Raw genomic sequence first — 576716 nt, 5'->3', positions numbered from 1 at the left:
AGATTTCCTGGCAACTGCCCAGCTGATCAGTTCAAACTGGACCTGCATTGGACCCTGTTGCTGGCCTCTGCTGGAGTGAGTCCTAATCCCCCAAGTTTTGTCCCCAGGTTCTGTACCCTTGGCTGGTGTTTGAGCTTACTCCTCCTGTCCAAAAACGACAAGAGCTGGGAGTTCAAAACCGTTTTAAAACGTTCTGACTGGAGAACCAACGGAGACTTGGATCTTTGTTGAAGTCACAGCTGTCAGCGTTGAATCGGCAGTTGGCTTCAGCTTGCTGGTTTGCTCCACCGAAGGAGATCTAACTTCCAAAAACATTTCTAAGCCCAAATATAGAGGGCTTCATGTCAGGACCAGCAATGAGCAGCATGCTATTCATCGAGCCCTGGCTTTGCATCCAGCTAGCAGCCTGCCCCACCGAATACTCGTAGAGGACCACATCTGACTCCCTCAAGTAATACTCCATTTTCTTACAACCAGGCTACCATCACTAATTTTTCCACCTGTGTCATGGTGGATACAGACAAAGAAGATGTAGAGTGCACACCACACTCAAGGAGAAATCTCCCACACACCATAGAAATTCCTGACAGGGATGTGGGGATCTCTAAATAGGGCAGATGGTCCTCTGCCTGAGTGGCAGATGTCATGGCCTTGTCTCTTTTTGCAGAGCTGCGGACTACCCAATAGGTTCTAAATGCCCAACAAAGCATGGTCTACAAGATTATAGTAGGAATGGCACTAAGCATGCCAGGCAACTCTCATGGTGTTTGTGTATCATCAGTATCTATGCATGATCTTGATTTTCTTTTTAGCTATCCTCTATGATGTTATAGTGCTAAAAAATAGACAAAGCTTGTGACTGCAGGAAAATGGATAGAATAGATAGGTCCTGTCAATTTACACACATAACCAATCCCTCCCCAACCGCAATGGTGTGCCTCCTCAATATCGAGTAGGAACAGAATATTGAGGGATAAAATATCAAAAGGTAAGTATGTATGGATGTTCTATATCTAACTCCACATACATATACCTTGACAATATATATATCTTCAAGGTACCTACATATGGAATTAAGAATAATACATCTATATTTCCTTTATGTGCACTTACTTTTCAATATTCAGTCTCTCAATATTTTGTTGACGATATTCCTATGCTCATTATTCCAAGGAACAACCCATCACACCTCTGTTTTTGATATATAATTGTATTGTCGCGGCAAATACAGAAGTGGAGATGTACTACAGGCTGTGAGGTTGCAGAAGGTAGAAAACTGGACAAACTTGGCCGGCTTGGTGACCCAAAAATGAGACGAATATATTGTAAGCTATGTAACTGTATGAATTTTATCATTAGAGAAACACAAAGACAGATTTGTTTACCAAGGCCATGGGTCCAAGTTATGAAGTATTTGGGTTATAATTAGTACACACCGTAATTACCACTACCATTTTTCTAGGTGTTCAATGGGTAACATAATTAACTTCTCCTTAGGTCCCCACCTCATAAAGAAGCCTAACATGTGGAATCAGTGTTTACCACACCAATTACTGCATATTTTGTTATAATGTCTCAGGATTTATCCTGATAGAGTTCTTCAGGGTTGTTCTGGTGACTTCTTTCAAGAGAAAAGTTCAGAGTGCAGTAATTGATGTACAACTCAGAATTCCGTCTATTTGCGCATGGATCGGAATTTAAAACACAACCTTTAATCAGGATCTAAGAAAGTCTATGTGTTTATAGAAGGGAGGGACAGGTTCTGTCAATAGAGAGTGGCCTAGCTCTGTTTTACCATTCTTATGGCCTTGCAGTGCCATAAGTTTTGAGCATGTTGGATTGTATTAATGTTGTATTTTACAGTGCTTCATTCTCCTATAAAGGCACCAAAGCTAATTTGCAGAGCGCTAGCAAGCTACTCCATGGAGTGTAAGATTTGGAATATTGCTTGTTTGTCATGGAGCCTGTATAGGGAGTTTTTTTATGTCCTGTGTCAGACCCAGAGTTAAGCTTTTAATGCATTTTGTTGCTATACTTTTGCATGAATTTAAAGAGAAAATTACTGAGAAATAGGTTGTTTAAGCATTTAGTTCTAAACAATGGACAGAAGGGTATGAGTGCATGATGAACAGAACATGAGTACAGTTTGGCCGATGTCTGAATTGTTTTAGTGAGAGAATAGGGCTGAAACTGTGCCATAAACAAGTGGGGTCCTAAGATATGGTGCTGTTTTCTCTCTCCGTGCTCTGGCACAAATTTGGCTCCCTTGCACCACGGGCAAATCCTTGCACTATAGTGCAAGGTTGTGTGCATGATGTCGATCGTAGGTTTTGTCCTGAAATGGGTGCCTTCCAGTACAAACGCTATGCTTGAATCCTTTTCCCACTTTGTACATTTACTGTACAGAGCAGCACACATGTAAAGTTGTCAAAATGTGAGAACCAGTTTAAGCTGCTCAACTGTTTCTTTTTTTTTTTTCTTTTTTTTTAATTATTTTATGTTCCACAAAAAATCGTACATTGACAATTAACAAACAATCATGAAAAGCGAAAAGATATAGTTACAGATGATTATTATATATAACAGAGCCAAACTCCGTTATTTACAAATCAAAATAATCTTTTAGCGGGCGCCAAATAATAAGACCAAATCGTCTCTTACGTGGTTTTTTCAGCATATACAGACTAGTTTCCAGGTTATACAGATTAAGTAATTTAGAGCGCCATATATTAAAGCTCGGTGGTTGTGGTTGCAACCATGCTGTTGCTATTGATAAACGTATCATAGCTGCATAATAAAAAGAAAAAAACGAAACTCATACAGGGGATGTCCTTGGGTAGCTTCCTCCCCAATGCCCAATAAAATTAAATTCGATGACAGTGTTACCGATTTACCAAGCACATAACCCAAAAATCTGGAAATTTGATTAAAAAAAGGTGTTAAAGAAGGACAAGTATAAAACACATGTACTATGTCAGCATTACTAGCTTTACAGCGAAAACATTCACCTGAATTCGAATATAGAGAAGAGCTACCCCATTTCATCATCACCGCAGGAGTGCGGTATAAGTTAAAAATAGTTTTATATAACTGAGCCTTTAATGACGCGGAGTACAACACCATATGGGCCATTTTTATAGATTCTTCTATACTAATAGATGTAGATAGAAGCCGCGATGACCATTTCGCGTTAGTTCTGTCGATGTCATCTTTACGATGTGCTATAAGCTCCTTGTAAATAATTCCGATAGGTGCTTGCAATCTAATAACATCTATGATGCGAATTGGAAACAGGGACGTGGTGTGTTTATAAAGAAAATCGCGGATCTGTAAATATTAAAAAAATTGGGTATTGGATAAATCAAATTGCTGTCTTAATGTATCAAAAGAAAGAAGAGCACCCTCGTCAGAGACAAAATCATCCAGACATGTAATCACTTTAGAGCACCAGCCTCGTGCAACTAAATCACCACCAAAAATAGACGGGGTTTTGGATTCTTATTCAAAACCTTGGAAGCTACCTTCAGCGGCATTCCTGCAATAGCCTGAGGGGGCCCACCGACTGCCAAAGCCAGAGCAATGATCGAGCGCCAGAACCCCCGGTACGGAGGACAGAAGCGCCAAACTCCTCCACGCGCCCAATTCACTGCGGACGCCGCTGTAAGTATGCTCATCACCGGAGGGAAACGCAGCTACAAACGGGCACTTCCTCTCTCTTCTGTCACAGGCTGCAGGTCGCCGGTTGCGGTATCATATCTTGCAATCAAGCCTTCTGTGCTAAAGCCATCTTCGTGGCCCTGTCAGTGGGGGGGATCACCGCGGGGAGTGCAGGTCCAACTCACTCGACCGAAGCACCGGCCGCCATCTTGGTGGGTGGGTGGGGGGCGCGCAGAGGGTGGGGTGGGGTGGCGGGGGGTGGTAGGGTGGAGGGAAGGAATGGATCGAGGTGGGGGAGGGGAGGTATAAAAAGAAAAAATATGTTCCACAATTGTTTAATTTTTTTTCTGTGTTATTTTTTTTTTTTGTATGATGTACTTAGGAGTGGGCTCCCAAACTGTGAATTTAATGGCTAATTTGAATCTAAAAATTGTAACTTATAACGTTTGCAGCCTCAATAATTACGAGAAACGAAGGAAGATGCAAATGGAATTAAACCTAATTAACCCCGATATCGTTTGTATTCAGGAAACACATATTTCGTGGTCGGTACGCCAGAAGTTAGATGATTTGGGATATGTTACTCTGGTAGCCTCTAAACAGCTAGATACAAAGCGGGGGGTGGCCATACTCGCCCGCCCCTCGTTAGTTAAAACTGAGCGGTTCTTGGCAGATATACATGGCCGATGGGCTATTCTTGATTGTTTAGTCAAAGATATACGGTTTACTCTTTGTACTATATACGGATCTAACTTTGATGAGGCTAATGTTTTTGATTTTTTAAATGGTGAGCTTGCTTCATGGCCCGCACCAGTTGTGTGTTGTGGAGATCTTAATATCCATCTGGATAGTGATTGGGCAAGCTCTACTCCCTGGATATACAGGGGTCATAAACCTAAGGTTTTTCAGGCTTTAAAGAACCTGATGGCTGATCATGGCTTGGTCGATGGGTGGAATTTTTTATACCCACAGACACAGACACCTGGCTATACTTTTTTTTCTTCACCTCACACTAAATTATTTCGGTTAGATTATTTTAATATTCCTGTTGCCTGGGCCTCCTGTAGCCAAATTCAAATTCATCCTAGGCTTTTATCTGACCATGCGCCTGTTGCTATCTCCTTCTCTAACGTGGCTATTTCAAGACATAGCAAGACTTTCACCTTTGATAGGAAATTACTGCATGATATCTCATTTGTGAATTATATGAAAAAGTGGATCCCAGACTTTTTCCATCTTAACCGTGGCTCAGCTGAACCCGCGGTAGTCTGGGACTCCTTTAAGGCATGTTTTAGAGGTGAGGTCCTTAGCTATGCCCTACATGCACAAAGATTACGCAAACAAAATTTGATGCAGCTATTTAATCACTTACGGAATGCTGAATTGGATCTTGCAGCTCAATTACAGGTAGCTGACGATCCTAAGGATAGCCTAGATAGACTAGCCTGCTGTAAAGCTAAGATCAATCTTGTATGGGCCCAAGAAATTTCGCTTAAATATCACCTTTATAGGAAACAGTTATATGAGTTTGGGGAATCTACAGGGAGATGTTTAGCTCAAAGGATTCGGGCAAAAAAACAAATATCGAAAATAGATTCTATCTACAATGATCAACAGGTATTAGTCTATGAACCCTTGGCCATTATGAAAGTATTTCATCAATTCTACACTGATTTGTATAGCCAATCGGATGTTGGAAACCTTCCATCTGATTTGGGGCTACATGTATTAGATTGGGATAGGCTTGATCCTGCGGCGGCAGCAAGATTGGATCTGCCTTTTACCGCTAAAGAAATTGAAGATGCATTATTTAAACTTCCTTCGGGTAAGGCAGCCGGACCGGACTCTCTTCCATCAGAGATTTATAAGACCTTTTATCTAGAGCTTTGTGAGGATCTATTGATCACTTTCCAAGCAGCTAGATTGGGATCTCCCCCCAGTCATGGGATGCTGCCCATGTAGTTATATTTCCAAAGAAGGGGAAACCTCCTGATCAACCAGGGTCATACCGCCCAATATCGCTGGTTAATTGTGACGGTAAATTGTACGCTAAATTATTGGCTAACCGTATGGCCCCGCTTGTTGCGGGTTTGGCATCGCCACAGCAACATGGTTTTGTGCCAGGGCGGGGGACGGTCGATCACATTAACCGGGTCATAGCACTTCTCGACGTCGCGCAGGTTGACTCCAGATTTCTGGGTCTCGTCCTGCTCGACGCCGAGAAAGCTTTTGACTGCGTGTCATGGAGTTTCTTATGGGAGGTTATGATACGCTTAGGGTTTAACCCAGGCTTCCTTCGGGCTCTTCAGATTTTTTATCGGTCCCCTACCGCAAGGATATGTGCTATGGGTCTTAAATTGGAGGAGGTTCAGATCCATAGAGGGACCCGGCAAGGCTGCCCCTGTTCCCCTATTCTTTTTGCTTTTTATATTAATCCCTTCATTTGAATGCTCGATCTTAATTCACAAATCCCCCCTTTTATTGCTCACGGCACGAAGTATAGTGTTTTCGCTTATGCGGATGATATAGCTGTCATCACGTCTGACTTAAATATTGCTCTACCTACTATAGAACAATTAGCGGAGTGTTTTGGCAGATATTCTGGATACAAACTTAACAAAGCCAAGACACAATGCTTATGTACGGACCAAACGCTAGCTTCTGATAGTAGGATTGTGGATGAAGTGGTTTACTTGGGCATTAAGATCAGGCCTAAATTGGAGGATCTTATTAGTGTTAATTGGATTGATATATTAGATAAAACCAAACATGCACTGGAGTCATGGCAGAGTTTCCATTTAACTCTGGTTGGTAGAGCTAATCTACTTAAAATGATTATACTTCCCAGAGTACTTTACTTTTTTCGTGCTGTTCCCCTTTTGATTCCTGGACGACAGATCCGTCAGTTACAATCGGTCTGTGAAAAATATCTCTGGGCCCCAGGAAAAACTCGCAGGGCTTCTCGCTTTATGACACTGCCTCTTGCTCGTGGTGGATGGGGTGTTCCGGATTTTGCTCTTTATCAGATCTCATGTTTACTTCTAAGGATGCGTATCCTCTTGAGCAGAGAGGAAATGTCTAATGTGGCAGAAACACCGTCAATTTATCAAATTACGCTGGGTTCAGTTGCAAAAAAATGTTTGATCTCCAATATTGATGGTAGCTACTACAAGCGTACCCGGTTTAAAACTATTATTTCGGCTTACAATGTGTGGAGATCTGTTCGCAAAATGTGTAACATACCCAAATTTCTGATATATACTCCCCTTGGGGCACCTTATCTATTACCGTCTATTTTTGGTGATTTAGTTGCACGAGGCTGGTGCTCTAAAGGGATTACATGTCTGGGTGATTTTGTCTCTGACGAGGGTGCTCTTCTTTCTTTTGATACATTAAGACAGCAATTTGATTTATCCAATACCCAATTTTTTAAATATTTACAGATCCGCGATTTTCTTTATAAACACACCACGTCCCTGTTTCCAATTCGTATCATAGATGTTATTAGATTGCAAGCACCTATCGGAATTATTTACAAGGAGCTTATAGCACATCGTAAAGATGACATCGACATAACTAACGCGAAATGGTCATCGCGGCTTCTATCTACATCCATTAGTATACAAGAATCTATAAAAATGGCCCATATGGTGTTGTACTCCGCGTCATTAAAGGCTCAGTTATATAAAACTATTTTTAACTTATACCGCACTCCTGCGGTGATGATGAAATGGGGTAGCTCTTCTCTATATTCTAATTCAGGTGAATGTTTTCGCTGTAAAGCTAGTAATGCTGACATAGTACATGTGTTTTATACTTGTCCTTCTTTAACACCTTTTTTTAATCAAATTTCCAGATTTTTGGGTTATGTGCTTGGTAAATCGGTAACACTGTCATCGAATTTAATTTTATTGGGTATTGGGGAGGAAGCTACCCAAGTAGATGATCGATTTTCTCCACAATAAAAAATGTTTCTGCATGGCGGTAGATATAAAAAATAATACAAAAGCACGATTTTGAAATTCAAAACAGTTGGAGAGCTGCATCCATGAATATTCAGAAACCTACAAGTGCAGATTTCTAACTGCTTTAAAGAATTGAGTCGGTATGGCTGAGTCTAAAAGCGTTTTTTCTCGTCTAAGTATAACTGTGGTGTGTTAAGATTCCGGACGGTCGGAGTGAGTTAGGCGGGGGAAAAGACTACCAGGCTCAAGGGGCCTGTCAGGATGGCGGTTGCATTCCTAATCCCTACAGTAGGGTAGGGTAGATTAGGATATCCCTTTATGGCTGCCTGTTCTTGGGGCCCATAACAGAGCCCCTGTGGGCCTCAGCTATGGTTCCAGGGCGGCACATGTGTTGCCCCCCCAACATCCACGCACTGTGTGCCAGGCATCATATGGTGCCTGGCACACGGTGCATGAAAGTTTAAAAACACATCCTTTTCCCTTTATAGTTTTGCTGGGCTCCAGGACAAGCCACAATAGAAAAGGACATGTTTCGGCCACCTAAAGGGCGGTTGCATCGAAATCTGGTGGGTGAAACTGCTGACTACTAGTGGAGTGGTTACCGTCCCACAACGACCGACCGCCATCGTAATAAGGTCCTAAATTTGGAATAGGGAAGAACTACAACTCTATTCCCATACAAAACCCATGGAGAGAGAATGTGGCCTAACGGCTAGGGCGGTCGACCTCAGAGCTGACAGTCTCGGCAGAGACACTCAACATTCCATGATTTTGGACAAATCACTTAATCTCCTCATGCCTAACAAAAATGAATGTGTTTGTCTGTAACATAACTGGTGCTCATGTAAAGCGCTCTGATACCTTTGTGTCTAGTTTGCGCTATATAAATAAAACTCCACAAAAAAAAAAAGGTGGCATTGTCAATGTTATAAACGCCAATAAAAGAGTAACTTTGTTGGTATTTATTTTGTAAATGCCATTTCTTATACACGTTGCACTCATCTTACCTTTACTTTATGTGGGGGTAAGTGGTGCAGTAAATGTGAAAAAACTTTCTGAAGCCCCCACTTTTTAGGATTTTTTTTTTAAAAAGGGCATACTTTTTGTGCCAAATCATTTCTATATGGGAAAAAGAGCAGAAATGCACTATTCCCCTTAACCTTGCATCCTGTTAATAAGAACTTCGGTCATAACGGCCTATTACACCCAGGCAGTCGGACCACCCTGAGACCACCGGCGAGGCCGCAATATCCATGGAGGGACCGCAACGGTCCCGCCAAGCATATTCTAGTTTCCTCCCTGCCAGGGTTTTACCACCACGAAAACACTGGCGTAGAGGAATCAAAGGGGGCCCTGCAGCACCTCCCTTTGCACCAAACATATGTGGATGCAGATAGGGGGGCATAACATGTGCACATGGGTTCCTGCATTGCATGAACGTTTGAGTCCATGCTGTGCAGTAAACTTGTAGTGCGGTCCCATTGAGGTGCCCTTTTCAATTAGATTAACAAGTAGTCTAGCAGGCGGGTGGCATGGCGGTCCCATGGCGGTGCCTCTTTTAAAGGCAGCTGTGCCTTTTGCGAAGGCATCGCCGCCTTTAAAAAAGGCACCGCCATGGGACCTCCATGCCGCCCGCCTGCAAGACTATTTGTCAGTCATAATCTGGTGGGCGGGTTTACGACCTTTGGTGCAGCGCTTCTGCTGAAAGGTCATAATAGGCCCCTCAGTGTAGTTGAACCTATAATGAACCAAAGCCCTAAACATAAGCATATATGGTCTAGTTCTTAAAAAAAGAGGTAAATCTGCAGACAGAGCTCTATGGTCTTCTATGGGTGCTGATTTGCGGCTTTCAGTAATTCAGGTAGGTTTACAGAAGTGCAAATGAATTTTCACACAAAGTAGCACTGTGAATCATTCGTTGTGTATTTAAACATGCTAATTCGAATTATGTGCTAGGTCAGATCACAGATAACAGTTTCATTTTTCCCAGCTTTAGTTCTGAATTCTTTCACAATTGAATGGCTTCCTAATTCCTTTCCATCAGTTAATTACTACCTCCATCAAGAGTTGACTATGACAGTATGTCCTCATCAGTCCTGGATGTAGGATTCAAGACTGGTTGTCATATTAACATAATTTCATTCATATGCATGTTGCTCAGTTTCTGGACACTCGTTAATAGACGTAATATATAAGTGTGAGTTGAGAGCAGTGTCAGCATTTAAAGACTTCAACTGAATATTTTAAAAGTTGTTAACTTGCAGGCTAAGCTACTTTTTAGGTTTTTTATTTACTTTGAGGGATGGGGAGAGGAGGGGCACACTATCGGTTATGGGCTAAATTTATCTTCGTTTGTCTTTAATTATTTATTTTTTGAAGGGTTCCGACCTAGTTAACTAAATAAGTCCACTGACTAATCCTCTTCCTGTCTGACCCGCCACATTATCTGACTATATAACATTATTTTATTTTTTGCTCTTCTTTCCACAATTCCATTACGACATACTACTTACTACTTGTTCTCATTATTTGAAAGCTTTGATGGATATGGTCGACAATCACAAAAAAGTATTTCTTTCACTTTTATACCTCAACCTTTTTTTAAAATGTTTTTGGAGGTTAGCACTATCTTCTGGTATTCAGCACAAAGGCACGCAATAGCTGTATTCGTTATGTCTTTAATGCAATGAAAACCGATCTATTGACAAGCATCTAGAATTAGTAAAAGATCTAGTGGCAATTATGTTCATGACCTATGATGTGTTTAGTCTTAATGTTTGTGTTAATTAGCTTAATATGATTGTAAACACTTTAGTACCCTATAATAGTTATTCATAAGATAAGTGGCAGCGTGTTTTAGAGGGTGTTAGAAATGGGATCTCTGGTTGGCCAAGGCTTGTGCCAAAGCCAGGCAGAGACCACCACTCTAGTCAGGGCAAGGGAGTTACACGCCGAAGATAACCCCTGCTCACCCCCTTGGCAGCTTGGCATGAGCAATCAGGCTTATCCCGAAGGCAATGTGTAAAGCATTTGCACAACACACACACAGCTGCAACACACTAGGCACACCACAAAAGGAACTCCACACAAGGTTATATATAAAAATAGCCTTTGTATTATCTAAAACACATTAGAATAGTAATCACACAATCTACATGGTGCCAACTGGCACTAGGCAATATTTACAGGGGATTGTATACACATGACAGGTCCAATTGGGCCACTGTCAGAACCATCACAAAATGAACATAGTAAATGGAGAACATATCATAAATGTAGAACACAACCAGTAATTACTGGCAAACACTGTACCATCCTGTAACATAAACCCTATTATGCACAGTATCACATTTAGGCGTGAATTACATTCTGCGCCAACCTCACCAGCATAAACACATTATGCAATCATCTCATAAGTCTAAACGCATTAGACCATAACTTCCTAAGCATAACTCACATAAGGGGTATAACTCACGGTAGAGAATAATCTCACTAGCATAAACCACAATATGCAAATAACCCCATACATAAACCACAGTTAGAGGCATCAAACAGGGTGCGTAAATCATAGTACATGAATCACATTTCCCAGCACCACATGAATCACATTAGGGCCTGGCGCCCTATTACCCCACCAGTCCCCCTGGCCAACTGGCCTTCTCAAAGGGGCTCAACTGCCCTATGTCCCAAAGTCAGGGCGGCTGCCAATGCAGCAGAACCCAAAGGGCGCCATTGCGCTAGGGTAGAGGAGTGCATCTCACCCCTATCTCCTTTAAAATACCCCCAAAGAACTTACAGCCTAAACATTGCAGCTGACGCTACTTGCAGTGCAGCTGGGATGCAAAGAAGGCCTGGACACTCACTGTGCCCTCTGGACAATTGCGTGAAACGTTGCAGCTGCCCGCGCTGGTGTGGCGGAGCTGTGAATAGGCAAATAGGCCCTGGCACTCACTGGGGCTCTCCAAATACATGTTCCCATCGTTGCAGTTGACCACTGCCACATGGGGCAACTGTGAAATAGGCCACATGGGGGGGAACGCACGGGCCTTCTGGGCCCTTTAACAATAATTATGCCCCTCATTGGAGCCACACGGGCTCTTATACCAAACATGCCCAATGTTGGCGCGGCACTCAACGGTGGGTCTGCTCAGGAAAACAGGCACGGTGCCTTCACTAGCACCACACCACACATCACGAGCCCTCACTCACCGGGACTCACTGGGCGGCTTCACTCAGACTCCTCTGGTCTCCTCATCTGGCGCGGGGCTTCCCTCGCTCACGGGCACCCCTCCGATCAGCTGCCGCACCTCTCCTCACTTCACCCGGGCCCCCTCAATCAATCAATCAATCAAAACATTTGTAAAGCGCACAACATACCTGTGAGGGTCTCAAGGCGCTGGGGGGGGGGGGACTGCTACTGATCGAAAAGCCAGGTCTTGAGTGTTCTCCTGAAGGTCAGCAGGTCTTGGGTCTGTCGTAGGCTCAGTGGTAGGGTGTTCCATGTTTTGACGGTGAGGTGGGAGAAGGATCTTGCGGCGGTGGTAGTTCTTCGGATGCGCGGAACAGTGACAAGTGCGAGATCGGCGGATCGTAGCTGGCGGTTGGGAATGTAGAAGGAGAGTCGACTGTTGAGGTAGGCAGGGCCGGTCTTGTGGAATACCTTGTGTGCATGGATGAGGAGCTTGAAGGATATCCTCTTGTTGACGGGGAGCCAGTGCAGGTTTCTCAGGTGGGGGGGTGATGTGGCTGTGGCGTGGTATGTCGAGGATCAGTCGTGCCGAGGCGTTTTGGATGCATTGTAGTCGTTTGATGAGCTTGGTCAGGGCTCCCGCGTAGAGGGCGTTTCCGTAGTCGAATCTGCTGCTGACGAGGGCCTGGGTGACTGTCTTTCTTGTGTCTGTTGGGATCCATTTGTAGATTTTGCAGAGCATGCGGAGGGTGTTAAAGGAGGAGGCGGCGTTGACTTGCTTGGTCATTGAGAGCGTTGAGTCTAGGATGATTCGCAGGTTACGTGCGTGGTCTGTGGGTGTCGGGGCTGTCCCCAGTGCCGCCAGCCACCAGGAGTCGTCCCAGGCTGAGGGGTTGGAGCCGAGGATGAGGACCTCTGTCTTGGAAACCGGGACTTGGATGTGGAGCCCGCAAGGCTCCAGACCTCCTCCTGAGCAAGTCCCAGTGCGGGGTGGGCTCCCGCCTGGGTCTTTGAACGCGGTGCTTCACTTCCGGCCTCACTGCTCTTCCGCTTCCCTCTGCCAGGCCCCGCCCACAACCAGACAGGCCACAGATCGCAGGTTTTTTTCTCTTCATGGCGGCAATGAGGGGTAGGCTCCCTCTTAAGCAGACACATGCAGGGTGGGCACCCGCCATTAAAATACACGCATAAACGTGGTGGGCACCCGCAATTAAGATTGAATAAGTGGGGTGGGCACCTGCCGTTTCCAGCATCACAGGGGAATCCCTCACATCTGGATTCTCTCTCAAAGGGCAGCAGCTCAGCGCTGCGCAGCCCACATGTTCTCCTTCTCTTGCGAAAAAAAAGAACTAAAGCATATTGCTCACGAGGCGCTAGATGCAGCGAAGATCCTGCAGTAAAAAGTAAGTCCAGCAAAACTTCCTTTAGGGATCAAGGGGGCAATGCTGGGCCCAGGAAGGCAAGCCATCATGGCGATTCCTCCTGGGCCCCAGCAGCAGCACGCCCCAGCAAGGTCAGGAACAGCCCAGCATCATGGAAGAGAACCCATTCATGGGGTCACAGTCCCTCTACTTATACCAGCATTTCCTTTGTCAGGGCATGGGGGAACCAGATGCAACTGGTTCAGGGGGGATTTGGAGCACTTTGTTTTGCAAGCTCCTCTTCCCCTTTGTCAGGTGGGGGCTAGATGATCAGACACACCACATGGGGTGGAGCCAGCATTCACTAGGGCAGGCACCATCCTATTCAGAGTCAGGAGATGACCCTGTCCCATTCAGCATAGCGCTGACTCACCCTGCCCCTCCTGGAGCTACACACACCTCCCAGCCCCTGTCACTCACAAGCCAGACATGCAATTCACATCAGGCAGGCAGACCCATAGCACACAGAAATGCCAACTTCTAAAAGTGTTACAACAAACAAATGATGGACGGAATGCTGACAATGCAGACATTCTCCCCCAGTCAAGAGATCTGGGTTAAATCCATCGTTCTTTTGCCCACTACGCCACCCCAGTTTAGACATGGCCATATGCAAATCAGTCTTGACCCTGTGCCTCATGGGAACAGTCCAGCCCGAACTGCCAAGCCATGTCTTCCCTGGACCGGAATCAAGCATCCTAGGACCGGTTTCTGGCTATCAGCCGTCCTCAGCCAGGATAGCTTGACTCAAGTGGCGTAGTGAGCACGGGTCCCACGTCTGGGAATACCCATCCCACTTAGGGCGAAAAGCGTTACAACAAACAAATGATGGACGGAATGCTGACAATGCAGACATTCTCCCCCAGTCAAGAGATCTGGGTTAAATCCATCGTTCTTTTGCCCACTACGCCACCCCAGTTTAGACATGGGCATGTGCAAATCAGTCTTGACCCTGTGCCTCATGGGAACAGTCCAGCCCGAACTGCCAAGCCATGTCTTCCCTGGACCGGAATCAAGCATCCTAGGACCGGTTTCTGGCTATCAGCCGTCATCAGCCAGGATAGCTTGACTCAAGTGGCGTAGTGAGCACGGGTCCCACGTCTGGGAATACCCATCCCACTTAGGGCGAAAAGCGTTACAACAAACAAATGATGGACGGAATGCTGACAATGCAGACATTCTCCCCCAGTCAAGAGATCTGGGTTAAATCCATCGTTCTTTTGCCCACTACGCCACCCCAGTTTAGACATGGCCATATGCAAATCAGTCTTGACCCTGTGCCTCATGGGAACAGTCCAGCCCGAACTGCCAAGCCATGTCTTCCCTGGACCGGAATCAAGCATCCTAGGACCGGTTTCTGGCTATCAGCCGTCATCAGCCAGGATAGCTTGACTCAAGTGGCGTAGTGAGCACGGGTCCCACGTCTGGGAATAGCCATCCCACTTAGGGCGAAAAGCGTTACAACAAACAAATGATGGACGGAATGCTGACAATGCAGACATTCTCCCCCAGTCAAGAGATCTGGGTTAAATCCATCGTTCTTTTGCCCACTACGCCACCCCAGTTTAGACATGGCCATATGCAAATCAGTCTTGACCCTGTGCCTCATGGGAACAGTCCAGCCCGAACTGCCAAGCCGTGTCTTCCCTGGACCGGAATCAAGCATCCTAGGACCGGTTTCTGGCAATCAGCCGTCATCAGCCAGCATAGCTTGACTCAAGTGGCGTAGTGAGCACGGGTCCCACGTCTGGGAATACCCATCCCACTTAGGGCGAAAAGCGTTACAACAAACAAATGATGGACGGAATGCTGACAATGCAGACATTCTCCCCCAGTCAAGAGATCTGGGTAAAATCCATCGTTCTTTTGCCCACTACGCCACCCCAGTTTAGACATGGCCATATGCAAATCAGTCTTGACCCTGTGCCTCATGGGAACAGTCCAGCCCGAACTGCCAAGCCATGTCTTCCCTGGACCGGAATCAAGCATCCTAGGACCGGTTTCTGGCTATCAGCCGTCATCAGCCAGGATAGCTTGACTCAAGTGGCGTAGTGAGCACGGGTCCCACGTCTAGGAATACCCATCCCACTTAGGGCGAAAAGCGTTACAACAAACAAATGATGGACGGAATGCTGACAATGCAGACATTCTCCCCCAGTCAAGAGATCTGGGTTAAATCCATCGTTCTTTTGCCCACTACGCCACCCCAGTTTAAACATGGCCATATGCAAATCAGTCTTGACCCTGTGCCTCATGGGAACAGTCCAGCCCGAACTGCCAAGCCATGTCTTCCCTGGACCGGAATCAAGCATCCTAGGACCGGTTTCTGGCTATCAGCCGTCATCAGCCAGGATAGCTTGACTCAAGTGGCGTAGTGAGCACGGGTCCCACGTCTGGGAATACCCATCCCACTTAGGGCGAAAAGCGTTACAACAAACAAATGATGGACGGAATGCTGACAATGCAGACATTCTCCCCCAGTCAAGAGATCTGGGTTAAATCCATCGTTCTTTTGCCCACTACGCCACCCCAGTTTAGACATGGCCATATGCAAATCAGTCTTGACCCTGTGCCTCATGGGAACAGTCCAGCCCGAACTGCCAAGCCATGTCTTCCCTGGACCGGAATCAAGCATCCTAGGACCGGTTTCTGGCTATCAGCCGTCATCAGCCAGGATAGCTTGACTCAAGCGGCGTAGTGAGCACGGGTCCCACGTCTGGGAATACCCATCCCACTTAGGGCGAAAAGCGTTACAACAAACAAATGATGGACGGAATGCTGACAATGCAGACATTCTTCCCCAGTCAAGAGATCTGGGTTAAATCCATCGTTCTTTTGCCCACTACGCCACCCCAGTTTAGACATGGCCATATGCAAATCAGTCTTGACCCTGTGCCTCATGGGAACAGTCCAGCCCGAACTGCCAAGCCATGTCTTCCCTGGACCGGAATCAAGCATCCTAGGACCGGTTTCTGGCTATCAGCCGTCATCAGCCAGGATAGCTTGACTCAAGTGGCGTAGTGAGCATGGGTCCCACGTCTGGGAATACCCATCCCACTTAGGGCGAAAAGCGTTACAACAAACAAATGATGGACGGAATGCTGACAATGCAGACATTCTCCCCGAGTCAAGAGATCTAGGTTAAATCCATCGTTCTTTTGCCCACTACGCCACCCCAGTTTAGACATGGCCATATGCAAATCAGTCTTGACCCTGTGCCTCATGGGAACAGTCCAGCCCGAACTGCCAAGCCATGTCTTCCCTGGACCGGAATCAAGCATCCTAGGACCGGTTTCTGGCTATCAGCCGTCATCAGCCAGGATAGCTTGACTCAAGTGGCGTGGTAAGCACGGGTCCCACGTCTGGGAATACCCATCCCACTTAGGGCGAAAAGCGTTACAACAAACAAATGATGGACGGAATGCTGACAATGCAGACATTCTCCCCCAGTCAAGAGATCTGGGTTAAATCCATCGTTCTTTTGCCCACTACGCCACCCCAGTTTAGACATGGCCATATGCAAATCAGTCTTGACCCTGTGCCTCATGGGAACAGTCCAGCCCGAACTGCCAAGCCATGTCTTCCCTGGACCGGAATCAAGCATCCTAGGACCGGTTTCTGGCTATCAGCCGTCATCAGCCAGGATAGCTTGACTCAAGTGGCGTAGTGAGCACGGGTCCCACGTCTGGGAATACCCATCCCACTTAGGGCGAAAAGCGTTACAACAAACAAATGATGGACGGAATGCTGACAATGCAGACATTCTCCCCCAGTCAAGAGATCTGGGTAAAACGATGGATTTAGGCCCAGATCTCTGTACTGGGGTGAATGTATGACATTGTTCTGCATTCTGTCCATCAATTGTTGTGTTTGCATTTGTCACCCCGAGTGGGAAGGGTATGCCTAGACGTGTGTCCCTTGCTCTCCATGCCACTGGAAATCAAGCAAGCCTGGCTGAAGACGGCTGAAATGCCAGAAACCGGTCCTAGGATGCTTGTTTCCAGTCCAGGGAGGACCTGGCTTGGCAGTTAGGGCTGGACTGTTCCCATGAGGCACAGGGTCAAGACTGATTTGCATATGGCTGGGTTCAAACTGGAACGGCATGGTGAGCAAAAAAACGATGGATTTAGGCCCAGATCTCTGTACTGGGGTGAATGTATGACATTGTTCTGCATTCTGTCCATCAATTGTTGTGTTTGCATTTGTCACCCGAGTGGGAAGGGTATGCCTAGACGTGGGTCCGTTGCTCTCCATGCCACTGGAAATCAAGCAAGCCTGGCTGAAGACGGCTGAAATGCCAGAAACCGGTCCTAGGATGCTTGTTTCCAGTCCAGGGAGGACCTGGCTTGGCAGTTCGGGCTGGACTGTTCCCATGAGGCACAGGGTCAAGACTGATTTGCATATGGCTGGGTTCAAACTGGAACGGCATGGTGAGCAAAAAAACGATGGATTTAGGCCCAGATCTCTGTACTGGGGTGAATGTATGACATTGTTCTGCATTCTGTCCATCAATTGTTGTGTTTGCATTTGTCACCCCGAGTGGGAAGGGTATGCCTAGACGTGGGTCCCTTGCTCTCCATGCCACTGGAAATCAAGCAAGCCTGGCTGAAGACGGCTGAAATGCCAGAAACCGGTCCTAGGATGCTTGTTTCCAGTCCAGGGAGGACCTGGCTTGGCAGTTCGGGCTGGACTGTTCCCATGAGGCACAGGGTCAAGACTGATTTGCATATGGCTGGGTTCAAACTGGAACGGCATGGTGAGCAAAAAAACGATGGATTTAGGCCCAGATCTCTGTACTGGGGTGAATGTATGACATTGTTCTGCATTCTGTCCATCAATTGTTGTGTTTAACTTCTAAAAGTGGCATTTCTCCCATAGTCATAATAAATCTGCGCACACCATTGCGCAGCATTTATTCTCACAATTTCATACATACCAGACTTGACCACACTGCTCCTCTCATAACAGGAATTACCACTGACACACACTGATCAGGGAATCCCCTATCCATTCCTATGGGAGGGCAGGCCAATCTCACCACACGTACACAGAGAGCGCACGCACTTTACACTGGACCACAGTGCTAAAGTGCCCAGAGGCCTGAAACCACCAACACCAGGTTACAGACAAGGCAAAAGGTTTAGGGGTGAACCTGCCAAAAAGGGCCAAGTCCCACAGAGGGCCACATCACATATCATGCAGAACACTGCATCAAGTATGAATCCCCTTCCACAGGCATTGGGTTTTCACTGACTCCTACTTCTGCCACAGCAAGGGCACTTAACTCAAAGACCTCATCTTCTCAACCAACCAGCGTGTCAAATTGAGGAATTATCTTTCTTCCTCACTCAACACGACCACTACCAAGAAAATCCCTCATGGCCATAAACGTACTATTGCATCCTCCATGCTATACCATGACAACGCCACAATTTCCATCTACTCATTCCGTCCTCAGATCATAACCTGGAACTCTTCAGTAGTCCCTTTTCCTACCACAAACCTGACACAGCCGCTCCCCTACTGTTCCCCTCACCTACACCCTCCAACTCCCCGCCTTAGATAATCCACTCCCCCACTAGTCTACTAGTTCACCATGCCTTCCACTCCCACCACCGTCTCTGGGCAGTTGCCCACCTGTCCACAGACACCACTGTTGCCCATCACATCTCTCCACCACTGACAACTCCAACTCCCCCTTCATCTACAGCAATGCGGCATCAATACTGACAATTCCAACTCCTCTCGCATCTACACCAGTCTGACATCACTTCTCCCTTACTCCCGCAGAACCTCCTGTATCCACACGCCCATCAATAGGTTCCCCCCACCCACTTCCACCTTTCGCCCAACCACTTCCAAGGCTCCGATGGTGAACCTCACCAACGCCAGCCCTCCTAATCACTCAGAGTCTCCACCTCACTCCTACCCTTCCCACAACCTGGAACCTCTCTGTAACCAGCCCTATGACTTAATGCTCAACACTATAAATTCCGAATTGCATATGATCTGAGTAGACATTCTCAAACTACTTCTTATCACCTCCAATCTCGAACCCAAGTGGCCGTCCCACTTAACTTACCATCTATCTAAAAACACCCCTACTATCTCCAACCACTACACTGACCATATCCCTGCTCACAATGGGAGCGCTCAGCCTTCCTACAGGACCACACCTTTCCATAACCACTCCTCCCAACCCATCAGGCTAGTCAAACAACGATCTAGTCGACCTTCTATACTCCTATAACTCTTCCCCTACAGAGCTCACCAAATCGCCACCATCGAAACTATCATCTCTCACCCCTCCAGACCACCTCCCCCAATACTAGATCTATTAATAAATCGAACCTCACCCTAGTTTCCATCTCTCATTCGACCTCTAATACAACTATCTCTAACACACCCCTGAAATGGGATTTACTAAACTGCTGCTCAACGGTGAAACACGTGGCTGATATAGCGGCTCTTATTCTCGACCAGGACCTTGATATCATCATGCTCACAGAACCCTGGTTAAATGCTTCCTCTGCTCCTTCTCTGGACATTTTGGTACCCTCAGGAATGGAATCATCACCAAGATCCCTGGGGGAGGCCTAGCCTGTATTTACAGAGCCTCACTCTCTGTGAAACAATTGCACACTTCATCTCTACCCTCTTGTGAGTACCTTTTGATTGACATCTCCACCTCCAGTAACTCAAAGTGCTCCCTCCATATGTTCTACCACCCTCCCTGGGGTAATCGCAATTTCATTGGACAGGTCATGGTGATTATCTCCTCCAACATTGACGATCACACCAACCAGATCTTCCTTCGTGACTTCAACATCCCTTTGAACAATATCAATGACCCGCTTGTGAACAGTTTAAAATCCTTCCTCCAGGATTTCAACCTAATCCAAGTCTGTAACGGTTCGACCCATAAGAAAGGAGCCACCCTGGACCTAATCATTGTCAACAAGAACTCCATACAAATTGACTCTATTCTCCCTTATGATTGGACCGACCACCAATGAGGCACCTTTTCACTAAATATAAAAGCAATCACTTCCACGGGCCAAGCAAAGAAAGGTAAACACTGGATCCACATCACCCATAACATTAACTCACTTTCTATATCCAATGTTAGTTACGAAAACTTGGTGCCGCCTTCCACCATGACCGATGCCCAAGATGTCACTGATCACACTTCAATTCCATGTCAAAAATCACGGACACTATAGGCCCAAACAACTGCAAAGAATCCCGTCCAAACGATCCAACCCCTGGTTCAACAGTGATCTTAATGAAGAACGGCAGCTCCTTAGACTTGCTGAAAGAGCATGAAGACACACCTCCTCCTTAACCAACCTTAAATTCCTACGTCAAAGGCGCAGCGCCTACAATAGGCTCATTAGGAATTCCAAAACAGCTTTCTTTCACAATCAACTAGACACTGCTATTAATAGACCTAAGAAACTGTTTGAAGTTATCAGAAACCAATCTACTCGCCAAAGCAATCTTTCTTCCACAAAAAAAGCACCCCCTAACATCCAAACTGCTCTTATTCTTCTTCCACCCCAACCCCTCCTTCACCCCTCCACAATTGACCATCTAGCTCACCGGTATAACCACCTCAACTCTCCCAACAATGAATCCACCTGGTTCAGTTTCATAGCCCTCGAAGAGACTGGCTCTCTTAATCTTCTGACCGCCTTGAAATATTCTAACCACTTCATTGATCCCCTCCCCTTCAAACTCCTAAATGACTCTATTCCCTTCCTACTCCCACTGTGGACTAAGATAATCAATGCCTCTCTCCCTCAAGGCTCCCTACCTGACTGCCTCAAACTTGGTCAGGTTACCCCTATCCAGGGCACAAGTCCTAAAAAAAGAAGTGGGGGGGCTAACCATGTCAGGCAGTACGCAAGTGACATAATGGCGCATGACATTATAGAGCGACATCACAGTGCTGCATCACAGGAAGTGGCACCACAACCCATGACTTCACAAGAAGTGACATCACAAGGAGTGACATCAGACCTTAACTCCTCACAAATATGTTGTGCAGGTCTATCATGAGTACATTCCAAGATTTAACAAATGAGAGTTTGCGTCTGGGTTGTGCCAAAAACAGTGACGCATACCCCAACACAAAACGTGGGCCTCAACGTACACATTCATTTCGTAAAAACTCTACCACAAAGAAATTGACAACAAGGAAAAATGGGGTTAAGGCACCTGCTGCAGATATCTTAGTGTGGATAGTAAATCCCAAGGAACAATAATAATGGTAAGGTATATTGGAGGGTAACGCATTTGCTGGAGAGATCTGTGTTTTCTCTAGTCCCAGTTTTGAATCAACGTAGCATTGTGGGTTAATGTGTCTCCTGCAAAGCACATCATCTAATATGCAGATGCCCGATTTTTATTGTATGTAGCTAGATAAGTGGATTACTGTTTTTAACATAGAGATCATTTTGTTCCTTGCAGTTTATAAATTGTAATTCTTCTAATATAGCACAGCGAGCAATAAAGGACAAGTGACTTCTACGCCTTGTAACACGTACTGTCTTATGTAACACATCCTGTACATTGATTCACAAATTTATACGATGTATTGTCAATGTATATTGTGCATATGTGATATAAAGAGCTCTGACACCCTGCATTGGCATGATTAGGGCCTATAAAATAAAATAATGGTATTTAAAATGGTATTTGTGTAAATACTGGGACAGACCAGCACATTTGACATTCTTACAGTGCATGCATAGCTCTTATATACAGGGACTGAACAAAGTCAAAAGCATGTCTCTCTTAAGTATTTGTGAAGAGGCAAAACTGTGTGCCTTTGTTTCCCCTCCCTTGCATCTAGATGTGATGCTCAGAATGCTCCTAACTAGGATAGTGGACCAAAGGGAGGCCTGATGGCCCTTAAATTCGTCCTTTGTTATTGGCCCAGATCGAGTCTGAAATACGAGAGCCCCATCACCGCCTGCATGTTGCTGCTCTGAAAGAAAGCAGGCACGGTGCCGGCGTGCTGCTGAACATGTCCCGGTGCCTGAAAATTACACCGGGACAAGTTCAGGATATTTCAGTGAGGCCTGCTTCTTGCAGGGTGGACGGCGTCCACCCAGTGAAAATAGCGGGTGGACGCCGTGTACCCAAGTATACTCCAGACTTGTGCCCTGCCCCTATCCTAAAAAATCCTCACTTCGACCAGTCCGACCCCAACAACTACCATCCCATTTCCAACATTCCTACTGTAGCCAAACTCCTAGAAAAATTTGTGCACTTACAGCTCCCCAATCATATTGAGCACTTCCAACTCCTAGACCATTGCCAATCTGGCTTCCGATTGGGTCTGAACATGGAAACTGCCATGGTCCATATTGTCGACGATGCCCTTTGCTCGCTTGACCTTAATCAACCTTGCCTCTTGATCCTACTGAATCTGTCAGCAGGCTTTGACATCATCAACCATGCTACCATGCTTGACCTTCTAGAACACAGGATGGGCTTCTCCGGCACTGAGCTAAGTTGGTTTCCTCCTTTCTACACAACAGGTCTCAGCGCTGCCTAATTAATCACACTCTTTCTGAGCAGACTCCACTATCTATGGACATATCCCAAGGCTCTATCCTCTCCCCGACATTGTTCAATACCTACATGGAGCCCCTAACGGATATCCTCAAATGCTCCCACATCTCCTAACATATGTATGCTGATGACACCCAACTCTACATGAGAATAACCTCCATCGATGACATCCAAACCCTCAATTACACCCCACATTAAACATTAACACAATAGTTGCTGACTCGCAATCACCTCAAACTCAATGCCCTGAAAACTGAATTCTTACTGATTGCACCACCCACTACCTCCTCTAACATCAAAGACTTTCTCCCCCTTCTTTTTGCCTTGAACTGCACTCCACACATCATCGACTCTGCCAAATCCCTTGGTATTACTTTAGACAAAGGCCTCTTTATGCAAAAACACATCAGCACCATCACTAGAGGAGCTAACCATCAGCTGCATATCCTTAGGAAACTAAAACCTTTCCTCCCTGCGGCTGACCTCACAGCTGCGATTCATGCACTTATGCTATCAAAACTGGACTACGGTAGCGCTACCCTTGTAGACCTCCCAAAAACCTCACTTGCTCCCCTGAAAGCTACACTTAATGCAGCAGCTAGGCTCATCACAGGATCTAAAAAAAGTGATCACATCACCCCTGACCTTTGAGCTCTGAATTGGCTACCATTGGAGGCTAGGATGCACTTCAAAATTGCTTGCATGACTCATAAAGCACTTCACCATAACTGACCCTTTCGGGTCGAAACTAACCCTCCAAAAGTACTGGCTCCTTACTTCTCAAGCCACAAAAAATCAAGAAAAAGAAAACCTACTACAGATCCTTCTCTGGAATGGCCCCAAATATTTAGAACTCTATTCCTTCGGAGATCAGCTGCAACCTATCCACATCCCTCTTCATGAAAGAAGTAGAACAGTTTCTATCCAACAAATTCCTCTCTCACTGAGGTCTTGGCCACGCCCCCGTTTCCTGTTCAGACCCGACCTCCTTTTGTCCGATGCCACTTGCCACTCTGTAACCTGCCTGTGTCTTGGGCCTATGTTACGCTACATCCCTCACGTAAATCTATCCATCACTACCTGTGCTTCTACTCTCTGCACCCGAGGTCCACCACAACTACCTCTGAACCCTTTTGTACACTGTCTATCATATTCTACTTTGATTTATTGTCACTATGTATTTTATTTATACTTTGTGTAACTCAAGTACTTGCTGCTATTTTGTTTGCATATCCCACTGTATTTTGTTTATTTTATTTTACCATTATATATTTTTTTACCTACTCTCAATGTACGGCAGACTATTGCTGTTGTGCTTGCTATATAAAGCACTAAGTTGTTGTGAGCATAAGTGCTAATATGCCATATTTGCTCTCTACCTCGGTGAAAAACTATCCCCTCCCTCACATCTCCCTACCTCAACTACCTCAAACCCATCACGTTCACATGTCCTACTGTCTATCAGATTCTTCTTTTTATAATGTTGCTATGCATCTCTGTTTATGCATTGTGTACCTGTTGCTATTTTGTTTATTTGTTTACATATCCCACTGTACACCAATTACTCCTTTTACAGTTACTATGTGTGTATGTAGATATATATATATGTGTATATTTATAGATATATCTACCTAAGTATGTGTGTATATAAATATTTATATGTATGTATGTAGTATGTGTGTGTATATGTATGTGTATATATATATATATATCACCAAACAGTTCTATTTTACCGGGGGCCCCGACCCTGCAGGGCGAGGTCTTGACAGGAATGGAAATCCTGTGAATGTGAAGACTCACCACCAAACAAAAAAAGAGCTCAACTTCGATTAATGGCAGGAGCTGACTTTAATTTGCAGTCTGCGCTTCAGTATACATTGCACTCCAAATCCTTACGCGTTTCAGCATGACTGCCTTGATCACAGGTGAGTGCTTAATATAATCCAAGTGGTCACGTGCCCGTAGTCCGTGCTTCTGACTGCAGGCCCCAGAATGCACCTGCTGGGTGTCCTTGTGTGTGCACTGGTCAATTAGTGTTTTGCTGAATAGCGTTATTCTCCCAATGGCACAGAGTTCAGGTTCCCAAGTGATGCAGACTTGAAATTCTTAATGCAAAATGCCAAAAATACTGCAGCAGTATAGAAGGACAGTCCTTTATACGCTATACGCTAGTGCACAATAAAGTTCTTGTGCCGTTTCCTGGTGTGCTGTCCCATTACTTGTGAAATTCTTCACAGAATCTTGGATTTTCTATACACAAGGTGGCTGCTGCTGCTGCTACCGACGGCACCAACGTCGCAGGCAAGGGGACTGCTCTGGCAGCAAGCTGACAATATATATATATATATATATATATATATATATATATATATATATATATATATTCACTGAAAAAACCATAGGTTTCACACATGTTATAGTTAGCGGAAATTTTACTGATAAAAAACCAGTGAAATTCCCCCGTTATAGTTAGTGTAGGCAACTATAACTCACGCGACCGCAATCCTCTGCTGATGCTAATACTGTATTTAGACACTTATTTGCCCATGTCTTCTTCCATACATTTTTAGCTATACATATATTTCAAATATTTTTTTTTCATAAAGACACATATGTCATCAGCAGAAGATTGCGGTCGCGTGAGTTATAGTTGCCTACACTAACTATAACGGGGGAATTTCACTGGTTTTTTATCAGTAAAATTTCCGCTAACTATAACATGTGTGAAACCTATGGTTTTTTCAGTGAATTTGCAAGGTTTTTTAAATGCTAATTCCTAACTATAACGTGTGTGAAACCTATGGTTTTTTCAGTGAATTTGTACGGTTTTTTAAATGCTAAGTTACTTTATGCCATTCGTGGCGTGCGCGCCCACTTAACGCAGTTCGTTCCGCGCGCCCACTTTACGCAGTTAGTGCCGTGCACGCACGGTGGGCACACGGTGCGCTACGCGCACCGCGTGCCCACGTTACGCTAGATGGGCCATGTACGCACGATGCGCTTCGCGCACCGTGCGCACATGGAGGACATATGATGCACTTCGTTTTGAAAGGTCATATTTTAATTTTTCGTAATTTTTATAAGTGGGGTGGAGAGAGTGTTGTTAATTTTTTCTTTTATTATTTTTGTTTAAAATATTGTGGTTTTTCACACCTCTAATAAGCCCTGCCCATTTGGTGGCCTGCGGCCACCAAAAGCACAGGGGGTGGGGTGAGTGTGGATAGTGGTTTTTTTTTACATTTTTTACCGTACGCGTACGGTAAGCGTAATCGGCGAAATTAGCGAAAAAATAAAAATGGCATTTTTGGCCTTGGGGGGTCTTTGGGGACTCCCTCAACATGGCTATGTGTGTGGGAGCTGTCTAAACAGCCCCTTTACATGTTTATTGGTTTTATTTAACAACCTAGCTCTCAGTGCGAGAGAGAAAATGGCGGCCGCCGCTTCCTGGTTTCGGCTGTTTGGAATGTTTACTAAGATCTAAGAGCCAATCAGAATCGCGCTCGCGCACGCCACCGTACGCGTACGGTAAGCTTACGGTAAGCGTACCGTAAGCTGGCTCAGATATATATATTGATTTAAAGGCTATTTTCTCAGAATCTACTGAACAGATTTACACCAAACCTACAAAAGGCACTTCCTTGACCTGAGGACTACCTCTCTGCCAAATTTCTAGTAATTCTGTTCAGCCTTTCGGGCTGTAGCCCTGTCTAAAGGTCCTATGGAAAAATGCATGGGAAAAACGCGTTTTGGGACCCCCCTTTTATCTCAGCCCCCGCTTGACGAATCCCCCCGAGACTTTCAGGGTAGGAGCAGAGCGTAGCGCCCCACCTATTTTGAGAAATTCGCGAGGATTCGTCGACCGGCGCCAAAGTTATTCAAAATAGAATGTTGCGGATTTCCTATGGAAAAGGGGTCCTAACTATAACTACCTACTGGCGACCGCCAGTAGGTAATATATATATATATATATATATATATATATATATATATATCCGAAAGAAAACGCGCTTCTTCAGCAACGTAATACGGGCCACACCAACAGTGCTTGACAAGATTCTTTATTCGAAAAACAACAGGCCTAACGCATTTCGAGTCCCACGAATCTTAATCATATGCCGCTTGCTGTGATCTCAGTGGGTTCGTTTGGTTTCGAATATAACGTAACTCATGAGACATTGAGAAAGGACAAACGTCAATACTTCCAGTTTTTAAAGGGGCAAATAGTTTATCAGTTTTTTTTGTTGTTCATAATTATCACCATTTTTCAATAATGCAGCGAAAATAAGTACAAATTCTTGTCTCAGGTTACATTTTAACCCCCAAATGGTATTAATATCAATGTGTTTTTCGTTTCATGATTTCGTTAGTTCTTACTCAAAGTTTAGGGCTACAATTCCCAGAATACATTGTAACTGCCTGTTTCATTCTTACTGGTTCTCAACATAGATTTTGGCAAAACTGCACAATGTTTCACTGTGTACCGAGTGCAACACTTGCATTAGAAGGACAGTTCCAATACTCGGTCACAGTGTTTCAAAGTAAAGTCCCGCTACCACTGAGTTTCTATACAGCTGTAGTTTGCCTTTCAAATGCATTACCTCTGGCACGAAGTGCGTAGGTAAAAATTCCTCGTGCAAATCCTGGCTGCTTCCATGTTCATTCCCCAAGTTGAGGCGGGCCTCACACAGTGGCCCTTCCATCAAGAACTTCGTTCCTGTCCAATTCAACAGCCGGAGGGCACTCCATAAACATAAGCTACTCGCTTCATCCATCATCCTGACACATAGGAGTGCCACTTCCTCGCGGATAGGGGCCCGTTTTGAGGTGTGTCAGACACCTCTAGTGAAATCCCAAAGAAAACGCGCTTCTTCAGCAACACCAACAGTGCTTGACAAGATTCTTTATTCGAAGAACAACAGGCATAACGTGTTTCGAGTATATATATATATATATTTCCCTTGGTATCTATTATCCAGGTACCTCATGTTATTTTTTGCTGTGCTCAAAGTGTAAAGCACTGATGCCTTTGCGTCCTGTTTGCACTATAAAAACTCTAAAATAAATAAATAAATACATTGCAGCTGCGGCAACATCGTGAAAAAATGAATTATACACTTTTGTTTTTTATTCTCTGAGTTGATTTAGCAATCTAATTCCCTTACTCTTTTCACTTCGTCTTCCGGGACATTATTTGGTATTATTTGGTAGCCCGGTATTCCCATTAATTAAGTGGGAATTAACTGGTTTAAGGAGACAGCTTTGCAATTGAGCTTTACAAATGAGCGTTAAAATTGCTGGATAAACATGGAACTTGGGAGCTTAAACCAACCAATTAATCATCCAATGTCATTGCCTATTTTCATTCCAGTTTTGACAGATCATTTCACTTTATCAGAATAGAAATATACTACGACGTCTTTTATCTGAAGCATTCTGCTTACTGGACATGCTGGGTAGTGGCATTTAGTACCGATGTTTCGTGGTCTCCGGTTACTATTTCTCCTCAGTTGGATAGGTAAATTATTCAATTTGTACACCTGGGGTCCTTTTACAGCTAGGGTGCAATGTCCTTGTTTCCGTCTTGGTGCACCCTTAAAATGGTCTGCCAGATGCAAAGAAGGACAGTCGGCTCTATTACTGATAAATAGTTTTTCCTAGGACAGGTGTAAACTTGTGCTGCTCTGAGGGCAGCCCATTAATGAATAACAGACCAATTGATTGAAGCAGTCGGTGCCTCTCTCACAGTTCAAGCATCACCCGGTCCGCACTTTCAGGGGGTACATATATAGGGCCCGATTCACAGAACTAAGTTAAGACAAAATCCTAAACTTACTACCATATTTGATATTCACAGAAGGCACTTACTCATTGATGAGTAAGTGCCTTCTGTGAATACCAAAATTAGTAAGTGCCTTCACAGAAGGCACTTACTCATTGATGAGTAAGTGCCTTCTGTGGATACCAAAATGACTAAGTGCCTTCTGTGAATACCAAAATGGTAGTAAGTTTAGGGTTTTGTCGCAAGTTAGTTCTGTGAATCGGGCTCATAGATCCCAGGGGAGGTGGGTGCAGTGAGAGTCTACACCCACCTGCAGGTGGTTGTCTGTGGGGGTCTATGGGACCCTCTTTCCATCTTTTCGGGGGGTGCCCATCATGGGGGTGACACTAACTGTGTGCCACTTTGTTGCCCACCATCAAGTCGTCTCCTGAAGGCCCTTCAGGATAGAGCCGGTGGTACATGTGCACATGAAGTATCAGTATTATGCCAGGGGTCGCACAAGTGTCAGTGGTCTCATCATTAAATACCAAAATGCCCCAGGAGTGCAGAAAGGTGGCACACATACCTGTTGGGTCACCGGGGCACTTTAAGGAATACGGCCCTTGATATTCAAAACATAGACACTTTGGTCAGCCAAGAAGTACTCTATGAGGTGGTAGAAGGTTTGGGACTCAGAATAGCAATGCCTTGTCAGTCATACAAATAAACTCCATGGCCAATGAAAAAGGTAGAGGAAAGGTTATTTACTTGAGATGTAAAATATATAGACCAAATACAGTTCGGAACTACTTCAAAAGGTACACACTCCTAGCAAGTTTCAGGACTGACATCGAACCCCAATTTCAATAACAGCACGTTGGTGGTCAGACATGGTAATGTAGTTAACATTGTTGTCTATGGGCCAGATATCGCACGTCATCTTCTTTGGCGTCCATTGGATCTTAATTAATTCACTCTACACGTTTTTCACAGCAACCAAAAGTAATGGGTAGGAGTTTTACTGTGTCTACATTATCCTATTTAATCACAGAGCTTGGATGCAAAGGAGTCCAGCGTATTGGCCTGAGCTGCTGAGCATCTGCCAAATGTATACCAAGCACCATGTTTTAAACACTTATAAACCTACAAACCAAACATTAAGTGGGACTCCCAATCCAAAGTACAATGATGTTTTTGGATATCAAAGAGGGTCTGTTCCTAAATCAAGGTTTTAATGTGCATGTTAGAAATTGGGTTGTTGGTTGATTGGGGTTTTGTCCCTGCTCAAGCAACAACCACAATCCCTGTCAGGGTGATCCACAAAAGTCATTAAATTAACCTGTGCTCAACCTTCTGGTAGCTTGGCACAAAGCAGTCAGGCTTAACTTAGAGGCAATGTGTAAAGTATTTATGCAGCACACAAACAATAATAAAGTGAAAACATAACGCAACAAAATCTCACACCAATTTAGAAAAATACATTTAATTTGAATAAATTATTTGACACCAAAATGACAAAAACCCAATTAGTAGAACCAAAGTGATGATTTTTATAAAGGTAAAAACACGCCCTTAAAAGATCAAAGCGCCAACCATGGACATCTAGTCTTGCGAGACCGGGTCGAAGTTGAAATACATGGCCAACCGTGATGGAACATGGGTCGGATACAAAAAGTGGATTAGGTACGGTCACCGCTTACCTTTGGACTTAGAAGAAATTTCAACAAAATGCCTCTGAGAAGGCAGAAATTCAGTGGGGCAAGGCTGCAGGGGAGCCTGAGGAGGAGGCATCATCGTCGGGGTGCCACTGCATGAAGTTGCAATAAAGGTTTCTAGGTTCAGACTTGTTTGGAAGTCAAAAACATTCAGTGGGATGAGTTAAAAAAAACAACGTGCTGCACTTGAAAGACCACCCCTAGGGGGTAGGGGTGGTCTTCTAAGTGCGGCACGTTAGTTTTTTGTGCACGCCGCTTAACTATGAGTCTTTAGAACTGTCTTCTCTGTTGCTGCTCGCGACCTTAAATACGGCCGTTTGGCAAAGGCCAGTTGATTACTAACCAGCCGGAGACTGGACCTACCGCCACTCTGCTATGGTATTGATGATGGGCTAAGATACCTGGAGCCCTAACTTGGAGCTGTTCCGTTTTGAAACTCACCATCTCTGGTCTTGACATATGAAAGTATTGAGTTATAAACAAAGTAGAAAGTTACATGTGCCTTATTTTACCTTCGTTATTCAATTTGGGCTTTTGACCTGTTTATTACTTTAAAAGCCCTGATGAAGTTCAATGTCATTTGAATGAAACGCATTGGCTGGAGTGTGTGCGGTGATGCAAAAACTTTGATATTTTCTAAATAAAGGAGGAACCTAAAAGAATATTTGTCTACATATTCTGTACTATTATACTTCGGAAAAGAAGCTCAGAGGTGCACCATCCCAAATAGTCATAATTCTTCATCTGCTTTGCAGTTGCACCCAATGACAGCAGGTACAGGATTTGTCGTACTGATCCTCAAATATATTAACATACAAGGAGTGAAACAGTGAGGTGTGGCTACCATAGTCCGCCGTCGCTTTGTCCGTTTGAGGTTTCAGCTAGGAAATAAAATAAAAAATTTGAAAATCACTTTAAAAAATAAAGATTACACGTATGTTATAGTTAGCAAATAGCATTAAAAAACCTTATAAAGCCACTGATAAAGCTATAGGTCACAGGGGCACAGGGGCAGTGATGTCACTGACCATGTCATGAATGATGTAATATGTGACATCATCAGCAGTGGATTGCGGGCGCGCGAGATGTAGTTAGTACAACTAACTATATCGGAGGAATTTCAATGGTTTTGTTCGAGTGAAATGTCCAGCTAACTATAACACCCCTAAAACCTATTGATTTTTCAGTGAATTTCTAAGGTTTTTTAAATGCTATTTCCTAACTATATCAGGCCTGAAACCTATGGTTTTTTCAGTGACTTTCAAAGGTTTTTTAAATGCTAATTCCTAACTATATCAGGCCTGAAACCTATGTTTTTTTCAGTGAATTTCAAAGGTTTTGTAAATGCCAATTTTTAATGTATTAATTGTTATACTGATTTTTTTAATACTGATTTACTAAATTTTTTAAACTATGTTTAGATATTCTATTTTTTTAATTACATTATAATTACATTATACATTACAATACAAAATATACTTTCTCAGAATGATTTACTTTAGTTTAAATACTTTGCAAATAGGCAATAGACTTTTAAGTACAGTAGTTACAGTGGTTGCAATGGGCAACACAATTTCAAACACAAAGCAACATTGAGCTCAATGTGAATTTCTAGTCAAATGCAATTAGTTACTTTATGGATTACTTTTCTAACCACAGGACTGGATCCTAGATTCAGTCCTTGGACATCTCCTGTAAACAGTTGAGTAAAAGCGTTTTAGTTACAGTAGTGATTTTTAAGGATTATTATTGTATTTTAAAAGTTGACAATGTGAAACATTTTCACATCGAATCACCAATGTTATCCTATGGCAGAAAATTCACTTAGCAGGTAAGTAGTGTTATCGTTACTTTTTCTCACTCAGTGGTGGAACCTGGATCCAGCACAGGTGAATCTCCTGTAAACAGTTGAAAGAATGTGTTTAAGTCATACAGACGATTTTTTAGGAATATTTTTAGTTTGTGAAAATAGACACTTAGAAACTTTTCTACTTAAAAGCACACAATGGATTGCTATGGAAGGAAATACAAATTACTGTTAAGTACGCTTAAAATTACTTTTCAGGGTCAGTGCTGGTCTAAAAGATGCAGCACTGGGTTCTCTCCTGATAACAGGTGAGTAAATCGGAATTCGTAGTTCGGCTGATTTTAGAGGACTATTTGTACGTTTCAAAAATGGACACTTAGAAACTTTTCTGGTGAAAACCACACAATGGATTCCTATGGAAAGAAATACAACTTACTGGTAAGTACGCTTAGAATTACTTTTCAGGGTCAGTGCTGGTCTAAAAGATGCAGCATTGGGTTCTCTCCTGATAACAGGTGAGTAAATCGGAATTCGTAGTTCGGCTGATTTTAGAGGAATATTTGTACGTTTAAAAAATGGACACAACTTTTCTGGTGAAGACCACACAATGGATTCCTATGGAAAGAAATACAACTTACTGGTAAGTACGCTTAGAATTACTTTTCAGGGTCAGTGCTGGTCTAAAAGATGCAGCATTGGGTTCTCTCCTGATAACAGGTGAGTAAGTTGGAATTCGTAGTTCGGATGATTTTAGAGGAATATTTGTAAGTTTCAAAAATGGACACTTAGAAACTTTTCGGCTGAAAACCACACAATGGATTCCTATGGAAGGAAATACAAGTTACTGGTAAGTACGCTTAGAATGATTTTTCAGGGTCAGTGCTGGGCTAAAAGATGCAGCCCTAGGTTCGCTCCTGATAACAGGTGAGTAAATCAGAATTCGTAGTTCGGCTGATTTTAGAGGAATATTTATACGTTTCAAAAATGGACACTTAGAAACTTTTCTGGTGAAAACCACACAATGGATTCCTAGGGAAAGAAATACAACTTACTGGTAAGTACGCTTAGAATTACTTTTCAGGGTAAGTGCTGGACTAAAAGATGCAGCACTGGGTTCTCTCCTGATAACAGGTGAGTAAATCGGAATTCATAGTTCGGCTGATTTTAGAGGAATATTTGTACAATGGTAAAGGAAGGGGGCGGGGCCTGAGGTGACGTGTGCAAACACGCCCTGTGGCACGTTTTAAGTTGGGCAATTAATTCCTCTTCAATTCTGCGGTCCCTTGGGGGCCAACTAGCCCACCAGGTACCTGCAGTATCCGTCAGGGAGCTGCGTTGCAGAGAGGTGTTCAGAGGCCACACCCTTTTTACAACACTCTGCAATGCAGCTCCGTGGCGCTTCCTGGAGGTATCTGGTGAGCTAGTTGGCCCCTAGGGGACCTCTGGATTGAAGAGGAATTAATTCCCCAACTTAAAACGCACCACAGGGCGTGTTTGCACAGTATCACCACAGGCCCCGCCCTCTACCTTCACCACAGTGCAAAGGCGCCCCGTGGCGCGTTTTAAGTTGAGGGATTAAGTCCCCTTGAATCCTGAGGTCCCCTAGCGGCCAACTAGGCCACCAGGTACCTCCAGTAAGCGCCACGGAGCTGCGTTGCAGAGAGGTGTAAAAAGGGGCATGGCCTCATTACACCTCTCTGCAACGCAGCCCCCTGGCACATATTGGAGATTCCTGGTGGGCTAGTTGGCCCCCAGGGACCCTCAGTATTCAAGGGGAATTAGTTCCACCTCTGCAAACGCGCCAGGGAGCTCGTTTGCAGAGTGGTGTAAGGAGGGGGCATGGCCTCCGGCTGATCCTGTTTTTTTTTTCCTTCTATTTTTTAGAAGGGGGCTGGGTAGCCTCCCTTCTTTTTCAATTTTTTTGGCCCTGGGGACCGCATCCCCCAGGGCCTGGCCCCCTACTTTTATATATTAAAAAAAAATAATTGGGAAGGGGGCCGCGTGATCCCCCTCCTGAGGCCATAATTTGCCCCGGGGACCCCATCCCCCGGGGCATGGGCCTTTTTCAAAAAAAAAAATTATGGAGGGGGGCTGCGTAGCCCCCCTCCTCTGGCCACTTTAAGGCCCCGGAGACCCCATCCCCCGGGGCCGGCCATTGTTTTTTAATTTTTTTAATTTTGTTTAATTTAATTGGGGAGAGGGGCCGTGTGGCCCCCCTCCCGGGCCACTTCTGGCCCCGGGGATCCCATCTCCTGGGGCCTGGCCTCTCGTTGGAGGTACGTGGTGGGATAGTTGGCCCCTAGGGGACCTCTCGATTGAAGAGGAATGAATTCCCCAACTTAAAACGCGCCACAGGGCGTGTTTGCACAGTATCACCACAGGCCCCGCCCCCTACCTTCACCACAGTGCAAAGGCGCCCCGTGGCGCGTTTTAAGTTGAGGGATTAAGTCCCCTTGAATCCTGAGGTCCCCTAGCGGCCAACTAGGCCACCAGGTACCTCCAGTAAGCGCCACGGAGCTGCGTTGCAGAGAGGTGTAAAAAGGGGCATGGCCTCATTACACCTCTCTGCAAAGGAACCCCCATGGCACATATTGGAGATTCCTGGTGGGCTAGTTGGCCCCCAGGGACCCTCAGTATTCAAGGGGAATTAGTTCCACCTCTGCAAACGCGCCAGGGAGCTCGTTTGCAGAGTGGTGTAAGGAGGGGGCATGGCCTCCGGCTGATCCTGTTTTTTTTTTCCTTCTATTTTTTAGAAGGGGGCTGGGTAGCCTCCCTTCTTTTTCAATTTTTTTGGCCCTGGGGACCGCATCCCCCAGGGCCTTGCCCCCTACTTTTATATATTAAAAAAAAATAATTGGGAAGGGGGCCGCGCGGCCCCCCTCCTGAGGCCATAATTTGCCCCGGGGACCCCATCCCCCGGGGCATGGGCCTTTTAAAAAAAAAAAATTATGGAGGGGGGCTGCGTAGCCCCCCTCCTCTGGCCACTTTAAGGCCCCGGAGACCCCATCCCCCAGGGCCGGCCATTGTTTTTTAATTTTTTTAATTTTGTTTAATTTAATTGGGGAGAGGGGCCGTGTGGCCCCCCTCCCGGGCCACTTCTGGCCCCGGGGATCCCATCTCCTGGGGCCTGGCCTCTCGTTGGAGACCGTGTGGGGTCCCCAATCCCCCCACGGTCCCAGCCGGCTCCCTGCCTCCTGCAGGAGCCGGCATTGCTCTTCCACATGGGGAGCAGCTAACATGCTGCTCCCCATGTGGAAAAGCAATCTGCTTTGCTTTATTGAAGCGAGAGCAGGATTCCCTGCTCTCGCTTCAATTAAGCAAATCAGTTTGCAATGGCAGGGTGGGAGCCGCGAGGCTCCCGCCCTGCCATTGCAAACAGCAGTGTCCCGGGGGTGGGCACCCTGAGACACTGCAGGAGCCGGCCCTGTGTGGTGGTGGTCCCCAGGGCCAATACAAGGCTCCAGAAGGGGGGCCCCATGGCCCCCCTCCCACATGTACAAGTTGCCCCAGGGGGCGGCGGTCCCCGGGGCTGGGGGGGCCTGAGAGCCCCCCACATCAAATTGTTTTAAGCCCCGGTGGGTGGCGGTCCCCGGGGCTGCGGGGGGGCCATGAGCTCCCCATATACAATCATCGAGCCCCGGGGGTGGTGGTCCCCGGGGCAGTGTGGGGGGAATTGGGACCCCCCCACACTTTTTTTTTTATTATGCCCCCGGGATTTGGCCCCTGGGGGCAAATTAGGATATTCAGCGCGCGAGCCCGCACTGTTTTTTTTAAAATTTTCGGCCGAAATTCGCGCTGGGTGCGCGAATCTCGCCAATTTCTTTTTTTTTAAATTCTTTTTTTGGCCTTGGGGGTCATTGTGGGACCCCCTGAGCGGGCCTAGGGGGTCAGGGTGTTTCTTCCCTGCCCCCTTTTTGCGTTTTTCGCATTTGTTTTTTAGGTTTCTTGTGCCTTGGTTCTACCGAGGCACAAGATGGCTACCAACACTTCCTGATCTGGAGTGTTGACAGCCAATTAGAATACAGCTTGTGCACGGCAGGGTGCGCGCTGGGTGCGGGGAGGGTGCGCGGATCCTCCGAGGCCATAGATATATCTATGATTTTACTTTTGATTTTCTCAGGAACTACTGAATGGATTTACACCATTTAAGCAAAAGGCACGATTCTGAACTGAGGACTACCTCTTTGCCAAATTTTGTGTAATTCCGTTCAGCAGTTCGGGCTGTAGCTGCGTCAACAGGTCCTATGGGAAAATGCATTGGGAAACCGCGTTCTGGGACCCCCCTTTTTTCTCGGCCCCCGCTTGACAAATCACCGTGAAATTTTCAGGATAGGAGCGGACCGGAGCTGGCCAAAAGTTTGGAAAATTTTGCGAAGATTCGTCAATCGATGCCAACGTTATTCCAAATAGAATGTTGCGGATTTCCTATGGAAAATAGGTCCTAACTATATATATATATATATTACCTACTGGCGACCGCCAGTAGGTAATATATATAACAAGCAGGAAGAGGCAGAATAATGGTAAGAAACTAGCAGAAAGAGGCAGAAGAAAGGTCAGCAACGAGTAGAAAGTGGCAAAATAAAGGTCAGCAACGCACAGAAAGAGGCAGAATAGAGATTAGAAACGAGCAGAAAGGTGCAAGCTAAAGGTCAGATATGAGCAGAAAGAGGTACAATAAAGGTCAGAAAGGAGCGGTAAGAGCCATAATAAATGTCAGAAACTAGCAGAAAGAAGCAAAATAGAGACCAGAAGCAGAAAGAGGCTAAATTAAGTTCAGATACGAGTAGAACGAGGCGAAATAAAAGTCAGCAAAGAGCTGAAAGATGCAAGATAAAGGTCAGAAACAAGCAGAAAGAGGCAGAATAAAGGTCAGAAATGAGCAGAAAGAGAGAAAATAAAGGTCAGCAGCTTGCAGAATGATGCAACATTAAGGACAGCAACGAGCAGAAAGAAGCAAAATAGAGATCTGCAACCATCAGAAAGAGGCGAAATAAAGGTCAGAAATAAGAAGAAAGAGGCAAAATAAAGATCAGCAATGAGCAGAAAGGCAAAATTGAGGTCAGAAATAAGCAGAAAGAGGCATAATAAAGGCCATCAACAAGCAGAAAGAGTCAAAATAGTGAGCAGAAATGGGCAGAAAGAGGTAATATAGTGGTCAGAAATTAGCAGAAAGAGGCACAATAATGGTCACCAGCAAGCACAAAGAGGCAAAATAAAGGCCAGCAATGACCAGAAAGATGCAAAATCGAGATCATACACAAGCAGAAAAAGACAAAATAGAGGTCAGAAGCAGGCAGAAAGAGGCAAAATAAAGGTCAAAAACGAGGAGAAAGAGGCAAAATAGAGGTCAGCAACTAGCAGAAAGAGGCAAGATAAAGGTGAAAAGGAGCAGAAAGTGGCAAAATAAAGCTCAGAAACTAGCAGAAGCAGGCAAGATTAAAGGTCAGCAACGAACAGAAAGAGGCAAAATAAAGGTCAGAAGTGAGCAGAAACAAGGCAGAAGATGAGCTGAGAAAACAACCAGAACCCACGCAGGCACTCATGCAATCACTCATAGAACAACAAAGACACTCTCACACCCATTCACAGACCCAGTCAGACACTCATGAACCCACTTACAAAATCATTCATACTCTCTCACCCACTCACAGATCTACTCAGAGACTTATGCTCTTACTCACAGGCCCACTCAGGGGCTCACACACCCCCTCACAGACCCATTCAGACACTAATGAAGTAATTTACAGATTGACTGACACACTCATGGAGGCACTCACAAACCTACTCAGGCCCTCTCAAACCCACTCACAGATTCACTCCTCAAACACTCAGGTACCCACTCAGACACTCACACACCCATTTACAGACCCACTCAGACACTCATACACCCACTCACACTGCAAAACTCATGCAGTCACTCACACACTCACTCTCAAAGGTTACAGGTTACAGTTAGGAAAAAGCATTAAAGAAAATCCTATATATTCACTGAAAACACTAAAGTTTACAGTGATGTGTTATGCTCAGATTTTACTCATACAAAACCATTGAAATTCAGCAGTTATAGTTACCTGAGCTATAACTTATGCCCTGCAATGCACTGCTTATGACCTCACATATTAGATCACTTATGACATGGTCAGTGATATCACTGATGACATCTCAAATAACACCACGGATGACATCATCCACAGAACCACTCACTCACACATGCACTCACACATATGTATATATATATATACACACACACACACGCAAACACACACATAAATATATACGTATATGTACATAATATAAAGAGTTTATGCTTACTTGTAAAATAATTTTCGCTGTAAAGGCATTCGTGGTAGAGGCAAACCCATTGTAAAAAATTTGTTGTAAAGTCTTTGATTGTCAAGACTCAGTCATTGTTCTGTAGTCGTTGTAAAGACATTCGCTGTAAATGCCGTCGTGATTTCGTCATACAACTGTCAAAGAGACCTCAAATGAGCGAAGCCCTTACATGTGTTGGACATGTTTGGCCTTCTGTGATAGCTGAATATTGACACTGCATCTTTCTGAGATATGGGTAAATATAGCATATTATAAAGCAACGTGATAAGTAAAGGCATTCAGATCTGTTGTTGCATTTACTTTGGGTGTCAGTATGGATAGGGGGAGGCCAGGAAACAGAATGATGGCACTAGATAATATCAAGTGTATATCTTAAAGGTGACATATCAAATCTACAGTCATATTATAGTCAACTAATTGATCTTTGTCACTTGTTCAACTGCCAACTCTGAACATCAAAGCGGTCTCACAGTACTAGACAGCAGGCGTTAGGCACTGATCTGGACTAACATCTATTTAACAAGTGCTCCACACCAAATTCTATGTAATATTCTATGAGACAATCACTAGATTGCTCTGGATTGCTTTTGATGTGAACTGACATAAACTTGTTATCATGATCAAATGTTAAGATGCAGTGGAGTCTCACTTTTTAGAAACGCTTCTGTTGTGGAAATTTGTGGATGCAGCTGGGAGATATTTATATTGAGGAAATGCATCACACTTTACCGAAAGAGGATTATAAAGTATGGGAATATTTTGGGTTTAGGCAGGTGATACATATTTCTCACAATCTAGCTAGTCCTTTCCAAGTGCTTTCACACTGGCATTTCAGATTAAGCCTAGAATCCATGAGAGAGGGAGCCTGCTGTAATTCCTGTGCTATGAAGACTCATTGTTGACTGCCAGAGAAGCCTGAAGTCTGCCCTAGCATCTAAATAAAACAATGGAAATAACCATATTCAAATCTTGTCTTTGAAGAGCATTCAATTGAATTATGCGGAGGATAGGTGCCTTCTGCTGCTGGAAAGTGCCTACTGAGAACCTATAATCCTGGAAGATTAAAAAGATTCAGTGCCAGACGAGGCTTTTGCCACTTAACTTGTTTGCTGCTAGATGCACAGAGGAAGGCTTGCACCAGTTGCGGGGAAACACATATATTCAGTTTAGAGAGACGGTTCTAATCCATAAGGCCTGCCAAGAAAGAAACTGCTTCAACAATTCTGCACAGTTATTTTTACCCCAATCACATTATTATAGTTATATTTTCATTTGGGGGAAATTAAAACTTCATCCTTTTTGTGCTAGAAAGCTAGAGTGAATAGGAGCATCAATGAAGCTGAAGCATGGCCTCATCAAATAGCCGCACAACCTCAATGTGGTCCACATCTTAAATTCTTGTGATAGATTTTAACTGAGTGTTGGACATGGCCCTTTCTGCAGGGTTATCCCTCAACTTTTTACCTTCCTCCTTCCTTTTTTCTGACCTTCTTTTTGTTGGCTTTAGGACTCTGGGCATCTTACCACTGCTAACCAGTGCTACAGTGCAGGTGCTCTCTCGTCTAAACATGATATGATTGGTTTACTTTTAAGTCCTTTGTAAAGTGGTATACCATATACACAGGGCCTGTAAATTAAAAGCTACTAGTGGGCCTGCAGCACTGATTTTGCCACCCACACAAGTAGCCCTTCAATTGAAACCTGTCTCTGGCCTGCTATCGCAGGGCCTGTGTTTGTACTTTTTCTACTACTTCGACTTGGCATTTAAAACTATTTTCCAAGCTGTAAACTCCCTTTTATTACACATAGGTCACCCCTAAGGTAGGCCCTAGGTAGCCCTATGGGCAGGGTTCTGTGTAAGTAAAAGGTAGGCCATGTACCTTTATGCTTTGCATGTCTTGGTAGAGACAAACAGCCTATTTCATTTTTCACTGCTGTGAGGCCTGCTCTTCTCATAGGCTAGCATTCGGAATTCCTGTATATACTTTTAATGTGGTAATTCCTGATCAGGAAGGAATAGTGTTGCCATGTTTGGTATGTTTAGAATGGTAGTGATATATTCTAGGAACTGGTGAGGTTGGATTTCACATTATTATTTTAGAAATGCACTTTTAGAAAGTGCAAAAAGAACAATTCATGGACAGAATGCTGAACAATGTCATACATTCACCCCAGTACAGAGATCTGGGTCGTTATCCACCATTTTTTTGCTCTCCATGCCATGCAAGTCAGTCTTGACCCTGCACCCAATGGGAAAGACCAGCCCGAACTGCCAGGCCAGGTCCTCCCTGGACTGGAAACAAGCATCCAAGGACCGGTTTCGGGGTTTCACACCTCATCAGCTAGGATAGCTTGACTCCAGTGGCATGGAGAGCACAGGACCCACGTCTGGGCCTGCCTGTCCCACTCGTGGCGGCAAATGCAAAAATAACAATTGATGGACAGAATGCAGAAAAATGTCATACATTCACCCTAGTACAGAGATCTGGGCCTAAATCCATCGTTTGTATTTGCTCCCCATGCCATTCCAGTTTGAACCCAGCCATATGCAAATCAGTCTTGACCCTACACCCATTTAAAAAGTGGGCTTTTCTCTGTGCCTATATTTTTGTGTGCTTTCCAGCCTGTCTCTAATACATGTCTGGGCTGGGTGACAGCCACACTTTATGTATTCTCTCTAGATTACCACAACAAATGAAAGCTTAGGTGTGACATTGGATGCATCTGCATTAATCTGCATACTGATTGTCTTCCTGGAGAAGGGGTTAACACTTACATATGAATGGGTTGTGTCCTGCTCTCACACAAAGGGCCAATTTACCCCCTACTAATTGTCTGGAGCCAGGGCTGGGCTGAAAGGGATCTTTGTGCACTTCAGAGTCACCCTCAACATCAAAGGCACTTTTGAGTATAAGTACTGGGGCTCTGTCCCCATCCAAACAGACACTGTGTGGGACTTGTAACCAGATGCTACTGTCTCTACATCTTCACATTGCCAGGAGGACTGCTAGGCTGACAGAAGGGACCAAAACTGTGCTAATTGCTTTGCTGTGTTGGCCTACTGACTGCTGGCCTGCAGTAGAACTACCACTTTACACTGTGCCTTGATGTTCTGGCCTGCTGCCTGCTACCTTCCTCTGTGCCCCACCACAAGTGTTCTCCAAGTGCTTGTTGGCTTGCCCCCTGTTCAAGAGGTCTCAGGAACAGCAAAGACTTCCATCCCTTTGTTCTGACGTGGGACTCTGTGGCTCATGGGTCTGGCAGTTATGGTGACAAGATCCAGAACAGCATCTGATTACCAGTGCCAGTGCGAGGGGAACAGGCACTTTCACCCTGCTGCAATTTAAAGCTCTGTGTTTTGGCAAGGATCTGCGCCAATGAGTGTAGAGAGTGTAGACACTGAGTGCTGGGGTGATACCCCAAATCAGCGTTTCCCATTCTGCCATTCTGAATATTTACACTTTTAGCAAAATAATCTCTTACAAGAAATTATATATACATAATTGTATTGAAAATCATTCTCCGACAAGGTATACAGCCTTGGCATAGAGCTGCCATAGTGCCGCTCAGCTTGGAACTTTTACGATGCGTTGCCCAGCAACCAGGGGCAGTCCAGGGACATTTGGTCTGTCAGCCCAGCTCCAGCCCCAGAGTTGAGAGGTGTGTAACCAGTCAGGGAAAGCTGGAATTTAAAGATACAGGCCCCGTTTTTGAGGCTCTCCAACACACCTGCAGATGTCTTCCCCAGCATCATTCGAGGGTGTCTCCGGCCAGTGAAATTCCCCGAAGTTGAGCTCATCCCCATGTGAAGTACTGTGGGAGAGGTGGTCCCTGGGGAGCAGTGAAACTGTCCTGCATCCCTTCGCAGATGGCTCGATTGAATCAGATGAGGTCCCAGAAGGCTGCACATATGCAGCAGAATTAGGAGCCTTGATATTTAGGTCATTTAACCTGCGTGGCCCCTGCAGCTGACCTGCATGTAGCGAGCAGCTGGACTTGCCTTAAATTTGTTTCCACAGTTAGCTTGGGCCACAAGACTGGGAGGAGGGACATTCCCCCTCCAGTCTAGCATGATCTACAATTCGGAACTCCCCCAGGGTGAAAGAACACTCGGTCTATGGTGTATGAGCATCATAGGAACTGGAAGGTACTTATGAGATTCTTGTCATTATGACCTTGTGTTCTACCAAACAAAGAGTACCAGTGTGATATTTTCTCTAATCCTGCATTACTTGAAAAGTACTTATGTGATTTATGTCAATTTGGTCTTGTGTTATTCATAATATAGCAATCTATTTTTATATCCCTGTGAGGTGTCTCTTTTGGTGGTGTATTTATTGTGGTACTGTGTGAGTGCGTTGCACAAATGATTTATACATTGCCTCTGTAGATGACCCTTCCTGCTCTGCATCAAGCTATCAGAGGGTGAGCACATGTTTTCTTTGGTGTTTATCTGACTTATCCTGACTAGAGTGGTGGGCTCTGCCTGGTTTGGGTGCATACCTTAGCCAACGAGCCAAACAAAAACCCCAGTTCTAACACTGAGGTATCCCATAAAACCAACCTTTTTCAAGCCTTCTGACAGACTCTCCTCTGGACAACTGTCCAGCACGTATCTGGGATCACCTTCTCCGGACTGATTTGAAAATAGTACAAGAACATTTCTAAGTCACGCTGTCATCTCATATCACCGTTCAGAGCTGGAAATAATCTTACTTCTGTTGAAAAAGTCCAGTTTAAAATTCGAGAAAGACGCTCTTGGACCATCGCAAATCTCCAGGCCCTGTGAACCTAAACAAGGTGGTAGTCCGATCAGTTATAGGAATTTCTAGAAAAACACAACAAGTTTGGCATGCATTCCATAAAAGCAATGACAATGCAATGCTTCTTGTCATGAAAGTACTCAAAAGCATTTTAGAAGCCAGTGTACACACTTCATTCCACTAGGGGTTTTCCGATAGTAGGACAGTGGAATAAGGCTTTAAGAATGGCAAATATCCTTGTTTTTCTCTCAGGCAGGAGTCAGTGAATACAGGTCCCATAACGTTAGTGAGCTCAATGGAAAATTCAAGCTAAGCTGCAGGCACAGTCCTTCTGCAACAATATATCAGATAGTTTTTACTGCTTTTTTTAGGAGACGCCCTTAAACAGCAACATCAAACCGCTCTATTTCACCTTACAATATTTTATCATGTGCAATTGATCATTAAATACACTTTAAATTAACATTTAATAAAAAACATCCCGAAACATATACAGTTTTCAGGCTCTTCATAGAGTCCAATAGCTCAATAGTTGTGCACAAATTGTAACATCATATTAGTACTGTTGCAGGGATTCTGCACGTACACAGAACTCTGTGCAGGATTATAGGACCTTGGTGTATAGGGGCTGAGCCTTCCTACCACCTCAGTACCCACGAGCCCAGGACCAACTAACTGTAGTGTCTCAAATGCTCTCCCACACAAACATGGAGAAGCAAATGATTAGACAACCCAGAACACAACACTCCCAGATCTCTCAGGACTCGCAGTAACAAGACACACCTTTTCGCTCACACTCTCGTACCTGTCCACAATAAGATTTGACCGAGACACAAATATAGTTCAAAATGTTTAAGTAACGTGCTCTAACATACAGTATAGTTGCCACAACAAGCAGTAAAATGCTTAACAGTGATACAGTTAGCATCACAGCCAGTCCATACATTATGAAGGGAGATGTCATCTTATAAAGACAATGAAGAATGGACTATAGTGTAAGGGTGGGCGGACAACTCCCTTCCGCCCACGGAATGTGCGGAGATTTGCCCTTCCGCGATAATAGGTGGAGAAATAGTGCAAATCTCCGCACACTCGGGGCATAACGGAAGTTGTCCGCCCGCAGTATTAAATACATAAAGAAATAAATGTTTAAATAACCTTACCTGATCAGTGGCGTCCCCGGGCTTCAAACCTCTTCCAGCGTGTCTTCTTCTGAGAACTGCGCATGCGCGGTAGCCCGTGCATTGTCATTCCTGCCGAGGAAAAAGGTCATCACCTTCATTCAAAGCGAAGAGGGATGCCATCCAGTTGGGCAGATCTAAGGAGTAGACGTGCTCTTCATAATACAGTGCCTCCAGAAGCATAGCTGGGCAACTAGCATGATATTTGATTAAACTTTGTTGCCGGAGGTGCTGTGCAGCCTCACAGGTATTTCAGCTGGCCAATACTCCAAGTGCAGCCTGACGCATCGTCCCCAGAACATGCCTGATCATGGGCCAGCAAGGGACCCACTACCAGATCATAATCCAGGTCAGCACGTGATGTATAGGAGAGGCAGACATCCAGGGCCCAGTAGAACAGGCACTGTCAGCAATAGAACAAAGGTTGTATGCAAGTAAAATAGCCAAAGCGATAGGTAAGCCCATAACTCACTCCCAGCATCGCCAATGGCAAGCATCCAAAAAACTGTTGCATTTGCTCACGATACAGACACAATTGGCCGGTTATGGGCAGGACCACAGGATAGGCAGCCATTGCGTAATATGAGTAGACATACGAAGATCAACGAAAACAGTCCAAAGGGGCTGGAAAAAATAGAATGAATAAAAACCGGTATTACTCCAAAAATTGTCTGAAATGATGAAACAAGGTCAAAGCTTACAAGCTTAAAAAAATGTGCAAGGCCTTCATTTTCAGACACAGTAAATATTTGATGAATTAGTTCCCCAAAATGCAGCTGGTGATTCGTATTCAATAGGGAATGAATCTCACGGGATGTTCTAGCCACATGCAATTCGAAGGTCTCTTGAGCTGAAGTGAGAGCTACTTCTTGTTGAAACAATAGCGCTTTGAGTCTGCTTAGTTTATTGAAGTATTTTTTCAAAGTGGTAATGGAAGGCCACAGTGAACTAGCTACAGTCCCGTGTGGGGGACGAAAAAGTACATTGCTACCACAAGTAACACGATGGGAAACTGTTACTATATACGGAATGCCGGCCCGTAAACTGCAGCAGTTGTGGTTTTTTAGAATAAGATAACTTCCATTAGAAAGCAAAGGTAATGTGGGAATAATTGAAGGGACTGGTGTTCCTTTTAGAAAATAGGCCAAATTAGGGGCTGATAAGTTGCAAGCGCCGTGAAGCTGAACTTGTGTACAAACTAAAGCATGTCCTGCTGTAGAATTACAGTCCTCCCTGTCGGGAAACCTCCTTTTCATCACGTAGACAGTGAAATGTGAATGGTAACGACCTCAATTTTGTGCAGGAAAGTACTACCAAGGGGTTCAAATCTGCCGATTGGATAATGTTTCATACATGTTGTAAATGGAAAATAACCTGTGTATTAACCATACGGAGGAATCAATCTCCGCTATTGAGAATGGTAGCTGGTCTAGTATTTCAATATGTAATAGTGTGTATGTTGAATCTTTCGTGGACATAAGCTTTTGTTTATCTGTTAAATTATAGGGCAAAAGCATGGCAGTAGCATTCAAATAATCCCAAGGCACTTTCCCATTTTTCAATGTTTGCAAAGTTCAGCCGAATTACATTACAGAGCGCATTTGATTTTGACCATGATACAATTCAGACACATGCAAGGGCATCTTCGTTTTTTTGTAGACCCTATAACATAGCACAATCATTATATATGTCAAATGTTGCGGCAGCTGCTGCAACACCTAGACCATCAAGGTCTGGCACAATAATTTTAATGCCAAAGAGCATTTTGTATGGGGACTGCCCACCCAGAGATCTTCTAGGGAGATTATTTAGTGCACGTTAGACACCATACAAATGAGTCAGCCAACTCCGACCAGTACCTAAAACCCTAGCTGTTGAAGACTGCTTTAAGTCAGGGTTCAGTCGCTCCACTACGTAATTGCCCTCAGGCCTGTATGGAGACGAAAATTCCAGCAGCACCCTCAATGACCTCATTGCGTCTCTGTAAGCCTTAGAGGCAAACGCTGGACCTTGGTCAGAATGCAAGGTGCCGCAGGCAAATGTTCCAACAAAGACATGAAAGTCTGTAATTACATTTCGAGAGTCAGAACAACGTCGCAGCCAAACCCAAAGGAATCTCGTGCATGAATCCACTGCAACCAAAATATATTTATATGCAGTGTCTGACGACAAAGGACCGCTGTGATCAAGGTAAATAAAACCAAATGAATGATTTTAAATGTATAGTTGCGTATTTGGTGGACGTGCAACTGTGGACAGCTTAATCTGTTGATAAATGTCACAGGATAGAACATAATTACGAGTCGGTCTTGACAAGCCACGCCACCAATAACGCTGCTGCAAGAGGAACACTGTTGCTGAAACACCAGCATGAGCAGATGCCATGCCCTCATGAGTGGCTATGATCAAAGGAAGCCTGCAGTCCGCGTTGGGAATCAGCCGATCTCCAACAGATGGTATTGTGCAAACGGGACTGGCTCTGGCAACAAATGATAAGAATATTTGGCAGGAAAACCTCGTGGAGTGCCGTCCCATCTTTTGTTGCAGCTATAGCAGCAAGTATATCATTCTCTATTTTAGTCATGGACCTTGTTATGGATGCTACTGAACAAGTGGCTATGCAGATTTGGCTGCCTCATCAGCCATAGAATTACCAACAGCATGTGCTCCCACAAGCTGATGGCCAAGAGTTGGATAACATGTGTGAGCGGCAGACTCTCCTTAAGAGATGCCACTCGATCCCAAAGTGTTTAATGCTTTATTGCGCTGCCTTTAGAATCTCTATAATCACACAGTATAAAGAATCACACACAATAAGAATGGGCATTGCGGGATCAGCGAATTCTAGGGCCATCAACAAAGCATGCAGCTCAGCCAATTGAGCTGTACAGACTCCTAAAGTTTGCGTATGCACCATGGAAGACTTAAAATCATCATCAACCATAGAGACGGCACTATAGCGCAGGCAGCCGAATAAGCATGTTGAGACTCCGCGGCCAGTTGAGCAGACCCATCGGTATAAATGATACATTTCTACCGATCTAGAGGAAGGAGTGACGACGGAGGAGGATGAACCTGTTCGTACTATAAAAACTCCTGTGTCTGCAATTTTGTGTCAAAGGTAAAAGTGACAACCAACTTGCCCATTGAATTCAATGAGAATACAAAGCCTTAGAAATCGGAACACTCGCTTTAGTGACCGCCTCAAGAGCTGGCACAGGCGAGACCTTAAGAATGCGTTTACCTTGAGCAAGAGAGCGTTCTTTAGGAATCGCCATCTGAACTGCAGTAAGAATTTTTTCTAATGAAGATAAACAAAGCTCTGCTGAAGTGTACACGTGCAATTTGTATGCAATGGTAACTGTATCACCATCCTTAACCGTCAGATATGTGAGGCCCACTGTACCCGATACAATCCTTACGACCAAATTCATAGTATTGTTGGTCGCAAGCATATCAGATTACAAAGACTGTAGAATTGCTGTGTGTTCCGGAAGCCAGCTCGAAGACAAAAAAGAGGGTTGTATCAACGCATAAAGTGGCTTGATATGCTGGGCATATTCAGGGATATATGTTTGTCGAAATTTCAAAGAATCCCAGTAAAGATTGTAACTTCTTTAAAGTTGAAGAGGGCTGCAATTGAGCACATTCCTCCAAGAAATGAGGGGCTAAATCCCTACCTTCGTTGTTGAGTTCGTAACCCAACAAAAGCACAGCCAAATAGGCATTGAGTGACTTAGCAAAGTTAAATTTGTATCCTAGGTCAGCAAAGGACATAATGATGCGATTAACACGGACAAGATACGGTATCAACTCGTCATCTGTTGAATAGATGCCATCAACGTATGAGAAAGCATTTGGGTCTATGTTTTGTAGAAGAGAGACCACTAGCACCGCATAACCCCCTGGACTATTCTCATAGCCCATAGCAAAATGCGTAAATCTTTTTTGATTGCCGACCGCGGTAAAGGCAGTCAAGTCACGGCTGTCAGGAGCCAAATTGTGACTGTAAAACCCGTTGGAGATATCCAGAGTTGTCTTATACTTTTTAAGTACTATGTTATAGATCAACGCAGTGCTGTGTGTGTTTTGTACGGCAAATGTGCGAACATGACTATTCAAATTTCTATAATCCAAAACAATGCGATAGGAACCCTCCGGTTTACAATCGGAAAAAAAGGATTATTTATTGATGAAACACAGGGTTAAATTACACCCTGATATTCCAATTGGGTCAAGATTTCACTCACCAAAACTTTGGCGTCTCATTTGATGGAGTATTGGGCCTGTGGCTGCGGCATAGAACGTGAAGGTATCCCATGTGCCGGGAAAAGTTTGTTCCAGCCCACTTGGTTACGATACACAGCCGGCGCTAGGGCCAGAGCCCATTCCGACGCGTTTGCTTGTTCAGCCTCCTTCGAGACATAACAGGAAAAACTAGGAAGTATTACGTCTTGCCCTTGTGAAGAAGCCAAGACGAATGGGGGGGCCAACCAATCAGTCTCCGCCAACAAGATGTCGTAAGAGGAAGTAAGGTTTTCCCAGACGATTGCCTTAATTGTCCGTCTGATATCACCCTCAATTTGGAGGATTATCTCATAAAGTCTATCTGGGGCTGCAACCTGTGTATCTGCTGTCTCCACTGTTAAAAAAGTATCAGTTGCTGTCGCCTGCAGACAAGGACGGAGTGCCTCCCACACTATGGTAACTTCCGCCGCGCTGTCACAGCCCATCTCCAATTGAGGAGCAGGGTTCTCACTGTATGAGGCATATTTTGCTGTCAAATCAGCAACTTTTTTCTTCTAAAACAGGGCACGGTATGGAAGTTGACCCTCCGGTTTCGTTTTTACGTCAAACTGTCTCGGCGGATCACGTCTTTGTTGAGTGGTCTCGCCTTGTCTGCTATTCTGCCGCTCTCCTCCACCGAACTGTGGGTTTGATGATTCCTGAAAACAACGAGGAGAGCTCGGATCAGGAACCTGAAGTCTTTCTGGTGTCTTTAGTTTAGCGCGGTCACACAAATCATATCTACGTTCAGAAGTATCAGGTGTCGGCGAACCCACGCATGAACCTTGCTTCTCTTGTTGCTGCTGCTTATTTTTATTCCAGGTCTTTTTTGGAAGGACTGGATGCCCCTCTTTTTCTGGCAGGGACTTATTTTGTGTTTAGTAAAAGTTCTAATTCCCAAATTATTGCACCCCAAGGATTTATATACCTTAGCTTTAATCTTTGGCAATTCACGTTTTTTTATCAACGTCAGCCACTGCCTCAAGGCGCTGACTCACCTGCAAGCTGACTGCCTCCCCCTTAACGTTAGCCAGAATCATGTCCGAGACTATAGGGAATGGCCCCACTAGTCTCATTCCCAAATCCAGGACGGCTTCCGCCCCGTGCTCATCCTGAACTTTCTTAAGAACCGTCGGCAGCACAGTCATGGAGGGGGTGCCCAAGCAGAGGGAATAAACCACTGTAAACCCCTTAGCCCAAGTGGTGTAATCTGCCAAATTGGGAATAAGACCTTTTGGTAAGCTCATGGTATGAATCCTGTGTATATCCACAGGAGACGTGTGTGGAAATACATCTTCGAGTTGCTCAAACTTTTCTGCCAACCAAAAATAAAGTCATCCCTAATCTGAGATAGCTTTCCATCACAGAATTATTCATGATAGGACTTATAACCATGCCAACTTGCCCTGGTGGCTGAGCGGCACCCGCCGGATCCACCGGTACAATACGCAACAGATACTGTATGACACCTCTGTGTATGTGAATTAAGGACATGTGTAATAGTCGCAGCTCTGCATGTGTAACAATTTGATAATTTGGATGTTGAGTAAAGCCCACCAAAACGGGCCAGGTGGCCCCGTCGATGACAATGGGCAGAGACAAACCGCCAAAACAGGGTGAGGAAGTGTGCCATTAAACCAGATGGTGTGCTCCCAAGCGGACAATGGAACTTCAAGTAAACTATACAGATGGTAAACTAGTGACACCGCACCACATTCACAGTCATGAAAGAAATTATTGTTTCAATCAACAACAGGAAACTTAAGCAAGGAGTAGAAAACCTTGAAACGGTAAGCAGGATCCGCCTCTACGACAAATATAAAATCTGCTCACGCAGGTCAGACTCCATGTAGGGTTAAGTGCGCAGTAACCGCAGTGTGGTTAGGCACAGCAATGTTAATTGCCATAATAGATACTGTAATTGAAATGGTAGTGCAATACCGGATTAAGAGCAAACAACCTTTTATAAATCTATCTTGAAAAACCTATATAATCTCAACTACAGGAGAATAACAGACGTCTCCAAAACTGGTCCGAGGGAATCGTGGACAAGCACAAGTGCTACTCAGGGGTTTTGTGAATAAATAGTAGACCAAACATTGGTGGTGCCATGTTGCAGGGATTCTGCACATACAGAGAACTATGAGCAGGATTATGGGACCTTGGTGTGTAGGGGCTGAGCCTTCCTACCGCCTCAGTATCCACGAGCCCAGGACCGACTAGCTATAGTGTCTCACTTGCTGTCCTACACAACCACGGAGAAGCAAATGATAAGACAACCCAGAACACAACACTCCCGGGACTCTCTGGAATGGCAGTAAGAAGACACACCTTTTCACTCACACTCTCGTACCTGTCCACAATAAGATTTGACCAAGACACAAATATAGTTCAAAATGTTTATTTTAACCAACGTGCTCTAACATGCAGTATGCGTCCCACAACAAGCAGAAAAATGCTTAACAGTAATACAGTTAACATCGCAGCCAGTCCATACATTATGAAGGGAGATGTCATCTTGTAAAGACAATAGAGAAAGGACTATAATGCCTAATCTCCCTCCCCTTGGAAAGAATGAATGTTATTATATGTTAGAAGATCTCTGGGTTTTGTCAAAAGACCCCATACCTTAGAGCATAGATGGGATTTCTACATCAAAGGTGAGTGTTGCCCTTCTTCCTGGAAAGGTCCCTCTCCAAGTGTGTGCTACTCAAACATGTATATCCGTAATATCAAAGCACTTGTCCCCAGCCACAGCTGCAGTAGTTTGTTTTGTGTAGGTGCTAGGGCCATACCAGATCAGAATAACAAGGGGCATTGTTTATCGACCTTCCTCACAATGTTCAGACAAAACTCCAGGAACAGGCAAAGAACAAACACAGCAGACAGTTCTCATGTGAAAGGCATAAACAGAGTCTTGCAAAAATAAAGTTGAGTAGTAACGTGCGCAAAAGCAGCATCATGGCTGCACGAGCCATGTTAACTTAGTGATCTCGACAATGTCCCTATTGGCCACGCGACAGTACTGGCTTCTGACACTCTCTTCAGTATCTAGAAGAGGCAACCTGCAAAAGATGAATGGGGGAATATTTTACTTTTATAAACCATGGAGAATTCTAAGCATTATCCTTTATCATTTTCATTAAAGCTTTTAACTTCCAGCCTGGATTTATGTCAATCCACCATTTAGAACGGCTTTGTGCTTCTTTACACTAAGAAATGATGATAAGACAAGGAACCTTTACTTCATAAATAGACTTTATCCAATTATTTTCCAGGAATATGTTCCGAATCCTTTAATTAACTCCTTTAGTTAACTTCTCTTTGGTACTGAGCTGCCAACATGTTTTTTCCTCAAATTTGCAGAACAATCTACAGGACTTTCAACCAAGTATATGGCTTTAATATTTTCATCTGCCAGAGTCATGAGCGTTTTCTTTCCCTGTAGATCATTAAGGAAGTAAACTATTATAATTTATTAGAATTGAAGCTTTATAAGCCTACAAAACGTTAATCATACATGTTATTGCTAAAAACTCCCAACTGCCTGAACCATTAAGGACATTACAAGTTGCACGACTGCCTTCAATTTCACTGTTTCGAGATGGAAATACACTCTGTTACCTCCCTAAATCGAAACTTCACCTCTGAACAGAATCATGGACAAAATGTTGGCAACAAAAGCTTTTAACAAAGATATACAATATAACCTCATTATTGATAACTGAGTTTTTTTAAAGTCCAGACAAGATAGAAAGAATGTTGTTACTAATTCTATAGAAATGGCAATTCTATTTCAACATTTTGCAAGCCATATTAAAATAAAAACCTGGTAAAGGTTAATTTCCTTAAATTCAGCCACTAAGCAAATGATGCTTCTTTTTTTCCAAAAGGTAGAACGTTGTTTTGCAATATTGTTAATGTATTTCAATGGAGGCAGATTGGTCTTGTGCACAGCATTTCTAAAACCAGTATAGGACAAGCCAACACGATTCAGCGTTAACAAGCAAGAGCTGATGTATTAGATTTATCAATGTTTTTTGTTTTACATTCCAAAAATTGGTCATTGGCCATTTAGAAATGGAAAATAAAATGAAGCCAAGGTGGCCACTGGGGCATTGCGACTCAGACACACGAATACAAGCAATATGGCATAAACGTTGGTATTGTTTAATCCCAAGATGACCACCATCTGCACGCACACGTATGCAGTCGCGACACGAGCTGCATTGCATGCTCATGACACATGCGTCCTGATGCACCAGTGTCATTTTGCCTTTTTTACTTTACCATACTAATATGGCATAGGGTGCCAGTTACATTTTGTGGGCTGGATAAAATAATTCATAACCTGTCACATATGGCGAAATTAAACACATCCTGCTATTGACCATCATGTACTTGCTTGGAGTATTGCACGTATGTGTATTTGTGAGTTCTGTGTCAATGTCCAGTCAGTGCCTTTACTTTAAAAAGGGGAATTATTTTACCACACACAAATCTATAATCTATGCACAAATGTCTATTATATACAAACTGGGAGGTGAAATTACCAATGCGGGCACTCTCAACAGGGCTGTTCAGAATATAGATGGTGTACAACAACGAATTTAAAAAAAAAAAATCAAATAACCTCCCCAAATGTCAACTAGGTTCCTACGCAAGAAGTACCTCTAACAGTTTGGTGTCAGCAGACCTCTCAGACTCCTTTCGTGGGGTGACACCATTTAAAAATATTACCTGTCATACCCTAACTCTTATCTCAGAAAGTTTATATTAAATATTGGTCCCACCAATTTGCAGTTCTGTAACTTTAATAATATGCAGTTAACAACTCTGATTCTCACCATCAAACAAGAAGGTTACGTCTGACTTTTACTGTTGAACAAGATTGGACAGCGGCCACAAATGACCTTCAAAATCAATGGGTGTCAGTGGCGTAGCAAGCCCTTGTGCCACCCCTGGTGGTCAGTGCTTTTGCAGCCCGGCGCCGGCGTGAAAGAGCAGGGCGTGCTGCTAGCTGTTTTTGTGTTGCCGCCCGCGGCGGCCGCATGACAGAGCCAAGACGCCCTCCCCCTTGCTACGCCACTGATGGGTGTATGCAGTCCCTTTATATAACACATTACAAACCCCAGGAGTGTATGAATGCAATGAAACCCTTTCCCATGGTCACTGATATTCATCCCTGGTGACTTAGGCTGTCACACATTTTTAAAAAATCCTGAAAGTACCACAGCTCTTCAGGCACATGGTTTAAAATTCCTTTTTGGTGTTTTCTTTGATACGCATCGAAGACTGGGAGAGGGTTCATCAGCCCTCTCCTTAGGTACCCCTTCCTCTATACCATGCAGAGTTTCCTTGCTGTGTGGTCAAGGCAGTCTTCCGCTCTGAAAAAGCACAAGGGTAGATAGAGATGGGTAGGAGAGAGCACATTGAGAGGGGTGGCGGGGGAAGGAGGCCTTCTGCAATAAACAGCATATAATAAATAACAAGCATTGGCATAGCCAATAGGTCTCGCTTTTGGGACCTTATAAGTTTTTAGTTATGCAACTGTTGCATGGCTAAACACTTATAAGGTCCCAAAGGTGAGACCTATTGGCTATGCCAATGCTTGTTTTCTTTCTAATCGCGGCACCGGTGCTTTACTTTTAACATTAAAAGTAAAGCGCGGGTGCCGCGATTATAGCAAAAGTAAAGAAATAGATGTTTGTTTCTATTTCTTTACTTTTGCTATAATCGCGGCACCGGTGCTTTACTTTTAACATTAAAAGTAAAGCATGTGTGCCGCGATTATAGCAAAGGTAAAGAAATAGATGTTTGTTTGTATTTCTTTACTTTTGCTATAATCGTGGCACCGGCGCTTTACTTTTAATGTTAAAAGTCAAGAACCGGTGCCGCGATTAGCAAGCTAAAAATGCTACCGCCGGCCACAGCTTGCAGTGCATATGCGCGAGTGTTGCGCGTGCAGCAGTAATCACGCCATATGGCGCCTCTGCTGCAAGCTGTAGCCGGCGGTAGCATTTTTTAAAACCCTTACTAAAGTCTCTCCGAGCAGCGCATGCACGCTGACTCAGCGAGACCTAAAAATGAAGACATTCCATTGCATGTGGACCTGGGAGATTTAGGGAGACATGCTTTTTAAAAATTGCTGCAGGGGACACTGGTGGGGTCAGTACTCCTGGAAGAAGCCCTCAAACACAATTGGGTACTGTGGGTACTGCCCCATTTTCTTAGGGGCATCAACCAATAATATATGTATACTGTTTTACTTAGTATCTATCCAATATCTGCCTTATTTCACCCCAGGCACTTTCGTTGCAAAGGTCCGTTGATGAGGCTGTGTCTGCAGAGGTTTTCCTTTTCTTATTTTGTTCCCAGGGTGCATGGTCATGCATATCTCCATCTCTAAAATAGAGCATACAGGAATGGGTCTAGGAAATCCTATTGACAATGATCTGGTGTCGATGAAGGAAGGAGCTCTTGACACAAAAAGCTAACATTTATGTAACATTCCAAATAGTTGCTTTCATCGGTATAAAACATCTAATTATCACTAAAGAAACGGCTGGCTAAGAGCCAAAAATTACCTTAAAGGTAAATCAGCCCATACATATTTAAGAATAAACAAAATTCCAATCTCAGAACTACTATCAGATAAGGGTGCCAAACAGCTGCGGAACCCACTTCTGAGGTTCAGAACATGGAGAGAATACCTCAGGCAAGGGTAGGACACACAGAAGGCAGAGTTCAGCAACACCAGTAGAATTGCAGGAATCCTTTTGTGTCCCTGAGACCTCAGAAAACAGGAGGCAAGCAGCAATCCCCTGGAGATCACTTGGAGGAAAGGCAGAGTTCACACATAGAGCAGTAAGTGCAGAGAAATGTCCACTATCTAAAAGATAACCTTGGAACAGAGGTTCACATGGAGCTCACTCTTAGGAAGGTTTTGAGTTTCACAGAACTTTCTGTGTAAAATTAATCATTCTACACAGAAAGGTCGTGAAACTCAAAACCTTCCTAAGAATGAGTTCCATGTGAACCTCTGTTCCAAGTTTAACTTGATACCCCTGTTCACATTATACACTATCTAAATGTGGCATTTCTAAAACAGTAATGTTAAATCCAGCTTTACCAGTAAGGAGGATTTATCATTACCATTCCTAAGATATTAAACATGAAAAAGCTACTCCTCTCTGATGAGGAATTATAGCTTAAAATTGTATCAAGGAATTCCCAATGCTAGCCTAGGAGAGGAGTAGGTCTCACAGTAGGGAAAAACCAAATAGGCTGTTTGTTACTACCAGAACATGTAAAACATAAAGGTACATGCCCCACCTTTTACTTACATAGCACCCTGCCATTAGGGTTACTTAGATCATACCTTAGGGGTGACATATGTAATAAAAGGGGAGTTTGAGGCTTGACAAGTCGTTTTAAATGCCAGGTTCAAACTGCACACACAGGCCCTGCAATGGAAGGCCTGAGACAGGGTTGAAAGGCTACTTATGTGGTTGGCTCAATGTGTGCAGCAGCATTTAAAGTACAGGCCCTGAATATATGGCATACCACTTTACAAGGAACTCACCGGTATATCAAATATGCCGATCGGGTATACACCAATGTCATCATGTTTAGGGGAGAAGCACATGCACTTTAGCACTGGTTAGCAGTGGCAAAGGTCTCAGAGTCCTAAGGCGAACAAAAAGAATCAGCAAAAACAGGAGGTAAAAGGCAAGAAGTCTAGGGGAAGACCACCCTGTGGATGACAGGTCTAACAAATGTCGACACATTCTTTATATTAAGTAGGTCATAACTGCCTTTAGAGGTGCAAAGTTAGATTATTTTTTAACTCTCCTTCAACATATGGAGTATCTGCTAAAGCCCATGAGTACACTTGAAGTGCAAACAAAAGACCCAGCAGATTCTACTTATTTACTTTGGTGTAAGGGTTAATATCCTGATTTACTAAAATACCCTTAGATAGGTGAGCATCACCTAAGAGCTGTGCCTTACCCTCGAGAGACCTGTCTCACCACCAAAGCAGTTATTAAAGTTATTTCTAAGGGTGGGCGGTTAACTGCGGATGGAGTTTGCAGAATTTTGCAACTCTGTGCTCTGCTCAGAGCGTGGAGTTCAGCACTGCCAGCTGTACCGTAAGTGAGAAAAACAGCTAGGTATGCACTCAATTAAACAAAACAATGATCTGGTAATAAATGGAGTCTTCTAAATATGTCTATTTGGTGTGCACTTGGAGAGGAGGTACAGCCCACATCCTACTGAAAAAGTGAGATGAACCTCTGTCTTTGAAGACTTTGCCTCCTGGTGCACCACACTATTGCACTCAAACAAGAGTGCAAACTCTTATCAAACTACTCAGTGCTAACAGATTTAGTCATGAACATTACACCACTTGAAATCAAATACATGTTGTCAAATGATACGGAAAAACATATACAATGATTGTTTGCCCCAAAAACATTCTTCTTTTATTGAGCCTATTTGTCAGTCTATTTAAATCGATATTACTTCAAATCATGAATAGCAGAAATTGTTGATGTGAGCTTCTTGTAACAATACTCAGTTCCCACTGCATTTTGGGCGATCTACTCCGCCCTTCATCAGGGGAAATCTACAATGAAAATAAACATCAATGACTATATACATTGGTACATTCTTGATTAGTAACTAAGCATAACAATAGGCATAAAGGAAGTACACAAGGTCCCATTGAGGAAATTGAATGGAAGTTGTCAGGTCGAATGATAGAAGACGACAGATAAGTGAAAGGAAATGCTGTGCAGATTAAAAACCAAGATCCAACAGATAGCTGTCTCCAGAGGTGCATCCATTGAATGTGCAAGAAAGAATGTGAAGAGAGTCAGTGAGATCAAGTAACGGTCACCTGGATTAGAGCTGGTGCAGAACGATGGTAAAAAATGCATCCATACCTATGAAGCTCATAGGAAACAACCTGATTGCCAAGAAAAACCGTCAACACATGGCACCACAGTATCTGTCCCAAAGGATATTACCGAAATGAGCAAGGTAGTGCAGTTGCGGAACCAGAATCAACTGGCAACCATATTGCGACTGTGCAATCAGTGAATATCTAAAAAACATACACAGTAATCCCGCATGTGAAAGTCTGTCAAAACTCACTTGGCTTTAAGCAACTCAAACAACATAAAATGCTCACCCGCATGTGAAACAATTGAGGTGAAGATGTACGACCTGTCACCAAAGTCCACAGGCGAAACTCCACCTGTCAATGCTGCAAACAACTGCGTGCCAAACATCAAAAGTATTTTGAAAATATGCAAATGCCAACATTGATAATTGCGTTAAAAAAATCTAATCCTAAAGGGTATACTTACAATAACTACATAGGCATGCATTCAATAGATGGATTAAAACTGCCACGAAGTAGAATGGAAATAAAATAAAACAATTGCCTCTGCGGTGTGCTTTCTATATAGCGTGACGTTACCTCCAACCCACTCCTTAAATACTGAAAGAAGAAAACCCGCCTTCGAAGGCGTGTCAACAAAGTAGCATGCCGGTGCCTCCGACCCGATTCCACAAAACTGGAGGACAAGACCGTAAGGAACCCATGTTAACCCCCAGCACCTTACCTTGATAAAACATTCGGAAGACTGCACAACCACAGAGTTAAGCTGAAAAAGCGCACCATGACCAGTAGCGGTCCTAAATACAAAAACCGAATCGTGACATAAAAAGCGTTGTCAATGTAACAAAAACTGAAGAAATACTATGAGTGGTTAAGTAACCGGTGGTGAAATCACGAATAATAATAATAATAATAACAGCATTTATAAAAGCGCGATTAGCTACCTCAAGCAGAGGTGTCCTGGCGCTGGAGCAAGACAGAAGTGCAAGCAACAAAAAATGCTCAATCTAACCTAGTTCTTCGGTTCTAGGCTAAAAAGCCATGTTTTTAGCGCTTTCCAGAAAAATGGCTCAGATTCAATATGCCGCAAAAAGTTAGGCAAAACATTCCATTGCTTAGTAGCCGCAATCATGAATGATCTCCCCCCCAATCCGGGCCTTCTTAAACCTCGGAACGCATAATAGGTTTAAAGAATTAGATCTCAGGAGCCTGTTCTGTTTATAGCTACATAAGCGTCGTTTCAAATAGCTTGGGCATTTACCATGTAGGGAACGGAAAGCAAATGTCAGGGCCTTAAATTCAATTCTCCTAGCCACGGGCAGCCAGTGAAGTAGCTTAATATGTGGAGAGATGTGATGGCGGTAAGGTACTCGCCTAATCATTCTCGCAGCCGCATTTTGGACCATTTGCAGTCTTTTAATCAAATATGCAGGTCAACCTACATATAGACTGTTTGCGTAGTCCAATCTGGCCGTCACCGTGGCATGTATGACCACACGGCGACAGTCCTCAGGTAATAAATGGATGAATTTTTGTAAACTTTTCAATTTGCCAAAGCAAGTCGAAGACACCTGCATGATCTGTGCTGAAAGCGAGAGATCCATCTCCCATTTAACCCCCAGATTTTTAGCAGACTTTGCCGGGTTGGGTGGAGGACCCATTTCCTGCGGCCACCAAAAGTCCGCAGGCGGCGGGGGAGTATTTCCAAAGAATAGTACCTCCGTTTTCTCGGCGTTCAGCTTCAATTTATTATTATTCATCCATAAGGAGATATCTGTTAGGCAACCCTTAAAGTTCTTAAAGGCATTGTCCGCTTGATCTTTAAAAGAGAACACCAGCTGGGTGTCGTCGGCATAGGAAATAGCCTTCACACCCCAATTGGCTATGAGCGAAAACAGCGGCGCCAAATAGATATTAAAAAGGAGCGGCCTGAGTGCTGATCCCTGAGGGACTCCACAACAGATCTGCTTACGTTTGGATTTGTATGTTTGCAGGACAATCTGTTGTGTCCAGTTGGAAAGAAACGATTTCAGCCAGCACAACACTCGCCCCCCCAAGCCAATATCCTTAAGTCTATGTAGCAATATTGCATGGTCTACCGAGTCGAATGCAGCAGACAAAGCAAGGAGCACCAGCATAGCTCATGCCCCTGCGTCCACTGTCATTCTTATTGATTCTGATACCTCCAAGAGAGCCGTTTCGGTACTGAAGCCCCGTCTGAACCCAGATTGGGTATCATGCAAGATGCCAAATTCCTCAACAAACGTGGACAGCTGCCTTTGTACCCACTTCTCCAGCATTTTTGCGGGGGCTGGGAGAAGAGAGATAGGGTGATAATTGCTCAGATCTCCAGGCACTCCATTAAATTTTTTCTGTAGAGGTAGAACAATGGCGTGTTTCCACGACTCAGGGAAAATGCCAGTAGTTAAGGAAGTGTTCCAAATGTGGATCAACATCTTTACTGTAGAATGAGCCACTACCTTCCAGAGTTTCGAGGGGCAGGGTTCCTCTGGTGAACCAGATTTGCAGCTAAGAATCAGAGCCATTCCGATTTGCAGCGTAATCAGAGAAAATTCGCTGAGCGAGGCTAGTGAATGGTTACTCTCAGACATATCAGTTTTAATCGTTGCAACATAATCCGTGAAGGCATTATAGATGATTCGAATTTTATTATCAAAAAAGTCAGTGATATTCTCACATAGTAAGGAAGAGGATTGGGCTTCAGTTTGTAATTCTTGAGGCTTAAGGAAGGCATTCACAACCTTAAAAAGTTCCCTACTTGAGTTCTCTGCAGACTTAATGCACTTAGCTATGTACACTCTTCTAGCAATTTTTATACTTTTATGTAGCTCTTTGAGGGCTTTCTTGTAAGCAGCTTTAGCTATCTCGCCATAGTTAGTGCGCCACTGGTGTTCTAGGCACTTACATCAACTTTTGTCCAGTTTGAGGGCTTCAGAAAACCAAGGCGCCGAGGGCAGTTGCCTCCGTGATTTAGTGAGTCTGGATGGAGCCACCTTGTCTATTGCCGTAGAGAACCAGTTATGAAATTCCAGAGCATCAACAGTAGGATCAAACGTGCAAGGAGGTGGGCTCTCCTGAAGAGCTGGTTCTAAATTTTCTACCGTAAGCTTCTTCCAATTCCTTTTTCGGACCATGCGTGAGCCGGCCTGCTGCCTTTCCTTGCCCAGGCGTAAGCTTCTTCCAATTCCTTTTTCGGACCAGGCGTGGGCCGGCCTGCTGCCTTTCCTTGCCCGGGCAGATTGCAAAAGGAATCAAGTAGTGGTCTGACCATACCACCTGGCAAGGATCTTTCATACTCAAGAATGGCAAGCTGGTAAACACAAGGTCCAGGGTATGCCCCGCCTTGTGAGTTGGAAGTTTTACCTGCTGAACCAAATTGATTCCAGCAAGAGCAGCTTCCAGCTGAGCAGCCTGGGTACAGTTCGGGTTATCCCCATGAAGGTTGAAATCCCCCAGTACCGTAAAGTTAGCATGTGCAAAGGATTTCTGAGCTATATACTTGCGCACTTCTGAAGTGGCACTAACTGAACAATCAGGGGGTCCATAGATCAGGAGTCCTTAAAGTGAGATGGAGGGGCCAATTTTTAGGCAAAAGTTTAAGCCTTCCATCGCGCCTATTTTAGGCAACCCAAAATAATAGCTGTACCCGAAAAAAACAATTATTAACACGGACACCAAAGCTTAGAGCAGAAGAAGAAAGGATAGAGCATTCTTGTAATAAAAAAGTGAAAATTATTTCAAAAAAAGAAAAGTGAAAAATAATTCAAGAGAAAACCGGACTGATAACGCAATATGTGTTAACCTAACAATGAGAGCTGCTTGGTTGAACACAAAACTCAATAAAACTTAAGAATCAAAGTTGCAATACATACCGTAAGGGCATTTTACCTTAGAACCAATGAGATGTTCTACATTTTGTTATTACCAGAGTTATGCAGAAATTAAGGACCATGTTAAACCAGAGGGTTGATATAATGACAAACCTCTAAACCGGCCTATATATTTAAATTACTGATCTGTTTAGATTCTGCATTGTCAAAATAGCCTGCCAAAAGTCATTTCATGTCATGCTATTATTTTCTGTAAAAATACTATACATCCTTTATATTTTTTAAAACCAAAGATTTATTATTTCTTTAATCTGTAAAGTGTTGAGTCACAAATATTTTGAATAAACTAAACAAATTTTTTTCTATTTTTTGGTTCACTCGTAATTTTAGTGCAAACATATTACAAAATTCATATAATGAAGTGTCATCCTAGACATCAAAAAACAATAAAAACCACTTACTAATCATTCATACTCACATTCATACTGAGAAAAAAACACTCTAGGGAAATTTGGGACAGGAAAGCAAAGGACCCTTGAATTGGTCAGATATTTTTCAGATAAACAAGATGGAAAATGTCAATCTTCTATGTCACTGTATTGGAAACAAATTCGCGGTCAACGCGCGTTTCAGTGGGGGACCACCTTCTTCAGGACCAATAGCCATTAGTTAAAACATACAATATATACAGATTGTCAGGATGTCTGTAAAGAAGACAGAAAGAGAATGACATTGGCAAGTTTATAAGAGAATGCATTTAATTTCAAGAAGGACTATACACCAATGGGTTCTATAATAACTGCACACTGTATTGGGTCTTACTTCCTATTGCACTTTTATACAGAGTCACCCCAGATACTTTTCTGAGCACCTTTTGAGCTTTGTTAGCACACAAGGAATTTAAAAGTACATAAAGTAGTTATAAATATATTAAGGAAGTATACTCCTTCTTGAAATTAAATGCATTCTCTTATAAACTTGCCAATGTCATTCTCTTTCTGTCTTCTTTACAGACATCCTGACAATCTGTATATATTGTATGTTTTAACTAATGGCTATTGGTCCTGAAGAAGGTGGTCCCCCACTGAAACGCGCGTTGACCGCGAATTTGTTTCCAATACAGTGACATAGAAGATTGACATTTTCCATCTTGTTTATCTGAAAAATATCTGACCAATTCAAGGGTCCTTTGCTTTCCTGTCCCAAATTTCCCTAGAGTGTTTTTCTCTCAGTATGAATGTGAGTATGAATGATTAGTAAGTGGTTTTTATTGTTTTTTGATGTCTAGGATGTCACTTCATTATATGAATTTTGTAATATGTTTGCACTAAAATTACGAGTGAACCAATAACAGAAAAAAATTTGTTTTGTTTATTAAAAATATTTGTGACTCAACACTTTACAGATTAAAGAAATAATAAATCTTTGGTTTTAAAAAATATATAGGATGTATAGTATTTTTACAGAAAATAATAGCATGACATGAAATGACTTTTGGCAGGCTATTTTGACAATGCAGAATCTAAACAGATCAGTAATTTAAATATATAGGCCGGTTTAGAGGTTTGTCATTATATAATTTTTTTTGTCCTCTCCCTCCTCTAGGGCCTTCATTGATATAGGGAGACCCTTGTTCCCATTAAACCAGAGGGTTGATTCAATTCAACATTCAAATGATATTGCATATCTGGAGTCTGGACACAGTACCTGCAGGACAGCCGGCCCATGGACCAATGTATTCAAAATATAGAGCAGCAGAGTTGGGTGCCTGGCAGTGGTTGAGGCTTCAGTACTTTCAGGATATGGGTGGTGTGTTCCGTGGGTGAGCCGGAGAGCTGAATAGCGCAGGGCCTCTGCCCATGCCCCTCCCTGCACCCGGGCCAGGCCCTCACCTTGCTGAAGGCAACTCTGGCATACATTTTGTTTCTCTCACCCGGGGGCTGCCGTAACTGTGAAGTTCCAGTCGCCCTCACTGTGCGCCCTGGCCATGCACCGCCACCTATGTGCAGGGGCAGAGGGCAGGGTTATGGTACTCCCAGATGCCTCTTGCCCCGGCTCCTCCCAGCTGCAAGTCCTGTACATACCTGTCTGTATCCGTGTGCTTGGTGCTGCCACCCTAGTCCTGCAGTGGCTCAGCTTGCTATAGCTCCTCCGCTGGTAGCGACCTGCTGTCAAGAGAACCCATCCTTCACAAGGACGCTTCCTCACGTCTGTTATGTGACCAAACACTGGCATGATATCCCGACTCTGCGTGAGCTCTGCTGTGAAGAACTGCCCTAGCCAGAAAATACAAAATGGTATGCCGAAGTGGTGCGGGGCAGTTGGCCTTATGGAGGTTAGTTGTCGAGAGAAACATTGGCAGTGGAGGGGACACAAAAAGAGAAGGAGTGGGCGAGTGGAGCAACTCTGCCTTCACATGGAACTCCGCGGAATTCCATGGAGTTTTCATGCAACTCCACAATTCCGCGTAGTGCAACTCTGCGAGCACCGCCCATCCCTGGTTATCTCTTGATTATTGTTCTTTTGCTATAGTTAAATATCTTATATGGTGCTAATAAAAAACAGAAATGATATTAATGTCATTATTATTGTTATTAATTTTGTTTCAATACTTTATTTCCGCAATAAGACATAAAGGTACAAAGAAGAAATAAAATCACTTTAAAACATACAGTTGTTTCACATTAAATAATAATAATATAACAATTAAATTACCATTTGATACACAAAAGATTGTTAGTTACAAAGTCAGTACACCCAAGCCACCTCCTCCAAAAGGACAATATATTGGGTGCATACCACTAAAAGGCCTAAATTATTAAAATGCCAAAAACAACTATTTACTGGGACACCCTTTGTCTAATCCTCCACATTGCTATCAGAAAGTGGGAAACAGCAAAGACCAAACATTGTCTGACATCAGTTTTTAAAATACAAATGGCAGTTAGGTATTTCCTAACACCTAATAGCCGGAAGACAGGGATTGTCCACTTTTCCTACCCTTTAAATTTGCCAGACAGAATAAAGCATACTCCTCTGCTTCCCTGTCTGCCCCACAAGATGGGCAGACACGCCTAGCAGAATCCAGCGTGCCAACGCATTTAGCATTAAATCAGGTGCTCAGAAGTTTACTATATCTAAACTGCAAATACAGCTTTTTAGCTAGGGTGGCCTCAATCTCATCTAGAATTTGTTCCAACTTGTAATCATCCTTTATTTGGAGAAAAGAGTCTGTCAAAGTGCCATAGGAGGGAAAAGCCAACATTTAGCTCATTTTGTAAAGCCAATTCTTCCATTTTTGGCATTGTTTTGTCAACTACGTGAGCATCCTTCAGATCTCTCCACAGGTCATCACATCCCATCTTTCTTGAATTTCTGAGCTAAGGATCCCTAGGACTCCTTTGGGTCCCTCTTGATAAAAATGTAACTCAGGTGTGGCCCAGATTCGTCTTCAACAAAGGATTTGCCTAATTCCCTTCCCCTCTATGATTGCTTTAAGTCCCAAATCGGGCCTATGAGGAAGTAGTGGTGTACTGTTTGGGAGCCCTAACAATTGATGTAGGAAGCGGTTCTCAGTAACTAGCAGTTTTGACATATCCTTATGCCCCCAGAGCTCGGCCCCATAAAGAGCTGCTCCCAGTGCCTGCTGTTTGTAAATTTGGATAACTGGAGTAATCAGGTGGAAATGGGACATTTGTTGTACTCTAAGTAGCTTAAGCCTACATTTTTCAATATGACAGCACCAGTCAAAATATTCTGTTAGGGTCAACCCAAGACAGTTGAAAATATACACACTCTACTTCACCCCATGCTGGAAAAAGCATTTTCCCTCACATACCGTAAGATATTGAACAACCTCCCGAAACCCCTGGTTTCATTGAGAGAGGCCTGGGAATCAGAACTAGGGGTGCTCAAAGGTGACAACTGACAGGAAGTGATCCAATGCCACAGACTGGTGGTGATATGAGCAAGATTTAGACTAATCCAGATTAAAGTCCTACACAGGTCATACAGTCCCAGAACACTTCATTATAGAATAGGAAGATCAGACACAGGCATTGTGCCAGAGGGTGTGGGATGGTGGGTACCTTCTTCCACATCATCTGGGAGTGTTCCAAGATTCTGCGGTACTGCTCAGATGTAGCTGGGGTTATGTCAGAAGTGGTAGGCCTCCACATGCAACTTGATGCAAGAAGGCACCTTCTGGGTGTTACAGGGGAGTCAAATTGACCCGCACACACAAAAACCTGGCTCCTGTTGGTGTTGAGGGTGGCAAAACGCAACATAGTGAGACTGTGGGGGGTGCAGGAGGCACCAAGGCTTAAAAGTTTAAAACACGACAGGGACTGGTGCCAACTTGCTGAGAAGGTGGTGTACGAGAGTAGAGGATGCGCCAAGAAATGGGGAAAAATCTGGACGGCATAGGGGAAATATAGGACTTAGCTAAGAAGTAAGGACAAAAGCGAGCGGCTTACAGATGTTTCATAAGGAAAGAACCAGGGGCTATAATAGAGATGTGTGCCTCAATTGTGTCACACTGTACCTCATGTCCTGAATGTTGTTAAAAAAATGATATTTATTGATCATTGATTGTAATGATGGATCAAATACTTGTTTCAATAAAAAGATTGTTTTAAAAAAAGAAAATATTCACATGATCCAGGGGGACACCAATAAGCTTATGATTTGTTCTGGTGGAGTGACAAGGGTTTAAGACCATGTATTTGGGTTTATCTGTGTTTATTCTATATCCCTCTGATTGCAAGAACTCTCAAAACGGCATAGGATTTTCTGTAACCTCAAAGGTGATTTCAATATTAAAAGAGTGTTGTCCACAAACATTAGAGTGAGGGTCTTGATGTTAGCCAACATCACCACCACCAAAATCAAGAAAGGAGATCAAATAATTAACATTAGTTAAAATAGGGTTGGGGCAAGGACACAGCCCTGTCTTACAGCTCGATTCATAGAGAAAGTGTCAGTCATCTCGCCTGTAGGTCCACAGTGCTGTTGCACAAAGTACGAAGTCTGGTTATAATGATCAAAAGATCAGTTGGGACACCCATACCAGCCATCACCTGCCATAACTTAGATCGAAGAACTAAATCAAATGGCAAGCGTAAATCAATGAATGCAACATACAGATGACCACCACCCAGGACAACTGTTTTCTGAAAAAATTAACTGGAATCGGAAGACCTGCCCCACCATACTAATACACTTCTGGAATCCTGCTTGATGGGGGTTTAGTATTTCTTCCTCTCCCATTCAGGCATATAGCCGGTCAAGGAGTTTGATGCTGAATAACTTTTGGGAGCAATCAAATAAGCTTATCAGCCTGTAGTCACATTGATCAACTGGGGAGACTTTCTTATAAATTGGTATGCTCTCAGCCCCTGCCCAGGCGCTTCACCCATGATGGAAGTAAATATTAACACGAAATAGGGGCCCCAGCCATCTATTCTACTTAAATACAGAACCACCGAACTCTGCTTGACCCAGGAGCTTTCTAGAAGCTATCTTAGTGATTTATACTCTTACTTCTTGCAACGAGATTGAGTCAAAGTTCTTAATATTGCTGCTTCTTTTCCCCCACCAAATAATTGTCAAACAACAAGTGTTGCTGGTGGAGTTTACATCTCTTTTCCCTGAGTACAAGATGTGGGTGACCCTCTCTGCCGCTGGAACATTGGTCACTGCAGGTCAGACAACCTCCTTACTTACCGTCAAGACCAAGTGCCAGAAAGCACTCTGATCCCCATTCCAAGCTGCAACCAGCAGGTCTTCCCACTTCTCCACTTCCCAATCTCTTTTAGCAGGTTTAATAGTCTTCTTAAAGAGATCCCTATGGGCTTTAATTGCTTCCCGATCTAGTTATTTAATTGCAGGCAGAAGAGCAAACCTTGCTTCCCTACATGCTCTATTTAACCAGGCCTGCAGGCCCCTCTCCCCAAAGTTCCTGGTAGTGGCCACATAAAGATGTGCCTTCAGTTGAGTCGAGTCTAGTTATGAATGAAACTAATCTTTTACCCCACAGGCCCCCTGATCAGAATCCCTTCTCACTATGAGGAGGTCCTCAATGCTGCCTGCAACTAAAGTATGGCTTTTTCCTTACAGCCCCTGTGAGTCAGCCATAGTGGACTAGTTCTCTCTATGCATGTTGCTGGTCACTTGCAATCCGTGGTCAAATGGTTCTCCAGGGCTAGCCTTCATACAACGGATAGGGAGACCAACCTCAAAAACCAAAGCATTATGGTAACTGTTTGGTCCTGGCACAACACTCCTATCAATCAAAAGATGTCAGGTCCTTACGACCATGAGAACATAATCAATAAGTCTTATACCAGGAGCACAGTTAAAAGTATGATTCCCCTCATTATTAGTCCTTGTTCTGCCATTCCCTGCTCTAAGACCCTGTTTCATTGTAAGGGAGTTAGTTTGTAATTCCAGTGAGGCCCATTTTCTTTATTAGTGCCATTAGCAACTTCGGGATGCACCAGACGTTATCCTCTTCTAGAGTAAGTGCTATAGTACTATCGTCTAAAGGTTCAAACTGGCAGCCAAAATCTCCATCCACAAACTTCAAAACTCCCCCTTGGGCTGCTGCCATATGTGAAATCAACAACTCGATATTGGGGAAATCTTGATAGCCTCCGCCTGGCCTCAAATACGCATTATAAAAGTAAGGTGCTTGAAGTGGGATGGTCAATGAAATATAGAGAATATCTGGTAAAGACACTAGATTTTCTTTGACCTTACAGTTTAACCAAGTATGACCCAGGTTGTCAATCCCCCTGAGGGTCTGCCTTTACCATTAGATACAGCTTGTTTATTGAAATTTGCATAGCCCACACAATATAATGGCCTTGTTGGCCAGGTTTCCAGGAAAAGACAAATAGAGTGTTGATCTTTGAACTTGGCCCATTCAGAAGTGCCAAGTTTGGATGCTAGCCATGCCATATACCAAGACAGCATTCTAGCTGCAATAGTCGAACATTTTCTTGTTGTCTCCACATAGTGGCCCAGTCCTAAAGGCTCATCACTATTAGTAAAGAGAGCTGGTTGGACCAGGGGTACAGTCCAACTATTTCACAATGAGACTGTCTAATCTAAATTTGGGGTACCCAGTGATCCAACAGGGCTACCTCCAGCAGCTTGAGTCCACTTAATGTTTTACTAGTATCCTTTCCTAAGTCCCAATTCGCCACTACAATGGTCTGAGACCCAGCACTAAAGAAACTCATATTACTACTCCCTGTAACTATGGAGCTCATTGGTGTCCTCCACATCCCGTCTATGGTATCCCTACAGTCCTTGATAAACCCCCAGGCCCGTCCCCCATCCCTTATCAAAGGAGAGCAGGTCATAGAAGTGCAGATCCTACTAGATACGAGTTACTTGACCCCCTGCAGGATGTAGAAACAATTCGAAGCTGGGATTCTGAAGACATCATGTCTATTTGCGTAATCAGTGGGAGTTATCAGCAAAACTGGGGCTAAACGGTTAATGATCCTGTGTACATGATTATCAGACCCCCTAATACCGCTGGGTTTATAGAAATACCCCAATGTTTTTAACTCAATGTTGGACTCTCTCCTAGGTTGACTTAGGGAGGCAGAAAACCAAACTTTGCACTACCTGGGGAGACCTAAAATTAATAATAATATAGTCACCGTAACCTTCCTTGAACCCAAGCCTCCATGTTATCAGAATCTTATTAGCCATATCGTAAGGAAACTTCCTATGTTGGGCTAACCAATTAAAACATTTATTAGTCAGCTCTTCCAAGCCCTTCCTCTGATCCACATGCAACTGAGGTACTCCCATCAGAATTGTTGCATATGGGTAAGAAGCAGGGCGAAGGTCTATCACAGGCTGCCTCTGTATGGAGTCAAGGGAAAGATTGAGACTTCCCCACAGTTGCTCCATTGTGAATTAGTGCAACCCCACTGGTCGCTAAACTCTTTGCTGTACTTAAAGTACAGCCATTGACTGTCAGTTATTTACTTATTGATTGTAACTCCCTCTAAATGTGTTACCTTAATTTCTTTTGCCTATTTCTCTTATTTGCTATCTTTGTATTACCAAGGTGCCCTTATTCATTCCCATAGAAATACTACTATCGAAATCATCCTCATCTTCTATTTGCATTATAATAAGAGTTTAGTTAGTAACATTTTTCAACCCTATCCTTTAGTTTGTTGTTTGCACTTTCTAGAGAATACCTTTTTTTGTTTATGTTTCCTTTTTATAGTTGCCTAGAAAGAGAATGACCCAATAACATTATGTTGTCAGCTTTGACTCACTAGCATATAGTGCCTTTATCTTATGTCTAGTCTTCTGTAGCATTCTGCCCAACACAGTTGAGAGGCCATGTTTATATTAATTTCTGCAACACATGCCACATTTAAACAAGCATCCATTCCTTACCTGCTTTTACTTGAACATTGCAAGATCAGTGTATTAGTTCTTATCCCAGGGCTACCATCTTTATTTGTCTTTTTAGTAAACTTGATCCAAGTTTTTCAAGTAACAATTTCAATTGGTGTCTTATGTTGTCAAGTTACTCACAACACTATTTAACTCTTTTGGAAGGAACTCCAGTATTTTAGAATGACTAATCAAACTATTTGATATTTATGTTCCACTGTACAATATAGCTGTAACAATCAACTAGACTGGAGGTGCTTTATCTTCATTAGTAACTTTAGGGGGACAATCAAGCTAAATTGAGCTTCTGTCCCACCTATGTTCCTATGACAGGGATGTCATACTTTTTTCTGCCTCTAATAGATTTAGGTAAAGGTAATTTGCCAACAAGGGGATCATTTGAAATGTATCAATCCAGGAGTGAGTATAAGTAGATGTGTCCCAAAATGATGACACATAGGGCCATATTCTCAAGGAGCAGCTCTTTAGCGCAGCCAAACTCGCGATAACTTTATCACCCCATTCACAAGCTGGTGCTAACAGCCCATAGCACCAGTTTACCTGCGATAGCAGCCGCTAAAAACATCGCCACAGATGACCCCGGCAACTATCGCTAATGAGATGCAGAGTAGGCGTTCCCGTGAAAAAAGCCGCGACAACACCACTCCATTCTCAATGACCAGCCAGATCGGCGAAAAGACCACGAAACATGCGATAAGGCGCGTTAGCAGCAGAAAATTAACACCTACTCTGGCCTGGTGCAAGGTCAGATGACAGCCTGTACCACAAAAGGGAGTCCAGCACAGAGCCACACCTGAAGAACAACAGATGCCATGGAGCCACTGAACATGCACGCTGGACAGCCAAGAGGGCCACAACAGCCACCGCCACCACCCCAGGAACCCTCTCCCCGGCACCCACCCCCCGGCCAAAGACATGCCACATCAACTACATGAAATCATGTACCAAATAACCTGCCTGATGTCGCACAATCACATCTCGTGACATGAATGTGTTGCCACAAACATGAGCATCACACATTCACCTTCGAAGCAACAAATGAAAATTTATTAAAATAAACACAGAACAGAAATGAAGACACATGGTGGCTCCCCTTGGGACATACCGTAGGTCACAGCCTGCAAGAAAAAAATCATGATGAGAAGGTGTGTCCTGCGCACATCAAGGGGCAGAGAGAGAGCGAAGGAGAGAGAGAGAAAGAGAGGGAGATAGATGGGCAGAGAGGAGGGTAGAGAGATAGACGGACAGAGAGGGGGGTAGAGAGACAGACAGACAGAAAGGGGGAGAGAGAGATAGACAGACAGAGAGGGGGAGAGAGAGATAGACAGACAGAGAGGGGGAGGGAGAGATAGATGGACAGAGAGGGGGAGAGGGAGATATAGAAAAGAAGAAAGGGACAGGGAGAGAGAGTGCCAACACTGCGCACCCAGGCCACACTGCTCACCTGCTGCCACTGGTGTGTTTCCAACCACGTGCCGGTATGTAGTGCAGTTCACCAGGTCCCACATCTGAGAAAGACCTGTCATCTGTAACAGAATTCAGATACATGAGTGGAACAGTACATACAATTGCACACGACATCATCGCTTGTCTGCCCCAGCGCACCCAGGCAGCTGCACCTCAGCCCCTCCCGCCACCCAGTGGTGCGTGCCCGTCCCTGCGCACCCAGGCCTCACTGCTCACCTCCTGCCTTTGGCGTGTAGCAATGAGGGCCCACCACATGTCGCTGCAAGCCACAAGCCTGGGTCCCACGGACACGGCACCCTCCCCATCATGCAGCCCCGCTCTGCAGGCCACAAGGTCTCACTTTTGATGCTGGGTCTTGGTTTCGCCATGATAGAGGACATACCAGTGCACCCCGCCTCATCACAGGCTGCACACCTGCTCAGCCCTTGAGGTGCCACTAACTCTGCAACCCGCGAGCCCACTCCACTTGCCGGTAGGCCCCCGTTGTCTGCTGGCTCAGGCCTACACTGCGTTCCAGCAGATCACACAAACCCTGAGCAGTCTGGACCACCGGGACGGGGCAGCATCGCAGTCTGCACACCAGCTCAGCACTTAAGGTGCCCCTACCTCAGTGCACCGAAAGTCACCGTCCCGTGACAGTGTGCCTGTGCCAGCCGCAGTGTATCCGGTGCGACCAAGTCTGTGCCCCGCAAGTCATGGACCATCTATGATTGGGTATCGTGGTGCGGACGGCATCATGTCACCTCCGGGCCTGCGGAATGTGATGTCGCAGGCCCCTGGGCCCCCATGCCTACATGCACACCACACGGATACACCCCTTAGAGAGGTTGGAAACGGCGTCGAGCACGTGCGCCCAGCCCTTTCTATTGGCAGGCTCACATGTGATGTGACGCGTGTGCTGGATGGGTGTGGTTGTACACCAGCCGTGAGTGAGTTTCTGTGGCATGCTGACAACTAGACCTGTGACCAGCAGATCCCTACAGGGAAGTCCTGGGACATGTAGCATTGTCGTCCCCCCTGTGAGCGTAAGCGGAGTGGGCTGGCCTGGCGTATGCCAGTCCAGCTTAAGGGTTGGAACAATGACACTGGGGCTCTGGATGTTGTTCCGTACGGGGCTGGACAAGGAAGTAACAAATGCGTGTGTCGCTGTTGTTGCGTCGGCGCCACCCGGACAACATTCGCTAATGTGTCACCCTGTGACCCAAGTCCGACATGACCCACATGGACGTAAGAGGAATTCACTGACCCTACATTCATCCATACCACCACACTTAAAAGACCATAGGCACAACACATCTGTGTGATTCAGGATGTTTAATGCACATTCAGTGGAGTGTTGCATCTGGAGCAGTACAGGGCCATGCAAACCCCACATGACGATGTAGGCCCATGGCGGGCCAGCCAGAGTCCTTCAGGGAATGACAAGTCCAAAGGAAGAGGAAGAGTTCAGTCCTCAGTCTGATAGCTGTGTCATTGGTGATCATTCATAAAATGGCAGTCCATTGTGAGGTCCAATGTGAGTGTCGCCGAGTGTATCGGGGGACAGTGGAAGGTGATGATGCAGAGGGCAGAATCAAGTTGAAATTGGCCATGTGGCGGAGATGAATGCTACAGTTTTCTCCGTACCAGTGAGGCGGTTTCATCCGCATCTTCATCCTCTGCTGTGTCATGTGCCTCACGTGTGGGTGGTGCTGGCCTTTCTCCAGCACTGTGTGGCAGTGACACCTCAGGGGCCAGAGGTGGAATGTCTGCCACACTGTGTGGCACTGACACTTCAGGGGGCGGAGATGTGGATGTAGTGGTAGCATGCATCAGCGCCAGGCCTTGGGGCAGCCATGCCATGAGGATGGTTTTGAGGTCATTGTGGAACCCAGCTACCTCTCGCTGGTGTGCAGCCGTGGCAGCCACTTTTTCCGCATTGGCCCGCTCCATGTTCTCGATGAGCCTCCGCATGAGACCCAACTCCCGGACGAGCCACCTGGAGCCACTCTGACTAGACAGTCATTCTTGTCTCAGAATCAGGACTCTGGCGATGTCAGCCATGGTTTGTTGGAGTGCATGGAGCAGACTGTGGGTGTCCGTTAGGGACTGTGAGTGGTCCCTGATGGGACTTAGACACCCACGCATGGCATCTAGATTGTTTGCCATGCGGTCCAAGCCCACCCGCACCTGTTCAGTCAGCTGCTCCTGGCATCCCAACACACGGCGTTGGAAGGCCATGTGTTCTTCGTGGGGGTCCTGAGAGGCAGCCGTGGTGGTGGGTACTGCTGGCTGTGTGGTCTGTGCAGGGGGTGGGGTGTCCCCGTTGCAGCTGGGCTGCCCTGCTCTTGGAGGTGGGCTGCGGAGACTGTCAATGAACTCTTGGAGGGTGTTGGAGTCAAAGCTGTGGTGGTCTTCTTCGTCATCAGAGAAGCGAGGTTTGGGCTGCTCTGCAGGAGGTGTTGACTGTCCCTCTGCAATGTGAAGGGGAGATGCAGTTTGACAATGTGTTCACATGTGTGTTGTCGGATTGTACATGTTCACATACAGACTGCGTGACTGTGTACATCGTGGCTGTTTTGGAGGGGCTGCCTATTTGCTGCAGGACAACATCACGGATGTGTGTTTGAACTTGTGCATTGTCTACTCACATTTCCCTGCAATGACACTTGTTATTGGCCAGTGTCTACACCCAGTGGGCGCCAGTTGTGTCCAGTGTTCTGTTGTGGACGTGTTGTGGTTTGTGCCACTTTGTTGTCAGTGTTGAAGTGCTCTGCATGTTATGTGTGTGCTGCATTGGGGGGGTGGCCCCTGCTGCTCTGTTTTGCTACCCCTTATCCCTTTCATGCAGTGTGCCTTTGACTTCTGTACTTGTACAGTGCTGACATGTAGCATACTTGGGTACATTGTTCTCTTGGTGGGAGTTGGGGTCTGGGGCATGGTTTGTCCGTAGATGTGCTCAGCTCAATTGTGCATGTGTGCCATTGTGGCCATCTCCCCCTGCCCCCGAGTCCCTGGTCGTTACTCACCCTTGTCCTGTTGAGCAGTGTCCGGTCCCCCAACTCCAGCCACCGTCTTCCCACTGATGACTGTTTCCTCCATGTCATCCAGCTCCTCCTGTGGCACAAGACTACTACCTCCAGTCTGCATTGCTGCCTTCTGGTTGTTGGCGAGTTTCAGCTTTGTTTTGCGCTTGACGTCATTCCAGCGCCTCTTGACCTCTTCCATTGTCCTCTTCAGCACTCCGACTGCATTCAACTTGTCCATGATGGACTGCCATAGTCCATTTTTTGTTGCCACTGACACAGTGGAGGTGACGGACAGTAGTTGATGGTGTTCGACCACCTCCGTTATCAAGATCCTGTTTTCCTGCGGACTGAAGCGTTTCTTGCGACTCTTCTTCTCCTTGCCCTTCCCTGACCCCGAGGTCCCAGGCAGGTCCACCGGGGGGCTTGTGGGGTTCTGGTTCTCCTCCGTACTTGCTCCGGCAACATCCATTGTGCTTGGCTGTTGTTTGGCATTTGTTTGTCAGTTTTTTTTCTACTTTTATGGTGATTTTTCCCGCCTGATGCGTGTGAATTGCAGGCCTGTAGCTGGTTTTCGCTGATTTTTGTATGGCGATTGGCCTCATCGCAGCTTTTATTGCGTTCGCGTTTCGCATTTTTGCGGCGTAGCGTTAATTTTATCGCGATCAGTTGACGCGTTATCTGGGGAATATCACATGGTACCGCCGTGTTGTGAATACCTGGTTAACACGGCCTAAATTTCCTGCGATGGACTACGATGATGAGGGTTGCGTTAAGTAAATTTTGCGATGGTTATCACATGTTCTTGAGAATATACACCGTAGAATTAAAACAGAGGCAGAAATGCCAAATGAAAGACCAAGTGAATTAATCAGACAGAGAACAGGCTTACACAACATCAATGTTGACAAAACTGTGTATATTAATTGGATTTACCTAAAATAGTACAGAATACAGGGAACATAGAAGAGACAACCCTGCAAACATTAGTCTTGTACATAAAGAGTTATCTCAAGATGTTTTTACAAAACCATAGATCCATGTATAAGGAGTTCACTCTGTGTACAAAATCTGTCTGTTGAATGAATCATTTAAACAGGAGATCCAGGGATGCATATGTGAGAAGTGGAGCAAGCGTTGGTGTTTCGTTCTCAAATGTCAGTATTCTCAAATGTCAGTATTACACAAGACTCAGGAGCATCTAGTTTAGGGAGATTTCAGTTGACCCAAAAAGATAATTGAATCAGACTTTGAATTGATACATTCATTCTTTATAGTTTTGTGTTAACTGTCCACATATAAAGTATTGAATAAATCAAACAAATTCTATTTAATTTCGGTTCTCAAGTTCCTTTTTGCAATCATCATTTTAAAAAAAAGATGCCCAAACAATGAACCCTAAACAATTAGGAATTTTTGAAAAATGTGTCTGTTTACATTCCTTTTTTGGTCTGGCTTGAAAGTGCTGTGCTCTGCAAGATGTGTTGCTACCCATTCTTTAAAATCTACATAGTGCGGACGTTGTCTCTTCTCTCACTTATTGCTGTTTTGTGTCTCATTCCACCTCTTATGGTGTGCAAGCAGGGGAATACACAAGGAATTGTTTTGCATCTAAACAATGCTCTAAATCATCACCAAACACATTTTTATCTCATAGATGCATTGTTTACAGAAATAATTACTTTTCTTATAGTTCCTTTCACTGCAGCAGGCTGATTTTAATGTTTTAGTCAAGAATCAGATGCAAGACTGGCCTACTGGCAATGTCAATACTTGACAATTTGGACAATGGCATTTCATGTGCACCAGGGGCGTGTCTTGCTGGCCAACATGGCGGATGCGGATTCCTAACGCTCCGGTCAATATCCCCTATTATCCGTGCGCTATCCTCGTTGGTAGTACATGGCATCCAACGGAGGAAGAGCTGCTGCAGCCAGACGGTGCCCTTTTGAGCTACCTCCATCGCCGTAGCAGCGGCTGCAGGCAAGAGGCCTAGCGTGGCTCCCACGTGGTGAGGCCGTGTGACGGCGACCTCTGGAGGACCACGGCTGATCACGCCAAGACTTCCGCTGTGCTACCACCCCGCCAGCGAGAAGGGTGCACAGGGCTTCCCCCTTGACTTCTGACCCTGCAGGAGAGGCGGACATCGCTACGCCACTGCTGTCGGCAGTGAACCACCCGGTGGAGGCCGCCTAGGACCCGGAGGCGTGGTGCTGCGAGACCTGTGGGCCGCTGGGCGGCTGCGGACCCGCGCCTGGTGGCAGTGTATCTGGTGAGAGGCTTGTGGAGCAGGGGGCTGCCCCTGTGGTGCTGGTCAGGGCCGTGGGGCGCTGACGGACTCACCGGGAGGAAGCGGGCCTGAGTCAAGGCCGTCCTGCGCCGTGGACCCCACACAGAGTGGTGGCTTCAGCAGTGGCAGACAGGGAGTGGAGGCCCACTGGGGAGACTGCAGACGGCGCGTCAGGGCACCTGTAATGAGTGGCCCCCCTGAAGATCCTGTCCTCGACATTGGCTGGGCGCTGGCGGAAGCCGCTTCCGAGGCCATCGAGGTGAGAGACGCGCTCTGGGACCTGGGCGTCGCTGTGAGGAGCAGCCTTGTTGGCGCTGCCTCTGCACCTGGGCCGTGTTTCCAGGACGCCGGCAGAGCGCTTCTGCAGCGTGTGGGAGGGCTGCTGGGCTGCATCGGGGCCTGCTGTTGACCCTCTCTCTGATGAGATGACACTCACTGTCTGTGCAGTGCGGGCGGTCGGCCTGCAGCGGGGACGTCAACGTTGGCTGCACTGACTCCCTGGCCCTACTCTGTGCCCCAGAGGCATATCTTGGAGGTTGTTTCTCCGCTTGTGGTGGGAGGCCGCGGCGTGCATCATCATAGTAACCCGGCGACTGCCTTGAGCAAACCCCTACCCTCGGAGTTCGGCCCGCACATGGCCCTCAGACTAGAAGCATACAGACTTACAGTCCGGCCGCGGGCACGGGTCCGCAGGTGCACGATTGCGGCCCGCGTGCCGTTTCCGTGGGAGGGGCATGGCTGGCGAACTGGAGGCACCCGTGGCCTACAGCTGAAACGCGCTGCTGTGAAGGAGGTGAGCGTTCCGCCACTATCCTACCAGACAGAGGACACCTGCGGGTGTGGACCTGCTGCCGGGGGCTGCAGTGACCTGCCACGGGTGGGAGACCCGTCCACCAAACAGACGTGAACCTGGTGCGTTGGCGGCCACCCCTGTTGGGGTCGCACTCAAGGCCTCCCCGGACACATCCTCTGAGAAACACACGCCTAGCAGTCAACCCGCCTCTTTCCTGCGCTGCTGGCGCGTTTGCACCGTCTGTACACTCGTTCCCCTGGTCACTGGGTGCTAATGCCCACAACAACAACTGGTGATGGGCCGTATACGTGCCAAGATGCAGCAGGGGCCACCTTAGACCACCCAAGGACATCCCTGGAAAACCGGATTGACAAAGTCACCTCTGACTTCACGCTCCTGAATGTATATCATCGCAAAGTAGCGGACACAGTTACCACCCAAGGCCAAACGCTCAAGGAACTGCAATTGGTCACTCACAGCCATGCCGCTGCCCTGCAGGATATGTTGGATCACATACACACCCTGGAGGACAGAGCAGAGGACGCGGAAGGGTGCTCTTGCTGCAACAATATCCGCGCTGTGGGACTGCTGGATGGCGAGGAGTGGCGGTACCCAGAACAATATGTGGAGAACTGGCTGCGTGACCTCATGCCACAGGGAACACAGTCGACCCAATTTGCGGTGGAAAGAGCCCACTGGGTACCCACACAGAAGCCACGACTGGGAGCCAGACTGCGCCCAATCCTGATCAAGCTCCTCAACTATAGGGACAGGGATGTGGTGCTACGAGAGATCCAGAAGATGGACGGCCTTACCGTGGGTGGCAGCCAGGTCATGTTCTTCCCTGACTATACAGCTCTTGTACAACATCGCAGAAACAACTTCACGGCAGTGAAACACCAGCTCCGTGAACTAGCGCTGCCCTACTCACTCTTGTTCCCCGCCAGGCTGCGAGTGGTTGAGAAAGGTAAAACCTGTTTCTTCGATTCACCTTCGGAGGCGTGGGACTGGCTTGAGGAATCCGGACTGTGGACAGGAACAAGGCCGACTGGTCCTGCGGATGGCACCTCGCCGGGAAGGCAGGACAGAAGGCGTAGATGACGCAGGACCACACACGGGGCAGCGCCATAGGCAGTGGCCCCAACCCCGGAGAAAATGAGACTGGAACGCCAGCACGCACTTGCAGCAGTTACTACACTCCCACGTATCGTCTGGAATCCTACGCACAGCACACGGTGGTGGTGAGCGGCTCCTCATCACCATCAACTGAATTTTCTGATGACCTTTGCTTGCCGGGAGGTCAACCTGCAGACTGCAGATGGTATCCTGGACTGAGAACACGACCATGCTGCACTATGCGGTGCACCGCTCACGCAAGTAGCTTACTGTTTGTTACTATGGCTCTGCTCATGGCCTATGCAGTGCGGGGGAGGGTTGGCAGTGTCATTGCTTGTATGTGCCTGACGCGCGCTGTCAGGGAACCACCCAGCTTATAGCCAGATGCCCCTTGTGCCCCTTCACGAACAACTAGTCAGCGTGTGACGTCTCTAGCCCCACGCCTGCACTTCATTAACTCCACAAGACACTTTGGCGACACTCTTTGGTGGCCCACCGCGTTAATGCATGGAAATGGGGGGACAGCCACTGCAGACCGTTACCTGCACACACGCCCCTCCGAGTCACAACCTGACCTAGTTTCTACCCACGCAACATTGCGTAAGTTTGGACGGACACACACGCAAAGTTCGCCACAGCCGTTATGTTTTTCATTGTTCATACACTGTTCTTGTTACCTCAGAACGGTGCCTACACACCTCACTGAATCCCAAGCTCACTAGGACACACCCCACCCCCGGCTTCCCCAATGACCACCCACACTAGTAATGGCGAGAGTTAACATACTCACATAGAACATACGTGGCATGCATACCCCCACATGGCGATGCTCCATCTTTGCCTATCTCCATAGACACTCTGTCCGAATCGAGGGCATGTGTACGGTACAGTATATTTGGCTCATGCCAGGGGCACCCTCGTCTGGGTTAGAGCGGGTGTCCCGTTCGTTGATACGGACGTGGTCATAGACCCCGACGGCAGGTACACCCTGGTATGCGGTACACTTAATGGTCAACCCCTATTGTTGGCTTCGATCTATACTCTGAATATGGACCAGGTACAATTCCTCACACGACTGTCACTGGCGCTGACCCCTTATGCTGGGCTCCCCTGATTGATGGGAGGAGACTTCAATTCCGTGCTTGATGTGCATCTTGATAGATCCTACTCCCCCTTCGCAAAACGTCAGCCATCTCCACTGCGCAGGCACTCAAGGACTGGCTCTCACACTGGGCAATACTAGATATCTGGTGGACCCTTCACCCCACTGACCGTATTTATTCCCACTATTCAACGACGCACGATCTACTTGTGCGATTAGATAGAGTGGTAGGGTCCGAATCTTTGCTGCCGCTGGTTGTGAAATCAGAGTACCTGGGGCGGACGCATTCCGATCACAACCCCCTGTGGTTACAGCTCAGCTGGGACGCCGATCGGCCTCCCATACCCACATGGCGGCTCCAACCCACTGCGCTGGAGGACCCCGAATTCTGCTCCTCGCTAGGGACAGCTATCCTTACATATTTTGATCTCAACGGAGGCACAGCGAGTAATGCACTAGTGGAGTGGGATGCCATCAAACAACACTAGGGGTCACTGCTTGGGGACCACATGGAACATACAAAAACAGCTAGCGCAATCACTCACCCGCCTTGAATCACCAACTGCTACAACACAAACGTGAGGGGGAGGGAGGTGGCAGGCACGCAGACCATTTGGTAGACCTTCAGGCACAGCATGCGGCGCTTCTGGAGCGGTTGACGTGTCATAACTACGCGGCACACATGGCCCGCACACACGCCACGGCGGATTGAGTGGGCGGCCTGCTCGCCTGGCTCTTAAAACAAGAGAATACCCGTGCTCTGATTGCAGCTATGCGCACACCTAGTACATATACGCAAAGGGAGATCCACAGGGTTATGGCAGACCACTATACACAGCTTTATCAATCTAGAGTTTGTTGCTCGGGCCAGGACCTGGAGAGGTTCTTTGAGCAGGCCCAGCTACCCACAGCATCCGAATCCCACCAGGAGACACTCAATTGCCCCCTCACTCTGGAGGAAATAGGCGACGCGATCTCCTCCATGGCGTCTGCGAAGACACCGGGTCCATATGGACTACCCACCGAATTCTACAAGGCCCACCGGGAGTATCTCGTGCCATGCCTACACACGCTATACGTAACAGCAGTTGAGAATGGCATGTTACCTCCTTCGATGCGCGAGGCCTACCTGGTGTGGTTGCCCAAACCAGACAGAGACCCCACAGACCTGGGATCCTATAGGCCGCTAGCACTCCTCAACGTCGACTGTACAATCCTTGCCCAAAGTGCTGGCGGACCATCTGGTGCCAGTGGTCTCTGACCTGGTCCACAGGGATCAAAACGGCTTCGTACCCAAGCAAAGCACGTCACTGAACCTGAGGAGGTTTCGCAGGGTGGCCACAGACAGTCTGCAGGAGTGGCCATGAGCAGGTTGCTTAATGTTGGACCTGGAAAAGGCATTTGATTACCTGGAGTGGCGTTACCTCTCGGCATTGCTGATGCGCTACGCTCTGGGACTGGGTTTTCTGCAGATGGTGGGCCTCTTATACAAGGGCCCCACAGTTAGGGTGCGGCTGGGCCCATACATCTCGGGCGCAATACCGATCTGCAGGGGCACCAGGCAGGGGTGCCTGCTCTCGGTGCTCCTATTCGCCTTGGCGATGGAGCCCCTGGCGGCGGCCTTGCGCGCAACGCTGGGAGATGGCATACCACTAGGGGATGCAGTACACCAAGTGTCGCTATACGCCAATGACCAGTTGGTATATGAGTGAGACATAGAGGATATTCCAGCCCAGTTAGCCCAAACTTTACAAGACTTTGCCGCCATCTCGGGTCTTCGGGTGAACGCCAGTAAGTCCTGTCTGTATGCGTTCGGTGAGGGAAGGCGGGATCCGGGCTATACCCTTAACGGCACGCGGGTACAGTGGAGAGGGGAAACATTTCGATACTTGGGACTCCAAATTTACCGTCAGCTGGCAGACCTGTTCGATGGTAGCCTAGGCAGGGCCTTCACGGCCATTAAGTCACAGGTGCGCTTCTGTGGTACGTTGCTGTTAACGGTCACTGGTAGAGTAGCGCTATCCAAAATGGTGATTCTCCTGCGGTAACTGTACAATTTTGCTAACTTACCCCTATATGATCCCGCGGCCTTTTTTGCTAAACTATCGCAACTCCTCAGAGATCTCATCTGGGGGAACAGCAGGCACAGGATGTCGCTGGCGAAACTCTATCTCCCCACAGACCAAGGGGGACTGGCCGCGCCTTGCTTCGAACACTACTACTTAACTGCTCAGCTGCAGTGGATAGCCCGCTGGCTAGCGGATAAGAGTCGGGAGGACACTGCCTCCACACTGCCACCACGTTCTCTAGAGCAGCTGCTCGCGCTCTTCCACCCGGCCACACAGTCTGCAACGCCGACTCCGCTTCTCCTTGCGATGGCATATCGATGCTACCGTAGGAGCCTGTTCCTCACTAGAGCCTTGGTCCCCTATGTGCCGGCCATACCATTGAAGGACTCCCCTAGTGGGACAGGAGCGCTTACCTCACTCGCACTTACACACTGGTGGGACGTGAACATGCAGAGCTTGGGAGACCTGTACCGTGATGGTGCGCTCATCCCCTACGACTCCCTGGTCGAAGAAGGGGGATTACCACTGGGGCAATTCTTAACCCACCACTCATTAATTACGACCCTGACCGCTAAATGGGGGGACCTGTCCACAGAACCCAGCCAGCACCTAACCATACAGTATCTCCATGTTATGGGGCGAAGCAGGCGCCTTATCCGTTGGTTTGCGGTGTCACTTCGCACACACTCGGTGATCACCCTAGAGCCTCTCCGATGCAAATGGGAACTCGACTTGGGGAGACAGCTATCGGACCAGGAGTGGGAAAGGGTACTGAAAGGCCCCGTACGCATACCCAGAATCATGAGACTCCGACAGATACAGCTGTTCATTGAGCATAGGGCATACCTCCCAACTGAGGCGCTCAATAGGTACTTTCACCGTATAGATGCGCTGTGCTCTAGATGTGCAGAACCAGGGGCCGATCTGGTGCACATGCTGTGGAGTTGCCACAGACTACACACATACTGGTACACAATTAGCGAGTCATTGTGCGTCAGCCAGGTCGCGACATACACTTTGACTGGACTGTCTACCTGCTGCACCACTTCGGTAGAACTCCGGCCACCAAAGTGACATCCCGGTTTCTTGATCTGGGACTCGCAGTCGCTAAGTGACTTCTGACCAAGAGGTGGAAAGCGCAGGACCCACCACATCCACAGGCATGGAGGTGCTCTCTCTCGGCATGGGCCGAAGCTGAGGGAACCGCCCTCCGCCGGGAAGAGACACTGGGGCTGCGGAAGGTGCCAATAACCACACTGTGGGAGGGCTTACTCCAGGCACTTCAGCGAACCGGGGAGGCATGCTCAGGGGAACAGCCGGAGGAGTCCACACCCAGGGCGGGAAGTAAATGTAAATGTAAATGTACAGATATTTATATAGCGCAAATCACCAACCGGTCTCTAAGCGCTTGCTTAGGGAACCCGTCCTGGTATTCCCCTGTGAGATAACCCAGCAGGGCATCCACAAGGTGAAAGCCAGGCATCCCGCCGCGAGGGGCCATTGTGGAGATTAAGCAAGCTATTGCCCAGAGTCGCAGAGTGTGAACCCATGAATCGAGTATGCACTGGAGCGAGAATTATCGAGTCCATGGACAATTTATGGACTCAAGACCCAGCCGAGCTGGGAATTGAACCCTGGTCCTGGGCTGACCTCTGCTTCCAGGTCTGCCTACTCTAACCAGTGAGCCACACTTCTCCACAGTGAAGTGAAGTGGGGGTCATGCCAGTGTGCGGCCGTAGTGTTCCATGCATGAAGATCCCGAACAGGCACCATGGGTGAACGTAACTAGCGTCATGATTGGGGAGCACCAGCCAGACTGCTGTACAGTGGAGTGCGGAGGGGGACGGGAAGGGGGTGGGGATATCCATATCAGTACCGGTCTATGTTGAGGTTGTTGGGTTTTGACTGTTTTACTTACTTGACGCCTGATCCGCAGTCCGCACCGATTCATTTGAAAGACTTTATGCGTTGGACTAATCTTGCTATGCTCTCGCTGCACGGCGGCCTGTCATGTCCATGTAACAAGCCAACCACGGGACTCGTTAACATCCTGGTGCAAAGACTATCCTATGGACCATTGGAACGTTCTCACTTCATGTACCAGAAATGTGTTTCTATTGTTGATATGTGATCTGAGGCATAGTTAATCACAGGAGTGCATTGCCTTTCATGTACATGTAACCTAAAAAAGTCAATAAAAACAGATTTTTTTTAAAAACGCATTTCATGTGCACCAGCACAATGATCTGCACCCACGACTATGTCTGAAGTGCACTTTGGACGTGAATACTCGTCCTGCAGAGATTTGTGATCCTCTGGAGAAGCAAAAACAAATTGTGTGGTCTATCTAAAGGATTTTACTCTTGACTATCGAGTATAAGAATATTGTTGCACACTAGTATTGTGGACAAAATATAGAGGGACAAATATCAAAAAGTGCAAAGAGGGAAGTATAGATTTACTATTCTTAAGTTCACTTCTGTGTACCTTGATGATATATCTATATCATGCAGGTACACAGATATGGAGCTACATTCTTACCTTTCCGTATTGTGTCTCCCAATATTTTGTCCACAATTTTAGTGTTCTGCGATATCCTGGACTCGATATTCAGGTGCCACTCCTTCTGAGAGCATCACAGATGTGGAGTACTCTTGGAGAAAAATATACATCACATAAGTGTGAAAACACTTCAAAATCGAGATGCTACCTCAATAATACATAAACTTTCCCAACACATGGTATTCCCTGCCATGCTGGACTAAGAGGGTGCCCTATACTTTTCAAATGTCTTAGTTCACCAGATATTGACAGGGGGAGATAAGGATGCCAATTCTGGAGGAACTAAACGGATTGTACACTGAGAGGATTGCAATAGACCTTGATTCTAGTTTAAAGACCTGTTCCCTTAACTAAAATGTCGACTTTCCACTAATTGTTAGTTTCCATATAGCATGGAGAAAGAGCTGTACTCACTCTCCTATGTTGGTGGAGTGCACTTTTGTTGAGTTCGACTGGTTCAGCAGAGTTTTGTTTTCTACCTGGGAAACTAAAGAGTTGATTCGCCAGATACTTTACACTTTTAGAATCCACTCATGACAGGCTGGAAGCAAGCAAGAAAGCATATGCCACCCCAACAGGTCTGGCAAGATGGTTAATTTGTTTCTCTCTCTTTTTTTGTTGTTAAATGCACGTGCCACGCTCCTGCCTATATATGGGGCATATGCTTGGAATAAAAAAAAAGAACTAAAAAATAACCATCACAATTAATATAAATGAAACAATGCTGGTGCTTCTGATGAGGAAGATGTAATTAGAACATGTAGAGAAGCTCTTTTAAGTTTTAGTGCACATCATAAATCTATTAATTGCCATACGGTGTCGAGGTGCCTAATGTGAAACGAGGGCTCCCGGCTTTAAAGTGTAAAAAGTGCTGTCTGCCCGAAGCCTGTGTCACCTGAAGCGCTGCGTTGCCAAAAGCGCTAGATATCACACAGTGAAAGGTTCTCTGAATCAGATCAGATGTCCTGCGAGCTGTGATTATTTTCTTTCGAATATTTTCTTCTGCAAACATCCTGCTTGTAAATGGGTATTGCACTCCTACATCAACTTGATGGATTCAGCATTCCTTCCCATATTGTGGCTTAGGTGTCCCCTGGTGGCTGAGTATCTTACTTTCCCTATGTTTCCCATGTCTCTGTTATTGCCATGTCTGTTCACTGTTATGCTCTATATTTGTTTTAGGAAAGTTGGTGGTTAGGTTGTGATGTCTTAAAAGTCACTCAATAAAGAGGGTTAAATCATGGAAACACCAATCCATAAACACAATTTACATGGAGAGCATATGCACGTTAGCACTGGATAGTAGTGATAAAGTGTCCAGAGTCCTAAAACCAACCAAAACAGGGTCAAACATATAACACCAAAAAGCAAAAAGTCAGGGCATAATCCCGCTGAAAAAGCCAGGTCTAACACCCTACCTTTCCCAAGTCTCGGTTCTTGTCATGTTTGTTCATTGTTACGCTCTATATTCGTCTTAGGAACCTTGGTGGTTAGGTTGTGATGTCTTCAAAGTCACTCAATAAAGAGGGCTTCATTTGATTTGCCTCTTTGATTTTGTTTCTTCATTAGATTTTCTGTGGCGTTAAAAGCAATGGTTTCTCAAAAAGAATATTACAGTGGGAGTGTAGCTAGGATCTTTGAAAGAAAATTGGTGTTATGTCTAGAAGGTTCTGCCAGGCCATCTCACAAAGCAAACATAACTAGTGAATACAGTGAACTAGAGTAAGTGATCAGAAGAACTCCATCTCAAGAATTATCCCCAGCCTCTGGGTTACAGAGGCGCTCCCAACACTTCGGTCCCACATATGTACACAAATGTCAGCATAACATTTGACATGCTAAACATCAAAAGAGATAAAGGCCTGGTTTCGAGCATAGCTGGAGCGCCATTCAGTGTTGAGTGTGGGTGAAGGAGTAAATATTCCCCCCTCTTGATGTTGACATGAGGAGTAGTGTGGCTATTGGCTGGAATCAAAAGAAGAGGGTGCTGGAGTGAGCAGCAGTGAAGTTGTATCATTGGGTGTCGGATCACAACAGTAATAAAAAAATTAGGGGGCATATTATCAAGCCAGGCGATAAAACAGCCGCTAAAACGGCGATAATGGGCTTGATAATATGCTCTATGGAATTCCAATTGAAGCCCATGTTAGATGTCCTTCACATTTAACATGGGCTTCAATTGGAATTCCATAGAGCATATTATCAAGCCCATTATCGCCGTTTTAGCGGCAGTTTTCTGCCGCTAAAGCGGCGATAATTTTATCGCCTGTCTTGATAATATACACCATTGTCGGCTGCACAGAAGAAAGTTGCAGTAAAGGGGCATGAAGAAGAAGGTCACTCAATCACTGCAGGGAGGATGGCGACTGGCAGCATCACTAGAGAACAATGATGTTATAAAGGTGTCCAGGAGCACTCCCAAGCACACAACAACATAAAACTGTATGAAAGGGCGGGGAGGAGAGAGTTGTGAATTTACAGTGATAGCAAGTTTTTTCTCATGTTGAAATTATGTGGCAAAACGGATGTAAATTATCTAGTATATCAGTACCATAAACTGTAATGCCTACTTGCTGCTGTTAATCGTTCACTGTATTTTTGCATGTTTTCAATAAAATCAAGAAGATCTGTTTTTTTTTTTTAAAAAGCATAAAACTGTATCAAAAGGAGGATCGCAATAAAGGGATAGAGGTCAAAAACATGCAGATAATCTGAAGGAGTTGGACATTATCCAGAACGGACAGTTGAAGTTTTAAAGAGGAAACAGAGTGGCAAGGTAATAAGATAACAAATTACAAGCATGGAAGAGGAATAGGGAACATAAACACATAAAGAGTATATAAGGAAGGTGACAAAATAAGGCTGAGAAGATGTAGAAGAGCACATGACAGAGAGTGAGAAGAGATACATTGGGTGCACACTCTGCTCTCTTATCCCTTGATTCGGAGCAACATCCACCTCAACTTATCTACAATGAGAATCAACGGGATGTCAGGGTAGTAGAGGAGAGGGAGAACATGTCCAGGGGTATAGTTAAAGGTAGAGGTAAGAAGGTATAGGCAGGCTAATGGTACCAAGGTGCAGACAGGGAATGATGTCCACGGTCTAGGTAGAGGTTCAAGGGTTCAGGAAGAGCTAGTGGAAGAAGGGTGAGGTCAGGGGTTAAGGTACTGGGTACTAGGAGGAGAAGTAATTTTGGTAAAAGAGTAATGGTAGGGTTAGAGGTACTGGGATAGGAGGGCTACAGGTAGGAATTAGTAGAAAAGATTCATAGAGAATGATTCTCTAAACAATGGAGGATATTTACAAGAAAATGCCGGTGCGCGGTGTTAAGCCAAATTTGGCAACACCCAGCGCTGTCATTTTCAAAATACAGGGATGCGCCGTATTTACAAATATACGACACACCCCTGCATTTCCCCTTGTGCTGGTTCTAAAAAGTTGCCTACCGCAAGCGCAGGCACCCTTGCGCCATGTGGTAAGGGTGCCTGTGCTGTAGGGGCGATTGTTTATGTGCAGGAAGGGGCACCTTCCTGCACATAAACAACCAATAAAGGTGATTTGCTCTTTCTATGTGTGCTGCAGAATGCGGCACACATTGAAAGAGCAAAAAACAAGGAAACATTCATAGTTTTTTCTTGTATTGTTATTCTAGCACCTGGTATTCCATGGCCTTAGTTTTCGGCACCATTCCCAGCCGGTGCAGGTAAGCGCGGTGGGGCGGGGTGGGGGAATTTGACAAATGACGGAATAGGTTTTATTTATTTATTTGATTTTACCTATTCAATTGTCTTTTGAGTCCATGCACCGCCTCTGCCCTACCCAACTGCGCCTACCTGCGCCAGCCGTCACTGTTTGGCACTGCTCCAGGCTTGTAAATCTGGGACAGCAAAAAAAAGTAATGAGTGTTGTGGTGGAATACCCACAGCAACACCCATTGCCCTCCCCTTTGCCGCAGCAGTCTTCTGCGGCAAGGGGCATATTTACAAGGTGGCGTTAAGCCATGTTAAGTGACTTAGCGCCACCTTGTAAATATGGGAAATTGCGCAGCACCACCAGAGCATCAGAAAAAGTGATGCTCCGGTCGCATTATGAGTTTATCAATGTGCCCCAATGTTGCCTAAATTCTTAGTAAAATTGTCAGTGAAACAATACCAGATGTCGTGCTTTATCCCAATCATGCATATGGTGAATGGCACTATTTGAACTCATCTGGAGGTTCTGTGAGGATCTTCATAGTCAGGTGGCAAATAGAGGTCACCCTACTAGTCTATACATTTTTCCACCTAGAAAAAAGCTGCTTTAATAGAAACAGTTACAGTTACAGTGGTTCAGTATTGACATGCGTTATAGTGAGGGCACACCATCAGACATAGGAAGGGTTACAATAGGAGGGAGGGGAAAAGTACAGCATTTCCTTGCTATAATACCAACTAGCAACATGCTACATCAACATTGAGGTTGAATGTGCTTCAAAAAAATCAAGTCTTTGGTGGGTTGAGTGATAAATAGAGATCCTTTGTCTTTGCGTCTTAGCCCGACTTTTGTCCCCATAAAGGAATTATAACTTTAAATGGATCCACTATTGCAAGCATTGCAGAGGTTAGAGCTGACCCAAGCACAGTCACACTCATGAAGTGTCACAAAATAGCTATGTAGCGCCAACAGCACAGCAGGTGCAATAGTGCCAGCACCCCGGGACCTTGTAAGTCCAATAAACTCTGAGTATGTTTTTTTCCCCTATCTATCAGTAGTTACTGCAGATCATATATTACATCACAGAGGATAGACGGATTAGAAAGCCTTTAGTTACCAAATCATATCAGAAGGCATGTTGAGGCTGTTACTATCAATCAGCCAGGCAGCTCGATTTGAGAAAAAGTGCGGACTTTCTGAGGTTGCAAGAAAAGAACCCCTATGGAAGCCTTCTCACTTCACTCGTACATACTTTCGGAGAACAGAGGCGGTCTTCGTTTGTGACATACGAGCAGGCAAAAGTCAGGAAACTAAGCCTTCCCCCCGACACTGCATAAACAACAATACATCATTACTTGAAGGTAATGAGTCTCTCTGGAGGCCTATGGTCTGACGAGGTTGAGACAATGCAATTTAAGAAGAAACAGGTTGAGGCTTTGGGGTAACAGAGTAAGACAGAGAAAGAAGGAGCTAATCCTAGCTAAGGCTCAATGTTATTTTTAAACATGGCATTATCTCCACCTTAGCTCCTTGAATCAACTATGTGTCCCACTTCCTGAGAATGTTCATCAGTGGGTGGCATGCAGTCACCTTCACGTCTTAGATGCAGATGATCACCTTCACATCTTAGATGCTCATGATCACCTTCACGTTTTAGATGCTCATGATCACATAGGGTTGAGGGTCATAGTTGTGGTCACCTTCAGGAGTCCAACATAGGCTCACCAACATCAACTCTACTTGCTGTATGAGCTCTCCTTGTCCAGTTTGAATACTGCTTAATTTTTTCCTTAACCAAAATGTCTCATGCACACACTCTGGAATCCAGCTGAGAAAAAGGTTGGTTAGAAGGTTGTGAGATCCTAGTTCTTAGCCGACATGCAAACATGAGTTCTGCAGGTGACACACCTGTGATGCTGAAGGGTTGTCTCAATAATCCCTCAAGGCCTGGCAGAGCACTTTGAACATATACAAGTTAGTCGTTTTGCCACTTTCAGGGCTTTTTGAGAGTGACTGTGAATCACTCTACAGTTCCACCATTGAGTTGAGGTCAGAGGGGTGTTATCTTCCGGTGCTCAAATTCAAAATAAGTTCAGAATTCCTGGAACTCCCTTCGATTGAGTGGAGGCCCATTGGAAGATGTAACTACAGAGGGAATGCTAAAAGTGACAGAGATCTTGTTGAGCGCTGGGATGACGGTATCATCAGCTGCACTAGCAACAGCCATAATGGCTGAAAAACGAGAATGCTCGTCCATCACTCCTAACAGATGCCACCTCCTCCTACAAGTTCAAGGGCAAAGAGGACATTTGCAGTAGTTCTGAGACTGGTCTTTTCCCAGCACATTGCAAACATGATATTCTCCTACCATTTTCTCCACAAGGGAGTCAAGCCCCTGAAACCATACTTTATGTCTTAGTAGACTTTTTGTGTCAACTATATCTTGGTGGCCTTCATTGGCCAGCTCAACTATGTGTTCTTTCAAAGAGAGTGGTATCACAAAGCGAGTACCTCTGAGAATCAGTCCATTGTGTTATACGGGCAGTTGCCCATAATATTCATAAAAAAGCTGTGAATTCAGCCAGTCGAATGTTTTCAAGTTACTTGTGGGTATGTTCTAAGTCTCAACCTATCTGTGCTCTTATGACCAACCGTCGCCTGGAGAGTTGGGGTTTACTGGTATCCTTGTGGCATGAGTCTTTTATTGAAAGCACAAAAGTGAGCTTGCATCAAGACATAGCATTAGTGGACTTTGCTTTTTGAAAGCGGTGTCCCTTGTGACATGAACTGTCAGTTGAACAAGAACTCAGCTGGGTTTTTGTGAATTCCTGTTGTGTATATAATATTAAATTTCGAGTCTTGGTGCCGGAGAACCCATCTTTCAACCCGTGGGTGCATCAATGTTTGAGGTTGCCAAATAAGGAGCCCGATGCATAGGGTCAGCACCAACGTTAAGTTGCTTACCCTAAATAAGTTGAAACATTCACAGGTCTGTACAATGGCCAAACTTTCCATTTCTGTCCATGAGCAGGCTAGTTCTGGACCTGTAATGCTCCTGCTGGTATTGATCACAATATGATGTGTGACATTTGCATTAGGATCTTGCTGAGCCAATATGGCTTCCAAGCCCACTGGACTTATGTCTACTATGATTTCCATGTGCAGACAAGGGTTAAAGTATAACAAGTTCTAAATGAATGTAATTTTACTGTGAATACAGTCAAATGCATCCTGACTGTCTTTGGACCATTAGAAAGGAATCCTATTTTGTCAAGTTTCTCAGAAGGCACCGAAGGTAGCAAAGTCAAGAATATTACATTCTAATAGCACATCGTAACTGGAGAATTCTAGGAAAGATTTCAGAGCAGATACTTTTTGCGGTGACGGATGGATCTCTCTCTTGCTTGCAATGCTGCAACAATGCATGTCCAAAACAGATTCACATTTAATCCACTGCATAATGTGTGGGATTACGAACATCAGGCAACACACAGGATTTGGACCTCCGACTTGTTCAATGATGTCTTGCTCCATGAAATAATTATCTTCATTCTTAACTTTATTTTGTATATTCAAAAGGAATTTCATTAAATTGCAGAGTCACTGCATGTTCTTACTCATCAATATGTGGTAGAAACTGGAAATTATTGAACTTATCGAAGCCTTGAAACAGTTCATAAAACGTTTCTGTGACATAACAGTCCCTTCCATCTCGGAAGCTTGTGCGGCAATCTGGCACAGTACCTAGAGTAGACTCATTCTCACTGCTCATTTGAAGAGAGACTCCCTTTGCCATCCATGCCTCCACCACAGAGACAGCTCTGTCAGTAGATTGAGAGCGGGGAGAGTGTTTTGTGTGAAACAAGCCAGGGCACTTGAGAGGCTTCCAAGAGCCCTATGAGCACAGAGGCAGATGGTGGCAGGTGGCAATGATGGATCATTTGGAAACTGTAGGATGGCAGTGTCATTCATAACATTTACCATGGTCGAGTATCCACCAAAATCTCTCGACATTTAAAACAGTTCATCATCATCAGCAGTTAGTACATTGCATCCAATAGAGAAGACTTTCACCATTCTTTTCCCGTCTTTTTTGGGTAACGTAAAGATATCGTTGTCCACCATCCCTCTGACGTGGTGACTGTTCTCAACGAGCACTTGGAACTAGAATTTTAGACATTTGGTGGTGAGGAGCATTGGAGCATGTTTTGATGTTCTGTTGAACCCTTGAAGACTGGAAATGACTCACCTCCCCGCACTTCTGGCAGCTGCTGTGTACAGAGTGGGGCATTAACCAGTGCGAGGTAGGCATTAGCCACAACGGTAGCTTGAACACTTCAAGGTGTTGTCGTTGGCATGTTGGTATTTGACAATGTTGATCACCGCCTCCATTCAATTTCTGCACTTGTGCCTGCTCATTTTCTCAGTATCACACTCTGACTTGTGGGGGTGCATGAGCCTTGGGTAAGGTGTCCCCCAGTTTATGGGGCATTTGAAATAGTTTTTAGTGAAGATCACAGTCATAAATAACTTTCTAAACTGCAGCGCTGAACACACTGTATTAATCGTGTGATGAGCAAATCTAATGTGCCTACTGGGCGTTGAATGGTAGGATGAAAATGTACCTCTTGAAGTCAACATTCTGGGCCTTGTTTATGAAGGCCTTGTGCCACCGGTGCGTCACTTTTAAAATGGGAAAGGCCTTCATAAATAAGGCCCTCTGGGCCATATTCTCAAGGAGCTTTCGGCGAGTTATCAGCACCTTAACGCAGCCAAATTTGTGATAATCGTACCACCCCATTCACAAACTGGTTCTAACAGCAGATAACACCAGTTTTGCTGTGATAGCATCCTCAAAAACCATTGCCACAGATGACCCTGGCAACTACCGCTAATGAGATGCAGAGAAGGCGTTCCCGAGCAAAAATCTGCGACAACACCACTCCACAACATACACAACGACCAGCCACATTGGCGATAAGAACACAAAACATGCGATAAGGCACGTTAGCACCAGGAAACTAACACATGCTCAGACCTGGTGCAAAGTCGGACCACAACCTGCACCACAAAAGCGAGCCCAGACCAGAGCCACACCTGAAGAACAACAGATGCCATGGAGCCACTGAACATGCGTGCCGGACACCCAAGGGGCCCACAACACCCACCCCCACCACCCCCAGGAGCCCAACCCCCAAAAGGCCCCCCCATACCACCACAGAGGCAGCGCAGAGAAAGACAGTGGACCACCAGGAAACACACCAGCCTCACAGACCCAACACCTGACAATGTAATTGCCCACTTCAGGCCCAAAAGGACAACCATCCAATGCATCCTGACCATCATCGCCCAACAGGCTGATGGCACCAACACAGCGGACAACCAACATCCCACCCCACACAAAGCTGCTGGCTGTGCTGCACCTGTTGGCTCTGACATCCCCCAACCAGCACCCGCCAGAGTCAGAGGAGTCTTACAGCCAGCCACATCCAAGTCCCTCACACCTGTCCTGGACATCACCATCAGCCTGGTACCCCAGTCCCTCTACGTCCAACACAATGCGGAGGATCCGCTGGAGACCAAGCAACGACCATACGCCATAGCTGGATGCACGCATGTGTTGGGGGCAATCCACAGCACACATGTGATACCTGTGCTTACTGTTGACACAGCACACAATCACCACAACAGAAAGCACACGTCTCACATCAATGTGCAGGCAATATCCGAACACAGTGGAATCTCCACCAATGGCGTCGCCAAAAACCCAGCCAGTGTGCATGATTCCATCATTCTCCTACAGTCCAACTTCAACCTGTGCTCCCAGGATGGCACAAAGGGAAATGCACAGCCCCTTGGCAAGACCCAATTGAACACCCCACACACCTCAACTCCATAACCATGCAACTCACAACTCTGGCAATGCACACGTCACAAAATCACATACAACATGCTAAACAACATGCCCACCCACCAGACACGACAGAACAACTTACTATGGTAACCTGGGCAAGCCGTGAACATGAGCCATCAAAGGCATGGCACCTCAGCCACACAATAGTGGAATGAGAGGAGAGGTGGGAACCTGGCATGTGGTGGAGATGTGCTGGACAGACCGCAGTATGCAGAACACACCCATATCCATGGCGACATACACCACTGGTGTATGGAGTGTAGTGGACAGTGGACGCAACCATGTCACCCCAGCCAGTAGGGGAGTTTGTGGAAATGTTGCCTGTTACGTCCCTCACCTAAGCGTGAGTGGAGTTAGATGGCCCGGCGTACGCCAGGCCAGCGTAGGAGTGTGAATAAAAAGAACATAGCCCTGGGAGTGGTCCTCTTCTGGAATGCCCAACGTCTCTGCCAGGACAGCGCATCTCATCCCGCCACGAGGCCGAAGCCGTCCTCGTGAGAGGATTTGCCTGCGATCCTGTGCGCCTGCTGTACCCCGGTCCGCTGGACCCCAAACCCGTCAGGCCCTCCCCTGCGCAGCCAGGCAACACTGATCACCTGCCGACACCGGCGTGTGTCAAGGATGGCTCACCACGTGCCCAAGCTCCAAGCCCAAGGTCCGTGACCTTGGCAGCCTCCTCAGACCATCACGGCCTCCACGACATATGCCCGCTTAAGTCCTTTCTCGTTGACGTTCTCTACTGCTGCCTCTGGCCTACACTACGGACAAGTAGGTCACACATTTGGAACTGAGTCCTGATCATACTTTGTCCGTGTACGCACAACAATGAAGATTCTACTTCACTGTACTCCCTAGGATCAGTTGGCAGCAACCATGTGCATAGCATCCCAACAACAAGTGGCTGTGTGCTCTTGCTGATTGCTGCCTCTGGCCCACGCTGCGGGCGAGTAGGTCACACATTTGGGACTGAGTCTTGATCATACATTATCCGAGTACGCACATTAATGAAGAGTTCATTTCGCTGTACTTCCTTCGACATGGTGACACCAAGTATCTGCCTGGCCTCCCAACCACATGTGTCTGTGGGGCTTTGATGATTACGCAGTTGGCCTACACTGCGGTCCAGCAGGCCTCACGTCAACCCACTCCGGTACATACCAGGCAGGACACGATATCGTCGCTGACTGAACACCCGCTCGGCTCTGGTGCTTTTACCTCAGTCAACCACAAGTCACCCCAAAATGTCATCTCAACGTTGTGTATAAGAGTTCCAGGAGGGGCTCGCTGAAACGCGTCTAGCCCTTGCTTTTTGTATCACGCTTGGCCTCATCGCAGCTTTTTAGGCGTTCGTGTTTCACATTTTTGCAGCGTGGCGCTGATTTTAACGCAGTCAGTTGACGAGTTATCTGGTGACTATCGCATGGTACCTTCGTATTGTGAATAACTGGTTAACACGGCATAAAATTCCCGCGATGGACTGCGATGTTGTAGGTTGCGTTAAGTAACTTTTGCGATGGTTGTCACACGTTCTTTTGAATAGGCCCCTCTGTTTTTTAGAAGATATTTACCACCAGACTGTCTTTGAGAGTAGAAACGAATCTTTCCTGCTATTTTCAAATTGAAAGCTGACATTCCTAGTGTTGGGACCGATAAAATACATCAAGTGGCTAAGGAGTCACTTGTTGCCCATATAGATTGCAAATACTTTTATCCATCTGAAGCACCTTAAGCTGAGATCGTCTGTGTCCAAAAGGTTGAAATTCACAGGGAATGTGTCATGGGCTCTGCTGCCGCCTGGACAACCACAGACATCAATGTTTCAGGTTAAGCTTTCAGCACTTTTCTTCATCAAAGGAGGACGTGACACCTGACATTTCACTTAAGAGGGGCATGGCAGCCTCGTACGCATGCAGAGCGAAGATCAGGCTGTGTAGGTGACTCCGAAACCACCTCATCACCGGTGTGGTGACTGCAGATTATACCTCATAGCAAAGTGGGCACATGTGTTCACAAAGCCTGTATTTATGGTATCATATTATATGGGTAGACATGTCGAGGTTCCTATAATCAATCAACCAGGCAGCTTGGGCCGGAGCACAGCTCATACACTTTCTCAAGGCTCCAGCATATGAACTGCAAGCGCCTCCTGTCACTGGGTCCTTAGCGCTCACTGATTGGCCTGCCTACTCCCACTCATACGTCCTTTCTGAGCTCAGGGCACAGCTTCCTCTGCACAGGGAAGTGATGCCGGAGTCAGGCAGACGTTGTCACAATACACCAGCCTGTGTACAGGGAGGCCCATTTTTCTTGCTTGCACTAGGGACCTTGGTACTCTTTAAATTCAATGAATGGAAGAGGAGCTGCTTCTCATTCCAGAGCCCTCGACTTGTAATCACAATAGCCACGTTCATGATTTCAACCATACTATATAGCTGTAGTGTGTGCGTGTCATTAACAGAGAAATGTGTGTGGCAGAAATCGAAAAGAGGGAGCAGCATATTTACAATGAAATGGCAGTGCGCCAAAAGCAATTTTGATGCACCGAGCTAACTCATTTAAAAAACGCCTGGATGCACTGTATTTAAGTGAATATGGCACACCCCTGCGATCTCCCCTGTGCTAGTGCACAAATAGCAGCCGTGCACCAAAGCAGGCACCCTTGCACCATGGTGCAAGAGTGCCGGCTTTGCAGGGATGATTGTGTTTGTGCAGGATGGGACACCTTCCTGTTCAAAAACATTAATTAATGGTGTTTTGCTCCTTTTATATGTGCTGCAGAAAGCATCACACATAGAAAGAGCAAAAATCAAGGAAAAATAATAGTATTTCTCATTGTGCAATTTTAACTCCTCCGTTGGAAAGGTATTGGATTTTAGTGCTGCCTCAAATTCATGAATCCTTGTAAATCTGGGGCAGTGTCAAAAAGCCCTGGGTGTTGTGTGGGAACACCCACAGCCACACCCATGACACGCCACTTTGATATAGAGTACTATGTGAAAGAGGACCATATTTACAAGGCCGTGTAAAACCATGCAAAGTGACTTCGCTAGGTAAATATGGGCCAGCACACAGCACCATTGGAGCGTAAAACAAAATGACTCTCTGGTGGCGATAGGGGCTTGTAAATAGGCCCGAAGTTTCTAACTGTGAAGGTCTGGCAGAGTAAGTATGACCCATCGAACTGCCTGTGCACAGCTGAAAAATGCTCATCACTAGAATGGCATCCCTGGAGTCATGAAGAGTGAGCAGCACTATTGCAGCGCTTGAAACTTCCTGACCCGACAATCTTCTTCTAGTGTTTGAGCAAGAGGTAAATCTGCATTGGTTGTTCATCTGTACCTTCATAGTACACATTCTCCACCACACGTAATTTCAATACATTTCCATTTCTGATGTTATTTTGTAGAAGTGGACCTCAGCTAGGCCTACCAGTGCAAGGGGTTCACCCTTCTCTGCACAGAGCCCTCAGACCAATAGGAAGAAGTTGGCACAGAAACTGGAATAGAAAATACAAAGTTTAATAAACCTCATGAGGTGGAACTACATTCATACAGCAGCCTTCGGTATTGAATGAAGTAGCACACCAAACAGAAGGAGCATGGTCCTTTTATACCCACACAGGGGCTTAAAAGAGGGCGGTACAAGTACAGGAGAAGGTTTTATGTACATATAAGGTCATATAGAAATGCACAGTCGACAAGTAGGACTAGTTAACAGTTTGCCAATGCTAGTAAACACATCCTGACAGTTACATACTACTAACAGCTGCAAGGACAGCTGAAAACTCACTGGGCATGTGCAAAGGTGGAAGATGCTAAATATAGTTTGTTTCTAGGCAGATTACAAGTGCAGTCAACACTGAGGGAGGAGAAAGCATATGGTGAGCACATGGCAGCACATGGCAAACAAAATGATTGCCAGAAATACAAAATGGATTCCACCAAATGGACAAGATAGCAACTAAATACAAGATGGATTCCGCTAATGCTAAGCCAATCGCTGCCAATTTACAACAATTCACATAGGGAGGCAGGTGGTTCTCTCAATCCGTTCAGGACCGTTTTTAATTAGAGCTCAACCACAGATTTTGCAAATGTGAAATTACCAATTGGCGCCCACACCCTATTACCCATACCACCACTCCAAGTAAAGTTCATCTGTAGCTCCAGACACACTGAGTGGAACTCATTGTGCTTCCGCTTTCCTGAATGTCCAGGCACATTCTGAATCCCAGTAACACCACTGAAGTAATTGTTTGCCTGCGAGACCTTCCCCAGTTACTACCCAATAACTCATACATTGTACTCCATGCTGGATCTAAAGTGGTTCAGTATGAGTTGTACATGTTTAGAGCTCTTTCAGAGCCTGAATTCAGTGTTTGAGGAAAGTTAGGCCTTTTCCAAGTGTCAACTTAGGTTGCACTGCTGTGGGCTGTGTGCTAGTTGCAATATGTACATAATGGTTCAGCACCCAACATTGAGTGAATCAGATAATTGTACATCGAGCAAGAGTTCAGCAAAAGCACTTAAGATATTGTGACACAAATTACATGTTTCTCAATACAAAGCATCAACCAGACAAGTAGGACTAGTTAACAGTTTGCCACTGCTAGTAAACACATCCTGACAGTTACATACTACTAACAGCTGCAAGGACAGCTGAAAACTCACTGGGCATGTGCAAAGGTGGAAGATGCTAAATATAGTTTGTTTCTAGGCAGATTACAAGTGCAGTCAACACTGAGGGAGGAGAAAGCATATGGTGAGCACATGGCAGCACATGGCAAACAAAATGATTGCCAGAAATACAAAATGGATTCCACCAAATGGACAAGATAGCAACTAAATACAAGATGGATTCCGCTAATGCTAAGCCAATCGCTGCCAATTTACAACAATTCACATAGGGAGGCAGGTGGTTCTCTCAATCCGTTCAGGACCGTTTTTAATTAGAGCTCAACCACAGATTTTGCAAATGTGAAATTACCAATTGGCGCCCACACCCTATTACCCATACCACCACTCCAAGTAAAGTTCATCTGTAGCTCCAGACACGCTGAGTGGAACTCATTGTGCTTCCGCTTTCCTGAATGTCCAGGCACATTCTGAATCCCAGTAACACCACTGAAGTAATTGTTTGCCTGCGAGACCTTCCCCAGTTACTACCCAATAACTCATACATTGTACTCCATGCTGGATCTAAAGTGGTTCAGTATGAGTTGTACATGTTCAGAGCTCTTTCAGAGCCTGAATTCAGTGTTTGAGGAAAGTTAGGCCTTTTCCAAGTGTCAACTTAGGTTGCACTGCTGTGGGCTGTGTGCTAGTTGCAATATGTACATAATGGTTCAGCACCCAACATTGAGTGAATCAGATAATTGTACATCGAGCAAGAGTTCAGCAAAAGCACTTAAGATATTGTGACACAAATTACATGTTTCTCAATACAAAGCATCAACCAGACATATTTGGTTTATAATCATTTATTCTTTTATCTTCTTCTTAATCAGTTAAGACACATAGCTATCTAAAGTGCTTTTGCTGAACTCTTGCTCGATGTAAAAGTATTTGATTCACACAATGTTGGGTCCTGAACCATTGTGTATTGATTGATGAGTTAAGGGTTCCTTAACTTCAGGAGATTTAGGGCAGTTGACCTGCTGCTTCTGTGCACCAAAATTAGGTTTTGACTATCCCCACAGTAGGATAAGTGCGGTCCTTGTGGAATCGAATAGTTGCTAGTTCCAAAATGCACCTGCACCTTATTACACCTGTCCATTTTATTAGTGTTCCCCTCATCTACTGCGGCATCTTCCTTCTCTCATCATCCACTATGAGTGGCCAGCTAATCACCCCCACCATTAGTTACAATCTCTATTTAGCGCACCACCCCTCACTAATCTTGTATTGCTAGCACTCCAGGCCCATTCCCCCTCTCCTTCATGCATCCTATGTCCCAGGAGCAGTGTGGAAGATTTGTATGTGTTTATGTTTTTTGGAGCATCATTTAAAATAAGCAGAACGCAATTCCACATTCAAGTATGCACGTATACACTAAAATAATACTTTTGGTTTTGAAACTAGTTCTCTATGATGTGCAGAAGTGAGTTTTCGTAAGTGTTAACTAGGCCTCAGTTTAGACAAGATGGCCGCCGTGTAGTGAGCTCCGGCGTTCTATCGCCCGTTTTTCGTTTAATAACGACGATTCCTGTCAGTTTTATAGCGCAAATGAGGTCGCTTGACTGCTGAACATCTTACCTGTTGATTGCTGTGCTTTTCTTTGAATTTGGACGGTGTTTGAGGCGTTTTACAGTGTCCAACCTCTGCTTCCAGCTTTGCCTTCAGGTATTCCCAGCTTTGTCTGTCAGGGGGCGGAGCAAGCATTCAGGAAAGGGCCTGGCTTGGGCCTAGCCACTCCCATAGCCTGTTATAGCTGCTGCACCAGCTTTAATAAGGATTTTCTTACTGCTGCAGTATTTTTTCCTTCATTTTCTTGCGTTGTTGCTGTTATTTTTGCAATTTTGATATTTTATTTTATTTTTATCATTATTATTCTACTTTCGCTACTAAATCAACATGGATAATAAAAATATTCATCCTAAAAGGAAGCAGCAGGTTTCACCTCCGCCAATTAAATCAAAGGCGGTAGAGTCAGCAGAACCTTCATTATCCTTAATTTTGGAGGAAATTCAAGCGCTTCGTGTTAACACAGATTCTATTGCCTCAGAGATTAAAAATGTTCGAAAGGAAATGGCGAGTATGTCAATGAAAATCTCTGATAATGCAATTAAAATACACGATAATAAGGCTAAGCTTGAGACTTTCACTCCACTTGTAGCTAAAATATCTCCTTTGTCTACCCGACTCCTAGAGATGGAAAATCGTAACAGACAATACAATTTACGCATTTTTAATTTACCAGAGGATGTGGAGAGTGGCAACTGTAGACTGTATTTGGAAAATTTGATTCCTGGGCTTCTACAAATTAAATTTCCAGAAAAATTTGAGATTGACAAGGCCCATAGAATCCCTTCACATCGCAATCCTCAACATACCAAACCTCGTCAGATGATTTTCAAAGTCCTCAGGCATCATCATTTGGTTTTGATTCGAAAGGCAGCACGAGAGATTCCTTCCTTGATGGTCAATGGGAATAACATTTTTATTCATCAAGACTTTGCCAAGAAAACAGTCTCAATCCGCAAGGAATTTTCTGCTCTTCGGCCTCAACTGCGAAGTCTTGGGTTCAAATATGGTCTTTTTGACCCTTCAACAATGCGTATCTGGAAAGACAATCTGTCAAAATCTTTTCAACGTCCTGATGACTTGCGTCAGTTTTTGGATCAACGGTCACAGCACTCCATGGATACTCATGACGCTAATACTTGATTATAGCTAATTTACGTTTTTTTTTTTTCTGACAGGTTAATGGGTCATTACTACATTGGGCTCCAACGGTTCGGTCATGCTTGTTAAGCGTATGTGTGTCTCATCTTTGATATTTTTGTACCCTGTTTGTCGTTTTCTCCTTTTTTAAATTTTTTCTCCTCCTTTTACTTGTTCTGGAGCTACTATTTTCTCTCATTATTGCTCTCCTTCTTTTCTTTTTCTCCTCTTCTTGATCTTTTTTTTTTTTTATTCTTTCTCTCTTCATTATGGCTGATATTCACAATATTAAAGTTGTTTCATTAAATGTCAAAGGTTTACGTCATCCAGTTAAGCGTACAAAAATCTTAGATTATTTAGGAGGTTTAAGGCAGATATTTGTTTTCTTCAAGAGACTCATATAGATGACAAAATCTTAAATTATATAAAAAAGAAGATACTATTGTTTCATCACCTGCTATTGGTAAAAGAAATGGGGTGGCTATTTTTGTTGCGAAAAAATTGCATTGCCAAGTCTTAAGCAAAATTTCGGATGCAGATGGAAGATATATTGTAGCTAAAATTAAAATTCATGATTCAGTCATATTTTTGCTCAATGTTTATGGACCTACTGCGGATGACCCTCTTTTTTGGTCTAATATTACCACTGAGGTTCTAAAGTTGGGTAAAGTTCCTTTAATTGTTGGAGGTGACTTTAATGTTATTGCTGACCCATTATTGGATAGAATATCTAGTACTAAATTTTGCCCTCCTAAGGTTTTTCATGCTTTTAAATAATTTATTCATACCACCAAGTTAGTTGACATTTGGCGTTTGCACTTTCCCACAGAAAAATGTTTTACATTTTTCTCTAATCCACATAATTCGCATTCTAGAATTGATTATTTTTTAATTTCCACACAACTAGTCCAATCTGTTAAGACTCCTAAGATTGGTAATATTGACATCTCAGATCATGCCTTGATTTCTTTTGTTCTGAATTTAACTTCAACTTTTGCAAACCAAACTAGATGGCGTATGAATACTGGAATTGTTCTTAATGAACATAATAAGCCTAAAATCTTAAATGCTATTCAAGACTATTTTTTACTTAATCCTGAAGGTTCCACTTCTATGGTCAATAGATGGGACGCCTTTAAAGCTTACATTAGGGGTGTAACTATTTCAATTATGGCCTATGAAAATAAAACATTCAACGCACGTATCAGATGTTTGGAAAAACAAATTGCGAAATTTGAAAGGCTTTTTATTTCTTCAAATGATCCTCAATTTAAAGTCAAGCTACAAAAGCTTCAATATGAATTTAACTCAATCCTTAGTACAAGAGCTGGCATCCAAATTTCTAATTCTAAGGCTAAATTCCGTTTTATTGCCAACAGATCTGGGAATCTTTTAGCTAATTATTTATGTATAAAAAAAGATAGAACGCAAATTACCTCAATTCATGGCCCTAATGGTAAAATTGCAATATCTCATAATGATATTGATAAGGAATTTTTGGATTTTTACTCTACTTTATATAATAAGCCTGATCCTCATGATCCCTCCATACTGGACTCTTTTTTAAATACATGTGATTTGCCCAAAATTTCACACTCGGACAGGCTTGGGCTAGATTTACCCATTACTACTGAGGAAATTTTAGCTGCTATTAAATCCATTAAAAAAAAAAAAAACCCTGGCCCAGATGGTATCCCAGCAGAGTTTTATAAAGAGTTCCAGTCCCAACTTTTGCCTTATTTATTTCAACTTTTTACTTTTTTTGGTTCTTCAGGAACGATCTCAGGTTCCTTTACTGATGCTTTAATTATTGTACTTCCTAAGCCAGATAAAGACCCCACTCTTGTTTCAAATTATCGCCCTATTTCCTTAATTAATCAAGATTGTAAATTGTATGTTAAAATACTTGCTTCTAGACTGGCCCCTATATTGGATTCTATTACACATCTTGATCAATCCGGTTTTATGAAGAATAGATATTCTACAAATAACACAAGAACCTTATTACACGTTATTGAACAGAGTTCCACTTTAAGTTCCCCCGCAGGAATTTTGGCTTTGGATGCAGAGAAAGCTTTCGACAAAATCCATTGGCAATTTTTATTTCAAACCTTATTATCATTTAATTTTGGTACTTCGTTTATACGCATGATTTCTTCTCTGTATTATGCCCCTACTGCTCGTTTATTTATTAATGGCCAAGTATCTGGTCAGTTTTCTCTTTTTAGAGGCACAAGACAAGGTTGTCCCCTCTCTCCACTTTTATTTCTCATTGGAATTGAACCTTTCCTTACTCATATAAGAAATTGTGTTAATATCAAAGGTATTAAGGAGATTAATATCAAAACCTTAGCCTATGCTGATGATGTGCTGTTATTTATTAGTGAACCTATATCCTCAATGCATGCCCTATTAGAAATTATTGCAAAATATTCCATGGTTTCTGGTTATAAACTTAATATTAATAAATCTGAATTCTTCCCTTTAAACATTTTTTGTACTCCTGATATGTTACCCATGGCTGATATTGTGTGGCAAAAAGATAAATTAAAATATCTTGGGATTCTATTTGCGTCCTCCATAAAAGCAACATTAACATTAAATAATAAATAAATTTTATTCTGAATTATATCAAAGATAAAACGTCTAAATGGTCTTCACTTCACCTCTCTTGGTGGGGTAGAATGGACTCCATTAAAATGACTATTGCTCCTAAAATTTTTTATACACTTGCTATGATTCCTATTCAATTTCCATTACAATTCTACAAAAACATTGATAGACTTCCCTCCAAATTTCTCTGGAATAATAAATCAACTCGTATTGGTTATAAAAAATTAAAAGTACCTAAATGCAATGCTGGATTTTGCTTGCCTGACTTTTTTCTATATCACAAGGCATTTATACTGAAACAAAGTTCCATATGGTTTCCTCCTTCCTCTTTAAAGAACCAACCTACATGGTTTCATATAGAGCAGTCTCTTGTGGATCCTTTTCCATTGACCACCTTGCTAACAATGTCCAATAGGTCAACATATGTGCATAAATCGGTTATTATTAAATCCACTAAACTCATTTTTAATGACCTGGATTCAATTTTTTTGACCCCTATGATTCATACTGAAGATATGTCATTGTGGCATAGTAATGTGATTAAATTGAATAGAAATGTTAATTTTTGGAATGCTTGGATTAAAGCTGGTATCTTTTATCTTAAAGATATCTATTTTGACAATGTTTTTATTTCTTTTGAAGCTTTACAAATGAAATTTAGTTTACCTCAATCTGATTTTATTAAATATGAGTCTTTACGTAATTCAATTTTAGACTCCTTCCCTCATGGTATTCCGTTTAATGTTAAAGCAGATTTAGCACTATATATTCGAACTATCGCTACGTCATCACATACTGTCTCTATTTTATATAAAAAATTATCTAATTCTATAGGAAACAATTTAAATATTATTTCAATATTTTGGAATGATGAGCTTTCCCTTTCTTTGTCCAACGATACTTGGATGACTGTTTGGCTTAATAGTATTTCAGGATGGCTGCCTGTTTCACTTTACCAAACCAATTCTTATATTTTATTTAATTGTTTATGGACCCCAGTACGTTTATTTCGTGCTAAACTGATGCAAGACGACATTTGTTGGCATTGTAAATTACTTCCTGGATCACTACGACATATGCTTTTTGAGTGTCCATTAATTTTTAAATTTTGGTCTGATGTTTGGGATATTATTCAACAAATATTTCATATTCATGATGTTATTTCTTACAAAATATTGATATGTAAATCTGTTGGTCTCACGCATAACTTAACTGAATTAGAAGGTAAACTGTTTAACTTCCTAATGTCGGCTGCTTTAAAGTCCATTACATTTTGCTGGAAGGATATTTCGTCTTTATCGGTTCATGCTTGGTGGTCATGGGTCATTTTTACAAGAAGAGGTGCTCAATTATCCCTGAAAGGGATCAATCATAATTCTAATTTGTTTCACTCTTTTTGGTTACCTATGGATGTATACTTATCTTTATAATTGTATATTTATACTTGATTTACCGTTTTACAGTCATTCTACTTAAAGCCTTATATGATGAATGTAGCTCCTTTTTCTAATAAGTTGACATTGCAATTTTTCATGGCTCCCTCCCTTCCCTTCTTTTTAGTTTATCTTCCCTCCTTTAATTGATTATTTATACTTCTTTAACTATTGTATTTAGAATTGCTTTAAGAAATTTTTTATTTTATATAGGTATTTTCGCTTATGATACATTTTTTCTGTATTGTCTGTATTTGTTCATTATTATGGAAAAATGTAATAAAACATTTTGAACTCAAAAAAAAGAAACACCATCTGGTCTCAGATAGAAGGCATCCCTAGCACTAATGTCTCTTCCCCCACCCCCACCCACTTCTCTCTTTGCAAACTCTCCAGCACACAGAAAAGCTGAGGAACTTTCAGTCACAGCTATGTTACCAAGCTCCTTTCACAGGTTAACTCTGACCATTCATATAAAATGTTATTCATCCACAGTAGCAATATTCCAGCAGCAGTCGTTGAAGTCTTCCAAGATGATCTGAGGTAATGGATGGTGGCACTACTCTTCTAGTCTTCGTTTCCAGTATCTGGAACCAGTGCTGACAGTTAAAGAGCCATTGATAAGTTTAGGCATGGGGTGGCTGACAGGAAGTCTGAATATCTGTAATTGTGGATGTGTTTGTTTCTGTATCTCTCTGAATGTTTGAGCATGTGTATGGGGCAATTTTTGTCCCTATCTGTATTTGCTTCTCGGGTTGGGAAAGGTTGTGGGCAGCCAGGAGGCCTAGTTATTCGGGATATCTGTGTGTGTGTGCATGCATGCGTTTGTGTCTGTGGGTGGCCTTTGTTTGCTTGAGGGCTGTGCATATAAGCAACTCTCTGTAGGGGTTGTTATGTGCAAATGGTGTGCATAGGAAAGGGCCTGCACTTAGGGTTTGCTCTTTGTCTGATAATGTCTGGGGTGATTCATATTGGGGGCTACCTTTATTTTTTTTTGTCTTAATGTCGGCACTGCATGTGCGAGAGTGTGACATAGGTGTGGGTTTGTGTGAGGGTACATAAGAATATGTCTCTTTTTGGGTGGGTCTCATTCTATTAGAAGGGCTGTCTGGCCATTAGTGTGTCTGTGTGCCTGAGTTACTCTGTATAAAGTGTGAATGTTCTCGTGTATGTGGGTGTCTGTATGTGAGAGTGTGTAGGTGTAGGATTCAGGGGCGTAACACTGGCCCCCGCATCTCCTGCAGTGTGGGGGTGCCCCCAGCTGCAGGGGACCCCCTATGCACAGTACTCAGGTCTGAGCGATCCGGATAAAACTCGAATTGGAGGCCCCTCTGTGTACATTGCAGGGGGGCCCCTTAAACCTTTGTTACGCCACTGGTAGGTTTGGGGTACATTCTATGTGAGGAGTCTGTGTGCGTGGGTTCTGCTTGTGCGTTTTCCTGTCAGCAGGACTGCCTGTGTTCGAGGGATCCTTGAGGGCTGGTGTGTATGCGTGCAGGTCTATGTGCTGAGCCTGGATGTCTGAGTATAGGTCGGATGTCTGTCTTCTTGTAATAGTGTTTCTGTGGCATGCACTTGAGAACATTTGAGGTGTGTTCATCTTGTTATTGCCGCTAACTCTGTCTGGTGTTGTGATGAATTCACATCCTATTTGATATTCTGATTATTTTAAATTCAGTCTGGTATTGTTATTTCAGATTTTGATTAGGATGGTCACAATTTTCAATCCTGACTGACACATGTTTTCTAATCATGCCTAATTTTATTCTTTCTAATGTTTCTGCACTATGCTTGTTACCGTCAATGTTACCAATCCTGCCTATTGCTGTTTTATATGAAACCTACCACATACGGTCAATGTTTCTAAGCATTTCTGGAATGGACATTGTTTAAAATATTGTCATTTATTATTTCTGTGCTTGGCAGTCCTGATAGTGCACCCTCATTCTTTTTGTTGCTCCGAGTCCGAGAATGATATTGTGTGGAAAAGACATAATGAGGACACATTCATATTCTTGTACCCACATCCTCAGACAAAATTATGTGTGTACTTTCTAGAATGCCAGTCCAAGCTTGGTACAGCAGTGAGGCCCAATGTGCCCTATTAACAGATCGAAAAAGTCAGTTTAATATGAAGGTGGTAGTTGGTTTACTATCTGCCTGAAGAGATGGAAATGACTGTGAGGACGCATGGACAATAAATCTGAGGGACAGGGTAAAGAAGACTGCAATGTGACTTTATTTACATTCCATTGGTGCAGCAGGTGCAGTGACACTGGGGTAATCCAACAGCCCTCAATGGGGCCATTTTCCTTGCTTGCACCAGCGTCCTGCACTGGCTGTGTCTTCTTCGATGAATGCTGTTTATCTACGAATTGAAGTTTTCCCGTGCATAGTAGATTATGCCGCGATTGCTTCTGGGTAAAATAGGAAGGAAATTCGGAGGACAGATAAAGCCGTAGAGCAAAAAATAGCAACATCAGTTAATTCCAGGTAAAAGCACAACAGCGAGTGGGCCCAGGCTAATTAAGGCGTACATCCGGAAAAATGATTCAGTGCACCCCCTGGCTAAGTACCCTTCATTTCATGAAAGGATACTTAAGTAACAATGTCATATGCTGTTCAGATAAGTTGACTCCAGGCAGCCGCAGGAGAAGTGAGGTTTAGAAACCTAATTACATCTTCCAAGCGGCTGAAGAGTCCATGGCAGGAAGGCCTGCTCCTGGTTGCACTTCAAACATGTCTGAATTAGAGCGAGACACTTATAGAAGTGCATGCGTTTATACATTTTCCTTTGGTGCGCCCTGCTTCAAGGAGGTAATCTATCTGGCGTTTAAAAAGCCTGTCAGTACTGCTCGTGTAGCAAAAATGAACATCTAATAAACGAGTCTCTCGCCGTGATGCTATATGAAAAGGAAAAAAAACCACAATTCGGCCCAGTCGCAAATAAAGCAGAGCATCTACCTCTGTGACGCACTTCCGTAAAATGTCACAAACAGAAGCATTCGAGGCGAGGCAGCTCAAAGAATGTCCCCTGGCTCTGGGTAGCACTACATTTGGAAGGCATCAGTCTTTTGTGTTCCATATTATTATTAATCCAACGGGTTAATGGACCTGTGGATAAGTGGCGCTAGTAATTCTGCCCCTCTTTGTGCTGCTTGAATGATTTATTGACTGCTTTGCAAACGTGTGGTTTTGCAAGTCTATGCAGAAGCCCTGTCTATGGGAAGCCCGTGGGTGTTTATGCTTCGCAGTGGGAGGTACTACTGCTAAGTGGGAACTATCTTCTACTACCAGTGATGGGTAGAAGTGCAATTGAGACACCACCACTGATAATGCGCTTCTGCCCATTTCCACCTGCTTAATTTGTGCAGGTGGCTGCAGATGGTGGGCACTGGCACTCAGTTTTAGTAACAGGGCTATTTTTATCATGGTCAGACTTTGATCTAGAGCATGAGTACTCGCAAACATTTTCCCAAAGACCACAAAGTTTGGTCTGTGATGTGACCGAGAGTCACATCGATGCCAGCAGGGTGGCAATCAGGGGCAAGCTGGAGGAAGCATATCAAAATGTTTGATCCTTGGCAATTGTTTTATTTCACTTTCCCTCATTTTGCTTTTATCATCATCATCAGATATAAGAGGACTTCAAAATACATGACTTCTAGGTGTGCGCTGTACAAAACCTTCTCCTGTGTTTGATTTAATTAAGTATAATGTTGTTCATATTTAATAGGAACGGACCCATCCTAAGAGTGCACATAACAACTGACTTGCCTCTTAGTTCACTATTCCCGTTGTTATCAGTGTGAGGCGAAACATGAAAGTTTCTAAATTCATATTTGAACACTATCACTTATAAGACATATTTCTAAATGCGCTGATATAATCTGATATACTAAAGTGAAATGGTTCTGCCTGTTTATAAAATATACTTCTTGAAGTTTGAAGAGATCGTTATCATTTTTTTACACTTTGGCTGCTAGATTGCTTTGAAAATGATGGTGTTCATAAAGTTGAGTGGTGCAGGAAAACCTAGTTACTTTCTTTCTTTAACTTCAATTAGCCTTTAAATAAAGTCTTGCCTGTATATTTAAGCTCTTTTTTTATGTTAGTGCTAAGTCTAGTGAAGAGCATCCAGTGCTGTTGTTGATCAGGGGCTTGCATGTAAAGGTCAGGAGGGCCACATGCGGGCCCTGGGCCGTACTTTGAGTATCACTGATTTAGAGGAAGAGAGCAACAGATAGAAAAGAGAGGAAAGGGTAGGAAGCGAATGTTAGGAGAACAGCGACAAAGGGAGGAAGCAAAGATGAATAATAACCAGCTAAAGTGAGATAAAGAAAGTCATACTAGAAAAAGCAGTCTCACAAATTTACAAATCACTGGAAATAAATATACCTGAACCCCTACAGAAGTTTGAAAGATAAATGGGACTGCAAATTTGGAGGCCTACTGCATGATAAATGGACTGGGGCAAAAATGTCGGCCATAACCCTGGTAATCCCGGCCCGATTGTGCATTATCTAGTTTATGTATAACCACAGAGTATACTTCACCCCCGAGACTCATGGGTAACAGCCCTGACTATGCATGTTGATGTTGCGTCATGGCAAGGGGCACCTTTCTGCATGTAGTTTGGAATTGCAAGATGATTCAGAGATACTAGGCCAGACATTTTGGCATGTTGGAAGCGGTGGTTGCCTTCCATTTTGACAGGTGCCCAAAAATGGAATTGTTGGTGGTTTCCCAAGGCTGGGATGGCAATATTGGCTAAAAACTGCTAGTAAGAATCAGATGCATAGTGACCAAAAGAGACATAGCAAGACGTTGGTGCTCGGCCAAGACCCCCTCCACAACTCTCTGAATTGTTAATGGGCATAGACTACTGTGCATTAGTGGAAGAATAGGTATATAAAGCCAAGGGCGCCCTTGAAAATATGCAAAGATTAGGCACTCATTGTGGGAGCATTTCGACACTATTTGACCCATAATGGTCACCACTTATGTGGGACTCAGGCCTCCTTGTGCCCAGAACACTGCATCATGAATGTAATCCCTCTCACCGTGTGTACAATGCTGTGCTCCTCCCTAACCAGTGTTGTGTAGAGTTGCTATGTGAGGGGGATGGGCGGGTTGTTGGTTGACACAACAAAACCAAATAAAAAGAGTTTTAAAAAAGTGCGATTAAGCAATGGAAAGTGTAGGGTGGTGGAAGAAAGAGGCATAATGTGTTTGTATTTGGCAACCTTGACTTTGGCAGCAATGGTAGCGATCTCCTAAAGTCAAAAACATTGAGAGCTTGAATTTATTTATTGTTTTATAAATATGGCACTGGGAAGTTGAGTGGGGCCTCATTTGCACAGAGGGGTATGCATTCCAGTACTAGTGCAGAAGACTGTTTCCAATAGGTTTCCTTTATGAAACCACGATGGATATACGGCATGATCTAAACTGAGCCCATCAGTCTAATGGTCATATTGATGTGCGTGGGGGCAGCTGTGAAAGATATGCTTGATTTTTAAGGTTATGACATATCATGAACTGTAGCTTAATTAAACTGCATTGCCTTGCCACTAGATTGAGACCTGTTACTTATCCTACCCCTTTTTGGTTTTGGTGAAACTACATCACAATTTGTACATCACCAACAATGTAGTTATAAACCATGTGACCTGTCCAATATTTGGTTCTCTATGATATGTTTCTGGCGCAGTTGGTTTCCTGTGGGTACTATTTTTCAGGATACTTTCCTGACAAAAGAAGTGCAAAAATGAGGAGTTTTCTTAAAATTTCATGGAAATTTTGTGAAACTGATTGATATTACACCTTTAGCGCAAAATGTAATTTGTTGTTATCTCGTATGGCTTTCTTTTTATTTTTTTTAATTCTTTGTATTGAGAGAAAAAAAAAGAACCTAAAGAGACATCAATATGGCAGCTGAGAAAAACAACACGTCAATCACTTGCAAGATATACACATTAACGTTGGCATTACAGTTTAAGACAGTTTCGTGACATGGACTCAAGAAGACAAGTCTTCGTCATCTGTTGGTATCAAAGGTGCCTCACATATATCCCCTCTGTATGCATTCCAGTTACCCCAAATTGAGGACCACTTTTTCGGACATCCCCATGCTATGTATACAGTCTTTTCTCTAAACATGCACCAGTCAAGGTTTTGTTTCCAGTTTAACAATGTAGGTGCTGTGTCAGACCCCCATTTTTGTGCAATGTCCCTTTTTGCTGCTGTAAAACCTAATGATACCCAGGTTTTCTCAGCGGTGTTAAGGTCAGTAGGCTCCCATATGTTGAAGAGGCAGCGCTTCGCTTCAGGGTGTATATCTTTGGTCAGAACTGTCCTGAAGGTCCGATGTATCGCTTGCCAAAACCGCTGAATATGTTCACATTCCCAGGTGATGTGCATAAACGTGCCTACCTGCCCACACCCTCTATGGCATTCACCCTCACCCCCTCTCCCCATACGCACCAGTTGCGGCCCTGTAAGATAGATCCTATGGAAGATTTTGAGTTGGACAAGTTTCAGTCAGGAGGAGAACCTACTTCTCGGGGGGACGCCACCGCTTCTCGCCACTCATCATCATCTATTTCAAGGCCATCCGCAACCCAGTGTTCCCTAAGTTTCTCAAGGGGGTCAGGGGTATTATGTATCAGTTTCTTATACGTAAGAGAAATTGCTTTTTGCGGTAAGTAGACATCCAGGAGCCTATCTTCTAGCGGGGAGGAGTCAGGGAGCGAGGTGCCCTTTGGGATAACCGCACACAGGGCATGGCGGATCTGTAAGTATCGGAAGGATTCTGTGGCCGCCAATTTGTATTGCTGCTGTAGTGCCTGAAATGTTACTACTTCCCCCTTTGACCAGAAATCTCCTATGCGTGATATGCCTATTAGATCCCATCAATCAAAACCCTTGGAGGTCCTCAGCTGACCCAGTTGTTCCGATTTCTACAAAGGGGTGGCAAGAGTTAACCTACCACTCCAACCCAGATTTTTGTGGGCATCGTGCCAAATCCTTACTGTATGTTTAGTGGGGCCAGTGAGCGGTATCTTTTTGTGGGGGGAGTATAATGCTACACTATAGTTCCCGCCCGGCAGGAGCCATTTGTCCATGGCATATCCTGGATCATGTAGGCTACGGTAAGTGGCTTGGTTGATGGCGCAGTAGTATTTTTTAATGTCTGAGAGGCTTATGCCGCTGTCATACCACTTAAGGACCAGTTTTTTATGCGCTATGTGAGGTCTCCCATTTCAAATCAACTCCCTCTGAAGTCCCTCAATTTCCCTGAAATAACTAGCTGGCACTGGATTGGGCGCATTTTGTAATGCATACAGGAAACAGGGTAGCGACATAATTTTAAAGAGAGCTGCCCTTCCAAGGGGTGAGAGGGGCAGCGTCCTCCAGGTGGCAATATCTTGCCACAACCTCTGTAGAGGCGGGCGCAGGTTTCTTTTAAACTGTAGTTTGGGGTCAGTAGTGACGAATATTCCCAAATTCAATTGGCTTTCTTGACGGGAAGGTATAGTATGCGTGAAAGAGTCTTGCAAATTGGGGAGTGGCCAAAATGGCAGAGAGGTGAGATGCACCTAACCATTGCTCCTGCTGGCTAACTTAGTTTGCAGCATATTCCGTGTCCGTTTGCCATGCAACGTCACTGGATCTGACCTGGGAGGGCCGGGGTACCAGGCAAGTTGCTTTCCAGGTGCTTTCCTGGTGCCGAGCGGTGAGAAATTGCAGTGAACTGGAGCTGGGACCTGAGGCGGTGTGATGATGCTTGCCTAGCTGGGGGGCTCAGAGGTAAGGAGAGGCCCATCTGCTTTGGCAACAGTGGGCAGCGGTTGTCTCTGCCTGGTGCTGGAGCCGTCCTGTGGGTGCCCTGGTGGTTGCCATTGGGCATAAAATACAGGAGCTCTCTGAGCGGTTGGCCCACGTGAGTCTTGAGCTGGAGTGACCTCTGCAGCCTAGAAAGAAACCACCAGAGATCACTGAGACCTGGTTGCAGTCTAGGCGCGGGCTGGTGAGGTCGGTGCCTACGGGAGATCGTGGGGCCTCCAGCCTTCTTCCCCCAGGGGAAGGCCGTGAGGAGGTGAAAAGCATTAACTTTGCCCTTTTGGGCTATACGGGGCCACAGACACACCGCAACAAGAAGGTAAGTCTGCAACCATGCTCTACAGATAGTGCAAACATCAGACAGGAGCACAGGGGACAGGCAAATAATCGAGGAAACCTCCAAACAGCTGGTGGACAAACTCCACACTGTCTTGGATCCAAAGAGAGTGGATGACCTGCTAGGCATCCTACTCGAGGCCTCGCCTGGTGCTTAGCAAACAGGAGATGCTGGACTGGGACCCTTGCGTTAATCAAAAGAAGAGCGCAGGTGAGTGCAACCATAGCCGTGGTACTGCACCCAAAGAATGGACGTAATGCACAGTACACCTGACATTGAGGACAGACTAGAGGCCTAGGGTGACTTGGAGCCACTCAAAGAAAGGCTGATGGACACCCCATGACATGCCCCAGGGGATCAATTCAAAAGCAGCTCTGAGTTCACTGACCCCAAACTGAGTTGAAGGCGAGGTGAGGCATTGGGTTGCCCTGTGGGGGTATGTGAGCAGATCTACATAATTGCAGGCTCCAAGGGGACCCAGTTTACACATATGCCACAGCCAGGAGCCCGGACAGTGATGACTCCACCTAAATAATACAATTCACACACATGGAGATCATGGGGTGGGGAAGTGATGCTCATCAACCAGTTTGCAGTTGTGCTCACAGGATAGATACAGATGTAACACATATGAAGTCCTCATTGGCAGAAGTGGAGTAGGAGGGAGACCCACAGCATTCTCCTAGTGGGATGGCACCATTCAAGGGATATGAAACCCTCTCCTACCAAACTGTTCAAATGACCTGGCAATACACTGGGCCTCATGGAATGCATGATGTTTTGTTAATGGTTCATGAGTGTTTCTTGCTTTGTTTTGAAATGTTTTGGGGGGAATGGAGGCTGAAGGGGGGAAAACCTCTCCATCCACCTGGCTAGCTCGTTTTGTCATCCCCTGAGCCGACCCACAGTGACGTATTTCTCACTCAGGCACACCCATGATCAACTCATCTCCCTAAATGCAAGAGGTCTCAGCTCACCAAGTAAATGAGGGGGCGGTCTGGCAGGTGCTCCAAAAATCCAACCCCAACATAATCTGCTAACAAAAGACCCATTTCCTCTGCAGGGGCCAAGGGAAAATGAAACACAGAACATACCCAACAAGCACCACTCCTCAGCTACTACCAAGCAAAGAGTAGTGGCAATATACTTTAAGCAAATTCTCCCAGTCTTAGTCATGCCTAGCTGCACAGGCAAGGAGGGCAGAGATCTAATTCTCATAGGGACCCTCCACAGCACGAGTGGCTACAGTATATGCCCCTGATACAGCACAGGACACTGCTCATGATAAACTTCTTTCGGAAGTTAGAAGAGATGGTCAGAGGAGACATCATATTTATCAAAGTTCTGAACATGGTTTGTAACCCACACACACACAGACAAGGTGGAAATGACACCCATACCTGACCCTTTTGTTGGAGCCTGAGAATAAATTAATTGAGGATTTAGGTTAGTGCAACCACTGGTAGGAGCTCAGCCCAGTGACCAAGGCCTACACATTTTACTGTAATGTACACCGTACCAACTCCAGAATCAAATACATTTTACTAATAACTCTCTGGTAGGTTTTACCTGAACCACAAAAATTAGGCCCATATCGGTCTGAGATCAGAGTCCGTTCAGGATTCAGGGTATGGGAGGCAACCAGGCAAATGGAGGTTGCATGCTACCTTCCTGAGGCACTCAGTCACTAAGAATTAGATGGGACACAAGTCAAGGAATATTTTGAACATAATGAGGGGGGAGGTGCCGAGACCAGTGGTATGGGATGCATTCAAACAGTAGTTCAGGGACACTTTATAGCGGAGGCCACTGAACAAATGTGATTATGTAAACCTCAAAATGCAGAAACTCGACAGTTAGATGTGAGTGCATAAACAGGAGAAGCAGCAACGGCTCTTCCAGGGCATAACAAGAGCACTCACAACTGCCAGGGGTCAGTTTTGAATGCATTACATAAGTGGTCTTCAAATCTTTTAATGCCGCACCCCTCCAGTGGAAAACAAAAAACCTCGGGCCCCCGTCAGAATTTTTTACAATTATTCGAATAAACTAGCAACGTATAAATATATTTCTAGACATATTATGCTTGTCAGACAGGTCTTACTAATGTATAAAAGTATCCACAGTGTGATTATTACAAATGGGAGTGAAGGTATTGAAGAATATTTGGAGTCTCTTTCGTTTCAACACCTTCTCCCAGCTAGGATATAAGTTGTTAGTGACGGCCAATTACAGGGCGGCTTACTGCTGCTCATTTTGTTTGCTGAAAACAAAGCACTGTTATCAGCATAATGCTTATTTTGGCCAAAGCATGGCACCCCCCCCCCCCCCCCCCGGGATCACTGGAGGCACCCTTAGGGTGGCCCGCTCCCAAGTTTGAAGACCCCTGCATTACACCAACAAAGTGGACCTCTCCCAGCTCCACCTTCTAAAATGAGCCTATATAGTGGGAGAAAATGTTGGCGCCCTCCTAGCCCACCTCCTAAGAGACAAATGGGAAAAAGAGTATGTCAAGGAAATAATAACTTCCTCTTGAGACTGGATATTAAATGATGAAGGGAAAGTTGTAAATTTTGCACATTCTATGTACAGCTTTATAGAGGAGCCTTCCCATCCCTGGGGGACAGGGAGGCTTTTTTGGAGCCCATCCAACTTGCAAAGATCACAAACACCCAAAAGGCTTCATTGGAAGGCTCTACCCTCCCAGAGAAGGTGCTCTTAGCTATCGAGACCCTTATAGTTAACAAGACCCCAGGCCTTACATCCAAATTCTATTACATGTACTCTTCCCAACTGTAAGAAATTGGGTTACTGGCTGAGTTGGGGTGAAGCCCTACTGAAGGAAGTGGCCCGAATCGCATCACTCAGGTCACTAATGACCACCTCTCAGCCTTCCATACCAAATGAAGAGTTGGTCAGACAGTAAAGATTACAAACCAATAACTGTTAATTTAGAATACACTCAGAGTGGGGCCCAGTCTGCCCAGCCACTAGGAGTGCTGCAGAGGCACTGAAATCGGCAAGCATAAAGGTACATTACATACATTTTGTAACTGAGCTAGAACATGCCCATAGTGGAATTTTCCATGTAGGTGCTGCAAAGCAATGGAAAACAAGAGAAAAACCATCTCAGTGCCCATATCTTACTCAAAGTTACTAAGTCAATGGTTGTTCCAGTCAGGCCTGTCACCAGACAAGTGGGAGAAGGCCTCTTTCTAGTGAGAAGGGTATGCGCTAATAAGAACAGTCTATTCATTAGTGAAGCAAAACCCAACCTTGGAGAAATGAAACTTAGCAGAGGCCTTTTCTCAGAAGTAGCAAAGGATTCATCTCGATCATGAATCAAAATGGCGTCTAAACCGAAAATGGCGCCGCAAATGCTTACTTACATACAATAATGCGCACACAGAAACATTTCTATTCTAACACTACTCAAGCAGCAACCACAGTTCTTCTTTAGGATGAAGTCAAAAGCAGACCCCAAATTAACCTGTGCTTAACCCTCTGGTAGCTTGGCACAAAAGCAGTCAGGCTTAATTTGGAGGCAATGTTTAAAATATATATGCAGCACTTCAAACAGTAATAAAGTGAAACACATCACAATACATAACCCACACCAAATTAGAAAACTAGAGTCAAATGTAAAGGATAATTTAACAACAATTTCAAAAATCCAATCAGTAGAACTGGAAATATGCAATTTTAAAGATTTTAATTAAAATAGCACCAAAAAGCAGAACGAGACAACTGTGGTAATCTGGTTGTGCCAGACTAGAACAAAGTCACAAGTTCAGGCTGACTGCAATGGAGTTGTGCCTTCTTAGGGTGATAGCAGGGCTTTAGAGACAAGATTTCCTTAATAGAGGCCTTGATTATATCAGCTGAGCGCTAAATATAGCACAATGTATTTTTTATTAGACTGAGAATACTTTCAAATTGAAAGAAAAACAGTTTTTACATCCAATATTCTTAAAGTGTAGATGACATTCTAGAATTATTTTTTTTTATTTGCTTGTAAATTACATGATTTTGTAGTTGCCCATAGAAAAACACAGAAATGATTTATTGTGAATTCAGCCTGCACAGATAAACATATTTTTTACTGCCCTTTATCTTTCTTATGAACCCTTTTGAATTACAGTGTCCTTTCCCTTTGATCAAGATTGCACCCTTTTGCACAAATTTAAAGCACCTTTTCTAAGGGACTACCTAGGTTTATCATGGACATTGACAGGTATGGAGTTAATAATGATATTGATAGTTGAATTGAATGCACTGGTCTTCATCTACCTATTGTATTTAATGATCCCCAATATATTAATCATAAGGATTTATAATAATTTTGAATCTGTTTTCCTATGAGATTGCTTTTTAGAAACACATTCGATTTTCTATAATACACTATATTGCAGCCGAAAATGATGCCGGTCGGGAAGCCAACATCTCTGCTTTTACTTCTGACCGCCTCATAACAATGTAGGCGTACTGCAATGAAACCGCCGTGGCCCCTGTTACTCCCTGCACCGTGTGACAGTGCAGGGATTAATAGAATCTCCCATTTCTCCAAGGGAGCTTGTGCTATGGCCGGTTTACTGCCTCAGCACAAGCTCCCATGGAGAAATGGGCGTATGTGACCGCACCATGTGTGGTCGCATTGTAATTTTGGTGTCGGGAACACCGTCCGGAGGTCGGTTGGTCCTGAGCTGGGGCGATGTCCACTCAACATCGTAATTAGGCCCTTAGTGTTTCTTTGTTGAGATGCTGTGTTTCTTCTGTTACTTTATGACTTAATAGCTATGGGGTGATGCTATTCACAGTAGCCAACACCACTTTAATATTCAGAATGTATTCAAACTATTGACGTGTAATGATTTAACTATATGTAATTATCAAAACTTTTATTTGGTATTTTCTATGAGAATGTTTCTCAGAAGTTGACCAATGAAGTAATTGTAAAAATGTAAAAATAAAATATTAACTTAGTTATCCTTGTGGCAAAATATATATATTTTTTTATCCAAGGCAATTCTGTTTGTTTAAAGCCCAGTGAGGAGTAGGCTTGGGAAAACATTTAATTATGCTGGAGTAATTTTGTTAAAACGTATGCTAATCTTGTGACACAAAATGAGCAAAAATTATGTGATGATGTCCGCTCACGCAATCTAGAGTAATTTATTGTCACTGCAAGCGTACAGGAACAGAGCCCACGTGGCTGATGGCCTCTGCTGTTTTTATTCTGTTGCATTTAGCATATTTTCAGAAAAATGCATGCACTGGCCCCTTTGGAAGTGAGGTTAGATTTTGCTCAAGAAAATACGGTGAAATGCAGGGTTTCGCTTCCTACATACTTCTGCATAATCTCACTTATGGCATCATTACCATGTCAGGCAGACACCCGGTCGGCGGTCTCGACCGACTTATTAGGAGGCAACCGAACACTGTTTGGTCCCATTCCTATACTTTACAACGGGAGCGTGTATTCTGGCCGTAATGCAAGCTCCCATTGTAAAATAGGAGGTGCAGTTCATCCCTGCACCCAGTGGCAGGCACCTTGAGGTGCCTGCCATGGGGTGCAGGGATCAACATGGGGGATTCGGCTGTGCACCCAAGGGAGCCCTGCTGGGGGGCCCCAAAGTCGAGTTCCAACAGCCTATCTGTGTCGGAAAGACCGGCAAGGTAAGTCTGCCGAAACCCAACATCATAATCTCAGGGGTGGAAAGAGCCGCCTTTGAGATTACTGCCCGCAATCCGACTGGCAGACGAGTTCTCCAAGCCCATCAGAAGCCAGTCGGAATGACCGTTCTGATTCCTTTCCACTGCCTCCATTATAATGAGGTGGTCGGGAAGGAATCCGACCGGCCTATTACTATGCGGTCGGAAAGGCTCCGACCAACGGTTGGAGCCGTTTCTGACCACATCGTAATCAGGCACTAAATTTTGATTTAAGTCCACAGAAATACACTACAGCAAATTATGTGAGTCACACCCACTACTTGTGAGGAGCTACTCCCCTTCTTCTGACTTACCAGCATCTCTTGCTTTGAAGTAATGTATGAGGAGAAGTATGACAAGCAACACTTTTGCCATGAAGCTGAAAATGCTCTGTCTGATTTTTCATTTCCAAAACTAGCCATCTTTCCGAAACCTGTCAGTGGTTTGCGAAATCACACTGTAAGAAAAGTGAATCTATATCACCCTAGGGAAATAGTGTGATTTATACATTTCAGGTTTGCGATTTTTATAGTTCATTTTAGAATCTGTCCATATTTACTACTGTATTTGGACCACTCACCATCATAACAACCACAGTGTCATAATGACTAGACCAGAGAGTTCCCAGTCTGAATCTAAGGCCCAGTAGACTCGGCCTCCTGTTGTACCCTGCCTCAGTGCTGTTTTACTTGAACCCCAAATCCTTGGAGTCTGTTTCTGCCTGGTACTCAAACAATCCTAGAAATGGCTGAATAGATGCCTTGTCCTGCTTTCAGAATATTTTAGTCTGCAAAACCCTACTTATAGGAACTCCCAAGCCTATGGAACAATGTTTGTCTTCTTCACTTTGGCAAAGTTGACTGGGGCTGCTGAAGAGCAAGAGCATCTTGAAATAAAGAACTGACTCCAAGAAAGCTCATCGTGGTACAGATCTCCCCTTCAAGCAGAGGCCATGAACAGGTATTTTGTCCTGCCTGAGGTTTTGTCTTTATGTTTTTCTTTTTCATTAGGTAGTTTAAAAAGATCAACAGACACTTCTCCAAAAGATACAGTTACAAAGGGCCATGCTAACAACCATTTGTCTCAACATTTCTCGGAAAGGGGGCAGTAGTCACCATATTGTAGGTCAGGGTGCATCAAAACCAATGAGAGGTGCCACGCAATGGTTCCAAGATTCGGGATCATTGGGTTGAAAATGTAAATAATCAGAGGCACGCGCAAATTCTGAACCAAGAGTCGGAAATCACATGGACAAGTGACTATTCTTTTATACCATTGCTGCATAACAACCTAATGCAGCAGAAGAAATTCCAAAAAATCTAGTTAATACACTTCATTCCCAGTCTATTAAATAGTGGTGATGCTATTTTAAAAGCGCTCTTGGAATAGGTTTAGAAACCGAGAGAATCAGAAAATATAATAGTTCAGAATTATTTTGAAAAGTAGTTATTTTCCTTTGCTACTTTTATGGAAGATGTGTTGTAGTTCTGCTACACCAGCAATTCAGGACACATATCTAAGCAGTTGTAGATGAAGTAATACTGTTCTATTCAGATTGTTGAAACAGATCTCATATGAAAGATGAGGATTGTTCAGACAAACTAAGGGCTTCATTTAGATGGGATTTGGTGGCCCATCAAGCTGCTGATGCATTTCCATCCCCAGTGCCTAATTTGTAAATGGATGAGTGCAGTGCCCAAACCTCAGCTCGGAAGCCAGCAGCTGGTGCAATTAAATGTCTCTGCAGTCTTCAATCCATGTCATGCCTCTTTAACCAAGTTCCAGACACTGTCAGCTCTTCTATCTTACTCTTACAGGTATATGCATTCTCCCTTTGTCATGATTTTGCGTCTTTCTCTTCCTCCTTCTTCCTCTTTGAGTGTTTTTCTGTTTCATGCACCCGGATGAGGGCAAATAACAGCTAGTCCCAAAATACAAGTGCTGAAGGCTTCCATAAGTTACCACCGGCTCAAATTAAGCACCAGCAGTCCCTCATCTACTCCTCCCTGTGTGAGGATCGCATGACTGTGATCCCCAGCGGCTTGACAGTATCATGTTGGTAAAAGTGCTTTTGCGGCAGTAGCACTTTTGTCAAAAATGCAATACCTACCACCCCCATTCATGACAGCAAGTCACCTAGGCTGTTATTTCAAAAACAAACTGCCAAATATGGGGTTTGTTTCTGAAATGTAAAAAGAAATGGTCCAGACACAGAGGGCCAGAATTACTAAGGGCTTGTGCTGTCCCTTGTATCACACAAGGCAATGCAAGTTGGATTTACTAAGTCAAGCAAAGCCACCTTGTGTGGCTCCATATGGTTTAGCATTTTGTTGCCTATAACACAAGGCAATGCAAGTCCTTAAGTTGGACTTACCAAGTCATGCAAAGCCACCTTGTGTGGCTCCATGTGGTTTAGCATTTTGTTGCCTTGGTTACCTTGTGACAGGGAGATGTTCCATGGGTGGAGGGGGGGGGGCGTTCTAATTCATCCACTCATGGAGTTTGGCGCATTCCCAGATTTACAAAGAGTTGTAAACCTGGGAATGCGTCAAAATGGAACTAGGAGAAATATCTTTATTTCTCCATGTTATGTGTGATGCATTCAGCATCAGACATAGAAACAGGAAAAATGGCATTAAATAATGTTTTGTGCAGAAAGGTGTCCTTTCCTACACAAAAACAATACTGCCTTTAACACAGGCACCCTTTCACCATGGCACAAAGGTGCCTGCATTAGTGCTAGGCAGCGCACAGTGTGCTACCGCAGGGAGGCAGGAGAAATGTTCCATATCTTTGTAAATATAACTCACTACTGAACTACTGATGTCTGCCTTTCACGTAACACAGTGCAGCAAGTTGCCTTGCTGCACTGAGGTGCATGAAATGTCAGTAAATCTGCCATACAGTGAGTTTGTCTCTACAGGTGAGGTTTTTTAGTCACTCAACTTGCCTGGGTACATCATGCCTTACATGGTATTCCCTTGCAGAAAAAATATGTATAATCGAAAACTGACCCTAAACAGCGCAGGCCTTACACTGAACTTAAATGGAGAAGTAGTTGTGAGTGCCCAGCTATAGACTAGGTTTATAAAAATGAAGCAAGCCGAGGCTCCTCTGTCAGAAACCTAGTAGTTTCCCCATCCCTAAACAAGGTGAGGGAAATGTGACTTTGGTTGGATCCGAGCTCTGCTAATTTCAGACAGGAACCTTGCTACACAAAAACCTGAATGAGGCCCTTAATATTGTCACCTGTGTTTCCTGACGAGGGAAGAATGTGTGATCTCTTTGAAAAAAGACCATCTGTTGGGTGGAGTCTCAAGTCAGTGTTGAAGAAACATTTACAGTAGACCAGCAGTCGCACTAATAAGCATCAATGAACTTGTGTTGTTGGCCGTAGGACTCTGACCACTTTACCACTGCTGACCAGTGCTCAAGTGCATATACTTCTCCCCTAAAGATGGTGATATCGGTGTATACCTGATTGGAATATTTAGTCTACTTTTAAGCACATTGTAAAGTGGTGGTCAATATACCCAGGACCTGTAATCTACATCGTACTAGTGGGCTTGCAGCACTGGTTGTGCCACTCACACAAGTAGCCTTCCAAACCTGTCTCAGGCCTGCCATTGCAAGGCCTAGTTGTGCTGTTTACTGCCACTTCGACTTGGCATTTAAAACCACTTGCCGAGCCTTGAAGTCCCCTTTTATTACACATAAAGTCACCCCTAAGGCAGGCCCTATGTAGCCCTAAGGGCAGGGTTCTGTGTAAGTAAAAGGTAGGACATGTACGTTTAAGTTTTGCATGTCCTGGCAGTGACAAACAGCTAAATTTATATTTTTTATTAGAAAGGAGTAGGTGCATTCATCTACATTGTGATAGCTCTTTCTGGGCAGGAAGAGAGAGGGGGAGCTGACACTTACACCTGAACAGGCAGTAGCCTGTGTCCCACACAAGGGCTGATTAACTCCCACAGTCAGGGCTGGGATGAAAGGGGCATGTGCTCTTCAAGGACTTGCTTTGAAGTCAAAGGCTCATTTGGGTATAAGTACTGGGGCTCTGACCCTACCAAAACAGTACAGTACTCTGCAACAGCACCTGGACTATCTATGAGTCCTGACCTGCCAAGTGGCTCCAACCCAGTCCTTGGCCCTTGAAAGGTGATTTCTGCTGTCCAGAACAATCAAAGTTGACACAGTGACAACTTTGCTCGGATTGGAATTGGTGCATTGCCCTTTCGATGCCAATGCAGGAGCCGATTGATGACATTGCTTCGACGGACTGCGCGGCTAGTCGATGATGGAAAGCGTGCTGACGACGATGCAGTGCCTGCATAGTAAACGGTTATTTATCGCTGTGAGGTTTGGAACCAATGCATCAAGACTTTGACGTCGATGGTTCACTCCCTCCAAGTTACTTTTTAAATGAGGCCTGCGTGAATCCTGTAGCCGGTCTACCCTTCATCGCAGTCAGCCTGAACTCTGGATTTACCCAGGTCCAGTGTGACCTCAAGTAACCCCTAAGTGTAATTTGACTCTAAACACTAGATTTTGATTCAAACTTTAACATTCATAACTCTGGTTCTACCTATTGGATGTTTGTTGTTTTGGTCTTGTTTTACTCATAAATATTTAAATATTTTTTTTAACCCCATGTGGAGTATTTTTGTGATGTTTTCTTTGTGTTATTTTATGTGTGTGTGGTGCTTATCTAAATAGGCAATGTGTGTGTGTTGCACAAATAGTTTACACATTGCCTCTTTAGATAAGCCTGACTGCTCTGTGCCAAGCTGCCAGAGTGTGGGAACAGGTTATCTTTTAGTGTGCATCTAGCTTACTCTGACTAGAGTGGTGGTTCCTGCTTATACAGGGTGCATACTCTGACAACCAGAAACCCAATTTCTAGCAACTGGCATCTGAGGAGCCCTCATAACCGGACCATGACATCAGCCTGCCTGCAGAATGAAGCTTTCGAAAAAAATTATTAGTTATGCATAAAATGTACTACTAGGTCAAACAACTGTGACACTTTCCTTGACTTTTTCTGGCATGAAAGCTCTACAAGACGTTTTGCTTTGCAATAACTTACAGTGAAGTTGTTATTTCCATATTTGTCATGTTGCATCTTGGATTTACTTATCATCGTTGCCTCGCCACTTCAAGTAAGCCAAGCTGATCTTATCATGAATTCACACAGCTTTCAGTAAAATAATATTTTTTAATGCTTCCTCTGCACCCCTCCAACCCCTAGCTGACATTGTGATGTCTGATTTTAGGCGAACAAAAACCCCTTGTAACTTCAGTGCAAATTGATTACATTATTGAACCTGCCCCATATTTAGAAATTTTAGTTTACACCATCTACTGTTTTGTTAGCGAATATCATCTACCTACTGACTAAAATCTGTTGTTGTGCTAGTGTAGGCGTGACCTTCAGAACTGGACACAATGCTTCAGATAAAGCCTGATTACTAATTAGATAAATAGAGCACCATTCAAATGCACCACAGAGATAATGCCATCATGACAGGAAATATGATAAAACGCGGGCAATCCGCATCAAGAAACATACAAATCCCACCACAAAACCATAGTTTTCAAGAGTTAAAAACTTACTTTCTTAAAGCGTTTGTGTCAACAGTTTTTGCTTTGACTCATAAGGAATATGGGAAGCATACATACACATATCTCCTGTATATTTGCTTTAATGTATATTCATCTAAGAATTAAAATAAATTCCCCTGGACTATGCAAGAAAATTTTAACAAATCACAGATTTTCTTGCATAAGCCTAACCCAAAATATCCAAAAATTGGCAGAGTTTTCATCAATGGAATACAGGTATTTACATGTGCTTTTAAAGTTCTAATTCACTATATGCCTATATTTATTGGGTTCCTAATGACTTTCCGCTTTTTTATCCTGGGGAATATCTAAGGACCTGATTACTAGTTTAGTGGTGAGCAAACTGCAGACAAAACGGCGTCAGAAACCCCGTTGTAGAGTTGGCGATGCAACCGCCCTATTACGATGTTGGCGGTTTGCTGAACGAAGACTGCCAGAGCACCGCCGCCAGCCATTTGGAGACCCCCTCAATGTCAGTAAGGGAAAAGCAGTTGTCAAAGGGTGGTACAGAGAAGTTCACCGCTGTCCAAATTATGAGTTGGCTTTCTGACAAGCCGACCGTGGTACGAAGTCCGTCTGCTTCGAGTCTGCGAATTGAAGGAATTGGGGTGGATACTCACCCATTTCCTTTTCTTACCTTTAGCCTCCCATGTGGATCCCTTCCTCCAGGTCCTCCCTTCACAGTAGCATCTTTACCCAGAAGAAAATAACCCTGTTGGCTCCGAAATCCAGGTAAGTCAGTTTTGTACTATTTGCCAATTGACTGGACTGGGCACGTGTGGTCCAGACTCTAGCAATGGAAAAGGTACTTTTTCACATGTGTCATGCATATGTGCACATTTAATCATTGTGCCGTAAACATTTATCTACATTCATCAACCCTGCCATCAGAAACACCGCTGCTGGGCTAGCGGTGATATTGTAATACTGCGCGTGGGAGACCTCTGACTCGGCAGCTTTCTTTGGACCGGCGGTACGGCGATAAGACCGTTGAACTCATGATAAGGCCCTTACATCCTTTCTCCCTCTCTAAATTTACTACTTCAGAAAATCTCTAGTGCTGGGGATTCAAAATGGTGCTACCTTCAATTGTAGTGCCCAGAGATTATAACGCTTTGAATGGGGATATGGAATCAGCATTTTATGCAGCAATAATTGTTTAAAATGCAATCGCCCAGAGGGTATTATATAATCTGCATAGCAACAATGGATACTTCAGTTTCAAATGGCACTCATCAGGGATTTCTTTTCACTGAATTATGTTGTCATAATTATTTTATAATATATTTGGTGAATATGTATGTGTTTATTAGTTTAAATAGGTATAACTTTTAAGCAGGACACATTTATATTTTATCAGAATTTCGTGCTGTAATCATTTTTTATATTCTTCAAAGTTATACTCTTCAGAGTGGTTATTTGTTATGTACAAATGTTTTATTGTTCAGGTACAATTTATACAGAGATATGTGTTAAATCACTCTCCAATATATTCAAGGATGATTCATTTTACTCATATTTTATGCTGGAAAGGTTCCATACCAAAATTCAGTCAGCACTCTATTTTATATGCAGAAATATTTTTATCTTGGACTTGATTTTGTTCTTTCATATTGCCTGCTGGCACATGTTTTACTGACAATGCATGATGAGTAGAGACAATGAAGGAATGATTTCATTCATTTCAAGTGAGAATAAACCTTGTGTAGATTCAACAGAACAACTCTCTACATTACTTTTCTATCTTATGTTTAAGTTATGACTTAACAATAACAACGTTTCGTATCAATATGCTTTAGTGCATAAAGTGCACTGTAATCTGAAATTAACATAACTTATTTTCTATGTCACTTCTCAAATCACATTTTTGTGCTATATATTAAAAGGCGTTTTAATTACTCAAGTGGCTGTTACTCAATTCACCAAACTCAGTATGATCAAATATTGAACTGGTTTGTGGTTTTCGATTTGTGACCTGTAAATCACAGAAGAGTCAGCTTCAAATATTAACTCATTGAATCATAATGACCCTTTGCAAGAGAAAACTAAGAAATACACCGATATTGTTTTCCAGTCTTTTTGAAGCTCATAAAAAAGTGTCAGGGGCCACAGCTGAGCGCCAGTGCCTCTGCTGGCATCCTGGTACAATACCCGCACATGTGTGCGACAATGGACATTCACCGCCATTTGCGACCTGGAAGACAACCAATAAGTGGGCGGGGATGTGATTGATCTGTCATCTTACTCCTCTCCTTTTCCTATCCCTTGTTCCTAGCCTGTCTTATACTGCGAGCTATGCACGTATCAGTTAATCGTATGTCCGATTACTTTTGTATATCATTCCACGCAAGAGCTGTAACTATGCTATATGGCGCTACTGAACCTTACATGATGAGTGTGATGCTCAACATTGCCTGATGTATAACATGACTTAACTGTACCAATATCAAAATTCAATAAAACAGATTCACCCAAAAAAAAAAAAAAGTGTCAGGGGCCACTTGAAATATACATGCATTGGTATTATTTTCCAGTAAAACATGCAGATCATTTACACTTTGGGGGAGTAGGTGAATTAGCTGTTTACCAGTCCTACCAAACTGATACAGCTGCTGTCATCCACTTCAACCAACTACATAAAATGCCCTAAAGGCTGACAGGTCAAAAAGCCTAAACTACATCCACATCCTCCAACCATATTTGCTAAAATTGAGTGTAATTGTAAGTTCGACTCATGCATGCAATAACTACTAGTCAGCAGCAATATTTCCAAATAGTAACCCATTTAGCACATTGGGCCTCATCACGACATCGAGAGGAGTTTTCTCCGACCAACATCGTCTCGGTCAAGGTGGTCCCGACCGACTAATCATGATGTGAATGAACACTGTTCGGTCGCACTCCTACACATTACAATGGGAGCATGCATGCTCCCATTGTAAAAATGCGAGGTGCAATTCCTCCCTGCACCCCGTGACAGGCACCTTAAGGTGGCTAACCCAAGGTGCAGGGATCAACAGAGGGGCACCATAGGTGTGCCCTTAGCCTTAAAAGGCTGTGCATTAAAGGGGGCCCTTCTGGGGCGCCCCAAAGTCGAGTGCCTACTGTGTCAGAAAGGCTGGCACAGAAATCCTGTCTCCACCTGACATCATAATCCCAAGAGTGGAAAGTGCCACCCTTGGGATTACTGGCTGCTTTCCGAATGAAAGACGGGCTCTCTGAGCCCGTTGGAAGCCATTCGGATAGCCTGTTTGGATTCCTTTCCAAATGACTACATCATAACAGGTCGTAATTAGGCCCTTTATTGTTGTCTCATTTGTTTTAAGTTTAATATATATTATTTTTTTATTTGTTTCATCAAATGTGTCGTTTTGCTAAAATTCAGTTAACCTTCTTTTTTAAGAACAACTAAGGAACCAAATTTAAAAATAAGAAATTTTAATCACCTCAGAAAATCCATCCTCTAAAATACTAGCTACAGTCTAAAGCATTACACATATTTGTAAGCACACACTCAGGACTTTCATGAAGTCTATCGACAAGGTATGACATAGTTACTCCTATTTGACTTTTTAGCACCTGATTGACATCTCATACTTTTTATACATTAGGATACAGTACAATCAATGTGTTGCGCATCAAAATAGAATTCACCCAACATCTATTGACTCTAGTTATCTTGTACAACTTGCATTATTTGAAGGATAGTTTTTAATACCAAGGGTATCTAATTACAGGGTCCTAGCAGCACTTATGCATATTATGAGACTGGAAATGATTTTAGCATGAGAATATTGGAAAGAATTGCATTAAATGCACCAACTTTATTTGATCATCATGGGGTATGCCACTGTTACACTGTATTTTTTACATCGTGGTACTTACGTCGAGGGTTGTTTTCTGTATCTTTACAACATAGTACTTAGCATCACAGATAAGTAATTTTATAAATGTTTTAAGTGCCCAAACATTAGGTTACTATATATAGAAATATATATACATAGAGCCATGACAAGGTCTGATTTTCTGTATCAAAGACTTGTTTGTGTTCCTAATAACCTAGGTGCCATTCAACAAATGTGCAAGAAACTCTCCAAAAACATTCTTCTACTTTGGCTCCTTCATGAAAAGATTGGTGCTGATCTGTCAAGCAGGGACCAAGAAAAAGAGAGGGTCCTATAATATCAACTTTCCATTTTTATTCCCAAAAGATGGTTTGTTGTGTGTTCATGAAAGAATGGCTGAACGGAATTACACCAAATTTGGCACAACATTGAAACGTTATTCAGAAAGCACGCTGTTCATTATTTGGTGTACATGTGTTGAGTAGTTTCGAGGAAATTTGCATTTAAAGAGGTGCTCGGGTTGGCATGAAGGAGTTAGCCTCCAGAAACCACACATGGAGGGTGATAACAGGTTTTAGTCGTGATATAAAATGTTTGTTGGTGGTACCATATTATTTTAGGGACTGTGGTGTGTGGTAATGTGACTTCACCCTGCAAACAATGCTAATCCTCTGCAGGCATTTGACAACCTATGTTGGAGAGAATACAGTTTGCTTTTATGATTTTATCTTAGAGGTTATGGAAGTGCTCAAGAAGATAAAATGAGAACAAGCTTTCTATAACCTCACACATTCTTCTGCAGCCATGTGAGAAACAAACACTGATATTCTGAGTGAAATATGTACTCCCTACAGCAGTGCAGTGTGCCAGATGATTGTCCAGTGTTCTACTAAAAATAAATTATGGTTAGTGCTCCAGAAAGCTAAAATTAGGGCACATTTTCTATAAATTCTCAAAAACTTTCCTCCTCAATGCCAAGGAAATGTGTGATATACTGAGTGAAATATGTATTAACATGTATTTACAACATCAGAAGAAGCCTGTCAGTTGATTCCCCTGTGCTCTACTGCAGCTTCATTACAGTGGTCTAATAAACAACCAGAGCAACTAGAGCACTAGCATTCTGTATTTATAACAAAAGTGCTGCACGTCTGAAAGACATTGCCATCTTGGTGTAATCAAAACTGTAAAAGTTAAAGCATTTCTATGGGGGGGGGGGTCATTTTATCATAGAAATGATGGTTAGTGCTCTAGAATGCAACAATCAGGACACAATTTATATACCTTCTCAAATATCTTTCTTATCAATGTCAGCAAAACAATTCTGATACGCTGAATGAATTATGTACTTCTAACAGTCTGTCCATTGATTCCAGAGTCTTGTACTGCAGGTTTACCACAGTTGTGTAAAGAATAATTAGCATACAAACATTCTGTATTTTTGACAAAAATGTGGTACATCTAAACAGGTATCTTGATCTTGACTGGATCAAAGCTGTAAAGCTGAAAGCATTTCCCACGGAGGGTGCAGAAATAAATTAACAGAATGAGGGTTTAATTTTTTCCATAGAAATTATCGAATGTGCTATGAGTTTCTATGAGTTCTCTGCGCGTCTTGGAATGTGAGCGTCCGGAGCGCCCAGAGGGGCAGGGGGACGTATTGGCGGCCCGGGAGGCCGTGGCAGTGGGGGTTGAGAAATTACGATGTTATGATTATAAGCGGTATCTGACTAGAGCCCACACGGAGCGCGACAAATCTGGTGCATTGCTGGCGTGGCTTGCGAATCCTATGAAGCAGTCGGTCCCTGTATTAGCGCTAAATGGCCTAACGGGGGATGTGTGTTATACTCAGCAGGGCATTAATCGTCTCTTTGCTGGGTACTTCGAGAGACTGTATACCAGTAGAGTAGACTTAGATGTGGACCGTCTGGGGGATTTTTTGCCTGGAGGAGAACTACCGGCCCTTACCGCAGGGGAGGCGGATTTGTTGGGGCAGGACGTCACGCTGGGGGAAGTCCGGAGCGCAATAGAACTCATGGCGCGGAAAAAGGCTCCTGGGGTAGACGGGCTCCCGATTGAGTTCTACGCAGCTTATGTGGATGTCTTGGCTCCTAGGCTGGTGACCCTTTATAATAAGTCGTGGGAGGTGGGTAGACTGCCTGCCATGATGCGGGAGACACTGATAATACCGTTGCTGAAGCCAAGGAAGTCCCCCTCTGATGTGACTGCTTACCGTCCACTGTCTATGCTTACCACCGACTATAAGATTTTGAGTCGGATACTGGCCTCTCGGCTCCTGCCGTATATGCCCTGACTGATTCATGGAGATCAAGAAGGGTTTATACCCAAACAAAATACAGCAGGCAACGTCAGACGCCTGCTTCGTGTGTTGGAGGCTGAGATGGACAAATCGCATACTGCTGCAGTTTTCTCGGTAGATATAGAAAAGGCCTTTGACAGCCTGGAATGGCCATATTTATTTCAGGTACTATGTACCTTTGGGCTGGGGGACCGCTTCGTGGCTTGGACGGCCTTGTTGTATAATGATTCCACGGCCCGCACTAAAACGGGTGGTCTGATATCTTCTCCCTGTGCGGTGGGTAGGGGGACGCGTCAGGGGTGCCCTCTCTCGCCGCTGCTGTTCGCGTTGGCCGTGGAGCCGTTGGCGGCCCAGGCCCGAACGGGGAGGTGGTTCAGGGGACTCCGGGTACATGACGAACCACACTATATAGCCCTATATGCGGATGACCTCCTCTTGTTTTTAGAAAATACTCATGGGGAGCTGGTGGGAGCTAAGAGGCTGCTTAGTTGTATCGAGGACTTGGCAGGTCTAAAGGTGAATTGGTCCAAATCGTGTCTTTTTCCCACCTCCAAAGTAGCGGAGGGCCCCCGGTCCACGGAGGAGGTACAGTGGGAATATACTTGTATAACATATTTGGGGACTCGTATCTATCACCAGAGTTTCGAGGAGTAGGAGTCGGCATGGGGGGGTGGATCCCTGCCTGCCTACTGGCCATGATTATTCTGCAACAGCCGCTCCTTCTTGGGGATCTCTCTGCCGAAGTGCAGACCTTTCGGTTATGTTGGAATAGAAGTTAGCAAAGGGCGCGGATCTCCTGTCCATATGCGCCAGAGATCCCAATATTAATGTGCCAGCAGCTTCTGCATGGGGGCAGCTGGTCGGCGCTGGAGGGATGGTGTGATGCGGGATTGTTGGTCGTGGGGGATCTATACGAAGACAATGTTCTGTTGCCTTTCGAATCCATCTGTGAGCGTTTCGGCCTCCCTCGTGGGGACTACCTGCTCCATGCGGCCTTGGTGTCGGCTATTCAGCGGCAGTGGAAGGGAGGACTGTCTGAGCCACGGACATCCATGGCTTGCCAATATGTCGTGCTGGCGGCGGGTACCATTAAAGCGGTTGCATGTTTGTATCGCCGAATGACCTGCGAAAGGCTGGCTCCCCTGGACAGGCTGAAGCAGTGCTGGGAGGGGGATATCGAAAGGGACATCCCTGATAAAGTATGGGGGGAATTGCTTGAACACCCCTGGTAATTCTCCAGGAATGCTCGTTTCCAACAGATCCAATTTTTTATTTTGCACAGGGCTTATCTTACTCCAGTCAAAATCCAACGCTACTTTCACACGCTCACGGCGTCCTGTCCCCGGTGTCAAGTAGAGGGAGCTGACTTCTGCCATATGCTGTGGAGCTGCCCTCGGATTAGGGATTACTGGTGGGAGGTGTGGTCACTACTCTGCACTATTACGGACAGGGAGTTCGAATTTGGTGTGAGTTCTTGCTTGTTACACTGGTTCCCTCACACTTCAAAGACTAAAATAACCAGTAAATTTATAGATCTAGGGCTGGTACTGGCCAAGCGGGAAATTACTGCTAATTGGAAGGCGCAGCGTGGGCCGAGATTACAGAAGTGGAGAGCGGAATTTACTCGGTGGGCAGACTGTGAAACGGTTATTCGGTTGCAGACGGCCATCCGCGCCCATAGCGATAGGGCATTGGAATCAGCCCATGCCTGGGGGGCACTGGCAGTACTGTTGAAATCTGCAGACTCTGATAGGGTTGCGGCCTCGGAGATTGGAGAGGCGCAGGGCCTGTCCTCCCCTGAATCTGGTTAGAAGCGTGTTGGGGATGAGATACTATCTCACTTGGGTTATCAGAGGTCCTGTGGTAGGAAAGATTACGGGGTACTTTATAAGGAACTGGGTGCCTTGATATATATCCGGCCAATAAGTCCTGCCGGAGGAGTTGTGGGAAGGGGATGGAGGGAGGGGGGAGGGGATGTTCCATGGTATAGATGCTAGATTTCGGATTAGTTGCATTGATTAAGTAATGGCACTGTTGAGTGAAGTATCTTCTAGTAATATGTTTACAGTAGGACTTTACATGGAGATTTGATGGTGGAATTATTATGGACTACACTGCAAAGTTTGTTGGGGGAGCGATAATTCAGATAGTATATCATCAGGTAACAGTGGGCATGACTCTATACGGGAAGCTGTATGTTCGGATGTTTTACGTAAGTGCTGGCCCCTGACTGTAATGTTCTTGAGTGATTTATAATGTTAATAAACATATTTTACAAAAAAAAAAAAAAATGAGTTTCTTTGAGTTCCGAAATATCTTTCTCAGCCATTTCAGTAAGACATTTTGACAAGGGGCTGACATAACCTGTATAATTTGCAGAATTATGCAGAATTGCAGCAAAAGTACTTAAGATTATGCAGAATTACACAGGGTGTGTAACCATGCATTTAGCACTATTTTCTTACCGCAAAATGCCTCCAAAATAAACCTGAAAATGCATTTTGCGCTAAGAAAATAGCTCTAAATGCAACATAACACAAACAGTAGCAACCAGCAGCAGTTAAAAGCAGCTTACACTTGCGCAATTTGTTCTTCCTAATTACTATCAATTACAAAGCCACTCATTATCACATACTTTTCAGTAATTCCACCTCAAAAGAGTAACACATAATTACCAAATTTACTCCAATTATTTTGACATAATTAGAATTACTCCACACCTAATTCTGATATGCGGAATGCAGCATTTAGTTCCAACACAAACTGCAGTCTGTCAGTTAACTCACTAGTAATCAACTGCTACTTTGCCACAGAGTTCTAGTGAACAATTGGAGTGTTAACATTTTGGGGCAGATCTACATGAAAGGGCACAGCGCGGCACCGCATGCCCTTTGGCTGCACCACGCTGCGGCACTTTCAGAGCACAGGAATGCAACATATTTACAATAATATGTTGCATTCCTGTGCTTTCCCCTGCACTGGCGCACAAACAGCTGCCATGCACCCGCACAGACACCCTTTCCCTTTCACCATGGTTCAAGGATGCCTGCGCCATGGGGAGATGGCACCTTCCTGCACAAAAACAATCACTACAGGCATTTTCCGCTTTCAATGCATGCTGTAGAATGCAGCACACATTGAAAGAGGAAAAACAAGGAGAAATTAAAACATTTCTCCTCGTGCGCCTGGCTACGCCACCCCCAATGGTTGGCATAGCAAACTGACGCATTTCCATGTTTACGATTTCTCGTAAATCTGGAGATGTGTCTGGTTCCATGGGTGTAGCGTGAGAACACCCACAGCAACATCCATTGAACGCCCCTGTCAAGCAAAGTGCTGCGTATAAAGGGGCCATATTTACAAGGACAGGAAAAGCCACACAGGGTGGCTTTTTCTGTCCTTGTAAATATCGGGCAGAGAAATGCGCTGCCAGTCCGACGCAAAAAGTGACGTACTGGCAGCGCAAGGGGCTTGTAAATCTGCCCCTTGGTATTCAAGGCAAAAGTGAGGCACTCCTGAACGACTTGTTGGAAAAGGAGCTCTTGAATTTAAAGCCTTTTCTTATGAGCAGGCTGAAGTAAATGAGCATTGAGATGTTTATGCAGGTATGAAATAAGCAGGTTAAAATCGTGAAGGGAAGCATAGGAGTTTGGTCATTTGAGGCATGAAGTAGTTTATAAATGGGCTAAAAAGTTCAAAAGAGTGAGATCTGCATGCATAATCACCTTCACACATTTGTTTACTCACCGTACCCATCTTCCCAGCCACTTAACAGCTTCTTAGCTTTATAATAGTAACATTTTGGTCGAAAAACATTTTAGCTGGCATGGTTGGGCACTTGGCTAATTTAGAATATGATCTAAAAACCTTAAAAATTAAATGAGGGAAAAGAAAATTCATTGAGGAAAACAAAGTTTAAAGTGACATACTTAGGTTATGTGCTAAGTCCACAATGTAGGTTAAAAACCCTATAATTTCACTGAAAAAACAAAGGTCCAAGTGACATTATAATTTGGTGTTGAAATGAGACAAGAACTAACTTTTAAAAACTCCCAAAACACAAAAATACAGGAGATATATTTTAATCCACCAACTATAATCATCATGCAGTTCTTATGACCTCACATCTTACATCACTCATGACATGTTACATGACATCATTGATGGCAACACAAGAAAAAAAGAAAATGTTGTTCAAATGACTATTAGTAGAGTACCATGCATGGTCCTCCAGAAAAAAAAGAAAAAAAGGCGATGGGGGTTGGGGAATGAGCACAAATGTAGGATTGAGTATGTATGGTCCTTCTTGTATGTGTGTACAAATGTTTGTATGTGTGTCATTGTTTATGTTAAGGAGATTTGTGTTATTTAGGGGAACCTACTTTTGGGATTAATGTAGAATGTAGAAAAAGCATAGTGGATAGCTAGGGTTCAACAATTTTTCAGGTTTGGCTTGTGCAGATGTTTTTTTTGTGCAACCATGACTTCAGCAAAGTGCGTCATGGCCTGACCAAGTCACACTCCCTGGCCCAAATCAATCTCAAAGCAAACACAAGGAGATGATGGACAGAGTGCTGAAACCTTTCAGACACTCACCCCAGTCACTATTGGATGTGGGTTGAATCCTTCATCGTTCTGTAGCTCACTTCGCCACCCCAGTTCATACCCAGCCATATGTAAATCTGTCTGGGCTCTGTGCCTCATGGGAACAGTCCAGCCCGGATTGCCAAGCCATGTCTTCTCTGGACCGGAAACAAGCATCCCGGGACCGGTTTCGGGCTAACAGCCCTCATCAGCCAGGCTAGCTTCAATCCAGTGGCAAAGTGAGCAAGGGACCCGCATCTGGGCATACACTGCCAACATAGGGCGAACAAAGCAAACACAAGGAGATGATGGACGGACTGCTGAAACATTTTAGACACTCACCCCCAGTCACAGATCTGGGTTGAATCCATCATTGACCTCAACCTGGGGTAGTGGCCAGCCTGGAGTGGTTCTGGCTGTTTGGCAAGCCCTACAGGCAATTCCTCTTGTTGTTTGGACAAAATATCAGAAAAAAATATTTGGATACTAAAATATTGTGTCCAGAATGTCAGGATATCAAAAATATCATCAACATGAATATCGAAGGTAGAAAATGTTGTTTTAAATGTTAATTTTACTGTCGTAGTAAAAAATATCGAATTTAAAATATAGCTGTTTGTTGTGAGGCTCACCCGGGTTTTCTACAGGTGTGAAATGGCCTGAGCAGATGCTAGGTCCCTACTTCCCTCACCCGCCTCCTCCGCCCAACAAGGTAAAAGCAAAAGAGGGAAGGTGGGGAAGAACTGGAGACAAAAGAGGGAAAGGAGGAAGGGCTTAAATCTACTGGATCATCCAATGAGGTATAACCAAGGCTCTGAATGGAAAAGACACAAACATGATTATGTTCCTATTATACCAGTAGCCTGCTGTATTGATATTTTGATTACTCTAATGTCCACCTGTTGAAAGCTCTGTCAGTTAAATGTAGAGGATATTACACAAGTAAAGCGTGGAACCCACACAAGTATCTAAAAAATAAACACACACTCATTATTCATAAGGACTGCAGAAATTGTAACCACAACCAATGATGAATATGAAACATACCAACCTTAATAGAAACTACCTCTGATAATCAATAGACCCATAAAAAATCATCCATTTCGCCTGAAACTAAGAAAAAACAAAAAAACGAATTTCCCTAGTCAGGAGACTATAGAATGGAAAAAATATGGCAAAAAAGGTGCAGGGTCAAACTATGAAAATAATGTGAGTACGACGTGGTTCTAAACCGTCTTTTTTTATATTGCTGGAAGAGATGTGAAGCAATCATGAGATGAAGCAAGTTCCGGACTGAGAACACACTCTTCCACAAATGAAGGAGCTCAGCAATAAGATAAGTATGAGACTGCTACAGGATACTAAAGAATTGCATACCCTACCTGCACCCAAAACTATGTTTCTTTAAATACCTTCTTTTCTTTTCACCGTAGCAGAATACCGGGGAACAAAGTATGAAGCAGCGCTGCAATACCCAAGAGAAACAATGTTGCAAGCCGACTAGGGAGCTCCAAGGATACTCTATGCCCCAGAAGAATAATCGGCAACCCGGAAACAGAATGAACTGCAAGGACGCCGGGAGAGGAAAGCTAGAACGTCTCTCCTCCCTGGCGTGGAATCAGGAAATGCAGGTAAGTGAGTGGATAAGTTGGAAAATATACAGGAGGGCGCGTTTCCCTTGCGGACCCCATCCTATGAAGACCTCAAGCGCCGCCTCCAATGGCTGACGGGAGTTGGCAGGCGGGGCTTGCACAGGAGGCAATGGATGGGCTCAGGACGGCTGCTACAGAACGTGCAGCATGACAGTACACCCCCCTAAGACCCACCCAAACAGGTTTAGGCTTATTGGGATAGCACCTATGAAACAACCGCAGTAAGCGGGGAGCATGAATGTTAGAAGCAGGTTCCCAAGACTGTTAGTCAGGCCCGTAACCCTTCCAGTGAATCAAATACTGGAGCCTACACCGTACTCTACAAGAGTCCACAATATAGGCCACTTCATACTCCGGTTCATAGTCCACCAGAACAGGGTGAGGCTGAGCAGGAAGGACAGTACCAGGGGCCACAGGCTTCAGCAAAGACACATGAAACACAGGATGGAGTCAGGCAGATTGAGCTTAACAGCAACAGGGTTTACAACTTTAGAAATAGCATAGAGTCCAATAAAGTGAGGTTTAAATTTGCTTGTCCCCTTGACCTTGATGTTCCTAGTAGATAACCAGAATTTGTCACCGACTGCATAATTCGAAAGTGGCCTCCTATGGTGATCAGCATCATCCTTATAGATACTTTTGGCCTCTTCCAGATTCCATTTGTACTCATCATGGATATCTTGGAATCGAGTAGCAAGGTATACAGCATCAGGAGTAGTAGTGGGAACCTGCGGAGATATGAGACCACAACAAGGGTGAAAACCGTAATCACAAAAAAGGGGGATAGCCCTATCGAGGTATGATCGCCAATGTTATAGGCAAACTCTGCAGTCCAAAGAAAAGTGTCCCAATGTTTATCTACATGCAGTAATTGGCATCTTAGGTATTGTTTAATACACTGATTGACCCTTTCAGTTTGACCATCTGTTTGTTAAGGCCTGGGTCATTGCATTAGTACTTGGGTACTGACTGAATGATTAGAGTACTGCACGGAGAGTGCCTGGGTGAATTTATAAGTGTTTGGGTTTTGAAGCAGTGTTTGGATTAGTACATGGTGCTGGATGGCTGACTGGAGGAGTGCATGGGGAGTGACAGTGTGTTTGCTGGAGTGTATAGGTAATGCCTGGGTAATTGAAGTTGTGAAAGACAAGTGTGTAGGTGGTTTGAGGACTGCATGCATAGTGAACAAGGGTTTGTTGCAGTGCATGTGTTAAGGCCTGGGTCACTGCATGAGTACTTGGATACTGACTGAATGATTAGAGTACTGCAAGGAGTGTGCCAGGATGAATTTATAAGTGTTTGGGTTTTGGCGCAGTGAATGGATTAGTACATGGCGCTGAATGGGTCACTGGAGGAGTGCAAGGGGAGTGACAGGGTGCTTGCTGGAGTGTATGGATACTGCCTGGGGAAATGAAGGTGTGAAATACAAGTGTGTAGGTGGTTAGAGGACTACATGAATACTGGACAGGGGTTTGTAGCAGTGCATGTGTTAAGGCCCGGGTACCTGCATGAGTACTTGGGTACTGACTGAATGATTAGAGTACTACAAGGAGAGTGCCTAGGTGAATGTATAAGTGTTTGGGTTTTGGTGCAGTGTTTGGATTAGTACATGGTGTTGAATGGGTCACTGGAGGAGTGCAAGGGGAGGGACAGGGTGTTTGCTGGAAGTGTATGGATACTGATTGGGGACTTGAATGTGAGAAAGTCAAGTGTGTGGGTGGTTAGAGGACTGCATGCATAGTGGATAGGGGTTTGAAACAGTCTATGTGCTAAGGCCTGGGTCATTGAATGAGTACTTGTGTACTGACCGAATGATTAGAGTACTGCAAGCAGAGTGCCTGGGTGAATTTATAAGTTCTTGAGTTTTGGCGCAGTGTTTGGATTAGTACATGGTGCTGGATGGCTGACTGGAGGAGTGCATGGGGAGTGACAGGGTGTTTGCTGGAGTGTATGGGTACTAGCAGAATAATTGAAGGTGTGAAAGAGAAGTGTGTAGGTGGTTAGAGTACTGCATGCATACTGGACAGAGGTTTGTAGCAGTGCATGAGTACTTGGGTACAGAAAGAATTATTAGAGTACTGCAGGGAAAGTGCCTGGGTGAATTTGTATGTGTTTGGGTTTTGGGGCAGTGTTTGGATTAGTACATGGTGCTGGATGGCTGACTGGAGGAGTGCATGGGGAGTGACAGTGTGTTTGCCAGAGTGTATAGGTACCGCTTGGTTAATTGAAGGTGTGAAAGACAAGTGTGTAGGTGGTTAGAAGACTGCATGTGTACTGGACAGGGGTTTGTAGCAGTGCATGTGTTAAGTCCTGGGTCATTGCGTGAGTACTTGGGTACTGACTGAATGATTAGAGTACTGCAAGGAGAGTGCCTGGGTGAATTTATAAGTGTTTGGGTTTTGGCGCAGTGTTTGGATTAGTACATGTTGCTGGATGGCTGACTGGAGGAATGCATTGGGAGTGAAAGGGTGATTGCTGGAGTGTATAGGTACTGCCTGGGTAATTGAAGGTGTGAAAACAAGTGTGAAGGTGGTTAGAGGACTGCATGCTTAGTGGACAGGGGTTTGTAGCAGTGCATATGTTAAGGCATGGGTCATTGCATGAGTACTTGGGTACTGACTGAATGATTAGAGCACTGCAAGGAGAGTGCCTGGATGAATTTATAAGTGTTTGGGTTTTGGCGCAGTGTTTGGATTAGTACATGTTGCTGGATGGCTGACTGGAGGAATGCATTGGGAGTGAAAGGGTGATTGCTGGAGTGTATAGGTACTGCCTGGGTAATTGAAGGTGTGAAAACAAGTGTGAAGGTGGTTAGAGGACTGCATGCTTAGTGGACAGGGGTTTGTAGCAGTGCATATGTTAAGGCATGGGTCATTGCATGTGTACTTGGGTACTGACTGAATGATTAGAGCACTGCAAGGAGAGTGCCTAGGTGAATTTATAAGTGTTTGGGTTTTGGCACAGTGAATGGATTAGTACATGGTGCTGAATGGGTCACTGGAGGAGTGCAAGGGGAGTGACAGGGTGGTTGCTGGAGTGTATAGGTACTGCCTGGGTAATTGAAGGTGTGAAAGAGAAGTGTTTAGGTGGTTAGAGGACTGCATGCATAGTGGACAGGGGTTTGCAGCAGTGCACGTGTTAAGGCCTGGGTCATTGCGTGAGTACTTGGGTACGGACTGAATGATTAGTGTTAGAAGGCAACCTCAGAGGGGCCCGGAGGGGGCCCTGACTGCCCTGAGACCCACCCTCGAGGTATCGTAGCCGGGCACTGGCGGGAGACTCCTCAGGGGAGGAACCTCGTATCTAGGATCGCACACTCGGCACCACACGACAGAGAGACACCACACGAGGAGTTCTTACGAGCAAATCTTTATCAGATTGGAGTAGTAGGATCTTTATGATCAGCACAGCAAATATATACAAGCAGAGCGTGGGCTCTCAAAGTCTTGGAGGGGAGTAGGAGGTAGCGGGACAGTCTTTGGGGATGTGGATCAAATGCAGGAGCGTACCCGTCGCACAGCTCACAATCCTCGAGCTGGGGGATACGGTTGTCGTCGTGGGGTCCGGCGGGACCAAGAGAGTCTGTGGGAGCCGCGAGTCACTCAGCAGGGCTCGGTTACAAGTTCGGTGGTCTTACAATCTTGGAGGAGCCGCGAGTCACTCAGCAAGGCTCAAGCACAAGTTCGGAGGTCTTACGATCTTCAGGGAGCCGCGAGTCACTCAGCAGGGCTCAAGCACAAGTTCGGAGGTCTTACGATCTTCAGGGAGCCGCGAGTCACTCAGCAGGGCTCAGGTGTTCCAATGCGAATCTGCCGGACAGTCCCAGAGCACTCCTTGTTATAGGGCAACCCCTCTTTGATGTCCGGAGCCTGTGCAGGCAGGGGTCTTGTCACCTGGGGGTCGCTTGTTGGGGGTTTCCTGCCATTGTCTTTTGATCCGTTCAGGGCCGGGTCGGGAGGAGTCCCAGACACCCAGCAGGCGTGGAGCCAGCCCTCGGGGAGGCCGGCAGGTCGATCGAAACCCACCGTCCCAGGGAAGTGCAGAGGTGTGATAGAAACTGCTCCTCCCTCTCTCATCCCAAGGGGAGCGTGATGTCCTCCAGCCGGAGTGGCGCCTCTAGGCCAGGGTCGCGCTGGGGCCGGGCGGCCATCTTGTTGCATGAAGTGGGCACGCGGGCCCGGTGTGGCCGAAGGGCAGAAGGCCACGGACGGGGAAGTCCGGGTTGGGTGCGTGCGAGTTCTGGTGGGAAGGATCGGCTAGGCCGTGGGTTTGGGGACTGGTGTGAGGTGCAGGGGTCAGGTCTAGCTATGTTACGAGGGCCGGGTCTAACATGCGTCCCCCCCAGCTGAAAGCCGGAGAGAACTACCCATCTTCTTGGGGGTTCTCTTCGCTGAGGCGGAAGAACCGGGAGAGGCCATCGGCGTTGGCGTGGTCAGTCCCAGGGCGATGTTCCACGGTGAAATCCATCCCCTGGAGGGAGATTGACCACCGCAGTAGCTTGGGGTTTTCTCCTCGCATCTGCATGAGCCATCGCAAGGGGCGATGGTCGGTTTGGACCTTGAAATGGGTGCCGAACAGTAAGGGCGTAGTTTCTTGAGGGCCCAGACTACGGCGAATGCCTCTCGTTCGATGGTGCTCCATCGCTGTTCCCTGGGCAATAGCCTTTGGCTGAGGAAGGCTACGGGCTGGTCTAGGCCTTGGTCATTCACCTGGGAGAGGACTGCCCCGATGCCATGCTCGGAGGTATCAGTTTGTACCACAAATTCTTTGGAGTAGTCGGGGGCCTGGAGGACGGGGGCAGCACACATGGCCGCTTTCAGGGCCTTGAACGCCTCTTGGCAGGCAGGGGACCATTGCACCTTCTTGGGCTGCTTTTTGGACGTGAGTCCCGTGAGGGGACCGACCAGGCTGCCGTAATTCCGGATGAACCTCCGGTAGTAGCCCGTGAGGCCCAGAAAGGCTCGGACCTCCGTTTGGGTAGTGGGGGGTTCCCAGGCTAGGATGGCGTCGATTTTGGGCTGTAGAGGGGCGACCTGCACGCTTCCGACCTGGTGCCCCAGGTAGGTTACCGAACCTTGCCCAATCTGGCACTTGCTGGCTTTCACGGTGAGGCCTGCCTGGAGCAGGGCGGTCAGCACCCTCCGAAGGTGCTGGAGGTGCTCACTCCACTCAGAGATAAAAACTGCGATATCGTCGAGATATGCGGCACTGAATTTTTCCAGCCCGGCCAGGACTCTATTTACCAGTCGCTGAAAGGTGGCCGGGGCATTTTTCATCCCGAAGGGCATCACGCGAAAGCGATAGTGCACATCCGGGGTGAAGAAGGCGGACCGCTCCTTGGCTCCTTCTGTGAGCGCAATTTGCCAGTAGCCGCAGGTGAGATCGAAGGTGCTGAGGAACCGAGCAGCCCCGAGCCGGTCAATGAGCTTGTCGGCTCGGGGAATGGGGTGGGCATCGGCTCGGGTGACTTCATTGAGTCTCCGGTAGTCCACGCAGAAGCGGAGTTCTGGTGCGACCCCGGGGGCAGCTGCTTTCGGGACCAGGACCACGGGGCTGGCCCAGGGGCTGTCCGAGGGTTCGATCACGCCGAGGGTCAACATTTTCGAGACTTCGGCTTGGATACAGGACCGGACCCGATCAGGGACTCGGTAGGCTCGGTGTCTCACTGGTGGGCTGTCCCCGGTATCCACATCATGGACACACCAGTCAGTGACCTTGGGGACCAGGGAGAAAAGGTCCGGAAACTGCCCTAGGAGCTGGCTGCAATCCTCACGCTGCTGGGGAGTGAGAGACGGGGAGAGGTTCACTCCCTCTACGGAGCCGTCCTTCGATTTGGTGCACAGGAGATCGGGGAGAGGATCTAACTCCTCCTCGGACCCATCATCAGTGGCCAGCAGGAGGCTCAGCTCCGTTTGCACAAAGTGGGGCTTGAGGCGGTTCACGTGGAGGACCCGGAGGGGGTCCCGGGGGGACTGGACGTCCACCAAGTACGTGACCTGGCTCTTCCGCTCAACCACTTTGAAGGGCCCGGTCCATTTATCCTGGAGGGCGCAGGGTTTCACGGGGGCCATGACCCATACCTGCTGGCCCGGCTGAAACTCGACCAGAGTGGCGTTCTGGTCGTACCAGCGCTTCATCTCCTCCTGACTCGCCTCCAGGTTGGCCTCGACCATCTCTCGGAACCTTCTAGTCTGATTTCGGAGGGTCAGGACGTAACTGAACACATCTCGGGGGGGGCCTCGAGGCGCCGCCTCCCAGCCTTCCTTGACCAGGCTGAGGGGCCCCCTGACGGGGTGCCCGTAGAGTAACTCAAAGGGGCTGAACCCCAAGGATTCTGGGGAACTTCGCGGTATGCGAATAGGAGGCAGGGGAGCAGGATGTCCCACTTACGCCGGAGGGGCTCTTCCAGGCCCGCGATCATCCCCTTCAGAGTTCGGTTAAACCACTCTACCAGGCCGTTTCCTTGGGGGTGGTACGGGGTGGTGAACTTATAGGACACCCCGCATTGTTGCCATAAGGACTTCATGTACCGGGAGATAAAGTTGGTACCGCAATCGCTCACGACCTCGCGGGGGAAACCCATGTGGGAGAAGATTCCCATCAACGCCCGGCCCACCACGGGGGCTGTGACGGTGCGCAGGGGGATGGCCTCAGGGTAATGGGTGGCATGGTCCACCAGGACGAGGATGAACCGGTGCCCTTGGGAAGTTGGGGGGTCCAGGGGCCCTACAATGTCGATCCCGACCCGCTCAAAAGGGGTACTGACGACAGGGAAGGGTTGGAGGGGAGCCTTGCTCTTCCCTCCGCTTTTTCCACTGGCCTGGCACGTGGGACAGGACTTGCAGTGGGCTCCTACATCTGCTCTCTTTCTGGGCCAGTAGAAGTGGGTCACGAGGCGACTGTACGTTTTGTCCTGGCCCAAGTGGCCTGCGAGGGGAACATCGTGGGCCAAGCCCAGGAGGAGGTTTCGAAAGCGTAGGGGCACCACCAGCACCCGGCCGGACCCTAGCTCCACCGACTTCTGTTCGCTGTACAGGAGGTCATTCTCCCAATACACCTGGTGCGTCCCCGTCTGGTCGCCTGCGGCCTGGGCCTCTGCCTGTTGCCGGGGCCCGTCCAGGGAGGGACAGGTAGCCTGCTCTCGGCAGAACTCTTCTCGGGAGGGGCCCCCTTGTGGCTCCACTGGGCTAATTCGGGCAGATCGCCGCACTCGGTGACTGGGGGAGAGTCGGAAGGCGTGGGTTCGTCACTGGCGATCGACTCTTCTGGTGGGGACATGGGGGGACCCTCGGCTGGGACCATCCTATCTTCAGGGGTCGGGGCGTCATCGACTTCCCTCAGGGGGGTCAGTCGAGCCGCCATGGATCGAGTGGTGGCGCACACCCACTCAGGGAGGCCCATCATCCCTAGATGGGTCTTGCGCTCAACTTGTCCCCAGGGGGAACTTTCCAGGTCGTTCCCCAGGAGACAGTCGACGGGTTGGGAGGTTCTCACTGCAACCTTCAGTTTACCGACCACCCCTCCCCACTCAAAGGGCACCAGGGCTACCTTACATAGGCTTTCTGTGTTGTCGGCTGAAAGGACAGGACAAAAGACGTTGGGGAGGACCTGGTCTTCGTGTACTAAATGGCTAAGGACACCGGTGATGCTGGCCCCGGTGTCACGGAGGGCTTCTACTTGGTGGCCATTGATCGTGACTAGCTGCCCATATTTCTTTGTGTTAGAGGGCAGGAGGCTCCCAGGGACCATCTCTCTATCTCCTAAGGACACTAGGGCCATAGCGGCGGGTTCCCACTCCTCGGCCTCCTCAACCTCCTCCCCCAGGGCTACATTGGCTATCTGTCTAGCACGGGGTGCTGCCTGGGTGGTGCGTGGGGCCATGGGGCATTCAGGGTCATTGGCGTAATGCCCGGGCTTCTGGCAACGGAAACAAGTGATGGTTACCCGGTGCCCCCGTCTAAGGGGGGGGCCGGATACAGCTGGTGGGGGTGCCGGGAAAGGTGGAGGTTGGGACTTCGGGGGACTAGCCTGGGACTCTCTCTGCCCTCCCTGGTTTCCCCCCCCTCTCTGGCGGGGTGGTCCCTGACTGGCTCCGGGGTACTCTCCTACAGGGCCCCGGGAGACCCGGGTGTTGGTCCAGCGATCCGCCTCGACAGCCAGCTTTTTTGGGTCCGTGAGCTTGCTATCAAGCAGATGCTGGCGGAGTACCACAAAGCAGTTGGCCGCCAGGTGTTCCCACAGCATAAGGTCTGTTAGTTCTTCCAGGGTGGTTACCTTGCTGCCCTTGATCCATCCATCGAAGGCGCGGCTGAAGAAATTCACATATTCCACCCAGGTGGTACCCGGGATCTTCCTGCAGTCCCGGAACCGCTGGCGGTACATCTCCGGGGTGAGGCCGTACCTTGTGAGCAGGGCCGCTTTCATGTGTTCATAGGATGTTTGCATGGAGGTGGGTAGGTCGAGCAGGGTGTCTCTCCCTTCGCTCAGGAATCGTCCCCACAACCCAGCCCCCCAATCCTTCTGTGGGACCGGATGGGAGGTCATGGCGACCTCGTAGGCCCGGAACCACTGCTGAATGTCATCATTTTTGTAATATTCTTTGACCACATCCTTGGGGATGTGGACCTTCTGTTCCGTTGGGGCGGCCGCCTCCCGGTTCCCCGGGGGCCGCGTTTCTTCGTTTCTCGCTTTCAGTTCTATTTCCTTCAGGCTGCGTGCATATTCCAGTTGAAGTCTCTTTCCCTCGTGTTCTCGTTGGAGTTTCTTCTCTTCTAGTTCTCCTTGTACTCGCAATTGTTCTACTGCTAGCTTTTTCTCGGCTAATTTCAGCTCTCCCTCGATTTTGAGTTTGGCTAATTCGAGCTCGTGATGGCGACTTTTTTCTCTGTCTGCGAGTTCCTCCGGGGATAGGCCCCCGTCTGGTACGAAGCCTCGCACCTGGTTGCTGCTGCGTTCTCCTTGGGAGGCTCCAGCTTCGTCGTGGGGCTCCCCCGCTCCTTCTGGCCAGGAGGCTCCAGAATCCACCCAAGCTTTCAGTGCCTTTTGCATATCTTCTTTGGTGTTGAGACCAGTAGTAGCGATTCTGAGTTCCTTACAGAATTGTTTTAGTTCTTTGTGAGTGTACTCTTCCAGCTGTTCCACCTGGAACACGGTACTGGCGTCGTCTTCTATGAGAACCCCGGTGTTTCCTTCTGCCATCTTTGTCGGTAGTGCGTCAGCCGTTCACGGTACGATCTCTAGATTATGGACCCGAATCCCACCGCTGCCACCAATGTTAGAAGGCGACCTCAGAGGGGCCCGGAGGGGGCCCTGACTGCCCTGAGACCCACCCTCGAGGTATCGTAGCCGGGCACTGGCGGGAGACTCCTCAGGGGAGGAACCTCGTATCTAGGATCGCACACTCGGCACCACACGACAGAGAGACACCACACGAGGAGTTCTTACGAGCAAATCTTTATCAGATTGGAGTAGTAGGATCTTTATGATCAGCACAGCAAATATATACAAGCAGAGCGTGGGCTCTCAAAGTCTTGGAGGGGAGTAGGAGGTAGCGGGACAGTCTTTGGGGATGTGGATCAAATGCAGGAGCGTACCCGTCGCACAGCTCACAATCCTCGAGCTGGGGGATACGGTTGTCGTCGTGGGGTCCGGCGGGACCAAGAGAGTCTGTGGGAGCCGCGAGTCACTCAGCAGGGCTCGGTTACAAGTTCGGTGGTCTTACGATCTTGGAGTAGCCGCGAGTCACTCAGCAAGGCTCAAGCACAAGTTCGGAGGTCTTACGATCTTCAGGGAGCCACGAGTCACTCAGCAGGGCTCAAGCACAAGTTCGGAGGTCTTACGATCTTCAGGGAGCCGCGAGTCACTCAGCAGGGCTCAGGTGTTCCAAGGCGAATCTGCCGGACAGTCCCAGAGCACTCCTTGTTATAGGGCGACCCCTCTTTGATGTCCGGAGCCTGTGCAGGCAGGGGTCTTGTCACCTGGGGGTCGCTTGTTGGGGGTTTCCTGCCATTGTCTTTTGATCCGTTCAGGGCCGGGTCGGGAGGAGTCCCAGACACCCAGCAGGCGTGGAGCCAGCCCTCGGGGAGGCCGGCAGGTCGATCGAAACCCACCGTCCCAGGGAAGCGCAGAGGTGTGATAGAAACTGCTCCTCCCTCTCTCATCCCAAGGGGAGCGTGATGTCCTCCAGCCGGAGTGGCGCCTCTAGGCCAGGGTCGCGCTGGGGCCGGGCGGCCATCTTGTTACATGAAGTGGGCACGCGGGCCCGGTGTGGCCGAAGGGCAGAAGGCCACGGACGGGGAAGTCCGGGTTGGGTGCGTGCGAGTTCTGGTGGGAAGGATCGGCTAGGCCGTGGGTTTGGGGGCTGGTGTGAGGTGCAGGGGTCAGGTCTAGCTATGTTACGAGGGCCGGGTCTAACAATTAGAGTTCTGCAACAGGAGTGCCTGGGCGAATTGATAAGTGTTTGGGTTTTGGCGCAGTGTTTGGATTAGTACATGGTGCTGGATGGCTGACTGGAAGAGTGCTTGGGGAGGGACAGGGTGATTGCTGGAGTGTATAGGTACTGCCTGGGTAATTGAAGGTGTGAAAGAGAAGTGTTTAGGTGGTTAGAGGACTGCATGCGTAGTGGACAGGGGTTTGTAGCAGTGCACGTGTTACGGCCTGGGTCATTGCGTGAGTACTTGGGTACTGACTGAATGATTAGATTCTGCAACGGGAGTGCCTGGGTGAATTTGTAAGTGTTTGGGTTTTGGCGCAGTGTTTGGATTAGTACATGGTGCTGGATGGCTGACTGGAGTAGTGCAAAGGGAGTGACAGGGTGTTTGTTGGAGTGTATGGATACTGCCTGGGGGATTGAAGGTGTGAAAGACAAGTGTGTAGGTGGTTAGAGGACTACATGAATACTGGACAGGGGTTTGTAGCAGTGCATGTGTTAAGGCCTGGGTCACTGCATGAGTACTTGCGTACTGACTGAATGATTAGAGTACTACAAGGAGAGTTCCTAGGTGAATTTATCAGTGGTTGGGTTTGGCGCAGTGAATGGATTAGTACATGATGCTGAATAAGTCACTGGAGGAGTGCAAGGGGAGTACCAGGGTGTTTGCTGGAAGTGTATGGATACTGACTGGGGAATTGAAGGTCTGAAAGAGAAGTGTGTAGGTGGTTAGAGGACTGCATGCGTAGTGAACTAGGGTTTGTAGCAGTGCATGTGTTAAGGCCTGGGTCACTGCATGAGTACTTGGGTAATGACTGAAGGATTAGAGTACTGCAAGGAGAGTGCCTGGGTGAATTTATAAGTGTTTGGTTTTTGGCGTAGTGTTTGGATGAGTATATGTGCTGGATGGCTGACTGGAGGAGTGCATGGGGAGTAACAATGTCTTTGCTGGAGTGTATAGATACTGCCTGGGAATTGAAGGTGTGAAAGGCAAGTGTGTAGGTGGCTAGAGGACTGCTTACTTAGTAGATAGGGGTTTGTAGCAGTCTATGTGTTAATGCCTGGGTCACTGCTTAAGTACTTGAGTACTGAAATAACGATTAGAGTAGTGCAAGGAGATTACCTGGGTGAATTTATAAGTGGTTGGGTTTTGGCGCAGTGTTTGGATTAGTACATGGTGCTGGATGGCTAACTAGTGTGTAGGTGGCTAGAGGACTGCTTACGTAGTAGATAGGGGTTTGTAGCAGTCTATGTGCTAAGACCTGGGTCATTGTATGAGTACTTGGGTACTGACTCAATCATTAGAGTACTGCAAGAAGTGTGCCTGGATGAATTTATAAGAGTTTGAGTTTTGACGCGGTGAATGGATTGGTACATGGTGCTGGATGGCTGACTGGAGGAATGCATGGGGAGTGACAGGGTGATTGCTGGAGTGTATAGATACTACCTGGGAATTGAAAGTGTGAAAGACAAGTGTCTAGGTGGTTAGAGGACTGCATGCATTGTAGATAGGGGTTTGTAGCAGTCTATGTGCTAAGACCTGGGTCATTGTATGAGTACTCGGGTACTGACTCAATGATTAGAGTACTGCAAAGAGAGTGCCTGGGTGAATTTATAAGTGTTTGGGTGTTGGTGCATTATTTGTATTAGTACATGCTGCTGGATGGCTGACTGGAGGAGTGCATGGGGAGTGACAGGGTTATTGTTGGAGTGTATAGGTACTGCCTGGGTAATTGATGGTGTGAAAGACAAGTGTGTAGGTGGTTAGAGGACTGCATGCGTAGTGGACAGGGGTTTGTAGCAGTATATGTGTTAAGGCCTGGGTCATTGCAAGAGTACTTGGGTAGTGGCTGAATGATTAGAGTACTGCAAGGAGAGTGCCTGGGTGAATTTATAATTGTTTGGATTTTGGCGCAGTGAATGGATTCGTACATGGTGCTGAATGGGTCACTGGAGGAGTGCAAGGGGAGTGACAATGTGTTAGTTGGAGTGTATTGATACTGCCTGGGGAAATGAAGGTGTGAAAGACAAGTGTGTAGGTGGTTAGAAGACTGCATGCGTAGTGGACAGGGGTTTGTAGCAGTGCATGTGTTAAGGCCTGGGTCACTGCATGACTACTTGGGTACTGACTGAATGATTAGAGAACTTCAAGTAGAGTGCCGGGGTGAATTTATAAGTATTTGTTTTTTGGCGTAGTGTTTGGATTAGTATATGTGCTGGATGGCTGACTGGAGGAGTGCATGGGGAGTAACAAGGTGTTAGCTGGAGTGTATAGATACTGCCTGGGAATTGAAGGTGTGAAAGACAAGTGTGTAGGTGGCTAGAGGACTGCTTACGTAGTAGATAGGGGTTGTAGCAGTCTATGTGCTAAGACCTGTGTCATTGTATGAGTACTTGCGTACTGACTCAATGATTAGAGTACTGCAAGGAGTGTGCATGGGTGAATTTATAAGTGTTTGGGTTTTGACACAGTGAATGGATTAGTACATGGTGCTGGATGGCTGATTGGAGGAGTTCATGGAGAGTGACAGGGTGATTGCTGGTGTGTATAGGTACCGCCTGGGTAATTGAAGTTGTGAAAGACAAGTGTGTAGGTGGTTAGAGGACTGCATGCGTATTGGAGAGGGGTTTGTAGCAGTCCATGTGTTAAGGCCTGGGTCACTACTTGAGTACTTGAGTACTGAAAGAATGATTAGAGTACTGCAAGGAGAGTGCTTGGGTGAATTTATAAGTGTTTAGTTTTTGGCGCAGTGTTTGGATTAGTACATAGTGCTGGATGGCTGACTGGCGAAGTGCATGGGGAGTGACAGGGTGTTTGCCGGAGTGTATGTGTTATACCTGAGTAATTGAAGGTGTGAAAGAGAAGTATATAGGTGGTTAGAGGACTGCATGCATAGTGGACAGGGGTTTGTAGCAGTGCATGTGTTAAGGCCTGAGTCAATACATGAGTACTTTGGTACTGACTGAATGATTAGAGTACTGCAAGGAGAGTCCCTGGGTGAATTCATAAGTGGTTGGGTTTTGCGGCAGTGTTTGGATTATTACATGGTGCTGGATGGCTGACTGGAGGAGTGCATGGGGAGTAACAAGGTGTTTACTGGAGTGTATAGATACTGCCTGGGAATTGAAGGTGTGAAATACAAGTGTGTAGGTGGCTAGAGGACTGCTTACGTAGTAGATAGGGGTTGTAGCAGTCTATGTGCTAAGACCTGTGTCATTGTATGAGTACTTGCGTACTGATTCAATGATTAGAGTGCTGCAAGGAGTGTGCCTGGGTGAATTTATAAGTGTTTGGGTTTTGACGCAGTGAATGGATTAGTACATGGTGCTGGATGGCTGATTGGAGGAGTTCATGGAGAGTGACAGGGTGATTGATGCTGGAGTGTATAGGTACTGCCTGGGTAATTGAAGTTGTGAAAGACAAGTGTGTAGGTGGTTAGAGGACTGCATGCGTATTGGAGAGGGGTTTGTAGCAGTCCATGTGTTAAGGCCTGGGTCACTGCTTGAGTACTTGAGTACGGAAAGAATGATTAGAGTACTGCAAGGAGAGTGCTTGGGTGAATTTATAAGTGGTTTGGTTTTTGAGCAGTGAATGGATTAGTACATGGTGCTGAACGGCTGACCGGGGGAGTGCATGGGGAGTGACAGGGTGTTTGCCGGAGTGTATGTGTTATACCTGCATGTGTTAAGGCCTGGGTCACTGCATGACTGCTTGGGTACTGATTGAATGATTGGAGAACTTCAAGGAGAGTGCCTGGGTGAATTTATAAGTATTTGGCTTTTGGCGTAGTGTTTGGATTAGTATATGTGCTGGATGGCTGACTGGAGGAGTGCATGGGGTGTAACAAGGTGTTTGCTGGAGTTTATAGATACTGCCTGGGAGTTGAAGGTGTGAAAGACAAGTGTGTAGGTGGCTAGAGGACCGCTTACATAGTAGATAGGGGTTTGCAGCAGTGCATGTGTTAAGGCCTGGGTCGCTACATGAGTACTTGGGTAGTGACTGAATGATTAGAGTACTGCAAGGAGAGTACCTGGGTGAATTTATAAGTGTTTGGGTTTTGGTGCAGTGAATGGATTAGTACATTGTGCTGAATGGCTGACTAGAGGAGTGCAAAGGGAGAGACAGGATGTTTGCTGGAGTATATGGATAATGCCTGGGGAATTGAAGGTGTGAAAGACAAGTATGTAGGTGGTTAGAGGACTGCATGCATAGTGGACAGAGGTTTGTAGCAGTGCATGTGTTAAGGCCTAGGTCATTGAATGAGTACTTGGGTACTGACTAAATGATTAGAGTACTGCAAGGAGAGTGCCTGGGTGAATTTATAAGTGTTTGGGTTTTGGCGCAGTGTTTGGATTAGTACATGGTGCTGGATGGCTGACTCGAGGAATGCATGGAGAGTGACAGGGTGTTTGCTGGAGTGTATAGATACTACCTGGGAATTGAAAGTGTGAAAGACAAGTGTCTAGGTGGCTAGATGACTGCATGCGTTGTAGATAGGGGTTTGTAGCAGTCTATGTGCTAAGACCTGTGTCATTGCGTGAGTACTTGGGTAGTTACTGAATGATTAGAGTACTGCAAGGAGAGTGCCGGGGTGAGCCTATAAGTGTTTGGGTTTTGACACAGTGAATAGATTAGTACATGGTGCTGGATGGCTGATTGGAGAAGTGAATGCGGAGTGACAGGGTTGTTGCTGAAGTGTATAGGTACTGCCTGGGTAATTGAAGGTGTGAAAGACAAGAGTGTAGGTGGTTAGAGGACTGCATGCGTAGTGGACAGGGGTTTGTAGCACTGTATGTGTTAAGGCCTGGGTCATTGCATGAGTAGTTGGGTAGTGACTGAATGATTGGAGTATGGCAAGGAGAGTGCCTGGGTGAATTTATAAGTGTTTGGGTTTTGGCGCAGTGAATGGATTAGTACATGGTGCTGAATGGGTCACTGGAGGAGTGCAAGGGGAGTGACAGGGTATTTGTTGGAGTTTATGGATACTGCCTGGGGAAATGAAGGTGTGAAAGACAAGAGTGTAGGTGGTTAGAGGACTGCATGCGTAGTGGACAGGGGTTTGTAGCAGTGCATGTGTTAAGTCCTGGGTCACTGCATGACTGCTTGGGTACTGACTGAATGATTAGAGTACTGCAAGGAGAGTGCCTGGGTGAATTTATAAGTGGTTGGGTTTTTGAGCAGTGAATGGATTAGTACATGGTGCTGAATGGGTCACTGGAGGAGTGCAAGGGGAGTGACAGGATGTTTGCTGGAGTGTATGGATACTGCCTGGGGAATTGAAGGTGTGAAGGACAAGTGTGTAGGTTGTTAGAGGACTGCATGCGTAGTGGACAGGGGTTTGTGGCAGTACATGTGTTAAGGCCCTGGGTCACTGCATGAGTACTTGGGTTCTGACTGAATGATTAGAGTACTGCAAGGAGAGTGCCGGGGTGAGCTTATAAGTGGTTGGGTTTTGTCGCAGTGAATGGATTAGTACATGGTGCTGAATGGGTTACTGGAGGAGTGCAAGGGGAGTGACAGGGTGGTTGCTGGAGTGTATAGGTACTGCCTGGGTAATTGAAGGTGTGAAAGACAAGTGTGTAGGACATGGTGCTGAATGGGTTACTGGAGGAGTGCAAGGGGAGTGACAAGGTGTTTGCTGGAGTGTATGGTTACTGACTGGGGAATTGAAGGTGTGAAAGACAAGTGTGTAGGTGGTTAGAGGACTGCATGCATAATGGACGGGGGTTTGTAGCAGTGCATGTGTTAAGGCCTGGGTCACTGCATGAGTACATGGGTACTGAAAGCATGATTAGCGTACTGCAAGGAGAGTGCCTGGGTGAATTTATATGTGTTTGGGTTTTGACGCAGTGCTTGGATTAGTACATGGTCCTGGATCGCTGACTGGAGGAGTGCATGGGGAGTGACACGGGGCCCGATTCACAGAACAAACTTAAGACAGGGGCTTCCGGCCCGGAGGCGGAGCTTCCGGCCCAGAGGTGGGGATTCCGGCCAGTGGCGGAGATTTAGCCATGGCCAAAATCTCCACCTCTGGGCCGGAAGCTCCGCCTCCGGCCCGGAAGCCCCGCCTCCAGGCCGGAAGCTCCGCCTCCGGGCCGGAATTTCCGGCCCGAGTGCGGACGTAAAGTTAGTAGTCATAAATCCATTCTGTGAATAGCAAAAGTAGTAAGTTTATTCTGTGAATCGCAAAAGTAGTAAGTTCATTCTGTGAATACCAGAAGTAGTAAGTGCATTCTGTGAATACCAAAATGGTACTAAGTTTAGGATTTTGTCTTCAATTTGTTCTGTGAATTGGGCCCTAAGTGTTTGCTGGAGTGTATAGGTACCGCCTTGGTAATTCAAGGTGTGAAAGTGTGTCGGTGGTTAGAGGACTGCATGCATAGTGGACAGGGGTTTGTAGCAGTCCATGTGTTGAGGCTGCTGATGTCCCAGTAAGAGGAGGAGACTGCTGATGTCCCAGTGAGAGGAGGAGGCTGCTATTGTCCCAGTGAGAGGAGGAGACTGCTGATGTCTCAGTGAGAGGAGGAGGCTGCTATTGTCCCTGTGAGATGAGGAGGCTGCTGATGTCCCAGTGAGAAGAGGAGACTGCTGATGTCCCAGTGAGAGGAGGAGGCTGCTCATGTCCCAGTGAGAGGAGGAGGCTGCTGATGTTCCAATGAGGACACTTCTGAAGACCTGCTGAGGCATGTAGGTGAAGGTGTAAGAAGGCGTGTAGGGGAAGGCTGTGAGAAGGCGTGTAGGGGGAAGGCTGTGAGATTGCGTTTCGGGGAAGGCTGTGAGAATGTGTGTAGGGGGGAAGGCTGTGAGAAGGTGTGTAGGGGGAAGGCTGTGAGAAGGCGTGTAGGGGGAAGGCTGTGAGATGATATGTAGTGGTAAGGCTGTGAGATGTCATGTAGGGGGAAGGCTGTGAGATGTCGTGTAGGGGAAGGCTGTGAGAGGAGGCTGCTGAAGTTCCAATGAGGCCACTTCTGAAGACCTGCCAAGGCGTGTAGGGGGAAGGATGTGAGAAGACGTGTAGGGGAAGGCTGTGTAAAGGTGTGTAGGGAAGGCTGTGAGATGGTGTGTAGGGTAAGGCTGTGAGATGGTGTGTAGGGGAAGGCGTGTAGCGGAAGGCTGTGAGATGGCCTGTTGGGGGAATGCTGCGAGAAGGCATGTAGGGGAAGGCTGTGAGAAGGCGTATAGGGGAAGGCTGAAAGAAGGTGTGTAGGGGAAGGCTGTGAGAAGGTGTATAGGGGAAGGCTGTGAGAAGGCATGTGGGAGAAGGCTGTGAGAATGCATGTAGGGGAACACTGTGAGCAGGCGTGTAGGGGAAGGTTGTGAGCAGGCGTGTAGGGGAAGGTTGTGAGAAGGCGTGTAGGGGGAAGGCTGTGAGAAGGTATGTAGGGGGAAGGCTGTGAGAAGGTATGTAGGGGGAAGGCTGTGAGATGTCGTGTAGGGGGAAGGCTGTGAGATGTCGTGTATGGGGAAGGATGCGAGAGGAGGCTGCTGAAGTCCTAATGAGGCTGTTTCTGAAGACCTGCCAAGGCATGTAGGGGGAAGGATGTGAGAAGACGTGTAGGGAAGGCTGTGAGATGGTTGTAGGGGAAGGCTGTGAGATGATGTGTAGGGGAAGGCGTGTAGGGAAAAGCTGTGAGATGGTGTGTAGGGGGAAGGCTGTGAGAACAGTGACGGCCCGTGTAGGGCGTTTTACCGGGGCGGTGACGTGGCGCTGAGGAGGGGCAGGGTGGGGGGTTGCAAAATGCGGCAAACGGCCGATTTCAGGTAAGTTACGAAAAAAATTAATGAAACGAATTTCGTTGCGCGCGCTGCATCGCCAAATGCGATGCAGCTCGTACAACGAAATTCGTTTTATTAATTTATTTATTAACCTCGGAGTGATGACGGCTGCGTGTGCCTTGACCGAACTCAGAATCATGGCCTCCAGAGCACCGCCGTGACAAACTGCCAGCTCACTGCACCTGGCTACTAGCTATTACCAGTCTGTGGTACTCAGTGTACCCACCATTGCTCCCATGTCATGCTGGGGCAGTCAGTCACGTCAGGCAAGTGCCTCTGCAAGGAAGATAAATAGTGGCATTTGCTGGAGGCTCCAGCATCTGCCGGGCGTCTCCTGCCCCCCAGCGCCCGCCTGCTGTGTGTACCGAGCTCCTCTCTCTGCCGCCCTTCAGCCCAGAGCCTGCCTCTCCCTCCCGCTCCCTCTGCACAGAGCAGCAGTTCCTTTTGGCCGGCCGGAGCACTCTCCCTCTACTCACAGCTGCTGCGTGTGCCTTGCCCGAACTCAAAATCATGGCCTCCAGAGCATCGCCGTGACAAACTGCCAGCTCACTGCGCCTGGCTACTAGCTATTACCAGTCTGTGGTACTCAGTATACCCACCATTGCTCCCATGTCATGCTGGGGCAGTCAGTCATGTCAGGCAAGTGCCTCTGCAAGGAAGGTAAATAGTGGCGTTTGCAGGAGGCTCCAGCATCTGCCAGGCGTCTCCTGCTCCCCAGCGCCCGTCTGCTGTGTGTGCCGAGCTCCTCTCTCTGCCGCCCATCAGCCCGGAGCCTGCCTCTCCCTCCTGATCCCTCTGAACAGAGCAGCAGTTCCTTTTGGCCGGCCGGAGCACTCTCACTCTACTCACAGCTGCAGTGACTGTAAACTTTTGCAGAGCAGAAAAAAAGTTTGGTTTCTGGTTGCTTGAGGCCGAGTCTCCAAGCAGCCTGTGAGCACAAGATGGCTGCCAACACTTCCTGGTTTGAAGTGTTGGCAGCCAATTAGACCAAGCTCGTGCTCGGAGGGTTAGGCTCCTTCCAGATATCTAAACTTTTTATTTTTTGAATATCTCAGAAACTACTGAACGGATTTACACCATTTAACAAAAAGGGATCTTTCTGAACCAAGGGCTACCTTTTTGCCAAATTTGCTATAATTCCGTTCAGCAGTTCGGGCTGTAGCCGTGTCTAAAGTTTCCCATGGAAAATTGCATAGGGAAAACAAGTTTTGGGACCCCCTTTTTTCTCGGCCCCCGCTTGCCGCATCACCTCGAAACTTTCAAGATAGGAGCGGACCGGAGCGCCCCACGAGTTTTGAAACATTTCGCGAAGATTCGTCAATCGGCGCCACAGTTATTGGGAATAGAATGTTGCGATTTTCCTATGGAAAATAGGTCCTAACTATACCGACTGGCGACCGCCAGTAGGTAATATATATATATAATATATCACTGCTGCTTTTTTAAGCACAATAACAAATATAATTTCGAAAATGTGATTACTGATCTTTATACCAACACTTTCAGGTATGCTGCAATTGCATCATGTGTAACTCTCTGCGTTTATGGCTCCTCGTGTTACTATAGGCAGCAATGTAGTATCAATGGTTAACTAAAAGCATCAACTGTAAAAACAAACAAAATTGCAATAATATGATAACCTAAATCTCAGCAATACTAATTAAGGAATTAAAATAACATTCACTAATATTTCATGAAAATATGAAGCCTTCAGATCTTTCTCTGTCAGTATAACTCAATGCTTGTAAGTTTTTGCAGTAGTTGCTTCATAGTACAATATTTTAATTAATGCCACCTGTCAAGGTTGGACTGGGACAGAAATTAGGGTTGGGCATCAAAATAAAAGTGACTCCCATTTGTGAATAAAATAGCTATAAAAGTGCCCCATGTTTGCAAATTGAAGCATTTTCGGACTAAGAAAAAATACTGAAATCTGCTTGGATTCGTTTTTGCTGAAAGCAGCGTTTGTTTCAATATCAGGAAAATTAATAGTAAAAACCGGCTCAGCAGACCATAAAACAGGCCCAAAAACAGCCCCACAACTGGACCACACACTGCCCTGTCAGAGCAGCCCCTGCGGCACTACAGGCAGTCCGACCCTGCCACCTGTACAGTAAGCCACAAGATCTCTGGTGATCAGCTACAGAAAGGGGATCTGTCACAATGGGGGAGTGAAGTGGTGCTTTCTTTTTCGGCAATTTTAGGCTATGAAAAATAAGTCACTGATTTTTGCTCCACTGGAGGTAAGCCTGTGGGAGGAGTGGGGTTGGTTGGTCCAGCCAATGCACTGGCTGCTGTTCTCTCTTTGCATGTATCAGCATTTCAGCAGCCTGCCAGTGCTGTAGTGATGTCATGCATACTCGTCTAGTAGAGGACGCTATGAGAGCCATGGGGCATATTTACGACGAGGCGATAAAAAAGTATCGCCGCTTTAGCGGCCGTTATCGGCCGAAAAGCGGCGATAATTTTATCGCTATATTAGCAAGGCCACGCTAACGCGTGAATCCTTGCTTTAGCGTGGGGATGTCTAACGCCCAGCTTTGGAGATGCAAAGTGGGCGTTCCTGACCTGACATGATAGGAGAAATGTCGCTAAGCGACATTTCTCCTATCATCAAGCCCCACGCTTTGAAGCATAGCCTCAGGAAAAGTAGCGATAACACCTGTTATCGCTACTTTCCTAACACCTGCTTCAGGACTGACTTAGCCATGATATCCTATGGAAGGTGGATATCATGGCTAAGTTTGTGAGTCCCTATCAACAAGCTAACGTGAGATTATCGCTGGGTTTCCAGCGATAATCTCACGTTAGCCAGTTAGCGCTAGGATTTTTATCGCTGATGAGATAAGCGTTGCTAATAGCACGCTATCTCAGCGATAGAAATCGGCGCTAGCCGGCGATAATTATCCGAGCGCTTAGTGCGCTCAGCGATAATTATCGCCGGTTGTTGTTGATATGCCCCCGTGTCTGTGCGCTTCGTCATGTGGAGGAGGAGACAGAGCAAGAGAGCGAGCATCTGTGGAAGCTGGAGGTGGTGGGAGGGCCAGATAGGTCTCAGAAGAGAACTGGAGAGAGTGGTGGTGCTGAGGGAGGGGAGAATGCGAGAGGGTGCTTGGAAGGGAATCCTATCAAGAGAGGAGTGAGAGAAGGAAGAATCAATAGAGTAGGAAGTTTGTGTGTGTGTGTGTGTGTGAGGTAGAGGGGGTGACACAACGTTGTTTCTGGGCAGGTTTTGGTGATGGAAATACCCTTCGTCTTGCAGATGCATCAAGAAGTTCTGAGTTGTTTCACAGTGTGTCTGGTCGAAAGGTTTTGTGCGTGATAGTGAAGAGTGAAGGGTCTGAACGTGTTTCATGCCTGCAATTCGTCTCTCATCCTGGCTGCCATCGTGAAAGGACGGCATTTTTTTTTTACAATCGCTTATAAAGTTGAAAATGTGAGGTGTGGATATGTGTTCCGAGTCAAAAGAATCAATGCACAGAATTCAACGTTTCTCGGCAACATCACTTCTTCCTTCTGCATATTCACTGTGCCCACCAGGGGGCAGATGACTGACACGCATATGTATGTTTCAAGTTGCAAGCGGCTTATAATACTTTTTATTGCTTGAAAATAATTATGTAAATTGTATTCTGTCATAGTTCACCAGCCTCAAGTGGCTTATGGTCTTAGTTCTATTTAATAGGGAGTTGGTCTATGTCCCATAATAATTATTATGACTAGTGATAAGAACAATTCAGAAAACTTGATCAATCCGGTTAATTCGCTGTATTTTTCTTTCCTGCTGTCAAAATAACTCTCGGACTTTACATAGTGTCACAATGTAGCAGTTAGACCTTTGAAAAGTGTATAAGAGAAGATCACGCTACCACCATTATGATTAATTTCCTTATTCCATGTCAAAAACATGGCACATTTTAAGGCCCTCTGTTTTCTTTTTCAAGGCACTGAGAAGGCGCAGAGAGGACTCATGAATTCCAAAAGTTGTAAAGACAAAATCATGCATAAATGCAGTTCCTTGAATTTAAGAGACCTACAAATAGGCTTAATGAACCAATTCAAAAACGGTAACTAGCTTAAGTTGAGAAATGGGGAAAAATAGCCCTCATGCAACGTGATAAAAGACAAGAATCAATAAAAACAAAATAAAAAACCCAGCTGAATACAATTCAATAACTAACTGAGTTTACGAAATGGGTTTTAAGGACGCCATTGGGGAACCTCAAAATAATTATTGAAGGGTCTTTATAGGATTTCGAGAACGTATTCTAAAGGCTTTCTGTCCCGAGAAAAAGCATCCAAGATACAATTTTAAAGGCATAAGAGACTTCTTGAAGGCATAAGTACACAGAACAAGCGGCTAAATCTAAATCCTTTGGACTTCTGTTGCCACAAATGACCAAGAAAGATGAAAATGATAGACACAGAGTCCGAATGCTACTGGTATCCCATCGGTGCCCACCAGTGTGGTGGGTTACCGTAGCTACATTTGGAGAGTATGAACTAAGTTGGATAGCACCATTTCAAGAGTAGGGGAGGCAGTATGAGTAAGATAAAGATGAGGGCAGTATAGGGATGGTACTGACCAATGGGAAGTTCCCGAGAAAGGAACACCAGCTTTCCTACTTCATGAAATCACAGTGCCAACCACCATGCAACAGCTGCTCCCCTTACTCTCTTACTGCCTATACCTTCCCCCGACACTCTATTGGGCGTTTGGTGTATTTTAAGCACATATCTGTCGTTTTTCACTCAGGGTACTGCACACTCATGGATGCTTTGTCGATGAACATCGTGACCTGGCTGCCTATTCTGCCCATATTGGCTCTTTCCAAATACTGTTTGAGGACCAAAGCATTACAATATGGATACACAATAGGGTGGAGACAGCTCTGTCTTGTGATGACCCACCACATGCCATCCAAACTTGAAACTCTCTTGTGTGAGACCATGTTATGCACTCCTGTGCCTTGCATACCCAGCGACAAAAGGTAACAAAAGGGACTAAATCAGAGTCTCTGCACACAGCAGGGATGGTGGATGGTAAAAAGGTAGCATCACTCACTTCTTCCACGGCTGCTTTTGATTTCCACACGCACAATCACCAGCTGTAAGGGGACGTGAATCGGTAGGGCTAGTATGGCTTTTGCAATAACCCCCCTTTGATGGCATCCTACACCTCAGCTCTTTCTTGCGGCAGATGTTAATCTCTGCAGTCTTTTGAAAGACATTTTGAATAGGCTGAAGAATTAGATACAAGTACTGCTTAGGCTGGAATTGCCACAACTCTTGTCATTGCTTTGTTTGAGCCGGTGGTTTCTGGTGCTCGGCACCGACACTTAATTGTCAGCACCAGCTCTAATGACAAACTGCCACATGGTGGCGCTGTTTATCTAATTTAGAGATCAGCACAACAACAGTTGTTTATTAATTCAATATACATGAAAAATGGCTAACACCTGTTGCCCAAGCCACACTTGTAGCTTTGGGGACCTGGAACAGTCTTAGATGTCACACTTGTGGGTGTCTGATGGTTAGTAGTTGTGTTGGTATTCACATTGGCAGTGCTGCCAGGGGTAATGGGCGGTGGAAGCTGCAGTGGCCTCCTGATGAGGGCCCTGGCACTTATTTATTTACAAATCAAGCACTGCTTTAGATTCCCTGTCCACAAGCAGTTTCACAAACAACCGTGGTGAATGTGAGCTGAACAGAAGTGTAATTCGCAGGGATGCTACTTTGAGCAATGAGGTCGATTAAATGTTTTAAGTTCTCTCAGTGATAACAGAGCTTTAACGATAAAGACATTGAAAGAAGATTATCTCCAGTTGTAAGAAATCAGGGGCTTATTATCAAGGACGGCGTTAAAAATTATAGCCGGTATAGCGGCAGAAAATTGCCACTAGAGCGGCGATAATGGGCTTGATAATATGCCCTTGTGAATTCCCATAGAAGCCCATGTTCTGGTGTGAACATGGGCTTCTATGGGAATTCTCCAGGGTATATTATCAAGCCCATTATCACCGCTTTAGCGGCAGTTTTCTGTCGCTAAACCGGCGATAATTTTAACGCTGTCCTTGATAATATGCCCCGCAATGTCTGAGTCAGATATCAATAAGTAGGAGGTGTTATTTCAAGTAGGGGTTGCAGAAGAAGGAATATGATGTATTGGGGCATATTATCAAGCACGGCATTAAAATTATCGCCGTTTTTGCGGCAGAAAGCTGTTGCTAAAGTGGCTATAATGGGCTTGATAATATGATGCAGAGAATTCCAATAGAAGCCCATGTTGACACCAGAACATGGGCTTCTGTGGGAATTCTCAAGGGCATATTATCAAGCCCATTATCGCCGCTTTAGCGGCGGTTTACTGCCACTAAAGCGGCGATAATTTTAACGGCGTTTCTTGATAATATGCCCCTTTGTGAAGTTGGTGAAAACAAATGTGTGGTAGCTGCTTCTCATTAGCATATGATCAAACAGAGGAAGAAGAGGAGTATTTGAAGAAGATTGCTGATGGGCAACAGCAAATGACATGAGAAGATCAATCTTTCTCCTCCATCACACGTCTGGAAGCGATTATAAAGATGTGGATTACAACTATGTTCATGACAAACATGACTGCATTTAGCATTGAAAATCAGAGGTTAAAGTACTCTTTCACAGCCATTCGCTAAAACCACCAATTATTTGTACATGTATTCCTCAAACTGATTGAGAGCAGGAAGAAGGCCAAAAAGCATCTGGAGATAACTGACACAACAATGGCACAAGTAACTATTTGATTTTTGAAGCAAAGAACAAGGGCCAGGATATGTTACACATGATGATCACTGAGCAAGATTTGCAACTGAATCAAAGTTTCAAAGTGACACTACTGATGATGTAAATTACCTGTGGGAAAGAAAACTAAGATTAGGGAGCTTCAAGATACATAATACAACTTACAACCACAAGACGCTAGAAAGGATGATAGGAAAGAAACCCTAATGGTGAGGGACCCATTGTCATTGATAAGACAAGGCTTGTTATGTTAGTGGCTGGACCCTTGTGACTTATCTTTTTTTTGTCTATGAGGGATTCCAATAGTGTTCCTGTCCATAATGGTGCAGTGAGCATGAAATGATTGACTGGAATGTGGTCCAGAATATTTACAACTAGCAGGCATTGATCATTCCATTCATCATGTTTTCAATAACCACCAAAGAAAAATGTATACTTAAGGCCTGCGTGGACCACGTCTTCTGCTTGGCGGTTATCAACTACTTTGTTCAGCCACGTACATGTATTAGAGAAAAGTGAGAGAAGATGGAGTGTTAGCAAATCAGCAGAATATTAGCTTGGAGAGCTTGAAATGCTGGTTAACTTTCTGAGGACAATCGGGCATTTCAGCTGTTCCTTCTTTTATCTGTTAACATACATTTAAGTAAATAAACAAATTCTCCAACAAAACTGAACAAGAATGCTACAGTTCAGTTTGAATCATTCATGTTCATAACTCCACATTGAATCAAGCATAGCCCTAGTAGGCTGCTTCTTTGTTTTCTGCGTCTCAGTGGTATATGGTTGAGAAAATTCACTGACTTTTCATCAGGCATAATTTAATGGTAGTTAAGCATATTCAACGATTAGACATTCTCTCATCCTATCTCTGCCACTTGTGATTTTGCAGGAGAACCAATCAAGCAGTAAAGTGCAGGAATGGAATGCGTTTCAGGAGGAGTAAAAGTTGTTCATAGTCCTTGAAGATTTTAAACATTTATCAAAAAAGAAATATATTTACTTGCGGGATTAAATTATAGAGAACTAATTACCCTGGATTCAATATTGAATCCTTATATTGTCCTTTGTAACAAGGACAATACAATGTTAGACAAAGATCTGTTTCTAGCATTAGTTAAATACCATATTTTTGCTGGTATGAGGGAAATGTGCACTGTGACACTGCCATTTAGTGCCACATTGTGTGTGCCCTGCTCCCTATATTGGTACTGTTCAAATTAGTTTCACCCAAATGATCTATTTAACTTTTCTGTAAGACCGTGGTGGAAGAGATAGAAAATTCACTAGTGGTATGGAAGATAAATGTTCTGTGTGGCCTCAGTGTGTGTTTACTCTACCCACCCATATGACAAACATTTGGCTGCAGTGAGCAACACTGTGATCTGGCTGTAGGTTTAAAACAATGCAGTGACACATGGAAAGGAAAAGCGCCTTTGCCCCGTAGGAAGATCTATTTTTATTTATTAATAAGACACTCGTAAAATGTACCTCGCAGTCCCACAGGGCTGGGTGCTTAATATATAACCAAGCATTTGCAAAGTCAAATAGTCTGGCCTATTTCAGGTGTTTGTCTGTTGTTGTGTGATATGCCTATATTCAATAAAAGAAATCTCAAAGAGTGTCACCCAAATACTGGCCAGGTAGCACAATGAAACACACGCACATGTTTGTATACTTGCTTTAAGCTCTGCCCTTGATTACATAGGCCACACCTCTTCAAAAAGATTTTTACTTATGCATGTTTGGCCAAAACCCCTTTAGTGATCCCCCTTTTCCATATCACTTTAAGCACGGCGATTATCACATGTTTAGTCATAGAGGAATATCAGGATTGTATCCCCAGGTTCTTGATTTCATAAAGTGTACTTGACCATCCATATCTTCCCCCTAAAACACAATGTGGAAGAAAAATAATCTGAGAACCCCAGAATCCTATAACTGTAACTGAACACTCTGCTCACAACCAGGTCTGTGAAAGCCAAAGTTCCAAGTTCACCATCATGAGCAACTTTGGTTCATGGATAAAGCGCTATAAAGTGCCGAATTAGAAAGCATTTGCCCAGGTGCTGTGCTTGATTTTCATTTGCAGGTTGTGGGAGGCAGTGTGGCTTTGCACTAAAGCTGTGGGCTACTGTTATGCAACTTGGAATACAAACAATACTTTTTGCTACCGCAAAAGAGCACCAAGTGCCTAAAAACACATATGATGCAAAATACCGCAGTCTCACAATAATTGCAGGTTTTTATAGAGCTTTACATACCATTTCCGCCATTTCTAGGCGCTGTAAATAGAAGACTATTATTACCCATTTTAATAGTTGTCAATTAACCAAAGTTGGAAGGATGAAATTCCAATCATGAACTGCTAATATTCAAATGCTTGGCTTTTAAATCATTAATATGGGCCGTGTGTATATTTGATGCCATGATGTCTAATCTTTGTTTCACATATAATCAAACCATTTGATCTTGGAGAAACCTTTGCTTCAGTTTCTTTGACTGTGTTTTTTGGGAGTGTCTGTAGTTTGTGAACCCACACTGCAGCCAGCACAGACTCACACCTCATTTAGTCAATGTTGGAAAATTACCCTTTCTACAGGGTCCCTGCAAACTGGTTTTTTGTTTTGCTGAACACTATTTTTGCTGACTATGGAAATCAGTGCACTTTACCAGAGGTAAGGTGCTTGGTCTATTCCTTTGAACATGATGACATTGGTATACTCTGATTAGCATATTTAGCTTACATATCAGTCCCTAGTGTATGGTACCCACAGGATACCGAGTCTGCAAGTTAGATGTTACGAATGGTCTGACACCCACCACAGTGGCAGTGTACCGGCCCCCATTACAGTAGCAGCTTACAGGCATATCACTCTAGCCTGGCTGTACAGGTTTAAAGTGCTAATTCGACCAGTCAAAAGAAACTCTTCTGACAGGCCTAAACCTTCCTTTTAAATATTATCTCTAAGGTAGGCCCTTTTGCCGATTGGGTAGGGTGCATGGCATGTAAAATTAGGACATGTAGAAGTTTAATATGCCACATGTCCTTACAGTGAAAAAGCATGAAAGTTATGTTTTTACAGTAGCACGTCTGACTGCTCCCATAGGGAAATGCTGGATCTCCGTATAATGCTAATTTTGGATTGGTAACAGCTTGAGAAATACTTAAAGGACTCTTTGTACTAGTTAAACAAAATCCAACTTAATGGTAATACCACATTTTTTCTACTTCAGAAAAAGTACTACAGGCAAGTTACTTTTTGTCTGCCTAAAGCCTCAGGAGACCTCTCTGTAAGTATTCAACTGCCACCTTACAGCTTCATTGCACTTGGTGAGGTATGAACTGCTCCCATGCTCCCAAGACACATGTGGTCCTCCCCTTAACAGGATGGCACGGGTGCGGTGGTCTTCTGACCGCAGCAATCGCAGTGGCCCGTCTGCCACATTACGACTTCAAAAATCATTGTGGCAGAGGACCACCGGTTGCACCAGGGAACCGCCATTCCCTGGCGCTGGTGGAGATGCCGCATTGGAACATTTTTGCCGTTCCTTTTGTGGTGCCTGTTTTCCAGGGAAAGGCGAAGAACCATCCGCCTTACCCGAGTTTAACTCTGTCAGTGGAGAGTCGGTGCAACTGTAATCAGCCCCTTAGTGTGCATCCACTAACTGGTTGCTGAAAGCTCATAATTTATTTTACCAGACTTCTGTCTCTGAGTTTGTTGGACTGCCAAATACTAGAGTTTGGTGATAAATGTTGGGGAACACTAGGATTACCTTAGCACACTCCCCTAACACACCGGCATCCCTCAGAGTCTGAGTTTAGCATGGCTGAAGACTTTGCCATCCTGAAAATTCCCAAAGTGAGTAGGGTTAGCCCCAGGAACTTTTGCAACATTGGTTATGGCATTCCCACCCCTTAGCTTGTGCTTGGGCACCCACTTTAGAACACTCCTGGACCTGAGGAAAATCAGAAGAGGACTAAACTTGCTGTCTGAAACCAACAAGAGGCTAGAAATCTGGACCTGATCGCCCTCTTGTACCAAGGAAAAAGAAGTGAACTTTAAGTGTCATAAGGCAGACCTCGTGTTAAAGGTAGAGGGACTTAACAAACTACAAGAGGCCTTTTCCTGCAACTGCCCACTGACCAGTGGCAACTGGAACTGGACTGGACTCACCTGTTAGCCCCTGCCTGTTACACCATGAGGCTCTAAGGGTCTCATTCTGGTCATGGGGAGCTTTAGAGACGCGCCCCTGCAGTAGATTGGAACTCAGTAGATTGGAACTTAAAGGGCTAAAGCCAGAATGTAAACTTAGTACTAGATTCACCCTGGTTAGTGTAATACTCCTGTGCTCCACGGCGGTCAGTGTGAAATTGCACCTAGTTCCTGTTCTACCCCGAACATTGACTATCATTAGGAATTTATGCTTGTTGGTACTATTTCTACTTAACACTCTAAAAAATCATTCTTTGGAGTTTTGTCACATTGGTGTCATTTTTTATTAACTTTTTCTCTATTTTTCAAATTCTTTTTGGGATTATTACTGATTTGTATTTTCATTTTATTATTGTTTTAGTACTGTATTAATACTTTACACATTGCCTGTAAATTAAGCTTGTCTGCTCTTTGCCATTGCTACCTGAAGGTTAAGCTCAGGTTTGTTTAGTGGCTGAAGTAGTTCAACCTGACAAGAAATGTGATTATTACTTCAGGTGGGTACTTACCACCTAAACTAATATCCCATTTTCTTACAGGTTTTCTTCCATAAACATTTGTCACAGTCTGGAAATTAGGTGTTATTGATTTTCCTAGACCCGCCTAGTCGATTTCCACCCATGTATTCCCAATTACATATTTGTATTATATACCCTGAGCCAATACACAAGAAAACATACAAAGCATAGCGCAGGCAGTTTGCCTAACAATCACCAAACCACAAAAAGCAAGGTTAGGAATGACCATGAGTCTGGATACTGGCATGACCAGCCAACTGGAATTCAGAAAAGCAAGAAAGACCTGTTGTCCCCAAAATCAGAACCAAAGTGACCCTAAGACTATGACTAGGACAGTTTTGTGCTGAAGCCTGCAAAACTACCCCTCACCTTCAAGTTGTTTACCGTACCTGCTGATAAGTAGTTTTTCTAACAATGACCAACCCAGCAAAAGCAATATAAGGAATGACCACAAATCTGGATACTTGCATGACCAGCCTTTTAGAATTTAGAAAAGCAAGAAAGACCTGGTTGTCCCTAAAATCAGAACCAAATGGACCCTAAGACTATGACTAGGACAGTTTTGTGCTGCAGCCTGCAAAACTACCCCTCGCCTTCAGGTTGTTTACCACCTGTGCTTATTGCGGTTGCACAAGTCTATAGAGCACTTTCTGGGTCTCACACAACACCTAAAACACAACTTGTGCAGATCACATTGCAGTCAACACTCATCACCCATCCATTTACTATTGAAGCCCTTACTATGCACACTGGAAAGTGCTTTGAGAATCGGCAAGGGGTAGAAAAGTGCATTAGCGGCCCGTGGAGGGAGTGCCATGGGGCGGTGGGGCGGGGGAGGGGTAAGTTGGGGGGTAGTTAACTCCGACTCATGGCCGACCGGAGTAATGTAACTGAATAAATAAATAAAACGAATTTCATTGCGGGCGCGGAAACGCATTTGGTGTTTCAGCGCACACAATGAAATTAGTTTTATTTATATATTTAGTTAGATTACTCCGGTTGGCTGTAAGCCGAAGTTTACTACCCCCCACCCTGCCCATCCCCCGCCCCGCCCACCACCCCACGGCACTTCCTCCACCGGCCGCTACTGGAAATGTGCTATAGAAATGGTGCATTACTGTAATTCAATGACTTTCTCCATTCATTATAATATAGCCTTATAGCCCGCCGTAGCGGGTAATAAATTCCATTAAGTCCCGCTCCAGCGTTAAAGGCCAGAGCCAAAGGCGAGGGCCTTTAACAAGGGATCGGGGCTTTAATGGCCGGTATAGCCCAGCTACGAAGGGCTATAAGGCTATTAGAACATTATGCCGCTAGAGGGCAGAATGTTCTAACAAATAAAACAAAGGCCACTAGGAGCCCGAGGGGATTGAAATCCTCTAGGGCGCCGAGAGGCCTTTGTTCATACAACATTGGAATGTTGCTCTGCGGGCTTTTACTGGCCTGTAGAAGCATAGAGCACTCCAATGTACACATTCCAATGTTCTAATGATGCTTATACTCATCTTCAAAAGCACCCTGCCGCCCTTCTGGTGTCTAGTCCATAATATGTAGCTGTAAAATTAAACAAGATTACTCCATCATTGAGCTTATCTACCTTGGGCAGTTGCATTCTAGCTCCTTCCAATCCCAGCAGATGATGGTCTCGCCTATTCTTCCATCAGAAAGGGCACAATGATCTCAAAAGCCATGGTCTGCCTAAGGGCCTCATTACGAAGGCCGAAGGATTGCCACCAATAGGCTGTCGGTGGCAGTCTTTCGGCCACCGGAAGGTCATTCCCAACCTGCCACATTAAGATGGCAGGTGGTTCCATGGCGGTTGGAAACTTCGACGCACACATCCGACAGGGCTCCTTGAGCCCACAGGTGCAGCGGAGGGCCTCCCAATTCCTAAAATGGTGGCAGTGCCTACCAGGCACAGCTGTAGATATCTCTCCCTGCCAGCCTTTCCATTTCTTTTCACCCGCCATGAAAAGGCTGGTGGGGGATGGATATTGGGGGCCCGTAGTGGGCTCCCCTTCAACCCTGGCCCTTTTCTCTGGGTATGGGGGGCACCTAGGAGTGCCCCCCTACATATCCCTGAATATGTGACAGGCACCAAATGGTGTCTGTCACATAGTACAGGGATATGTTAAACATCTCTTTTTAACATAGGGGCGGTTGCTGCAGCCAGCAACACCTGCCGCAATGTTAAAGGTGGGTGATGCAACTGCCATCCTAATTACTATTGTGGGACTGCCACCTTGTAGGCGGGCGGTCCCAGATAGGAGACGATGGCGGACGGACTGAAGTTCAAAGGTAAAACCTCAGATCAGGACATTGCAGCAAATCTATCACAGCAGTCAAGCGACTTTGGGGGCTACAGAATACACTTTTGTGCCCCTCATAGCTTTTAGTGCCAAAACCAACAGCTTCAAATGGAGCTCAGTTACATTTATAACTTTGAGAGACCACTGCTGACTTCAGGTATAAATTGCTAAAATTGGGGAGAGACTCAGAACAAAAAAATATGCTAGAGGCCAATATCACGATAGACATAAAGATACTGCATTTCTCTTCTATATTCCAACTTACTGAAGGCACTCTGCATAATTCACAGAATCTGAAACTCTCTAAGGAATTAATCAGACAAGACAAAAAGAAGAAATCTCTTTGTAAAAAAACTCCATGCAAGAAAATAAAATATCAGCAATAAATGAATTTGCAAAAGGTAAGCCATGGCTTAACATAACAAGCATTGGCATAGCCAATAGCTCTCGCTTTTGGGACCTTATAAGTATTTAGTTATGCAGCACAATATCCTTGGTGCAACAACATCAACTGTTGCATGGCCAAACACTTATAAGGTCCCAAAGGAGAGACCTATTGGCTATGCCAATGCTTGTGTTCTATTTGATGGAAAGGTTTAGGTCTTCAAACAACACCAGTGAGTGGTTTGCAGCACAAAGGGCCCAGGGCTGCGATGAGGCTAGGACAAGGAGGCTGTGCCCGAGAACTGCCTATTGCTTGTAACATGGAAAGGGTTCAGAATATCTGCATTCATCTGTATTTTATTAATCCCACCAAACATCAGCATGACGAATCCCAATAAACATCTGCATCAACTCACATACCTCAACCATTCCCCCACCCCACTAATGTTCACCCAACTGCTATTTATTTCATCTACCCTAAGGAAATTCTAGTGAATGCTTTCAATAGTTGATTGAGCCACTAAACTAACCCCAATACCAATAACATGACTAGCCACTAACCTTGGATTCGGTAGCAGCATGCTGCCCAGGGTAAAGCACTTCAGCACCTCGTCAGGGGTAGTAAGTGTTACATAAATGCAATTAAAATTTACCAAGGTTCCCCAGAAATGGATTTCTGAGGCTTAGATATCTGTGTGAGTGAGAAGGGCTGGGGGTTCAAGAGCGAGAGAGGGGGAGAAAGAGAATGCCTTGACTGATGAAGAGAGGCTAGAGAGGGTGGGGCAGGCAGAGAACAAGACAGATGGAGAGTCGGAGGAAGGCGAGAAGGAGCAGGAGGGAGAGAGTGACAGGAAGTGAAGTAAGAGTGTGTAGAGAGAAAGCAAGGGGGTTGGGTGAGGGAGTGGGCTGAGGGCAAGGTGTGTTTAGGAACATCAAAGGTTCTTCAAATGAAGTGACGTCATTGAAGATGGAGTAGGTGGGAGAGAAGTGTCATGGCGAGGTGCGAAGAGAGATGAAAGAGAGGTGGGATTGCTAAGGGCAGAGGGGGCTGGAGAGTGTGCAAGACAATAAGGAATTTATGAAGGGAGAATGATGGAAGCACAGGAAGGTAATGTAAAGAAGGAAAAATATGGCAGAATATGAAAGACGGGCGGGATAAAGAGATGGGCTAGAAAGGGGAAGAAAGTGTGACGAAAGGAGCGGTCAGAAGAGGGGAGACTTATAAAAAGGGAGAAAGGTAGGCAACAACATAAGGGAGTGAGTGATGGAAAAGGACGATGCAGATATAAAAATAGGAAAGGGAAAGAGGAGAAGATGAGGGTATGAGAAGATGGTGAAGTGAGGGGGCGAAGAAAGCACAAAGTAGAAACAGGACCACGGAGAAGAAGGGTTCAGAAGAGTGATGAGCAGGAGATGTAAAGGGGGACAGAGTGGCGGGAAACTGGAATAAAAAAGACAATAGGTGGAGACGGGGCAAAGTATGAAGAGAGCTGAGGTTGAGAAGATAGGGAAAGCAATGAAAAAGGAGGAGCTAGTGAGACCATGTATGATGTCCTGGCTCGTTCACGTATGGAGCGGAGATTCTGGGAGAGTGAGGGGAGGAAAAGTGGGGAGAGCCTGTGAGCAAGGGAAGAGAGTCTGGAATGAAAAAGACCAGCGAGAACAAGGGGTCTAAGAGGGCAGAGAAAGAGATGTCAAGGGAGCCGGACTGGGTGAGAAAAGGTGCTTCATGCGAGTGTGTGAAAGAGCGGTAGATTGGGTCGACAGGGACAGAAAATAGTTTGGGAGAGCATCAAAGAAAATGAAGAGATATCCCGATAAAGAAAGGGATGAAACAGAGAAGGTAGGTCTAAGGGGGAAGAGAGATGGTGACTGAGAGAGCAGGATAGAAAATGAGAAAGGGGAACGACAAGCTGGAAATTAAGAAACCCTGTGTTGACGGAGAAGAGTGTTAGAAAGCGAGGGAGCGAACATGTAAGACAGAAAAAAGGAATGGAACATGGAAGGGTGACATAAACCAGGGAAGAATGAAGAGAGGATGTTTGGAAACAAGAACAGGGAATACCTTTTGTAGATAGAACTCCTTAAAATTACACGTCCAACCCTATCAACAGACGCCATTCAGATCTTTCTTGTGGCGATTACATATGATTTCATTACAAGACCGGAGGCTACATTATGCATTAATCCTTTAATGCAGATCACAAGCAGCTGCACTACATCATAAAGACAAAACAGTTCTAGAATGCATTGAGCAGAAGCAATAAAAGGCATGAGGGACAAACAGACTGCCTCTTTTAAATGCGGCTCACAAGCAGATAAGTAACATCTCCTCTTGCTTATTGTCTATTTATGCCATTTTACTACGTTTTTTAATTTATGGCTGATATTTCTTTCTCCTTTAATCCTATTTCAGGTGCTGACCTGTTCCCTCGCTTCTCTGGGTGAACCCGGGTCTCTTTCGCCCTCACCCCCTCCCCCGACTTCCTATTCAGGTTGTTGTTTTCCCTCCCCGCTCCCCCCTACCCCCGTGGGTATTAGCTTAATTCCTTTCGTCTCACACTCTAATGTGAGCTGCCTTGACTCTGTGCGCCCGTACCTCATTCTCCTTTCTTTGTATGCGGCCGCATCCCCCCCTCGCGCCGCCTCTCTGCTATCTTATGCCGCATATGGGGTAAATTCCGGTAGTTTTGGCAGGATTTATTCCGTTCTCTTCGACGCGCTCGCACCGCCCTCGCGAGCGCGTCTTGCACGAATGAAAGCACCTTAGCAACGGTGCCGTAGCGTCAGCCCCTCCCCTACGGCCTTTCCTTTAATCTTCTCCACGGCAGCAGCTGAGCTCGAGCGAAGGTTTCAGTTACTTCACTCTCATCAGCTGCTGCCGGAGAAGTCTTAACGCTTTCCAAAAAAAGCGAAAGGGATACTTCCTTAGCTTATTCAAGCTCACAACTTTGTTTCTTGCCACATTTATATTATGGATCACTGACATAATATCGACTACAAAAATATAGACTTACAAAAATATCGATGCCAAAATATAGAATGCCAAAATATCGAAGTCCTATCTCCAAACAGGAAATTACAAAAATATCGAATCCAAAATATCGTTGTAAGTAATATAGTTAGTCAAAATATCGAATTTTTTAAATGTTTTAAAAGTAATGTTAAATAAATGAAATAATACATATAATTAACTGACACATACTTAAAAATACTTAAATAACAGTAAACTTAATGAATAATTAAAGTAAGTAAAAAAAAAAATTAATACATATATCTTAACGTGATATTAATTAAAAATATTCAATATTTTCTGTGTAGGATAGCGGGCGCGTAAAATTTACTATTACCACTCCAGTAAGTGCAATAGTAGGGAAAGCGTTGGATAGCGGGAGGGTAAAAATTACTATTCCCACTCCAGAGAATGCAACAGTAGGGAAAGCGTTGGATAGCGGGAGGGTAACATTTACTATTCCCACTCCAGTGAGTGCAACAGTAGGGAAAGCGTTGGATAGCGGGAGGGTAAAATTTACTATTCCCACTCCAGTGAGTGCAACAGTAGGGAAAGCGTTGGATAGCGTAGGGGTAAAAATTACTATTCCCACTCCAGAGAGTGCAACAGTAGGGAAAGCGTTGGATAGCGGGAGGGTAACATTTACTATTCCCACTCCAGTGAGTGCAACAGTAGGGAAAGCGTTGGATAGCGGGAGGGTAACATTTACTATTCCCACTCCAGTGAGTGCAACAGTAGGGAAAGCGTTGGATAGCGTAGGGGTAAAAATTACTATTCCCACTCCAGAGAGTGCAACAGTAGGGAAAGCGTTGGATAGCGGGAGGGTAACATTTACTATTCCCACTCCAGTGAGTGCAACAGTAGGGAAAGCGTTGGATAGCGTAGGGGTTAAAATGACTATTCCCACTCCAGAGAGTGCAACAGTAGGGAAAGCGTTGGATAGCGGGAGGGTAAAAATTACTATTCCCACTCCAGAGAGTGCAATAATAGGGAAAACATTGGATAGCGTAGGGGTAAAAATTACTATTCCCACTCCAGAGAGTGCAACAGTAGGGAAAGCGTTGGATAGCGGGAGGGTAACATTTACTATTCCCACTCCAGTGAGTGCAACAGTAGGGAAAGCGTTGGATAGCGTAGGGGTAAAAATTACTATTCACACTCCAGAGAGTGCAACAGTAGGGAAAACGTTGGATAGCGGGAGGGTAACATTTACTATTCCCACTCCAGTGAGTGCAACAGTAGGGAAAGCGTTGGATAGCGTAGGAGTAAAAATTACTATTCCCACTCCAGAGAGTGCAACAGTAGGGAAAGCGTTGGATAGCGGGAGGGTAAAAATTACTATTCCCACTCCAGTGAGTGCAACAGTAGGGAAAGCGTTGGATAGCGGGAGGGTAAAAATTACTATTCCCACTCCAGTGAGTGCAACAGTAGGGAAAGCGTTGGATAGCGGGAGGGTAAAAATTACTATTCACACTCCAGAGAGTGCAATAATAGGGAAAGCATTGGATAGCGTAGGGGTAAAAATTACTATTCCCACTCAAGTAAGTGCAATAGTAGAGAAAATAATAAATGCATTTTTATTTTTAAATTAATTAATTATTAATACAAAAACAAGTATTACCATTAATTACCAATCACACAAGAATTGATCATTTTTAAATACCAATACATTTTTGTTTAATTAATTAACAATTAATAATTAATTAACAAACAACTGTTTTTCAATAACAAACATTAATAAATGCAAATAATACCAATTAATAATTAATTTATAATATATTAATTAAGGATATACACAAATTATTTAAATAATTTTTTTTTCCCAATTATATTACTTCCCACCATATTCCCGTATAAACACAATACCCGCTACAAATATTAATTGAATACAATTAACATAATTATCAATTTACCTATTAATACTAATTAATTACCAATTAATACTAATTATTTACAAATTAATAATTAATCAACAAACAATTAATTTGCAATACCAATTAATAATTAACTAATAACAATTAAATTACTTCCCACCCTATTCCCCTATAAACCCACAACCCGCTACAGAAGTAAAATGCAACATTAAATTAAAGATATATTAATTAACAATATACACAAATAAATTACATAATTATTTATTTACAATTATATTACTTGCCACCATATTCCCCTATAAACACACTGCCCGCTACAAATATTAAATGAATACAATTAACATAATTATCAATTAAACAATTAATACAAATTAATTACCAATTAATACTAATTATTTACCAATTAATAATTAATCAACAACCAATTAATTTGCAATACCAATTAATAATTAACTAATAACAATTAAATTACTTCCCACCCTATTCCCCTATAAACCCACAACCCGTTACAGAAATAAAACGCAAAATTAAATTAAAAATAATTAATAATTCCTATAAATTATTATTTAATAATATATAATTAAATTACTTCCCACCCTATTCCCCTATAAACCCACAACCCGCTACAGAAGTAAAACGCAAACTTAAATTAAAAATAATTAATAATTCCTATAAATTATTATTTAATGTACTATAATTAAATTACTTCCCACCCTACTCCCCTATAAACCCACAACCCGCTACGGAATTAAATTACAAAAAAATAAAAAAACATAAAATTCAATAATTTAAAAATATTCTAACATACATTCCAATATTAATACATACTTTTAACACATATACTAACACTTAAAACACTACAAAAAAATTCGATATTTTTAACAACTATATTATTGCAATCGATATTTCTTACCTGTTTTTCGATATTCTTCACCACTATATTTTTGCAAGTCGATATTCTGTCCATTCGATATTAAAAACTCGATATTCTTGCTACTCGATATTTTTTTTTCGATATTATGTCTATTTACCTTATATTATTTCAACCTATAACCAAGGCCATATAGAGAAATATTATCATTTTAAGCTTCCCATTTTTTATATTAACCTGATAAAAAAAAAGGGGAGAACTTAATTATTTACCTCTTAACCATTTCTGAACCCTTCTCCATTATGTCAGACGCTGATTCTGACGAAGCTACTGCCAGCTCTCCCATCCATGATGATAACTGTTTTAAACTCTTCCTAAAAAAAGAAATGAGATCCTGTATGCTCTCCACTTTCAAAGAAGTGATGTCTTCTAAGAGATCCCTCTCCATTCCCCCTGGTGATCTCCCTGATGAACTCTGTAATCAGCGTAAAAAAAGCAAAAAATCAAAAAACTGCGATTACCCTTTTGACTGCAACCTGGGAGGTCATAGCACCTCATTTGATATGGGAGGTCCTAGCACCTCACTTACGATGGGAGGCCTTCGCGCCTCAAATGATAATGGTGTCCCTCGCGGCACAAATTTGATGGGTGTCCCCAGCGGCACAAATATGATGGGTGTCCCTCGCGGCACAAATTCAAATTCCAATCAGTTTGATACAGTCTCCGACTCCGAGACGGAGGAAGGAAATTTTAATAACCCTTACGATGAATTCGTATTAGACCTAGATGACCAAGACCTCGAGTTCAATAACCCCGTTGACCTCGATTCACCTTCTTCCTCCAAAAATATTATCCTCAACCCACTAGGAGAGGAAATGTTCTCCCCCCTCAATATTTCACACCCAAATAGCTCAAAATGGTTCCCTCAAGATCATGTCTCTAAATTTATTACTAGGTGGCTAAGAAACTATCTCGAGAGAGAGACCAGAAACACCCTGAGATCAGAGTGTCCAAGACCCTCCATCCAATATAAGGTTTCGCAAACCCCGAACCTTGACCCCGACCTTATCAAATTCCTATTCAAATTGGGTAAGGACCCTAGAAAAGGCCTAGAAAGAGCTCTCAAAGGTTGCCAAGACTGCCTGCTTGACATCCTTGGACCACTCACAAGGATTCTAGACCTAGCTGAAGAATCTCACATTTCCAACACCCCCCTTGATGTTAACCTCATTCGAGGATGGAGCCAAAGGGCGATAGTACTCCTCGGAAATGCCAACTCTAGCCTCAACATCGAGAGAAGGAGAACTATTCTCACAAAGATCAACTCTAAAATGGGTGATTTGGCAGAAAAAGAACCCTCCGATAACCCTAAGGGGCTCCTCTTCGGAGAGGACATGATTAAATGTATCGGTAAATACGTCGCAACCTTTACTGCCCTGGATAGGGCTCAAGCTAACATGAAAAGAGTTTTCAACTCCAACCTTTTTGGACAGGCTGGAATAAGAGGCCGCTCTTCCGGCCGTGGCAACCAATGGCCATTCTCAGCCTTCAGAGGTAGTGGTAGAGGGTTCTACCCATCCAACCAGCAATATTATCCACAACGAGGCAGAGGTCCACGAAACAGAGGCTACAGATCCAGACGAAATCCCAACACCTCCAACCCTCAAAGTAAGTCTTTCTCTTCCTTCCTCTTCTTCCCAAGTAGGGGGCAGACTAAAATACTTTTACCATATCTGGGAATCGCTAACTCAAGACCCATGGGTTCTAGAAACCGTTCAGGGTTTCAAAATAGAGTTTTTAGAGATTCCTTTTCAATCACGAACCCCAGAACCACTAACTCTTTCGGAAGAACATCAGAAGATCGTGGAAGAGGAAATCTCTTCAATGCTTCAAAAAGGAGCTATCGTACAAGTCCCATGGTCACTAAAAACCTTTGTCAGCAGCCTTTTCCTCATTCAAAAAAAAGGAAAAAGGGTGGAGACCAGTCATAAACCTTCGGGAGGTAAACAAATACCTAGTTTACAGACACCTCAAAATGGAAGGGATTCACCTTCTCAGGGACCTTCTTTTGAAAGGAGATTGATTGGTGAAACTAGACTTAAAAGACGCTTTCCCTATGGCCCAAGAACACCAACCCTTTCTCCAATTTACTTGGAAGAATCGTCTTTTCCAATTCAAAGCTCTTCCTTTCGGTCTATCCTCTGCCCCTTGGTGCTTTACCAAGATCATGAGAACTATCGTCTCTCTCCTAAGAGAGAGGGGCATTCGTCTCATTATTTATCTAGACGACATACTCATCATGTCTCAACTCTACTCTCAAATTTTGAAAGACCACAATTCTATAATGGAGCTTATCGAGAGTCTTGGCTTCATTATAAACAGGGAAAAATGTATCTTAACTCCCTCCAAGTCTCTAGAATTTCTGGGCTTCACTGTAGATACCTCGAACCGCCTTCTCCTTCTTCCTACCAACAAAATTGCAAAAATTTCAAAAGAGATCAGGTATGTTTTAAGGAAAGAATCTCTAACCCTTCGAGAATTAGCCAGACTCCTAGGCCTACTTTCCTCCTCCATCCAAGCTATCTTTAAGGGTTCTCTGAATTACCGTGCCCTTCAAAGAATAAAAGGGAAGGCTCTCAGGTCTGGTCTCTGGTGCGGAGATTTGGTGACCTTAGACCAGGAAGCCAGGTCAGAACTTTCATGTTGGCTGGAGAACTTGGATGCCTGGAATGGGAAAGCTATCTTCGGATCTGCTCCGGGATTTATTCTGGAATCAGATGCTAGCCTCCACGGTTGGCGTGCTCGCTTTCTCGACCAAAACACTGGTGGTGCGTGGTCTCTCGCGGAATCTTCCAGTCATATACATTTCTTAGAACTGACAGCCGTTCTGCACGCACTTATGAGCTTCAAACACTCACTCCAAGGGAGATCTGTTCTTCTGAAGATGGGCAACATCTCCGCAGTCTCTTATATCAACCGCCTTGGCGGTACCAAATCTGCTGACCTATCCTCTTTAGCCAAGAAACTCTGGATGTTTTGCTTAGAACACAAGATCTCTCTGAAGGCAGAGTACATTCCCGGAGAGTCGAACATTTCTGCGTATTGGAACTCAAGATTCCTTACAGACCTCACCGATTGGAAACTCAGCATGAATGTTTTCAATCTTCTATTTCATTTTTGGGGTCCACTGGACGTGGACTTGTTTGCCAGCAGATTAACATTCCAACTTCCCCAATATTTCAGCTGGATGCCAGACCCGGGCGCTCTGGCTGTGAACGCTTTCCTCCAATGCTGGTCGAATCTTCAGGGCTACACCTTCCCTCCCTTTGCTATGATCCAAAGGGTCCTACAGAAGGTCAGAAAAGACCAATGCTCTTTGGTGCTGATAACCCTGTTTTGGCCGTCTCAGGCATGGTTCCCGACTGCTCTGGAACTGTCCTGCGACATCCCCTTCCTCATTCCAGCGAGCAAGGGACTGGTTTCCAACGCAGACGGAGAAGATCATCACCTAGTCACTTCAGGGATTTCGAACCTTCTTGCTTGGAAAGTGTCAGGCAATCCAACTAATTGTCTGTCCTTTCGTCATCAGCTCTCACTCTCCTCGGTGAATCATGGACACCGGGAACGCACTATAGATACAATAACATTTGGAAAAAATGGGTTTGTTGGTGCATGGAGAGGAACCTGGATCCCGTGGAAGCTCCTATCGTCAATATAGTTAACTTTCTTGTCGAACAATTCGAAAGAGGGTTATCTTATAGATCTATTAATTGCTACAGATCAGCAATCTCCGCTGGACATTCCATTGTCAATAATAAGACGGTAGGTAAAAATGTTATTATTTGTAGAGTTATGAAAAGCATTAGACTCAAAAGACCACCTAGACCTAAATACCAGACCATATGGGACGTTAAAGCTATTTTAGACCTTTTCGCTGCTTGGCCTGATAATGCTTATCTTAACATGCCTCTCGCTCAAACGTGCTACTCTTTTATGTTTAATTTCTTGTCGTAGAGTTTCAGAAGTCAAATGCCTAGATATTTCTTATAGACAATATGATATGTTTGGAGTTAAATTTGATATATTTAGAAGGACTAAAACCATGTCAGACTCTATTTTCTATCCTCGCTTTGATCTTTGCAAAAGGCTGTGTGTCGTAGACTGTATGAAAGAGTATGATTTGAGATTTAAAGACCTTCACCCTTTAGATGCTAAACAACTCCTTATCTCCTTTGTTATGTTTATGTTTATGTTTATGTTTATGCAATTTTTAAAGCGCACAAATACCCTAGGGTGTCTCGGCGCTCAGGGGAAGGAAATGATGCTACAGCAAGTAAATCAAGGTGAAAAAAGCCAAGTTTTCAGTTTCTTCCTGAAAATCAAAAGGGTAGGGGCAGTTTTGACATCAACCGGCAGTGTGTTCCAGATTTTTGCTGTGGAGACCGTAAAGCGTCTGTCGCCCCAATTAGCCTTCCTGGTTCGTGCCACTTTGAGTAAGTGAGCGGAAGAGGAACGGAGTGTTCTAGTGTGCTCAAGAGGGCGGAAAGCATTCCTGATGAACTGTGGGCCGACGTTATTAACTGCTTTGTACGCGATGCATAATGCCTTGAACTTTATCCGGCTTCTAACTGGGAGCCAGTGTAGATGCCTAATGTGTGGAGTAATAGATTTGAACTTCGGGATTCCCAGTAAAATTCGGGCTGAAGCATTTTGGATTAACTGCAGTCTGTCCAGGACCTTTTCCTGGGCATTCATCAAGAGGGCATTGCAGTAATCCGTTTTTGAAAAGACCAAAGTACTGATTAAGGTTTTGCTGGCTGAAGGTGGAAGGTATGGCATTAATTTTTTGATCATTTTTAACATAAAGAAGGATGAGGAGACCACAGAATTGACGTGGTGGACAAACGTCAGTTTGTTGTCAAAAAGGACTCCAAGGTTACGTACTTTAGTAACTGGTTGAGGGGGGGCTCCCATCTCAGGTGGCCACCATTGAGGGGACCAGACAGGCTCCAGTTTCCCGAATGTCATCACCTCTGTTTTATCAGAATTTAATTTGAGAGAGTTTGATGACATCCAGGAACTGATGGCCCGCATACCCTCTTGGAAATTTGCAGCAATTACTGGGCCGTCGTTGTGTACCGACAGCACCAGTTGTGTATCATCAGCGTAAGTGGTGAGGGCGATTCCATAGGATTTTATGACCCTCGCTAAGTCCGAAACATAAATGTTAAATAGTGTCGGACTTAGCGATGATCCTTGTGGAACACCATATGGGAGGGTGAAGGATTGGGAGGTGAAAGGGCCCATTTTTACTTTTTGCAAGCGATCGGCAAGGAAAGCTGCAAGAAGTTGTTTAGCTTGATTTTGAATTCCTATGGCTGAGACACGGTCAATCAAAATTGAATGATTGACCGTGTCGAAAGCTGCAGAAAGATCCAATAGAATTAATACTGCCGCTCCTCCAGTGTCCAGTGTCATCCTAATTTCGTCTGCGGCTTTTAGTAGTGCGGTCTCTGTGCCATGACCCTGTCTAAACCCAAATTGGGTGTCATCCAGTAGATTGTAGTTGTTAATGAATGTTGATAATTGGGTGTTCATGATATTTTCAAAATTTTTTGCTGGGAATGGGAGACATGCAATTGGTCGGTAACTGGCAGGAAGAAGGGGACCAAGGGTGGGCTTTTTGAGTAAAGGTTTGATAATAGCCTTTTTCCAGACTGGCGGATAGATGCCCGTCGTGAACATAGTGTTGCAGATATTTGTCAGGGCGGGTGAAACAGCTTCCGGGATTAGGTTGAGGATAGCAGGGGGGCAGGGGTCTAGGGGTGAGCCTGATTTAGTGGTCAGGACAAGTCGATGGACTTGTTCCTCCATAACCGCTTCGAAAACCGGGAAGCTAGGTATGTGACTCTTTGAGGGGGAGCTCATGGTGGTTATGGAAGGAGCGTGAGTGAAGGCTGAGAAGATGGTAGTTACTTTATCTGTGAAGAAATTAGCAAGGGAGTCACAAATTGATTGGGTTCCTTTGAAGTGAGGGACAGAAGGGTTGGAAAGGTGGGTAACTACCTGAAATAACTTTTTTGATGAATTTTTGGCAAGGTTGATTTGAGAAGTAAAGTAGAACGTTTTTTCGGTGGTTATCAACTCTTTATATTTGGAGAGGGCGCATTTATACACTGATTTATCAGTGGGATTGTAGTGACGGCGCCAGTGCCTTTCCAAATTTCTGCAATGTTGTCTCTGCAGTCGGAGAGATTCCGTGAACCAGGGAGCCGAGGGGCATTTTCTATTACGGTTGCAAGTTTTTAGAGGAGCTACGTTGTGGCAGGCCGTATTTAAACTATTAAGATAGTTAAAGGAGGCTGATGAGGGATCATTGTCAGTAATGATAATGTTATCAGACAGTGAAGCCACAAGAAAAGAAAGGTCGACATTTTTCCAGTTTCGGTAGGTGATAGGAGAAGAGGGAGTGGATGAGGGTGGAAGGGAAGTTAATTTTATAGAAAAAGTGACAGCCGCGTGATCCGTCCATGTAAGTGGAATCACTTTGGAAACAGTAATATGTGGGTTGCTGGTAAATAGCCCGTCGAGGGTGTGTCCGGCTTTGTGAGTTGGCTGATTAACGATTTGATGAAGACCGGCCGCTGATAAATCGTTAACTAGTGCCTGGGTATCAGGGTCACAGGTAGATTCCAGATGGAAATTGAAGTCGCCCAATATAGTGAAGTGTGGGGCTCCTGCTGAGACTTCAATTAAGTTGTTTAAATTATTAAGGAACTTGGATCTGGACCCAGGGGGGCGGTAGAGTAGAATGCCTGTAAGTGATTGTTTAACTGATAGACTGATGGTAAAAGACAATGCCTCGCACTCAGCGTGATTGGCGTTCGTAGTTTTAACTTTGAAGATGTTTTTGTAGATAATGGCTATTCCACCACCCTTTTTATTAGTTCTATCGAGCTTGTGAACGCAGTAGTTTTCCGGGATAGCTGCTTTGAAGTCTGGGCCTGATGAGTGGTTGCCCCAGGTTTCAGTAATGAATAATAGGTCTAAGTTGTGCGTCTCTATGAGTTCTAGGATTTCGAGTTTATGCTTGGAAACTGAACGCACGTTGGTAAGTGCTGCTAGAACCTGAGGAGAGGAAATAGTGGGATGGGTGGGGGCAGTACAGAGAGGACATTTGTGAGGACCAATAATGGAATTGGAGTGTAATAGACGAGGTACACAGTGAGGTGTGGCTGTTAAGCCATTTAAACCAGTTACTTCCTCGTCTATTGCTAGATGGGTCAAGTCAGTTATGAAGCTAGCTGGTATTGACCTTACTAAATTCCAAGCTCATTCTCTCAGAGGTCCTTCTGGTCTGGCGGTATCCTTAAAGCGGCTGATTGGTCAACTGCTTCAACCTTCGCTAACCACTACTGTAAACCTATCGAGCATATGTCTGATGTTGTCCTTCAGGGCTACCAACATGCATAATGTAGCCTCCGGTCTTGTAATGAAATTGCAATTCTCCTATTAACATGACTAGAGAATCTAGATTTCATTAAAGACATGGAGGCTATCATTATCCCAACCGTCCCTCCCTTGGACGGAGTAGCTTTTGAACTGTCTTACTATCATTTGCCTTATTACTATAAGCATATGCCTATATTTTTTACAGCTACCTCTTAGCGTCTTTTACATTCTCATCTTTCTTTTCAGACAGCTCCACCTGATGTCCTGCTGCATTCCTTATCCAGCTTAAGATTTCTCTCCATCTTCAGTCTCAAGATCAAGTTGGATTTCTTCTTTTAACTTCTGTTGCTTCGCTTCATTTAAAAGAGGCAGTCTGTTTGTCCCTCGTGCCTTTTATTGCTTCTGCTCACTGCATTCTAGAACTGTTTTGTCTTTATGATGTAGTGCAGCTGCTTGTGATCTGCATTAAAGGATTAATGCATAATGATAGCCTCCGTGTCTTTAATGAAATCTAGATTCTCCAGTCATGTTAATAGGAGAATTGCAATTACAGCACACAAATTATAGTATTGGCCTGCAGGTGGCGATAGGCTACCACGTCCAGAAATTAGTTTGGGGATGGTAACTTGTCTCAGTAACATCCCCCTTTTGAGTGTGCCCAAAAGTGTGATAAGTGCCCCACACAAAGTGTGACAAGTGTGACAAGTGCCCCACACAAAGTTTGCGGCATTTAAAAAACATATTGTGTGGCAAGAATGGCAAAATGATGGGAAATGAAAATACAAATTATGGAGCATGTTGCCACATATACAATCACAATGTTCTTTTTTTATTTTAACACAAAAGCAATCGGCAAATAAAACAAGCAATTGCTTAAAGGTGGATGTCCATTACTCTCAGCGAGTGTGCTCAGACGGAGAGACAGGCGCCGGAAGGACGGAAGTAATGATGGGCAGAGGTGCGAGCGAGGAGGCGTGCGCGCTCTAAAAGAAAATAAAAACAAGCATTGGCCGCGCGGTCGTGAAAGTGACATGGCCGTGAAAGTGATCGCGATCGCGGGCTGTAAGGGTACCCACGAGCAATGCACTTAATGAGCCATGACGAGACAGGAAAACCAGATGGCGCCTGTGCTCGTAACTGTGTGCGTAACCGCACACTCTAGGCCACACAAAAAGCTGTGGTCGGCTTACTAAAAGTCTCGCCAGTTCCATCACAAGAAAGCCTCGTAAAAGTGACACACTGAAATCTACAAGATTTCACTGAGTCACATTTATCACTCCGCTGCGTCAAAATCTTATGCATGCTTGAAGCAGGCGTAAGGAGTGACTCAGCACAATAAGTATAGGCCGCCCCTGAGCACTGCTGGAGTTGTGTCGTGCTTGCGACATGACTCCAGCAATGAGCTGCCCTTATGACAAAAGATGTGACACGCATCTGTCTATCCTTGAGCCAGGGTATTTTTGCATGTTGCATCTTTACTGGCGCATCCCTGCTAATATGCAGAGATGCGCCAGTCCTTGTAAATCTTCCCCTCTAAGTTGAGTAAAATTAGGATGTTTACTTGCGCCCTTATTTTTCTCACTATGCACAAATAATCTTAATGGCAAAGCATTGATGAAAGCACTGTCGTTACAGCAATTGAAGGTTTTTAAGTCACTGACTTTTATATGCCGACAACTCCATTCTTATTGCCAGGACACTAAAGGGTCTCTACGTCCATCTCTTGGCTGTAGAGAAGCAATGCCGAAAAATGGATTAGAAATAAACACAGAAAACACCAAAGTAAGGATTTTCAGAAAAAAATTAAATTCGCGTGAGCAACAATATTCACATACCTAGGACTATCGATTTTTAACAATTTTAAATTGAATACTTAAAACCACGCAGTCAAAGGCACATCAGTACCAACTTTAAGTGCCATCAATAACATCTCACACACCCATGGGTCAAGGCAGGAAGCTAATGAGCCTAAAGTGTGCCATTATGGGGACATGCCAAACAGAAAAAATAGGAAGCCATGAAAGTTTTGATAGTCTTTCCTGATTTTACCATTAGGTTTTCCTACAGCGGCGTTAGAAACAGATGGCTCCTTCTAAATTCAGTGAAGATTCAAAACTGCACCAATAAAATATGGAATGAAAAGGCTAAAGGTTGCAGCAAACAACTAGTGGACAAAGCCTGGAGAGAACATTTTAAACTCAGCAAGAAATCAAACTTTAATATGTTGACGAGAGAAATCTTTGGGCCAGATGTACGACCACTTCCTTGAACATATCCCCCTAGGTTCCAAGTATAGGGGAATTGTGACTTTATTACTCGAGGTGAACTCATCCAACCCAGGGGGATATGTTTAAGGAAGTGGTGGAGCGAGGCGTTAGCCATCGTGGCTTAACGCCTCACTCCGCCACTTCTGAAACGCAAGGCTGCACCATATTTACAAGGATATGGTGCAGCCTTGCGTTTCCCCCTGTGCTGGTGCTACATTTAGCAGTGTAGAGCCAATGCAGGCACCCTTGCACCATAGTGCAAGAGTGTCTGCGTGCAGGGGAAAGGTTTTGCCATAGGGCAGCGCCACAGGCCTTGCTGCTGCGCTGCCCTACGGCAAAAGAAATGGTCAGGAATGCGTAGTGTCTATCAGATACAGTGCATTCCTGTCCTTTTCCCCGGTGCTGGTGCACAATGGGGTGCTGTGCGCCAACGCAGGCACCTTGGCACCACGGTGCAAGGTTGCTTCCATTGCGGGGATGATTATTTTTGTGCAGGAAGAGAAACCATCCTACACAAAAACAATCACAAGAAGCTTTTAACTCTTTCTAAGTGTACTGCAGAATGCAGCACACATAGAAAAGGGAAAACGAGTAGAATTAAAGATATTTTTCCTCGTTGTGCCTCCCTTACACCTCCCTTGGGGAGGCTTACATTTTTGGCCCTGCCTCAGATTTACGATTTCTCGTCAATCTGTGGCAGTATCAAAAAGCCATGGATGTTGCTGGGAACGCCCCAAGCAACACCCATTGCATGCCCCTTTAATGCAGAAAACTGCATTAAACGAAACAATATTTACGAGGCAGCATTAAGCCAAAAAAAGTGTCTTACTATTGCCTGGTAAATATGAAGCAGGCTCCTGCACCACGGAACATCACAAAAAGCGACGTTCTGGCGGAGCACAAGGGGCCTCATAACTGAGGCCCCAAGGGTTTGAATTCTGCTGTTTATATGATCATATGTGTGCTCTAAGTCTTTGTCCAATGCCAAGAGTATTCATAGAACAGCGGCAAATGTGATCGCCATTTTTATCCATAGGCAAATAATTTGAATCTTGCAACTCTGTGTGCCAATATCTGTTCCCATGAGGCACAGGGTCAGACTGTTTTGCATATGGCTATGTCTGAACTGGGGTGGCAGAGTGGGCTAAAGAACGGTGATGGATCAAACCCAGATCTGTTGACTGGGTGTGAGTGTTTGATTGGTTCTGATGCTCCGTCCATCACCACCCCCTTTTGTACCGCTTTGTTCGCCATAAGTCGGCAGGGTATGCTCAGACGTGAGTCCCTTGCTCACTTCGCCACTGGATTCAAGCAAGCCTGGCTGAAGACGGCTGAAATGCCAGAAACCGGTCCTAGGAAACTTGTTTCCGGTCCAGGGAAGGCATGGCTTGGCAGTTCGGGCTGGACTGTTCCCATGAGGCACAGGGTCAGACTGATTTGCATATGGCCATGTCTGAACTGGGGTGGCAGAGTGGGCTAAAGAACGGTGATGGATCAAACCCAGATCTGTTGACTGGGTGTGAGTGTTTGATTGGTTCTGATGCTCCGTCCATCACCACCCCCTTTTGTACCGCTTTGTTCGCCATAAGTTGGCAGGGTATGCTCAGACGTGAGTCCCTTGCTCACTTTGCCACTGGGTTCAAGCAAGCCTGGCTGAAGATGGCTGAAATGCCAGAAACCGGTCCTAGGAAGCTTGTTTCCGGTCCAGGGAAGGCATGGCTTGGCAGTTCGGGCTGGACTATTCCCATGAGGCACAGGGTCAGACTGATTTGCATATGGCCATGTCTGAACTGGGGTGGCAGAGTGGGCTAAAGAACGGTGATGGATCAAACCCAGATCTGTTGACTGGGTGTGAGTGTTTGATTGGTTCTGATGCTCCGTCCATCACCACCCCCTTTTGTACCGCGTTGTTTGCCATAAGTTGGCAGGGTATGCTCAGACGTGAGTCCCTTGCTCACTTTGCCACTGGATTCAAGCAAGCCTGGCTGAAGACGGCTGAAATGCCAGAAACCGGTCCTAGGAAGCTTGTTTCCGGTCCAGGGAAGGCATGGCTTGGCAGTTCGGGCTGGACTGTTCCCATGAGGCACAGGGTCAGACTGATTTGCATATGGCCATGTCTGAACTGGGGTGGCAGAGTGGGCTAAAGAACGGTGATGGATCAAAACCAGGTCTGTTGACTGGGTGTGAGTGTTTGATTGGTTCTGATGCTCCGTCCATCACCACCCCCTTTTGTACCGCTAATATCTGTTTTTAAGCATATCGTTACCCAAACATTAAATAAAAACTCTCATCTTTCTCTCTTCCCTCTCTCACCATATTGGCTTGTATTTTATGGGGCAAATGTCATAGGTATGTTTTGATCCAACATAGTAAAGAGCAATTTGTGGAAGACTCGGGTCTTAGATTCTCACTCTGAAGATTAAGGCCTAGATTTACTACCATTTTCAGTTATGGGTGCTCTACTTTTTTGGTGCAGCCACAAGACAAAATTTATTTCAGTGTTTGCAAAGCCTGAATTGCTGGCTTTGCATAACTTTGCAAAAGAGACTGCATCTGGGAGCCATTACAAGGGTGGAGCATTGGTGTTCCTGTGCATTCACCCATGTATGTTAACACAAACCCATATATACTAAAGTCAGTAAATCTGGGTTTACGGCAAAATGGCTACCTGTACAGAGAATAAATCTTTTTGTCTCCTTTTTTTACTTCAGCTTTGCATGTATGCTGCATTCTGATAAAAAGAAACTTCTCTCACCCCTTTGTCTCTCTACCTCTATGCTTTCCTTTCTCTCCTCCCTCCTCCATACCATACTGTAAAGGATGAGTTCAGCAGAGTACACTCACCTAAGGTACCATATTGAGTTGTAGCTTTGGACCAAAGTCATAGTTATGTCTTGATTCAAACCATTCTAGAGTAACCACTTGCGCATCAATTCATTTTAGGTTGATTTTTAGGATTAACAAATCCATTGTGTCTCTAATTTATTTTGTGTAGTCGTGATGCTATTTTCACCATTCTTTATAACAACATACTTATGATTTAAGTAAAATGTACCTCAACATTAACATTTGAAATTCCTCTTATGTCTGAAAACATTAGCATACCTCCTCCTCTACATACACTAGTATTGGTTAAGATGCAGAAGCGGGACAGATCTACGTTAGAACTTTTGTGTGAGGGATTAAAATTAAAAACACACTTACCAAGGAGTGTGTCATCTCCATAAATACCACCCTTGTGATTAACTGGAGGAGTGTATGAAGAAGTAGGACTTTGTTATTTTGTTTTTTTTGAAAAGGTGAGCCATGTCTACTGGTGGAACAAATGTTACATGTGTACAGCTATTGCACCTATTTCATAAGGTAATTGGGATAACAGAAACCTTCACCTGTGCCTGTTCATGGCCAGCTTTTGGAAGGTGCAGAGCAAACTTCATGAGATGCTTACCACTTTGGTGCATGTTGTGTGAAATGATCCAGGGGCAAGTAGGTGGGTTCCTTGGCAATGCATATGACCTTTCTATTGTGGGCTTCAAAGCTGATCCTATTTTGTCCAACAAATGCTTGATCATGCCTTTGTTTAGTCTTCAAAACTTGATAATGTTCTTATCTGTCTGGTCAATAAGTATGCCTCTCTGCCTGCAGATCCTCGCCTTTTTTTGCTGTTTTCCCCTAGTAAGTTGATGTATGCAGTGACCGTGTTAACTTTCTCCATGGTTGTATGTGTGGCGAATGAGTGTAACATTGTGCACCTATTTATAGTGCTGGTGTGGTCAGTCCATAGTTTGCACCTGCTTTGACCTTGCATTATTATGTAATGTAAAAAGGCATTTTACCCTACAATGTGTAACGTTTTGTCGGTTATACATGGTTTTGTGATCTTTCCACTGTGACACGCCTACCTTGTATATAGTAAAATGTTTTCACGCGGTAGGATACAATAACGTTTTTGTCGTACTCATGTGTCCAAAACACAAATGTGGCTTTGCACAACTTACGTAATGCTAAGTTGTCAGCTGTGCCTGATTTACTCAACGCAATCAGGACACAACTGAATAGTAAATCTAGGCCGTCTGTTCACCAGTGTGAAATTCTCTATAACTGTTTCAGAAGAACAGATTTATCATAGACCCCAATCACAGAGTCAAATGGCTGTGATGTAATTTATTCTGTTGCTCATAGAACTTTCTAATAAAACAGCACTGCTCTTAAATTGTGAGGGATGAAGTAACCACCTTTCAAACTGCTTTCTTCTGAAAGAAAAGAAGTGTTATATGAGTATAGACATGCCTCAGACAAAAACTGAAAGATATACTATATTTGATATGAACTATATGCTGGAAAATGTGCTCAAGCCCCCCATCATTTAGCCCTATCATTTATCTTCTGATGAAAACTGGGAGTTTGCAGGAATTTCCTGCATGAACGAATTCCTTAACACCTCCTTAAAAACAAAATTCAGAGGCCACATATACAATTTTGGCCCATCACTTTAAAGTTTAGCATTTGTTTTTCATTTGCAAAAGGAAATTATTCTTGAAAAGGTACCTGTACAAGTCATCACTCAAGGGTCTAAACCAGGCCCTCCTGACCTTTACATGCCCCCCCAACCTCCAACCCTGGCAACAGGGCTGGATTATTAAACTCAGCACTACCAATTAAAAATGTTAAATAAACAGCAAGCATGTATTTACAGATGAATTGCAGTTAAATAAAGGAAGTAAGTAGAGTGTACTGCACCCCTAAACTTTTGGAACACCTTTATTTTTGAAGACAGTAAACGTATAACAATATGATAGCCTCAAAATTCAAAAAGTTTATTTCATTAATCTGCAGAGCCGTTTCACCTTAGAAAATCAGATTATAGCAGTGCTTCAGAAGTATTTTCTTTTAAAGTGATAGGTTTAAAAAATGGATTTTGTAAAGTTCATGCTTCTTTCCATTGACAACAAAACACAGGATAAGGTTTTGTACTGCACGATCCTGAAGTCATATATTTCGAGGTCCTCGTACATGTGATTATGAAGAAAAGGGATGGAAATTAAAAAAAAAACATTTGACCAGGATCACACAATTTGGTCAAGTAGAGAAGGCAGGATTCACCCCAGGTTTCCTGGTTCTATATTGTGCAACTCAATTCGGCCACTAGATGCACATGCTTTGCTTCCCCTAAACCCACTTTACACTACCTCCCAACCACCACCCTGCTGGCATCAGTGCGGCCCTTGCTCACACCAAAGACCAAACTTCTCGGCCCCCGGTAGAATATTTGCGAGTACACATGGTCTAAACTGATGCTGCTCATGGTGGTTCCTTACCATATACGATTCTTTGAGTCTATAAAGATTTTGGCTTCAAATTGAGTGCATTTCTTTGGTCAAAAAAGTATATTTTGCACACTTTCCTTTACACCTAAGTGAATCAAAATTCAGTGGGGCCTATTCCTTCTCTTGAATACTACTGTGTTGATTATATCATGCAATGGGAAAATTTGGGTCTTTGAAATATTCCATAGAAAACAATCTCAGGACCTCTGAATTTCATACTGAGTTGAAAGCACATGTCGAGAAGATGTATTTTTCTTAAGGAAAGCCTGTAACTTATTTATTGAAGGAGTCTAATGACAAAAACAGAAATAGTTCTGCAGGCGAACATCCCTGAAATGGTAAAACGCATGAAGTACATAGATTTCTTTCAATAGGCGCTGGCTTCAATGTGTCTGGCTAACTAAAAGCACACAGGGGCATATTATCAAGAAACGACGTTAAAATTATTGCCGCTTTAGCGGCAGAAAACAGCCGCTAAAGCGGCGATAATGGGCTTGATAATATGCCCGTGAGAATTCCCATAGAAGCCCATGTTCTGGTGTCAACATGGGCTTCTATGGGAATTCTCTGCGGCATATTATAAAGCCCATTATCGCCGCTTTAGCGGCAGTTTCCTGCGGCTAAAGCGGCGATAATTTTAACGCCGTGCTTGATAATATGCCCCATATTTTGTAGCCTGAAATCATAAGGTTGGTGCCACACAATTTACAAAAGCACTTTTCTACCATCCATTAAATGGCTAATGTACATCTCTGAAAAGGCAAAGGGGCATATTATCAAGAAACGGCGTTAAAATTATCGCCGCTTTAGCGGCAGAAAACTGCTGCTGAAGCGGCGATAATGGGCTTGATAATATGCCCTTGAGAATTCCCATAGAAGCCCATGTTCTTGTGTCAACATGGGCTTCTATTGGAATTCTCTGCGGCATATTATCAAGCCCATTAACGCCGCTTTAGCGGCAGTTTTCTGCCGCTAATGCGGCGATAATTTTAACGCTGTGCTTGATAATATGCCCCAAAGTGCTGAATTGGTTGGGGCCTGTGGGGATACCCATGGGACCCCTCTTTACACCATGTACAGTGTTGCAGGTTCTCTTGGGTGCCCGTCGCAGGGTGAAAGGTTTTCTCAACCACCCCTTTTTTCAATGGGAGCCTGTGTTCTCGTTCGGAACAGAGGCTCCCATTGAAGTCAATATGAGTCAGCCTGAACGATGTTAGGAAGCATCGCAATCGGTTGGTCAGTCTCACAGAACCCGATTCTTTCGGAAACAATTCCGAAACCGATTCAGTCGGAAGAGTTTCCAAACAACATCATAATCAGCCCCTAGGTATTGTTAGCAGCTTTGAGTTATTAGACAGAGTTGTCTCAGCATGACAATTTCTACTTAACATAGAAGACTGTGTGCACTAGGTACTAACCTATGTACAAGTGCTGGTTTGGCTTCAGAAGATGGGCTATCTCTAAGGTTTCACCACAGTATGAAGGTTGCAGGTAGGAAGATCTTTAGCACTTTCAGACCAAGGGTATTTTAATTGAATTGTCATTCTTTTGACAGGTTGTGCAATGAGAGTATGCTGTGCTTATTAGAACTTTCTTAATACTCTGTGGCGTGTTTCTCAGTGTAAACTCTGTAGAGTAAACACTGTTTAACAGTACCAATTTTTATACTCATATTCACTCCATTGCTCCGTGTAGTTTCAGTGACTGACAGGGGTATGATACAGGTAAAGAGTGTCTATAGTAGACATTAGTTACGTAACATGGCTTCAGTAAATGGAGGAACTTGGTTTTCCCCAAACAGTTGTAGACAGATCAAACACCATGTGCAGGATAGATTACCCTTTCATCTGTGGTTCATAGTCAACATTAACTCCGCTCCCCATGAAGTGCATGGTATAGTGTCAATGTTACAAATGCCACAATCATGCTTTACCTACGAGGTATGTATGTATGATAGCAGTAAAGACGCTTCATATTATGCATTTTGCACTTACTTTCAAAACTCTAAATGGTATACCAGTTTAAAAAGCAATGTGTACTAAAAAAGCTTGGGTGATGCCATCAGCGATGTCATCAGTGATGTCATCAAGGATGTTATTTTAGATGTCAACAGTGATGTCATAAATGATGTCCTAGAACATGTCATGATTAATATCATATGTGGATCACAGACAGAATATCGAGGAGCAAAATATCGAGCTGCCAGAATATCGATGAGAAAATATTGAGTGACAGAATATCAAATTCCTATCTACAAACAGGTAAGTACAAAAATATCAAATCCTAAATATCGTTGTAAATAATATAGTTTGCCAAAATATCGACTTTCTTAAATGTCTTAAAAGTAATATAAAATGAATTAAATAATAAATATAATTAAGTAAAACCTACTTAAAAATAATTAAAAAACGTTAAAATGAATAAAAAATAAATTTAATGTAAAAAAATAAACCTGCATTTTTTATTTTTATTATATATATTAACGTAATTATAAAATGTAAAAAACATAATTTAAAATATAATTATATATATATAAACCTATAATATTAATATTTTAAAAATTAAATATGATAAGGTTAAAATAGTCAAATAAATATTTTAAAAATATATATATATATTTTACACTACATTAAATATAACAATACTAAATACGCTACATAGCATAAAGGATAGAAATTACTATTCCCACTCAAGCGAGTGGAACAGTAGAGAAAGTGTTGGATAGCGGGTGGGTTAAAATTACTATTCCCACTCCAGTGAGTGCAACAGTAAGGAAAGTGTTGGATAGCGGGTGGGTAAAAATTACTATTCCCACTCCAGTGAGTGCAACAGTAGGGAAAGTGTTGGATAGCGGGTGGGAATAATGTACTATTCCCACTCCACCGAGTGTAACAGTAGGGAAAGTGTTGGGTAGCGGGAGGGTAACAATTACTTTTCCCACTCAAATGAGTGCAACAGTAGGGAAAGTGTTGGACAGCAGGAGGGTAAAAATTACAATTCTCACTGCAGTGAGTGCAACAGTAGGCAACTGTTGGATACCGGGTGGGTACAAATTACTATTCCCACTCCAGTGAGTCCAACAGTTGTGAAAGTGTTGGATAGCAGGTGGGAATTTTTAAAAATTAATTTGCCTCCCACCATTTTCCCCTATAAACGTCACCTACAATATTGTAAAATAATAATAAATTAACATATTTAATTAACAATTAATTAATTAAATAATAACAATTAACAATAAAATGAATAACCATTACATCTAAATTAATTCACACAATTAACACTATAAAATAATGTTTAATAAATATTATATAAAAAGATAATAAAAATTACATTACAATTAAATTACTTCCCACCCTACTCCCCTATCAACCCTCAACCCGCGCATAAAAAAGTAACATATTTACATATTAATGACTAATAATTAATATCTTATGATTACTAATTAATAACAACATAACACAATTAGCATAATTACTAATTAATTATTAATTGTTATTGATCAATTTATAATTTATTAATAATAAATTAGTGAACTTAATTAACAATATACATTATTAAATACTAAATTATTAATTAAAAAATAATTAATTAGTTAGATTAAATTACTTCCCACCCTATTCCCCTATAAACCCACAACCCGCTACAGAATTAAATTACGCAAACATTATTTAACATAAAATTCATTACTTTTAAAAGATTGAAACACACATTAGAAAATATATACATACTTTTAACACAAATACTAACATACAAAACACAAAAAAAATGGTAATTAACAACAATATTTTGACAATCGATATTACTAACTTCGATATTATTAAAATTGATATTTCTTACCTGCAAGTCGATATTCTTAACCACTATATTTTTGCAAGTCGATATCCTGTCCACTCGATATTAAAAACTCGATATTTTGTCCATTCGATATTTTTAATTCGATATTATGACTAGTTACCATTATATGTGAGGTCATAAGCAGTGCATGACTGGGGAGGAAGTTATCAATTTCTGTGTTTGTTTTTAGTTCAAAACATTAATGTTGTCATTGACAAATTCGCCTAATTCTAATGTTACTTTATCCTTTGGCTTTTTTAAATTGAATTTCTGAGGTTTTAAAAAAAAACTGATCTTTTTATCACACTTAACTATAATGACAGTTATATCTTTGTTTTCTTCAGTGAATTTTTAGTTTTTTTTTAACATATGGTGATATTTAATGCAACCCTAGGCCCGTAAAGGCAGCCAACCCCACACTCAGTCGTGCACAGCGGGGGTTGACCACAAGGACTTGTGGCAGGCACCCGCTCTCATGCAGCCATCCCCGTGCTGTGCAGGTGTTTGACCATGCGTGGCGGAGGGTTAGTCACAAGGCCTGGCCTGTGGTCAGGCCTCATGGCCAACCCCCCAAAGGCAGCCAACACGACTCTGCAAACAGACTTCAGGCATTCACTGGAGGGGATTGGCCATTGGGCCTGGCCTTGAGGACTATATCATCCAGGGCCATTTTTTTATGAAATGGCATGGGGCCATGCAATCCTCCTCCCAAGTCTCCTTGGGCCCTGAGGACCCCATCCTTTAGGGCTGTGAATGGTTTTTAAGGTGAGGGGGTGTGGCCCCCTCAGTGAGCCTGGATGTTAGTTGTGTTTCTAAGTGTTCAAAATTGAGTTTGTTCCACGGGCGATAGGTGGATGTATGTGAGGTTGTTTTAGGTGTTTTGCTTTGTGCATTTTATGTAGGAAAGCAAGCAAATGGTGGTCTGATCACCTAGGAAAAATGACATCTATGCTGTGTCCAGCGATGTGTGTGAGTTTGTGAACGATCTGATGTGGATTCGGTGTGTCTAGGCCAGTGATGATTGTTTTTGGATGGGGCATATTGGGTTTGTCAAACCAAATGTCAGCAAGAGTACATAGGTTTGAGTGCAGGTTTGAAACTGTGTCTAGAAGTGTGTCTGGGAATGTTGCTATTCTAGGTGGAGGTCTGTAAAGGAGTAGTAAGTTACAGGAGGAAGATGGTGTAGGGTTGCATCTAGTGAAGAGGGCCTCACCACCTTATATGGAGACATAGTCAGCTTTAGTGAAATGTAATGTTTGCTTGAGTACAACAGCTAGGCCACCTCCTCTTTTGCCTATATGATTTTGGGTAATAGTGTGATAGACTAGAGGAATGGCTTCATGCAACGCTGGAGCGATGTCATCTCCCAACCATGATTCAGTTATAAAGAGGGGAATGGTTATGCCTCAGTAAGAATAGCGTAAATGTGATGCTTGTTATTAGAGTGATTGTGCATTTATTAGTAGCAAGTTTAGAGAATGTTTTTGGATGATGGTGTGACTCTGTTTTGTAGAAGAGTTAGCAGTGTTTTGTGGACTTGTAGCAGGTGTGTCCTTAGAGCTGGTATTAGCTGTATGAAGATAGCAATAGTGTAGCTGTTCTGTATCGCATTCCTCTTCCAGGAGGCTAAGAAGGCATTTTGATTGGTGTGCATGTGTAGGTGGTGGAGATGGTGGTTAAGAGTGAGTTGGTGAGCTGTGTTGTTTTTGTAGAGTAGCCTTGTTGTGCAGTAGACATGGAGATGCGAGGTTGTGAAGAGTGGCACATTGTTTATTTTGTTTGCATCTGTTTAGGGTAAAAAGTGTATGAGTTAGGGGTTGTGGTGCAGCATGTGGGCCATGTTATAGGATTATGAGTTGTCCAATGGATGAGAAGCAGTTAGAAGAGAGTTGCTGTGTTCCTGCATATGTGTTAGGTGTGGGGAAAGAGAGAAAGCTTCACAGTGTATTTGGTATAGGGTGTGCATTATGTGTTTAGTCAGTAAGGGAGAAGAAGTAAAAAGTATGGAGAGTGAGGATCGTGCAGAGTACTAAGAGAAAGTGTAGCAGGATGAGGAGAACAACATATTAGAAGAATGAAGTATAGATGGACTCTAAGAAAGGTGCAGAGGTAGGGATATGGAGGGTGTTTCACATGTACAAAGGCATGGAAGGGAGGAAACAGTAATCTCAAGTCTTCGTGTGTCAAGACTAAAAAGTTCAATCAGTTCTATTTCTCTTTTAAAGTAACTCTAGTACATGTGAATTTGTTTGTTTAATTAGAAACTAAGGTCCATGAACATCAAAATAGAAAAAACAGACCTGGCGTGGATGAGGCACTTACACCTGAGAATGAATAAATTGCACTCTTTGATGAGGAAGTGCAGGGAGAAGGAAGGAACGGGTTGGAGTACGTGAGAAGGTGAAAATAAAGTAAGAGATGAAGAAGGAGAACAATGGAAAGGAAGAATGATAGCTTGAAGAGACAGGAAAGTTGATGAAGAGAAAGGGAGACAGAACAAAAAAGGTAGGAAGAATAATTATGAGTGAGAGAGTGTTGCACAGTTGGAGCGAGAGGGAAAGCAAACCTAAACTGCTTCATTAGCAGTCCCCTATCATCTTCCTCCATGCCTCACCTCCGCAATACCACTGAGCTAACTATTATATTAGCCACATCTCCAGTATACTTTGGAATTACTCAACTATGATAAATCTACTATCTTCTCAAATACTAGCTGTCCTTTGCCCAAACGCCCTCAGTTGTTATCCAGTCTTCAAGCACTGGTACAGTAATTGAGTCTGTTTATCCCTGCCTTCTTAGGTCAGAGTAACAGTTCCGGGGTATATAAATCTGCCCCTAATCAGTCTCCATGTAGCATCACTTACATGTCATCTGTCCCTTTTTATTTTTCTCCAGGAATCTCCACTTCTATGCTAATAGACTCAACAGTGCCGATGTACCACACCTCCTAAATATCGGTGCATTTTTGCAAGTCTCCATACAGTTCCACATGCCTAGAATAAGCCTCTTGTTTTCAACCTCGATTTAGTCTTGTTTTCATAGTACCAGGCTTTTATGATTAAACTCAAGGGGGCCGATTCACAGAACTAATCTGAGACAAAATCCCAAACTCACTACTTTTGGTATTCACAGAAGGCATTTAGTAGTAGTAAAGTTAGGGGGCCCGATTCACAGAACTAACTTAAGACAAAATCCTAAACTTACTACTTTTGGTATTCACAGAAGTTAGGATTTTGTCTTAAGTTTGTCTTAAGACAAACTTAAGACAAACTTAAGACAGACTTAAGACAGACTTAAGACAGACTTAATACAAACTTAAGACAGACTTAAGACAGACTTAAGTTAGGATTTTGTCTTAAGTTTGTCTTAAGTTTGTCTTAAGTCTGTCTTAAGTCTGTCTTAAGTTTGTCTTAAGTCTGTCTTAAGTTTGTCTTAAGTTTGTCTTAAGTTTGTCTTAAGTCTGTCTTAAGTTTGTCTTAAGTCAAACTTAGGACAAAATCCTAACTTCTGTGAATACCAAAAGTAGTAAGTTTAGGATTTTGTCTTAAGTTAGTTCTGTGAATCGGGCCCAGGATTCCTAATTTTACTACTACTAAACTGAGACAAAATCCTAACTTTACGACTTTCTGTATTCATAAAGGGATTTAGTAGTAGTAAAGTTAGGATTCCTAAATTTACTACCACTAAATCCCTTTTGTAAATGTAAATGTAAATGTCAAGGTACTTATAGAGCGCACTGTCACCAGACGGACACCTTGCGGTGTTGCCTTTGCGGTTTCCTGGCGCTGATACTCATACCGCTGTGGAACCCCTCCTGGCTTTCCCTGTGAAGAGTCCACTCCTGGGCACCCCCAGGGTGAAGCCAGGCATCCTTAGCGCTGTTGGGGCCGGTGTGGAGGCGAAGCAAGCTATTGCCCAGAGTTGCAGCGTGGGGCCCGTGATTAGAATAGGCACCAAGGCGAGAATAGACAGGTCCGAGGAAATTGAGCCCGAGCCCCGCCGAGGCGGGAATCGAACCCTGGTCCCTGGCCAGAACTCTGCTTCAGGGTCTGCCGCTCTAACCATTGAGCCACACTCCTCCACAAGGAGGAGTGAATACCGAAAGTCATAAAGTTAGGATTTTGTCTCAGTTTAGTAGTAGTAAAGTTAGGAATCCCAACTTTACTACTACTAAATGCCTTTTGTGAATACCAAAAGTAGTAAGTTTAGGATTTTGACTCAGATTACTTTTGTGAATCGGGCCCTATGTTCCAACCCCCTAGAATCAGTCACATGTGACAAGCATCCATGTATGCCCGACTTCCTAGACTCAGACCCCCCATGAACAGCCTCCCTGCACCTGCCACCTCTCCTGTACCAGATTAATAGTACAGCTTCATCCTCATCAGTTCCCTATTGTCAGCCTAAAAACCTTCACCATCTAATACATGACCCACCTGTAGTCATCCCTGTGTTCCTTAAAATAATCTCAGTGAGGGACAACAGGCATTCCCACCTCCCCTAGTATCACCATCATGCTCTGCCTCCATGCATCCCACCTGCCTTATATCAGTCTTACCTACCAAGTACCATTTACACAATACGATCCCAGTTCTTTCACTGGAATCCCCACCTCCAGTACCCAATTACCATACACTGCTTATGCACCACTTCCTCCATTACAATACTCTATTGATTCCCTTCTCACATAGGAAACAACTCCTTTACTATCCATCATCCTTTTGTACCTCCTCCTGTAGGACCTGTTTCCCATTAGCAGAGTAAAGTATCATATTGCCTTCATTAGCTCTTTTCAATAAATTCCTCGAGGAGACCTATAGTCTTTTATTCTGGACTGCATGCCAACTAACATTAGAAGATTGGGAAAAGGGTCATTTAATGGTAGAAAACTGTACATTTATAACATCCTGTTTTATATTGTGTATTATTGAAGATTAAGAGTGCACAATAGTTGTAAAAGGGGCAAGCTTTATTCACTGTGTTACAGCACTCTTCACAGTTAGTAATGGCCACCTTGTTATCACACCCACCGGCTACACATTCTAAATTCCAGAGCATCTGTAACGATTCACTGACTGTGCTTTAAAGCAAGACATGTCTCAGTATAATTAACATATATGAAAAAGCTAATGAGGTATAAGACATTTCCCCCCTGTGAACAATAATGAAATAAAATAAAACAATATAAAATAAAACAGAAAGTTGAATAAACAGAAACATTCCCAAGAAACATATTACATAAAATCTCCCAACTTAGCAGAAGGACGTCTGACATGTGCATCAACTTTCACTCGTGACGCTATTGAACCATCACTTATATACACATCAGAACCCCTGTCTACAACCTCCGTCCTTGCATCATGCTCACACATAGACGTTTTTTCCTGATGTTGAAGTCAATGTATTGGCGGTCTCCGAACTCACCACCATAGGCATGTTAACACCACAATGGTGCCTAAGAATACTACCATCACACCTCAAAAACTGACCTTCTAGCGTCTTGCGTCTGGTCAGAGCCCAGTTCCTCACCTCTACTACTTATCGCCAGCCTCCTCACTTTCCTAACTTTCCCATCATAGGTAACCACACTCTTATTGTACACTTTAACAATCTCCAATACCTTTCCAAACCTAGGTGTATCTTTAATAACAAACCCTGGTTTATGCACCCTCTCCCAATCACCAATAACAAAAGACGGAACTTTAGCTTTCCACTTAACATCATAAGCCTCCTTAATCTTCTCCTGCTTTCTCTTTACTCTCTCACAAATGTCCTCCAAGCTCACATCTTCTTAGCCCTCGCCTTGTTTCCTTTTAAACCACCATGGGCACAATTTAGAAAACGGATGCCTTTCCCCTAGCAACATGGAAGGACCTATCTTTATGGTACTCTGGGGAGTGATGCAATACAACCACAGTTTCTCCCTTAGCCTGTCTCTCCAATTGCCACCACGACCACATGCTCAAACAATTCTATGTCTCAACCTGTCCATTCCCGTGGGGTTCGTACAACGCTGTGGTAACATGCAGAATATTGTTGTATTTGAGGAAACCTTGCATTTCTTTTCACATAAGCTGTACTCCCTTTTCTGATATTGCCACCTCTGGATATTCCTCTCCTGCAAACACTTCTTTAAAGAACTCAACAATGCCACTAGAAGTGGCCCAAGGAACCAATTTCATGCCTGCCCATTTTGAGTAGTAATTCACCAGAACCAACACCAAACCGGCTTCACAAGGTAAATAGCGAAACGGTCAAGAAATGTCAAAACCCAACTTCTGCCATGGAAAATCCAGTCAAGGTAATGACTGAAGGGGAGCAGAAGCTTACTTTAGCATCTTTTCACTATTAGCACAAACCACACAATCCCTTACCACCTTGTTAGCCATCCTGTCAAGTTCTGGCAACCAAAAGAATGTACATACAAGCCTTTACATGGAGGACAGATGTGGATGCCTTTCAGATGGTTTTTTTTAAATTTAAATTTTTGTATTTTAGCCCTATATATAATATGATACAACACAAGAGAGCACCAAAATACACACCAGAACCAAATCTGGAAGAAAAAAAGTACATGAAAGTACATAAAGGTAGATGAGAACACAGGGCGTAGTAGAGCTACGTTATACAATCAGAGATAAATGTAAAAATATCTATATAGACAAAAATAATATATAGGACAAATTCATTCCTACTGAACACTGGACCACACCCGTTTGAATTTTAACCATGAACGTGGGCCTCTAGCTTTGGCTAGCTCCAACTCCATTTCGTAAATATCTCTAAGCAGAACCCAAAATTCTTTAATATTAGGATTTGTATTTTGAATCCAAGCTCGAGCAATACACAAGCGGGCACATACAATTATTATTCCCTTCTCTGTCATCTGAATATCATGACCGACCAATGTGGAAAGGACTTGATTAACATCAGTCCAAAATGAGTGCAGCCTTGAACAAGTAATAAACTTATGTCGTAGATCATCAGAATACTTTTGGCATTTTGGGGCAGAATGCTTTAAAGGATGACTGAGCCCATTTGGAGATAAGCTCTGGAGTGAAGTACAGCATAAATATGAACCTATGCTGCTGTAATTTTAAATTCACTGATGCTACCGCTGTTTCTATAGTTTCCAGAGATTCCTGCATTTCCTCTCTAGTTATAACATTTTCAAAGATCCGACTTAGCTATGACGCAATTTGTATGCCGTCATGGATAGCAATTGCTAAAAGTTTTTGTTATACTTTACCAATAAGCCCTCGTCGTGAAATCTGAAAAAGTGCAGTTAACACCTCGGATGGACTGGGCATCTGTATTAAGCCCAGACCACGCATACAATAATCCCTAATTTGCAAATACTTAAGAAAAGGTGTTCTGTGACAACCCAGACTCTTCTTTCAGTGCATCAACCCACTGGAACCCTTTTCTATCATAAAGCTGACCAAGCTGTTCTATGCCCTTACTTTGCCACCCTCTCCCAGTAGAGTCATGAAATATATCAGGTAGTATGGGATTCCCCCATAACATAGTGTATACATGCAGCTCTGGTAATGAATATGCCTTACAAATATCGTGCCATATCCTAACAATGTCTCTAACTACCTTAAATCGTACCCTCTTGTAGTAATTGGGGTCGGCAGTTTCATATAGCAAAAGCCCCGTGTCTGGTCCGCAAGCCAATTGGTATGAAAGCCAAGCCGTACCAATATCGGGTCCCTTAAGCAAACTTTGAATTCGGCCAACTAATGCGGCCTAAAAATATTATCTAAAATCTGGAAGCTCAAAGCCGCCTTGTTTATATGACAACTTAATATACCAAAGGGCTCCCCTTGCACGCCGATAGCTCCAAACTGTCTAGACTTTTTAAAAAAATGAGAAAGGCACCCTTAATGGAATTGTACGATATAAATACAAAAACTTTGGAAGAATGTTCATTTTAATAATGTTGCACCACCTAAATATAGTTATAGCTATTCTGAAGTCCAAGAATTTTCGGCCCACTGTGCTTTGTACGCTGGCAGATTCCAAAGGGAGATGGGCAATCGTTCAGTTACTGATTTATGGGTGCAAGGTTACGGTTTGTACGGTATATGGCCCTAATACTGACTCTCCGGACATGTTTTAATATCTATGCTCTGAACTATTGGAGTGGCCGGGCGAACTGATTGTTATGGGAGATTTTAATTGTATATCAGACAGTACGATAGATGCTACTAATATTTCAACTCGTGCCAGAATGGGCAGGACTAGGTCATCTATTTTTTAACTTATTCATATACATCAACTGGAGGATGCTTGGAGAAAATTATATCCCACTGTCCCGGGATATAATTTTTTTTCGCATCCGCACAAATCATATTCTAGAATAGATATGACTTTGTGTTAGCAATGCTGTTTTAGTAAATGCACTTATTGAGGTTTGCCCTAAAATTACTTCAGATCACAATCCTGTGATGTTGACAGTGCGGCTTAAGCTGGGGGACAGAGATTCAGGCAGTGAATTTTCTTTTCCTAGACACCTTCTTAGCAATTCAGAGTATGTGAAATGAATTTGAGGAACATCGGTGGAGTATATAGAGAATAATAGGGGTAGAGGGTCTACTGCAATTGTTTGGGATTGTATGCAGGCATATGTAAGAGGGGCCACATTGCAATATATTATTAAACACAATCGGCAGGGGGTACGATTGATGGAGCAAGAATACAAGCTTTACTTAGACCTGGAGCAAAAGCATGCTTGAGCCATTGTTACAAAAGATTCCGTCTAACAGCTGTTCATTGAAGTAAGAGCTAAACTTAAGAGAAGGCTAAGGGACAAAGTTGCAAATAACTATCTTAAGTTTAAATCTAAACAATATGAATACGGGGAGAGGGTTGTGCGGCTGCTGGCCAACCAGATTGCTGATTTAAGGGTTAGATCTTGCATTAAATTAATTAAAGGGACAGATGGTCTAGCCCATACCAGGTCTGCAGATATAGTGGATCAATTTAGGCTATTCTATGCTGACCGATATGGGAATTCAACTTCTTTTAGTCAGCAATCTGCTATGGATTGTATCCAGGTAAGTGCAATGCCAGTTTTGGATCCACCCCTTTCTGGGCCCCTGCAAAGAGATGTTGATATTGGGGAAATTGAGGAAGCGATTAATGCTTTGCCTACTGGCAAGGCTGTTGGTGCAGATATAATTCCACTGGAATTTTACAAGATTTTTAAAGATGTGTTAGTGCCAGTTTTTCTTGCATTATGTAATGAAATCATGCAGGGGAAGGAGGTTCTGCCCTCCTGGAATAATATTAATATTATAGTTTTTCCAAAAAAGGGGATACAGGTAGAGGAGATGAGTTCATATCAGCCTATGTCACAGATTAATGTTGATGCTACAATCTTTTCAAAAAGTTTATCCTCTGGCTGGCTCCAGTTATTCATGTATTAGTTTCGGAGCAACAGCATGGCTTCATCCCTGGTTGAGACACGGCGGCTCATATTAATACAGCTATTGCCGCATTTGATGTCTCCGGTCAACTAAATCAGCGCATTGGGATGCTAATGCTTTGACCGGGTGGCCTGGGGATCTTTATGGTCAATGACACCACTTGGTCTTGGTCGAAGGTTTATCTTGTCAGTCCAGAAACTTTATAGTAATCCGACTGCCTCTGTCAAGCTTAATGGCCTCTCCTCATTACATTTCGCAGTCCAAAGGGGCACGCGACAGGAGTGCCCCTTATCTCCGCTATTGTTTGCTCTATATATTGAGCCTTTTATAAAGCATCTGTAACATAATGCTAGGATTACTCCAGTGTTTTTCAATGGTTTGGAGCGTAAGGTAACTGCATTTGCAGACGACATAGCAGTCTTTTCTACTAGACCAGAAGACGCTATAGTTGAGATTACACTGGAAGCCCAGCGTTTTGGGTCTTTTTCAGGCTACAAACTAGACTTTAATAAGACACAGACAATTATAAATTATCAATATGATACGGCCTCAGCTGCATTGCGGATTACAAGAACAGCAACGGAGTTTGTATTAGTAGCCAAGTAGATGAGGTGATTGCACTAAATTATGAGCCATTGCTAAAGAGGGTATTGAAAAAACTGCGTAGCTGGGACCAACTTCCCCTTACCATATTTGGGAGGTGCAACACAAAATTAACATTCGCCCTTCATATGCTAACAACAAAATCACATCTCACATACCTTTGGGTGGTACACACTTTCCATTTTTTAATATCAAATTGCCTTCCATATCCAACTCTTCAGCCACTTTCCAAAAAGGCATATCCTCCTCCTGCACAGAACTTTTACTAGGCCACCCATCCATAACATATCTTTTCACAGTTTGCAATAACTTGTCACCTCCTTCACACTTCCTCCACCTCTCCTCCTCAATACCCTTCAATTAGTCTGCCAGATACCCGGAAACAAAGGAAACCACATCAATTCCAACATCATCAACGCCATCCTTGGATTTCTCCTAGCGCAAGCATTAGAAACAGTCAGTCATAACATAACTTTTGCCTGGCACATGCTCAACTGTGAAACAGTTTTCTTGTAACCTTGATACCAACCACACAATGCATGCTGTAGCATTCCATTCACCTTCAGGGGAGAGAATCTCAAACTAGAGATTTATGATCTGTGTGAAGCACAAATCGTGAACCCCAAATGTAGTTTAGAAAATGTTTAATCCCCAAATACTGCTTATCTCCTCTCAGTGCCAGAAAGTGTGCGGCAAGCAAATGTAATATTCCATATCTGGTATGCCACACCTCTGGGATAAAACCCCATTAATGCCATACATACTGACATCTACTGTAACAATACATTCCACACCCATGGGAAACGGTTTCAACGTGGGTGCTTCAGAAATGTATTTTCTACTCTGCTCAAAAGCAGATTGCTGTACTTGTGTCCACACAAAGTCAGTATTTTTCTGTGTAAGCTCCCTGAGAAGTTCCATCTTAGGGGTCGATTACGATGGCGTTTGGAAACTCTTCCGACCGAATCGGTTTCGGAATCGTTTCTGACCGATTCGGGTTCTGCGAGTCCGACCAACCTATTACGATGCTTCCGAACATCATTCGGTCGGACTCGCATTGACTCCGATGGGAGCCTGTTTTCTGACCGACTACACAGGCTTCTTTTGAAAAAAGGGGTGGGTGGGGAAAACTGTGCACCGACTTGTTTACTCCGAATGCCATTCGGAACCGAGTCAGAAAATCCGAATGGTTTCCAACCATCGTAATAGGTCGTTCAGAAAAGTGTCTGAGTTGGTCGGAAACGCGGGAAATATAAATAAGGTAGCCTGCATGTTGGATTGGGTGAACATTTTCTCCACTATGGATTTAAGGTCAGCGCACCATCAGATAGATTTAACTGAAGGCTCTACACACCTTACCGTTTTTCTTACACCACTGGGGCTATTCCAGTTTAAGAGGATGTCTTTTTAGATTAGCCTCTGGGGGGTCTGTCTTCCAGAGAGCTTGTTCAAAGATATAGAAACTTAAAGCCCTACAAAAGAGCAGATTCGAAACGTTCACCCACTGTGAGAAACCTGGGCTTTTTGCTGTGTCCTCTGACATTTTGCCCCCATTTTGACTACTGGATGCTGCTGTTTTGACTCTGATTGCGCCCTGGACTCAGCTAAACAGACTCAGGGCCTGTGCTTTGATTAAAAGTGCATGGTAATTAGGTGTAACTACAACTGGTACTAATGACCTACCTGTAAATCCTTAGTATATGGTAGGGCATATAGATTTAGAGGCACAGCAGATTTAATGCACTTACGTGTGCACTGCTGTGTTGCATGCTGTCATTTTGAAGGCAAACCTGCTTTAAAAATTAAAATTATATGCAAATTCGACTTTGAAAAGAAAGGTTCTATCAAAGTCTTAAACTAACATATTTTTACATATAAGTCACCCCTAAGGTCCCCCCTAAGTGCCCCAGGGTTAGGGTGCCTTGTAACTATAAGGAGGTACATTTTAAAATATGTTTTATATACACTGTTGATGGTAAAACTGCCAATTAAATTTTTCCCCACTGTAACACATTGGCTCGATAGGCTAACATGGGAATACTTTAATAAAGTATAACTATTGACAGGAGTGAGTTAATACTTGAAAGTACTAAAATGATATCAGGAAGAGATTAAAAATCTTCCCAAGTTTAACCTTATTATGACTATCACAGAAAAGAAGATATAGAACTCGCTTTTCTGATTAACCAAAATCCATCTTTCTAGCAGCCTCTCCTGATTGGCCAGCCTTTGACAGGCTGAGCCAAACTGCTCTGATGAGGTGTGAAGTGGGCTGCACAGAGACAAAGGACCTCTGGTGGGAGGATAGCTACAGCCACAAAAGGTAGGATATGGATGGAGTAGCCAAACTGGTTTTCAAAGAGGTAATGACAGTCAGGACAGGACACAGGCTCCCCCCACTTCCTGCACTCTCAACCACACAGGAGCACCACTAATTGAATTAGCAGAGGGGCTGGAAGGGGAGTATTAGGGAAACTTGGCCACACCAGTGGGTTGGCTTAGCCAGATCTTAACTTCTAGGATTAGAGTTTCTTCATTTTAGATTTTAAAAACAGTGCTTTTCGGGGACAAGAATATGCCACATTGTTTGAGAATGTTGTCATACTTTTGGGTGGCACCCTATATCCCCTTTGGTTAGAGGGGCTCCTGCTTCTCACCTGAGAACACTGAATAAAAATGGGAGAGCAGCCCAACAACTCAGATCCCTGCCTAAAACTACAAGAGGATGTGGTCTGCTGGAACCCTGGCATGAACCAAGAGGATTGTGCTCTGAATGATTGTAGCTGCTGCGCACTTTGTAACTACAGCCCTAAGAACTTTGCCTTGCTCTTAAAAGCGAAGGAGTAGACTCCCTAAGAGCAACAAGTTAAACAAGCTCTATCTGCATTATCTCCAGCAAGAAGAATCCAGCTGACTAGGCCTGGGCAAAGCTCGTGGAGTTACAGAAAATCTCAGCTAAATTCCACGGAGTTCTGCAAGTGGGCAGAGTGTTGCTCGCCACTCCTAGTAATTGTTTGGAGTCTTTTTGGTCCCATAAAGGCATTACATCTTTAACAAAAGGTTGCCTGCATTCTTTATCAAACTCTTGTTTTACAACCACACCATGGCAGGGTGTCTATCCTGCATAAATTCCATGTAGTTACGTCACACCTGTACTCCAAAAACTACAGTGTGATGTCAGCGGTATCAACTGGTTTTACAATGTTGCCAGTACTGTCCACAACAAGCATGATTGTGCTCTATAAACATTTCCTATCACATTAACCCTGTACTTTACAGTGACATCACTGTCACCCAAACACCGTGCAACAATCCCATGACATGCATGCAGTAAAAACATTAGAGGTTGCAATTAAACTCACTGGCAGTGGGGTTCATGTCAGGAACAGGAGTGTCACTCCGCTTGTCCTTGTCCTACACAGCTGAACTTCTCGCTATTTCTCGGCCCCTGCTTCTTCTATCTTCTTACTCCTCTTAGAGATGCGCATGTGCGTGAGGTGCATCAAGGGGTACGCAGTTTATGTGCAAATGTAATCATTCCAATTAGGAGATGTGGTGTGGGGCATCAGCAACTCATAGTGTGCACTCACATGTGTATGCTTAAATTGCATGCTTCTCTGTTATTGCCACCTTTTCAATCCGAAGTGATAGATATCAGGATAAATGTCCAAGTACCACATTGTGCGACATAATTCGCCTTTGTGCTGCTTCTGCTTTCTATTGCTGCTTAATGTTGTCACCCCACATAATTTCAGTGGTCTTGCCTAGAGCCCAGGGCAGTGATTGTTTTGTGCTGCCTTAGAATGGCATTACAAGGATTGACATTCCTTGACCAGTCATATGTAGTTGGTGGCCGTTGCAGCCAGTTTAAGTATCTAGTTCTGCCTACTGGTTGGCCAGTGTACATCTTTGTACTGTGGCTAGCCAGTGAACATCATCGTCTGACACCTCACCTAGTGGCAGGGCACACTTGCAGTAGGGACACTCCCTGGACAGAGAAGGATTATATTGTTGGGACAAGCAGAAGTGGCCATAATTGGACACATATTCACGTATCTCCTTCATGCACTTCTCGCTGTTCCCCTTTTTTCTACATTTTTAACTTTCCTATTTTTTCACTTTTTTTTCTTATTTTCCTGTTTTTCTTCTTTAGTTTCGGTTCTATTTTTGTCAGAGTTTACATTATTTTAGCTTTCTCGTTGTTTCCTTTCAATTTTCCCATTTCTATCTTCTTGTTTTTCTCTTACTGTTTCTCTTTAACTCTCTATTTCCTCCTTTACCTTTTTGGATGGCTTGATTTTAGTCCCCAGTGATGCACTGTGTGACCGTGGGAACGTCCCTTTCCTGTCTGCTATTGAATCATATGTATCATTATTTTCCATGTAAGGCTCAGTGAGTTTCGTGCCCTTACTCTAATCTAGCCCTGACCACAGACAATTCCCAAAAGGAAAGATGTAAAGAGCACAATTTACAGCCACACAGTTATTTATAACATGTATGCCCATGGCTGACTTTCACACGAGTTCCCACTGTGCAAGGGGAGAAGTGTCAGAAGGCGGGGGCAAGGACTTTTAAGGTACGAGTGAGGAGGAGGGGTCATCATGTGTATGTGGTCCCCTTACTCCATCTGGGGTCCTTACATGGTCCTTTCACCTCACTTAATTTCTTCGGATATGAATCATGAAACTGGAGAAGCCCAGAGACTTCATTTCCTCCCTCAGTGTACACACTATTTATCATTCATTGCAGAGGAAGATAACTCCTGCTTCTCCAAAGATTGCACTTTATTTATTGGGAAAGGACGCCGGTGTTGATTGGTACTCTGTTGATTTTCTGTGGACATAAACACTTGAATTCCATTCATACGTGGTTATTCATGTAACCTCAAGGCAGAAGAAACCCACAGATTCCCTGTAATTTAAATAGGGGGTGAATTATGTGTCTGTCGATGTGGTTTCCACTTACTTTCTGGAGACATCCATGCTTTATTCTTAAATAGTTATTTCATTTTCCTGTGGGTTTTCTCTCTATTTAAATAACTGGGAGAAGACACCTGAATCTCCAGAGTTTACTTTGTCATCGGATAGTGAGTCCCCTCCTTGCTTACTCCATTTGAAGTGCTGGAGGGCTAATTAGGGGTGAGCTGAGCAGCTGAGGGAGCTTATAAACTGCACTCCACGGTGGAGAGTGGAGTTTTTGCAGAAATTCGCACTCGAAGTGGAGCGCAGAGTTGCAAGATTCTGCAAACTCTGATAGCAGAGCGTAGTTTACCGCTCAGGCCTACAGTTGACCACCTTCAGCTGGACTTTAAATGATTTGGCCAGGAGCATTGTGAGAAAAACTTGACTGGGGCCTACCGTTCTGCGTATCTGACCAACTCCATCGTGGTCAGCCTAAAACTTTGAATTTGTCCTGGTCAGATGCGGCCAGATGTCCGAAGTTGTCACTTTACATTTTTAGGCACTACAAAGTATTTAATCTTTAAAAATTCAGATCTCCGGTTACCCACATTAAATCTTTTGCATTTTGGTGTCATTGTAATCATAAATATGTCATAGTTTTATAAATTGGTGTTGGATTTTTACTGTGTGTTGTGTCTTACTTATTCAAGTGATTGGTGTTTTTAAATGCTTCACATACTTGTCTCCTAAGTTTAGCTTTCCTGCTCACATCCAGCTACCAAGTGTTGAGGAAGGGAATAATTTATTGAAAACTTGACTGGACCTTATGTTGTGATTCTGGCCATAATACTAGTGGTAGGTATCTACTTACCCCTACTAATAAACCACCTTTCAACACCCGCCAACTTGGTGGTCTAATAGGGATGCTGCACCGCACCGCAAATACAGAGCAACTGATTGAACAAAGCCAGAAATAGTTATCACAAGAAGGTTCGAAAACAAAGTACTTACTTACCATCAAGGGCGATTGAAACATTCTGTGAACCATGCTCAAGAACAAGGCCAGTGCTTATAGAAGTTGTTGGTGCCGCTCTGCACTGCGAAAGCTGTCTGAACAGCAGGTTTTCTCAATGGCGGCAAAAGGAAGCATGAATTACACTGTAGCCATGTTCCTGAAGTCACCACAAACATTTGACACATCTAAGAAATAGAACATTGGTGCCAAGTGGGCTGTTTGGATCAAAACCTTTGAAGGCTTCATAGATGCACTAGATGAAGAAGATGACAAGAAGATCATCAAATATTTCAAAACCTAGCAGGTGATGGAGTCAAAGAAGTGCTAAAGAAAATCTCATAGACTGAGGTTAAATCATACCAAAAGGTAAAAGAAGTGTTGGAGGCCAATTTTAATTCAATGTTGACTATGAAAGGTATATCTTCAATCAAGCACAACAACAGGTTGGTAAACCAGTGGCCGAGCTTTTTGAAAGACTTGATGCACCCATTAAACATTGCACGTTCTGTGACTTCAACGACGAATAAGCCGTGTGCCTCATAGTCATTGATGGCTGCCTTTCAGATTTATTTAAAGTGTGCATGCTGAAAGAAGCACACAGTCAAGAAAAAATACTGACATCTGCAAGGGCATAAGAATGAGCAGACCAAAAAGCTGCTGATATGGAAGCAGGAACAGCACACAATAAATCAGCAGTGATCATGAAAAGCAAGCACAAGCATGAACAAGATGCACGTAAGTCGACGTTTTCAAAGAAATAAAGCTATGCTTCCGATGTGGATTTATGTTTCTCCATGAAGGTAAATGTCCAGCCATAGGAAAAGTCTCCAAAGATTGTGGGAAAGAGAACCATTTCATAACTGTGTGCTGAGCTAAAGAAAAATCAAGTGCGTCATGATGGCAAGGAAAAATGGACGTGAGAATGTTCCAGAAGTATTCTGTAGCACATCATACAAAGGCTCTTCAATGTCACTATCAAATGCCAGAGAAGAAGATGGGTGTGCACTGATGATGTCTACCAAAGAGCGGTATGCACAGGTGAGGTCAGCTGCCAGTGGAAAAGTTTTAGAACTTATTCCCTGTGCATTGCCTTACTCCGTCAGGCACAAAGGTGTATACCTGGGCCGCTTCTGAGCCAATGCAAACCAAGGGTTACTTACAGCAGCAGTGAGACTCAAAAATACATTTGTGCGAGCCACCATTCATGTTTTTCAAGGGACTTCGTTGAGTGCCTGCTTGCTCAGTTTTGCCACCGCTGCTGACATTGGGTTGATATCCCTCAACTACAATCACTGTGCTCAGTCTGCGATCACAAGCTGATTCCTGTCATTGTTCAGTGGCCTGTAAAAACTCAAGAAAATGAAAGTAGAGCTTCATATCAATGAAGACATTTGCCCTGTTGCTCAGCGACACAGTAGAGTTGCCTGTTATCTACAAGACGCTGTTGAGAATGAGTTGGAAGCACTCTAAAAACATAACATAATCAAACGTTCCATAGGCCCCACGCCATGGGTTTCATACATAGTAGTAGTACCAAAAAAGGAAGTAGCAGAGCAGTGCGTATTTGCGTTTACGTGCGCCAGGCAACAAAGCCATCAAGACAGAAATAAATGCTGATCCACACATCGCAAACAGGATCATGCAATTGAATGGAGCCAAAGTGTTTTCCCGTCAACTCGAGGTGGAACAGAACTGCAGGTACATTACTACCTTTTCAACTCATGTTGCTATGTTTCGACATAAGAGACTGACCTTTGGAGTATCTTTGGCTGCTGAAATATTTTAGGACGTTATTCTTCGAGTATACCAGCCTGTTACTCATGCTTTCAACTACAGTGATGACATACTGGTTTTTGGGAGAACACAAGAAGAACAAGACAAAGCTTTTACACAATTGTGCCAGTTACTCATTGATGCAGTTCTCACTCTGATTGCCCTGAAATGTGAGTTTCACAAAACACAACTTACACTTTATGGACACATATTCTCTTATGGGGGAGTGACTCCAGACCCAGACAAGGTGCAAGCACTGTCATACACTTGCCTCCCCAAGACGTTACCATGCTGCGATCCTTTCTAGGCATGGCCAGTTATTCCTCAAGATACATTTGCAACTTTGCTACAGTGAATACCCCATTGGGAGACTTGACAAGCGAAATGTACCATTTCACTGATCTCCAGAGTGTGACCAAGACTTTCAAAGACATCAAACATGTGATTGAGAATGCAACTGAAATGGCCTACTTTGACCCCGAGTTACATACCAAGATAATGGTTAATGCAAGCCCTGCAGGGCTGGGGATAATACTTGCTCAATATAATGGCCAGCTGAATGCTCAGAGTCAAATTGTGGCCTATGCCAGTCGAAGTCCATCTCAAACAGAGTGCATACTCTAAGCCGGTGAAGGAGATTCTTGCTGTGGTGTGGGTCTGAGAAGATTTTCATGCATTCCTCTAAGGAAAACGATTAATTGTCATCACAGATCAGCAGGCATTGCTTACAACTTTTGGAAACCCGAAGGCTAAGATGCCCCCTCGAATCAAGAGGTGGGGTTTAAGACTGCAAGAGTATGACTATGAGATTGTGCACAAAACCTGGCAGATTACTTTTCATGAGTGCCGCTATCTCGCCACAGCTCAACTTCAAGGAGAACTGAAGCATATCTCAACTTTATTGTAAGATCCAGCACACCAGTGGCTTTGTCTGTGGAACAAATCATTGCTGCCACCAATGCAGATAAAGACAAGACTATAATCAAAGATCGTATTACCATACACTCAAGGAGGTGAAGTGTAATGATATTGAATTCCAAAAGTTCAAAAATTTAGTTAGCAGTCACCCAAGAAGGTGTAATACTGTGATTCTTGAGATTTGAGCTGGCCCATGAAGGACACATTGGTATTGTAGCCACCAAAAGAGCCTTAAGAGATCAAGTGTGGTTCCCTTGGCTAGATGAGCAAGCCAAGAAGTAGCTAAACGTGTGTCACATTTGCAACTGCTTGTCCCCCAAGGTGATGCAGAACCCAGTGACAATGTCTGACCTGACAGCCTATGCTAGAAAGAAAGTTACAGTTGACTTTTTTGGGCCTTTAGGGAATAGAAACCATCTCATAGTAGTCATAGATGAATATTCATGCTTTCCTTTGGGGGAAGACTTATCTTCGACAACCCATGACAAACACATATAATGGCTTGATAACATGTTTGCAACGTGAGGGCATCCCTGAAATTCTCAAATCTGATAATGGCCCGCCCTTTAACAGCAAATAGTTCAAAGAATTCCTTGTCTGACTCAACATCAAAAACCAAGGGAGTATGCCTCTTTGGCCCAAAGCCAATGGTGTAGTTAATCGATTCATGGGCACCCTCAAAAGGGTCATTCAACGAGCATTCATGGAAGGGGATCCATGTTAACCAAGCCCTGTGCCATGCCCTACGGGCCTATCGATCAACTCCTCACTCAACTGGTGGGAATCAATCCACCTTGCTATTTGGGAGAGTCATCCGAACAAAACTACATCAATAGACCCCAGATCGATCAGTGAATATTGACAAGGTTCGAGACTCCGACGCAATTCCGAAAAGCAAAATTAAGCATATGCAGATTAGCATCGCAATGCCCAGGAGACAGTCTTTGACAAAGGAGACTGGGTACTGGTTAAGCAGAGACGAAGATGGAAAATGGACACTCCTTTTGCGCTGATCCATTACAGGTTGTGGCTTGCAAGAGACATATGATGACAGCACATCATCCTGGACAATCCATCACTTGGGACACATCACATTTTAGACACCTACCAGGGCACTTGTTGAGTCCTGAAACCATATGTGAGGCAATTCTGTCAGCAGGTCCGGCTCCAGCGCCTAAGCCTATGTCACCGTTGCCTGATCAGGGTAGACCTCAGTTGCCTCTAATCATCTGAGCAGATAGACAAGTGTGAGCACCTCCCGATTAATCAAGGAAATGTTTTTTCAGTGACGTCTGCCACTTTTTATTTAACATGCACTCTAGGACCCTTGTGGTTCTGGGTGGACTCTGCAGAGGAAACACGTAATATACGGGGAGGTGTTAGGGTGTGATTAATGTGAATTAAGATGCAATGCACAGTGCGTAAGTGTATGCTGAGGAATAAAGTAATGTTTGATAGCAGCTACTGTGTGGCATAATTCATCTGCATGCTCCTGGGCTGGGGAAGATGCTCACTATTGTTCATTGTACCTTTATTGACATGGATGAGCCAAATGGTAATCTTGCAAGAGGAACAGTCCATCCAAAACTGATAAGATGCATCCCTTCAGAATAGGAACAAAAGCTAGCCCAGTCTGGTTGTGGCTTTATTGGGCTCAACAGAGGGGTTATGTCCCATGGAAACATGAGTTTCGGAACCCGTTACTGGACATACTTGTCGCACTCAGTATTTCTCACTGAGATGAGGGGTGGAATGCTTGACTTAATCTCAACCAGTGGCAAATACTTTGGGTCATGCTCCAGTCAATAATCTTTTCTGTCACTGTCTCACTCTAGACAGCCCCCAACCATATACACATCCAGGTTAGCCCTCCCCAAAAGGGGCAGTCTAGTGCAAACTGCTAGGCCACATATGCTCTGAATGGGAGCACCAATACCCTTTACCTGGCAAACCAGAGTTCGGTTCTGAGCGCATGATATTCACATTTTGAGGGTAATTCTAAACCAAATGCTGCATGAATTGGTCTTCCCATTCGATTTTGCCATGCAATCCAATATTCCCTTTCAGTCGAATGTTAAATGAGCCCAGCGTGGTTGCTTTAGTTTGCAGGGGACAGACTTGAGCAAAATTAACAAAGCTCAAATTGTCCTTCCCTCTGTGGGGTAATGGTCACATCTCCTCCCAGTTTATTTCCTTTAAAACACAGCAAGATTCTACCTTTTCCTAGCGTAGAAAAGAAAGAGGGCAAATATACCGGATATGCTGTAAAAATGGCATTCAATACTGTTTAGCTGTGTTTCAGAATTTCTAATCAAAAAGTTTAGTGTGTTAAGAGTGAGTGAAATAGAGACAATTTCAAGAGATATATTCAGGCAAAGCTGCTGGCAAGAAACCCACCAACAACTGCTGAATGTCATAAGATTGCGCCCTTTCATGCTGGTTGGTATTCAATAAGGCTAATCCAGCGGTTATGAGATGTAATCCCTATGCAACAATTAAAAAAGCACCAGTCGTTGCTTCTTCAATTAATTGAATTGATCTCATTAGCATAGCATTCTCTCAAACGTGTTCAGTGATTTGGCTGTCAAACATGCCCTCATTTGACTTTTTCAATTGTATTTGTTTAGTACAAGCTTCAGTCGATTGCATTTAAGTTGTTGTATGTATTTGAAGTTGCTTTTATTAGGGTTTACTCAGTCTGCATTTAAATATGTGACACTTTGAAAGCTTTATAATTCTGATCTTACAATATGCATTACGTTTCCAATGATGATAGTAGATTAAATTAGTGAATATTGTCATTTGAACACTAAGAGCGCTGCATAATGCTTGTTTAAACGTTATAGATCATTTAACTTTCCACTATCTAAAAATCAAATTTTCATCTGATTTTGTGTAAGACAATAGGAAGCTTTTCTCTACAGAAAACCCATTGCAGCACCTCCACATTTTATCTCGGGAAAGTTGCTTGTTACACTTCATTGTAATTACTGAGGTGTGAATCCAGTCACTTTACACCACTACATCGCTATATTACATACAGACTACGCTACATTAATTCACTCCCTGCCGCAAGTCAGGCTTTTAAACAGCAAAATACAACAGAGAATTGGCTTAAAATAAACATGCTCAAAATATCTAACAAATCCAGGCTAAAGTGATATATAGTAGCCAATCTCCAAACTAAAATGATTTAAAAAATAAACTAATAAAAACAATTGTATACACTGACTATTCTAACTAAAAGACTACAAAAGTAGGGAAAATGCATACATAGGAGAGTTCAAATGTGCTACTCTAACTCCAATGTGATAAACATTAGGGCAGGGTTATTTTCACTTCAGTCTAATGCTGTGGTGAAATGGCACACAATGGGAGAGGGAATATTGATTTACTATTTTAATTCCAATCTAACAAACACTGGACAAGGTACATACAAAGGGGAGAGGGGTCAGAAGTATTTTTTTAACACTATGTGGCCGATTCCGATCTCGGTCAGAAGGGCATCGAACCCGTTCAGTCGTAGCGGATCCGATTCCGATGCTTCTTTTCCGACTGAACCGTACACGGGTCTGGACGACGAAGTACGATGCGAAGATGCGCGAAGTCTCCGACCGACTCGTTCCCGGCTCCGACCCGATCCGTCCGACTCGGTCGCAGGCAAACCGATGCGCGCAATGGAGACAATTCTCGACCAAACGAGTACGATGCTCGAATCGGACAGCTTGACCGAGTCGGAGCGTCTGGCTCGCAAAAGCTCCCGGAGTCGGACTTCGGGGGTCCGCGTCGGACCCCTGACACCCACAGCCGTACGACTCGCACACAGGGGGAGACCCATGGGTCTCCCCTACACAGCCATGTACGGCGCAGATGGCACCGACGCATACCCACTGTAGGGGGCGCACTTGTTCAAAACGTACCCATTCAGTCAATGGGAGCGCATGTATGCGTCGTGCAACTGGCTCCCATTGACTTCTATGGGAGTCCGACCGAACCGAGTCCGAAAGCATACGTGCACATCCTACTCGCTCGGTCGGACTGTAGGGGTCCGGCTCGGTCGGAAAACACTCCAGATCCGACTAGGTCAGAGTGCTTTCCGACCCGGATCGGAATCGGCACCAGTGTAGAAAGTGTCTACACCATGCGGTTCCGATTTAAAAGTATAAATCTAGCCTAACAAACACTAGAGGAAGGGAATATATTGCAAGGGGCAGATTTACTATTTTAACTCCAGTCTAAAAGTCATGGTAAGGTACATACACTGGGGAGTTAAAATGTTCTATTCTAACTTTAATCTAAAAAGCTTTGGGTAGAGTGCATTCATTGATAGGGTCAGATTTAGTATCCTAACTCCATTCTAAAAATCACAGAGTTACGTGCATACATTGGGGCTTCCAAACATAGACAATACCGATAAAATAGTTAAACATTAAACAATATTTCATAAATCTGAAATACACTCTGAATAATAACAACTTTATGATAATTTCTCAGGGATATGTTTATTTTAAATAAATAAATAGCAATTATTCCATAAATTATTCCACAGCAAGCCACAGCATAAAACATTAACATAAAAGAAAAATATTAAAATCTGATATGATAAAAAAATTGTTTATTGCTATTTAATTATAATTTACTTTTTACATTTTTAGATAAGAACACAACATCAATACCCCAATACATCCTACATTAGGAAAATACTAAAAGAAAACATTACATTTTAAAATATTAAACAAGTAACAGTAATTAATATACAGATTGAAAAATACCAACACCCACCCAAACACCTATATACAACACCATCCATAAAGAATACATGAAATAGTAGTTTACAAAACACACAAAGATATTTTAATTAAAAAACGATACACATTTAGATGAAAAATGTGAAATTAAAAATTTGTTTTCCTAATTTATAAGAAAATTATTATCAATTGAATTATATTTCACTTAAAGACAATCCAGCCAATCCCCACATAATCCGTTCTAGACAAAATCAATTTCCATTACATGATATCAAACACTTGCAAACATTTAAACAAATAAACATGTAAAACATAATGAACTAACATTAATTAAAACATATTTTAAAAACACTCCCTGCCCAAATACACTATTAACCACACAATGTGAATTAAAAAAATTATAAGCAATTTAAACATTTATCAAGCATGTAAAGCAATAAGGAATCAAACATATCACAATAACCAATTAAATGAAATAATGTGTAATTTAAAAACACTGCTCAACCAATCCCCCAATAAACTCTAAAAACAAATAAATAATTATACATTACTATAAGAACATAAAATGGTAAAATAAAACAACATAGTAAAAAATCACCTTATGGTAAACTATATTTTACATTTCAATATTACTGTAATAAAGCAAAAGAAATATATATATATATATATATTTAGAGAGAGCGAGAGAGAGAGAGATCTTCATTATTTTTGTAGCACCAGTGTTTTGATATTTAAAGCATTTAGGGCCAGATGTAGGTAACTTCAATTTAGTGAGTCCTTGATAGCGATTTTTACCGAATCGCTATTAAGGACTCGCTAAATGGAATGTAGATTGGAATCGCTAAAATATTAGCGATTCCTTAACATTCCTTAATAACAAATCGGTAATTCAGTTTCGTTATTAAGGAATACCTACCCATTCATTCCTATGGGCTAGGAGGCCCATAGGAATGAATGGGAAGATATTCACTATTAACGATTCGGTATTACCGATTCACTGATAGCAGGAGCTATTTCAAGGGTGCCAGGGTGTCCAAAGGACACCCTGTTGCACTCCTGAAATGTGCATGTGTGCACATGTGGCGCACATACATGCCCTAAGGGCATGGATGTTTGCCACATGGCACATTTAAAAAAGCAAAAAAGTGCTTTTTCAAAGGAAATCGCTACTTACCAACAACTTGAAGTTGGTTGTAATTAGCGATTCCTTAAGGCTGAAGTGCACTATTTTTAGTGCTACGTACATTGCATTTAAGGAATCGGTATTTCCGATTCCTTAAATACAAGAGCAAAATAAGGAATCGCTATTTTGCGATTCCTTATTTTGCAAGTAGGTTTCAACTCACCTACATTGCACTCAGCCAAATACCGGTCGGTAACGCAGAAACTCTGCGAATTTCTACGTTATCACTCAGTATTTGGGCACCTACATCTGGCCCAAAGTTGAATGCCTTGGACATAGGAAGAAAAATAAAAGGCTCAGATGTTTACTGTCACCCCCCCCATGCTGCCTTCCACAGTCTTGATCTTGACAAAGGGCCCCCTTCTGACCTTAGCATTTCTCCTTGATAATACACAAGTGATGGAGCAGGGTTTTGAGAAAATTAAAGGTGCTCGGATTAACTCCCCAGTAACAATTACTAACAGTGTGCTGTGAGATTTATGTGGACAAACACGAAAACACGGGAAAATGCTTTGCGCATGCGTGCACTAATGTGGAGACTAATGTATGAAAGACTAGGCTGCATTTGCGTTCTGCTTCAAAAATAAAATAACAATAATGCTGCTTTTGCACTTTAATGTTTTTTGCTAAACATATCACCTGGGATAGTGCAAGTTGTGGGGGGTAAAACAGTGGGGATTTTATTAATGAAATTAATAATGTCGGTGTTTTCATTCATCATAGTGATGCTTGCATGGGTCGACATCTTTGCATCTCATTCGAGAGTTAAAAGAAAGCAAAAATGCAAATAAATAAGCCGAAAATCGAGCTCTGAAAGAGAGTGGAGAAAGCAAAGGGCAGATGGCCTTCGAAGAGCGTTGTATGTCTGCCAAGTAATGGAAGGATGGCCATGAGAAATGGGAAGAAATGTATAAGCTTCTTCTGCAGAAGTGGAAGTGTTTAACAATGAAAATGTAGAAATTTGTAACATGTTGCTTACTAAAGGGAATGTGTATTTGAATGTTGTGGTTTATGTGATGAGAAATAACCTTAACAAAGAACACTATGAAAAAGTGAACGTGACTATGGTGGCGTGACCGAACACCCCCCGAATCAGCCAATGAGAGACTGAGTTTTTGTAAATGTTACAACAAGTGTGGGTTGGACATGTAAGTTTAGGGTATAATTGAGGTGCTCGAGGGTGTGTGTTTGGTAGGCGCGGTTGGGCAGAAGCTTAGAGGGAGATTGTCACTGTTCGTCGGTTTCCTGAGGCCTACCTATTTCCTGTTCCTATCCTGTAATCAGTATCCTGATAATCCTGGTTCCCTGAATCTGTCTCAGGGAACCCCTAGTATCCCCGTGGCAAGGGGGTGGTATTTCTCAAAATTCTTTAGGTTAGTATTAGCTAAATGATCCGTACTTTGCATAATCATTTGCAAATGTATTTGTCTCTAAACCTTTTGTCTCTTTGCCTATCCACTCCTTGCATATGTTCAATTGATATGAGTTTGACACTGTTTGCATATAACATTGTTTTCTCTCTCTCACTCTGTCTGTGATTGATCTTTTGTTTACTTTGTAACCTGTACATGATGAGCATTTTACCTTCACATTATTTTGTGATAAAAACTATTAACCTTACATCGTGTTTGTGAATTATTTAGAAGAATAGATAGTTGGTTTGTTCTGATTATTACCATCAACTTCTCAAATTTTGGTCCATCGACCAGAGGAAAGAGAGTTGATTACAGGTTCAGTTATGTATTTAGTGTGTTAGGAATGAGCCTGATATATGAAACACTGATTTAACTCAAACTAGAGACAGTGTAAGAGGGATTTGGGAGTTGGGTGTATGTGTACGGGCCAAAGGTATGTGTTACAAGTTTTTATTGATCCCTGATTGGTGCTTGATCAGTTTCTGATAGCAGAGGATGGTTTATTATTGATTAGTTTGGTAATAATTATTAATTGTTTGTTTTTCCCTAACATAAAAGTTAGTGTTTTGTTCTATGTTGTCTAGAGGGGCAGGTACGGAGTTACCTGAGATCCTGGGATAATGTTATTAGCCTAAAGTAGGCAGAAGAAGACTGTGGATAAGTTATCAAACTTGAGAAGTACTTTGTCTGTTGTTATAATACTAAACTGTGAAAGGCTGTTGGTGTTATATTAGGGACTTTCCGTTTGAGAGTCGATTTTGCTTGAAATAGTGAAGGGTCCACTTCCAAAACTCTGGCCTTACATCCCCAAAGGAGTATCAAGACCTCTTTTCATGTGAAAGTCCTCTTCCGAAAATTTGGCTAGTATCCCTAGAGAAGTACCAAGCCCACCTGTAGCATGTTTGAGTGTAGAATAGCACTGGTCGTTATTTTACTTGAAGTGAAAGAAAACTCTCTTTTGAAGTAAAGACTATCCCTTTATTTAGAGGAACAGACAAGAGAGCATTGTTTTATGTCGTTATCTAACAAGTTTAATTGAGAAAAGTGTAGAAAATCATTTGCCATCTTTTTTTGTAAAGGGAGGGTCAGTAGAAGGAGTAATAATGACGTCACAAAAAGCCGTGCTGGCATTGGTCAGATAGCGAGCGCTTGGAGTGTTGGGATTAGTTGATTTGCCATGAGATGCGCTTGTATTGGTTGAGGTGCGGATTACGTAGTTGTGTCCTGATTGGTCGGTTGGTGTGAGTCGCGCTGGTATTGAATGAGTACTAGTAAATAGATTAAGCAGAAGTACAAAGAGTTTATTGTTGTTTACTGAATTATACTTTAGCATAAAGAGACAGGAAAAAATGAGCTGATTAATAAGATAAAGGGTTTCTTTAAAAAAGACAACCAATAGTGACTAGAGAGGGAATTCTTATTCCACCTCCAAGAACGCCTGCTTCTTTTATGATGTTGGAATGTGATTACCATACGTGTACTTGGTTAGAGAATTGGATGAAATACACAGAAGATGATGGTGTCTTAGCCTTTCCAGAGTATGGTACATTTAATGTAAGGAGTTTACAGAATCTGAGAGGACGGATGGAATTCTCCAGAACCAAGACCTAGACCTACTCAGTATGAAGCGCTTGAGGAATGGGAATATGAGGAGTTTGAAGGAGAGAAGTATAGGGGTGGAAGAAGATACAGAAATATAATGACTAGACATCCTTTTGAGAGTCGGGAACAAAGAATGAAAAGATGGAGGAGAGCTGTGGTAACAGAGGGTTTATATCCAGTTTTAGTTGCTGAAGAAGTAACCAGAGGCAAATGTAAGGAGAAAAAGAACAATGTAGAAACATCAGGATTAAATTTTGACCCGAGTGAATCTGATGATGAGTTGTTAGATGACATCCTTATTAAAGGACCTCCACCATATCAAGACAAATTGAGTGAACCAGTTCCAAATGCACCAGTAATGGGAACCCCACTAATTCCGCAGGTTCCACAAGTCCTGGTGGTTACTAGAGTAGTACAGGAGAGTGAAATGGACATGTTGAATAGGGCGAGAGAGGAGTTGACTCAGAAAATTAGTCAGTTGATTCTGAATGTGGAAGCATTAACGGTGCCAGTAACAATTGGTCCTATAGTTCCATTGTATGGGGAAAAACAGAATATATTGAGGGTGCATGCGCTAACAGTCCCAAGGAATGGTGTCAGCAATGAGGTAGTAATGGTAACTGATCAGACTGGACAGGCTGAAACAAGTACGTCATTGATTGATCTTCCAGTGTGTGAGATGATAATAGAAACCCCTAAGAGAGGTGCGCAAGTAGATCTGATGAGAATAGTGCAGTGCAGTGCACCAGCATCAGGGAGCTCAGTCGGTCCATCACCAGATGAATTAGATGACTGGATACGGGGAATGGAAAAGCGAAAACCTCCACAACAGAACATAGATGCAAGTAAACTTAGAGTGGATTTGGAAGAAATGATTACTGGTACAATAAGCCCAGATAGATTGAGTAGCTACGGAGATGAAGAGTTTTTATTCTTGTGCAAAAATATTACAAGTAAGAAATAATCATGAGAAGTTGACAGAGGCTGCTTGTGAATATCGAGTAGACATAGAGAAGTAAAGAGTGTTACAGAAAACGTATAGACTGAATTTTACTGAAAAAGATTTAGAGAGTTTAAATGCGTCTTGCAAAAGATTGCAAATAAAATAATTGATGAGTATTTTGAAGAAATGGGGAAGATGTAGAACTGTGGAAAGTTAGAAATTACTGCCATTAAAAATGCATCTTTATTTCCACTAAGAGAGTCAGAACAGGCGGAAAGGGTGTGTCCGATGAGAGAGGTTCCCGGTGGTGGATATGTTCATGTTCCTTGGTCAAAACAGGATATATTATCCTTTACTAATGACTTTCCTAGGTTGAGGGAAAAGCCAGTTGAATGGTACAAACAGGTAGAGAGGTTTGTAAAAGTTTCAAAGGTCTTGTTAAAGGATCTAGATGTTTTTTTTTTTAGTTTTCAAAAACCTTTATTTGAAAGAAAAAAGCACAGTACAATTACAGAATTCCACAGTTGCAATAAGATTAGGCACACCAGTACATTGCAGCACAGCAAAAATAGTTTCACATTCGTAGGACATTAGAGAGAGTGCCATGAAGGATTATCCTAAACTCATTGAAAGGGAGCAGGAATAACCAGTCAGGGGGAAGCACCGCAAATAAGTGGGCCAGGCAAGGAGAATGGGAAGGCCGTGGACCAAAAGGGAACAGTTTAAGGTCCAGCACCGTCAGCCGCCGCGGTCGGGGAGCCGGCGGGGAGCGCGGGAGAGGCTGCTGCCTGCTGAAGGCCATGACTAGAGAGATAGGTAACGAAGGGACCCCATATATTCAATGGACGGGATTTGGCTGACAGGAGATCCCAAAACTCAGACAGGAGGGTTTGGCATCAGGATGCATCTTCAAGCCAGAGAGGCACCTTGGGCGCAGGCCTTCGGCCCCAGCACATGGAGACCCTGCGCCACGCCAGAACCAGCAGCATGGTAGTCAGACGGCGGTAGGCGTCTGGGCAAAATTTAACGAAGCCCAAGAGACAAATCATGGGATCAGGTTGGAGTGGTAAAGAGGTGATTTCGGAGATAATTGCACAGACCTCCAGCCAATATGCCGAGACTCGGGGCATAACCAAGCAAGATGAGCAAAGTCAGCCGTGGGGGGCGGAGCAGCGCAAGCATTTATCACTCACCACAAGGCCTAATCTATGGAGGTGAGCGGGAGTGCGATATAGCCTGTGTATGTATTTGAAGTGTATCAGACGCAAGCGATAGTTGGGGGAAAGGCGTTTAATCTGAGTGCAACAGTACAGCCAATCGGCTTGAGAGATCTCAATTCCCAGGTCCTCGCCCCATGCAGTGCACGCCCGATCGGTAGAAATGGAGGAAGCCGCTAGTGTGGAAGCCTAAATCCTAGTGACCAATTTCTTTGGAGAGGGAGAAGCATAAAGCATATCAAGGGAGGTCAGTGAGGGAGGAGGTTGGGGAAAGGTGGAATGAAGCTTTCTGCAAACCGCCCGGAGCTGGTAGAATAACAGAGTGTCCATGGGGCCAGCATCGGGGGTAAGCGAGAAAAAGGTGTCCCCAGGGTACAAATCTGAAATTGTGGAGAGGCCGAGGTGAGCAGCGTGTTTAGCCATCCCGGACGTCTGGAGTGGAACGGTTACAATGTTGTAGGCAATCCTGGGCTGTCGTCCCACCCAAATTAGGGTAATGAGCAATGAGCGGACCTTGCAAAAGAAATGAGCAGTGAGAGGGATGGGGATGTTTATGAAAAGGTATAAGAATTTGGGGAGCACCACCATCTTTGTGATCGCTATGCACCCGGCCAAGGAGAGCGGCAGTCAATTCCAAAGAGGGATCTTAGACTCAAACCAGTCTACAGCGCGGCCAAAATTGGCTCTCCAGAGTTCATCTACGTCCCTGCTCAACCAGACGCCCAGATACCTAGTTGGCCCCGAGGCCCACACGAAGGGGTAGTCAGAATATAAGGATGTCATGGCATCCTTGAGGGGGAATAATACAGACTTGTTCCAGTTAACCTGGATACCAGAATAGCCACCAAAGCGTATCACCTCCCGGACAAGAGGACTGAGATTCTCCTGAGGGTGGCGAACATAAAGGGTGATGTCATCCGCATTCATGGAGACTAGTAGAGCCCGCGCCGCGACGCCGATGCCTCTCTGAGTATGATGCTGTCGGAGGCGAGCTGCAAGGGGCTCCATAGCGACCGCAAAGAGCATGGGGGAGAGCGGGCAACCCTGTCGGGTGCCACGCCTAACAGGAATGGGCTCGGAGATCTGGCCATTGATACGGAGACGAGCGGTGGGAGGAGTGTATAAAAGCAATACCTTGCGAATGATGATCTGACTAAAACCCAAATGGGGGAGGAGATAGAACAGATAAGGCCATTCCAAGGTATCGAAAGCCTTGGTAGCGTTTAGCAGAGCAGCCACTGCCGGAAGTGCTGGGCAGATCTGATGCAAGACTGAGAAGATGGTCCGAAGGTTATGGGAGGTGGCGCGGCCGCGAATGAAACCGGATTGGTCTGGACAGGCAATGAGTGGCATGAGAGGGAGTAGGCGGGAGGTGAGCAGCTTGGCAAAAATGCTATTGTCTGTGTTGATAAGTGAAAGGGGACAATAGGAATCTCTCATCTCAGGAGGCTTGTCCGGCTTGAGAAGTAATGTTAAGAGTGCCTCACGCAGCGATGGGGGAACTGGCCTGTTTCAAAGGATTCATTATACATAGCTGAAAGATGTGGGACCGGAAGAGGAGCATATGCCTTATAAAAGGAGGCCGGCAGGCCGGCGAAGCCAGGGGCTTTGTCACCTGTCATACTGTTTATGGCAGCTAAAATCTCCTCCTTAGAGAAGGGCTCATCCAAGTATTCCCGATGTGTATTCCCCAGCCAGAGGAGTTGAAGCGTTTCAAAGTATTGGTCAAGTACGTTGCGAGGCGGGACCGAACAGGCCGTATAAAGCTGTGCGTAGAATGTGGTGAAGCGCGCTTTGATGTCTTGCGGGGGAGGTGGTGCGGGACGGCCCACCATCTTGCAGGGCGGTAATATAGGATGCTGCGCGCAGCTGACGAAGGAGATGAGCCAAAGTTTTACCGGGGCTGTCACCTTCCCCGAATCGACGCGCTCTCGCCTCTCGTCCGAGAAAGGCCAGTTCCCTATTAGCCTTGCCGGATAATTCATTAAGCTTCTCGCGTATCTGAGCAAGCGTGTCAGCGTTCGGGTGCTGGGCATGGGAAGCGTCCAACGATTTGATCTCCCCTTCAATCCTATCCAGAGTACCACGGTTGGAGCGCAAAACGCTGTATTGCTTATAGATGCACTTCCCGCAGATAACTACCATAAAGCCTTCCCAGAGCATGGACGGGGAATCCACCGACCCCTCATTGAGCTCAAACTAATTCACAATTGCGGTCTGTATCTCATCACTAAATACAGAATCACAAAGAGCATTAGGAGGGAGCTGCCATGTGAAAGCACGGGAGGGAGAGTGGGGAAGCCTGAGCGGTAAGCTGTCTGGAGAGTGATCAGAAAGAGTGCGTGCCATATTGTCTACTGAGCCCCGAGAACCCGTGACACACGTACCCTCGCGCACCGCAGGATGAGAATGACGCCACGCGTCGTATAGTGAGTTGTCTAGGAGGATGAAATTAAGAAGAGAGGCCGCGCGTGGGGTGAGAAATGGGGACCGGACTGGTCCAGGGCGGCGGACAAAGCCACATTAAAATCGCCCCCCCAGAGGAGAACAGCAGGGCCAAGACTTGAACAAAGAAATCTGGGTCGTCGCAGTTGGGACCATATATCGCCGCGAGTATCAGGGGTTGGGCCCGTAGGGTGCCATAAAGTATTACAAAACGCCCACCAGTGTCAGTGAACACCTGGGAAGTCTGCCACGGGAGCCCCCTGCGCAGTAGTATGGACACTCCCCGGGAATAGTTGGAATAGAAGGAAGAGTGGATTTCGCCCCAGTGTCGGGAGATGAGTCTAGCAGCAGTGGGCTGCATAAGATGGGTCTCTTGTAGAAAGCACATGTCCACTTTATGACGAGTGAGATGGGCATGTACCAGGCGTGCCTTGCAGTAGTCATTTTACCCATGGACGTTCCAAGTCCAAAATGTAGTGTCAGTCATGGTGCTGTAATCGGGGGAGGGATGTCCGGAACGAGTGACCAGTTGGGCAGAAGCCGTGTGTAAGGACAAAGAATGGTGCAGTGGGATATGTGAGAGAGGAGCATGTCAATAAACAAAGAAACTTTGTGACATAATGTGAACAGACATGTCTTGCAATCTCCTGAATGGACCAAAGAACCAACAGAGCCGGAGACCGGAGGATGCCAAACATGAAGAGGAGATCTGATTACGAGGAGGTCACAGGCAATTGACTGTGCAAAAACAAGCAACAAGGCTTCAGATGGAAGCCATAAATCCCAAACCCCAAATTCCCATCCCCTGGACCCCTTCCAGAAAATAAAAAAACCCAGGAACACCTCCAACCCCGCACCCACACCAACCCCCCAATCAGGCTGAGGCACCACCCAGACCAACCCCAGGGACCCACAACTTGGAGGGGGGGAATCTGTGACCATGATGGGAATTATTCCATGGGGGCATGGCGGCGCCCAGCATACACCCCTGCCAGAAAGACAGGGTGGCCAAGCTGCCAGAGTGAGCAGACATAAGAGTGACCTTTAAAGGATAATGGAACTACACATCGAAGACAATCAGGCTAGTAGAGATGCCTCGGAGGACCGCAGGAACCAGAGGCCCAAACTAAATTACAGACCAGAAGAACAAGCAATCCTAAGGATACATCAGCAAAATAGGTCAGTCATGGTCAGTCATTGTCACTGAGGTTATTAGCAGCAGTAACTTGGGAATTTGCAGGTGAGGTGCGGTGAGACTTGTCGAGTTTTTTAGCAAATGCCAGTGCCTCTTTGGGGTCCAGGAAGGTGAGAGTATGTGCGCCCTGTTTGACACGCAGTTTGGCCGGCTACGTCAACGAGTAGGGGACCTCATGTTTCTGCAGGATCCATTTGGCCCGCAGGAACTCCCGGCAAGCCGCCTGAACTGTGATGGTGTAGTCCGGGTAAAACGAAAGGTTATTAACCTGATGGCGAATATCCCCTTTCTCCCTGGCCGCCTGGAGGATGGCGTCACAGTCTCTGAAGTTCAATATTTTGGCAATGATGGGACGTGCCGGCAAGCCAGGGGCCGGACGGGGACCAAGGGAGAGATGGACACGCTCAACGATGAAAACCGGTGAGAGGACATCCCCGAAGAGCTCTCGGGCCAGCTGTTCCACATAGTCCTCCATCCGAGAGATGTTGGTGGACTCGGGCACTCCAGTGATGTGAAGGTAACTGCGATGTGAGCACGCCTCTAACTCCTCGTTCTTATCGCGAATCACAGCTAGTAGCTTGTCCATCTGTAACAGTTTTTGGCGGTCCTGGGTGACGGCGTCTTCTGCGTCAGTCACCCTGGTCTCAACATGGAGGAGTCGGGCATCGTGGGATTCAGCCCAGGCTTTCACCGTGTCCAAGCGGGCCGACAATTGATACAGCTGTGTCGCTGTGGTTGTGACCGTAGATTTAACATCAAGCATGATGGCCTTTTAGATCATCCTCGAGGGATTGCGCCATATCGGATGTAGCCGGGGGGTCACCACCGTCTGCACCAGCACCCTCCTGGCGTGTCTGACGGCGCTGGTCAAAGGCGATCTTGGTCTGCCTGGGGTCGGTTCTGCCCATGGCCGGTGGACGCAGAAATATGAAGCAGCCTGATGGCAGGAGAGGAGGCCGCGAGTGGAGGGAACAGACGAGGGTGCTTTACCTGCAGCCAGCTGGCGGAGACCCAGAACTCAGATGGGCTGCTCGTAGGGAAAAAAAGAATCCAATTGGCTAGCAGTCTGGCTCCAGGCGGGCACCACAGTCAGGCAACGGACCAGCCGAAGTGGGGGCGGAGCAGCCATGTCCTGACCAGGAAGTAAAGGTCGTAGCGAATTGCAGCAGGCAGCGGGTGCAACAACTGAGGCCAGCGCTGGCTCAGTCGTGGATGAAGCCCGGGAGATGCCAGTGAGCCACAGCACAGCAGGAGTGGGGAGCACTATGCAGGCGACCGGCAGCTGGGCCAACAGGAGGGGAGATGGTCAGGCCAGGCAGACTCAAGGCTGGAGGCAAGCTGAGGAGTAGCACCAGCGCAGAGTCCAGGAGGTGCGTTGCTGGTGTAGCACAGGAGGCCATGCCTCAATCAGAAGCGGGGGGACGGAGTCTGACGGCACTGATCCTCACCGGGAAAGACAGCGTAACGCAGCATCCACGTGAGCCAGCAGGGGTCGAGGCGATGGGCAGCAGGCAGGGTCGCAGCGCCAGGCCAACTCCAGCGCAAAATCAGGAGCTGTCAAGCGCCGTCGCCGGGGAGCCAGATGTCGCAACGGACGGGGGACGCATGCAGCGGGGGGGTTAAAGAGAGTGCACCACCCACCTCGCCAGGCCAGATGACAGCGGCCTAAACCCTGGGCGCCAGAGGAGGAGTGAAGGCGCCCGGGAGTGCATAAGCCGGGCCAGGCGGTACGACGGGTGCGCCCCCGCAGCAGTGCACCTACCGGCCCCGGCGTCCGCAGGGTGAGGATGCTGCTTCGGTCGATCAGGGTCCCGCAGACGGCTCAGGGAGGGCCGGGAACGCCACGCGCACCATAGGGCCCAGGCCCGTGCCTCACACAGCGGCATATCCCGGCTCCACAGCGGCCCATGATGGCGGAAAAGGTCCCAAATTACGCCACCGGAGCAGGTGAGTGGCGAAGGTGTTAGTTCGAGGTGGTGATTATCAAAATGCCTGCAGGATTGTGTAGGATGTTGAGTTTGGCCGGTGGAGCCCACTCAGAGTGTGGCCATTTTGCAGCCGGCTAAGCCACGCCCCTAAGGATCTAGATGGTTTATTTGAGATTGTTATTCCAGCAGATTTATGGACAGAGTGTAAGGTTGCTGTTGATTGGCCTAAAGAAGAATATCCTAGAGATGCGAAAACAGGTGCACCTTCAGACGAGGTGATGAAGAAATACCATCAGGTGATTACTTACCTGAAGGGTGAAATTTCCCCAAAGGAAACAGATTGGGTGAAAATCGACAGGACAACCCAAGAACCAAAAGAATTTGTACATGCCTATTATGAAAGGTTGTTACAGGTATTCAAACAGTACAGTGGGTTTGAGAATATCATAGACAAAGATATGGGACGTTTTGTGTATCGTTTTGTGTTTGGATTGAAACCAGAAATTAGTAACATGATTCAGCAACATTTGATTTGTTGGCAGAGTAAAACGGTTGATGAAATACTAAGGTATGCAAAGTGTTGTAGTGATGATATTGAATCGAGGCACAAGAAGCTAAATGAGAAAATGATGTGGGCTCAAGTAAAAGTGGCAGAACAGCAAGAAGGAAACAGTGGCTCCCAAATAGGGGTGGGCGGAATTTGCGAAATCCACTTTCGCAAATTATCGCGAAAATGTTAAAAATTATCGCAAACATGTGGAAATATCGCGAAGATGCGGAAGTTTTTTACCCGCATGTTCGCGAGATTTTCTGCATGGTTGCGGCTCGCCAACTTACCCATGTGGTTGCTCGCGGGCGCGGCCATCTTGTTTTCAGTTGTCTCGCGGTGCATGATCGCGAGAAGAAAGACGTGATCGCGCGACGCATGACGTCACTGCGGGTGCGCACTGTCACGAGACAGCGCAAATGGATAAAAACAATACAACATCTCATGGAGAACGCGACCGGATCAAGAAAACTTGTCGGCGAACGCAGGGATTCAGGTAAGGCGATCGCGTGTGAGCGAGAATGTATTATTTCACAGCGCGAGCAAGAACCAAATTATCGCCTACTCCCAAACAGATTATCAAATGAAAAGTCAGAATCAAAATGGTCAAGTATCAGGTGGTGGTAGAGGTAGAGGTAAAATGAATAAAGATAAATTGAAAAAGAAATGTCCTTGTCATGCGTGCGGAAAGTTTGTACATTGGAAGAACGAGTGTAGATCTGTTCTGAAAAATAATGGGTTGAATCAAAATTTAAATTCACGGATGCAGAATGAGGTGGTTTTGAACCAACAACAGAAGCAGCAGGAAGTCACTTCACAATTACAGGTGCCACAAGCTCCTATGCCAAATAATGTGAATGCTCAAGTGAAGAGATACAATGTGATCACTGGGTTTCACACAGGAGAACAAATTGGTAAGTATCAAAATGCGCAAATGGTTTGGCAATACTTGTTGCAGTGCAATGAGAGTGATTCAGACTCATCTCAATGACGGTGCATGAGGGGGGAGGAAGAGTGCGTGCTTGGTGCAACTCTAGAGGTAGATCAGTCGGGTCCATTTGTTGATGGAAAAGTGGAAGGTAATGATATTACATTCCTAGTGGACACTGGTTCTACCCGTTCTACTGTGAGAGCAACAGAAATTCCAAACCTACCCCTCTCGGGAGAAACAATCCAAGTCGTAGGAGTTTCCAATGAGCATATCAAAACCCCAATAACAAAGCCAATAGAAGTTCATATTGGAAGATTCAGAGATATGCAGCGGTTTGTGGTATGTGATGCAAGTCCAGTGAACCTTTTAGGGAGAGATTTGTTGTGTAAAATGAATTGTAGCATCTATTGTACCCCTGATGGTATCATTTTTCAAACACCAGATTAGGATGTAGTGTTTAAGATGATGCTAGCAACGCAAGGGACAGAAGTAGATTAATTGTTTTCACTTCTTACTGAGGAAGATTTGCCTGCAGAGATGAGAAATACAGTAAGCTCTGATGTATGGGACTTCTCAGGAAAAGAAATTGGTTTGATGAAAGGTGTGGATCCTATTCAGGTTGTAGTGAAACCGGGTGCAACATTTCCAAACACATCTCAATACAAAATTAGTCCTGAGATAACAGCAGGAGTTATTCCTGATTGACCAAATGATTGAGCAGGGTATTTTAAGAGAAATACTAAGCAGTCCTTGTAATTCGCCTATTAAGGGAATTAAAAAGCCAAGCCAATAGTGCCAAATCCAGCAGTGATCCTTTATCAAATTCCCTGTGATGCAGAATGGTACACAGTAATTGATCTGTGTTAAGCATTTTTCTCGATTCCTTTACATCCCGATAGCCAGTATTTGTTTGCTTTCCAGTTCGGAGACCGTGTTTTGGCCTGGTGCCGAGTTCCTCAAGGGTACATCAGATTTTGAAAAGATTTTTGGAGACTTTGGTCATGCCAGAAAAATCGGTTTTGGTTCAGAACATTGATGACCTACTGGTGGCATCAAAAAACATGAAAGGCATGTGTGACAGATACAATTGCCTTACTGAATTATCTGGCAGAAGGTGGACACAAAATGTCACCAGCAAAATTTCAGTTTTGTAAACAGGAGGTCCAATATTTAGGACACAAAATAGAGAAGAGAGTCAGGAAGGTGACACCGGAACAAATCAGTGTGATTCAGTAAATGAGTCCTCCTAAGACCCAGAAAGAGGTGCAAATGTTCTTGGGAATGGTTGGATACTGCAGACAGTGGATCAGTGGTTTTTCACTGATTGCAAAACCTCTACGTAGGTTGACAAACAAAGATGTGAATAATCCAATTGAGTTGGATGAGGAAAGTATGAAACCTTCTGTTGAATTACGAGACAGTCTTTGTCGAGCACCTGCATTGGGAATGCGAGACTATACAAAGGATTTTGCGTTGTACTGCTGTGAGAGAGATGGGTTGCACTTTCAGTTTTAACTCAAAAACATGGAATGGCATGACGTCCAGTGGCATGTTTTTCTGCTACTTTGGATTCAGCGGCCGCAGCATTACCAGGTTGTTTGAAAACAGTTGCTGCTACTTGTGAGAGTTTGGAACAGAGTGAAGCAATTGTGATGGGACATCCAGTTAAAGTATATGTGCCACACTCAGTTGAGATTCTTTTGACAAGAACACGTACTAAGCACATGACCTATAGTCGGCTGACTAGGTATGAAAGAGCAATCTTGGGTGCTGAAACTTTGACTGAGGAGAGATGTACGACAATAAATCCGGCAACGATGTTACCGAGTCCATTTTGTGAGGAGGTCAAGGATAAAACAGTCCATGATTGCTTGCCAAGGCCGGATATTGAAGATACTGCATTGGAGGTATCAGACAGTTTGATGTTTGTTGATGGATCATGTCTGAGAAATGAAAGAGTTGTATTGAGTTCTGCCTATGCAGTGTGCAAAGTAGCTGAAGTACTAGAAGCATCCTGTCTAGAAGGGGTAACCTCCGCACAAATTGCTGAACTGATAGCTCTGATTAGAGCATGCAAAATTGGCAAAGATTTGAAAGTAACCATATCTACTGATAGTCAAAATGGTTTTGGGGTGGTTCATGATTTCGGGCAGCTATGGATGCAAAGGAGATTTCTGACTTCTTCAGGTTGTCCGATTAGAAACGGCAAACATTTGAAAGATTTATTGGACGCTGTGCAATTGCCTAAAAGGATTGCAGTGGTCAAATGTTCTGCACATAAGTCAGGAAATTATTATGTGATGAACAGTAACAGATACGCGGATCAAGTAGTGCATTTCTGTGCACAAAATTCAATTGCAATAAAAAGAGGGGTGGAGAAGAAAAATACTGACTGACACCTAATTTGGGACAAGATTAGACAATTACAAGAATAGGCAAGTAATGAGGAAAAGGAAATATGGAAGAAATCACGCTGCAAGAAGAGAGCAGAAGATGAAGTTTGTGTGTATATAGATGAAAGACCTGTCATGCTAGATTCTCTACTATCTCAAATGGCAAGGATGTACCATGGTTTTGCACATGTTGGAAGAGATGCAATGATTAGGCTCTTCAAGCAGACATGGTACAACACAAAATTCAGAGTCATTGCAGAGAGTCTATGGCAGAGGTGTATTACATGTCATCAGCAAAATCCAGGTAGAAAGACAGTAGTGAGTTGGGGACGAATTGGAAAAGCAGCAGGACCATTTACAAAGCTTCAGCTCGATTTCATCGAGCTTCCCCCATGTAATGGACTAAAATATGTGTTAGTTGTTGTTTGTTTGTTTTCTTGTTGGGTAGAGGCCTATCCAACAAGAATGAATAATAGTCTCACGGTTGTGAAGTTGTTCCTAAGAGAACTAATCCCAAAGTTCGGTTTTCCAGTCACTTTAGAAACAGATTGGGGATCTCATTTTAATAATGAGATAATTCGTATGATTTGTGCAGTATTACAGATTGAGCAGAAGCTGCGTTGTGCCTATCGACCAGAAGCATCTGGAGTGGTTGAACAAATTAATGTCACTATAAAATCTAGACTGGGAAAAGTGTGTGCATCCACAACACTGAAGTGGCCTGATGCTTTACTCCTGGTATTGATGAGTCTTAGAAGCATTCCTGATAAAAAGACTGGATTGAGTCCTCATGAAGTCCTAATGGGAAGAGCAATGAGACAAGCGATTGTACCAGCAAAAATACTAATGAATATTTCTGATGATCAAGTGCTTGATTATTGCAAAGGATTGGCTGATCTGGTGCGTTCTGTGTCTCATCAGGTTGGAGAAATTGCAACCACAACACAGCCGGATCAAGCACATGATTTGAGTCCAGGAGAGTGGGTTCTTGTCAAGAAACACGTAAGTAAGTTGTGTTTAGAACCCAGATGGCATGGGCTAAAAGTAAATGTAAATCCAGTATTTATAAAGCGCCAACAGTTACCCAAAGGCATCCTGGCGCTGGGGGCTGGCGGGAAGATTAAGCAGGCTATTGCCCAGAGTCATATGGTGCTGGGTTGACCTGCCGCTGGTGCTGGGGATCGAACCGTGAGCTCCAGATTCCAGCGTCAGTCACCCTGGCCGTCGCACCACACCTCTTCCCTCTCTTACCTATCAGATTATACTGCTGATGATGACAGCAGTGAAGTGTGGTGGCTTGCCAAACTTGATACATGCAAGTCAATCAAGAAGAGTCCACTTGAAATAGAAAGTGAGTAGCAACTGGTAAATGAAAAGAAGAAACCAGAAGCTGAAAGTTGTGAAGCTAAGGATTCTAGAGTGACAGATTCTGACAAGTGAGTAGATGATGAACAACCAAGCACGAGTCAAGTAGAGTGGGCACCAACTACTGGGTCTCATAAGACTGCTGTTGAGCAAGGAAAGGGGAAAGTTGCTGAAAATAAAGAGCAAGTACAACAAAGAAAAGGGCTGATTAAAAGAACCAGTGAAACAGAGAAAGAGGGTGAAGAAGCGGTTCAAGCTAAGAGAGCAAAAAAAGGTGAAAATTGGCCAAGTGGAGTGAAAAGACTGGAATACACTCTTGAAAAGAGAAGACCAGAACAAATGAATGAAGTTTCAAGACAAACTGAACAAGAAGAATCAGAGGAAGAATCAGTGAGAAGAACAAAGAGAATAAGAGTTCCAAGCAAGAAATACACAGCTCCAGAATGGACCTATGTGATATTGGAAGAAATTGAAAGCACAGATCAAATAAAGAGAGAAGTTGGTGCTGGTATTGAACTGATTGACGAAAGTAAGCTGAAACCGCCTTAAGAGAACAGTGAAAAATTAAGGTGCAACAAAATCCAGTGAAAATAATTGGGAAGTTCCAGTTGATTTGACGAAGACTTAAAAAAAAAAATAATAAGAGGGGGGTATAGAAAAGTATAGGATACAATATTTTTCTGGTGGTTTTTGGACAAGATTGTCAACAATTTTTAGAGAGTTTTTAGATATTTTTTCATTAGGTTTTTCTTATTTTTATAGTATGCAAAATGGCAGAAGATATAGTGACTGGACATCAAAAAACAAATCTAAAACATAGATGTATTAACGCTTGCTTATGTAGTGTCTTACTACTAATGTTAATGTGGTTAATACTGACTGTTATTGTGCCTGTTCTGATGGTAAGTAATGACAAAAATAATACTAATAATGTGATAAGTGAAAAAGTAATTTCTGTTACTAAAGAAACACCTAATGCTAACACAGATGAAATAGATGAGAGTTTTTATCATCATGATAAATCGATTGATGATTTCTCGTTAAATGTCTTTACAAAACTGCTTTACGAATATGTTGAGACAATGGATGTGAGAGATACCTTTGTCTGTCTCAGAGGGAGTGACTTACCATCACTTACCTTTAACATATGGTGTCTCGTGTAGTGTACAAACCTGTCTATTTTATGTGACGGAGAAGTTGGAGTACTACTATTTAAATCTAGATTTAGTGTTTTCAGAAATTCCAATTAGAAAAGACATGAATAAAGTCTCTAGCAAAAGAAATGCTGGATACATGGGAGAATTTTTCCTTGTTACTCAGACACTAAATATAGTACATGCTCATAGACATAATCTTACCTGCAGTTTGCAAGCTGAAGAAAAAGATTTCATTAACATGGTAGAAGAAAGAAGACAGGATTTCCAAAGAAAAGCTACTGAACCGAAGTCACATGTACCACCATGGGCTTTCAGAGAAGGATATTATAAGAGAGGCGAGACTTACGCTGCAATGTCTCTGGATTGGTATCATAAGGGGAAACTTGGTTTGCTTAGACTAAAAACTGACTATAATAATTATGTCATTGGTACTAGTGAATGTGAACATACCTTTATAACTACTGGTGGATGGGGATTGAAAGGTGGAACTGATCCTGTTTTTCTGGGAGTCTATTACATGTGTGGTAAGAATGCCTACTATAGGTTGCTTGCACATTGGTATGGTAGTTGTTATTTTGGGATTGTATTTCCCAAGGTTTACAACGTAGATAGAAAAAACAAAATCAATTAAATAAAGCACGTGTTAACATGCCAAAGGAAAGCAAGTTTTTCAGAAATAATTGGTGATATTTTTGGTGCACTGATACCCTCAGTTGAAGGCGTTCTGAATTTGCATAAAATTCAAAAATTATCCACAGTGGTTGATCGTTGTTGATTATACATGTACATTTTTTTAAAAAACCCTTGATTAAATCTATTGGAAAAAGAGGTTGATGGTGACATTATTTAATTTTGATGCACCAAGTGGAAGGTAAGAGTGGTACATAAGCAGTGGCATCTTGATATTTTATTGGCAAAAGAGGGTGGAGTCTGCGGCATGTTGAAAATCCAACATAGCTGTATTTATATCCCTGATAAGAGTAAAAATCTTGAGGGGTATATTAAGAACATTACAAAATTACATGAAGATTTGACCCAACTAGAGGTTGACGGTGTTTGGGAGAAACTTGGTAAGGGTTTTTCCTCTATGGGTAAATGGTTTTCTATATTTGGGAGTAGCTTATGAGGGAAAATACTAATACCAATTATTTCAGTAGCTATAGTGACATTGTCAATAATAATGACAAAGAAGTGTTGGAAGGTTAGATGTGGAAGGAAGAAGACGACAGAGTCAGAAAATAAATGTAGAGCTAGAAAAAGAAAAAGAGAAGAAATAGAACTAGAGGATATGAGAGGTGATTATTATGTAATGATGAAAGATTTAGATGAAAAAATGGTGAAACGAGAAAGTACAGACCTTTAGATGAAAATATTTATTTATTATTTGTTTATTGAACACTTGCAATACAATACCAGCGTGTCACTTGCGAGCCATCAGCGTCGCGCAATTGAAATCAGTACAAGCAATTTTTAGTTCTATAAACATGGTCAACAATAATATGCGATAGATAGTAGCAACCATCTTCTGTAAAACCAAACGTACCCCTCCTCCTGCCCCCTTCCCCCCCGGCACTATAACAAAAATTACTTACATCAGTAAAACAGTGTGATGTCATACGGGCACACATGAAAAAATAGCACATTAACCTGAGTCCAGTTGTATTAAACATCCGTTGTATGGAAATAAAAATACACAGCACCTTACAAATCAGGGTTACTTAGTAAATATAATCTCAGTGGGGCCAAGAAGTCCTTAGGCCATGAAGATTTGGGTAGCTCTTCAGCATAAATCTCCAACTAGATGAAAATAAAAGGTGGCAATTAGTATTATGGGTATTTTTGTGATGGCTCAAAAATGCCATCAAAGGGGGTAATCAATGGAGCAGGGTTTTGAGAAAATAAAACCTGCTCGGATTAACTCCCCAGTAACAATTACTAACAGTGTGCTGTGAGATTTATGTGCACAAACACGAAAACACGGGAAAATGCTTTGCGCATGCATGCACTAATGTGGATACTAATGCATGAAAGACTAGGCTGCATTTGCGTTTTGCTTCAGAAATAAAATAACAATAATGCTGCTTTTGCACGTTAATGTTTTTTCCTAGACATATACCTGGGATAATGCAAGTGGTGGGTGGTAAAACAGTGAGGATTTTATTCATGAAATTAATAATGTCTGTGTTTTCATTCATCATAGTGATGCTTGCATAACTCTATATATTTGCATGTCATTTGAGAGTTAAAAGAATAAATGAGCCGAAAATTGAGCTCTGACAGAGAGTGGAGAAAGCAAAGGGCTATTGGCCTTTGAAGAGCATTGTATGTGTGGCAAGTAACGGAAGGATGGCCATGAGAAACGGGAGGAAATGTACAAACTTCTTCCATAGAGGCGGCAGTGTTTAACAATGAAAATGTAGAGATTTGTAACATGTTGCTTACTAAAGGAAATGTGTATTTGAAAGTTGTGGTTTTTCATAATGAGAAATGAACTTAACAAAAAACACTATGAAAAAGAGAACGTGATTATGGTGGTGTGATAGAACAACCCCCAAATCAGCCTATGAGAGACTGAGTTTTTGTAAATGTTACAACAAGTGTGGGTTGGACATGTAAGTTTAGGGTATAATTGGGTGCCCGAGGGGGTGTGTTTGGTAGGTGCGGTTGGGAATAAGCTTAGAGGGAGATCGTCGCTGCCCGTCGGTTTGCTGAGGCCTACCTGTTTCCTGTTCCTATCCTGTAATCAGTATCCTGATAATCTTGGTTCCCTGAATCTGTCTCAGGGAACCCCTACTATCCCCGTGGCCAGGGGGTGGTATTTCTCAAAATTCTTTAGGTTAGTATTAGCTAAATGATGCGTACTTTGCAAATCATTTGCAAATGTATTTGTCTCTAAACCTTTTGTCTCTTCGCCTATCCACTCCTTCATTTGCATATGTTCAATTGATATGAGTTTGACACTGTTTGCATATAAAATTGTTTTCTCTCTCTCTCTCTCTCTCTGTGATTGATCTGTTGTTTACTTTGTAACCTGTACATGATGAGCATTTTACCTTCACATTATTTTGCAATAAATACTATTAACCTTTCATCGTGTTTGTGAATTATTTAGAAGAATAGATTGTCAGTTAGCTCTAATTATTAACATCAACTTCTCAGCTTTTGGTCCATGGACCAGAAGAAAGAGAGTTGATTACAGGTTCAGTTATGTATTTAGTGTGTTAGGAATGAGCCTCAATTATGAAACATTGATTTAACTCAAACTAGAGACAGCGCAACAGGGATTTGTGAGTTGGATGTTTGTGTATGGGCCAAAGGTATGTGTTACAAGTTTTTATTGATTCCTGATTTACGTTGATCACAAGCCTCTAGCACTGTTTGTCATCTCCTGATATTGAGTGGGGCTTGCCTGCTCAGGCACTGCTCCATTGCACACAGCATATAAACCGGTAAAGATGACTACAAGGGATATTGTTGTAAGACAATATATATGTGATTTTATCCTATTTCGTGATGCCTGTTATTTGTATCTAACTTTAATTCAATATCAATGCAACAAACATTATGTCTTCAAAAAGGCAAATTAATAACACAGGTGTATCTGTTGAAAAAGGTATATTTAACACAAAATATCAAATCAAAAACATTTTTAGTCAGACATTTACATAAATGTTATCCATGGGTAATATGCAAAAAGTTTCAAGTACATCAATATTGTATAGTCCGTTCAACAGATTGGATCGCTGTTTTTCAACAGACGTCGATGTACTGGATGCCCACTTTCTGAATATAACGTGAGTGTGTATGTCTGCTGGATATTACACAACAACTCTAGTGGATGTTATCCACAGAAAGAAGGGAAATGCGTCAATGTTTCGGTCTCACATTGTTTTCATCTTCAAGACCATTTTCAGGACTGCATCCTTTGTATGAAAACAAAAAACCCCTATGAACATTAACATAAATGATACAATAAAAAAGAGGATACACCTGAAAAACTTTAAAAGGACAAAGAGACCAAAAAGCTAGGTTTACTTTGTGGATGCATCCACTGTTCACACAAAATACATGCACACTCTTAAAAATGTGGTGACCTGAACAAAGAGTTCATAACCCAACCGTATTACATGAAAATCAGAACAATTTATTTACACAATTTGGGACTGCAATAATTATGAGCAATAAGGTGCTCGCTAAAAATGAAGAAAGTGCTGTTGTGAATCAAAAGTCCCAATGTGCATCAAGAATAAAAATGCATTTGACTCTTGACTCTTTGAATGATATCTGGGCTTTGGGTCAAAGGATAAAGTCTATACAATGTCTGTAGTTGATGACTCTTTTCGACCTCTGGTCAAAGGAAGGTCATCATCAGGACAATAGGATGAGAAGTGAACACTAATTATCTAGATAAGTAATTAATACATAATTACTGGAGTGGTTAGACAAAAATGACCAAGGGAAAAAAGGGGGGCAGAAATGGGAGTGCATGTTGGTCCCAGGTAATGAAGGACCTACCTATGGAGCACTCCAAGGTAAGGGATCAGTGCTAGAGCCCAGTCCATTCAGGGGATTGTCAATGCGGAATTTGCAACCACGTTTGCAAAATAGATTGCATGTACTTGAGGTTTTTATTTTCTTCACCACCAAAACTGTCAAGAAGTCAGGCAGGTCTGTTTTAAGGGTTTGTTGACCTTCCAGTTTCTTAGCTATTTCTGAAGTTCAACTTAGATGAATAAGTACTTTTTTGTTGGTGAAATTCCATTCCTATTTAACAGAATCAGTAAAAGTTGCATTTTGTCCTTAGAAATGTGATTTTCTCATGGTGAAATTTTGCAATTATTGTGGTGTTTCTTTGTGAGCAAATGTAGTTGCTGGGACAATTTTGTGGGGGATTCCTGTATGCATCCACCAGGACAACTAGTTGAACATAGAGGAATTCAAATATTGGTGGGCATTAAAATATTTATATGGGCAATTTCCCCCCCTAAAACGTTTCTCAAATGTACCTCTGGCATTGCTAGTTATGGTGGGAGCAGGGACAAATGGGCATCAAATTGGGGTGTAGATAAAGGGTTTTTTAAATGGGGAGTTTTTTTTATAAATTTGAGTATGCCTGGAAATTAGAATTGTCCCAGTTTTCCTGAGAGAACTGTAGGAAATGTTTGCAATTTCGTCAAAGGTCTGTATTTGCATCAAACATGGATGTAACAATTTGTGATGAAATTTCCAACTTTCTTCAGGAAAGTTTAGCGATTAGGCCTAATTTTTTAAAAGTCTGATTCTTCTCACCCATCAAAGGAGCCAATATCTAGGCTGCCACAGAAGTCAGCTTGCTTGGCTAAACCCCTGTTCTTTTCACACAAGGAGCAGTAGCTCTCATTGTATCTGGAGGAGGATGGCAGCATGAGGCAAGTCATGATGTGTAGCCATCCACGCGCACTTGAAAGAATCCCATAGAGGTTTGACTTTACAGATCCCATTCTTTCTGACTCTCATATCCTCTTCTGTGATTTGAATGCTGGAAGTGGAATGTTTGTGTAACTGCAGAGCACTTCATTCTTTTGGCTCAGCATGCTGTAGTGAAGGTTTTGAGCTACAAAGGACCATAATAAGAGAGTGTCAGCTGATTAGCTGTTGAAAGACTGGTCAAGGTTCTCTAGTCTGATTCCTCTGACTCCTTCGATGGTTGTCTCGGGGCAGTCATCATCATGTATAATTCTGCAATAGCTGCTTGACTCCTCACTTAACAGCTTAGAGAGTGATGTGGTACAGTAAGAATCATTGAGTGGGAACTGTGTCCCAGGGATGGATAGGATTGATGCAGTTCTAAAAAGGGAGATGGACTGGTGGGATGCCAAGATGACTGCAAATATTTGGTGCTCTTTGCCACATTGATGATGATTTGCTGGCTTTTTTTTGCGGAACACTAAATTGCTGCCTTGAAATCACGGAGAAGATATGAAGATGCTGTTCCAAGACTGAGACTCACATGTAGTGGTTTGGGGGCAGCGCCTCATTAGTGTAGGCTCTCATAAGGTTCTAGACCTTGGAGCTCAGATATGCACTGTTGCCTATTCTGGGATTTAGCTAATGCTGGGAAGGTTTTTGAGGCTGCTCCTGTAGATGAGATGCACAGAGTGGCCAGAGAGGTGTTGGTGGTGTAATTGCCTTGGATCTGATTGGGGAGGCAGAACACTAGAGGTGCTGCAGACAAGACGTGCTTCAGGTGGGGAGGTACCATAGACAATGTGATGGAGAGGTACCTGAGGGCAGCCGAGGCCTGCTTCCCCAAATGTCGGAGCCTAGCTGTCCAGCTTAAACAGGTCCACCTGGGGATGCAGCCATTTGTGGCCCTCTCTTACCATGGGGAGTTTGCAAGATTGTACTGATTGTGAGCCATGGCTACAAAAAAGAAAGGGAAATTGGACTTACCTGCACATGGTCAGCATTGAGTTCAACTCAGAGAGACAACGTGGAAGGACCACAAGCTGGTATCTGTTATAATGGGTTTTCTGGGAGCATCAGCTGCAGAGGTGACTGTGAAGATGATGGAGTTTTCTGGCTCCTTGACAATTCACGGAAAAAAACAAGGTTCCTGTTCGCGCTGTGATGCTGCTGGTGTTGGCGCCGGGAGACCCCATGGTGGGTAGCTGTGCGCCCTATAAATTTATTTACAATACAATACAATACAGAGGACCGTAGGGACTGATTCTCAAATAATCCATCAAGTACAAAGAAGTAACAATAGAGGGGTAGCAACAGCTGTTGTTTCAATACCTGCACCTGTTTATGCTAGCAAAGAAGAGGTGGGTGTGGGGCCAGGCTTTACCTATCTAAGGAGAAAAGCTATGTAAGATGACTTTTGGCTCTTCTCTCCCGTGTTGGGCTCTAGTAGCTGCAGAGATTATTGTGGAATTTACCTAGTAGTGATCGGTTTATTCCCATTTACTGGCATTTCTGATCTTCTTCATTAACACATGGTTTTTGACAGCCCTGTGGGGATGTAGAAGTTTCTATACTGTAGATATGCAAATAAATACAATGACACCTAAAGAAGTACAAAACATATGTGAGAATAAGTGAAGGTTCTTGCTAATTACCACCTTAGGGGTTAATCTTTTTTATCATTTGTATAGGGAGTTTATGTTAGACCCCTGCTTCTCATCTGCCGTGGAATATATCATTTTGGTTTGAGGACATGCATCCCAGGCTCAAATTATACTTGAGTACACATTAAGGCCATATTGAGTAGCTAGCAATAGTTCTCACAGGGCATGAAAATTACCAACATAATATGCATAGAAATGTCAAAAATCTGCTTTTGTCCAGCTGATTTGTATTAATGTGCCTGTGACGTATTGTAATTTAGTGTGTATGCAAGGGGAAAATTACTGTTGGAAAAGCAGGAATATTGCTGTAAAACAGCAGTGCTCCATGCCACCAAAATGTGCATTCCTCTTTCCCATTTTAAGTTAGGGGATGCACTGGGTTGCACCAGCTAAGCCTCAGCTATCTCCACCAGTGTAATCCTTGACCTGGTAGCCTATATGCCACTGGGCCACTAGGCTACATTGGCGCTTTCCCTACCCAATTTAGTGCAGGTGACCATCATTAGATTTCTGTACCTGGGACCCCATATCATCCATGACTGTCCTTTGTAGGGAATGCAAAGTAGCTCCTATGCGGTGGGATGCTGATATTGTATTTTCTAAAAACAAACTGCTGCTTTAGGTCTTTAATTTCAGAAATCACTAAACTTTGCTTAGTGGGTATATCAAACAAGAAGCCGGCTCAAGAGAGTTTAGGGCCTTGAAGGAGCCTAAATGAGCCCCAAAATACTTTTGAAGAAACAGTGCAGAGTGTGAATATCTTTAGTTTATGTTATGCTGGTTTGGAATTCACTGTTCCCATAATCAACTACCAGATGTGGGAATCTTTCTATTTTTGTAACTTGTGTTTGCATACATTATATAAATATCTACATAAATATTACATACATTTCTCAAAATAATAGGAATCCCAAAGATAATTCCAGTGTGACTATCTTCTATTTATTTTATTCTATTTTGGTATTCACTGTTTCCGTAATAAACTTGTAATTTATGGTTATCTTTTATTTTTCATATACCAGATGAGGACCCTCAAAACTTGGAAGCCCAAAACTGAATCCAGCAGTCCAGAAACTAGGCTATCTGGTCTATAAGAGAACATGAAGTTAGATGGTTTATTTCAAATTGACACCAATTAAAGCTTCCTGGATCAATGTCACTTGAATAGTCTGTAGAAGAGAACCTACAGTAACTGATAACTGCTCCACTGAAATATGTGATTGGATGGATTGAGGTAATGTTAGGCTGGTTTATGACCAACTGAAACAACTTGATGCATTATTTGGCTATGCAGTTCCAGAAGCATTTTTCTTATGCTCTTGGTTTACACCAAATATTATGTAGATTGGCGTGTCTCCATGGTCAAATTATTGCATGTGATTACATACAGAATCAATTTCAAAGACCACCAATTGTGAGAAACCAGTTCAACTAAACTTGGTCATCAACATGTTTACAATTTTATAGAAACCTTTTCTAAGAATGTATTTTTCTTCAGAATTCCTTTCACTTTTTTTTGCAAATGGGTTCTCTTGCACGCAGCCTCAGTCATGACAAAGTCAACATTTCAGGGCTATCACCCGCCGTTCTTTCTCTGAAAGGAACATAAACCAAATGGGTTTAGAGTACTGCTTACCCACTCCTAAGTCATAAGTGGTAAGCAGTGTCACTGGCCCTGCTTCATGGCAGTGCCTCCCCACATTCTCGGCTGTGATGTTCCTGGTCTGTCAGAATGCTCTGCATAAAGGTTTTGCAACAAACATAGAACCATAATATTGGAAGCAGATTCCTGTGATTGTCTCTTGGGACCAAAGCCATTCCAATCAACTAAATATTACAACTTCTTTCTTCACATTCTTGAAACCAACATCTTTTATACCTGTCATCCATGTTCTGAATTCAACTGCACTGGCATAGGATGTCAAGCTGCATGTTTTGTTGTAGAGCAAGGTTTGAACAAAGATACATGCAAAACTGTAATGTTTCATAGAATGTGGCAATTTCAATCTTAAAATAACTGGATTTGCAATCTATTTAATCACAAATGGACACACAAACGTAGGTTGCAATTTAGATGAGTTTTTTCAAATTACTTTTTTCTAAGTTACCAAACCTCATCTACAACATACAGAGGTGTTGGATTTCTCATACAATCAACACATAATTTAAAAGTGTCTTTAACTTTTCCGAAAGCTTTCAGAGCAGAATTTTGATTTCTTGCACAGACGAGGATGATATGGGGAAGGAATGATCCGCAGAAAATATACAGGAATGATTGACATACATACACAAGAAACATGGCATTCTAAAGAATGAGTAGTCTTTGTTATTGTTTGGTAAGTCTGCCAACCACAGCTTCTTGCTCCTGTCTCCCTCTTGTACCAATTATATTCAGTCTGTCAATCAGCCCATCCCCCTCAGGATAGCAACTAGTGTACAGACAAACTTACATATCTAGTGGCATATTTACAATGCCCCTGCAGCACTTTTATGCCGCCGGAGCATCACTTTTGGGATGCTCCGAGGGTGCAGTGTGCTGGCCTATATTTACAAGGCCTCGCAAAGACACCCTGCGTGGCTTTTCATGGTCTTGCAAATATGGAGTAAATCAATGCTTTACTCGGCATGGACGGAGCGTTCCATGGGTGTTGCTATGGGTGTTCCCATGCAACACCCATGGTTTTTGACACTGCCTCAAATTTACAGCATAGCGTAAATCTGGGGCAGAGCCAAAACTAATGCCATCCCAAAGCGGGTATAACGAGGAGAAATGTTTATATTTCTACTCGTTTTTCCACTTTCCACATATGCTGCATTCTGCAGCACATATAGAATGTGGGAAATACCTCCTTTGAGTGTTTGTATGCAGGAAGGTGTCCGGTCCTGCACAAAAAAATCATGCTAACAACACAGGCACATGTGCACAATGGTGCAAGGGTGTCTGCATTGGTGCACATCTGTAGTTTGTGCACCAGCACTGGCAAAAAGGACAGGAATGCCTGTCTTGTAGATCTTGTAGATCGGCACTTTCCTGCCCTTTTTGTATGACATAGGACAGCTCAGCTAGAAGGCTTGAAGCACTGCCCTATGCCAAAATATTGTAAATATGGCCCATAGTTCTTTACACAAAACAATTGTGAATGAAACTGAAACTGTCAATAAGTAATCTGAATCTGTGGAACACCATTATTAGACCTGGTACCATTGGCGTGAGTCTCCCTTCCATTTTTTTCACTGTTGTCTCCTCTGTTTTTTATATGTTTTGCTGGTTTAGAAGCTTTTGGCACTGTGCCACTGCTATTCAGTGCCACAGTGCAAGTGCTCCCTATTGTAAATGGATGTAATGGATTAGTGACTCCACGATTGGCTTATTTGATTTACTTGTCAGACCCTACTACAGTGCACCATGTGTGCCCATGGCATGTAGATCAAAGGCTGCTAGTGTGCTTGCAGCACTGATTGTGCCACCCACAGAAGCAGCTTGTAAAGTGTGTCTCAGGCCTGCCATTGCAGAGCCTGTGTGCAGTTTAGTACTGCCATGTTGACATAAGTGCACCCACTTACCAGTCCCTACACCTTCCCTTTTCTACATGTTAGTCACCCCTAGGGTAGGCCCAAGGGCAGGGTGAATTGTAAGTAAAAGGTAGGACATGCCCTGGTGTGTGTGGCATGCCCTGATAGTGAATTACACCCAATTTCGTTTTTCACTATTGCAAGGCTACCTGTCCCCATAGGCCAGAATGGGCAGTTTGATTATAAAATCTTATAATCCTAACTGACCCAGGGAACATGGTAGAAAACCGAATGTAGTATGTCTGAACTCAGAATGATAAAATACACCTTTCAGTGAAGTTGGTTTTTACAGTCTGTGTTTGAAAATACCACTTTTAGAAAGTAGGTATTTTCTTGCTTAACCATCCAGCCTGCCTCTGCTAGGTTGTGTATTGCATGTCTGGTTTGTGAGTGACAAGAGGGCTGGGGTTCCAGCAGTCTGATGGGTTAGGGCTGGGCTGAATAGGACCACGGCAGAATAGAGAGTAGGGGGCGGAGATTTCCTTTCAGTGCCCCCAGCCTTCATAGAATAGAGAGTTGGGGGAGGAGATTTCCTTTCAGCTACCTGGGCCAGGTCTGCTTTCAACAATGCTGTCTCCACCTCCTGCCAGGAAGCTGCACAGAACTGGTTTTGGCTAGGTACAGACACCCTCTGCCTTCAGAGAACAAAGAGAATAGTAGTATAAATATTGGGGCCCAGACCCCAAGACTTAAGATCACTTCTGGGAATCAAGACGTACCTTTGCCAAGGAGAAGAAACCAAGGAAGCTGAAGGATTTGACTGCCCCTGTGCCAGTGTGCTATTTTCTGGGGTTGGCCTGTGGTGGTTACTTTATTGCCAAGCTAAGTCGAAAGAACTTTTATTGAACTTTCATCATCTTGAAGAAGATTCTCCAAAGGCATGAACTGTGCATGCCTCCTGCTGAAGTCTTAGGGATACAAGACTTCACCACCAGCTCCCCCTGAATTTCCTTGCTGGAAATTCTGTCTGCAGAAGCTTGCGTATTGTTGGGAGCTGGAAGCGTAACTCAACGAGAAGAAGCGTGTCGCCATCACAGCTGTTACTGTCGCATCACCGAAGAAGCGTGTCGCCGCCGCAAAGGTCGCGGCCGCATCGCCCTAGAAGCGTGTCTCTGTCACAGCTGTTTGTCGTTGCATCACCGGAGAAGCGTGTCGCCACTGCAAGGGTCGCCGTCACATCACTGGAGAAGCGTGTCGCAGGGCCTGTCGTGGCTCAAGAAGTTACCAAGTTCACTGCACAGCAGTAGGGTGTGCACGCATCACCTTTACGTCGTCGCATCCCATCAAGGGCGCCATCTTATCGCATCGCACCGGATCGTCGCATCGCATCAAGGTGCCGTCTTGTCGCATCGTAACCGGAACGCAGTATGAGATCGACACATCACCTCCTCTCCGGTACCCTGACTAGAAGCAAGAGTCCCTACTTGGTCAAAGCTACCTACCTCTGCCAACTAGAGACCCCCAGTTCTAACAACCATTCACTTAAATACCATGTTGTGAAAAAATGTGTGCTAACTCTTTGCTGTGGGCAAAACGAGCAGGGATTTAACATGATTCTCTTAGTAAAATGTTCATGAAACTAAATAATTACTGTGAAAACTTTACTCTTGGGCAACTCTGCAAGAATATCCCTTGACACGATATGCGAATATTCAGGCAAAGGTTTCAACAAACCCATTGGTGTGTGAACTCTTACAATTAGAGCATGTCAAGCCACAATTAAATTATGAAGTCAGTTCATAGCATGTGGTGCTAACTGAGCTAATGTTAGATATATAGTTTTGCTTCATATATTAATCAATATTTTTTGCTGCCTATTTTCTTCTTATTTTAATCAAGACTCTTTGTCTATGAATTACATTTGCATAATACTTTGCTCAGAAATCAGTCTAAATTAATTAAAGCCATGGTATTATCATAGGAATCTTTTGTTGACAAAATTAATGGAGGATACTCCTGTTTATCATGTAATTAGGCTTAAGCTTTACCATTAATAGGACCTGGGCTATAGTGTGTCTCCGTTCTTCAAAGTTGCCAAAGTTCTTTGGCATTGATTATATAATTAAGTATTGCTGGTGTGACCTTCTTAGACAAGTAAACTACTGTAGGAATCAGACCAGTATTTGCAATTCAGTGAGATAAAAAAAAGTCCAATAGCTTAATAGGACACATCTGTCGCAACAATGAAAGGGCATACTACATCAGGATGTTTCAAAGCTGGAGCACTAGAAAAGGTTTCTGTAAAAAAATACTCCCTTTGATTAAAAAAATACACTAGTTTCCATAGCAACTTGGTAATAGTTTTGGAAAGTTGATGAATGAACCTCCTATAAGAATGGACAAAACTCCAAAACTCTGAATTGATTTAGGTGAAGGTGGTGTAAAACATTGGACTATTGTTGCCACTCTCTTTCATCTATTTTAATATCCTCAGATGTAACGATATATCCCCAAACCATCCCAGTGCTAATGTGAAAAAGAAATTTACCCATTTTGGCAAAAGTGTGGTGCTCAGTTAAATGTTGCAATACTGCCTTAACAAGTGATATGTGAGTTTTCAATGTGATATCTTACCTCAAAGCCTTATCTAATTGGAGGGTACTAAACACATCCAAAATTCAATACTTCATCAAACAATCCTGACATGCTTAATAAAGAATGTCACTTTCTATTCATCACCATCTCAAATCCTGTCTAGATTTCCCTATGACACTCCAAGATATCCACATCGCTCAGAGCATGATAATGGGCTTCATAATATGCCCTTGAGAATACCCATAGAAGCCCATGTTCTGGTGTGAACATGGGCTTCTATTGGAATTCTCTGCGGCATATTATCAAGCCCATTATTGCCGCTTTAGCGGCAGTTTTCTGCCGCTAAAGCGGCGATAATTTTAACGCCGTGCTTGATAATATGCCCCGTTGTCAGTTGCCCGTGTCTCAAACAACCACAAATAGTAACATTAAGAGCTGACATCCACTTTCAATATATGTCGGGGACTTCCTCTTGCGACAATCTATGTAAAGGCTGTGCCATCTGCACCAGTAAAGGTTTGCTCAATTTCTTTTTATGTGCAATCTGATTTAGTTAAGTTAACAATGGACCGTAGGTGGAAATTGTGTGAAATGATTGACCGGTTGAAAGCGGCAGGGCCCAAGTTTTCCTTCAGGAGCCTGCATGCTTAAAAATCATGCGTGGTGGTAGCACACAAATCTGCTTCCTCGAAGATAAATCTGCTACTACAGCGGTGGCAACATTAGTTGTGTAGGGACAGAATGACTGATGGCACTGTTAATTGAAATCATATTGCAAATTATCCTGAATTCAGATTCTATATAATAATTTCTCTACTGCATCTGATGGACCAACAAAAAGGAGTAAGCCCCCTACATATGTTCAGAAGAAAGAAGTAGATTATATACAAGGAACAAATAGATGTTTAATGATGGTTGCCATCGAGTTATGAAATGGGGGCTTTTCTTTTCTTTACATGCTTTTTTAGCACAGTTTTTTTCTTTTATTATTTTTTGCAGCTGAGGGGTGCTGAGGATGGTGGATGGTGAATGGTGGAGTGGGTTGGAGCGTATGGGTCACACTAACAGCTGCCATTTAGGTCTGACAATCAGTGGGGTGGGTTGATTTTTTCCCCCCAAAAAGTACATGGGTTGGATGTGTGTGTGCTTGATTGGTGTACTATTCTTGTATTTGGTTGGACCTCTGGGTGTATCGGGATAATATTGGTTGGTATAGCCTTTGTAATTATTATCAATTGGATATGTTCCCAGTGTACAATACATGTCAGAGTTAGCAAAAGAATAATAATAATAATTTACAATATCTCAGTTTCAATTGATGTGTTGGCATGTGGCTGGGTTGTTACCCCCATTGAAACAAAGATTGGCTAGATAGGAGAATTTAGCATATAAACCCCAAGTGGTGTGTTCAACTGAAACTCGTGTGGCTTTTAAGGAATTGGCCTTGCTGCGGCAATTGGGCTATGATATTGTGAGTACTGCAAAACAGGTTCTATTCAAGGAGTGCCATATTAAGCTCTCGACATCTTAACTTTACCACTCTCAAAACTAAGGTACAGAAAACATTTATACTATTTGTGCATGGTATGGGCCAAATATTAATGATCCAAGTATCTTTGACATGTATCTTGAGATGTTACACTGAGTTGGGAGTTGATTTTGATTGGGGTTTTTAATTGTGTAATTAGTTGTAAGATTGCTATGACAAGCCATGCTGCAACTTCTCAATTGGTGAATATTAGGCAATCAATAGGAGATATAGTCAGGTTCATGAGCTAGTAGATCTTTGGAGGATGCTTAACCCAGACATGACAGGATATACATTTTGTTCAATGGCTCACAAACACTATTCTAGGATTGGTATGACATTTGTGAAGCAGGGGATTGTATTGCAATCTAAAATATACAATTGCTGTAAGATTACTTCTGAACACAAGGCCATATTTGTCATGCTTCAGCTATCGAAATTGGGTCAGGAAAGACGTTGATGGACCTTCCACAGGTAACTATCACTGAATCTAGATTACAAAATTAGAACGTACTGTGAGAGTTTATAACTTTAAATGTGGTTTCTACTGCTCTGGGACTCCACGAAGGCCTGCATATGAGGTGTGACCACTTATTATATGCTGGAGCAAACTTAAATACTGAGAGATAGAGCTCATCAGCCTTATTGCGAACTGCACAGTTTGGAGCAGAAGCATGCTCAAGCAACCTTGTATGCAGATATAGGTGAGCAAGAGATATGCCATAAACTTCTGAAACATCGTAGCAAAAATTGATTGTGTTTATAGACATTGTGGCAGTGTATAAGGCAAACAGAGGGCTTTAAAATTACCAGATTTAATATGAGTTGGTTAAAAAGAGACATCGGAATATAGGGGCTGATTAAGATGGTGCTGAACCCGCCACTAATAGGCACTCAGTGGAGGGTTCACCACCATTGTGAGGCCATTTCCCACCCGCCATATTATTATGGCAGACGGGCCCATGGGGGTCGGAATTTCTGCCCGCCATGCATCCGACGTACTCCTTGAGCCCATGGGTGCTGCGGAGGCCTCCCAATCCCTGAAAGGGTGGCAGTGCCTACCAGGCACCGCCGTGGGGAATACAATGGTCCATCCTGGCCAGACTTTCCATGGCGCTTCGCCCACCATGGAAAGGCTGGAGGGGATGGACATTAGGGGCCCATAGCAGGCGCCCCTTCAACCCAGGGCCTTTCTTTTGGAGGGTGGGGGCATCAAACAATTCCCTGTACCATGTGGCAGGCACCACATGGTGCCTCCTACGTATTGCAGGGAAATGTGAAATGTGCCGCTTTTACATTGCGGCGTGTGCGGCAGCCGGCAGCACCCTCCACAATGTAAAATATGGCAAGTGCCACAGTGGCGGTCTCATCCAAAAACCCCTTGTGGGACCACCGCCTCATAGGCGGGCGGTCCCATTCCCCAAATGATGGCGGACGAACTGGAGTCCATCCACCATTGTATTCAGCCCCCTAATTAGGTAGAAAGGAAAGGATATGCCATTACGACTCACTAACTAGATCAGTTTAGAGATTTTTACCAACAAAAATATGGCTGTGCAGAAGTCCCCTTGTAAAATGAGATGGATGATTATTTGCAGAGGACGGGAATAAACCTGTTTAAGCCTGCCACAAGTGCACTGCTTGGAGGTAGATTTTGCTTTGTTGGAAGTAGAGAAGGCTATACATCTCTACCGTCAGGAAATGTGGCTGGTGATGATGTATACCGGTCGCATTTTATGAATTATTTGCCGAACTACTAGTTCTCGTATTTATGCTGGTGGTTTATAGTATTAGGGTGGGAATATACCAGAATTTTTGAATTATACTGAAATTAGAGATCTAAAAAAAAGAGAAACTGCCTCAAGATCGGGAGTCATACCGACCCATTTCTTAAACGCTAAAGTATTTGCAAACATTTGTTCTTTGAGGCTTGCTGCAGACATACAAAATCTAGTTTTTTCACAGCAGCATGGGTTCATTCCAGGCAGAGACACTACTAATCATATAAATACAACTATTGTACTATTTGATGTAGCCAACAATATGGAGGAAAGAGTCAGTATGATTTTATTAGATGCTTAAAAGGCATTCAACCATGTTTACTTGATATACTTATGGGCTACAATACGAGCTATGGATATTAGTGACAAGTTTATGACCTGTGTTGAAAGTCTCTACCAAGAACCAATGGCTAGGTTGATGCTTGATGGCCACTGCTCTTCCCCATTTAGTATATGCAGAGGTGCACGTCAGGGATGTTAGTTATCCACTTTACTGTTCGCTTTGCATATAGGTCCCTACTTAAGATAGCTTGGGAAGAATACTTTGATTTAATCACTAGTTCTTAGGGTGGAAATCAAAATCAGTGCATATGCTGATGATTTGGCTGTATGCTCATTGGAGCCACTGTTAGCCAAGCCATAGAACAAAAAGCATCAGAGGCTAGAAAGTTTGGGGCTATCTCCTGGTGTAAGATGAACTTAGTGAAAACATAAACCATACTTAACTTAACGACAGAGGTGAAGGGGGAGGGGATTGATCCAGTAGCTACTTAGTTAGGGAATAGCATTACAAGTAAGTTAGAGTAGATTGTCAACCTAAACAATTAACAGCTATAAGTCTCTTGCATTGCTAAAATGAGGTGCTGTAACTGTCTTCCAATCAGTATTATAGGCAGTTGCAACATAGTTAAAATTAATGTACTTCCTAAATTTCTTTATCTGTTTGGTGAAATTCCAATCTGTGACCCTGATTCCTTATTTAAATGGTTGGATGGAGTGTTTCTTAGTTTTGTTTGGGGGTACAAGAGGGCTAGGCGCTCTATTTGCCTCATGAAGCTTCCTGTGACCTTAAATGAATTAATGTTACCCCCAGCAACTCAATTTCCGAAATAACAGTCCATGATTACAGTAGCGTCTTTGTTCTTCGTATTTTATATGTTCTTTTCTTCTTCATGATGAATTTTGTGTCCTTCATACATTCAGTAATCTCTTTATGGATTCCAATAACATAAATAGCAAACACGTGTTTCGTTATTAGATGTGTCAGCCTTTGACTTCATCAGGGCTACTAGAAATAAATGAATGCCATAAGTGGTGATATTAATCAAAGACGTAGCCCCAGGATAACCCGGCGCTCATTCATCAGTTCTTTGTCCATGATTACAAATCAAGATAATCGCAACTGAGGTCACCAGTGAGTTAGTAAACGTAGTAGGTGTGCAAGGACTGTAAAGTTGGGGTTTTTCCTCATCCAAATTGAGAGTGTTGCTGGCCAATCTTTTCCCTCTGGATCACCATATTTAGGTTTGGGATTACTTTGGAAATACTATAGGTTTGCGCAAACTATAACCTTCCACAGCATTGCTCTACTTCCTGTGACCTTATTCAACCATATAAAGCATGAAACACCTGAGAAATGATTTGCAGTGTATTCCTAAATGATTTGAAGTGTATGTGTAAGAAATTGAGTTATTGGTTGAGGGGATCAAAAACCCCTACTATAGCAACAACCACAATTCTTGTCAGGGTGAACTACACATTTACTGAATTAAGCTGTGCTTAACCTTCTGGTAACTTGGCAGAAATGCAGTTAGGCTTAACTTAGAGCCAATGTGATATGTATAGATGCAGCTCACAAAGGGCCTCATGTAGGTAGCTAAATACCGGTCGGTAACGGCCGAAATTCGGTAAAAAACCCGTTACCGACCGGTATTTAGATAGTTGAGATGTAGGAGGCCAAAAACCCATATTTGGTAAATATGAATCGGTAAATACCGATTCATATTTACCGAATTCTAAAATACCGCTTCAAATTTACCGAATACATATTTTCCGATTCGGTAAATATGAAGTGGTAAATATGAAGTGGTAAAACGGAAAAAGAGATGTAGGTAAATTCGGTAATTAAGAAATCCATGAAAATCGGTAAATAAGAGTCGGTAATTAACACTGATAGAAAGCAGGTGGTAAGCATCAACAGTGCATATAAGCAATCCCAAAATGCAACAGCGTGGACAACATGGCCGCTCTGTTTGTCATTGCAAGGCGGCTACATCTACAGGCAGCAGGACTGAGGATATGGATACGGGAGGAACGCATCTACAGACAGCGAATCACACTTTTTCAACTGACTGATGCTGAGATACATGAAAGGTACAGGCTACACCCCCAAACCATCATGGACCTGATAAGGGACCTGCACCCACTCCTGGACCAGCCAACAAGAAGGGCGCATGCCATACCACCACATGTGCAGGTTCTCTGCAGCCTACACCTACTTGCATCTGGCAGTTACCAGGGGGTGATAGCTGCGGTGGGCGGTGTATCCCAGAGTTGCCTGTCCCATTTCTTCAGGAAGTTCCTGGATGCCATGATGCAGAGAATGCACCACTACATCAGCTTCCCAAACACACAGGCTGAACTGCAGAAAACTAAAACTGACTTTTATCACATGGCACAGTTCCCCCATGTCATTGGCTGTATAGATGGCACACACATCCCAATCTGCCCACCAGCTGCCACTGAGCACATCTACAGAAACAGAAAGTCCACCCACTCCATCAATGTTCAGGTAATCTGCGATGCAGGGAACATCATCACTGATATCGTTGCCAAATTCCCTGGGAGCACCCATGACTCCTACATCTTCCAGAACAGTGGGATCTACACACGACTGCTTGCGGGAGAATTTGGAGAAGGATACCTGCTAGGTAAGTAACAGTGACGCTCCATAGTACTCAGTGCAAATCATAGTGTATTGAGGCATGTGACTGATGTCTCCCTTTTACTCACCTAGGGGACAGTGCATATGCCGTGCGGTCATTCATCCTCACTCCCTACCTACACCCATCAACCCAGAGTGAGAGACGATATAATGTGGCACACAAATCTACACGCAATGTGGTGGAGCGCACGTTTGGACTATTGAAGAGCAGGTTTCGCTGCCTCATAAGAGCGGAGGTGCACGCCAGTACACACCCATCCTCTGCTGCAAGATAATTGCCACTTGTGCAATGCTGCACAACCTTGCCACAAAGAGAGGCACAGAGGTCGAAATGACATATATTGAGGACAATGATGATGAGTCTGCACAGGCAGAGGCCACCGCAGCAGGAGTGCCAACAGCAACAGATGGGAGAGTGAGACGGGCAGAGATCACATGCAACTATTTCTGAATGAGTAAGGGGACACAGCCAGTAGTCGGATGCCATAACGTAGTTTAATCAGGCAGCACTACGCCACGACACAAAGGAACACCTATTCCAACAACAATGAGAAATAAAATTTTGTCAGTTAAGGGTTACTTCACCCAATGGTGTCATTGTTTTGCCTGACGCTTTAATGTTTGCGCCCACGCGCACCAGTGCGGGATGGAATTGAGGGAGCGTCCTCACTGGCTGGGGTACCAGTGGCACCACCTTGACGCCTGTTGCTCCGGAGAGTGTCTGGGACAGGGGGGGTTATGCTGCTCCTGCTGGTCGTGTCTTCTGTGTCACCAGCATCCAAAGCGCCAGTTGTTGCAGACTGGCTGGTGAGCAGCACTTCTAGTGCACTCGTGACCCTAACCATCCCCCTGGACACATCTGTGCTGCAGTGTGCAAGGCCCTCCTGCATCGCCACAGAGCGCCTGCAGAGCAGCGATGTGGCAGTCGCCAGCCGGTTCACTGCCCTTGAGGTCAGATCCTTTCTCTGATGTCCCCTGCGCCGTGCTGCCCTGTCCTCATCATACTTTGAGCACAGCAGCATGATGGATTGGGACATGTCCCGCATGCCCGCTGCCATCTCAGCCATGTCCCCTGCCATGGCGCTGATGCCCTTGTCAATGTTTCCAAAAGTATTATTGAGGCCACGCATTTGTCGCTGTACGGACACCATTGCCCTTGCCTGGATGCGTTGTATTTTCACCATGGTGCCCTCAAGCCCTGAGAACACTCCATGGCCCTGCCCGAGGGGAGGTGGACTCTGCGGCCGAGCCCTGCGGCGCCGTCTGCCAACTGTGTTGGCTCCCTCTGAGTCGGAAGGCACACTGGCATGGGTTACATCCTGGGGTACAGTGGACCTTTCTGCCCCCCTTGAGTCTTCAGACGATGAGTCTGTCACATCCAACCTGGCAGCAGGACGGCGCCTCAACCTGTGCACTGCAGGTGGTGAAGATGGTGGTGACACCTGCAGGAGTGGGGATGCTGGCTGGAGCGGCGATGCTGGCTGGGGTGGTGTCACTGCCTGTGGTGCCGGTCCCTGGCCAGAGCTGGTGGTGGCGTTCTCTGCGCTGTGTTTGTGGTGTGCCCTCTCTCCCTTCTCATGGGCTGTTCTGTGCGCAGTAGTGCCTGTGGACAGAAAAGCGACATCAGCTAAGTGTACCTGAAGCATTGATTTGCTGACATGACAGTACATTTTCAAAACAGTTTCTCAATGTCCTCTGGCAGCTTCTCGCCACTGTGTGTCACATGCCCTGTTATTCTGTGCTAATCGTATCATGTTTGGGCTTGCAGGGACTACATCTCCCATGATGCATTGCTAGCATGCACTGCCACCTGTACTGGAGTGGGATTCACATTGCGCATTTGGGGAGTTGGGATAGGGGTGGGGGGGGGGCACATTGCTGTGCAAGCGTCTTACCTTGTTTGGAGGTGCCTCTGCCGGAGCTGTCAGCATCCCCAATCCCCACGATGCTTTCTGCCTCAATGGTGGTCTCCACTAGCTCCTCCAGGTCTGTCAGGGCTGGTGCCCTGTTGCGTCCACCTCCTGTCTGGCTGGCCTCCTTTTTTAAATCTGCCACCTTCCTCTTTGTTCTGTGCGCAGTAGTGCCTGTGGACAGAAAAGCGACATCAGCTAAGTGTACCTGAAGCATTGATTTGCTGACATGACAGTACATTTTCAAAACAGTATCTCAATGTCCTCTGGCAGCTTCTCGCCACTGTGTGTCACATGCCCTGTTATTCTGTGCTAATCGTATCATGTTTGGGCTTGCAGGGACTACATCTCCCATGATGCATTGCTAGCATGCACTGCCACCTGTACTGGAGTGGGATTCCCATTGCGCATTTGGGGAGTTGGGATAGGGGTGGGGGGGGGGCACATTGCTGTGCAAGCGTCTTACCTTGTTTGGAGGTGCCTCTGCCGGAGCTGTCAGCATCCCCAATCCCCACGATGCTTTCTGCCTCAATGGTGGTCTCCACTAGCTCCTCCAGGTCTGTCAGGGCTGGTGCCCTGTTGCGTCCACCTCCTGTCTGGCTGGCCTCCTTTTTTAAATCTGCCACCTTCCTCTTTGTGATGATACGTATGTCGTACCACCGCTTCTTGAGGACATCGATGTCCCGGTGTGTCACTCCCATCGCATTCACTTGTGCCTGGATTCCAAGCCAGATCTTCTGTTTCTCTGACTCAGGCACTTGCTGTGACTGTTTGCCAAATAGCTTCCGGTGCTGTTTCACGACCTCCTCCACCAGTACTTGCAGCTCCTTTTGGCTGAATTTCAGCTTTCGCTTCCTCTCCCCTCCTTCCCTCTCTGTGTCCTGGCTAGCCATTGTTGCACTTTCCAGGGCTGAATCAGGCAGTTGCTCTGTTCCTCTCCTCAGCACTCCCAGCCTCACCAGAGTCTGCTGATTGTGTGCACCTGCCTGGGTGTGGCCACTTCCTGGTTGGGTGGGGTTTATGTTGCACAGGATTGGCTGATTCAAGTCATGTGTTTTAGAACTCCCGATTCGGTATTTACCGATTCGGTAAATACCACTTCGGAATTTACTGATTCGGTAAATTCCACTTCGGTATTTACCGATTCGGTAAATACCACTTCGGTATTTACCGATTCGGTAAATTCCGATTCATGTTTACCGAATTTTACCGATTCGGTAATGTTTACCGATTGTTGACCTACATATAACTTACCGATTCTTAAATACCGAATCGGTAAAATTCGGTAATTATGAATCGGTAAATTGAAATTACCTACATATGGCCCAAAGAGTAGTAAAGTGAACACATGGAAAATCCCACACCATTGTGTTTAAAATAGGAATATTTAATAAATAAAATGACACTAAAACAAATTAAATCCAATCAGTAGAACCAGAGTTATGAATTTCTAAAGTGACAAATAGCCCCTAAAAAATCAAAATGTCAAACACGGTTATCTAGTCGTGAAAGACCGGGGCAAAGTCAAAAGATATGGCTGATATGGCTGACCACGATGGAGTGCAGTTTACATGGGCATGGTCTCGGCCTACCTTTATACTAGGAAGACATTTAAAACAAAAGTTCCAGGAAAGGTACATTTTAGCAGGTCAAGGCAGCCGATGGTGTCCAAGGAAGAGCATCAAGGAGACTCTGGTTAAAGTACAGTGAGGATTTCTACTTTTGGACTTGTCAATGTTTTGGAAGTTGAAACTCACCAGTGGGATGAGCCTGCAGGCTGCAGCAGACCAAGGCTCCATGAGGCCAGATACCCCTTCTAAACAAGATTTGCTGTTGAGGAGATGAACATGGTGGGAGTTACCATGAAGTCAGGCCGACTGGCGATGAATCCAGGGCAGATCAGTGAGCAAGTAGATCCCAATCTCCACACCACTGTTTGATAGAAATGTTCTCAGTCCCAGGTTTGAGGATTAGGCTGGCAAAGTACCTTTAGCATAACTGAGAAATTATGTCGTGAGCTGTGAAGGTAGCGCTCTGCTCGCTCGTCTTTTTAACATTTATTCTTTTAACTAAATGCTCATACCGTGTTTCTGAATAGTGTTTCTGAATAGTTCTGCTGCTACTTTGTTTTTACGGCCTTTTTGCACACATTTTTAATCACTTACTTCCTGACCCGCCCACTCCCCGTTCCACCACGGGTTTTCCCGTTTGCTGTGGAGGGAGATAGCGGAAGATCACTGATTTGTTTATTGCGGGGAGGTGGGGCTCCTTGTCTATGCTGACACGTGATCCTGCAGGCTTTATCAGTGATGCCTGTCGATCCGCGCAGCGGACGTGAGCTGTGAAGGTAGCGCTCTGCTCGCTCGTCTTTGTAACTTTTATTCTTTTAACTAAATGCTCATACCGTGTTTCTGAATAGTGTTTCTGAATAGTTCTGCTGCTACTTTGTTTTTAGGGCCTTTTTGCACACATTTTTAATCACTTACTTCCTGACCCGCCCACTCCCCGTTCCACCACGGGTTTTCCCGTTTGCTGTGGAGGGAGATAGCGGAAGATCACTGATTGGTTTATTGCGGGGAGGTGGGTCTCCTTGTCTATGCTGACACGTGATCCTGCAGGCTTTATCAGTGATGCCTGTCGATCCGCGCAGCGGACGTGAGCTGTGAAGGTAGCGCTCTGCTCGCTCGTCTTTTTAACTTTAATTCTTTTAACTAAATGCTCATACCGTGTTTCTGGATAGTGTTTCTGTATAGTTCTGCTGCTACTTTGTTTTTACGGCCTTTTTGCACACATTTTTAATCACTTACTTCCTGACCCGCCCACTCCCCGTTCCACCACGGGTTTTCCCGTTTGCTGTGGAGGGAGATAGCGGAAGATCACTGATTGGTTTATTGCGGGGAGGTGGGGCTCATTGTCTATGCTGACACGTGATCCTGCAGGCTTTATCAGTGATGCCTGTCGATCCGCGCAGCGGACGTGAGCTGTGAAGGTAGCGCTCTGCTCGCTCGTCTTTTTAACTTTAAATCTTTTATCTAAATGCTCATACCGTGTTTCTGGATAGTGTTTCTGAATAGTTCTGCTGCTACTTTGTTTTTACGGCCTTTTTGCACACATTTTTTATCACTTACTTCCTGACCCGCCCACTCACCGTTCCACCACGGGTTTTCCCGTTTGCTGTGGAGGGAGATAGCGGAAGATCACTGATTGGTTTATTGCGGGGAGGTGGGGCTCCTTGTCTATGCTGACACGTGATCCTGCAGGCTTTATCAGTGATGCCTGTCGATCCGCGCAGCGGACACGCACAGCGGGCGCGCCGGCGGCACGCCGAAGGCGCGCCAAAGGTCAAGCCTGTCTGCGCCCGTCCGCGGCCGACCGGGGCCAGGGGCCAGAACCCCTGCCCCTCCGTCCTCCTCTGTCTCTCCCAGATTAGTTTATTCCTCGTTACAACTTCTTGCCTTACGCCCGATCTGTTCTTCTGACTGTGTTCCTCTTGCTGTTGACAATACTCCCTTTCTCTCCTGTTCGGGGGCTCGCTGCTCCTTCTCCTTGTCCTTTTCCTTGGAGTCTAGGGTCCACACATCCATGATTCCCGATAACACCGCTCCTAGGTTTTATTTCTTAAGCCTGAATTGTCGTTCTCTCCCCAAGCACAAAAGTTTCATCTTTGATCTCCTTTTCGAAGATTCCCCAGATGCTTTCTTCTTAACCGAGACGTGGCTCCATAATAGTTCTGGCCCAGATATAGCCAGTGCTCTACCGTCCAATTACGCTATTGCTAGATTGGACTGAGCCACTGGGCGGGGCGGGGGAATTGCTGTCATCTATAAACATGCTTTCCAATGTAATTTAGAATCCGTCAATCTTCCCAATTGTGAAGCCGCACGTTTTACACTTATACTTACTCCTAATTTCTCCTTTTCTGGACTTTTGCTCTACCGCCCTCCTGGCTCTACCTCACTGTGGTCGACTTCTCTACCCGGTGTGGTCTCCTCTCTCCTTCTCACCTCTTCCAATTTCTCACTACTTGGTGATCTGAATCTCCATTTGGAAGATACTGCTGCTGTTACCTGTCGGGTCACTTTCTTCAGAAATTTCAAATTCAGGCCCCTGATACTTTTCTCCCAGTTCTCTCACAGTCTATGTTCTTCACCAGGGACTGGAAAAAAGTTGATACCAACGCTCTGAATAATCTGCTAAGGGAAACTACACCTCCTGCTACTACGCAGGCACCTGTTTCTGTTGAATCTATCCAAAGTTGGTTGTTTCATGCTGTTGCAGCATGCCTTCCCCCTGTCAAGAAGAAATTAATATACCACCATCCGCCGGCACCTTGGTTTACTGATAACCTAAGGATCGAAAAATCCAAATGCAAAGCACTGGAAAGAAAATGGCGGCAAAACTATGCCCCAGATCTGAAAGTAGCTTACAAAAACTCTCTAAAAATCTATCATGATCTATGCAAATCCTCACGTGCTGCCTATACTAGTAACATCATCAATACCGCCACAAATCGCCCCAGGACTTTGTTTAGCTTAGTGAAAAATCTGGCCGGTGCTCAGACCATAGCTAAACCCCCGCCTCTTAATAAGCAATCTTGTGATGCTCTTGCTAAATGCTTTTCCGACAAAAGTGAACTTATCCACTCTGAAATTGCTAACTCACCCCTTAACTGCATAAGTTCCTCTCCCATTTTGTCCGATACCCGCCATGAACATTCCAATGCCTCCTCCAAACTGTCCTGTTGGCCTCCCTTGCAATTGGAAACTTTTATCTCCACTCTTGGCACCATTAAATCAGGTTCTCCTAATGACCCTTTACCGGCTTCCATAATGAAACAACTCGATCCCGCCCATCTCCAGGTGATCATGGAAGCTCTAAATTCTTCCCTTATATCTTCTATTGTTCCTCCAATCTGGAAGCATTCCATGGTTGTACCCTTGTTAAAAAAGCCTGATGCCGATCCTAAAGTTTTTTCTAATTTCCGTCCCATATCTCTCATTCCCATTTTTTCTAAATTGTTAGAAAAACACATCCACACTCACTTTCTCAAATTTGTGGATACGAATAATCTCCTTCATTCTTCCCAATCTGGTTTCCGTGCTGGTTTCTCGACTGAAACCACACTTTTAGGAGTGACTGAAAGATTGCGCCACCTATTGGATTCTGGTGAGACAGTAGCGCTCATTTTGTTAGATCTGAGCGCTGCGTTCGATACTATCTCTCACCCTATCCTAATTAACACTCTGAAATCCTTTGGTGTATGTGGTTCAGCTCTCGACTGGCTATCCTCTTTTCTCACTGATCGCACCTTTCAAGTGTTTTCTGCGTCGGACAGTTCTAACTCCCTTTCCTCACCATTTGGAGTCCCTCAGGGCTCCATCTTAAGTCCTTTGCTTTTTAATTTATATGTTAGGCCTCTGGCGGACATTGCTGTCAACGCTGGCCTATCTTTATTCACCTACGCTGATGACTCCCAAATTATCTTCTCACTCTCCAAATCTGATCCTCTCTCCTCTGTTTCTGTTCTCCAGTCGGGTCTACGTCAAATTGCGACTTGGATGAACAACAACTATCTAAAGCTTAACGCTAATAAAACGGAGGTACTTATTCTGGGTAAGCAGAAAGATCTTTGGGGTACTCGTCACTGGCCGAACGAATTGGGCCCTCTCCCCCGTCCCGTTGACCATGTCCGCAACTTAGGATTCTTCATCGATGACTCCTTGAAAATGCACCATCACGCCACTAAAGTGTCGGCCACTTGCTTCACTATTCTGAAGTGGTTGCGTAAAATTATCTGGATGTTGCCAAAAGACGCCCAAAAAACCGTAGTCCATGCCCTTATTACGTCTCGCTTGGACTATGGTAATGTTTTGTTTCTAGGTGCAAACAAGGCAGTATCCCGTAGGTTGCAACTTGTGCAAAACTCCGCTGCTCGACTCCTATGCGGAGTTCCCAGACGCACTTCTATCTCCCCCCTTCTCCATGATCTGCACTGGCTTCGCATTAACAAGCGTGTTGAGTTTAAAGCCCTCTCTTTTATGCACAAAATCAAGTGGGGCCTTGCACCTGACTACTTACAGATTCTTGTACGTCAGTATGTTCCAACCCGCTCTCTCCGCTCTTCCTCACTTGAAAAATTTGATGTGCCGCGGTTCCAACTCTCAAGAATGGGAGGTAATTCCTTCTCCGTTTTCGGTCCTTCTCTTTGGAACTCGATTCCTCTCGCCTTGCGCAGAGAACCGTCCTATTCCCACTTTCGCTGTGCCCTTAAAACCTGGCTTTTCAACCAATAATTTTTTCTCCTTTCAATAGCTTCGTCCAGGCGCCGGGAAACCCTTTTTGGGTAGCTGTTGTGCCATACAAGTTAAATAAATAAATAATAAATAAAATAAATAACTTGTAAGGGTCCAGAACTGGCTGTCACCCCTTAGGGACTCACTACAGGCAGAGTTCAGTTGCAGGGTTTTAGGTTTTTGAAGATTGTCATGTCCCTGTAGTTCAGAACAAGAGGTGAGCCAACTAGTCCTTGCAGTCAGTCTGGTAGTCATGCGTCCAAGACAGGTCTCAAGTAGCAGGGTAGTCCTCTTATAGAAGAAGGACAGTCATCTGAGGTACAAGGCATGCTTTATGCAGCAGGGCAGTCCGCCGATAGCAGCAGGGTAGTACTTTGAGATACAAAGAAGGCCAAAAGAAGCAGGGCAATCTCCTGAAGTACCAGGCAGTCCTTCTGACTGTCCCCCACATGTTCAGGAGTAAAGCGAAGAGTTGGTTTGGTCTGAGGGTCTAATGTTCATTCCTGATACCAGGCTTTAAAGTGGGAGAAACTTCTAGACCACACCACATCTGGTTATGGAAATGTTCTTCCAGTGCTAAGGCTCCAAGAAGTCTAGGGTGACAAAAGGCTCATATCAATTTCTTGGTGAATATGCTGGAGGCTGGGGCAGAGAATAGCTCAGCCTCTCCCATCCTGGCAGGACGGTCCTTCCTGCCACCACCTAGTCCCCCTTTGTCTCACTGTCTGGGAAGAATATACAAAGTCCAACTTCCAACTACACCAAGTCATGTGTCCCACGACACAGGCTGTAGTCAGCAAATGGTTAGGACAAGAAAATGCCAACTTTCTAAAAGTAGTATTTTCAAAATTGTGAACTACAATCTGACTTTGCCGTTAAGGAGAATATTAAATTACAATTCCCTTAGACACATTTCTACCTGTTCCCATTCCAATGATAGCACTTAATAAATTTAATAAGGTAACCCAATGTTATCTCATGGAAGAGGTTGGCCTCAAACCATGAAAAATGAATTTGTAAGTATTTCACTACCAGGACATGTAAGACTTAAAAACGCATGCCCTGTCCTTTAAATACAATGCACCATGCCCCATGGGCTGCTTAGGGCATACCTAAGGAGTGACTTACATGTATTAAAAAGGGTGGTTTAGGCCTGCCAAAAGTTTTATTTTGCCAGATCTGTTTGGAAGTTTAAAACTGCACACAGGCCGCAATGGCAGGCCTGAGACATGTCTTAGAGGGCTACTTAGGTGGGTGGCAGAATCAGTGCTGCAGGCCCCCTAGTGTGTCTTTTGCAGGCCCTCTAGTAGCATTTAATTTACAGGCCCTGGGTACACGTAATACCACTTTACTAGGGACCAATACAGTAATTAAATGTGGCAATTAGGTGTATGCCATTTTTTAAATGTTTTAAGGAGTGAGCACATGCACTTTAGCACTGGTTAACAGTGGCAAAGTGCACGGAGTCCTAATACCAACATAAAACAAATTTCAACAAACAGAAGAGAAGAAGGCAAGATGTTTGGGGAAGATCACACCGAAGGCTGTCATTTTTAATAGTAAGTATGAATAGGGTGACTCTTTAATGTGTAAGATTGGGTTTTAGTTGTCTATGTGAGTTGTTTGGATATGCAATGCTTATTGTGATTTCAATTGATAGATTGATTACTGTTTTGATATATTATTCATATTTGGTCTCTTATATTGGTTGGATTGGTTATTGGATTAGTTGAAATCCAAGATCTTGAGATACTGTGGTGTTACTTGTCTGCATAAGGTAGTGTGTATTTTGATGTGCTGCATACATAAGGATAGTGTTTCTGAACTAATGAGTTTTCATTTTCAGGTTCATTCCTTAATGTGAGATGATGTACACTGCTTATACGTGCATGGGAGTAGAGCGGATTGGCAGGGGTATACTGCCACTGGATGGAGATCTACTTGGTGTAATTGTGGTTAAACTGTGCTTTCTATTTTTTGTTTTAGGTTCTTAACTCTTCTTTTCTTATTTCTGGATTTTTGGTTTGCAAATGAGTTGTCTTCCTTGATATACTGAATTTTCTTTCCTATCTAGCTTGAGCAGACAAAGGTTTATTTATTTTATTTGGTTTAAAGGGGTTTTGCAATTGTCTTCCTGCTGACAAAGAAATTGCTCTGTGATTACTTTGTCAGCCAGGGAGACATGCTGGGATCGGTGAGACATTTCTATAAAGCTGTGCTCTGATTGGTTGGTTGCTGATAGAGCCGTGCTGTGATTGCGTGACCTTGAACAGAGCCATACTGTGGTTGGCTGTTGTTCACTAGTTCATTTATTGTGATTTTAAAGTGATTTCGAGTTTTTCTAAGCAAATATACATGTATTGAAAAATTCAAATATTTGTGTTGTGCCTGCTATGAAGAGTCAGAATTTACCTGTCGAAGAGATACCTGTATTTGAAATGATGACTGGATTTCTGAATGTGATGACTATGCTGCTTTTAATAAAGATTTGAAATTTTCTTTAGAGTGTATCTTTGATATTAAAAAGCTAGATTTCCTAAGACAAACAATGAGCATTATGAAGCTGATGCCCAAATCTATACAGTTTGAGGCGCTAAGTAACTGGATCCAATGGTAACAGCGGAAGAGAGAAAAAGAATAACAAAATGGTTGAAGAATAACAGTGGATTGAGAGCAAGAGGCACAGATGAGGGAAATTATGGAGGTGAATACTATGGATAGTGTGAAAGATTTCCCTCATATTGTTAAAGAAGCAGATGAGAAAGACAAGACAAAGAAGAGACAAAAATAGACAGATGATTCTGATGAGGAGGATCATTTTTTTAATGATCTTATAATTTCTAGACCTCCATATAGAGCCAGAGTAACAGGCACAGGTGGTACTAGTTCAGAAAATGATACAGGCACAGGGGGAGATGGTGGTACAGTAGTACATGCTTCTACCACTCCTGTAGTAGAACCAAGACTACACTGACAGTATTACCTGGGACAAGCAGAGATGCGCAACCTGAGGTTCAGATTCAAGCTGGCACACTTGTAAGAATAGTTGTAGTGGAAGAGACTTCTAGAAAAATTAGTATATGCGTTTTAAAAATTGAATTTGGTAAAATGTTACAGGGGAACTTTGATTTAAACAATTTATTGACATTCAATGTTGATGAAATTGAATATTTGATAAATGAAGCAGCCAGATGTGCAAATTAAACCCATGATAAATTACAGGAGCTAGCTAATGAATGAGAAGTTGACTTCAGCAAGATGAAGCATGTCAAACAAACCTATGCAATGGATTTGACACATGATGACATTAAGAAAATTGGTTTGATTACGTTGCGAGCCAAGATAAAAAATTTAATTTAGAAAACAAGAGAATGGAGCGATATAGAGCAACATCTATAGAGATGAAATGAGGCATAACTATTTCAAATAAAATAAAAGGGACTGATGGTTGGGGAGGAATGTACCATGTGATTCAGAAGCAATGACAGGAGCGGTGTTTGAGTTTCCTTCAATGAAAGTGCATGGGGGAAATCTGGTGCATGTGCCATGGACCCTAGCTGATCTTTACACCTCTAGTAATAATTTTCCTAAATTGAGGAGGAACATGGGAACTGGTATGATGAAGTAGACAGATTGACAAACATTTTCCAGGTTTTGTGAACTGATTTGAAATTGTGATCCCTAATGACTTGTAGACCGAATGCAAATCTGAATTTAGATGGCCAACACAAGAACCTGGCAAAGTAGTTCCTAATAATGCTCCTGCTGTGAAGGTAGCTGAAAAATACCAGAAGGTGAATGATTAATTGAAAAAATCGAGTTCCTCAGGCAGATATAAACTGGGTAAAGATTTGGAGTGCTACATAAGAGCTGAAAGACTCAATGCGTGCCTTTTAAGAGAGGTGTATGCAGATGTTCAAGAAACACTCAGGAGTCCATGACCCAGAGAAACATGGAATTAGTGGTTTTGTTCTCACAAAAAGAGAGCGAAAGTTAACAGAACCAGTTGCATTCTCCCAAATACTCACTATCTCACATACAGGCAACTGGGCAAAAGAAGGGAGGAACGGAAGGTGTCCAAAAAAGACACTACTTCACCATTCTACAGGGGCATCCAAAGATATTGGAGTAGATGCCTCACTCACTAAACTGTGACATGCTTCATCATCATCATCTATCCATACCCTGGTAGGATCGTACCACCAGAGCAGACTCAACCAAAAGATTGGGATTTTTTAAATATTATCTTGCTGGATAATGCAGGGATCCAGATGAAAAAGGAAGAAAGTTTAAAAATACCTCACAGCATACTCAAAAGGATTCTTTACTCGTAAGGCACTGGGGGTGTGATTAAACTTTATTATAGGGTTTTGATTGAGGTTTAATTGTTCATTTGACCCTGGTTTTTACAGTGAAAACATGTTTCGGCCCACAAAGATTCCAATCAGGTCTGGGTCCTTCGTCAGGGCTGTGTGTGTACCCATGCTTAACTGCACATGCATTTCATGTGCACATGTCAGGTCAAATGCGCTTAGATGGGTCCATTCTCGGTCAGTGGAAGATAGTCAGGGCCTTATTTATGAAGGCCTTGTGACACTATTACGCTGCTGTTGTGTCACTTTTCATGACAGAGAAGTCAAAGGCCACCCGTTTTATTTTTAATTGATATTGGGGCTACCCGTTCTATAGATCCTTCTATGGAAGTCCCAAACCTACCCATCCTGGGAATAGAAGTCCAAGTTGAAGGGGTCAATAATAAACAAATAAACAAATTGTTAATCAGGTTACAACAGATGTTCAGTTAAAATTGGTCAGATGGAGAACAAGCAAAAGTTCCTTTAATGTGATTCAAGTCTGGTATATTTCCTAGGAAGTGATTTGTTGTGTAAAGTGAACTGCATGGTCTACTTCACACTGGATGGGGTTACAATTGAACACAAGATGAAGATTCAATGTATAAAATAAATTCACCAGATGCAAAAGTTCAATTTTTTCGTCTTTGACAAAAGAAGACTTGCCTCTATATTTAAGACACACTGTCAAACATGGTTATGGAATTTTAATGGAAAAGAAATTGGCTTGATTAAAATGCCAGGGCCTGTGAAAATAAAAGTAAAGCCAGATGTGATATTCCCTAGAAATAGAAAGTACAGATTTTCTAAAGAAGCAGTTAAGAGAATTAATCCAGTGATTGAAAAATGATTTAGCAGGGAATCCTGTAGGAGGTTCTTTGTATTTGTTGCAACTCTCCTTTGATGGGAATTAGAAAGCTAAATGGCACATGTAGAATTGTGCAAATTCTCTAAAAGGATAATAAGATATTTATTCAATGTTGTTCTGTCCCAGGATTTTGTCTTAAGTCTGTCTTAAGTCTGTATTAAGTCTGTCTTAAGTCTGTCCTAAGTTTGTCTTAAGTTTGTCTTAAGTCTCTCTTAAGACTGTCTTAAGTCTGTCTTAAGTCAAACTTAAGTCAAACTTAAGACAAAATCCTAACTTTACTACTACTAAAGGCCTTCTGTGAATACCAAAAGTAGTAAGTTTAGGATTTTGTCTCAGATTAGTTCAGTGAATTAGCCGCAAGGTTTTTCCAGCTAATATGCAGTACTGTAAGAAAAAAGTGAGTTATCTTGGACACCTTATTGAAAAAGGTGTGAGGAAAGTCTAAAAAGAGCTTGTTTTTGTAGTTCTGAAAATGATCTCTCCAACCACTAGGGAGGTTCAGATGTTTATGAGAACTGTTGACTACTGTCATCGATGGATTCCAAACTTTTCCTTGATTGTAAGACCTTTGGCAAGGTTGACGTGTGGTGACAATCATGATCAGGTACCATTTGACAAGGAATGCATTTGAAGGGTTGAAAGTAAGTCTGCATCATACATCCACACTTGAGTGGACAAGAACTCAGCATTTGACAAATAGCAAACAGGCTTGTAATGAGCAGATTATACTTGCAGCTGAAAACATCTCTACTAAGATGTGTTGTTCTTTAAATCTAGTAACAATACTTCCTATATCAGACAGGAATTGTGAAGACAGGGAGCTTGATGTTGCGAATGAACCTGAACATGATTGTCTGAGTTTTCCAAACAACCAAGGCCAGATAATAACGAAATGCCTCTGGAAATTGCTGATCTGACATTGTTTGTTGTTTTTTCTTGTTGAGAGATCAATATGGACCACTGAGAGCTGCCTATTTCAGAGACTTTGAAGCATCTTCTCTGCCAAATGTAAGCACAATTGGCAGAACTGGTTGCACTGACAAGAAGTTGTTGCTTGTCAGAGATTTTGAATGTGACAATTTACACAGACACCTCATATCGTTTTGGAGTTGTGCATGATTTTGGCCAACTCTGGACACAAAGGGGTTTCATGACATCTTCTGGAGTGCAGATAAAAAATAGTGCTTACATACCGGATTTGTTGAAAGCAATACAAAATCTGCAGAAAATGGCTGTGGTCAAGGGTGTGGCCCATAAGGCTGGAAAGGGTTTAATCACACTTTGAAACAATTATGCAGACCAGGTGACAAAATACTGTGGGTTACAGTGGGAGACAGTTGTGCAGGAGAATTAAGATGATTGGCCCAGAATAAGAACTATGCAAAATGCAGAAATTGAAAACTGTTTCTTTATAAGTTCATTTTTTATTGCGATTCCTTATTTTGTGCAAGCATTTAGAGAATCACAATTTGCGATTCCTTAAATGCTATGCTAGTAGGCATCCCAAATTGCGATACTGCCATAAGGAATTGCAAATCACCACCAACTTCAAGTTGGTGGTAATTTGCGATTTCCTTTAAAAAAACTCTTTATTGCTTTTTTCTTAGTGCCGTGTGGCACACATACATGCCCTTAGGGCATGTATTTGCTCCACATGTGTACACATGCACATTTCAGGGCTGTAACAGGGTATCTTTTTGGAACCCTTGCACCCTTGAAATTGTGCACGCAATTCCCATTCAGTCCATAGTAATGAATGGGAAGACATTCCTTAATTGCGACTCGCAATTTGCGAGCCGCAATTAAGCAATGCGAGGGAATTGCAAAAAACTTGCTAATTTTTATCAACATATTGTTTTGCAATTCTCAAATAGCGATTGCCTAAAAATCGCTATTTAAAAATGGCAAATGTATCCTTTGATACATATGCCCCCTTATGTATTACAACAACTTGTATGTAAATACTAAGAGTAAATATGTTCTTCCCAATACAATGTTGTATCCCATGTGTAAATACCTGCACAGTAACTCACATACTGGTAGAGAGAATTTACTAAGAATATTAAACATGTGCTTCGAGAATAGAACATTTGGAAATGTTGCTGATGATGTTTGTAGTGGGTGCATGGTGTGCCAGTTAAATAATCAGAGTAAGATGACTATGATCATTATGAACCATAAAGGCAAATCAGAGGGCCCATTAACAAGACCCCAAACAGACTTTATTGAGATGCAAAATTATAATGGATTAAAAAACATTTTAGTAATTGTATGCCTGTTTTCTAAATGGGTTGGGGCATACCCTTAGATAGACTTACAGTAGCCAAACTGCTGTTGAGGGAGCTGAACCTGAGGTTTGGGTTCCCTACTTCTATTGAGACAGATCGTGGTACCTATTTTAAAAATAAGGTTTTGCAAATCATCTGTAATGCATTTCAAACCAACCAGACGTTCCACTGTAGTTATAATCCACAAACTTCTGACACTCTCCAGAAGGCCAATGGTACTCTGAACAACAAATTGGCCAAAGTGTGTGCTTTAACTAGCTTGAAATCGCCAAATGCCCTTCCTCTTTTTCTGATTAGAATGAAAGAATCACTGGTTTGTCACCCCCAATGAAATCATAATGGGAGAGCAATTAGGATTGCATATGTTCCATCAGCTGCACTTAGTTTGATAACTGATGTCATCCTGCTGGATTGCCTCAAAGGTCTGGCTGACATGATGACATCTGTCTCTCATTTTGTGAATATGACAGCAGAAGAAATGTGAGATATTCCTTGTCATGATTTCAGTTCAGGAGACTGGATAGCCATTGAAAATGCCTAAGTAAGAGCTGCTTTGAGAAAAGGAAACACTGTGAGAAAGTTGAAAAACCTAACAGATGGACAGAGACAGAACCTACTTGATGTTAATCATCTGAACCAAACGATTGATAAGAAGGAGAGTACCAAATAACATATAATGTGTATTTGTAAAGCGCACGTTCACCCCAAGGTATTCTTGGCACTGAATAACCGATGTTTATTGTTACCCAACTCAATGGTACTCATTTTATCAACCTCAGATGGATGAAAGGCTAAGTCGACCTGCTGGGATTTGAACCTGTGACCATGAGATTAAACACAGGCCTTTGAAGTGGACTCATTAGTCCACTGAGCCACCAGACCCGGCAAATAGAAAGTATGCCTTACCTGAATCGGTGCATCTAGATATAGTATCTGAAGAAGACGACGCAGAGAATTACAGTGAGGTAAATCATTGTCAGAACAAGTTTGAAACTGAATATCAAAGTTTAGCAGAGACAGTGGAATAACCGTACAAAATAATGGCTAAAGGCCTAAAGGGTGGAGAGGATCTTCCACAATATTGGAAGAGAAATGGAGGGATACGTCCTCCCAACTTAGTACCAACAATTCAAAAAAGTATCCCGCCCAGTAGAAATATCGGCTAGGCACAGTTCTCTAGTCAGGAAGTCTCATCAGATGTTACTAATACGAATGGGAGCAATTTTTTTGTATGGTAACCCTCACACACTCTAGCAGTGTCATGCTTCATCATTGGGTTCACCCTGGCTCCTAAAGGCCAGGGTGGGCTCGGCCGTATTTCAGGAAGCACTTTAGAGAAAAGTATCTCCTGGGGGAGATTCAGTAGGTTTTAGCATGACGTTTGCACTTCCTTACAAGAAAACGACATCTTCCATGATCCTTGGGGGGATTTTGTAGTTTTGGAAGGCTTGAGTATGACGCGTATCCTATGCTCCTTCATGGGCGGGGCCCAGTCAACTCGCAAATGCGGGCCCGGGCACCCGCAGGAGTCCTTTAAATAGACACAGACCCTAGCCCCGGCACACACGCCGGGAGATGCAGAACTGAGTAGGTGGTATTGTGGCGTCAGGATCCTTGATGACGTGAGTCTTTACAAAGCATGAATGGGAAAGTGTTGTTGTCCTGCCCGTTACAGGGAGCATGAGCACTATGTGCTTTGATAGTACAACTTTTCCTTGTTTTTCTTTCTACTCTGTGTGCATAGTGTCTGACTACAGGACTCCCCCATCTCTGTGCACTCTTTGAGACATGTGGAGTCCACCTAAGTTGGTAAGATATTTGTCAGTAATTTCTTCCTACCAGGTACCATGGTATCTGGGCTTTAACCGATGCTCCATGGTTACTGATAAGAACTAAGTCATGTGTAATTATATGTTTTTTTAAAATGTGTGTACATTTTCAGATGACAGTTTTAATTCCTCCAAAAAACGAGGGACATATATTCCACTGTGGGTGTTACTGGTGATACATGCACGTCACTAGAACTGATTATATGTGAGATTCTGGCAGGTAATGGTTCCTCCTCAATTTCGCTATATATTATGTTTGGAGTATGCTAATTTAACATACCCAAGAGAACTTTAATTGCACATAGCTCACTATACATACACCGGATGGGTGAGTGAGTGCAGCAAGCCAGGCACATAGGCTCTTGTTGGAGTCACTGCATACATTGTGTCTTTTCTCCTTACAGGTTGGATGAACCAAGACTGAATGCCCATATTTAGGATAATTATAAGTATATCTAAGAGGCAGTTTTCTGCTCCACTACTTATAATTTATATTTTATATTGCATCCAGGGAGGGAATTTTCTCTGTTCTTAGCCCTGATGAAAGCTATGGACCCATAGGGCTTTTCACTGCCTGAAACATGTTGGCAATGATTGTAGGGTTATAGGACCATTATATCCTTGGGACATCCTACCATTTGTTTTAATATCCACCATTACTCCATATTAAAGGGTTACCTGGAGTACCTGGAGGATTTTTAATCTTTAAACCCCCTGGCCTTTTCTCTATCGTGCTCCCTGAAATACAGTAGAGCCCACCCTGGCCTTTATAAGCCAGGGTAACCCGATGATGAAACAGTGGAATAACCACCTTGAAAGAATAAAGAGACTGCTGATAAGATACATTTTAAATGAAAAACTAGTTTTCGGAAACATTTATTCTGAAGATCCAAGAACTGAAATGAACTGAACTGTCGAAATGACATAAACATTTTTGAGCCCTTTGAAATTAATAAGATTATTTTAGAATTTTTGTTTTGTTTATTGTTTTATAAAAATAAGAAGAAAAGAAAAAATATTATTGTTTTAGAGAAAATATATGTTGCCTTTAGGTTTTCGAACCACAAAAGTTTTTGTCTCAAATAGATGATGGGGTTTCGCAGATGCTGTAAAAATGCAGAGTTAATGATGCTATTAATAACATTATTAGTTGTAGTAAGGCTGTTGGCTGACTCTGGAGGAATATGTTTCCAATGAAATACCTACAGTTAAGGGTAATGTGAAATATGACCTGATAGATCATAAAGACAATTTAGTTAATGGTTTTTGAAATAACATTTATGCTAGAATGATTCATGAGTATGTGAGAATCATGTTGATTACCAATTGCAATGAGTGTAGTTTTCTTTCTATTTCAGCTGGGGAGAGAACGACATATGAGCAGCTTCCAAACTTTACGCACTATCCTGCAATTTCTATGTAGTTTATTTAATAATGATGATTTTCTCCCTCCTATTAACTTATTTAGAATTTTCTCATAAGGGCAATGGATCCAGGATCTCTATCACTCAGTGCTGTCAGGGAAGTGGGAACACGCCCTTACTCTTGCGTTGTTGCGCACAGACTTACCTCTATAGCACTTAGAGGGGCATATTCTCAAGGATCTATCACCGAGTTATCGGCAAATTAGCGCAGCCAAAGTCACAATAAATTTATCGCCCCATTCACAAGCTGGTGCAAACAGCCGATAACACCAGTTTACCTGTTATAGCAGCAGCAAAAGACATTGCCACAGATGACCCCGGCAACTAACGTTAATGAGATGCAGAGTAGGCGTTCCTGAGCAAAAATCCACAACAACACCACTCCGCAACATTCTCAACGACCAGCCAGATCTGCGATTAGATCACAAAACAGGCAATAAGGCGCGTTAGCAGCAGGAAACTAACACCTGCTCTGACCTGGTGCAAATTCGGACTACAACCTGCGCCAGAAACGGGAGAATAGCCCACAGCCACACCTGAAGAACAACAGATGCCATGAAGCCACTGATCATGCCCCGGACCAAGAGATTGCACATCAACGTCATGAAACCATGAACAAAATTATTCGCCTGATGCTGCAGAACCACAACAAAGAACAGTCAAATGAGTACAGATAAAGCAGAATCAACCATTCACCATTGACAAAATATCACAATCACAAATGTCTCCAAAAAACTATTTGGAAGAGTCATGGCGGGTCATCCCTGGCCAATCTGTAAGTAACAGCCTGAAAGACAATATCCAAGATAAGAAGGTGTATCAGGAACTCATCAAAGGACAGAGAGAGAGAGAGAGATAGAGAGAGATAGGGAGAGAGAGAGAAAAAAAGAGAGAAAGAGACCGAACAAGAAGCGCAAGGACAATCGGGCCCTTGGCTCATACATGCCAACTGTTTTGTGTGTGTCGCAATTGATGCACCCTAAATCTAAGGCCTAGCATCAATTTCAGTGCGAAGGCCACATCACATTCAGAAAATCAAGCAGTAGTCAGACTAAAATTAGGCATGAAAGCTCCTTTGCCTCAATACACAAGGCGGAAGGACATCCGAACCTCCGACCTTGGTCTTCAATGCGCGCGGCACCCCCTGAGTGAGATACCATACCAGACTCTGACAACTCCCACACCACAAACTGCGCAAATGAAAGACCAATGTGTCCACACCCCACACACACTTGTCCCTGCCTGAGCTACACATGATGGGATGCCCCTGACACATTTGTAAAAAACAACAGACATACGACTCATTACTCCGAGCTGTGGCATATCGTTCACAGAACCGGTCTTAGGAGTGCCGGTGGTACGAGATCAACATAACAATGGCAGGGAATCCCGGGCACATGCACAACCCCTGTCACGTGGAACTGTACCGTGCACGAATGCTGCATCTTTTGGAAGCTCTGCCAATGACAGTTTTGCAAATCAGTTACCGTCTGAGTTTCCGGCTTGCCTACATCACGTATGTCCAGCCCTGGTTCCACTGTCAATCATGCACATTCGAATGGACCATGGAGGTCTGCCTAACCAACACAACGGTAGCCGAACTGGATTATGACGTGTGTGTGCGCCCCCTGTTGGCCCACGAACAGGAGTGGAACCGGGATACCCGTGCATGGGACGCCCTGACTTGTGGCGTATGTGCTGACAGTAGTGGATGGGAGATTGCACAAGTCATCGTGTGCAGTGACCACATCGAAGCGCTCCCCTATTGGGCTGTGTTGTGGATTGGTGAAATGGCGTGGACGGAGCACATCTGCCTGGACCAGTTAATGGATTGGCTCTCCATCGTGTTCCTTGAACTTCAGAATGACATACTTCTGGAACTGATTGCCTACGAAGCTGCGCTCGTATTCATGGACGAGTAACTACCTTGCTGCAGCCACACACCCAGAGCATAGGTCCCAACACCGTGTTGCATCGTGGAGGAATGGTCATACATCCCAGGACAACAGTGGACATGTATGCATTAGCCCGTACTCAGAATGCATGTGCGTGCACCTACACGTGTTGTCACACACCTGTGCAAAGTGATGCAGCCCCACGGGCAGAGCTGCACAGCATCGTAAGGCAACATTCCTAAATCTGATATACTGCTGGAGGGAGACTACACACATGGCAATGTAGCATGACATGTGACCTTGTTGGTCCCTTTCACCTGCTCATTGTCAGCATAGCACACAGTCGGCGCAGTCCAGTGGTACAGCTCCATGCAGATCCCATGGGCTGTGAGTCGTGTCCCTGGACACGGGGCAGTGAGCAGAAGCCAAACTTCACATGACTCAACCGGCAAGGTGGGCTGAGACTGTTGCCATCTGTAAGGATATGTGTTAATTTTTGCCTCCCCATTTCTTGCACCTTGACAAGTTCCCATGCTGCCTGTTAGTGTCTTAAGCATTTGTCTGCCTGTTGTGGCCCATTCCTTGCCCGTACTGACACGCACATGCCAATAAAGTCTACGCAACTTCACCAGTGTACAACTGTGATGAGTGTTGATTAGTATGACAATTCTTGTGTCTCAATGAGCATTGTCCGTACACAGGGAGTGGCAGACTGACGCATGTACATTGTTGGTGAATCCATATTGGCAGGTCCACCTCTGTGAGCCAGACATTGTGTTTGGGATAGTTGCTGGTAGACCTGTGCTCTTAAGTGTCTTGAGCAATGTGAGTATGGTGTCCAACTTCTTGCCATGTGGATCAATGTGATCCATTAAAACAGACTGTGTCCACACTGATGTGTGTGATTAGGTCATGCAAAGAGATGTTCTGTAGCCACATGCGATGGGGGACACTACTTTTGGCGTGCAAACGATTTTGACATTTTCACACACAGCCCTATATGACACATGGACGTGGGGCTATGTTGGGTGGTTGCAAGAATGTTGTTCATGTGCAATGAGGCCACAGCTAGTTCACACCTTCACAGTCATCTAATTGGCCATGTGGGTAACGGTCAATTATGCGCATTCATGACATTTACCAGGGTGTGCCTTTTTGTGCAATCAATGTCCCTACATTCATCCATACTTATATACGTGAGTGAACGTAGACATGACACATCTGTGTGATTTGAAATGTTTTATTAACATTCTGGGGAGTGTCGGAGCTGAAGGGGTTCATGGCCAGTTCAACCACACGTAACGTGGTTGCCCAGTGGTGGTCCAACCAGAGTCTTTGGGGGAATGCATGGTTAATCTGAAGAGGAAGAGTTCAGTCCACAGCCGGATTGCTGTGTCATTGGTACCAGAGCAGAAATGGCAGTCCATGTCAGGGTCCAGGTGAATGTTGCAGACTGTTCCGGGGGACAGTGGGGGGTGTTGTTCCAGGGCATGAGGCATAGGGCTGAACTAGGCAGGGACTGGCCATGTGGGGGCTATGGATGCTACTGCCTCCTTCCTCACACAGTCAATACCCTCCACATCTTACTCCTCTGAGATGTCTTCTATGTCCGGTGTGTCAGGTGTGTGTGGTAGTGTTATGGCTGAATCACCATGGGGCACTGACACATCAGGGTGCGAAGGTGATAGGGCTGCATCACTGTGTGCCAATGACACATCAGGTTGCGAAGGTGATAGGGCTGCATCACTGTGTGCCAATGACACATCAGGGGGCGGAGATGTGCGTGTCGGAGTTCCTGCAGCATTTATCTAGGACAGGCTCTGTGGCAGCAATTGCAAGATGAGGATCTGCAAGGCATGGAAGATCCCAGCTACATTGTCCTCCGCATCTGTGCCAACTCTGTGCTGTCATCGCTGGAGCCTGTCTCACTAGGCAGTTCTTGTATCCCAGTAATGGTCCAAGCAAGGTCAGCCAAGGATTGTTGGTGAGCATGATGCGGACAGTGGGTGTCCGTTAGGGACTGTAAGTGGTCTCTGATGAGACTCAGACACCCATGTATGGCATCGTGTTTGGCTGCCATGAGGTCGAACCCACCCGCAGCTGATCAGCCATCTTCTCCTGGCACCCTAACACACGGTGTTGGAATTCCATGTGTTGGTCGTGGGGGTCCTTTGAGCCAGCCGTGGTGGTGTGTGCTTCCTGCTGTGTTGTCTGTGCAGGGTATGGGGTCACCGCGATGCAGCTGGGCTGCCCTGCTCCTGGGGGTGGTGTGCGGAGGCTGTCCACGAGCCGTTGGAGGGTGTCTGGGCAAATGTGCAGGGTGTCCTCTTCATCATCACTGTAGAGATGTGCGGTCTGCTCTGCATGAGGTGTTGATTGTCCCTCTGCAATGTAACGGGGAGATGCAGTTTAACAGTGTTTTCCATGTGTGGTCATGCATTGGTGATGTTTACATTCAGACTGCATGACAGTGTATACTTTGGCTGTTTTGGTGAAGCTGGCTATTTGATGGGAGAAAGTGGACATTTCGACTACATGACGGATGTGAGGTTGTACTCGTACATTATCATCTCACAGTGTCATGCAATGCCAGATGTGATTGGCCAGTTACTACGCATGAGCGGCACCAGTTGTGTCCTCTGTCCTCTATTGTAAGGGTTGCACTTTGTACGACATTGTCGTCAATGTTGATGTACTGTGCTTGCTATATGTGTATGCTGCATTGTTGGCGAGTCTCCCCTGCAGCTCTGATTTGGCGGCCCCTTATCCCTTTGAGCTGGTGTGCCTTTGACTTGTGTGCTTTTCGGGTGCTGGGATGTTTGCGTCTTGGGTCATTCGTGCTCTTGGATGGTTTTTGTACCCTTGTGCATTGTTTGTCTGCAGATGTGTTTTTGACGCCATGGGTTGTAGGTGCACGTGGATGTGTCAGAGTGTGACCTTCTCCTTTACAGATGTGGTCCACACTCAGCCACCTCAAAGTTATCTCGTGCACCATGTCATGTATTGTGACTGCAGCCATGCTATCTGTCATGCCCTGTCACTTGCATTGTCCGTGTGGCTCACAGAGCCGCTGCTTTTCGGGAATCAGCACATGTGCATGGGCAGGTTGTGACATTATTGATATGGAGGGGGGCCCATTTGTGCAAATTGTGGACGGGGGCCTACTTGGTGTTTCTATGTGTGCTGCAGTGTGCCAATGGTATCAGGGCATGTTCCACACTCATTGTAGGTGTGCAGTGTGCTGCTCATTACATTATAGTGCATGTGTGCCATTGTGCCCATCTCCCTCCGTCTCCCCAGTCCCTGGTTGTTACTCACCCTGCTGCTGTTGGGTCAGGTCATATCGAGCTGTGTCCAGACCCCCAACTCCTGCCACCGCCTTCACACTGATGACTGTGGCCACCATGTCCTCCAGCTCATCCAGCTCCGCCTGTGGCACAGGACTCCCTCCTCCAGTTGCCTTTGCTGCCTTCCTATTGGCAGCGAGTTTCTCCTTGGTTTGGCTGTGCACTTCATGCCAGCGCCTCTTGACCTCCTCCATTGACCTCCTCGATACTCCGACTGCATTCACATTTTTGATGATGGACTGCCATATTTCCGTTTGTGTTGCCAATGACGCAGTGGAGGTGACGAACAGTTGTTGGTAGTGTTCTATCACCTCTGTGACGATGATCCGGTCTTCCTGCGGACTGAACCCCTTCTTCCTCTTCCTCTTCTCCTTGCCCTTCCCCGACCCCGGGGATCCTAGCTGGTCCTCCGTGGGGCTTGTGGGGTTCGGGTTGTCCTCTGCACTCGGTCCGGATGCATCCATGGTGCTACGCAGTTTGATTTGGTTTTGGTGTGTTTTTTCTTTTGCTTTTATAGTGCACTTTCCCGCATGACGCGTGGGAACTGCAGGCCTGTGGCTGGTTGTCGCTGGTTTTTGTATCGTGAGTTGGGGCATCACAGCTTTTTTCGCGTTGGTGTTTTGCATTTTTGCGGAGTTGCATTGATTTTAGAGCGGCCAATTGACGCTTTGTGGTGGGACTATCGCATGGTGCCGCCGGCTTGGGAATACCACGTTAACACGGAGTTATTTTCCCGCGATAGACTGCGATGAGAAGAGTTGCGTTAAGCTAAATATGCGATGGTTATCTCACGTTCTTGAGAATATCCCCCTGAGTCTCTTGTTAAAGACAGGCAGCCTATTCTTTTAGTTTAGCTTCTTGAATCGTCTGATGTAGACATAGCACGATAATTACTGCCTTCAACATTACAATCACTACAACCATTACAGCACCATCTCTTTTGTGGTGGCAATTGTTCACACTCCAGCATACCTTAGAAGTACTCCACCTCTGCGGCTTTATGAGCTAAGTGGTGTCCATATCCACCTTGATACCTCAGTGGCTCTATAGGTGTGGATGCAGCTCAGCGCCCAAACTCCCCTGCTGCCACTCAGTGAGCTCATGGAACTGTTATTGCCAAGACAATGAGTTTATGCAAAGAAGAGAAGGCAACCATATCAGGGGATTACTATGTAAAATACAGTTCATTAACAGCTCAGTTTGTTACCATTCATCATGCATGGATGTGAAACTACTTAAAACATATTAATGTTCTTCAAGTATAACAAACACATTTTGTTTTTTATCAAATGTAAAAATATATATATTTCACATACTATATAGCATCATGCATGGTAAAAGAAGCAATATCCTATGATAGTTTTTCACTCTCAGTAATCTGATGTGCCCTGACCATCCGACCCGTGCAACACAAGTCAAGCTATTTATTCTATATAAATATGTGTGTTTGACATTATATTGCGATGGGCTTTGTATGAAAATTTCGAATTATATGTATAGAGGTACTTAATAAAAAGTGATGCATGAGTTATGAAATGGAACTTTACAAGTGCTCAACATCGCTCCCACGTTACTCCCCGCTTCATCCACTCCACCAACACAGCCTTTGTCTTATCAGGTATAAACAGTTTGTACAAGTCAAGCGAATTGAATTATGAAAATACAGATCATGAGAAAGTTCGTGCACAAATGTGAATTTTCAGGACAGGAAAACATCTATGTTGGCTTGCTGAATAATGATTGCACTTACATATTAATTATACCAATTATTTTCTCTATTAAACATCAATGAGCAAGAAATTATTCTAATTAGTTTTACATCATCAAAATTAATTAAACACACAAACATTTCAATGTGGAACGTGAGGTGATAATTAGATGCTGAATGCATTAGTTGTTGGTATTTAATTTGACACGCATGTTGGGGCATTGCAAGGTGGAAAAATTAAAAACAGCATGCCAGTCAATTCTAGTAATACATTAGATAATAAAAAAGACAGGTGCAGCTTTGGCTAAATATTTCTTTTGCCTTTCAGAATTAGAATCTACTTTGATAAACTAAAGAATCAGAGAGTAGAACTCAAACCAGAGCAAGGCTAGAAATTGTGAGTGTGATAATGGTACAAGAAACAAAAAGTATTCCTCCTCGCAGGTGGGCATCTACCAGAACCAATTTAGAAGACAGGGGACTGCACTTATTAATGTGGGCATGCCTTTAGAGTCAATGCAAATGAACATGTTCCCCATAATCTGGATATAGTAAGATTGGTCAGAGGTGGAATGGAAAGGATCAGCCTCTTCACCTGCAGGATTTGGGATGTAAAAATGAAGGCGCACAGTGATGAAATGTAATCAAGTAGCATGGTATTGAGGGAGCATTGTTCCACCAGTGAGCGGAACAGAAGGATGGAGGCAATCGGTTCTCTGTCCCAATGAAGTGAGGTATTGAAATTCTGAAGGCCTCCAAGCACCTATTACAAAGAAGTGACTGCAGGACCAATGGCGGCATCACAGAGCAGATGATGGCAGTAGGGTGAATGTGCACCACCTTCAGGAGGCATACCTCTTAGTGAGTGGGTGGGATGAGAGACCCAGAGTAGCGGTCTGGCTGACAGGGAATGAGTGGTACCAGCAAGGCCACTGCAGGTTGATATTGCAGGCACAGGTTCCCCAGCAATGGTTATATTAATGCGGGGTCAGGAAACAAGGGGAACTAGAGCAGCACTGCAGTGGTGGGATGGGGCCTGTAAGAGGTGGGTGAAGCATCCCAGTGGAGTGGTGGCGCACATCACTGCTCCCATATTGGCATTTGTGGTAGTGGACAGGCAAAGGATGAGTTACTGGAGGACACAGGCATGATAGGCAGCAGATTGTAGCATGTGTGTGATGTATGGAGACAGTGGGATTAGAAGAAAAGGGGATCAGTGATTCATGTGTCTGAAGAAGGGGAAGTTTACTGCCCAGAGGGAGAAGGAGAAATGGGTGGTGGGGAAAGGTCAAGTACCAGGCAAGGAGTGAAAGAGCGGGGTGGAACGGTTCACCATGAGGCAGACTTGGAAGAAGAATGGACATGCAGGAAAGAAGGAGGGTGAGCAATGGCAGCTCAGAATGGTACTCGCGAGAGGTGCCAAGAAAGAAAAGACACTGGTTAAAAGGCAGGATGGAAGAACGACTGGCAGAAAGAGAGAAAAGGGCTAGAAGGTCAGAGTGGAAGAGAAAAGTAGAGGTGGCGTGAATTGTGAGTATTGGGATGATGGGGATAGCAACAGTGGACCACAGAGAGTGGGAAGCATGGAGGGTGTGAAAAGCATGTGAGTGAGGTGAAAGTGTGGCATTTGGCAGATTTCGGAGGGCATGGTGGAAGTCCAGGGATAGGTTTTTAGCACGGAACACCACTCCACATTTGCTCAGACAGAAGGGGTGGACAGGCAAGTTTTGGAACAAACTGTAACAAAGGAAAGCAAGAAAGCAGGGACCAAATAATGGGGCAACGTTGGGCCAGACTTGAAGGAATGAACAGATGTAGGTGGGGAAAAGAATGAAACATAGATGTACAGGATAGACAAGTGCATTACATGGGAGTGATGAACCCCCTAGGGGGCATCTACAGATGGGCACCAAAGAAATATTTGGGAATGCAATTATACAGATATTTTCAAGCTATTACACAGTGTTAGACCCAGCGGTTTTGGGCTGGCTGGGACACATCGAAGCCAGTCTGAATCCACCATTCTAAATGGGGTGAGTACGATACACATGTCTGCTAACCTGTGCTCACCCTCTGGTAGCTTGGCACTGAGTAGTCAGGCTTATCCTTAAGGCTTGAGTGTGAAGTATTGGCACCACCCTCGCAACACACTGTATAAGAAAGAAAAAAGACTCCACATGTATGTTTAAAACACTTAACAGAATGAGATATACATTGTATATACACTCTACAGTTATACGCAATTGTCAAACTTCTCTATTGAAATCAAAACTTAACACACATTGCATATACACATTACAGTTATATGCAATTGTCAGACTTTCCCATTAGCAGAAAGGTCAAACAGTCACAGGTCTTTTACTAAGCCTTGTGACTCAGCCCCTCAGTCCTTCAACTCTACCAGACAATGACACATGTTACCCTGGACGGAGCGCCATTGACTTGACAGTCGTAACCATCTCAATTATATTCAAATAGGAGGGAGAAAGAAGAATTTGTGATCCACTCAGCTTCTTTACTTGGAAATCAAAAAATCAAATGGGGAATGGATCACTTGACCTGAATAACCAGGGTTTGCGATATTCATTCAACGTACCGATTAAAAACCCTCATTCATGTTAACAGGTTGGAAAAAGCGGTATATCTTGATTCTCCGCTCTATTGTTAACAACGTGACAGCATCATCATAGGGTTAGTTATGTGCTTCCTCCACCCGAAGGTTGATCCACTGGTTATTTCAGCAGTGATCTAGAGATAGGTGATTGTGTTGCGGTGAAGTGAAGTGAAGTGTTATAAAAATCTCGTATAGCCAGAACGTACTTTTAATCAGACTGGGTTCGAGATAGTTAAAAAGTCTTGGCGTGCACAGGGAGACTAATTATGGTCTAATGCACTGTGGGGTGTCCGTAAAAAGGTCGACATGTTTCAGCCCTTGGAGTTGCCCCTAGGGGTCACGTGGGCTTTCTTCAGGACCTAGAAAGTGATGGGAGGCAGTCTGTTGTTGGGGTCTCCTGTGAGAGGGGGGGATACATTAATCCAACTGGTGTTTGTTCAATTGGAACCTTGAATCCCTGATTACGGGCTTCATCGGGTAGTTGGGAGGCCATTTCTGCTCTCTGTGGCAGAGTAGCACGACTTGTGCTGGCTCTTCCTCTAGTGACCTGGTCGTAACCATCTAACACGGAGAGAAACAGTTACTTAAGGCCCCATTATAATGGCGGGCGGACTCACCATAACGGTAAATGGTAATGACCGCCAGAGGTGGGGTGGTCCCGCTATGCCCATTAGCATGCGACTGCCACCCTGGTGGTCACATCCCGCATATTTTACATTGCGGCAGGCGGTGCTGTAAGCAGCACCCGCTGCAATGCAAAGGATGCATGTTCTGCATTGGCACCTTGTGTATACCAATAGAGGGGTACCCCAAGTGCAGCCCCCCCGGCTATAGCTAGAGACATGCGAAACCGCGGCACATAGCTTTTTTATTGCCAAGCTGAGTAACCGTGACCTATGCACACAGTCCCCACCAGGGCAAATCTGTGGCACGATGAACTAGCTCCGTGGTTGGCAACATCTGTGGAGGCACATTAGAGATACATGCCCTGGGTATAGGTCTTACCCCTTGACAAGGGACTTACTGCTAACTTGAATCAGTTGATCACGTATACATCACTCACCAGTACGTATATGATGAGCACAGTGTTTTGGCATTGCACAGCAGCGTCAAATGCGCTAAAAGTCATTAGGCTAGCATCCACAGCAGCGTACAACTGGGAAGGAGGAAAGCAAAAAGTTGAGGAAAAGCACTCTAAAAAGGGCCATTTCCAACACACAGGGAGAATAGGTGCATGGAGGGTTCCAAGGCAGAAGAAAGGGAACTGGCTTTGCACACCATGGTACCGACCAATGAATACATTTGGACAGAGGCATTCATGATCTAAGTGACCCTTATTTGTGGGATTTCCCGGAAAGTAGTGTGGCCCTGATAAACTACGGGATGGGATGAGAAGGGCAGTATATTGTTCAGGGGGTCTAACATTGGTTCAATACGATGAGGAATTGAGGAATTTGGGTCGAAGAGAGGTATGACACCTTTGTAATCATGGGGTGACTTAGACAATGAAGTGTGGTTCCAGGTCATGACACTGACTGTTCACATGGTTTTGGGTTTACTGTTGCTATACATGCCTTATCAAGGGCGGGGGCTGAAGCCAGGTCTGGACCAGCTGGGGCATCGTAACAGAGGAGGATACCCTTTAGGCATGAACATTTTGAGTGTGGGGAAAGGTACCTCATCCTACAGTGCTTTCGAGGCCAAAACAAAGTTGCAGGGTTAGGGGCAAAGGGGAAGGAAAGGGATTTGTATTAAAATGCAACTATGCTGATTCAAGCAGGAGCAGTGAGAGACTGGATGCAGTGGTATCTGCGTGGGACTTGACAAGGCTGCAGCCAGATTAACATTGGGTTTAAACTCCAATATATGGGAACTAGGACCAGCGGGTGGGGCATAAAGCTTAAATCATGCAAAGGTATTTTCAAATAGTGGGTGACACATTTAGGAAAAACTCAAGAGTCGGTGAATGGCAGGCCTTTTTGATGAGTCCTTACTCCCAGAATTATTTGTTTTACACCTTGTGGTGAAATGCCTACAGGGGATTGATTTGGGACAATGTAACAGTAAAGGAGATTGAATAAGCATTCTGGATAGAGAAATAAGGCAGATCACCGTTGGGATGTTGCCTAAAATAAGCAGCAGGTTAATTCTTGCTCATCTACCACCTATCTTGGAAAGAGGGATCCTTGACAAATTATTTCATAGATTACTTTGACTGTTTGTTTAACTGCATTAACATAGACTCGTTGATTGAGTTATAATGGAAAAACAGAGAGATGGCAGAGATTGGTAAATTCAATATTAAGGGGCCGATTACGATCCGGGTCGGAAAGCACTCCGACCGAGCCGGATCCGGAGTGTTTTCCGACCGAGCCGGAGTCCTGCAGTCCGACCGAGCGAGTACGATGCGGCAGTATGCTGTCGGACTCGGTTCGATCGGACTCCCATAGAAGTCAATTGGAGCCGGTCGTACGATGCGTACATGGGCTCCCATTGACTGAATGGGTACGTCGTGGACAAGTGCGCCCCCTACAGTGAGTACATGTCGGTGCCATCTGCACCGTACATGCCTGTGTTGGGGAGACCCATGGGTCTCCCCCTGTGTCCGAGTCGTAGGGCTGCGTGTGACAGGGGGTCTGACGCGGACCCCCAAAGGCAACCACCCGGACGATTTGCGAGCCAAACACTTCAGCTCGCACAGGCTGTCCAACGCGTGCATCATACTGGCTCGGTCGTGAATCACAACGGTTAGCTTCCGACCGAGATGTACGGAGCGGTTCGGACCCGGAAACGAGTCGGTCGGTGAATTTCATGTAGCTCGCATCGTACTTGCTCGCTCATACAGCTGTACGAGTCAGGCGGAAAACACACGTACGGCACGTAGGTTTTCCGGCCGGATCGCGTTCGGTGCCCTTCCGACCCAATCGGAATCGGCCCCTAAATTGTCACTCCTGCTCTTGCTTGTACACCCTCACTATTTCCAGCTATCATATATACAATTTGAAGGCCAATACTACATGTACAAATCAATATTGATGGGGTGCTCTGTTGTGTGCGCAGTTTTTGAAAAAGTAGCACATTTCAGGAGTGAGTTTTAGGGTAGATGTTGAGAGCTGAGCAGGTGCTGCACTACCTCAATGAGTTTCTGAGGTTAGGCAGAGCTGTATTGGCTGGTGAGCACAACAGACGTCTGAAAATCCTGTAGGCAATAGCCAATGAATTTGGCATAATAATTTCAGTAGGAAAAACAGAAGGTTCCCAGCATGTGTCTGACATTTCTGGATATCGAATTAGACACAGTAGTCATATTGCTATGCCTTCCAGCAAACACATTTTCAACTTTGAACTTTCTATTAACTTCATCTGCAAGGTGGAGGCCTCAGGTAGATCCTTCTGTAGACACCTGTATTTCCATGAGAGAGGCAACAAAGCCACACCAGAGGAAATTAATGACAGGAAAAGTGAAACAGGACTTACATAAGTACCTGAAAGTTCTGGACTACTACAATACTTTAGTATAGTGGAAGAGGGCCACTTGACTTGGGCAGTATAATTATTTTCCATCACACAAGGCTCAGGAGGTTTTGGAATATATTGGAAGGAACAATGGTATGCTGAAAGGTGACCAGAGACATGGCAGTTCAAAAGGCACAATATTGCCTTTTTGGAATTCTTCCTGGTGGTCCTGCTTGTAAGATTAACTGAGGAATAAGCCAGTGATCGACAATGAGTCCATAGTACACATGATTAACTTTTTGGAGATACAGAATGAGAGTGTTGATGTTGATGTGTTTGAGTTGGAAAGTAAGGTTCCCAGCAAGACACATGCCTGGACTGGACAATTGTGTAGTTCACAGTGGGTGAGGAGCCGTGGTTTGGCCCCTGAAGTAGACTTGGAAAGACACCAGTAAGATAGAACATGTGGGAGGCTGCACTGGAAGAGCTAGCCAGCAACCACAAAACTCCCAGGTGGAGTTGACTAGGAGGACATACTGGCTGGGATGTGTGGAGTTTGTGGATTCAAAACTGAGAAGTAAAGAGAAAACTGTATGGGGAGTGAAAGAGAGAGGAATTACATGAATAATGTTGCAATGAGGCAGATCAAAAAAGAGTTAGTGCCGGTGACCACAGGGGACAAACTGGAAGGGATTGCATTCTAATGAAATATTTCTGAGGGTAGAATCCATGTGGGTGCAAACTTGACAAATAGATTCTTGAATGGTGGGCCAGGGAAAAAACAGAAAGGGAGGGGTATGATGATGATGCATGGTCATTCCATTTTGAAATATAATGCAGAGAGGCAGTGCTATAGTCACCAAATGGGTTTGGAATTTGAGCAGGCCATGGCTTAATGATATGAGTTTGAGATGTGGACATCTACTGCTCGCCATGTGGGAACTGAAAGCTATATTGGCTGCTGTCGGATGAGGTGGTATTACATCTGCGGAAAATTACATTGTGGAGAACACAATGTTGAAGTTTACTTAAATGATGAAGAAAGACATTATCATGTTAAATGAAAGATGGGACGAGACGACCATATATTAGCCCAAGATTTTGTCCAGAAGGGAGTGTTGATGAGACAGGAAGCCACCTGCAGTAAAACGGGCATGGAAAGAAATAAACAAGGACATTTGATTGCTTTGCAAGTCAAAATGCAGCGAAGTAATTAATCATGACAAGATTGTGTTTGAATGCCTAGTGGAGTTTCTGGATTCACAACAGAAGTAAAGAGAAAATGTGCGGGGATTGAAAGAGAGAGGAATGGCATGATTAATGTTGTCATAAAACAGAATAAAAAGCAGTTAGTGCTGGTGACCATAGGGGACAAACTGGAAGGGATTGCATTCTAAGGCAGTGTTTCTGAGGGTACTATCCATTTGAGTGCAAACTTGGTAAATTGGGTCTTGAGGGTGGACCAGGGAAAAACGGAAGGGAGGGGTATGAAGAAAATTATAGCTATAGACATTTTGAAGGGACTAGTGGGCCAGGGTATAACTGCATCCTCTTCTGCCTGGGAGAGGGTGCTTTTCAGGGCAATATGTGCAGTTTTGTTCTTTGGGGTGTTATTGTATTGGAGGTATTGGGGTCAAAGGTCTATGGGGGATTGTGTTGGGATAGTACAATGGTAAAGGGAATTGGAATAGGCATTTGGGTACAGAGAAGTAAGACAGGTCAAAAAAGAAAAAGAAATCTGGCCTGTTTCAGTTTATGGGGCATGCAAAAGGGACATTCTTGCAGCACGAAGACAGTTAGATGGAGACGGAAAGCCAAATACTGAGGATGATGAGAAAATGCTATATGAAAGGTGGTTGGAATGAGAGAGTTCAGCACCGACTCATTTAGGATAGGGACGGCAACTGAAGGTTTTTAATAGGATGAGTTTGCATAGGCTAAGGGATATAGGGAGATGGAAGAGTAACTGCATGTGGAGTTTTGTGAAGACGTTGGTAGCAGAGATCAGAGATATTGCCTAATAATTATGTATTTGTCCTACTGGTAGAGTGGAGAGGAAGGGTAGCAATAAAGAGATCTCGAGATATGATAATTCCATTGTGAAATCAGCTGGATATAATGCATAGAGCCAGTTCTATAGTCAACAAATTGGTTTGGATTTTGAACAGGTCATGGCTCAATGGTATAAGTATGAGGTATGAGATGTGAGCATCTGCTGCTCACCATGTGGGAACTGAAAGCTAAATGACTTTAGTTGGATGTGATGGTATTACACCTGGTGGAATATTATCTTGTGAAGCCAACAGGGCTAAAATTGATATAAATGATGAAGAAAGACGTAAGTGCGTCAACCAAATAAAAGATGGGCAGGACCACCATATATTGGCCCCAAATGTTGCCCAGAAGGGAGTGGAGATGGGAAAGGAAGCCAACTGCACTAAACAGGGCATAAAAAGAAATAAACAGGGTAATTTGATAGCTCTGCAAGTCAAAATGGATTGAGGTGATTGATTAATCAATGAAGAGACTGTGTTTGAATGCCCTGTGCTATTTAAACATCATGTTGTGCATTATTGGAAAAAGGTTATATTTAGAAATGGTAATGGGGCTAATGAATCAGTGCAAAAATGGGTGGTAAAACAATATAGGGGCACAGAAGTAAAACCTCATCTGAGTTGTTTTTTTGTGGTAATGTGAGGGCTCAAAGAATGGAGAGGCAAATAAGAGGGATTAAGTTGGACAGAGGAAGTAGAGGAAGAGAGAAGAATGGAAAACCAAGAAGTAGCCCTGGTCCTGGGGGCAGGCAAGGTAGACAAGTAAAGTGAAGAGGAAAGAGACCAAAGTAACAGCCCACAAGGATGTAGGTCCTAAAGTTGCTTCCAAGATTATTATAAATAAGAAATGCAATGGGAGTTGGGAGTTGGGAGTTGTAGGGGTTGGACGTTGTTCAGAGGGTGGAGGGAAGTCTATGTAGTAATTGTTGGTTTACTGATTAGGCCTAATACAATATCTCAGCTGTATAATGTTAAATTATTATGTCAGCTTACTCCTGAAAAAAGCAGTTGTTCACAACAGAATTAGAGTGGCATAAGTGATTGCCCTCAAGAGAGCAACAGCTACCTGTGAGAGAGCTATGGGGGGAAACAGAGCGAATAGGGGTTACTTCGGACTCAGCAGAGATACAAAGTTTTGTTCTAGTTGTCTATGATTAGCACTGGACACACAAACCCCAACAAACTATTGAGATATGTTGCAAAACATTAGCTACTGTTCTGTATTTTGGCACTGGAACGGTGTGTGACCTGGATCAGTCTCTAAACATCCTGTTTTTAAGAATGAGTAAACAACTGCCAGTCCAAGCACATAAAGTGCTCGTGGCGGTTTGAGTGATGGATCTATGGTGCAGAATCGGAGCTGGTTAAGAGCAGATGAGGGACCTCCCATGGATCATTTTGGGCTGTATTGTGACTAGTGTGTGTAGAGTACAGGAAGTGTTCTTTTTAATGTCAGAGTTATGCATAGCATGCCAAATACTCATTGCTTAATTTACACCAGTGGTTGGTGTAGGTACATATTTTTGGAGCTGGGGAGGTATTTTTAATCATCAGTCTTTGACACAGAGCAACAGAGAGAAAGTGAGTAGAAGGAAAATGAAGTAGGTAAAAAGACACAGGAAAACTATGGCAAAGTGGAAAACAAACATGATAAAGAATCTGCAGGGGGGATAAAGAGACAAGCATTGTAGGGTAATGGATGAAAAAGGTATAAGGTTGAAAAAAAGCAAGACAGCCTTAATATTCGGCATCCCCAGCATTTGGCAGCACCGGAGGAGGACTACCTGCACCTAGGCTTAGGTGTAATTCAGTTTAGGAAGGCTGGGCTGATGACACAGTTCAAAGATCTGCCACAACCATACTCGACCATTGGCTGGATCAGCCTTGAGAATGAAACATTGCCCACACAAAGCTAACACTCAAACTGGTGGACATCTTGAAACCTGGCAAACCCTTGCAGGTGGGGTTCCATTCTGCTCGAGGATGGGTAGGAGTCACTGCCTGCAGGCTGGCACCACTGGATTGCAAGGACTGGGCCTCCAATGTGAGGGTTACATAAGCTGACCAGCTCGCAGGACCTGCAACTCCTCCTCGGTCTGACTCCACCGTGCCCGAGTAGGGAGGGTAGTGTGTCTGGAGCCCTGGCTTCGTCTGTGTCTCATGGGAGGATTACGGGAGCTGCCCAGTCTGCAGGAACCCCAGACATCTCCTCGGTCCGACACCACCCTGGCCCTGGTAGGAAAGGTGGCCCTGCCCAGTGTGTGGAGCACTGGCTTTGTTCGCCTCTCAGGGAGGGCATTATAGGGGTTGCCAGGCCCACAGGAGGCTCTGAATCTTTCCTGGTCCAACACTGCCCTCGACCAAGTAGCAAAGGTGGCCCTTGCTTCCCAGATGAAAGCCATGGCTTTGCCTACCTATTATGGGGAGATTATTGAGGCTTTCCAGCCACAAGAACCCCAGACTCCTCTCTGGTCCGATGCCACCCTGTTCCGGTATTGGTTTAGACATTCACGGTGGGTTTGTCACCGCTCCACATCCCAGAAGGGCATAAACACCCTCCCCAGTCTGCAACCACCATGACCTGTATAGAGACTATCACCCCCAGTCCATTGGCTAAGGATTCCCTGAGTTGGGGCCTTCTACCTTCCTGATGCCTGAACCTGAGGAGCTAGGAAGCGTTAAACCCCCAGCCAACCCCCTCACCCCTTAGGCCTGCCTGGAAAGCCTTTGTTCCTCAACTATTAAGCCCCACCAAAGCTGAGACTAACAAAACCCAGGATGGGGGAGACAAACGTCAGAATTAACTGCTATGACCGGCCAACCGACCATCCAGTCAGCCAGCTATAGGATAGGCATCTGGTTGCCCAACCTGGTGAGTGGATTGCCTGGGCAGCAGCCGATGATGAAACTAGCACTCAGGAGGCTGCTTCCTCAAACCAAAGACCAACTTCTTGCCTCCTGGCAGCTACACTGGTGCCCGCTCCGACCATCTCACTCTGCTGACCTGCGAGGTGTCATGCCTTGATCCTTGCACCTGGCAGCACAGGACAGAAGGGGAAGGCCCTGAGCTGCACTGCATATGGTGGAGATAGCCTCATATGGGCCCACAACCCCATCCCTCTCACTGACCTGGCAGCAGAGGAACATAAGAGGGCACAGGCACCCACAGAGAGAGACAATATCTTGGCTCAGAGGATGACTTTCAATAGATTGCAACAAGGCAGCTGCTCAGCTACTTATGAGACCCAGACTCAGAATCAGGTCATCTACAAATGATTTTGCACCAGGTACCCCACAAACATGTGGTGCACTAAAGGTGATGAAGGTGGCCCCCTTCCATCTGCTCTGCAGTCCCAGAGAGAGCAGCTCTATGCACCATCCCAGAGGACGCCTATTACAGGCCAACAGAGACTCTACCGCACTGCATTATCATTACGGTTTAGCATGGGTTCTGAAGTGTTCAGTCATAATCACACAGATGGTAGTGTTGCCCTGTTGGCTCCTCAGCCAATCAGTTACACCAAGGGGCATATTAATGAAAATAGCGGTGCAGGGCAGCACAGCAATTCACCTTGCTGTGCTGCTCTGCGTCACTTGGAAAGGGCAGAAATGCACTGTATTTAGGCAATACAGCACATTCCTTTCCCAGTGAGCTGAAGCTGTTTTGTCAGCCTATAGCCAATGCAGGCACCCTTGCACCATTGTGCAAGGAGGGTACCTGTGTTGTAGGCAGGATTGTTTTTGTGCAGGAAGTAGCCCCTTCCTTCAAAAAAATAATCCTGAAAGGCATTTTCATCTTTTTATGTGTCATGCAGAATGCAGCACTCACAGAAAGAGAAGAAACAATGAGAAATAAACATATTCGTCCTTGTTACAGCTCACTAGGTGAGGCATACCTTTTTGAGGGGATTTCCAGGTTTACCAGGTATGGTAAATCTGGGAATGCATAAAAAAACATGGGATTTGCGTGGGAACAACCCCCATGGAGCGCCTCCTGTAGGAAGCTGGCTCTGTATATGGTATTCTATAGCATGCACAGAGTTCAGGGGTTCCCCAAAAGTGTACAGGGCTCAATGTAAAACTGAAAGTACTCTATCAGTGGTAATGTGGGTGAGCAGCCTTAGGCCTAACATAGAGGAGTGCAAGATATTTATTGCACAGCATTGACTAATAATGGACACACGATTCAAAAAGTATATCCACACTAATTTTAGAAAAATAAGCTTAGTTTGTACTTCATTTTAAGACCAAGATCTTCGCAATAAGGTAAGTACGTATTTCAATATAAATACTTTTCACTTTCAAAAATCAACACTTAGAACAATTGTGAAGCAGTTGAATGTTAGTCTATGGGGAAAACAATGTAGCTTTTAAACAGGTAAGTATCACACTTGCAGTTCCAGTCTTCGGGACGAAAGGTCAGCAAGGGGCCAGGGTCAGATGAGTACCAAAACTGCACCACCAGTGCCACAGGGGTGGCCGGGTGCAGAGGTCAAAATCAAAGTTCAGCCGAATGCGTTTCAATGGAGACTGGGCATGCTTGGAGACACCGTGCTTGCAGGTAAGTAAATCAGTTGCAGAGACCAAGCTTTGGGGTTTAGTTTAAACACAGGGGGGCCACAAAGCAGCACCAAACATACCCCACCAACGGCATAGGGGCAACCCGGTGCAGGGCGCAAATTCTGCGTCGGGCTCCCAATTGTCAAGAGCCACTCACCTGAACACCGGGAAGTTCCGACAGGATGATGATGGAACCCAAATCCCGCTAAGGACCTTTCCTTGGTAGCAATGAATGGTATTCACACTGCCCCAGTGAAAGTTCCCAAAGGGAAGGGGGAATGTGAATGAGAGACAAACAAAGAAACAGATCGCACTGGCTCTGCACGTCTATCAGGACACTGGTCTGCCTGGGCTGGAGGGTGATGCTCTTGACCTCTGTAAAGAACAAGTTATGTTAATACACAATTGTTAAGATTCTTTGCTTTTGAGGTAACATCAAGTACCAACTTTTGAGTTTCAGTCAGTTGATTGGATCTCAGCAAGATATAGTGGTTGTTATTAGACAATTGTCATTATACTTCAGCTTTATAGGCTGATGTTTGTTGGACCACAATGCCTCCGCCTTTATCAGCAGGCTTAATGGTCATATACTTGTTTTTTTTTTGTGTTATTAGAGCTTGTCACTCATCAAGAGTTATGTTATAAGGAATGTACTGAAATGCATCTCTTAATTTAGTCACATTATTATAACCATAGTTTCAAAGGCCAGCAATTCAACTGGCATTCTACTGCTGGGAGGATTAAGAGAGGAGAGTGGTCTTAACCTTCAAGGATTAAAGGTATCTGAAAAACACTTGTCATGAAAGAAAGAATTAAGATGCAGTTTTTCAAAACATTGTAATAACTCCATTTGGATGTTGAAGACGTTTGTTGCTTGGGTAGGCACAAAATTGAGTCCCTTACAGAGTATTGTTGTTTCTGGCGAAGAAAGCACATGATCTGAAAAATAAAAAATTGGAATAAAGGAATTAGCATCCCTATTTGTTGCACCCACTAATTGGGAGGGCCCCATTGATAGAACTTTCTGCAGATTTGTCTCTCCCCTGATTGGAAATTCCATTGTTGGGGTCTGCTTTTCCCCCATGCTCCCCGCAGCCTTCCTGTCCTAAAAAATTGAGATATTATGCTGTTTGGGTCCAGTACTTGATCCTTCCCCTGCGTCTAAATCTTCAGCTGAACTGGCTGAAGATTTGGAAAAAGTAACTTCTGTTTGTCTATTAAAACGAACCCAAGGATGGTTCTCAAACTTCTGTTGCTTTGATTGTGTATAAAACTCATCCGCAAGAGATGGATATGGTTTTCCCTGGCTAAAGTTGTTGATATCCCATTGAACTTTATTGAATTTTTTTTACGTTTGATCCTCTCAATTCGGTAATAATTTTGTTAACGTTGTCAATTGCAGCTTTAGTGTCAGAGATGAAATTTCTTCACTAATGTTTCTTTCAAGTTTTGCAATCATGTCAAGCTCCTTCTTACTGTGCTCGAGAGCTGTATCAATCCCGAGAACTAACCAATGATGCGGACAAGTGACTCCAATATGATTGAATCCTTTACAGAACCTGGAGTCGAAAATAACCAAGACATTGCGTACTTGTAAGCTTATAGGGATCGTGACTATTTTGAGCTATTCAATCATCGTAAGTGCATGTAAAGTTATGCGCACATGTATTTTTCAACATTCTTTTGATTCATCCAGGAGTGTCTGGGATTCGTTTACAATAGGTGTATTGGTTGATGGTCCCAGTGGGGATGATCCATTTGTAATCCTGGAAAGGTATTCCTCTGAGTATATAATGGTGTCCCATTTTTTAGAACATTCCCATCATGTGAATGAAATCAAAAGGCAGGTCATTGAACAAATACATAAACCCACTAGGGATGGCGATATTCAAATGTTGCTAAACTGAGCTGAATGCCACTGGATCCTAAAATGTTACAGCACTAATAGAGGTCTGAACACACTGGAAGAATGTAACTCGGCTGTTTTGCATTAGCATTTCTCTGTTACGTTGATTATTGTGGATACTTTGCTGCTTTATCTAATTTTTTGTATTATGATGGTATATAGAAATCAGTCAAACCCTTGTTGTTTTTCATCATTGGCCCTCTGTTATGTGTCACACTGTGATCTTTTTATCTGGCAATTGTCATCCTACAATATGTTTTTTTGATTATGCAGAATGATAGAGATCCGAATATGTGCATCTGCATAGCCATATATTCGTACTGATTTGCATACATGTATAAGTATAAGTTTTGAGTGATTATGCCTCTTTTTTTTGTTTTGGTTATATCCAAAATGGATTTGATGTATTTACTTCAAACCACACTGGTCTTCCTCCCTGCATGCTTTTTAGGTCTCGCTAGAGTCAGTGCAAGCGCTGCTCTTGCGAGAAATTTTGTAGGTGGTTTAAAAGTGCTACCCAGGCCGGCCGCCAGCTTGCTATTACGCTCACAAGCGCACCCGACGTGAACAGCACTTTTTCCCGTCGCGCATGCGCACTACTCGCGTCAACACTCGCGTTTTAATTTTTTTTTTACATTTCATTTCGAGGCCGCGCAGCGTTACTTTTACGGCCACGCGGCCAATGCTTGTTTGTCATGTAATGTGTATTACTGCACTGGGCCCCGTTTATAAGACTACTAGACCCCTGTTTGGGTTACATTGCTCTATGAATGATGGCTATTCTGAGAACAAGAGAAACAAAAGTTTCTTTCTGCTGTATCAACCCTCTTAAGAAACGCATAATACGTTCAGATGCAAGTCTTGAAGCCATTGTATTTGTCGCATTGATGTCTTATGGTACAGTGACTTCAGTAAAAACTACCAATCGAATGATCCTCTAGCAGCACCCAGAACTGCATCAGCAGTTGCATCACTCACCCACACGGCTCACGGACCAATCCCTGCTTCCCAGTCTTGTTCTTAAGACCCTCACACCAAAACACTAGTTGTTCAGCAGCCGTAAGCGGGCACTGATTCCTTTAAGACGTATGTGGGGACGATAATGCATATATGCCCCATCCCCTTGGGGTGTTTCTTTCACTCGCCATGAGGTATTTTTTCTACCAGAAAACTATTTTGATGCTGTTCATTAGGGGCAGAAACCTGGGGGACTGGCTCAATTACTACTATATATAAGAGGCTTCTGCCTCATGGAGCAACATTTAGACAGTGCATCACGGAGGTTGGCCATATACCGAGATTTTAGCATTATGGCCTTTTAAAGCTAACATGACAACTGGGTGATTGTGAAAAATCACTTCCCGGGATTAATATAGATTATGCACAGCACCCTAACTTTAAAAAAGAGATTTCCACACCCCACTCTCCTCCATCACTGGTTTATACCCACATCCAGCGTATTATGTTCTCATACTTGAGGGGAGGCCCCAGCGTCCACTCACTCACACAAACCCTCTGGACCATCTCCTTAAACAATATACCATGGGTTGCTGTAAAGGCTCCAGACCAGGAACTTGTGTTTTCAATGCATAGATAATGTAGCTCCAAGAAGTGGTCAGTACCCTTAATCATGGTATGCTTCTTCCATAAGTGTATGACTACAGTAACGTGCCCCCTGTCTGATGCGTATGATTCCCGAACCATTTGCAATTAGGGTAAGTTGTGTGACTATACCAGCATGGTTTTTGGAGTGTTGTAATGTGCATGCTCACACGTGCAGTGTACTCTTGCAATGGTTTGCCATGCTTACACTTTAAAGCAGCATTTTGTATCACACCATATGAAAGAGCTTTTAACTATACACTAATCTGATGTAGACAGGTGGTTGATGCTGGACTCACTCTCACAGACACCATCACAGACACTCACACAGACACTCTATCAGACACTCGCTCACAGACTCTCACACAGACTCTCTCACAGACACTCTCTCAGACACTCTCACAGACACTCTCTCACAGACACTCTCTCACAGACACTCTCTCACACTCTCTCACACTCTCACACTCTCTCACACTCTCTCACAGACACTCTCTCACAGACACTCGATCACAGACACTCTCACAGGCACTCTCTCACAGACTCTCTCACAGACACTCTCTCACAGACACTCTCTCACTGACTCTCACAGACACTCTCACAGACTCTCACAGACACTCTCTCACAGACTCTCACACTCTCTCACAGACACTCTCTCACACACACTCTCTCACACTCTCTCACAGACACTCTCCCTCACAAACACTCTTTCACAGACACTCTCTCACAGACTCTCTCTCACAGACACTCTCTCACAGGCACTCTCACAGACACTCTCACAGACACTCTCTCACAGGCACTCTCTCACAGACACTCTCACAGACACTCTCTTGCAGACACTCTCTCACAGACACACTCTCACAGACACTCTCTCACAGACTCTCTCTCACAGACACTCTCTCACAGACTCTCACACTCTCACAGACACTCTCTCACAGACACTCTCTCACAGACTCTCTCACAGACTCTCACACAGACTCTCTCACAGACACTCTCTCAGACACTCTCACAGACACTCTCTCACAGACACTCTCTCACAGACACTCTCTCACACTCTCTCACACTCTCACACTCTCTCACACTCTCTCACAGACACTCTCTCACAGACACTCTCTCACAGACACTCGATCACAGACACTCTCACAGACACTCTCTCACAGACTCTCTCACAGACACTCTCTCACAGACACTCTCTCACTGACTCTCACAGACACTCCCACAGACTCTCACAGACACTCTCTCACAGACTCTCACACTCTCTCACAGACACTCTCTCACACACACTCTCTCACACTCTCTCACAGACACTCTCCCTCACAAACACTCTTTCACAGACACTCTCTCACAGACTCTCTCTCACAGACACTCTCTCACAGGCACTCTCACAGACACTCTCACAGACACTCTCTCACAGGCACTCTCTCACAGACACTCTCACAGACACTCTCTTGCAGACACTCTCTCACAGACACACTCTCACAGACACTCTCTCACAGACTCTCTCTCACAGACACTCTCTCACAGACAGTCTCTCACAGACTCTCACAGACACACTCTCTCACAGACAGTCTCTCACAGACTCTCACAGACACTCTCTCACAGACACTCTCTCACACTCTCTCACAGACACTCTCTCATAGACCTCACACTCTCTCTCACAAACACTCTCACAGACACTCTCTCACACTCTCTCTCAGACACTCTCTCACAGACTCTCACAGACACTCTCTCACAAAACACTCTCTCACAGACTTTCACAGACACTCTCTCACAGACACTCTCTCACACTCTCTCACAGACACTCTCTCACAGACTCTCACACTCTCTCTCACAGACACTCTCACAGACACTCTCTCACAGACTCTCTCTCAGAGACACACTCACAGACACTCTCTCACAGACACTCTCACAGACACTCTCACAGACACTCTCTCACAGACTCTCACAGACACTCTCTCACACTCTCACAGACTCTCACAGACACACTCTCACAGACTCTCACAGACACACTCTCACAGACACACTCTCGCAGACACTCTCTCACAGACTCTCTCTCACAGACTCTTACAGACTATCTCTCACAGACTCTCTCTCACAGACACTCTCACAGACCGACTCTCACAGACACTCTCACAGACAATCTCATAGACTCTCACAGACAGACTCTCACTGACATTCTCAAAGACTCTCAGAGACACTCTCACAGACTCTCTCACAGACTCTCTCACAGACACACTCTCACAGACTCTCTCAGAGACTCTCTCACAGACACACTCTCACAGACTCTCTCACATACACTCTCAAAGACACTCTCTCACAGACACTCTCTCACACTCTCTCACACTCTCACACTCTCTCACACTCTCTCACAGACACTCTCTCACAGACACTCTCTCACAGACACTCGATCACAGACACTCTCACAGACACTCTCTCACAGACTCTCTCACAGACACTCTCTCACAGACACTCTCTCACTGACTCTCACAGACACTCCCACAGACTCTCACAGACACTCTCTCACAGACTCTCACACTCTCTCACAGACACTCTCTCACACACACTCTCTCACACTCTCTCACAGACACTCTCCCTCACAAACACTCTTTCACAGACACTCTCTCACAGACTCTCTCTCACAGACACTCTCTCACAGGCACTCTCACAGACACTCTCACAGACACTCTCTCACAGGCACTCTCTCACAGACACTCTCACAGACACTCTCTTGCAGACACTCTCTCACAGACACACTCTCACAGACACTCTCTCACAGACTCTCTCTCACAGACACTCTCTCACAGACAGTCTCTCACAGACTCTCACAGACACACTCTCTCACAGACAGTCTCTCACAGACTCTCACAGACACTCTCTCACAGACACTCTCTCACACTCTCTCACAGACACTCTCTCATAGACCTCACACTCTCTCTCACAAACACTCTCACAGACACTCTCTCACACTCTCTCTCAGACACTCTCTCACAGACTCTCACAGACACTCTCTCACAAAACACTCTCTCACAGACTTTCACAGACACTCTCTCACAGACACTCTCTCACACTCTCTCACAGACACTCTCTCACAGACTCTCACACTCTCTCTCACAGACACTCTCACAGACACTCTCTCACAGACTCTCTCTCAGAGACACACTCACAGACACTCTCTCACAGACACTCTCACAGACACTCTCACAGACACTCTCTCACAGACTCTCACAGACACTCTCTCACACTCTCACAGACTCTCACAGACACACTCTCACAGACTCTCACAGACACACTCTCACAGACACACTCTCGCAGACACTCTCACAGACTCTCTCTCACAGACTCTTACAGACTATCTCTCACAGACTCTCTCTCACAGACACTCTCACAGACCGACTCTCACAGACACTCTCACAGACAATCTCATAGACTCTCACAGACAGACTCTCACTGACATTCTCAAAGACTCTCAGAGACACTCTCACAGACTCTCTCACAGACTCTCTCACAGACACACTCTCACAGACTCTCTCAGAGACTCTCTCACAGACACACTCTCACAGACTCTCTCACATACACTCTCAAAGACACTCTCTCACAGACACTCTCTCACAGACTCTACCAGACTCTTTCTCACAGACTCTCACAGACACTCTCTCACAGACACTCTCTCACAGACTCTCTTACAGACTCTCACAGACTCTACCAGACACTCTCTCACAGACTCTCACAGACACTCTCTCACAGACTCTCACAGACACTCTCTAGACACTCTCTCACAGACACTCTTTCACAGACTCTCACAGGCACTCTCACAGACACTCTCTCACAGACTCTCACAGACACTCTCTCACAGACACGCTCTCACAGACTCTCTCACAGACTCTCTCACAGAGACTCTCTCACAGACACTCTCTCACAGACTCTCACAGACACTCTCTCACAGACTGACAGACACTCTCTCACAGACTCTCACAGACACTCTCTCAGACTCTCACACACTCTCTCAGACTCTCACAGACACTCGCTCACAGACACTCTCTCACAGACACTCTCTCACAGACTCTCACACACACTCTCTCACAGACTCTGACAGACACTCTCTCACAGACTCTCACAGACACTCTCTCACAGACACTCTCTCACAGACACACTCTCACAGACTCACTCTCACAGACTCACTCTCCCACCCAGGGCCTGGTTAGAGCTTTTGAACCCAGACAGGAAGGGGATACGTCCCCAGGCCTGTGGGTCCCCTTCGGCAGCACTCTGAGACACAGTGTGCTAGGAGCCTAGGTTGGGGGTATTTTGCCCCAAGGCACTCTGGTGCCTGGTCTGTGCTTTTGAACTTAGAGAAGCATGGAAGACCTCCCTGGGCCTGCTGGATCCTGTCCCAGGCACATGTTTACACTGTGGGCTGGAAAAGAGAGCCAAGATCTCGTGGTTTCCACCACAAGCCACCCGGGGCCAGATCAGAGCTTCTTATCCCAGGCTCCAAGTGACACAGCGGGTCATGGGACAGCACCCAGGGATTCCACCTCAGGCCTTCTAGTGCTCTGACCCAGGGCCTGGTCAGAGCTTCTTATTCCAGGCAAACAGGTGAGGCCTACCCAGACCAGAGAGTTCCAATCTGAGGCACTTTGCAACACGGCACACGGAAACCAGGTCCCCGAGTCCTCACCCTGGGCTTTCCTGAGTACTACCTATTCTTGTAATCCATGCACACCGAGTGACAGAGGGGGAGATTTGAGAAAATGCATCCGTCCTCCTTGAGCCCTGACTGGGATTCAAGCTTTAAATTAGCACTCATGCAGACTTCCAGGTCAGCATGTGAATATGAACACTGAGTCATGTAAAGAGAGCAACATTTTTATTTATTTATTTCAAGCACCAAACATCACCAGTGACGTTGGCATGGCACATTTTGCACCACCCATGTAGGCACATTCAATTTCTGTCCAGGTCCAGTTTTAATGTTCTTTTAATGTTCTCTAGGCCATTTATCTAAAATTGAGATCGTATACTACAAGTCAAGAAAATACAATGCAGTGCATGAGTATATCTTAATTTAAAGGCATTGATGCCTTCCTGTCTCAACAGTAGCCAAGAACAAAAACACTTCAATTTTCAATGTGGAAGAACCGTCCAGCAAGGAAAAACAAATAACATGTTTGTTATGCATGGATTTCACAGAGAGCCTCTATTGTTTATTGCCCTTTCCAAATGTCACAACTCATTGTTATAACAGAGCAAAAGCTGATAACAAGACTGGTTATCCACTGTTGTGATGTCATAAAATTCTTCCCGGACAGACTGACAGGGTTCCCTGAAAGCCTATCTATGCAGCGGTGATTGTCTGGTTTGACTGAAAGCAGGCAGCACCGTTGCAGAAGAAGGAAGGAAGGCAGGGACGGTGGTGGAAGCTGGTCAAGGATTGCATTTCAGGATTTTTTTTTTATCAGGAATGAATAACAGAGCAAATTGCATATGTGGATCCACAATTACTCCTCTCCCACTATGTAGCAGTTTAAAGCAGGGGAATACGATTTTTGGGGCCATACATAACATAAAATTATAGATGGGTAAAAAGTTAATTACAGGGACGTTTTCACCTTGGGGATCTAAGTTACATCATAGACAACTCAAGCTCTACTCTCATTGTCTATTTAATTTCACTCCGAACCCCTTGGTGAAAAACATCCCAGTAATCCATTGTTACCCAGCTGCAATTCTATAGTTCATTTCTAAAGTAATTGCACTTTTTACCCCACATGCAAAGGGGCAAATGTGAGAACAGAGGAGGCAAAGCATTACCCTCTAATTTGTGCAAGTTTGAGTTTTCATGCCCTGAGGTCACCTGGAACCACACCCACATGTAATTTAATCTGTCATAGTTACATTGAAAAGCCCAGTTACACTTCTCTCTGCAACTAAACTATAAAACTCCTAGTTTTATATTCACACGTTTTATGTTAGGCTTTAATTTGTGAGCACTGATCTCATTGCAGAGCCCAGAGTGATAAGATTGTGAAGTGAATTAATAACTCATCCTGCAACAACACCATCAAGTATTTAGATAATATGAGCTTGAAATGTAATGTACTAGTAATTAAAAATGCAATGAAATTCTCTTCTCTGTCTGTATTGGGAATGATGCAGTATAAACAGCGTAGCACAGTTGTAAAACAAAACATTGTTTTCTTAAAATAATTATAGCTATACATTTACTGAACAGCAATTCATCAATTTTGCAGCATTTTATTTGGAGAGATTTCATCACTTCCAATAGCTGGATGTGTTCTGCCTTTCACAAATTTTGGTAGTTGCTGCTAGCATGGGAAACCTACGGTATTGAAGTTACTCTTGTAAACAGGCAGGCAACACTGGTCTGACAATACAAAGTCTAAATCTAAATCTGATATTTGTAAAGCACAACTACTCACCCCTAATGGTCTCAAAGCACTGAGGGCCATTGGGCAGATTAAGTGAGCTATTGCCCAGAGTCACATGGTGCTGAGCTGAACTGCCGCTGGTGATCGAACTGTGAGCCTTGCGCTCCATAGTCAGCCACCCTGGCCGCTGCGTCACACCTCTTCCCAAAGGCCTCCACCATGATCACCATGGCAATTTTGGTATGGTAACACCACACTCACTATTACCAATACCATGAGTATCAGTAATTCTGGGATGTGATATTATCAGGAGGTTACAAGTAATCTTCTTCAGCAGAGTTTCTTAATTCATGGTTCGGGGACCCCTGGGTGTCCGTGAAGCATACTCAAGCGGTCCACAACTGCTAAGAAAATTAAATAATATTGATAGGTGGATAAAGTGTGCATAAATAAAAAAAAGCAAACTCTACCACAGCACATGTTAAACCATTCTGTAAGGAATTCGATATTGGAAGCTACAAATTAAGTCATTATCCTCAAATTGATTCATGGGAGCAGTGTAAGTGCATCAAACAGAATATAGTATGGATAATTAGAGTTCTCAATTTAATTTAGAAAAGCTCAAACCTAATTAAAACTTATATATTTTTTATATTTGTTTGTGAATTAAATAAAATATTTCATCATTTGTATGTTTGTTTGATACATGGTTGTTTCTGTATCTTTTATTTTTTATGTATTGTTTTGTGGTTCAAATTATTGAAAATGCCGTGTTTTTGGCTTTTAATAACCACTCATTGGGGTTGCTGGATTCCAATAATAATTCACTGGTGGGGTCCCTGGGTTCCAGTAATGATCAAATGGGGGTCCACAGATGTCAAAAGGTTAAGGACCACTGCTCTACAGTCGTCCACCCCCATGGAATGGGGAATAACTTTTAAGAATGGGTGTCACTGACTTAATTTTATGTGTCACGTAGTCCTCGTCCCTGAAGCTCTGAAAAATCAGTCCAAATCTGTCTTGAATGATTTGTCCATAATAATACTCCATGTGCTATTACCATTAATACTGCCACATTCATAACATAATGAGCATCAACCAGAAGTGCAGATTTGTATATAGTGCTCAAATGAAATATAAGTACACTACCACTAATGATGTAGGAGTTCAAGCTCTGAGGATACAAACATACATGTAGCTTTGTAAAGGGTACTGAACAAGAAAAAAGCATCCTAGTGGGTTGTCGCAGGAACTACGAGGGCAATGAATGTAGCTGAGCTTTCCCTTTCTTGAATAGTGTGGTGAAATAGCACAATCGGACGGATGAGTTATATCGAATAGGAAAGCTATGGGAATTATGAACATTATGATATTTGTTGAATGGTACATGCACATACATTTTTTGAAATTTTAAGAGAATTGTTTGTTGTGTTGCGTTATATTTGACTTTACATTTTTTTTTTACTAAACAGTGAATGTCTCTATAAGTACTTTTAAAACTACTTCGAAATGGAATGGTTGATTTTCAGTCCCTGCACACACTATAAGGAGTAACAAACTGATTATTAGAGGCATGATACCAAGCTGTATATAAATATCCAAACATAACGAAGTGTTTCATAGAGCTAAAACAGAAAAGAGAATTACTGAAGTGAAAATGATGAATCGCTGTGAAGAGTAGGGTAATTCTTTCGTAAGTTATACAATGGAGAACGCAAATTTAAGATTTTATTCGTTTATAAAGAGTTCCGCAATATTGGAGTTAGGGAACAAGTGCACCCTGAAGACCAGAATTATAGTTCCCATATTGTTAGAATTTTTTTTCAAAGCTATCCCATTGTGTTTAACTTTATGGAGTGGGAGGCTTTCATCTGCTGTGACCATTCACTCTAAATGATTGTGAGGTGAGTCTTCCATGACATAAATAAGAACATTTTTATCTCATGGAAAGTAATTTTGATCATACAATGTTGTGTTCAATGGGAGAATATATTTCAAGGGTAACATCTAACATAAGACTACGGCCCACACGTATGAACAGGCGTATTTGGAGAATCCGCCCATTTGCAAACACAAAATAGGGGTTTCCCATGTATCAAACCAAACATTATTTTGCTATTCGGTATCTTGTTACAGAATCGCAAAATGGGTTTTCGGTTCAGTATTTGGAGGGGGCGTGTTCAGGGTGTCCCTTCCAAATACCAGATCACAGAGGTATGTATAAATGTTTTGTGGCCATGAATGCGGTCGCAAAACATTAGCATTTTGCTACCAACTTAAAGTTGATGGTAACCCGATCGCAAATGGGAATTTGTGAAGGGTGGTGAGAGTTTTTTAAAAGCAGGCAGTGATCCCATGGAACACTGTTTTTAGAAAAATTAAAAGAAAACTTGATTTTTTTTTCTTTTAAACACACCCCTTTTTTCTTTAAGGAAAACAGGCTGCATTTGAAAAAATATTATAGCTTTATTTAAAAGCAATCACGGACATGGTGGTCTGCTAAGCCTAGCAGGCCACCCTCCCCATGATATTAGCGATTCCTCGGGGTGCAACAAATTGTGACCGACCTTCTTAATATTATTGAGGTATGTTGATTTGTGACCCCCTAGAAATCGCTAAATGAAACTCTTGGAGTTTCGTACATTAGGAATAGAGATTACCAATTAATTAATCACTCTTCCAAATGTTGATACATGTGGCCCTAAGAGTTTATTTGTTTCTCATACAAGAATCATCCTGCAACTCATATTGCTCGATAATGCCTGTATTGAGAAAGATATATTGGGTATAAATAATTGATATAGGTGATGTGACCGGTCATTCACCAAAGAGCACTCACTCTAAATAACCATATAAAAGCAACTAGCTGCTCAAATTATCAACTGAACTAATGGGTTATTATTGATTTCCTAAATGGTGCAGGTAAGAGTCACAGCGCAGTGTCAATGGGAAAGAATTCAAGAATTTCACAGCAACTATAGAAATATTTCTGCTCCCAAAGTAACTGTTCTAGCTCTAGGGACGGACAGAAGAAACAAATGGGTTGACCTCAAGGTTATCAATGATTTGTGCCAAGACCACGTATGTGATGAACGTGGTATTAAAGACAATCCTACTGTGTACATCATCTCAAGTCACCTCCAGTGTGCATTTGTGTTTCTTCAATGTGAGAAATTTAGAGATAACAAAGTGTCCCGACAGAGAAAATTCAGTACTTCACATTAGATTTAACATTAAGGGCCAGATGTACGACCCTTCCAATTTGCGAATCGCAAAACCAGAGTTGCAAAATGGAAGTCACAACAGAGTCTCAGACACTGTTTGCGATTCGAATGGGGTTGTAAATTACCTTCCTCATTAATATTCATGAGGCAGGTCGCAATTTTCAACCCCATTGGGAATGGCCGGCGTTCACATGGCATGGTGGCCTGCAAGGTAAGACGTAACGAGGAGAAAATATCTTTATTTCTCCTTGTTACTTCCTCTTTCTTTGTGTGCTGCATTTTGCAACACACATAGGAAGAGGAAAATGTCACAGGGGTTATTTTTGTGCAGGAAGGTGCCTATTCCTGCACGAAAACAATCCTCATTACAACACTGCACTGCATGACTTTGCCATAAAAATGTCTCATAGTTTTTAATCACTATCACTCTCTACACAAAAACTTAAAACCATTGGGAGATTCAAATGAGGTAGAACCAGTGATGGGAGGGAAATGTATTAATACAAGTGGTACAATACAGCTAATAGAAAGGACACTGGAATTATGGAGACTGTTATTAAGACATCACCCCTAGTAAGCTGGATGATGTCATAAGCACTGTCAATCCATGTAGAACAAATAGCGTATACCACTTTTTTAAACAGTAATGCTCCTTAGAACTTTGTTTGGAGAAACAAAAGATAAGAATTGATAGCTTCAAAGGCAGTTTTTGTTTGAATTTAAAGTTGCTGTCATTCCCTTCCATCCACCCACTTTTGCTCTTTAAATAGACAGTGGAGTGCCCAGATGTTACACTAAAACCTATGCGAAAGATCAAAGCTATAGTAGTGTAGGTTCTTCCAGAAATAAATATTTGTCCAGCTTTGAAGTTTGTTATTGGACCTGGCCCTTTTTGCAGAGTTATCCCCAAACATGTTGCATTCTTCCTCCTAATTTTTGCCCTGTTTTTGTTGGTTTTAGGACTGTGGGCACTTTACCACTACTAACCAGTGCTAAAGCACATATACTCTCTGTCTAATTTGTATTGATGATTGGGTTATCCATGATTAGCATATCTTATTCACTAGTAATTCCCAAGTAAAGTGCACCAGAGGCGCCCAGGGCCTGTAAATCAAGTGCTAATAGTGGTCCTTTAACACTGATTGTGCCATCTACATGAGTAGCCCTGCAAATATGTCTCAGACCTGCCACTGCAAACTACCATTTCGATCTGGCAAGTGCACCCACTTGCCAGGGCAAAACATTCCCTTTACTACACGTAAGTCACCCCATGGTAGGTCATAAGCAGCCCCATTGGCAGGGTGCTATGTATTTAACAGCTAAGACATATACTGGTGTGTCTTACAAGTCCTAATAGTGAAATGCTGCTAATTTCCTTTTTCACTATTGCAAGGACTATCTCTCCCATAGGGTAACATTGGGATTGCTTTGAAACCTCTTTTAAGTGTAATTTCTCATTGGGAGCATATAGGGATTTGGAATTTGGGGTCTCTGAACTCACAATTTAAAAATGCATCTTTAGGTGAAGTTGGTTTTTAAATTGCGTGTTTGAAAATGCCACTTTTAAAAAGTGGGTATTTCCTTCCTTAGCCATTCTGTACCTCTTCCTGTGTGTAGAATACCCTTCTGGGCTGGCTGACAGTTGGACTCTAGTGCATTTACTCTAGACAGTCACACGAAAGAGTGCTGCTGTGTGCCTTGCATATCCTGATAGGTCATCACAATGCTGAAGGTCCTTTCTGAGCTAAAAGTGGTGGGAGGAGTTATCTCAGATACCTGAATAGGGCGGTGTGTATCCCCACACAAAGCTGTCTCTAACACTGCACTGACTCCAATGCAGGCCCTGTTGTCAGACTGAGAGAATCAACATATAGCGGGACCGCAGGTGAAGAAATTGATGCAGCGCTTGTTTGCCACCACCGCATCAACCTCCAAGGCATTCAGATTTCCACGCATTGCACCTGTGCACTAAGTTTTCCACTGCATCACCCGCAGACCAAAACCATCTTAGATTTTGATGCATCGTGTCTCCTTACAGTCCGGATTCGATGCAACATGCAGCAGAACTGACACATCACCTCCCCTGGGACTCAGGAACCAAAACATTGCTGTGTTTTCCAAGGCTTCCCTCCTCTTCAGCTGTTTATCTTTGTGGATTTTGATGCTCCTAAGGTACTATGTGTAAAATCACCACATCCATAGAGTTCTATAGACAAAATTGATTGAAACCTATAAAAAGTCATATTTTGAGTTCTGTATGTTGGAATTTTGTAATTCTTGTCTTGATAAAGAACCTTTAATTCTCTAAACTGTTGTGGTGTCCATTTTCAGTGAGTTCACTGTGTTACTGAGTGTGTTATGTACAAATACTTTACACATTGCTTCCAAATTTAGGCCTGACTCCTTGTGTCATGCTACCAATGGGGTGAGCAGGGTTTATCTTAGTAGTATAAATCCCTTATTCTGACTAGAAGGAAGGGTCCCTACTTGGACAGGGGGTATACAACAGCGAAATAGAGACCCTTATTTCTAACAGGTGTTAGAATGTCTGTGTGTGTGAGTAGGTGTGAGAGTGCCTCTCTGGGTGTGTGAGTGGATATGTGAGTGTTTGTATATGTGAGTGTCACAGTTGGTGTGAGAGTGCCTGCACCTCACTCTCTTCTTTCTGCACCTCACTTGCCTCTTTCTGTACCTCTCTTGCTTCTTTCATCCCTTCTTTTGCTTCTTTCTGCAACTCACCTGCTTCTTTCTGCACTTCTCTTGCTTCTTTCTGAACATCTCTTGTCTCTTTCTATATTTCACTTGCTTCTTTCTGTACCTTTATTTCTCTTTCTGCCCTTATCTTGCCTCTTTACACTTCTCTTGTTTCTATCTACAAAATTATAACTCTTTCTGCACTACTCTTGCCTCTTTCTGCACCTATCTTCATCTTTCAACACCACTTTTTTTTTGTCCTCATTCAGCCAACTCTCTTGCTAGGGTTACTTTTGTCCCTCAAAAGCCAGGAGGGAGAAAAAGAGCATTTTCACCCAAGGATACTGCTGTTTCCACTTCCATCTCCTTCACGGAGGAGGACCAGGACACAGGAGAGGCCAGGACCCACAGCATGTATGGCTTAATCATCGGACCCGCTTGCCTTCTCTCTTATGATAGTAGGTTTAAGACAACCTTTCAAGAAAGCTATCCTAGCGGTATCTGTGGAGAGCAGCCTTCAGGCTAAGTCTTAATAGGAATATAAAGCAGCTTGTTTTACCTTATAATCTCTTGAATCACTAAATGAAAGGACACCACACAGGTATATATATCAAATATATATGTATTTATTACTAACAACTCTCTGCTAATCTCTTTATGAGATTAGAAGTCAGGAACATATGCATAAATCAACGTTTCACAATAAATTAGGCACAAATATGGCTGGGGCCCTAGGGGCATACCAGACCATATACTAGAGAAGAGACTTAGAGATAACTAGTTGCAAGGGGATAAGGCCTAGGGCCTTCAGAAGTGCTGGGGTCATCACAAAACCACCCAAGGCAGGTAAGTTAAGGACCCATGAGAGACGCATGCAGTGTGGGAACACAGCCGCAAATCCCTATTGACTTCAATGGAGCAAGTCGCAATTGGAAATTAAGAGTTTTACGATACTTCAGGAGAGTCTACCAGCAAGTCACTTACAGGGTAAGTAGTTCTAGAGCCAACACCCACAGGAGCACCGTAGTGCTAGAGTTACCTCACCTAGGGAAGCCGGGTGCATAGGTGTCTTTTGGCGTCGGGTTGCGGTGTCGATTTCAATGGGAGCCAAAGAAGACTTGCTGCTTGTGACGACAGGAGAAGTGTCCGGTGGAATCCAAGGCTGGATTCAGAAGAAGGAAGACCTGAAAGCAGAGGGGACAGTGTTCAAAGTTACTTGGCAGTGACCCGGGGCAAGGAAGATGGATGCCCACAGTCGTCGGGTGATTTCAGGTGATCCATGGGTGTATTGACTCTTCAGCCACGAGGTCCAGGAGGTGTCGACGACAACCAGGAGCTGGACTCGGTGTGTCCCACGAAGTCTGCAGCTTACTGCGGTGTCAGTGACCAGATTGGAGCCAACAAGCCTTGGTAACAGCGAGTCTTGTGGAAAGGGCAAAAAGTCAGCGGTGCAGACTAGCAAGGTCTGAGGAACTCACCCAGCAAGGGTAAGTCAGGGCATGACTGGAACAACCAGGGGAGCCCTTTGGAACTGTAGAAAAGTCTTCAGGGGACCCACAAGCCAACCTGCAAGGGATCGCGAAGACTCCTCAGGAGGATCCACTCAACAGGGGCCCACGGTCACTTGGGATGGGGTAGGCCTCTGATCTTCGGAGGAATTCCTCATTTTGCACTTCTCTTGCTTCTTTCCGCACTTCTCTTCCCTCTTTCTGCACCTCTCTTGCATCTTCTGGCATTTATCTTGCTTTTTTCTGTACCTTTCTTCTTCTTTCTTTACCTTTCTTCCTCTTCCGATACCTTACTTGCCTCTTTCTGCACCACTCTTGCTTCTTTCTCCACCTATATTGCTTATTTCTGCACTTCCCTTGCTTCTTTCTGCACCCCTCTTGCTTTTTTCTGCACCTCTCTTGCCTCTATCTGCATTTCTCTTGCTTCTTTCTGTACCTTTCTTCCACTTTCTGCACCTCTCTTGGCTCTTTCTGTACCACACTTGCTTCTGTCTGCACTTCACTCTCTTCTTTCTGTACCACTCTTGCTTCCTTCCATACCTCTTCCCTCCTTATACACCTCACTTGCTTCTTTTTGCACCCCACTCTCTTCTTTCTTCACCTATCTTGCTTCTTTCAGCACCTCTTTTCCTTCATTCTGCATTTCACTTGCCTCTGTTTGCACCTCTTTTGCTTCTTTCTGCATATCTCGTGTTTCTTTCTGTGCCTTTATTCCTTTTTCTGTACCTTGCTTTCTCTTTCTGTGCCTTTCTTCCTTTTCAGTGCCTTTATTCCTCTTTCTGCTCTTCTCTTGCTTTTTCTGCACTTATCTTGCCTCTTTCTGTACCTCTGTTGAATATTTTTGTACCTCTCTTGCTTCTTTCTGCACTTCCCTTGCTTCTTCCTGCACCTCTCTTGCCTCTTCTTCATTTCACTTGCTTCTTTCTGTACCTTTTCTTCTCTTTCTGCACCTCTCTCACGTCTTTTTGCATTTATCTTGTTTATTTCTGCACCTTTCTCACTCTTTCTGCACTTCTCTTGTCTCTTTCTGCATATGTGTTCCTCTTTCTACACCGCTCTTTTTCTTTAAGCACTTCCTTTACTTCTTTCAGCACCCTCTTGACTCTTTCTGCACCCCATGTTTCTTTCTGCATCTCACTCTCTTCTTTCTGCATCTCTCTTGCTTCTTTCTGCACATATCTTGCTTCTTTCTCCACCCCTCTTCCTTCTTTCGGCACTTCTCTTGCTTTTTCTGCACTCTCCTACCTCTGTCTGCAACTCTATGGCTTTTTTCTGCACCACTCTTGCTTTTTTTCTGCACCTCTCTTGCTTTTTTCTGCACCTCTCTTGCCTCTTTCTGCATTTTACTTGCTTCTTTCTACACCTCTCTTTCTTCTTTCTGCACTTCTATTGCCTCTTTCTCTACCTCTCTTGCATCTTCCGGCATTTCTCTTCCTTTTTTCTGTGCCTTCCTCTTTCTTTACCTTTCTTCCTCTCTATTTGCCTTTCTTGCCTCTTTCTGCACCACTCTTGCTTCTTTCTCCACCTATCATGCTTCTTTCTGCACTTCCGTTGCTTTTTTCTGCACCTCTCTTGCCTCTTTCTGCATTTCTCTTGCTTCTTTCTGTACCATTCTTCCACTTTCTGCACTTCCCTTGCTTGTTTTTGCACCTCACTTGCTTCTGTCTACACCTCACTCTCTTCTTTCTCTACCTCTCTTGCTTCCTTCTGCACCTCTCTTTTTTCTTTATTCACCTCACTTGCTTCTTTTTGCACCCCACTCTCTTCTTTCTGCACCTCTCTTGCTTCTTTCTGCACCTTTCTTGTCTCTTTTTGCTCCTCACTTTCTTTGTTCTGCACCAAACTCTCTTCTTTCTGCACCTCTATTAAATCTTTCTGCACCTCTCTTGCATCTTTCTGCATTTCTCTTGCTTTTTTCCGCACCTTTCTTCCTCTTTCTGTACCTTTTTTCCCCTCTCCATACTTTTCTTGCTTCTTTCTGCACTTCTCTTGCATCTTTCTGGCCACTTCTTGCTTCTTTCTGCACTCTTCTTGCTTCTTTCTGTGCCTCTCTTGCTTCTTTCTGCACAGCTCTTGCTTCTTTTTGCACTTCTCTTGCTTCTTTCTGCACCTCTCTTGCTTCTTTCTGCACCTTTCTTCCTCTTTCTGCACCTTTCTTCCTCTTTCTGCACTTCTCTTGATTATCTCTATGCCTTTAATTATGTCTTTGCACATTTCTTCCTCTGTTTGCCTTTCTCTTGCTTCTTTCTGCACTTTTCTTGCCTTTTTCTGTACCGTTCTTGCTTATTTCAGCACTTCTCTTGCTTCTTCCTGCACTGCTCATGCCTCTTTCTGCACTTCTCTTGCTTTTTCTGCACTTATCTTGCCTCTTTCTGTACCTCTGTTGAATATTTTTGTACCTCTCTTGCTTCTTTCTGCACTTCTCTTGCTTCTTCCTGCACCTCTCTTGCCTCTTTTTCATTTCACTTGCTTCTTTCTGTACCTTTCCTTCTCTTTCTGCACTTCTCTCGCATCTTTTTGCATTTATCTTGTTTATTTCTGCACCTTTCTCACTCTTTCTGCACTTCTCTTGTCTCTTTCTGCATATTTGTTCCTCTTTCTACACTGCTCTTTTTCTTTAAGCATTTCCTTTACTTCTTTCAGCACCCTCTTGCCTCTTTCTGCACCTCATGTTTCTTTCTGCATCTCACTCTCTTCTTTCTGCATCTCTCTTGCTTCTTTCTGCACATATCTTGCTTCTTTCGCCACCCCTCTTGCTTCTTTCAGCACTTCTCTTGCTTTTTCTGCACTCTCCTACCTCTGTCTGCAGCTCTATGGCTTTTTTCTGCACCTCTCTTGCCTTTCTTCCTCTTTCTTTACCTTTCTTCCTCTCTCTTTACCTTTCTTGCCTCTTTCTGCACCACTCTTGCTTCTTTCTCCACCTATCATGCTTCTTTCTGCACTTCCGCTGCTTTTTTTCTGCACCTCTCTTGCCTCTTTCGGCATTTCTCTTGCTTCTTTCTGTACCATTCTTCCACTTTCTGCACTTCCCTTGCTTGTTTTTGCACCTCACTTGCTTCTGTCTACACCTCACTCTCTTCTTTCTCTACCTCTCTTGCTTCATTCTGCACCTCTCTTTCCTCTTTATGCACCTCACTTACTTCTTTTTGCACCCCACTCTCTTCTTTCTGCACCTCTCTTGCTTCTTTCTACACCTTTCTTGACTCTTTTTGCTCCTCACTTTCTTTGTTCTGCATCAAACTCTCTTCTTTCTGCACTTCTATTAAATCTTTCTGCACCTCTCTTGCATCTTTCTGCATTTCTCTTGCTTTTTTCCGCACCTTTCTTCCTCTTTCTGTACCTTTTTTCCTCTCTCCACACTTTTCTTGCTTCTTTCTGCACTTCTCTTGCATCTTTCTGGCCTCTTCTTGCTTCTTTCTGCACTCTTCTTGCTTCTTTCTGCACAGCTCTTGCTTCTTTCTGCTCTTGCCTCTTTCTGCACCTCTCTTGCTTCTTTCTGCACCTTTCTTCCTCTTTCTGCACCTTTCTTCCTCTTTCTGCACTTCTCTTAATTATCTCTGTGCCTTTAGTTATGTTTTTGCACCGTTCTCCTCTGTTTGCCTTTCTCTTGCTTCTTTCTGCACTTTTCTTGCCTTTTTCTGTACCGTTCTTGCTTATTTCAGCACTTCTCTTGCTTCTTCCTGCACTGCTCATGCCTCTTTCTGCACTTCTCTTGCTTTCTTCTGCACTCTCCTACCTCTGTCTGCACCTCCTTGGATTCTTTCTGTACATCTCTTGTTTTTATTGCACTCTCCTACCTCTGTCTGCAACTCTATGGCTTCTTTCTGCATTTCTCTTGCTTTTTTTCTGCACATCTCTTGCTTTCTTACTGCACTTCTCTTGCCTCTTTCTGCACTACTCTTGCTTCTTTCTCCACCTATGTTGCTTTTTTTTAGCACTTCTCTTGCTTTTATCTGCACCTCTCTTGCCTCTTTCTGCATTTCTCTTGCTTCTTTCTGTACCTTTCTTCTACTTTTTGTACTTCTTTCCTCTTTCCTGTACCTTGCTTGCCTCTTTTTCCACCTCATTTGCTTCTGTCTGCACTTCACTCTTCTTTCTGTACCTCTCTTGTTTCCATCTACACCTCTCTTTCCTCCTTATGCACCTCACTTGCTTCTTTCTGCACCCGACTCTCTTCTATCTGCACCTCTTTTTCTTCATTCTGCATTTTACTTGCTTCTTTCTGCGCCATTCTTCATCTTTCTGCACCTCTCGTGCTTCATTCATCACTTATCTTGCCTCATCATTCACCTCTCTTGATTCTTTCTGTACCTCTCTTGCCTCTTTTTGCACCTCACATGCTTCTTCCTGCACCTCACTCTCTTCTTTCTCTACCTCTCTTGCTTCCTTCTGCATCTCTCTTTCCTCTTTATGCACCTCACTTGCTTCTTTCTGCACTTCACTCTCTTCTTTCTGCACCTCTCTTGCTTCTTTCTGCACCTCTGTTGCTTCTTTATGCACTTCTCTTGCTTTCTGTGCCTTTCTTCCTCTTTCTGTACCTTTCTTTCTATCTACACCTTTCTCCCTCTTTCGGTGCCTTTCTTCCTCTTTCTGCTCTTCTCTTGATTTTTCTGCACTTCTCTTGCCTCTTTCTGCACCTCTCTTGAATCTATCTGCACCTCACTTGCTTCTTCCTGTGCCCCTCTTGCTTCTTTCATCACTTCTCTTTGGTTTTTTTGCACCTCGCTCTCTTCTTTCTCTACCTTTCTTGCTTCCTTCTGCACTGCTCTTTCCTCTTTATGCACCTCACTTGCTTCTTTCTGCACTTCACTCTCTTCTTACTGTACCTCTCTTGCTTCTTTCTGCACCTCTTTTGCTTCTTTCTGCATTTCTCTTGCTTCTTTCTGTGCCTTTCTTCCTTGCTCTGTACCTTTCTTTCTCTTGCTACACCTTTCTTCCGCATTCAGTACCTTTCTTCCTCTTTCTGCTCTTCTCTTGCTTTTTATGCATTTCTTTTGCCTCTTTCTGTGCCTTTCTTTCTCTTTCTGCACCTCTCGCATCTTTTTGCACTTCTCTTGTTTATTTCTGCACCTTTCTCACTCTTTTTGCACTTCTCTTGTCTCTTTCTGCACATTTCCTCTTTCTAAACCACTCTTTTTCTTTCTGCACTTCCTTTACTTCTTTCTGCACCCCTCTTGTATCTTTCTGCACCCTCCTGCTTCTTTCTGCACCTCACTCTCTTCTTTGTGTACCTCTCATGCTTCCTTCTGCATCTCTTTTTCCACTTTATGCACCTCACTTGCTTCTTTCTGCACTTCACTCTCTTTTTCTGTACATCTCTTGCGTCTTTCTGCACCTCTTTTGCTTCTTTCTATATTTCTCTTGCTTCTTTCAGCCCCTTTCTTCCTCTTTCTGCTCTTCTCTTGCTTTTTCTGCACTTCTCTTGCCGCTTTCCGCACCTCTCTTGAATCTTTCTGTACCTATCTTGCTTCTTTCTGCACCTCACTTGCTTCTTCCTGTACCTCTATTGCTTCTTCCAACACTTCTCTTGCTTCTTTCTGCACCTCACTTGCTTCTGTCTGCACCTCACTTGCTTCTTTCTGCACTTCTCTTGCTTCTTCCTGCACCTCTCTTGACTCTTTCTGCTTTCACTTCTTTCTTGACCTTTTTTTCTCTTTCTGCACCTCTCTTGCATCATTTTGCTTTTTTCTTCTTTATTTCGGCACCTTTCTCACTCTGTCTGCACTTCTCTTGTCTCTTTCTGCACGTCTTTCTCTGTCTACACCACTCTTGTTTCTTTCTGCACTTCCTTTACTTCTTTTTGCACCCCTCTTGCCTCTTTATGTACCCCTCTTGCCTCTTTCTGCACCCTCTTGCTTCTTTCTGCACCTCACTCTGTTCTTTCTGTACCTCTCTTGCTTCTTTCTGGACCTTTCTTGTCTCTTTTTACACCTCACTCGCTTTTTCTGCACCAAACTCTCTTCTTTCTGCACCTCTATTAAATCTTTCTGCACCTTTCTGAATTTCACTTGCTTTTTTCTGCACTTTTCTACCTTTCTGTACCTTTTTTCCATTTTCAATGCTTTTCTTGCCTATTTCTGCACCGCTCTTTCTTCATTCTGTACCTCTCTTGCCTCTTTTTGCACCTCACTTGCTTCTGTCTGCACCTCACTCTCGTCTTTCTCTACCTCTCATGCTTCCTTCTGAACCTCTCTTTCCTCTTTATGCACTTCACTTGCTTATTTCTACACTTCACTCTCTTTTTCTGTATCTCTCTTGCTTCTTTCTGCACCTCTTTTGCTTCTTTCTGTATTTCTCTTGCTTCTTTCTGTACTTTTCTTCCTCTTTCTGCTCTTCTCTTGCATTTTCTGTACTTTTCTTGCCTTTTTCCGCACCTCTCTTGAATCTTCCTGTACCCCACTTGCTTCTTTCTGCACCTCGCTTCTTCCAGTACCTCTATTGCTTCTTCCATCACTTCTATTGTTTCTTTCTGCACCTCACTTGCTTCTGTCTGCACTTCACTTGCTTCTTTCTGCACTTCTCTTGCTCCTTCCTGCACCTCTCTTGCCTCGTTATGCACCTTTCTTTCTCTTTCTGCACCTCTCTTGCATCTTTTTGCATTTTTCTGGTGTATTTCTTCACCTTTCTCACTCTGTCTGCACCTCTCTTGTCTCTTTTTCATTTCACTTGCTTCTTTCTGTACCTTTCCTTCTCTTTCTGCACTTCTCTCGCATCTTTTTGCATTTATCTTGTTTATTTCTGCACCTTTCTCACTCTTTCTGCACTTCTCTTGTCTCTTTCTGCATATTTGTTCCTCTTTCTACACTGCTCTTTTTCTTTAAGCACTTCCTTTACTTCTTTCAGCACCCTCTTGCCTCTTTCTGCACCTCATGTTTCTTTCTGCATCTCACTCTCTTCTTTCTGCATCTCTCTTGCTTCTTTCTGCACATATCTTGCTTCTTTCGCCACCCCTCTTGCTTCTTTCAGCACTTCTCTTGCTTTTTCTGCACTCTCCTACCTCTGTCTGCAGCTCTATGGCTTTTTTCTGCACCTCTCTTGCCTTTCTTCCTCTTTCTTTACCTTTCTTCCTCTCTCTTTACCTTTCTTGCCTCTTTCTGCACCACTCTTGCTTCTTTCTCCACCTATCATGCTTCTTTCTGCACTTCCGCTGCTTTTTTTCTGCACCTCTCTTGCCTCTTTCGGCATTTCTCTTGCTTCTTTCTGTACCATTCTTCCACTTTCTGCACTTCCCTTGCTTGTTTTTGCACCTCACTTGCTTCTGTCTACACCTCACTCTCTTCTTTCTCTACCTCTCTTGCTTCCTTCTGCACCTCTCTTTCCTCTTTATGCACCTCACTTACTTCTTTTTGCACCCCACTCTCTTCTTTCTGCACCTCTCTTGCTTCTTTCTATACCTTTCTTGACTCTTTTTGCTCCTCACTTTCTTTGTTCTGCACCAAACTCTCTTCTTTCTGCACCTCTATTAAATCTTCCTGCACCTCTCTTGCATCTTTCTGCATTTCTCTTGCTTTTTTCCGCACCTTTCTTCCTCTTTCTGTACCTTTTTTCCTCTCTCCACACTTTTCTTGCTTCTTTCTGCACTTCTCTTGCATCTTTCTGGCCTCTTCTTGCTTCTTTCTGCACTCTTCTTGCTTCTTTCTGCACAGCTCTTGCTTCTTTCTGCTCTTCTCTTGCCTCTTTCTGCACCTCTCTTGCTTCTTTCTGCACCTTTCTTCCTCTTTCTGCACCTTTCTTCCTCTTTCTGCACTTCTCTTGATTATCTCTGTGCCTTTAGTTATGTTTTTGCACCGTTCTCCTCTGTTTGCCTTTCTCTTGCTTCTTTCTGCACTTTTCTTGCCTTTTTCTGTACCGTTCTTGCTTATTTCAGCACTTCTCTTGCTTCTTCCTGCACTGCTCATGCCTCTTTCTGCACTTCTCTTGCTTTCTTCTGCATTCTCCTACCTCTGTCTGCACCTCCTTGGATTCTTTCTGTACATCTCTTGTTTTTATTGCACTCTCCTACCTCTGTCTGCAACTCTATGGCTTCTTTCTGCATTTCTCTTGCTTTTTTTCTGCACATCTCTTGCTTTCTTACTGCACTTCTCTTGCCTCTTTCTGCACTACTCTTGCTTCTTTCTCCACCTATGTTGCTTTTTTTTAGCACTTCTCTTGCTTTTTTCTGCACCTCTCTTGCCTCTTTCTGCATTTCTCTTGCTTCTTTCTGTACCTTTCTTCTACTTTCTGTACTTCTTTCCTCTTTCCTGTACCTCGCTTGCCTCTTTTTCCACCTCATTTGCTTCTGTCTGCACTTCACTCTTCTTTCTGTACCTCTCTTGTTTCTATCTACACCTCTCTTTCCTCCTTATGCACCTCACTTGCTTCTTTCTGCACCCGACTCTCTTCTATCTGCACCTCTTTTTCTTCATTCTGCATTTTACTTGCTTCTTTCTGCGCCATTCTTCATCTTTCTGCACCTCTCGTGCTTCATTCATCACTTATCTTGCCTCATCATTCACCTCTCTTGATTCTTTCTGTACCTCTCTTGCCTCTTTTTGCACCTCACATGCTTCTTCCTGCACCTCACTCTCTTCTTTCTCTACCTCTCTTGCTTCCTTCTGCATCTCTCTTTCCTCTTTATGCACCTCACTTGCTTCTTTCTGCACTTCACTCTCTTCTTTCTGCACCTCTCTTGCTTCTTTCTGCACCTCTGTTGCTTCTTTATGCACTTCTCTTGCTTTCTGTGCCTTTCTTCCTCTTTATGTACCTTTCTTTCTATCTACACCTTTCTCCCTCTTTCGGTGCCTTTCTTCCTCTTTCTGCTCTTCTCTTGATTTTTCTGCACTTCTCTTGCCTCTTTCTGCACCTCTCTTGAATCTATCTGCACCTCACTTGCTTCTTCCTGTGCCCCTCTTGCTTCTTTCATCACTTCTCTTTGGTTTTTTTGCACCTCGCTCTCTTCTTTCTCTACCTCTCTTGCTTCCTTCTGCACCGCTCTTTCCTCTTTATGCACCTCACTTGCTTCTTTCTGCACTTCACTCTCTTCTTACTGTACCTCTCTTGCTTCTTTCTGCACCTCTTTTGCTTCTTTCTGCATTTCTCTTGCTTCTTTCTGTGCCTTTCTTCCTTGCTCTGTACCTTTCTTTCTCTTGCTACACCTTTCTTCCGCATTCAGTACCTTTCTTCCTCTTTCTGCTCTTCTCTTGCTTTTTATGCATTTCTTTTGCCTCTTTCTGTGCCTTTCTTTCTCTTTCTGCACCTCTCGCATCTTTTTGCACTTCTCTTGTTTATTTCTGCACCTTTCTCACTCTTTTTGCACTTCTCTTGTCTCTTTCTGCACATTTCCTCTTTCTAAACCACTCTTTTTCTTTCTGCACTTCCTTTACTTCTTTCTGCACCCCTCTTGTATCTTTCTGCACCCTCCTGCTTCTTTCTGCACCTCACTCTCTTCTTTGTGTACCTCTCATGCTTCCTTCTGCATCTCTTTTTCCACTTTATGCACCTCACTTGCTTCTTTCTGCACTTCACTCTCTTTTTCTGTACATCTCTTGCGTCTTTCTGCACCTCTTTTGCTTCTTTCTATATTTCTCTTGCTTCTTTCAGCCCCTTTCTTCCTCTTTCTGCTCTTCTCTTGCTTTTTCTGCACTTCTCTTGCCGCTTTCCGCACCTCTCTTGAATCTTTCTGTACCTATCTTGCTTCTTTCTGCACCTCACTTGCTTCTTCCTGTACCTCTATTGCTTCTTCCAACACTTCTCTTGCTTCTTTCTGCACCTCACTTGCTTCTGTCTGCACCTCACTTGCTTCTTTCTGCACTTCTCTTGCTTCTTCCTGCACCTCTCTTGACTCTTTCTGCTTTCACTTCTTTCTTGACCTTTTTTTCTCTTTCTGCACCTCTCTTGCATCATTTTGCTTTTTTCTTCTTTATTTTGGCACCTTTCTCACTCTGTCTGCACTTCTCTTGTCTCTTTCTGCACGTCTTTCTCTGTCTACACCACTCTTGTTTCTTTCTGCACTTCCTTTACTTCTTTTTGCACCCCTCTTGCCTCTTTATGTACCCCTCTTGCCTCTTTCTGCACCCTCTTGCTTCTTTCTGCACCTCACTCTGTTCTTTCTTTACCTCTCTTGCTTCTTTCTGGACCTTTCTTGTCTCTTTTTACACCTCACTCGCTTTTTCTGCACCAAACTCTCTTCTTTCTGCACCTCTATTAAATCTTTCTGCACCTCTCTTGCATCTTTCTGCATTTCACTTGCTTTTTTCTGCACTTTTCTACCTTTCTGTACCTTTTTTCCATTTTCAATGCTTTTCTTGCCTATTTCTGCACCGCTCTTTCTTCATTCTGTTCCTCTCTTGCCTCTTTTTGCACCTCACTTGCTTCTGTCTGCACCTCACTCTCGTCTTTCTCTACCTCTCATGCTTCCTTCTGAACCTCTCTTTCCTCTTTATGCACTTCACTTGCTTATTTCTACACTTCACTCTCTTTTTCTGTATCTCTCTTGCTTCTTTCTGCACCTCTTTTGCTTCTTTCTGTATTTCTCTTGCTTCTTTCTGTACTTTTCTTCCTCTTTCTGCTCTTCTCTTGCTTTTTCTGTACTTTTCTTGCCTTTTTCCGCACCTCTCTTGAATCTTCCTGTACCCCACTTGCTTCTTTCTGCACCTCGCTTCTTCCAGTACCTCTATTGCTTCTTCCATCACTTCTATTGTTTCTTTCTGCACCTCACTTGCTTCTGTCTGCACTTCACTTGCTTCTTTCTGCACTTCTCTTGCTCCTTCCTGCACCTCTCTTGCCTCGTTATGCACCTTTCTTTCTCTTTCTGCACCTCTCTTGCATCTTTTTGCATTTTTCTGGTTTATTTCTTCACCTTTCTCACTCTGTCTGCACCTCTCTTGTCTCTTTCTGCACGTCTTTCTCGTTCTACACCACTCTTGTTTCTTTCTGCAATGCCTTTACATATTTCTGCACCCCTCTTGCCTCTTTCTGCACTTCTTTTGCATCTTTCTGCACCTCACTCTTTTCTTTCTGCACCTTTCTTGTTTCTTTTTGCACCTCACTTGCTTTTTTATGCAGCAAACTCTCTTGTTTCTGCACCTCTGTTGAATCTTTCTGCACCTCTCTTACATCTTTCTGCATTTCTCTTGCTTTTTTCTGCACCTTTCTTCCTCTTTCTGCACCTTTTTTCCTCTTTCAACACTTTTCTTACTTCTTTCTGCACTTCTCTTGCATCTTTCTGTACTCTTCTTGCTTCTTTTTGCACTTCTCTTCTTTCGGTGCCTCTTTTGCTTTTTTCTGCACCTCCCTTGCCTCTTTCTACATTTCTCTTGCTTCTTTCTGCACCTTTCTTCCTCTTTCTCCACTTCTCTTGATTATCTCTGTGCCTTTAGTTATGTTTTTGCACCTTTCTTCCTCTGTTTGCCTTTCTCTTGCTTCTTTCTGCACTTTTCTTGCCTTTTTCTGTACCGTTCGTGCTTATTACAGCACTTCTCTTGCTTCTTCCTGCACTGCTCATGCCTCATTCTGTACTTCTCTTGCTTTCTTCTGCACTCTCCTACCTCTGTCTGCACCTCCTTGGATTATTTCTGTACATCTCTTGTTTTTATTGCACTCTCCTACCTCTGTCTGCAACTCTATGGCTTTTTTCAGCACTTCTCTTGCTTTTTTCTGCACCTCTCTTGCCTCTTTCTGCATTTCTCTTGCTTCTTTCTGTACCTTCTTTCCTCTTTCCTGTACCTCGCTTGCCTCTTTTTCCACCTCATTTGCTTCTGTCTGCACTTCACTCTTCCTTCTGTACCTCTCTTGTTTCCGTCTACACCTCTCTTTCTTCCTTATGCACCTCACTTGCTTCTTTCTGCACCCGACTCTCTTCTATCTGCACCTCTTTTTCTTCATTCTGCATTTTACTTGCTTCTTTCTGCGCCATTCTTCATCTTTCTGCACCTCTCGTGCTTCATTCATCACTTAGCTTGCCTCATTATTCACCTCTCTTGATTCTTTCTGTACCTATCTTGCCTCTTTTTGCACCTCACATGCTTCTTCCTGCACCTCACTCTCTTCTTTCTCTACCTCTCTTGCTTCCTTCTGCATCTCTCTTTCCTCTTTATGCACCTCACTTGCTTCTTTCTGCACTTCACTCTCTTCTTTCTGCACCTCTCTTGCTTCTTTCTGCACCTCTGTTGCTTCTTTATGCACTTCTCTTGCTTTCTGTGCCTTTCTTCCTTTTTCTGTACCTTTCTTTCTATCTACACCTTTCTCCCTCTTTCGTTGCCTTTTTTCCTCTTTCTGCTCTTCTCTTGATTTTTCTGCACTTCTCTTGCCTCTTTCTGCACCTCTCTTGAATCTTTCCGCACATCACTTGCTTCTTCCTGTGCCCCTCTTGCTTCTTTCATCACTTCTCTTGCTTTTTTTTGCACCTCACTCTCTTCTTTCTCTACCTCTCTTGCTTCCTTCTGCACCGCTCTTTCCTCTTTATGCACCTCACTTGCTTCTTTCTGCACTTCACTCTCTTCTTACTGTACCTCTCTTGCTTCTTTTTGCACCTCTTTTGCTTCTTTCTGCATTTCTCTTGCTTCTTTCTGTGCCTTTCTTCCTTGCTCTGTACTTTCTTTCTCTTGCTACACCTTTCTTCCGCATTCAGTACCTTTCTTCCTCTTTCTGCTCTTCTCTTGCTTTTTATGCATTTCTTTTGCCTCTTTCTGTACCTTTCTTTCTCTTTCTGCACCTCTCGCATCTTTTTGCACTTCTCTTGTTTATTTCTGCACCTTTCTCACTCTTTGTGCACTTCTCTTGTCTCTTTCTGCACATTTCCTCTTTCTAAACCACTCTTTTTCTTTCTGCACTTCCTTTACTTCTTTCTGCACCCCTCTTGTATCTTTCTGCACCCTCCTGCTTCTTTCTGCGCCTCACTCTCTTCTTTGTGTACCTCTCATGCTTCCTTCTGCATCTCTCTTTCCACTTTATGCACCTCACTTGCTTCTTTCTGCACTTCACTCTCTTTTTCTGTCCATCTCTTACTTCTTTCTGCACCTCTTTTGCTTCTTTCTATATTTCTCTTGCTTCTTTCAGCCCCTTTCTTCCTCTTTCTGCTCTTCTCTTGCTTTTTCTGCACTTCTCTTGCCGCTTTCCGCACCTCTCTTGAATCTTTCTGTACCTATCTTGCTTCTTTCTGCACCTCACTTTCTTCTTCCCGTACCTCTATTGCTTCTTCCAACACTTCTCTTGCTTCTTTCTGCACCTCACTTGCTTCTGTCTGCACCTCACTTGCTTCTTTCTGCACTTCTCTTGCGCCTTCCTGCACCTCTCTTGACTCTTTCTGCTTTCACTTCTTTCTTGACCTTTTTTTCTCTTTCTGCACCTCTCTTGCATCATTTTGCTTTTTTCTTCTTTATTTCTGCACCTTTCTCACTCTGTCTGCACTTCTCTTGTCTCTTTCTGCACATCTTTTTCTGTCTACACCACTCTTGTTTCTTTCTGCACTTCCTTTACTTCTTTCTGCACCCCTCTTGCCTCTTTCTGTACCCCTCTTGCCTCTTTCTGCACCCTCTTGCTTCTTTCTGAACCTCACTCTGTTCTTTCTGCACCTCTCTTGCTTCTTTCTGCACCTTTCTTGTCTCTTTTTACACCTCACTCGCTTTTTGTGCACCAAACTCTCTTCTTTCTGCACCTCTATTAAATCTTTCTGCACCTCTCTTGCATCTTTCTGCATTTCACTTGCTTTTTTCTGCACTTTTCTACCTTTCTGTACCTTTTTTCCTCTTTCAATGCTTTTCTTGCCTATTTCTGCACCGCTCTTTCTTCATTCTGTACCTCTCTTGCCTCTTTTTGCACCTCACTTGCTTCTGTCTGCACCTCACTCTCTTCTTTCTCTACCTCTCATGCTTCTGTCTGAACCTCTCTTTCCTCTTTATGCACTTCACTTGCTTCTTTCTGCACTTCACGCTCTTTTTCTGTATCTCTTTTGCTTCTTTCTGCACCTCTTTTGCTTCTTTCTGCATTTCTCTTGCTTCTTTCTGTACTTTTCTTCCTCTTTCTGCTCTTCTCTTGCTTTTTCTGCACTTTTCTTGCCTTTTTCCGCACCTCTCTTGAATCTTCCTGTACCCCACTTGCTTCTTTCTGCACCTCACTTCTTCCAGTACCTCTATTGCTTCTTCCATCACTTCTCTTGTTTCTTTCTGCACCTCACTTGCTTCTGTCTGCACTTCACTTGCTTCTTTCTGCACTTCTCTTGCTCCTTCCTGCACCTCTCTTGCCTCTTTATGCACCTTTCTTTCTCTTTCTGCACCTCTCTTGCATCTTTTTGCATTTTTCTGGTTTATTTCTGCACCTTTCTCACTCTGTCTGCACCTCTCTTTTCTCTTTCTGCACGTCTTTCTCTTTCTACACCACTCTTGTTTCTTTCTGCAATTCCTTTACATATTTCTGCACCCCTCTTGCCTCTTTCTGCACTTCTTTTGCATCTTTCTGCACCTCACTCTTTTCTTTCTGCACCTTTCTTGTCTCTTTTTGCACCTCACTTGCTTTTTTATGCAGCAAACTCTCTTGTTTCTGCACCTCTGTTGAATCATTCTGAACCTCTCTTACATCTTTCTGCATTTCTCTTGTTTTTTTCTGCACCTTTCTTCCTCTTTCTGCACCTTTTTTCCTCTTTCAACACTTTTCTTATTTCTTTCTGCACTTCTCTTGCATCTTTCTGTACTCTTCTTGCTTCTTTTTGCACTTCTCTTCTTTCGGTGCCTCTTTTGCTTTTTTCTGCACCTCTCTTGCCTCTTTCTACATTACTCTTGCTTCTTTCTGTACCTTTCTTCCACTTTCTGCACTTCTTTTCCTTCATTCTGCATTTCACTTGTCTCTTTCTGTATATGTCTTCCTCTTTCTACACCGCTCTTGTTCTTTCTGCACTTCCTTTACTTCTTTCTGCACCCTCTTGCTTCTTTCTGCACCTCAATCACTTCTTTCTGCACCTCACTCTCTTCTTTCTTTACCTCTCTTGCTTCCTTCCACACCTCTCTTTCCTCTTCATGCACCTCAATTGCTTCTTCTTGCACCCCACTCTCTTCTTTCTGCACCTCTTTTCCTTCATTCTGCATTTCACTTGTCTCTGCACATTTATTCCCCTTTCTACACTGCTCTTTTTCTTTCTGCACTTGCTTTACTTCTTTCTGCACCCTCTTGCTTCTTTCTGCACCTCAATCTCTTCTTTTTGCACCTCACTCTCTTCTTTCTGCACCTCTCTTGCTTCTTTCTGCACCTTTCTTGTCTCTTTTTGCACCTCACTCGCTTTTTTCTGCACCCCACTCTATCCTTTCTGTACCCCTATTAAATCTTTCTGTACCTCTCTTGCATCTTTCTGCATTTCTCTTGCTTTTTTCTACACTCTTACTTCATTCATCACTTCTCTTGCCTCTTTCTGTACCTCTCTTGCTTCTTTCTGTACCTCTCTTGTCTCTTTTTGCACCTCACTTGCTTCATTTTGCACCCCACTCCCTTCTTTCTCTACCTTTCTTGCTTCCTTCTGTACCTCTTTTTCTTCTTTATGCACCTCACTTGCTTCTTTATGCACTTCACTCTCTTCTTTCTGTACCTCTCTTACTTCTTTCTGCACCTCTTTTGCTTCTTTCTGCATTTCTCTTGCTTTTTTCTACACTCTTACTTCTTTCTGTACATTTCTTCCTCTTTCAGCCCCTTTCTTCCTCTTACTGCTCTTCTCTTGCTTTTTCTGCACTTCTCTTGCCTCTTTCCGCACCTCTCTTGAATCTTTCTGTACCTATCTTGCTTCTTTCTGTACCTCACTTGCTTCTTCCTGTACCTCTATTGCTTTTTCCATCACTTCTCTTGCTTCTTTCTGCACCTCGCTTCTGTCTGCACCTCACTTGCTTCCTTCTGTACTTCTCTTGCTTCTTCCTGCACCCCTCTTGCCTCTTTCTGTATTTAACTTGCTTCTTTCTGTACCTTTCTTTCTCTTTCTGCACCTCTCTTGCCTCGTTTTGCATTTCTCTTGTTTATTTCTGTACCTTTCTCACTCTTTCTGCACTTCTCGTGTCTTTTTCTGCACATTTCTTCCTCTTTCTACAACACTCTTGTTTCTGTCTGCAATTCCTTTACTTCTTTCTGCACCCCTCTTGCCTCTTTCTGCACCTCTTTTGCATCTTTCTGCACCTCATTCTTTTCTTTCTGCACCTCTCTTGCTTCTTCTGCTCCTTTCTTGTCTCTTTTTGCACCTCGCTTGCATTTTTCTTCACCAAACTCTCTTCCTTCTGCACCTCTATTGAATCTTTCTGCACCTCTCTTGCACCTTTCTGCATTTCTCTTGCTTTTTCTGTGCCTTTCTTCCTCTTTCTGCACCTTTTTCCCTCTTTTAATACTTTTCTTGCTTCTTTCTACATGTCTCTTGCATCTTTCTGCACTCTTCTTGCTTCTTTTTGCACTTCTCTTGCATTGATCTGCATTTCTCTTGCTTTTGTCTGTGCCTTTTTTCTTCTTTCTGCACCTTTTTTCTCTTTCAATACTTTTCTTGCTTCTTTCTGCACTTCTCTTGCATCTTTCTGCACTCTTCTTGCTTCTTTTTACACTTCTCTTGCTTCTTTCTGTGCCTTTGTTGCTTATTTCTGTGCTTCTCTTGCTTTTTTCTGCACCTCTCCTGTTTCTTTCTGTACCTCTCCTGCTTCTTTCTGTACCTCTCTTCTTTCTGCACATCTCTTGCCTCTTTCTGCACCTCTCTTTTTCTTTCTGCACCTCACTTGCTTCTTTCTGCACATCACATGCTTCTTTCTGCACGTCTCTTGCTTCTTTCTGCATGTCTCTTTCCTCTTTTTGCACTTATCCTGCCTCTTTTTGCATTTTTCCTACTTCTTTCTACACCTTTCTTCCTCTTTCCGTACCTCTCTTACCTTTTTCTGCACCTCACACTTTTCTTTCTGCACCTCTCTTGTTTCTTTCTGCATTTCTCTTGCATCTTTCTGTACTCTTCTTGCTTCTTTTTGCACCTCTCTTGCATCTTTCTGCATTTCTCTTGCTTTTGTGCCTTTCTTCCTCTTTCTGCACCTTTTTTCCTCTTTCAATATTTTTCTTGCTTCTTCCTGCACCTCTCTTGATTCTTTCTGAATCTCCCAAGCTTCTTTCTGCACTTCTCTTGCTTCTCCCTGCATTTTTCTTCCTTTTCTGCACTTATCCTGCCCCTTTCTGCACTTCTCCTGCTTCTTTCTGCACCTTTCTTCCTCTTTTTGCACTTCCCTTGCTTCTTTCTTCATCTCTCTTGCCTCTTTTTGCACCTCACTTGATTTTTTCTGCACTTCTCTCTCTTTTCTTTCTGCACCTCTTTTGCGTCTTTCTGCACCTTTCTTCTTCTTTCTGCACTTCTCTTGATTCTCTTTATGCCTTTCTTAATGTTTTTGCACCTTTCTTCCTCTATTTGCCTTTATCTTGCTTCTTTCTGCACCTCTCTTGCTTCTTTCAGCACCTCTCTTGCTTCTTTCTGCAACGCTCTTGCTTGTTTCTCCACCTCTCATGCTTCTTTCTGTGCCTTTCTTTGTTTTTTCACCTTTCTTCCTCTTGTCGCAGTTCTCTTGGTTCTTTCTGCACTTCTCCTGCCTCTTTCTGCACCCCTCTTGCATCTTTCTGCACTTCTCTTGCCTGTTTATGCATCTCTCTTGTGTCTTTCTGTACCTCTCTTGCCTCTATCTGCACCTCTCTTGCTTCTTTCTTCACTTCTCTTACTCTATTGTTCACCGCTCTTGGTTTGTTCTGCACCTCCCTTGATTATTTCTGCACCTTTCTTCCTCTTCCTGTACTTCTCTTGCCTTTTCCTGCACTTCTCTGGCCTCTTTCAGTATTTTTCTTGCTTCTTTCTGTACCTTTCTTCCTCTTTCTGTACCTTTCTTACTCTTTCTGCATTTCTCTTGCCTCTTTCTGCACTTGTCTTGCTTCTTACTGCACATGTCTTCCTCTTTCTGCACTTCTCTTACCTCTGTCTGCACATTTCTTCTTCTTTCTGTACTTCTCTTGCACACGAAATCACCCAGTCACTCAGGCACTGCCCATGCACTAATCCATTCACTCAGGTACTACCCGTGCACTCACCCAATCACCCAGACACTAGCCCTGCACTCATCCATTTACTCAGGCACTACCCATGCATTTATCCAATAACCCAGGCAGTACCCATGCACTCATCCAATGAGCCAGGCACTAGCCTGGCACTCATCCATTCACTCAGGCACTACTTATGCACTCATACAATGACCCAGGCAATACCCTTGCATTCATCTAATCACCCAGGCATTACTGATGCACTCATCCAATCTCTCAGACAGTATCCTATCACTCATGCATTCATCCGATCACTCATGTACTATCCTTGCACTCAACCATTCACTCAGGCACTGTGCATTCACTCCTGCATTCTCCCAGGTATATATGTATAAAGTTATTCACAAAAAACAGGTTTCGGGGACGTTATAATTAGCAATTAGCATTTAAAAAACCTTAGAAATTCACTGAAAGAAACTACAGGTTTCAAGGATGTTATGGTTGGAAATTAGCACGTAAAAAACCTTAGATATTCACTGAAAAAACACAGGTTACAGGAGCGTTATAGTCAGGCTGACATTCCACTCGTATAAAACCAGAGAAATTCAGCTGTTATAGTTAGCTGAGCTAACTATAACTCGCGCCCCTGCAATGCACTGCTGATGACATCACATGTTACATCACTCATGACATGGTCGTGGACATGGTCAGTAACATCACTCATGACATCTCAAATGACATGACTGATAACATCATCCACATCATCTCTGATGCACCTACTCACAGCCCAATATAACCTTTCATATACCCACTCCAAATTTCACACTACCATTCTTGAAACCACTGACACTCCAATACCAGTACACACATACCCTCTCACTGATTCATAGGTCTACATACACATCCTCACACTCACTCACCCATACAGGCACTCATACAGCCAGTCACTCACCAAATACAGCTGCTGATATATCCACTCACACACCCATACGGCCACTCATACACTGTCAGTCACCTATAAAGCTGCTCACATACCTCCTGACTCACCCAAACACTCAATCACACAGCCACTTACTTACCCATACAGAAACTCACACACACTCACTACTCATACAGATACTAACAAATACTTACTCTTCTATACAGTCGTTGCCACAAGCACACACTCACACACAGTCTCTTATATATTCCAACACTCACATACTGCCTTTGACATGTGCAGTTACTCACCCATATACCACTGAGATATCCATTCACTGACAGGCACAGCCATACTTACTCACCCATACAATCCCTCACAGATGCACTCATGAATTCATATACCCAGGGATACACCCACTTAATATATCCATGCAGGGAGTCACATACATCCTCACCCACCCACACAGAAACTCCAGCACCCATACAGATACTCAGACAACTAATCAATAACCCATATAGATACTCATGTACCTAATCACCAACCCATGCAGCCACTTACACACCAGCTGACAGACTGATACACTCATTCACACAGATTAGTCACTCACCCATACACTCATGAAGACACATTTAATCACTCTTCCAACAGCTTTATTTGACAGATTAAGTCATAAAAGCACTTACAAAATACAGATAAAAATTAGTTAAATAAAACATCTGTGATAGTATATCTTATAAACTGGATGGAAGGACAAGCAAAGGTAGTCTTTAAAAAATAGAGTATGTAAACTTGTCTTAAAAATTAATAAAATCTCATTATAATAAAACATAGTTTAAAACATTTTGGATATTACAATTGACATAGCATTTATAAGCAAATTTAACGCTTGATTCAATCTAAGATCTTTTGTGGTAACTCAATTGGGTATAGTCAATCACTCTCTCCCTTATCCTGACCTAGACATAGGGAGTCAGTCTAACATCCACTGCGGTAATTCAATTGGGTGTAGTTAACAACTTCCTCGCTTTCAATCATTCTTCTTTGACCTTCTTTGGAGGAGCATCTCTTTGCAGAGAAGAACCTTTTTTGGACTAAGTTTACACTTAGCTCAAACTTTTTGTTTTTTAAACAATGGCTTCAGGGCAGCAGGCATCTCCAGGATCTCCTCATTCATCTGACGATGATTTTTTGGAAGAACCACCACGCCCACCAAGATATTCATCTGTGGTGTGGAAATTTTTCACCTTTCCTGAGGGGCAAACGAAAACCAATGCCACCTTAGTAACCTGCAAGATCTGCCAGAGAGTGCTGTCCCGTGGGGATCCGAACAAAAAATATTCCTGCGGAACAGCAAGTATGATGAAGCATCTGAGGACCCTCCATCCGGTGAACCTTGCTCGGGAGGAATGCCGCAGAATGAGAGTTGTTCCTGCTCCATCAGATCCATCGCAGCCAAGCACTTCAAGGGTGGATCCCTCTGTGCAAAATTTGGACATCCGTCCACAGTTTCAAACCCTAAAAGTGTTCTTCATAAAATGCAATGCTGTATTATGCTATGGAGAGCAGTCAATTGATCTTATCTGCCGAAAGCAAGAGAGTCATCATTGCTAGTTTTTTTTCCCCTGAAGTTCATTGTTTTGTTTCTCCAGTTCTGTTTTTTCCTTTTTTTTCAAGAAAAACGCCCAAAAATTTAAAATTGTTCAAAAACCCCCCAAAAAATATAGAAGAAAAAAGAAGAAAAAAAAAGTTCTTCTAAGAACTAACTTTCCTGGTTTAAAAAAGAGCTATATTTGTTTGTTAGTGTGTGAAAGTTTAGATGAATGTATGTGTAGTATGTAATTGACTAAATGAATGCATTAGTAGCGTATGGTGAATGTATAAGTGCAGAACTATGAGGAAGTGCTGCAGCATCACACAGTAACCTCTTTAACTGCAGTGTGCTGTTGTACTTCCAAAGCACAGGGATGCAACATATGTACATAAATATGTTAGAAACCTATGCTTCTCTCTGCACGGCTGCTTAAACTGCAGCCATGTGGTGACACAGGCACCCTTGCACCATGGTGCAAGGATATCTGTGTCATGTGGAGTTTGTTTTTGTGCAGGAAGACACACCTTCCTGCACAAAAACAATCAGAAAACGCATTTTTCTCCTTCAATGTATGCTGAACATTTTAGCATGCATTGAAGATTAAAAAATGAGGAGAAATTAAAACAATTCTCCTTGTTGTGCTTGCCTACACCAATTGGAGAATGGTGCAGCATTCACACACATATCGAGATTTATGATTTCTGATAAATCTGGAGATGTGTCTTGTTCTATGAGTATTCAGTGCAATCACGCACAACAACACTTATAGAACACCCTCTCAACACAAAGTGGTGTGTATGATGAGGTTGTATTTACATGGAGTAGAAAAAGTATACAGAGTACCCTTTCCTCTCTTTGTAAATATGAAAGAGTGTCTTGCATCTTGCACAATAACTATGTTACAAAAAGTGACATATTTCAGTTTTTAAAATTGCTTGCGAATGATTGAAGGTAAGCACAGAGTTTTGTCTGCAGAGGTGCTCAAAGAAGAATGACTGAAATGATTGCGGTCCTTCAATAGGTACAATGGGAAATATTATGAACCACTCAAATCTGTTTTTTTGGAGGTCACATGATATCCGATAACAGAGAGATTTCAAAACTACATAGATATAAACAGTGTTTTTAAAAATGTGTTCCAATTTGTAGCTTCTTGCAGATCTGTCCATTCTGCATAGTAATACTTATTAAACTTACCTTCACAGTAATAAAAATTAAAAATGGTACACATTTTTTTCAGATTTTTTTGTAATGTAAATTGGGGTAAACTGCTTATTTTAGAATTAGAATCTGTGAAAGAAAAGAAAAAATAGTTCTAACATGTAATAATACATTTTTTACAACACAGCATAATTTAAACAAAGTAATTTGTTTGCCTTTTTTGCTGTTCTCAGAATATATTGAATTTCACTAGAAATAGTGATTTCAATCGTACTCATCACTTAACAGCGGGCAAAAAAAAAAACAATCAAAAAGATTGTTTAAAAAAAACCAACATGCTATTCTCAGTAAAATACCAGAAAATACAAATCACACATATATGAAATGCTTATGGCTAACAAAATATTACAACTTTAACTTATAAAAACTGTAAATGTTGTCGCTTTAAAATATTCACTGAGTCAATGAACACGATAAAGTCCATAATTCAAACATGTACCTTTCCTTGAGGCCAAATGGTATTTTTGCACTCCTTTTTATATAAATTGTCCAATGATAATCCTATTAAATTATAATGATAAATTCCTCAGAGAGTGAATTATCTTCCTAAAACTTTGACTTTAAAAATATTAGGTAGGAATTTGGTAATTCCCTAGGCAAATGTTTGAAAACCAACTGGGAATCATTACAAATTTTCCAGCCTTTGTCACATTTTAGATAGGCAATGTAATGTCCAGATGTTGTGGAAGGACCATCATGGTATATTGCAATTGCTACAAAAGTCCTTCCTGATATTGATAGTTGTGTTGCTACAAATTGCTTTATTAAAGTATCCAATTTTCTTCCATCAGCTGTACAACGTTGCATCATTAAAATTATGTATTGTCCATATTTTGTTAAAAATAATGTGGATAACATTTCTGATTTACATTGGCTACACTCCATGTTTTGATTTGCACATTTAACTAATTTATTGAAAGACACTGATTTACAGTCTGGTAATGTTAAATACAGAAATCTTTCAGTGTCTACATTAGTGGTACATGTATACATGCAATTTTCACAATGATGTTCCCATTTGTAAAAAAGGCCAAAAATATTTTCCATTTCCACACCTTCATTTTCAAAAATGGTAAGCATACACATTAAAAATTCCTGAGCATCTTGTTGGATATTTTGTGTAAATTGTGTAGAACCAGAACACACATCCAAAAGATTACGAACATCTGAAACAGATTGTATTTTACTTGTATCTGTTGTCACTTTTTCATAAACAGAATGCAAAAGAGAACAAATCTTTTTTGCCGATTCTGCATAATTTGTTTTTGCAAACCTTCAAGATAAAAAACAACATTGACCACTACATTAGCATAGCAGTTGACACCTGAACTATTATCAAACTGATAACCAACAATTTCATGAACAGTGCCCTTTTTCTTTTTACTTGCAATCACAACATTATCTTGTTCTTTTCTCTTCTCTACACCTTCAGTACAGATATTCTAAAACCTTCTTTTTCGACCAACCACACGCTTTTCAAATACAGGATATTGACCAAAATTGGGAGCATACACCCTTCTTGACCTATTATAATCTTTCACACAGTTTGCATCTGCAGTAACCTTTGTCTTATCAAAATCAATCAAAAACAAACCAGATAATGTTCTGACTCGCGACAAAGCAACATATGCCATACCCACTTTAAATATGGTAGATCCAATGTTCACCAATGCACTGTCTACACTTAATCCTTGAGATTTATGAATAGTCACTGCATATGCCAGAGAAAATGGAAATTGTTTCCTACGGACATATAAATCTTTTAACAAGCAAAAAACAAACTAAACAACGACCAATTTCTTTAACTTCTTCAATCTGATCAAATTTAATTTTTAAAAATTCAATTCCTTCTTTTTTCTGATAATTAACAAAATCCACCACTTTACCCATTGCTCCATTAACTAAACCTTTTTCTACATCCAAATTACGCCTTAAAATTACCCGACAGTTTACACATGCATATAGTGTCTTTTCTAAACCAGCTGTTTTAGATATTTTTTTTCTAAAGAATCCAGTTTTGTTTTCAACTTTCCCGTCAAAATAATAGTGATTCCTTCATGCTCTATTTTATCGATGGCTTCCATTTTGATAATTTCTTCATTTTCAAGTTTCAATAGTTCTTCGTTGAATATAGAACACTCGCGCAGTGTTGGCATTAAGCAGATCACTGATTTATTTTCAGCAATTTTCATGTACACTTTCTCAGGAACTACATTTTCATTTGGAAACAAATTGAAAAGTAATCGACTCTCCAAAGCTTGTTTGCCCTGTTCTATCAAAATTCCAATTCTTATATCTTGAAGAATACTTCCATATTCAGCATCATTTGCCTGTCGCATATTTGTTGTCAGTTCTTTGTATTCAAAATAAGTCCAAATGTTCACATTACCAACACTACCAAGAGACTTTCTGGTATCTTCATGTGCAAGTGTTTTAAATACCGGTTGTCCTTTTACCGGAGTCAGTTGCAGTAGATCTCCAAAAACTATGATGTGTTTTCCTCCAAATAACACGTCATACTCTGTTTTAAGAATTTGCTGCATTTCAAATGCACAAAGGCAAGCATCAAGTTTGAGACCATGCTTACCTCATCAATAATGAGAAGTTTAATTTTCTTCAAGACTCTTGAAACTTCAGAACAAGCTTCTCCAGATAGCTTGTGGTATTCCAATGTGTTCTCATGCTCTACTGGTAGCATTAGTAAATGATGTAAAGTAATTTTTTTAATGTTATGTGCTGCCAACCCAGTTGGAGCATTGACAACACAAGACAAATGCGGCTCAGTTGTTGTCTGCAGATAACTTGTAATTACTTTAATTAAGAAACTTTTTCCTGTTCCAGCTTGACCACTCACATACATTCGGATAGGTTGAAATGATGTACATGAGCACCCTTTCTTTTCATGAAGTAATCCATGGTCAATCTGCTCTTTCACTTGTTGATATATTTGTTTCTGTTCAACATTTAGTTGTTCTTCCAAGTTTCCTAACTGTATTACATCTTCTTGAGCTTGATACATTGCTGTTTCCACCTCATTCATGGCAATCACTGCTTCATTTTCAACAATTGGTTCTCCTAGTGGATCTTGACTAGGTGCAGCAGAACGTTGACTCTCTTGAGAACTGTCTCTAGAAATCTCAGCTGCAATTGTAGCTTCTTGATCAATTTCATCATTCAACATTTTCACATAATTTGCAAAAACACTGCATTGTATGCTATCTTTACAAGCATTAAATGAATCTTCATAGCTCTGGAAATCTCCAAGTAATTCCAGTTCTGAACGCCACGGTTTGAACATTTGCAAAAGGGCTAAATAGTAAAATTCCCTTTTGTCAGCAGTGTCGCAACTCAGTTTCCTGTGATTAATTAAATTTCCTTTCCTTTGTTTCACCAGACATCCTTTGGAACCAATCATTGCATATTTTCCATCATTGATGTTCTCTGTAGTATTCCATTCAAAAGTGTAGTTTTGTAGCACTTCATAGAGACACATGTTCTCAAGATGATGACTTCTGTTTGGGTAATATGTGTCCAACATATTCGTTTTCAAAATATCTGTACTTTCTGGTTCTTTTTCTGCTAAATATTCAATTTCTTGAACAGATTTCAGTACCCGATTTTGCATTGCTGCAAGACCTAGACTCACCCAAATGATTCTTCTACTGTTGGAATATAGACTTGCAGATGATAACCGATCTGAGCATTCTTATGCTCCAATTTCACGATGCGATAACATCTTCAAACTGAAACTGTATAATTTCTTACTTAGAGTCTTCTCGTGAGAAATCTCTTCCCACATTTCTTTCAATTCCGTCTTTTCTAATTTAGAAATGTAGGACGTTACATATCGAGCAACAGCAATGGAATTGTCCGCAACATACTGAATATCCATGTTAGCATTCCACATGGATAAAATAACTGGATTGTAGTCATTTATGTATTTTGATTCTTCGCTTGTTCTTAAGTTGTAGCTATTTTTTGGAGACTTTCTTGTGATGGTATGTCTCATAGCTGACATAAAACTGTTCACTCTTCCTTTGGATAATACAGGACGTGGAAATCCAAAACGACATTTGGTATACAACTTATCCTTTGACTTGTACTTTCGTCGACAGTATTTTCCACACCTATGGCTTTGGAATCGTAAGACTTGTCGTTTTAAGTTTTTATCTTCTCTACTATTTGGTACAGCACATGTGGCATAATCTTCAATGAAAGACAAAACAGTTTCATCTGAATCTGCTCCAAATTTGGGTGCGTCCTTGATCCATAACAACATATGTATATGAGGAGCACCTCTTGCTTGATACTCCTTTCTCCAAAAGAAATCCACAACTTCTCCAAGAGGAGGATTCTTTTTATTGCAGATGAAAGACATCATAGCTTCAAATCTATGATTGAAATATCTGCATACATTAACAGGATCCAAAGAGCACAATTCTCCAGGTGTCTTGTATTCAATATTTTTTATATTGGAATTTGCCTCTCGAAGAAATTCAAGTAAATCATCCCAAGCATACTCAGCACAGCTTAGTGTAACAAACCATGTAGGAGTTTCCAAGTTCTGTAGCATACATTTCAGTTCTCCATGACGAAGGTACCAATATTCATTAGTCCCACGCTGACATGCAATCAGATTAATCAACTGAGATTCTAAATGATCATCTCTCTGATGCACTTTATCCAAAAAATCCTTTGTATTTACATTTTGTAGATGCATTCCAGTTTTTAAAATGTGATTTACTGCATATGAAAGTCCAGACAAGTCACCTTCAAACAAAAGATGAAACATATAAGGGATACATTGTCAAAATCTTGGATCTTTTGCATATAATCTTGTTGTCCGATATTCAGATGCAGGAATCTGCACAAGACGTTCATCATATCGTCCACCTTTTCCTGTTGGAAACAACTGCGGGAAACAACGAGCTTCCAAACTCTCTTCCCATACACTCATGGGACTTCCTCTTGCTTTTTTCATTTGGAACAACTCAATCGTATTCCCCATCACCTCTTTGGAATGAAGTGGATGTACGCTGTAATGTTCATAGATTTCTTCCCAACTGGACATCTCCACTTTTTCAATTTGTCCACTTAATGATTCAGTATCTTCTGCTAAATCTATTTCTTCTTCTCCTACAAACACATTTCTATAGTACTCATTATTTTTTATCAGATACAATGATGCCTTTTGCACTTTTGTAACATCCACTAACTCTTGCCAGATTTTCTTATTCTTAGTAGGAACACCATTAACTAGAATGACTAGTGGTTCATTTTCTGCATGGTCTACACCAATAGTTTCAATATTTTTCCTTAAATCTAATGGTAAATACACAACTCTTCCTTTCAATCCTCATTGTAACTCTGATGGAGGTTATTTACCTGTTTTAGGCTCCATACGAACAATAGCCTGAAACGGGTGCACATATTGAATGAGAATAGGCTCATACGTATTTAAATCTATCAGTTCTGGAGGAATAGCAACCAACTCTAGATTATTATGAACAGCTCTAGCAGGCATTTTCTTCTCATCTAATTTGTTATAACAATATTTGCAAATACGCTGCTCAGATCCCAACAATTCTCTACCAACAAATAAGTTGCAAATTCCTTCCACTTATCATTATCTTCTATTTCAATTTTTAAATACAGATTGACACCCTTAGTCTGATTTTTATAGTGACTTCGCCGACAACAAATACAAGAAACATTTGGTCTTTCACCTGAAATTACCTTAAACTTTGTGATTTCATCCTCAAAATGTTTTGTAATCGCGGGTTCTACATTGTCTTCAAAATTTTGTTCTACTAATGTGTCAGTTTGTGCACTCTCTTGCTGAGGACCAAAGTAACAAAACTCAATATCATCACAGACCTTCTTCACATCTGATCCGACCCACGCAAAAGAGCACTGTTCAACTCATTTAACTTTAGTGCTGGACTTTTTGCATAATACAATCTTCTCACTAACTTCCGCATTTGAGTATGATGTACTGCCAACATCCTGAAATGGTGAAAAACACTTTGACAAACTTTCCTAGAAAGACAAGCCAGAGAATGACCTTGCAAACCAGTATTTCTTCTCATCTCACTCTGCAAGGGTCTAGTCCTTGCAACACCTTAATCTTTTGTTTAACACTTTTTTTACTATATGCTTGTAAAAAACTACATAATTTATCAATAGATTCTTGTCGTACACTACAAATACTACTGCAATCCCAAGTGTACACAGGGTGTTTAGGACGTCTCCCTAGAACTTCATCAGCTATCACTTCTTCTGCATTTCTTTCAACCATTTTCTCTTTGTCAATTGGACAACCATCTCTAACCTCATAACCTCGACCACTGGTGTCAACTGCATACAATAATTTATTGCTCTGTAAATAACTCTCTTCATTAACCCCTTTGCTGCGGCGGGAATTCCGCCGCAGCGCTGGGGGGGTTGGGGGGCAGCGCGGTGGCGCTGTGCTCATGACGGAGCCACTCCGTCATGAGCCACGGTTGAGCTGTGCTCATGACGGAGTGGTTCCGTCATGACTCCGCCCACGGCGCTAATCGCCCGCACAGGCGGGGAATTAGCGCCGCGTGGGAGGAGCGGCTGCCAACGGCCGCGGCATGATGGAACCACTCCGTCATGAGCACACGCCAACCGTGGCTCATGACGGAATGGCTCCGTCATGAGCAGGGGAGGGGTTAAAGAAAGGCTCTGAACTGGAACTGTGTTTCCATTCTCCAAAAAAAATTACAAAATCATTTTCCATTAATTACTTTTTTCCTCCTACTTTTGGCCTTCATTAAATGTATTGGTTTATCTAGTGATCGAATTCTGTTTAATACTAAAATGAATAGTTTCCTTTTTACTTCAAAAGCCTTTTCAACAGTGGTTTCAATATGCTTCTTCTTTTTATAAAATAGAGCTCTCTTTTTATATTTATTCACATCTTTCAGCAAATTATGTACTACTCTCTTGTAAAATATTTTTTTGCGTATTTCCTTATACTGATTTTGCCTTCTTTTACCATAATTTGTCTCCTTTGACTGTCCATTTGCTTTTTCGCGTTTCCTCTTATTTTGAGTTTTTTCTAGTTGAAGCATTCTCAGAGGTTTCAGCATTCTGTACATTCTGTTTGGTCCTACAAACATTTTTAATAAATTGCTTTGTGATCTTACCAGAAGATTTTTTCTTTTTAGCCACATTATGTTGTTCATTCAATACTTGTGGTTGATGTTTCTTCAAGTAATTTTCCTGACTCTGTTCTTTTCATTTTCTTTTTTTTCTGGCATGATTTCTCTATTTTAACGGTGAAGAACAGAATCTGTAAAAAGTAATCACAAATAAATGTATATTAATAACTTTCACATTTATACTATTCTATTACTGTACAAACACATTTTATATAAATACTGACTAAGAAACTATAGCCCTGAAGCACAAGTGTGACGATGGTTAAAACACTACATGCATAGTGCATACTACTTCGAAGCAGTTCATGCCCTAAAGCCTGCCTCACTAAAAGACTACAAGCTAACTGAATGATTACAGTACTATAAGGAGAGACACTGGGTGAGTGACAGGGTGTTTGCTAGAAGTGTGTGGATACTGACTGCGATATTGATGGTGTGAAAGACAAGTGTGTAGGTTAGTAGAGATCTACATGCATAGTGGATACGTGTTTGAATCCATCCATATGTTAAGGCCTGTCTCAGTTCAATAGTACTTGGATATTGACTGAATTTTTTGAGTACTGTAAGGAGAGTGCCTGGGTGAATTTATAAGTATTTGTATTTTGGTGCAGTAAATACATTGGTACATGGTGCTGAATAAGTCACTGGAGAAGTACAAAGGGAGTGACAGGGTGTTTGCGGGAACTGTATGAATACTGTCTGGGATATTGAAGGTGTGAAAGACAAGTGTGTAGGTGGCTACAGACCTACATGCATAGTGGATAGACGTTTGAAACAGTCCATAGAGTAACACTTGGATCACTACAAAACTACCTAAGTACTGACTAAATCATTAGAGTACTACAAACAGAGTGACTGGGTGAATCTTTTTAGGTTTTTGGGTTCTGGTGCAGTGAATAGATTAGTACTTAGTGCCAAATGAGTCAGTGGAGGTGTGCAATTGAAGTGACAGAGTGTTTATTGGAGTTTATAGATACTGACTGGGAAATTGAAGGTCTGAAAGACAATTGTGTTGGTACTTAGAGACCTCCATGCATAGTGGAAACACGTTTGAATCAATCCATGTGCTAAGGCCTGCCTCACTCCATTAGTACTTAGGTACTGACTGAATGATTTGACTATTGCAAGAAGCGTGCCTGAGTGAATTTATAAGTGTTTCAGTTTTGGCGCAGTGAATGCATTACTACATGGTGCTGAATAAGTCACTGTATGAGTGCAAGGGGAGTGACAGGGTGTTTGCTGGAAGTACATGGATACTGACTGGGGAATTCAAGTTGTTAAAGACAAGTGTATAGTATGTTAGAAGACTGCATGCATACTGCATAGACATTTGAAGCAGTCCATGTGGTAATGCATGGTTCACTACATGTGTACCTGGGAACTGACTGAATCATTAGACTACTGCTAGGAGAGTGCCTGGGTAAAACTTTTAAGTTTTTCAGTTTTGGCGCAGTGAATTGATTAGTACATGGTACTGGATCAGTCACTGGAGGAGTGCAAGATGAGTGACAGGGTGTTTATTGAAGTATATAGATACTGACTAGTTAATTAAAGAAGTGAAAGACAAGTGTGTAGGTGACTAGAAGCCTGCATGCATACTGGACAGACGTTTAAACAGTCCATGAGCTAAGACCTCAGACACTGCATGATTACCTGGGTACTGACTGAATCATTACACTACTGCAAGAAGAGTGCCTGGGTTAATCTTTTTAAGTTTTTGTGTTTTGGTGCAGTGAATAGATTACTACATAGTGCCAGATGAGCCAGTAGAGGTGTGGAAGTGGACTGAAAGAGTGTTTACTGGAGTTTCTAGATACTGACTAGTTAATTGAAAAAGTAAAAGATAAATGTGTAGGTGACTAGAGGCCTGCATGCATACTGGACAGACGTTTGAAGCACTCCATGGGCTAAGGCGTGGGTCACTGCATATGCACCTGGGTACTGACTGAATCATTAGAGTACTGCAAGGAGAGTGCCTGGACAAATCTTTTAAGTTTTTGGGTTTTGGCACAGTGAATAGATTAGTACATGCTGCTGAATGAGTCACTGGAGGTGTGCAAGGGGAGTGACAGGGTGTTTATTGGAGTATATAGATACTGACTGGGCAAATGAAGGTGTGAAAGACAATTGTGTAGGGGGCTAGAGGCCTGCATGCATAGTGGATAGTCATTTGAAGTAGTCCATGTGCTAAAACCGGGTTCACTAGATAAGTACCTGGGTACTGACTGAATCATTAGAGAAGTACAAGGAGAGTGCCTCAGTGAATTTATAAGTGTTTGGCTTTTGGCGCAGTAAATGGATTAGTACATGGTGCTGAATGGGTCACTGGAGAAGTGTAAGGGGAGTGACAGGGTGTTTGCGGAACCTGTATAAATACTGACTGGGATATTGAAAGTGTGAAAGACAAGTGTGTAGGTGGTTAGAGGCCTCCATGCATACTAGACAGACATTTAAAGCAGTCCATTATCTAAGGCCTGGGTCACTGCATGAGTACCTGAGTACTGACTGAATCATTAGAGTACTGCAAGGTGAGTGCCTGCATGAATCTTTTAAGTTTTTGGGTTTTGGCGCAGTGAATAGATTAGTACATGGTGCTGGATGAATCACTGGAGGTGTGCAAGGGGAGTGACAGGATGTTTATTAGAGTATATAGATACTGACTGGGCAATTGAAGGTGTGAAAGACAATTGTATAGGTGATTTGAGGCAAGCATGCATAGTGGATAGACGTTTGAAGTAGTCCATGTGCTAAGTCCGGGTTCACTACATAAGTACCTGGGTACTAACTGAATCATTAGAGTACTACAAGGAGAGTGTCTCGGTGAATTTATAAATGGTTGGCTTTTGGTGCAGTCAATGGATTAGTACATGGTGCTGAATGAGTCACTAGAGGAGTGCAAGGGGAGTGACAGGATGTTTGCTGGAAGTGTATGGATAATGACTGGTGAATCGCAGGTATGAAAGACAAGTGTGTAGATGGTTAGAGGACTGCATGCATACTGGACCGACGTTTGAAGCAGTCCATGTGCTAAGGCCTGGTCACTGAATGAGCACTTGGGTACTGACTGAATGATTAGAGTACTGCAAGGACACTGCCTGGGTGAATTTATAAGTGTTTGGGTTTTGGCATAGTGAAAGGATAAATACATGGTGCTGAATCGATCAGTAGAGTAGTACAAAGGCAGTGACAGGGTGTTTCCTGGAAGTGTATGGATATTGACTGGGGGATTGAAGGTGTGAAAGACAAGTGTGTAGGTGGTTAGAGGACTACATGCATAGTGAATAGGCGTTTGAAACAGTCCATGTGCTAAGGCCTGGTTCACTATATGAGTACTTGGGTACTCACTAAGGGCCTCATGTAGGTAGCCCAATACCGGTCGGTAACGGCCGATTTTCGGTAATTATACCATTACCGACCGGTATTTAGGCTTTTGCAATGTAGGGGGCACATTACAGGATTCGGTAATTTACCGAATCGGTATATTACTGATTCGGTAATTTTACCGATTCGGTAAATACCGAATCCTGTAATGATATGTAGGGGGAGTGTGTGGGTGTCGTGTGGAGTCGGTATTTACCACCAACTAATAGTTGGTGGTAAATGAAGAATGGCTCTGTAAAAGCATTTCCAAGCGCTTAGAAGTGTGCAATGTGGCAGACATACATGCCCTTAGGGCATGTATGTGTGCCACATGTGCACACATGCAGGAATCAGGGGTGCAACAGGGTGTCAATGTGACACCCTGCCACTCTTGATTGTGCTCCCCCCATTACCGAATCGGTATTTACCGAGTCGGTAATGAGGCATACCTTCCCATTGATTCAATCAATGGGAAGGTATCCCTCATTACCGAATCGGTAAATACCGATTCGGTAATTACCGAATTTCTACGATTCGGTAATTTTTACCGAATGAATACCTACATAGCATTTACCACTTCATAAGTATTTATGAAGTGGTAAATGCCAGGCCACCTACATAAGGCCATAAATGATTAGAGCACTGCAAGGAGACTGCCTGGGTGAATTTATAAGTGGTTGGGTTTTGGCGCAGTGAATGAATTAGTACATGGTGCTGAATGGGTCACTAGAGGAGTGCAAGGGGAGTGACAGGGTGTTTGCTGGAAGTGTATGGATACTGACTGGGGAATTGAAGGTGTGAATGAGAACTGTGTAGATGCTTAGAGGACTGCATGCATAGTTGATAAGCGTTTGAATCAATGCATTTGCTAAGGCCTGCCTCACTCCGTTACTAAATGGATATTAACTGAATGTTTACAGTATTGCAAGGACAGTTCCTGGGTGAATACATAAGCAATGACTGCCTTTTAATTCTATCAAAACTTGAGAACAGGAAAGGTTTTTAAGCAGTTATGTGTATGCAAATATATGAAGTACCCAAATTCTTCTCTCACAGTGGTTCCCAAATGCACACAGACTCACAGTGTGATTCTAGACAACCAACACTATCCCTTGTACTTTAGCAAAACTCATTCACTACTCTGGAAGGAGTAAGGGGACTGCACACACTCTACATATTTCAGTACTGCACTTTAGTGTCAAAGCCTGACTCATTTTATGAATGCATAAGCAATGACTGGCTTCTAATGCTACTAAAACTTGACAACATGACAGGTTTTAAAACAGTTATCTGGCAGCAAATACACGATGTTACCAAATGCTTCTCTCACAATGGTTGCCCAAATGCACACAGACTCACAGTGTGATTCTAGACAACCAACACTATCCCTTGTACGTTAGCAAAACTCATTCACTACTCTGGAAGGAGTAAGGGGACTGCACACAATCTACATATTTCAGTACTGCACTTTAGTGTCAAAGCCTAACTCATTTTATGAATGCATAAGCAATGACTGGCTTCTAATGCTACTAAAACTTGACAACATGACAGGTTTTAAAACAGTTATCTGTCAGCAAATACACGATGTTACCAAATGCTTCTCTCACAATGGTTGCCCAAATGCACACAGACTCACAGTGTGATTCTAGACAACCAACACTATCCCTTGTACGTTAGCAAAACTCATTCACTACTCTGGAAGGAGTAAGGGGACTGCACATAATCTATATATTTCAGTACTGCACTTTAGTGTTAAAGCCCGACTCATTTTATGAATGCATAAGCAATGACTGGCTTCTAATGCTACTAAAACTTTACAACATGACAGGTTTTAAAACAGTTATCTGTCAGCAAATACATGATGTTACCAAATGCTTCTGTCACAGTGGTTCCCAAATGCTCACAGACTCACAGTGTGATTCTAGACAAGCAACACTATCCCTAGAAGTTTACCAAGACTCATTCACTGCTCTGGAAAGGTAAGGGGATTGCGCACAATCTACATATTTCAGTACTGCACTTTAGTGTCAAAGCCTAACTCATTTTATGAATGCATAAGAAATGACTGGCTTCTAATGCTACTAAAATTTGACAACATGACAGGTTTTAAAATAGTTATCTGTCAGCAAATACACGATGTTACCAAATGCTTCTCTCACAATGGTTGCCCAAATGCACACAGACCCACAGTGTGATTCTAGACAACAAACACTATCCCTTGTACTTTAGCAAAACTCATTCACTACTCTGGAAGGAGAAGGGGGACTGCACACAATCTACATATTTCAGTACTGCACTTTAGTCTCAAAGCCTGACTCATTTTATGAATGCATAAGCAATGACTGGCTTCTAATGCTACTAAAACTTGACAACATGACAGGTTTTAAAACAGTTATCTATCAGCAAATACATGATGTTACCAAATGCTTCTCTCACAGTGGTTCCCAAATGCACACAGACTCACAGTGTGATTCTAGACAAGCAACACTATCCCTAGGATTTTACCAAAACTCATTCACTGCTCTGGAAGGGGTAAGGGGACTTCACACAATCTACATATTTCAGTACTCCACTTTAGTGTCAAAGCCTGACTCATTTTATCAATGCATAAGCAAAGACTGGCTTCTAATGCTACTAAAACTTGACAACATGACAGGTTTTAAAACAGTTATCTGTCAGCAAATACATGATGTTACCAAATGCTTCTCTCACAATGGTTACCCAAATGCACACAGACTCACAGTGTGATTCTAGACACCAAAACACATTTCTTAATCTACGAGTACTACATTTTAGTGTAGATACATGACTCATTTTGCAAATTCATACACAATGACTGGTTTCTAATTCTACCAAAATATAAACACATGAAAAACACAAATGCTTATCACAGAATGGTTTCTACATGCACTCACACTGTCAATATGATTGTAGACAAAAAATGTACTCCCTGCACTTTAGCAGAAGGAATACATTAGTCTGATTAAAATCAAAATAGAGCACATACATCCCCTCACAATTAAATAACTCACCTTATAAGTTGTTTTGTAGATTAAAAAGTATATCAGTCACACACCAGATTTTCTTATACAGAATCTCGGCACTGTGCACCTGTCAGCATAACCAAAGAATGGCAACCTTTCCCTCTCATTTTCCACACATATACATGCAAACATGAAATCACATTCCTTCCCACATTAATTCAAAAGCTAACACACATTTCTATTGGTTAAACATTTCAACCCTTTCCAAATGACATACATTTGAACCCTACTCCCAATCTGCCTTCTGCCTGTTACCATAGAAACAGGTCATGGAACACTGAACTGAGCACACAGGTCACAAGTTCAGCACACAATGTTCCTAATCAAAACAGCAAGTGTGCTTGACTTTTCAACATATCAGCTTATTATATAATGTTCCTTTCAATCAGTTTTTGTTAACCAATAAGAATCAAGCGTTTAAAAAACAGAAACATACACCCTACCTTTCAGTGTAGAAGGTTGTCAAACAACCAATGATTTCTTGTCTTTTTTCAAAACTGCATCTTAGCCACCATTTTAGAAAAATCTTACTTTTCAAACTGCCATTTCATTTACAGAGACCATCTGAGTGCATCCAGACCTCCCTTCAAGATGCTTAGAGTGGGGATTGTGGGACACAGCTATATTTTCTGGAGCCAAAGGTATGCAGAAAACAAAGACATTCACAAGGAGCCTAGGTTTGCCAAATGTAGAAATGAAATGGATTGGACAAAGAGGGTTAAAGCGGCACCAATTGTTGCCATTGGTAAAATCCTTTATGCATATCCAACACCCTGACCTCATAATAGTGCACTGTGGTGGCAATGACCTAGGCACTTTGACTGGGGTAGGTCTGGAAATGCTTATGAAGGACACCTTTGCAGAATTGATTTCACTTTTTCCCAAAACTGCCTTTGTGTATTCTAACATATGCCAAAGGCAGAAATGGAAGTGGTCCAATCATTTTTGTCCACAGATTGAGAAAGCTAGGAAACATGTGAATAAATCTGTTTCTGCTTTTCTCCGAGACTATAGAATGGGGTCCATTTACAATAACAATCTGCGCTTTCATATGCAAGAGATGTATAGGAGAGATGGAGTACACTTTACTGATGAAGGAAACAGAGTCTTCCTCAACAACTTTAAACTCTGTATAGGTATTTACTTATAAGTACCAAAAACTCTCAATGAACACAACGGCTCTTTTTAGAGCCACTCAAGAACGAAACACTTAGGCTTGATGTTTATCTCCAAAAATGTCAGGTTTTTTTCCTTGGATCCGCGCACCCAACGCTTTAGGAACCGCGCACCCAACGCAAGAGAAATCGTGCACCCAATGCGATAGGATGCGCGACTCCTAATCTTACCGTAAAAAAAAATAGCCCCTATCACTAATTTTTATTATCCCCAGGGACCCCATCGCCCAGGGTTTATTAAAAAACGTTGGGGACATGGAGCCGGCATTGTTTTTCCACATGGGGAGCTGCTGACATGCAGCTCCCCGTGTGGAAAAGCAATATCGTTTGGATTTTGAAAGAGAGAGCAGGTTTCCCTGCTCTCTCTTTCAAAATCCTAATGAAGTTTGCTATGGGAGGGCGGGAGACTCCCGCCATCTCATAGCAAACAACAGTGTCCTGGGGTGGGCACCCCAGGACACTGTAGGAGCCGGCCCTGGGGGGTGGCGGTCCCCAGGGTCCTCAATGGCTCCAGGAGGGGGGCCACGCAGCCCCCCTCCCTCAAACAATAAAGCCCCGGGGGTGGTGGTCCCTGGGGCTTTGGGCCCCCCCCCTGGGCCGCCCATTCTTTTTTACAGATTTTGCCCCCGGGATGCGGCTCTCCGGTGGCTTAATATTAATGAAGTGCGGCGCTTCGGGTTTTTTTTTTTTTCCCCGGCTGGATCCGTGTACCCTGCGCAGATTTCACCGTTTAAAAAAAAAAAAGGGGGCCCCACCTAAGCAACACTAGAGGGTCAGAGTATTTCTACCCTGCCCCCTTTACATCTTTCACACACTTATTTCCCTTCGCTTCTACCGAGGCACAAAATGGCTGCCAACAGTTCCTGCTTTCGAATGTTGACAGACACTTGACAGCCAAATAGCATTCAGTGCGTGATCGGGAGGGTGTGCGCTCTGTTCGCAGAGGGTGCGTTCAGGGTGCGCATAGGGTGCACAGATCCTCCGAGGCCATAGATATATTTATCTTTTTTACTCAGGAACTATTGAACGGATTTACACCATTTATGCAAAAGGCACGAGTATGAACTGAGGACTACCTCTTTGCCAAATTTGGTGTAATTCCGTTCAGCAGTTTGGGCTGTAGCTGCGTCAACAGGTCCTATGGGAAATTGCATGGGGAAACGTGTTTTGGGACCCCCCTTTTTTCTCGGCCCCCGCTTGACGAATCACCATGAAACTTTCAGGATAGGAGCGAACCGGCGCTGGCCAAAAGTTTGGAAAATTTCACAAAGATTCGTCAACTGGCGCCAGACTTATTGGGAATAGAATATTGCGGATTTCCTATGGAAAATAGGTCCTAACTATAACTACCTACTGGCGACCGCCTGTAGGTAACAGATATATATATATATATATATATATAGATATATATATATATTCAGTTCCACAGTTTGTCCAAAACTAACAGCTCACTCCTCACCGGGACAAAGTTCAAAGGCACATCATAGCAGAGGTAAGCTCGTCCCCTCTTTATCCATAAATTTGCCCAACGCGTTTCAGAAAACAATTTCCTTGGTCACGGGCAGCAGCAAGATACAAATTCTCATCAGACTGCGCTAGGTTTGCTTTATATCCTCTTTAATATCCTCAAGTGAGTGTCACATGGTAAAGCAAAGCATGATGGTCAATGCAGTCCAAGTAATACAATCAACTTTATCAATGCCGCTCAATTAGCATAAATATATTCAAAACCCATAGTAAGGTAGATGAAAACAAAGCATCCCCATACATATCAATATTGCCTCCCGGCGTTCCGCATGGCTCTACAATCCTTGAACCGCAGACCCGCCCTAAGTAACGGGCGGTGGTGCGCTGTATACGGCTGGACCGCCGTCATTTATTCAGTTCCACAGTTTGTCCAAAACTAACAGCTCACTCCTCACCGGGACAAAGTTCAAAGGCACATCATAGCAGAGGTAAGCTCGTCCCCTCTTTATCCATAAATTTGCCCAACGCGTTTCAGAAAACAATTTCCTTGGTCACGGGCAGCAGCAAGATACAAATTCTCATCAGACTGCGCTAGGTTTGCTTTATATCCTCTTTAATATCCTCAAGTGAATGTCACATGGTAAAGCAAAGCATGATGGTCAATGCAGTCCAAGTAATACAATCAACTTTCAGTTGCAAAGCTCCGTTGTACAACTTTGTATAGTTCCATATGTCTTAATGATACGGTTGCAAATGTCTGCGCAAAATTGTACCAGTACCTACGAAATCAGGGGCATAGGACGGCCAAGGACGGAGTTAAAAATTATCGCCGGTTTAGTGGCAGAAAATTGCCGCTAAACCGGCGATAATGGGCTTGATAATATGCTCTATGGAATTCCCATAGAAGCCCATGTTATGGGGTGAACATGGGCTTCTATGGAAATTCTCCAGGGTATATTATCAAGCCCATTATCGCCGGTTTAGCGGCAGTTTTCTGCCGCTAAACCGGCGATTATATTAACGCCGTCCTTGATAATATGCCCCTCTATGTGATCTGCAACCGAACTTGCAGAAGTGCAATCTACCGATGCAATTGGTGTTAGATGCAAATTAGCGTGAAATGTAGTGTATGGAATCGGCTCCACGTTAGTTCTTCGGTGACTTTACTTTGCCAGAAACTGTAGGCCTCATTTATGAAAAGTGACGCATCACTGCGTGAAAACAGTGATGCGTCACTTTTCACTGCGCCCTCCCTGCGACTCCAATGATGCGTCATATTTACAGTATGACGCATCATGTCGCAAGGAGTCACAGATACGTCAGTATTTCTGACGTATCTGTAGGCACAAAAGTGACGCATTGCTGGAGTGTGTCACAAAAGTGACGCAGGTATAATGTAGCGCAGGGGTTTACAAAGTGACGCATCTAGGTAGATGCGTAACTTTGTAAATATGGCGCATCATGGCGCATGCTTTACGCCACTGGTGCGTCACAAAAAGTGACGCACCGGTGGCGCAAAAGTGACGCAGGGGCTCATAAATGAGCCCCTGTGATTTTTCTGCTCGGTCAGTACCAGAAATCCTACTCAATAACCAATGGGTCATTGCACCCTGAAAGGTTCTAAAAACTCACCACGATGAACACGCGGTTGCTACAAACTTTGCCACATTGCTAGTGCATTTTTTTCAAAGCTCTAAAAAGCAGGAGTGTAATTGAAGTCAGCAGGCATTGTGACAGTGGTCCCTTCTTATGGTGGAAATCACAAAGGATATGTAAACGAGCTTGCCTAAGGTAATACGAACAAAAGCCCTTCCAGGAATTCCCAAGAGATGATGCATTTATACGCGTTTTATTGTTTAGAGTTAATCAGATGGATTACAAAAATACTCCGCTTGAAAGGTGTCGTCTTTACATGGCAGGAAGAGTTCTTACCCTGTACTCTGCTGCCTGTAGGAACCTGGGAGTAGCAGGATTGCTGTAATTATTCCTTCCATCAAGCTCGAAACTGCCTTACAGAGGAAAGGCTGCTGTCTTGCTTCACAATGCTTCAGACAAACCTTTGAAAGTAAGTTTGGTTGCACAGAATAATTTGTTCTTGCTCGAGAGCACCTCACGTGCTTATAACCGATTCGCTCTCCTGAAGATATTTTTCCCTCTCGTGTTTTCATCACGCTCGGCATGTGATGTCTCGTAATAGGAGTGAAAGTGACTCGTTCATTGATTCACATAGGTCCCCAACTTTGGAACTGACAGAGAGGGAAAAGGAGCTCGATGCGATATTGGCTTTAAAATCAATAGCTGCTGAGTGATTAACTTCCCGAAGCACTGTGTCACATTTGATAGCGACTTCAGGAAAAGTGTCTGATCGCGTTATGCGGAAAGACAGCGGCTGCTTAAATTCCTGCTCCGAAATTGCTCTTCTATGTCTGCAACGAGCAGAGCCGGCCTTTGTTCAGATAGCGCCCTGGGCGAGAGAAATTTGGCGCCCATGCTTACGCTAGTGAATTAAATGAGTCAACAGGGGCCCCCATTTGACTTCAGTGGCCAGTCCCTGGATGCGCAGTGACTCGTCCCTGAACACAAACGTCATGGACCCCCCAGTTCACCTACATCACCAATAGCTTAGTTGCCTCAGGCTGATGATGTTTTTATTGGTGTTTGTAAGCAGGAATGAGCACGTGAAGGAGGGCAAGGAAAGGGGCAATGGGGTATTCAAAGCCCATCTTATGATAATGAAGGACTAAAACCACTTGAAACTGGCAAATCAGAGAGAAACAAGCAGGCAGGGACACAGGCAAAGCTGGAGCGAGACAATAGTGGGTGCAGCTGTTGAATTACCATAATGCATACAGTTCTAGAGTGCATTTGCCAGGGATTATTGAGAATGAATCAAACATGTGTTCAATGCTTTCTCCATAAATTGTGACCAGTTGACGTTTTGTTTATTAAACATGTTTGTTTACTGTGCCACATATAAGAGTACAGTATAACATAGTTTGATTCCTTTATTAAAGTTTTCATTTATTGGAATATATGTAGGTTGTAGAATTAACATTCATGTAAATGAAACTGTTAAGTTAGTGCGATTGTGGGCCTTAAGCTTGCAGTCAAGAAATTCAATACTAACATGAAAGTTGTTTTTCTGCATGTTCTCTCCTCTGCAGGTGCAGACCAAAGGAATTAATTGGTGAGTGAAAAGCACATTGTATTTCAGAGATACTGAAGTGAGGAAGAACTGGCAAGGTCAACTAATTTTAATGAAGAATGTAGGGAGTGTTGCCAGTTGATAATATCAGACAAAGGGAGGAGTCCAAGGATGCTTTGGAGGAGGAGACTGGAACATGGGAGTAGTGTTCAAGGCGCCAAGGGGCATATTATCAAGCCAGGCGATAAAATTATCGCCGCTTTAGCGGCAGAAAACTGCCGCTAAAACGGCGATAATGGGCTTGATAATATGCTCTATGGAATTCCAATTGAAGCCCATGTTAGATGTGAAGGACATCTAACATGGGTTTCAATTGGAATTCCATAGAGCATATTATCAAGCCCATTATCGCCGTTTTAGCGGCAGTTTTCTGCTGCTAAAGCGGCGATGATTTTATCACCTGGCTTGATAATATGCCCCTAAGTTCCTGCTTGGGAATTGGAAAAGTACTATGATGTGTATGAGGTCATATTTCTCGCATGTTTTTTTTATTTTTTATTTTTGCAGAGTTTTATATAGCGCGAACTAGACCCGAATCCAATCAGGTATCGGAGCACTTTACATAGCACCAGTTACGTTACATGAGGACACGCATACATCTTTTGGTTGACAAACATTCATTTTTTTGTTAGGCATGGGGAGATTAAGTGATTTGCCCAAAATCGCAGGATGTTCAGCGTCATTACCGAGACTCGAACCCAGTTCCCCAGGTCCGAGGTCGAGCGCCCGAGCCGTTAGGCCAACTCTTCTCCCCCTTTCTTCTTTGTGCATTTTAGTTAGTGAACCCACCTTGTGTCTAGTCGTATTCCCTTTAGACTGGGAGAGGTACAGACCTCTCTTGCCATCTCTGATTGTGTTGCTTCATGCTGTACATGACTCTTTACCTATAGAACCTCTACAAAGGTTCTGATGCTGACACCTTTCTTGCTTCCTTGATCAATAGGGTTTCTCCTATTCTTAGTTTAGTGTATGGATCGAAACTATTAGTCCAGTCATCTAATCCTTTTCCCTTATTTTTTGCATTGCTGCCACAGAAATTCTTAAATGCTTTTTGCTGTTGAGGACCAATATAGTACGCCGCTTTGGTCTTCATTTGATGATCTTATATTTGTGTAATATGTTCTTGAGATTGATTTATGTTAGTCTGGCTTTGAGTTTGTAATAAACCTTTTGACTTCAAGTGATTGACTCAGATATTTATTGTGTGGTACTTCTGATTACACTGTACCCTAAGATTTATATTGCTGTTAACCCTTTTTCCTCCCAGGCTACTAAAAATGTCTATTGGCCAGAATTGAATTGGAAGGAACAGCCCAGAGTGTTCTCATAAGCTTTAATTGAGAGTACAATTATATAGATGTTTTTACAGTACTAGCATTTTCTGCCTTACAATAACTGTGACAGCAAGCACTAACAGTTTGTCAGTCTTCATTCTTCATATAAAGCAGAAGGAAATACCAGTCAGTGTACTGCAGACTCATATATCTAAGTCAAATCATAGATAACAGGAACTCAGTAGTTTTATGTACAATGATATTGGTCACATCATTTATGGCGTTCTCACTAATTTTACGGATGATGATGTTTGAGGTGATCGCTTAAATCATGTGAGAGATGATGTTTGAAAGAGTCAGCCGTGTTTTGTTCTTAGTTATGGCTGCATAGCACATCATAACTGGCAAATGGCAGTTCATTTTTAGATTTTTTAGATTTGGGCCAAACTGTAATGATCATTTAAGTGAAATTCTTTTCGGGAATGTTAGCATTTTATTTTTTTTATAATATTGAACTTGGTTTCTATTTGTAATTTTCTTTAATTCAATTATTTTCTTTGAATAAATTTGACTGTGAACTGAAGTACTTTACGAAACCAGACCTTGGCCTCTATGGTGCCCCATGCTGATGACCAGGAGGAACAGGGTGCAGAATGGAGACTTTCACCAGAGCAGGTGTCAAATATCCTGCTTCATTTACCTGCTGGGTACAGGCTTTGGCCATGCTTTGTGCCAATTTCACTTCCCTCAGTTCCAACTGGGCACTGGCTAGATGGACGCAGGCCTCATGGCAGTCAACTGTCTCAGTGCCAACTGAGCACGGCCCTTCGTTAACACTTTTTTAACTCTTGCTACCTACAAATCTCTAAGGACAATTCAATGGAAATTTGAACATTTAGGACCCTGTATAATGTCCTCACCCATATATTTCTTAACAGGCCATTTGCATACCTATCAGCATTTCTGTCATTCCCACATAATCCTTTTGTGGCTAGGAGTGCCAGGAGCTACACTAGCAAGGAAGCCCATACAATAGTTTATAGAAAGGAACATGTGTAACCGGCTCCCACTTTGCATCTTCTTGCCGGTAGATTGATTAACGCAGTCATCATTTGAAGTGGGGAACAAGTCACAGACGTTGAAAGCCAAAGGGTACATTGGGCCTAGAGCAGATGGTGGCTTTAAGTGGAGATGCTCTTAGATTGCAGGAAGGTATAACTTGGAAAGCCTAGGATGGACGTTGGGGAAGGAAACAGATGAAAAAAGGAAAACAAAGAATCCACAATTTAGAGTTTCTGTTGCAAAAGGAACTATGCAACAGTTTTGACCTCAATTCCTAAAAGAGAAACTGGGACATATAACTCAACAAAAGAGGGGAATGTCTTGGCATGTTAGTCCAGTTTACGGATAGGCCATTCCAAAATGCTTCCTGGTTTTACTCTGAGAGCTAAAGGGAGCAAAGGATCAAAGCAAGACAAGAAGACTTTCGTGCTGCTACATTGAAGAATCCGTGACTCCCTGACAGAAGTTCATGGAAAGAGTTTATTCCAGCTTCGCCTTGAATCTCTGGAAACAAAAGGCTCTTACAAGGCGTAAGGCAAAAGCCTCTGACTCCACCACAAATATAGAGGGGCCCAGATCGAAAGACTGATAACAGCACACCATTGTAGAACTGCTTTCCTGTGAGTGGTATCTCTAGAACAGAGGAAAGTGGTACATGCCGGTGTACCAGATGTAACTAGTCCTTTCTCCTGCATTTTCCAGTGAAAATGTAATTACAAAACAGCAAAAATGATTACAATTCAGTAAGGGAAAAGGAGATAGATTTTTTCAAACTGTAGAGATCAAAGTGCCAAGAAAAAGTAAAGTGCCAATTAGAAATCACTGATCAGGTTGACGGCAATGAAGCAAAAGTCAGAGACACAAAGTGGGCCTTTCCCGGTCAAAGCTTTTACCTTTTTACTTAGTCTATGAAATGGAAGTAGAAATACTCCCACAGGTCATGGTTGAAGACAATATCCATAGACGTACTCTGGAAGTCAGAGATTGTCTGGTTGAGTCTCAGCTGGAGCCGTTTGCTTGGGTGAGAAAAGTTCTGCGCTGGAAAATTGAAATTGCAGAAGTCCTCTAATCGGTCGCATACTTTCCATGCCTTCTCTTAGTCAAGATTTCTACCTTCGGACTTAGACCCTGATTTGCAAATAAGTCGATGGGATATTCCATCACGAATGAAACAAGTATCCCACCCGCCATTCTACATTTGCAGTAGGATATAATGCACTTGTGATATGTCAGACAGAATATCTGTCATGTTTGTAATGGAGTATCCCTAACACCAAACTCTAAAATTAGCCTTTTGTCTCATTTTTTGGAGCTCAAAATCCTCTAGTGAGGCAAGCTTGAAATCTCTATCCAATGAAGTCCTCTAAAAAAAGGTCACCATTTCCAGGAGGCCCAACTGAGTAGGCCTGGGCGTAGTTCGCGGAGTTTTGCCTCGCAGAACTCCACGAAGTTACACGAAAAGTCCACGAAGTTCCACGAATGGCGAAGTGCATTGCGAACTGCAGTTTGTGCAGGTATTCCTGCAGTTCGAGTAGAAATTCTACCCGAGCGGTAGCTCGCACACTTACCGGTGGCGATCGCGAGCGGAGAAAAACTCCTCTACACATCGTGAAGAGGTGTTTTCTGCACTCCGCGAGATCCGCACAGTGCAGAAAAGTCCGCAAACTCTGCGAACGGAGCAAAGTTCACCGCCCAGGCCTACAACTAAAGCTCTGGGGTTCATGGAAGATTAGAAATTTTCAAAGTCCAAACTTCACATTTTCGAGAGCAGTTCCTCTTGGCCCCTTCTAAGGCTGTCAGGACCTCAGGGGCAGCACGTAGGAGTCTTGCCTCACCCCAGTAGAGGCCATCAGGAGGGCCTATTCAGTGTCCAGTTGTTACTAGTCAACTAGTCAATTAGGGAAAAAGGCATCTTACAGATTAGTGGGTTCATGAAGCCACATAGGAGATTAGTCAATATTCCCCTGGTCTCCGCTTCTCAGGTCTGGGTGCAAATCGGAGAAGGTCCAGTCGCTCAGATCCAAACTGAGGTCACAAACAGCAGGTCTAGTCCTCCTTTGTTCTTCAACAGGTCCAGACAGTGTTCTGAGGAGCTATAAGGTCGGTCTAATTTATGTAGGATTTATTAGTGAATGAATAGGGGTGCCTCCGGAGGGGTTCACTGAAAAAATATTGACACCAAAAACATCCCCATACCAAAATATTGTGAACAAAATATCGATGTCAAAAATATCATCATCCTAGACTTATAATAGTAATTACAAAAATATTGATGTCTTCAATATAGTTGTATTAAATATCGTTTTTTAAATATGTATAAAAATATATTAAATAGTAACAATAATTGATTTACAACATTTGTTAATATATATCCTAACATATAACAAATTAACCTAATTAACAAAAGTTAAACACACATATATAATAATATACATATTTACATACATCTTCTTAAAAACAATATTCCTATTTATATTATAATTTAAAAATAATATAACATACATATACCATTAACATAAAATCTTTACAAAACCGTTCTAATTAAATAAAAATAATTAAACAACATTAAATTCTTTCATTTAGTAAAAATTATTTTAAACATTCAAAATATTAAAAATTGAAATTGTTATAATTTTAAATAATTAAAAATGAAGTGCCTCATTACTATGTCAGGCGGAAAGCCTCCGAACAGCGGTCGGAGGCTTTCCGCCCGACATGGTAGGTTTACAGTCCAATCGCCTATTAGGATGACGGCTGTCGAAGTGAAACCTGCGGGGGGATTCCGACGTGGTTCCGGCAGGCTCAAGGAACCTGTTGGTGCGTTGGACAGAGTGCATAATCTCTTAATGATGACAGTTCCGCCGTCGGGATTATGATGTCGGTTTCGGAGAGTCATTCAATATCAACCTTTCCAACAGGGAAAGGCTGTCAGAAAGCAACATTGGGGGCCCCTAGCTGCACCCCTTTATCCCAGACCTCCGCAATGGGGCCCCCCTAAACATCCCGGCACTGTGTGGCAGGCACCGCCACACAAGTTTCCATTGACAAATGGAGGTATGTGACTGCCCTATGGTCGGTCGCATCATAATACTGCGGTCGGAACCGCTGACCTAATGTCGGGGGGTTCCTTTCTGCAGGACATTGTAATTAGTCCCATAATAATATAAATAGCAATATAATATAAATTGTAAAACATAAAATTTAATAGAGATACTATTCGCACTACAATTTATACAAAACTACACAAAATATTAAATATATAAACAATTTACTACTCCGACTTTAACGAACGAAAAATAATAAAAGTGAGTACAATTTACAAATCTCCCTCCAATAAATGGAACAGTAGTAAACGTGATAGATTGCGGATAGGTAATATTTACTATACCCATTCCAGTCAGTACAACAGTAGGGAACCGTATTTTAGCGTTTAGAACACATACGCTGTGAACTGGACAGCAATGCTCCAGTGTGCATAGTTCCAAAACCAGCCATAACAGTCAGCAAAAAATGGGAGCCATCCACCAAACAAAAAAGTATTTTCTCTCAGGGGGACATCATATACATGTAGGGCCAAAGAAGAATGCACTGCTGCTTACATGGGGATGTTTTGGTTTGGTCTACTTTGGTTTTTGGAAATTGGCATTATTAATCTTTTTTGCTATATCTTTGAATCTCAATATCACACCTCCTTTATGTGTATGGCATAATACTCATTAAATTCCTACCCTTATTACCTATTCAGTTTTTACCATGGATACTTTATTCTCTTAACTGCATTGATATTGTTTTTAGTTGTTGCAGATATGCCACATGCAGTTGTCTGTTCGAAGTCCTGCAACCAAAGCCAAGTTATCAAGCAAGTTGCCAAGTTATCAAGCCCAGAGTCTGCAGTAGATTACAAAAGGCTATGGAGATTGGAGCACAGCCTGAACAACTGCCACCCAGGGTCAGCTGGCTATGGTGAAATGATATGCCTAGTATGGATGTAATGCTGAGAGTCGGAGTGGAGTGCATGGCCTCGATGTGGCCAGATCCTGCTGGACACAGGGTAATGATAATGCCTCCTGCTGATCCCACACTATCTTGAGCAAGACAAGTGGTCAAGCCTATTAGCCCTGAGCATATAGAGCATGTGGCGCAGGGGGAAGGCCTTTGGCCAAGCACTGCTCTGTGTGGCTCTATGGTTGGTGGATCAGGCGGAGGTTGAAGTAATAGGCCATGCCCTGAGAAACAGAGACTTATCTGCACAGACAAAGGTCACACCCTTCAGGAACAGATTCTGCTTTTAGGCCAAAAGAGTCCTAATGGGCATGTGCGTAAGTTATTGGCCATGTGGCTCTGGAGGCAGGATCACAGCCCTTCTTCACCATTTTCTATAAGCATCTATCACAGGGGTAAAACGTTACAGTAAATGGCACCACAGTCTGCCAACTTCTGCTAATATTTCTAAAAGCAACTGGAGCAGTGTTTATTTCCTATATATATTCTGATGTCATCAGTAGTAACAACAGCAATTGGATGTAACATGGCATGATGTATCACATAAAACTGACATCACCGAGTCTGCACAGAACAGATATTTCAGTATATTTTTGCTGATAATGTAAATACAGTTTGTCTCCTTCTCCTACACTCAATTCCACAGAGCATCGCTAAAATCTGTGTCTTGCAGTGTGTGGAGACAGGAGAAGTCAGAGACCTCGTTCTACATGTATTTTTCACCCTGACATATAGATGCTGAAGATAGATCTGCACTCTTACAACTGCATTGAACATTGAGAGGTCAAGTGTGCGCTACACAGTATAACAGTAGAGACGAGGTAAAGGATTAGTATCTAGTCAATTTAGTTACATTGATGTGTGTGAGGTCCTTCATTATGTCACTTGTGATGTCATCTGTGATATGTGTGAGGTCATAAACCGTGTATTTTCCAAGTTGTGATTGATAGCTGACCATAGCAGCAGAATTTTGGAGGGTTTCATGTTCTGATTTGAATTCCTCTGAGGTTTGATGATTTGTCAAGGATGTTTCTTATTAGAAGTGATTACTAACTGATCTCAGGAGATATCTAAAGCTTAATTGAAGTGTTTCCGGTGAGTTTCAACAACAGGCACTCACGTAGGTGCCTTAAGATGTGTATGTATTTCATTGTCAGAAGTCAGGTCGCGAGAAAGGAAGCAGATCGAAATTGAAGCTGGTGCAACGTGCGCGTACATCTATCCGCGGGCGCTCCTACAGAGAGCAATCAAATCGTCACAGCCAGCGATGTTCTCTCTGCTCTGCAAGATAGTGTCAGATTGAGTAACAAGTGAAAATGGAAAGCAAAGAGAAAGAACATTAAAAAAAAATATATATATATATATCACAATCCGCTCATACCTGAGGCTAAAGATGAGTGGGTCTATAATTCGAAAAATCAACTGAATATTTGAATGTTGCAGCTGAGTGGTCAGGCAACTCTGAACAAATTATTCTATTTTCTGTGTATTTGAAAACCTGCTTAACATTTGTGTGAAATGCATGTTATTTCCAAAGAGGAAAGCTATAGAGAGGGAAAACACTAACAGGGAAAATGTTATAAAGAAAGATGGATAGAGAGATAGATAGATAGATAGATAGATAGATAGATAGATAGATAGATAGATAGATAGATAGATAGATAGATAGATAGATAGATAGATAGGTAGATAGGTGGATAGATGGATAGATGGATAGATGGATAGGTGGATAGGTGGATAGGTGGATACGTAGATAGGTAGATAGGTAGGATTGGGTGGGTGGGGGAGCAATTCAAAATGTCCTCATAAAGAAGAGGGTAGTTGCATAAAGGGTATCTTGAAGGGACGAAACTATTAATGCCTTCCCTCACATTAAGATTTGTACTTAAACATAAATGGGTTGAGATCTAGAAATAGCTATCCTCTGTCTTCAGGAGACACATGTGACTAAAAAAGGAGCAGGCATATGGCTTAAAATATTTGTAAGCTGTGCTAAAAGTGGTACAGCCATTTTAGTCAACGTGAGCAAATATATCCAACTGCTTCAGACTCAAGCAGTTCCTAATGGAGGGTGGTCAGTTACCATGCTATTGATGTACATATCATTTGTTTTTTAAGGACCAATAGGGATGATCCAACATTCTATCAATAACTCATGTGAGAAATGGCACCGTTCCGTTCTCAGTAAATAGTACCAAGGGGTTTTAATGCAATATTAGATGATGGATTCAATAATCAAATCCCGGATAATATTCTAGAATGTGAGAAGGCTATTAAAAAAAGTACCAACCAGGAACTTCTGTCGAAAATACGATGATTAGATGCTGATGACATTCCTTTTGCATAAAAAAGCCAGAGTAGATAAGGGTAAAAAGCCACTTGACATCTCAGAAATAGGAACTGCATCTGGCTTATATGTCTAACAAAGAAAACTACTTTGAAAGCAAGTAATGTATGCAACATGGATTTCCCCTTAGGATTTCTGTAACTTTTTACCCCCCACCACCATGCACAGTTTTCCCATCAATGATGTCATTTCAGATGTTGCAGTCATGTTTTCAATGATGTCACAGAACATGTCATGCATAATATGGGAGGTAATTAACAGTGCATGGCAAGGAAATGAGTTATAGTTGCTTTAGGGCATGCGTTATTGTTACTTGAGATAACTATAATTGAATAATTTCAGTGGTTTTGTTTGTTTAAAACAGTATGTTTCAAATTACATGTTTACCCGACTATAGCATCCCTTTAACCTTTGTTTGTTTCAGTGAATTTCTGAGGGTTATTTCAAAATGTAAAGTGACCTATAATTGCAATTTCTAACTATAACGTCACTTTAACCTTTGGGATTTTTTCAGTGAATTTCAATTTTGTTTAATTTAAAGTATGATGTTAATCGCCATGTGCGGCAAACTCTGCATGCCCCCTATCTCCGCAGTGCTCAACTTTTGGCTGTGCGTGGTGAGGGTTGGGTGGATGGCCTGGCATGTAGCCACAGGGAGAGCCCTAAGGCCCCTGCAGCTTCAGCAGGCTTCCTGGCCAGCACCATACTGGGTGCTGGGGAAGCCAGCTCCAATACTTGCTGCTGTCCTGGCAGGGGAAGATTTTTTCTCTGCTCCCACCCAGGCCGGAGTAAAATTGAGTTTCCTGCCTGGGAAGATGTGGGTAGAGAAGGCACTCACCCAGGCAGGGTACTGCAGTGTCCCAGTGGAGAAGGTCCTTCGGACACTGCTTGACCTTGTTTTGGGAGATCGGGGTACCCAGAGCTGGTCTATGGCTCATGGAGGGGGGGACCCAATGCCTGGTTCCCTAAAAAAACAATTTTCCCCAAGGGGTAGGTTTTCTGCGGCATTCTAATGATGAAACCCTAATGGCAGACATAGAGGCTCAATTAGATTTTAACAGATTTGAAGCACTCTCATAAATTGGTGGTTCTTCAAAACTGACAAATTTGCAGTTGTTCCATCCCAATTAGAGGAGACCTCCAGGACTCCACTGCCAGGGGAAACACTTGATCTATCAGCCACTGGACTCCAGGCTATGGTTACAGTTGATAGAGCATAGGCATTATCTTTCCTCTATCGCTACAATTACACCCTGAAAAATTATTTGTGACATTAATTTACGATAACGACAAATGTGTGATAGGTTATCAAGTTTAAAGAAAACAAATAAATAAAGCCTGATTTAGATACTGCATCGTAAAAGCATGCAGAATGTGTTTACATAGATTTCTGATGACACTTAACCACCAATAAGCTAATGTAAAGTTTAACAAATATACTGACATATGTTTTCTTTATGCATGGATGAACGTAGTAAACAAACGATAACATTGAAATTTCTATGAGTAAAACTGTTTTTGAGTTAGAAAAAAAGGTAATAACACAAGAATGTGTAATGTGAGAACTGACATTGATAAGAGAAATAGATGCAATACAAGAAATGTTATAATTTGTACCCTGTAAAGGTCTATTTTAAATGTGCTTTTCAAATCCTGAATGATATGTTAACCTATAACCAGCAAAGTAACTTGCAAATTAAATGCGAAATAATAGGAGATAATTGGGGAGAGGATGTGACCTTATGGATAGAGCGGTCAACCTTGAAGCTGAGGAACCGGGTTCAAGTCTCGGCAACGACGCTCAACATCCTGTGATTCTGGGCAAAATTGAATGTGTCCTTGTGTAATGAAACTGGTGCTACATAAAGCACTCTGATACCCGATATCTTGGGGTCTAGTTCGCACTATATAAAACTCTAAAAAAAAAAAAAATAGTGGTGTTAACATTTTTTAATGGTACCTTATACTTACATGATGTAATTACAAATCATTAATCTGCCTAATTGAAGAACTAACTCACTGTTTCAGTAATTTAAGATTCATATTTTAGCACAAATCCATTGTGCACAAGCTTGCTTTTCTTTCCTAGCATGAATTTATGAACTGAATAGTCTGAAGCCTATGGGAATCTTTCGTAAAGTTTCTACTTGTGGGCTAACACTCAATGATTATTTTCTTGTTTGTAGCTTACTTGACTAGACTTGCAACAAAATTGTTACTTCTATAGCACATGCTTGGGAAAGGACTGACAAAGGATGAGAACATGAGCTCGCCTGTTTTCTAAATGTCACAACCAATCATATGACTAAAGTACAGTGGTCCTAAGGAAAATGCAAAGCAATGCATTGCTTAATTCTTTCGGATTTGTATACTTTTACCTATTACATCATCTCATCCTACTGAGACTGACCAATATGACAGAGTGGTCTGACAATTTTGGTGATGTCATGGGGTGTAAACCAGAAATCAATGTAGTATAATTGCCTAAACCCTGAACAGGGGTGGATCTTACCTTGTACATCTCCCCTCTACTTATCTTGCGGTACAGAGACTGAGGATTTGGACTTCCAGATACAACCCAATGGGTGACTAAATACTGCATTTGCTGCTGGCTGGTATGCTTGTGTAGTGGAATCCTTCTGGTTGGAAGATTTCTGAGGAACTGCGGTGGCATTTACGCTGCGGTATGGACAGTGGCAGACAATCCTGTCCATGAACTGGAACTGGCCATTCAGAAATTTACTGAACTTTCATTAATTGGGTTTGTATTGAGAGACAACTGATTTTCCTATAATATTATCTTTCTTAAGATAAAGCCTTCTTTGGTTGAGGAAGATAGCTCCCTTCAAAATTGGATTTCACAAGCTTGTTACATGCTTGTTAAATTCGTTCAACTTAAAACTAGATTGTATGCTAAACATTGAAATAAGATAACAATTTGAGATAAAATACTCTGCTGATTCTGCTTCATTATATGTTGGGGCTATATTAAGCTGATCCATAATCAACTAATTTGGTGGCAGAAATTACCAGGGAGTTTACTCTGACTTACTGGGCGGTGAACTCCACTCCGCTCGCAGAGCTTGCGGAGTTTTTCGCACTCCGCGTTACGCAGAGCTCGCAGAGTTCCAAAAAACTCTGTGGAGTCTTTTGCCTTGTGCGCGATAATCATCATCAAGTTGGCAAGCGCAAGCATGGAAAATCAACCTCCCGGCGAGATTTCTCAACACAGGTGGTCAGATTTTTCATTGCGAGTGGTTGCGTATGTTTGCGACTGCTCGCGTTGAGAAAACGTCTGTTCGCGTTGAGAAAGCAGGCGCTCGAGTAAACATCTACTCAAGTGGCAGAAAGGAAGCAGCGCCTGCTTGCGCTGTGCATGGTGCCATTCGCAATGATTGCACAGTGCAGACAAGCACCTGGCACTGAAAATCACAGCGAACATCATTTATCTAGAGAAACTCCGCTGTTTGCGGAGCTCTGTGTTGCGCGGCAGAGTTTTGTTTGCACTACGCAGAGTTAGGCATAGCGCAACACTGCGAACTCCGCCGAAGCTTATTAAATACTAACAATTATCTTATTCCAGGTCCTCATGTGATAATTGTTCATCCCCTAAGTATTTTGGTCCCTTTCAGCACAGAACAAGATCCATCTGAGGACGTAATTGGTTTGGTGTGGTAGCTGAGGTTATTCTGAGATAAGATAAACTGGATCAATTAAAAGCCCAACACGTTTACGCTATAACACAGTCAATCCCACAATTTTTACGGTGTGGCCACAGTCGATGGACCCCATGCATAAGCGGAAATCTACTTGTGTTTCGACACCATTGAGTTTTTCATTTTCTGAAACCAATTCCAGCTTTCAGCATTAGATTCTTGAAATGAAAAACATATTCTGAGCTGGCTAAAAAATATACCAACATGTTCATATTATTGGTGACAAAAGGCATCTGGAGTCCTGGTGGTTGCACTTTCTTCACAGAGATATCTAGTTGGCAGGAGAGAATCTCCAAATATGGCAGGGAGTCCTCTGCAAGGTGCTTTTGGGTACTCATCAGTAACATAACAAAATAAAATCTCTACCCTTATACAGAAAGATGGAAGCATCAGAAGACTTGTATACAAATATTGTAGAATAATTTGCTCAAAGGATCTTTATGAATTCGAAAATTATGGAGATGTTGCCAGAAAATATATTGAAATGAGATATTAATCTGAGATCTTTTCAAAACTGCAGTTAGTCTAGACTGACAGTGATATGGCCAGCTATAAAGTCCTAGCTAAAAGTGAGTCCACAGCTCTAGATAAACTCTGGGGTGCTCATTTATGGGAAAATCATGCAGTGCAGCACAGGAAGTCACCCTTCTACACGGCAATGCATGACAGGGAAAGGGCAGGAATATGCTGTATTTAAGGCAATACGACACATTCCTGTCCTTACCCTTGCGCTGGCATCCTTATGACATCCTAGTGCCAATGAGGGCACCCTGCACCATGTTGCAAGGGTGCCTGTGTTGCATGCAGGATTTGTTTTTGTGCTGTAAGGGATACCTGCTGAACTTAAACAATCCTGGGAGGCATAGTCTTCTTTCTATGTGTGCTGCGGACATGCGTAGAAAGAAGAAGAAAAAAGGAGAAATAGAAATATTTCTCCTCATTACGCCTCCTCAGGCAAGGTGTAAACATTTGGCGCATCCACAAGTTTAAAAGTTCTTGTAAATCTTGGAATGCGTCAAAGTCCACTGAAGTTGCATGGGAACACCCACGTAACGCCCATAGAACACAGTCCCAGGGTAGAGTAATGGAATGCAGCGATTTGCACTGCATTGCTTTGCTCCAGATTTTTAGAGCTACTTGTAGCCACGCAAAGTGACTTTGCGTAACTTCAAAAATGTGCCTTAAGGTTTGTGCCACTCTTGCACCACTTTGCGTGGTGCAACAGCAACACAAACGGCCTTATAATTTGGCCTCTGGATGTATTGATTGTCAATCTTATGGGTCAGTCCTCCTCCTCCTTTACAAGGACATACCTCCACTACACCTTTGCCTCTTTCATTATTTTATGATTCAAGCAGATCTCAGAAGATGCCTTCACTTCTGTAGCAGGCTAGAGACATAAATGCATCTCAGTGCAGAAGGTCTCTTTTGCTTTTGAAATACTACTGTATGAGTAAGGCAAACATTTTAGTTTCATACTCAGCACAGTCGACATTGAAGACTATCCATCGTTGGAAAATTGGGTTTGCAGGGTAGACTTGCAGGCTCCAAAATGCATCTAATATAGGATATCCTATTTAGAGTTTGATGAACAAGTTAATTCATCATTGACGTGACGGATATATCGTTCACCCTATTACAAGTGCATTATATCCAGCAAAATTGGTAATAAGGTTTATAGGGTGTCCATCATGTTTCTGATGGAGTAAACCTCTCACCAAATTCTAAATCCACCCAATATGTGGAAATTGAGTGTTAAGTCTTCTGAACTACTGCAGAAAGCACCCTACCTTCCACGGGAGTGCCAGGATTTAAATGGGACAGTGAAGGATTACTTCAACCTGAATGTTTATGTTTGTGGAAGAGGTAGTATCAGTATGAATCTATTTTATTTCCAGTACACAAAATACATTTATAATTCACTTCTAGATTCATAGGGCCCGATTCACAAATGTAAACTGAGACGAAAGTCTAACTTAATGACTTTTGGTATTCACAAAGGGCATTTACGTGTAGTAAAGTTAGACTTTTGTCTCAGTTTTGGTCTCAGTTAAACTTAAGACGAAAACTTAAGTTTAACTGAGACAAAAGTCTAACTTTACTACTCATAAATGCCCTTTGTGAATACCGAACATCGTAAAGTTAGACTTTCATCTCAGTTTACCTTCAGGTACTTTGACTATATATTAATACTGTCAAGATACACAGATGTACAGTTAAGAATAGTAAATCTATTCTTGCCAGTAAGTACTTAATTTCACGATATTTTGAATGTTAATATTTTTGCTAAGATATTCTTGCTGTACAATATTTCTGTGGTCAACAGTTTGCGTGCTCCAGAGTTCTCAACTTTTAAGCAGGAAATCAAAGCAGTGTAGCTGTCCAATCTAGAGTGAGTGGTTTGCTTTTGGCTCCAGCTGAGATAGATACTTGAAAAATTGCCATGGAAAGTGTTTTCAGACTTACCCTCTGGAGTGTCTCCATCCATGGTGATGCAGCCAATGTAATTAAACCATCCACTGCTATGGTGGAGAACTCAATATGTGGTTACATTCCCAATGTCCGTCCGGTAGGAGAAAAAAAATTCCACCATTCTAAAATGCTGCTAGTGTTAGGCCTCCTTGCAGTAACCCATTTGCTTGCGATTTTTGGAATGCACTTAAATTCTCTCTGAGGTTAGACAGAGCAAGATATGGTCCTCTTGCAATGACAAATAATTTTATTGGTGTCAAATCATGGCTGAACAAACCTGGGGCCGAATCACAAACATTTCTGACAGGCACTATTTCATGTCCTTTGTGATAAGTTAAGGCAGTGCATGTACCAAACACCTTCTACTACCAGATTATGAAAACAGGATTCTGGAGTTGATAATATATGACAGAAATGTTTGTGCATATTTCTTATGTGGCAGTGAAGTGTTCAGTTATTTTTATTTTGCCCATTTGTTTGTGGACCATTACTGCAATGTGATTTTGTTACCATGTACTGTAGCAGTTGCATTCTGCATTGTTGAGAGGGTGCCAGTTGTGTTTTACCCTTGTTATTACATATTTCTTATTCCTTTTTGTATGTCATTTTGTTATGTTCAGCTGTTTACTTCAGAGATGTTGGCAAATGCTACAAAATTTGCAGCCAAAAGCAGCTTTAATTGTTTTGCAGTTTTTATATAGCACAAACCTGACACACTGTCATTAGAGCACTTCACATGCGCTCCAGGTTACATTACACATTTTTGAGGCACAGAAAGATTAAAGGATGTGTTTAGAATTGGAGGATGATGAGCTGAGGCAGGGATTCAAAACTGTTTTTCCTCTTTCAGGCAACCATGTAACACTATCTAAGGGAGCAAAACAGTGCTGCTCCATCCCTTCAACTACCTAAAATACCAATTAGCCCAAAACTGTGTCTGAGACTGCATTTTAACTTAGTGCTCCCAGGCGGATATTCTCAAGAACTTGTGATAACCATAGTAAAAATTACTTAACGCAACCTCCAACATTGCAGTCCATCGCGGAAAATTTACGCCGTGTTAACCAAGTATTCACAGCACGGCGGCACCATGGGATAGTCCCCAGATAACGAATTAAATGACCATGATAATATCAACGGCACGCCACAAAAATGCAAAATATGAATGTAAAAAAAGTTGCGATGAGGCCAAGCGCGATACAAAAAGCAGCGAATACCAGCCACAGGCCTGCAATTCACACGCGTCTGGCAGTTAAATGCACCATAAAAGCAGACCAAACAAATGGTGCGATGACAATGTACGAGCACAACCCCACAGCTGTGACGCAGAACAAATGACCATTGTCCAAATCAGATAGGTAGTTCCCCACAAAAAGCCACAATGTACATTGACATGCATTCAGTATGTAACCAATGCGGAAACAAACATGGAACACACTGTGAAACCCCATCTCCTCTTCACATTGCAGAGGGACAAACAACACCCCCTGCACACCGACGTGCCAGGTCCATGACCAAACAATAATGAAAGCATGGACCAATGTAGGGGCAGTGACTCCCCCATGTACATGTCGCCTATGTCACAGGACTTAAGTCACAGGGTGCATCCCTGCATCATGGTGGCACAAATCAGAGCTCAAAAGAAGCCCTGTTGCCACTTTTAGGCCACAAATGACAGCTAAAATGGAATGAATTGGGACACATGTGAAACGCCTAAGAGTGGGATACCGTAACAGCTATGACACACAGCCCTGGCAGTTCAAATACGTGACAGCCTCAGTGCACAGAGGTGACACACCCACCATCCATTAACAAATTCCTAAATTGTCAGCACAACATGTCGCACCCACACTTGTCTGAGTGAAGTGCCTGTACAGATAAGTGAACGGGTAAAAGGCGCCTTCAAGGGATTTATTTGAAAAACTCTGTTGTATTGCTTTTGATATATATTTTTAACTGCAAGAATTATTGATAAACTCGCCAGAGAGATATTATTCAAATGTATTTTAACTAAGAAATATTTTTGTTCCTTGTGAGGACATAAGAACCAATGAACCAATCACAAAACAATAAATATTCAAAACACGGGTATATATAGAAAAAGGTTTAATCTTTTGAAATTTATCAAGGGTACTACACAGTTATACAAACAATGTAACAAGAGGAAAATAAATACAATTGTATAATCATTCAATGTCACTATTGTAAACACTTATTCTCATTGTACATTATTTTCCAGAAGAGAGTGTGAATGTCGACGTTTCAGTCTCTATGCATTTGTCCATGAGACCATCTTCAGGACTATCATAAATTTAACAGATGACCCCTAGTGAAACATGAAATAAATAATAACTACCATGCATGAATTTAAACTATACATTGCATAATTTATAGAAAATGATTGACACACCCATGCAAAAAAATTCACAAAATCCACAGGCACTAAAAGACGGACTGCCATTTGGACAGTTCTTACGTTTGCGTAGGAATTGTACTTTTAAAGATGACTATTTCTTAGAGACGAAGAAATTAAAAGATAAACTCAAAGCACCAGGCTATCCGTCTAAATTACTAAAAAGATCTATGAAACGAGCATGGTATAATGATCGAGAAGCCCTGTTAACTGTTAAGGATCGCCCAAAGGACCCTCAGTTGGTGTGTGCATCAACATTTGGCACCCATACAAATTCCATTAAAAAGATTGTCACTAAGCATTGGAGTCTACCAAAAGGTGTCTCGGGACTTGAGCAAAAACCCATGTTCTCTTTTAAAAGAGGTACGAACTTACAAGACCGCCTAGTTCATGCATATAGTGAGAACAAAGAGAATACAGTAGACAACATGAGACAACTGACACCTTTTATAGGTCATCACAGATGCAATATGTGTTTGGCGTGCAATACCACCCAAGCGGTTAAAACATGTGTGATTAATGATATTTCGATCACATCAAAGACGTTTTCCAACTGTAACACATCTAATGTTATTTATTGTATCCATTGTTCATGTGGGTTACATTATATTGGTAAAACAATACAGGCGGTGAAAAAACTCATCCTTCAACATCAGTCGCGTATTAGGTGTGGTGTAGATAATGCCCCACTGGTAGACCATTATCGAAGAACCGGACATTCAGAAAAAGATATGCGTTGGTGGGTAATTGAAGTAGTGAAACCCACAAGGAGACAAAACAATGTAGAGCAAACATTGTCAATAAAAGAAGGCAGATGGATCTGTCGCACTGACTTGGTTAATAGAGGCCTCAACTCCGCTTCGGAATGGCATGCGTTAGCATGTATTAAGTGAAATATGTGTCAGAAATGTCTTATGCTAGGAATTGTGTGGGCTCACACATATGCCATTAGATAAAGAGAATTGAGGCCCTTGCGTATGATTACGAGAGATAACATCAGTCTAAAATAAATAAAACACCGTTGGTACAATCGGTACTTTATTTCCTTTTGGGGATAAATAACGATGAGAGATGCAACAAACTGATAATTCATAATGTACTATAGGTCAGTTTAGATACCAGCTATTCTTAAAAGGATTATATGTTAATAGATGTTAGGGTCAGCCAAGTTGAAGAAAAGACATTAGACTGTTAAGAAAAGTCACAAAAATGCAACAATGTTTAGTATGTTATACGCTTTATGATATCTAGTTGAATGTATAACATTGTGCACCTTTGTCTGATCTAATGATTGAAAAGCTGTACATTTTTAAAATCACAAGCTAAGTTTTGTGTAGAATAAAACTCATAATCATAGTTGTTATTTATATGAAACAATTTAGTAATTTTTAAATTGACGGATCATGTATATATAAATAAGCGGCTATACACATGATCTGATTGATGTAAATATATGAGTGATTTGTAAGATTAAAACATGCATTTGTATAAAAAATGTTGGGTATCCGTAGCGATATAAATGATGTACATTGCATGGATTAATTTAAACATATAATTTATTCACAAGAATTTTTTTTTAAATTATTTTTTTATTTGAAATGTGAATGTTAATAGTATATGATTATTTTGAATGATTTCAGTACGTGTATATTTAATGTGTTCTTTAAGTGGCTATAATCATTGTATAACTCACGTTTGAATCACATTACAAGATGAGAAAAATAAGACATATTCAAACTATAAACAAGTAACATATACTAATAGTAGTTTTAAATTATTTCTATCGTCAAGTATAAAAGTTGAGGATATAATTCACGCCAAATTGCCCCATAACTTAATAAGAATGGACACTCTGTATATAAAAAGTATTATACCAATAGGAAAAAGGGTGTTCAAGATGGCCACCACAGTGAGATCCATTACTAAGGAGATGCATGAGGCTAGTCCTCTTTTGAGCTCCAAACAAAGTATAAATGCTAGCTCAAACCAGCAGTCGGGTTGATACTAATCTGACTGCAGACTGCCGAATTTTCGCTGCGCTACAAAACTTAACAGGTATGACTTAGAAAAGATAGGGCCATTTATACTCAATGCCTGGTATCAGTGTAAATTTAATATTGACTCAAATTACATGTAATTTTTTTAGAATTAACTTCTTCAATTGAGAAGTTGCTGGGGACTGGAAATTTTATTACACAGTCCAAAAAGCACCAGAGTTCACTTACCTGTATCTTTTGACGATTATTCACCTTAAACAAAGTAGGTAAGGAGATTAAATGACTAATACATATATGGACAAAGATAAACTCCAATTGGTGTATTGTCTTTTTATTAATAGGGCTACAGAACGATGATCGATTTGACATATACGTATCAATTGTATTCTATAATTCTTGAATCTTTGGAAACACCATTCAGGTATTTGTTTCCTTTTTGATTAAGTCACAATTGTTATAACAGAAAGTATAGGTCCATATTTTAATGAGTAAAATGGACAATGCAACTAGGGGCATTTGTAAACAGTTTAAAAAACTGATAGTTATTATGAGTGGCTCTCATGTAACTATTTAGGCAGTTTATAATACCAGATCAGTAAGGATGGCTATTCTTATAATGAAACTTATTGAGGATTGCTATTAATATATTCATGGAGAATCAAGGAATAGGTCTTCCAAGTAATCCGAAATAATGGCAAGGCATTTTAAGATGGTAGTGAGACATGTGTATTCACCGTTGCTCTGGCTCCACAACATAACTCTTTTATAAAAGACTTTAGAAATATACGATGTGGCTGTTTGAATTCGTAGTTGATGAATTATAAGATAAGATGACTTTTAATAATATATTCTCTTTGCTTCATGTACAAATCAATCTCAAAATAATTTAAATGCAATTCCATGATGTTTGGCTCTAGATTAAACCATAGTGCCTAATTTGAAAAGATCTATGAAAATCATGGTTTTGATAAAATCAGACACATTAGAATCAATATCTGTGCTCTTGTGGATAGAAATCTCTTTATGAGTTCTAAGGATGTTACAGAATATATGCATCTTGAGATATTCTTAACTTCATTGATGTGAAATTTTGTGAATTCAGAAATGATAATTTTTTTGCACGGGTGTATCAATCATTTTCAGTAAATTATGGAATGTATAGTTTAAATTCACGCATGGTAATTAATATTTATTTGATGTTTCACTAGGGTTCAACTGTTAAATGTATGATAGTCCTGAAGATGGTCTCATGAAACGTTGACATTCACACTCTCTTCTGGAAAATAATGTACAATGAGAAGAAGTGTTTACAATAGTGACATTGAAGGATTATACAATTGTATTTATTTTCCTCTTGTTACATTGTTTGTATAACTGTGTAGTACCCTTGATAAATTTCAAAAGATAAAACCTTTTTCTATATATCCCCGTGTTTTGAATACTTATTGTTTTGTGATTGGTTCATTGGTTCTTATGTCCTCACAAGGAACAACAATATTTCTTAGTTAAAACACATTTGAATAATATCTCTCTGGCGAGTTTATCAATAATTCTTAAGTTAAAAATATATATCAAAAGCAATAGAACACAGTATTCCAAATAAATCCCTTGAAGGCGCCTTTTACCCATTCATTTGATTTGCCCAAGCCCTCAAGGGTAGTCTGGGTTTCCCATTATATTCAATTGTACAGATGAGTGACATGCACGCAAGGAATGTGTTTCGGAATGCATTTATTAGCACATGCTGTGCCTGTGGTCAGTCAACGTACTGTGCCCTTACTGTTAAGGACCCTCACAATGTAACGTCAACCAGAGAAGAAATTGCCAATGATGTTGTCCCTACGGGCTATTCCTGATGCAGCTGCAATGGGTTGTGGTCCACCTGCCTCATCATCATCATCGTCCGGTGCATCTGGCACTCGTATCCATGCGGCTTTGCTGCGTACACATATGTTGTGCAACACACAACATGCAACGATCATCTTGCACACGAGGTCTGGGCTGTACAGGAGCTTTCCACCTGTGATGTCCAGGCACCTGAAACTTGACTTAAACATGGCAAATGTGAGCTCCACAATGCCCCTGGTGCGTTTGTGGTCCAAATTGTACTGCCTCTGGGCCTGTGTGCTCGGGGCTTGGAGGGGTGTCATCATCCAAGCGCAGAGTGCATATCCTTGGTCACCAGTGACAGTGCAAAGAGACATGAGTCGAGACTACGTACTGCATGATGTGCTGGCAGGCTCACTGGTTTATTGGTGTATGATATGTGTGATTTAGTGATTCCTGTGTGACATGTACTGTGTGATGCTAATGAGTGGCATCACTGTGTATTATGTAGCCTCACTGCTGCACCTCCCCCCGCGAGCACATTCACTATTGTGTGCAGCTCGATTGCATCACATGCACCCCTATGGCACACCATTGTCTGCGCATATCCACAAGCCTGACTACGACACAGTGATGATGCTGCACAGAATGTGGCCAGCCACGTGTGTGTCGGCCCATTGCAAGGACAGGGCTGACACAGATGTAGAGCACCTGGCTGAACCCGACATGCAGTTGAGGGTACATCTTTGACTCATGCTGTGATAATAGCAACACACACAACAGTTGGCATGTGTGATCCCTGACCCCGAGTGGGCATGCCCTCCCTCATGTACCCCTTCGGCCAAGCAGGCACACCTGAGGCATTGCACATGGCACCATTGTCGATTGCGTTACGGAGTGCACAGACACTACAACAGAGACATACGCATCATCCACTTCCTCGGCGAGGCCTACACTGAACCACACCCAGATCCACGTGTGGAGGAGCCACACACCTATGCAGTATTGTCATGCACCTGTCCACCCCGCTTACGCTCACATGGAGATACAACACGCTTAAATGTCCCAGGTCTACACGACTGCCTGCAGTGACATGGTTGCGCACACTGTACACAGCACAATTTAAAGTAGAATGTCCCCGGTCCCTCATGCATACATGATGTCCACACGGACACACTAAGTGTGTTTGTGGGACTGGCCACAGACACGTGCGCCCGGCCCCTTTTATTGTGAGGATCACATCTCCAGTGACGCCTGTGCTGGATGGGTGTTGGGTAGTGTAGGCCACCACTCAGTGTTTGGTTAGTGCTGGCAAAGACCTCAACAGTGAGCAGACAATCAGCAGTACAAGGTACGAATATCATGGGTCTCTGACTTGAGCAGCACAGAGTTTATGGCCCCGGATGCACAGCGGCTGGCACTGCACACCGCCACGTGACGGTGACTTGTGTTACACTGAGGTAGTGCCACACGAGCTGAATGTGTACTCGTCGATGTCCAAGGGAAATTTAACAGAGAGTTGTGGAGGACAGTGGAAGGTGTCCTTCCAGGGCATGATGCAGAGGGCAGAAGCAAGCAGAAACAGGCAGATGGTGGAGTTGAATGCTACAGACCCCACTTTTCCACCTTGTCAGTATCAGCTATATGTAGATGAAGACAGCCCCCAGTCCATGGGCTCAGACGCCACTGACGTCCAAACAGAGATTGCCTATGGAATTTCAGGGCACACACTCAGTGGCACCAGAGCTGGAGGGGAATGCCGTCTAAGATGAGGCCTGTACAATGACATGGACTCTGCTATGCAGAGAGCAAGACTCAGTTCAAAATGTGTGACCTACTCAACCGCAGTTTGTGCCGGAGACAGCGGCCAGCAGAGACCCACAGCCACGTGTGGTAGGCATGCGCTGCACAGAGTCAGTGCCACCAGTGCAGTTGTTGGTAGTGTCCCATCACCTCCGTATAGGTGAGCCTTTTCTCCTCCGGACTGAAGCGCGTCTCCCTCTTACTCCTCTCCTTTCATACAGTGACATGAACACTGCCATGAAGAAATCAAGACTCAGTTCCAAAAGTGCGACCTAGTTGGCCGCAGTGTCGGCCGGAGGCAGCGGTCAGCGCGGGCCGACCGCTGTACAGCCATCTCCTCCTGGATCTCTCACACATGACGTTGGAATGGCATTTGTATTAGATTTGTGGCTGACATAGGTAGTGGCACAAGAACTGAGAGGGTGTGCAGCCAGCAAGGAGACTGTGTCGGACTGCATTAGATTGGTGTGAGGCCTGCAGGACCCCAGTGCAGGCCGAAGGCTGGAGTCAGCAAGGGCCCACAGACAATTTTGGTGGGAGTCCTATGCACAGACTTGGTGGCACCACATTGGAGGGAGTATAGTGACATGAACTCAGCCTTAAATCATGTACTCTGCCATGGTGTAATCAAGACTCAGTTCCAAATGTGTGTCCTACTTGTCCTCTTTGTAAGCTGGTGGAGTACTTCAACGAGAAAGGAGTTCTGCGGGCCTGTGTCGCGGAGGCCGTGATGGCCCGAGGAGTCTGCCAAGGTCGGGGGCCTCTGATTTGGAGCTTGCACCGGCACGTGGTGGGCCCTCTTTGACACACGCCAGTGTCGGCAGGTGAGCAGTGATGCCTGGATGCGCAGGGGCAGCCATGATGGCTTCGGGGACCAGGGGCCCTGGGTGCAGCAGGCGCACAGGATCCCAGGCAACACCGCTCATGGTGTAGGCCTCGTGGCGGGGTGAGAGGCACCACCCTGGCAGGGACGTTTGGCATTCCGGAAGAGGACCACACCCAGGGCTACGTGCATTTTATTCACAACCCTACGCTGGCCTGGCATACGCCGGGCCAGCCCACTCCTCTCATGCTTACAGGGGGAGGACATAACATGCTACATTTCCTTGATCTCCCCCACTGGCTGGGGTGACATGGTTGCATCCACTGTCCACTACACCATACACCAGCGGTGTTTGTTGACATGGATATGTGTGTGGTCTGCATACTGCAGTCTGTCCAACACATCCATGCCACATTTGGCATTGTGTGCAATCTCATTCATCGGTCACATCGCCTCATTCGCTCATGCCTGGTTCCCTCCTCTTCCAACAATATGCTATTGTGTGACTGAAGTGCCATGCCCTGTATGGCTCATGTACATGGCTAGGCCAGGTTCCCACGGTAAGTTGTGCTGTAGTGTCTGGTGGGTGGGCATGTTGTTTGGCATGTTGTATGTGGGTTTGTAATGTGTGCATTCCCAGAATTATGAGTTGTATGATTGTGGAGTTGAGGTGTGTGGTGTGTTCATTTGGTACTTACCAACAAGCAGTGCATTTCCGTAGGTGCCATCTTGGAAGCGCCGGTTGATGATGGACTGTCGGAAGATGTATGAATCATGCACACTGCCTGGGTAGTTGGTGACGAAATTGGTGAAGAGTCCCCGGTGGTCCACTATTGCCTGCACAACTGTGTGCAGTGTCGGCAGGGGGCACAAGTAGGACATGTGTGCAATCTATTGCCCCCAACACGTGCGGGAATCCAGCTATGGCGTAGAAGTCTTGCTTGGTCTCCAGCTGTTCCTGCGCAGTGTGGGGGAAGTATAGGTACTGGGGCACCAAGCTGATGATGGCATCCAAGACAGGTGTGAGAAACTTTGATAGGGCTGGCTGTGAGACTCCTCCGACTCTGGTAGTTTTGGTTGGAAGGTACCAGAGGCCAACAGGTGCAGCACAGTCAGCAGCTTTATCTGCGGAGGGATGTTGGTTGTCCGCTGTGTTGGTAAAGTCAGCCTGTGGGTAATGATGTTCAGGATGCGGAGGATGGTTGTCCTTTTGAGCCTGTAGTGGGCAATGACATACTCTGGTGTTAAGTCAGTGAGGCTGGTGCGTTTTCTGAAGGTCCGCGGTCTGTGTCTGCACTGCCTCTGTGGTGGTCCGGTGGGGGTGGTGCAGGGTGGCCTGGGGTGGTGGCGGGCCTGGGGGTGGTGGCGATTTGTGTTGTGGGCCTGTTGGGGCTCCGAGTTGCATGATAAGTAGCTCCATGGCATCTGTTCTCCTTCAGGTGTGGCTGTGGGCTGGGCTCCCTTTTCTGGTGCCAGCTGCTGTCTGACTTTACACCAGGTCAGAGCAGGTGTTAGTTTCCTGCTGCTAACGCGCCATATAGCATGTTTTGTGGACTTATCGCCAATCTGGCTGGTCGTTGAGAATGTTGCGGTGTGGTGTTGGTGCAGCTTTTTGCACGGAAACGCCTACTCTGCATCTCATTAGCGATAGTTGCCAGGGTCATATGTGGCAATGTTTTTAGCGACTAATATCGCAGGTAAACTGGTGCTATGGGCAGTTAGCACCAGCTTGTGAATGGAGTGATACATTTATCACGACTTTGGCTGCGATAACGTGGCGATAACTTGGCGATAACTTCTTCAGAATATGCCCCCCTGTGCTCACTTCATGGGATATATTCCCATGTCTTCTTACTGTATCTGGAAGATAAGAATAATCCTCGGCGTTAGTTCTCAGAATGAAGACATATACCGTCACATGCACTAACTAGCAGTATAGATATAGGCTTTGAATTAAGTGACAAATGGAAAGAGCACCTACTTACAGTAAAGTGGCTGGGAGAATTAAAAGGGATAGCTTCAATTAGCCCTGCAATTAGCATATGGATAGAGAAAAACAAACATCACATTTGTTACTGCCAGGGAAAAACAGACAAACATTGAACATAAACAGGGATGGTACTTGGCATGTATAGGACTTCATGTTTCTTTCTGTGTGACTGAGGTAAATGTTGTGGTATGTGTGATGAGAATTTCTTGAATGCGTCCAAGTAAATGGATAAACATGCCAGATAGTCTGATGAGACAGCAGAAAGGGGAACGTGTCTGTACAAAAGCCTATACCAGTAATTAAGACTGAGATCAGCCCATCTGGTGTAAGAAAACTAGGCTGCAAAATGTCTTTGTCCTCGCCAATTAAAGGAAAAACAAAATTGCTAATAGAAGGCAACATATTTTTAGACTTAATTAAACCGCGGTATCTGGTGTAATGCATTATCTATATATTTTTTCATATTTACCATGTAAACACAGGAAAAATTGTACTTGAAGTACTTATTTTTCTTAACTTTAACATAGCTTGTCTTTCTTTTACATTTCACCATGGGAGCATGGCTAATGGTCATTAAAACCATAATTTGACTATGAAATGCAATGGACACAATGACAAAATTATGATACAATGTGAATAAATAGAAGCGTTTCTTGCACTTGCATGGCTCCTATTTGTGAGAATTTAGGGGCATATTATCAATATAGGCGATAAAATTATCGCTGCTTTAGCGGCAGAAAACTGCCGCTAAAACAGCGATAATGGGCTTGATAATATTCTCTATGGAATTCCAATTGAAGCCCAGGTTAGATGTCCTTCACATCTAACATGGGCTTCAATTGGAATTCCATAGAGCATATTATCAAGCCCATTATCGCCCTTTTAGTGGCAGTTTTCTGCTGCTAAAGCGGCGATAATTTTGTCGCCTGTCTTGATAATATGCCCCATAATTTGGCCCTGATTACAAGTTTGGAGGTAAAAATGTCCAAACTTGTACATAGGGTAATTACCAATTCCACGGGCTTTGCTAAATGACATGTGTTAAATAACACGGATTATGAGATTTTGCTGAGTACTGCAGAATCTTTATTTAGCACATGTGTTAAATATAGAATGTGTGTTATTAGTGCATGTGGGAAACAACACATTCGACAACTATCACTTGCACAAAATATCAGATAGTGCCCATTTTCAGGCACTCCACTTCCTGGAGTGAGGTAATTAATACATAGAGAACAGAAACATCCAGAGCGGCACACAGAAAGACCTTGGAAGACCCCGAAAGTATACCAACTACTCATTTTGTGTGGACAAATTACTTTAAAACAAGGCAAACAGAATCCTCTGTCATCCTCTTATATAACTCAGTCATCACAAGCAGAAACCTGCAAGACGTTGGATCCAGACAGGCAAAGGAAGTGCAAGTTCACTGATCCTGAGCTTGATGTTCTAGCCAAAAAGGTGATGAAACATTATGACTGTCTAATGTGCTATCACGAGCTGAAGTTGCCACAAAAAACAGAGAAAAATATGCTTGTAGAAGGAGATAATGGTCAAAATCAATAACCATATGACTTTGAGAAATTAAAAACAGTTTCTAAACTGGGAAATTTTAGGTACTTAAGTGAGTTGCCAAGCATAACCACTAAAACATGGCAACTGGAAGAAGTTCTTCACCTCAGCTCTACCACAAGCTGTGGGGAGAAGAAATATGACCATACTCAACATATCTGGAGTGAAGGACATGTAAGAAGGTCTCAAGGTCAGAGGAATTCAACGTAAGAGACATGAGCATTGTAATGGAAGTACATGTGGTTGTTAAAAAGTTGACTTGGCTGAGAATCATCATCATGGTGAAGAGTGACTGATGTACATTGATCCATGTATATGATGACAAAGCGGCTAATAACTCACTAATGGTGCTGCTGACATGTATTGAGATTGGACTACAACAATAATAATGCAGTGTAATCTTGAAGATGAAGGGCTGATTTGTCTGCCCAGTACCTTATGGGTAGTTTAACTACAGTATGAGTAATGCTGCTTCTCATCAGGATTTTAACATTGTGGCTTAATCCAGAGTACCTACCACAGACGTTCAAAACACACAGATCCACATCACAAAGCGTTTGCACATTAATAGTGTGCATCATTTTATGGGTTCAGCACACTTGTTACTTCCTACTTGAGGCCACAATGTGTACATGAGTGTTGTCAATTGACCCTAGGATGTCAGGAAACCCTGATGTAGCATAGATGTGTGTTTTGCTGGCATTAGCTGTGGGTATTCAAGGGGAACTGTGTATACTGCTCACTTACTCTCTGCAAAACATCCATCACTTAGTCAAGTATAATAACTAAGAAATGCCACACCCCATTCCTATTGTCTGCTGTGTGGTGTTAATTATTGTAAAGAATTCTTACTTCGTCTAACATTTTCAGGAATGGGAGATTACAGTTAGTCCCTATGTAGAGCTACAGGGTATTCCTACTAATTAAATAGGTTTTGAATAGTGCCCATATAAAGTCTGTGTATCCTTGGGATCTCAAGCTGACTCATGTTTTTTCAAGCCTTACTCTGTAATCCTTGCTCTTGTACTGTGTAGCTGCACCATTTAAGGTAAATGATTGGTGGCCTGGTTTCCATCTTGATACTGCATGGTTTGTTGTAGCAGAACATGGCTCTGGTATAGCATGATATATTGTTCTAGTAGCGCTGTATTCATGGTGGCCTACTGAAAAATGGAAGCCCAATCAAAGTGTGGGAGCTTCACCTGTCAAATCACTGTTTATCACCTGTCAAATCACTGTTTATGCAGGTCCGGCCCTGTGTGCAGGTGTGTGTGAGATCTCGTTTTTTCAGCTCAAACAGTGCTTGTACTGTTTTACTTTGTATTATTGTGTTGCTCTTGTTTTTTTTTTTTTTTTTCTCCCTCGTTTCTTTTAGTCATGCACTATTTACCCTGGCATGCAGAAATTAGCTTTACACCTTGCTCCTAATCAGGGCCTTATACTGTTTGTGATTGTAAGCAATGCTTTCTCTTCACTGTGTTGTCTCATTAAACAGGAACATCCAAAAATCATGCTGTCAATCAAAAGTACGGCTAGTGACCCTGGACCGAATTTCCCTAATTATTTGCTGATCTGTGTCAATGCACATAGGAAATTTCAATTTGTAGCTCAATCTTGACCCCAGAATTGAAAGTCCTGCTTGAACTCAATGGGGCATTTAGTATGGCGAGCAGAGGCACCACCATGGTGCTGCCGGTGGCGGAAAATGCTTTTATCCGCACGCCAGCAGCGGTCTTCACGCCTGCCATATTAGTATGGCCAAACATAGCCCATTTCCCCTCTGCCGTGGTGCGACGCAAACCGCCATCAAAGTGCGCCCGCCACTGCGGTGGTTGGAGCCAATAGAGATTCACCGCCGTGCAGAATGACGTCCCGACCGCCGTTCAAATCAGGATGCCCCAAACAGCCAGTCGCACCGCAACGGAGAAACCGCCCAACCAGAGATGGCGGAAGCACGACAGCAGACCGTGAAACCAGAGTCCAGGTCCCTTCCACCCGGTCCCGACGGCAATGGATCCAGCTCTACACGTCTTCCCGGTTCTGTACCTGATACATTACCAGCAACTCATGGACCGTCGTGGCCGCCAGATATGAGTGACACACCATGAACACCCACAACAACAATCAAGTCAAGTCAATAATCTTTATTCGGATAAGAAAAAAGATATCCATAAAAGATACAGTTCATACAACAATATTAGAATCCATTAAAAGTGATATGAATCAATTATACACATTTCCAGTAAAATCAATGATATAAAATCCCTATATATAAACAAGTTAAAAGGATAAAAACGAACAATCCAATGCAGTAAGCCTTTATATATGACAATCATTCATAGAAAGGGGTAAAATATATCTATGTGCATCAAATCATTCCCAGACAAATTGTCCACTGTCTGCTTCAGGGGGCCTCTCCTTTGGTCAATCTTAATTTGACTGCAAGTCGCAAAAAATGCACAGTGCTAAATAAGACAAAAGGGTCAATCGACATTTTAAGGAACAAAAGGGCCACTTTGGCCTGTCTAATTTTAGCTCGCTTTAGGACTGTTTTTAAAAACCGGGACCTTGGTAGTGCGTAAAAGGGACAGAGTAAGACGAAATGTAGGGTGTCCTGCGGAGATCGCAGATCGCAGCCGCAGCACCCTTTTGTCCTAACATCGCTCACAAAGCCAGCGGGGACTGACAGAATGTGGTGCAAAAGATTTAACCTAAATCTAGTCATCAGGAATCTATCCTGTTTGTTGTATGTGTTAGACAGGTAGACTTCCATCCCCACGGAGGTTTTTGTGAGCTGGTAGTCACGGACACTATGTTTTCGGCCTTCTATTTCCTCTCTTGCCCTGGCTATATGTCGTAGGTGGTCAGCCTTTGAGAGAACCAGGTCATTTTTGGCCAGTGTGGATGGGTTGTTGAAAAAGGGTGCGTGGCCCGATAGATCTAATGCCTCCCTGATGTATTTGAGCCAGGGTATTAGCAGGCCCTTGTCCTCCCTCATACAATCCTCCAAGATTTGTCTAGTTAACAATGCCTCGGGATTTGTCCAGATCTTGATCCAGCAAATTAACGGATTGAGCTGTATCCTGTCACCGAGGTGGGAATGCCCAGTTCCTCGTGGGCGATATATGAGGGGATACATTGGGGCACTTGCAATAATCTCCTTAGGAACTTATTTTCTTCCACTTGGATTTTGCTTGGATCTATGAAACCCCACAACTCGCTCCCATACAGAGTCTTAGCACAGCAAACTGACCTATATAACTTTACTATTTCATTGGGCGACCACCGACCAAGTCTACTTGCATAGTTCATGATTGACCCCACTGCTCTCGGGTGTTGACTACATTTATGCTTTGCAAGGGGTTTGAAAGAGAGGTCCTTATCGAACATGATCCCCAAATAGTTAAAGGTTTTTACCTTCTCAAGTTTATGGGTGCCTATAGAGAAGGTGCAATTCCTTAAAGGCGTTTTGCCCGCTTCCATGACATAAGACTTTGATAAGTTGGGGACTAAGTCTAAGTCTGCCATGAAGCGTACAAAGCCGCTGATGAGGGTCTGCAGGCTCCTTCCTGTGCGTGCCAGGAGTACCGCGTCATCTGCATAGAGGAGGACTGGTATACTTCTCTTCCCAATGCAGGGACAATCGGCCTCCAGCTCTCTGAGTGCTTTGTCGAGTCCATTAATATAGAGCGTGAACAAAAAAGGGGCGAGGATGCACCCTTGTCTCACCCCTCCACTGCACCCAAAGTCCTCTGTCACTTCCCCTCTCTCGCCAAATCTGACCCGTGCCGTGGTATTTAAATGAAGTGTTTGTAAGATATGAATCAGGCCAGGTTCGACGCCCATCACATCCAGGATCTCCCACAGTCGTCTTCTGTTCACGCAGTCGAATGCTGCTGAGAGATCCATAAAAGCCAGGTAAACAGTGCCTTCCCTGGCCACAGTGTACTTCGCTATCAGGAGATACAGATTAAGGCACTGATCAGTGGTGGAACGCCCGTTTCTAAACCCATATTGCACATCCGTGATGATATTATTTTCATCGGCCCAAGTCAACAGACGGTTTAAAACAGCTCTTCCTAAAATTTTTGCCGAGACATCAATAAGGGAAATTGGGCGATAACACTGCGGGTCGTTTTTATTGCCCTTTTTAAATATGGGTACGATCGTAGCCGTGGACCAGGATCTGGGCATACCTACTTCAGTGGCTGTTTTCAACACCCTAGTCAATACCGGGGCCCAGAGATCTACCTGGCTTTTGAAAAGGTCGGGGGGTATCCCATCTGGGCCTGGGGCCTTCCTCATCACCAGGCCCTCAATTCCCAGTTTGACCTCCTCGACCGTGAAGTAAGACCAATCATCACCAAGTGATTCTATGCCGCTATTTGGCAACTCCTCCGGCTCACCACGGTTGTATAGGCCACTAAAATACGCCATCCATTCATCTGGCAAGATGTGGAAAGCCACCTGAGGCTTCTTTGGGGGTTGAAAACATGGAGCGTTTATAATCCTCCAGAAGCTGGTCATGTCATGGAGCTCCGCAGCCTCTTTCAGGGATTCCCAGGCCTCTGTTTGTAGGAATATTTTTCGCAACTTCGTTGCCTTTTTGTACCGGGCCCTACACGCTGCAATCTCTCCTCTATTCCTAGGGGCGGTTGATAGTGCCATTTTTAGGTCCCTGTGGGTTCTTGAGCAGTTCTTATCGAACCATCTAGGGCAGAAATCTGCCTGGGGCCTTGGTTTGCTTCTTAAGAGAGTGTCTATATGCTGTGCGGTGCCCTCAAACGCTGCAATCAAATCCGTCCCCTCAACAGTGGGGTCTAAACATCTCCACAAGTGATTCTCGGCATTGGCAAGGAGAGCTCTATGGAGTTGTTCTCCATCGATATTTTCCCATTTAATTCTTCTTCCTTGATCCTTTGCCTTGAATTCACCCGTGGTGGTCCTTCTATCTGTTTTGGTGCCTGGGAGAATGTCCGCTAGAGACATGACCAAGGGATTGTGATCGCTAAACGCGCTGGGTACTATCATAAACTGGCCTATTCTGTGTATTAGGACAGTGGGGATGAAAATGTAGTCTATTATTGAATTGCAGCCTCTTCCTTTAAAGGAAGGAGCTATATCATCAGAGTTCCCCCAATCAATCAGATCCATTGTATGGGTTAGGGCGAACTCACTCAATATTGTGCTCAGGGACAAACCCTCTCTGGAGTGCTCCAGGTGCCAACCCTTAATAGAGGGGCAATTATCCCAAGTGCCACCCTCCCATTTCAGATGTGGGCACTGGTGGCAATTAAAGTCGCCCATAAGAATTAGTTGATAGCCCTCGTCCCCTGAATTCTGAAGGGTGGCCAATCTTTCCTCTAATTCCCTCAAATTTGTTAATGATTGTCCCGCATTATAAAAGTTTATAAAAATCAGCTTTTGGCCCACCGATGAGTATTTTATGCCCTGGAGGCAGGCAGAGTCCCACCCCAAATCTTGCCATTTCCCCTGCAATGGCAATGCTACATACGTGATTAGTCCGCCTTTGGCTCTTCCCATATTGGATTTCTGGGCTGGCACAAAAAACATTTTATATCCTTCCAGGAATGGGACAGTTTTGTTAGTTTCCCATGTTTCCTGTAGGCAAATGATTTGAAAATTTGTTATAAATGCTAACCATTCAGTATTTTGGATCTTGGTTGCAAGTCCTGAGATATTCCAGGAAATAATCCCCAAATCCCTAAGGTTTGGAGCTATACCCCTAATCTTGCTAGGCATCGTTCTTAGGGGGGGGCTCTTGTCCAGACCGTGTGGCGTTTTCGGCCTAGCTTCCGTTTCCGTCCCTTGCTCTACACCAGGGACGGCTGCTGCCACTTGCTCCGGAATCCCTTTAGCGTCTACAGTATTGCCCAAGGTAGGGTTTGCCAGCTCAGGCACCATGCTCCCTAATTCCAACAGTCAGTCCTGTTCGTCCAATGCGGAGGGACAAGAGAACGGTGCAAATCTATTTGTGTCAAGTACAGGTGCCACCTCCCTCCGATTTTTGGGATCCCAGGGCCCCCGCCATCCCTGCCCAATGTCAGGTATATTGTTCCTATAAAAAAAGTGCAGGGGTAACATCGATATACATGACTCTAAACCCCCGTTCATATGTCGGTTGTCAAGTAGTTCTCTCGCCATCTCGGGATGTCTGAAAATCTTTTCGCACTATTTCCGATCCAGGCCACCCTCCTAGCCATTAGGATGTGCCTGTGTTGGAGCCTCAACCCATGTGATTTGTTACGCACCCAGTGTACGGTCTTATTTATCAGGGTGCTAGTTGATTCCTCGACATCTTTATTAAGGCCTGGGACGCCTACTAGCACTAACGTGTAGGGACTGGATGCGGGAGGTAAATCAAGGATCGGGAGGCCTGGGGTATTCTGAGCGCAAACAGTGTTGTTACTAGTGTTGGGCCAGACTGCGTTCTCATTTAGGCCACAGGGAGCGGTGTTTGGGTCAGGGGGGGTGCATGTATTAACCTTGGGTTTTTGTCCAGAGTACCTATTACCAGTGTGTGCTTGTGCTATAGTGGCTTCCCTACAGTTACTTGGTTCAGGTTCATTATTAAAGGTAACCGTTTTGTCACTGGCAACCCTATGTGACTCCTCTTCATTCCCACCACCCTCTTGCCTCTGTGGAAAAATCCCATCTGGCTTTTCAGAGACTGGTTCTACCAACCTCCTTAACGTACATTCCAAACTGGAAATTGCTAATAATACCGGGCCTAGATGTTGAACTAATAGCTGTTCCAATTTTCCTTCCAGTGCTGTAGTGGCTTCATACAGCCCTGTCGAGCCATTTATGGTTTTACATGTTGGGCATTTAGAGCACTCAAGATTCTTGGTGGTCTTGGTTGGTCCTCTGCGACTAGACCTACTCACGGGATTAGGGGTGTGCATCCCTCCTGTGGTTACTGGGCCTGGCTGTAATTGAGATCTTTTCGATCGAGTTACCACTTCCCTGGTAGGCGATTGTTTTGATTCAATAGCTGCTACTGTTGGGAGTGCACTGGGCCCCCCCCTTTCTGCTTCTCCTAAGACAGTGTCAGGGTGTTGAGAGCCAGCAACTTGCGGCACCCTGGGAGTCGGGGAGATAATTATGGCAGACGGGCTTGCTAAATCTAGGGACCCCCGTGGGCTAGGGTCCGCCACCTGCAAGGGGTCGGGGAGAGTTCCTCCCGGCGTTACACTGAGGGCTAAGTTTCCCAACGAGGACCCTTTCTTGGCTATTAAAGAGTCCAGGGAAAGCCGCTTTTCCGTCAGTAAGATTTCATGAGCAAGTAGGGACTCCGCTCTTACAATAAAGGCGTCCAGGGTCCCCTTGACCCCTCCGCCCTGGACTGAGGATTCTTACTCTTTACCATGGTGATGAGGTGATGGGCGGGCCAACTATAAATTTGATGGACACCGAAGGGGCGGTGCGGCACACAACAGAGATCTCCCACCACTGCCTCAAACCAATATATAAGGCAAGGTAGATACGGGACTTTGACAACAAAAGGAGGAAATAGTCAGCGGTCAACAATGTACAATAGAGACACCCAATATTGCAGCAACCGCTGCGACAGTCTCAGTGTCCCGAATCCCGTAGCAGTGGTTAAGTACTTGCCTTGCAGGACAATGTCTAGTAGGAGAGGGAGCGAGATGAACGATTTGACCCGGCCCGGCCTCTTCCGGCCCCGGACGGCCACAGACGGCCCGCCCTCTGCCCGGGCTCAGCCCGGCACTGCCCGCGCGCGTCCCGCGACGCGGGGAATCCTCGTGGCTTTTGAGCGCCTCCGGGCGCGCTGTGGGCGGAAGTGCCCCTCTCGGGATTCTGGGAGATGTGGTTCCGGCCTCGCGCTGCTCGTCACACCAAGTGCTGCTGCTCAGGGCCCCCAGGCACCTCGCGACCTCACGCCTTCTAAAGTTAGTATGCGGATCAGCCCCCGCTCCAAAGGGGAATCCTCGCGGCTTTTGAGCGCCTCCGGGCGCCCTGTGGGCGGAAGTGCCCCTCTCGGGATTCTGGGAGATGTGGTTCCGGCCTCGCGCTGCTCGTCACACCAAGTGCTGCTGCTCAGGGCCCCCAGGCACCTCGCGACCTCACGCCTTCTAAAGTTAGTATGAGGATCAGCCCCCGCTCCAAAGGGGAATCCTCGCGGCTTTTGAGTGCCTCCGGGCGCGCTGTGGGCGGAAGTGCCCCTCTCGGGATTCTGGGAGATGTGGTTCCGGCCTCGCGCTGCTCGTCACACCAAGTGCTGCTGCTCAGGGCCCCCAGGCACCTCGCGACCTCACGCCTTCTAAAGTTAGTATGCGGATCAGCCCCCGCTCCAAAGGGGAATCCTCGCGGCTTTTAAGCGCCTCCGGGCGCGCTGTGGGCGGAAGTGCCCCTCTCGGGATTCTGGGAGATGTGGTTCCGGCCTCGCGCTGCTCGTCACACCAAGTGCTGCTGCTCAGGGCCCCCAGGCACCTCGCGACCTCACGCCTTCTAAAGTTAGTATGCGGATCAGCCCCAACAACAATCAAAACAGCACACTGACAACATCACACTCTGGAAGTCAAGCAGTACCTCAGCAAACACACATACACCTAACCCAACACCATCAGATGCACAGCTCTGGGACACCAAGGTGGAAACAACCTGACAAGAGGACTGTGCAGAACAAACATTTGAACTGCATATTAGCAACCATGACTGCTGAACAGTACAAGAACAGTACAAGAAAATCACATGTGACCAATTGGAAAAATGTCCTGAGTGGCACATTCCTCCGGTGCAAAGATCTGCACTACAAAGCACAGTGTCACAAATGAAGTGATGGGGAGGTGCACACACAGGGAACACAAGGGAACAGCTGACATGAAAGTGAAGTGGTGTGTACCTCAGTAGTGGACATGGCAGGGGTGTACCATACACAAATAGATGGAGTGCAGACTCACGATGGGTAGGCATCTGAAGCACAGATAGGGGATGGTATGACACCACACACCACATGCCATACTGGAGGCAATAAAGCCCCATGTGACAGCAATGCATGAGAAAATCACACCCACAATGTCAGTGTGGTTGGGCAGGTATGCAGTGACCACAAACAGCATCAAGACACATGGATGATCAACAAAAGACAACACTGACTTGTCAGTCACATACTTTGTATACTCACAATTGACAAAAACAACAAGTAGGAGTCAGCCAGAACTGCAAGGACACACCAACACACTACACAGTGCACATCATACAACACACTCATGTGCACACAATCACAAGCACAGGGCCGAACAATCACACAAACAGGCCCTCCACTCCTGGGTGACACGTGTGTGTAGTTGACATTGCAGAGGCACACACACATCAACACTCACAACAAAGTCACCCCTTCACACTGCACACTTCTTGACCACCCAAGTGCACACATTGAAAGCAAGCAAAGTGACTAGGATGACTGACCATCACAACATGTCTATACACGTACACTGCTGGGCACACATAAAGTAAGAACACACACACATGATGACCCTGGCCAGCCTGCCTGCAATCCTGTGGATAGAATCCCACATGTGCTGGCAGTTCCCCCAAACCTGACATGTATACAATATAGCTAACAGGAACAAAGAATGACAATGATAACGGTATTTCATCTAAGACCACCATCATTGCACGCACAAGCATCAGAGTAAGGAAGACCTGAAGTCCCTGTCACCCCTGTAAAAGCAAGAAAAAGTGAGACAAGCCATTGACAATGTTGAAGTGGCATACAGAGCATGTGGCACAGTAAAATATACCCACACAGCAAAAACTATATTCAGTAAGGACACTGACAAAACAGACAACAGGAGCAACTGTCCTTTTTCACATATTGCACAGATAGGCACCACTATTAAACAGGAGCAAGGCCAGTGCCAGTCCAAGGTGCAGAGTAAGTATGTAAGAAGCTGCACAGGGAAAGGGAAAACAGCAAGGCCAGTGGCTAGTCCAAGGTGCAGAGTAAGTACATGAGAAGCTGCACAGGGAATAGTTTAACACATCAAGGAGCAACAAGGCCAGTGGCCAGTCCAAGGTGCAGAGTATGTCCATGAAAAGCTGCACAGGGAATAGTTTAACACAGCAAGGAGCAACAAGGCCAGTGGCCAGTGGCCAGTGGCCAGTCCAAGGTGCAGAGTAAGTACAAGAAAAGCTGCACAGGGAATAGTTTAACACAGCAAGGAGCAACAAGGCCAGTGGCCAGTCCAAGGTGCAGAGTATGTACATGAGAAGCTGCACAGGGAGTAGTTTAACATAGCAAGGAGCAGCACGGCCAGTGGTCAGTCCAAGGTGCAGAGTAAGTACATGAGAAGCTGCACAGGGAATAGTTTAATACAGCAAGGAGCAACAAGGCCAGTGGCCAGTCCAAGGTGCAGAGTATGTCCATGAAAAGCTGCACAGGGAATTGTTTAACACAGCAAGGAGCAACAAGGCCAGTGGCCAGTGGCCAGTCCAAGGTGCAGAGTAAGTACATGAGAAGCTGCACAGTGAATAGTTTAACACAGCAAGGAGCAACAAGGCCAGTGGCCAGTCCAAGGTGCAGAGTATGTCCATGAAAAGCTGCACAGGGAATAGTTTAATACAGCAAGGAGCAACAAGGCCAGTGGCCAGTCCAAGGTGCAGAGTATGTCCATGAAAAGCTGCACAGGGAATTGTTTAACACAGCAAGGAGCAACAAGGCCAGTGGCCAGTGGCCAGTTCAAGGTGCAGAGTAAGTACATGAGAAGCTGCACAGGGAAGGGGAAAACAGCAAGGCCAGTGGCCAGTCCAAGGTGCAGAGTATGTCCATGAGAAGCTGCACAGGGAATGTGTGTTCCTGTAGCCGGCCATGGTCAGTAACACAGTCAGGTGTGTAACAATGGGCTGTATAGGCACCGCTGTGGGAGAGACAGGTGTGTGAGGGTCACTACCACTCAGAATTGACTAGCAGTCGGACTGGCTGTGTGTTGGGGACAGTTGAAGCAACTGCCCGGGGAGAGATAGGCCCAGCTGATGTGGAGGCATCAGTGGCTTGGCAAGCCGGAGGGCTGCTTGGACCAGGTGGTGTAGTGGCATGTGGAGGTGGAGTCATGCAGACGTGAAACACAGTGTGGGTGGGAGATTGTGGTGGGGTGCCTTTCCACTTCTTGGGGGGTCTAAATGGCTTCCCTGTCTTGGGATTGATGGGAAGTGGAGTGGACACAACAGGCACACTCACCACCAAAGCTGCATCAGGTGCAGACACTGGCCCTCCCTCTGGGGATGTGCTGGATCCAGTGGTATGCTTGGCCTGCACTTGCCTTTGCCCCTCCATCCCCTTTTTACCCAGTGTACCTCCTAAAGTGCCCTCCTTTCCCTGCTTTACTGGGCTTGGGATGGGAGTCGAGGTTGTTGGTGAATATGCCTTGGAGCTCTTCTTATGTGTACTCTTAGCAGGTACAACCTTCTCAGTGGGCACGGAAACTGCTTGTCTCTGCGAGACGCTTTTGGGACAGGAGATTCCTTGGCTGGGGATGCCTCTGAGGCATGTGACCCTGAGGTCTGCTTCTTGGCTCTGTGGCTCTGTGGCTCTTGGTTTTGCCTGATGGGCTTTTGTCTTTGCGCTCTGAAATGGCTTTAGTTTTCTGTGGGGATGGTGTCTGCGCCCTGGACCGCTTGGGATGCTGCTGCTGTGTGCTGCGTGTGCTGTTTCTTGCCCTTGATGTCTGTGGTGCATGGTCACTATCGTCAGATGTGGCCACTGGCAGGGGGGTGGACAAAGGGACTGGAGCTGGACTCTGAGGCTGTGGACTGCCGTCACTGTGTTGGACAAAGACTGGACAGTCCAGTGTAGCCCACCCACATCTGAATGTATGCCCTCCAACCTTTTGTCGTGGTCTATGAAGGCATTGAGGAGAGCTGTTTGGCCCACACACAGCTGACGCAAAAGGTCCACAGACTCAGCACTGATGTCAGCAGGGGGGACAGGGGCAGCGGTACCTGGGGTGAAGGACACTATTTCCTTCTTACGGGTGTGAACACGGGCAGCAACAGTGGAAGTAGGTGGGAGGGTGGGCACTGTAGACTGTGTGGTGGAAGAGGAGGCAGAATCCCTGTTCCCTGTGCCCGCCAATATGGATGTATCACTGCCGGCGTCAGATGACGTTGAGCTTTGCGTCTCTGGCTGTGATTCCTCCATCAGACTCCTGTCCCCTTCCGAGGCGCTGGTCACATCTGTGTCACTGTGCTCCTGTGCAGCTGTTGTAAGTAATGCCTCACCACTGGTGTCCGTCTCCTGTCCCTCTGTGCCCACGGGAGACGCTGCATAAGAGAAAGAGACGAAGGGTCAGTTCATTGGCAGCAACAGAACAAACATATGCAAGCAAAGCATCACTGAAGATGAAGAAATCGACACGTTGCACACCACCTTGTGCAATAAAATTGTTTAACCTCAATTTTTAACTCGAACAGTGCGTGTAAACAAGAAAACCACGCATAAGTGAGCCATGTGATGACCACACAACACAATATCCTGCCCGTGGCTCTGTTCAACCAGACACACAAATAGCCCAGAGCAGACCTAGGGCCCTGATGGGGCCAAGGATGAACCTTGCAACATGTTGCCACTGTCAGATCTGGATGGCGCAGAAGAGGACACAACAGATACAGACGTCTACATGACATTCAGCAATGGCCATGTGCCCATGCCATCAACCATGTTGCGTTTTAGCGCACATCTACTGTTGCACATTGGCGTCAGATGTTCAAGCCTCACAAATCTGAGTTCAGGCCATGCATGCATTGGTGAAAGCACACTGCCGTTCCCTTCCATGTGATTCCCCAGACTACTCCAATGCAGACAATACCTGAAGGCCACGACTCAGAATGCTATGTAAATGCCCAGTACTCATATTACATTAGGAAGTATAGGTAGGGCAAATGCATGATAGCTGAACCCAGCACAGAGGCCACTTACAAGCCACTGCATCACACAACCAACATCACATAGCCCAGTGCTGGCCCACGCTGTGTACACATGCAGCCACTCACAGCCAAAGTCACCCTTCCGAGAATACTCACCCCTAGTCTGTTGCTGATGCTCCTTCAATCGTGCATCCAGCTCAGTCTGTGTCATGGCCAAGATACGGGCCATTAGTGGTGTCATGCTGCACCGTGCCAACCTGCACGGAGGGAGCAGCCCCAGTGTCATTTGCGCCACGTTCTTGCTCAGCCAGGAGATGTCATCCCACCTCTTGTGGCAGTGGGTGCTCCGACGGTTTGAGACACCCAGAGCCCGCACCTTGCTTGCAATAGCCCTCCACACGGCCTCACGCTGGTGTACTTTGAGCTGCAGGCATGGGAGACAAAAGGGGGAAAACATCAGTGACACAGTGTTATGTACAAAAATCTCTCAGGACAGTAGCATGATACTGACTCATCACAAATCCACAGATATGTCTAACAGAGACACAAATGCATCTCACATGGTACATCATCATGGGAGAACCACACGTAAATGCATGCAGGTGTGAGGGTGGAAACACTACCTGTCCATCTCATACACATGCAGGTTGTCAGCACAGAAAGTCATGTGTAGTCTGCCCACATCTGCTGTCCATTTCTGAGGTAGAGCAAGACATACATTACCTATCAACATGTGTTTTGGCGTACACTCACTGTGTCCAACCCTACACAGCCCTCAATGTCCTTGCTCTGTGAATGGCTCACTGTGTCATGGATGTCACATTGAGGGACATGATCTCACAAACACACCTCCTTTTAACAAGTTCTGTCATGTGCAATCTAGAGGGCTGAGATTGCTCATTGATTTAGAGTAATGAAAAAAGACACATGTAACACTCTGTGCATTCAATGATGTGTCCTTGTCATTTTGGGTGGTGACTTTGCAGGCCAGGTGGTCTCACACTGAGATGGACAACAGGGACCCACACAGCCATTCACCTAAGCAATCACTATCCTGACTCCTGCATTACCAACTATCTTCGTCACTGTATGGCTGACAAGACAATGCATGTCCCTCAAATCTTAATGTGCAGGCAGGGAAACGTGGGATATAGGCTACACAACCCTTAACCCTGGAGACAGCATGTTAGGCAGTGCATGACATGACTACACACTCTTGGGCACATACTGCATCTGATCAACTACATGTGTGCCCCCCTTGCACTCTCACTCACACTGTTGAAGACTTACCACGACATTTGGAGCACCATATTGCCTTGGATACGGTGTGAGCACCTCGGCCTCTAGGACCTCCAGCTCCTCGCTGGTGAAGGGACTGGCCCGGATCTTCTCAGTCCTCGCCATCACTGTGGCCATGTGACAGCAGCAGCATCAGTGGGTGGTGAGGGGTCTCAGGCAGCAGTCCCTGGAGGCAGCAGCAGGTGAGGAGTCTAAGGCAGCAGTCCCTGGCGGCAGCAGCAGGTGAGGGGTCTCAGGCAGCAGTCCCTGGAGGCAGCAGCAGGTGAGGGGTCTTAGGCAGCAGTACCTGGAGGCAGCGGCAGGTGAGGGGTCTCTGGCAGCAGACTGTGGGAGCAGTGCAAATGTGAGGCTCTCTCCCACACATATATAGCCCCCTGGGGTAATTTCAGTAGTTCTAAAATGCTGCTATTGGTGTTCCAGCTCTGCCTTTTTCAACTGCATCCAATGACCGCCCCGTGGTGGCGGAGCATGTCTACCCAGATCTTTAAAGTTGGATTAGGCTTCCGCGAGTGCACTTCCCATTGGCTGTAAGGGCATGGTCCATGGCGGTGACACACTGCAGGGGCCAGGTGGACGCTACCACGGGGGTGCATCTTCCAAATGCATATAATGACCGGCCCCGCGGTGGCGGAGCACGCCTACCGCGATTTTCAAAATTGCATTAGGCTACCGCGATTGCGCTTCCCATTGACTGTAAGGGTATGGTCCATGGCGGTGACACACTGCAGGGGCCAGACAGAAGCTACCACGAGTTGTGTGCCATACATTGACATGAGTGACTGTGATTTGGGTGGTGGAGCATGCCAACCCGCCATTTGGCAATACTCAAATGCCTATCACTACTGCACTTGCGCTTTGGGAATTGGTGGTGACACACCGCTGGTGCCAGGTGGTAGCTACCGCGATTTGGGTGCCATACATCAACATGCATGACCGTGATTTGGGTGGCGGAGCATGCCAACCGCCATTTGGCAATAAATACATATCAATCACTACCGCGATTGTGTCTTGGGCATTGGCTGTGCTAGGGGGTAGCTACCACAATTGGGGTGCCATACATTGACATGAGTGACCGGGATTGATAGCACCTATGGACACATCATGCTGTGTTTAATGGCCAATGGGCAGTCATCAGCAGTGCACAGTGGTGACATGATTAATGGCACATCATTGTGCACACAATCCCAATGTGACACTTCACACACTGCTGACTATACATCCCATGTCTGTGTATGTGCTTTGGTACATTGGCATGTACTCCCTCACATTTCACCTGTGGTCTTGATGGGCATGTACACAGAACAGGGTTGTCATGGACTCTACAATGTGTACACATGTCAATGTGTGAAAGTGCAGTGAAGATTCACAGCGAGGTATGTCTCAATGAAGAATGTGCAGATTTGACTGCCTTCTTTCCCGGATCATGCACACACTTGTCGTTTATGCTCAGCCTGTGGTCATTGTGTTGTTGATGCATGCCATGTACAACTTACGCCTGAAGGTGTGTCAGGTACAGCAGCTAGGTATGAGATAGTAGTGTTGCAGTTTTACACATAGGCTGTATGAAATACTCTCATGCCTGCTCATGCTAGATGTGGCCATATCACTATGTGCATTCTCATAGTCAGATGTTGTTTTGGAGGTACTTGCTGTGTGAAAGGGGACAAGTGTACATGTAGTGTAGCAGAAGGTGTCCCTACACGTAAGCTGCTCTCTAATTCAATTGTGATGACAGTCATTGTTGGCGTTGTGTCAGTCCAAACGTAAGATGTTGTGCACATCTCATGGTGTACTGCATTGACATGTGTCCACTTTCATCTCACCTAGGAGGAGACCAAATCTGTATCGTCCTTTCACAGTCCTTTCACAGTCCACATGAAGGATGAGGAGATCATCAGGAAATTCTGTCTGGATAGAGCCCCCCTACAGAACCTATGACACATCCCCCATGTTGTTGTTGCCATTGATTGCACCCATGTTGGGCTTGTTCCACCACAGGCACGTGAGCACATCTACAGGAATCATAAACACTTCCACTCCATAAATGTGCAAGTGGTGTGCCAGGTGGATATTATCATCTCACACGTGTTTGCCAAATTTCCATGCTCAGCCCATGACTCATACATCCTGCGTAACAGCATTGTACCACAGCTGATGGCTAATCTGCTTGCTGAGCGTGCATGGATTGTGGGTGAGTATGTAAAGTCACATCACGTGCTGTGTGTGTGACATGCTGTCCGCTGCCACAGTTAAATTACAAGGTTTCTCTGTGTTTCTCACACCTAGGTGACTCTGCATATCCCAACCATCCTTGGTTGCTGAGCCCACTGCAGAATCCCGGGACACCAGCTGAAGTCCGCTACAATGATGCCCATTGGAGGACACGTCGTGTGGTGGAGCGTACTTTTGGTCCCCTGAAGTCACGATTTCGCTGCCTGTACATGACCGGAGGTGCACTGATGTACTCGCCCAGGGAAGGTGTGTCAGATACTAGTGGCATGCTGCATGCTCCACAACCTGGCCATTCGCAAGGAGACCGCCCTGCTCCTGGATGCTGATGAGCTGCCAAGGCCCCCACCGGCAAACCAACCGGTGTCCAGTCACAAGGACAGTGAAGAGGAGGAAGGTGTCGACCTGCGTTAACAGCTCATTACCCGCTACTTCACTTGAAGGTGAGTGACGATGTACAAGGGACACCTTGTCTGATGATGTTGCTGTTGTTCTGAGGGTGTATGTGAGCTTTGTGACTGCAGCCAGTTGTTGACTCAGTGGTGGCTGACAATGTTACTGGGACAGGGTAGTTTGGATCATCTACAGGATGTGTATGTTGTCACTGTTGCTCATTGTGATGTGTGCATGATGGATTAGCTTGGTGGAAAGTGTTGTGTGATGTCTGTGAAGCCACACCCAGACTTCTGAATCTTATTCTGTTGTGTCTTCCTAGGTCCCTTCAGCCTTTCCTTCACCAAATATATTCCATACTCCTGGTACATTGTAATCATGGTGAAGACTGAACATCCTGGCATAAACACGGAACAGAAACGACGTGTGTAAGGAGTGTTTATTTACAATGTTGACATGTGAGGGGGTGAACATTTCCATTGAGGTGATTAGTGAAGCAGTGAGTTGACAGTTATGGTAAATGAGACAGTAGAGTAGTCACCACATTGATTTGGTGACCCAGTCCAACAGACAGATGCCATTCACAAGGCAGTGTGGGGAAGGATAGTCCAAAAAGTCAATGCAGTAGTAAAGAGGGTTGACTTTATGGCTGGCTCCCTGACTGACGTGTAGCAGGTGCTTTGCCACGGGTGACTCCCAGGAATTTCTTTGTTGCCCCTTCGTCGCTTGGCAGGGGGGCCTCTGCTGTAGGGCCAGAGGGGTCTGAGGACTCACCCCTCTCTGTGGCCAGGGGGGGTGGAGGTGTCGTTCGTGGCACAGGCCTGTCCCTCAGGACCGCCACTAGCTGGCCCAAGAGGTCCACAATTTGTCCCATGTGGGTGTCCATAGACTTCATCAGCAGGAGGAGCTTGTGGGAATATTCTTCGGACTGGCCCGTTTGTCCCTTTGGCCCGTTCATATGCCCCAAGGACTCGGTTGATGTTGTCCAGGGCTTCGGTCCCAGGCTCCGGTCGTCTATGAGTGGACCTGCCCCTCCCACCTGCCCTGCTGCCACGGACCTGTTGCCTCACCACTGTGGGCCTCCGCATCCTCTACCTGCCCTCCTTAGTTGGTGGTGTGGGGTGGTCATCCTCTGGGACAGGGAGGGTGTTGCTGGCAGCATTGGTGGTGGTGGAGGATGCACAGGCCGTAACAGCAGGGGTCTGTGTGGCTGTTGGTGTTGCTGCAGATGTGGTGGGGGGACGATGGGGTCCTGGGACCGGTTGCACCCTGGCACACCAGATGGGCTGGCTCGGAGCTCCTCGTCCTCTGAATCCCAGGAGTCAACATCCGAGAGTTCAATTTCCGGGGGGGAGGGTGACTGGCTCTGCAGGTTTCTGGTGTTGTCCTCTGCAGTGAGTTCTTGGTCACCTGTGGGACAGATGGGAAATGGTCATTGAAGTGCACCCCGCAAGCTTTGTGTTAGCTAGGTATTATTCCCTGTTTGTACACCACACAGTTGACTGATCATCACATTGTTAGTATGTGCAGTTACGTGCCTCCTGACATGATGTTGAGGTACATACATTACTTGTCCAAGGTGTGAGGTGTGAAAACATACCATGCGCCACATGCATGTTTTGTGATTACAGGGACAGGTTGCCATCTGGGGACTAGCACAACAAAGCTTTTCTGTGACGACTCTTTGTTGATCACTCTGCCCTGGCAGACGTTCCATCTGAGCATGAACTGGCCATTGTTATCTCATGCATACCTTTGTCATGTCATGTGCAGATCTGAATTTGTACCACCAACCATGCTTACTTTGTTTTCATATGGTCCTTGCTGCTCTGGCCACATGGCACTTACACATGGCATTCAGTGCTATGCATGATGGTGCACAGACTTTCTTCTACATGTGAATTGGTTTGTCACACTTCGGTTGCTGTGACAGTTACATTTGCTTAGCTGTCTGCACACTGTGAGTGGCAATAGGATCAGTGTGTATTTTTGTGTGATGAGAAGGCTGGTGTTGTCCTATGGCACCATTCTTTTTGTGAGGGATGGCTGGGTGCATGTACTGGCTACTTTCCTGTTCTGTGTTCACATTTGTGTTGGATTTGTGACACATCTGTGTGTGTGTGTGGTGAAGGCTTCTATCCTGCTCAGGGGTGGGAAAGGAGGGCATAAGATGTCTACCTACCTGTTAGTTTGAAGTGTAGAATGCAATGGCTGCCCAATGCATCTTGGTGGGGGTGAGTGCTCCATCTTGATGAGCTGGGTAACAAGGGGGCCTGGTGGTAGTATTACTGCTGTCTTCCCACCCACATACAGCCCTCCCTGTTAAGAGGTCTACCTACCTGTTAGTTTGATTGTAGTGAGACAATGGCTTCCAACTGCTTCTGGGTGTGGAGTGCTCCATACTGCTCAGGTGTGTGACAGGGGGCATGGTGGGAGTTGTATTGCAGGCCTCCCACCTCTGAACAGCCCTCCCTGGGAAGATGGCTACCTACCTGTTAGGTGAGGGGTAACCATACAATGGCTGCCACATGCTACTGGGTGAGGGGGAGTGCTCCATCCTGCTCAGGGGTGTGACAGGGGGCCTGGTGGGAGTTGTAGTGCAGGCCTCCAACCCCAAACAGCCCTCCCTGAGAAGATGGCTACCTACCTGTTAGGTGAGGGTGAACCATACGATGGCTGCCACATACTTCTGGGTGAGGGGGAGTGCTCCATCCTGCTCAGGTGTGTGACAAGGGCCTGGTGGGAGTTGTAGTGCCGGCCTCCCACCCCCATAGAGACCTCCCTGGGATGATGGCTACCTACCTATTATCTGAGGGGGAACCATACAATGGCTACCACATGCTTCTGGGAGAGGGGAGTGCCCCATCCTGCTCAGGGGTGTCACAGGGGGTCTGGTGGAAGTTGTAGTGCAGGCCTATCACCCCCAAACAGCCCTCCCTGGGAAGATGGCTACCTACCTGTTAGGTGAGGGTGAACCATACAATGGCTGCCACATGCATCTGTGTGCAGGGAGTGCTACATCCTTCTCATGGGTGGGACTGGGGGGCCTGGTGGGAGTTGTGGTGCTGGTTGCCTGGACACATACAACCTGTAAATGTTGGCTACCTTTGGGGTAATTCAGATGTAGTGAATGTTACATCTGTGAGACCTGCGTTGGGTATTGTGGTGCAGATGTATGTACTTGGGCATGGGAGATGTAGCTTTGTAGTTGTGTTGGACAGTACATAGCAGTGTAATGGTATACATTTGTTGGTACTTACCAGCCTGCACTCCCCCGGCTATTCCAGTGAGACTCTCTAGATACAATATGACAAGCACCTTCTCCTCCAATGCAGAGAATATTTTGGGTGCAATGGGAGGGCCACCGCCAGTCCTCTGAGCCAGCTCATGGTTCTTGCTCCTCTTCTCTTTCACAACCCTCTTCAAGTCATGCCACCGCTTCATGATTTCCTTTTTGGATCGCGGGGTGGTCCCTACTGCATTGACCTTGTCGACTATGCTTTCCCACATTTGTGCTCTTGTGGCAAAAGGTGTCTGTTGGACCAAGATACCAAGCACTTGTGGTTCTACTCTGATTATCTCATCTACCATGACTGTCAACTCACTCTCAGTGAATTTGGGCATTTTCTGGCTTGCCATGGTATGTGATGTGCAAAGGAGTTATAGGTGGAGGGGTGTGAGTGGTGGGGGTGGTGGTGATGTGTATGGTGTGTGATGTGCAAAGAGGTTAGAGGTGCAGGTGTCGAAGTGGTGGTGGTGCTGTGTGTGGTGTGAGTGGTGATGGTGTGTTGATTTGCCTATCCTTGGTTCCCAGTGGTTGGGCCCTTCAGTTGTAGAGTAGTACAAAGGAATGTGGTCAGGAAAGGGGCTGGTTTTATACTCAGCTATGTGGGTGTGTCCAAATGGTGTATTGCTGTCAGGTGTGTTGTGTGGGTTGTCCTGGGATTTGTATTCTTGTAGTTGCCATGTGGATGTGTCATTGGGGTGTGTTCTGTGTTTATCGGGGCATGGCTAGTTTGCTGTGTGCACTTTGTGGCCTTGTTGTGAGTTTTTTCTGTCGACCGCCATATTTTTCACGGTGCGTCCGCAGTGGTGGCTATGCTACAGCTCTTCCACCGGTTCTCCCATTCATCACTGTTTGCGACCGCTGCGGTTGGTTACAGCGGAACGTACCGCGGTCACATCGGGGATATCCTTATTTTCCATGCGGTATCTCCGCTATCCTGGCGGCGGTTTGGTTATTTTCAGCCGCGAATCTGACTGCCGCGGATGGTTTTTGGCCTTCTCCGTCCGCTACGGGGATTTTTTCTTTACCTCGTTCCGCCGCTGTCATTTTTTGGGGCGGTTGATCCTAATTGTACCACCAGATTTGCCGCGGTACAGGCGGGCGGTTGTTTTCCGCTATCATAGCGGTCAGCATGGATTTCCAACCGCCACGCTAATGGGCCCCAATGGCCATAAGTGAACAAGTGAGCTAAAATATATTGGAATGGATTGATAACTAGAGGGATTCTCAGCAACCAAGATTAATTAATGCATTTCCATCCATTTATTGTTTGTTGTCTAGCTGAGTTGACCTTACTGGTGTGGGTCCATATGAACCTGGGCAAGAGTCTTCTATACCAAAACACTGATGGGGCGCTTTGCTGTACAAACTTAGGAATCCTACCTGGCTGGTGCTTGTGCCGCTAATCCTGGTCCCGCCGAAGGTCTCTCCCCGCTGCCGCGTCCTCTTCCAGTAGCGCGGCCGCAGTGAGGGAGGAACTACAGTACCCACGATCCCTTGCGGCAGGAAGCCGTCATCGGGGAAACCCATTTCGCGCCAGGAGGCGTTTAAAACTGAGAGGTTTTCCCCGGCAGAGCGTGCGCTTTGCTGTACAAACTTAGGAATCCTACCTGGCTGGTGCTTGTGCCGCTAATCCTGGTCCCGCCGAAGGTCTCTCCCCGCTGCTGCGCCCTCTTCCAGTAGCGCGGCCGCAGTGAGGGAGGAACTACAGTACCCACGATCCCTTGCGGCAGGAAGCCGTCATCGGGGAAACCCATTTCGCGCCAGGAGGCGTTTAAAACTGAGAGGTTTTCCCCCGCGTCGCGGGACGCGCGCGGGCGGCGCCGGGCTAAGCCCGGGCAAAGGGCGGGCCCTCTGTGGCCCTCAGGGGACCTAAGGAGACGGGACGGGCAATCCCCCTAACAACTTGCATCAGGGTGTCATCGCTGTAAGGTGATATCATTGTGACATTTAAATGCCATTTGGCAGATTTGTGTGCCTTGTAAACTCTAATCTGTATTATCCCGGCACCTGTATCCTATTGTATTTCTAAATAGCTGGATATCTAGTTTAAAATGACCAAGTCTAGAAAGACCACTATGGCGACTAGATCAACCACGAGAAATAAGTCTGTGCCAGCAACACCACTACCATCCCTTACAGCCATAGACCTAATGTTGCAAAAAACCATTGGAGTGGTCGCTGATGCAATCCAAAACACGGAGAGACGCCTCTCACTTACTCCTAACCTGTGTTTTCCGAACCTCTCTATGCACACTTCAGTGCAGAATAACACTGTAGAGTCTATTATCAGTGTAGAGGACTCGTTATTACTGCAGTCCTTCTCGGGATTGCCTAATGGTAATAGCTGCAGAAGAAACACGTCACCAGTCCCTCCCATTCTACCGACTAGTATTGAAGGCAGTCCCCAATCTGCTTCTACTGGTGGGGTTATTCCATGTTCATTACATCTAGGAAACATGTCATTGACTCCCCCAGGGGTTGTACTTGCAGAAAGCTCCCCTTTAATTAACACCATAGATGCAGATAAATCTCCTTCTCCAAAACTAAAGAGACTGCGCTATGGAAGGAAAAAAACAAAACCAAAATCGATTATGAGGAAGACATATAAACCCATAGGCAAACATAAATCTTCAGCTAAAGATGTATGGTTAAACTTTAGATTGGCTAAACCAATAACCAGTACTTCTAATATAATTACAACAGCCGCAGAGCAAGCAGTAATATTGCCTATTGAAAATTCGTTTAAGAATAGCAAAGCTGCTATAAATGAGACAACACAGACTGATGAGGTGTGTGTAATTGATAAATCATATTTGATGAGATTGGAACAGATGATCACATCCCTATTCCAGCCTATAAATGAGAAAATATCTAGTATAGAACAAACCTTAATGAATCTTGACAAATTTCAACTTAAGGATTTTACTAATTTGCCTAAATGTACTAATACCCTCACCCAGACAGACAATCTAGATATCATGGGTCACAACTTAAAATTCTCCATGCTACTGAATGCTAAAGACCAGATTAATCCTAATCAACATACAAGTACACGTAATAATGCATTAATCTCTCCGGCTATGCCTACTATTATGACGGGACCCTCATCCGGTAGTGATGAGAGTGAATGGGCCACGGAAGGTACATCTTCCATACCACCTGATGTTCAGGTTGAGCCTGATAGGCCTACCCCTACAGTACCATCAACCCATAATACACGACTAGCGCAAAAGTACACGCAGCCCCAACAAAACAAGAAACCCATTCACATTAATCTCCCTCCTGAATCCCAATTTTACACCATAGTGATGATAGGTGTACCGCAATTAGAAATGGGTAAGACGGAGAGATATGGTGATTTGAAAAACAAAGTTAGCCATTGGTTAACCAGCCATAGGCCGCTCCCTCGTCACATTAATGGTAAGATCACAAACGTTAGGAGGGTCGATTGGGTGGGCCATAGATTTAAATCAACTGAGGGTGACTGTATTGTTGTTACTTTTGATGACAATCGAGCGGTAAGGCATATCACCAGTTGGAAGGACAATCTGATCCACAGCTTAATTCGCACCAAGGATTTAAGCTATTTCTATCCATCAAGAAATCATAGTAATTTATATCCCACTATTGAGGACGAGGCAAACTACACTATGCATAATTCAAATTATAATGGTGCAACCCTGAGGAATTATGAACCCTATACTATAAAGGATCAAAGTCATTTTAGAAGTGATATATTAGGTATGTCCAGTAAAGCTAATTTCTCAACATTTCATCCTGAGAGTTGGGAGGACACAAATGGATTATATAATAATCATAATCCTCCCCGACTAACATATCCTAACATCCAATATAATGTTCCTACCTCAAATAGGTTCAACGCCCTCTATGAGCGTAACGGTTTGGAGGGTGTTGATTGACTGTACGATTTACCAGCCACATCTATGTCTATCGATTTTAAACCTAGTAACCTTGTCTATGTCGAGAACTTTTCCCCCTCTTTTACTAAATTAGATACTAATGACCCTACAGATCTGTTTTTAGCTAGTTCTGAACTTGATGGCTTTGAGCATATTAGTACAATGCATTATCAGTTAGAAGCTTTTAATATTCATCCAACCCATGTAGACTTAGAACCCATTGCAGCAGAAACTGCGGGAGCTATTAGTGTTGAACAACCTGATCGAACATTAGTTCCCATTGTCATCGAGGCTGTATCCGATATAGAGAATGTTGCTGTTTGTAATATGAATTTAGTCTCTTGGAATGTAGCAGGCCTGGCTGATAAAATAAGTGATCCAACCTGGCTCGCCTTTGTTAAAAAATTTGCAATTATATGCCTCCAAGAGACATGGATGGAAGGAAATAATGCCTTCATTGAAGGATATCAAAGCTTCCTTAGGCCAGCAGCCCCCTCAGCTAGTGGCAGAGCAAAGGGGGGGTCTTGCTATTTTTGTTAATCTGGCTCTTTTGTGCGATATAACCAGCCTTAAAACTGTAAATTGTAATATTCAATTGCTTGTACTGAAGCGAGGTAAACATGCTCTAACTCTAGTTAATTTTTATAATGCTATAATTAACGAAGGGGAGTGTAATATACTATCATTGAATGAACTGTTGAAAGAAGGACCAGGTACATTGCCGTGTAACGTTTTAATCGTAGGAGATTTTAATGTACATCCCTGCGGTAACCCCCGAGACACCCCTATGGGTGTCCTGGGGTGTAACAGCATGGATGGATTCCACTTTCGTCACACTAGGCATGGGTCATATTTAAATGACTTGCTAAATGAAAACAACTTGCTTGTAGCTATGTCACTGGTCCCTAAGAACCAAAGTCTACGATGTTCCAACATTCAAAGGCTCTGGTCCTGGGTCATTCATAGATCACATATTACTATCTGCCGACCTTGTCAATCAGGCTTCTAATTTTACGATTCAAACAAACATCCACAGTGATCATAACCCCCTTTCCATTAAATTGAGTGGGGGTGTATTTGAACAGCGAAAGCACTGTGAAGATGTGGGCATATTAAAATGCATCAATGGAAAACGTCGCTTGAAATGGCATCTGGTAAATCAAGAAAATTTCTATAAAGAAATTAACAAAACATGTGGCAGGGATCTAATGGATTGTGTATCAACATGTATGCCCCCAGAGCAAATTCTAGCCATTTTTGAAGGTATAGTGACAACAGTAGGGTCGTTGTTATCAGTTTCAGTGAAGGGGCAGGTTAAAAACAATCCTAAATGGTTTGATAATGCATGCTCCTCGGCAAGTAAAAACTTAAGAAAGGCATTAACAAAATATAAACCCAGAGACCCAGGTAATATTAAAAATCTCCGTTTGATATATAAAAAAACTCTTGTTAAACGGAAAAAGGAAATAAAAGCCTATACTTGGGAGTCTTTGCTTGATCCCTCAGTCCTGGGTAACAGTAGTAAATTCTGGGAAATTGTAAACAAACCTTTGTTCGACAACCCGAGTGATACTGCACTAGGTACAAACATTCCAGAGAAAGATTGGGTTACTCATTTTAGTGCAATTTTTAAAAGTGATGATCAACAGACAGTATATGATCTTTTAATACCAAATAGAACTTTTTATGTTTCCCAGACAATGAAATAGAAAAGGCTATCCAAGGTTTAACTGGAAATAAGGCTCCAGGTCCAGATGGCTTGCCACCGGATCTTTTTAAATCTCGTATCTCGGTATGGGCACCTGTTCTCACAAAGGTGATAAATGCAGCTGTAATCTCTGGATGCCCAAAGTCTTGGGGACAATCAACCATAGTCCCTGTGTTCAAGAAGGGCGACCGTAGTAGTCCACTATGCTACAGGCCAATATCGTTAATTAATTCTGTAGCTAAAGTGGTAGGTGGCGTAATCTTGAATAGGCTAACAACATGGGCGTCAGAGAACAAAGTCATATCCTCTATACAATATGGTTTCAGACCCGGTCATTCTACAATAACTCAATGCCTGAACCTATACTTGATTGTAGGCAAATACACTCTGGCCCGGCAGGGAACCATTCACATGGCTTTTATGGACCTATCGTCTGCCTTTGATTGTGTTGATAGAGGTAAACTGTGGGACATCATGTTAAAGATGGGCGTTGAGCAGAATCTAATTTATGTTTTGGCTGACTTGCACTCAGATACTAGAGCTAATGTCCGTTACACTCAAGATCTGAAAGTAACAAGTGACATTAGAATTAACCGGGAGTCCGTCAAGGGTGTATCCTAGCACCATTTTTGTTCAATTTATATATTAATGAGCTAGAGGATTACCTGATAAAAACAGGAGCTGATTACCCCTACGTCGGCCGAAAAGGCGTCCCGGTTCTGCTCTACGCGGACGACGCCGTCCTTATTTCCAGGACGGCAAACGGCCTTCAGCTACTTTTAAACTCATTTTATGATTTCATGAGTTCTCGAGACTTGAGTATTAATAACTCAAAGTCATACGTCATGAAAATAGGCCAAGGGTCGCGAAAGCCTAATTTGTTCTCCATAAATGGGGAAAAAATTCCAAACTCTAAAACCTTCTCATACCTTGGGGTTCTACTTGATAACCAATTAACCTGGGGCCCAGCTGTTGTAAAAAAGAAGGGCGAGGTAACACGTACCAATGCAGCCATACTCGGGTTTGCTAGAAAAATGGGTAATAGCCCGGTGGCTGCTTTACTTAAACTTTATCAAGGTAAGAGCGTCGCCATTGCCTGTTATGGCAGCGAGCTCTGGGGCTACAGTCAAACGCAAGCCCTGGAGATTGCAGAAAATAACTTTTTAAAGAAGGTTTTGAGGCTGCCAAGGGGAACTGGAAACTTCTCGGTGCATGAGGAGCTAGGTGTACCTTTTCTCAGTGATAGATTAGCAGCAAGCCCCCTGTTATGCTGGCTGACCTCCTGGCTAAAAAAAGATATACCTCTCACACATGGTATATTAAAAGAAGCCTTAACTTGGGACGGCAGGTTCAAGGTCCCATGGTTGAGGTATATAAATGACCGCCTCACGGAACTGGGACGGCCTGACTTGTTCTCAGCCCCAGAGATTATAACTAGAGCTGATGTTACCTTTGTGAAAAAATCATTTTCGTCCATTAGGTATTTTGCCCGGGAGGAGGGCGAACTGTTCAAAGCTAGCGTCAGGAAACATGCCTTACTCCAAACAAGCCTATGTATGGAACCGTATCTATCATGGCCTATGTCTGGCTTTGAACGCTATTTATTGACAAGGTTCCGTTTTGATTTATTTCACCTCCTGTTGGCAACTCCGAAAGGGGCACTCCGAGGTCAAGTGCTTCCTGCTTGCGGCTGCGACGGGAAGTCTCCGCAAGACTTGGTGCACTTTCTATTTATTTGTCCTTATTACACAGTACCGCGGAAGATATATTTAAAGCCTTGTTTAAAAAAGTTAAATTTCACACAGATTAAAACAGCTCTTTATTACCTTCAACTTCTAAACAGCGACTGCACTTTATATATATGCAGCTTCCTGAAACTAGCCATTATTTTCAGGAAAAGTATGGAGGGATAATTATGCTGCTTTTAACATTGTACTTCTCCTTTATTTTTAACTTTGTATACTTATTTATTTTTTTAACTTGTTCAATTTGTCTGCTGCTCTGGTTTTATAATAACTTTGTAATTTATCTTGTCTCATAACTTTGCTGTCCAGAAACGGAACTGGATGATCTGTCTTTTTTATTGTTTATCTGTGAAATCTTGCTTATGATTGTATATTTGTGACATGAACTTTTTTATTGTTTATCTGTGAAATCTTGCTTATGATTGTATATTTGTGACATGAACTTTTATGATTGTAAATATTACAATCGAATAAAGATATTTGACTTGACTTGACACTGATGAGGCCTTATTGGCCAAAGCATAACTGGGGTTGCTTTTGAAGAGAATGTGCCTAATGGAGTGCAAAATTGTGTAACATTTTCACAAAAAATCACACAATCCCATTATAGATTCACAAAATGATGTGAGTATTGCACGATCAGAGTGAAATGTGGGGTGCCAGTCTCTCACAAGCGAATGCACACTGGGCGTGAAAAGGTTGTGTGAGGTGCCAGCAGGAGTAAGCAGAATATACCCCTTGGCAAGGAATTTTCTGTATTACCCAGGCCTAGATGTAGCTTATCATCTTGGATTGGGCTATTCTTTTTTTTGGGTGTGTCAATACTGATTACGTATTTAATCTCCATCTATAAAGGTACAGACAAGCAGAAACCTGATGACAGGAAAGCAAGGGAAAATGATTCCCATTGTTTATGATTATTCAACACATTTTCATCCATCTCTTATTTGAGCTCTGTAAATTAGACGTCTGCTGTGGTGTAAATATGTGAAATTACCCCAAAGTTACGTACACAGCAATGCAGTCTGATGCGAGGAGCATAACCCAGCACTTAGCACTATTTTTTTAGAGCAAAAAGGCATGATTGCGACCAAAATGGACTCCAGGGTGCAATTTGCTCGAAGGAAATAGCACTAAATGCAACAGAACGTTAACAGCAGCAGTCAACAGCCCCTCGCCACTCTCTTCCTGTGCTCATGGAGTAGGTATTTGTGCCACAAATGGCTGTGAATTTAGCGAGTGGGCATAACTGAGTAGTTTTAAGCTATTTCACGTCACAAGAATAACACAAAATTTCCAAATTTACTCGGATTACTACAGCATAGTTAAAATTGTGTCCAGACATAATCTGTATGCATCACTTGAAAATGTCTGGATTGTCCAGTGATGGTCCAAAGCTCAGTAGATATATGCAAATCATACTTATCTTCAATGATGAAACCTCATATGTGTCTAAATTGGTCTGTGTTTTTAAACGAAAGAGATACGACCTGACAAGAATAATTTGCTTATTGCTATCCCTCTTGTGTTATGGAATAGAAAAACTAGAAACTGAGGGAACAGAATGCTATACAGGGAAATTATCAAGTATTTAACTCTATGGGTTCTGCTCACAAGCTGCATTTTATAGTAGGTTTAGAAGGACTAAAATATAGTAGTAAAATATATGTTCACTAATCTAAGAGTGTAAACACCTCCACCTCTCTTATTTTTTCATGGGAGATTCACACACATATAAGTTTACTACTTAGGGCTCTATTACGATGTGATTCGAAAAAAGGCTTTCTGACTCACATCGTTGGTTTCACTTCTGACCTCCTAATTACAATCCTGGTGGTCAAAAGTGAGACCAACTGGTCATTCTGGCTGTATTCCGACGGGTTCCAGGAGCCCCTCGGCCAGTCGAGGATTGCAACGTAATCTCATACGAATGTGTTTCCGCCGTCGGATTATGATGTCGGTTTCTGACAGGCTTTCCATGCCGGGCTTTCCAACATGGGAAGCCTGTCGGAAAGCGACATTGGTGACCCCTAGCAGAGCCCCCCTTCTTTAGCAGAATCCGGGTTTGGGCCAAGGGGTCACCTATGGTGCCCCTCTGTAAATCCCTGACCATTTGTCAGGCACCATGAGGTGCCTGCCACAGGGTGCAGGTATGTACACAAACTCCCATTTCTCTATGGGAGCTTGTGTTCCAGCCAGTTTACGTCCGCAGCACAAGCTCCCATAGAGTCAAGTCAAGGGAAGCTTTATTCGACTGTTGTATTTAACAATCATAAAAGCACATAAAACACACAGATAAAATTGCATTTAAAAGTACAAAAATTAATAAAACGGTCAAATAACAATATTTACAGAATAAATAAAGATTAAATCAACTCTATTAAAATACCACATACAAAAACAGGGGGGACACACAGCAGTTACAATTCATCAATTAACATACTCTTCCTTAGTTGAAGCACCTTCTTCAAGAACATTGATAACCTCCATGCTACATGTTCGTGCTCCAGTATCTGCAATCGAATTAGAGCTGGGCGGCATTGCCTCAACCCCTGTTGTTTTAAAAGTGGTATTATCCACACTTTCCTCAACTCTACAGAAAATTTACAGAAAAAGACGAAGTGGATGGTGGATTGCTCAGATCGTTTATCACAAGGGCAGAGTATCAACATACGTGACCAATCTTTCATTTTTGTGAATGTCACTAGTCTGGGAACATTGCCCAATCTAAATCTTGTTAAAAGCAACCTATCAAACCCACAGGGTACAAATGATAAATACGGCTCCATTCCCAAGGTAGTGAGCGTTAGTTGGTGTTGCATGACGCTAGGCTTTAGGATTTCCTCTGACATTCCTATAGAGCCCAATAATACAAGACCCTGTTTCTTTAAGGCCTTTCTAGTAGTCGCCAGCATGGCGCTCGGGTGAGTGAAGTAGTCTGGATGACCCAGATCATTCATGAAATCCCATACAAACCTAACCCAAGGAAACTTAAGGGCCCACTCCAATCTGAGAGTATCTTGCAAAATCTCCCTATTTAGTTTGGTCTGACCCTTACTCCATAACCTACACCATAAAAGTATAGGTTCCAACTTGATAAGGTCAGAAATAAAAGGGATACCCAACTCCTCGTGACAGGCATAAGAGGAGGTACCGGGTGGAACAGATAGAATGTACCTCAGAAAGGAGTTTTTCACAGTTTGGAGTGCAGAAGAATTAACAAAACCCCACACCACAGCCCCATACATCGCAGTGGAAATACACTTGGCCTTAAATATTTAGCAGGAGTTCGCCTGGAGGCTTCCTGCCCAACTTATTTGCAAAAGATGCCAATGTTTTAATAGTTATTGTTTGGGCCCCTGAATCATATTGGCTAAATAGGATGCCAAGATAAGAAAAGCTCTTAGTTGAGGATAATTTCCTGTCATCCACAAACATATCTCTCAACCTCTGGGTCCCATGGCCACATCTCATGATATATGTCTTAGGGATGTTTATACCTTCATGTAGTTATTAAAACTGTCTAGGACCCGCTGCAGGCCTATTTGTGTATGCCAATAATGCAATTCCCGTTGGGAGTTGTCCCCCTGCGCACCACATGATATTACCAGTCGGTTTATCCAAATAAACACAAACTCCAAACGAAATTTTGAAGAAAATCTTTAGTACTCCACTTCAATTTAAGTTCATTGAAAATGTATTCGACTTATTTTTTCATTCCATCCAAAGGATTAATGCAAACATCCCTATGCATTTCGGGCATAACTTGCCCTTCGTCAGGGGTACATTCTGCGGAAATGTAAAAGTATGGACTAATTAGGATAACATGTCAAGTATATCTACAACGGAGTCATATAGAACGGAAAGGGGAACGTGAGAATGTCTCTACTGATAATATCTTCATAGCGTGTGAAAGGATAGTCCCAAATAACCAAAGAAAATAGTCCCAATTAACCAAGGCCACAGTGTCCGATTACAAACAGAACATACTAGAGGCCATAACATATTCGCCTCGCCGAAATGCGCGTTCCGAAAACATGTGAACGCGTGTTTGTATGCGTCCTGTGGTTGATCCATCTAATTGTAAGTACTCGGAACGTGGGTGCTCTCACATCATGCCCGCTTGTTTTGAATACTTAGGTCGATAAATTGCGTGTAATTCACGGTGATGTCGTGTAGAACTATTACACATTTTTTCTCTAACGGCCGCATTTCGGCGAGGCGAACATGTTATGGCCTCTAGTATGTTCTGTTTGTAATCGGACACTGTGGCCTTGGTTAATTGGGACTATTTTCTTTGGTTATTTGGGACTATCCTTTCACACGCTATGAAGATATTATCAGTAGAGACATTCTCACATTCCCCTTTCCGTTCTATATGACTCCGTTGTAGATATACTTGACATGTTATCCTAATTAGTCCATACTTTTACATTTCCGCAGAATGTTCCCTGACGAAGGGCAAGTAATGCCCGAAATGCATAGGGATGTTTGCATTAATCCTTTGGATGGAATGAAAAAATAAGTCGAATACATTTTCAATGAACTTAAATTGAAGTAGAGTACTAAAGATTTTCTTCAAAATTTCGTTTGGAGTTTGTGTTTATTTGGATAAACCGACTGGTAATATCATGTGGTGGCCAGGGGGACAACTCCCAACGGGAATTGCATTATTGATGTTAATTTGAATCGCTGAGTTGTCCAGACAGCGAAGCCCCAGCTTGCACACAACAACTGTTTGAACTGTTTAAACATTGATTGACCAAGCGGTGGTGCGTGCCCAAAACTCCATTGATCTATTTGTATATGCGCCATCAGTACGGCGTCATCCGCTTAAAGCAGAGCCGGAATCGGTCGCCCATTAACTTGAGGATAGTTTTGGCCCTTCTTTAGTAGGGCTTCTCCCAATCCATTGATATAAAGATTAAAAAGGAAGGGGGCCAGCACACAGCCTTGTCTGACCCCCCTCCTGATAGGGAAGGCTTTAGTGCGCTCACCACCCAGGCCATAGCGCACACTAGCAGTAGCTCCCCTATATAGATGCTGAAAAAAAATGATTATATGTGGATCCACCCCCGCAGCCTTAAGGACCTCCCATAATCTATTGTGCCTGACTGAATCAAAGGCCGCGGTGAGGTCCACGAAGGCCAGGTATATTCTACCCTTTTTCGCACTTGTATATTTTCCTATTATAATTGCTAGGTTTAGGCTTTGTTCAATAGTGCCGAGCCCTTCCCTAAAACCATACTGAAAGTCAGAAAGTATATGTGTGTCCTCTGCTCTGTCTTGCAAGTGTTCCAAGATAGCACGTCCAGACACTTTGATCATCGAGTCAAGCAAAGAAATCGCTCTATAGCAACCGGGGTCATGGCGGTCCCCCTTCTTATATGTCAGTATAATAATTGATTCCACCCAGGTCTTAGGAATATTTGTCTCGCAACTTGCGTTAATAACTTGAGTTAATATAGGGCCCCATTAGGAGAATTGGATTTGAACAAATCTATTGGTACGCCATCAGGTCCAGGGGCTTTACCACCCAGACTGAGAGCAAGAGCTCTATTCACTTCTTCTAACGTGACTCTCAGCACCACCTTGTCAGTATGTTCTAATGGGGTACCATGCGAATGTGAGACAAGATTTCCTTGGTCGCTATAGACTTTAGAAAAGTGCTAGATCCAAGATTCCTCGGCTATAGCGATCTCAACTGAGGGACCCTCACCAGGTGTTTTTTCTCGCTTTAATAGCCCGTTTGTACTCTAGTCTTGCCAGTATGAAACTATTAGGAAATCTAGGGTGCCTAAGTAACTCGTGCTTCAAATTTGAATACGCTTGAGTATATTTCTTATCAAACCACCCAGAGTCCATAGTTTTATTACGATGTTTTACAAATAATAGATTCCTAACCTCTTTTGTGAGTTCAACAAAAGGCTGCACTATGTCCTCACATGGGGTTTGCTCACCCAGGCAAGCATCAAAGGCTGGTTTACAATTCCTGATTAATTGCTTTAATAACACTTCTGTGTCCACTTTAGCCCACCGTAAAGAGTAACCATTAGTTTTAATCAATTCTATATTGCCAATAACCGGATAGATTTTTTCTGCCCTTTTAGTCCTGTACATAGGAAATTTAACCGATAAGCATAACGGAAAGTGGTCACTTATGGAAATATCCCAGACCTTAAAAGAAAGCACCCAAGTTGCGCAGATGCTTGAGGCTAACATGAAATCAAAAGTAGATGAAAGGCCTCTACCATTAAAAGTACTTGGCATGAGTACTGGAGTGGCTAAAAAGTTGTTTACAAATCCCAGATCGCTAGTGAATAGGAGTTCATTGAATAATTCCCCCACCAAAGTGTGACAAAAATGGGTATTACACTCCCCCTCTTCGTTAACAATGCCACACATTCTGGGATCCTGCAAATTGCACAATGCACAATTGAAATCCCCCACCACAAATATCATGGAAGCTTTTGATCCAGCATTACAGATGTCATTCAATGCCCTCCCTAAGTTCTTTACCACCATTTGAAGTTTGCCTGATGGAACATTATTATAGAAATTAACCAAAACAAAACGGTAGGTAACACTTAAGGATAATACAATTATATGGTAAAGGCAATCCCCCTGATGGAATTCTATTTTATCATACATCAGCTGGTTTGAGATATACGTACAGAGTCCTCCCTTTGGTCTTCCCCCTAGACCCTTCATGGCCTCAGTAAAGAAGGTCTTATAACCATTAATATGAATTTGTTCTAAAAACCTAGGTTTCCTATCAACAGAGGATATCAGTATTTGAAATGAACTCGCCCCAAACCGGATTATCGATTTTAGAGGGCAGCCATGATATATTCCATGAAATTACGTTAGAGTCAGGGGATGCAAGGGTGTCCTGGGGGTGAGAAGACACCAGCACTGGGGTAGCAGGGTGTTCAATACTGGGTAGAACAAGTGAATTAATAGGGCACTCACATTGTTCTAACAGGACAGTCGACATCTCAGTGCTACCTCCCCTATTAATTTGTTCTCTATTAAATAACGAGGAGGAAAACCTTTCCGATATAGTGGTTTGATCATGACCGCTAAACTTATTTATTGTGCCTATGTATTATAATTGACCTGACTGCCATGCTTTTTTAAGGTCTGAGCAAAGGGTGACAGTCAGTCAATATCTTCCAGATCATTGAGAGCCTCAAAGTAATTTTTAACTGGAACAGCATACTTGTACCGTGTTGTTACCATGGGTCTTTCCGCCTCCAAAGTATACTGAGGGAGTCTATTTGGTTGGTAAAAGAAACCCAGGGGGACAACTCTTATCCCCTTGCTTCTGACTGGCCAATTGCCTACCCTATCCAAAATAGTTTGAATCAAGGCTGGAGACCTAAACGTCAACACTACGCAGTCTCCAGACATTGACTTTTTAGAGTCACCAACCCAGCCAATTCGCCTCACCATCTTAGATTTGGTAAATATCTTACAGGTTATTCCGGTCTTCCCGCTTAGAAAGTGCAGAGATTTGCTTCTCAGGGCAGACCAGTGCTCTACCTCTCCTGTTGGTAATAAGGGAACATTGGGCAGTATCACGGTATACAGGGTTACTTCCGAAGGGAGATGAAGCTGCCTTGGTTCCGGATGATGTCCCTGAGCCATGCTTTGAGATCCTAGTTTACCTTGGGTCTGATCCCCATGGCTTGATGTAAGCCCCCCCACTGCCTGATGTGACCCTCTTTGAATCGTTGCTCATGGTTTCTTGCCCGATAAATCTACTCTGGGTGGAGTGAGGAGCATCATTTTCACTTACTAAACGTGACCCTACTGATGCACCCAACAGGCTAGACCTAGTCTGAGCCAAGTAATAGAATACATTTTCGGAATTGGTTGCTTGTAATTGTGTTTGGCAGGGAACACCATTCATGGAATTAACATGTGAATGGTTCAATATGCAATTCCCTCTGCTGCTAGGAGTTGCGACTGTTGATCTGCTTGAAGGAAGGTCAGTTGGAGTTAAAGAAAAACAGTTAATATGCCTTTCCAAATTGACTAGCCTACCCTCCATATTGGTTAATATAGTTGTTAATGGTTTGAGAAGGGCTGAAACAGTTAGCTCCAGCTTTTCCCAAAAATCGCCATGATCCACTGCCGAAATACCACTAGCTACTGTCCTAACATTAGGGGTTAGAGTAGGTTCCTGATTCAACTCGCTCCCCCCGGAATCTGATATACAGCCCCCTGACTCATGCATGAGGTAAGGTTGCTTGTTAGTGCCCTGACCCTTCCTCTTCTTAGATGGGGGGCAAGATTCCTCAGATGACTACTTTTCACCTTTTGCCCCCTAGTCATAACATTTGATATATTTACTCTGTTAGACGGCTGCTGAACCTCTGGTAAGATTGCAGTTTCAGGATCCGTTGCTACTGAAAGTGGCGTAATGGAAGAAGGGGATCGAGTAGATGTATGGTGTTAGCTACAGGGGTAGTCACTGTCAAATGACTCGGGTGTGCTAAGGGCTCGAGCGATAGTCTGCGTTCAGTTAGGGCAATTTAATGCATCAATGCCGACTCAGGCCTAATTAAAAATGCATCTAAAGTTCCCACGACCCCCGGTCCCGCTAGCGATTCATGTCTGCTCATTCTACCGGCCCCTCTTTATACAATAATAAAATGCCACAAAAGCAAACATTATATCCGTCATATCCTAATACCCAAGTCACACAGTTCAAACTACTATACCAAACAATGTCACACGGATCTTGGAGTGTCAATGACCTGGCCTAGCCCAGCCTTGTCCAGACGCAGACGTGCGCGTCCCGCGCTGAGGCAGCCCGACCCTGGTTTTAAAGTCCAGCTGGTGGGAAAACACCAACACTCGAGGGTCCTGCCACAAAGCGCGATGGTCTTTGTAGTCCCCTGGCAACAAAGTATCAAGTGGCGGTAGAAGTCTTTTGATCAAGCACGTCCCGTGCTGCAGTCCCTGAAGTCCTCCGGGCACCTGGCAACAAAGTATCGGGTGGTGGTAGGAGTCTATTAATCGAGCGCGTCCCGCGCTGCAGAAGCCAGACCCTGGTTTTAAAGGCCGGCTGGCGGGAAAACACCAACACTCGCGGGTCCTGCCGCAAAGCTCGATGGTCTTTGTAGTCCCCTAGCAACAAAGTATCGAGTGGCGGTAGAAGTCTTTTGATCAAGCGAGTCCCGCGCTGCAGTCTCTGAAGTCCTCCGGGCACCTGGCAACTAAGTATCGGGTGGCGGTGTTGTATTCCACTTTAGCTGTCCGTATAAAGGTTTTCCTGAAACATGTCCTTATATAGGCACAATTCGCATTGCCCTTATATAGGCATAAGATCCCAGACCTTATTTAGGCATTAGCCATGCTATCCAAATACAGGCATGGTCATCTACATCCGTCCACCCCAAAGTCACAATGAGTTCTTAGAAACCAGACCCTTAAGCTCTTGGGAGTTCCCCTAGCACAGGATTATTGATTTCTCCAAGAACTCATTTATTATGCATGACCTGCTATTCCTTAAGGGTTCATTCCTGACGTCTTCCTCTGCCCGACTTTACGTCAATGCTAACATTCCAAGGCACCTACCAGGTATAAATATACCTTCCCTTGCCCAAGCAGGCAGGAGGAGACCTCGACTTTAGAGAAGCCTGTGTCCCGGCCTGACGCACTGAAAAGAGACGCTGTCATCTCTGCTCACAGAGAATCCAGCTTCCAGTGTTCTGACTCCCTTAGTGGGGTGTTAGAGTTTGAGACCCGGAAAGAGATTTCCACCTCTCTCATTCTCAAGGTATGGAGCTGACTAGAACCTAGAGGGACTCTTGGCATACCAGAGTTGGCATACCAAACTATAGCATGCCATACTATAGCCTACCATACTATAGAATACATTACCTACTTCTTACCTTGTACTACACTTAGGTTAGGTACACTGGGGTAGAACTAGTTAGAGAAGCATCTTATGAGCACTCGCATTTTTAGCTTATGTCATTTATGTATATGAATATATGTGTCATAGCTAAAAGATAATGCTAGCACAGTATTATTTATTTCTACTGCTTACGCTGCACATAATATATCTTGCGTACTGTCTTATGGTTGTAACAGCTCATATCTCTTACATGAGAAACAAAACTGTTCAATAAATCCTTTTATTGAAATGCCCGCCTATTCTTTCTGTGTGACTCTGAAGAAACTAAGCATGCACGATTAGCTGAGTGAAACTGTTATCTGATTCTGGGAGTGTTCCGATTCTAAAGGGAAACAAAGTTGTCATGTTTAAGTGGCTGCCAGAAACGACACCCTTCTTGTTTACAAGGAGTTTCTAGTGGCCTCTGAGTTAGCTGGCACAAAGTAATTAAGTTTAATACTCGATAGGGGCCTACTGACCTCATCTTTGTTTCCTTGAAACTTGTTCTACATTTTTCAAAAAACAATGTCCCTTAACGGGGATACTAACACCGAGAACGGTATAGCTGCGGCTGACTCAGTTGTAACAGCTTTTAATTTTACAGGTTTAAATGAAACCGATGAGGGTGTTATAAACATCCCTCCAAACATAAGGAGAGCCATCGCTCTAAAACTTATAAAACACGGCCTAACACCAAGAGGTGGTAGAGCAGTTTTCGTGATAGAGGCACACAAATCCTTTCAGACAGAGGTATTCTATTCATGGATTGTATTTCCAGAATCAAATCCAGTAACAATATTTCACTTCTTTAAAGAAGATGAACCACCTGAGGAATATATTCCTTTCGAGGATATTGAAATTCCACTCACATACCAGGAGCATACTCTCTGGTTTAAAGGTGTCCTAAAACATCACAAAAACATTACCAGGCTCGGTCCACTAGGTAGACCAGGAGCAACATGGCCGGTTCTAGCCTGCTACACACCTCACCCTCACATCGAAGAGATGTCAGACGAGGAATTACTCACTCAACTACAAGAGTTAATAAAAATTAACAGACGATGAGTCCAATATGTCATGCAGACTTTCACAGTCCAACCATCAATGACTATTCCTAATCAAACCCCTCAACAAGGGTATACACTAAAAATTACTCCACAGACTTTACATGCAGTCATGGGTAAAATGCCCACAAAACGTGAACAAATTCCATTCTGGATAGCTCAAAAAATTACTCAAATCGAAGCAGTATTTCCAAATACTAGCCCTTATGAGAAACACAGAATCCTAACATTCTGTTTACCAATGAGGATCACACCACAACTGGAAGACTGCACCACTTGGGGCACAGTCTTTGTTGTCATCTATACTAAAACACATGGGTGCCAATTCCGATCCGGTAAAAAAATTCCCCGTCCGACTCGTATCCGGATTTTTTTCCGTCTGAATCGTCAAAGTAGCGTACAAACTGCCAAGTACGATTCGAACGGAAAAAAGTCCATACGAATCGCATTGGGAACATTTCCCCACACGTCCTCGTGTCGGGAAAAGTCACCGACACGTCCCCGGTCGAAAAACCCACCGTGCGGAAAAATAAAGTCCGACTGCGCAAGTACGATCCCTCCCGTCCTCCCCATTTCACAACCGGACGCAAGAAACACCGTCCGAACCGAACTCCCATAGCAACCATGGAGACATGTGCCCGCATACGCGCCGATCAGCCCACCACCCCCCCGCCCGCGTATGTACGCACCGAACCCCCACCCCAGCAGTGTATGTACGCCCCGAACCCCCACCCGTGTATGTACGCACCGAACCCCCACCCCAGCAGTGTATGTACGCACCGAACCCCCACCCATGTATGTACGCACCGAACCCCCACCCCAGCAGTGTATGTACGCCCCGAACCCCCACCCGTGTATGTACGCCCCGAACCCCCACCCGTGTATGTACGGACCGTACCCCCACCCGTGGAAGTACGGCCCGTACTCCCACCCCACCCGTGTATGTATGCCCCGAACACACACCCGTGGAAGTACGGCCCATACCCCCACCCCACCCGTGTATGTACGCCCCGAACACACACCCGTGGAAGTACGGCCCGTACCCACACCCCACCAGTGTATGTACGCCCCGAACCCCCACCCGTGTATGTACGCACCGAACCCCCACCCCAGCAGTGTATGTACGCCCCAAACCCCCACCCGTGTATGTACGCCCCGATCCCCCACCCCAGCAGTGTATGTACGCACCGAACCCCCACCCGTGTATGTACGCACCGAACCCCCACTCGTGTAAGTACGCCCCGAACCCCCACCCGTGTATGTACGCACCGAATCCCCACCCCAGCAGTGTATGTACGCCCCGAACCCCCACCCGTGTATGTACGCCCCGATCCCCCACCCCAGCAGTGTATGTACGCCCCGAACCCCCACCTGTGTATGTACGCCCCGAACCCCCACCCGTGTATGTACGGACCGTACCCCCACCCGTGGAAGTACGGCCCGTACTCCCACCCCACCCGTGTATGTACGCCCCGAACACACACCGTGGAAGTACGGCCCATACCCCCACCCCACCCGTGTATGTACGCCCCGAACACACACCCGTGGAAGTACGGCCCGTACCCATACCCCACCAGTGTATGTACGCCCCGAACCCCCACCCGTGTATGTACGCACCGAACCCCCACCCCAGCAGTGTATGTACGCACCGAACCCCACCCGTGTATGTACGCCCCGAACCCCCACCCGTGTATGTACGGACCGTACCCCCACCCGTGGAAGTACGGCCCGTACTCCCACCCCACCCGTGTATGTACGCCCCGAACCCCCACCCGTGTATGTACGCACCGAGCCCCCACCCCAGCAGTGTATGTACGCACCGAACCCCCACCCGTGTATGTACGCACCGAACCCCCACCCCAGCAGTGTATGTACGCCCCAAACCCCCACCCGTGTATGTACGCCCCAAACACACACCCGTGGAAGTACGGCCCGTACCCCCACCCCAGCAGTGTATGTATGCCCCGAACACACACCCGTGTATGTACGCACCGAACCATCACCTGTGTATGTACGCACCGAACCACCACCCGTGTATGTACGCACCGAACCCCCACCCGTGTATGTACGCCCCGAACGCCCACCCCAGCAGTGTCTGTACGCACCGTACCCCCACCCCAGCAGTGTATGAACGCACCGAACCACAACCCGTGTATGTACGCCCGAACCCCCACCCCACCAGTGAATGTACGGACCGTACCCCCACCAGTGCATGTACGGACCGTACTGACGCCAAAAACACACGCACTGAACCAGGACAAACCATATTTACACAAGGAGAGTCAATTAGAGTTGCCCCACACGACCAAACATGCCCAACAACCCCACAAACATCACATACACTGACCTGCAACTGCCAAACTGCCAAACAGAGGCCCAAAACACAAACACTCCTCATAACACACCCACACAAAATTCAAACACAGCCACACCCACAAATGGACCAATAAAAATGGACCACACACACAAACTATGAGCCTTTGCAACAGACCCACTGCTGCCAGAGACCACAGACGACCCACACTACCATACTTGAACCTCACACTTGCATACCTTCACACAACCACCTACACAAACACCCCCTCATCACATTCACACACACACCTCCACTACCACACTCCCACACCCACAACCATCCACACCCACACCCCCACAACCATCCACACCCACACCCCACGCCATGTCCACTACCAAGAATCCAAAGTTCACAAAGGAGGAGCTGGAGATCCTTGTCGACGAAATCCTCAGAGTCGAGCCACAGCTCTTTGGAACATTGGTCAGACAGACCAGCAGAGCCGAAAAATCGGCCATGTGGCAGAGGATTGTCGATTCTGTGAATGCTGTTGGGGCCACCAGAAGGACCAGGCACGAGTGCCAATCCAGGTGGTACGATCTGCGGAGGACGGTCAAGAGGAAGATGACTGACAATCACAACCAGGGGAACATCACTGGAGGAGGACCGCCCCCCAGACCGGTACAATACCATCCCTGGGAGGAGAAGGTGATGTCCACGCTGGCGGTGGAGGGACTACACGGACTACCAGGACTCCCAGACCCTGGTGAGTACACAAACAACTCACCTCACATGGGGGGGATGCCATACACAATCAATCATGCACGCCACCCCCCCCAAGCCACCACCGGACACAACCACACTCCACAAACACACACATGCCACTAGCGCCTCCATGCCCCATGCACCAATCAGGGCCATGCCAAGTCACAGGCCACACAAAACACCAACACAACACAGGATGTGGCCGATGCTGGGAGGGGGGGCATCAAAACTAACATTGAGCAACTCACAAGCACACAACAATGCCCTCAGCCCATATGGCCCAGGGCACAGCCATACAAACTGTGTGTACCCACACAGTACTGTCTTGCCTGCAAATGGTGGCCGCCTTGCAGGATGACATGGGTCTGAAGGCACAATTTGCACATAACAGCAGACAATGAAGATGCATCGCTCTGATAGAGTCTCAGCACACACCGCCACAGCAGGAGCCTACACTCAGACACACTGCCCAATGGGTGCCCAGAGAACAGAAACTAACTCACATGAACAAGCCAATGGCCATTCAAAGACCGGCTAACTGTGTGTGCCCAGGAAGCTGGCCTAAGGTGACAGAGGGTGACAAATAGAGGGAGGGAGAGGGGGATTGAGAGGGAAGGAGACAGAGGGGGACACAGGGAGACAGACAGAGGGAGGGAGTAGGGTGACAGAGGGAGACCGACAGAGGGAGGTGAGTGACAGAGGGAGGGAGGAAGGGAGACATAGGGAGACCGACAGAGGGAGGAGGGTGACAGAGGGATGGAGGAAGGGAGACACAGGGAGACAAAATCACCCTTGGGTGGTGTGGCCATGTCCACTCGTCAGCCGGTGGACTGTGTGCATGCAGACAAGGTCTGGCAGTGCCTCAACTCCCCCTTACCGTAGATGAAGACCGGTCCATGTGTCAATCTGTGCACGAGTACATCCCTGCTGCAGGCACAGACCTAACCACACACCCAGTATACCCACCCACTGTGTCGGTAAGAACCCTGTCACAAATGCGTCAGTCACCTACCTGCATCATCAAATTGCATTGGCAAAACACCATTTGGCCACGTACAGTGCAACACGTAAGGCGCCTCTGCATTGCTCGCTACGCCCGCACACCACACTGCTGACTGTGTACCCAAATAGATGCATCAACTAAGATTGTGTCACACATGCGTAAAGCCCTGACAGCTGTGGCCAAGGGACATACCCATGCACAAGTGCACTGTGAGAGGAATGCAAGACACATCCAACTACCCAGAGGAAGAGTGCCAAATCAGAAATGCATGAAACATGGATGTCACATGTAACACTTTTAACATTGTCTCTCTCACACACAGGTCAACGTCGTCGATCACCCCCCAACACTGGGGGGGAAGTCTCACAGGACCAGGCTCAGCGGGATGAGGACCCCACCGCCAGCGACGACTCTCACCACTCCATGGATGACCCAGACCAACCCGGCCCCTCTGGTGTCCAACCACCTGCAGCACCTGCGTCAGGTACAACTGTGCCAACCACCACCCCCATTCCTGCCACATCCCAGGAGACGTCCAGGAGCCCTGCCCGCACATGACAACCCAGCCAGTCTGCCCAGGAGGGACACGGTCCTCCGGGCACCCAGGAGGAGGCAGGCGGCAACGCAAATGCCATCCCTCAGGGGTCCCGGAGACCCGACGCGCCCACAACGGCAGGCCAGGTGCACGTGGGCAGGGGTGGCGGGAGTGGAGGACGGCGGAGGCGCGAACCTGACCAGGGAGCTCAGGACCCGGTAGTGTCCCAAGTCAGCAACATCCTGGCGACATACCGGCGTGACACCAGGGGCATGGACCAGATTGCGTCCACCCTCAATGACATCAAGGGGACCCTCGAGGAGATGAAGACCCTGCAGGCCCAGCAACATGCCTGTCAACTGCAACACCAAGGAAGGATGGAGGATAGACAGGCTGAGCTCGTGGCGGTGCAAGCCCAAATGACCGGTGTACTCCGTCGGATTGCCGACAACATGGGCAACCCTCCCTGTGGCACCAGGCGAAGGCCATTACCAGACACAGGGAGGGATCAGGAGGAGGAGGATTCATCCGACGGAGCGTCACAGACATCGTCACGGCCTGCTTCCGAGGGTCCCCGCAGGAAGGTGGGTCGTCCACGAAAAAGACTGTGAGAGTCAGCAGAACATCACCATCTCCCAGGTCACCTGGCCTGGCACCTGGGCCTCTGGCCCAATAGCAGCACATGACATTCTCTGCCACATGGACTTGCTGGTCACTGTCTGACCTATGTTGACGAAGACTGTGGCATGGACTCTGATAATTTGCAACGGCAAGGATACCAACTCCCCCAGTGAACTTTGGATTCTACACTCCCGCAGTGCACCTCTTGTCATCCCCACAAACCCGTACCCCACCACAAATAAATCAATCACAATTACAAGATGATGCCGTGATTCTGCATTATTACAATACATGTGTGTGTCGTAAAGTCAAAGCATGCCTGATCTCAGAAGTAACTCCAACCATCCAAACCGTGGGGTCTCAGTCTTGCCCAGGACACACATGGGTCCCAATGTATCATCTGATACAGACATGGAGTACCATACTCACCTGTGCTGGGCCCAACCAGCTGAGGGGTTCCCGCACAACTGTGGCTACAGACACATTTAGGGGAGCAACAGTCATGCACAGAGGTCAGGGATCATGTGGAGTGACCTGGCTTGCCGCTCCCAGGTATGTCTAGACATGTGTCCCTACCATGTCCTGCATGCTTGCGTCAGGCGGATGTTGAGAATGGTGGCTAGGCCAAGGTTGGATGCATGGAGACGCCAGAATGCAGTTTTGGATCACAGTGCCACATCGTTGTGTTGGGGTTGTGGGCTGCATCATGAGTGTGGGCGTGGATCGAGAAGGTCATCCTGCAGCTGGCTGTGAACCATTCCCCCCATCCCGTTTGGACGTTGATGTGGCCTGGTTGCCCGATGCAGTAGCAGAGCTGTGCAGATGCACTCCGGATATGGACAAGTATCATGGGAGTTGTAAGGCACATGTCCGTAGACTGCAGGGTAGGATTAGACACGGATGTTGTAGTTGCCCTGGGGGATGGTCTCCCTTGCCTTGAGGTGGATGGAACTGTGCATCTTGTGCATAATACAGATTCCAATCCCTGACAAACCGCTAGCATCTTGCTACTCTACACATAGACACATATGCACCACCTCTGAAAACTATGCCAGACATGCCGCATGCACAGTGGCAACAGGCCACCATTGACAGAGAAGAGGCACCTTGGAGACAGAGGGACAAATTTATTAGTCATGTGTGTTGGAATGACAATGCTACTCAGTCAACACATACACAGGTCATGCGGATGAACATGTGGGAGCAACACTGGCACCCCCCATTGCAACACAGATGCTGGTAATCCATTGAACTGGCACACAAGTGACGGATAACAGCTAAACACCCCCTGCTGCCACGGAGAGGCTGCTATACACCATTGAGGCCCTGATGGGGCAATCACACACCATGTCAACCCGGTGCAACCTGTATGTTTCCGAGGCCAGTGTTACACACATTGATGGCCTCATCACAATCCCCAATCCCCTGACACATGACAGTCACCAAGTCTGACCATGGCTCCAGGTGAAGCCTGCCCCATGTCATGTTCCCCATGTAGGATCCACATGTATGCAAATTGACCACACATGAACCGGAGAAGTGCACACAGACTACAAACAATTTACACACCCAAAACGCCGTGAGGCATCCCTTACCCTAAGGAGATTTCCAAACTTGCCCGTGCATGTGACGCAGAATCAGCACATGTTGCTGTGTTCATGAGGAGTAGCTGGAGCACAACAATGCCACCAGCAGACAGCATGCCCATGTACCTGTGGAAGAGAGACACACAAGGAGTCAGCCCAAAGGAGCACATCCGCAAGCATGTACTCAACACGTATCATGTTGTCAACATGACAGGTGACAATGATGACTCTCGGACAACATCCTTCCATTGCGCCATCACTCGAGTGACACTTCAATACACACCACTGACTCACTTGGCAGACATGCAGATGGACACACACATTGCAACACATCCCACACACGGCCCAATGCGTGCACACTCAGACACTGGAACTCACCACTAAGCAAAGAACTCGCGTATGAGCCGACTCCGGATGTCCTCCACAGCCTCCTCCTCCTCCACATCACTTGCCCCGTCACCAAGCCCTTCATCCTCCACGGGTGGATGGTCCTGGTCATCTGGATCCAGTATGAGTGGAACAGCTTTCTCCACTGCCATGTTGTGCAGCATGCAGCAGACGATGATGATCTTGCACACCTTCACTGGGGCATATGGGAGTGCGCCGCCGGTCTTGTGGAGGCACCGGAATCGGCTCTTCAGAAGGCCAAACGTCCTCTCAATGACTCTCCTGGTCCGCCCATGGGCGTTGTTGTAGCGGTGCTCGGCAGCCGTGCTGGGGTTGCGGACAGGCGTCATCAGCCATGGCATGTTGGGATAGCCAGCGTCCCCTACAAGGACACATCATGGACAAAAGTGTGTCAGCACAGGCAGTGAGATTGGAAGATGACGCCAAACACTGAACTGCCAGAGTCTACCCACCAACAATACATGCTCGCTCGTTCCGCAGCTGCAGCATCAGTTCAGGCACCCTGCTACGCCTCATGATGAAGGCATCGTGTGCTGATCCTGGAAAGCGAACACAGACATGTGAAATCACCATGTTGGACAGACACACCACAAGGGCATTAATGGAGTGATAATGTTTGCGATTCCTATACACCGCCTCCTGTGCCTGTGGTGGTACCAACGCTACATGTGTCCCATCTATGGACCCAATGACATGGGGCATCCCTCCCAGGGCATAGAACTCACGCTTGACACCTGTCAACTGCTCACGAATTGGGAATTTAATGTACTCATCCAGGTGAACCAACATAGCCTCTAAGAAATCATGCAGAACACGGCTGAACATCGTCTGGGACATGCCCCCGACGTCAGCAATGGTATGTTGGAACGTACCCGTGGCAAGGAAATGTAGGGCTGCCATCACCTTCAACTTGGGTGTCAGTGCACTGGGATACCTGTGTCGCGGGAGGAGGAGTGCTTCCAGCCGGCCAGTCAACTCATCAATCAACCGTTGGCTGAATCTGTAGCGGCGTATACAGTCCCGTTCATGCAGGGCAGCCAGGTCTGGCATACGTCGAGGGAGAGGCGGAGCCCTGCAGTGAAATGGTAGGGACACCGAAGAGTGAGCACTGTACGACGACATTGTCAATGCACTGAGCACATGTTAAACAGCCAATACACAAATGCCACATTCTGAGTCAGGTCTGTGCCACATTTCCTGGACACGTACCCCAGGCAGGTGACACTCCTACCAAGGGACAGCCACTAACGGAGTGGGGCAAGCTCACGATGACATGGCATGAGACCAGCTGTGGGCCAGTGCAAGTGAACATGCACACGCATCACAGGATTCACAGACATCCACACATGTGCAGAAGTAGGATGCGTATGGTACAGACAGGTTGGTGTATGCGATATGCACTGGTCACATGTCATAGGAAAAGGACAGGCCACACACATTGCCTTGGAGGAGTACATGTCGAGACAGAACATACATACATTGAGAGCATCTAGATATGTACTTGTGTTGATACTCCGTGTAGTTGCATACATACACACGTCATGGCAGATCACATATGTTGGCTGGTGTGCGGAACAGTGTGCCATGGCCATCTACACACAGACACATGTTGGTAGCAGCAACTGCTGATGCATTGGACCACACACCTACAGCAAAATCATGGAAACACATGCCACACACATGACATGGTTGCAGCGTGCAACGCAGCCATTCACATGTCATGTGTAATATTCCGTGTACCTGGCATCAGGGGACAGGTGCGGGTGTCCGTGACTGGGACATGCAAGTGACTCATGGCTCTACTAGTGTGTATGACATGCACACATGTCAAAGGAGTGGAGGGGATGTGTGGTACAATGCGCACCATCACACACGACATGTGTACACAGCTCATCGTACATATGCTTTGCCCACACCTCAGGGGTAAGGTGCCACATCACATCCTGACACACCTGTGTCACACACATGTGGTATTGCACAGACAATGCATTGGTGTCCACCCTTGGCAAAATCTGACCGCTCCATTCCTGTCTGTGTGCCGCCTGTCACCACTGACAGGTGTGAAACGCACCGTACATATGCTCTGAGTGCGTGTATAGGGTCCCTGGGCCAATATGGGCGCTGGCGTATGCATACGCCACAGTAGTACGGACTGTACACGCGCATGTACGGTCCGGATCACAATATGGGTGCTGGCGCATGCGTACGCCACAGTAGTACGGACTGTACACGCGCTTGTACGGTCCGGATCACAATATGGGCGCTGGCGTATGCGTACGCCACAGTAGTACGGACTGTACACGCGCTTGTACGGTCCGGATCACAATATGGGCGCTGGCGTATGCGTACGCCACAGTAGTACGGACCGTACAAGCGCTTGTACGGTCCGTACTACTGTGGCGTACGCATACGCCAGCGCCCATGTTGTGATCCGGACCGTACAAGCGCTTGTACGGTCCGTACTACTGTGGGTACACATACGCCAGCGCCCATGTTGTGATCCGGACCATACGAGCGCGTGTACAGTCCGTACTACTGTGGCGTACGCATACGCCAGCGCCCATGTTGTGATCCGGACCGTACAAGCGCTTGTACGGTCCGTACTACTGTGGGTACGCATACGCCAGCGCCCATGTTGTGATCCGGACCATACGAGCGCGTGTACAGTCCGTACTACTGTGGCGTACGCATACGCCAGCGCCCATATTGTGATCCGGACCGTACAAGCGCGTGTACGGTCCGTATCACTGCTTGTGGGGTGCCCTAGGGCGTGGAATGCACCGTACCTGTGTGTAAATGTATGAAAACACATAGGGGACACATGAGGGACAAGTATAAGGGTCTAAATGCATGATGGTTGCCATGGAGACTGAGTTAGATTTTTGAATTTGAGCACCAGGTGCCCAGCAGAAGTCAGTTTGAAAGAATCTACATTGTTGCAAAGTGGATGTTGACTTGACATCATCATCAAAACTGAAACCATGCAAAGCCACACACTGGGGTAGGTTTGAAGGGATTGGATGAAACGCAGGATGCAAATGTGACTGACCAATCAATCTGTACTCCTGTACATGAACAGGCCATCCAGGCATATATAAGGCAGCCAGGTCCCATGAGAGAGCACTTGCCTGCACATCCATTCATCCATGACCACTGCTGCTGATAGTGATTCCTCTGGCACCATGTCCAGGACTGTGGAGAGGTCACAGCCATTCACCCAGGAGGAGAACCTTGCCCTGATAGATGTGATCCTCCCACAGTTCCAGAGCCTGTATGGTCGACCAGGGGTTCAGGTGAGTGCAGACTCCACTAGCTTAGACTGTGCCCCTTTTGTGTGACAGTGACTTCTGGCATTGTGTCCATGTGTGACAGACATGCACTGTTGTTTAGAATGGGTCCCAGGGTGTGGAAGGCCTCATGTCACCCATGCAGAGCATGCTGTGTTTCCTGTGTGCACTCCTCACTTGCATAGTGCCTACTGTGACAATGAATGCATGGTGCATGCCACATTCTGCCTGCATACTCCTCCTGGGGATGTTGTTTCCACAGTCCTGATGTGATCCTGTGTTCCCCCCAGTGTGACAGGTGACAGTACCCATGGATGTGTGTTTGTTCAGTGTACCTGTGCTGTGAGTGTCCAAAGGCCGTGTTCGTCCCCTGCACATTGGTGTGTGTGTAAGTCCCCTGTCATGTGGGTGAGTGCATATGGGGAGTGTTGCACACAAGCAGCATGAGGGATGGATATAGCCTGGCCATCCGATGTGAGCAGGGAGCAGTGCTGTGTGCATGCCGTGCTGAGCCAGCCCCACACCTGTGACACCCCCCGTCTACTGGCACATGGGCAGAGTGAGGTGTGTACCCGCAGTTGGCAATGCCATGTGATTGTCCTGTACCTGTGTGTGTCTGTGTACTCTGCTGAGGTAGCATCAGTGTGCTGGGGCAGGGGACTGCTGTGAGGTGCTGTACATAATCCTGGTGTAGCCTGTGAGCCACAGTGTGATCCCTGGTCAGTGAGTGTGTGGTACCCCTCATGCCACCCGTGTACTTTCAATGGCACGTAGTGCATTTGGCCTTCCACAGTGGATAATGTCCCTATGACAAAGGTGCAATGAGTTGCATGCATACCATGGCCTGTTCATAAAGAGGATTGTTCTATATGTGTGTCTCTGTGTCTTTGCTCATGTGGATTAATGTATTCTCACTTTTGCATCCTCACAGGTAGGCGCCATTGCCAAGGGGGAGATCTGGAGGGAAGCCGTCAGTGCCGTGAGGGGTACAGAGGGTCGGAGGCGGAGCCTGTCTCAGGTGAGGAAACGCTGGCAGGACATCCGGTGCTGGACGAGGAGGATTGCACGGGTCCTGCTGGGGGACTCACCTGAGAGCCGTAAGAACCGTGGGCGCCGTCGTCTGACCCACATCCAGAAGCGTGTGCTGGCGGTGGTCTTCCCCGATATGGACAGGCGCCTACAGGAGAAGCAGCAGCAGGAAGGGGGTAGGTACATGTGTGTCAGTTGTGTGTCCCCAGCCAATGTAAGTGCGCAGTTGCATGGATACACTGCCAGGGTTTGATTGTGCAGTGCGTCAACTTGTCCCCAAAGTAGCCCGGTGCTGTTCTCACTCCCTCCCTTCCCCTCCTTGCCATGTGTTCCCTGGTCTGTGTGTAGCCACTCTTGCACAAGGTTATTTAGGCAGGCAGTTTATGCAGGTGCCCAATGCTAGCAGCATCATGTGTGGGGGTGATGTGTCACAGGTCTTGGGACCTTGCGTGTGCCATGGCCAATTTCAGTCATTGTGGGGTCCATGTCACTTGGCAATGATTGTGAATCACGACATAGGGGTGTGTCTCCAAAGTGTACAGCCTTCCAGCATGCATGTCCAATTGTGTGCCCTCTGACATGATGTGCCTGAGTGGGAGGCCTGCTAAGTGCAGGGACGGTTGCTTAATTTGCAGTCATGTCCATCCTGGACCATGGAGGAGTGTGGGCACTACTGTGCCCTGGGGCACCTCTTCCTAGGTATCATGTGCGTCATCCAACAATATGGACATTCACTGTGTCTTCGCCAGGGGTTGAGTAGGGTGGCATTGTACCCTGGGCTCAACTGTTATGACCTACAGGTTGCTACATGTGTGCACTGTACAGGGGGACCCATTTTGCTTGTGCATACTCACACTGGGCATTACCTGTGTGTGTTGTTAAGACAATCTGATGATGTTTGCTTGTCAATGATGTGTGGACAGGCGCACCAGGGGCAGTGTGTGTACAGTCATGAATTAGTGGAGGCCATGTGTTTTCATCCCAGAGTAAGAGGTGTACATACTTTCTCTGTCTCAATGAGATTGTCTCAGGTGTGGGTGGTTTGTGCGTACAAGGCCTACATGTCAAAAGCTCCATCCTCCTTGCTGGGTTTGGCCTGTGTGTGATGTTTGACTGGACATACGCTCAAGGTGCAGTGACCCAGTCATGTTTGGCATGGTTTCATGTATTGCCTTTGCAGCATGTGCCAAGAGTAAATGGATATGATTCCTGCTCATCCCTTTTTGACGACGCAGTGTGGTGCAGATGCTGTGCACATTTGTCCCCAGAGGCTGGCTCCTCTGTAAAATTTGAAGTGAAGTGATTTGCTGTTGTGTCATGCTCTCCATTGTTTCTCAGTGGCATGGTGGGTCGACAAACTGTGTGTTCCATGGCCTACATGTGTACATTGTTTTGTAGGTGTAACTCCTGTTGCTTTTCAGGCTATGCAATGTGACCTATGTATATTTGACTCATGTGACATATGTGTACAGGTGTCTGATTATCTCCTGTCTCTTCACCTTGCCCACAGCATCGCCGGGGGACACGGAAGGAGACACTAGCACGGACCGGGAGGAGGGATTGAGCACCAGTGCCAGCAGTGCTGTCCTGTCTGGCACATGGAGTGGCACGGAGGCCGAGGGAAGTGAGGCAGAGGACCTGTTGACTGCCAACACAGACTATGACGCAGACGGGTCCGAGGCTGAGCTCCCAGAGGTGGCGGAGTCTGCCCCCCCAGCTGAAGGCAGCCCTCCACATCCCCCCGCCACCTCAGTTTCCATCACCGGCCTCCCACCTGCTCGTGGCCCTTCCCTCCGTGCTCGGTCCCCACATGTCTCCTTCCTGCCAGGCACCGCACCCCCTGCCCCTGTCACCACTGCTGCGGTGAGTGCGGAGTCTGTGGACATCCTGAGGCAGTTGCAGGTTGGTCAGACTGCGATGCTAAATGTCCTCCATGCCCACACCCAGGTGCTGACCCAGATGGTATAAAGATAGAATATCGACGGGAAAATATCGACTAGCATTAATATCGTGGTAAGAATATCGACTGTGAAAAATATCGTAATAGAAAATATCTTTGTAAAAAATATCGTTTCTTGAGAATGACAAAAATATCGTCAAGAAAAAATATCGATGAACAGAATATCGTTGATCAAAATGTCTTTTTATATAATATCGACAGAAAAATATAAGTTGTTATAAAATTTATAAAAAAATATGTATTATGTTTTTAAAAAACTTACAAAACTCCTACTAGTAATAATATGTGTTAAAAAATATTTTCTCCAAAAGAATTGTTAAAATTTTAGTAGCGGGTTATTGGTATTATAGGGGATAAGGGTGGGTAGTAATTTAAAATTTGGTTTTTACAAAATTTCTAAAATATAAAAATATTAGAAAATAATTAAGAAATCGAAATTTTAATTAGAAATTTCGATTTGTTCCCGAAATTAAATTTGTAATTAAATTTTAAAATTCCCCCAAAAATTTTTAGGAGTGGGTTATTGGTATTATAGGGGATAAGGGTGGGTCGTAATTTAAAATTTGGTTTTTACAAAATTTCTAAAATATAAAAATATTAGAAAATAATTAAGAAATCGAAATTTTATTTAGAAATTTCGAATTGTTCACCAAATTAAATTTGTAATTAAATTTTAAACTTCCCCAAAAAAATTTTAGGAGCGGGTTTTTGGTATTATAGGGGATTAGGGTGGGTAGTAATTTAAAAATGTTGTGTTTTAAAAGTGTATAAAATATTAATAAATTAGAAATTTATCATGAAATCAAAATTTAACTTCGAAATTTTAAATTTTACATGAAATTTATTTTTTAATATTAATAAAAAATATGAAATTAATATTGAAGAAGCGTTAATTTGGTATTATAGGGTAATAGGGTATAAAAAATAATTTAGATAGAAAAATTTATATTGTTTACTAACCTGCACATTTCCTGACTTATGTTGGATTGGAGTTAGAATAGTAATTTGTTATGGTTTACTATCCAGCACTTTCCCTGACTTATGTTGGATTGGAATTAGAATAGTAATTTATTATGGTTTACTATCCAGCACTTTCCCTGAGTTATGTTATGTTTGGAGTTAGAATAGTAATTTATTATGGTTTACTATCCAGCATTTTCCCTGACTTATGTTGGATTGGAGTTAGAATAGTAATTTATTATGGTTTACTATCCAGCAGTCTCCCTGACTTATGTTATGTTTGGAGTTAGAATAGGAATTTATTATGGTTTACTATCCAGCACTTTCCCTGACTTATGTTGGATTGGAGTTTGATGAGTAATTTATTATGGTTTACTATCCAGCACTTTCTCTGAGTTATGTTATGTTTGGAGTTAGAATAGTAATTTATTATGGTTTACTATCCAGCACTCTCCCTGACTTATGTTATGTTTGGAGTTAGAATAGTAATTTATTATGGTTTACTATCCAGCACTCTCCCTGACTTATGTTATGTTTGGAGTTAGAATAGTAATTTATTATGGTTTACTATCCAGCACTTTCCCTGACTTATGTTGGATTGGAATTTGAATAGTAAATTATTATGGTTTACAATCCAGCACTTTCCCTGACTTATGTTGGATTGGAGTTAGAATAGTAAATTATTATGGTTTACAATCCAGCACTTTCCCTGACTTATGTTGGATTGGAGTTAGAATAGTAATTTATTATGGTTTACTATCCAGCACTCTCCCTGACTTATGTTATGTTTGGAGTTAGAATAGTAATTTATTATGGTTTACTATCCAGCACTTTCCCTGACTTATGTTGGATTGGAGTTTGAATAGTAATTTATTATGGTTTACTATCCAGCACTTTCCCTGAGTTATGTTATGTTTGGAGTTAGAATAGTAATTTATTATGGTTTACTATCCAGCACTTTCCCTGACTTATGTTGGATTGGAGTTAGAATAGTAAATTATTATGGTTTACAATCCAGCACTTTCCCGTACTTATGTTGGATTGGAGTTAGATTAGTAAATTATTATGGTTTACAATCCAGCACTTTCCTTGACTTATGTTTTGTTTGGAGTTAGAATAGTTAATTATAATGGTTTACTATCCACCATTTACCCTGACTTACGTAGGATTGGAGTTAGAATAGTTAATTATTATGGTTTATTATCCAGCATTATCTATTATCTATTTACTATTTTTAATAAGAATAATATATGTCATGTTGTAATATTCATTTCAACAATATAAATTAAAAACATTTTTATAACATTTTTACATACATATGACAAGTTTCTAAATTAAGAAATAAAAATTTGTAGATCTTTTTTTTTATTCATAGTTTAATTTGTTACTGCAAAGATTTTGAACATTTTATAAAACATTTAACATAATTTTTGTTAACAAATTATATTGCAGTTTTGTACATAAATACAGTTTCAATTATGCATACATTAGTATATTAAATTTTAATATTTTTTATAAAAATTTAATATATTACATATTTTTTATGACATTGATTTTATCACGATATGTACATAACATAAATTTACATTTTTTAACATCTGAGAAAAATATTTAACAATGAAAAACATTTTTTAATATACAATAAACAATTAATACATAATTCTATTGAACATATTAATGTATATTTTACAATATTCATTTGTTTTTTAAGAATAAAAAGTAAATTATTACTAAACATGGTAAATTTATATTTAAAGGATGGATTTAGCTATTAGGTCTAAGTATGCTAGACCTTCTATACTTGGGTACAGTCTAGTTTTTTGCTGGAGATATTCGTACATATTTAATGTTTGTTTACTTAGTTTAGGGCCAATTTTAGAAAGGGATTGCTCTATTCTGAGTTCTTGGTAGCTTTGTTCTTTTTTAATGCTTTGGATTAGTTTGTGAAGTGTTGGTTGACTTCTTCCTAAAGTGGCTTGGAAGGCATTATGCCATCCTTCAACTGCGTTGTTAGTTTTAGCTTTCTGTGCTATTGTACTAGCATACACATTCCACCATGGAATTTGAAATTTAGGTTGTCTACGGTGGCCTGAACGATGTAATCTTCCAACCCAGGTATCTTCTAAATAGTCCAAGAAGGGAGTTAGTATTTTCTCATTTGTGCGGTAGAAAGGGCTGTCAATTAATAAATTGTAGTAGTTAGCTACTTCTGTTGTTGGTACATATGCCAATGCAATCAACTTTTTTATTTGATAAGCAAAGTGACTGTTTGTAGAATATTCAATGCTTAAGGTAGATTTTTGTAAGTGCCTCCATATACTTTGGTTGTAGTGATAATAACAACCTTGTATTGAGGTATGGGGATATATCTTAAGGATAGCTTGAATCATGGCTATTTCAAAGTCAATTATAATTTTTTGAGGATAGTAATTATCTGTTAATTCTTTGATCTTTGTTAAAAGTTCAACGTAGGTAGTATTTGTTTTGTTTGGCAGCAGAGTATAAATTAGAGGGATATTTGTATCTTGGTATTCCCCATGGATGGTGTAAAGTTGATAGAAAGGTTTGGGACAAACTTTAAAAGTCCCGTCCATCATCCATGTTTCACATGATTTAAGTTTTTGCAAATTACTATTAGTAGCAAAAAGTAAAACTCGTTTGTCATGACTCTGGTTGTCATACATTAGGAATTTATCCTCATTATGTGTAATGGTATATTCAGGATATATTTTTATATCCTTAAAACTTTCTGGCATTGGTGGAGTTGGATCTGAAGCACGTTTAGTTTTTGAAATTAATCTTTTAAAGTTGGGAATAGAAGGTAGCTGTCCTGTCACATGTTCTGGCACTTTGCTTAAAACATTTTTCAAAATACTAGTGCTTGTTTCTTGTGATCCTTTACTAGCATCTTTCAATGTTTCCAGTGCTTCTCTAACTTCCACTTCTGTTACATTTGGTGGGTGGTTATGCTCACGTACATTTACCACATTGTTATCAACAGTTGTTGCTCTACCATAGCATGCACTTGAGTAATATTTGCTACATTTCCAATGGGTCTTATTCGCTTTTACTCTTTCTTGGGTGTAGGTGTAACCCATGTAGTTCAGCATTATTTTCCCTTTTTGCGAAGTAATGAAAGTAGCTCCAGTTGCCATGTCTAAGGTAGATCTGTGGAAAATATATATATGTATTTTTAAGAACATTGAAGACGATTTACAGAGATGTGTATAAGAGCAGGAAAAAGCGTGAACATATACTTACTATGTGGCTTCACTGGTAATTCTTTTATTCTTATTTCTCTTTCTGAATTTTCTTCTTTTTAAGTTCTGTAGTAGTGTTAAAGAATAATTGAAAGACATGATTTAGTGTTATAGGTGTTTGATTTTACTTTCAGAATTGTTATACATACAGTGACTATACTTACTTGATGTAGTAGAAGATGTTGGTAGTGTAGTTGTAGATAGGTAAATAATTTTGTAGAGTCTGTGGAAAAAATAATCATTGTGTTACTTATAGTATTTGGATGATAGTAGTTGTTAACATATGAAGTAAATAGTACATTTACTTAGCAAGTTTAAATAATTTTTATCAGCTATCTAAGTAGACATGGATAAGGTAGTTTATAAATGTTTTTACATCTAATTTTTTGGTCGTTGTTGATAAGTTCAACATGTTTTGTTTTCACTCTAAAGAAGAACAGTTTTTAAATTAGGGAGTTTATCTACTTTTTGCTAAGTTCGAATGAAAAAAGCAATGGGATTTTACTTACTTGAAGTGTAGTATGACGTTTTGTAGTTGTAGTCGTAGGTTTGTATTCTCTTCTCTCAGCAAGGTAACCGTTTTTCTCCAAGTTTGTGCCAAAAATGGTAAATTACGTTAAGTGTATAATTGTTTTTATATTAGTGAGTTAATTAATGGTAGCTTTTGATTGGTTCAATTAGTGAAATTTCAAAATCATTGGTCGAGAACGTAATTTCGAATTAGAAAACCGTTATTTTCGTAAGAGTTTGTTGCATCACTATTTGTTTGTTAAAGTACATTGTAAAAAGTTTTATATGTGCTTTTTTGTTTTATATGTAAATAGTTTATATGTAGAAAATAATGAAATGTGTTTCACATTTAGGCCATCGGAGTGTATGATAGTATCAGTAAATGTAATTTTTTTTAACATATATTATATATTTTTATATCAATAAGTATTAGGAAAACTAAATAATTATATGTGTGAATAGTTTTGTAAAGTAAAATAGTAAAAACAAGGGAGTAAAATAAAAGAATCGTGCATATCGAGTTGGTAATAAAAAGACGATATTTTTTGTATATTTCTATAAGCAGATAGGTCGTCGATGTTAGTGTAGTCGATATAAATGTCTAAGGTAATGATATTTAAAATAAAGTCGATAATGTAGTAGTCGATATTTATGTTGTAGATATTAGTGTGAACGATATTAGGGTTGTCGATAAAAAAAAATCGATATTTGTGTGAATTCTTGTTTAAGTATAGGATGACGATATTAATGTAAGCGATATTTTAGTGACGATATTTATTTCTGACGATATTTATGTTAACGATATTCCATCATGGAACCGACCCAGATGGAGGCATACATGGAGGGCATGTCGGCTGCGCAGTCTGACCAACGGCAGTTGCTGAGGTCCATAGACTCCACACTGACTGCAGCACTGGATCTCCTGCAGCGCTGCCTACCCCCCTCTACCCCATCCCCAATTCCCACTCCCGTCCCTGTCCCACGCACATCCAGACGTCAGCGTGCACGCACCCCAACAGACACAGGCATAGGGGTGGGCGGAATTTGCGGAATTAACCTTCGCAAATTATCGCGAGAATGTTTAAAATTATCGCAAACAAGCAGAAATATCGCGAAGATGCGGAAGTTTTTTTCCGGCATGTTCGCAAGATTTTCTGCATGGTTGCGGGTCGCCAACTTACCCATGTGGTTGGTTGCGGGCGCGGCCATCTTGTTTTGAGTTGTTCTCGCGGTGCATGATCGCGAGAAGAAAGACGTGATCGCGCGACGCATGACGTCACTGCGGGCGCGAACTGTCGCGAGACAGCGCAAATGGCTAAAAACAATACAACATCTCATGGAGAACGCGACCGGATCAAGAAAACTTGTCGGCGAACGCAGGGATTCAGGTAAGGCGATCGCGCGCGCGCGAGAATGTATCGTTTTACAGCGCGAGCAAGAAACAAATTATCGCCAAGCTGCGGAAACCGGAATTTTTGACATTTTCGCGCTCTCCGCGGAACGCAAAAATGTCAAATTATCGCAATTTCCGCGAACGGAACGAAATTTTTGCCCAGGCCTACACAGGCACCACACCACCAGGGAAGTCGAAGCGCACACCTCCTGTCACGCACACACAGGGTGAGGAAGGCACACCCACTGGGTCGGGGGGGAAACGTACAACACGCAGCCACAGTGGGAGTCCGCAGTCCACACAACCCACTCCCTCCAAATCCACTCCCCTTAGCTCTCCTGGCCAACAGTCGGTGACAGCATCATCCACTGCAAGTATGCCCCCCAGCCCCAGGATGACACCACCCCGCAAGCGGTGGAGGCGGGACCCGGCCAGGGGAGTTGAGTCCCCCACCCTGTCCACACCCTCCCCCAGTGGCGCTGCGACCCATCCCTCTGCCCCCCCCTCCTTGGGGCCTGTGGTTCGATTGGGTGCGGGGGAGTCGCTGGGGGAACTTGCTGACGTGTGCAGCACCATTCTGTCCTCCACCTTTGGCGCTGGCACCCCCCCTGTGGCAGAATCATCCCTCCCTGCACCCACAACACCTACCCTTACCCCTCCTGTCCCTGCGGTGCCTGTTTCCACCCTCCCCCCTGATGCCCCCTCTTCTGTGGATGAAATGGACATGTAAACTGTGCAGGCAAGCTAGGGGACACACGTCCCGATGTGTACCCCCCCCGGACTTTGCTGCTGGCCTGGCCCATGGCCCTTGTACATAGTGGACATTTTCTCAGAGATATTTTCCTGCTGAATAAAGCATTTTCTTTTGGTTTTGCACACTGATGCTTTCCTGGACTTGCTGTTGGTGCTGGTGCTCCCTGAGTTGGGGTGGTGATAATGTGTTAGGGGTCTGTGAAATGTTGGAGTGTGCTGCTCATGGGGTGTACCCTGCCATCTGCGTGCCATCACAAAGGTCTCTGCCAATGGTATTTGGTCATGTTTGCTCTCCCTGTATGGTGACATTGTCCCAAGGTGTGTTCCATCCTCTGTGGAGCAGGCCATTTTCCCTGCAGGGTGTCTCCCAAATGCTGTGCTGTGCTGTGTCTACATTTCCTGGATGTGTGAGGGTTGCCTTTCAATATAGCCATGCTGGCTCAGCGAGGGCTCCACCTGCATCTGGGGTATCACCCTTGTTGGTCACTGAACTTGTTGATGGGGTATATTGTCCTATGTCTGGGCACTGCTGGGAGGACTCTGCACCCACCCCTCCTGTGTCTGGGCACTGCTGGGAGGACTCTGCACCCACCCCTCCTGTCTCTGGGCACTGCTGGGAGGACTCTGCACCCACCCCTCCTGTCTCAGGGCACTGCTGGGAGTGATAGGCACCCACCCCTCCTGTCTCTGGGCACTGCTGGGAGGACTCTGCACCCACCCCTCCTGTGTCTGGGCACTGCTGGGAGGACTCTGCACCCACCCCTCCTGTCTCTGGGCACTGCTGGGAGGACTCTGCACCCACCCCTCCTGTCTCAGGGCACTGCTGGGAGTGATAGGCACCCACCCCTCCTGTCTCTGGGCACTGCTGGGAGGACTCTTACCCACCCCTCCTGTGTCTGGGCACTGCTGGGAGGACTCTGCACCCACCCCTCCTGTCTCTGGGCACTGCTGGGAGGACTCTGCACCCACCCCTCCTGTCTCAGGGCACTGCTGGGAGTGATAGGCACCCACCCTTCCTGTCTCTGGGCACTGCTGGGAGTGTTAGGCACCCACCCCTCCTGTCTCAGGGCACTGCTGGGAGTGATAGGCACCCACCCCTCCTGTCTCAGGGCACTGCTGGGGGGACTCTGCACCCACCCCTCCTGTGTCTGGGCACTGCTGGGAGGACTCTGCACCCACCCCTCCTGTGTCTGGGCACTGCTGGGAGGACTCTGCACCCACCCCTCCTGTCTCTGGGCACTGCTGGGAGGACTCTGCACCCACCCCTCCTGTCTCAGGGCACTGCTGGGAGTGATAGGCACCCACCCCTCCTGTCTCTGGGCACTGCTGGGAGTGTTAGGCACCCACCCCTCCTGTCTCAGGGCACTGCTGGGAGTGATAGGCACCCACCCCTCCTGTCTCTGGGCACTGCTGGGAGTGTTAGGCACCCACCCCTCCTGTCTCTGGGCACTGCTGGGGGGACTCTGCACCCACCCCTCCTGTGTCTGGGCACTGCTGGGAGGACTCTGCACCCACCCCTCCTGTGTCTCGGCACTGCTGGGAGGACTCTGCACCCACCCATCCTATGTCTGGGGACTGCTGGGGGTGTTAGGCACACACCATTCTTATTGCAGGTTAGGTGCGTACATACACGGGTGGGGGTTCGGGGCGTACATACACTGCTGGTGGTTCGGTGCGTACATACACGGGTGGGGGGTCGGGGTGTACATACACTGCTGGGGTGGGGGATCGGGGCGTACACACACGGGTGGGGGGTCGGGGCGTACATACACTGCTGGGGTGGGGGATCGGGGCGTACATACACGGGTGGTGGTTCGGTGCGTACATACACGGGTGGGGGTTCGGGGCGTACATACACTGCTGGGGTGGGGGTTCGGTGCGTACATACACGGGTGGGGGTTCGGGGCGTACATACACTGCTGGGGTGGGGATTCAGTGCGTACATACACGGGTGGGGGTTCGGGGCGTACTTACACGAGTGGGGGTTCGGTGCGTACATACACGGGTGGGGGTTCGGGGCGTACATACACTGCTGGGGTGGGGATTCGGTGCGTACATACACGGGTGGGGGTTCGGGGCGTACTTACACGAGTGGGGGTTCGGTGCGTACATACAAGGGTGGGGGGTCGGGGCGTACATACACTGCTGGGGTGGGGGATCGGGGCGTACATACACGGGTGGGGGGTCGGGGCGTACATACACTGCTGGGGTGGGGGATCGGGGCGTACATACACGGGTGGTGGTTCGGTGCGTACATACACGGGTGGGGGTTCGGGGCGTACATACACTGCTGGGGTGGGGGTTTGGTGCGTACATACACGGGTGGGGGTTCGGGGCGTACATACATTGCTGGGGTGGGGATTCGGTGCGTACATACACGGGTGGGGGTTCGGGGCGTACTTACACGAGTGGCTGTTCGGTGTGTACATACACGGGTGGGGGGTCGGGGCGTACATACACTGCTGGGGTGGGGGATCGGGGCGTACCTACACGGGTGGGGGGTCGGAGCGTACATACACTGCTGGGGTGGGGGATCGGGGCGTACATACACGGGTGGTGGTTCGGTGCGTACATACACGGGTGGGGGTTCGGGGCGTACATACACTGCTGGGGTGGGGGTTCGGTGCGTACATACACGGGTGGGGGTCAGGGCGTACATACACTGCTGGGGTGCGGATTCGGTGCGTACATACACGGGTGGGGGTTCGGGGCGTACTTACACGAGTGGGGGTTCGGTGCGTACATACACGGGTGGGGGGTCGGGGCGTACATACACTGCTGGGGTGGGGGTTCGGGGCGTACATACACGGGTGGGGGTTCGGTGCGTACATACACGTGTGGGGGTACGGTGCGTACATACACTGCTGGGGTGGGGGTTCGGTGCGTACATACATGGGTGGCGGTACGGGCAGTACTTCCACGGGTGGGGGTACGGTCCGTACACACCCCTACCCACGCTCTGCGTGCCTGGGTACGGCCCGTACCCATGCCTTTGGTGGGTGGGTACGGTGCGTTCCCCCATTGTTGCGGTGCCGTGGGGTCCGCACCGTACACAGGCCTTGGGGGCGTGGCTACGGGTCGTACCACGCGTACCCCTACATGACCCCAGCAATGCTGGTACGAGCCGTACCAAGGCCTTTCTGACGTGGGTACGGGCCGTACCGCCATTGTTGGAGTGACGTAGGGGGACGCGTGGTACGTTCCGTACCCACGCTCTTGCGGCCTGGGTAGGGTACGTACCGGTTCGCGTGACCATCCACTTCCGTTGTGGCGGACCCTTGCGTTGCTGGCCTCGCCCCCACCCCCTGGAAGTGACCAGGCCCTGATGGTCAGGTATGTCCAGGCCATGTGTGATTTGGTACCATGTGTTGGTGTTGTGTGTCCTGCCCCTGCCCCCCCCTTTACCCCTGGTTGTTGTGCTGACCTTCTGCGGCGTCTGCGTCGGTTCCTGTACACCAGGTGGACTGCTAGGAGGGCAGGGATGGCACGTAGGTTCGGGTCCATGTCTGTTCGTCGCGTCCAGCTGCTCCTTGCGTGTGTCGTCCTGATTTCCCGGCAGTTTTTGGCAGCCGGTAAATATTTTCCGTGCGGGATGACGTCGGTTCGAATCGTACTTCCTGGTTCGTGAAATGTAGGCTGGATGCGTACCGACGTCAGGTCGGCGCTTTCCAGGATCGGAATTGTGTTTCGATTCTGTTCGGTCGGTGTTTTGTTCGATTCGTACGGAAATGGTGTTTCCGTACGAATCGTACTTGCATTTTCGGATGGATTTCGCACCGGGTACGAGTCGGACGGAGAAAAGGCTCCGTCCGACGGTTCGTACCCGGTTTTTACCGGATCGTAATTGGCACCATGGTGTTCCGTCAATTGCAGTAATACCAGATGTCCTGAAACAAATTCAAAACGAATACGGGGCAGAGCCTGCTCTGATTTTAGGTATGAAATTGCTGAAAAACTTCGACCAGGTCTCAACAATAATATTATCTAATATTAAAGGGGAGGCAGCATCAGTGGCGATCCGCCAACGCTTAAGGGAATTTGATGTAACAGAACATCAACATGAACTACCCATAATAATAGAAAAATCTTATGCAGAATTAGGCAGAGACAGTTTGGGTGGAAAACCTTTGAATCCAAAACTGTCTGAAGGTCGTGAGAGGGACTCTATTAAACAAAAATCCTACATCTTCTAAAAAGAAGTGGGAGACTGATAAACAAAACTCAAAAGAGAAACATTCTCTATCCCGAGGTAGGTCTCCTCAAAAGGAGCCCTCTGAAAGGAGGTATAACCTCAGGAATAGGAATAATTAAAAAAAAACCTGACAGGTATCTGGATACTGATACACCTTCCTCTCATACCTTTCAGATATCATCACAGACATCAGAAAGAAGAGGATGGTCAGATCACAAAGAAGAACTCGTGAAGTCCAAAGACGATCAAAACGTTCAGAAAAATAAATCAAAACCTCAATTCACCTAAAAGAAGGTAGCAGGTCTGAAGATCAGACATGCCGATAATACTGAGAACACAGCTCAAGAACAGAGAATGGGCTCAGACAATGCTGGACAGTGCAGCAGAAGTAACAATAGCTCGCCAGAACCTGAAGGAACTTCTGGACTTGAATGAGTACATCACAGTAGAGCCTGTAGACACCAGGGTTAGTACTCCACAAAAGTTATATGAAATAACACTCCGGATGGAGGGAGACATACCAAGAAAAGTGTAAGCACTCTTTTGGGAGAAACTTCCAAGGGGATAGGATATACTTCTAGCAGAACAGGACTGGCCACCAAAATGTGTCAGGGAGTGCCCACATGGCGAGGACATCATTATATGAAGAAATGGGTGGGCCTGCACACCTAATTTGAGCATTTAAACAGTGATAAATACTGTGTTGGTAAATTGTGTATCTATTGTATAGCGTACTATTACGTGAAGGAGTGTAAGCCCTAACCCCTTTATTGTCATGCAATGAACTTCACGTTTGGAAAAATCCAAGCCTTCGTGATGCACAACTTCAGACCCTGAGGTCTCAAACAAATGTTTACAAAAAATTAAAAGCAATTCAACCACAATGTTGTTGTCAAAGAAAAAACGGCTTATATTCAACATGAAAGCCAATGACATAATATAAACATTGTTCAATCCACACTGATTTTCATAATTGTCATACAAAATACATAGTTGAAATGATATAGGACAATCAAAATCTGCTTTTGCAACATAAATTCAATTCAAACAAAGTCCCAATTTAAACAAAATCGGTCCGCTTTCTGCGCGTTTCAATTCAAACAAAGTCCCAATTTAAACAAAATCCGAATGCATTTCGGGTTAATCAAAACCCTTCTTCAGGGGTAGTTATCATCAAGGAAAGTTGACTTTGCAGAAATCCGCCATTTGGAACTACAACAGAAAGTCAAAATAATCCATGTAAGTTATTATGTGGTACATTTCAATCGTAACATAAGGTAGGTTTTTGTAGTCCGGTGGGGGCCGCGGCGGTGAAATTTGTAGTATTGAGGCATCGGGGGAGAGGAAAGAGTATTTCCTCTCCCCCGATGTCTCAATACAGGGCATTCCTGCTCCACGATCGCGCACAGCGTCGCGATCGTGGAGTAGGGATGCCCCACTAGACACCAGGGATTTGTTATTTCGAATTTGGGAAGCGACCCCTTAGGCAAGGGTCGCTTCCTTGGGGGTAAAAGATCGGTCCGCTTTCTGCGCGTTTCTGCCCCAGGGGGGGCAGAAAAGCCCACTAGACACCAGGGATGTCGTTTTTACTATGTAGGAAGCGACCCCTTAGGCAAGGGTCGCTTCCTTGGGGGCAAAATTTTTGGAAGTCTTTTCTGCCCCCCCTGGGGGCAGATCGGTCCGCTTTCTGCGCGTTTCTGCCCCCAGGGGGGGCAGAAAAGCCCACTAGACACCAGGGATGTCGTTTATGCTATGTAGGAAGCGACCCCTTAGGCAAGGGTCGCTTCCTTGGGGGGCCCATTAATTTGAAGACTTTTCTGCCCCCCCTGGGGGCAGATCGGTCTTCTTTCTGCCCGTTTCTGCCCCCAGGGGGGGCAGAAAAGCCCACTAGACACCAGGGATGTCTATTTCGTTATGTAGGAAGCGACCCCTTGGGCAAGGGTCACTTCCTAGGGTGGTAAAGTGATTAGAAGACTTTTCTGCCCCCCCTGGGGGCAGATCGGTCGTCTTTCTGCCCGTTTCTGCCCCCAGGGGGGGCAGAAAAGCCCACTAGACACCAGGGATGTCTTTTTCTTTATGTAGGAAGCGACCCCTTGGGCAAGGGTCGCTTCCTTTGCGGCCTAATTATTTAGAATACTTTTCTGCCCCCCCTGGGGGCAGATTGGTCGTCTTTCTGTCCGTTTCTGCTCCTAGGGGGGGGGCAGAAAAGCCCACTAGACACCAGGGATATAAATATTATTGTAGGAAGCGATCCCTTGGGCAAGGGTCGCTTCCTTGGGCCCCTAAATGTTTTGAAGACTTTTCTGCCCCCTCTGTGGGCAGATCGGTTTTATTTTTTTGCCGTTTCTGCTCCCATTGGGGGCAGAAAAGCCCACTAGACACCAGGGAATTAGTTCAATTAGAAATAGAAGTGACCCCTCGCTTCCAGGGTGCAATTTGTTATATGTATTTGGCTCACCTGCCCCGGGACTGAATAGCCTTTTTTTTCCTGCTGTTTTCTGCCTGACCTGGCACACAAACCGATTGACCATTTGGGTAGTGACATGGCATGTTATAATGTTTATTGTTATATTTTTTGTGATTTCCAATTGTAATGTTTTTTTTGTTTACTTTTTTGTTCTAGGTGAAGGCTTTTCTTCTGTTCACGTTGACGTTTTGGTTCTGGTGGTTTTGCTGTTTGTGTAGTTTGGTAAGAGACTGTTTTTTTGTACAATGCAAATGTGTTTGATTTCTCTGCCTGTTTTTTTTTGCAAATGGTGTAATAATAGCAGTATGTTTGGTTTTTGAGTTTCAAAAACTTTTTGCATTGGTGCTCGATGTGTATTTTGTTGTCTTGTGAGTAATTTGTTTTTTTTTCTTCTTTCTAGTTTGATATCGTTGGTCTTTGCTGTGTCACTGCAGAGTTTGTTTCTGGTGAGTGCAGCTGTCTCTTTTGATTTTGGATTGTATAGTTTTTGAGTACATTGATCTTATTGATATAAGGTACACATTTCTTTACTTACTTGGTTTGCACATTGTTGGTTGTTGTTGACTTGTTTGTGCAGTCTTCTATCTTAGTAGGTATAATGGCTAGCCGCAGGATGACTGCTCAGCAGGTTGTTGGTTTGCTGTTTGAGTCTTCCTCTGATATTGGGTCAGAGACTGACTCTGCTTCTGAGGGAGAGGGGGCAGGGGACGATTCTGGCAGTGAGTTTTCTCTCCGTATGGGGTCATCGGATGATGAAGATACTCTTAGTGCGGATGAAGTGCCTGTGTTAGAGGAGGAGACTGATGTGCCGATAGTGCGGCAAGAGGCATCTGGGCTGCAGCCTGCGGCTGCAAGGCTTCCCGTTGGTGTAGTGCGGCAAGAGACATCTGGGCTGCAGGCTGGGACTGCAAGGCTTCCCGTTGGTGTAGTGCGGCAAGAGGCATCTGGGCTGCAGGCTGGGGCTGCAAGCCTTTCCGTTGGTGTAGTGCGGCAAGAGACATCTGGGCTGCAGGCTGGGGCTGCAAGTCTTCCCGTTGAAAGTGATGACCTCTGGGTTGCCCCTGGCATGGTGCAGCCGGAATTTCCAGAGTTTACTGGTGTTCCAGGTTCTAGAGTGAATACTGAGAACTTTTTGCCTGTAAATTTTTTTCAGTTGTTTATGGACGATGTGTTTTTGGCAGAGATTGTTGAGCAGACTAATTTGAAGGCCGAACAGTTTTTGAGGGACAACAGTGCCAGTCTTAAGCCACACTCTAGAGCTACCCGGTGGACACCCACAAATGTTGAAGAGATGAAGAAGTTCTTGGGTTTAACTTTTTTGATGGGCTTGCTAAGGAAGCCATCATTGGCTTCATATTGGTCTAGCAGTCCCTTGATGGCAACGTCTATTTTTCCGGCAGTCATGACTCGTGACAGGTATTTGCTTCTGCTTCGGATGATGCACTTTGTTGATAATGGTTTAGCGTTGCCACGAGATCACCCTGATTGTGACCGTCTTTTTAAGATTAGGCCTGTCCTTGATCACTTTGTTGATCGATTTTCTGAGATTTATGCCCCTGGTAGAGAAATTGCAGTGGATGAGTCTTTGGTGTTGTTCAAGGGCCGCTTGGTTTTTAGGCAATACATTCCTAGTAAGAGGGCACGCTATGGAATAAAGCTGTATATGCTGTGTGACAGTAGGACTGGATATGTCTCTAATTTCAGGGTGTACACCGGTAAGGAATCTAGGTTTAACCTCCCTGGTTGTCCGTCCACTTTTGGAGTGACTGAGAAAATTGTTTGGGAACTTGGTAGAGGATTTTTTAACAAAGGCCACCATTTATATGTAGATAACTTCTACACTGGTGTGCGGTTGTTCAGGGAATTGGCCAAAGTGGACACTTTTGCTTGTGGCACAGTCCGCTGTAACCGTAAAGGTTTTCCGAAAGAACTTGTTTGTCAAAAGCTTGTGCGGGGACAGTGCAGTGCGTTGCGTTGCCAGGAGCTTCTTGCTGTGAAGTTTACAGACAGGAGAGATGTCTACATGCTGACTTCCATCCATGATGAAAGCACTGCACCTGTGACTGTTTGGGGTCAGGTCGCTGAAGCGCGCAAACCTGTATGTGTTTTAGACTATAATAGGCACATGGGTGGTGTTGACAGAGTAGATCAGAGGTTGGAACCTTACACTGCTCTTCGTAAGGCTTACATTTGGTACAAGAAGTTGGCTATCCATCTTTTCCACTTGGCAATGTTTAATGCTTTTGTTGTGTTCCAGGATTCTTGCCCTGAGTCAAAGATGACTTTTGCTAAGTTTCAGGAGTCTGTAATAGGCAGCCTTGTTGTAGTGGAACAGGCAAGTGTTCCTAGAGTTGGACTGGTGGAGGATGTTGCTAGATTGAAAGAACGCCACTTTCCAGATCACATTCCTCCCACACCCGCAAAAGATTTTCCCAGTAGGAGATGTAGAGTCTGTTGGCGAAGAGGTTTGCGGAAGGAGAGTCGTATGTACTGCCCCGATTGTCCCTCTCATCCTGCACTGTGTCTCTCTGCTTGTTTCCGAGCGTACCACACGCGTAAAAACTTCTGGGAAGATTCATGAGTGGTAAAGTGAACTGCCTGGTCTGTATTCTTTGGAAAATATGATTCTGTTTCAAGGTTGGTGTTAGTGCAATGTATTTAGTTGCTGATTTTCTGTTAGAAGATTTGTATCTATTTGCAATTTGTTTGTGTTTTTATTTTTTTCTAAAAAAATCCAAAATGTGATGGCGGTGTGTGTAGGCTTGCGCTTGGCTGTTGGTGTGTGTGGACTGGCACTTGGTTGGTGGTGTGCGTGGAATGGTGCTTGGCTGACGGTGTGCGTGGACTGGCGGTGTGCATGGACTGGCGGTGTGCGTGGACTGGTGCGTGGCTGGTGGTGTGCGTGGAATGGTGCTTGGCTGGCGGTGTGCGTGGAATGGTGCTTGGCTGGTGGTGTGCGTGGAATGGTGCTTGGCTGGCGGTGTGCGTGGACTGGTACTTGGCTGGCGGTGTGTGTGGACTGGTGGTGTGTGCGGACTGGTGTTTGGCTGGTGGTGTCCGTGGACTGGAGCTTGGCTGGTGGTGTCCGTGGACTGGAGCTTGTCTGGTGGTGTGTGTGGACTGGAGCTTGGCTGGCGGTGTGCGTGGAATGGTGCTTGTCTGGTGGTGTCCGTGGACTGGAGCTTGGCTGGCGGTGTAGGTGGATTGGCGATTGGCTGCCGGTGTGCCTGGACTGGCGATTGGATGGCGGTGTGCCTGGACTGGCGCTTGGCTAGCGGTGTGCGTGGACTGGCGTTTGGCTAGCGGTGTGTGTCGACTGGTGCTTGGCTGGCTGTGTGTGAGTAGTGACTTTCTGCTGGTCACTACACACACTGCTAGCTGAGTGCCACTCCACGCAATCCTTCAGCCTGTGTAGTTGCTGTGTCTGGATTGTGGGCGTGTGAAAGTGATGGGCCCTTGAATGGCGCTGTGTGCTGGTGTGAGTTTTGTTATGTGATGGGCCCGCGGCTGGCGGTGTGAATGGTTTTGTATGTCTCACACGTATGAAAGGTGTATGAATGGCCTGTAAAGAGGTTGGTGCCTTGTCGTGGCTTTACAGCTCACGAGCTGTGAGTCAATGGTTCAGTTTCTTGCCCTTTCAATTATTACCAGTGCATTTCATGTTTTGTGAAATCACTTGGTAATACAATTTTATCTACTGAACCATCACTCACCCTCGTGCCAAATCCAACCAGTATGTGTGTGTGCTTGCGGGTTAGATGACTGTGCAGTAATATTTGTCTTTCTGAAGCAGGGTGTACCTTGTCCCTTTTTGGTGATTTTTGTACTGTGTTGCTTTTGTACCTGGTGATGCGAATGGTCTTGTTTGTATCACGTATGAAAGGTGTGTGAATGGCCTGTGAAGTAGTTGGTGCCTTGACAGGGCTTTACAGCTCACGAGCTGCAAGTCATTGGTTTGGTTTTTTGTGAATTTAATTATTGACAGTGCATTTCATTTTTGTGAAATCTCTTGTTAATAAAATTTAATACACTGAACCATGACTTGCCCTCGTGCCAAATCCAACCAGTATGTGTGTGTGTTTGAGGAATAGATGGTTGTGCAGGAATCTTTGTCTTTTGTTTCTCTGCCAAGGTACACTTTCCATGTAAGAATAACCCACCAACTGTAGATATTGTCGAAAACCCTTGGGAGTTCATGGTGATGTCTCTCTAGTGATTTGAAAAATATTTTTTATCCCCATTGTCCTGTAAACCTCAAATTGTCTGCCACATTTTCTTTGCAGTATTATTCCTAAATTCTCACACTGTAGTAACAATAGGTAATCTGGTTTTGCAAGGGGGGTTACTTTGGTTTTTTGCCCAGGGCTCGGCGGCCATCTAGGGAAACTTTTCAAACCCACGCATTTCTGAAAACTAGACACCCGGCGGCTTCCAGGGAGGTATGGCTTGCGTGGATCCCCCAACGTTTCCTTACCCAGAATCCCCTGCAATCCTCATTTTTTGCCCAAAAAATCACTTTTTTCACACATTTTGGGGTGGGAAAGTAGTGGCATCACCGGGCTCACACAAATTTACCACCACCCAGCGTTCCCCCAGATCTCCCGGTAAAAATGGTGCCTCACTTGTGTGGGAGGTCCAAGTACCCGCGGCAGGCAAGGGCCCCAAACGTAGTGAGGCGACATCAAGATGGCCTATCGCCAAACCACCTGGTTTTGCAAGGGGGGTCACTTTGGTTTTTGGCCCGGTGCGCGGCGGCCATCTAGGGAAACCTACCAAACCCAGGCATTTTTGAAAACTAGACACCCGGCGGCTTCCAGGGAGGTATGGCTTGCGTGGATCCCCCAACGTTTCCTTACCCAGAATCCCCTGCAAACCTCAATTTTTGCTCAAAAAATCACTTTTTTCACACATTTTGGGGTGGGAAAGTAGTGGCATCACCGGGCTCACACAAATTTACCACCACCCAGCGTTCCCCCAGGTCTCCCGGTAAAAATGGTGCCTCACTTGTGTGGGAGGCCCAAGTACCCGCGGCAGGCAAGGGCCCCAAACGTAGTGAGGCGACATCAAGATGGCCTATCGCCAAACCACCTGGTTTTGCAAGGGGGGTCACTTTGGTTTTTGGCCCGGTGCGCGGCGGCCATCTAGGGAAACCTACCAAACCCAGGCATTTTTGAAAACTAGACACCCGGCGGCTTCCAGGGAGGTATGGCTTGCGTGGATCCCCCAACGTTTCCTTACCCAGAATCCCCTGCAAACCTCAATTTTTGCTCAAAAAATCACTTTTTTCACACATTTTGGGGTGGGAAAGTAGTGGCATCACCGGGCTCACACAAATTTACCACCACCCAGCGTTCCCCCAGGTCTCCCGGTAAAAATGGTGCCTCACTTGTGTGGGAGGGCCAAGTACCCGCGGCAGGCAAGGACAACAAACGTAGTGAGGCGACATCAAGATGGCCTATCGCCAAACCACCTGGTTTTGCAAGGGGGGTCACTTTGGTTTTTGGCCCGGTGCGCGGCGGCCATCTAGGGAAACCTACCAAACCCAGGCATTTCTGAAAACTAGACACCCGGCGGCTTCCAGGGAGGTATGGCTTGCGTGGATCCCCCAACGTTTCCTTACCCAGAATCCCCTGCAAACCTCATTTTTTGCTCAAAAAAATCACTTTTTTCACACATTTTGGGGTGGGAAAGTAGTGGCATCACCGGGCTCACACAAATTTACCACCACCCAGCGTTCCCCCAGGTCTCCCGGTAAAAATGGTGCCTCACTTGTGTGGGAGGCCCAAGTACCCGCGGCAGGCAAGGGCCCCAAACGTAGTGAGGCGAGATCAAGATGGCCTATCGCCAAACCACCTGGTTTTGCAAGGGGGGTCACTTTGGTTTTTGGCCCGGTGCGCGGCGGCCATCTAGGGAAATGTTAGAAATGGGATTTCTGGTTGGCTGAGGCTTGCGCCAAAGCCAGGCAGAAACCACCACTCTAGTCAGGGCTGGGGGGTTACACGCCAAAGATAACCCCTGCTCACCCCCTTGGTAGCTTGGCACGAGCAGTCAGGCTTATCCCTGAGGCGATGTGTAAAGCGTTTGCGCGCGCACCCAGCAACAACACCCAAGGCCCACCACAAAGGAAACCCCACACAAGGTATTCTATAAAAATAGCCTTTGTATTATACACAACACATTAGATAAAAACACACACTCTACAATGTGCCAACAGGCACGGGCAGAATTTACAAGGGATTATATATACAGGGGACAGGGCCACCTGGACCACTGTCCGGAATTAGCACTCTTAGAACATAGGAAATAAAATTACTGTTGCACAAAATTACACCTAGCACACCACCAGTCACTACTGGTATCAGGTAAGTACCACCTACGCAACCCTAACCACCTTAGGAAAATATTGCGCAGGGAATCAGGACCTCACTGGCACCACCTGTACTAGGGAGAAAACAACCACCTAAGTATCACAATACCTGTAGGGGTCTAAGCACATAAACACATGATGCCTAACATTCAGAGGTGTAAAGCAAAGCACATGACGCAAAAACACATTCAGAGGTGCAGGGAAACACAATTGCGCAAGAACTCACATAAGCCACTACCTGTGGCAGTCCCAGGCCAACTGGCCGTGAAGGGGCAAGGGCGCCCTGTGTCCAAATGTTAGGGCAAGGCTGCGCAAGCTGCGCCAGCCAAAACACAGAGGCTACAACCTAAACGTAGCAGTTGCCCACTAAGTGCTGGGCAACTGGAGAAATGCTGGGGCCAACGTTGGAGCCTCCCAGGGCTCTGAATCAATACTGTGCCCCTTGAGCCTCGCAGGCTCTAAATAATAATATGCCCCTTCGTTGGAGCCTCTGGGGCTCGAAATGGCCAATAGAAATGCCCCCGGGGAGCCTCCTAGGCTCCTGAAGAATGCGCCTGGGTGGAGCCTCGTGGGCTCTGAGGACGAGAATGCCCCGTAACGTTGGAGCCTTCTCGGGGCTCAGGGCAAACCAATGCAGGCCGTTGGAGCACACAAGTGCTCGAGAAAATAATGCGGGCCCCTTCGTTGGAGCGGCCCGCTGCCTTCCGGGGCCGCTCTGACTGCAGGAGAAATGCCCCCGTAGTTGGAGCGCCACTCGCGCTCTGGCCTGCTCCAGAATACTGCCCCCAGAAGGTTGGAGTCCCACTCTGGGACTCGAGCATAGACAGGCCCCCGCTGGGGCGGGAGCGAAATGCGGTCCGGACCCCCCCCCTCGGAGCCTCACTCACCGGGACTCCGGCGACGCTTCTCGTGGAGCCTCCGAGGCTCCAGGCTCACTGGACGCGTCGGGGTCAGGGCGGCCGGCACTAGAGAGCTCCCGCTCCTCGGGGGCTCTCTCTCTCTTCCCCGGCAGCCTCCTCTCGTTCCTCCAGGAAGCCGTCCAGTGCGGAGTGGGCTCCCGCCTGGACTTCCGTTGCAGGTCGAGGCTCCGCCCCCGTCCCACGAGCCGTTGCCTGACTTCCGGTTTGAGAACCGGGCCGCCGCGGTGATTTCTCCGGGGATAAGAGGGGTGGGCTCCCTCGATATGCAGTACACGGCGGGGTGGGCACCCGCCGTAGGAATACTTCAATAAGCGGGGTGGGCACCCGCCAACAAGCACACAATGCGGGGTGGGCACCCGCTTCGAATATAGCACAATAGCAGGGAATCCCTACGTCGGGGTTCCCTTGCTGATAATCGCAGCGTTGCGCTGCCGGCCTCAATTAAAGCGCTTCCAGGCGCTTAGGGGACCCAAACAAACCGCTCCCAGCGCTATGAAGCCAAGAAAAGCGCTCCCAGCGCTATGAGGGAAAGGAAAGCACTGCCTGGTGCTTTAGGATAAAAAGAACCACAAAGTCCAGCAAAGTTCTTCCCTGCATGCAGCAGGGCAGGGGTGGGGGCAAGGCTGGACCCAGAGCCAGCTCACTGGGCCTCCAGGCAGGGAGGTAGTCCAAGTGGCGGTCCTCTGGTCCAGCGGCAGCAGCAGCAGCCCCCCTCAGGTAAGATCCTGGCAGAGAACAGTTTCTGTGGGGACACAGCCCCATTTTTATACAGGCAAACCCTTTGTTCTGGGTTCAGGGTGAGGGGGAAAACCAGTCGCAGCTGGTTGGGGAGCACCCTTGATGTGCTCAGCCCCTCACTCTATTCACTGGCAGGGCTAGGGTCGTCAGTCGCACCACAGGGGGCGGGGCCAGCATTGTGTTTGGAAAACCCTGTCCTATTCAGGACCCAGGTGGACTCCTCCCACCCATCTAGCTGCTGATCTCCCCATTCACCACTGGGTGACTCATCCTGACACTGGGGAATCCCTAGCCCGTCACATGACACGACCAGCCAATCACGCGACAGACACACTGCACACAGAAGTGCCCACTTCTAGAAGTGGCACTTCCACACTAGGTACATGCACGCCGCACACATCATCGCGCAGCATTCACTCCCACGAGTCCGCACATACCAAACTCGGGCCTGCACACCCCACGCATCAGGAACTACTAGGGACACATACATTCCCCATGCATTCCTATGGGAGGGCAGGCCTATCTCACCACATGCACTCAGAGCACGTACGCACTTTACCCTGGGACACAGGGAAAGTGCGCAGAGACCAAACAATCACCATACCAAGTCACCAATACAAAGCCAAAAAGTCCAGGGGTGAACCTGCCAGAAGGGCCAAGTCCAACACAACCCCCTTCCAGCCAAAACGCAGGGCAGACCAATCACCACCGTGATGGACTTCCCTGCTTGGGGCAATAGAACACGGACGCGGGCCCGCAACTGCATGGACACCCTCCGGTTCTACGCCACGGTGAACCCATGGAATTCTTTTTAACACCACTGTCTGGACCAACTGGGCTACCCCACTGGTACTCCCAAGCTGTCCGCGGCCAAGACCAGGCCCTAGGCCACCCAGGTGCCACTGGTCTTTGCCTAACCACAGAGTGGGGGGTAGTAACCCCTGGCACATAGCGGCCATTCTCCACTCTTCCTCTCTGAAAGACAGGACTAGACTGCCACTGGTTCTCCAGCCTAGGGTCTACACCCTCAGGCGGACCAGGAGTCTCAGGGAAGGCTCTCCTCCCCCTACCTCTTCTCCTAGGGTTCCTCCTCCTCTGGCGAGGGGTACACCTAGAACGCCCTTCCAACCCAGGGTTTAACCCCTCAGGTTGTACCGGGGGCAGAGGTGGGCTCTCCCACCCTCTGCACCCCCTTCCAGAACCCTGCTCCCTACCAACTGGGGCGGTACCTCTGGAAGAAGAACTGGTCGGGACGCTGATTACAGACGTCCCACCCTTCAGGTCAGGCTGATCCTGAACCTGGCCTCCCAACCTCCGGCCTAGAACCTTTGGTGGAATAATTGCCTGGCACTCCAGGACTTCTGGGGATTTCCACTCCATCCCCCTGAGGCTATCAAAGGACACATACGTCAAGCGACTGTCTGTCTGGCGCTGATCTCCCGTCCCCTGTCCACCTGACAGTGCGCGGAGATCCCCCAGAACAGAAGTGGTGCCACCCTGGTCACTACACGGGATCCTAGCCCAACTGGGTAGTCCCTGACCCACAGGCTCTTCCACTGGGAAACTCATCCCCCAATCACTCCTCACACTGGACTCCTGTACCCTCCCTACCGGAGCGGTACTGCCAGACTCTAGAACCACCGGAGCCCTGGTTACAGGTGCTCCAGGTCCTCTACTCACCAGGAGATCTTCCTCAAATGGGCTAACAGGACAGCCTAGGTCCCCAACTTGGTGTTCCCTCATGGAACCATCCAAGTCCTGAGGCAGGGTTTCATACGTCCGGGGACCCTCGGTCACCCTCTCACTCCTGCTCCACTGAGCCAGGCCGTGAGCCCCTACACCCTCCTCGCTATCCTGGGACCTAGCTGGGCTACACTGAGCCTCTTCCACCACGCTGGGCTGGAAGATACCTGACCCACTACTTTTGGAGTCACTCCCTAATGACTCTAGAGAACCTCTAGCCCTTTCCCAGCGCTCTGCTTCCTCCGCAAGCTCAAGGGGCTCAGACAATCCACACCCCAACAGGTGTTGGCGCAACCCTGGCACACAACAACTGAGCAGGTGTTCTTTGAGAACCAGATTACACAGTATATCAAAATCACTTGCTGTGGAAATCCAATCAAACATTGCATCCTCACATCCATCCACAAACTCCTCCCAAGTCTGGTGAGACAGTTTCCTACTGCCCCTGAATTTCAACCTTAACTCCTCCTCCTGGGGAACAGGTACCAGACTGGGGGAACTGGGACTGGGATTTCCTACACTGGAATCTACATCGCTACTACCACTGGACTCAACCCTCCCTGGGGAGCCCAGAAAATTAAAACTGCGCGCAGGGGATAGTCTACCCTCCAGAGCTACTTTGCCTCTGGTGGAGGCCCTCTCAGCCTCCTCTACCCTCTCCCGCGCCAAGACCCACTCAGTCTCTCGCTGTTGCTTCCTGGCCTCCAGCTGCGCCATAGCCTGAGCATGCTCTAACCTGAGCTTCTCTAACGCCAGCTGGTGCTCCCTTTCTTTCCTCCTATCTTCCCACTCCTCTGGGGACAGGGAAAGGGATGAGGCGCTGCCTCCTACGCTGGACCCAGCACGGGACGCCCTACCTATGGGGTCCTCACTCTCTACTGGCGTCCAGGTATTGTCATCCTCTACCTCCTCTTCTGACTCTTCCTCTGTACAGTACCTTTCTAACTCCTGCCTCTGGCGCCAAGCTAGCTCATAGGGATCACAAGCAGGCTCCATTCTGGCGGACGTTATGGTAACAATTATACAGGGAACCTAGGGGTCTGAGTTTCACACAGGAGCACACAATTCACAAAAAGATTCAGCAAGCTCTCTAACCCAGAGAACTCACACTCACTTGCCTAGTGCCACACACCATTCATCCACACACACAACCCTCCCCTCGGACTGGTAAGGCAGTTTCTACCACCCCTGATTCCTCAACCTGACCACCACGTGACACAGGTACCAACTCTGGGCGCAGGGCGGGGGACAAATGTACAGGACACTATTACGCTGCCACCACTGGATCCCACCCTCTGGTGAATCCAGAAACACAATGCACTAAGGGGGATGATCTACCCTCCCGAGCTAGGGACACCTAACTCACAGTGCACAAAACCACATTTCCAAAGAAATGACAATTAAAAACAAACTTAGAACAATAATCCCTATACCATGTGATTTATCTAAATGCAGAGTTTTGTAGTGCGGCCAGTTGCCGCTGCGGTACAGCGCAAACGCAAGTCCAAATCCCACCGCTGATCACCAATGTTAGAAATGGGATTTCTGGTTGGCTGAGGCTTGCGCCAAAGCCAGGCAGAAACCACCACTCTAGTCAGGGCTGGGGGGTTACACGCCAAAGATAACCCCTGCTCACCCCCTTGGTAGCTTGGCACGAGCAGTCAGGCTTATCCCTGAGGCGATGTGTAAAGCGTTTGCGCGCGCACCCAGCAACAACACCCAAGGCCCACCACAAAGGAAACCCCACACAAGGTATTCTATAAAAATAGCCTTTGTATTATACACAACACATTAGATAAAAACACACACTCTACAATGTGCCAACAGGCACGGGCAGAATTTACAAGGGATTATATATACAGGGGACAGGGCCACCTGGACCACTGTCCGGAATTAGCACTCTTAGAACATAGGAAATAAAATTACTGTTGCACAAAATTACACCTAGCACACCACCAGTCACTACTGGTATCAGGTAAGTACCACCTACGCAACCCTAACCACCTTAGGAAAATATTGCGCAGGGAATCAGGACCTCACTGGCACCACCTGTACTAGGGAGAAAACAACCACCTAAGTATCACAATACCTGTAGGGGTCTAAGCACATAAACACATGATGCCTAACATTCAGAGGTGTAAAGCAAAGCACATGACGCAAAAACACATTCAGAGGTGCAGGGAAACACAATTGCGCAAGAACTCACATAAGCCACTACCTGTGGCAGTCCCAGGCCAACTGGCCGTGAAGGGGCAAGGGCGCCCTGTGTCCAAATGTTAGGGCAAGGCTGCGCAAGCTGCGCCAGCCAAAACACAGAGGCTACAACCTAAACGTAGCAGTTGCCCACTAAGTGCTGGGCAACTGGAGAAATGCTGGGGCCAACGTTGGAGCCTCCCAGGGCTCTGAATCAATACTGTGCCCCTTGAGCCTCGCAGGCTCTAAATAATAATATGCCCCTTCGTTGGAGCCTCTGGGGCTCGAAATGGCCAATAGAAATGCCCCCGGGGAGCCTCCTAGGCTCCTGAAGAATGCGCCTGGGTGGAGCCTCGTGGGCTCTGAGGACGAGAATGCCCCGTAACGTTGGAGCCTTCTCGGGGCTCAGGGCAAACCAATGCAGGCCGTTGGAGCACACAAGTGCTCGAGAAAATAATGCGGGCCCCTTCGTTGGAGCGGCCCGCTGCCTTCCGGGGCCGCTCTGACTGCAGGAGAAATGCCCCCGTAGTTGGAGCGCCACTCGCGCTCTGGCCTGCTCCAGAATACTGCCCCCAGAAGGTTGGAGTCCCACTCTGGGACTCGAGCATAGACAGGCCCCCGCTGGGGCGGGAGCGAAATGCGGTCCGGACCCCCCCCCTCGGAGCCTCACTCACCGGGACTCCGGCGACGCTTCTCGTGGAGCCTCCGAGGCTCCAGGCTCACTGGACGCGTCGGGGTCAGGGCGGCCGGCACTAGAGAGCTCCCGCTCCTCGGGGGCTCTCTCTCTCTTCCCCGGCAGCCTCCTCTCGTTCCTCCAGGAAGCCGTCCAGTGCGGAGTGGGCTCCCGCCTGGACTTCCGTTGCAGGTCGAGGCTCCGCCCCCGTCCCACGAGCCGTTGCCTGACTTCCGGTTTGAGAACCGGGCCGCCGCGGTGATTTCTCCGGGGATAAGAGGGGTGGGCTCCCTCGATATGCAGTACACGGCGGGGTGGGCACCCGCCGTAGGAATACTTCAATAAGCGGGGTGGGCACCCGCCAACAAGCACACAATGCGGGGTGGGCACCCGCTTCGAATATAGCACAATAGCAGGGAATCCCTACGTCGGGGTTCCCTTGCTGATAATCGCAGCGTTGCGCTGCCGGCCTCAATTAAAGCGCTTCCAGGCGCTTAGTGGACCCAAACAAAGCGCTCCCAGCGCTATGAAGCCAAGAAAAGCGCTCCCAGCGCTATGAGGGAAAGGAAAGCACTGCCTGGTGCTTTAGGATAAAAAGAACCACAAAGTCCAGCAAAGTTCTTCCCTGCATGCAGCAGGGCAGGGGTGGGGGCAAGGCTGGACCCAGAGCCAGCTCACTGGGCCTCCAGGCAGGGAGGTAGTCCAAGTGGCGGTCCTCTGGTCCAGCGGCAGCAGCAGCAGCCCCCCTCAGGTAAGATCCTGGCAGAGAACAGTTTCTGTGGGGACACAGCCCCATTTTTATACAGGCAAACCCTTTGTTCTGGGCTCAGGGTGAGGGGGAAAACCAGTCGCAGCTGGTTGGGGAGCACCCTTGATGTGCTCAGCCCCTCACTCTATTCACTGGCAGGGCTAGGGTCGTCAGTCGCACCACAGGGGGCGGGGCCAGCATTGTGTTTGGAAAACCCTGTCCTATTCAGGACCCAGGTGGACTCCTCCCACCCATCTAGCTGCTGATCTCCCCATTCACCACTGGGTGACTCATCCTGACACTGGGGAATCCCTAGCCCGTCACATGACACGACCAGCCAATCACGCGACAGACACACTGCACACAGAAGTGCCCACTTCTAGAAGTGGCACTTCCACACTAGGTACATGCACGCCGCACACATCATCGCGCAGCATTCACTCCCACGAGTCCGCACATACCAAACTCGGGCCTGCACACCCCACGCATCAGGAACTACTAGGGACACATACATTCCCCATGCATTCCTATGGGAGGGCAGGCCTATCTCACCACATGCACTCAGAGCACGTACGCACTTTACCCTGGGACACAGGGAAAGTGCGCAGAGACCAAACAATCACCATACCAAGTCACCAATACAAAGCCAAAAAGTCCAGGGGTGAACCTGCCAGAAGGGCCAAGTCCAACAGGAAACCTACCAAACCCAGGCATTTCTGAAAACTAGACACCCGGTGGCTTCTAGGGAGGTATGGCTTGCGTGGATCCCCCAACGTTTCCTTACCCAGAATCCCCTGCAAACCTCATTTTTTGCTCAAAAAATCACTTTTTTCACACATTTTGGGGTGGGAAAGTAGTGGCATCACCGAACTCACACAAATTTACCACCACCCAGCGTTCCCCCAGGTCTCCCGGTAAAAATGGTGCCTCACTTGTGTGGGAGGCCCAAGTACCCGCGGCAGGCAAGGGCCCCAAACGTAGTGAGGCAACATCAACATTGCCTATCCCAAATGTCGCCTCACTACGTTTGTTGTCCTTGCCTGCCGCGGGTACTTGGGCCTCCCACACAAGTGAGGCACCATTTTTACCGGGAGACCTGGGGGAACGCTGGGTGGTGGTAAATTTGTGTGAGCCCGGTGATGCCACTACTTTCCCACCCCAAAATGTGTGAAAAAAGTGATTTTTTGAGCAAAAATTGAGGTTTGCAGGGGATTCTGGGTAAGGAAACGTTGGGGGATCCACGCAAGCCATACCTCCCTGGAAGCCGCCGGGTGTCTAGTTTTCAAAAATGCCTGGGTTTGGTAGGTTTCCCTAGATGGCCGCCGCGCACCGGGCCAAAAACCAAAGTGACCCCCCTTGCAAAACCAGGTGGTTTGGCGATAGGCCATCTTGATGTCGCCTCACTACGTTTGGGGCCCTTGCCTGCCGCGGGTACTTGGGCCTCCCACACAAGTGAGGCACCATTTTTACCGGGAGACCTGGGGGAACGCTGGGTGGTGGTAAATTTGTGTGAGCCCGGTGATGCCACTACTTCCCCACCCCAAAATGTGTGAAAAAAGTGATTTTTTGAGCAAAAATTGAGGTTTGCAGGGGATTCTGGGTAAGGAAACGTTGGGGGATCCACGCAAGCCATACCTCCCTGGAAGCCGCCGGGTGTCTAGTTTTCAAAAATGGCTGGGTTTGGTAGGTTTCCCTAGATGGCCGCCGCGCACCGGGCCAAAAACCAAAGAGACCCCCGTTGCAAAACCAGGTGGTTTGGCGATAGGCCATCTTGATGTCGCCTCACTACGTTTGGGGCCCTTGCCTGCCGCGGGTACTTGGGCCTCCCACACAAGTGAGGCACCATTTTTACCGGGAGACCTGGGGGAACGCTGGGTGGTGGTAAATTTGTGTGAGCCCGGTGATGCCACTACTTTCCCACCCCAAAATGTGTGAAAAAAGTGATTTTTTGAGCAAAAATTGAGGTTTGCAGGGGATTCTGGGTAAGGAAACGTTGGGGGATCCACGCAAGCCATACCTTCCTGGAAGCCGCCGGGTGTCTAGTTTTCAAAAATGCCTGGGTTTGGTAGGTTTCCCTAGATGGCCGCCGCGCACCGGGCCAAAAACCAAAGTGACCCCCCTTGCAAAACCAGGTGGTTTGGCGATAGGCCATCTTGATGTCGCCTCACTACGTTTGGGGCCCTTGCCTGCCGCGGGTACTTGGGCCTCCCACACAAGTGAGGCACCATTTTTACCGGGAGACCTGGGGGAACGCTGGGTGGTGGTAAATTTGTGTGATCCCGGTGATGCCACTACTTTCCCACCCCAAAATGTGTGAAAAAAGTGATTTTTTGAGCAAAAAATGAGGTTTGCAGGGGATTCTGGGTAAGGAAACGTTGGGGGATCCGCGCAAGCCATACCTCCCTGGAAGCCGCCGGGTGTCTAGTTTTCAAAAATGCCTGGGTTTGGTAGGTTTCCCTAGATGGCCGCTGCGCACCGGGCCAAAAACCAAAGTGACCCCCCCTTGCAAAACCAGGTGGTTTGCCGATAGGCCATTTTGATGTTGCCTCACTACGTTTGGGGCCCTTGCCTGCCGCGGGTACTTGGGCCTCCCACACAAGTGAGGCACCATTTTTACCGGGAGACCTGGGGGAACGCTGGGTGGTGGTAAATTTGTGTGAGCCCGGTGATGCCACTACTTTCCCACCCCAAAATGTGTGAAAAAAGTGATTTTTTGAGCAAAAATTGAGGTTTGCAGGGGATTCTGGGTAAGGAAACGTTGGGGGATCCACGCAAGCCATACCTCCCTGGAAGTCGCCGGGTGTCTAGTTTTCAAAAATGCCTGGGTTTGGTAGGTTTCCCTAGATGGCCGCCGCGCACCGGGCCAAAAACCAAAGTGACCCCCCTTGCAAAACCAGGTGGTTTGGCGATAGGCCATTTTGATGTCGCCTCACTACGTTTGGGGCCCTTGCCTGCCGCGGGTACTTGGGCCTCCCACACAAGTGAGGCACCATTTTTACCGGGAGACCTGGGGGAACGCTGGGTGGTGGTAAATTTGTGTGAGCCCGGTGATGCCACTACTTTCCCACCCCAAAATGTGTGAAAAAAGTGATTTTTTGAGCAAAAATTGAGGTTTACAGGGGATTCTGGGTAAGGAAACGTTGGGGGATCCACGCAAGCCATACGTCCCTGGAAGCCGCCGGGTGTCTAGTTTTCAAAAATGCCTGGGTTTGGTAGGTTTCCCTAGATGGCCGCCGCGCACCGGGCCAAAAACCAAAGTGACCCCCCTTGCAAAACCAGGTGGTTTGGCGATAGGCCATCTTGATGTCGCCTCACTACGTTTGGGGCCCTTGCCTGCCGCGGGTACTTGGGCCTCCCACACAAGTGAGGCACCATTTTTACCGGGAGACCTGGGGGAACGCTGGGTGGTGGTAAATTTGTGTGAGCCCGGTGATGCCACTACTTTCCCACCCTAAAATGTGTGAAAAAAGTGATTTTTTGAGCAAAAAATGAGGTTTGCAGGGGATTCTGGGTAAGGAAACGTTGGGGGATCCACGCAAGCCATACCTCCCTGGAAGCCGCCGGGTGTCTAGTTTTCAAAAATGCCTGGGTTTGGTAGGTTTCCCTAGATGGCCGCCGCGCACCGGGCCAAAAACCAAAGTGACCCCCCTTGCAAAACCAGGTGGTTTGGCGATAGGCCATTTTGATGTCGCCTCACTACGTTTGAGGCCCTTGCCTGCCGCAGGTACTTGGCCCTCCCACACAAGTGAGGCACCATTTTTACCGGGAGACCTGGGGGAACGCTGGGTGGTGGTAAATTTGTGTGAGCCCGGTGATGCCACTACTTTCCCACGCCAAAATGTGTGAAAAAAGTGATTTTTTGAGCAAAAATTGAGGTTTGCAGGGGATTCAGGGTAAGGAAACGTTGGGGGATCCACGCAAGCCATACCTCCCTGGAAGCCGCCGGGTGTCTAGTTTTCAAAAATGCCTGGGTTTGGTAGCTTTCCCTAGATGGCCGCCGCGCACCGGGCCAAAAACCAAAGTGACCCCCCTTGCAAAACCAGGTGGTTTGGCGATAGGCCATCTTGATGTCGCCTCACTACGTTTGGGGCCCTTGCCTGCCGCGGGTACTTGGGCCTCCCACACAAGTGAGGCACCATTTTTACCGGGAGACCTGGAGGAATGCTGGGTGGTGGTAAATTTGTGTGAGCCCGGTGATGCCACTACTTTCCCACCCCAAAATGTGTGAAAAAAGTGATTTTTTGAGCAAAAAATGAGGTTTGCAGGGGATTCTGGGTAAGGAAACGTTGGGGGATCCACGCAAGCCATACCTCCCTGGAAGCCGCCGGGTGTCTAGTTTTCAGAAATGCGTGGGTTTGCTAGGTTTCCCTAGGTGCCGGCAGGGCTGGGGTACAAAATCTACAGCTAGTCACTTTGCCAAAAAAAGGGTCATTTTTCGCTGCAAAACCACGTTGCGTTTTGCGCCGTTTCCTGTCGCGGGCACTAGGCCGACCCGCACAAGTGAGGTACCATTTTTCTCGTAGGACTTTGGGGAACGCAGGGTGGGTGGAAATTTGTGGATCCACGCAGATTCCAGAACTTTCCATCACAGAAATGTGGGGAAAATGTGTTTTTTTTGTCAATTTTTTACGTTTGCAAGGGATTCTGGGTAACAGACCATGGTGGGAGGCAGTCAAGTCACCCCATCCTGGATTCCCCTGGGTGTCTAGTGTTCAAAAATGTATAGGTTTGCTAGGTTTCCCTAGGTGCCGGCAGGGCTAGGGTACAAAATCTACAGCTAGTCACTTTGCCAAAAAAAGGGTCATTTTTCACTCCAAAACCACGTTGCGTTTTGCGCTGTTTCCTGTCGCGGGCACTAGGGCGACCCGCACAAGTGAGGTACCATTTTTCTCGTAGGACTTTGGGGAACGCGGGGTGGGTGGAAATTTGTGGATCCACGCAGGTTCCAGAACTTTCCATCACAGAAATGTGGGGAAAATGTGTTTTTTTTGTCAATTTTTTACGTTTGCAAGGGATTCTGGGTAACAGACCATGGTGGGAGGCAGTCAAGTCACCCCATCCTGGATTCCCCTGGGTGTCTAGTTTTCAGAAATGTATAGGTTTGCTAGGTTTCCCTAGGTGCCGGCAGGGCTAGGGTACAAAATCTACAGCTAGTCACTTTGCCAAAAAAAGGGTCATTTTTCACTGCAAAACCACGTTGCGTTTTGCGCCGTTTCCTGTCGCGGGCACTAGGCCGACCCGCACAAGTGAGGTACCATTTTTCTCGTAGGACTTTGGGGAACGCGGGGTGGGTGGAAATTTGTGGATCCACGCAGATTCCAGAACTTTCCATCACAGAAATGTGGGGAAAATGTGTTTTTTTTGTCAATTTTTTACGTTTGCAAGGGATTCTGGGTAACAGACCATGGTGGGAGGCAGTCAAGTCACCCCATCCTGGATTCCCCTGGGTGTCTAGTTTTCAGAAATGTATAGGTTTGCTAGGTTTCCCTAGGTGCCGGCAGGGCTAGGGTTCAAAAACTACAGCTAGACTCTTTGCAAAAAAAGTGTAAATTTTCAGTGTGAAAATGTGGTGTGTTCACCTTAGGTTTTGAGCCACTTCCTGTCGTGGGCACTATGCCTACCCACACAAGTGAGGTACCATTTTTCTCGGGAGACTTAGGGTAGTTCAAATTTGTAAAGCAACTGTTATTACCTATTGATTTTTGATGCATTTCTCCCTTCCAAATGAAAGACATTGTGTAAAAAAAAAGTCATTTTGAAAAATGACCAATAATTGTCATGCAAATATGAGTATTCCCAATTTCGAAAATGTGCAAATATGCACTGTTTCTGAACTCTGTAATTTGTTCCCATTTCAGAAATACATAGGTGACTTTCATACCGATTTTTCCATGTATACATTTTCCCACAATAATTGCTATATACCCGGACCAAAAAAAAAAAACATTACAAAATGCTGCTCATTTTTCTACTCTGGGTTCGTTGGGCTCTTGGTGAACCTACAAGTCCTATATGTCCCCACAACCAGGAAGGTCTACCGGATGTAACGGTACATTGCTTTCAAAGAGATGTCATAATTCAAAGAAGTTACAGGTAAAAACGTTGACTCAAAAGGCTGCTTTTTTCAACAAATTTTTAATTTTTCCTATATTTGCCTGTAAATTTCTATAAAGAAACCTTGATGGATCTACACAAATGACCCCTTGCTGAATTCAGAATTTTGTCTGCTTTTCAAAAATGTATAGGTTTCCAGGATCCATTATTGTTTTGTTACCCTTTTCTACCGTTAACTGGAAGGAGGTTGAAAGCACAAAAAATAGCAAAAATAGGGTATGTCCCAGAAAAATGCCAAAACTGTGTAAAAAATGTTGGTTTTCTAACAAAATTCTGTCATTCCCTAAAAGCTGGAGAAATTGTGATTTCAGCCCCACAAACCCTTTTTTGATACCATTTGCAGAGAAAAACCCAGAAGCTTTCATTTGCAGCCCGTTTTTCACATTTTTCACAAAAAAAAAAAAATTGCTGTATTTTGACTAATTTCTGGGAACCCTCTAGGGGAATCCACAAACCCTGGGTACCTTTAGAATCCCCAAGATGTTGGAAGAAAAGGACGCAAATTTGGCGTGGATACCTAATGTGGTCAAAAAGTTACAGGGGCCTAAGCGCGCACTACCTCAAATAGCCCAAAAAGGGCTTAGCACAGGAGGGGAAAAGGCCTAGCAGCGAAGGGGTTAAAGTTGTGCTAGAATCATAAGGAAAACTAAGTGTGAGCAAAAGTAAACTGTGGGCGTGCAGAGTGCAAATTAGAAAATTGAATAACATTATGATGAAGTGTAAAAAATGAATAAACAAACATGTTATATTATAAAAAACATGACAGTTCATAATGACCATTGTGGCCCCCGGGGATCACTGTACCTAAATATTTTTTAAAAGTCTCTTTCCGAGCTAAAGCTATGTGTTGATCTACACCTGGTGTTGCGTCTATTTTTTCCAGAATGGTGAACCGTAACTGAGGTATTGTATGTGAAGAATGAACCCATAGTGCTGCTAAACATGATTTAAAATTTTTGTTGCGAATTGTGCTTTTATGTTCAACGATGCGTTTTTTAATTTTTCTAGGTGCCTGTCTACATAAACTAGCTCGCAAGGGCATCGTATGGCATAAATTACGCACTCAGTATTACAATCAGAAGTATGTCTGAGTGTGATCGTTCTACCAGTCTGTGGATGTGCAAAGGTGTGACCAAGAATAACATTGCCACATTGTCCACAGTTGTGACATTTTCTCATTCCCTTGTAACTTAGTTTTGTGGGGCATGGTTTGGATTTAAGAAGTTCCCTTAAATTATTAGACCTATTGTGTGCGAACAGCGGAGGATCCTGAAACAGATCTATAAAGTCTACTTCTTGTGCTATGATCTCCCAACGTTTTCTAATGATGGTTTTAATTAGTGATGATTGCGTTGAATGTTTTAGCACAAATACTTCCCGTTTGCCAGAGGTTTTCTGAGACTGAAGTAGAAGGTCTTCGCATTTTTTTTTTAGCGACTGTCGTTATAGCTTGTGTCAACACCTCCTCAGGATAACCTCGTTCCTTTTATCTGTGTTTTTGTTCCTCAATCAGAGTTGTACTCAAAAGGTGATCAGATGTGATTCGTTTAATCCTGATGAATTGAGATACTGGTAGATGCTTCTTAAGGGAATATGGGTGTGCTCTGGTATAATGTAACGCATTGTTCACGTCTGTAAGCTTGCTATACACTGCTGTTTGAAGGCCAGTATTCGTTTTTTGAATTTCAATGTCTAGAAAATGTATGGTTTCAGACTGAATGTCGTGTGTGAATTGTATTCTAGGATTGCGCGAGTTCAGTTCTTGGATGCATGTTTCCAATGGTGTTCTGGACCCTTTCCAAATCACTAAAATATCGTCAATGTAGCGTAGAAAAACAATAGCATTTTCTCGCCATGTTGGGTGCTGTAAGATGTGTTCATGTTAAAAAAAGCCATAAAAGTGTTGGCATACGAAGGTGCCACCGGAAATCCCATGGATGTACCTGTTTTTTGCAAATAATAACGATCCTTCCAGAGAAAATAGCTGTGATACAATGAGAAGTGTAATAGCTCCAATAGAAATGTGCCCATGTCCTGTAGATTGTAAAAGTCTCCATTCCACTGCCTCAAGTCCTTCGTTATGAGCGATAGATGCATATAAGGCAACTACATCTATGGTGCATAATAGAACATCTTCCTCAATCTAATGTTGTATAGTTTCTAATTTCAAAAGACAATCTGTTGTATCTTAAACATAGGTTTCCCATGTTTGTACCAATGGTTGTAGATAGTAATCTAGAAATTGTTCAATCGGTTCATGTATGGATCCGCATCCTGCCACTATTGTTCGAAAAGGTTGGTTGGTTGCGTGTTTATGTACTTTAGGCAACATATATGTAGAGTGTTTTTGGTGTGTCGACTTGTAGAAAGGTCCGGGTATTCTCTGTGATTACACCATTATTTACTCCTTTCTGCAATAGGGACCCCAATAGGTCCTTAAGTTCTCTGGTTGGATCCATGTCCAACTGGATGCACGTTTCATTGTTATTTACATGAGTATCGACACTGTGCTCATAAAATTCCGTGTCAAGAATAACCAGAGCTCCCACTTTATCAGCGGGTTGGAATGTGATGGTTTTGTCTTGTCTGAGATTGTTGAGAATGCGTAATTCCTTCTTAGACAGATTAGTATATTTTGGTTTAGTGTACTTAATGCTTTCCAGATCTTTTTTAACCAGAAGCTCAAAGCTATCTAAGGTCTTATGTGACAGCGGCGACATGAATTTGCTTTTCGGGCGGAAGTGCTCTATTGGTCTCTCACGTGCCTTAGTTGTTGTGCTGATGAAGAAAAACCATTTCAATCTGAGCTTTCGCATACATTTGAATAAAGATATTTTTGTCTCCAGTGGATTAGAGGTATATGTTGGAACAAATGATGTACCCTTATTTAGTACCCGTATTTCTTCCATGCCTAAATTTCTCTTTGAAATGTTCATCATGAGAGAATTGGTTTCTTTGGGTGTCTCTGAGGGCCTGCCCGTCTCTGTGTTTTTGGTTTTTTTTCCCCTGCGGGTACGTTGTCTGGTGGTGTGATGTCTTTTTCTGGTGGAAGGTTTGAGGATTCTCCCTCGGCTAAAAAAGACGGGTTCAGCTTTGAAATAGTAGCTTCTACTGTAGTCTGTCTCATGGTTGGTTCTGTAGTGATATGGGCCGGAGGTCGTTGTAATGACATATCTTGATCATTAACAACACTTTCTTCTGATGAGGTGTTTCCTGGTTTTCTGAAGAAACGTTTTTGAGCATAGGTTTCAGCCCAGGTGTAAACTTCATCGAATTTATAATCAATGGTATCGCGTCTGAATTTCCTGATCTTCCGTTCATGAACTTCTCTGGCATGAGTGTCAAGTCTACCATTGATTTCTTCTAGAACCTTCTCCCAATCCTCCTGTTCCATGCGTTCAGTAATTTCTTCTTTAAGTTTGTTTATTTCATGTGAAAGTTCTGTAAGTATAACTGATATTTCTTCAATGATTAAGAGGATGAGATCCAGAGAGCATTTATTTAATATGGCATACCATCTTGCCATGAATGTCTTTTTGAATTTAAAAAGCATGGGTTTTAGAGCAATCCTCAACCCTCGAGGGCTGCGTTTAACTTTATGGTATTCAATGAGAATGGTGGCATGGAGACGTTGATTAATTTCTTTCCATGGGTTTCCGCATACTGCAAAGACTAAGGTCACCAGTAGGTTTATTGACTTGGGGCTGGTCCTGGCCAAGCGGGAGATTACTTCCCATTGGAAGGCGCGGCAGGGACCTCATTTTTTACGGTGGGCTAGGGAAATGGAGAAATGGGCGGGAAGTGAGGGGACTTATAAATTGTGTCTGGCTCAACGTAGTGAAAATGAAAGATCGCACGAATGGGCCCGGGCATGGTTGGCACTCCTGGACTTGTTCAAAAGCTCGGTTGTGGGAGATGGGGGAGATCCGGTGGGGGATGATGGGACCCCGGTTCCTTGAGCGCCCTGTGACAGGCTTCCCCCTATGCTCCTGAGGCACTCTCTGTTGGGATAGCTGGGAGGAGGATCCGACGAGTGGTGGGTGAGGCTTTGATGTACATGTAATTCTGATGGACACTGGTGACATGCGTGGGTGGGTGGGTAGGGTGGGGGGGTTCGTTGAGGGGGTTGCTGGGGGATGGGGCGGGGGGTATATTGGTTTTATCGCACACCCACTGTGGATTACTCCTGTGGATGAACTACCTCGTAGCACAGATACTGTTGGGGTGACTGTTGTACAGTTGTGATCAGTTTCGTGGGGTGATCACTGCACTACGTCCTGATTTGGCTGGAGGGCGGAGTACTGGGGAAGGGGATTGACTGCATTTTGTTCTGTGCCCTAATAAAGTCTGTTTAAAAAAAAATAAAAAAATGGAGACGTTGATTAATTTCTTTTCTCATAGTATATTCCAGCTGTTGCAATAGTTGAGTCGTAGTTCCAGCGGTGGTGCTAATTGTCCGTGCTTCGTTTATCAAAGAATAGATGGACTCTGCTTTGTCTGTAGAATAAGCTTTAGTGTCAGCTTGGTTGGTGATTAAGTCAGCTATGTCTTTAAAAGACATGTTTAACTATGGGTGCTGGTCCAAATGTGGGCTCTAAATCAAATTAATGAAGAAATGGATGAGCCTGCACACCTAATTTGAGCATTTAAACAGTGATAAATACTGTGTTGGTAAATTGTGTATCTATTGTATAGCGTGCTATCACGTGAAGGAGTGTAAGCCCTAACCCCTTTACTGTCATGCAATGAACTTGAGGTTTGGAAAAATCAAAGCCTTCGTGATGCACAACTTCAGACCCTAAACATTTGTTTGAGACCTCAGGGTCTGAAGTTGTGCATCACGAAAGCTTGGATTTTTCCAAACCTCAAGGACATCATTATGCCAGCTTTCTCCAACCATATTCCAATTCACCTAAAATATACTTATGTCAGGAAATGGGCAGTTGCCCAGGCCCCAGCTTTATAGAAAAATCATGTATGATGGGATGAGGACTCACCTCACTACAAAATACAGCTAAAAAAACAACCTACTGCACAAAGGCAGTACCCAATAAAGCGAGAAGCTAAAAAACTGGTCAGGGAGATCTTAGATCAACTTGAATACCAAGGGGTGATTGAAACATGCAGCTCCTCAATGAACAATCCTTTGTTTCCTATATCAAACCAGACAATACATATCATCTAGTTTTGGATTACAGACACTTGAATACTTCTTCCAAAACATTTGCTGTGCAAAATGCACATAGTACAGCATTAACGAATAACATTGTGCGTAAAAAATATAAAACCACATTGGACATTTCAAATGGTTTCTTTTGTCAAAAATAGCACCTGGAAGCAGGTACTTAACAGCTTTCTCAATAATAAGGACACAGGGTCAATTTGGTCGACTCCCACAAGGGTTCAAAAACAGCCTGGGGGTATTCTCAGCAAGGGTAACAGAGTTACTACAAATTTATGATGACGAGGCATTGTCATATGTCGATGACATCTATCTGACAGACGATGGCCTAGATAGGCACTTGAACAGGGTGAGTACCATAATTGCTGGGCATCACCTCTGTGGGCTATAAATTCAACTTTAAGAAATCCAGATTTGCTCATCTCAATGTCCTATTCCTATGATATGAGCTTTCAAGTGAAGGCAAAAGCCTGGCAGCTAACTTTTTAGAAAAGTGCGCACTGCTCCAGCCTCCAAAAACGCTGACAAATTTACAATCCATCTTTTCCTAAATTTAGGAAGAAATTACATTCTAAATTACGCAGAAAGGGTTAAACCTCTCTACGAATTAATCAAACCTGATTTTTCAACAAAACATTGGACACAGGAACACACAGGCATCCTGCGTTCACTCCAAGCTAACATGTTAGCAACAACTCACTTACTAACACGCATTAATAAACGGAATTAAGTGATCCGAATAATTTCGGGTCAATACAGATTCACCTATTTAACATATAATGAGGGTGAAAAATTACCAATAGCATACAAATCACATTTGTATACACAAGCAGAAATGTGCTTCACTTCTTCAGCAGAAAAAATACTGACAGCAGTTCAAACCGCTGTAGCAAAAGAAAGACCACTAGCTCAGGGGAAACGCATTATTGTCATGATTCCAGTACCATCCTAAGAGGTGGTTACAAAAGCGAGCATTCCAAATGTAAAAGCTTTACATCCTAGATGGATACAATGGATTAATTCTCTTGCTGCAACAGATGTTGAATATGTTTTTGATCCTGATTTAAAAACACAAGCGTTCCTGCAATATGAACATGAATGTCCTCTGCCACTGAAATTCTGCCTCTCAATCAGTACAAATTTATAATTTATACTGACGGATCAGCGCAACCCGCTACAGAGAGTAAGCAAGCCTACAGTGCAGCGTGCGCAATCATTAAAGGTTGCATGTGCGATGGTAACTTCTGACCAATGGTCACTAGAACTCAATCTCTAGGAGATTGTACAGCTCAGTGAGCTGAACTACAAGCATTCAAACAGGCACTTGAAAGTACAGATCACAAATTCCCCACACTTATAGTGTGCGATTCCTTTTACTATGTTCAGTCATATAATTAATATTTACAAAATTGGCTTCAAAATGGATTCAAAGATGCAAAAGGTGGCACAGTAAAGCATAAAACGCTTTGGGAACAAGTAGTTCAGTTGAGAAACGAACTACCAAAAGCTCACGTGATACACACGCTGAGTCATCAACATGATGGCTTTCATGTTGCAGGGAATTCATTGGCTGATGAAGCCGCAAAGGTATCTGTTCAGACGGCTTCCGTAGCTGCGATCACTTGTTCAAAAACAAGAATAGACAGTGTGATATTGTTGGCTGTCAATGCTTCAAGCAAAGGCAGTGGTGCAGTGCTACCAAAGCAATTTCCACTCAAGTACTCTTATGTAATTGATGCGAACAACGTTCCTTTTGCTCGAATCCCTGGAGTGGGGGATAGGGTAAGTCTAAACATGGAACATAGAGCAGCTTTGATTTATGAAGCACATCTTGGGGAGGGTCTGTCACATCAGGGGATCTCTAAAACAATATTAACATTAAAAGAGATGTACTGGTGGCCTGGAATGAATACAATGATTCACATCTTCATCAATGACTGCAGAGACTGCATTAAACAGCATAGTGCAGAACGCCATCAAACACCAGACTACGAAGTAGCCTGTCCAGTACAGACACCATAGTTAGACAGCATTAGACTATCTACACGCAGGCGTCCTTTAAGACAAATGAATTTCCACAAACACTAACTCAAGGTTCCTATGGATGTGGCCTCAGTGCTCGGCTGAAGCTCGAACTGTTATAAAAGATTTGCGAGTCTTTATCGGCACATACGCAATTGGCACACTAAATTCTGACCAGGGACCTGCGTTTAGGTCTCGGGCTTACAAAGAAGCCATGGCCCGTTTGGGCGTAGCATTGCGGTACTCCCCTCCGTTTCATCCTGAGGGAAATTCTGTTGTGGAAAGAAAAAATTGGGACAGAAAGCAGTCTATAACAGCTAGAGTATTATGTTCGGGTGATGGGTGGGTCAAACATCTTTATGGGGTCCAACGCTCAATAAATAATTTGCCAGGAGGTTCTCTGGGGGGTCACTCCATATGAGGTCCTATTTGGGACAAGAATCTGGGTTCCTGATTGTGAATGTAAAGGCACAGTGGTGGAAAATAAACCCTTTGATATCAAAGACCCTTTGGCTGTTTTACAGCATCTAAATGAACTAAGATCAAAACAAAGCAACGTGTTCCTGAAGCCAACCACCACTGGGAACAAACGGGCAGTCTCAGCCAGGCGTGTCTGGATCCCAAAAGTTGGGGATCTAGTCAGAGAGAAGATTGCGGACAAGAAGGAATTTGGACCTTCTTACAGACAACCCGTACCTATCCTAGCCATCCACAAAAAAAGAACAGTACTTCTGCCGCCCCTTGCTGGAAAAAAGGAGAAAAGATTTGTGTCAATCGACCTCATCAAACCACACTATGTGGCCGATACTAAATAGTAGGCCTCGTGGACTCCGACCTAGTAGCAGACACCCTCCTCTCACTACTATCCAAGAGGTTCAGACTGAAAGACTCATAACCATCGAGAATTCAACAGTAAGAGATGAAGGACTAAGCAACAATGCTTTGGAACTCCTCCCTCTTGAAACACAAGTAACAGTTCGCCCAGAAACACCTTACTACACCAACGTAACACGTGATCAACTGGTTCCAGCGATTTCGAAGAATCCTGATGCAATTCCAACAATTATTCGAACTGCTTCTGGCTACTTCATTAACTTTGATACGTTTTCTGAGGATCCAAGTGAGCCTGAAACGACGCCAGCCCTAAAAACTTTCAAACAACAAGTACAAGACTTTTTTTCATTTTCTGAAAGACACCTATCTGGTTTCACCATGGATTAAACTATGGATTATTTCTGGAATATTTTTCTTTCTGATTTGGCTAGCTTTGGTAATGACTCTTTGTGTGCTTATGAATGGCAGATACATTAGTTTGGACACTGAAAGTAAAAATGTGAACTTACTTTTAAAGCCACACAAATCTTCCCATCGTGAAGCAAGAGACTTGTCAGCATTGAACATCACAGCCATTCCTATACAGGATGGTATAGTTTGGGACAAAACCGATTTTGACATATTCGGCCTGACGGAACTTTTGAAGATTCCACATTTATTTAAAATTTCATTAAGTGACTTTATTACCTCGAGTACCTATTCTGATGATTGGGACTTTGAGACTGTTAATGACATGATGGCTGATCTAGAACGGTCTGCTGCGTTCTCTAACAATGAAAACTTAGAGGGATCATTAGACTACAAACACCTTTATTGTTACAACCACTATGGTCATAATGTCTTGCATAAATCTGCAACACCTAGAAATGTGTTTATGTTTAACCAATGGGAACATTGTCCTACACCACCAAAGGGTAGTTCAAAAACATTTGCAAATAAGTTTTCATATTTTTCAGGGTACAATACATCTGATCCAGAAATATTTTTCTATAGAAATGTAAACAAAACAGGACAGAAAAATATGTTAACTAATACAAAACAGATTTAATCTGTAGCCTTTATTGCCCAACCGTCGAGACAAGGGTTTGACTTTTGGAAAGACACAATCGACACAAAATCTGTCTGGGGTTCTAAAGATTGGCAAGTGTAGGGGATAGAAGCTTTGTTTAGAGCCTGTATCATCCCACAGCAAATAATGTTTTTGAATGACACTGTGCAACAAACGTCTTGCCTTGGATTAGCCAAGATCAAAGACATGAACACACCTTCTATACCAACACCTGCAAGTAATAACACTACACAGGGAGTGGTAACACAGTAGACACAATACTACAAAACAACAGATCAGATCCTGATTGGAAAAAATGATTGCTCTGGCCCACAGACACAAACATCTGTCACAAAAGATTCCTGAATAGAATACAGGGCTTTACTATCCAATGGCCAGACCCACGTTATGTTCAACGACAGCACCCGGGGGTAGTAACAACATACAGTGTAGGAAAATTGTGCTTTGACTAGTTACAAAGATCTACACTCGAGGATGTGAAATAACTCTTATCTTTACTTAAAGAAGGCGCAGACCTTAGGGTTAGCTCCAGGGTTACTTGATGTATGCAAGTGTTATTCCCCCAAATAGACACAGTCAGGGAGACGCCTCTATGGCATTGAATGTTTCTTTTATGTGTATTTTTCCTAGGACCAAGAAAACCGCATCAAAATTGTTTCATATATGCCAGCATTTATGCTGCTTATAATGAAATATGGAAGGTTTCACAGGCAGAGGCTGCAGAAAGAATACGTGAGCTTGATCGTATTAACTTAGAGAAATCTCTCACTGTGGTCGACAATGGGCTAACAACTTTGTCATCCAGAATATATTCACTGGACAATATTGTATCCTCTGCTATTGACATACTGGAACAAGATTTAGCCATGTTATAACAAGGCCAATCTCAGTTACGTTCCATTATGCTATTTGGCTGGATGCTGCAATCCTTGCGTGCAGGCTATGAGCCTTGGCGTTTTATCAACACGTCATCTCTGTTTTCAGAATACAATCTCACGGATGAACAGATCGAACTGGCACAAAGGGTAGCAAAGTATACAGTGTTGAGCATTGAAAAACTGGAAAAATTACCATTTACGGTAGCAGAAAAACCAGCTACTGGATGGCTTTATCCATGGCAAAATAACTCTGCCTGTCACTACTTTTCATTTTTAGAATTGCCTCAAACAAATGCAAGCAGGCAAATATGAAAGGTTGGGTAAAGAATACATTAAGACATCCTGGGATTTACCTTACGAATACAGATGTTGGAGTGGGGGTCGTGAAGTGTTTCTAATCGGTACAAACTGGGAAAATGCACTGAGCGGATTACTCATATGTCAGGACATTTCTTTACAAGGGGCTTGTAATGGTTCTGTGGCATACTTGTCCTGCCACCTGCAGAGTACACCAGCTGCTGTGATTAAACCAACGTTTGGCCAACTTTCTAACGGGAGTTACCTCATGTTGAATGATCAAAGTTGCTGTGGCATGTTGCCAGGAATCCCATATCTGGTAACGGTTAGCTCCAGGGTTACTTGATGTATGCAAGTGTTATTCCCCCAAATAGACACAGTCAGGGAGTCGCCTCTATGGCATTGAATGTTTCTTTTATGTGTTTTGATACTTCAAGCAGACTGAAAGTCATGCTTTTGCAACAGACCGTGCCTTTGACCTCGGCCTAAGAAACCTAAGTTCTACAAATTGCAAGGACTTCAGCTGAGATACAGGCTCTAATATGCACAAACTGCCCTAAGCATTTCGTAGAAATGATGGGACGTATCTTAAACATGTCTGATACGAGCGGGGTTATACATGTATTTAAGACCATATGTTCAGGACTGTTAACACCTTTTCAGGCAGTCCTCGGAATCATTCCAAACTTCGTGCATTCGGTGTTTGGTGGTCTGCCATTAATTCTGGCATTCATTGCAGGAATCCTGTTTCAATTCCTACTACTACGCTATGGCAAGCCTATCCACTGGCGTCACTTCCAGCAACTTTGAGAAAACTCTCCTAGAACAGAAGTGCCGTCAGCGCATAGTGCAACTTTTGGGCATACCTCGTCTACGCGAACATAAAACAACATGGTTTCTGTCATTTAGACCAATCTGGCAAAATTGCATCTTACCTGTTCTATACTGCCGGCTTTGTGGTGAAGAATGCGTCTAACACTCCCATCAGTCATGCCAACGGATATCGATACTCTGCTGGACCCGATAACGGCCCATGCTCAGTGTTGTCCCCAGAGGCTACCAATCCTGATGACGGCATTCGTTGAGATCTCACAGACGCTTCCTGCTGCTGCTGAGGGACAAGATGGATCAACACAGGCACACAGGTAACAACGGACATGAACATTGCTGCGGCATCCCATGCTGAAGGCGATGGTTCACATCTCTGTGCAGTTAACCTTCTAAACGAGGTGTTCCAACTGTCACCGACATCGGTAGACGATCTTTTGTTTACAGGAGTAGATGATTTCATGTTTACACCAGACCGATACACTGACTTTGATTCGGCTCACTGTGTACCGGGGAAGCTATGAATTTGGCCTCTATATTTTCAAAACAGAACAAAACTTGGTACTCTTCCTAAAATTGACTTTTCTTTTACTAAATTTGAAAATACATGGCAATTCACTCTGCTTACAGTAGAACTATTCATATAGAAAGGACTTCTTTGAATACTTCAATGGACACATTGTCACCTTATTTACCACTATTTTATTTAGTACCATGTTATGAGATAGCTTTGTTTTTGAATCATTTTCAACCATTTCGGCATACGTATATATTCCTATTCATTCATATTGCATTTATTTCAGATATATGCTTAGAATGTAAAACTGCTTTAAAATGTACAGTACCTTTGCATTACATGTTTAGCAAAAGTTTTTTTTAAAACAAAACTTCTTTTAGTATGCTTTTACAAATGTTTTTTTATAACATGTGGTACTCAGTTTAATGGTTAGCATTTATTGTTTAGCATTTAGTATTATCGTTCATTCGAAAGTGAAGTGGGTGTTGTATTCCGCTTTAGGTGTCCGTATATAGGTTTTCCTGAAACATGTCCTTATATAGGCACAATTCGCATTGCCCTTATATAGGCATAAGATCCCAGTCCTTATTTAGGCATTAGCCATGCAATCCAAATACAAGCATGGTCACCTACATCCGTCCAGCCAAAGTTCTTAGAAACCAGACCCTTAAGCTCTTGGGAGTTCCCCTAGCACATAATTATTGATTTCTCCAAGAACCCATTTATTATGCATGAACCGCTATTCCTTAAGGGTTCATTCCTGCCGTCTTCCTCTGCCCGACTTTACGTCAATGCTAACATTCTAAGGCACCTACCAGGTATAAATGTACCTTCCCTTGCCCATGCAAGTAGGAGGAGACCTCGACTTTAGAGGAGCCTGTGTCCCGGCCTAACGCACTGACAAGAGATGCTGTCATCCCTGCTCGCAGAGAATCCAGCTTTCAGTGTTCTGACTCCCTTCGCAGGCTGTTAGAGTTCAAGACCTGGAAAGAGATTCCCACCTCTCTCATTCTCAAGGTATGGAGCTGACTAGAATCTAGAGGGACTCTTGGCATACCAGACTTGGCATACCAGACTATAGCATGCCATACTTTAGCCTACCATACTATAGAATACATTACCTACTTCTTACCGTGTACTACACTTAGGTTAGGTACACTGGGGTAGAACTAGTTAGAGAAGCATCTTATGAGTACTCGCATTTTTAGCTTATGTTATTTATGTATATAAATATATGTGTCATAGCTAAAAGATGATGCTAGCGCAGTATTATTTCTTTCTACTACTTATGCTGTACATATTATATCTCGCATACTGTCTTACGATTGTAACAGCTCATAACTCTTACACAAAAAACAAGACTGTTCAATAAATCCTTTTATTGAAATGCCCGTCTATTGTTTCTGTGTAACTCTGAAGAAACTAAGCATGCACGATTAGCGGAGTGAAACTGTTATCTGTTGTTTCCAAGATTCTGAGAGTGTTCCCATTCTAAAGGGAAACAAAGTTGTCATGTTTATGCAGTTGCCAGAAACTACTACCTTCTTGTTTACAAGGAGCTTCCTGTGGCCTCTGAATTAGCTGGCACAAAGTAATTAAGTTTAATATACTCGATAGGGGCAGACTGACCTCAGTCCTATGCCAAATCTATAGGGTATATTATTCCAATGCGCGGAGTCTTTTAGGGAAACAGGAACTACACTACAGCAGTAGGAGTCTATTAATCAAGCGCTCCCATAGAGAAATTACGAGTATGCAACTGCACCAAGTGCGGTTGAATTGTAATTGCAGTGTCGGAACCCCCAACCGGAGTTCGGTCTGTTCTGAGACCGTGACTGTGTGGGTCGGAGGCAACTCTGACTGACATCGTAATCGAGCCCTTAGTTCTAATTGTGGTGAGGACTAGGTAGAGTGATTGAAAAATTGGATTCTGTACACATCAACTTGGTAGAAACCCCTTTGGTAGCCGGTTAGCAGATTTCACAAAACTGTAGAGGATAATTGTTTTCCGAATTAAAGGATTGAATTAATATGCATCAGGAGGACACTTATCGAATTATAGGATAAGGATATTCCCGATCACTGACAGGATATTAAGTTAAGGAGAAGAATATCGAGCTGCCACATTATCGAGTAATTTAGTATAGCCACTCCTGCAATATAATTAACATTAATTAACAAGTAATTATTTTTACAAAATTAATTTACCTCCCAACATTTTCCCCTATAAAAGTCACCTACAATATTGTAAAATATTAATACATTAACATAATTAATTAACAATTAATAATTAACTAACAATTAACAATGCAATTAATAACCATCAAATCTAAATTAATTCACACAATTAACACTATAAAATAACTTTCAATAAATATAATATAAAAAATAATAAAAATTATATTAAAACTAAATTACTTCCTACCCTACTCCCCTATCACCCCTCAACCCATTCCTAAAAAAATTACACAATCAACGTAATTACTAATACAAAAATAAAACAATTAACATAATTACCAATTATTATTAATTATCAATCAATTTATAATTAATTAATAATACATTAATTAACTTAATTAACAATATAAATGATCAAATACTAAATTAATAATTAATAAAATATGTAATTAATTAATTTCTATTAAATTTCTTCCCACCCTATTCCCCTATAAACCCACAACCCGCTACAGAATTAAATTATGCAAAACGAATTAACATATAATTAATTAATTCTAAATCATTCTTAAAAAATATATTATAATTAAATTAATTCCCACCCTATTCCCCTATAAACCCACAACCCGCTACGGAATTAAATTACGCAAAAATTGTAAAATTCATTACTTTAAAAAAATGGAAACATACATTACAAAAATGATACATATTTTTAAAACATATACTAACATTTAAAACACAAAAAAAAGGATATTTTTAACAACTATATTATGACTGTGGATATTACTAACTTCGATATTATGAAAAGCGATATTTCTTACCTGCATTTCGATATTCTACACCACTATATTTTTGAAACTCGATATTATGTTGACTCGATATTTCAAACTCGATATTTACCCATATTGATATTTAAACTTCAATATTTTGTCTGTTTACCGGATATTTCACGAGTGCATAGAAAGAAATCCCACAATAGGAGACGTCCCCTAGGAATCATTCAATATTGCCGAGCAGTTTGTCTACACTGGAGGAACTTTCTATATCTTAGAAGATGCTTCGGTCTGATCTGTGCCATTGAGTATCACCATAGCTGCGTTTATGTCAATGTTCTTTTTTTGAAAGCCATCCCCCAAAGCCACCTCTGAAGATGGTCCTGAAAAAGGTGTTTGGATAAAAGCAATTTCCACGCCAAACCGTGTGTTGACCGTTTTTAGAAGTGATCCCTGCCCACGACACTACCACGGCTAAAAGAGAAACACCTCCCCCATTGCCTTACTTTCTTTGAGTATGTGTGATAGTGCTGGGAGGGGGTAAGCAAGAATTTTATGATAGGTTTGTTTGCAGTGTGTATGAGTGAGTGCAGGATGGGGTTCAAAGTATCTTTCTTGTAGTATGTATTGTGTTTTTAGTTTTGTCTTTGTTAAACAAACGCTACATTTCAAGTATTGATGCAATGAATAATAAAATGTTGTAAAACAATGGATTTATGAAAATAATACATGTATTGATGATACTAAGTGGAATAAAAATGACAAAATACTTTTAAATTAAAATAATATTTTTATAAAGTGTATATGAGGTGTAGTGTTTTCATGGTCAGAACACACAGTACCTTTCAGACATAACAGAAGAAATACAGGTCAAGTTGGATTTTTCCTTTGTTTAATTGAAAAGTAGGGCATACCTGCTACAAAATGAGTAAGGTTTTGAGATTTAGAAAGGAGTAAGGAGAGGTTAGAAAGAGTTAAGTAGGGGTTTATGGAGGCATAGACACCCATCCACAAAAGTGTAAGCCATTGCTGTGCATAAACTGCACTCCTAACTAGGGGTGGGCGGAATTTGCGTAGTCACGCTACGCACATCTCCACGAAATGGTAAAAAATCTCGGCGAGCACGCAAAAATTCCACAGAATTGCTTGTTCCACCCGTTCGCAATGCTTTTTTCCTGTTCGCGAATGCTGTTTGCTTGCTCAGGGGGATATATCTCGCGAACACGCATTTTGAAAATGCGAACAAGTAAAAAATTCCATGGAACGCGAAATTACCCATTTTCTGCAAATTCTGCGAGTGGAACGGAATTTACCACCCAGGCCTACTCCTAATATTATTATAGTCAGTTCAGTTCAATTGAGAAACTTTATTTGGTTTGTAGAAATAAAAAACATAAAAGTACACAGTAAAAACAGTACAATTAATAAATAGCTTAAAATGATACAAACACTCATTTGTGAAAGCCCGTTCCGAAAGTCAGTAGCCAGTGACATTTGTAATATAGCAGCATGGGATCTATATCTTGAAGGCAGGCCAGGGCCTATATAGCATTCCAAAGTTGTTAATAGTCCTTGTTGCCAGGACCTCCCATTGCTCATTTAATGCAATTTAATTGATTGGTCAAGTGTTGTTATTGTCAAGCAATTCATGGGAGATAGATATATACGGTAGCCTCATAAGTTAAGGCTTCCAGATCTGCAAGGTTTTTCCTTCTTCCCAGAGGAGATGTGATGAATGCTATGACAGATAGACAGATATTCCCATTTTCCATAGCACATAAGTAGTTAAAAGCATCCTGGTAGTAAATATAGCGGCCAGTTTTAAAAATCGGCGCTAAGAAATGTTTCCTAGGATCCTTGTTCTGCCATCACATGGGCATTTCAGAAGATTCTCAGTCCATGCCCCAATTTTTGGAAAGGCAACCCTTAAGTCCAATATTCCTAAGAGTAACCAGGTGAGGTAGAACCTGCGTTGACTGTTCTTGACAATTGTCAGATAATTTTGCAGGCCCACCTGTACAGGGCCCAACAGATATCCACACACCATGAATGTTTTGCTCTCATGGGTGTCTCTCTCCATATCTCTTTTTCCACTGAGTATATATTTAACATCAGTTTTGGAGTATTTTAGGACTTTATCTGTATCTTTGGCTATGATGATATGGTCCATTTTTCTTAGGTGACTCTCTATATACGTCAACCATTTTATTTTTTCTATGCATCTAGCATAAGGCAGTCTACTAATATTGCCTTTGTAAACTCTGTCCCTCCTTTACTCCATATATGTACCTCAAAAGGATGGGACTAATGTATAGGTCGTCCTCTAAAAAAGGAACTGCCACTTCCTAATGAGTTATGTATGTTTTTTTTTATTTTATAATTTTTTTTTTTTATTGAGCAGAGCAGAGCAACGACATAACATCCATATACAGAATACAATTTATGTTGACAAGGTGTTACAATTACAAAAACACAGTTATTGAAACCTCTGAAAAATATTAAATAACCTTCCCATCTATGTTCCTTCCTTCCTTCCTTTATATTACTAAAAGTAATTATCAAAGATCTCAACCATGTTTAAGAAGGGACATGATATACTAAACAACAGCAATAAAGTGCTATAGGGAAAGATATGTTATCTGTAATAGTGTGCAGCAATTACATAGAAGAAAGTGCTAGTGCTTCTCAAGTATAGTCATTTAGAAAAAAGTGATAGTGCATCCATTTACAGAGACTACTGTAATTTACAACAAGATATGATTCAATTTCCTGTGCTTTACCCTAAAGTGCCACAGCAATATATATAAATTCTGTTAATAATGTGCAAAAATCGCAAAAAAAAAAAAAGGTGCTAGTGCTCTTAATTGTAAAAGCTACTACAATTCCAACAACATACATAACCAAGACATTGTTCAATTTCCTTTATCTGTTTCCAGATCTCTAAAATACTTCCAGTTTTTCTCCAATTTCTTAATGGCCCCCACACGGCTTGCATGTCCTTTTTCAAAATTACAAGTTCTTCTCATTTTCATCCACCACTTAAAGTGAGAGGGAGCATCGGTAGACTTCCAGATCTGTAGGATTAAGGAACGGGCAACTGTACAAGAAATAAATAAAAAGGTCTCTTCAGCCCTGCTGGATATTGTTCTATTTTTAGAGATACCAAACAAAGCCAATTCGGCATCGGGCTGCATATTCTTGCCCAACGCCCTTCCCAAATCCACAAAAATTGTATTCCAGAATAATTCTAGTTTCGGGCAAGAAAATAAAATATGGTGCCAGCCACCCTGACCATTAGCAAGACATCTAAAACACCTATTTTCAACTTCCGGGTATCTTTTCCCCAGGGCCTCCGGAGTCAAATAGGCTAACCAGCGTGATAAAAAGGCCATCCTTTTAAAGTTTGCCGCTCGCAATGCTTTATTACCTAGATGACAAATTGTTTCCCAATCCTTACATAAAAGACTACATTGTGTCACGTGGTCTATTTTTCTTAGGTGGCTTTCAACCAATGGCATTTGTTTCTGTCGATGTAGCAGCCTATACCAATTCCCTATGCCCATTGTTTTGACCCCGTATAGGGCTACCGCTAGTTCAGATGGAGAATTAAAAATGCCATGTATTTTCCTTATAAAATATACGATTTGTAAATATTCAAAAAAAGTAGGTCTATTCGGGCTTTTTGCTCTAGTCATCACCTCTTGCCACAAAATCATTCTATTCAGAATGAAAAAGTGTCTTAATTCGTTTAGCCCACACTTTTCCCAATTAATTAGATGATTTTTGTTCAATTGGAGCCCGAGATCGAAACATTCCCTCAAACTCAGAAATTGCATGCCGGAGGAGTCTGTTTTTTTTTTTTAAAACTGAAGTCTAAAATAATATTCCCTTAAGGTCTTATATCGGGTTTTTTGGGGATATTTGGAAGATTTTAGGAACACTTGTAAGTTAGAGATGAGTTATGTATGTTGAACTCTTTTTTAGGATGGCCAGTAGTCGAGCCAAAAACAAATTCTCCAGAGTTTGCAGCGGGGCACAATTTGTGCTCCCCCACAAGGCAGCGCCGTAACCAGTGCTTGGGAGGCAATTGCTTTTATACAATATCAGTCTCCTCCCAATTATTGTAGTCATAAAGGACCCAAAACAGTGGTAAATATACTCAAGAATAGAGCTGGAGTAAGACCAGAATCACACATTGCCACCTACTGGAACTGCAACTCCCTCACCAGAGGAATTAAGGGAGGAAGAGACCTAAAATAAAATTTCATGTGAAATAATGTTGCATTTTTGGCTTCTTCGTGGCAAGTTTTGCTCTAATCCGTGAAATCAGGGGCCAACAAAATGGGTGGTCCCTAAAGTGCAATTTCTACATGAATACCAATACCTATAGGAAGCTTTGCTCTCCGATAAGCCTACACTGATTTACACCAATTTTGGCAAATGGTTAGAATTTGTACTCATAAAACATGCTTTTTATTATTTGATATGAATACGTTCAGCTGGTATCAAGACATTTATGGTTAAATGGGGACTCATGTTGGGCATGAAGGGGTAACCCTAAGAAAATACTAAAGTAATCTGTACAGTTGGTATCTCTGTATTGTACTGTGATACTCTTGTGGTACCAAAATTAAAATACTGTTAAGACCTGATTGTTCATAGAAGCTTTTTTCCCGGTAAGCCTTTTTTGGACTACTGTACTGATACCTGCCCTGCAGTACCAAAACAATCTGATTGGCTGGTCAGAAAAGTGAAGGAAAATGTTGCAACAGAAGCCCTCTGACTGTGACCACTCCCAACTGCCACCATTGGAAAATAACTCTATGGGACGCCAAATCTCACTCGCATTATCTGGAGCCTCACGTAAGATTCTGCCACAGGGGGATTGCCGTTATTTGGCTGTAACTCTCCTTTAAAGAGTAATGCAGAGTGAACAAAATTCTGCCAATTCTGTGGGAAGAATGAAACATTCCATGCACCCCTAGTTTGGGTACCCACAGGGAAATGGGGACAGGGCCTAGCTGGATGTTAGGCCCTGCGGCCAACCCTTTGTTTTGCATGGCATAAAGCATACACAGTCAGTGTTTGGAGACCCATGGTGGGTTGGTTGCAGTGCCTGGCCACAGGGCGGGTTGGATGTGTGTAGTGGGGGAGTTGGGCACCCATGGTGTGGTTGAGTGCCTGCAAGGGAATGGGAACAAGGCCTGGTCAGATGCCACTCAATGTAGCTGACCCCACTCACTTAGACCCGTGCACAGTGGCTTGTGTGCTGAGAGGTTCCCAAGGGGCTTGAGTATATGCTTGAATATGATCAAAAATCATAGACATTCATGAATAAAAGAAAGGTAAAAGTGACATTAGAGTTAGGTATGGTAATAGGTTAATAGTTTACACAAAAAAATAGAAATTCACTGAAAAGACACAAGGATTAAAGTTACATTATATTTAGATGTTGAAATATGATGAGAACTAATATATATAAACTAAAGTGAACACTGAAATTCAACAATTATAGTTTAGTGAACTAACCATAATTGATGCTTCAGCCCTCACGTACTACTCACTCGTGGCATTTTAAATGACATAATTCATGACATCAGTGATGACATCTCAAATGACATTATTGACGCCATCACTGATGACATCATCCAATGAGTCTTCCGGGTCATACGGGTGCTCGCGGAGACGAGGAAAGAAGAGAGAGTACTCACTAAGGGTCACTAAGGGTCTCATATTATGGAACCAACTGGAAGCCGAGATTAATACTGAAGGGAGAAATGCCAGAATAGAACAGTAATTTAATATTTCCTGAAAGACCTTTTTCCTTTTCACAGATTAGGATTTACAGACAAAATCTGTTCTTAACTGGTTAACAGTCCAACTATAGACATATTAATTCCAATTTTTACAAAAAAAAGGGTAAACACTGCACAATGTAATATTGAAAATTTGCAGTCCATCGTAATATCAATGTTCAATGACAGCCAGCAGCCAACATGTGTTTCATTACTGAAGTGGCTTTTTAAAGGCTTAACAGTGAATTTCAAAGTTATACTGGGTAGAACACGACGAGTACGATGCGGAGAGAAAGAGGTCGTTCATAGAGCCTATAGATTTCTTCTGCTTTGCTAGTAATCTTTCCCTCTTCCCTATACATCTTGTGGTACTGTAAGACTAAGAACAGATTTTTGGTATCCTACTGTCTGCTTTGAAGATTGCAGCATGAAGTGGAAATGCTGGATAATATGCGTGGATGAAACAGGCTGCAAATCTTCGTTGCTGAAGAACGAGGGAGGGAGCCCTGGCCAGGGGCACTGCTGGGTCACTGAAGGCAGTCTGTCCCTGAGAGAGGCTGCCTCTGAGTGTGGTCAGTGACTGATGGCGCGAAAATCAGGATAAGAAGTGAGGAGGCTGCAGAGGTGAATACGCCACAAGATGGCGGCTCGGCGATCTCACTGATATCGCCATGGAGGAGTGGAGCTCAGAGCTGGCAGGGCTTTTGCATTTGCCTCGGCTGCCTGCCACAAGGATTGAGGACGTGTCCAATCAGGTGCGGCCCACAGAAAGAACTCTTCACCCACGGTGAGGGAGCTGAGGCGGAGTGCTTGCTCTCCCCCAGAGCCTGACGGCAAAGCGCCGGCACGGGAGAGGTCGGAACAAATGGGAAGCTGTCCCGGGGCCCTACAGTTAGGCGGCGTCCTGATATTGCGGCTGTGCTCGATCTCGGCCTAATTTGTACCCGCATGGGCGGGGGAGGCCCCCCCGGCGGCCCAGTAATGCAGCCCTGTGGTGAGATCACTGGTGCATGGACCATAGGAAATCCATGGCAGCACCCACGAGAGGCCGGTGATTAATGAGGGAGCTGCGACTGAAGAAGTGGTGAGCCATCCAGGGAGGCAGAGACAGTGATCACAGTACAGACCCGAGGTATGAGAGACTGGGTGAGAGCCCCTGTGCCAGTCCCTGGGTCACCGATCTCCTTACAATGGGAACCATCTTCTACCCTGCCGGACAACAGACACTGCGTCCCTGCTGGGTTTTCCCTCCCTCTCCCCCACCTCTTCCCTCCTTCATACCTCAGAGTGTGCCCGTGACCAAAGCACTCCTCTCACCTTGTTGGGGAGGGATCCTGTATTCTTATGCCATGGAGTCTCACCGCTGAGAGAGTCCACCGTGAATTTGGGAATCACACAAAACTGAAGACTGAAAAATGATCCCTGCCACACCCTACCGGATGTTCAAACACAGTTACGCTCCTTGTCCACCACGCTGTTTCCCCTACCCCCTCCACCTCCGCTTCCCTCCTTCATCCCTTGGCTACCTCTCCTTTCCCTTCCTCTCTCCCCAGAATTCCTCTCCACCGGCTTGCTTTGTCTATCCTTTTGCCTATGCTCTGTTAAATTCTCCTTCCCCTCACCTTTTTACGTTACCCCTTAATCCTCTACATGCCATTTTTCTAAAAAATTTAACTTGTAACTGTTGTGCCTGATGTAACAATGTAGAATTTGTAAGATACGCAACTCTCCTCATGTAAAGCGCTCATAATTCATAGTACTCTTTCTTTCTTTGTCTACTTCCTTTGCTCCTATCCCCTCTCCCCATAATCTCTCCCCTTGCCTGCTACACTGCCTAGCCCCCTGTCCTTTGTGCCCTTTTACTAAGCACTCCTTCTCCCCTTGTTGGGGAAAGATCCAATATTTATACTCTGGAGTCTCAGCGAACCCGCTGAGAGAGTCCACAGCGCCAGGGGAGCCACTCACAGTTGAGGTATGGTATGGCTCTCCCCTTTTTGGGGAAGGGTCCAGTGTGTAGGCCTTGGAGTCTCAGAGACCCCTCTGAGAGAGTCCACTGTGTAAAGGGAACCTCTCGCTACAGAGATGGGGAAATGAACCACTTCCCCTGGGATCACAGCTTACTGGACTTTGGACGCAGCTATGACTCGTCTACCGGTTTGTGTCCCTGTCACCCCCCTCCTCTTTCCATGCTGTGTCTCTCACCCTCCCCTCCTCGTTCCCTCATTCGTTCTCTGTCTACTTCCCCTGCTCCTACCCCGCCACTGAATCTCTCCCCTTGCCTGCTTTTTCCCTTATGTATATGTCCTTATTGTTTGTTTCGACCTTACATATAACTATGTTGCCATGCTCTAATAACTGTGTAACCTTTATAACGATGTAACCTGCAACTGTGGTTTGATACTCATGTAAAGCGCTCTGATACCTCCGGGTCTAGCCAGCGCTATATAAAACCTTTAAAATAAAAAATAAAAATAAAATAAGCTAATATTATAAATAATATTCACCACACATGTTTGTTGTGAAGATTTTCTTTTTCTTGCTCGAGCTCTAACAGTTAATGAGAGATTGGCCATGGTCATGGACCCCCCCCAATACTGTGCCTTGTGCTGCAATTCATTTATACAGTATAGCAGCAATTTCCATCACAGTGCAGCATGGCTGGAAACTGGTATGAGTTTCCATTGCATTTGCCAACCAACTCCATATTTGCTTAATTGACTACTATTCCACCCCTTCATTGCGCTTCAATGACTCAGAGTCATCATCATGGGCTATAGCTCTGCCCCACCATTATGAATAGCTTTTGGGTTGCTTGACTAATATCGTCAACCAACCGAATGCCCAAACTGTAGTGGTGTATTGCGGTTATATTTTTTTATTTTCAAAAAAGGGGAGACATATCTGGCATCTAAAAAATGTGTAATAATTTTTTCGAGCTACACAGACCAGTGTTGGTGCCAGTTCTGCTGCGGAGGTGGCTGAGGTTGGAGGGGAAGACAGAGCGGTGGCAGGGATGGGCGGTGTTAAGTCTTATTGGATAGATGAGTGAAAGGATGATTGAAAAGGTGGATACTGTATAAATGGACATAAGGAGGGATATATGAATTAGAAATTTTTGGGAAAGACTGGATGAGAGAAAGTAAAGCTTAAATCATGGTGGCTATTAATGGGTGAATGTAGAAGAATGAAAGGATGAAGAAACAAGGGAGCTCTTCTGGAGAGGGTCACGATCACCTACTTCCCTTACTTGGTTTTGTCAAACCTATGGCTCAAATTGGGGGGCATTTGAATTTTCGGTCTACTTCCTTGGCTCACTGTATTTAAGTGATGCACATATGTATCCCACCAATCGTCATTCATCACCTCCCTCCCTGCCCATTACATTTCGCCATCATGACCTAAGTGCAGCATCGTAACTGCAGTGTTGGCTGTGTGAATTCGGGAAAAAAATTGAAAGGCATTTGGGGACAACGATCAGGACCATTGGAATTGAAGTAAGATAATTGTCTATTACAGCTGCCCCAGCTGCAGGCTGATAAGAATACCAAAGTGCCTGATGCGCTGGATAGCATGCCCCCATTAAATCAGCACAACAACTTGTACTCCATAGTGCATAATGCCGTACACATTAATGAGAGGCAATTTATTTTTATGAGTGATTTAGGGTGAGTGGTGGATCTATGGTGGTGAAGTGGGTGGATTTACTTTTTGTAAAAATAATCACTTTATTTTTTCATACTTTTACATTTTTTAATTTAACTATTAATATTATTAATATTTGTTGTATCATTAGTTTACTTTTTACTGTAACATCTGTAAACCAGGATGCTCAACCCATCTATCGTCAGAGTAGACACTGAGCCTTGATCTTGGCCCATCACAAAAAGATTTGTAATGTCGACCTCTCTATAGTCTACTCTTAAATTGACGGGAGCTTCCTTACAAGCAGGCTATCCCCAGTGCAGGCCTTTGATCCACCTTCCTCAATCAGGGTTGGAACAGTGATGATATATTTTATTCGCTTTTCCCCTGCATGACTTGATCTTGCCTAAGTGTATCTGTCCTCCCATCAGTCAGCAGTAGTACATTCTCTGTAATGTCCTACTATCAACACCTAGTTATCACACGCCACTATAATAGAATATTTAATGGAATACATGGAATGTGATTATATCATAAATAACAAAGGCATGTCCATCTCCAAAAACACCCACTCTTTCCTTACAGTTAATACCTGAGCAGAATGTAGTCTTCCATCCCTCACAAGATTTGCTGTTTCTACAGTTGTTTTTCCAAATGGACTAACTGCTGGCGACCCTAACAGACCCAAACCGGGAACCCATCACAGTGAAACAGGATTCTTATTGAGAATGGAACAGGCAAACCAGCAAAGGAGTATTTTCGGTCGGAAACATGAACAATAGACAAATACAGGGTGAGTAAAAAATCCAAGACATAGAAGAGCATAAATCAACATAGTGGAAAGGAGAAGTCATTTACTAAAGTGAGCACAATAAACGTTCAAGTCACAGAGGGAAGCTAGCTTCAGTAGAATCACCAAGTATATTAATTATCCTTGACTTACCATTGTTCTACTTTATTCTCTGTACTATGATTTCCTTTCTGGCCAAGATAAGGGATATGGTGTGGACAAATTAGAAATGTTTGGCCACCTCCCCATAACAGTTTAACCCCTGTCAAGTGTGTAATCTGTTAACCGTGGAAATAGAATAGATATCAGCACAATAGATCACAATCAATTAATCAATCAGTATTTATATTATGTGGCTTGGCGCTGAGGATCGTAGGCGATTCATCAACGAGCCAGGTCTTGAGTCCTATCCTGAAGTTCGAAAGTGATGGTGCAGTTTGGAGGTGTAGGGGAATGTTGTTCCAAGACTTATCGGTGAGGTAGGAGACAGAGCAACCTCCACTGTGACTTTGGAGAATGCGTAGGACCTGTTTGGCAGTGAAGGAGGCAGAGCGCAGTTGTCTGGCGGGTTGGTGGAAAGGGAGGCAATGGTTGATGTAGGCTGGACTGATGTTGTGGAGGGCTCTAGAGTCATGGGTGACCAGTTTGAACCGGGATCTCTTCTGCACAGGGGGCCAGTGTAGACTTCAGAGGTGGGGGGTGATGCTTGTCCATTTAGGGAGGTTAGTAATGAGTCTGGCTGAGGTGATCTGTAAGGTCTGTTGACTCTTGAAGTGGTGGTCCCTGCTTAGAGAGCGTTTCTGTAGTCCAGTAAACTGGTGATGAGGGCTTGAGCAATTGTTTACCTGGTGTTGATGGGGATCCATCTGAAGAACTTTTAGAGAATGTGGAGGGCGTGGAAGCAGGAGGATGATATTGCAGTGACCTGGTGCTTCATTGAGAGTTGGTGTCCAGGATGATGCTGAGGTTTAGGGGTGGTTTGAGGGGGTTAGTGTGGGTTTGAGTTCAGTAGACCAATAGGTGTCTTCCCATGGTGAGTTGTTCCTCCCGAAAATCAGCACACCATTCTTGTCCGAGTTCAGTTGGACATCATTCAACTGTCGATCTTTGTCAAGGCATTTCAGAAATTTGATCTGGTGGTGGAGAGTCTTCAGTGAGAAAGAGGATGAGTTGGGTGTTCTCAGGTTAGGAGATGATGTTGAGTCCATGTGCCTGGACGATGTTGGTTGGTGGAGTCATGTAGGCATTGAACAGGGTGGGGCTGAGGGAGGAGCCTTGTGGGAGGCACACAGAAAATGTTCTTTTACACAGAGGTGTAGGGCGGTGAGCGGACTCTCTGAGTGTGTCTGGCGAGGAAGATGGTGATCCATATGAAAGCATTTCCCTGGACACTGGTGTGATGAAGTCTTGTGATGAGGGTATAATGAGAGGTGGTGTCAAAAGCGGACTAAAGGTTGAGGAGGATCAGGGCAGCTGTCTCACCTGGGTCAAGAAGGGTTATGATGTTGTGGGTCACAACGATCAAGGCGATCTGTCTGCTGTGGTTGGTGTGGAAACCAGACTGGGAAGAGTAAAGTAGGTTGTAAACTTCAAGGTGTTCAGTGAACTGGAGGTGAATAGCTTTTTCCAAGACCATGTAGAGAAAGGGGAGCAGGGAGATAGGGTGGTAATTTTTGAGTTTCTTCGGGTGGCCAGAGGGCTTCTAGGGGTTTAACCTCTGCGTGCTTCCATGCATCAGGGACGGTGGCCATGGCAAAGGATACATTAAGGATTTCAGTGAGAACGATACCGATTTCATTCTATCCTAGGTTGAAGACGTGTTGTGGGCAGGTGGCAGTCAGTGCTCCGGCGTTGCCCGTGGTCGTTATGGCTGACGTGCTTGGTGCTGTGAGTGGCTTCCAAGCAGTGAGAAAATGGTGGTTGGATGCATCAGCAGGTTTTATGAGGTGGCTGAAGTCAGTTGTGGGTCAAAGTTGAAATAGATACCTTGCTGTAGAGGCAGTCCGCCAGGGAGTCGCAAAGGGTTTGGGAAGGACTGATGGTGTTTTTGGTGGCTGAAGGGCAGGTAAACTCTGTGACACTGCTGAAGAGTTCATTCGTGTGGTTGCAGCTAGCTTCTAAGAGCTTTGTTATGGAATCCTTCTTGGCTTCTTTGAGGCAAAGGTGTTAATCACTGAGGGCCGATTTGAAGGTGGTAAGGTCCATGAGATTCCTGCTGGAACACCATTGTCTTTCTAGTCGCTTACATTCATGTTTGATGGTCCGGAGTTTAGGGGTGAACCAACTGGCATGCTTGCTGGAACTGTTGGTGCTCGACAGTTTTATGAGAGCGATGGTTTTGGCACTGTTGGAGATCCAGTCAGAGAAGTTCTGGATGGCCTGCTCCAGGTTGCTGCTGGTGACAGGTCTGGGGGTGCTAAGAGCAGTTATCCACTGGGTCTCTTTGATGTTGTTACATCAGTGGTGGGGTTTTGAGGGGATTAATTTCATAGAAGGCAGAGAGGTGGTCGTGAGTGACCCTAGTGACCCGTATCGAGCGACTTTCTTCAGTTGGTGCCCTTCACCTTCCGCGGACGAGGGGAGGTCAAAGCTATCGTCGGATCAGACGGATGGATGAGGGATCCCTGCATGAAGAGTTTCTGATACTCGCAGCTGCTCTCTCTGTCTGGCCGGAAGGTGCCACGCCCAGTGGTCATCCTGACTGAAGTCCTAAATGGAAAAGCCTTGGATCTGACTGTTTGGTCTGAAGAGTCGGCAGTGGAGAATAGATTTGTTTTTGACCTGCATATATCAGGGGAGTTTATTTTGGTTCTTTGTGGATATGGTACCATGTTGATTAGTATTTGGTATGGTCTAAGGACCGTTTCTGAGACAAAAGAAATTGCAAGGGTTTTGCTAGGTATAGAATAGTGAATTTGTTCTTTTTTGAAGATACCTAGTTTTAGTAAATTGTTTGCCTTATGCTGTTGTTGTTGCTCTACTGATGCTTGATTGGAAGAAATTCAGCCCACGCCTCCGGAAGGCACTTCTTGATTTTGATATGTATGTGAAGCATGGTCTTGGCCCTATTATGTTTAGTACACTATGGCAGAAATATACTAGGGACCGTGCCGAATTGCAGTGGCAAAAGCTTGAGTATTTACAAGAACAGTTGTTTAAGAAAAGAAGTAGGCAGTCTATGTTTGTATGCTCAGAACGTGGCAAAAAGAAGCTAAGCAGAGGGAGAATCCAGACGTTGACTCAGAAGGCTGTAGCATATGACAAGGAAAGCCAGGAGAAGGGTATTGAATATGAAGATGGAAAGTTTCGATTACGTATTGACAAATCATATGTGGCTCAGGAGAAGATGATACTTTTGTGGAAGAATTGTTGGATGCCCTTACCCACGCCTACATATGCCCCGCTGATAATATATCCTACTGTTCCGGCCTCCTCACAGCCAGCCGTTAAAGTTGTGTCTACTGTCTCTGTCCCTTTGTCTACCGTTGTTACGCCAATGGCTGTGGCTTCGGCTCCTCTTCTTCCTCTTCCTTCTGTTTCTTTGTCGTCAGTGGCATCTGTGACTGTTAGTACTCCTCCGACACCGATTGTCTCAGCATCCTTTTCACCAACTCTTTCCCACACGACACAACCCCCAGTGACGATAGTGCCTGTTACTACTGCTGCCTCTTCCACTGTGGTTTTTCATCCTCCGATGTTAGTAAATAGTGGGATGCCGTTGCGTGAATTTGAGGATAGGGATTGGACCAAGTTTACGGAACGCATGGTACCATTAGTGAGGTCTGATGTGGGAGATGAAGAGAAACAGGTAATAGCTAATCAGGCTGCACATTGGGCTTGTAATCCTATTTATAGTGTAGAGGATGTCTGGGTGACTATGAGAGATTTTGAGCCTTTTATACAGCAGCATGCCCTTAAACATATGTCAGCTACTTTTTTTTTGGTCTTTGGCAACAGTACTTTGGACCGGATGTGTCTCAAATTTTATGACATTAGAGATCGAGTGTATATTAGTGAATTGGGGCTGGAACAAGTCTTTGCTAATGTCACGACAAATCATAGCTTACAGAGGAAGACTGCATGAGAAAAGCCCCAAGTCAGTACCCCAGATTCCAATGAGCGAGGTTCATCCTATATCTCACCTAGAGATACCAGAGTTAATATTACTTGAGCGTCAGTGACGGCCTGGTTTCAAGAACAATAGGTTTATACTCCATGGAAAAGAAGTTGGTTTTATCTCTTGAAACTCATTTGCCTGACCCTAGAAAGAATCCTACTGCTAGAGTTGTCTGAAGCTGATAATGACTCTTGCTGATATTGAAATGTTTTTTGGTCTTCTTGTTCCGGTTGATATTTGGAGGCAGGTCCATACTCAAGATCTTGTTCCGAAGTTGGGTGGTATTTAGGATCAAATTAAGGCATGGGGTCAGGAAAGAAAGACAGGTGATAAACCTCGGGAAGAGATATTTGCTTTGCCAGACCGCATGATTACATACATGCATTCACTTATTCCACCGAGAATGATGGTTTGGGATAAATCGTCAGCTTATCGACAGAAGAAAGATGAGTGTGTCTGAATTTTTTACTCAATTTGAGGGTACATTTTTGGATTATAGTGGACAGGATTTGTCAGTTGAGGGAGGTGTTCGGTTGTTTGTCAACAGATTTGTTTCTAACTTGCTTCCTGAAATTGCGACTCGATTCCAAACTTCTGAGAGTACCTGGTCCACATCTTCTCCCTCTGGTATTTTGAATATGGCACGCCTACAAATCCCTCCACAACATTGGACCCAAATACCTCAATGAAAGAATGTCCTTCCACTTACCCAAAAGGAATCTACGCTCTGCCGACCTCACCTTGGTAGACCTCCCGCACATCTCCAGAACCAGAGCAGGCGGAAGAACCTTCTCCTGTGTCGCAGCAAAAACCAGGAATAAGCTCCCAGTCAACATCAGGCGCTCCCCCACTCTGCACACCTTCAGGAAGAGCCTCAAGACCTGGCTCTTCAACTGATCCGGAGCTGCACCCCATTGCACGCCTTGAGACCCTCACGGGTGAGTAGCGCACTTTAAAAACCCCTGATTGATTGATTGATTGATTGATTGATTGATTGATTGATTGATATTATGAGCATAGGGATAATGAGGAAAAGGAGACGACAGAGAAGAAGCATATGGATTTAAAAACAAAGGTGTTGCTACAACATGCTTTTAGACAGAAAGGGAGAGGACGTGGGGGTCCTGCTCGACAGCTTCCACACATTAGTAGGCATTAGTAGGCAGCCAACAACTACGCCTTTGGGTCCGAATCAGTGTGCGTATTGTAAAGAGGAGATACATTGGTGCAGTGAGTGTCCCATACTCTTGCATAAGTTAGCAGTCCCTGGAGGACGAGGTTCTCATGGTCGGAGTCGTGGAGCTGGTGGGGCTGATGGGGCACAGAGTGCTGCACCCTCACAGGGTCATTCTGATAATAATTATTTCAATAACCCTCGAGATGGGCATTACTATCACGATGATTACGATATGGATGAAGTGACAGGAATGTCTTATAGCTAGGACAGCCAGGGGGACCTGTTCCGATACCTGAAGACCAGTGTGGTACTTATGTAACAGCAGAATTGCAAGGTTCGACTAAGGAATTTTTGGTGGACTAAGGTGAGACAAAAAGTTCTGTCTCTCTTAATATGATCTCTGGGGTGGCTCTGTCTGGCCATAATAATGTTTCGGTTGATTTCTCTGGTGTACCGGTTGTAAGCCCCATTTCAAAACCTCTGGCATTGACTATTGGTCATTTCACTGTGGATTTGCCATTTTTGCTGACATCTAATTGTGGTGAGAATTTTGATGGGATTTGATTTGTTGAAAAAATTTCATGCCACAATTTATTGTTTTCCGGCAGGTGTCTATATGACTATGGGTCCAGATGTAGCACGCACTAAGCAGTGTTTGTCCAAAGATGCACCCCTTCCTGTTGAGTTTAAAGATGTGCCACCCACTTTGTGGGCGACAGGTGACACAGATGTGGGATTGTTGCAGATATTGCCGGTTTCGATACAGGTTTAAATATGGTGCTATTTTACCCCATATCCCTCAGTATAAAATACTGCAGGCAGGAGAGCGAGTCTTATTGCAAATTATACATGATTTGATTAGGAAGGGAGGGGTTGAGGAAACAACTGCTAATTTTTGCTATAGCCCTATTCTTCCAATTTTTAAAAGGGTGCCCTCAGGTTGTTCTGATGACCATGAAGATGTTTATGATTGATTTGTATGAAGTTATTAAAATAGCGGTCCCTCAGTTTCCAGTGGTTCCTGATAATACCACTCTTTTTACAATGATTTCTTCTACTGCCAAATTTTTCTCAGTCATTGAAAAATGCATTCTTCAGCATTCCTATTCATCCAGATAGAAGGTATTTGTTTTACCCTAGCTGGTAGGAGCTTTAGATTCTGTCGAGCTCCTCAGGGCTATACTGAAAGTCTGAGTATTTAGTCGAGCATTGAAGAACCAGTAGGATTCCCTTTTGTTTCATTCAGGTAATGTATCAGTGTAGCATGTTGATGACTTGCTCATCTTTTCTGACACAGAACAAGGTTGTAAAGACAGTACAGTTAAATTGTCGTTGCATTTGACCAAACATGGCCATAACATATCTCTTTCCAAATTTCAATATTGTATACAGGAGGTCACCTACCTAGGCCACCTACTGTGAAAGGAGGATAGGAGATTGACCCCGAAGCGCATCAGTACCATCATCAAAATGCCCGTTCCACAAACTGAGAAAGATGTACGCCCTTTTATACTGTCGGCAGTAACTGCTCTTAGTTAAGCTCCAGTACTTGGCACCCCAGACCACAATAAACCATTTGTGTTGTACGTCCATGATATGGCCGGTTGCACACTTTCCGTTTTAACATAAAAATTTGGAGATAAGCAACAGCTGTGTGCTTATTTCTCTGCTGTTCTTGACCCTGTCGCACGAGCCCTCCCGAGCTGTCTAAGAGTGGTTGCAGCTGTGGACTTCTCGATAAGACAATTGGCTGGACTCGTACTTGCTACTGATGTCACAGTTATGGTACCTCATGCTGTGGGTACACTTTTGAATAAGACACATCACCTCACCAGTGCATGTCTGACAGGCTATGAATTGATATTGATTGCAAAACACATCACAATCTCAAGATGTGCCGCTCTGAATCCAGCCACGTTACTGCCCCTCCTTTCTGAGAATTATAAGATTGATAAACATGACTGTATCTTCTGGACGGAAGAAGAGACAAAGGGACGGGTAGACCTGACTGATGTTCCCTTATCTGACCCACAAGGGGAAGTATATGTCGATGGCTCTTGTTTTAAATAGGAAGATGGCACTACAACTGCTGCTTACACTATGACCACAAGGTAGTTGAGACATCACAAGTTCCTAACCAATTGCTTTGATACGAACTTGCGAATTGAGTGAGCGATGGGTTGTCAATATTTTATACTGACAGCCAATACGCCTTTAGAGTCGCGCATAATTTTGGGCGACTATGGCGGAGAGAGGGTTTCTCACTTCACATGGTACCAAGATTTAACATGGGCATCTTATATTGCAGCTTCTATCTGCTTTGACGCTGAATAAGAAATTGGCTATAGTGAAGTGTAGTGCCCACCGGAAAGTTACTGATGATGTAGGTAGGGGAAATGCTGTTGCAGATCAGACAGCTAAGAAAACAGCCTGGATCAAAATGAAAAGAATGTTTGTAGCAATGTCCCGCTGGGTGGGTGCCTGAGGTTACTATGTTCAAAGACACACTCGAGAATGTAAAAGAGATTCAAAGCAAGGCCACAACAGAAGAGTTAGCAGTGTGGCATGAAAGTACAGCACAATTGAGCGATGAGGGATGTTGGATTGACAAGTCAGGGGAGCAGAGATGGATGTTGCCAGATCCATATGTTCTCTCTGTAGTTACATTGGCCCGATGGTCCAGCCCATATTAGTGCTAAGGGTGTTTGCAAGTTGTTAGATCCTGTATCGCAGGATGATAACATTTTGAAGACTGCTGGTCATTTAGTGAAGTATTGTATGGTATGTATGATGCACAATCCAGGAAAAGGTACTCCCACCCCACCCAGCAATATTGTACTGCCTAATTTCCCTTTTGAAGTCCTTCAGATGGATTTCATAGAACTGGAGTGGTGAAATAATTTGAAGTATGTTTTAGTGGTTGTTTGCGCTTTCAGTAAATGGGTTGAAGCTTATCCTACTAAAGACAATACAGCCGTTACGACTGCAAATGTACTCCTGAAGGAGTTCTTTCCTCCTTTCAGCTTGCCCAATTTGATTTGGAGTGATAAAGAAAGTCATTTTAATGCTAAGGACATTTAGTTAATCTGTGATGGTTTGCCCATAAAGCAGAGGTTTTATGCTGCAATCCACCCGCAGTCAGCAGGTTTGGTTGAGAAGTACAATGGTACTCCCAAACTGAAAATGGCAAAGATTCAGGAGATGACAGGGTTTCAGTGGCCAGATGCTCTACCATTAGCACTTTTGTCAACAAGAACTACAGCACATTCTAGGACAGGCTTGTCACCGTATGAGGTCATGTTTGGATGCCCGGCAAATGTCTGGGGCGTCCCGCACCCTCGACCGTTCTCTGATATTGAGTACCCCTTCTTGATTGATTACCTGTGCCAGTTAACTGAAAATGTGTGTTCTATTCACCAACAGGTCTGGGAGACCCTACAAGCCATGTCAGAGGGGCCTGGACACAATATTCAGCCTGGTGAATATATCGTAGTCTGAAATTTTCAGAGGAAGAAGAGTTTCAAGCCACGTTGGAGGGGCCACTTCAGGTCTTGTTGGCAACCCGCACCGCTGTTAAAGTTTCTGGCCGTAGGAACTGGATTCATGCCTCCCATTGTAGGAGGGTTCCCCTGCTGTTACCCTATGATCAGTGGGTTAAGGAGGGTGTAGCTGACCAGGAGTGTGAGCAGATTCCTTGTTTTGTTCCATTCAGCGACACTGCCCTCACATGGACGCAAAGTGACAAGGAGAATGAGGACGTCCTGAATGAGGCTGTCCCACCACAGATTAGAGCTATTCAGGAACCCCTTTTCACTGATCCCTCTGTGCCTGGAGTCACCAGGTACAATCTGCTTCCTCGGCTGGGGAATAGTGCACAAAATGAGAAGTCAGATTAGATAGTGATGGACTGTGCAAGTTAGGGTGTACTTTGCTGTAGTACCAACTAAGTTAGTTTAGGGTGATGTGAGATTTGTGCACTGTTTGAATATTGGACAGGATAGATTTAACATACTCCCTTGGGGGGTACATTATTCTGATCGGTGCGGGATACATAAAGAGCTTAGGACAGAGCAAGCTCCACCGCCAGTGCTCAAGAGCGCCAATGTTTTGATGAACAATAGGAGCCTGTAGCTGTGAGGCTCTGACAGACACTGGGAACTTGTATACTCCTCTTGTTGGCAATTTGCCCCCTTGCTTCATCATTTGCTATGCACCCCTTTGGTGGAATGATTGCCGAAGAAGAGCAGCCAGTAATTCCCCATGTTCATGTATGAAAATGTTAGTCTACTAAGCAAAAAGTGCTCTGTGCTGTTCTTGTGTTGCTGCTGTTGTTGATTTTAGGTGGGGTGTCTTGGGTTCTGGAATGTGATCAGAATGCACCATCATGTACTAAACGCAAGATTGTTTCTCAAGTTTGTGCAAAAAGGACTGCCCAGAGTAATGTATTTCTAGACACACATAAAAGGTTCTTTGTAGAAGGTACTGTTTGCTACCCTACTGAGTCTGTTACTAGCTGATGGACTGCATATCCATTGTCACTTGCTAATTATACTTAGCTCGGTCACCTTGTTTCGTAGCAATAACAGGAACATTTGGGTTCGGTTATCCAGGCAAATGTCTGTATTATCGGAAGCCACGTGGTATAGGTTACCCAGGATGTAACAATAACACTTATTGTGATAATTTCCATATGGAAAAACAGAATGTAACGCTGGTGGGTTGGCAGTACAAAGAGTTGACAGTTCCCTGAGAGTGAGTTATTGGCTCAGGAATAGTTTTGCACAAGGGCACATATTCTAGAGTAAACTCAAAAGACCCCAGGACCTTTGGGTGGGATTCTAGGTATGCTGCTGTGGATTATGAGAGGCCCAGCCATGCGCACCCAGGGTTTTTATTTTTATCTAATGGGACTTATTCCAATATGCACAACGGTACAAATGATTTGGCCCTGGGGATGGTGTTGCCGCTAGGCGTGCCCTGTAAACAACCAATGCCTAATGTCAGATGGATTAAAAGAACACTTACCAAGGAATATTTGGAAGGGGTGACAGAACTTGAGGTCAAAAATTATAGTAATGGTATCACTTTTCTGTATATTCTTTCCTCAATTATTACCTTTGGTGGTACCGCTTTGGCCATGGGGGAAAGGGCTAGGGAATACTTTTGATGTAAGCTGCAGATATTGTTTAATTCCACAGTGGCGGCTCTGCATGACATCATCACCCAATTAGAAAGTATGCAGATATATTCCGAGCAAACCAGATATGCTGCTGACTTCATCCTAGCTAAGAGCCGTGGTGTTTGCACAGTAGTAGGAGACCAGTGTGTAGTCGGGATCACTAACATGGAAAAGAATATTACCCAACATATTTTAAATATCTTGGAAAATGTTAAAGGAATGGCGAGAGAAATTTGGAGTTGGTCCTTCTTTGGTAGATGGGGTTGAATCCTTGAAAGGGTGATCTATTTCGTTGTGATTCTGATTGCTTGCTGTGTTCTGGTACAGTGTCTCACCTTATGTTGCTCTTACTGCACCACCCTTCTTGCCCCTAAGAGAATATCGCTCCATGATACCAATGCAACAATTATGATTCAAAAGGAAGTGAACGATCTCATGCAGATTGATGAAGGTATTTTTGAAGCTTCTTCCCTCCTTACTGTTTCTCTCCCTGAAGCTGAAGACATAGAATGCTCCTTAATCACTTTACTATGTTTTATTGAATGATATGTCTTTTGTTATCATAAATGATTGCTTAGCGCATGCTAAAAGGAGGGTCAGTTAGAATAAAAAATATGCTTTCATATTGTTTTTACTTAAGTTAGCAATTGCTGCTCCATTTTGTGTACCGGCGCCATTTTGTATCATGATCGAAACTAATTCTCTGCCATTTCCGAGAAGCGGCTTTCTTTAGGGTATGTTTCTTTGCAGCTGAGTTCTGCCACACTATTGAATGCCCTGTTCTTATTGGCGCATACCTTTCCTCTAGATGTAAGCCCTTTCCCACTTATTCAGTGGCGGGCACAGGCAGGCTGGCCTTGACTGATATATAATGTGTGCCCGGCTTCAGAACCAAAACGTACTCCTTTGTAATTTACTGTCCAGCTGCGTTTTTCTTAAAAATTCCATGTTGGGCGTGTTTTCATTGATTCTGAAATGTACATAATGTATTGTTATGCTTGCTGAAGTTAGACTCTCTCTGCAGCACTCTTAGCGACTGGGCAGACAGGTCTCCACTCTGAGCGAACTTTGAATAAACTGATGTTGGTTTGTATCTTTACTCTCTGACCACCTATTCATTTCATAGAAGGCAGAGAGGTGGTCGTGAATGACCCGAATCGGGCCACAACCTTCAGGATCTGCACCTGGGGTACATGCTTAACATAAGATTCATGCCTGACTGCTACCTCTAGGCCTAAGTACAGCAAAACTGTGCAATGGTGCATATTTACCCATAACCTATAATGTAGGCAGCACACAGCCTTTCAGTAAGCACTACAGATTTAGACCATGAATGCCTGTTTACATTATGAGACCCACACCAGGTCATCAGTACAAATCCATGACAGGTCTCTGCAACAGGCCACCTATACGTAGATACCGGGATGAGTTAGATTGTAGTCTCACACACTCAGCTCGCACACGTGCACGCACATGTGTGCTTATCTGTTCAAATGTAACCAGCTCAGAGCTACTTACCCTAGATCTGCTGCAGCTGCCTTATCTTAATAGGTGGACACTGGCACTTTGCACTCTTAGTCAATGTCTATAAAATGTATTGAGAGATTCAGTTGTTGAGACTTACCTTCAGTAAATGTCCAAAACCAGGCAGACAAAATGCAAAAAATCCATGGCTGTTTAATGGGTGGAACTCATTTACTACAGAGACCCAGGGGGCATAATTATGAGAGGTTTGCGTCATGCTTGCAAAATGGTACATGTGTGAAGCAATACTCTAAGTCAGATTTATGAAGCCACGCAGAGCTGCTTTGCATGGATTTGAATGGCTTCAAAAGTCTGGAGTATAGCAATGCAGCACAAATTCCTTGTTCCCTTACTCTGCACATGGGAGGTGTTCCATGGGTGTTGCAGGAGGTGTTCCATGGGTGTTGCAAGGAGTTGTTCCTACACAACTCCCATGTTTGGTGACACATTTCCAGATTTACAAGGACTTGTAAACCTGAGAATGTGCCAAAAAGATACACCTCCCCGGAGAGAGGCATAACGAGGAGAAATATATTTATTTTTCCTCGTTTTTCTCTTTCTATAAGTGCTTCATTCTGCAGCACACATAAAAGAGGTAAACGTGTCTCTAGATTGTTTTTGTGCAGGAAGGTGCCCCTATCAGCACAAAGACAATCCTGCCTACAATACAGGCTCCCTGGCGCCATAGTGCAAGGTTGCCTGCATTGGTGCTAAGCTGCTAAAACGGTGTGAGTGCAGAGGGAAAGGACAGGAATACGCCATATTGGATAAATTTAGCAGCACAAAAAATATGATGGATGGAATACTGAACATTGTCAAACATTCACCCTCAGTCACAGATCAGCATTGACCCTGCTCCCTATGGTAACATGTCATCCTAAACTGTCAGATCAGGTCAGACTGGAAAACAAGCATCATGGGACCAGTTTTGGGGTATCACCACTCATCAGTCAGGCTAGCTTGAATTCAGTGGACTAATGAGCACAGGACTCACGCCTGGCCATACCCTTGCCACTTAGGATGACTAAAGCAACACAAAAAGATGATCGACGGAATGCTGAACATTCATTTTGTGCTCACCATGCCACTTCAGTTTGAACCCAGATATATGCAAATCAGATTTGACCCGGCTCCCCATGGGAACAGTCCAGCCTAAACTGCCAGACCAGGTCCTCCCTGGACCAGAAAACAAGCATCCTGGGATCAGTTTCAGGGTATAACTATTTATCAGCCAGGCTAGCTTGAATGTAGTGGCATAACGAGTAGGGGAGGCAAGCACAAATTGAATACATTGATATGAAAATATCTGATGTCTCTCCAGGGCCAAGGGACTCTTATTGTAGGAAGTGTGGCAGGCAAATCTCCATTAAATTAACACACTCAGGGGCATATTCACAAGGAGCTATCGCCAAACCAACAGCACTCTATCGCAGCCAAAGTCATGATAAAAATACCTCCCAATTCACGAGCTGGTGTAAACAGCCCAAAGCACCAGTTTACCCGCGATAGCAGCCAGAAAAAACATCACCACAGGGGACCCGGGCAACTATCGCTAATGAGATGCAGATTAGGTGTTCCCATGCCATAATCCGCGACAACATCACACTACAACATTCTCAATGACCAGCCACATCGGAGATAAAAACACAAAACAGGTGATAAGGCGTGTTAGCACCAGGAAATCTACACCTGCTCTGACCTGGTGTAAAGTCAGACGGCAGCCTGCACCACAAAAGGGAGACCAGCCCAGGGCCACACCGGAAGGGAAACAGAAGCCATGGAGCCACCCATCATGCAGCCCGGACACCCAAGAGTGCCACAACACCCTCCGACACCACACCCATGCCTGAAACCACCCTATCCCGGGACGACCCCCAACCCCGGACTAAGAAACTGCACACCAACACCACAAATCCCAATACAAAATGTTGCCCATGTCGCACAAGCAGGAAAATCATGCGTGGCCAGGAAATGGAGACTCAGTCAAACAGCAATGCAATCATCAACACAAAACACCATACAAACAAAAGCCGAAACAACCCTTAGGATGAGCCCAAGCGGCTCCTCACTGGACAATCCGTAGCACACAGCCTGGAAGACCAAATCCAAGAGAAGAAGGTGTGCCATCCACCCAACAAAGGAAAGAGAGGGAGAGAGCGAAGGAGAGAGAAGGAGTGAGATTGCACAAGCAGCGCAAGACCTCTCGGGCACTTGGCTCCACATGCCAACATGTGTGTGTGTGTATCGCCATCCGTACACCATGAGCCAAAGGCCGTGTCCCAATCTCAGCGCCAAAGCCACATCACATTTCGAAAACGCAAGTAGTAGTCAGACAAACATCAGGGATGAAAGCTCCATTGTTCCAATGAAGAAGGCGGGAGGACACCTGCACCACTGACCTTGGTCCAGAATGCTCCTGGAACACCCTGAGAGAAATACCATGGCAGACGGGGATGACTCCCACACCGAGCATTCCGCAAATCAACTGTCTGACTCATACACACCCCACACACTGAAGCCTCTGCCTGTGGTACCCCCGCATGGGATGCCCTTGACACTCACGGAAACAGCAACCCACTCTCCCCAATGTTGCACACACATTTGAATCATTGCTTAGAGCTGTGGCATATCCTCCACACAACTGCCACAGTTCAGAAGAGTGCCGGTTCCACGAGACGCACCAACGCAATGGCAGGCCATACCGGGCACATGCACAACCCCCGTCACGTGAAACAGTACCGTGCACGTATGCTACATTTACTGGGCGTAGTGCCACTGGCAGTGCTGCGGATCAGTTACCGGCTCAGTTTCCGCATTGCATACGTCACCTGCGTCCAGCCCTGGTTACACTGCCGAACATGCACATTCGAGTGTCCCATGGATGTCTGCCTATCCAACACAACTGTTAATGAATTGGACTATGACTTTTGTCTGCGCCCCCTGTTGGATCACGAACAGGAGTGTAACCGAGATAGCCGTGCATTGGATGCCCTGACATACTGCACATGTATTGGTAGTTGTGCATGGGAGATTGCACAATTCCTCATGTGCAGTGACCACATTGAGGCGCTCCCCTATTGGGTTGTGTTGCGGATTGGTGAAACGGCGTGGGCTGAGCACACCTACCCGGACCACTTAATGGATTGGCTCACCCTGGGTTTCCTTGAACACAACAAAGATGTTCTATTGGAACACATTGCACATGAAGCTGCACGGGCATTCATGGACGAGTAACTATGTTCCTGCAGTCACATCCTATTCTCATCCACAGCACATGTCCCAACAACTTGTTGCATCATGGGGATTGCTCACACATCCCACCACAACAGAGGATACACCTGCCTTTGTCCGGGCTCTGGATGCATGTGCGTGGAACAACACGTGTGTATACACACCTGTGCAAGGTGATACAGGTTCATGCCCAGTGCAACACAGCATCATTTGGCAACGTTGCCAATTCGGACACCTTGCTGGGGGAGAGCACACAAATGGCAATGTAGCACGAAATGTGAACCTGCCGGACCCTCACACCTGATCACTGTCAGCAGAGCAGACAATCGGCGCACTCTGGTGGGAGAGCACTATGCAGATCCCATGGGCAGTGAGTCGTGCCCCCTCACACAGGGCAATGGGCAGACGCCAAACAACACATGACTCATCCAGCAAGGCAAGGTGGGCTGAGAGCGTTGCCATCCTTGATGAATGTTGCCCATTTTAGCCTCAACTTTTTCTGAACTTTGACATGTGCCCATGCTGCGTGTAAGTGTCTTAAGCATGTCCCTGCCTGTTGTGGCTGTTGCCTCATCTGTACTGACACGCACATGCCAATAAAGTCTATGCAAATCCACTGGTGTCTAACTGTGAGGTGTGTTGTTTAGATTGTCCACTCGTGCACCACAATGAGCATCGTCCCTACACAGGGAGGAACTGACTGACGCATGTGCAATGGGGGGTGTCCCTATGGCAAGCTCCACCTCTGTGTGCCAAAGATTTTTATTGGATAGGTGTTGGACGCCATGTGCACTTACGTGACTTTAACAATGTGAGTATGGTGTCTAACCTCTGACCATGTGGAGCAATGTCATATATCACAACATAATGTGTCCACACAGATGTGTGTGAGTAGGTATGCAACATGAACTTCTGGTGTTACATGGGCTGTAGGACACCACTCCTGGCCTTCTGTCATTTGGGTCAGTCCTATACACAGCCCTATTCAATACATGGACGTGTGCCTACGTTGGGGGTTGTGAGATTGTTGTTGATGTGCAATGGGGACACCGCTAGTACTCACCTTCACAGTCATCCAATTGTCCATGTGTCTCAGGGAGGCACATGCACATAGATGTCAGTCACCAGGGTGTACCTTCATGTGCAATCATTGTACCTACATCCAGCCACACCTCCATATGTGAGTGAACATAGTGATGACACATCGGTGTGATTTAGAATGTTTTATTCACATTCAGGTGATTGCGGGAGCTGGGGCTGTACATGGCCATCCAAGCCCACATCACATTGGAGCCCAGTGTTGTGCCAACCAGAGTCCTTTGGGGATTGCACAGTGATTGGGAAGAGGGAGAGTGCAGTCCGCAGCAGGATAGCTTTGTAATTGGCCAGCGGTGAAGAAATGGCAGTCCATGTCGGGGTCTGGGTGAAAGTCGCAGAGTGCTCCGGAGGTCACTATGAGGTGTTTCCCAACCCATGATGCATAGGTCATAACCAGGCAGGGACAGGCCATACGGAGGTGATGGCTGCTACTGCCTCCTTCCTCACACAGTAGTTCACATCCCCTTCTTACTCCCCTGAAATGGGTTCTGTGTCCGGTGTGTCTGGTGTGTGTGGCGGGGTGATAGCTGCATCACTGTGTGCCACTGACACATCAGACTGCAAAGGTGATGGGGCAGCATCACTGTGTGCCATGGGCACATCAGGGGTCGTAGCTGTGTGTGTCGATGTTCCCGCTGCAGTCACCTGGGAACAGCTCAGTGGCAGCAATGGCAAGATGAAGTACTGCAGGGCATTGAAGTTCCCAGCTACTACTCACTGGTGTACATCCGTGTCAGACATCCTTCCAGCCTGCATCCGCTCCACGGTCTCCATTGACCTCCGCATCTGTCCCAACTCTGTGCTGTCATGGCTGGTGCCTGTCTGCCCACACAGTTCTTGTGTACGATTCATGGCACCAGTGAGGTCAACCAAGGTCTGTGGCGGAGCATGGTGCAGACAGGGGGTGTCCAATAGGGACTGTACGTGGTCCATGATGGGACTCAGACACCCACGTATGGCATCGAGTTTGGCTGCCATGAGCTCGAAACCCACCTGCAGCTGTTCAGCCAACTCCACCTGGGAAGACCACACACATTGTATGTGCTCCATGTATTGGTCGGGGGGTTCTGGGAGACAGCCGTGGTGGTGTGTGCTTCCTGCTGTGTGGTCTGTGCAGGTTGTGGGGTCACCTTGAGGAAGCTGGCCTGCCCTGCTCCTGGGGGTGGGGTGCAGAGGCTGTCCAGTATCCGTTGGAGGGTATCTTGACATATATGCAGGTTTTATTTTATTTATTTATTTATGGGTTTGTACCACGCTGGAATCGACTCCCAAAGGAGTATCTCCGCGCCTTAGGACGACCATAATACAAAAGGAAAAGAAGGTCCAAGCAGTATATCATATTAGTTTTGAAATAGGAAAGTTTTTAATTGTTTCCTGAAAGGGAGGTGATCATCACAGAGCCTCAAAGATATTGGGAGACTATTCCATAGAGTTGGACCAGCAACTGATAGGGCTCTGTCTCCCTGTTTTGCTTTTTTTACTCTGGGTGCACATAACAGAGCCTGCTCACTGGATCTCAGAGAGCGCATGGGTACATAGGGGCAAAATTTGTTGGACAGATATACAGGGCCTCTCCCCATGCAAGCATTTATGTATGACACAGCAGATTTTAAACTTCACCCTCTGTTTGATAGATAGCCAATGAAGCTTGTTAAGTAGAGGTTTGGAGGGAGTACGAGGGGGCCGATTTAGGACAAGGCGAGCAGCGGTGTTCTGGACTACCTGGAGTCTAGAAGTGACTCCTTCATTTGCTGCCAACAATAGTCCATTACAATAGTCTAACCTACTTAGTACTAAAGCCTGTATCAAAGTTTTTCTAGTAGAATCTGGCAGCAAAGGGAACACTTTCCGCAGCAAACCAATAATGTGGAAACAAGAGCCCACCACTTGGTTGCCGTGATGTTTTAGGGAAAGCTCCTGGTCCAGTCGGACCCCTAGATTTTTCACTACCTGCCTAGGCTCAGGGACTGGGCCAAGGTCTTGAGGCCACCAGTCAGGAGTCCACAGGAGTTTGGCCTCCCCGAACAGCATCACTTCCGTCTTTGCAACATTGCATTGCAGGAAGTTAGATGCCATCCAGTGAGCCACTGCTTTCATCCCCTGGGCAAAGTCATTCCTAACCTCGGCAGTAAGGGTTTTAAAAGGAAAGAGGAGTTGGGTGTCATCCGCGTATGACACTGGGATGAAACCATGGGATCTCATTATGTCGGCTAGGGGGGCCACGTAGATGTTAAAAAGAGTAGGGCTCAGACAGGAGCCCTGTGGTACCCCCTTAGAGATCTCCCTCTCCTCTGACCGATATATCCCCAAAGTGACCCTTTGGGTGCGGTCTGTTAGGAAACTCCTCAACCAGACTAAAGCCTTGTCTTCCAAGCCGATGTTGACTAGCCTGGTGGCCATGATGTTATGTGACACTGTGTCAAACGCCGCGGACGGATCCAACAGAACCAGGATAACAGAGTAGCCTTTATCCTGGAACATGTGTAGATCGTCCGCGACTGACAACAAGGTGGTCTCAGTACTGTGTCTTGGCCTAAAACCTGACTGGGAGGAGTCTAGCCCACCTGTCATTTCAATATAATTTGACAGGTGTCGATTTACAAATTTCTCTATTATTTTACCCAAAAAGGGGAGAAGCGAAATAGGTCTTAGATTAGACAGTTCCGTCCGGGGGATTGCAGTGTTTTTCCTCAGTGGTCTTACCAAAGCCCTTTTCCAATCTAAGGGAACCTTCCCTGTACTAAGGGAAATGTTGACCAGATTCAGAATTTCTGGTCCTAAAACATCTGCCAGCATAGGCATAATACGTGCAGGAATAGAGTCTGAAGGGCTGCCACTCTTAATTTGAGTAATCAATGAGACTACCTCTTCTAAGGAAATAGGGGGAAAACTTGTAAGGCACTGAGTAGGTTGTACTTGTCGTATAATATTCTGAGAGATATTATTTCCTCCTGCAGCAATTGTATTTGAAACCATAATCCTTTCATAGATCCCATCTATCTTCTTCATGAAAAATAGAGAGATCTCATCACAGAGATCCTGGGACGTAACCTCTGCAGTCTCACAGGCCACTGGCTTGGTAAAAGTTTGTAAAATATTATACAAAACTCTAGAGTCCTTCCCAGCCGCTGTTAGTTGTGCTGCAATATGATTTTTACGGGCCGTTCTAATGGCCTTGTGATATATCTTGAGAGAAGTTCTATGCTGTTCTTTATCATCAAGTCTTTGGGACTGCCTCCATAACTTTTCCAGTTTTCTGGTTTTTTGTTTCAAAGATCTTAAATCCTCAGAGAACCAGACTTCTTGCTTATTTGCCAGGCGCGGTTTATATACTTTCTGCGGGATAATGGCATTGATTACTACTCTGACCGTCTCCTCAAATCTGTCAAGGGCAGTTACTACGTCCTCTGTGGAATTCTCAGACAGGGAGGTTTTATACTTCTCTCTAAAGGCTTCCATGGTGAGTTTATGCCAAGGTCTCCTCTTACTAGCCAAGGCGATCTGTGTTCGTGGCTTATACATGGAAGCAGTATGAAATTTTAAAATAAAATGATCTGTCCACTCAACCTGTGTAGGTGTCATGCATTTAATGGAGGATGAGTTCGACAGAACTAAGTCCAAAGTGTGACCTGCCTCATGAGTGGGCCCATAGTTAATCTTTTTAAGTCCCAAAGAGTCTAGATTCATTAGAAGAGTTTTTGCCTCTGTACATGTCTCGGACTCACTATGTACGTTAAAATCCCCCACCAATAGGAAGTCCTGGTTTTCTTGTACATATGGTGCTAAGGCCTCTATGAGTGCAACAGAGAAATTCCCACTTGGCCCTGGTGGACGATATACCAATGCTCCCTTCCTTTGTTCCCTGGGTATTGAATTAATTTTAAAAATTAATAATTCCATCTCGGGTGTACATATTTCATCGAGGATAGTGATGTTCAGTTCCTCCTTATGAACAATCGCCACTCCCCCTCCTATTTTGTTAGGACGGTCTAGCCTGACTATTTTATATCCCAACGGGATACCCAACGTAACGGCTGGGACAGAGTGAGGCTTAACCCCTTCAGCGCGGCGCGGATTTCCGCGCCACGCTGAAGGTTCCGTGCGCGGGCGGGGCCATGACAGAACGGTTCCGTCATGCGCACAGCGCAACCGACGTGCATGACGGAACCGTTCCGTCATGCGCGTCGAAGGGGTTAAGCCATGTTTCTGTTAAGAAACAAAGATCGGGTTTCTCAGTAGATATGAGATCCCATACCTGAATGGCATGCTTCGCTAATGAGCGAATATTACAGAGCAGGTTTTTACTCCCCAGGGGGAGACTATCCATTGTGTGAATCATCGGGACAGTTTTTTGCACTTTAGAGTGCAAGCCAACTGGCTCATTCAATTGGTTTCTTTCCTCCCCAAGGAGATGGAATTGTGTATGACATACCTGACAGGTAAATGGGCCTTCTAAAGTGATTTCCCTAGTTGCATTACATATCCTCGGGAGGTGATTACGCATATCCATCAATACCTGAGAGGTATATGTTCTCCGGTTGCCGGACGTGGTCTCTGTGGTGTGTAAGCGATTCTCCATAGCCCCCTGGCCCTGGCCCCGTCCAGTCGCCGACGGGTGCAGACGGGCTAGTCTTTGGCTCGTCTTAGGCGCAGGAATAGGCGCCATACTGCGCGCAAACGCTGCGCGCTAGAGGCGACGAGTGGCTAAATAGCCCTCGAGTAAATGGAAGCTAGAGCGCTAACCGCTCGCCTTCCTGTGTGGGCCTGTCACTGTCCCGCCCTCCGCACCCGTGATTGGCTAATGGGTCAGACCGGGCGAGTAAGCACTGTTTAAACTTTAGAGCGGCATCTAATCCCTTTGTGCGTGCGTGAATGTATTTTTAAACAGCATGATACTAAATATCTGACATCAGGAGGTCCCTACAACAGATTCACCAATTACAATTACAAGGTAAAAAGATTTTTTAAAAACGTTTCCTCTTGTCAAATATACAAGATACACAGCAAACAATTATTTCCTCTGCAGAGATGGCGCCAAGCGGGGTCGGGACTAGCTGCCACCTTTGTTGTCTTCTACATCATCAATGATGGGGTTTGTGTTCTGCTCTGCAGTAAGTGTTGATTGTCCCTCTGCAATGTTAAGGGGAGATGCAGGTTAACAGAGTTCCACATGTATGTTGTTGATTTGCATATGTTTACATTCAGACTGCATGCCAATGTACATTATGACTGTTTTGGGGGAGCTGGCTATTCGATGGCAGTCAGTGTGTTTTCTGAATTCATGATGGATGTGTGGTAGTACCCATTCATTATCACACTGTGTCAGGCAATACCAGATGTGAGTGGACAGTTACTACGAACGAGCAGAACCTGTTGTGAGCTCTGTCCTGTGGTGCTGGTGTTGCACATTGTACCACATTGCCATCGTTGCTGATGTCCTGTGATTACTATGTGTGTGTGCTGCATTGTAGGGGTGTTGCCCCTGCAGCTCTGATTTTGTGTGGTCTTCTCCCTTTGAGGCGGAGTGCCTTTGAATTGTCTGCTTTTCGGGGCCCGATTTGCTTTTGACTTGGGTCATATGTACTCTCTGACAGATTTTGTGGCCTGGTGCATTGTTCGTCTGCTGCGTGTATTGTACGGCATGGGTTGTGGGTGTATGTGGACATGTCAGAGTGTGACCTGCTCCTTTACGGATGTGATCCGCACTGGGCTACCTCCATGTCGATTTGTGGGCCATGTCATTTTTTTGGGCTGCTGCCATACTATCGGACATGCAGTGTTACTTGCATAGTCAGTGTGGGTCACAGAGCTGCTGCTTTGCTGGATTCAGCACATATGCATGGGTCGGTTGTGATATTGGTGAGGGGGGCCCCTCTGTGCACATTGTGGATGGGGGACTACTTGGCGTTTCTATGAGTGCGGCAGTGTGCCAAGGCAATCAGGGACATGTTCCACAGTCATTGTGGGTGTGCAGTCTGCTACTCATACTTGTGCATGTGTGCCATTGTGCCCATCTCCCCCATCCCCCTGTCCCTGGTCGTTACTCACTCTGTTTCTGTTGGGTCAGGTCATATCGTGCTATGTCCAGGCCCCCCAATCCTGCCACCGTCTCCTCACTGCTGACTGTGGCCACCATTTGCTCCAGCTTATCCAGCTCCTCCTGTGTCACAGGAGACCCACCTCCAGTCGCCGTTGCTGCCTCCCTGTTGGTGGCAAGCTTATGTTTGGTCTGCCTTTTCAGATCTTGCCAGCGCCTCTTGACCTCCTCCAGTGACCTCCTCTGCACTCCGACTGCATTGACGTTGGTAACGATGGCCTGCCATATTTCGGTTTGGGTTGCCAGTGCTGCAGTGGAGGTGCCGAACAGTTGTTGATGGTGTTCGGTCACCTCCATGACGAGGATCTGGTCTTCCTGCGGTCTGAACCCCTTCTTCCTCTTCCTCTTGTCCTTGGTCTTCCACGAACGCTGGGTTCCTAGCTGGTCCTCCGTGGGGCTGTGGTGTTCGGCTTGTCATCTGCACTCGGTCCGGGTGCATCCATGTTGCTACGCAGTTTGAAATGTTTTTGGGATTTTTTTTCCTGTTTTTATAGTGCTTTTTCCCGCTAGATGCCTGGGATTTGCAGGCCTGGCTGGTAAGTAAATGTGGAAGAACAAAGGAAAATGTTTGGCTACATGGGCATAGGCTCCTGGAGCCAGCTTGACCCTAGCTAACAACATGCACATGGATGCAAAAGCTAAATGTTAGGAGATGTGAGGCTAAGCAAGCTATAGACATCATCCATATGAGCTGCAGCCATGACTGCAAAACCAAATTAGGAGGTTGTGCAGTACACCTTTCACTCACAGTCTCTAAAGACAGCTGGCTGCTGCCGGACCTTTAAACTGCACACCTCTTTTGTGGTGAATGAGCTATTGAGTGACAGATTTACTGTGTTTTGGTGTAATTCAGCACTGCAGCAATGGTCACCATGGTATAACTTGAAATGGCATTGTTTAAAGACAGTTTCACTATCTTTTTCAGAGACAGCTAGTACTAGGCCACCTTTTTTTGGGGCACTGTGTTCCTTGAGGGTGAGTTTGGTGTCCAGGTTTTATCCAATTGACTTGGCATTCAGGGAAAGTTGGGGTTCAAAGCTGTCAAGGTTAATGTCATTGATCCAAGTTTGAAGTGTTTTTTGTCTGCTGTTCATGGCAAATAACAGGAAGTCTGTCTTGATTGGGTTGAGTTTCAGGAAGTCCCTGGTTGTCCATGTCTAAATGATGTGCAGACAGTGTTTGAAGCGTTGGATGACTGAAACAGACTTGTCTAAAGCTGATTTTGTCTCAATCATTCATTAGTAAATCAAGATATACATGAGGGAATATTTATAATATTGCAGAACATCTGAGCTCACAAAATGCCTAATGTGAAGTTTAGAATATGTGCATAATTCAAATATTGTTTTTAAAATAAATGTTTGTTATTTTGCTGCACTGGGCCATGATGAGTAGAAGATAAGTGTATCTCATGCAGCATGTTTGCTTCAAGACGTTATTAATTTCACTTCAGCTTTCACTTCTACTGGCAACTGGCCTACAGAGAACATTGCAAATGGATGACTTTTCCGAGCAGGAGAATTATTCCACTAATATGCCGTAGCATTTTTAATATGCTACTGGGCTAAAATGATTGAATTCATTTCTAGTTGACCTGAACTAATTAACATAATGGAAACCCTCCAAACCCTCCCTGTGTTTTGGCTTCCTTTTTACAACTCCATTAAAAGAAACAAAAGCTAAACATCTCTTAATAATTTATTTGAGTGGTGCTACCATATCCTCACTTAGAATTACGAATGTAGAGTTGCACAAGCCCAAACAGTTTACAGTGGGGTATGTTGAAAAATTATTATTTATGGGGGCATATTTATCAATGTGTTGCGCCGCACTTGCTCACACAAGGGGAGCGCAGGGGTGACGCAACACTAAAGTAAGATTTATCAAGCCACACAAGGTTACCTTGCGTGGCACTGCATGGCTTGATAAATCTAGAGTGACTCAAAAAGCACATATTGCTGTGTTGCATTAACTCTTCCCTCAGGAGACATTCCATGGGTGGAGCGGGGGTGTTCCCATGTATCCACCCATGGATTTTGTAGCATTCATAGATTTACCAACACTGGTAAACATGGGAATGCTTCATAACATAAACATAACACGTGTATTTGTAAAGCGCACGTTCACCACTACGGGTATCTTGGTGCTGAATAACAGATGTTTATTGTTACCCAACTCAATGGTACTCAATTTATCGACCTCAGATGGATGAAAGGCTGAGTGGACCCGCTGGGATTTGAACCTGTGACCATGGGGTCGAACACAGGCCCCTGCAGCAGACGCATTAGTCCACTGAGCCACCAGACCCGGCTTAATGCCATGCCTCCCCAGGGGAGGTGAAGGGATGGGAAATATCATTATTTCTCTTTGTTGGTTCCTCTGTCTAAGTGTGCTGCATTCTGCAGCACATTAAGAAAGAGGAAATGCCACTGAGGATTGCTTTTGTGCAGGAAGGTGTCCCTTACTGCACAAGAACAATACTGCCTATATCATTGCAGGCACACTTGCACGCAAGAGTGTTTGTATTGGCACCAGTTAGCCAAGAGGGCACCAGCGAAAGTGAAGGACAGGAATGCACCACATAATGTTAAATATGGTGCATTCCTGCCCTTTCCCTCTCGCGCAGCACAGTGTAGTGCAGCACAGCAAGGTGGCTTGCTGCACTGTGTGAACATTAGTAAATAAGCCCCCTGTTTGACTTTAATAGGGAAACTGCGCATGCCATACATAGCATGCCTTTACAACGGGGTCGTTACAATGTTACAATGCGAACCATTACATGGCAAGTCGTTTCAACATACTTGCTGTAGGAGGTGCACTGGTGTTGGATTTACAATCCAGCACCTTCCCTGCTGTTGCAGTAGGAGTAGGAGTAGTAAATTATACTATTCCTCAATCCAGCGCGCCCCCTTCAGCAAGTTGTTGAAACGGCATGCGATGTAATAGTTTGCGTTGTAACAACGCAGTCATTGTATCAACTGCGTTGTAAAGGCATGCGATGTAAGGCATGCAATGTAACGGTATGTATTCCTTTAATATGTTCAAGCGCATGTGAGTGTACACACACACAGTTAATGCATGCACATTCCTCTGTTTGGTATAAAGTAAGATTTAGGAAGGCTTTCCTAGCATTGTCTGGAGTGTTCGTACTTGACAGTTGAGACATCGCCTCTGCTACTTCTGCAAGGCTGATACTGGCAGTGTTTCAGTTTCAGTACAACTCCCTCTTGTCCAGATTCTGGGGTGCTAAACTACATGCTGTTTGTCAGGCTTCTTGTAGTTACATTATATAGTTTGCTACATGAACTGCGTGATAGATTGGATAAACCCTTACTACTGGATTAGACCTGGTTATGCTAATGATGTAAATCCTCTCCTCTGGATGCTCCACATACCAAGGATATAGCTATGCTTCTCCTCTGGGACAGTGTCTCATCCTCCGTGGACAGTCACTCTCCTTTTCTCTCTAACCATGCAGGCAGACAGGCTTCTAGGCACACAACTTTTCCAGCAAGTTGCATTGCAGGGGATGTCTCCCTCACTTCTGGGAGGCTGGATGTGATGCAGACACCAGCCCTAGTTTCACAGCAGCTATTTGAGTACTCTCCAGAGTACTCCCTTCCTTGTTTAAAAAATTAGGAACTTAGAACTAGGACAAAGTGGGAGGGCTCGGGTCTACTTTTATACAACTTTTCCAGACAGGATATTGATCTACTGACTAAGGTCCCAGAATCATTGTGAGATGTTTCCTTTTCAAATGCCACTTTCCGGTTGCAGTACCGACACTCTGGGAAAGACAAAAGGGCAGGTTTTCCTATCTCACCTACCATTCATCAAATAGAAGTACCCAGGAAGGACTAATTAACAATCACATATGAGAAGGTCTGCATAGAAATTCTCTGGGTCGCTACGTCTCCATCCATCCTTGTGTCAGTGTCTGGGTCGCCACCCTCCTGCTTCAGAAATCCAGGTAATACATTTGCACAGTGTGGAGATGAATCCCATTGTCATCTTGGGTTATGCTAACTAGGATCATTCCAAAGTGGATAATAGTGGTTCTAGCAATCAGACTCTCACCATCAAACAGCATCTTCCTACTGACTACACCATACATATACTCACTTGGCATGCACACAACACAGAATGTTATCAGAAGGGTTTGAGTATTACATCTAAGAGGAACGTTCCTATGAGGGCAGCCGGTAAGCCGTGCTTTCACCTGGAACAGAAAAATAATCTGTTCAGATCTATTAAGAGAGAAAAATCTGCATGCTACCACCACTGTTTCATATCTACAAACCAGGTCTTGGAAAGTAGCCCTATCTTAGCAAATAGGGCAGGATTTGTGTACTCCTCTAGGTCACAGAACAACTGTTCTTTGTAGCCTGCCCTCATAAATGGAATATCTGTCCACGCTGGCTGTTTAAGATTTTAAACTGTAAGGAATCCTGGCACAGATTATCTGTGGACTGCCAATGGATGTGGACGCAAGCTTATTGACTACCTCTATTGAATCAAGCCTGCATGGACCCTGCTGCCCTTTTACCTGAAAGCAGAGCCGTGGCCATTCAATTTGATTAAGACTTGTTAGACTTGGCTTTTTCAGCAGGTTTACCCCCAGACTTTTTACTTTTTGGCCTCCTGTTTTTGACCCTGTTTTTCTTGTTTTTAGGACTCTGGACACTTTACCACTGCTATTCAGTGCTAAAGTGCATATGCTCTCCCTGTAAATTGTGTTTATGAATGGGTGATTCCATGATTGGCATATTTGATTTACAGGTAAGTCCCTAGTACAGTGCACTTTGTGTGCCCAGGGCCTGTGATCAAATGCTGCAAGTGGGCCTGTAGCACTGATCGTGGCACCCGCATGAGCAGCCTCTAAATGTAACTCAGACTTGCCACTGCAGTGTCTGTGCACAGTTCGTAACTGTCATGTCGACTTTACAAGGGCACCCACTTGCTAGGCCCTAATATTCCCTTTCCTTATATATGAGTCTCCCCTAAGGTAAGCCTAAGGTACCCCTGTAGGTAGAGTGCTGTGATTGTTAAAGGTAGGACATGCACTGGTGTGTGTGACATGTCCTGGTAGTGAATTACAGTGTATTTTGTTTTTCACTATTGAAAGGCCATCTGTCTCGTAAGATAGAATGGGAGTTTATTTATAACATTTTATAAATATAACTTCCCATTTGGACAAGATAGAAAGATGGAGTTTAGTAAGTCTGCACTCAGAATATAAAAATGCATCTTTTAGGAAAGATGGCTTCTATATTGTGTATTTGAAAATACCACTTTTAGAAAGTGGGTATTTTCTTGCTTAGCCATCCTGTGTGCCACCGCTGGCTTTGGGTGACAGGGGCTGGGGATGCAACAAGCAGCAACTGGGGGGGGGGGGAGTTGATGTGTGTCCAGCCTTTCCTTAATGAGTCAGGGCTAGACTGAATAGACCTGGGCCGCATTCAGAGTAGTGGGAGCAGTTTTACTAGCACCGGAATAGGACTGGTCTGCAATTAGAGTGGTGGGAGGAGATTTCCCTTGTGCCTGAATAGGCCGTGTCTCCCTTGCACAATGCTGTCTCCACCTCCTGCCAGGAAGCTGGACCATGGAGGACAGAACTGGTTTGGCTGAGCACAGACACTTTGGGGCATTTGTACAAGGAGTTAACGCTACTGTAGCATCAGTTTTTTGACGTTACGATGGGCATATTTTTAGTCGCTGTATTTACAAGTTGCTGCTAACCGCAGTTAGCTGCAGTTTTGCAGGAAAAACGTGAATTTTTAGGATCTGCACTTCTGTTAGCAGGACTTAACGAAAATGAGATGCAAGGTAGGCGTTCCCGTGCAAAAACTGCTGCTAACCCCCCTTTGCAATATTTACAAGCAATTCCTTGTATGGTGCAAAACCCAAAAAACTCCCTCTAACTCCAGTTGGAGGCAGTTCTTTAAGACCAGAAAATAGCTGGTCTTAAAAATGGTGCAAACACTTGGGGCCTAGTTCAGAAGGATTTGGTGATGGACAGCGGTGCAAGGAATGTTGCTGCGCTGCCCTGCAAAAAAACTTCATGGTAGGAATGCTCACCATCAATAAGATAGGGCGCATTCCTGGGCCACATTCATGAAAAGTGTTGCATCGCTGCGACAAAACAGCGTTGCAACACTTTTCACTACGCCCTTCCTTCGACACCATAGCTACGCTGTATTCACTGTAGAGCACTCCATGTCGCAAATATTGACAGATATGTCTGGAATCCTGACGTATCTGTCAGCGCTAAAGTCACGCATTGCTTTAGTTGTGTCACAAGCATGATGCAAATCCAGCAATGCATGGGGCCAGCCTATCCCTGTGGCACTGCGTCACCCTTACGCCTGCCATGAGGCAGGCATAAGGTACTGACGCAGTGTCATCCTACAATTGTTGCAGTGAAATCTTATGGATTTCACTGCGCCACTCCTATGAGGCTTTGTTGCATGCGGACGCTTACCCTGAATACATCACACATGATGCAGCTATAATGTGGCACAGTGCTTCACAAGGGTACACATATGCCTAGATGCGTCACTTTGCAAATACGGCGCAATGTGGTGCAAGAATCACACTGCAAGTACGTCAAGAAAATGACGCATTGGCTGGGTGAAGTTGTCAAAAGGGGCTCATGAATAAGCACCCCCTGTCTTTTTCCCCTACGTTGGCACACAAGGGCTAATGCGCCAACGCAGGTACCCTTGCACCATGGTGCAAGGGTGACTGTGTTGCGGAGTTGATTGATATTGTGGCTCCATCGCTTCTCAAGACGTCGGAAAGTGGGGCTGGGCTAGCGGAGAGTGGGAATGAACCAGTTGGCCTTCTTGGAGTGTTGTTTGCCTGGTCTTTTCTTGAGGGGTGCCAGAGTGTCGGCACAGTTGGAGATCCATCGGTGGAGCTTGTGCGCTGCAGTCATCTGTAAGCGTTGGCAAAGTGGTGGTGCTGAGTGAGTTGACAGGGAGTTCTTGGGTGACTGTGATCCAGCTGCGACTGCTGGGCAATGATGGCGATGGTGTACGGTGGGTGTGGTGAATCAATCAATCAATCAATCATAGCATTTGTAAAGCGCACTACATACCCGTGAGGGTCTCAAGGCGCTGGGGGGGGATGCTGCTACTGTTCGAAGAGGCAGGTTTGAGGAGTCTCCTGAAGGATAGAAGGTCTTCGGTCTGCCATAGGCAGATGGGGAGGGTGTTCCATGTCTTGGTGGCGAGGTTGGAGAGTGATCTGCCACCGGCGGTCACTCTGCGGATGTGGGGGATGGTGGCGAGGGCATGGTCTGCGGAGCGGAGCTGGCGGGTGGGGGTGTAGAGGCTGAGTCGTCTGTTGAGGTATGCTGGTCCGGTGTCGTGGAGTGCCTTGTGTGCGTGGGTGAGGAGCTTGAAGGTTATCCTCTTGTTGATGGGGAGCCAGTGTAGGTTTTTCAGGTGGGGTGTGATGTGGCTGCGGCGGGGGATGTCCAGGATCAGACGAGCTGAGGCGTTCTGGATGGGTTGGAGTAGTTTCAGGAGTTTGTCTGGGGCTCCAGCGTAGAGTGCATTGCCGTAGTCCAGTCTGCTGCTGATGAGGGCCTGGGTGACCTTCCTTCTAGTTTCGGTGGGGATCCACTTGAAGATCCTGCGAAGCATGCGGATGGTGTTGAAGCAGGAGGAGGAGACGGCGTTGACCTGTTTTGTCATGGAGAGTATGGAATCGAGGATGACACCTAGGTTTCATGCATGGTTGGTGGGTGTAGGGGGTGCTCCTAGTGCCTTCGGCCTCCAGGAGTCATCCCAGGCCAAGGTGGTGGAGCCGAGGATGAGGACCTCCGTCTTGTCCGAGTTCAGCTTCAGTCGGCTGTTCCTCATCCAGTCGGCGACGGCCTTCATTCCTTCGTGGAGGTTGGTTTTGGCGCTGTGGGGGTCCTTGGTGAGCGAGAGGATCAGCTGGGTGTCGTCGGCATAGGAGATGATGTTTAGGTCGTGCAGTCGGGCGACGTGGGCGAGTGGTGCCATGTAGACGTTGAATAATGTTGGGCTGAGAGATGAGCCTTGAGGTACGCCGCAGATGATCTCGGTGGCTTTGGAGCGGAAGTAGGGTAGGTGGACGCTCTGGGTTCTTCCGGAGAGGAAGGAGGTGGTCCAGTCCAGGGCCTTCTCTTGGATTCTGGCATTGTGGAGGCATTATCTTAGTGTGCGGTGGCAGACTGTGTCAAAGGCGGCTGACAGGTCCAGGAGGATCAGGGCCGTGGTTTCTCCATTGTCGAACATGATCCTGATGTCGTCGGTGGCAGCGATGAGGGCAGTTTCGGTGCTGTGGTTGCTGCGGAACCCTGACTGGGATGGGTCCAGGATGTTGTTCTCTTCGAGGAAGCTGGTCAGTTGTTTGTTGACGGCCTTCTCGATAACCTTCGCCAGGAACGGGAGCAGGGAGATGGGTCGGAAGTTCTTGAGGTCCTTGGGGTCCGCCTTGGGTTTCTTTAGTAAGGCGTTGATCTCTGTGTGCTTCCAGCTCTCCGGGAAGGTCGCTGTCACGAAGGAGATGTTGATGGTTTTCCGAAGGTGGGATGCGATGGTCCTACTGGCTTTGTTGAAAATGTGGTGTGGGCAGGGGTCTTCCAGGGATCTGGAGTGGACCGGTGTTCATGATCTTGATGGTGTCGTCGTCGTTGGTGTTGGTCCAGGCGAGCAGGCAGTTGGTGCGGGTGGTGGTCATAGGAGCGGGGGTGTCGGCTGTCATCGGGGTGGTGACAGCATTGAAGCTGTCATGGATGTCTGTGATCTTGCGGTGGAAGAAGGTGGCCAGCGAATCGCACAGTTCTTGTGATGGTGGGATGCCGTTGGTGTTGGAGTTGGGGTTGGAGAGTTCCTTCACGATGCTGAAGAGTTCTTTGCTGTTGTGTGCGTTGTTGTCGTGGCAGTCTCTGAAGACGGACCTTTTGGCAGATCTGATGAGTTGGTGATGTGGGCGGGTGGCGTTTCTGTGGGCTGTGTAGCTTTCCGGTGTTCTTTCGCGGGTCCAGTTTTTTTCTAGTTTTCGGCAGGTTCGCTTGGAGGCCTGGAGGTCTTCGGTGAACCAGCTGACTCTCTTGCTGGTGTGGGTGTTGGGGGGTTTCTTGAGCGGGGAGAGGGTGTTGGCACAGTCGTTGATCCATTGTTTGAGGCTGCGGGCTGCGGTGTTGGGGTCGGTCGGGTCTGCGGGTGGGCTCTGGGCGAGGGCGGCGGTTAGCTGGTACTCGGTGATCTTGCTCCAGCGAGGCATCTGCTGGGTGTGGTGGTGTGTGGTGGGTTTCCGGAAGGTGAAGTGGATGCAGCGGTGGTCGGTCCAGTTGGTTCGGTGGGGCGGTCGAAGAAGACGTGGGTGCTTGCTGAGAAGATGGGGTCAAGCGTGTGGCCGGCGGCGTTTGTGGGTGCTGTGACGATTTGTGTGAGTCCGAGGTAGCGGAGGTTGTTGATCAAGGTGGAGGAGTTGGGGTCGTTGTTCTCGAGGTGGAAGTTCAGGTCCCCGAGGAGAATGTAGTCCGTTGAGGCGAGGGCGTGAGTGCTGACGAGGTCGGTGATGGAGTCGCTGAACTGCGGTCGGGTCCAGGGGGTCGGTAGATGAGGGTGCCTCTGAGGGTGGTGTTGGGGTCAGTGTGGATCTGGAAGTGCAAGTGTTCGGCGGTGCTGAGGGTGTTGTCGGCGTGTGTCAAGATTTTGACAGTGTTCCTGTGGACGATTGCGATTCCTCCTCCTGTTCTGTTGGTGCATTCCTTGTGGGTGATCTTGTAGCCTTCCGGGATGGCTATGGCAATGTCGGGTGCCGAGGAGGGGGTCAGCCAGGTCTCCGCCAGGAAGGCGACGTCTGGGGAGGTGGAGTCGAGTAGGTCCCAGAGCTCGATGGCGTGTTTGCGGGCGGAGCGGGTGTTGAGCAGGATACATCTGAGGAAGTTGGTTTCCATGTTGGGCGGGTTGGCGGGCCGGAAGCTGGTGAAGCTGCAGTTCCGGCAGGAGAAGAGTCCTTGGGGGCGCTTCGGGACGGCCATGCAGCAGGTGCGTGATCGCCCGGCGTGGAGTGCGTGGAGGGTGCTGGAGTCGTAGCGGAGGCGGGCGTCGTGATGTGTGCGGGGGCCAGGGTTCCTGGCGCTGGGCGCGGTCCAGGTTCAGATGGGCACAGACGGGCTTGCCTTAGGTGCACCAGCAGCGCGGCCATGCAGCGCCCGGCATATTTGGGGAGGTAGGAGGGAGGAGCAGCTGGGAGGCAGGAGGCAGGATCAGCGAATGGGCAGTGGGCAGTCAGGGGGCCGGGGCTGCAGGGTGCACAGCGGTGGAGGAGACAGCAAATTGGGGCACCAAAGGGGGAAAACAATGGCACAAAAATCAATATCGGGGCCCAGAGAGGTGGGAAAAACAGTGGCAGAGAAGGCAAAGAGGGGCGCAAAAGGGGAGGAAAACAATGGCACATAAATCAATATTGGGGCACAGAGAGGGGGGAAACAGTGTCACAGAAGGCAAATGGGGTGCAAAAAGGGAGGAAAACAATGGCACAGGAGGCAAAAACAGCGGGGCACAGAAGCGGAGGTGGTACACTTACGGCGGGAACTTTAGCAGCAACAGCTGAGGCAGAGGCACACAGGCGGAGCTGTGTGGAGGGGGAGCAACCTACCAGGAGGGTCAGGGGTCGCTCTCCTCACCGCGCAGCGTCCGGCATATATGGGGAGTTGGGATGGAGGAGCAGCTGAGAGGTGGGAGGCAGGATCAGCGAATGGGCAGTGGGCAGTCAGGGGGGCAGGGCCGCAGGGTGCACAGCGGCAGAGGAGACGAGGGTACAGAAAGCAAAATGGGGCACAAAAGGGGGAAAACAATGGCACAGAAATCAATATCGGGACACAGAGAGGAGGGGAAAACAGTGGCACAGAAGGCAAATGGAGGTGCAAAAAGGGGGGAAAACAATGGCACAGGAGGCGAAAACAGCGGGGCACAGAAGCGGAGGAGGTACACTTACGGCGGGAACTTTACCAGAGGCAGCTGGGGCAGAGGCACACAGGCGGAGCTGTGTGGAGGGGGAGTGACATACCAGGAGGGTCAGGGGTCGCTTTCCTCACCGTGCAGCGTCCGGCATATATGGGGAGCTGGGATGGAGGAGCAGCTGGGAGGCGGGATCAGCAAATGGGCAGTGGGCAGTCAGGGGGGGTGGGGCCGCAGGGTGCACAGCGGCGGAGGAGACGAGGGTACAGAAAGCAAAATGGGGCACCAAAGGGGGAAAACAGTGGCACAAAAGTCAATATCGGGGCACAGAAAAGGGGGGAAACAGTGGCACAGAAGGCAAATGGGGGTGCAAAAGGGGGAAAACAATGGCACAAAAATCAATATCGGGGCACAGAGAGGGGGGAAAACAGTGGCACAGAAGGCAAAGGGGGGCATAAACGGGGGAAAACAACAGCACAGAAATCAATATCAAGGCACAGAGGGGGGAATCAGTGGCACAGAAGGCAAATGGGGCGCAAAACGGGGGAAAACAATGGCACAGAAATCAATATCGGGGCACAGAGAGGGGGAAAACAGTGGCACAGAAGGCAAACGGGGGCGCAAAAAGGAGGGAACACAATGGCACAGGAGGTGAAAACAGCGGGGCACAGAAGCGGAGGTGGTACACTTACGGCAGGAACTTTAGCAGCGGCAGCTGGGGCAGAGGCACACAGGCGGAGCTGTGCGGAGGGGGAGCGACCTACCAGGAGGGACAGGGGTCACTCAAGGCGTGATGGTTGGTACAGGAGAGTCCTGTGGTGTAGCTGCAGTTGAAGTTCCTGCTGGTGGAGAAGACGGGCTCGAGTGTGTTCCAGGCTATGTGGGTTGGTGCGGTGACTAGCTGCTTGAGTCCGATGTGGCGAGGTTCCCCAGGAGGGGGTGGTGTTCTGGTCATTGGGGTTGTCCAGGTGGAATGTGAGGTCTCTGAGTAGCATGTAGTCGGTGGATGAAAGAGCCTGCGGTGTGATGAGGTCTACAATAGCATTGGTAAATGGGGGTTCTTGGCCCGGGCAGCCTGTAGAAGAGGGTGCCGTGGAGGGTGGTGTTGGGGATGGTCCGGATCTGGAAGTGGAGGTGCTCTATGGTCACCGTCATGTCATCTGAGTGCGTGGTCAGTCGGAGTGTGCTTTTTCAGACAATGTCAATGCCTTCTCTTGGCCGCTCTGGGTGGTCCGTGCAGGTGAATTTGTAGCTGTTGTGGATGTTGATGGCGATGTCCAGTCCGGAGCAGAAGTTGGTCCAGGTTTTCATGAAGAAGGAGATGTTTGAAGAGGTGGCATCAAGGAGGTACCAGATTTCTGTTGCGTGTCTGTGGAGGGACTGCACATTGAGGAGGATGCAGTTGAGCCAGTCAGCTGTGATGTTGGCCGGCTGGGCGGCAGTAGGCGCTGGTGTACTGATGTGGCAGAAGGTACATTTGTGGTTTCGACAGGTGCATGGGGCAAGGGAATTCTACAGTGTTGTTAGATGACAGGGTGTGTGGCATCCAGGGTTGATGGTGAGGAGGGTGCTAGCATCGTAGTGGTGGAGTGTCCTAGAGGTAGGCTCCTTGGTGCTGGGCGTGGTCCAGGGGTGGATGGATGCAGGCGGGCTTGCCTTTGGCGCACCGGTAGTACGCCTGCTGCACAGAGGCCACCATTATGTAGTGCTGCAGAAAAGACTGGACAGCTGGAAGGCGGGAAAAGTGGGAAAGGACACTAGAGGGGGCAGGGAAGTGTGGGGAGCGGGGGTTGTAAATGTATATATTTTTAATCCTCACCTCAAGGCTGGTTCCAGCATCTTCTGTGCTCCTGCTCTCCTGAGTCTGCTTCCAGGAACAGGACTCAGGCAGCCAGGCTCCCTCGCCTTGACAAGGAGTTCAGTTAGGGGCTGGCGGGGTGGGCATGTTCTCCCTGCAGGCTGTAATGCAGCCTGCTTTGTGAACAGGGATGTGCGCATACCTGCTTTGGGCAGCCTGAGAAGAACAACCAAACAGTCATTGCGCACATGAGTGGGCATGCCACTCGACCCCTGCCCTGCTCTGTGAGTAGAGTTGCCGCCAGCAGAGGAAACATAGCATGAGTACATCGGAAATGTTTCATCATGTTATGTTTCTTCTTCTTACACTGTTTGAAAGCAGTGGTGCAGTGCTGTTCTGCCAAAGCAGATGAGCCACCACTGGGGGTGAGTCACCTACAGGTGCTAGGCCTAGACCCGATTGAACCCCCGGGCCTCCTCCACTACACATACCACCTTTTCACCACCTGAACATTGACACCATGGCGCAATCCACTGCACTCTCTCCAAATCTGGGACTCAGCCAGCAGGTGCCACAGCCAGGTGGGATTTCACAAGCCTGGGTACAGCTGTTGCCAGCAAGTCTGCTGGGAAACCTCCCGATGCAGGTGATGCAACAGGGCCCCCTTAGGCATGAAGTTGCAGTGTTTCCACCACATAAGTTCAGCGCAACTCAGGGGCCTCACCGTCTACAGCGTCCGGCGAGCAGAACATCCTCTGGCCTGTGATGCAGAGAGGCGCAACCCACCATTGGTAATCACCTCCATGCACCCCGGTGTAGTGGTGGTGAGTGGTATACAATGCAAACCTTTCTACGTTGATGTGCATGAGTGCCTCTACCATTCACAGCTCCATGGGACACCAAGTGGTCTTCTCACACCGGTCAGCAACCTGTCTCCATGCAACCTTGCAGACTTTACCACCAGGTAAGGGCGATCGCTGATGCCTCAATGTCTACCGCCACGGCCCTCACCTACACAGCACCGCTACATCCCATTCTGGGTCCCAGATGCAGGCCCAGCAAGGCCTCCAGGCCCCGGGGACTAGCCGCGCTTTCAAGGTCTTGGATGCCATGGTGTTGCAAGGAGTGTGCAATGGTAAGTGATGCATCACTGGTTTTGCCCAGTGATGTGCCCCTTTTCATGATTGTAGCCCTGAATTTCTTCTTCCCCTGGGACTCTGGCTAGTCATCCTGGCTGTTGTGGGGTTTGGAGTAGTTGTTAATCTGTGCTGCCCATGGCCCTGGATGCTCCATTTTGCATTCAATTGGTCGTGTTTCCTATTTTTCACGGAGGAGGACTTACAGGCTATTTTTGCCTTTAGAGGCATAAAAAGTCAAATTGGGCTTACTAACGTGAGTTTTTTTTTCCGCTAATGGGCCTTTTGCCAGTTTTCATCCGCTAACATCAGAGTTTTTATCACCTTTACACTAGTGTTAGCAGCAGTCTTCACTGCGGCTACCTGAAACTATCACCATGTAGCGGCGTATTTTTGATACATCACTAAAAGGGCGATAGTTTTTGGTGATAGGCCGCCTTAAGAAAACTGCCACTAATTAGCATTAACGTTAGTTAGCGGTAGTTCTCGTACATATACACCTCTGTGCTTAAAAGAACAAAGAGAAACTGAGTATGAATATTGGGGTCCAGACCCAAGAACTGCAGATTACTGCTGAAATATAGAACCTGCCAGGAAGAAGAGCTGGAAAAGCTGCCAGGAGGAACTGCCACTTTGCTGCGTGCTCTGCTGTGATGGCCTGCTTGCTGCTTCTGTCTTGGCCAGGGAAAGGACTGAATAGTGCTTTCATCATCCTGCTGTTAGAGTTTTTTCTCCAAGGACATGAAGTAGAGCTTGCCTGCTGTTGGAAGTCTCAGGGAGATAAGATACTGTAGAGAACTTGCTGGGATCAAGGAAGCTGCCAAGAAGAAGAGCTGGAAGAGCTGCTAGGAGGAGTACCTCCCCTTTGCTGTGTTGTTGCTTTGTTGGGTTGGCCTGCAGTTGCTGCTTCTGACTAGGGCTTGAAGTAGAGCTTGCCTCCTGTTCTGAAGTATCAGGAACTGCAAAGACTTCACCAACCTCTGGGTACCGCCTCTGGAACCGTGGTTTCAGTTGCCACAGAGGGAGGTAAGCAACTGACTCCATCACTGTCACCATCTCCTGAAGGCCCAGCAGAGGGCACACCACATCTCGCACCGCAACCCTGGTCTCATCGATTACAATGACCGATGCTACTGCCACAGAGCAGCCGCTTGCACCGTGGCTTGTGAGCTCCGCAATCCACTCCACTCCACACCACCACACTTCAGTTTGCTGCCCTAGTCACACCACCGCCATTACTGCACGCTGACTCTGACACCCGTGTCCGCACCGTGGCTTGGGGGCACTTCTCTGGTAAATCTCAGGACACACCGCCGCATTCCACACCACAGTCTGACCAACCTCACCCCCCGCAACGGGCTCTGTCACCTGCACTGTGATCTGTCAGCACTGCAACACCTTTCCTCAACATCTCAGCCCTGTTCTCACCGATGCTGCTGGACGGCTGTCACTGAGTGCTGCCTGCACCTCACCTTGAGGGCACCACATGCTGCACTGGTACACTTTGCATCACATCCACCATGGTTGACACGACCTGCCCGCACCAATGTGTTGGCTGCAATGAAAAGGTACTGCTTGCGAGTCTGGCCAACACCACAACCAGACAGAACTGTTGGATTCTGTTGTTTTCAGCACTGGATGGAGCTACCGACTTCAAGGAACTGCATTTTCAAGGTTATTTTTGCAAAGTGCACATTTTAAGTACTGTATGTTGCAGTTTTATTGTTTTGGTCTTGTTTTGAATATATAAAGTATAGGATATTTTTCTTAACTGGTGTGGTGTCCTTTTGTTGTGTGTTTACTGTATTACTGTGGGTTATGTGTAAATCCTTTACACACTGCCTCTGCGATAAGCCCGACAGCTCGTGCCAAGCTACCAAGGTGGTGAGCAGGGGTTACCCCTTAGCCTGACTAGGAAGAAGGGCCCCAACTTGAACAACGATGCAAACCATTACCAACTAGAAACCCCCATTTCTAACAAGACTTAAGCTGATTAACTGGTGAAACACTGCAGGTTTTTCCTCATGCCTCTGAAATGCCTTAAGTGGAAGCACCAACCAGCCCATTAAGATCAGCAACAGGGACACAGAGCATTAGGAAGCTATTTCTAACTCTCAACTGAGACCAGGAGAGGGATGACCAAGACTCCAACTGTCTTTCAGAGCTGGGTGGTATCTCAGTCTACAAACACATTCCCTACCCATGCCAACATTACTTACTGATTGTTTTACCATATTTTAGGGCTGTATGATCCCACATGCCATTTCTCCAAACATCTGTAACTTCCACTTGGTGGTGTAGGAGAATCAGAAAGCAAAAATGAATATTTTTTTAAAATTTAAAATGCTACTTTCTGCAGTAGTAGAACATCCCTGCCAGCACCCGGTTTCGGTCAGGGCTCTCAAGGAGACAACAGATCCACTCTGTGCTTATTCAAACACTTGTCACTTTCTTTAGGATACCCACTCACCGGGGTCTTTGGCACCAACTGCAGTGGTAGTGTGTTGCAAATTATGCGCCTTTTGACTGGGAAATTTCCTTGGACTGATATATACAGCACCCAGGCTCAAATACCTTTGACTACCATCATGTTTTCAGAATGTGTCACTCACAAGACCGTTCTCTCAGACTGAAAGAACTAACAAAGAGAAGGACAAATCAGTGTGATAATATATCAGAGGAGAGGCTGTGTAACCTAAAATTCATAGATCTAAATCAATCAATCAATCAATCAAAAGTTCTTTATTTCGGTCATGTTGGCCATAAAAGAGTACAGGATAAAACTTAATAAAACATGATTAATAAATCATTTACATTTTTAAAAGTCAATTTCATAAAATCATTAAGCATCTAGATGGAGGAGGGGGAAACATGGCGGCAGCTAGGTAGCTGTCGCAGCACTCCGTTCTGAATTCCCTGTTCGTGCGCTAGAATATGCGAAGTCACTTACGCGGTATGGCGGACCTGTAGATACGCCGCTCTGCGACAATACCTGGATGTCAGATGTGCGGAGACGGGAGGTGTCGAGACATCACCACTGCCATTGCCGTAGTTGGAGACATCAGTTCGCGGGTTGATTCCCGCGAAGTTGCTGCCGCTCTGACTGCTGGATTTGCTCCTCCCTCCGGGCTTGGCTCGGCTACGGCAGACGAGAGGGCAGGGATCTTGGTTGATTGCCGAGTTCCTCGGCAGGCCGTCCTCGGCTTGCAACTATGGCATCTGGCTGCGCTGGAGCTCCGTCGAGGAAGGAAGGCTCGTAGCCTTCTCCAGGGGCCTCGTAGGGAGGAATTCCACATCTCGTCTGAGTTTGGTAGGAGGGGTAGGGGGAGAGTGGGGGGGGGCAAACCCACAAAGGATTTATGGAGAGGTGAGAGGGCTCAGGCTCAGGCGGAGTTCTCTGAGGTAGCAGAACCATTACAAGGGTGTTCTGGCAGGATAAGAGACCCAGAGGGACCTGTGCCTGTGCCTGTTTGTTTGGACGTCTCTGTCAATAGCCCTGTTTCTGGGCTGCCCCCCATGCACGATACTGTTGAAACTAATATAGCTAATATAACTGTTAAATCAACTGTCGAATCAACTGAGGGAGATCAGATACTATCATCTTCTGAAGGGTTATCGAAGCCATATCGGACCACTCAGGCTGCTCAGGCCACTCAAGGGTCCTTCTTAAAGACAAGAGTCTCCTCTTATCTTTCGGGTGAGGTTAAGGCGAAACGCGCTTTTACTAATAAAGCAGCAAAAAATCCTAAGACTGGCAGAAACATCAAGGCAGTTGAGAATATTGCCAAGAATATAGAGTCTAGGATAACGCCGTCCTTGCGGTCTTATTTTAAGGCTATCCCGCAGGTTCTGCGCCTTCCCGATCAGCAGCTATTTGAAAGTACCTCTTCAACGATGGCGTCACAGAACTATTTTGAGTCTTCTTTAACTACAGGTACAGACCCGGTTATTTCTTCGGGGTCAGTACCGGGGCCAGTTCCGGCTAAAACAAACACGTCGTTGCTTCAGGTTGAGAGTATTGATACAAATGTAGAGGAGGATGTGGAGGCTACGGATAACATCGTAGTCTCTCAGTCCTTCCCACCCAAGGTTCCACCCCCCCTGTTAAGAGTCCTAGTGCTCCAGGTCAGTCGGATTCTTTATTACAAGGCCAAATGGATCGCCCATGCTCCATAGAGTCTCCGACCCTCTTGTTATCCCCAAAACATCTGGCTATGAAGCCCTTATCAACGGTTTCCAATTTCGGGTTTTCATTAACAGGGTCATCTCATAGTAGCAATTTACCACAAGAGGACGGTCAAAGGGATATAACCTCTGCCCCAGATACATGCTCAACTGGTGGGGTTGATCCATCTTTGGCCTCTTATCTCCAGTCGATGTTTTCATCCCTATCAGCAGACTTCAAAAAAGGCTTCGAGGCCTCGTCAGCTATCCAGTCTGAAATTCGGAACTACTGCGAATCTCTAGATAGTAAACAAGTTAATCTCGCGACAAGAACAGAAAGACTGGAGGATAACATGACTGTTATGTCTTTGTATTTGGATGAAACCAAACTGGATATCAATAAACTCAAAAGGGAGGATCTGATGCTGGCTGAGAGGATGGAGTCTTTGGAGAATAATGCACGCCGCAATAACCTTCGTATTCTTAACATTCCGGAAGGTAGTGAGGGGTCAGATATTAAGCAATATATCACCCAGTTGCTAAAAGACTCTTTGAGATTAGATCAGTCGGTTGAGGATCTATCTGTTGACATCCAGCGCATTCACAGAGACCCCTTCAGGAGAAACCCTCAAAGGGAAAAACCAAGAAAAATATTAGTGAACTTCCGTACTTATACTTTGAAGGAATCTATCTTGGGTTTGGCCCTAAAGCAGAAGTCATTGAGTGGGAAGGGGTTTAACTTCCAGGTTAGATCAGACCTCTCAAGGGCCACATTGGATAAGCAGTGGGAGTTCGGGAGGAGGTTGGAGGCATTTAGGAGTCTTGGTGCGGTGGCTCAGCTAGCATTTCCAGCCACCCTGAAGGTTATGCATAATAATACTATGCATAACATTCGATCAGTGCAGGCGGCTGATGAACTCCTAGCTTCTCTGGGGAAGAGCAGAGAGAAGAATAAATATAACGGGGGCTCTAATTAGGTGCAGGTGAGAGTGATGTAGAGTACTGTTTTTGTTTTATAAAAGAGTAGAGAGGGAAGGAAGAAGGAGAAAAAGAAAAAAAAAAAAAAATCAAGCGAAAAGGGGGAAAAAAAAGGGGTTTTGGGGGCACGGAAGGATCTATAATACACTGCTTTTCCTACTTTTCTTTTTACCATTTCTTCTCTCCTCTCTCATATCTTGTGGGCGTATTTGTAATTGTAACAGTAAAGATAGTAAAGACAGTAAAGATAGTTTAAAACAGGACAGGAGCTCAGTAGGAGTGCTATCTACTGGAATCTCCAGATAGATAAAGTAAGGGTTTCCCATGGGGAGGGGGGAGGTCTGGGTGGGCACGGGGGGGTGGTGCTAGTAAAAATTTCTAAAAAGTCCTCTTTTTTTGCCCGTTGTTACATTCTTTGGGTATGGAGAATCATGATTCTGCAAGAGAAAGTTAGTATTATTAGTATCGCTAGCATAGGTTTTTCTTTTTGTAGCTATGGGGTGAATATCTGGTTGGGGGGTGGAACTTGTTTCTATGGATAAGCTTAGAGTTCTTTCATGGAACATTAATGGCCTTCGCTCTAGCCCAAGAAAATGGAAGATTATGCAGTATCTCCGAGATTTTGATGCTCAAGTATTGATATTACAAGAGACGCATCTTACGGAAAAAGAGATGCTTTCTTTAGTTAAAAAAAATCGATGGGTTGATTTTTGTGTATCTACTACACAAAACTCTAACACTAGAGGGGTCGTGATTATCTTTAAAAAATCATTAAAAGCCAGGTTAGTTGAAAAACTTGTTGATTCAGGTGGGAGGTGGATTATTGTTTCTGTAATTATAGCTGGGGCCCGAGTTACCATAGTAGGCTATTATGGGCCTAACCAGGATGATCCATCAGTTCTAAGTACCGTCTTCTCACATCTTCTTCTTTATCCAGAACCGATCATCCTGGCTGGAGACTTTAATGTGGTCTTAGACCCTCTCCTTGATAAATCTTCATCCAATAGACCTATATCCTCATCTAAAACTAGGTCTCTTTTACTTGAAAAAATGAAAGAGTTCGGATATGTGGACGTATGGAGGCTTAAGTCTGGTCTAAGACAGGGCGTCTCATTTCGGAACTACAAATATCAACACCAGTCGAGGATAGATCTAGCACTGGTCAGTCAGGAATTGGTTAAACTGGTGCAAAAGGTCTACTATCTCCCCTTTCATCTCTCTGACCATGCTGCTCTATGCCTTGAGCTGGTTGGGCTGTCGGAAACCACTGCCACTGCCAGAACATGGTCGTTTGACCGCTCGTTCCTTAATGTTTCAGATGATATTTCTTTTTTAAGAACTGAAACACAGTATTTTTTTGAAAACAACACTGGCTCAGCTTCGTCCGGCTCTGTATGGGACGCATTTAAGGCTTTGTTGCGTGGCTTAATTACCAACAAGGTCTCATATAAAAGGAAAACTTATAGAGACAAGGTCATCTCGTTGGAAGCAGATTTAGCTATGGTTCAGGATAATATCTTGTTACATCCTGTCGCTCCTCCAGAAATATTAGAAGAATGTCAAAATAAAATACTTACATTAAAGGGGGAACTGGGTTCCATACTGAACCTACGAGTTCTTCAGAGATGGGAGGCCAGTAAGATGGCCCACTTTGAATATGGGGAAAGTGCTGGAAAGCTTTTGGCTTGGAAAGCAAAAACGGATCGTATTAGAAATAATATTGATCAAATCTCGGCAGAAGGTATGGTCCACTCAGCGGATAATGATATCAGAAATGCCTTCCGTGATTATTTTAAGAACATATATCATGAGGATAAGAGCATCGATGCACGACAAGTTGAGGACTGGCTGAGTGGAGTATCTCTTCCCTCTCTTTCTCCTGTTCAGAAAGTTGCCTTGGATAGACCTATCACAAAAGAAGAGGTAACTGGAGCTATCTTAGGTAGTAAGAAGGGCAAGGCATCAGGTCCGGATGGCCTCCCTTCGGAGATTTATCAGGTTTTATTACCAACAATAGTTCCCTTCTTAACTCAGCTGTTTAATCAGATCTTTCTGGAGGGGGTGTATCCTCCTGATTCTTGGATCGAAGCCTCTATTACTTTGATTTTAAAACCTGGTAAACAGGCTGACAGCTGTGGGTCATATAGACCAATTTCTATTTTAAATTCAGATTACAAGCTTTTTTCATCTGTTCTAGCTAAAAGGTTGGGAGAGGTGGCACCCTGTATTCTACATCAGGATCAGCGGGGCTTTGTGAAGGGTCGTCAGCTCTTTGAGTTGACCTATGATCTGATGGGTGCTATCGACATGGCGACTACGGACTCCTTGCCCTTACCTGTTATCACGTTGGATGCCGCCAAGGCCTTCGACAGGGTGAATTGGACATTCCTGTCGGGGGTCTTGGCGAAGTTCAATATTGGCGAGGGTTTCCGTGGAGCGGTCGGTTTGCTGTATCGGAATCCAACAGCTTCTGTATTAGTCAATGGTGAATTGTCAGATCCCTTTAATATCACTCGGGGTACCAGGCAGGGCTGCCCACTCTCCCCTCTCCTATTTGATTTATACATCGAGCCCTTTGCCCAACGATTGAGGGATGATGTTAATATCAAGCCCTTTACTTATGGGGGATGGGAGAGGAAGGTAGCCCTGTATGCGGATGACATTCTTATTTTTTCTTCTGACTTGAGTACAGCATTACCCGCGATCATTGTACAGGCCAACGACTATGGTGAGATGTCAGGATACCAGATTAATGCATCCAAAACAGAGATGATGATATGGAATGAGGCTGAGCCAGTGGTAGGGGTCCAGCTCAACTGTTCCATGCGGTATCTCGGACTTACCATCGTTAGAGATATAGACAAAATTGTACCGCTGAATCTAGACATAGTGACAAGAGATTGTAGAAAGCTTATGAGGTCGTGGTCTTCGCTCTCCCTTTCCATCTTGGGTAGAGCTAATTTGGTAAAGATGTTTATTTTACCTAAAATTTCTTTTCTGTTCAATAGTATTTCCATTGTACTTTGAACCTTCTATTTTACAAAAACTGCAAGGTTATATTAGTTCGTTTATTTGGAACGAGCATACACCTCGGATAGCATGGAAAAAGATTAGACGCCGCAGAGAAAAGGGGGGATTAGCAGCACCTGATTTACACCTATAAGCTTGGGCTTTCCAACTTTCCCATGCCAGGATGCTGCTTAAGATGCCAACAAATGTGGGTATAGGAAGCATGTTTGCTGCATTATTGAGATGAGGGGGAGTAGACCAGAATGGTTTTTTGTTTAAATTTGGGGATCCCAAGTTTTTTAAAAAGATTAAGTTGAAGATTTTGTTGGGTTTCACAAAAACATGGGTCCAAATAAGAGGTGCAATAAAGGTGGGTTATTTCTCAGGTAGGTCACCATTATGGAACTCTCCCGGTTCCCCGGTGTGGCTTCTTGACAGCTTGGCAGTACCTCTGAGAGAGGCGGGTCTGGAAATTTGGGGAGATCTTTTTTTTGATGGAGTTTTGCTATCTTGGGACCACATACTAGCTAGAGTGGGGTTAGGTCTCTCTAAATTTAAATATCTACAGATAGCAAGTTGGGCCCGTATGCAGAGCTCTGTCAGAGGTAGGTTTGAAATAGGTGGTGAGAGTAGTATAGTGACCTTGTTGATGGATAGACCCCCTGCACCTAAAGAGATTTCGTTTTGGTACAACTTGTTACTAGATGAAGTTGACGGGGAGTTTGCCTTACCTGAGACATTATGGAGTTCCTCTTTCCCAGGGGAAGACCTTGAGAACATCTGGTATTCCTCTTGTAAAATCTTATGGGATACGGTGAAGCCATCATGGTTATGTAGGAACCACCTTTTTACTTTACACAGGGCTTATTATTCCCCACAGCGGCTATCTAAATTTTCTAATGAATCCACTGTGGCATGCCCTAAATGTGTATTGTTAGCAGCCTCGGATCTACATATGTTTTCTGAATGCCCACTGGTGTTACCTTTTTGGGATGCTATTAGCACACTGTTGACAACATCTGTGGGATATCAAATTTCAATTAATGCACTGTTCGTAATTTTTGGAACATCACTGGAAGTTCAAGGTTCGGTCAAAAAGCTTTTGTTTTATTGTATCCTACTTGCAAGAAGAGAGATATGTAGGAAATGGAAGGATCCACTGCCTCCCACCTTGCTGGACTGGCGCTTATCAGTATTGCGGACATCAAAAATAGACCTAGTAAGATCGGGTAATCCCGAAAAACGAGACTTTTGGCATCTTTTGAATTGGGCCTAAGTGTGTGCTTGGGTTTTTTTTTTTTTCCCCCACATTGTCCGATGATTAACGCTGCTTGGTCTGCTCTCCCTCCTATATTTGGATATACCCAGATATGGCTAGTTAACAGCAGCAACATTGCCCCTATATGGATTAACATTTCGCGGTGTTTACTCTGGAGAGTTTCTGAACAACTAGTGCTATCCTAGTATGTGAGAGCACTACCAGTTTATCTGTGACAGTGTATCGTATCTTTTTTTCTCTCCTAGAGTTTCTATGCGACTCACCAAGGGCAAGATGAGGACAAAAAAAAAAAAAAAAAGCATCTTTTTTAAAAGAAAAAGAAGTCAGTGTATTAAGTTGTTAACATTCGGTGTCAATTAATTGGCGCCGCTTCGTCCACATAGCTAGCAAGAACTTGGAAAGTGCAAAAACAATACAACCTGAAGAGTCAGACTTAAGAATTCTAAAAGCAGGTAAGCAGTTTTTAAAACCAAGGTTTTTGCAGAGAGGTACCAGCCAATGCCTCCTGGATTTAGTGTATGCAGGACAGAAAAAAAGAACGTGGAGTTCATCCTCTACATCACAACTGCACACGGGGCAAAGCTTGTTTGCTGTAACTGACCATTTGCTGGTAAAAGTTTTTATAGCTAGAGTGCCGTATCTCCATTGTAAGAAAAGTTTCCTTGCCTGGAGCGGAAAAACAATATCCATGAAGTTCTCAAAAAAGTAAACATTTTTGACAATTAAAAATGATTTAGTCAGAGTACCAGTGTTGGAAGCATGGAATGTAGAATTCAAATGTTTTTCCTTAAAAATCCTGGTAAGCAACTTGCTCGAGACTTGGGAACAAGAACTTTCCGGGTTATCCCATAAGGGCGCTAGTCCCAATCTCAAGAATTCATGTTTAATAAAGGCCAGCCAGGGAATTTTCACAGAGCTACTACAGGTCAATATCTGCTTGAGCTCTTGCCTATAGTGCAACAGATCTGGTGTTGCCCATAGCCTGCGCCAGAACCTTAAAGGTTTGAGTGCTAGCTCATCTTCTATTGGACCTAATCCAAGATCCAACCTAAGGGGGAGAAGCAGAGTGCCCTGAGGGAGTAACAGCAGCTGCCTTATAAATTTAGATTCTATTTTCGCGATGGCTGAGCCACTTAGATGCCCCCACAGCTCCCCACCATAGAGGGCTGCAGCCCTTGCTTGGGTCTTATAAATCTCCAGGGCTGGACTCACTGGCTTGTATGACAATAGGTTTGAAACCTTAAGGATACCCCCCGTCAGCTATGACAGTTTCAGTTGTGATTTGACCTGTTGCGGACCCCAGCAAAGATTCTCTTCAAGAGTAACCCCCACATATTGAAATGTTTTGACCCTTTCCAGCCTTTCACTCCCCAGGGTCGGACTGGCGCGAGAGGAAGACGGAGGATTAAATATCATAAATTTTGTTTTATTGACATTTATATCCAGACCACGAATTCGGCAAAAATCTTCAAAGCCATGCAGTATAGGTTGGATTCCCATGGGGGACTTAGAAAGAAGGAGGGTATCATCTGTGAAAATAATCGCCGGAACCCTCCTACCTGCCAACCTTGGGGCGTCATTATTTGGTACTTTTTCCAAATGAGCAATTACACCATTGACAAAGAGGGAGAACAGGGTTGGTGCCAAGACACAACCCTGTCTCACACCTCTACCAACTGGAAACCTTGAAGACAATGCCCCGTTCCTACCACTTCTAACATTGGCAAAGTTCCCCTCGTGTAATCTCATCAGTACCTGCAGGATTTGTTGTGGAACACCAAGATTATTGAGGACCCCCCAAAGTTTGTCCCGTTGGACTAGGTCAAATGCGGACCGGAGGTCCACAAATACCATGTAGAGACTGAGACCCTCGATCTTTGCCGTTTTCCAGTATAGTAATATCAGGCGAAAGATCTGGTCCATGGTGGATGTGTTCCTCCTGAAGCCTGCTTGAAGAGGAGTTAGAATATCATTTTCCTCTATCCACACCATCAGTCGATCCAGAACCAACCGCGCGAACATTTTTTGTGGGACATCTATGAGGCTAATAGGCCTATAATTGACTGGGAGCAGAGGAGAGCCCTTCTTAAAAATCGGGACAATCTCTGCTCCCAGCCAAGTATCTGGGACCTGCATACCTCTAAGGATTGCATTGAAGAGGATGACAAAGTAGGGTCCCCAGATCCCTGGTTGGTGCCTAAATAAGTCCCCCGGGAGTTTGTCCAGCCCCGGTGCCTTACCCACAGCAAGTTTGTGAATCACGCAAGTTACCTCCTCCAAGGAGAATTCTAATACCTCTGGACAAGCGGGTAAAGCCAAGGGTACCAACGTAACATCCTTTGGCTGATTATCTGAATATAAAGCTTCAAAATGTGCTTCCCATACCGATGAAGCAATATTAGGTTCTATCGCCGGTCTGAGTTCCCCCGATCCAGTACTAACTAATGACCAGAATCTGCGGGCGTCCCTAGCTTCAAGAGCAGCAGTTAAATTAGTCCACCTGTCCAAGTCCCAGTCTTTCCTTGCATTGGCCATTACCACCTTATAATGCAGTCGCCGATCCCTAACTTGGGTTTTGCATGTTGCCGATTTTACTGCCATAATCAGCTGCGACTTAGCCTTCCTACAAGTAGAGTTGTACCAGGACGCAGCTGGAGTTCTTTTCTTCTTAGATGAAGCCAGGGGGTTGAGGACTTCGGCTAGATTAGAGACTAGGGCCGAATGGATAGACCAGAGTTCCTCATTGTACGGCCCGCGGGCCGCTGGCGGCCCGCGGACCTTGATGCTTAAAGTACACTTCCTTGGAGTAAGCAGGGAAGATGGACGCAGGAGCAAACGTTGTGAATACGCTTTGGTACGTATTCACAACGTTTCCTCCTGCGGCCATCGTCTCTGCTTACTGCTTGCCTCTGATTGGCCTGCCTGCCTCTGACGTCACACGAAGCTCACGCCCTTTAAAAGTCAGCTGTAACTAGCGCTAGTTACAGCTGACTTTTAAAGGACCTTTTGGTGAGCTTCCTGTGTCCCTGTGGACGACGTCCTTCCTGCCCGCAGCCCCGGAGAACCTTCACAGCGCTGCTATGAACGGTGGAAAGCTTCCTCTGGATTCAGATATGTGGCCGATTGTTTCATTGCCAGGGCCTCTGACTCTGCAGCACGCGCCTTACTTAGCAAGCCACTTCAGCATGCAGCAAGCAGCAGAGGTGCGATTCCCAGTGGGCTTTGTCGTTTGCTATGCCTGCTTGAATTAACAGCTTAGGTTTTAAAGCTAAGTGGTATCTAGAAATGCTGTGCTGCCTCCAATAAAATATACTTACTTCATCGGATGTCTGTTGTGGGAGAAACGGTGCATGAGAGATTGCAATATGTTCATTATCCTGTATGAATGGTTCACCCATCCTTGGAATTTTCTTTGCAATTTAATGTTTATTGTTATTATTCGTACCAAAATGCCCCCCCAAAAAAAAAGAAACAGACCAAGACGAGACACAATGAATAAATAGAAAACACTTTACCCCCACCCATTATTTGTGCGCTAGGTTAGTGCCCTTCCAATTCTAGTGCTTTGCAGATGTTTTAAGATCTTCTTAGAGTTTTTTGTCGCTCAAATGGGTACAATTTCTGGCATTTATACTTGTCCCTCGTCTTCATTTCTTGATTTTGCTCATGAGAAAGTGTCTGTATGTTTACGAATATGGTCTTTTTAAGCCACACCGCCTATGTTTTGAAAGGATATAAGCAATGGGCACTGAAATGGGTCCTTTCCGGGCCCTGTATTCATGGCCTTACCTTTTCATGCGAAAGCACTCACTGCTTACATTTGACATGCTTTACTTAATCTTGCATTCCCTATGAGTGTTTGCTTTTTCTAGGATGTTGATTTTTTTTAGGCTGCATATTGTTCTTGTCAAGTGCGTAATTAGAATTGAGTCACATCCAGGTGTTTATAGCGGGTCAGTGCACTGCAAGTTTCTCTAAGTGGGGCAGTATGGTGATCTGATTGTGAAATACAGCATTGTCTAATGTTTTGAAAGTTTTTTTTTTTTTACTCTAACTCCGCCCCCCACTGATCCCGCCCCCACTGACTCCACCCCAAACAGTGCGGCCCTCGGCCACTAACCACACTGTAATTTTGGCCCCCGACAGAATGTTTGTGAGTACCCCTGGGATAGTATATAAAGAATGAATGAGTATATAAAGAATGAGCAGTTCCTAGGGGTTACTGTCTAGGACAGGGGGAGAGGAAGGAAGGGAGGGAAAGCACAGGTCTTTCTTCGAAATGCCCTCACACACCCCAAAGGATGTCATGCTTCATCATTTGGACATTTGCCCCTCGTCAGGCCGGCGCTGCAATGCCGAAACCGGGGCTCTTTATCGGGGATCTTTTGAAGAAGCCGTATGGGTGCGTGTGGGTGTGAGGGCCAGGTAGTGCACAAGGAGTGGCCCAGAGCGAGGGTAGGACATCGGCAAGTTGCTCGTCTACCGCCACTCCGGAGCAACTAAGGTGCTCTGTTCCTCCCCGTCAGCCAGAATTAGGTTATTGGGGGTCTCGGTACATCCCAGTACCAGTTCTTCATTAATTATCCCCTGCCGTAATTAGCAACTAGTGCTATACGGTGGTGCACTCATTTCACACTCACTTGGTCCTGACGAAGTGCCATTGACCCCGTCTGGGGCAGTTGGGGCACGAAACATGTTGACCACATCCACGCTAGATTAGCCCTTAGGGAACATTATTTCCTACACAGGGCTTCTACACATTTTTATTAAGGTTGGAGCTACCTCAATCATTAAAACTTGAATTTAGTAGGACTGCTCTAAAACCTTTTTTATCCTTCCCACTCCTTGTGCACTACCTGGCACTCACACCCACACGCACCCATACGGCTTCTTCAAAAGATCCCCGATAAAGAGCCCCGGTTTCGGGAGCCCGTCAGGCATTGCAGCGCCAGCCTGACGAGGGGCAAATGCCCAAATGATGAAGCATGACATCCTTTGGGGTGTGTGAGGGCATTTCGAAGAAAGACCTGTGCTTTCCCTCCGTTCCTTCCTCTCCCCCTCTCCTAGACAGTAACCCCTAGGAACTGCTCATTCTTTATATACTACTTCCTTGGGGCCTACGAGCAGGACCTGAAAAACTTGGCCCCGCGTCCCCCCTTTTGGCTACCCCTGGGATAGACCATAGGTTTTCATTAAAATCTGGGTTAGGGACTTTAGTAATTAGAGCCTCCACCTCCATTAAACTAGGGAGGACAGTGTCATATAATTTGCCTAGATCATCACATGATTGCAATAGATTCCCCCATTTTACCCTACGTCTGTTATTGGCGAGCAACAGCCCTTCATCTGGGTCGTTCAGGACCGACCTTAAAATTTCAGATGGACCTAGGGGTTTAATTTCCAAGCATAACGCATTATGATCACTATCTGACCTTTGGATTACCCTGAAGTCAACAACTCTATGCCACAACCTTGTTTCGACCATAATATAGTCCAGGCGAGATTCTTGGCCCCTCTTATTAAAGGTGCAAATCGACGTAATATCGGACGGTGTACGCCTGTTGCAAGCCCTTAAAGAATTATTTAAAGTAAGAGAGAAGATCTGAGTCGCCAATGGGGACCATATTTTTGGGCGGAGGGATTGGCAGGGTGGAATAGCCCAATAGTCATCGTCTCCCATAAGGGCCCCTTCATTGTTTCCCAAGAAGGGCTCCTAGTGGCAGTTCACATCACCAGCTACCAAAAGGTGAGAGTCGCCTAACAATGAACTAAGAAAGTTGGATAGTACATCTATAGTAGGGGACTCTGAGGCCAAGCTTACAGGGCGTGAGTATACGTTCACGATGGCTAACTTGACGGAATTGGGCCATTTAATAGTAATGCATTGAACATCATCAGAATGAGTGAGCAGGTTCTCCACCATACAGCCTAGATGAAGAGCAACCCAAATAGTAAGACCGCCCGAAGGTCTACCTTTGCCTCCCCACCTGGCAGGAATGAAGTAAGTGGCAAATCCCGCTCTAAAGTGTTCTTCCCTGGCCCAAGTCTCCTGAAAAAGACAGATATCGTGTTGGTCCACCAGGTCCCCCCACTCCATGCAGTGTAATTTATTCGTCAGGCCTGCCACACTCCATGATAAAAATTTTAAAAGATTCACGGGAGTGACATTGTTAGCAATTTGGTCTCTGACAGTTACGTCACTACCGGATGCAGTGCTGCCCATATGTACTTCTCTCAAAATGCTCGATTCTAGGGTCTGTGGTGTGGGGTACAATTCTTTGCTTCTTGAAGCCTCAGGAGCGAGTAACATGTTGGGGGCCTGCAGTTGGGGGGCAAGATCCTTGGAAATGGTGGATGATCCGGTGCTAAAAAGCTCTGATTTTCCAGTTGAATTTGAAGAACTCCTATGTATGATACATCTAAATCCTCTCAAAGATAGTTTTCACTCTCATCCATCTAAAGTGGGTAATGATGATGTCTCGTTTTACAGTGCATGACTAGACATTAGTCTTATGACTGAATGTTCTCTGTTGGATGAGCTTTTCTTCCACATTTGCCTCAGATGCTTGAGTCCTGTTCCTCTTCACCGTCAAATTTTTAATGATCACTGACTCCAGCCCCAATGCTTAACTCATTGAATACTCATTAAATACCCCCTTCTAGTGCAATCTCTGCATGCCCTACCCTTTCCAGATCAAATGTTCCATACATACGCTCACATAATTGCGTGCTCTTAAAATACATTCTTCTCAAATCACAAAACCATTTATGAATACAGGAAGTAGTACTTGTTTAATATTCTTTCACTTACTCACACAGCCTAAGCAAAAGGATAAAGAGCACAGTCATTTATATGTCTAGTAAATGTAAATGTATTTTTGGCCCAAAAATGCCATTGTATTAGATGTTTTGGTAGTGTTTCACAAAGGTATACACAAGTATGTAAAAGAGTTCTAGCGAAATACTCTTTAATATACTCTTACATGTATTTGTGAATTAATTATTTGTTATGTTCCCACTCCACTAATGCAGAACTCATGTTGACATTATATGACACCATATGTAAGGATTTGACCCCAAGATCAATAGTGTACTGTTGAATTATGTACTATTAGTATCACTTTGTTATCCTTTCATCAAATGTAATGTACACTTTACATCAAATTCTGTCGATTTTGATTTTTCTACTAATAAAACAATTGTAATTTAAAAATACAATTATTAAGGCTAGACAAAAACAAACAAAAATCAAGAATAACAGTACAATTCCATCAGTAAAATGAAATAAAGGTTCTAGCAAGGCCTTTTTTTAAGATAAATATCACATGGAATCTTATAAGGACAAAAGCTTTCCATCTTATGAAAGAGTAACTAGCAGATTCCTTTCTTATTCAGTAAGCATCATTGCGCCACAGTTACTGTGCAATCAATCGACCTCATAGTTTACAAAAGTAGGGGAAATTTTGTGCCTCGTAAATTGCAATCTTTAGTAACTCACAATTAGCGAGTCGCAAAATTAAATGTACTCAGGTGTCTCAGACAGAATACATGGGGTCGCAAATGACCTACTTCATTAATATCCATGTAGTAGGTGACAATTTGCGGCCCATTGGGCATGGCCTGTATCCACAGGGATGGTGGCCGACATGTCTGTGATTACTTTTTAAATAAATATATTTTACCTGAAATGCATACTGTTTTCCTTTAAGGAAATCGGGATGCATTTAAAATGAAAAAGGAAAAGTTCCCTTTTCATTTTCTAAGAGTAGGCAGTGGTCCATGGGACCACTGTGTGCTTTTAAAAACTGTTGGTGCCCACATTCACAAAAGGGAAGGTCTCCCTTGGGGACCCCTCCCTGTTTGCAAATAGGTTACCACCTCCTTCACAGAGTCAGCAAAATGTAAATGCTTTGCGACCGCATTCCAGTCGCAAAACATCTCATACATGCCACTGTGACTCGCTATTCAGCAGGGACCCCCTTGCAATGCCCCTTCCTAATAGCGACTTGCAAACCCTATTTTGCAATTCGGTAATAAGTTACCGACTCGCAAAATAGGGTTAATACATTGGAAAAGCCATTTTAGCAGTCGCAAACAGTCTGATTCTCGGTTTCCGACCACTAAAAATGGTTGTTCGTGTGGCCCTAAGTGCTATACGCCAGTGCGAAGAGTTAAACTCAATTTCCTTATTTAGTATGGAAACTTGGTGGGAATTAGTTTGACATTGATTGACAATATCTGCAGTTGGAGAGGGCATCAGTAAAAATGCTTCTCAACTGAAAAATTGCGAGCAAGCCTACATTTGAAGCCCTTCACTCCAGGAATATGTGCTAGACGTCTGTCTTAAGGACGCTTTTGATCAATAACCTCCTCTTTTTCCAAGATCACTTACCATAGACATCAATTTACCAAAATACCATGAGTAGCGGAAGTGACATCACATGCCCTTTGACCTCCACTTTCATTTCCACACACATGCTTACCCATACACACACACACCTATTGACACTCTCTCTCATGTAAACACACTTTCACCCACAAGCACGCACATAATATACATTTAAAATAATTTGTTTACTTACCTCAGCAGCCAAGGAAGGTCATATTCCACCTAATTGTACTCCATTTTTATTACACCAATTGTGAATAATGTAATATTATTCACTATTAGTGTAATTAAAAAAAATTGAGAGAAAACAAAGAGAGTGGAACCCCAAAGCGGCTCATAAGTATGGGCTACCACTATGTTCCTGCCACTGATTTTGCCACCTCAGAGGCCAGGGATCGCAAAGGCTGTACTAGAGGTCGCAAAGGACAAGCCAGGGGTCACAGCTACTATCCCTAGTGACCCCTAAATAACGTCCATGTCACTGACCTCCTCATATCGCAGTTGCCATTAAGTTTTTTCATTTTATGTAACAAGATTATGAATTCAGATCACTAAGCCTTTCATACTTTCCCAAATATACCTTTTGGACTTTTGTTTTAGACAAACCCAGCACATGCTGCTATGCTTTTAAAAACTTCCTATGAGGTTTTAAGCATAACCTGTTTCTCATACGTATGGTCACCATTTCTGGCCTCTCTTAAGCACTCAACAAAGATCCTATGTTGTCTATTGACCTTGCATATAGGGATATCCATGTTGCGCTGATGGAGTTACACAAATCTGTATGTTTAGTTAAACTTTGCAATCCCTGGATGGATCCAAGTATACAGCCAAGCTGAGAACATTTCTAGACTATTGTAGGGGAGAAGAAACAGAAACATCTTCAACAGCAAAGTTATAAATAACATTTTAGATATGTTTTGATGTTAAGATAACTTTTTTCCTTTTATTTGCAAGTTGTTTCATTGAGAGACCTTGCTGCTGTGTCACTATTTTTCTTTGTGACTGAACCATTCTCTAATCTGTCTTGGACTGCAGACATGTTATGTTCCCTATGTGGCTTCACTGTGGTCAACTTTTATTGATTTTGTAGATATGTTATCCTCCTTATAATGTGTATTGTTGTGTTTTCTTAATCTCTTCCTCTCATCCTTTTTTTCTTACCTCCCCTTTAACATAACTACCGTTTTCAAGTATGTTATGTTATTTCATGGTCGTATATTTTTGCACTTTTTTTATTGACCATTTAATTTATGTAATCTTCCTAAAGTGTAGATCTTTAAAGTTAAAATGACATAGTCAGTATTGTATGTGGTGTTATCGCGTAATGCCAAGGGACTATGCTCTCTGATTAATGGACAAGGCATTTTATCACATCTTTCAAAGCGTAAAGCAAATATCACATTATTGAAGGAGACAGATTTAGTAGAGATAGAATATTGAAGCCTATGAGATGTTGAGTGGGTGATACCTTTCACTCAACAGACATTGGATAAAAGAATAGTGTAATAATTTTATGTGCCAGATTTCTTGGTGTAAAAGTAGTTTCTCAAGAAATTGACACAGAAATATGCTGGGTAGTAGTCAAATTGATCATTTAACATGTTATTTCAACTATACTTATTGTATGTGTTCCAAAGCAATAATTCCTTCTCGTGTAAAATTAACAACAAATTGATGGAATACTCTGAAGATAATCTTACTTTGGAGGCGGTCATAATCTTTAAATAGCTGCTCCACTTCTAGACAGAAATTCGAAATGTACCAACATCTTGAATAAAATGCGAAAACAGTTTACTAATGCAATAGTCCAGAGATAACTCATTTATTCCTGGAGTCTGTGTAATCTATTGTTAAAGGGTTATACCTTTTTCTCTCCTGTCCATAATTCTCAGTCGATAAGTTGTCATTTATTTAAAAATAAAATATGTATCACAAAGCGTAATTAATACTGAGATCTGTACCATTCTGAAATCCAATTAATCTCCTGTTAGGATTGATCTTGATTTATTACATGATCCAAGCAGATAAAGAAGAAGAAGATTTAATAATTTTCTCTTATTAGAATACTCTTTTGCTCGTGCCTTTCAAGAACTTACTATGGAGTTTTTCAATTTTAACTATGGTGGTATTTCTATGTCAATTATATGAGATTTTTTCAGGTGATGGCCAATGATTTAAAGTATCAAAGAAACAGAAATTGCAAACTGAAAGATTGCATAATGTTATGCGTAGCATCAAGTGACTGGAACATCAATAATATCAATCTAACTGTATACCATGCTGAAGTAATTGCTGACGCAGAAGGTAAGTGTAATCTTCTTTATTAGTAGAAATGCGTCACTGCGTCTTCAGCTTGCCAACAAAAGAACAAGGAATTCAGTCAAGTGCTCAAGTGTCAACATTCCACAAGAGCCTTAATTACAGGGTTCTAAGATGGAACCAAAAGGTGACAGGAGGAGGGGGTGCAGATAATGTACCAACCAGGAAGAATGTAACACATGCCTACGTGAAAACGTTAAAGGAAAGTTTCAATTCAAGAAAATATCCACAGACAATGCATCCTCATACCTTCTTGGGTCTTGTACAAAATGCTGTGGTGGGCAAAATAAAGCTGGGAAACATCTGGTGCAAATTGCCTCAAGATTAAGACAGAGGGACAAATCATCAAGAACGTGTGACAATCACCGCAAAAGTAACATAACGCAACCTACCACATCACAATCTATCGTGGGAAATTTACGCCGTGTCAACCAAGTATTCACAACACGGCGGTACAATGCGATAGTCACCAGATAACGCATCAAATGGGCGCGTTGAAAACAACGCCACGCCGCAAAAATGCGAAACACAAACGCAAAAAAAGCTGTGATGAGGCCAAGTGCGATACAAAAAGCTGCAAAAACCAGCCACAGGCCTGCAAATACCACGCGTCTGGCGGGAAAATCCACAAAAAAAGAAAAAAAAACACCAAAACCAATTCGAACTGCGTAGCACCATGGATGCACCCGGAAGGAGTGCAGAGGACAAGCCGAACTCCACAAGCCCCATGGAGGACCAGCATGGAACCCCGTGTTCGGGGAAGGGCAAGGAGAAGAGGAAGAGGGAGACAGGGTTCAGTCCGCAGGAAAACCGGAACATCGTCACGGAGGTGATAGAACACCATCAACAACTGTTCAGCACCTCCACTGCGGCACTGGCTACCCAAATGGAAATATGGCAGGCCATCGTCACCAACGTCAATGCAGTCGGAATGTCTAGGAGTTCAATGGAGGAGGTCAAGAGGCGCTGGCATGATGTGAAGAGGCAGTCCAAACAGAAACTCGCCGCCAACAGGAAGGCAGCAACGGCGACTTGAGGTGGGAGTCCTGCGACACAGGAGGAGCTGGATGAGCTGGAGAAAATGGTGGCCACAGTCAGCAGTGTGGAGATGGTGGCAGGATTTGGGGGCCTGAACACAGCTCGATACGACCTGACCCAACAGCAACAGGGAGAGTAACGACCAGGGACTGGGGGGACGGGGGGAGATGGGCACAATGGCACACATGCACAATTATGTGTAGCACACTGCCCACACACAATGATCTTGGAACATGTCCCTAATAGCCTTGGCACACTGTAGCACACATAGAAACACCAAATAGGCCCCCGTCCACAATGTGCACAAAGGGTCCCCCTCCCTATCACCAATATCACAACCTATCCATGCACATGTGCTGAATCCAGCAAAGCAGCCACACTGACTATGCAAGTGACACTGCATGCCCGATAGCATGGCAGCATCCAAAAAACATGACACGGTCCCCGAATCGACATGGAGGTGGCTCAGTGCGGATCACATCCGTATAGGAGCAGGTCACACTCTGACATATCCACGTGCACCCACAACCCATGCAGTACAATACACGCAGCAGACGAATAATCACCAGGCCACAAAATCTGTCCGAGAGCACATATGACCCAAGTCAAAAACAATTCAGCCCCTGAAAAGCATACAATTCAAAGGCACCCCACCTCAAAGGGAGAAGGGTACACAAAATCAGAGATGCAGGGGCAACTCGCCCACAATGCAGCACACACATATAGCAATCACTGAACATCAGCAATGACGGCAATGTGGTACAAAGTGCAACACCTAGACCACAGGAAAGAGCTTACAACAGGTTTGGCTTGTGCATATTAACTGTCCCCTCACATCTGGCATTGCTTGGCACTGTGTGATGATAATGTACGGGTACTACCACACATGTCATGTAGTCAAAAAACACACTGACTGCCATCAAATAGCAAGCTCCACCAAAACAGTCACAATGTACATTGGCATGTAGTCTGAAAGTAAACATCTGCAAATCTTCAACATACATGTGAAACTCAGTTAACCTGCATCTTCCCTTTACATTGCAGAGGGACAAACAACACCTCCTGCAGAGCACACCACACTTCTCATCATTGATGATGCAGAGGACAACCTGCACATATGTCAAGACACCCTCCAATGGATAATGGACAGCCTCCGCACCCCATCCCCAGGAGAAGGGCAGGTCAGCTGCTTCGAGGTGACCTCACCACCTGCACAGACCACACAGCAGGAAACACACACCACCACGGCTGTCTCCCAGGACCCCCCGACCAATACATCAGGGACCACGTACAGTCCCTATCGGACACCCCCTGTACGCACCCTGCTCCACCACAGACCTTGGCTGACCTCGCTGGGGCCATTAATCGGATACAAGAACTGCCTGGTCAGACAGGCACCAACGATGGCAGCACAGAGGTGGCACAGATGCGGACGTCAATGGAACCGCCATTGTGGCGGTCGCATCATAATTAGGGGCACGAGACTGCCGCATTACAGGCAGGCGGTATCGCTATCGCTACGATGGTGGGCGGACTCAAGTCTACCCGCCATCGTAATCGGCCACTCAGATCTTTTTTCAAAAGACCCTATTCTGTGTCATTACCCTTCATCCATAACATATGTAAGTTACTGCTACCTTGCTCTATTATCATATTAGAGAGATGTATAGTTTCAAAAATTATTTTGTGAGGTTCATGGTGTATTTGAGTTTTCAAACACCTTTCAAACACCTTTCAAAAGAAATGCTATATTTTTATGCAAAGTGTACCTGTTGTGATAGAATATGGGTTATTATTTGGGAAAGAGTGCTTCTCATGAGATAAATCTAAAATTCTTTCAGGTCCAACACCCCAACTGAATAAATAAGCCTGGGCACAATCATTGGCAACTATGGCTTAGGATCTGGTTTCAAGTATGGAAGGTGCAGATCAGCCACCCAAAACCATGTATTTACCTGTCTGCTGCTATGGAAGTCCAGCCATCAAATTTGGAATATGGTGGTTTGATGAGCAAATTTCTGTCAACCATACTTACATTTTCCTTTCTCTATTGATGGTATTATACCCTAAACATGGCAGATGGAGGAAGGGAAAGCCAGCGCCAAGACGCCTCGGCATAAGTGCGCTCTACAAATGCAATCAGTCAGTCAGTCAGTCAGACTAATCTGTACTTCTTATTTAGAATATAATTTCCGTCAATGGAAACATGGTGATCCATCCTTCACTCCTGTGTTTGAGAAAAATGTTCCTGCTACTTCAAGACCTAGGATGATCTCTGGCAATGCTGGGAGAAACAACATCTCAACCCACAACAAACTAGAAGGTAAATTAGTCTTTCCAACTATTTAAAAGTACTATGTTAATTATCAATATCGCAAAATGTAACTTTAAATATTGCAAACCATATTTAATTTAAATTTACCCAATCTTCCTGTAAGCCCACATGCTTCCACACTACATACCCATATTAATAACACACCTAATACAATTTAAGTATGTTCCCATTCCAGTACTGTGTCGCCTGCCGTGCTTGGGTGTGTCGCGCAATGACGAGGAGACGCGCTCTATTCTTTCTTTCTAGGACCTGCAGTGACGTAAGTGCATGACGGACCTGTTTATTCAGGAGTAAGCATCGTCATCGTATAATCTGTGATCCTCTGTTTACAGAGCCGTTAGTGTTTCCTTTCCGAACGCTGTCTCTACGAGGACCAGAGGTCGAAGTGAGCAGGATCGGCAGGGCACGGTGTGCCCGTACTTCTTTAATTTCATAGAGTCCGTTCCCCTAATTTCTGTTTTTTAACATGCCTCCCCGACTCGAGAAATCACCACGGCCGATAGTTAAGGCTGGGCTTTGGGGACAGGCAGAACGGGCAGAGAAGACAAGGAAAGTGTCCAGTTCTCCTGCCGCTGGCAGCTGCACGCACCTCCCTCCCCCTGTGTTCCCCCTCTTCCCTCTCCTTCTGTCTCACGCCTCCTCATTTGGTGAAAATCAAGACTTCAAGAAACAGGTATTACCTACTCTTTCCTCCTTTCGTGTATTTGCTCCCCTGTGAAATGGATCCAAAAAAGAAAAAGACATTTGCTGGAAATGTTGTATTTCTGAAATTTTTAAGTGCAGCCTCGGGGTGGAGAGAAATAAAACATTCAAAATATGAATAACTAACTCAATCAAGACAGAGTGGTTGTAAGGTGGCCAGATTGATTTATTGACACATAATCACATTCCTCTCATATCCATCACTAGTCTTCTTGTTTCTCTCCATCTTCCACCGTCTTCCACTTCTTTGTTCTTTCCCTGCCATCCTTATTTCTTGTTCTTCACTATCTCCTTTGCTCATTCTGATCTCCCTTTCTTTTTCTGACACTTTTTTCTCTTTTTTCAACCTTTCCTTTCACTAATTTTCTCTCATATGTCATTTTTGATATATGAGAGCAAACTATCTTATAAATTGGCCTCAGTTTTCCAAAATGGGCTTTCCCCCTTCTAGTGTGAACTGGCTTGGGTGTGATCATCGTCAATTGCCACAATGTTGGCCTGGTAGATTGTTTTCCAAAGGCTTCTTTTGGTTCTAGATCTGGTAGTGTACATTTCTCATCCAACTTGTTTAAAGGGTTGGCTGTGCGTGCACCCGCCCTTTTTGTGCCGTAAATCACTGGGGCATGTGTCAATGTGTGCATGATTATATTCTTGTTTCAGGCACAAACTTAACCTTACACCCAGTTTTGCCAGTCACTGTCTTTGTTAGAACAGATTCACAATTGCTTTATTAACCTTCCTGCTTTCTCGAATTTGCTTGAAAATGCACCATTTGCCCACTATTTTTTCAAACTTTTCTCTTAAGTGGTTCGGGCTCGCTCGCTTTACCGTGTCACTAGGTGGAGATTGTCTAAAAGGTGTGTCACCAACATGAAAAGTTTGGAAAGCTGTGCTCTAGTCAGTAAGTGATTGCATATTTTTGAAGCATCTACATGGTCATGTAGTACCCAAGTACTTATTTCCATTAACCAGTCACTTTTAGGTAATGTCTTTAAATGCACCCCAAAAAAGGGTCAGGAAATTAGGTCCTATCACAGTCTAAATGCTGCTTATCACTAGGATGTTGCCTCCACATTGTTGTAGTCTCCGCTTCATTAGGGGAATGCGATATTGACAATTGTATAATTGTGTGTTATTATGCAAAATTTCAGGAAAATCATATGAATTTCTGCATAATTATACAAAATGCGAATCCATCATTTAGTGCTTAATTTTAGTGTGAAAATTTTATTTTTTTACGCAGGACACATTCTGCGCTAATAAAATAGTGCAGAAAACAAAAGCACAGTGAACAACAGCTTCTGTTTTGTTGTTTGTGTGCATTTGCAGTACATTTTACAGTAAATGCTGCATAATTATGGGGCGAGGGATAATGGTGTAATGTCAGGATTTTTACATAACATTAAATTAATTAAATTATGCTGTCGTAAACAGGTTTGCTCAGGCCTACTCTTCAAGGGGCTCTACATCATTCAGGAGCTGATGAATGTCCAGGCCCCTTCTTCTCGGGAGGGGGTGTGCTGTTTAAAATGTTTAGAATGTTTTTAGGTGGGACAGGGCCAGGTGGTTCGGGGGGGAATGGCATCTGGAATGGTGAGGTTTTGGGGTATTTGAGTGTATGTGGTATGGAAATGATTAGGGATATGAGACAATTTTTGGACAAAAAGAATTTAGAAGTGCTATGGATTGAAGGAGAAATAGGAGTGGACTGTTGAAAGGGGTCAGGGCTTTGAATGGGAGAAGATGGTGGAATATCCATCACTTTTGTTACCCATCTGGAAAACTCTAAAGAATGCACTATATCGGTTAATGAACTGATTTAAAATTAAACTATAGTTCTCTAAGTACTCACAGTTGCTCTCCAATCTCAAACACTTTGCCACATCTGTACAGTAAGTTTTTGGGTTCACTTTGGGCCTGATTTGCTATTTTGTGGACAGGTTTCTTACCACAAATTATCATTATCTCTGCATTATTACAAAAGCCATAGAAATAATGTACTTGTAATAAGGCTGACAGGCTAGCCATCACATTTGTTACTGTGTAACTTGTCTGTCAAAGTCTAAATTAGGGGTTAGGTCACAAATCTGACATATATTTTGGGCAACATATTAAACGTTTTATATGCTTAATTGCACTTGGAAAAAGGTGCATGTCTTTCTGTGATTTTTTGTAAGAACTATCCAATCTGGCAAAATTAAGCCCTGACACAGATAGGAATTTTCGTACTTTGAAATATTGTTGGCAGCAATGTTCTGCACATGGGGCATACTAGTGACACATGCTTAGCATTCTCATTTGTACATATCTGCTACCACTATTGCACAACTATATGGACTAAAGGTGGGAAAAAGACCTGTGTTTATGTCAATGCCTAGGACACTTGTGACAGCCTCATCACAGACTTCATCGCCCCTGATCCTCAACTACAGAGTTTTTATCGGCCTCGGTGACCTCAGCTAAACTCTGGAGGACCTCACTGATCCCATCACAATGGGGTTGGAAAGCCCCTAAAAACACTGACTCACCCAGCACGTGGAAGACACCACACACACTTCTGGACACCTACTGGACCCCATCTTCACCACCTTCAGCAACATCACAGTAGACAGGCCCAAACGGATCACCTGCCTGATCACAGCCTCATCAACTTCAGAATACCCATCCCACACCACCAAAGAAGCACCATCATATCTTCATGACGGTATTAGAACAAGATCCTAGTCTTCCAAACTCCAACGGCCTCAATGCAACAACAACCTCCCCAAATGTATTTCCGACGTCAACACCTGGATAACCACCTAGGCAGACATCCTGGCTCCTCTCAAAGCCAACAGAACCAGACCACAAGCAGGTTGGTGCACAGGAGAACTCATGCTCTCAAAAACCAGTGCAAGATACTTAAAATACAGATGAAAAAAGTCAGAGCAATACTGACAAGAGCACCTAAAAATCTGCCTTGGTACGCTACCATCAGCAAATCAGAGCTGCCAAACACTCCACACTCACTGACCACATTGAACACAGTACTAACAGTATCAAATAAATCTTTGGCATGGTGAAAGACTTCACCTCTTTAGCAGCAAGCTTTGCCAACGTAATCTCCTCTCAGAACCTCTGCACTCAACTGTCCTTATTTTTCAGCAATAGGATCACCAGCATCTACAAAAACTTTGAGCCACAACCAGACCATTCCATCCTTGCAGCCCTCCTGCCCATCTCTACCAACACCCAGAGGACCACCCTAACCACATAGCCCACCACCACCAGTCAGGTAACTGCAACACACTGCATGGTCAACAATCATGCAGACCAGACTCTCTGGACCACCCTCAGACCCAAGTCCTAACCATGTCTTCATCAATGGACTCCATCAGTGCAGCCCACACACCAATTCTGAGTGACGCAATCATTACACCACATACCGAACCACCTGGAAATGCACTACAGTATTCCCCTTCCTCAGCAGATCTGAAGATGATAGACAACTATGACCATAGCCTTGCTAAATCTGCCAGCAAAAGTCATAGACCAGATGATAAAAACATGCCTATCCACCCACCCCACAGCTAACTACCTCTTAGATAACACTCAATCAGGATTCAGGCCCAACCACAGTACAGCGGCTGAGCTCATTGTTGCAGAGAAAACATTTGGATGATCACGGATAGAGGTGGCAGAGTAACCCTCATCCTATTAGATGTTTCCCCGGACATCAATACTGTGTCCCACCCCATCCTTATTCAATGACTGCCCCAAGATGGCATCCATGGTCCTGCACTTTTCAGAATTTGCTCCTTCCTGGCTGGCCACAGCGAGTCAGTCAACCTGGCCCCCTTCACCTTGAATGCCATCTACCTCATCTGTGGATCCACAGGGATCCTCATAAAGCCCCACTCTGTTCAACTCCTACAGAGCACCACTCATCACATCATTCATGCACATGGAATCAACTTTATATCCTATGCTAATGAAAGCTAGCTCAACATCTCTTCTCCAAGAAGACAGTATAAGCCCCACACTAATTTCTCCACCTGCATGACCAAAGTCCCAGATTTGAGAAAACCAACTGCCTCAAACTCGACATGGATAAGACGGAAGTAATCGTGCACGGCAAATACACCTTGCTCTTGGACTCCACCTGGTGGCCTGCTGAAGTCTGACCCACACCCATCCAGGTACCCTTGCAGAGATCCTCAAAATAGTAATCAGCAACCAATTCACCATGACTGGCCAAATGAACGCAGTCCCCTTCTCCTGCTTTCACACACCCAGGATCCTAAAGAAGATCTTCAAATAGCTCCCCATCAACACTTACAGGACTGTCACCCAAACCTTCAACACCTGCAATCTGGATTATTGCATCACACTCTATGCTGTAATGAATGCTTAACTGACCAGAATACTCTACACCATACAAAACTCAGCCACCTGGCTCACATTCAGCCTCCCACCCCACACTCACATCACACCCCACCTCACAGAGCTTCATTGACTCTCATTTCACAAATAAGCACTCTCGATTCTCCTCATGCACATATACATATACCAAGCCTTACACAATATTGGCCCCACATAGTTTAACAACCTCATAAACTTTCACAAATCTTCCAGACACCTCCTCCTAGCCAGACTTCTACTTGCGCTCAGCCAGACTTCGACTCACACTCATCTCATACAGATGTAAAAATAGGTACAGCCTTCTCTTACCTCATTGCTAAAGCCTTCAATGACCTGGCCCTGTAAATTCTTTGGAATTTTGTTGTAGCTTGTGGCCAGTGAGGACTCAATTTCCCAGCATCATAAGCGGCAGGAGAGATGCTATTACTTGCCTTGCCTTGCCCCACTTGCCGCTCCAAGCTCTCAAAAGTGCTCCAGCCTTCCTGTGGCATGGGTAAACTCTTTGGAATCTTGCCATAGCCCGGGCTAGTTAGCACTTCATTTCTCAGCATCATAAGTGCCAAAAGAGGCACCATTTATTTTTCTGACACACCCTGTCTGCTGCTCCCAGCGCTCATAAGTGAATCAGCCTTCCCATGTCCAGGTAAACACTTTAGAATGTTGCCGCAGCTTGAGGCCAGTGGGGACTCCATTTTACAGCAGCCATCACTTGCCCTGCCATGCCCCAACAGCTGCTGCCACTCCAAGCACTCAGAAGCACTCCAATCTTCTCACGGGTAAACTCTTTGGAATCTTGCTGCTGCTCGGGCCAGTGGGAACTTCATTTCAAGGCATCATAATAAGCTCGAGGAGAGGCACCATCACTTGCTCTACCACGTCCCTCCTACCGCTTCTGCTCCAAGTGCTCGAAAACAGACATCCAGCCTTCCTGCCCTGCAGGTAATTTCTTTGCAATCTTGCCACAGCTCGGGGCCAGTGGGAGACCCCATTTCAGGTATTAAATGCACCATCGCTTGCCCCGCCATAGCCAACCTGCCACTCCAAGTACTCCGGTCTTACCGCAGCACGGGTAAACTCTTTCGAGTCTTGCTGCAGCTCCGGCCAGTGGGAGATCCATTTTCCAGCATCATATGTGCCAGGAGAGGTGCCATCACTTGCCCTGCCACCCACAGCCCCGCCTGCTGCTGCCGCTCCAAGCACTCAAAAGCAATCCAGCCCGTCTGTGCCCGAACGAGGCCAGACCACCCCTCTTGGCACGAGGTCTTTCAGGAATATGGAAGTCCTGGTAAGATATTCTGTACTTACTAGTTTTAAATAAAATGACAGGGTTTTCAGGATAATTTAATTATGTGCAAACAAAAACTAGCTCAAGACACTAGGGAAAACTGTAAAACGATTAATGCAATAACACACTACCTCGCAGATGCAATGGGCCTAATAAATACCATGGGGCATATCAACAAGCAGGCGATAAAAAATTATCGCCGCTTTTGTGGCCGTTTTCGGCCGAAAAGCGGCAATAATTTTATCGCCTAATCAGCAAGGTCACGCTACCGCATGAAACCTTGCTTTAGCGTCAGGATTCCTAACGCCCAGCTTTGTATCTCTAATGAGATGCAAAGTGGGCGTTCCTGACCTGGCATGACAGGAGAAATGTTGCTAAGCGACATTTCTCCTATCAGCAAGCCTAACGCTACGAAGCATAGCGTCAGGAAAAGTAGCGATAACCCCTGTTATCGCTACTTTCCTTACGCCTGCTTCAGGACTCACTTAGCCATGATATCCTATGGAAGGTGGATATCATGGCTAAGTTTGTGAGTCCCTATCAACTAGCTAACGTGAGATTATCGCTGGGTTTCCAGCGATAATCTCACGTTAGCCAGTTAGCGCTAGGATTTTTATCGCTGATGAGATAAGCGTTGCTAATAGCACGCTATCTCAGCGATAAAAATCGGCGCTAGCCGGCGATAATTATCCGAGCGCTAAGTGCGCTCAGCGATAATTATCGCCGGTTGTTGTTGATATGCCCCCAAGATCGTTAATGTGGAAGAAAGACTGGCCTGACCAAGAGCACAGTCAATAAGGTTCTGCATAGTGTAAATGTGGAACTCACTAAAGAGATATTACAGGCCATAATTGAGTATTCAAAATCATCTGATACTGTTCAAGTGGTAATAAGGATAAAGAGAACTACATTGGCGTCATGCACATTACACACACCTCTGGAATCAATAGATCTCTTGACAAGTTCACCATCGACAAAAAAAGAGTATTAAAAGAAAAAGAGTGGACCACATGGAAAATGCAACTACCAAATACAACAGAACATTAGAACTCCAGGCTAAAGTGAAAAAAATTTAATTGTGCTAATGGATGTAACAAAGAGCAGGAGCCCGCCCTGACCAGGAAAATGGGGGTACTGATTAAAAAGGTTCATGAAAAATTGGACATTATAGAAAGGAATCTCTTACTTGAAAGCAGGGAACTGAAGGAAAAATTTTCATCATTCAAAGTATTTAGGAACACATCATGTCCAACTCAGAACCAACAGTTCATAACAGAGAAAGCAGTCATATCAACCGAATATCCAGTATCGGATAGTTCTCCAAAAGGCACCATCAACATAATGCCATCCAATAATATGCAAAGTGTACAACCAATTAGAGACTCTAAACTGGCACAATCTTCCACTCTATTAGCCCCTCAGGAAGCTTTAACTGTAACTGCATGGCAACCAGGCGAAGCATGTTTGGGACTAAAAGTGTCTCCAGAGATATTACATTTATTGTCACACACATCACTCCCTATGTAATTGTTCTGAAGAATGTTCCAAGGTTGGAATCACAAGTGATTGAAAACTGGTGGGACTTTGAAAAACTAAGTCTTTGCGGAATTTGCACAGCAATCTTTCAGCTAGCGTCAGGTTTGGCTCTAATGGGGAATCACTGAGCACATTAAACTGTAGCGTGGAGTCCTGCAAGACTGTATTTTATCCCCTTTCCTATTTAGTTTTTATATAAACCACATAGAGCAAGCTTTGGTGCTCCAGAGGTAGACGTTCCTATAGTAGGCGGTCATTCTATACCCGCCTTGCTCTATGCGGATGGTGCTGTTTTAATTGCTCGTACGGCAAAAGGTTTGCAAAAACTTCTTAACCTCTTTATTAGATTCATGAGTAGCCTGGACCCAACAACTAATTTTTCTAAGTCACATGTCATGAAGATTGGCCCACCAAATACAAAAATCATGAAATATGTAGTAGATGGCCAACATTTTAGTGAGGTAGACAAGTTCAGATACTTGGGGGCACAATTGGACTCTGAGGTTAATTGGCACTCACTTATAAGTCAGAATGTCTTATCCTTTAATACAGCCATATTTAATATTCGTGATTTTTCACATAGGCTTGGTCTCACTCATACACAATCTATTTTAGAATCTATAGGGCGAGGTGTGTCCCATTGGCGAGCTACAGTAGTGGAATCTGGAGGTATGGCGGGTTGCTCCACTTCAAGTAGCCGAAAACACATTTTTAAGGGGCCTCCTGGTAGTCCCACAAATTATACCTTATGAAAATTTACATCAAGAATTAGGTTTAGATTTTATTACAGATTAGTTGCGCCTCTGCCCTCTAAAACTGTGGAATTTAATTTGAATAAAGGAGAAACTTAGTCTTAGCAGACTGATTTTGCAGGATTGTTTAAAATTAGAAAAATCATCCTGGATACCATGGCTGGCATATGTGGAGCGTAATCTCTGGGATTTGGGGAGGTCTGATCTGTATGATAATCCTTTTGCCATAACATGCTCTGATGGTAAATGGATTGAAACTGCCTTTAAGGATAAGCTGGCATCAGAATGTGAGGATTCTGCGCTAAGGAAACATTCCATGTGATATGCAATATATGTGCAAACTGTCAGAAATAACGAACCTTATTTGACAGGGGATATGACACAACATCAACGGCGTATATTGACTTACTTTAGGCTAAATGTATTCTCTTTATATCCCTTTAAATCTCGCATGTTTTACGAAATCAGACTTGCTCCTGTGTAACTGTGACAACACATTAATCAATGATACAATACATTACATATTGTTATGCTTTGCCCGAAATACAATAATCTGAGACATAAATATTTACTCCCCAATTTTAAATTAATGAATTTTGTGCAATTTAGGCCAGTTATTACAGTTGTTAAATAGACCTTTTGTTTGCTTTTCTCTAGTGCGCTTCTTGATAGGGGTGTTAAAATAGAATGAATTTGGTAATGAGAAATGGTATGTAATTTTTTAAGGCAGTTTTTATGATTTTATTTATAAAATGGAATAAAGATTATGAACAGAATAGAATTGAATTGAAAAACAGTCATGCACTGGATTAAAGCCTGTACCTGTAATAAAGTTTTTTTTTTAGTATAACGTAATATTAATGGTGAGAAGGGTGAGCTGGATTGGGGACTCAAGAAAACTACGTCATGGTGATTGTGATATTGTTCATTTTCAGAATCCAGACATCGTGAAGACTCTTTTGGTTAAACCCTATCAAAGGCATCAGTCCCTAGATAATCCTGAGGGGAAGAATATAGCTGCTCCTCTGGGCTTCTTCTATAAACCACCAGCACCAGTTACGCACTTCCAAAGGCCCTAGCCCAAAACCTGTATAAACCAGTAGTCAATGGAAAGAACACACTGAGAATGATTAACTCCAACAGGTTTGTCCCATTGTTCAAATGTATTGAGTTAGACAGACAATCTGAGGGCAAAGAGCTAGGATCTGGTCATTGCGAACCCCTGGAAATAAATGACCAATGGGAAGGGAGGGAGGAAAAACTACCGGTTAGGCCTGAGGCAGTAGGAAATAATGGTTATACATTAACTATTAGTTCATGGAATGTAGGTGATAAAGAATGGCTAAGTACCTTAACCACCTCATAGCTAGTGTGTTTACAGGAAACTTAGGAAGTGAGGGGTTTAAATGTTGAAGGCTTTGTGGCAATCATCTTGCTAGCAATGCCCTAAGAATTAAAGAAATCGTCAGCCTTGAGAATGAATTGGATTTTTTTTTAGAGGCTGTGAGGCCGATTGCTTCTATATTTTGATGGTAGATCTTAATGTTAGTAAGTGCCCGTGCACTAATTAAAGTTTTGTAGATATATTGAAGGTATGGGCAGCTGCCACTTGCATTTCCCACATAATTCCTATGGAAAAGCTGCAAATCAGCTAATATTTAAATATAATATAATATTATTGGAACAATAAAATGATGAAAATAAGGCTCCCCACGCTACTTACAGAGGGAATGGTAGGTGCTCTATTATTGATCGCATCCTGCTCTTGGGAAATGGTTATTTCATTCATCAAGTATTTTTAGTGACCATTTTCCTTGAATATTAGTACTTAATTTTCACCAACTGGGGATGAGGACTCAATACATTGTCTCTCCGTGGGCGACTGCGCCCTTCTTATGTTACAGTGAAAGAGGAGGAGTGGTGGCATTGGACCCTGCCAGAAAAGAAAGAGAGCGGAGAAGATTCCCCCAAACACAGGAGTGACGGACCAGGAGAGCCGCCCCAGGGTGATGTCGAGAGTCCTCACCAAACAAAGGGAATACGCCGGCAGAGATTCACTTCCAGCTATGCTCCCAGAGGAGTGTGGCTCTGTCAGGTGTGTGGACAACTCCTAGAGTCGAGAATCAGGAGGGTTAATCCTAAGAGTGAGGTGGGTGGAGAAAAAGGGTCTTGTTACAAGGACCTGTATAAAACAGCAAGTATCAACATCGGATCAAACCTCTAGAGTCTAATGAGTTACCTGTCCCTTTTGAGTTGGTTTGTAGGTTGCTATCAATTTCTTTATTTTGTGAACTGTGTCTCCTGGAATTTGTTTCTTAAAAGAAACCACTATCCATAAGACTGTGTTTGGGGCACTCATTCACTTGCCTATTTCTAATCACTTCATTAACGACAACTTATAAGAAAAAAGACAGAAAGAATCACCAAACTAACACCCCCCAAAAACATAACACGATAAAATATAACAGTGTCTTACACCTGGCTTTTCTTTTTTGTCGAGGATGTTGGCGGATGAGAGCTCCAAAGGACCTAAAGAAAGGAAGAAGACCCAGGCCTTTAGTTAGAGACATCAAATATTCAACAAAAGAAGATTAAGAACATAAAGTATACATTTCTATCTTAGAAGTTGACTCTAGTCTTGTATTCCATGCCAAGCAACATCAATAATAAAAGTAAATGTGTAGAAAGACCTCAACTAGCAGCAAAAAGTGAAACATTGGGCCATAATGGTAAAAGCCTTAAATGGATGGGGTAAATGAAATTGCCTTTTAAGAAAGGACTGTGAAAGTGAATTTAGAAGACTACAGAATGAGATGCTGACCCATGTGAGATATTGGTAGCTTATGGCAATATAGCAGCAGCAATCACTGCTAATTTAAGATTGACAAACAAGGATATAAATGAAAAGCAGACAGAGTGGTTTAATCACCATTATACGCGGGCCAGTCAAAATGTTAGAAAGTTATTGCAGTCAACACACTGAAATAAGGAAGAGATTAAAGTGTTAAGATCCATATATAAACACGTATTCAATAGGAGGAAAAATGAATAGCAGGAACAAGCCTGGGCTAACCTATAACAAGTCTCAGAAACTAAAGACAGTCAGCTGTTCTTGAAAACTATTAACATGCCATTACTAAGGGACAATTCAGCACCCAATGTTGAAGCATTAGTTAGTGCAGTGCACTGGGTTAGTCACTTTGAAGGGATCTTTAATCCCAAGAATGAAACACTTGCACAGCTGCTAGAATCTAATCAATCACCCTACCTAAAGCCAGTGAGGAACTGAGTACTGCATTAGAAAAATGTGCATCAGGAAAAGCTGCTGGCCCCAATGGGGTTCCAGAGAATGTGTTAAAATCTTTGATAACACTCTGCGTGCTCATACTGACACACGTTGGCAATGCAGCTACTCATGGGTGTTTCCCTCCAGCGAGTAATGTTCAGTGAGTAATATTGGGCCAATATTCAAGAAAGGCGATAGGGGTTGCAAAATGCTACTGCCCAATATCCCTCCTGGACTCATCTGCCAATGTTATGGGAAAAATAATCCTGGAACATGGGCATCAGTCAATCTTGTGCTAACTGAGTTACACTACTAGTTTAGGAGGGATATAGGGGCAGTGGAATAGTGTATCAATTTGAACCTCCTTATCAATAAATATACTATAGCTAAGGAAGGCTATATGCACCTTTGTTTCACAGCTATGAGCTAAGCCTTCAACCTTGTTAACCATGCAAAGTTGTAGCAGACTATGGAAAAAATGGGTGCCTCTTCAAACATCTTCTCACACCTGTCCCGGCTGTATGAATACCTGACAGCTCGAGTGTGAAACGGCACAAACTGAGAATGTACGACTAGATTTAGGGTCACGAGGTGTATCAGACAAGGATGTATTTATGCCCCATTTTTGATCTCGCTATTTGTAACTGGAGTAGATAAGTTCCTTCAACACGTAAATGCGGATGGCTGGTAAGTTGGCAAGTGGCCGACCCCTGTCCTACTATAGCCAGATGACGCTGTGCTGTTATCCAGGACCTATAATGGTTTGCAAGGTCTGTTAGATAACTTCTCTGTGCATATGGAATAGAAAGATTTGTAGTTAAACCTAACAAAAAGATTTTCAATGCTATGTGGGAATGGGAAACAAAAAAAAGATCCCACTTTGTTAGGGGAACTGAGTTAATTGAAATGCATGATTTTTTGTATTTTGGTATTCAATTTTCTTGATGTGGTCACTGGGGCCCCCAGTTGAGAAGTGCAAAATGACAATTTTTATGGACAACTTACGAAATCTTTAGATTTGCTAGGAAAATAGGAAACAAACCTATAAGAGAAATTATACATCTAAATACAAGTAAATGCGTGTCTGGAGAAATATATGGGGCTGCTTCATGGGGTATGACAAATAGTACAGTAATGCAGATGCATGAAAATAACTTTTTCCATAGACTTTTGGCAGTGCCACAATCAACATCAAACTATACTGCACACAAAGAACTAGATGTATCTTATGTAGGAGACACAAAACAGATAAACCTGCTGGTTTTCTTGAATGTAGCAATTTGCTGCAGACTGAGCAAATGGGCTTTAAACCAGGTCATGGTATGAAAACCGCTGTAGTTCTAGCAATAGAAGAGGATTGACGATGTTTGGATGGGGTCCTGGTTCTGTTGGATCTCTTGGCCGCCTTTGACACCATCAATCACCAAATCCTGCTCACTCAGCTGAAAGATATTGGGATAAGGGGTTCAGCCCTCAATTGATTTGAATCCTACATCTCAAGCGGTAGCCCTTCCTCCGTTTGAATCAGAATTTAAAGAAAGTCTACATGAGCTACCGCAGGGTTCAACCTTGAGCCCTATTCTGTTTAATGTCTATCTCCGACCACTGCTGGCTCTGATCAAATGCTTTGGTATCTCCTATATAAATTACGTTGATGACACACAACTAACAATAGCATTAGATGAAACTGATTCTACTCAGCTAGATTAAATGGCTAACTGGCTTAACAATAAAACATTTAAATTCAATGGAAAGAAAACTGAATTTCTGTGTTGCTTTCCAGGTAAACTGCAGCATCAGCTCCCAGGGGATTTCTGGCCACGGTTAAAGTATACAGATTTGAAAACAGCGCAATCGGTTTGAAATCTGGGTGTCCTAATTGTTGAGAAACCTTCTATCGAGGGCTACATCAATAGAACAGTAGCCACCTGCCAGGGACTTCAGAGGAATCCTAAAAAAAGTGTCCCAATTCTAATACAACCAGCTAGGAAGCTGGTAGTGCAATATACTGTGCTGGGTAGGTTGGATTATTGTAACTATCTTCCTATGGGGATTCCAGAATATCTGCTTACGCGGTTCCAGAGGATTCAAATGCTGGCTGCTAAATTAGCATTAAGAAACAGCATTTGTAAGTCGGTGTCTGGCACTTTAAGGGAACTTCACTGGTTGCCAGTAAAAGAAAGATACATCTTTAAGGCCATGTGCATAATGCACAGAACCTTGAATCATAGCGGATGTAGATCTCTCCATGAAAAAATGTGCTACTACAAACCTGCTCGGTCCCTGAGTTCATACTCAGCATGCTTCCTCTGTGTGCCCTCTTTCAAAAAGACAAGAGATCCTTCCGATTGAAGGTGGCACAAATCTGGAACACAGTACCTACCACCTTGAGAGCAAATACAAACCTGCTGGGTTTCAGGAAAAGCCTAAAAACTTGGTTGTTTCCAAATCAGTGATAACATAACTACAGCCCCCCCTTTGTAATGTGCTTGAAGACTTTTGTTACTAGCGCCAAGATGCTCACTGGGTGATAGGTGCACTTTATAAATGTCCAATGATAATAATAATAATTAAGAGAAGGGAGTGCATCTCTCACCTAGAAAATGTAACTTCTGAGGAAAAATAATGTTGATATTGGGCCGATGTTTAAATAGTCATTGCAACACATCTTGCTACTTGCACCTTTTACCTGCATTTTGAATAATGATTGTTTATTTAATATGTTGTTTTAATGATGACTACTTAGGATCTTTTGTCTATAGTAATATGTTCTGCTTTTCACACATTCTACTTGCACCTTGCACAATGATTGTTTACTTAAAATGCAGTCTTACTGCTGATGCTGGGGACTTTTAATAGTTTCTATATTTGCACAACCTGTTAGTATCTGAATAATTATATCTGTATTGGTAAAACAACGATTTTCCACAAATGTAATGTGATTTCAGCTTGATGTTATATTCTTTTATGGATACAGTTTATTCTGAATAAAGACATTTTATGATGATGATCAGCTGCCCCTGCACATCAGAGCCACCTCTTCAGTTCTTGAATACTGCAAGAAACTGAAACCCTGGTTCCTCACCTAGTCCCAACCCTGGCTCTGTCCATACAGGTCCTGCTTCAGCCCCAGAATACCCTCCCAGGTGAGATGTGCATTTTGCAAATACATTAGCATAACATAACATAATATACCATATCATAACATAAACATGACATGGACATGAGTGACATGACATGAGATAACATAACATAACATAACGTTGCATAACACTGCAAAGCATACCATAACATGTCCTTTTTAACAAACGTGTCTTCATACACTTACACAGGACCTGGATGTCTTCACAAAATCAAGTCTGAAGAACTGGCCTAAGGATATTATCCATGTCACATTATATAAATTAAAACACAATTTCGTCAACACTTGGGTGCCGATTCACAGAACTAACTTAAGACAAAATCCTAAACTTACTACTTTTGGTATTCACAGAAGTTAGGATTTTGTCTTAAGTTTGTCTTAAGACAAACTTAAGACAGACTTAAGACAGACTTAAGACAGACTTAAGACAAAATCCTAACTTATAACTGTCTTAAGTCAGTCTTAAGTTTGTCTTTAGACAAACTTAAGACAAAATCCTAACTTCTGTGAAGTATACACTTGTTTCTGCCCTATTGCCTTCAGTTCCATATCCAAGTTAGGGTAGGCACCCGCTTTCTTAGCTAGAAAGACCTTCTCAGCTTTCTAAGTATCACTGGGAGGGGCCACTTCCAAAGATATTCTGACCTTTACTTCTGTTGTAGGTACTGCGGCGCATAAAAACACCTGTTGTTGCCTCGCCTGGCAGTGTTCCCCCAGATCCTTTTCTTGTTGTGGGGACTAGCCACACAAAGAGGAAGTTAGGAATACAAAATAACAAAGAGACAATCATGTTCAGTTAAACAATGCATTATTAAATATATGCAGGGCTGTATATTTGTAATATTTCATAACATACATTGGTGCAGATTGAGATTTGTTTGATTTGTTACTGGGTCACAACTGGGACGGAAATACTGTCTACCTGTGTACAGGTGCCTTGTATAGTTATGAAGTTCTAGTTATGTGGGTAGTTTATCGCATTGTGATGAAAAGGAATTCAGGACCCTTGTTATTGAGCAGCAAGTGTTCCTTTCAAAACGTCAGAGAATACACGGTCGAAAAAAACAAAAATCAATATGATTGGTAAACGGCTCTTTCAGCATTGAATTTAAATGTGGAAAGCTAACTTCCACAGCCAAGGCCTCCCTTGTATCTTATAGTGCTGTGTCCTATAATATTTACGACCTTAAAACAACATTCACCCAAAAAATGAGCCACTATGGATCTTAATAATTTTGTCCCTCGGATTGCTGTTGCCCTGGTTAACCATACAGCTTACTCATGGCAAAGGGATGTCCTGCATGCTCTCACTGAACTTATTTGGGTAAACGATTTCATTTAGTGTTTAGCAATGTATAATATTGATGGAGTTCGCAGCACAAGAACTCTTGACATAGTAGACTAAATAGAAATTAACCATATTAAAAATAATGTTACAGCCATAATGGATTCTAAGATAAAATAGAGAGCTGGGTGTTTTTGGTCAGGCATTGTCTTTCAATTTTAAAAAGTTAGTGGTCTCCAAGCAAGGTCCATTTTTCATTTTTTTTATATAAACTATAGTTAATCTAGTCATCAAAATTATATTTTTGACACCCAAGGTGTAAGTATGTGGTTTGCAGTAGTCTACGTATAAAGCACAAAATGCCATATCTTAGGGCTTTGAATAATTTTTCTTCTATTGGATGTGAGTTTTAAATCATGAGGGTCATAGTGAAAGTCACTCACAATCTTAAAAATAACAAACTGAATATAAAATTAAGTTAATTCCAGTGTGCAGTTTACCTGACTCTCTTTTAGGTAATGCATGCAGCTGGCTGTTGTTGGTCAGGGCCCCACCTCAAAGAAATCTAACTCATTAGGGATAAACTTGGGGCTGTGTCACCTGCTCCGCCAGCCAGATGGGTCCTAGCAGAAGAAACTGAGCAACTACTTTTGAGGAGGTCTGTTACACTTGATGGTTAGGAAGTAAGTGACTTCACAGCCTTAAACAAACATGTATGATAATGTGATGGGATTTCTGTCAAAGTATGACTAAACAATGGACGACAGGTTTAATCAACCACATACTATTATAACCTCATGGGGCTGCAGACACTGATAAAGGTAGGTACATACATCACTTAGTAGTCGATCGTCCATGATGGATACATCAGTCATCAGACATGTTTGGTCCACCATTCAAAAGTAACATTGTCACCATAGGTTATATCTTAGTGATTGACAGAAGCATCTTGCTTCCATCAATACCAACTAGAGCGTCCATATTACAACCAAGAGCTAGGCATCTTCTGCCATGTAATCTCTGTCAAACATGACAGAGTTTTCTACAAATAATTCAAAAAGAGTATTTCTAGATTTGTATTTACACCTAAATTATCTCAAAAAGCAAAAAAAAATATATTTTTTTTAACAATGATTTATTTTTATTTTTTGAGTTAAAAATAGTATTCTGTAAATTTTTTAGGATACTTGAAAATGTTAATAATGACAATACATGTTTTGTAGACATTTTTTAAAATATATATTATCTGAACAAATGGAGATATATTAACACCATTACGTAATAATTATATTTGTTTGTTGTTTGACAAGGCCCTACAATGGGAAATAGGTATATTATGCCCATAAAATGTGTGTGAACATAGATTAGTGACACTTTGCACTCATATGTTGCAGACATGTCTATCAACCAACCATGGAGAAGACTAAGTAGAATATGTCAATGGAAAACACAAGTGTTCAAACCACATGCAGATTTAGTACAATGTAAGAAAAACATATCATAAAGAAGTACAGGCTGAGCCATACCACCACTGCGGGTTTAACACTACACTTCAATCTGACCTTTAACCAGAGAGCAGAATTCAGACGACCATGCTATCTATTCTGAAGTTTGTGGTAATGTTACATTTCTGTCCTACAGGCTTCCTCCAGTACATAGTTACGGGCTTCAACAGGATTTTGCAACTTGCTTTTTCAGCTGTTCTCAAACAGGTCCTGGATTTTATGCTCAGACATATGAATGACTACATCCAGTTTCCAATAGCTAATGCTGCACTGAACAATATCAAGGTAGAGTTCTATAGCTTGGGAGGCATACCAGATGTTGCTGGTGACATAGGGGCTGATTTAGATGAAGGACGAACCTGAGTCCGTCCAACATCGATCTGGAACTGGGAACGACTAACCTTTTGTCGGCGGTCCCAAGCCAGCAATTAGGATGCAACAGAACACTGTTCGGTCGCACTCCTATTCTTTACAAAGGGAGCATGCATTCCGACCGGAATACATGATCTCATTGTAAAGAGCTGTGGTGCAGTTCATCCCTGCACCTGGTGGCAGGCACCACAAGGTGCCTGCCACCGGATGCAGGGATCACTAGGGGGGCAACATAGGTGACCTCTCGGCAGCTATCTGGAGGCCTTGCATCCATGGTGGCCTGCTGGGGGCCACCAAAGTTGGATTCCAACAGCCTTTCTGTGTCAGAAAGGGCAGCACGGAAAGGCTGTTGAAATCCAACATTGTAATCCCTCGGGCAGAAAGAGCCGCCCTTGGGATTACTGACACCCCTTTCCGAATGGCAGACAAGCCCTCTGATTCCTTTGTGACCGAGCACATCATAATGGGTCGGTCAGAAAGGAATCCAAACAGGACATTTCGATGCAGTGAGAACGGCTTTGACCGCATCAAAATGGTCCCCAAAAATGGAAGCCATGTTACATTTGTGCTGCCTAATGACTGGCATCAAATGTACCACAATCAGAGGAATTTTCACTCCCTCAATGTTTTACTCCCTGAATGTACAGCTTACTTATGGCAAAGTAAGTCCTGCATGCTCTCACTGATGTTTTTTGGGTAATGCAGGTAGTTTGCATTGTGGATCTCTACATTATCAATGTGTTTGCAATATTTCTGGGTCTCACCCATGACTAGCTTTTGCTAAGCAACACCTGTATACCACAGTAGATGGCAAACATTCACCCCAAAAAGGCTTGACTTCTTGGTAAGCTTTAAAAATTATGTAGATATGAATTTTTGTAGGAAAGTAGTGCCCCTCTAAACATTATCTCATTATTGATTGCTTTTCTGATTATATTTTTATGGGATTCAGCTTATCCAATTTGTATGTGGCTTTTTAACACCGCAGAAAAACCCAATAACACAAGGAGACATATGCTTAATGAGCCTCATGTGCGAATAAGTGGTCCTGTTAAGTGGGCTTTATGCAGCCTGAAAATCCCTGTCGGGTGTTTGACAAGACCATACATGTCCTCCTCTACTCTCTTGGGTTGGCCTACATGATTGTTGTGTTATATTATTTGCTTCAAAACATTGCCGTGCAGAGAAATATGCAATTAATCACTGATGATGGTTACCAGTGGGAGCTCAAGGGAGATATTGATGCAAAGCATCAGCAAGTTGACTGTTTTACCGATGAAGATGATGACCTTAGACCTGAAGTCATTGAAAACATCTGTACCTGATGATAAGTTTATTTAACCATTTTTTTTTTTTTTTAAATCTATGCATTATGGACATTTCATCTTCTACAAATTGTACTTTGAAAATGTGTTTGTTTATTTTATATATATGGGCTTGATAATATGCCCTTGAGAATTCCAATAGAAGCTCATGTTGACACCAGAACATGGGCTTCTATTAGAATTCTCAAGGCATGTTTTCAAGCCCATTATTGCCGCTTTAGCAGCCGTTTTCTGCCGCTAAAGCGGCGATAATTTTAACGCCGTTTCTTGATAACATGCCCCAAAGTTAGTTATAAACATATTAAGATCTCTGTTTAAAACTTCCTACTTCAGGTCATCCTGCAATCTGTTGGGACTCTAGCAAATCATAGGTGGATGTGTTGGTTTGTTATACAGATACTGGTTATCAAGTAATCTTCAGTGCAACTTGGCAGACAATTGGTTGAATGTCATTAGACAAAATGCAGTCATGGAGTGATGCCAGTGTAAATGTCTTTCATTTAAGGTAAATGGCACAAGTTGCTTCTGTTTCAGAGTCTAGAATTCAGACTTGATGATGTCAACTGTGACATATCTGTTGAAATTTGGTGTAGTTTTGACTGTGTCTGTGCACAATGTCTGGGTTCCACATGAGGACAAACAAATGTTATGCTAAGAACTACAATTGTTGTTGCTAATTTATATGGAAGAGCGGTTGCTATCAAAATGTAAGACTGGCTTTATATCATTCACAGTAGGTGTAATCACTGCATACACTGCATAGAGAAAGTCCTATTTCTTTGTTATTATGCCTCCTAACACTTTTGTAATTGATTCTGCAATCACTAATGTTGTTTTGTTTCTGTAGACTTTCTATAAAAACAAGTGTTTGTACATACTGTTAACATATCCTTTTACCTAGCTTGGTTTTGTTTTTTAATTAAAATGCAACATACTACAATAAATGTAATTGGACATACTGATGAGACAGCAAATAGAAAGGTGTTTTATGAAGACGGTGCATTGTGTATATGTAATAAATGTTTGCCAGTAATTAAACTTTATGTAGTGAGCAGGTTTTAATTAATTTCATGTGAAGAAGACTTTTACAAACATTGGGCCAGATTCACAAAAGTAAACATACATTTTTGTGTAAGTTGAATACTTTTCGGTATTCACAAAGGTAAACGTAGACCAAAAGTCTAACTTTACCACTTTTCTGCACTCACAAAGGTAAACTTGAACCAAACGTCTAACTTTACTACTTTTCAGTAATCACAAAAGTAAACTTAGAACAAAAAACTAACTTTACTAGTGGTAACTTACTTTTGTGAATTCCGTAAATTAGTTAAGTTGCACTTTTGTTCTAAGTTTACCTTTGTGAATATCAAAAAGTATTAACGATAGGCTTTTGGTCTAAGATTATCTTTGTAAATACTGAAAAATAGTAAACTTACACAAAAGTTTAAGTTACCTTTGTGAATCAGGCCCATTATTTGCATTCATTATCTTCAGTTTTAAAAGAAGAACAAAAATATAATTTCTGATTCTCTGAAAAAAGTTAACTTGTATGTTGCATGAAGAACTACAGATAACACAGCAATAGCTTAGAGTCCTTTTCCAGAGACCACAATTGGATTTGAAACGTGTGGACATGTGGACATGAGGTGGATAAGGTGAAAAGTTTCGACACTCAAATTGGGGCATGACTTTTTGCATCTCTTGTTGGTAACTTCTTGGGTGTTGTCCACAACCATGTCAGAAGAACAACCCCTGTTAAGGGCCACTGAAACTACCTGAGTGTTAATGAGGGATGGGGTGACACGTGGCTTCACATGCAATGGTGTCCTGCTTTCCATGGAGGTGCCGTAGATGTTTATGGAACTAATCTGGCACCAGAAGGTTCCTGATTGCTGCAACTAAATAGTACACTACTGCAGTCAATGCCATGAAGCCACCCTGAACCATCCCATAATTTAAAGTTTGACCACTCAGGGGACACCTCAGGAGATCATTTTGGAGCCTCCAGACATTCTTCTAGGCCCTTGTGAGGCTGTTCTGGGCCGTTAGAGGTGTCTAATCCGCAAACAACCCATTGTTAGCAAAAATGTTGTACAATTGTGGCCAACAAACACAGGTCACTTTGCATTGCTTTTGTGTGACCAATATGCACATCACTATAATGACACTTCTGTGCAACCCATGGAAGTGTGTTTATTGTTTTAGTAAAAATAAATGGTCCTTGCACTTTTCAAGGAACAATCAACTCATCATTATTTGTAATGATAATGAGTCCTAGACAAAATTTAAAACCTCATTGTGAATACACTTTTTCATTCTTAGCTTTTAGCTATCATTGTAATCATGTTTGTTTGTAAAATTATTTTATTAAAAGGAATTAAAATAAAATCCCAGAATTCAATGAAATGTGATTTCTAAAAACAAATCTTAAACATTGCAGTCTTGATGATCTGAAATTTCTTGTCCAGATTTCAAATACCACAGATTATTTATTTTATTTTGTAATTGATAATCTGTTCAATAGAAATAGGATTATCAGAAAACAATGGGTAGAGATTTATAAGTAACTTTATAGATGTTGGCCATACATGTGTGTGTGTTTTATCCCATTCTTTTGCCACGCCTGTTTTCACCACATAACTTGTGTTAATGAGTATGTTGTGCAAGTGTCAGTATATGGTAGATTATGAAGACAAAGAGAATGAAGGGAGTTGTGATAGACATCAGTTAGCATACTTGTGTGAATAGATAGTCATTATTTGTGAGAGTTCAGACAAAGTGAATTAGTTACTTTATGAAAGATGTGTGGGCACGTACCAATGATTGTTTGGTGTTTGAGACAGCATTCACCTTATCCATAGTTTCGGCCTACATTTCCATTCTCTCGCTCATGGATGTTGTCCCGACCAGTACTCCAAACAATTGGGAGGATGTAACCTTAATTAGCTCTTCCACCATGATGGTAATTAATTTTGAAAGAACTTGGGTTGTCTTCTCCCAGCCATAGATCTGCTGCTGGTGCTTTGTGTTATGAATAGTAAATGGTTAGTGAGGTTAGAGAAGTTTATTTTGTAGTGCAGGCATTGTTTTTTAGTTGATATGGGTTAGGTGTGTGTTGATGGATGTATCCATTAACATTGGTGGATGTGTCCGACTTAAAAAACACTGTCCGATTATGCAATCCTCCGTCATAATGTGTGGTATCAAAGTAATAATATTAGTAACCCCCCCCCCCTGTGCAGCATGATTTAACATTCAAATATCAGCTTTTAAATATATTTTGGAAATTAAAACACTTTTCTCCAAACATCAGCTAATGAGTCCAGAAAATACACACAATTTTCAAATTTGGTATATAGATATAAACAAATGTTTTTAACGTAATAAGCTGCAATAGCTCATGAGCTACTTGTTGGAGAATCCTGATCTGTACCACTCTGGTGATGGACACCTGAAAATATGTTGAACGCATGTCCACCATACTAATGTTGATGGAGTTGTATCCATCATTGCTGAACAAGAGACTGACAACTGAGGACTGAGGATAAGCTGATGGACTGCCTTCAAGAATGACAGATGGCGGGGGCGTGGCTAACCGCCGACGGGAATTGCCACTCGGTAGCTTTGTTCCGGAGCGCCATTCACAAAATATCTGATGATTGCTGACTCTCGCTGGTCCGACCGCCTCCCCGGTGCCCTCCTTGAAGTGCTGTAGTGTCCGGTTACCTCTGTGCTGAGTTTGAGACCGATCGGAGGCGCAACCTGGTGAGCGCTCCGCCGGCCGGGTCCTCGTTTGCTGTCCCACAGAGAGAGGTGTGGCGGCTCCCGGGGCACGAACTACGCGAGGCCGCGGCTGCCGCCTTCCTCGACGAACCCACACAGCTTGTCGGGAGGCACCCGGCGATGTGCGGCGCTCCATCCCGACGCCAGCGCTGCTGACAGAAACCCTCCCAGTGGCCTCAAGTGTGACGGGGGCTGAATTAATGCTGCGACGGCCCCCACTGAGAAAACGCGTGCAGGCTGAACTCGGCTCATGTGCGGGAGACTGGGTGCGGCCCGGCGATCTTGAGTGACTGATCGGGGGTTGTGGCAGGCGGCGGAAAGCCCACGGAGGGAACTTAAACGGCCCCGTCCTGAGCAGAGCCTGGTGTGACTTCCACACGGTCCCAACACCGACCGTGAAGCCCCAGAGTGGGGGCCCTTGGACTGTGGGTCATCGCCGGTACATTGAGGACTAAAGCAAGCTCCTGGTGTGATCTTGGCGGCTTACTGACCGATTGAGTCCCCGCATAGTAGTGTCTTTTGCAGTCGGAGTGCTACGAAGACAGTGAAGGGGCGTACTTGGTGCAGCACTCTGGGCACTTTGCACAGGTGCCGTAATCTGGTAACTTCGTGGGGCCCCTCCTCCCCTCCACCTGCTGGCTTGACCTACGAAGCGGACAGTACAAGGAGTGACGCAGACAACGTATAGATTACCCTGGTGGAGGTGGCCTATTCCTACCCCGGTCCTTCATCGCGGCCAGCCGGGTATACGTGGGCTCCACTGCAACGCTCTCAGTGTGTTGAGTCCGGCCATTCACCCCTCTGTTTGGGGCACTCCCCGCGAAAACCAACAGGCCGAGTGGACCTTTTCACTGCGGGCGGCGGGGAGTAGCGGGCGTGCCGCGATGCGAGTGGTGCCATTGCGACAGGGATCATGGCGACCGGATGCACCAGCCGGCCGACGGCCCAGATGAAACTGGAGAAATTCTCCTGGCACAAGCAGCAGAACGACGACCGAGTGGGGTCTGCGTCCCCAGGCGACAAAATGGAGCCCACAAACAAAGATCTCCTCGAACCAATTACGGCGATAAGGACCTCCCTCGAAGTGCGGATCGACACGGTGGCCACGGATGTAGCACTGATCCGGGAAGACATGAAGAAAATGGTGGAGAGCGTAGGTACAGTGGAGAACACTGCAAAAGAACTGGTCGCTGACCCCACCCTATTCAAGCGCCAAATCACCGAACTACGCTCCTCTCATGAGGCAATGGCCCTACAGCTGGACGATTATGAAGGTAGAATGCGGCGGAACAATATCCGCATTCTTGGGGTTCCGGAACGTGCAGAGGGACAGGCAGTGGACCTCTTTGTTGAGACTGGTCCTTAAACGCCTACAACCCCGAGGACTCTCTAAATGTTTTACAATTGAAAGAGCCCACCGTGTGCCGGGGGGCCGTCCGAAACCGGGTGCGCCCCCACGGCCGCTCCTTGCACGAGAGTTTAACTTCCGAGACCGGGATGTCATTCTTCAGACAGCGAGGGTGGCCCCGCCACTTACCCTTGAGAACAACAAGATCATGTCCTCTCCGGACTTCACTTTGCGAGTGCAGAAAAAGCATCGCAGCTTCCTGGAGGTGAAACGAGCCCTCCGAGACCAGGAAGTTAAATATGCAATGATGTTCCCCACCAAGCTAAGGGTGGAAGCCAATGGGAAATCGTGGTTTTTCACTCAACCGAAGGAGGCCTGGGACTGGCTAGAAGGGTGGCGCACAGTCGACAAAAAGGTGAAGAAAGGGACCTCGGCTGCCGATGATGCTGGAGACTGGCGCCAGCAGAAACGTTCTCCTTCCCATTCTGACTCTGACTCCCAGGGACGTACTGGGGGGCGCTGATCCAGAGACTGGTAAGGCTGAGATGATCTCCTTCACAGTCTGACACTGACTCACGGTGGCACGCAGGGGGGTGCTGAACTTGGAATTTGGTAAGACTTTGAGGTAATTCTTCAGGACTCTGGAGGCCCTCCTGTGCACTTCCTGGGGTGCCATCGGAGTCGCGGCCTCCTAAAGGTGGGTCCATTGCTTATTGGAATGGCAGGTGACACGGGGGAGGAGTCCCTGACTGATCGGTCCCTAGTCCTGCCGTGATCTAGGGATTTGACTCAATGTTTGAAGGACTTGTCAAATATTCTACTAACATGCTCCTTAATCACTTTCACCTGTTTTACATCTGTTATTCTTTTCCTGGGGCCGCGGACGCATCTTTTATTGCTTAGGGGCACCGCCGGATGACAGATGGGTGACTTATCGGGCCTCAGTGCTGTTCTTACTCCCAGGGGGAGGGTGTCGGGCTGGGGGACGAAGAAGCTATTGTTTAGTTGCGGGGCGATTGGGAGCGGGGTAGCTCATGTTCCCTGGAGTTGTTGATGGATGGGCAACAGGCAGTCTGCATGTTGGGGGTGGCGGGTGGTTTTAGTCCCGCTGAGCAGGGAGGCAGGGAGGCAGGGAGGGGGGTAAGTTTCCAAGAGGAATGGTTGGGTGGGGTTGGATTTTTTGGGGAATTGCAATTTTTGGTTTTACGCAGCACGACAAAGTGGCGTCCTAGATTTGTACATCTTAGTTGGCACCACCACCCAGGTCACCAATATAATGTTCCACAGTAGTTATTGGTTTTATGCAGCGCGACATAGTGACATCTTATATATGTACATCTTAGTTGGCACCAACACCCAGGTCACCGATGTAATGTTTCATAGTATGGCGCTATAAAGCAATGGCCTAGTGGCCGCCCTGACGGGTGCCGCGAAGGGTTTCGGACACTGCATAAGTTCCATCACAACCATTGTACTACAATTTAATATAAATGGTGAAGGGTCAGGGACTTAACTCGCTACGTGGAACATTAACGGGTTAGGAGACAAAATCAAATGGGGCATTGTATTGCAGTATGTTCATCATCAGGGACTCGATATAGTGATGTTTCAAGAAACCTATCTGATTGATAATTTGTGTATGGCCCTCAGTAGGAAGGGATATCGCATGGTGGCGCATTCGGGCTTCACTACTGGATCCAGGAGGGGTGGGGGGTCTCCTAAGCAAAGGCTGCCCTTATGTCATACAGAACACTTGGACAGATCCACAGGGTAGATACGCAGCTTGTACTGGCCTGTGGGAGGGCAGAGTTCTTAATGTTCTTTCGGTCTATGCTCCAACGGGTCTGCAGCATTTGACATTGACAGATGTGGGAGCGCTATTATTGAACATCCCGGCAAGCACCCTGGTGGTGGGTGGTGATTTCAACCTGACTATGGACGACCTCTTAGACTGATCCCCGCCCAGACATGACTCGACCCACTCTTCTCACCTCCGTAATTTTGTCGACGCCATGGGAATGGTAGATGTATGGAGATGGTCACACCCCCATGACACACATTTTACGTTTCAATCCGGAGCACATGGCCGCCAATCACGAATTGACTATTTGTTTACCCGTGCACAACATATACATTAATTCACTGGCACGTCTGCTTGGCGCGAGGGGTTTCAGATCATTCCCCTGTCCTGACGACCCTGGGTTCTCCCCGCCCTATGCAGCCTGGTCCGATCATGATTTTGCCATGGGCACTAAAGGTTCCACACATCAGAGATCCTCTATGGCAAGATACTGACTATTATTTTGAGGAAAACACTGGGTCCGTTAAATCGGCAATTACACTGTGGGGAGCATATGGTGCAGTGATAAAGGGGAGAGCACTGTCTCTAAAAGTGGGTCACAGAACCGAATGTAACTGGAGGGTGGTCGAATTAGAAACAGATATTTTACGCCTTGAAGGTGCCATAGCCCGAGGCCCGGATCCGGATACTCAGCACCGTCTCAACATCAAACGACAGGATTATAGACAGTTGCTCCTCGAAGATGC

The sequence above is a fragment of the Triturus cristatus genome, chromosome 2_2 (genome assembly GCF_964204655.1).
Source record: "Triturus cristatus chromosome 2_2, aTriCri1.1, whole genome shotgun sequence".
NCBI lineage: Eukaryota > Metazoa > Chordata > Amphibia > Caudata > Salamandridae > Triturus > Triturus cristatus.
This window is presented reverse-complemented; position numbering follows the sequence as displayed.